A 576,716-nucleotide genomic window follows, 5' to 3' on the forward strand; every position below is an offset into this window, starting at 1 on the left:
CAATCCGGTGTGGCCCTTCCAATTCCTTTTTTTTGTTTTTGTTCATGGAGGTGGACAACTGTATGAGAAAGATATGTTGGTATATATGTGATTGGCATATTTACTGTTATTTGTGAAGGGTTACACATATGCCAATGGCATATCATATATATTAAATATCTAGTGGCAGACCCCTAATTACCTCAGCCCAACCGGGGTCCACCACCTGTGGAACAAGTGCACATTTTTTACGTAAAGCAAGGTTTGTTATGCAAAAATCTGGGGAGAAGTTGGATGGTCCTGTGTAACAATACCAACCCAAGTCTCACATGATTGAACAAAACATCTACAAAGAACTTCCCCCTTTTCCAAATTCATTCTTTCTCATTGGTCATCGACAATCTTTATGGCCATCTTCAGATCATATTCGAAGTCTGCCTTTGCTGGGGATTGGTCCGTGGTAGGTTGTGACATCATGGTACAATGAAACATTCAAATATAACATAATTCATTACTTAGGAACAACTGGCTTAGAGCCTTTAACCTTAAGTGTGATTGAACATGGTCTGCTTGAATATTTTTTTGCAATTCGAGGAAGGCCTGAACAAACAGGTTTTCTTTGAAAAACCAATTGTGATATCATCCACCCCAGACTATGTCTTAAGAGGTTAAGACATTCTAATTTATGCAACCACTACTTTAACACGTACAGCCTCTAGTTTCACCCTGTGCAAACAATTGACCACTGTACACCCTGGCCTCGGACCCCATTTTTATTATCAGTGAAGCAAATGGTCAATCCCATCTACGTGGCTTCATTGCAATGAACAAGATTACATCTGTTCCCTTCCGGAACTGTTAAACCATAAACCTTCGTCCTGTTCTCAAGCTGACCTTTTACTGGATCACTCATTCTTCCTCTGCCAATCCACAAGCCTGAAAAAAACAGAATGTCCCTGCTACCTACAATTCACTGTGTAACTGCTAACTGCAAAGTCCAAATAAACTCACAAAACCCCACTACATACAGGTTTATATAAACCCCTTTTATATGTTTCCCTGTGTGATGAAAAATTCCTTTTATATATTTATCTGTGTGTATGCCTTATCAATGTTGTTCGTTTTTTACTGTGGGATTTCAGGACAGGCTCCCCTTTACAAGCGCATTGAAACCCTTTCCGTCGCCCAGTTTTAATGTACTTTTGAGTATCCTGTGTAGATCGTGTTCATGTTACATTTGCGGTTTAAACATTGTATCTTTCTATGCACGTTCATCTCTAATATGTATAAATTCTAGACAAAGAGTAACACTAAAATGTAACATACACCATCCATAATTAACTACGCTCGATACATATGTATTGCAACATAGCGCCCAGTTTGCTGCCACCCCCATCATCAATAGAGCGCGCACAACATGAACCCCTCATAATCATGGGGACTCTTCCTGACCACGCAAACATTCCCCCATTTAGTTACTACTTTAACTAATAAATGATAATCATCTTCTTGGTGAACTACCCTACAGTCATCGCCCAATATGGGCATACTCATCCGCCGAACAACCCCAACTCGTCCCGCCACCATTTGTGCAATCTACCCGCTGCTCCACAAAAGCATGCTTATTTGGTGGAGGACATAAGATAACTTCAGTTGGAGAACCTGTGTGGGATACAGCAGTGGTGGCCCTAGCCTTGGTCAGGGTTTGAGTCATCATGGAAGCAGCACTTGGTAGCTGGGCAGACCAACATCATAAGAGCATTTGTTATCCCAAAAATTGCGATAACAAATGGTGATCCCAGTGTGAAAATGCATTTATTCCGGTTAGCCTTAAGCTCCTCCATTTTTGTTTCATGCACTCACTCCATTTTGCATATATCCTTTTCAGAGCTGAAAGGAATATGGTTGTCGCTGATTAGAAGTGCTGAGCCACATAGAAATATTGTTGCAAAGAAATGAGCTCACTGTTTATACAGCCTTGGATCTTGTACAGCCCGTACCAAGCGCAATAAGATATTCTCGTCTGCAGCTGTTAATTGCGTGGGTCTCACAAATGCACAAACAAATAATTCTGTATGTACCAGGAAAGGGTTATTCTAAAGAAACTGTAAAACATGCCACTGCACAGTAACCCTCGGTCATGAAAACAAAAGATAATACTGGTAGGAATGTCTCCTTTCAGTGAGAACAGTCTGTTGTCTTGTAAGGACAGGAAGCTAGAATGTACAAGCATGAAATCACTGACAAATGTATGTTTTCACAGAAAACCCTACACATAGCAGGGAACTATAAACTCATGCAAACTGGGGTGCATAAAAGATGTGATTTCCTTTCTGTAAATTGCTCACTTCTACACAGCTATTATTGCGTGGAACCTGAGTCCACTTGAAGCGAATACATTCTGTTGTTTATGCTTATCTCTGTGTCTGTTGGTCTTATCTTGTTTGCAGTACAGTCACCAGATTTTGGTTTTACAATTGGCGCCCAACGTTGAGCCCTTGCGAGGATGATCCATAATATTTCAAGGACAGAGTGACCGAGCCTTGGGACCACTGAGTACCAGGGATCCCTTCCAAATCTGAGACGAAGTTTCTCACAGCTGCCACTACTGATCCACATTCGCCTCTCCACCCAGTGATCACCCAGACAAGGGTTCCGAACCATAGCTGTGTGACTTTTCACTCCATTTGAAGTCCACCAGTCATGGATTTTGTCTGATGGGGATGATTTTCTTGAGTGAAATCAGATGAGTTTGTTTCGAGTTGGTTGTACAAACATATTTTGCAAAATATTTTCCCAGGTGGGTTACCATTTTGTGTAAAAATGGCTGGGTTCAGTAAAATGTGCACTTGTTGAGCAATGTTGTGCTGTTGTACAAAACAACCCACTGGGTTAGAATATGGAGTGCCAATTGTCAGTTATGTCGATCCCCACGTCCCTGCTCCTGGCTTCGCGGAGCCTGTCTAGTGGTTGGCATGCCCGTTGCTGCAGGAACCGTTATAACTTGGATACTCCCTGGCGAGCAGTGGTTCTCCCTCTTATGATATGTATATTAAATATGGGTTAGGAGCAAAATGAATACTTGCTGGGTCTGTAGACTCTCAAGCTTCTTTGTGGGAGGCCTTCAAAGCTGTCATCTGCAGTGGCACCCTAGCAGAGGAATCAGGGATCCTCAGAATGATCCACCAGTCCATTCACGATTGTGAGTCTCTGCTTGCGTGGCTGGAAACGCAATCCGCCTCATCCCCATCCTCCGTCATACTCAGCAAGATTGGAACCACCCTGGAAACTTTCAGAGAGCACATGGACCATGAACGGAGGTTCCTGGATGCCCTTCGCACCGCGAGACAATACGGTGAGGGAGAATGCCCCCGACAAGCTTCTGGCCACACTGGTCTGACAAGAGAGTGGCACTTTGCATATCCTCTTGATAGAAAGAGCAGACGGGGCTCTACTCCACACCGCTCCTGACATCAACCGGGAGTTTTTCTCCTTTTATGAATCTCTATATGCAAATGGCGAAACACCTCCTGCCACTGACATCGAGGCATTTCTTGATTGACTCCCACTCTTGGTGTTGTCTGATGAGGCCAAAGAAGCACTGGACCGCCCAATATCCGGTGTTGAGATACTGAGGGCCATTGATTCACTCTTGGCCAGGAAAGCCCCCCGCTCTGACGGCCTCTCCATAGATTTTTATAAATGCTACAAAAGACGCCTAGCACCTCGATTGTGTGCTGTGTGGGAGGAATCGTGTGCAGCCGGGAAGCTACCCCCCACGCTGCATGAAGTGGTTATTACAGTGCTGCTGAAGCCAGATAAACCAGCCACATATATGAGGTTTATCATTCATCCCGACCAGGCTGGGTTGATACCAGGATGCTCCACAGCACTTAACCTACCGCAACTCTTCAGCATCTTAGCACGTGTGGACCCAGAGGCACAGGCAGTCGCAGCGGCATTGGACATGCAAAAGTCGTTCAACTCGGTTTCCTGGTGGTTCCTGTGGGCTGTTTTCGGAGCTGTCGTGCTGGCCCCTCATAGTAACGGGTTCTCCGAGCACACCGAGCCCCAACCCTGTGACTTGTCCCAGGTCTACAGGATTTATGCAATAACCACTCAGTTTCAGGGTGAGTTTGGGTCTTATTAAGAATCTTCAGTTGGTCCGAACTTCATATAGTACTCGTGCAGGTCAGCTGCGCGCAACATTTCATTCACTAGTCAGCGCCTGGTCATTCTTTGCATATGTGTGTTTGTTACCAGCTTCCTTGGCGGACTGCCACGTGTACTATTTATTCGTGCTGCATCCATTTACAGACCCAACACTTGTCTCGCCATAACTACGGTTTTTGGCATAACGTGTCTCAACGCATAATAAGACTGTCGGCTGCCGACGCTCCATTTCTTTCCCCAACTCGTCTACTGGTGAGGTGTCCATGCAGGTCAGACACCGTTGGTTACTTATTCCCCTGTTCCTGCGAAACAACTTTTGGGACAGTTTCTAAGCTCTGTGGGCTTTTGCTCACTTAGGATATAGACTCAACCTTTACTCAGTTCTAGTCTGTTTTTGCCATCCAACACATTGTTTCTCTCTATACAGCAAGGAACCTCTTCCTGTTTTGTTCTGCTATATTCTCTTGAACCCTCCACACAACTGTACCACCCCAACAGCGCACCATACGCCCTTCTGTTGCTGACCTGATCTAGGTTCGACAGTCCAGGCGCCTCGCTGCGCCGCTAGGTCTGGGTCTGAAGAAAGGGGAATACAGGCCCTCATGGTGAGTTCTCCCACCATGATTGTGTCTGAGGTTTGCCTGTACATTTTCTTCAAAGAGATATGGCTTTCTCTCTTACCCAGAGTTCCTTATTTTCACGATGCCAGAACACACACACAGACCCTAAAAATTGCTCTTACTTCCACAGGGTCCTCAAGTTACATCCTGATGAAGGCGGCCTGCCAAACCTTACTGCCGCCGAAACACAACTTCTCAGGGGGTTCAAGTGTTGCCCGTCAGCACTGTCGCGTTGGATAAACCCTTGTGTGTGATCCATATCCAAGAAATTATTCTTATTACATGCAGAAAACCCTACATGATACACATATTGAAGTGGTGATTTTCAGTTGATAATATCCATTGATTTCTTTGGTTGGAAATTGAGGTTTCTTTTGTCCCTTTTTCCACTTTATTGTTTACCTGTAACTATGAATAGGAGCATTTAAAATACAGCTTGTAGGTTTTAATTTGTACTTATGCCCGCAGTAGCTGATTTTTTCTTTTTTCTTACATGTTGGTACTTTCCTTTGACCAACCTTGGTCTTGCACTTTGCTCCTACCACTGGGTCTCTTATATATTTTACCCTTCGCAACTCATCTATCCTCCTTTTCTCTTCACCTCCATGTAGGAGATTATAGTACATGATAACATTGCATACCTTTATTTCTCAAATCAGGTCCATTTTGTTTAATATTGAATATGTCTGATTTTGTTTTGCTTTGCTCTATAAATATTTTGTCGATTTTCATTGTTTTATAAAAGTCTGTTACAACACATTTTTTCTGACAATGCAATTCTTTCAGTAAAACTAATTATTTACTGTTTATGCACACCAGTCTGTCGGTTTATGTGTGTCTTCTAGCAATCTATGCACTTTGGTGTCAATATACAAATGTTTGGTTGATACAGTATGGTTTTGAATCATTAACTGTTTAGTATTAACATGTGGCAGAAGACTGTCAGATTGTCCACATCGTTGTGTGGGCGGGCCTCCATTGAGGCCCAAAGGACATGAGGTCCCGGACGTGACGTCAGGGGAAGGGGAGGGACAGGGCAAGGGTTCGGCAGTTCCCGCCGAAGTGTTCAATAAAGTTGGTTGCACTGCATCTCGGCTCCCGCCTATTATTACTGCGCGAGCGAGCGCCTGTGAGGGAAAACAATTCAGGGTGAAGTGTAACACTGGCGATGAGCGGGTACGGGCCCCCGCTGGCACCGTCCCGAGGTCTGCGGTCGAGCAGTGCAGCGCGTCGGCGCGCCTTGGGCACGGTAAGCGAATTCAGTGCAGCCCCGCCTCCCGCGTGTCAGAGGGCCCGGGACGAGCGCCCGAACATCCCGCGCCCGCCTCCTTGACTGCGGAGGTGGCGCACACACGCCCAGTGGACCCGGTGAACCCGGAGAGGAAACAGAGAGCCGGGGGAAGAGCTCTGGAGAGCCCATCCTCACTTTCCACGTCGGGGAGCACGGCGCTCCACCTCCCAGCACGACGGGACGCCAGGCGGGCTCCGTGAACAGGAGCCGCGCCAACACGTGCACAAGTAGGGTGAAGGTAGGGGTCACCCCATACAGTGCACAGCAGGAGCGTTGGAAAAGCGGACACCCCGCTCCACGTGTAACAAGGAGGCAGTAACAGAACTGCTAGCATCAAGGCCATCGCAAGCACGCTCCCAGTGCCATAGTCACTCGCCTGCACATGGGCCCACTACAGTTCTGCAGCCATGTTGGACACGGCGAGCACCACAGCCTCCTCCTCTGGAGGGGCGGGAACGGCGGCAACAGCGCCAGGAAACGTCGATGCATCACAAGACAACAGCCAACATGCACAAAATGAGGGAGGTGCATCCCAAGTCATGCACATGCCCAACCCCTTTGAAATACGAGATACATCAAATTTAGGACCCAGATGGAACATTTGGCTCCGAGACCTTAAGTTCTACACTGGCGCCATAGGACTAACGGATGACACAAGGCTGAAAAACACACTGTTTATGGCAGTGGGACCGGCGGTAAGAGACATTGCGGGGGAGCTGCTAAACGTGGACACAGTCACATACGGGGAGCTACATGCCAAATTGTCCGAATATTTTGCACCACATACCAATGTCGATTACGAACGCCACATGTTCCACACAACCAGGCAAGAAAAGGGTGAGTCGATAGACAATTTCGTGATGCGCCTCCGCATCAAACTGAAACACTGTGAATTCCATAGATACTCTAACGAAGAATCACTCAGGTCACAAGTAATCGCTGGGTGCCTCTCGCAACCATTTCGCAAACAACTCCTACAGAAACAAAGGTCCCTGGAAGAAATCCTAGCGCTAGCCCGCATGGAAGCTGCGGTGGACTCTCAACTGGACAGTCTAGGAAAGGTGTCCATACAACAACACAGCGAAAACACCGAATCGATCAACAAACTGTATACTCACCCCACTCAAGACAACAAACACCTCAAAGCCACATGCTATAAATGCAGATACGAATACCCACACACAGGGGAATGCCTAGCCGTAGGTCAAAAATGCACTGCATGTGGGGGAATGGATCATTACAGGGCCATGTGCAAGAACGCCCCGACACATGTACCACCTAAACATCGAAATCAAGGCAGGCGCCGAAACACTCGCCAGAGTCCGCCTAGATCCCTGGGGGACAGCGAAAGAAGGCACACCAGAAAGGAAGACGGCGACCGCAGAAGCCGATACACTCGTGAAGCTAAACGCTTGTCAGAGGACACGAGACGCTCCCACAGACGGCGGTTCGTAAGGTATGTTGAAACCCGGTCCCCCACCAGCAGCGACACCCCATCATCAGAGGATGATCAAAGGAGAAAAGGATACGTGTGGGCCCTAAAAGACAATACAGCGGCCACCCAACACAGTCCCATACTGACACTTGAAGTGAACGACACCCCACTAAAATTTCTCGTAGACACCGGAGCGACGGTCAACATCATCAGTGAACGAGCATACCAATCCCTGGCCTCACAGCCCAAAATCAAGAAAGCCACAGTAGACATATATCCCTATGGCTCCACTACCCCTCTGCCATGCAAGGGCATGATCACAGCCTAGTGCACCCACAAAGTACACACCGCAAAGGTCCCGCTATACATCTTGGACACTGAAGCTAATAGCGGATGCCTATTGAGTTTCCGGACCGCGGTAGACATGGGACTGGTGCATATCCTATACCAGCTGATGGCCCACAAGTACTTTGCCAAACCAGATGCAATTGAAAGTTCATTCCCAAAGCTCTTCACCGGCCTTGGCAAACTGCGAAACAGAAAAGTACGTCTCCACATAAATCCTCAGGTCAAACCAGTGGCCCAACACTATCGAGGAATTCCATTCAATATCCAGAGCCAGGTGGAAGAAGAACTGGACAAGCTCATCAAAATGAACGTCATAGAACCCGTGTCGGGTCCAACACCATGGGTATCCCCCATTGTCCCTGTCCCCAAGAAATCACCTGAAGGATCCATACGCCTATGCGTAGACATGCGCAGAGCCAACACTGTCATTGAAAGAGAGAGGCATCAGGCGCCCAGGATCACTGATATGATCCATCTTCTGCACGGCGCAAGAGTTTTCTCAAAACTAGACCTTACGAAAGGGCACCACCAAATTGAAATCGCGCCTGAATCCCGATATATCACCACATTTGTTACCCACCTCGGTCTATTTCAGTACAAAAGACTCCGTTTTGGCATATCATCTGCCGCTGAAATTTTCCAGGAGGAGATTCACAAGGTGATCAGACACGTCCCCAACTGCTTGAATTACTCTGATGACGTCCTAGTCTACGGCAAGTCGCAGGAAGAACACGACTTAGCACTACACAGGGTATGTCAGGCGCTGGACGAAGCAGGCCTAACCTTGAACAAATCAAAGTGCGAATTCTCGAAAGGTTTGCTACGATTTTTCGGGCACATTTTTTCGGACAAAGGTATGAGACCCGATCCAGATAAGGTAGAGGCCCTCAACTCAGCCACGTCCCCCGTAAACACCACAGACCTAAGGTCGTTTCTAGACCTAGCCAGCCACTGCTCCAGGTATCTGAAAGACTACGCCACCGTCAGTAATCCCTTACGCCTACTCACCCGTAAGGACACGCCGTTCATATGGTCGAAAGAGTGCCGCCATATCACAAGCTGAAGACATGGCATACTTTGATGCCAGCCGCGACACCGAACTAATCGTGGATGCCAGCCCGGTGGGTCTCGGCACCATACTGACCCAGAAAGACCCCAGAGAGCCACACATCACACACGTGGTAGCATATGCTAGCCGGAGCCTGACAACCACTGAACAGGCATACTCGCAAGCAGAAAAAGAAAGCTTCGCGCTAGTCTGGGCTTGCGAGTATTTCCATCTCTTCCTGTTTGGCAAGAAATTCACCATCATCACCGACCACCAGGCATTGCTCACCATATATGGAAGCCCGAAAGCCAGGATGCCGCCGAGAATAGCCAGATGGGGTCTGCGCCTACAGGACTACAGATTCCAAATACAGCACCGCCCGGGGAAAGAGGAGAACCCCGCGGATTATCTCTCCCGCCACCCCATGTCCACGACCATGTCTCAACCGTCCATAACGGACGCGTACATAAATTACATCATACATCACCTGCAACCACTTCCGGTGGGCTGGCCTGAACTGTCGGTGCAGTCAGAGACGGACCAAGCGCTTCGAATCGCAAGACACTGCCTACAGACGGACAAGATGACCCTCATGAGACAACAGGCCAGAGGAGAATCGGAGACAATGAGGGAAGACGTCAAGTGGCTGGACCAGGTCCGGGAAGAACTAATAGTGGTAGAGGACAACGTAATACTAAAGGGATGCAAGGTCGTCATCCCGAGATCACTCCGGGAGAGGATAGTACACCTTGCGCATGAAGGACACAGAGGAGTAGTCACCACGAAGCGCCTCCTTCGCCAGAAAGCCTGGTTCCCGCAGCTCGACCGCCTGGTAGAAACCATCATAGGAAGCTGCCACGTCTGTGCGCAAGTGGCGCCCCCGCCACATCCAAACCCACTACAGTCATCACCGCTGCCGAACAAAGTGTGGGAGGAGCTAGCGGTAGATTTGTTTGGACCACTGAGCAACAGGTCACACGTGGTCGTACTCATGGATGAACACTCAAGATACCCGGACGCTCAGATAGTAGAAAGCAGCGCCACATCGAGTGTCATCCCGGCACTCGACAGGATGCTCTCTGCTTATGGCATCCCCAAGATCATAAAGTCGTACAACGGCCCCACATTCATAAGTCAGGACTTCCAGAAATTTGCAAAATACATGGGGTTCCAACATCGACGAATAACCCCCCGTTGATCCCAGGCAAACGGCATGGTCGAAAGGTTCATGGCCAGCATAAAGAGAACTTTACAAATTGCCCATGTTCAAAATAAGCCGTTCGAGCAGGCCCTCAATCAACTACTCCGAGAGTACAGGCACACGCCCCACAGCACGACGGGAGTGTGCCCAGCAGACCTGCTGTTCCAGAGGCCGATCACCACGAGGCTGCCTGAGGACCTAAGACCACAAGAACCGACACCGCTGGAACAAGAAGCGAAAGCAAATGACACCGCGAGGAAAGCAAAGACAAAAGAGATCACAGACAGGAAAAGAAGAGCTCGCGAAAGCATAATGCAGCCAGGGAACGAAGTTTGGCTTAGGCAACCCAAGAATCGGAAGGAAGAAGCCACCTTCGCATCCACCCCTCTCGTCGTAACACACAAGAAAGGCACCATGGTCACAGCACAAAGGGACGACTGTTCCGTGGTGACCAGGAACAGCTCGCACTTCAAGCGTGTCAGACCGACACGGGAAGGTCAATGGACAATGGACAGAGACAGTGATGAAGACAGACCACAAGAAGAAGCGTATCAAGGAGATGGGGAAGAGTCAGGAGGCGAGGCGCACCTCCGGATCCCCGCCAGGGAAAGACAAACCCCAAGTAAGGCAAAACGACCTCAGAGGAGCCGCATGAAGCCAACGCGACTCATCGAGGAAATGGGGTGAGAGTGAAGTCACGGGACTCGTATGTTAAAAAGGGGGGAGATGTCAGATTGTCCGCATCGTTGTGTGGGCGGGCCTCCGTTGAGGCCCAAAGGACATGACGTACCGGACGTGACGTCAGGGGAAGGGGAGGGACAGGGCAAGGGTTCGGCAGTTCCCGCCGAAGTGTTCAATAAAGTTGGTCGCACTGCATCTCAGCTCCCGCCTATTATTACTGCGCAAGTGAGCACCTGTGAGGGAAAACAATTCAGGGTGAAGTGTAACACAGACTTTCTCTTTTGTTTAGATTTATTTATTTAGCATTTTTTTAAAGCGCACACACAACCCGTGGGCATCGAGGCGCTGTTACAGGAATTGTTTTGTTTTTTTAGCTGCGTAAATGTGTTTTTCTTTTGTCTTAGTTGCGTATTCATAACGCGCTTAAACACCCAGAGGTTTCTAAGCGGACCCAGGGATCGAACCTGTATTGCTTCGTGTGTTCTTGCTTCCAAGGCGTGCACGTTGCCACTGAGCTATACTCCCAAGACAATATTAGCAATGCCCTTTCTGCTGCCTGTCCAACCGGACACCAAACCTTTCTGCGGTTCCTGTGGGCTGTGCTGGAAAAAAGAAACTTTGACCCCTGTTTCATTTCATGGGTAAAGCTGTTGTATGCTTTCCCAGTGGCCAGGGAGTCCAGCAATGGCCTTCAATCTGTCCAATTCAGCATTGCCAGAGGAACCAGGCAGGGCTGCCGTTTTCGCTCCTGATATTTGCAATAGCCATCTAACCCTTGGTGGACAGAATTCATCAGAGGCATGCACATAGGGGCATGCACATATGGGCAAGCGATTTACTGGGGAACTTGAGGTTATTTCACTCTACGCAGACAATGCATTGCACTATGTGCGCAACCCTGAGGAGAACCGTGCACCATTCATGCATGATGTCTACCTCTTTGGCACCCTGTCTGGGCTCAAGGTTAATTGTATTAACTTCTTGGGTTCATCTGCTCCCCATTAGAGATAGAATATTAGGGGGCGGTTGTCACGCGCCACCAAACCTCGTAGTATGACCGAAATTATGGAGGGTACTTGACAGCACTTGTGCAGAAACTAGGCGGCTGGTAAAAGCTGCCAATCATAGTGGCCGGGCCTGTCGCACTTCTGAAATTAGTAGTGCTCTCACAGTTGCTATATAGATTCCTGAATGTACCGCTGTGGCCGGGGGTGAAGATGTTTAAGAAGCTCACGTCTGCGATTAACAGCTTCCTGTGGCACTCTGGTGCTGTCCGACTGAAATGGGACACACTGGCGAGACCATATGAGCAAGGGGGATTTGCTGCCCCGAACCTCGAAAGATATTGGATTGCTGCTCAGGATCATTATGCAGTGTACTGGTATGACACAGACAATCCTCACCCTCATGTCAAACTAGAACAGCAAGCGGTGGGACCCCGAGACATCCATTCATTGATCCTCCCCCCACTAACCCGTCAACTGGGAGTTACTGACCCAGTCGTGGTCACAATATCAGCATCGGTTAGGATTTGGAAACTGATTGGCATCTTCCACCCGTTCCATGGCGACCTTCCCCTGTGGAACTTTCTGCCGGGGTCCCCCCGCAATGGACAGAACGACTGCACGTAACTGGGAAGCAGCCGGATTTGGCCTCCTCTGAGATGACTATGCTATGGGGTCTTTCACAGAGTGGCAAGACCTGCCCAAACCCCTGAAGACACACCCCTCCCATTGGCTACACTATGCTGGCCTGGCCTGCGCCAAACGCTCAATGATATGGGGCAGGAGTTTCCCTCATTTCCCTCTGACGATTCACTTTTAACTGTGGTTTTGGGAGGCACCACGGCTCGCCAGGGAGTATCCAAGTTGTAACGGTTCCTGCAGCAACGGGCATGCCAACCACTAGATAGGCTCCGCAAAGCCAGGAGCAGGGACCTGGGTATCGACATAACTGACAATTGGGACTCCATGTGTGCCCGCACCCATGAGGTGTCATACAATTCAAGATTTTGACAAATTCAATTTAAAATTCTACATAGATACCACTCTACCCCTGCCAGATTGCACTGTATGTCGCCGGAGCGCTTCTCTAAGTGCCCGAGATGTAATACCAAAGATGCCTTCTACTTTCTCGGACATCCGACCTATGAAGCATGTGTCAGTTGAGGCTTTCGCTGCCACCTTTTCCCCCCCTCCTCCTCTGGCTGACTCACACCCGGACACAATCCTGTCACTTCTCTACTCTTCTATTTCTAATACTCTTGATGCTCTTGCCCCTGTCATGAGGATCTGCTTGAAGTCCAAAGCCAAGTGCAATTCCTGGTTTGACTCCAACCTAGCGACACTTAAACGTAAGTGTAGGGCAGCTGAGAGGAACTGGAGGGCTTCTTGTTCATCCGCTGACAAACTGGCCTGTCGCCTGCTCCAAAGGCAATACCGACTCTCTGCCCGCACCAAGAAGAGAGTCCACATTCAAGCCTGTGTCTCTGCGGCATCTAACAACTTGGCCAAACTCTGTAAAATCTGCAAGGATTTGCCAACACTGCTGCATTCTCTACTCCTCCTCTTGCCTCCCAGGCTCTCTACAATGCCCTTGCCTCTCACTTTATCTCAAAAACCCAGGACATCCTGTCCACCCTCTCCTCTCCTCCCCCTCATATTCCCTCTCAGTCTGTACTTGCTGAACCCCCTTTAACCAACCGCCCACCCTCCTTCTCTACCTTTCCTCTTTTCTCCCCCGATGAGGTCGCTAGAGAAGTCCGATCTATGAAAGCCTCGTCAAAACAGGTTCATCCCTGTTCCTCTAAAACCATCAAGGACCACATTGACACCCTCGCTCCAGCCCTTGCCAATTTTTGCAACCACTCCTTTGCCTCACGATCCTTCCCCTCCCCTCTGAAGCACTGCCTTGTGCACCCTCTTCTCAAGAAACCCACAGCTAATCCTTCCTGTCCGGCTAATTATCGCCCAATTTCCATTACTCCTTTCTGGGCAAACTCCTGGAAAAGCTGGCTCCTCTCAGCTTACCCTTCATTCAGATTCTATTGGCTGTCTCCATGACCACCAGTCTGGCTTCAGAGCGGCTAGAAGCACGGAAACTGCTCTCCTGAACATCCGTGAAGATCTGCTCTCCAACCTTGACTCTAACATTCCCTCTGTCCTCATCCTCCTCAATCTCTCTTCTGCCTTTAACACAGTCAACGATACCATCCTGCTCAACCGTCTACCTGTATCTACTTATCAGAATCATCAAAAGCCACGGACTCACCTGCTACAACTACGCTGACGATACACAAATAATCTTCAAAATACAAGACAACCCGGAAATAAACTCAACGCTAGAAAACTGTCTCTGCGATGTATTCTTCTGGATGAACTCCAATTCCCTCAAAATCAACCCAGGCAAACTGAAATAATGATCGTCACAAAAATGGAGGAGAAAGCCGATTCATCCCTTGGCCAAGGGAACTCGGAACAACCCCAGCACTCTCGCCAACTGTAAAAAACTGGGGGTTCTGGTGGACAATAATCTCACGCTAGAGCCACAAGTAAACGCTCTCGTCAAGAAATGCTTCTTCCTCCTGCGAGTGGCAAAGAGAATCTTACCGTTCCTATCGTTCGCCAACAAAACAACCACCATCATCGCACTCGTCATGTCCATGGTAGACTACGCCAATAGCCTATACCTAGGGATGCCTGAACGACTCCTAAAAAAACTACAACGCATTCAAAACGCGGCAGCCATACTACTTCTGAAACTACCCCGAAGAGAACACACCGCACCAGCGCTGAAAATACTGCATTGATTACCAATAAAACAAATAATAAAATTCAAAACAATGTGCATTACGCACAGAGCAGTACACAATGAAGGCGCTGAGTTCCTAAGAGACAAACTGCGCCTACATCAACCAACAAGAACACTCAGATCAAGCATGGACATTCGCCTGGAACCGAAGCCCTCCAAAAAAAGAAAACTTGGAGGATCCTCCTTCTCTCACCAAGCCCCGAAAACCTGGAACGACCTTCCAAAGTACATACGTAACACAAGAAACCACCTATTATTCAGGAAATTACTCAAAACCTGGCTCTTCACGTCATAACTAGAAAGACTGGCCACAGAGGCACCGACATAACAAAAAAAAAGAGATACTGGGAGATTTGGGATTCAAACGCCTGAATCGGACAAGGGGACTGATTTTATATAACTTCTACTGCAGTGTAAGAAATTCATCTCCTGTCCATACCACTACTTAAATCCATCAAAGATTAAGTAACTCCTCATTATTTTAGTTCTTAATAAACTTGGTAATCCTCGGATAGCAAAGAAGTACCAAATGGCACCCCATTTTAAGTTGATGGGGGTAAGTGTGGTGGACGGGGGAGCGTTCCCTTATCAGATTCCATGTTTGTTACTGGATCTAGGAAAAGGTATAGTACCCCATTTTCCACCAATGAATGCCCACCGAAAACAATAGCAAAATTATATATGCCCTATTATGGAAGGTAGCCATGCCTGCGGCATATGAGCTACATATCACAAAAGACATAGCATTAATGCAATACAATAGAGCCCAATGGGACAAAATAGCTACCCTGATTAGGGAGGTCCTGGAGCCATAAAAAACTACCACGGCTAAATTAATTCAGGGGAAACAATCTGCTAACACTGTAATAAACAAATACTCTAGACTCTATACGTGCAACTGTAGCAAGAGCCACGGTCATCAAGATGCATGCACAGGCTCAGTTTCAGGATTTAAATCCAAGACCTAAGCAAGCTCACTGGACAAGCTGGGACCCTCTGTAAATAGGCATTCCTTTCAGGCCTGTCCATTCACTCTGACCAGAATCCACCTCAACTACCCATCAGAACATCTTACACCCACAAATGGGATGGGATAGCACCAGACAATGGGCCTCATTACATGGTAGGCGGTGAGCCATGGCGCTATTAAAATACCGGCACCGCCTTGGTGGAAAGGGGATTTACCGCCCCATTCCAAGGTTGGAGGGGCGGTAAATCCCCCTTCCACCATTGCCCTTCCCCATTCCCATTTCTGCCCCATAGGGCTCTATGGGAATGGGGAAGGCGCTAATTACGGCACCGCAATTTTGCGGTGCTGCAATTAGCTCCGAGGTCCCTTAGCGGGTTGGATTTTAATGCCTGCAAAAAGCAGGCGTTAAATCCCCCAACCCGCAAAGGGACCTCGTAGTAATGCGGTAAGGATTTACCGGTACCGGTATTGTACCGGTAAATCCTTACCGCCATCCGTGTAATGAGGCCCAATGAGTTACTAAGTACAGTAAAGGAGGGATATTGCGTAAAGCTGCTATCCCAGCCATGTGATCTTCCACCAACATACAGGAGGATGCCTAACGAACATCTGGCTGCTGATGATCATGATCGAGGAGTCGTGCGCCCTGGCCCGCATTCACGCTAGTGCAACCTTGTGCACGATAAGATGGCCGCCACCTTCCCTGATGTCGTGATCTCTGCTTCTGTTGCCCTGGAGACCACCTTCAAGGCTGAATGGCTGTTCCACTCTTCTTGTGCCAATCATGGGAGCCGGCGAGGCGAAGTCGGCCCCCAACTTCAAGGTCCACTTTAAGGCCGTTGTGTTTGCTGTCTGGCTGTCTGGCCTGGATGGCGTGCCATGCTGCCCGCCCCCTTCCTTTTTTTCAGCCCGCCTCACCTCTGTGCCTTCCCCACCCTTTCCGGCCCAGTTTATCTACGGCTGGGGCACCCCTCTAGCGCTACAATCTACTAGTATCCCTCCCTCTGCCTGCTATAACCACTTGCCCTCTGCCTCAAACAAAAAAAAACACCTGCGACGAAGGCAGACACGGACGATTTTGAAATGATGGTACATCTACTGCTATGTCATTACATACACATATTGGCCCTTGTATCATTATGTATTCACTTTGGTCTTGAATGTTCTCCATGTCCACCATTGACTTTCGAATCATGGCATGCTCTTGCAGGACTTCCTTAATCATGTTTGCCTACCATTGTCTTTCGATTCATGGTGTGCCCTTGCTCGACTTCTTATTCATGTGTGTGCACTTTCGACCTTTGTTTCACTGCGTGCTCGCATTGGCCTTTTTGCTTATGGCAGGCAAATTTCTTGTTGATGCTCCTATCCATTGCACTTTGTCGCCATGCATCTACTCATTCCTTCTGTTCCCTTGTCTTTTCTACCTCTCTCTTCCTTACCCTACCCTGCACTCTCTCCCCATTAACCTATGCACTTGCACTACCAGAATTGGCCTTGGGCCTAGTATGATAGCACTGTTTCTGTTTTGTATTATGTTCATCTCCCTGCTCCCCCTCTCTCCCCTCCTTCACCTATTGTCTTATCCCTTGCACTATCAGAATTGTCGTCAGGCCTAGTAAGATACGTCTTGTTCTCCCTCTTCGCTTCCTCCCCCAACCCCCCAGCCCTGCCCCTTCATACCTTCCTTCAATCAGTGTTTTAGCTCTTGTACTAAAATGTCGTCAGGCCTAGTATGATACTTAATTACCCATTCTTAAATGTCTCAAGGCCTTGTAAGAATGTTGTTGTATTCTTTTTTCACTTGCTCCCTCCCTTACCTTGAAGCGCTTTGAAACACATTGTGTATAGGCGCTATACAAATAAACAATCAATCAATTGTTTTTAATAGTCTTTGGCACCACCAGACATGTACCTGATTTACAATAGCATGATGTTGGATCATTTGAACTGGCAAGGATACAGCATTTAGAGTCCTTTTTATTGCAGAAAAAGCCTAGGGCAGCTGCTTTGATGCGGTTAGGGATTGCCGCAAAGAGGCAACCCAGCACATCAAATGAAGACAGAAGCAAGCTCGCAAACATATGACTCAAACAGAAAAGGCTTTAGTACATGACCAAAAGCAACAGGAAGACTGTGATAGGGTGACAGATAGAGCAATACAGTTATACATATTGTATTGTATTGTATTTTGTTATTGATATAGTGCTCTTTCCCCACTTGTGTGTCCTCAATGCGCTTTTTCGGTTGGAACGGCCCCAGTGACCGTGGTCAATGTACTGGAAAATTCTAAAGAGTTTAGCTTAGGAGATGCATGTGTGCATTTTGCCGGCCTAGGACTTGGGTGGCTGGCAAGGCTTGACTAAGCATCCCAGAGAGATGCCAGGTATGTGGGTGGGCGCTGTTGGTGGTTTGCGATAGATTCCTATTGTTGAGAGAGTCGATGTGTGGTCAGCTATACCGTGTTCCTTTCGGTTGGTAGTCGCTGTATGCTAGTGGCAGAGGTGTTGAGTTACGTTAGGCGTTTCAGTCTGGATGGCTATATGCGATGCTAGACCAGAAGAGCGTAGCCATAGCAACATTCTATGGTGCATGGATGCTTGGCCGTGCCTGTGGCCTGTGTACACACTGGTGGTGTGAGATATAGGACACGAAAGCACTCGGAGGAGGAGAACAGCAGCACAAATGCAGCAGAAGGGATCCAACCCTGTGAACATTTCGGCAACAATTGGGATCTAACCCAGTGAATTGGACACTTTTGGGATTTAACCCAGTTATATATTGTTTCTTTCTTCAGGTAGTATATTGGCCAGGAATTGGAGTGCGCGCCTCGCCTCATCTTTTTTACCTGTAATTTGTGGAGATCCGGACTCCAGAGGCTGCAGCACCGGGGATATTTTGCCCTACAGTGGAGAACCATAGTTATGGTTTTCCTCCCTCCCCTGCTAAGGGTAAGATGTGTGCTCCTGGAGGGGAGTCTTTCTTTGGTCACCTGAACAACATTTTTTCACTACAGCTCCCACAATCCTTAGAGACTGCATTAGCAATTTAATTGGATTCACCTGAAAAGCAAGGCAACACAGCCTCCCTGAAGAGTGTTGGGACACGAAAGCGCTAGGAGGAGGAGAACAGCAGCACAAATGCAGCAGAAGGGATCCAACCCTGTGAACATTTTGGCAACAATTGGGATCTAACCCAGTGAATTGGACACTTTTGGGATTTAACCCAGTTATGTGTTGTTTCTTTCTTCAGGTAGTATATTGGCCAGGAATTGGAGTGCGCGCCTCGCCTCATCTTTTTTACATGGCCCAATACATACACATTTTCAGCCTAGTTGTCATCCGTAGCACATACACATGCACATGCATGCAGCATGGCAATGCCATACCTGACACACACCACACAAATATGAAAATGGCATAAGTCACACTGCATGCAGGCCACAACAGAAATGCATGTCACATAGCATACGCCCGCCCCAACATGAGTGACCCCAACGGATGCTTGCATGATCCACCCATATAGCAAGCAACATGATCATCAAAACTCCACTGCCTATTCCCCTCTAATGAGTAGATGAGCAATAATACAAATGTATGCATGATGCTTGTCAAACCATCACTCATGCCGTCCCTCTCTTGGTCCCCCACAGGCTCAGATCCTGACAGTGAGGCCCGGGACTCACCCCCACAGGAGACTACACCCCGGAAGAGGGCCAGGGATGAAGGCAACAGGCCTTCCACTTCGAAAGCCCTACACAAGCCACGACAGGCACCGAAGACCAAAACAGCCCAGGATGCCATGTCACTGGTCCCGTCAAGGCCCATCACCAGAGTACCCACAACACCTGTGACACCTGCACAGGAGACAGTCGAAGGGGCACCATCTGCAGAGAACAGCTCTGTTGGGAAGGCGGCAGCTATGGCACCCCTGACAGATGACGACGTGCAGGGACAGGTGTGTGTGCCTATTGAGGATGACTCCTCCGACCTACCTGCTACACCAAGTCTGGCCCCATCCCCCAAGGTCACACCTGTCGACTCCTATCACGACACCACCCTGGAGCAGTCTGGGGGGAGTCCATACAAGGGAGCATGAGTCCCATAGAGGACCCAAATGTATTAGCCCATGTCACACATGCACTCTCCACCTCCACTGGTGTACAGGCGGGGGTGCAGCAGGCAGAACACGCTGCGCAGCGCCAGGAGGAGCTCTCTGACCTGGTGAGACAGTTGGTTCGCAGACAGTGCCCAAGCAAGGCAGGAGGGGCGCGACAACACCGCCTCCCTCAGGCAGGTCATCGTGGAAAGCACCAATAGATTGTGCAAGGAGGTGTCTGCCCTGAGGAAGGTCCTCACCCGCATTGCAGATTTGATGGAGGCTGAGTGTCCAGGCCCCAGAATGGAGCAGGCGGCCACCCCATCTTCGTCAAGCTCCACCCAAACCAGCCCCCTATGCAAGTCGGTGCGCACCCTGTGCCGCTCGGACATGCCGTCACCAGGTGCTGTGAGTGGCAGGATGTAGACAGGGCAGCCTGATGAAGGCAGTAGACACTGACACATTAAGCTTTTGCTTGGACACCATGTGTGGGGGAGTTGTGGGGGGAGGGGGGAGAGGGTGTGTGGGGGATATGGGGGGAGGGGGGTGAGGGTGTGTGGGGGAGTTGTGGGGGGAGGCGGAGGGGGGAGAGGGTGTGTGAGGTGGAGGGGTTGAGCACGTTAATCTTATTTGGACAAATAAATACACCCGTTGGTTGAAAAAAAAATCTTGAGTGGACATTCCTTATTGCATATGTGTCATTTATTCATATACAGGGCATAGTGTACATGTACTCCCACACCCAGTGCCCTCTGTCCAACTTTCATGTCAGCCTCTGCACCCATGTGTGTTAGAAATATTGTGCAATCACTGACTGACGCACAGCACGTCGCTCCTGTGCATCGGCACAGCAATGACATGCACCCACATCTTCTTCATCCCCTTCATCATCACCAGGTGGTTGCAGTTCAATGTCAGGGGGCAGGGGCACGTTCCGTCGGATACACATGTTGTGCAGCATAGCACATGCCATGATGATCTTGGCCACCTTCTCATGCCTGTAGAGGAGTGCCCCACCCGACTGGCTAAGGCAGCAAAATCGTGCCTTCAACAGGCCAAAGGTCTGCTCGATGACCACACGGGTACGGGTATGGGAACAATTGTAGTCCTCCTCGTGCCTGTTCTGGGGGTTTCAGACAGGGGTGAGGAGCCACGGCTTCAAGGGATAGCAACTATCACCTGCATGAGAGGCAATAAACGGTATATGTTAGTCGATTCATGATGTACAGCTGTACTAGTCACACATGCCTGCAGATTATTGTTGGTCACATGCACATGTCCCTGGTTGTATGCACACAATTTTAATGCCCTCATTGTGTTCTGTGCCATGGACTTATGGTGTGGGTTGCATCTATAAGATGTTGCTCATGCATTGTGGACGCATACCGCTGTGTTTGTGTCAAATTTGTGATGTGTTGTGTTCTGTATGATTTTCTAACTGGCAGCGTTGTCTGTAGCCTTTGCAATATTAGGCATTCAGCGCTGATTATTACGATGGTGACATGCTGCACTTCGGTGGTGGTGGCGGCCCTGTGACAACTAGTGGATTCCATTGGTGATTTTGTTCAGTGCACTCCAATGGATGCTTGTCCTGTGTAGTGATTTGCTGCAGACATTTACATATTGAATATTCACAGCATGTTGCTGGGTTGTGTTACAGAGGGTGAGGTATGATGATGGGTGGTGGACGTGTTGTGGGATGTGGGGTGTTTTTAAGTGTGGCATGTTGTGATACATGTCCAGCTTACTTCATTGCTATGGGATTTGGTTGTCATGTTCAGTTTGGGATGCTTTGGGGCACAGTGTTTTGTGATGTGCACATCGTGCTGTCACACCACCAATGACACCATGGTGGTGTGTGCATCTATCCCCCCATTTCACTGCCATGTGCCTGTCATGCAACTTACCAAGCAGCCAGGCACATCGTCCTGCATGTCGCTCCATGTAGCGTGGTAGGTTAGAGTTTCGCAGGACCATTGAGTCATGTGTTGATCCAGGATATTGGGCACAACAATGTGTGATGATTTTGCGGCGTCACATACTATCGGCACATTGATGGAGTGGTTTTGCTTGCGGTTGGGGTACACCACCTCCATAGCATGCGGGACCACCAACTCCACGTGGATGCAGTTGAGGGCACCTATACAATTTGGCATGCCTGCCAGTGCATGGAAGGCAACCTTTGTGTCAAAAATCTCCTGGGGAGTCCATGGTAGGCATATGTAGTCCCTTGTGTGCTTCCGGAGGGCATCCAGCACTAGGTTCAGCATGCGAGAAAATAAGGGTTGTGATATGCCATGCATGTGCCCCACTGTGTGCTGGTAGGTGCCTGTGGCAAGGAAGTGGAGCACTGACACTTCCTTCAGTAGAGGGGGGATGGCAGTGCATATTTCTATGAGGCTGACAATGTCGTCATGTATCATGTCCACGATGGTGGTGATGGTGTCCCGGTCCAGACGGTACAGGGTGTGGATCTGCTCAGGGGTTAGGTTGAATGGGCTGGCTCTGATGCGAGGGATTGGGGGCTGCCTGTGTGGTACCACTGGCTGCAGTGCTGGGGCATGATGGGCCTGTCTCACACTCCTTCTCCTCCTGCGTCTCCTCTGTGCTGCTTGCTGTTGTTGTTGTTGCTGGTGTAGCAATGCAAGCATGTCCTCCATCCCCAGTATTGCTACTACTAGTGGAATCATTTTGGTGTGGGAAGGGGTGTGGTGTGTGGGTGTGCTCCTTTTGTGCTGGCCCACACTCCATTGCCTCCACCTGTGCTGATTGTGTGCACCTGTGGCAGTTGGAAACACTGCACATAGCAGTTTACGGGTGCTTCACGATGCCGGTATTGCCGGCATGCCGGTATCCCCTATTAGTGCCTTCATGATGCTGGTATTCGTATGTCCGCCTGACTTGTGATGTCCTCCTGTTAACGACATCCCGGTATTGCCGGCCTGAAAGCCTGCGTGCCCACGCCCTTTCCACTATTAGAGGCACCGTTATTAGCAGTGCCTCTAATACCGGGTTCTTAGGTCAGAATAGCCCGGAGCGGTATGCGATGCCGGTAATCCTTTACCGGCATCGTTTTTCCATTACCTCCAAACTCGTAATGACCCCCACTGTCTTAATTGGAGATCTTGACCCTGTTGACCATCCTGAGCTGCAGTCTTTACTGGCAGAAGGTGGACCCCACAGGGCAGACTTCAGCAAAGGACAGACAGAGTGTCCTACTCTTGAAGGTCTTCAACAAAAGGCTGCTAATCAACTTGATGGACAAGAAGATGGAAAGCACAGGTTAAGCTGTGAAGATGGCCTCTTCTACAGTGAATCAACTGAGTCTATCCCTGGGGACTGCAAATTAATTGTAGTGCCCCTTGCCAACAGACTCCAGTTCCTACAGTTAGCCCATGAGATACCTTTGGCTGGTCTCTTGAGCTTCAAGAAGACCAAGGAAAGGCTCTCACTCTACCTCTACTGGCCTAAAATGGGTGCAGAGGTTGACAAATTCTGTAGGAGCTGTCACACTTGCCAAACCTCTGGCAAGAGTGGAGCCAACAATGTGGCACCCCTGGTGCCTCTGCCAGTGGTGGGAGTTCCCTTTGAAAGGGTGGGCATTGACATTGTCGGTCCCCTTGACCCTCCCACAACTTCAGGGAACAGGTTTATCCTGGTTGTAGTAGACCATGCTACAAGATACCCAGGAGCTATACCTATGAGAACTGCTACGCCTCAGGCTGTGGCTAAGGCTCTACTTGGTATTTTTACCAGAGTAGGGTTTCCTAAGGAAGTGATATCCGATAGGGGATCCAATTTTATGTCCCACTACATGCAAGCCATGTGAAAAAACTGTGGTGTCACTTACAAGTTCTCTACAGCCTACCATCCACAAACAAATGGACTGGTAGAGAGGTTTAATTGTACTATGAAGAGCATGATAGGTGCTTTAGAAGAACCCCTTAAGAGAAAGTGGGACTGTCTACTGCCATGCCTTCTCTTTGCATATAGGGAAGTCCCTCAGGAGGGACTTGGTTACAGTCCCTTTGAACTTCTCTATGGCCATCCAGTCAGAGTTCCATTGGCCCTGATCAAGGAGGGGTTGGAGGGTGCTCCTTCCCCCAAGCCAGTCATAGTGACTGACTATGTGATAGGTCTCCAGAGGAGAATGTCACACATGATGGCAGAAGCAAGTGATAACTTGAAAGCAGGTCAGCCTCTGGTCAAACATTGGCATGACCAGAAGGCCAGCATGGTTGAGTTTACTCAAGGACAGCTTGTATTAGGTATGGTGCCAACAAGGCAGAGGGCCTTGCAGGACAAATGGAGAGGACCCTTCAAGGTTGTGGGCAAACTTGGAGAGGTGAACTATTTGGTGGACTTAGGCATACCTAAGGAGGCTCCAGAGTCTTTCACACCAACCATTTAAAGGCTTATGTCTCGAGACCAGAAGTAGGAGCTTTGCTTCTAGCTTCAGCTCAAGAGGAAGAGGAGAGTGAACCTCTACCTGACCTCCTCAGAGGACAACCTTTAGATGAAAAAATAGAAGGAGTTAATCTCTCCTCCCAGCTGGGAATATGGCCTCTTCTACAGTGAACCAACTGAGTCTATCCCTGGGGACTGCAAAAGAATTGTAGTGCCCCTTGCCACCAGACTCCAGTTCCTACAGTTAGCTCACGAGATACCTTTGGCTGGTCCCTTGAGCTTCAAGAAGACCAAGGAAAGGCTCTCTCTCTCTACTTCTACTGGCCTAAAATGGGTGCAGAAGTTGACAAATTCTGTAGGAGCTGTCACACTTGCCAAACCTCTGGCAAGAGTGGAGCCAAGAATGTGGCACCCGTGGTGCCTCTCCCAGTGGTGGGAGTTCCTTTTGAGAGGGTGGGAATTGACACTGTCGGTCCCCTTGACCCTCCCACAACTTCAGGTAACAGGTTTATCCTGGTTGTAGTAGACCATGCTACAAGATACCCAGAAGCAAAACCTATGAGAACTGTTACGGCTCAGGCTGTGGCTAAGGCTCTACTTGGTATTTTTTACCAGAGTAGGGTTTCCTAAGGAAGTGATATCCGACAGCGGATCCAATATTATGTCCCACTACATGCAAGCCATGTGGAAAAACTGTGGTGTCACTTACAAGTTCTCTACAGCCTACCATCCACAAACAAATGGACTGGTAGAGAGGTTTAATTGTACTAAGTGCTTTAGAAGAACCCCTTAAGAGAAAGTGGGACCTTCTTCTGCCATGCCTTCTCTTTGCATATAGGGAAGTCCTTCAGAAGGGAGTTGGTTACAGTCCCTTGAACTTCTCTATGGCCATCCAGTCAGAGGTCCATTGGCCCTGATCAAGGAGGGGTTGGAGAGTGCTCCTTCCCCCCAAGCCAGTCAGAGTGACTGATATGTGATAGGTCTCCGGATGAGAATGTCACACATGATGGCAGAAGCAAGTGATAATTTGAAGGCAGGTCAAGCTCTGGTCAAACATTGGCATGACCAGAAGGCCAGCATGGTTGAGTTTACTCAAGACCAGCTTGTATTAGTTATGATGCCAACAAGGCAGAGGGCCTTGCAGGACAAATGGATAGGACCCTTCAAGTTGTGGGCGTCAGAGAGGGGGGGCCCCACCTCATGCATCCCTCCCTGGGGTCAGATGCCTCTTCCTAGGAGCAGATATCTGCCCCCAGGGAGGGTTGCATGAGGTGGGGCCCTCCATTTGGGGTCAGGGTGGTGAGTGCCACCCCCCGTTGCAGTATAACATTCGCTGCCAATTTAGGGTGGCCCTCAGCCCCCCCTAAAAAGCAGCCTACGATTTTGTATTATTTTCTTTGTTTACCCAACTTCGCGTGGCGCAGATGGGCACATTAGTGTGCCAATCTGCCCCCAGGGTGCCCAAACCCTACTGCCCCATGCATTGGGGGGCCTGTGCCACCATTTTTGGGGGCCCTCTCCCCCCCACCCCAAATGGAGGGGGGTGTACCTCACGCAGCCGTTTGTAGGAGGCCCAGGGAGGCCTGCATGAGGTGCCCCTGCCACCCATTTGGGGTGAGGGGGGAGAGGGCCCCCAGAAATGGTGGGACAGGCCCCCCAGTGGGTGAGGCAGTAAGGTTTGGGCACCCCGGGGCCAGATTGGCACACCAAACAAAGAAAAAAATGGAAAATGGTGGAACGCTTTTTAGGGGGGGCTGTGGGGCACCCCAAAGGGTCTGGGAAGTTTCTAATGGGATGGGGCATTTACCCCTCCCCCCAGCCGCAATGGAGTGGGTGCCATGTTATGCAGCCCTCCCTGGTACCATATATCTGCTCCTAGGAACGGACGCCTGAGCCCAGGGAGCAGTGCAGGACAGCCCCCCCATTATCTGCCCCTGGGGAGGGCTACATGAGATGGGCCGCCCCTCCAATTTGGCCATGTGTGGGTTCCCACGGGTGTCCTCTTTTGGAAAATGCATGGGGTTCCCTGTTTTCCCCGGTGGCTTGGACACCCAAGGCCCATATCTGTATGTTGTGCCGGTCGGCAGAGCGTCTCAAATTCCGGTCAGAAAACAGACTTGGGGTTACTTGTGTTTTAGGCTTTCCCCTTGGCGGCCAGGTAGGTGCACCCACACATGTGTGGTACTGTTTTCATCGGGACACCTGTGGAAACGCGGGACGGTAGGCCATGTGTTGTTGGGGGTGTGTTTCGATGGGTGAGCCGAGCGAAATGTGCGGAAAATGCGTTTTTTTTTCCACATTTCGGACTTTGCGGGGGTGTCTGGGTAATACATTCTGGGGCGATTTCGGCACATCATACCTCTGCGGATTCCCAAGGGTGTGCTCTTTTCAGAAATGCATGGGGTTCCCTGTTTTTCCCCGTGGCTTGGACACCAGAGGCCCATATCTGTATGTTGTGCCAGTCGGCAGAGCGTCTCAAATTCCGGTCAGAAAACAGACTTGGGGTGACTTGTGTTTTAGGCTTTCCCCTTGGCGGCCAGGTAGGTGCACCCACACATGTGAGGTACTGTTTTCATCCGGACACCTGTGGGAATGCGGGACGGTAGGCCATGTGTTGTTGGGGGCGTGTTTCGATGGGTGAGCCGAGCGAAATGTGTGGAAAATGTGTTTTTTTCCCCACATTTCGGACTTTGTGGGAGTGTCTGGGTAATAAATTCTGGGGCGATTTGGGCATATCATACCTCTGCGGATTCCCATGGGTGTCCTATTTTCGGAAATGCATGGGGTTCCCTGTTTTCACCGGTGGCTTGGAGACCCAAGGCCCATATCTGTATGTTGTGCCGGTCGGCAGAGCGTCTCAAATTCCGGTCAGAAAACAGACTTGGGGTTACTTGTGTTTTAGGCTTTCCCCTTGGCGGCCAGGTAGGTGCACCCACACATGTGAGGTACCGTTTTCATCGGGACACCTGTGGGAATGCGGGACGGTAGGCCATGTGTTGTTGGGGGCGTGTTTCGATGGGTGAGCCGAGCGAAATGTGTGGAAAATGTGTTTTTTTCCCCACATTTCGGACTTTGTGGGAGTGTCTGGGTAATAAATTCTGGGGCGATTTGGGCATATCATACCTCTGCGGATTCCCATGGGTGTCCTATGTTCGGAAATGCATGGGGTTCCCTGTTTTCACCGGTGGCTTGGAGACCCAAGGCCCATATCTGTATGTTGTGCCGGTCGGCAGAGCGTCTCAAATTCCGGTCAGAAAACAGACTTGGGGTTACTTGTGTTTTAGGCTTTCCCCTTGGCGGCCAGGTAGGTGCACCCACACATGTGAGGTACCGTTTTCATCGGGACACCTGTGGGAATGCGGGACGGTAGGCCATGTGTTGTTGGGGGGTGTGTTTCGATGGGTGAGCCGAGCGAAATGTGCGGAAAATGCGTTTTTTTCCCCACATTTCAGACTTTGCGGGGGTGTCTGGGTAATAAATTCTGGGGCGATTTGGGCATATCATACCTCTGCGGATTCCCACGGGTGTCCTCTTTTCGGAAAGGCATGGGGTTCCCTGTTTTCCCCAGTGGCTTGGACACCCGAGGCCCATATCTGTATGTTGTGCCGGTCGGCAGAGCGTGTCAAATTCCGGTCAGAAAACAGACTTGGGGTTACTTGTGTTTTAGGCTTTCCCCTTGGCGGCCAGGTAGGTGCACCCACTCATGTGAGGTACCGTTTTCATCGGGACACCTGTGGGAATGCGGGACGGTAGGCCATGTGTTGTTGGGGGTGTGTTTCGATGGGTGAGCCGTGCGGAAAATGCGTTTTTTTCCCACATTTCAGACTTTGCGGGGGTGTCTGGGTAATAAATTCTGGGGCGATTTGGGCATATCATACCTCTGCGGATTCCCATGGGTGTCCTCTTTTCGGAAATGCATGGGGTTCCCTGTTTTCACCGGTGGCTTGGAGACCCAAGGCCCATATCTGTATGTTGTGCCGGTCGGCAGAGCGTCTCAAATTCCGGTCAGAAAACAGACTTGGGGTTACTTGTGTTTTAGGCTTTCCCCTTGGCGGCCAGGTAGGTGCACCCACACATGTGAGGTACCGTTTTCATCGGGACACCTGTGGGAATGCGGGACGGTAGGCCATGTGTTGTTGGGGGCGTGTTTCGATGGGTGAGCCGAGCGAAATGTGTGGAAAATGTGTTTTTTTCCCCACATTTCGGACTTTGTGGGAGTGTCTGGGTAATAAATTCTGGGGCGATTTGGGCATATCATACCTCTGCGGATTCCCATGGGTGTCCTATTTTCGGAAATGCATGGGGTTCCCTGTTTTCACCGGTGGCTTGGAGACCCAAGGCCCATATCTGTATGTTGTGCCGGTCGGCAGAGCGTCTCAAATTCCGGTCAGAAAACAGACTTGGGGTTACTTGTGTTTTAGGCTTTCCCCTTGGCGGCCAGGTAGGTGCACCCACACATGTGAGGTACCGTTTTCATCGGGACACCTGTGGGAATGCGGGACGGTAGGCCATGTGTTGTTGGGGGGTGTGTTTCGATGGGTGAGCCGAGCGAAATGTGCGGAAAATGCGTTTTTTTCCCCACATTTCAGACTTTGCGGGGGTGTCTGGGTAATAAATTCTGGGGCGATTTGGGCATATCATACCTCTGCGGATTCCCACGGGTGTCCTCTTTTCGGAAAGGCATGGGGTTCCCTGTTTTCCCCAGTGGCTTGGACACCCGAGGCCCATATCTGTATGTTGTGCCGGTCGGCAGAGCGTCTCAAATTCCGGTCAGAAAACAGACTTGGGGTTACTTGTGTTTTAGGCTTTCCCCTTGGCGGCCAGGTAGGTGCACCCACTCATGTGAGGTACCGTTTTCATCGGGACACCTGTGGGAATGCGGGACGGTAGGCCATGTGTTGTTGGGGGTGTGTTTCGATGGGTGAGCCGTGCGGAAAATGCGTTTTTTTCCCACATTTCAGACTTTGCGGGGGTGTCTGGGTAATAAATTCTGGGGCGATTTGGGCATATCATACCTCTGCGGATTCCCATGGGTGTCCTCTTTTCGGAAATGCATGGGGTTCCCTGTTTTCACCGGTGGCTTGGAGACCCAAGGCCCATATCTGTATGTTGTGCCGGTCGGCAGAGCGTCTCAAATTCCGGTCAGAAAACAGACTTGGGGTTGCTTGTGTTTTAGGCTTTCCCCTTGGCGGCCAGGTAGGTGCACCCACACATGTGAGGTACCGTTTTCATCGGGACACCTGTGGGAATGCGGGACGGTAGGCCATGTGTTGTTGGGGGTGTGTTTCGATGGGTGAGCCGAGCGAAATGTGCGAAAAATGCGTTTTTTTCCCCACATTTCAGACTTTGCTGGGGTGTCTGGGTAATAAATTCTGGGGCGATTTGGGCATATCATACCTCTGCGGATTCCCACGGGTGTCCTTTTTTCGGAAAGGCATGGGGTTCCCTGTTTTCCCCAGTGGCTTGGACACCCGAGGCCCATATCTGTATGTTGTGCCGGTCGGCAGAGCGTCTCAAATTCCGGTCAGAAAACAGACTTGGGGTTACTTGTGTTTTAGGCTTTCCCCTTGGCGGCCAGGTAGGCACACCCACACATGTGAGGTACCGTTTTCATCGGGACACCTGTGGGAATGCGGGACGGTAGGCCATGTGTTGTTGGGGGTGTGTTTCGATGGTTGAGCCGTGTGGAAAATGCGTTTTTTCCCCACATTTCGGACTTTGCGGGGGTTTCTGGGTAATAAATTCTGGGGCGATTTGGGCATATCATACCTCTGCCGATTCCCACGGGTGTCCTCATTTCGGAAATGCATGGGGTTCCCTGTTTTCCCCAGTGGCTTGGACACCCGAGGCTCATATCTGTATGTTGTGCCGGTCGGCAGAGCGTCTCAAATTCCGGTCAGAAAACAGACTTGGGGTTACTTGTGTTTTAGGCTTTCCCCTTGGCGGCCAGGTAGGTGCACCCACACATGTGAGGTACCGTTTTCATCGGGACACCTGTGGGAATGCGGGACGGTAGGCCATTTGCTGTTGGGGGCGTGTTTCGATGGGTGAGCCGAGCAAAATGTGTGGAAAATGCATTTGTTTTTCCCACATTTCGGACTTTGCGGGGGTGTCTGGGTTATAAATTCTGGGGCGATTTAGGCATATCATACCTCTGCAGATTCCCACGGGTGTCCTCTTTTCAGAAATGCATGGGGTTCCCTGTTTTCACCGGTGGCTTGGACACCCGAGGCCCATATCTGTATGTTGTGCCGGTCGGCAGAGCGTCTCAAATTCCGGTCAGAAAACAGACTTGGGGTTACTTGTGTTTTAGGCTTTCCCCTTGGCGGCCAGGTAGGTGCACCCACACATGTGAGGTACCGTTTTCATCGGGACACCTGTGGGAATGCGGGACGGTAGGCCATGTGTTGTTGGGGGTGTGTTTCGATGGGTGAGCCGAGCGAAATGTGCGGAAAATGCATTTTTTCCCCACATTTCTGACTTTGCGGGGGTGTCTGGGTAATAGATTCTGGGGCGATTTGGGCATATCATACCTCTGCGGATTCCCACTGGTGTCCTCTTTTCGGAAATGCATGGGGTTCCCTGTTTTCCCCAGTGGCTTGGACACCCGAGGCCCATATCTGTATGTTGTGCCGGTCGGCAGAGTGTCTCAAATTCCGGTCAGAAAACAGACTTGGGGTTACTTGTGTTTTAGGCTTTCCCCTTGGCGGCCAGGTAGGTGCACCCACACATGTGAGGTACCGTTTTCATCGGGACACCTGTGGGAATGCGGGACGGTAGGCCATGTGTTGTTGGGGGTGTGTTTCGATGGGTGAGCCGTGCGGAAAATGCGTTTTTTCCCCACATTTCAGACTTTGCGGGGGTGTCTGGGTAATAAATTCTGGGGCGATTTGGGCATATCATACCTCTGCGGATTCCCATGGGTGTCCTCTTTTCGGAAATGCATGGGGTTCCCTGTTTTCACCGGTGGCTTGGACACCCGAGGCCCATATCTGTATGTTGTGCCGGTCGGCAGAGTGTCTCAAATTCCGGTCAGAAAACAGACTTGGGGTTGCTTGTGTTTTAGGCTTTCCCCTTGGCGGCCAGGTAGGTGCACCCACACATGTGAGGTACCGTTTTCATCGGGACACCTGTGGGAATGCGGGACGGTAGGCCATGTGTTGTTGGGGGTGTGTTTCGATGGGTGAGCCGTGTGGAAAATGCGTTTTTTCCCCACATTTCGGACTTTGCGGGGGTGTCTGGGTAATAAATTCTGGGGCGATTTGGGCATATCATACCTCTGCGGATTCCCACGGGTGTCCTCCTTTTGGAAATGCATGGGGTTCCCTGTTTTCCCCAGTGGCTTGGACATCCGAGGCCCATATCTGTATGTTGTGCCGGTCGGCAGAGCGTCTCAAATTCCGGTCAGAAAACAGACTTGGGGTTACTTGTGTTTTAGGCTTTCCCCTTGGCGGCCAGGTAGGTGCACCCACACATGTGAGGTACCGTTTTCATCGGGACATCTGTGGGAATGCGGGACGGTAGGCCATGTGTTGTTGGGGGTGTGTTTCGATGGGTGAGCCGTGCGGAAAATGCGTTTTTTCCCCACATTTCAGATTTTGCGGGGGTGTCTGGGTAATAAATTCTGGGGCGATTTGGGCATATCATACCTCTGCGGATTCCCATGGGTGTCCTCTTTTCGGAAATGCATGGGGTTCCCTGTTTTCAACGGTGGCTTGGACACCCGAGGCCCATATCTGTATGTTGTGCCGGTCGGCAGAGTGTCTCAAATTCCGGTCAGAAAACAGACTTGGGGTTGCTTGTGTTTTAGGCTTTCCCCTTGGCGGCCAGGTAGGTGCACCCACACATGTGAGGTACCGTTTTCATCGGGACACCTGTGGGAATGCGGGACGGTAGGCCATGTGTTGTTGGGGGTGTGTTTCGATGGGTGAGCCGTGTGGAAAATGCGTTTTTTCCCCACATTTCGGACTTTGCGGGGGTGTCTGGGTAATAAATTCTGGGGCGATTTGGGCGTATCATACCTCTGCCGATTCCCACGGGTGTCCTCATTTCGGAAATGCATGGGGTTCCCTGTTTTCCCCAGTGGCTTGGACACCCGAGGCTCATATCTGTATGTTGTGCCGGTCGGCAGAGCGTCTCAAATTCCGGTCAGAAAACAGACTTGGGGTTACTTGTGTTTTCGGCTTTCCCCTTGGCGGCCAGGTAGGTGCACCCACACATGTGAGGTACCGTTTTCATCGGGACACCTGTGGGAATGCGGGACGGTAGGCCATTTGCTGTTGGGGGCGTGTTTCAATGGGTGAGCCGAGCAAAATGTGTGGAAAATGCATTTGTTTTTCCCACATTTCGGACTTTGCGGGGGTGTCTGGGTTATAAATTCTGGGGCGATTTAGGCATATCATACCTCTGCAGATTCCCATGGGTGTCCTCTTTTCAGAAATGCATGGGGTTCCCTGTTTTCACCGGTGGCTTGGACACCCGAGGCCCATATCTGTATGTTGTGCCGGTCGGCAGAGCGTCTCAAATTCCGGTCAGAAAACAGACTTGGGGTTACTTGTGTTTTAGGCTTTCCCCTTGGCGGCCAGGTAGGTGCACCCACACATGTGAGGTACCGTTTTCATCGGGACACCTGTGGGAATGCGGGATGGTAGGCCATGTGTTGTTGGGGGTGTGTTTCGATGGGTGAGCCGTGTGGAAAATGCGTTTTTCCCCACATTTCGGACTTTGCGGGGGTGTCTGGGTAATAAATTCTGGGGCGATTTGGGCATATCATACCTCTGCGGATTCCCACGGGTGTCCTCCTTTTGGAAATGCATGGGGTTCCCTGTTTTCCCCAGTGGCTTGGACATCCGAGGCCCATATCTGTATGTTGTGCCGGTCGGCAGAGCGTCTCAAATTCCGGTCAGAAAAACAGACTTGGGGTTACTTGTGTTTTAGGCTTTCCCCTTGGCGGCCAGGTAGGTGCACCCACACATGTGAGGTACCGTTTTCATCGGGACACCTGTGGGAACGCGGGACGGTAGGCCATGTGTTGTGTTTGTGTGGTTTTCATAACGATTTGACCCATTTGCTGGTGGCCTTTGTCACACAACCCTTTCATTTCCCAAATGTGACCTACATTTAGTCGCTGCTTTAGGCACCATACACTTTTGTAACCTGAACAAGTCACCTACCCTTGAAAAGGTCTGCCTGTGCTCTTTCAATAAATGTATGCTTGCCGTTCCTCACCACATTGGTTTTCCCGATTTACACATGCGTAGTGCGTCTGTTCAGGCCGTGAGCGTAAAGCTCCTGTGTACCATGGCTCAGTGTTTGGCTTGTGGTATTGCTTGTTTTGTAAAACACTACAAAAAATGTGTGCTCTCCTAACTGCAAGAGTCGGGGGAATGTAGCGGAGCATTGCTTTTCTCAAAATTCATAGAAGCCATTGCCGTACCAAGCCAACCATGTCCAACACATACCTTTTCTTCGGTCATTTTCCCGCTTTTCCCCCAATCTATGGCAGTTTCCCCTTCCTAGTTGTTGCCTGACCTACGCAAATCACCCCTTCCTAAACTTGGAATTTTGTCTTCTTTTCAGAAATATATGCCTTTCTGTCCTCCAACTCGGCGTTCCTACCCTTTTCTTCCATTCCATCCATGCATGTCCAATTGGCAAAAATGGCCAAAATCGCCTACCTCTCACAAAACGGTTGATAACCACATCAAAATAATTTATTTCCATTTCCACTTAACCTGTTCATGAAAGCCAGGTAATTGGGGAACTCAGCACAATGAACCATTTGTTCCTAGCTCTTACAAGGAAAAAACCACAGGCTTCTTTGTACATCATTTTATTGGCATTTTTTGAAAAAAACCAACATTTTTGCCCTTTTTGCTTATTTTCTCGCACCCCCCTACAGCAACCTAGGATTCCTGGGTGGCGTTATGACCGCCTATATGTGGGAAAAAAAGGAGCCAAATTTGGCCAACATATCTCATGTAACAAAAAGTTACAAGCCATTGAATGGCCACATACCGAAATCACCAAAAACGGCACTGGCACTGGGGAGAAATACCCATGGCACTTAAAGGGTTAAATAACCATGGTATTGTTTTAGGCTATTTTAGTAGCCTCGAACATAAACCCGCTTGACCAAATATATATTATTTCGGCTCCGGCTGGGTTTATTCGCCATTTCTCATGTTTTAATCTGTGCGCCAAACCAGGTTTGGTCTTTTGTTCACAGTCTTTTCACAGTCTTTTTGCGGGCTTCCGCACAGAAGCCCTCATTAAGGCGCCTGAAAGTCTGGGTAGGCAGGATATGAGGGAGGGGTCCTAGGACCCCTGCCATGGGTTCCCTTGGTAACCCAAGTCGCACTCCTTTTTGATTGGCTGGGTGACTGTCCTTGCCAGGACAGCTACCCTGCTGAGTGATTGACAGCCAGGCTGTGTGAATGGGGGAAAACTGCCTAAAAAGTAGGTCTCTGGGACTGGAAAGGCAGAGTCCCCACTGGAACGAAAGAACCGACGAGGAGCTGACGGAAGAGGACCCCTACCACGACTGAGCCGCCCGGTGAAGCCCTGCTGCAGGTCCGAATCCTCGAACTCCAACGACAGAGAAGATACTCCAGGAAACCAACCAGTTTGCCCAAACTTCAAGCCAGGACCCCTCCTCTGGTCAAATTCGCTGTACAGAGCTACAGTTGGCCGGATAGCCAGGAAAGGTCTAACCCTGTTTGGGGTTTAAGGAGCACACCTTTTATTTGTTGCTTTGCTCTGCTGCTGGTTTCTTCCCTGGGTGGTGCAGGACCCTCCAGTCTTCCTACTTCGTGTCAGTCCAACAGTCACTTCAGGAACCGTGAGCCTGCTGGAACTACCAGGAACGTCCGCCTCAGCTACAGCTTCCTCTTCATTTTAAGGTACTGTGCAAATCTGGTTGTTTGTTTCTTTCAACCGCGGTGAAAGTGTGTGAAATTTCTCTCCAATCTGAGGGCTTGTCCTTCTCTTCTCTTTGAACTAACATTTCTGCCAACCAACCTCGTCCCGAACCCGTGGCACAAACTTTACTGCGAACTACCCTGAACCGTGTGATCTTGGGCAAAAGACTTTTGACCTAGTGACTTTGGCCTTAGCCTTTTTACCCTGATTCTATCACTGTAGATCCTCTTGCTCAATTGCCCTGAGTACTTAACTGTTGGTGTGGTTCAATTTCTGCCTAACTTTGTCTTTCCCTCCCTTTTGAATTTCTGGAGTGCCATTTTGCTCGCACTTCATTTTGTGAGCTTAACTTGTCTGGAACTTATTGGGAGTGGTATGGTGTATTAAGAGTGTGATTTTTAAACTGCTTTACTTTAGTGAAACGTTATATAACTGATGTGTAAATAAATGTATATTATTTTACTCAGAAAACCTTGAGTCAGTGTTTGTTTAAATCATAGTAATTTCTGTCCTTGGTGTAACTATTGATACTGCTCACTTGCACTTGAGATAAGTATGGCTGCTCAGCCATTGCTAACACACTTGAGACCTCAGAGAAACACTGAGGCTTACACCTGATCACTCAAATCGGGACAAGACCTCTTCCAACAATATTAAATAAATATATCAGCAAAATTCAGCAAATTAAAAAGTAAAGATGGAACAATGCACAATAAAGTCAATTCATAGAATTTCGCACAAAAGTGGCGCACGAGGCTGGCGCACAGTGTGTGCGTGCGAATGTCTGCGCCAGCCGCATGCGCTAAAATCGATATCCGCGCACAGCGTATTCATGGATTTCAGCCTCCAAAACCAGCCGTGGCGCTGAGTGGCGCAGCGACCCTGCAGCTGCGCCAGTTACGCCCCCAAGACTGCCCTCGCGCAAGGAAAAGCCATCAAAATTCCCAATTCATCGCAAAGGGCTGTGCTAACCCTGGACCGACCAGTATACAGGGCTGCCAAACAGCAAACCGCGAGCGGGGAACGTGTATTACTGGGGTGCGCGGGAAGTTCCACACGCGATTTCAGCAGGGTACGTGTATTTCTTGGGTGCAGGGAAGTTCAACACGCGATTACAGCAGGGTACGTGTATTACAGGGGTGCGTGGGAAGTTCCACACGCGATTCCAGCAGGGTACGTGTATTTCTGGGGTACGGGGAATTTTTACACACGATTTCAGCAGGGTACCAGTATTACTGGGGTGCGCGGGAAGTTCCACACGCGATTTCAGCAGGGTACGTGTATTTCTGGGGTGCGTGGAACTTTTACACGCGATTTCAGCAGGGTACCTGTATTACTGGGGTGTGCGGGAAGTTACACACGCGATTTCAGCAGGGTACGTGTATTTCTGGGGTGCGGGGAAGTTTAACACGCAATTTCAGCAGGGTAGGTGTCTTACTGGTGTGCGCGGGAAGTTACACACGCGATTTCAGCAGGGTACGTTTATTTCTGGGGTGCGGGGAAGTTTGACACGCGATTTCAGCAGGCCACGTGTATTACAGGGGTGCGCAGGAAGTTACACACGCAATTTCAGCAGGGTACGTGTATTTCTGGGGTGCGGGGAAGTTCAACACGCGATTACAGCAGGGTACGTGTATTACAGGGGTGCGCGGGAAGTCCCACACGCGATTCCAGCAGGGTACGTGTATTACAGGGGTGCGCGGGAAGTTCCACATGCGATTCCAGCAGGGTACGTGTATTTCTGGGGTGCGGGGAACTTTTACATGCAATTTCAGCAGGGTACCTGTATTACTGGGGTGCCCGGGAAGTTACACACGCGGTTTCAGCAGGGTACGTGTATTTCTGGGGTGCAAGTTACACACGCGATTTAAGCAGGGTACGTGTATTTCTGGGGTGCGGGGAAGTTCAACACGCGATTACAGCAGGGTACGTGTATTACAGGGGTGCGCGGGAAGTCCCACACGCGATTCCAGCAGGGTACGTGTATTTCTGGGGTGCGTGGAAGTTTCACACGCGATTACAGCAGGGTACGTGTATTGCTGGGGTGCGTGGAAGTGTAACACGCGATCACAGCAGGGTACCTGTATTACTGGGGTGTGCGGGAAGTCCCACACGCGATTCCAGCAGGGTACGTGTATTTCTGGGGCGCGGGGAAGTTTCACACGCGATTTCAGCAGGGTACCTGTATTACTGGGGTGCGTGGGAAGTTCCACACGCGATTTTAGCAGGGTACGTGTATTACTGGGGTGCGTGGAAGTGTAACACGCGATCACAGCAGGGTACCTGTATTACTGGGGTGCGCAGGAAGTTCCACACGCGATTTCAGCAGGGTGCGTGTATTACTGGGGTGCGTGGGAAGTTCCACACGCGATATCAGCAGGGTACGTGTATTTCTGGGGTGCGGGGAACTTTTACACGTAATTTCAGCAGGGTACCTGTATTACTGGGGTGCGCGGGAAGTTACACACGCCATTTCAGCAGGGTACGTGTATTTCTGGGGTGCAAGTTACACACGCGATTTCAGCAGGGTACGTGTATTTCTGGGGTGCGGGGAAGTTCAACACGCGATTACAGCAGGGTACGTGTATTACAGGGGTGCGCGGGAAGTCCCACACGCGATTCCAGCAGGGTACATGTATTTCTGGGGTGCGGGGAAGTTTCACATGCGATTACAGCAGGGTACGTGTATTTCTGGAGTGCGTGGAAGTGTAACACGCGATCACAGCAGGGTACCTGTATTACTGGGGTGCGCGGTAAGTCCCACACGCGATTCCAGCAGGGTACATGTATTTCTGGGGCGCGGGGAAGTTTCACACGCGATTTCAGCAGGGTACCTGTATTACTGGGGTGCGCGGGAAGTTCCACACGCGATTACAGCAGGGTACGTGTATTACTGGGGTGCGTGGAAGTGTAACACGCGATCACAGCAGGGTACCTGTATTACTGGGGTGCGCAGGAAGTTACACACTCGATTTCAGCATGGTGCGTGTATTACTGGGGTGCGCGGGAAGTTCCACACGCGATGTCAGCAGGGTACGTGTATTTCTGGGGTGCGGGAAACTTTTACACGCAATTTCAGCAGGGTACCTGTATTACTGGGGTGCGCGGGAAATTACACACGCAATTTCAGCAGGGTACGTGTATTTCTGGGGTGCAAGTTACACACGCGATTTTAGCAGGGTACGTGTATTTCTGGGGTGCGTGGAAGTGTAACACGCGATCACAGGAGGGTACCTGTATTACTGGGGTACGCGGGAAGTCCCACAAGCGATTCCAGCAGGGTACGTGTATTTCTGGGGCGCGGGGAAGTTTCACACGCGATTTCAGCAGGGTACCTGTATTACTGGGGTGCGCGGGAAGTTCCACACGCGATTACAGCAAGGTACGTGTATTACTGGGGTGCGTGGAAGTGTAACACGCGATCACAGCAGAGTACCTGTATTACTGGGGTGCGCAGGAAGTTCCACACGCGATTTCAGCAGGGTGCGTGTATTACTGGGGTGCGCGGGAAGTTCCACATGCGATTTCAGCATGGTGCGTATATTACAGGGGTGCGCGGGAAGTTCCACACGAGATTTCAGCAGAGTACGTGTATTACTGGGGTGCGGGCAAGTTTTACACGCGATAGGCCCTGTGCGAGAGGGGTACATGTATTTCGGGGGTGCAGGGGAGTCCTACACGTGAATTGGCAGTGTGGGTCCTCCGAGGTGTTCCGTCTACACCCTCCACGGCCCCTGCAGGAAGACCACACCACAGGGGACTACCCTGCACCCCTGGTCATGTCCCGCAGGCAGCCCATCCACCATGGGCATGTCCCCCCAGCCAAGCCACATGTCACCTTGCACTAGTGATCACCAACGCATTACCCCCTTGCACCCCCACCACACAGCAGTGCAGGGCACCTGCCAGCAGGCACACACTCATCTCCCCCAGCACCCCCACCCCCCAGCACTGAGGGTCACCTGCCAGCAGGCCCCCACTCATGTCCCCTTGCACACCCACCCCCCAGCAGTTCAGGGCACCTGCCAGCAGGCCACCACTCATGTCCCACTCATGTCCCCCTGCACCCCCACCCCCCAGCAGTGCAGGACACCTGCCAGCAGGCCCCCACTCATGTTCCCTTGCACACCCACCCCCCAGCAGTGTGGGGCACCTGCCAACAGGCCCCCACTCATGTACCCTTGCACCCCCAGCACTGAGGGGCACCTGCCAGCAGGCCCCCACTCATGTCCCCTTGCACCCCCACCCCCCAGCACTGAGGGGCACCTGCCAGCTGGCCCCCACTTATGTCCCCTTGCACACCCACCCCCCAGCAGTGCGGGGCACCTGCCAGCAGGCCCCCACTCATATCCCACTCATGTCCCCTTGCACCCCCACCCCCCAGCAGTGTGGGGCACCTGCCAGCAGGCCCCCACTCATGTCGCACCCATGGCCCCTTGCACCCTCAACCCCCAGCAGTGCAGGGCACCTGCCAGCAGGCCCCCACTCATGTCCCCTTGCACACACCCCCCCAGCAGTGCGGGGCACCTGCCAGCAGGCACCCACTCATGTCCCACTAATGTCCCCTTGCACCCCACGCCCCAGCAGTGCGGGGCACCTGCCAATAGGCCCCGACACATGTCCCCTGCACCCCCACCCCCCAGCAGTGCGGGGCACCTGCCAGCAGGCCCTGACACATGTCCCCCAGCCAACACGTCATCACAATCTAGATCCCTGGCCCTTATGGCCAGCCTCCACATGCCAAAGACCCACCCAAGTATTGCATCCACCCACATAGAAATGCCAATTACATGACACAACCCCAATGGCAAGTATGTAAATAAAGACATGTCCCTCACACACACACACAATGGGTGCAAGTGAATCTCAAACCCCATATCATGACATGCATGAAACCAATGAGATAATACCACACATCGAAGTTTGAAGAAAAAAATGTATTAAAAGCAACATGAATGGAATTAAAATCAAACAAACGACAATGGAAATTAAAAAAGAAAAGCTGTAAAATAATGAAAAACAACAAATCATAATCCAAAGGAAAGGTGTCCAAAGTCACAGTTCCAAAAATGAAATCCAAGGGAAAAACAAAAGTGAAAACCATTGCTCCATGGGGAAATCCACACAAAAAGTAAAATCCAACATTCAACTATATACAGATGAACAATCCAGGGAACATGATCCCAACTGAAGAAATGAAACCTATCAAAATCTCCTACCTAATAAAAAAACTATATACAAAAATGTGGCCCATTGTCCAAAAGGTCCAAAATAAAGAAAAAACCAAAGGAAACCTAATACTAACTAAATAACTATTTACAAGGGCAGCGGGCAAGTCCAACGGCTCACATGTTGATGTTCCGGGCCAGGGCATCATCGAACTCCTGCTCGATGTCCCGGAGGCGGTCCTCTTCAATGGCCCCGAGGGTTCGCAGGGATGATGACATCTGGAACTCCAGGTCCCTGCGAATGGCCTCGAGGCACTCGGCCCGCCTCAGGGCCCTACGCATGGAGTTATCCGCCCTGACCATCGTGAGCCGTGCCTCTTCTGCCCGCTGCCGCTCCACATCTATCGCATGGCCCAACCGCTGCCACACGGAAGACACTTCCCGTCCAGGGTCCTCCTGCTCTCCGGCCGATGCCTGCCCCTCCGATGTTGATGGCCCCGAGCCATCATTGCTCCCACCTACAGCCTGCTCCTGCTGCTGCTGCTGCTGTCCATGTGCCCTGTCTGATGGTGCCTGCACATCCTCCATCTGCTGGTCTCCAGTTGTGGTGTCCACCCCTGCTGGACCGCCAACTCCCGACTGTGGCAGGGATGGGATCTCCACCAAGCTGGCTGTGTTGGTCAGGCCAGGTCCACAGGGGGCCCAGGTGGAATCTGGGCCGGAAGACGATGTGGAGAACAACCGACGCACAGCCTCCACAGAGGAGGAGAGGTCCGCCAGAGTGCGCGTCACATGTAGGAACCCTCCGACCAGGGCCCCTCCCAGCAGTGCCACGTCACGATGCTGCTCTTCGTGATGGCGTGCGTTCTCCACCCAGGAAGAACGCACGTCATCACGAAGGACACACATGCGCAACGCAACACCCACCAGGACGGATCCCATATGGTCGCGGGACCCCTCGCCCGCAGGTAGTGGAGAGGCAGGTGATATGGCACTCTCGCCTACCTGCGGACGGGCCTGGGACGGGGCCTCCCTGCTGGTGCATGATGGTGCAGTCACAGGGTCAAGGACAGCGACATGCACAGGCCCCTCCGCGGTGACCTTTGCTGCCTCCTGACCCTGGCCTTGGACTGCACCACTTTCACCAGTGGTACTACCCCCACCAGGCCCCATGTGCGGCTCAGTAGCGGGCTCCTCCTCCTCTGTGGAGACCACCAACCTGGATGTCTCCACACCGTCTTCTGCCATTGGAAGCCCCTGTGGGGGCTCACCCGGCCCTTCCGCCACAGCCGTTGTGGCAGACGCAGCACCAGGCCCCTCGCTCCCGGATGATGGTAATTCCTGGGAGGGTGGCTGGGCCTTGCGTCGCCGCCCAGTGGAGGCATCCCCGCCGCTTGGCTCCACAGCGCCGTCTCCGCCCTCTTCTTCACTTGACGCTGCGTAGAGGGAGACATAGAACACAAGCATCAGGGTACAGTACAAAATACCCTAGACAGGAAGCAATAACACATGAGTGGCACTGTCAAATGTCACTTCCATCCTGTCATTCCACAACACATGGGTGAATGCACACAACACACATGCAGAAACAGTCCGGGCGCCTGCAATCAACATCAACATCCATGTAGAAGGGCCCCTGTAAACCAAGATGTTGCCTTCAAAGTCACATGCATCCATGGCGTTTCAAAGTCACACACACACTTCTCAGGCACACACACACACATGTGCACCATACATGTACATGACATCAGCACCCATTCCTCACCCCCCCTCCATGTCTAGGAACAGAGACAGCCATGCATTAATGTGTGCATTCCACATAGAGCTCCCCATGTTGCTTTAAAACACATGCACCAACCATGTGGCTCACACATAACTGGTCTCACATGCATGACCATGATGTCCCTGCACACACACATATCCATACATGGCCTATGTCACACATACAGGCAAGCATCAGACTACCAGCACACTGCAACATGCACTGTCTCACACAGCAATGCTTGGCCACTTACCGCTCAACTCAAGACGGGTCTGCCTCCCAAGGATCTGGGCGTGGAGCGCTGGGCCTACGCGTTCAAGGACCCTCATCTGGATGGCACTCAGGCGTGCCCGGCCCCCCTCCGCGAGGCGCCGGGCCCTGTGGAGGGTCCTGGACCTGAAGTCCTCCCAGCGCTTCTTGACATGCTTGATGTCGCGGGTTGCCACCCCCTCTGCGTTAATGGCAACCACTACGTCGTCCCAGATCCTCTCCCGTCCTTCCTTGTTGGCGCGTGATGTTCCGAAGAGGGCATCATAATGCCCCAGGACTTGCTCCACCAGGACACCAACTTCGGTGGCAGTGAAGCTGGTGGCCCTCTGCTTCTCTGGCTGGGGGTTGCCAGTGGTGCCAGATGGTGTAGTGCCCGACATGGCAACCCCAGAGGCAGGAGTGGGTGGGCAACTGGGTCCTGGGGCTGGGCTGTGGAGCGATGGAATCCCAGTCGGGAGTCTTCTGTTCCAGCAGGGGTGGACACAGCAACTGGACCCCTGCAGATGGCTGACGTGCAGGCACCAAATAGCAGGGCACGTGGGCAGCAGGCAGACAGGCAGCAGCAGATGGCTGGTGGGAGCATGCTCGGGCTCTGGGGGGCAGGAAAATGGCCTTCTGGGCAGGAGCGTGGTCTTCCGTGTGTGTACCCGTGGCCAGCTTGATACGGAGTGATATGTCATGTGAAAATCTTGCACGTCAGCGTGTAATTCGAGGAAAGGCCCTTAGCGCGTAAGCACGTCAGCACATGTACGCGATATCATTGGACCAAATGCCCTTAGCGTGTAAGCGCGTCAGCACACGTACACGATATCATTGGACCAGGGGCCCTTAGCGCGCAGGCGCGTCTGTGACCTATTGTGCACGGGGATTGCCCTTTCGCGTGTAAAACTTGCCGCCCACCCCTGAAATTCACGTACTCCCTCGACCAGGGCCCTTTCGCGTGTGAAACTTCACGCAAACCCTCTAATACACTCACCCTGCTGAAATCACGGGTGTAACTTCACGCGAACCCCAGGAATACACGTACCGTGCTGAAATCGCAGGTGAAACTACACGCGAACCCCAGGAATACACGTACCCCGCTCGCTCGCACAGGGCCAATATTCCTGGGTTTCGCGTGAAGTTTCACACACGGTAGGCCCTGTGCGAGTGGGGTACGTGTATTTCAGGGGTTCGCGTAAAGTTTCACACGCGATAGGCCATGTGCGAGTGGGGTACGGGTTCGCGGGAAGTTTCACACGCGATTTAGCTGTCAGAGCGGGGTGCGTGAATTTCAGGGGTGCAGGGGAGTCCTACGCGTGAATTGGCAGTGTGGGTCCTCCCAGGTGTTCCCTCCACACCCTCCACGGCCCCTGCAGGCAGACCACACCACAGGGGACTACCACGCACCCCTGGTCATGTCCCACAGGCAGCCCATCCACCATGGCCATGCACCCCAGACAAGCCACCTGTCTGCTTGCACCACTGATCAACAACTCATGTCCACCTGCACCCCCACCTCCCAGCAGTGTGGGGCACCTGCCAGCAGGCCCCCACTCATGTCCCACTCGTGTCCCCTTGCACACCCACCCCCAGCAGTGTGGGGCACCTGCCAGCAGGCCCCCACTCATGTCCCACTCATGTCCCCTCGAACCCCCACCCCCCAGCAGTGAGGGGCACCTGCCAGCAGGCCCCCACTCATGTCCCCTTGCACCCCTAACCCCCAGTGGGGCACCTGCCAGCAGGCCCCCACTCATGTCCCACTCATGTCCCCTTGTACCCCCACCCCCAATAGTGTGGGGCACCTGCCAGCAGGCCCCCACTCATGTCCCCTTGCACCCCCACCCCCCTTAGTAGTGTGGGGCACCTGCCAGCAGGCCCCCACTCATGTCCCACTCATGTCCCCTTGCACCCCCACCCCCCAGCAGTGTGGGGCACCTGCCAGCAGGCCCCCACTCATGTCCCACTCATGTCCCCTTGCACCCCCACCCCCCAGTAGTGTGGGGCACCTGCCAGCAGGCCCCCACTCATGTCCCACTCATGTCCCCTTGCACCCCCACCCCCCAGCAGTGTGGGGCACCTGCCAGCAGGCCCCCACTCATGTCCCACTCATGCCCCCTTCCACCCCTACCCCCCAGCAGTGTGGGGCACCTGCCAGCAGGCCCCCACTCATGTCCCACTCATGTCCCCTTGCACCCCCACCCCCCAGTCCCCTTGCACCCCCACCCCCCAGCAGTGTGGGGCACCTGCCAGCAGGCCCCCACTCATGTCCCCTTGCACCCCCACCCCCCCAGCAGTGTGGGGCACCTGCCAGCAGGCCCCCACTCATGTCCCCTTGCACCCCCACCCCCCAGCAGTGCGGGGCACCTGCCAGCAGGCCCCTACTCCTGTCCCACTCATGTCCCCTTGAACCCCCACCCCCCAGCAGTGTGGGGCACCTGCCAGCAGGCCCCCACTCACGTCCCCTTGCACCCCAACCCCCCAGCAGTGCGGGGCACCTGCCAGCAGGCCCCCACTCATGTCCCCTTGTACCCCCACCCCCCAGCAGTGTGGGGCACCTGCCAGCAGGCCCCCACTCATGTCCCCCAGCACCCTCACCCCCCAGCAGTGCAGGGCACCTGCCAGCAGGCCCTGACACATGTCCCCCAGCCAACACGTCATCACAATCTAGATCCCTGGCCCTTATGGCCAGCCTCCACATGCCAAAGACCCACCCAAGTATTGCATCCACCCACATAGAAATGCCAATTTCATGATACAACCCCAATGGCAAGTATGTAAAGGAACAAATGTCCGTCACACATACACAATGGGTGCAAGTGAATGTGAAAACCCATATCATGAGACGCATGAAACCAATGAGATAATACCACACATCGAAGTATTAAGAAATAAATGTATTAAAAGCAACATGAATGGAATTAAAAACAAACAAACGACAATGGGAATTAAAAACGAAAAGCTGCATGTCCGTAAAATAATGAAAAACAACAAATCATAATCCAAAGGAAAGGTGTCCAAAGTCACATCCAAGGGAAAAACAAAAGTGAAAACCATTGATCCATGGGTAAATAAAATAATAAAAAAGATGAATCCAATAGTGAACTATATATAGAAGAACAATCCAGGGTCCATGATCCCAACTGAAGAAATGAAACCTATCAAAAATACGACCTAATGAAAAACTATATACAGAAAGGTGGTGCATTGTCCAAGCGCAACCAAAATAAAGAAAAAAAGCAAAGGAAACCTAACACTATCTAACTATTTACAAGGCCAGCGGGCAAGTCCAATGGCTCACATGTTGATGTTCCGGGCCAGGGCATCATCAAACTCCTGCTCAATCTCCCAGAGGCGGCCCTCTTCCATGGCCCTGAGGGTTCGCAGGGACGATGACATCTGGAACTCCAGGTCTCTGCGAATGGCCTCGAGGCACTCGGCCCGCCTCAGGGTCCTACGCATGCAGTTCTCCGCCCTGACCATCGTGAGCCGTGCCTCTTCCGCCCGCTGCCGCTCCGCATCTATCGCATGGCCCAACCGCTGCCACACGGAAGACACTTCCCGTCCAGGGTCCTCCTGCCCTCCGGCCGATGCCTGCCCCTCCGATGATGAAGGCCCCGAGCCATCATGGCTCCCACCTTGTTGCTGCTGCTGCTGTGCCGCTGCCTGTGCCCTGGCTCCTGCTGCCTGCACATCCTCCCCCAGCTGGGGTGCAGTTGTTGAGGTGCCCACCCCTGCTGGACGTCCGACTCCCGACTGTGGCAGGGATGTGTCCTCCACCAGCCTGGCCGCAGGGTCAGAGGCAGCTCCACAGGGCACCCAGGTGACACATGGGTGGGAAGATGGCACGGAGGATGACTGGCGCATAGGGGGTTCAGTTGAGGAGGGGGTCGGAACAAGGTCCACAAAACGGAGGAATCCGGCCATGGTGAGCTGTCCCAGTGGGTCAACGCGGTCAACGAGCCATGCGAGAAGACGTGCAGTCTCCTCATGAAAAGACTGCAGGTCAGCTCGCATGGCACGTTGACGCAACGCCACCCCACCCAGTTGAGGCTCAACCCGGTGCCGGATAGCCACATCCGTAGGGAGAGGAAGGCCAGTTGGTGTAAGCCAATCCCCTCCCTGAGAACGGGTCTGGACGTAGGTATCCCTGCTGGTGCAAGATGATGCAGTCACAGGATCGGGGACAGGATTACACACAGGCACCTCCGCGGCGGCCTGTGCTGCTTCCTGTCCCTGCCCCTGCACTGCACCACTAGCACCAGTGGAATCCCCACCTCCAGACCCCGTCTCTGTCCCTTGCACGGCCTCCTCCTCCACCAAACCCCCCACCAACCTGGATGACTCCGTGCCATCTTCCACCGTTGGGTCCTGTGGGGTCTCAGCTGCCCCTTCGGCTGCCGAGGAGTCCAACTCCAACCTCCGCCTCTTGGACCTCCCCTCAGCAGCTGCGACCTGGGACGCGGCACCGGACTCCTCACTCCCCGACGAAATGACAACCTGGGAGGGGAGCCAGGCCTTGCGTCTCCGGCTGGCGGTGCGATCCCTGCCGCTGTGCTCCACAACACCTTCTCCGCCCTCTTCATCAGTTGACGCTGCAGACAGGGAGAGATAGGAAACAGGCATCAGGGAACTGTACAATGGACTCATACACACATGACAGTTGTACATGAGTGGCATTGTCAAACTTCAGACATGGCATCACAATCCCCAACACACATGTCATTGCAACTCACACACATGAGCTATTCCACAGCCATATTGCAACAGCCAGCACCATCCATACACATAGATACAGCATGAGCAGCCAAAGGTGAGCCAGACATCACATGAAACACAGGGAGTGCACTGGACATGCACACACGCCACCACAATTACATGCATGTGTACACCTCCGCCAACTGTCGCAGTGATGAGATTGGCATCCATGTCACATCTGGCAATCAGTCTTCTACATATCAGTCTCACATGCATCCATGTTGCATCACTGTTGCACCCATGTCAAATACACACACATGCACATGTACACGGTGCAGATACATGCAGCTGGAACCAACATCCATGTGTGACACCACAACCATGCCAACTTACATACACAGTAATCAAAACATGTGTGCTCACACATCTGCATTTAGCCTGCATGCTTACCCACACATACACCATCCATGTGTCTCACACATGAAAGGACTTGCATGTGTCAGCCTCACAGCCCTGTACATACACATCCATATATGGCCCTACAAAACCACATGTACAACCTGCACACTACTGGCACACCACCACACGCACAGCTTCCAATCAGTATGCATGTACACTTACCGCTCGACTCCAGACGGGTCTGCCTCTCAAGGACCTGGACGTGGAGTGCTGGGCGCATGCGTTCCAGGACCCTCATCTGATGTTCCGACAGGTGGCCACGGCGCCCCTTAGCATCCGCTGCCTTCAAGAGGCGCCGGGCCCTGTTGAGGGTCCTGGACCTGAAGTCCTCCCAGCGCTTCTTGACATGTTGGAAGTCGCGGACTGCCACCCCCTCCGCGTTGATGGCAGTCACGATGTCTGTCCAGATCCGAGTCCGTCCTTCCTTGTCGGCGGCCGACCATCCGAAGAGGGCATCATACTGCCCCAGGACTTGCTCCACCAGCACACCAACTTCGGTGGCAGTGAAGCTGGTGGCCCTCTGCCTCTCTGGCTGGGGGTTGGCAGTGGTGCCAGATGGTGTAGTGCCCGACATGGCAACCCCAGAGGCAGGTGTGGGTGGGCAACTGGGTCCTGGTGCTGGGCTGTGGAGCGATGGAATAGCAGTCGGGAGTCTTCGGTTCCAGCAGGGGTGGTCACAGCAACAGCACCCCGGGCTGACGTGCAGGCAGCAAATGGCAGGGCACGTGGGCAGCAGGCAATCAGGCAGCAGCAGATGGCAGGTGGGAGCGTGCTGGAGGTCTGGGGGGCAGTAATTCGGCCTTCTGGGCAGGAGCGTGGTCTTCCGTGTGCGTACGCGTGGCCAGCTTGATACGGAGTGATTTAGCACGTGAAAATCTAGCATGTCAGTGTGTAATTTGAGGAAAGGCCCTTAGCGCGTAAGTGCGTCTGTGACGTGCGCGCGCGGGCGTTTCCCAGAACCCGGGTGCATGTTACATGCCCAAGAACTGCACGTCCGAGTGTCAGCTCGTGTAATTGGAGGTTAGGGCCTTAGCGCGTATACGCGGAAGTGACGTTGGACGTGTGGGCCGGTTCAAAAAGTGCGTGTAGGACGTCATTTCCTTGTATGTGCTTTTCGTGGAGAGCGATTGGGTGAATTCTGTACTTCTTGTCGGTTCACACACAATTTACTTCACAGCGTTTCTAGTTCGTACTCCCTGCTACCTCTGACAGCTTTTTTCTGATTTTCTGTTGGGCCTGTTTCCTCAAACAGCGTTCACTTCTTCTTTTGTCCTGTCTCCTCAGACAGTGTACAATTCTTCTTTTGGCGGGGTTGTTGCTAACGCGCACACGCGCGTATTTTTCACGCACATTTTCCAGGCAGACGGTGAGTCGCGCACGTATTTACCAACTGTGCTTGCCCCGTGTGTCGCGTACCCCTTCAGAGGTCATTGTAGGCTGTGTGTAACACGCGTATGTTAATTTTTGTGTTTCTGGGTGCCACAGCGTAGTGCGGGTTCATTTTTCCACGCACGTGGTCTACGAGGGGTTGCGTGCACGTTATTTTCTGTTTTTGGGGTGCCTGTGCGTTGCGTGACCCGTCATCTTTCCCCAGGGGTCACATACAGCCTTGCTAGAGCACTAGGGTACGAATTCCATCTAGTACCCTACCCCTTTAACCCCCAATTGCCCAGGACAATAGTTTACTGCAACTCCCATACGCACAACAACATCAGTGCCATGGTTGGGAGGCGACCAAGCGGTAAGGGTGGCAAAGGTGGCCGAGCCTCAAGAGGTGGCCGTGGTGGGCGCGGTAGGGGACGTGACCGGGATTTGCAGGGTACCCCTAGCCCCCCATGTGTGGAGGACCAGTCAGGGACACCCATGTCCCCCCCCTAGTTGAGGGAAACGTGGCTGACACCATCTCTGCTCAGCCCTTGTTGGACCGGCCCATTGTGGCACCTGACCTGGCAGAGGGTGACTCCCAGGCTGACTTCCAGGTCGCCAAGTCTAGGCCACGTGTGGTGGTGCAAGTTGGTGTCACCAGGCCACGTGGATCAGGGGCAGCTATGTCATCTGCTGCTCCGAGTAGGCAGGGTGGGGAGGCTGCAGGGGCAGCTGCAGCTCCATCCACCCCAGCTCTGACTCTCCCAGCCAGGGCAGTGTTGGTCCCAATCCATCTTGCTAACGTTCCCCCTGACTACATAACACTTCAGCCAATGCCTGCACCAAGTCCCATGCTCAGTGTGCATTCCCACAATCCAACTAGCCAGTCCACCGGTGCTCCTGCCCCTAGTTGCCAGAGCGGTGTAGGCCACTCAGGATCCCCACCACCTTCCAAAAAAAAGAGGAAGAGTGCTCGTCCACTACAGGCTGATACCCCAGACACGGCTAAGCAGTCCGGCACGCAAAGGAAGCCTAGCTTCAATGATGCCGAACGTGATGCACTTGTGCAGTATGTGTCCGCACATGACAGCGAAATGTTGGTCACTTCAGGATGCAAGACCACACCTGCTTAACGTCAGGTACACTGGCAGACCGTCGCGGACATCATAAGTGCCCCTGGATTAGTGAGGCGCACAGCTGGTGAGTGCTACAAGCACTGGAATGACCTTAAGCGCAGGGCAAAGAAAAAGCTGGCCTCAAGTCATGCCGCTACTCTGGTGACTGGAGGTGGGTCTCCACAAGAGGACATTGAACTCACTGTACATGAGTCTGTTGCTGGGACCTACGTCACAGAGGAACTGATCCAAGGTGTGGGAGGACTGCCAGATTACGAGGCATTGTCCGGTGAGTGCACATGCTTGTGTGTGCGATCCATGTGTATGTTGTGTGTGTGAGGGGTTCTGATTGAGTGCCAGGTGAGGGTGTGTGTGCCTGAGTGGTTTGGGTCACCCATGTGCTTCATCCAAAACATTCTGCGCCCCTGGATTTGGGTATTACAGTATCCCTTCTGCCCACAGGAGACATTTTGTGCAGCATCACGCCAGTTGCCCTTGAAGTGGCATCTTGCAACAACATTGTTCCGTATTTCTCATTGTTCATTCAGGCTGATTGTTTCGATCCCCCCACTTTCACTATGCATTTCTCAGCCCTATTGTCAAACGATATGTGACATGCCTATGGTACATGCCATCTGTGTGATGGCATGTGTCACGTATGTGGATTGGACATGCCACTCACAGGCCAATGTGTAATGGCTCTGCAAGCCAGCATGCAGCTAATGTGTTGCTCTTCCATCTTGGTGTCATCAGTGTCTGACATTTTCCTCCCCTTCAAACTCAGTGACAGTGCATGCATGGGAGGGTTATAGTCATGTGGGACATGTGTCAATCAAGTACTGGTTCTGTAGCTTGTGAGGCCTAATTGTGTGCCATGGTGCTAATGCCTGTTTCCATTTTTTGTCTTTCATGTTTCTGCAGGGGATGACGCACTTGATGCTGTTGAGGGTGAGGAGATGGTGCAGACACAGGAGGGATCTCAGGCAGGACCGGGCACCAGTGGGGGACGGGGTGTGGTGGTGGGTGAAAACCCACTCTTGCTGCAGACCGTTCTCTCCAGGGGTGTCTCTGGGTGCACCTCCCCAGACCTCTATTCAGGTGTTGATTCGGATGATGAGACCTATGTGGCTTCGCAGGTAGGTGTTTCTGGGAGGGATTCTGTTCTGTCCGACCCACCTGCACCAGGGGTACAGCCCATTATGAGGATGTCAGTGTTGGTAGGTCCACCTTTGGTGGTTACGGATGCAGGGCCACACTCCGCAACATCTGATCCTGTTCCTGGGCCAGCAGATCAGAGGGGGAATGCAGTCCTGCAGCCTCAGGCAGTGCCGACACAGCAAGGCACAGTTCGCCTTGCCCCAGACAGGTGTGCCCGCCAACGCGGTGGCCGTATGCCACCAGGCAATACCGCATGGGAGAAATCCATATACGGTATGGCAAACCAACAGGCAACAGCATCTGAGATGATGGCTCAAGCTATGGAGAGGGTGGCCACTTCCATTGTCCCCCCAGAAAGGCAGATGGAGCAACTACAGCAGGCAACAAACTCCATTTGCCGATCACTCAGGGAGGACATGTTGGCGTCCAACAGGGACAGACGGGTGGCCCTGGACACTCTGCGGGAAGCCATTTCTTTGGAGTCCCAAGGCCAGAGGGAAGCCCTGAGGGTAGAAGTCCATCACCTCAGGCAGACTCCTGTGGACCTTGAGGCTTCCACTGTCACGAGGACAGAACAGCTGCTGGAGTGGCTCACACGTATGCTCTCAGCAGAGATGCAGGCAACTCGGGAGGAGGTCCGGGCATCACGTCAGGTGGTGCATGGGGATCTCTGCACCATATTCCTCTGCACCATGTTCCTCCACACCCGCATGCTTGCTGCCTTGGAGGACCAGACTAGGGCTTTGCGTGGGCTGCCTCCCATAGCACCACCACCTCCTGTGGCGGCAGCAGCACAGGGTGATGAGAGCGACCACAGCGATTCTGATTCTCTCATGATAGCGTAGCCGTGTAGGCCATGAGCCCATGGAGGTGTTTTTTTTTTCGCAACATCCACACAGGTGGCTGTTGGTGTGCACCCTGTCCTCGGACCTCCTGGGTGGCCTCCCCCACACCCCTTGGCACTAACATGGCCATTTTTGATTTTTGATTTTTGGTTTTTGAGTTTTTGTTACAGTGTGTTGCCTTGTGTGGCTCCCGTGGGCATCCACTGTATTCCGGCTGGGCACATGCAGGCTTGTCCTGAGTTTGGGTTAGATGCTTGGGTTTGTGAGACACACACCCCTCCTGCTTCCCGTTTCCATGGGCTTGCAAAGGGTGTGCCCAAGTGACAGTGACTTACACAGTGACGTTGGACTCCCATGACATGTGTGGGCAGTCTGTAGTCAATACTGTGTATACATTCCTAGTGCATATTGTTGTAGTATTGTACACTGCATGGTGTATTGATATGTGCTTGTGCATCCATGTCTCCCTCCTAATTTGCAGGTTCATTCCTCATGTCTTCACAGGGCCGTCTACTTTGGAGATGGAGTTCATGTTGTAAGCAGTGCACTTCCAGATTTGCGTGGCACCAACACTGTACAGTTGGAAGTGGTCGATGTGCTAGCATCACCAGGTTGTAAGACTATGTATCCTTTAACTTAGTACTGTCATGTGAATGCTATGTTTGGGGTTGGCTAGCTGCATTGTATTGTGGTAAGTCTTTAGTCATGTGTGTTGTCAGTTCTACATTAATGGGAGCATATTGTGTGTGGCCATTTTCCATTCGGGACACTGTACTTTGTGACACTTGTGTCATGTTTTGGGGATTCCTTTGTTTGCTCTCACATAGCATGACATGCCATGGTGTGTTGGGTGGCGGTGCTGGGGAGGTGTTGGGTGACATGCCACTGTTGTCATGTTGTATCTTGCAAGGGGGTAATGATTTTGGCAGCATACAAGTGTGTCTTTTGATGACACAACATTGGTGGTGTTTGTGTAGGTAGGGATGCACACAATGGAACACTTTCAGGTGAACAATCTCAGGCTGGTATGGTTGTGACAGTTGACTGTCACTTGACTAATCATCATTGATAGTCAGCTGGTATGTGCCAGGGCTGTGTGCACTCCACAGGGGTGTGATTTTAGGTGAAGTAATTAGCCACCAGCTGCGTACGGGCTGCCTCACCCCGTGCCCTTTCCCCTCCCATGCGCAGCGGGCGTGCATGTGGTTGGGGATGTGGGGGCACCACCATGTCCACGGGCAGGCCCCGGCGTGTTGCAACATTGTGCAGGACACATGCTGCCACTATGATCCTGCACACTACTGGGGGAGCGTATAACAGCTGCCCGCCAGAACGGTCAAGGGAGCGAAAGCGTGACTTGAGCACTCCGAATGTGCGCTCCACTATGCCCCGGGTTGCAATATGGGCTGTGTTGTATCTTACCTCGGGTGGCGTGGGGGGGTTCCGAATTGGCGTCATCATGTGGGTGCTCAGAGGGTAGGCACTGTCCCCTGGGGAGGTGGTGATGGGTATCATTAGTGGGGTTGTGACATTACTCAGTATCTGACATCCATGCATGTGCTGTGGCATTTATACTCACCGATCAGCCATGTATCGCCATGCCGCCCAGCTTCTAGGTCCTGGTTTAGGGTTGACATTCTGTAAATGAAACTGTCGTGGGTGGACCCTGGATAGTTGGCATATACTGAGGTGATGATTCCCTTGGCATCACATACTACGTGGACGTTGATGGAATGCCAGTGCTTGCGGTTTCTATAGATGTGCTCAGATGCCCTGGGGGGACGTAGAGCCACATGGGTGCAGTCAATGGCACCTAGCAGTTTGGGGAAGTGTGCCACCCCGTAAAAATCCTGGACGACAGCCTGCCTTTCTGCAGGTGTTCTGGGCAGGTATATGCAAAGCTCTCAACTCACACGCTTTTGGCGGGTGTCACCCGCCTTGTAAACAGCGGACTCACCCCCCAAGCCTACTGCACACCCATTTGTTTCAATGGGCCTCTCACCCGCCAAAAATAAAATCGGGTGTTTTCACCCGCCTTTGCGACACAAATGGTTGACAGCTATGGGTATATGTGCCTGTGTACTGATGGGCGTGCAGTCATGATGGCCAAGACCTGGTGTAGGCAGCGTGACTGCGTGGCCTGTGACACCCCCCACCCCCACTATGGCACTTGTCCTCTGAAATGATCCAGTGGCCAAGAAGTGCAGAACATTAAGGACCTTCTCCAGGGGGCTGAGTGCTTGGGAGCAGAGGGTGGGTGATGTGAGGTCATCCTCCCACTCACTGACCAGGTCGAGTTTTATGTGGGGTGGAAACCTGTACCTCCCATACACGTGGTCATCAGATATCCCAAAAAGGCTGGTTCTGGGTGTAAAAATTCTGGCCCTGACTATCCTCCTCCTCCTCCTCCAGTATCCCACGGCCACTGCTGCTAGGAACGGTATATTCATCCTGGCGCCTGAGCTTGTTTGTTGTTTGCGCGCACTTTTATACTGCGCGGGTCGACATACGCCTGCTTCCTGCTGGCGTACGTGTTTCCAGATTAGTGCATCTTTTTTGGCGTGTGCGTGTGGGCGTTCCGCGCATTTGCCTCCTGTACTACCACGCCGACCACAGTAATACACGTACCCCGTTCGCCCAGGCCCAATCGCGTGTAAAACTTCCTGCGAGCCCCTGAAGTACATGTACCCCGCTCGCCCAGGCCCAATCGCGTGTAAAACTTCCTGCGAGCCCCTGAAGTACACGTACCCCGCTCGCCCAGGCCCAATCGCGTGTAAAACTTCCCGCGAGCCCCTGAAGTACACGTACCCCGCTCGCCCAGGCCCAATCGGTGCTGCTGGCAGGTGCCCTGCACTGCTGGGGGGTGAGGGTGCTGGGGGACATGAGTGGGGGCCTGCTGGCAGGTGCCCTGCACTGCTGGGGGGTGGGGGTGCAAGGGGACATGAGTGGTCGCCTGCTGGCAGGTGCCCTGCACTGCTGGGGGGTGGGGGTGCAAGGGGACATGAGTGGGGGCCTGCTGGCAGGTGCCCTGCACTGCTGGGGGGTGGGGCTGCAAGGGGACATGAGTGGGACATGAGCGGGAGCCTGCTGGCAGGTGCCCTGCACTGCTGGGGGGTGGGGGTGCAAGGGGACATGAGTGGGACATGAGTGGGGGCCTGCTGGCAGGTGCCCCTCAGTGCTGGTGGGTGGGGGTGCTGGGGGTGCAAGGGGACATGAGTGGGGGCCTGCTGGCAGGTGTCCTGCACTGCTGGGGGGTGGGGGTGCAAGAGGACATGAGTGGGGGCCTGCTGGCAGGTGCCCTGCACTGCTGGGGGGTGGGCTGCAAGGGGACATGAGTGGGGGCCGGCTGGCAGGTGCCCTGCACTGCTGGGGGTGGGGGTGCAAGGGGACATGAGTGGGACATGAGTGGGGGCCTGCTGGCAGGTGCCCTGCACTGCTGGGGGGTGGTGGTGCAAGGGGACATGAGTGGGGGCCTGCTGGCAGGTGCCCTGCACTGCTGGGGGGTGGGGGTGCTGGGGGACATGAGTGGGGGCCTGCTGGCAGGTGCCCTGCATGTTAGGGAGAATTCTCTGTTTAGGCTGAATTTCCTAACCTAGTGAGTCCCCCAGCAGCTTTGCTGGATTTCTGGAGTTTGTTTTTTCCATCCTGCCAAGAGTGAGACTCTTTTTCTCCCACTCTTGGACATGAATGTGGTTAATTCCTTTGAATGTCAATGTGTTCTATGGGCTATGGGGTCTTTTACTCCATAGGGTCCCATATGTTTTTCTATGTGTGTTACACCGCACCCTCCGTGCCGTAACACTGGGGTGTCCAAGAGGATCCGCACCGTAGACTCCATACCCTGGGACTGACTAGTGTCTCCCAGGGCATGTAAAGTCACCATTGGCTTTACTAGACCTAAATTTACTAACAGAACTAGTACAAACCATCCCATTGTGGACGTACTAGTAGGGGTAATTCGATTACCCCTGGGTCTGTTATTCGAGGGGGCACTGTCCCGTCCCCCCTCCTCGAGTTTTGGCTGGTGGCAGTGGAAACTACTTGTTATATTCGACCCCGAAGATAACTCTATGGGATTCTTCCCATTGTTGGAGGTTAATACTTTTTCTCGTTAATCTCTAACATACCACCGGTTTATTTATCTTAAATAAATCTATCGGTTGGTATTTTCTGCCAGAACTCGTTTTTTAAAATGGCGTCTGTGTTCGTCTCTGTGACTCCTAAACCAAAGGTTGAGCCCTTTGTTCTACTTTTGGCGGGCTTCTGCACAGAAGCCCTCCAAAGTGGTGCAATTCTGTCTGGGTACCACAGGGGAAGTGGGAGGGGGTTTAGGCACCCTGGACTGAGTTGCCTTGCCAACTCAAGTCGCACTCTGGTGTGATTGGCCCAAGTGGTGAGCCAACCCGCTCTCCACTTAGCGTGTTTTGATTGACAGCTAGGCTGAATGAATGGGGGTTTTCTGCATAAAAGCAGGGCTTTTGGGACATGATCTTGAGAAGTCGCCACAGGACCTAAGAATCCGAAGAGGGTAAAGCTGAGCCGACCTGCAACGATGACACCTCTGGTGGAGCCCTGCTAAACTGTCTCACCACTTCCCGACGACAGAGGAGATCTCCCCGCCGGAGAGTCTTCTTCCCCTGACTGGGGGGCACAACCAGTCCCCTTTGCTTTTTCTTCGCTTCCAGGGCGTAGTGGTCGAATTGCCCGTGCTGAGCACCCCGGCAACCGGATAGCCACTAACCCGTACCGCAACCAAAAGGTGGTGCCTTGTGACGGAGCACTCCGCGGCTGGTCTCTTCCCTGGTGGTGCAACGATCTTCAACTTTCCTTCGACGACGAGAGCATCTCTTCTCTTGGCAAAGCCCCGACTTGCATCCACCACCAGGAACAACTGCCCCCGCCGGAGCTGTCTCTCCACATACAAGGTACCGTGTCCGCCTGGCTTCCCTTTTTGACGGGTAGTGTAAGGTGTCTTAATCCTCGCCTCTCCATTGGGTCGCCTCCAAGCTTTCTTAACTTTCTGTTCTGAACTGGTCCAATCTTTCGATAACAATTTGCGACAAAGACTCGAAGTGCATTTCCACTGTGATACTTTTTGGGACATATCGCCTTGCCTCTCTCCGAGTGGGCCTGGCCTCTGAACTTTGCGATCTACAGTAGACCCTGCCTTACTTGCCTTGCATTTGTTCGTAAAAGTGTTGGTACCGAGTTGATTTCATACCCTGTCTTTTCTCTCCCGTCCTAACGAATACTAGAGTGCCATCTAGGTTAAAGCATTCACCTCTGTCTGCAAATAAGTGGTGCCGTTGAACCTAGACTTGTCGAACTATTGCTAGGGGGATTGATTTACTTATAGTAATTGTAATTGAAGTTGTTTGCCGTATTAGTGCCAGAGTGTTTTTCATAGATGTGTTGTTATAAATAAATACCTATATAGCTTTACACCCAAGCTCTGTTCCGTGTTTGCTTGTTCTACTGTGTAAATTGCCCTATTTTGTATACTCCACATACTGCCTAACTCTTCTTAAGGGAAGTCTGACTGCTCAGCCACAGCTACCAAGTGAATCTGTGTGGTACAGACTGCTACCAAGTGGGTTTACTGCCAAACACCTGTAGTCCTAAATCTTTTGCAGTGGTCCCAGAGGGAACTGCACAGGTTTCCGCCTAACACTGGTGTACAGCGGTGGGATTTGTATCGAGTATACAGTTTAGAGTGCTTTTCAACACTTTAGGATAACTAACCACAAAGCTTAGCACTAAAAAGCAACTTTCAAAAACATGTCTACTATGGAAGTTTACAGTCAAGAGTCCTTGTTAGGTGAAAATACTGAGAGTTTGAGTTCTCTCTGTAGACAAGAGAATCTTTCTGTAAGAGGCAAGAAAGTAGAACTGATAGCGAGATTGCTGGAAAACCAAAGTCTGGGTACTGGTTCCGAGGAACCAACTTCTCCAGCAAATGTAGATAACAGTAATGGTGTTGATCTAAATCAAAGTTCCGATGATAGCGATGAAGAGGCTGAAGAGGAAGGAGAGGCTAACTAAACTGTCTCCCCTGCTCCTCTGTCTGCCTTACCAGCTGTACCTACAGGGCCTATAACAGGTCCCACACTAAGTCCTCAAGTCCTTGAAATAGAAAAAATGAAAATAGACTTGGAATTCAGAAGGATTACTGCTCAAACTGAACAGAAACACCAAGAAATGCAACGAATTCTTAGGCTCCGAGAAATGGAGCTGAAGCATGAGTTAGAAATGAAAAAGTTGTCTGTCGAAACTGCTTCTGTCTCTGGCTCCTCTAGAAGCTCCAGTCCCAAAAGAAGCCGGATGCCGAAGGAATTAATTGGTATGTATGAACCAAAGTTGGATGTGATGGATTGGCTGAGTTTGTTTGAGTACAATCATGGGCTCCAGAGCATCACAGGTAACGAGTTGCTTACCTGGTTGTTCTCTAGGCTCCCCCCTGTTGCAACTGATGTGCTAATGGAGTTATGGAGTTGGGGGAGGAGGATAGGAAAGAGTACGAAAGTGTAAAACTAGCTTTGATAGCTAGATTCGGGAAGACCCCTTCCCAGTATCTTAAGAGGTTTAGAACCCTCAAAAGGCATGATGGTACCCCTTGGGCTACCTGGGTGAGTGAAGGGTTGAAAAACTTAGAGGGATGGATTAAGGGTTACAAAGTGAACACTTATGAGGGTATGAAGAATCTTTTTATGTTGGAGTCTATTTAGACAGCACTTGGCTGATTCGAAGGAATTGGATTCCAGGAAGCTAGCTAAGGCTGCTGACTTATGGGTTGCCAACAGGGCCACTCATAAGGATTCTGGGGCAACTCAGAAAAAGGATGAGGGAAAACAGCCTAAAAAAGACTCAAAAGAGAATTCAAATAACTCAAATTCCAAAGAGGGCCCCAAACAAAACCAGAAGGGTAAGCCACAAGGAAAACCACAGCAGAATAGTGTGCCTTCTGGTGCCAAACTGGAAGGAGGCCAGAACAAGCCACCATTCCAGAAAGCATTCGGTAAATGCTTTGTTTGTGGCTCGACTGACAATGTGAAAGGAGATCCCAGATGTAAGGGTAAACCTTCAGGGGTCCAGCTTGTCTCCTTAGCCTTCGCTCCAGAGGAGGAAGTCCAAATGGCAAGTGGAAACTTTCTACTGCTGGCTGATGAACCCATTGGAGTCTCAGCCAGTGTTTCTTTAGTATCTCTGGGGTTGTGGGAACAACAGAATTTAAATGTCTATAATTCTATCCCCGATAATACTAAAGAGTATTATAAGGACAGTGTCCAGGTGAATGGTCAGGAGACCTCTGCCATTAGGGACACTGGGGCCAGCATAACTGTGGTGGATAAATCGTTTTTTCAGGCTGAGGATGTTGCTAAGGCACCCAAACGCCTCACCAAGTTAGCTGGAGGGCCTGTGCAGATGCTTCCCCAATTACCAGTTCTCATCCAGTGTAACGACATGACTGTGAAGATACCTGTCAGCATACAGAGTGAGGTGCCAGGACGCGTTCTGTTGGGTAACGACTTGAAAACTCTCGGAGTTGTGTCGCATACCCCCAGACCTCCTAGTAAACGGTTACAGGAGCTAACCAGACCTGCAAGGGAGAGAACCATGCGAGGAACTCACCAGGAGATGATGAAGAAAGATATCACTCCTGCTCCACTGGAATTGTCAGCTGCTGTCTCCAAGAAATCAGAAGCGAAAGGGAAACCTAAGACTTCTATACCGAAACCAGCAGCCAGCATTTCAGTGCAGCCAACAAGGACTTCCCTGCGGTTGTCCAAAGTTACACCCGTAACTCCCCCTCCAGCTGAGGCTGAGAGGGAGGTACAACCCTGTGTGGTAGAATTAGACTCTGAAGAAGAGCTAATGGAAGGCCACAAACTCATTGGAGATCTGGATCCTGTTGACCATCCTGAGCTGCAGTCTTTACTGGCAGAAGGTGGACCCAGCAGGGCAGACTTCAGTAAGGGACAGAGAGAATGTCCAACTCTGGAAGGTCTTCGCCACTAGGCAGAAGCTCAGGCTGAAGGGCAAGAGCGTGGGAAATACAGGTTGCACTGGGAAGATGGCCTCTTCTACAGTGAACCGACCGAGTCTGCACCTGGAGACTACAAACGACTTGTAGTACCCCAAGAGAACAGACCACAGTTCTTGCAGTTAGCCCACAAGATTCCTTTGGCTGGTCACTTGAGTTTCAAGAAGACTAAGGAAAGGCTCTCTCTCTACCTTTATTGGCCAAAGATGGGGGCCGAAGTAGAAAAACACTGCAGGAGCTGCCACACCTGCCAGACCTCTGGTAAGGTTGGCTCCAAGAATGTGGCACCTTTAGTGCCTCTCCCAGTTGTGGGAGTCCCATTTGAGAGAGTAGGGATTGACATTGTTGGTCCCCTTGATCCTCCAACCTCCTCAGGCAACAGGTTTATACTTGTTGTTGTAGACCATGCTACTAGGTATCCTGAGGCAATTCCTATGAGGACTGTTACAGCTCCGGCTGTGGCTAAGGCCCTCCTTGGTATTTTTACCAGGGTCGGGTTTCCTAAGGAAGTAATCTCTGACAGGGGGTCAAACTTTATGTCCCACTACATGAAAGCCATGTGGAAAACCTGTGGAGTTACTTACAAGTTCTCAACAGCCTACCACCCCCAAACCAATGGGTTGGTAGAACGGTTCAACCGAACCATGAAGAGCATGATAGGTGCTTTAGACGAACCCCTTAAGCGTAAGTGGGACCTTCTACTGCCATGCCTTCTCTTTGCTTATAGAGAAGTCCCTCAGGAGGGAGTAGGTTATTCTCCCTTTGAGCTTCTCTATGGTCATCCCGTCAGAGGTCCATTGGCCCTGATTAAGGAGGGGTTGGAGAGTGCTCCTTCCCCCCAAGCCAGTCAGAGTGACTGACTACGTGATAGGTCTCCGGAGGAGAATGTCGCACATGATGACAGAAGCAAGCGATAACTTGAAACCTGCACAAGCGTTGGTCAAGCACTGGCATGATCAAAAGGCTAACATGGTTGAGTTCGCTCAAGACCAGCTCATTCTCGTTATGATCCCAACAAGGCAGAGGGCCTTGCAAGACAAATGGATGGGACCCTTCAGAGTTGTGGGTAAACTCGGAGAGGTCAACTATCTGGTGGACTTGGGCAATCCCAAGGAGGCTCCGACAGTCTTCCACACCAACCGACTCAAAGCGTATGTCTCAAGACCTGATGTAGGAGCGTTGCTTCTAGCATCATCAGAGGAAGAAGAAGAGAGTGAAGCTCTTCCGTATCTCCTCAGAGGCTTACCTTTAGACGAAAAAATTGAAGGAGTAAATCTCTCTTCAAATCTGACACCCGAGCAACAAGAAGAGTGCAAATCTATGTTGAATCAGTTTGCCTCTCTGTTCTCGCTTTCACCAGGCTTGACCCCTTGGGGCCAGCACGACATACTCACTGGTGACTGTCTGCCAGTCAAAAGCAGAGGATACCGAATGTCAGAAAACGTACCAACCCACATCAAAGGGGAGGTCAGCAAGATGCTTGATCTCGGGGTAATAGAGCCCTCTACTAGTCCATGGTCTAGCCCAGAAGTGTTAGTAGCAAAGGCCGGATCTAAAGAACTAAGATTCTGCGTGGATTATAGAGCTCTTAATGCAGTCACCAAGACTGATGCCCACCCTTTGCCAAGAACAGATGAATTGGTGGATAAACTTGGCGCCGCCAAGTTCCTCAGCACATTTGACTTGACGTCAGGCTATTGGCAAATAGCCCTGACAGACCATGCCAAGGAGAAAACTGCATTTTCTACCCCCTTTGGCTTATACCAGTTTAAGGTAATGCCTTTCGGATTGAAAAATGCACCTGCTACATTTCAACGGATGGTAAACCAAGTTCTGAATGGAGGACTTCTGCATGGCATACTTGGATGACATAGCACTGTTCAGCAATTCCTGGGAAGAACATGTAAGCCACCTGAGAGATGTTTTGCAGGCTCTTGGACGAGCCAATCTGACCATAAAGGCGAGTAAATGCCAAATTGGACAGAGTAAGGTAGTCTGTCTTGGACATGAGGTAGGAGGTGGGGAAATAAGGCCTTTGCTCGGTAAGATTGAAGCTGTGCAAAATTGGACAACACCTACTACTCAGACCCAAGTGAGAGCCTTCCTAGGCCTCACTGGGTATTACAGGAATTTCATTGAGAACTATGGGACCATAGCTTCTCCTCTGAATGTCATCTCCTCTCCCAAATTTCCTAAAAAGGTTAGATGGAACGAGGAGTGCAATCAGGCTTTTGAAAACCTGAAAAAGGCTCTTTGCCAAGCCCCAGTACTCAGAGCTCCTGATTACCACCAAACTTTCATTGTGCAGACAGATGCTTCTAATGTAGGAATAGGTGCCGTACTCAGTCAACTTGATGGGAAATGTAGGGAGCACCCCGTTTGCTTCATCAGCCGCAAGCTGAAGGATCCTGAAACAAGGTGGGCAACAATCAAAAGAGAATGCTTTGCTATCGTGTGGGCTCTGAAGAAGTTTAGGCCATACTTGTATGGTTCTACTTTTGTCATTCAGACTGACCACCAACCCTTGAGATGGTTAATGCAAATGAAAGGGGAAAACCCAAAACTACTGAGATGGTCGATCTGCCTGCAAGGGTTTGATTTCACCATTGAGCACAGGTCAGGGTGTCACCACCAAAATGCTGATGGTCTCTCTAGGATGTATGTCATCGACTAGAGGTATGAGATTCATCCAGGAGTGGATTAAATCCTCCTGTCCCTTAGTCTGGGGGGGGCGAGTGTTAGGGAGAATTCTCTGTTTAGGCTGAATTTCCTAACCTAGTGAGTCCCCCAGCAGCTTTGCTGGATTTCTGGAGTTTGTTTTTTCCATCCTGCCAAGAGTGAGACTCTTTTTCTCCCACTCTTGGACATGAATGTGGTTAATTCCTTTGAATGTCAATGTGTTCCATGGGCTATGGGGTATTTTACTCCATAGGGTTTCATATGTTTTTCTATGTGTGTTACACCGCACCCTCCGTGCCGTAACACTGGGGCGTCCTAGAGGATCCCCACCATAGACTCCATACCCTGGGACTGACTACTGTCTCCCAGGGCATGTAAAGTCACCATTGGCTTTACTAGACCTAAATTTACTAACAGAACTAGTACAAACCATCCTATTGTGGACGTACTAGTAGGGGTAATTCGATTACCCCTGGGTCTGTTATTCGAGGGGGCACTGTCCCGTCCCCCCTCATCGAGTTTTGGCTGGTGGCAGTGGAAACTACTTGTTGTATTCGACCCCGAAGATAACTCTATGGGATTCTTCCCATTGTTGGAGGTTAATACTTTTTCTCGTTAATCTCTAACATACCACCGGTTTATTTATCTTAAATAAATCTATCGGTTGGTATTTTCTGCCAGAACTCGGTTTCTAAAATGGCGTCTGTGTTTGTCACGCCCCCATCATCATCCACGTGTCCCGTGGACACACCCCATAGTCCAGCCCCCACTATCACCACCAAAAAACGTGCCAGGACATACTCCCACCTGCAGGCCTGCCGGCAAGGGGTGGGACAAGGTCAGCGACGCCGGTTTCTACCTCATTTCCCATCCCGGCGTTGGTTTCCATTCCGGCGTTGGCAGTTACCGTGGAGACGCGGCACAGGCATTCTACAACGTCTCCGTTGCCGGCACCTGGGAGCTCCTCCTTCAGCACGTTCGATCACGTGACGGATGATGAGAGTCACGTGATCGCTAGTCAGTGTTCAAAAGCGACGCGCTGACTGCCATCCAGCACTTCACAGCTGATCCTGTTGGGCGCATTACGGATTACAGATTACAGACTACCACTTGGCTCCTTTGACCTCGGATTGATATTGGACTCTGATTTGGCTCTTCCCATCACGGTACCTTTGCCTGGAACTTACTTCTTTCTGGTTACGACCCCGGCTCCTCCCTTGGATTGATTTTGGATTTCCCTTGCTGTACCCTGCTGGAACTGTTCTCTCCTGGACTCGACCACGGTTATGTCCCCAGACTTCTATTGGATTGCCCTTTTGTTACGAACTCTGTTCTTGGATCACGTACCTTTCAGGACTTCCATACCTGATTGACTCACAGTTTCTGGCTTCTAAGTCAGGTGGTGATTGCATCCTCCTAATTGCATCGCCAGGCTGCCTTCCTGTCGTCAACCTTGCCGGCTGCCTCCAATAACATCCCTACACCAATATTGGGTCCCGACCAACTCCCAAGGGTAAGCCCTGTTGTAGATTTCTTACGTATTCATATTCAAATCTAGGGTTCTGTGTTTATTATCTAACCCCGTGTTTGCCTTACAGTGGTCGTAGGGGGCATCTTCCGGCATTCCTGGTTCCGGCTGACGAAATTCACCACCTGTGGCCTCGAGGACCGCTCGGGCAGTAATTTCTTATTTGCTCGAGTGGTACTTGGGGACGGAGGTCTCATCGTCTACACGACCATCAAGTCTTGACAGACTGTGAAGCCATTTTTGGTCGTCCAGACGATGGAACCCGCTGCCGGGGACCCTGTGGCCGCTCTAATGCAAGCTGTTCCATCCCTTAGAACCGAAGTGGCGGCTGCCACAACCGCGATACATCATCGCTTAGATAACATCCAAAGTACCCGCAACCCGTTACCGGCTGATGCCGAATTTGGCGATCAGGCAGCCCCAACACCGGGTCCCTCTGTACCCCCTACACCACCTACTCCCGTGGTGTTACCTACCCAGTTTCCATTAGCACCCCCTGAGAAGTTCCAGGGAGATGCCAGGAAATATCGCACTTTTATCAATCAGTGCAAACTTCATTTTCTTTGTCGACCACTGGTGTTCCATGATTCCACCACAAAAGCCGCTTTTTTGCTATCCCACTTGACCGGGGTTGCTGCTACTTGGGCTAATCCTTTTCTTGAGAACAACCACCCAGCCCTTTATGATTTTGATCTCCTGGTGAGCGAGTTGGCCAAAGTATTTGATACCAGGTACAAAGCCCAGTCCTGGGATCTAGAGCTCCTAGAACCATCCCAAGGTAGACAAACCTTAATAGAATAAATCACACGCTTCAACCAATTGTCGGCTGAGACTTCATGGCCCGAAAACAAGAAAGCTGTGGTGTTCTACAAAGGTCTGTGTAACGCTATGAATGACGCTCTTTCTGTCATCCCTTCCCTTCCTGACGCATATCCCGAACTAGTAGACTTAGCTCTCCAAGTAGATGCTCGGAAGACCGAACGTCGTGTGGAATCTGGTTTCTCAGGAAAACCTTTTCCCTCTCCGCCGGATTGCGCAAGTGAACCCATGCAAATAGGAGGTCTACGAAGCCCCATCGCTCAGACCGAAAGAGAGCGTCGGAGAACCGACAACGCATGCTTCTATTGTGGCCTCAGTGGTCATTTCGTCAAAGAGTTCCCACGACGCCCGAAGAACAAGTCTTCGGGTTTTCAGAAAGCTCGTCCTTGAGTACGGGGGACAAGACGAGCTCGATTCACAACCCCAGGGTTCCTACCTTCGGCCCTGTAAGACCAGTAGTGGTTCAGGCAGTACTTCATCCTGATAGGGAGTGTTCACACACAGTACATATAGTTGTTGATTCAGGGGCCACTGGTTGCTTTATTGATATATCTCCGGCCAAAACATTGAACCTTCCACTAGTGACCAAGACACATCCCGAGCCAGTCCAAACTGTGGACGGGTCCTCTCTCATTTCTGGTCCGATCAAACAACAGACCGCCCAGATGGACGTGATTATTCAGGGTAACCATAAAGAACAACTGTCCTTTGACCTGATATCAACACCACAGTTCAGGATAATCCTAGGCCTCCCCTGGTTGAAAAAACATAACCCACTCATCGACTGGGGTACGGGTCAGGTTTCCTTTGAATCAGATGTTTGCCAACATTTTTGTTTACTGGAAGAAGACTTCAATAACCCAGTGAGGGCACTTGGGGGGCTACACTTAGTCCCTGTAGGGGAGAACGGCCCACCCGAAACAACACATACGGTGGGAGCCACTTTGTCGGGAGTACCCCCAGAATACCATGATTTCCATTCGGTTTTTGATAAAACATCTGCCGAGATACTGCCCCCTCACAGACCATATGATTGTCCCATTGATCTGATTGATGGGGCATCGCTTCCCAAGGGACGCATATATTCACTGTCACCATCAGAGGAAACGGCCCTTAAAGAATACATCCGCCACGCCTTACACTTAGGTCATATCAGGCCTTCTTCTTCACCCGTGGCCAGTCCCATTTTTTTTGTCCTGAAAAAAGAGGGAGATCTTCGCCCCTGTGTAGATTACAGATGCCATGCGATCACCATAAAGAACCGTTACCCCATCCCACTCATCTCTACCTTATTAGACAAATTGACCAATGCTTCCATCTATACCAAGCTGGATCTCCGGGGGGCATACAATTTAGTCCGCATGCGCCCTGGTGATGAGTGGAAGACTGCATTCTGCTCTCGTCAAGGATTGTATGAGTACATGGTGATGCCTTTTGGCCTCTGTAATGCCCCGGCCACCTTCCAACGGTTGGTAAACGATATATTTAGTGATATTCTGGACGTCTATGTCGTGGTGTATCTGGACGACATACTGATATTCTCCCAAACGTTGGCCGAACACGTCCTTCATGTCAGCGAGGTACTCACAAGGCTCAGGAAGAACTCGCTATACGCTAAACCTGCGAAATGTCTGTTTCACACAGCTGAAGTTGAATTCCTGGGTTTCCATATTTCACCTGGGGGGCTAACAATGAACCGATCCAAAGTCCAGGCTATCACAGATTGGCCGGTACCTGTTACATTGAAACAATTACAATCCTTTTTAGGGTTCGCAAACTTTTACCGGAGGTTCATCGCGAACTTTTCCTCCATTGTGGCGCCCTTAACCGCATTGACCAGTCCTGCAGTATCGTTTATCTGGACCGCTGCACATCAAGCAGCCTTCGACTCCCTTAAGACCTCATTCACCACAGCCCCAGTCTTGCAGCATCCTGATTCAGAGCTCCCGTATATCGTAGAAGCGGATGCTTCTTCCTTTGCCTTAGGTGCCGTCCTGTCTCAACCTTGTCCCACCACCGGAGCATTACACCCGGTGGCCTACCATTCCAGGAAATTCACACCGACCGAAACTCACTATACGGTTACTGAAAAGGAGCTCCTGGCCATCAGGGACGCTTTTTTGGTCTGGAGACACCATCTCTGGGAGCAAAACATCAGACCACCGTCTACACAGACCACAAAAATCTACAAGACCTAGCGTCACTGAAATGCGTCAATAGTAGACAAGTTCGGTGGCACCTTTTTTTGCTGCCTACGACTTCCTTGTCAAACACAGACCGGGGTTGACCCATGGTAAAGCGGATGCCCTGTCCCGTTCACCTGGGGGGGTTCCCCTCCCATCATATCCCGATACTCTCCTGGGTAAAGGCCATGTTGTTTGTACCTGCACTCCATCTCCGCCTATGTTAACGGCTATACGCCAATGGGTTACACAACATCCCCAGGTATTGGATGATTGGGATACCGTTATGCAGGATGGGTTACCTTTTGTTCAAGGAAAACTGTTCCTACCCACCAGTGACACTCGCAACCAGGCTTTAGAGTGGTCCCACAACGCTCCTATCAACGGCCACCCAGGTCAGCGACGTACTTTGGAGTTGTTAAAACGCTGGTGCTGGTGGCCATCGATGCGGCGAGACGTGGAGACATATGTCAACACCTGCTCTACATGCGCACAATGCAAGACTCGGAAGGGTCGTCCGCTGGGACTACTACAACCATTGCCTTTACCCCCGAAACCCTCGCATACGGTGTCCATGGACCTGATAACTGATCTACCACGTATACAAGGCTACGACACGGTTTGGGTGGTAGTAGACTCGTACACAAAAATGGCCCGCTTTTTACCATGCAAAGGCATTCCTACTGCTCCCTCATTGGCTCGAATGTTCTTTGAATCCGTTTTCTGTCTGTTCGGTTTGCCAAGTGTCATTGTGTCAGATCGGGGGTCTCAGTTCACATCACGTTTCTGGGTGGCTCTTACCAAACTACTAGGTATAGATGCCCGTTTCTCTTTAGCGTATCATCCAGAAAGCGACGGCCAAACCGAGAGAGTAAACCAGGCCTTGGAACAATACTTACGGTGTTTGACTTTGCAATTCCAGCATACCTGGCTTGACTCTCTTAATTTTGCGGAATTTGCATATAACAGCGCCTTGCACTCGTCCACTGGTTTGTCCCCTTTTTTCTCGCTCTATGGCCAACATCCACGTACTCTACCCTTTTCTGATTCGGATCTTGCCAGTGCCCCTGTTTTGTGTACCAGTACCCCTGCAGCAAATGATTGTGCCAGAGATCTCGCATCTATCCATGCCCAAACCCTTTTCCATCTCCAGGAGGCCCAGGTGTCCATGAGTACTGCCGCTAACAAAAGAAGGAGAGATGCCCCGTCTTACAAACAAGGCGACCGGGTATGGTTGTCTACACAACACCTACATATACCGGGTTGTCGTAAACTGCTGCCCCGTTTTGTCGGCCCGTATAGGGTCTCCAAGGTCCTGAATCCGGTGGCCTATCGACTCAACGTCCCCGCTTCATGGAAGCTGCACCCCGTTTTTCACACATCTCTCCTCAAGACTTGTCCTGATACCACATGCATTGCTCCCGCTCCTGGTTCTGTCCCTGTGGTTTCCCAAGAGGAGTACGAGATTAGCGCTATTCTGGGGTCCCGGGTCGTTAGAGGGCGGTTGCAATACTTGGTGGACTGGTTGGGATATGGCCCTGAGGAAAGGTCCTGGGTTCGATCTTCTGATGTCCATGCTCCGTTGTTGGTGGCTCGGTTCCACAGGGAACACCCTTCCAGCCCACGGGGTCGTGGGCCCTTGAGGGGGGGCTCTGTCATGCCCCCATCATCATCCACGCGTCCCGTGGACACACCCCATAATCCAGCCCCCACTATCACCACCAAAAAACGTGCCAGGACATACTCCCACCTGCAGGCCTGCCGGCAAGGGGTGGGACAAGGTCAGCAACGCCGGTTTCTACCTCATTTCCCATCCCGGCATTGGTTTCCATTCCGGTGTTGGCAGTTACCGTGGAGACGCGCCACGGGCATTCTACAACGTCTCCGTTGCCGGCACCTGGGAGCTCCTCCTTCAGCACGTTCGATCACGTGACGGATGATGAGAGTCACGTGATCGCTAGTCAGCGTTCAAAAGCGGCGCGCTGACTGCCATCCAGCGCTTCACAGCTGATCCTGTTGGGCGCATTACGGATTACAGATTACAGACTACCACTTGGCTCTTTTGACCTCGGATTGATATTGGACTCTGATTTGGCTCTTCCCATCACGGTACCTTTGCCTGGAACTTACTTCTTTCTGGTTACGACCTCGGCTCCTCCCTTGGATTGATTTTGGATTTCCCTTGCTGTACCCTGCTGGAACTGTTCTCTCCTGGACTCGACCACGGTTTTGTCCCCGGGCTGCTATTGGATTGCCCTTTTGTTACGAACTCTGTTCTTGGATCACTTACCTTTCAGGACTCCCATACCTGATTGACTCACAGTTTCTGGCTTCTATGTCAGGTGGTGATTACATCCTCCTAATTGCATCGCCAGGCTGCCGTCCTGTCGTGAACCTTGCCGGCTGCCTCCGATAACATCCCTACACCAATATTGGGTCCCGACCAACTCCTAAGGGTAAGCCCTATTGTAGATTTCTTACGTATTCATATTCAAATCTAGGTGTCATGATCTCTGCTTCCAAAAGATCAGGACTTGCCCGACTCCCTTGGAAGCAGACCCATAACCCCGGTTCCGAGTGCCAGCCAGTCCCAATTGGGACCTTTTGGACCCTGTCCTGGCGCCAGTGGCACCAGGCTCATAAAGATGCCCAGTCCCAGCGCTGAAAGCGCCGGGCTCATAATGCTTGGGTGGACTTACCTGCAGCAGACCATGCTGCTTACTTACCTGCCAGTTGAACCCCTGATCCTCTTCTGTTTGGGACTACTTTTCCTGTTGGGTGGGGCAGGAGCCACTCCCTAGGTTCAGAACACTGGAACTCTTCTGGAAAGCAGGAACTCTTTTCTTACCTAGGCGTGGCTGTGGAAGGAGACACCTAAGCACTACAGGAGGCTATTTAAACCACACCCGATGAATGAATCTTGCTTTGTGTTATTCTGCATTCTCTGCAGCAGAACGCTCATCGTGTCTTCTGCTTCTGATCCTGGGCATAAGGGAACAAAGGCTTACCATCCTGGAATCCAGTCTTCAGCAGCACCTGTAAAGACAAAGAAAGAACAGGTTAGCACTACGGTCTTCAGTGGCAGCGCATCTCTTACCTGGTCCATCGGCTGTCACCAACGCCTCGCGCTGCATTCCGGCATCTGAAAGACAAAGGCTTACCTACTCTTCGCACGCTCAGGAGGCCTTCGGCGCTGCATCCCGCATCTGAAAGACAAAAGAAGGTGCGTTTAAAGACATTGGGCAACTTTATTACTCACGTGCCATTACTCCTTCCCACGCCGAATCCAGTGGGTATTCCAGCACCCTTCAGCTTCTCTAAAGCTCCGAACTTGTACCTGCAAGATAAAAGGGACAGTTAGTGCGCATCGTGAAGCAGGCTACAAGCGCTTACTTACGTGCTTCCAGGCGCTTCTATTCCTCACGCGGGTTCGATCCTCAACTCTCATCAGCCCGCCATCCGCCATCGCCGGAACCCTGCAAAACAAGAGATATCATTACAAAAGACTTTTAAGACATTTGAAGTGCCCAGAACTTACCGTTCGTGCAGTTAACGACGGACAGCAGTCCTCTGAGGTCAAGAGGCCTGCACCCTTATCCAGTGAAGAAACTGGTTACGGCACCCTGCCCAGAGGCAGATGGAGAGCTCGGCGTTCACTTACCTAAGGTGAGGGCGTTAACCTTTGGGGTTCTACAGGAGAAGAGAAAGGGAAGAGGAGAGAAGCACCCAATAACCCCAGTTCATTAATCCCATATTTTCTATCTGCAGACATCTTACTCTTCAAGTCAGACATACAGTGCACAGAGGTCCAGCCCAAAGAGCCAACCGTGTGTTATACATCACCTTTGTAGATACGGCATTCACCCAGTCAAGACCGGCGCCTCTGCGGGAATCAGGTGAGCGTTACAGAACACAAAGCCTACCGCAAAACTCCCACCCAGGCGCTATGGAAACCTCGGATACCGACCAGCTAGCCCAGTTACTTGGGGAACTAAGAGCAGAAGTGCATGCAGCCCATCAGGAAACGAATGCTCTAAGAAGGGAACTGATTATTTCCAAGGAGCGAACAGACGATCTCGCTAGACAATTGCTACAGTCACAAGCCGGACAAACTCCGTTACCCGCATCAGGGGCAAATCTTCCTTCAACATCCTCTACGAACCCAGTGCAGATCAACCTACCTGGGAATGTACCTCTGGCTCCGCCCGAACGATTTTCTGGTGACCCAAAGAGGTTTGCAGTATTTATTAATCAGTGCCGGTTGCACTTCTTATGCCGGCCAGCAGCCTTTCCAACTGATCAAGCTAAGGTAGCTTTCGTGCTTTCGTACCTTAGTGGCAATGCGGCAGACTGGTCGATCCCTCTAGTTAATCAAGATGATCCGGTTCTCCATGATTTTCAAGCTTTTCAGCTCAGTATGGAAAAACTGTTTGCAAGACATTCACAGGGGCAGGCCTTGGACAATGAGCTCCTTTCATTGCGACAGGGTAATCAAGACCTTTTGGCTTATATTGCGTCTTTCAACAGACTGATAGTGGAAACTCGATGGCCTGAGGACAAAAGGATTACGCTGTTTTATAGAGGTCTACGTGGAGAGCTCAAAGATGTGTTAGCCCAAGTAGTGAATCCCCCGCAAGACTGTTCGGACTATATTGACTTAGTCGTTCAAATTGACCACAGACTGCAGAACAGGAAGGCCGATCGTTCCAAGTTTGATGCTCGAGTATTTTCCAAACCACCAACTCCTACCAAAGGAGTAGACTCCGGGGAACCCATGCAAATAGGGGGCCTGAAAGGACCACTAACACAAAAGGAGCGGGAAAGGAGAAAACAGCTGCAATTATGCCTCTATTGCGGAAACTCGGGGCACTTTCTTCGAGACTGTCCGGTGAAACCAGCCAAGAAGGCAGTAGGAGCTGCAGTTACCAGGGTCACAAACTCTGAGCAGGGAAACGACCTCGCCCGACAAGAATAGAGGTCCTCTTGCCGAGCGTTAAAACCAGTTCAGTGACCTCGCATTTCGTGATACCTATGGTCCTCATTAGCCCTGAACATCCGGATCGATTACATGCGATTGAAGCTTACGTCGACAGCGGTGCCATCGGCAATTATGTGGATCATGAAATGGTTTTGAGGATGAATCTGACTCTTTGTCCAAAGGCTGTAAAGGACGTCATTACTACGGTGGATGGTACGGAGATAGCCTCCGGACCAGTAACGCATACCACCCAAGAAGTGACGCTAGTAAGTCAAGATGGACACCATGAGAAGATCGTGTTCGATGTGATCAAGGCCCCTCAGTTCCAGATTATTCTAGGAATTCCTTGGTTAGAGAAGCACAATCCTCAGATCGATTGGCGAGAAAGAACGGTTCAGTTTCCAGAATGTGTCTCTACTTGTCACCCTCGACCTGGTGTTGCACTGGCAGCAATTTCCTCGGAGGCTCCCCAGTTACCTCCTGAATACCTAGAATTCCAAGATGTTTTCCGGAAGGATCAGGCTAACTCTCTACCTCCTCATAGGTCTTATGACTGCCAGATAGACCTGATACCTGGATCTACTCCTCCTTGTAGTATAATTTATGCCCTCACCGAGCCTGAGAATCTTCACCTCCGACAATACCTGGATCAATACCTAGCGAATGGGTTTATTCGTCCTTCCAAGTCCCCTGCTTCCTCAGCTTTGTTCTTCGTTCCAAAAAAAGAAGGGGACCTTAGAACTTGTATAGATTATCGCGCCCTGAACCAGATCACCGTTAAGAATAGATATCCGTTACCTTTGATCCCTGAACTCCTGGACCAAGTCAGAAAAGCATGCATATATACAAAGCTGGATCTTAGAGGAGACTACCACTTGGTACGAGTAAAAGAGGGCGATGAATGGAAGACGGCCTTCCGCACCAAGTATGGGCTATTTGAATATCAGGTCATGCCCTTCGGACTTTGCAATGCCCCGGCCGCCTTTCAATATTTTATGAACGATGTCCTCAGAGAGCTCATAGATGTGTGTGTTGTTGTTTACATTGACGACATCCTCGTTTATTCTTCATCGGAAACTGAACATCGGAAACACGTGAAAATGGTCCTCGAGAGATTGCGTCAACACAAACCTTTCGCTAAGTTGGAAAAATGTGTTTTCAACGTGACTGAAGTTGAATTCTTGGGATTCATATTATCACCTAGCGGAGTGCGTATGGATTCAAAGAAGGTCGATGCAATTCTCAAATGGCCATCGCCATCCTCCGTAAAAGGTGTTCAAAGCATGTTAGGCTTCGCTAACTTTTACCGCAGGTTTATCCCCGAATTCTCTCGAATAGTCCAGCCCATCACCGCCTTGTTAAAGAAAAACAAACGTTTTGAATGGTCTACCGAGGCGGAACAAGCTTTCCAGAATTTGAAGACTAGATTTATCTCTGCACCGATCTTAAAACATCCTCGCCCAGAACTCCCCTACATCGTTGAAACTGATGCTTCGAGCCTTGCCATGGGGGCAGTTCTATCACAAAAGGACCCAGTAACCAATCAGTTGCATCCCGTGGCATTTTGGTCCCGCAAATTCTCGCCTCCTGAAATCAGTTACACTATTACTGATAAGGAACTTCTAGCTATCAAGTCCGCCTTTAAGGCTTGGCGGCATTATCTTCTGGGGGCCCGACACACCGTTACTGTGATTACAGATCACCGAAACCTGCAATATTTGAAAACCGCAAAAGCTCAATCCTCTAGGCAACTCCGTTGGGCACTATTCTTTGCCGAGTTTGACTTCATAATTACCTATCGACCTGGTACAAAAAACGGTAAAGCTGATGCCCTTTCTCGGATGGGAGTGGAAGAACATTTGATCAATCCTAAACCTGTACCTATCATTCCCGAACAAAGAATTCTAGGTGTAATCGCCACACAATCCATAGAGGAAGTTAAGGATAAAGCCAGGCTACTGGTAACTCCAGCAGACATACAGAATTGGCATCTGCAGGGAAAGGACTTTACGGTGAAGGACAACCTATTATATTTCCAAGAACGGTTATACCTGCCCAGCACAGATTTACAGAAAAAGGTAATCTCTTGTTATCACGATTCTTTAATGGAAGGACATCCCGGTATGACCAAGACCTCGGAAAAGATCAAGCGCTACTTCTGGTGGCCGTCTTGGAAAAAAGATATCAGAGACTTTATAATGTCCTGTGGAGTATGTGCCCAAAACAAGAGTCAAAAGGAAAAACCAGCCGGCCTCTTACGCCCTATTGACATCCCGCCTCGCCCTTGGCATACGCTTTCTATGGACTTCATCACCGATCTACCTCCATGCTCCGGATACAATACGATCCTAGTAATCGTGGACCTATTCTCCAAGATGGCGCATTTCATTCCACTCAAAGGCTTACCAACAGCAGCAACTCTGGCCCGAGAATTTCTCGAAAACATCGTCCGACTGCACGGTTTTCCTTCAGTTCTAATTTCGGATCGAGGTTGTCAATTTATTTCTAATTTTTGGCGAAGTTGCTGTCGGTCGGCTCAAATTGATGTGAGACTTTCGACCAGCCACCATCCTCAAACCGACGGACAAACCGAGAGGACCAATCAAACTCTGGAACAGTATTTGCGCTGCATGCTACAACAAACTGAAAAAACTTGGAAAGATATCCTTTGGATAGCCGAATATGCCTACAATAACTCTGTCCGCTCGGGAACTGGGAAGACCCCGTTTTTTCTTTTATACGGTAGTCACCCTCGAACCTCGGAGTTGGATCCACTCCAAGATCTTGGAACACCAGCAGTAGACCACCTGCATTCTACAATCACCCAAGCCTTTAAGGAAGCCGTTTCTCACCTTCAAAGGGCTAAAGAACAATACAAGAAAGGAGCAGACCAACATCGGAAGGAAGCCCCCCAATATCAAATAGGAGATCAAGTCTGGTTATCCACCAAATATCTACCTCTAAAAGGACCACGCACATTCAACCCAAGATACCTTGGTCCCTATTCCATCACTACCATAGTAAATCCAGTAGCGGTCAAGTTGGACTTGCCCCCTCACATGAAGATACATCCGGTCTTCCACGTCTCTCTATTAAAACCCGTGCAACCTCAAACCCGACTAACTACATCTCCAAAACCTATCCTAGTGGATGGAGGACTCGAGTTTGAAGTCAAAAGCATCCTGGATTCCAAGATCTCCAAATCTAAACTATTTTACCTGATTGACTGGAAAGGCTACGGTCCCCAAGAAAGATCCTGGGAACCTGCAGAATATGTCTACGCGCCTCGTCTAATCAAAAGATTTCATCGAACACTTCCTAACAAGCCCAAACCCCCGGAGAAGCCCGGTTTTGGAGGGGCCTTGAGGGGGGGTGCTGTCATGATCTCTGCTTCCAAAAGATCAGGACTTGCCCGACTCCCTTGGAAGCAGACCCATAACCCCGGTTCCGAGTGCCAGCCAGTCCCAATTGGGACCTTTTGGACCCTGTCCTGGCGCCAGTGGCACCAGGCTCATAAAGATGCCCAGTACCAGCGCTGGAAGCTCCGGGCTCATAATGCTTGGGTGGACTTACCTGCAGCAGACCATGCTGCTTACTTACCTGCCAGTTGAACCCCTGATCCTCTTCTGTTTGGGACTACTTTTCCTGTTGGGTGGGGCAGGAGCCACTCCCTAGGTTCAGAACACTGGAACTCTTCTGGAAAGCAGGAACTCTTTTCTTACCTAGGCGTGGCTGTGGAAGGAGACACCTAAGCACTACAGGAGGCTATTTAAACCACACCCGATGGATGAATCTTGCTTTGTGTTATTCTGCATTCTCTGCAGCAGAACGCTCATTGTGTCTTCTGCTTCTGATCCTGGGCCTAAGGGAACAAAGGCTTACCATCCTGGAATCCAGTCTTCAGCAGCACCTGTAAAGACAAAGAAAGAACAGGTTAGCACTACGGTCTTCAGTGGCAGCGCATCTCTTACCTGGTCCATCGGCTGTCACCAACGCCTCGCGCTGCATTCCGGCATCTGAAAGACAAAGGCTTACCTACTCTTCGCACGCTCCGGAGGCCTTCGGCGCTGCATCCCGCATCTGAAAGACAAAAGAAGGTGCGTTTAAAGACATTGGGCAACTTTATTACTCACGTGCCATTACTCCTTCCCACGCCGAATCCAGTGGGTATTCCAGCACCCTTCAGCTTCTCTAAAGCTCCGAACTTGTACCTGCAAGATAAAAGGGACAGTTAGTGCGCATCGTGAAGCAGGCTACAAGCGCTTACTTACGTGCTTCCAGGCGCTTCTATTCCTCACGCGGGTTCGATCCTCAACTCTCATCAGCTCGCCATCCGCCATCGCCGGAACCCTGCAAAACAAGAGATATCATTACAAAAGACTTTTAAGACATTTGAAGTGCCCAGAACTTACAGTTCGTGCAGTTAACGACGGACAGCAGTCCTCTGAGGTCAAGAGGCCTGCACCCTTATCCAGTGAAGAAACTGGTTACGGCACCCTGCCCAGAGGCAGATGGAGAGCTCGGCGTTCACTTACCTAAGGTGAGGGCGTTAACCTTTGGGGTTCTACAGGAGAAGAGAAAGGGAAGAGGAGAGAAGCACCCAATAACCCCAGTTCATTAATCTCATATTTTCTATCTGCCGACATCTTACTCTTCAAGTCAGACATACAGTGCACAGAGGTCCAGCCCAAAGAGCCAACCGTGTGTTACACATCACCTTTGTAGATACGGCATTCACCCAGTCAAGACCGGCGCCTCTGCGGGAATCAGGTGAGCGTTACACTAGGGTTCTGTGTTTATTATCTAACCCCGTGTTTGCCTTACAGTGGTCGTAGGGGGCATCTTCCGGCATTCCAGGTTCCGGCTGACGAAATTCACCACCTGTGGCCTCAAGGACCGCTCGGGCAGTAATTTCTTGTTTGCTCGAGTGGTACTTGGGGACGGAGGTCTCATCGTCTACACGACCATCAAGTCTTGACAGTGTTCGTCTCTGTGACTCCTAAACCAAAGGTTGAGCCCTTTGTTCCACTTTTGGCGGGCTTCTGCACAGAGGCCCTCCAAAGTGGTGCCATTCTGTCTGGGTACCACAGGGGGTGTCGGAGGGGGTTTAGGCACCCTGGACTGAGTTGCCTTGCCAACTCAAGTCGCACTCTGGTGTGATTGGCCCAAGTGGTGAGCCACCCCGCTCCCCACTTAGCGTGTTTTGATTGACAGCTAGGCTGAATGAATGGGGGTTTTCTGCATAAAAGCAGGGCTTTTGGGACTGGATCTTGAGAAGTCGCCACAGGACCTAAGAATCCGACGAGGGTAAAGCTAAGCCGACCTGCAACGACGACACCTCCGGTGGAGCCCTGCTGAACCGTCTCACCACTTCCCGACGACAGAGGAGATCTCCCCGCCGGAGAGTCTTCTTCCCCTGACTGGTGGGCACAACCAGTCCCCTTTGCTTTTTCTTCGCTTCCAGGGCGTAGTGGTCGAATTGTCCGTGCTGAGCACCCCGGCAACCGGATAGCCACTGACCCGTACCGCGACCAAAAGGTGGTGCCTTGTGACGGAGCACTCCGTGGCTGGTCTCTTCCCTGGTGGTGCAACGATCTTCAACTTTCCTTCGACGACCGAGCATCTCTTCTCTTGGCAAAGCCCCGACTTGCATCCACCACCAGGAACAACTGCCCCCGCCGGAGCTGTCTCTCCACATACAAGGTACCGTGTCCGCCTGGCTTCCCTTTTTGAAGGATAGTGTGAGGTGTCTTAATCCTTGCCTCTCCATTGGGTCGCCTCCAAGCTTTCTTAACTTTCTGTTCTGAACTGGTCCAATCTTTCGATAACAATTTGCGACAAAGACTCGAAGTGCATTTCCACTGTGATACTTTTTGGGACATATCGCCTTGCCTCTCTCCGAGTGGGCCTGGCCTCTGAACTTTGCGATCTACAGTAGACCCTGCCTTACTTGCCTTGCATTTGTTCGTAAAAGTGTTGGCACCGAGTTGATTTCATACCCTGTCTTTTCTCTCCCGTCCTAACGAATACTAGAGTGCCATCTAGGTTAAAGCATTCACCTCTGTCTGCAAATAAGTGGTGCCGTTGAACCTAGACTTGTCGAACTATTGCTAGGGGGATTGATTTACTTATAGTAATTGTAATTGAAGTTGTTTGCCGTATTAGTGCCAGAGTGTTTTTCATAGATGTGTTGTTATAAATATATACCTATATATCTTTACACCCAAGCTCTGTTCCGTGTTTGCTTGTTCTACTGTGTAAATTGCCCTATTTTGTATACTCCACATACTGCCTAACTCTTCTTGAGGGAAGTCTGACTGCTCAGCCACAGCTACCAAGTGAATCTGTGTGGTACAGACTGCTACCAAGTGGGTTTACTGCCAAACACCTGTAGTCGTAAATCTTTTGCAGTGGTCCCAGAGGGAACTGCACAGGTTTCCGCCTAACACTGCACTGCTGGGGGGTGGGGGTGCAAGGGATATGAGTGGGGGCCTGCTGGCAGGTGCCCTGCACTGCTGGGGGCTGGGGCTGGCTGCAAGGGGACATGAGTGGGACATGAGTGGGGGCCTGCTGGCAGGTTCCCTGCACTGCTGGGGGGTGGGGGTGCAAGGGGACATGAGTGGGACATGTGTGGGGGCCTGCTGGCAGGTGCCCTACACTGCTGGGGGGTGGGGGTGCAAGGTGACATGAGTGGGACATGAGTGGGGGCCTGCTGGCAGGTGCCCTGCACTGCTGGGGGGTGGGGGTGCAAGGGGACATGAGTGGGACATGTGTGGGGGCCTGCTGGCAGGTGCCCTGCACTGCTGGGGGTGGGGGTGCAAGGGGACATAAGTGGGACATGAGTGGGGGCCTGCTGGCAGGTGCCCTGCACTGCTGGGGGGTGGGGGTGCAAGGGGACATGAGTGGGACATGAGTGGGGGCTTGCTGGCAGGTGCCCTGCACTGCTGGGGGGTGGGGGTGCAAGGGGACATGAGTGGGACATGTGTGGGGGCCTGCTGGCAGGTGCCCTGCACTGCCGGGGGCTGGGGGTGCAAGGGGACATAAGTGGGGGCCTGCTGGCAGGTGGCCTGCTGGCAGGTGCCCTGCACTGCTGGGGGGTGGGGGTGCAAGGGGACATGAGTGGGACATGAGTGGGGTCCTGCTGGCAGGTGCTCTGCACTGCTGGGGTGGGGGTGCAAGGGGACATGATTGGGACATGAATGGGGGCCTGCTGGCAGGTGCCTTGCACTGCTGGTGGGTGGGGGTGCTGGGGGACATGAGTGGGGGCCTGCTGGCAGGTGCCCTGCACTGCTAGGGGTGGGGGTGCTGGGGGACATGAGTGGAGGCCTGCTGGCAGGTGCCCTGCACTGCTGGGGGGTGGGGGTGCAAGGGGACATGAGTGGGACATGAGTGGGGGCCTGCTGGCAGGTGCCCTGCACTGCTGGGGGGTGGGGGTGCAAGGGGACATGAGTGGGGGCCTGCTGGCAGGTGCCCTGCACTGCTGGGGGGTGGGGTGCAAGGGGACATGAGTGGGGGCCTGCTGGCAGGTGCCCTGCACTGCTGGTGGGTGGGGGTGCTGGGGGACATGAGTGGGGGCCTGCTGGCAGGTGCCCTGCACTGCTGGGGGGTGGGGGTGCAAGGGGACATGAGTGGGGGCCTGCTGGCAGGTGCCCTGCACCGCTGGGGGGTGGGGCTGCAAGGGGACATGAGTGGGACATGAGTGGGGGCCTGCTGGCAGGTGCCCTGCACTGCTGGGGGGTGGGGGTGCAAGGGGACATGAGTGGGACATGTGTGGGGGCCTGCTGGCAGGTGCACTGCACTGCTGGGGGGTGGGGGTGCAAGGGTACATGAGTGGGGGCCTGCTGGCAGGTGCCCTGCACTGCTGAGGGGTGGGGGTGCAAGGGGACATGAATGGGGGCCTGCTGGCAGGTGCCCGGCACTGCTGGGGGGTGAGGGTGCAAGGGGACATGAGGGGGGGCCTGCTGGCAGGTACCCTGCACTGCTGGTGGGTGGGGGTGCTAGGGGACATGAGTGGGGGCCTGCTGGCAGGTGCCCTGCACTGCTGGGGGGTGGGGGATCAAGGGGACATGAGGGGGGGCCTGCTGGCAGGTGCCCTGCACTGCTGGGGGGTGGGGGTGCAAGGGCACATGAGTGGGGGCCTGCTGGCAGGTGCCCTGCACTGCTGGGGGGTCGGAGTGCAAGGGGACATGAGTGGGGGCCTGCTGGCAGGTGCCCTGCACTGCTGGGGGTGGGGGTGCTGGGGGACATGAGTGGGGGCCTGCTGGCAGGTGCCCTGCACTGCTGGGGGGTGGGGGTGCTGAGGGACATGAGTGGGGGCCTGCTGGCAGGTGCCCTGCACTGCTGGGGGTGGGGCTGCAAGGGGACATGAGTGGGACATGAGTGGGGGCCTACTGGCAGGTGCCCCTCAGTGCTGGTGGGTGGGGGTGCTGGGGGACATGAGTGGGGGCCTGCTGGCAGGTGCCCTGCAATGCTGGGGGTGGGGGTGCAAGGGGACATGAGTGAGGGCCTGCTGGCAGGTGCCCTGCACTGCTGGGGAGTGGGGGTGCAAGGGGACATGAGTGGGGGCCTGCTGGCAGGTGCCCTGCACTGCAGGGGGGTGGGGGTGCAAGGGGATATGAGTGGGACATGTGTGGGGGATTGCAGGCAGGTGTCCTGCACTGCTGGGGGTGGGGGTGCAAGGGGACATGAGTGGGGGCCTGCTGGCAGGTGCCCTGCACTGCTGGGGGGTGGGGGTGCAAGGGGACATGAGTGGAACATGTGTGGGGGCCTGCTGGCAGGTGCCCTGCACTGCTGGGGGGTGGGGGTGCAAGGGGACATGAGTGGGGGCCTGCTGGCAGGTGCCCTGCACTGCTGGGGGGTGGGGGTGCAAGGGGACATGAGTGGGGGCCTGCTGGCAGGTGCCCTGCACTGCAGGGGTGTGGGGGTGCAAGGGGATATGAGTGGGACATGTGTGGGGGCCTGCTGGCAGGTGTCCTGCACTGCTGGGGGTGGGGGTGCAAGGGGACATGAGTGGGGGCCTGCTGGCAGGTGCCCTGCACTGCTGGGGGGTGGGGGTGCAAGGGGACATGAGTGGGACATGTGTGGGGGCCTGCTGGTAGGTGCCCTGCACTGCTGGGGGGTGGGGGTGCAAGGGGCCATGAGTGGGGGCCTGCTGGCAGGTGCCCTGCACTGCTGGTGGGTGGGGGTGCAAGGGGACATGAGTGGGGGCCTGCTGGCAGGTGCCCTGCACTGCTGGTGGGTGTGGGGTCATGGGGGACATGAGTGGCGGCCTGCCGGCAGGTGCCCTGCACTGCTGGTGGGTGGGGATGCAAGGGGACTTAAGTGGGTGCCTGCTGGCAGGTGCCCTGCACTGCTGGGGGGTGGAGGTGCAAGGGGACATGAGTGGGACATGAGTGGGGGCCTGCTGGCAGGTGCCCTGCACTGCTGGGGGGTGGGGGTGCAAGGGGACATGAGTGGGCCATGAGTGCGGGCCTGCTGGCAGGTGCCCTGCACTGCTGGGGAGTGGGGTGCAAGGGGACATGAGTGGGGGCCTTCTGGCATGTGCCCTGCACTGCTGGGGGGTGGGGGTGCTGGGGGACATGAGTGGGGGCCTGCTGGCAGGTGCCCTGCACTGCTGGTGGGTGGGGCTGCAAGGGGACATGAGTGGGACATGAGTGGGGGCCTGCTGGCAGGTGCCCTGCACTGCTGGGGGGTGGGGGTGCAAGGGGACATGAGTGGGAAATGAGTGAGGGCCTGCTGGCAGGTGCCCCTCAGTGCTGGTGGGTGGGGGTGCTGGGGGACATGAGTGGGGGCCTGCTGACAGGTGCCCTGCACTGCTGGGGGTGCAAGGGGACATGAGTGGGGGGCCTGCTGGCAGGTGCCCTGCACTGCTGGGGGGTCGGGGTGGAGGGGGTCATGCGTTGGTGATCAGTAGTGCAAGCTGATATGTGGCTTGCCTGGGGGGCATGCCCATGGTGGATGGGCTGCCTGCGGGACATGAAGTCCCCTGTGGTGTGGGCTGCCTGCAGGGGCCGTGGAGGGTGTAGAGGGAACACCTGGGAGGACCCACACTGCCAATTCACGTGTAGGACTCCCCTGCACCCCAGATATACACGTACCCCACTCGCACAGGGCTGTCGCGTGTGATATTTCCCGCGCACCCCCGAAATACACGTACCCCGCTCGACCAAGGCCAATCGCTTGTGAAACGTCCCGCGCACCCCAGATTTACACGTACCCAGGCCAATCGCGTGTGAAACTTCACGCGAACCCCAGGAATACACGCATCCCACTCGCACAAGGCCTATCGTGTGTGAGACTTCCCATGAACCCGAGATGCACACCTACCCAGGCCAATTGCGTGTGCAACTTCACGCGAACCCCAGGAATACACGCACCCCACTCGCACAGGGCCTATCGCGTTTGAAACTTCCCGCGAACCCCTGGAATACACGTATCCCACTCCCCCAGGCACGATCGCGTGTAGAACTTCACACGCACCCCTGAAGTACACGTACCCCGCTCGGCCAGGCCCAATCGCGTGTGAAACTTCCCGCGAGCCCCTGAATTACACGTACCCCGCTTGCACAGGCCCAATCACGTTTGAAACTTCCCGCGAACCCCTGGAATACACGTATCCCGCTCCCCCAGGCACGATCGCGTGTAGAACTTCACGCGCACCCCTGAATAACACGTACCCCGCTCACCCAGGCCCGATCGCGTGTAAAACTTCCTGCGCACACACGAAATACAAGCACAAGCTAAGCGGGTTTGGGTCAGTGCGCGTCTTTGCCCGTGCGCTGGTTTGCCCTATTCGATTCCATGAATACGCGTTGTAGGCGAGCGTGTGGGCGTTCCACGCACTTGCCTCCTGTACTTCCCCCGTGACGCCCACATTTTCACGAGTTGTTCCCCATTCCGAGCGTTACGCCCCGTGTTCCGCCTACTTTTGTTAAGTGCGCCGCGCTATGTGCGCTTTAGCTGTGGCCTTAGCGCACGCCATTAGATGACCTGTGCGCCGGCGTGCACCGCACACATTTTCAGCGCACATCCCTGATTTTACTCGCGCACGGACTTCCATGAATAGATGTGTGCTGGTTTCCCTGCGATATTCGCACTTGCACTGCGATTTTCGCTCTTTCACTGCGAATCGCACGTTTTCGCACGCTTGCGCCGAAATTTTCGGCGCACATTAATTCCATGAATCGGCCTCAATATGCTTCTTACACAAGAAGTATATTGATTTCACAAAAGGTGTATAAAGTCATCATAAATTGCAACACAAGATTAACTACATAACATAATATGAATTACATCATTCATTAGTCTCAACAATATTGAAGCACTATGATTAATGTGCTCAAAGGTATGTTCAAAATGAAATCTTGTTATGGAATAAATTCACAAAACAAAATGCAACTCATAAGTTGAACAGAGATGATCTCTGTAATTTGCAGAAAAATACATGCAGTGTTATCATACAATCACATTAGTACACTACGCGTTTCGGTGTATCAACCCCTTCTTCTTACACACTGTTCTCTAAAATATCTTCATACAATGTTGCCACTAGCAACCTTGGTTCAAAACACAGGCTAGTTTGGTATCAGTCTGTCCGATTCAACGGCTGTGCCGTCTTTACTGACAGTGCTTTGTTGTAGGAGCCAAGGACATCACCACGGCAGCAATCACTCCTCCCCGCCTTGGTTATTGACGTGGGAGAGCCCTGGGTGCCTCCGACACACAGTGCAGGTTTGATCAGCTTTAGTTCCTGGTCTTAGGTTTCTTACTTTCCAAGGGTCCCAAAAGTAACTGGGCCTCATTACACGAAAGGCAGTAAGGGTTTACCGGTACCGGTAAGGGCACCGGTACCGGTAAACCCTTACCGCCTTACTACGAGTTTCCTTTGCGGGACCCGACCTTAACGGCTGGTTTTACCAGCCGTTAAAGTAGGGTGCCGCAAAGGGACCTTGGTACTAATTACGGTACCGCAATTTGCAGTACCGTAATTAGCGCCTTCCCCATTCCCATTGAGCCCTATGGGGGCGAAAATGGGGAAGTGCCTTGGTGAATGGGGAATTACCGCCCCCGCTCACCTTGGAGTAGGGCGGTAATTCCGCCATCCAGCAAGGCGGACATGGTAAAATACCGGCGGCAACCATGGCGCTAATAGCACCATGGTTACCGCCTACCGTTTAATGAGGCCCACTGTCTTTAAAGGTCAAGGGCACTTCCCTCCTTGCAACCCTCTCTGGTCTTGCCGTCTTTCTCCTCGTATTAAACTGCCATCTTGGAACTGCTGTTTCCTCGTGTGTTTTGCCTCGCTCAGAGTGTGCAAGATACTCACTTCTAAGATGAAGATCCAGTGCTATATGTTAACATTTGGAATGCGAGTGACATCTCCTGATGAATGTCCCGAGTGAAAATAGAGGACAGAAAATGGTGAGCCTGTTGATCTAGTAATATCACATCTAGATACCCATATGAAAAGTCTTGAAGTTCTGTCTACCTCAGATAAAGTTCATTATGAACATAGAGGCAGACATACAACAAACTGAGTAGTTTCTATACCCAGCAACCTCTTAATAAGGAAAATATTGTTGTCACTAAGACTATTGTTTTTTTTAAAATATTTTTTCTGATGTTTTTCTAACATTTCTTATTTGAATCATTTATATGTAGTTTTTATTATATTGTGAATAAATGCATGTGCTTTTAATATTAACGAGAGTCTGACATAACTATTGATGAATATTCATAACTGTTGATGAATATTCTACTACCATGCATATATATTAGTACAGGGAAGGGGATACCACGTCTCATCATCCAGTGTCTCACTTCCTCTCCCCGAAGACCCCTGATCCATGTGACCCTCCCACACTGGTCCACCCACAGGAACTGGATCCAAAAGCGATGGCTGTGCCCTGGCCACCTGGATGACAGATCCCGGGGAGTAGCGGGAGAGACACCTTCAGGTTCCTCACAGAAGGGGATACCGTGTCTCACCATATGGTGCCCCACTCCCACTCCCCAAAGACCCCTCTCCCAAGTGATCCTCCTGCCCTGGTCTACCCCCAGGAACTGGATCCACAAGTGATGGCCATGTTCTGGCCACCTGGATGACAGATCCCTGAGGACTAGCGGGTGGGACACCTTCTGGTTTCTCACAGGTTGGACAACGTTATTTTTGGGGAAGATGTAGCGTCGCCCATGGTCACCTTACCCAGGGATATGGCAGTGTGGTAGAGATGGTCAGCTGACCAAAGTTTATGTGTGCATGCACAGCATGCAAATAAATCAGTTCCCTGCACACTGATCCCTGTGTGGCTGTGTCTCTGTGTGGCAGGCGCGGCTAGGCCCACGCACGCTCCAGGTGAAGTGAATATACCACAATGGGGACTAGGTTTTGGGAGCTTAAGGCTTGTTTTATAGAAAACGGGGGCTGCAGAAATTCTAATTTTAATGGTCCTGAGTCACTTTGAAGTGTGCCTGTGGGCCTCATTACGACCCTGGCGCTAAGTGTTTAACGGCGCCGTAAAAGGCTGCGGCGCCATTAAACAATTAGCGCCTTACTACGAGGTCCCTTTGTGGGACCCGACTTTAACGGCTGGTATACACCAGCCGTCAAAGTAGGGACCCGCAAAGGGACCTTGGTGCTAAGTACGGTACCGCAATTTGTAGGTACCGTACTTAGCGCCTTCCCCATTCCCATAGAGCCCTATGGGGCAAAAATGGGAATGGGGAAGGGCCATGGTTCAATGGGGAATTACCGCCCCGCCAACCTTGGAATGGGGTGGTAATTCCCCATTGAACCATGGCGGACCCGTTACAACACCGGCACCAAACATGGTGCTAATAGCGCTATGGTTTAGCGCCGGTGTTGTAATGAGGGCCTGTGTCTGCTGTGTCTGCTGATCGCTTGATGTGGATCTGTTTTGTTTAAAGAAACTTTGGGTTTTTAGACTAGTGAATGAGACACCTTGAGGTTTCTCTAAATAAGCAGGGGAAATCTGCTGCATCAGGATCCCGGCGTCCCTTTGGTTCTCCCACTTCTGCCTGGATTGCCAACACTGTGCCTTCTTCCTTCGTCATCTGCCACTACAGCACGTGCCCCAGCTACAGTTCCAGCACCTTCTAACTGTCTGCACCTGAGGGGGCCGTTTTAAGCCTGTCAGGTTCCTTCTGGTGTGGGCTATTAGACTTAATTTCCTGACTACTACTAGAGCATAACTCTTAAGCCCTCTTCCTCATCCCAGTACTTGTGGGATTATGGTATTATGGGACTTGTAGCCCCCAACAACAAAGTTAGTTTTTGAATAACTTCTGAGATTTAAGGGTAGATGAATTTGTTGTTACAGCGGTAAAAAGTCTATTTAAGAGAATATTTCTAGTTTCCTTTCTATTATACCCATGGGAGTAAGGACGATGTTTATCCTGAGTACCTTACATGGTCTTTCTGTTAGTAAGGCCTGTTCAGAATAAAAGACATTTGCGTTTTGAGCCACAGATATTATATGTGGTTCAGATATATCATAATGACAATAAGCCATTACCTGCTTTGGCAATTCTAAAATGTTCTCCCTTTTACAGGACAAACACTGTCGCTCATCCCACGGGATCTCCTCACCACCATGGGCCTTGTCTCCTCCCAGGTGATCCTCCTGCAGTACACCACACCCAAGGTCAGGATCAAGAAGCATCTTCCTCTCCCTGGCCACCTGGGAGGAGACTTTAGGCAGGGGTTTAGTGAGGGATCCATAGGATTCATCACAACCCCCCTTTGTACTGAAATGAACATTGAATCCTTAGGGCATACTTAACTTTTATGACTGCTCATGTGCCCGTAGAGGGCTGCCGGTATCCCTTCGAGTATCACTCAGGTGAATCCAATAATTGTTGCCCTCCACCTTCACAGCAATCAGAGTTCCATAGATTACTTGGTGTGGTCCATGGAAGCACAGCTCGTTCCAAAGACACACGAAAGTGCGGATGTTTATCTGGTCTCAAGGGAGAAGCTGTGTCTTGTGCTGATCGTCAGTAGTCTTGCAGTTTTCTCCTGTTGTCTGTTGGTGAGAAGACGCAACCTGTGAAGATTTAATCTTAACACTTTTTGTGAAACCATAAGGTATTTCTTAAACTCCTCTCCTAGGACCGCTGCGGTCTTGTGTGTGCATGATGCCATACATGTTGGTGAGAGAGGTGTGTTTATCCTACGCGCAGACATGATTTCGTGTTTGTCCCTGCCTGGCTGATTGTGCAAATACAATAGTGCTAGTGGTAGGCACACATACCAGCATTTATTTAATTCTGCACACAGTTTGGCAAACCGGGGCTTAAGGACTCCATTGAACCTCTCCACGATACCCTTTACCTGCGGGTGGTACAACAAGCACAACCTATGCTTTATTCATAACAACAAAGTAATCTCTGTGAACAAGGCATTAAAGAAGTGGGTTCTAGTATCAGATTTTAGGAACTCACAAATTCCCCATCACCAAGAATATTGTGCTGATTTAGCATCAGGATGTACACAGGGATCAACCTCATGGGAGAATGGACAAGCAACAACAATTAAACATCTAACGTTACTGCACCTCGTGATCATGTCCATGAAATGTGGAGCTCCTTGAATGGACCAGAGGTTTCAAATCCAGGGGAATCACCCACTTCAACCAGGTCTGAAATGGCCTTCCTTCTTACCTCCTTCTGATTGGGGACCAACTCCTCACCTGAGGAACTTGAAGAGTCCTTCCACGATCGCTCCCTTCCTTTCTTCTTCTCCTTTATATCTTTGTTTGTAAAGAGAAAGAGTCTGTCTCCCTTGGAGGCCACAGCGCCCGGTTGTTAAACAACTACACTGGTGTGGATCACAGGGAGGCAGCCCAATATGGGGAAAAAGCCTTAAAGAACAAAATAAAAACCTGCTGTTCTTGTTTGATGTCCCACATAGAATACACAGAATTCCAGGATAGAGAAAACTGCAGAGTCCAAGGAATGGGATAGTAAGTGGAAGGAATGGGTGAACGGGAGCAAACCAACAGAAGAAACTCAAAAACAGAGCCAGGAGCAGTCCGTGCAGTGAGACACACGAAGTGGGGGAGACAGGAGCGAGGAGTAAGCACAGGGAGAGATAGCGAGGAGAGAGGGAGTGTACCTGAAAACTGAGTTCACTAGCAGCATCTAACCCGGCAAGCTACTGTGAGGGTTGCAACGCTCCCAACCAAACTGTGGCTGCGTCGAAATAGAGCAGCGGCCATCTTGGAAACCACTAGACTGTCAATTTACATTCACTATGAACATGAGGCAACAGACCAGGAAGGCAATCTCCATCATCTCCATAGGCTCCATCGGCGCGACATGACAGTATAACCCCCTCTTATCCTGGCTACTCCAGGTTTGCCGGGGTTGAGACAATGGAATTTCCAGAGTAACGAGAAGCATGAATGTTCCACTCTGGTTCCCATGTCCTCTCACCCTTCCAATGTACTAGGTATTGAGGAACTCCTGTCTTGTACTGAGAGTCAATGAGATATGAGACTTCATAATCGTCTTGTTCGTTGTTGTTAGGTACTGTGTTTCTTGTTCTCTTTTGGTAGTACCTATCAGTTAGGTATGTCTTCAGCAAGGAGGAGTGGAAGACTAGATAAATGCATTTCAAGCTTTTTGGAAGCCTCAATTTGAAAGCCACTGGGTTGATCTTAGAAATGATTTCATATGGACCTAAGTAGCAAGGAGAGAACTTTGTCGACCTGAGTCATCTGGGAAGGCTCTTGATAGAGAGGCAGATGAGAGCCCCTACATCCCAGGGAGGGTTCTCTCTTATGTGTTGGTCTGCATAGATTGTATACCTCTGGAAAGCTACCTTATGAGTTCTTGCTAGAATGTCAAACAGGGTGTCTACTGAAGGAGCCTTGGATGATGGGTAGGCTGTCATGGGAAGATACTTAGGATGGTATCCATAGGTGCAAAAAAAGATGTCATTACTATGGTAGTGTGTTTGGTGTTGTTGTAAACAAATTCTGCTATGGGCAACAGTTTGACCCAGTTGTCATGATCTGGAATGATAAAACACCAGAGGTATTGTTCAAGGGTGTGATTTGGCCTTTCTGTCTGACTGTTAATCTGCAGGTGGTATCCTGATGTTCATGCGCAATGGATTCCTAATAAGTTGCATAAGGTGGACCAAAATAACGAGGTGTATTGTGGCCCTCTGTCCGAGACGATAGTCTTGGGAAGGCCATGTAGATGGAAGATGTCCTGGAGAAAGGTCTCCGCCATTTGTGCGGCCGTGGGGACACCCCATAGAAATGCACAATCTTACTGAACGCGTCTACAGTAACCATTATAGTCGTATATCCGTTGGAAGGTGGTAATTCCACAATAAAATCCATTGATACATGTTTCCATGGACCCTGAGGGTTGGTTTCTTGTTGCAAAAGTCCCACAGGCCTTGCAGTGGAATATGTACTTTGTACATATTTCAGACAGGACTGTACATAGTCCCGCACATCTTTCTTGATAGTTGGCCACCAGAAAGAGCAAGCTGTTAAGTCCACTGTGGCCGAAATCCCTTTATGACCAGTGGATTGGTTGTCATGACACCACGACATGACCTGGATTTGAAGATCTTCGTTGGGGATGTACAATTTACCCTCATGAAAGAGTAGTCCGTCATGACGTTCTAACTGGGAATCCTTAATCCGTTTGGAGGAATTCCAAACTTCTTGTAGAAAAGTCTTCATTTCCAAGATGAATCTCGTTTGAGGAAATAGCCTCTCCCTTTCTTGTTAAAGTCCTATCACTTCTCCATAGCTCCGAGAGAGGCTATCTGTGACTATGGGCCTCATTACAACCCTGGCGCTAATGGGTTAATGGCGCCGTAAAAGGCTGCAGCGCCGTTAACCCATTAGCGCCTGATTACGAGGTCCCTTTGCGGGACCCGACCTTAACGGCTGGTCTACACCAGCCGTTAAAGTAGGGACCCGCAAAGGGACCTTGGCGCTAATTACGGTACCGCAATTTGCGGTACCATACTTAGCGCCTTCCTCATTCCCATTGAGCCCTATGGGGCAAAAATGGGAATGGGGAAGGGCCATGGAGGAAGGGGAAATTACCGCCCCGCCAACCTTGTAATGGGGTGGTAATTCCCCCTTTCTCCATGGCGGATTCGGTAAGTTACCGGCATGGACCATGGTGCTATTAGCACCATGGTTTTCCGCCTGGGTCGTAATGAGGCCCTATGTTATCTTTGCTTGGTATGTAAGTAATAACAAAATCAAATTGTGATAAATAATAGGCCCATCTGCCATGTCTGGACTTCTGACATTCCATCTGTTGGAGGACATGTAGATTGCGGTGATCAGTCCTTACCACGAAAGGATGAGAAGCACCTTGGAGCCGAAAGTGCCATTCTATGCAGGCCTGGTGAATGGCCAAAAGCTCTTTTTCTAGTACTGAATAATTTCTTTCGCTGGCAGATAATGGCAGATAATGTGCAGGAATAGTACGCCACTGGATGTTCTTCTTGGTCAGGGCCTCTTTGTAACAGTATTGCTCCTCTAACTCCCCCTGAGGCGTCAGTCTCCAGAAAGAATGGCATGGTTTGATCAGTTTGGAGGAGAACTGGAGAAGTGCAGAATGATTCCTTAAGTGTTTGAAAGGTTTCTTTGCCTCAGCATTCCAGGTAAAAGGAACGTTCTTCTTTAGAAAAGCAGGGATGGGCAATACAATATCAGAAATGTTTTCAATGAACTTCCGGTAAAGGTTTGCCAACCCTAAGAACCATCTTTTACTCAGTGAGGTTCAGGCCACTGGGAAAGAGCCTTTATTTTGCGTGGATCCATTTGTAACTCTTGTTCGGATAGGTGAATCCTAGGTAAAGAACTGAGGTCACATCAAATACAAATTTTTCAGGTTTGGTAGCAGTTGGTGTTTGTGTAGTCGTTCTAATTCCTCGCTGACCTGCTTGATGTGTTGATCCTGAGAGACGGAAAAGACCAATATGTCATCTAGATACACAATGACAGTCCGAAAAAGTAGATCTGCAAATATCTTAGCCATAAAATGTTGGAAAACTGCTGGCGCGTTTACCAGGCCAAAGGGGTATTCAAAAGGACCCAGCGGGGTTCAGAAGGCAGTCTTACATTCTTCCCCTTGCCTTATTCGTAGCAGATGTTATGTGCCTCTTAGATCCAGCTTCGTGACAAATGTTGCCCCTTTTCCTGCCTCCATGATATCCTTAATAAGGGGACTCGGGTAATGGTCTCTGATGGTGACACTGTTCAAACCACGGTAATCTAAACAAGGCCTTAATTCATTTGAATGCTTTTTCGGGATAAAAAATAAGGAGGCTCCTGCAGCGGATTTAGACTCCCTAATTAGGCCGTTCTTGAGAATGAGCTGCAGGTATTCTCTACAGGCATCCTTTTCCAGGAGGGAAAGAGGAAACATCCTTCCAAATGGAACAACTGTGTCAGGTTTTAATTCTATGGCGCAATCCTTGATCCTATGGGGAGGAAATTCCCTCGGCTCCTTATCTTCGAAAACATCCTGAAATCCTGGTAATGCATTGGAATTCCCAACACCACAGGTTTGGGAAGGGTGATAGCAGCAGCCTTGTCAGTGGTGGTGTGGGTCATTATGCCACAATATGAAGAACAAAATTGTGAGGTGAACTGGATTGTGTTAAGGGTCCAGTCAATGTAGGATTGTGGAGAAGTAACCAGGGTATGACCAGCATAACAGGATAGTGAGCTGTTCAAATTAGGTCAAAGGACAGAATTTCCTTATGTTTGAGGCATCCATGAAATTACCCGCCACACCACAATCCAAAAGTGCATGTACCTCGAGAGGTTCCAGATCAGGAAGATCCAGTCTTACTTCCAACACCATCAATCGGTTGTCACTGAGAGTGACTATCTTGTGCATGCTATTACAGGGACTTCCAATCCTACCCTGATCTGCAGTCCCTTTTAGGACTGGGGTTGTTTGTTTCCCTGTCTCCGAGTGGGAACATCTGTACAGGTTTGCAGCAGATGCATGTTGGCCCCACAATACATACAAAGACCTTGGTCTCTCCTTCTTTTACGTTCTGCGGCAGTTAATGTACCTCAAGCTGTACCAATCTACATTGGTTCCTCAGAGGCTACCCTTTCCACAGGAACAAGGTACTTGGGAGGGATCAGTGAATACCCTGTCTTTCTTCTGCATTCAGATCTTCTCTCAGACATGCAAAATTCAATTTGTAATGAAAGGGCTACAAGTTCTTGGAAAGTGGCAGGTATTGTTACCCTTGCCAGTTCATCCTTTATCTCCTCATTGAGGACCCTGCAAAAAATGCTTTGTTGTGCAGATTCTGGCCACCCCACCCCAGAGGCCACCAGTTGAAAGGCAGTCACATAGGACTGTACGTCAGTGGCACCTTGTTGAATATCCAATAAGGTCTCATATGAAGAAAAGAGAACTTCAGGTCTTTCAAAATGTTCTTTGAACAGGCGTATGAATGTAGGGAAATCTTGTAGAGCCGGGTTAGCTGTTAGGGCCAAAGGTGTAGCCCATGCAAGTGCGTTACCAACCAGGTTCGAGATCAGGAATCTGATCTTAGTATGATCTGACTCATAGGTCCTGGGGCAAAAGGTGTAGTATACTATCCAGGCATCCAGGAACTCTTTCAGTTTACGTGGAGTGCCATCATATTTGCCAAAAGGGAAATTCAAAGGGAGTAAGTCAGTCCTCCCCTCTTCTCTGATTGTGACTTGTTGCCGCAAAACCGTATTCTCAGATCTGATGTTCTGGACCTCCACAGTGAGTCCTTGTAGGGCAGCGACCAGTTCCTGGTATTTTCCTAGACTTGCCATTTCGGTCTTTGGGCATTGCAAGCTCTTATCTACAGGGGAATCACACACTTCAACCAGGTCTGAACTGTCCTTCCTCCTTACCACCTTCTGATTGGAGACCAACTCCTCACCTAAGGAACTTGAAGAGTCCTTCTGTAATCCTTCCCTCCCTTTCTTCTTCATCTTTATATCTTTGTTTTCTTTTTTGTGTAGAGAAAGGTCCTGTCTCCCCTGGTGCCCACGGCGCCCGGTTGTTAAACAACTACAGCAGTGTGGGCCCCAGGGAGACAGCCCAATATGGGGAAAAAAGCCTTAAAGAGCGTAAAATAAATCTGTTGTTCTTGTTTGATGTCCCATATAGAATACAGAGAATTTCGGCGTAAAGAAAAATGCAGAGTCCTGAGGGGCGGGATAATAAGTGGAAGAGATGGGTGAAGGGGAAAAAAACAGAGCCAGGAGCAGTCCGTGTGGCAAGACACACGAATCGGGGGAGACAGGAGCGAGGAGTAAGCACAGGGAGAGATGGCAAGGAGAGAGGGAGAATACCTGAAAAGTAGGTTCACTAGCAGCGTCTAGCCCGGCAAGCTAGCGCGAGGGTTGCAATGCTCCGAACCACGTTGTGGCTGTGTAGAAATAGAGCAGCAGCCATCTTGGAAACCATTAGACCGGCGATTTACGTTCAGTATGAACGTGAGGGAACAGACCAGGAAGGCAATCTCCATCTTCTCCAGAGGCTCCATCAGCGCAACATGACAAGAGGGCCTGGGCAAGATCCCTCTCACTGACCACATGTTATTTCCGGGATTTAACTCCTTGCACACTATACAATTCCTTACACATCTACTTACCTGTTCTTGTAAGTTAGGGATAAACCAGTCCTCCTGGAGCTCTGCTGCAATTTGCCATTGGCAAGTATTGAATGGGTCATGTAGTTACTCTAGAGCCAATCGAAGTAGCTCTACAGGCAATACTAACTTCCCTGTCACCTCGGAAGCAAATCTTTGGGTGAGAGAACACATCGTCTCTTTTCCAGAGCTTCTGTTCTTCTCTAGGAGCTTTCCCTTGCATTTCTATTATCTGGAGGACTGAGACTGCAGTGTACGAGGCTGGTAACTGAGCTTACTGGGACACGATTTCCATTTTCTGGGAATAATAGGGGTGAGGGTGAAGCCCTCATTTTTAGAAAAGCTCTCAAATTCCATATATTTGATACACCAATCCTTTACCATTGTGAAGCTCTATTTTCTAAATTCAATATTGACCCTGTGACAACTTTGAGCTTACTATTATTATAAAGACCTCTGATGGTCACGCCTAGGTTTTAGGACCAATTATTCTGGGCAATGCCTCCAAACAACAATCCGCACTTCTGATCTTAGGTCATTTTAACATATGGGCTAATGACCCTTTATATCTAGAGGCCACATCTATATTGGAGACATTTCAAACTTTGGACTTCGTCCAGCATGTCGACCTGCCCACTCACACAGGGGGAACACACTGGACTGGGTCCTGTCTAAGAATCAAAAATGATCTCACATATATGCATTTGGTCCGATCAGCATTATTTATCCTTACCCTTAATGATAAACACCTGCATACTATATTTCCTAGTCTTACTAGGAACCTGCGGAACGTGACTCATGAAGCTTTTAATTCACTGGTTACCCCTTTACTACCCTCCCTTGAATAGAATATTCCCCTTGAAGATGTCATGCTTCTCTTCAGACAGGCTACGAACCAGGCCTTTGATATACTCGCTCCCTTAAAACGCACATCTCAGAAAAAGCTAAGCGCTTCTAATATACCATTCACCTCTGAGATTATGGATAATGGCCAAACGTAAATTGGAATGCATATGGCGCAAACACCCATCTGACCACAATCTTCTTGCATACAAGCAGGCAGCTAAACATTTTAAGACCTCCATTTTTAAAGCCAAGAAAACAAATTTGAATGCTAGAATTCCATCAGCCAAATCAAGACCTAAGGAATTGTTCTCCATTTTACAGAAGCTAAAAGGGAGCATCATTTCTCCCCCTATGACCATTGACAATGACTGGTGTCAATGTATTCATAATTGTTTTGTAGAGAAAACCTTAAAACACCAGAATAACATACGGGATCAAACAAAATTACTAACTAATGTTGCAGATCCAATCCCTAACTTAGTTAAGGGATTTGACTCAGCGTTTGCACTGTTTACTTTCAAAGTGGTTTTGGAGGAGGAAGTCTTGGATGTGGTATGTAAACTTAAACCAACTTCTTGCAAAGGGGATATTTTCCCAGCCATATTTTTCAAAGACTTCATCTCGACTTTGGTACGCTGGGTAACCAGGTTTGTTAATTGATCCTTTCAGGAAGCCCTTGTGCCAGATAACATCAAGGAGGCATGGGTTACTCCTTTGCTGAAGAAAGAAAACCTAGAATCTACAGAGGTTCGTAACTACCGGGCCATCACAAATGTTCCATTTATCTTGAAAATCTTTGACAAAATTGCATATACCCAATATCAAATGTTGGTTGAACATCAGGATATTCTCGCAGTACAGCAATCTGGCTTCGGCCCCAATCATGGGACAGAGACTGCCCTGCTAGACTTGAAGTCCAATAGTGCCGGTATTATCATGGATGGAAATGCGGCACTACTTTTGCTCTTGGATCTTTCAGCAGCTTTTGATCTGGTGGGCCATTGTCTCCTGGCAGATAGATTATCCACAGCTGGCAAATGTACACCCCTAACCACCTCATGGTTCAATTCATTCCTTGGGCCAAGAACCATGAACATGGTCAAAGGCAGTGCTCAATCTAGTAGGACCTCTCTCATATGCAGAGTCCCTCAGGGATCTTATCTATCGCCCCTGCTCTTTAACATTTATTCAAGACACCTACGTGATCTTTTGTCTGTTCTGAGGGTGCAGTTTGCAAACTATGCAAACGATACCCAGATAGTACTGAGGCTATCGGCTCATATGTTGGTGACACCAAGCAAATTACCAACATTTTCTCAGCTATACAAGCCTGGATGGCTTTGAACTCCTTAGCGTTGAATAATTCTAAAACTGAGCTACTCATTCTAGGCACTCAAAAAAAAATACTTGATTCTATGTATGAGAATTTCACTATAGCAGACCATGTTATCCCAGTCTATAAATCCATCAAGACTCTGGGAGTTTTTTTTTACCTTTTATCCCCAGTTATCTTTTAACAGGCTGGTTAGCCATCTTAAATCTTCCTGCTACTGATATGTCCACCTACTATGGCAGATTCGCCCTTATTTGTCCGAGACAAATTGAGCTTCCAGTTCAACAGAGGATTCGGTTTAAGGGCTTAGTTACGGTTTTCAAGTGACTCCATGACCAGGCACTGTCATACTTGACGACTAGAATAAACCAGAACCTAATCAGACGTGTCCTACGATCTAATCAGGCTGAGCCAACCACGACTCACTCTCAAGAAAACCGGTACAGCCACATTTAACTCCTGGGCCCTGCTCTGTGGAACACACTCCCCAGGTTTCTTGCTGATAGTGACTCGACCGCTCTCTTCAAAAAACTTTTGAAGACTTTCCTTTTTGATGAAGAACTCGGTTAAAATACTGGAGTCCCTCTCTGTTTTATGGACCTCCTCCATATCTTGTCTTTCATGTTTTTTTCTTTGTGAGTGCGGCCTTCGGGTTAGTGGCGCTATATAAACAAATGTAATATAGATAGATCTGTGAAAGGTATATATGCTGCTTCATTCCCAAGAGATATTAAATGAGTATGGTTAGCATAAGCCACGCATTTAATTAAAACTGTATCTGCCGGCAAGGTTAATGTTTCAATTAGTTGGGATAGCAAAGGAACCCTCAGACCTCCTAAACCCCCTTCTCTGCCATCTTCATAACCCAGAGTGCAGGGTGGAGGTGACATACGTGGAGTCAGAATAAACAGTGACTGGCTTCCCCTCACTCATTTGTAGTGCCACTAGTTCCACCGCTTGTGCAGATTAATGAGTCTGACTCTTCAGTCTGACCCGGTACTCCCCATCCACAAGACCCACGTCAGATGCACCCGTATGCCTCTCACCCGTCTCCTGGTTGATGATTGAAGACCCATCAACAAAAATCACTTCACCCCCTCCAGAGCATCCTCTTTCACATTCACTCCTTCTTCCTATTCTCCCTCATCCATGGCACAAAAATGAACAATGTCCTCAGGCTGCACTGGCTTGGCTACAAATGTTGCAGGATGACCAGATGACACCACATGGGATGAATCGATGCATTTGACAAAATTACCTCATACCCTGAAACTCGTTAATGTGGACTTAGACTTTCCTAGAATCGCAAAGACTGCATGCTCCACGTACAATGTCACTGAGCAACCCATAGTAATGGTTGAATCGCAAAAGCCGCTGCTGCTGAAACTTGTTCACAAGGGAATTGTCCCAGCATCACTGGGTCTAGGAGTCCGCTGTAATACGCTAAAGGTTTGTGGCCTAACAATGCCTGCTGGGCCAGAACCGCTGTCATCACCTGCCCGTTTGAATGTGAAAATAAATAAAATGGCTTCTTGTAATTCGAGGGTTGCCAAGACTGGAGCATTGCTGATCGTAGCCATGAGCTCCCAAAAGCAGGTTCCAATTTTCTCAGACCACTCTATCGGACCTTTCACCTTCTGTGGTTCCTTAAGTCGTTGCCGTAAGGGTCTCACATAACTAGAGTAATCAAAGATTCATGATATACAATAGTTACAGAGCTCTAAAAACGGATCAACTAAGCAACGGGTGTACCCTAAACCCTTGTTCACTGTAAAGTCAGCAGGGGTTGCTGGGGTGTCCCCTGCACCCATTGAAATAAAGTTAGAAAAAAGAAAAAGCAAAGAAGACCCTGCAGCGGCGATTCCCATCCACGCAAGTGAAGGGAACCTGCATTGCAAAGGGATACAGGAGACAGTGGCACACAAGGAGGTGAGCCGCCCACAGCTAAGCAAGTGGCTGGACGAATGGGGTTGTCCAAAATGTCCAGGGGAGAGAAAACCGAAAGTTATTTTCAATAAAATAACGTTTGTTTTTTTCCTCCTTCGGACATTTTAGATTCAATTAATTCATGGTAATCCACAGACTAACAGATCGTCCACGTACTGCATTACGGTACTGGACACATGTAAATTCCCCAAATCCTTCTGAACCACCCTGTTAAAAACACTGGGAGATTTGCAGTCCCCCTCAGGCAACTTTGTGTGCTCGAATCTCTAGCCACGGTACGTAAACGCTGTGAGGTACTGAGAATCGGATGGTAAGGGAACAGAGAAAAATCGATTACCGTGAAGTTGATTGACCCAGCAGGGATGTTACAGAGAATGGTGGCAGGATTCAGTACCACCGCAAACTCCCTCCTAACTGACCTCCTTCCTAACTGACTGTCTGTCCCAGGTTATTCTGGGTACCTTCTCTTTACCTACTTCCTTCTCCACCTGCGGTGTCCACCAGGGCTCCAAAGTCTTCAGCTGGCTCTTTAACACTTGCCTTGCTCTGCTGGCACGCATCATTTCCTCCTTTTCCCCCAACTTCCAGTGCTATGCAGACAATACTCAACTCTTCTTCAAACTTCCTGCTGACCCTCTTGCTTCTTCCATCATCCCAGACTGCCCATCTGCCATCAAGTCCTGGTGCACTTCCAATGATCTCTGCCTCAATGCCAGCAAAACTGAGATACTTCCTATTGGGACCCCTGCTCTCTCTTTCTTCTCCTCACTATGGCCATCCTCCATGGGCTCTCGCCTGTCTCCTTCATCTGAAGCCTAAATCTTTGTGGTCATCTTTGACTCCTCTCGCTCCTTCCTCCCTCACATTCAGGACATTACCAAGAGGTCCAACTTTCCACTTCTCCTTCTCAAAGGAATTCTCAGTTTTCTCACTTTCCCCCATAAACTCAATGTCACTAGAGCTCTGGTTCTCTCTAGGCTTGACCACTGCAATAGCCTTCTCTTTAATCTACCTTCCTCCCCCCTAGGACTCCTCCAGCTAATCCAGAATAGAGCAGCGACACTTATCCTTGGCCTCAAGCCCAGGGACTGCATCGCTCCTGCCCTAATAACTCATCACTGGCTCCAGGTTGATGCACGGATTAAATTCAAATTCCTCTGCACCATCCACAAGGCTGTCTGGGACCAGGGACCATGCTATCTGCAACTCGCTATTACTAAATATTCTCCCTCTAGACCTCTAGGTTCCTCTGGTACCAACTCTCTCTGTGTGAAGCGCTTCACTAAACAAAGGGCCAGAGGCTGATCTTTTGATTCAGCTGCCTCTCTCTTGTAGAACAACCTCTCTCTTCCTCTTCGTCTTGAGCCGGACCTCCTCAAATTCCAGAAGCTCCTCAAGACTTTCCTTTTCACTTCCTCCTTCCCTTCTTCCCTCCTCTGCTAACCTCAATCACTGTGATTGGTAACCAGGGCCCTTATGTGTCCTCTGGGCCCTGGCCTCCCTAACCCAATCACCTCAGCTTCTGCCTACACACAGCACTTACCGGCAACCACTGGCCTATGCCTCTGTAGGCCTGGACTTACCCACTTATTGCAGAGCAAAGCTCACGAGCGCACACTATACTTGGCACTTACATCTGCTGCTCACCCATGAGCACAGACACTCCAGCACTTACCCCCATTGTCCTTCCCCTCTTCTCTCATTGCACATGCACGTTCTGAATACTCATAAGGCCTAGTAAGTTCGTCTTTATCCTCCAGTGTATATACTGTTTTCAATTCCATGTTCCCTCCCTTCTGCCCTCTGGGTACTTTGAAACACAATTTAATTGTCATATAAGCGCCTAACGAACGCCCAATAAATAAAGAAAGAAATATTATTGAGGGGGTGCAAATCCTGGACCATCCTCCAACTGGACCCCTTCAGTTTCTTCACAGGATAGTGTGAGAAACCCATGGGCATTAAGACCCTGAGAATCCTCTATTCAGGTGGCCAGGGAAGGACCATTGCTCTTGGATCCCAACCGTGGGGGTGGACGAGCGAAGGAGGATCACCTGGGTTGGGGAATCGGGGGTTGCCTTCGTGGCAATACCCCAGACGAGATGCAGTATTCTGGCAGGGCAATAGAAGAGGAGGAGGAAGTCCAGGACGCCTTCATGGGATACATTGAAACCCGTCACCCTAATCCAGGTCTCATTTTCCCTAATTCCAATCTCGTCATCAATGACCCAAGGGGGAGGAAGGAAAGAGTTAATTGCCCAAGGTGGGTAAGGAGGAAAAACCAACTAAAACAAGGACAGAAGTCTGATATTAATATCCATTTGTCCTCTACCAATCTAGATCACAGGGAATACTATCAAAACTCATGTTTGTATAATCAACCATCAGGAATAGGGACAGGGGCAACCATCCCCTTGGGGGAAAACCAGGCTAGAGGATTTCCCTATGTCCAGTGTTGATTCCCTGGTGGAGTAGCTGGAAATAGATCTATGCTCCAAAACCCTTCCATCACCCCGAACTCATGTTGTCCCACTAATACAGTCAGGCATGGTCAGGCATTTAATAATGACCACTCACACCTCACTCCACTTGACTGTTTTTTCAACTATGAAAGGTCTGGTTTTTCACAAGAAGGAGAGCGAGCTGGGGATGTTGTCCCGACTCGAGAAGACAAGGAGCATAGAGCAGCGTGAGTTAAAACCTGGAGGAGAACGGCGTGGTGAGGGGCTACAGAGTGGCTAGGGAGCAGTGTCTCCAAGGAGCTGAAGTAAGGCAGCCTGTATCCTGCTCGTGGCATTCGGTAAACTGCTCATTCCCTTGGGACGTGTGCCAGGCCCAAGAGTGTTTGAGGGGCAAGCGCTGAGACCCTGACCTTGCCTTGTTCACAAGCAGCCCCTCTATATACACAGGGTTAACCCTTTGTATACAGAGGGGCTGCTTGTGAACACAACGCTGCCCAGTGAGTGAGAGGGAGAAACTCGGTGTGTGCCTTTGACTGAAGCGGAGCGGGAGAAAGACACAGTTTTAAAGCAGCACAGAGAGGAACGTAAAAAAAAAGTGAAGGACAGAAAGTGTAAGAAATAAGCACAATGAATAGAAATAGAAAGAAGGAAGTTGCGCTAGCGGTGCAGATAAAAAGTAAAGTCAAAGAAAGGCATTTGAAGAATGCCAGGAGTGCAAAGCATGCACCATTAAGAGAGGACAGTGTGTCAAGCGTGCAGGAAGCACGAGAAAGAAGCAGACAGGTGCAAGGATGCTCGTGAAGGGAAGTGAAAGTATGTGAGGTGTGCAATAGGCACAATAGGAAAGCAAAGAAAAGTGCAAGAGTGCACAGTGGAACAAAAGGAACAGCCAAGGGAAAGTGTGCACGAGGAAGAAGCCAAGAAAACAAAGAAAGGGTGCAGGAAACACCTGAAGATGAAAGGTTTAAAAGGAAAAGCAAGGTGGAAGACCTATTAATTCATGATCTTGAAGGAAAAGCAAAGTACATTCTGACAAAACTGAATTTTTGTGCTCACGTCAGCCTGTTTTGGATCCAGTCTAAACAAGATCTGGGTGTCATCAGCATAGGAGAAAAACCCTGAACCCAAACAAGTAAATAAGTGCCGTCAGTGGCCTGATATATAAATTGAAAAGTAAAGGGACAAGGCACAGCTCTGTGGGACTCCAGAAGTAGCTGCCACTGAGGGAGCTCGATAGGGATAGAAGGAAACTGTTTACGAATGTGCTCTCAGAAAAGCACAGAACCAATCCAAAACTTCCCCCTTGAATCCTGCTTCCTGTAACCTGGATATCAGAGTCCCATGATCAATCATGTCAAAGGCGGCTGACAGGTTCAGTAAAATAAGGCTTGCCGAGCCCTCCTCATCTCTGATCATGGTAAGGTCATCAAGTACTGATACCAGGACCGATTCAGTGCCCATTTGGCAGCTATCCAAGATGTTCTGTCCTTCAAGGAAGGCCCGCTATTGCGGTGTAACCCCTGCTTCTAATACCTTCATCAGGAAGGGAAGCAGTGAAATGGGGCGATAATTTGCCTGGACTGAGGCATCAAGGGATGGTTTCTGCAGTAGAGGTATTACCAAAGCCTCTTTTAATTTATTAGGGGTCAGAGAAGAATACACTGCTGCGGCCAGAGTCTCGTAGAAATCATCAGGTGCCAGTTTTAGAAGGTGCAGGGGGATGTCATCAAGAGCAGATGCAGACTTTATTCCTACTTCCGTCTTAATCATTTTCTCCTTATTTGTTCATACAAAAGTCGAGAAACAAGCAGCCGTGTTAGTTGCAATGAGGGATGTCACTGACCCACTTTCGGAAGTCTTGTCATTACTAGGTTCAATATTCCTTTTCTCCATAATGTCCTTCCTGATCCCTTCGATTTTTCTAATAAAGAATTCCGAGAGACCATCACACAATGATTGTGAACCAGCTGATACAATGCTAGTAGCTGGTTTCGTAAAGTTTTATTATTTCAAAGAGCTTTTTTGGGCGTTAACCGCAGATTGAATAGATTCAGGAAAATAGAGAGATTTAGCTGCTTTTTTTTTGTAAACTTTGGTTTTATTAGCATTTTCTTATTATAACAAACTGGGCAAACACAGTTGTACATTTAATGCAATTGACTGGCCCATTCAACCCTTAGTCCCAATTCCTCCCTACACCTCCAATCCCCTACACTGCCCCCCCCTACTATTCTACTAGAACTTCAGTCTTGCGAGACGGTTCGTGCTCTCTTCCCATCTTGTGCTTAGGAGAAGATGTGATGGGTGACCAATATTTTACAGGCTAAGTTATAGTTGCCGTTCCCCGGACCGTGGGTACTCAGTCCAGACCCCACTTGACTCCTAACCCCCTTCCCCGGGCGTGGGGGAGTGTTTTGTGTCAGTGGACGTCCCATCCCCAGGACCGTTGTACTCCGTACCAGTTGGCCAGGAATGAGCCCGAATCGTTGTTTACCATTGCTGTGAGTTTGTCCATTAAGAACATGTTCTTTACCTTCTGCTGCCATTCCTCCTTGGAGGGGGTTTCCGGGCTCTTCCACCTCTGTGCCAGGGCCACCCTCCCCTCCCTCAACATTGTTTCCGTCATCCTTGAATATCTATGTATTTCCAAGACGTCCGCGGGGAGACCCAACAGCATCGACAACAGGTCCTGGGGGAGAGGTTCGTCTGACACCTCTGCAATCCAAGTTCGAACCATACCCCAAAAGTCCTGGACCCTTGGACAGAGCCACCACATATGTTTCCTGGATCCCCTCTGGCCACATCCCCTTGGGCACATTGGTGATACGCCCGGGAACATTTTGGATCGTTTCACTGGGTCCCTATGCCACCCCTGCAGTATCTTGAAATTATGCTCCATGTCTGCAATGAATAAATTACCGTGGAAGGCGATCTTAAAAATCCTGGACCAGGCGTCCTCCGAAAGAACTCCCCCTGCCAATTCCTCCCAGTATAAGCGGAAACTTCGTCTCCCGGGGAGGTTAATGGTGTTCAAAATTTTGTACATGCTCAACATCGCGCCCTTTCTCGAGGTCGCCGTGTCCAGGAACTTTTCAAAGGGGGTCAACTCCCTCCTCAAATTCTGGCCCCACGCTTGGTCACACAGTATGCCCTTGAGACGAAGGTACTCAAAGATGGAAAGGGACCCATGGCCAAGTGCATCTCTCAGGTCATCGTAAGCTAGGAATTCTCCCTCCCTGAACATCTGCCCTGCCCATTCCATCCCCAAATCTGACCAGGTCTGTGAGTTCCGGAACCCTCTATTTCCCAGGTCAAGGGGGAGACTCCAAAGGGAGGACATCGGGGAAGGCCATGAAGTGAGATGGGCTGTCTGTGGGCCCTCCTTCCAAATTTCCCAGAGGACTCCCAGGGTCGGATGGGCTCTTAACTTTCTCGGGATAGTTTTGCGCGGGGCCCAGGGGAGTTCCCTAACCTTCAAGGGGTGGGTGTCCATGTCCTCTAGGTATGACCAGTACGTCCTCATACCTTCTTTCATGTGTTCTAAGAGGACCCTCAATTGGGCTGCTCGGAAGTAAAGGCGAAAGTCAGGAAGCCCGAACCCCCCCTCCTCCCTCGGCAGTGTCAGAGTTGACCTCCCCGTCCTCGGGGTTTTCCCCTGCCAAATGAATTCTCGGACTGCGTTCTGTAAATCCCTAAAGGTCTGCTCTGGGACGATGGTGGGGAGCACTGTGAACAGGTATAGAAGCCTTGGTAAGACATTCATCTTGACCGCTGTCATCCGGCCATACCATGACAGGATCATCTTGCCCCATCTCCGCAGGTCCAATGTGATCCCTGCCATTATGGGGTCATAGTTGGTGGTGGCTAGTTTAGACAGGTCCCTGGTAAGAAGGACGCCCAGGTATCGTATGGAAGCCTTACCCACTGCAACCCCTTCCAGCCTATCCAGCGGGTCAACTCAGGGTCTCGTTCTCTCATTGGGAGCAGGACTGATTTCGTAGCGTTGATTTTTAGCCCAGAGAAGCGGCCGAAGGTGGCCATCAGGGACAAAAGGGGGGGGGGCAAGGAGGTGGGACTCACCATATAGGCCAGAATGTCGTCTGCAAATAGGGACAATTTGAATTCCATTTCACCTCTACTAATTCCCCTGATGCCTGGATGTGTTCTGATCGCTATGGCCAATGGTTCCATCGTGAGAACGTATATCAAAGGGGAGAGGGGGCAACCCTGCCTGGTTCCCCGCGAGAGAGGGAAGGACCCGGACAACGTCCCGTTCACTTGAACCCTTGCCGTGGGAACTCTATAGAGTGCAGATACCCAGCTCCTGATGTGGGGCCCGAAACCCATTTTTCAGAGGAGGAGTTCCATGTATCTCCACTCCACCCTATCGAATGCTTTTTTGGAGTCTAGGGAGAGGACACAAGCGTCCAACTCTGATTCCTGTGCATAGTGGAACAGGTCTATCGTTTTGCGGATATTGTCCGACCCCTGCCTCCCCCTTATAAAGCCTACCTGATCCCCGTGGACCAGCCTCGGAATTATCCCCTCCATCCGCTTTCCCACCACTTTAGCCAAGATCTTCACGTCCGTGTTAAGTAACGAAATCGGCCGGTACGAGGAGCACACCTCGGGGTCCTTCCCTTCCTTGGGCAGTACTGCTATGATGGCTCCCATCATGGAGTCGGGGAGAATGCCCCCCTCTAGTACAGAGTTGAAAACCCTCGCCACGTGTGAAGCCAGGGCGGAGCGGAACCTCTTGTAAAAGTACACCGTGAAACCATCTTCCCCCGGGGTGGTCCCCACTTTCATCCTGCTGATTACCTTGTCTATCTCCTCAATTTAGCTGCTTTTAAAGCCTTGTGTTGGGCATCGTAATGTTTTTGGCTTACTGCACAAAAACCCAGACTCATTTAAAAGTGGAAAAGGTCGCTTTAATGTGACAGGCCAAAGCTTACAATTAAACGCTTACCTGGCTCCATGGCCTTACAGACTGAAGAAATATTTTAAACAACCAATTAAATAATTAAACATTTTCATTTTCCCCCAACAATTAAATAATTAAATAAAGCCACTTCCTCCCTAACTATCCCTTGGAACCTACCGTCTCCTTACCCCTTTTCCAGGCGTCCCGCTTTCTCCCCGGGGCCATGCCCCTCCAGGCTCAATACCTGTTCCCCCGGGGTGGCCCGCTTGTGCAAACAGCACCACCCCATCCTTTCCCGTGCCATTCCCCCATTGTGCTTCCCTCCCCCCCATCTAAAGGGGCCATGCCCCCGGCACCAGAAAAACCCTCCACCGAGGTGTTCTGTCTGCCCCACCCCCACTAGTTTTCTTTACCTCCAACTCCTTAACCAATCTCCCAGCCAAGAGCCCAAGTCCGCCAGATAATGATTATTCCCATAAAACGACAAGTGTACACCATCCTCTCTAAAGATCATGAAACCCTCATAGACTATTTCCTTATGGTCCATAACCTGTACCGCCACCGAGGCACAAAACTTAACCATCTCTCTGTTTATTCCCTACCTAGCCCGCTCTATCGCTCTCTCACTTCTCGCTCCCCTCCAAACTGTCCGCGGCAACAACTTAGACCACACTACAGCTGCTTGAGGCCACATTTCACGAACCCAGACTAAATCCCTTTTCATTTTCCTCAGAAGAGCCACCCCAGTATCCCTTACCAGGTCATTCTCCCCAGCATGAATAATCAATGCCTCGGAGCCCCATAGTGTTCCCTCAACCCAGCCAACATAGGAAGCAACTGATCCCCGCGCAGACCCCCTAACCCGTGCCATCTTACCACAACATCTTTATAGTTGCAACCCAGTTGCCTGCCAACAACCCTTTTCTCAGCTTCTTTCCCCGCCCACTTAAACCTAGAATGTCCCACAAACCAGATTTTTGCCAGCTGACCCGACCTCCTAGCAGCATCTGAAAAAGAAATTACAAAATCACTTACAAATCAACAACAACCTAATAAATGTAACACTCCTGCTACCTACTGAAAAATTCTATAAAGACATCCTGTTTGCCCCGGTCCCTGACATACCCTTTGTATCTCCCTTACTTCCAGCGTCCCAATCTTTTCACCTACTCCTCTGAATAGCCCAGCCTGCTACCTACAGATGCGCACCTCTCCTAAATTAATGAGTTCCAACCTCCTAACCTTTCCCACACCACTAGTAACACCTTCCTCAGTACCCTATCCTTCCTGGCCATCTCCTTAACCCTCTCCGAAAACACCCCCGGTCCTCTCCTACCTGTCCCCCTATATTTCGCACCTTTCACCTAACCTTTAAACAATACACCTAAACCCACTTAGCCCCCCTTTTTCTTCTAAACTATTCCCCTCCTGCTCACCCTTGCCCCCCACCTTCCATCACCTTATTAATATGGCCCTGCGTTGCCTCCCCTGCACCAGGGGCCCAAGTGCACACCCGTCCATGCAGGCCCTTTTCTTTATTACTCCTCTTTGCCACTGCACCAGGGGGCAAACCTGCACCCCCGTCCATGCGGTCCATTCCATATAACTAATCTTCAAGCTCCTTGCGTCCATTACCCCTGTTTCCCAACTGCACCAGGGGCCCTAGTGCACCCCCGTCCATGCAGGCCCCTTTTCTGCCTTACTCCTCTCCACCACTGCACCAGGGGCCAAACCTGCGCCCCCGTCCATGCAGTCCATTCCATATAAATTCCTCTTCCAGCACCTTGCTTCGTTGCTCCACTTCCCCCAGCTGCAGCAGGGGCCCTAGTGCACCCCCGTCCATGCAGACCCATCTCATCACTTCCCCCTGCTGCACCAGAGGCACTCCCGCACCCCCGTCCATGCAGCCTGAAGCTTACTCACCTTGTCGTGCGGCAAGCGTGAGGGCTTCGCCACCGTCGTCCATGCCCTCCCAACGACGGCCACCACCCCTTAACAATTTCCACAGTTACATCCCCCCTGCGGCCCTACCTACACGTCTTCCTCCTCACCCCTCTCCTACCCCCTTTGGATTGCCCCCAAAACCTCTCATCAAACCTTGTGCCCCCCCCTCCTTTTACGATAAACTGAGCCCGACCTACCAGCACACCCCAACTTACCTGCCATGCGGTCCTCCCCCCCCACCTCCTTGCCCCGCTCCTCGCCCTGACCCACTGTCCCCCACCTGAAAACAATCTGTAACCGGATGCCTACCCGCACACCTACTGCACTCGTGTTTAAATTTGCACATCCACCTCATGCAGTCTTCTTTATTAAACGCAGGGGCGTTGCTAGGGGAGGGCTAAGGGGGCTATAGCCCCTGATCTTTTGGTTGTAGCCCCAGATAGAATCTCAGGAGCTACAGCCAAAAGACTAGCTAGCCCCCAGTCCCAACAGTTCCAACATCAGCTTAGCCCCTGGTCTTTTCCAGACCTAGCAACTCCCCTGATTAAACGCCCAACATGCTTTTGAGGGCTGTCCTCTGCCTCCTCCCTCCACCCCCTCATGGGCGGGGCGACCAAGAAAGGGCTGGTAAGGCACAGGCAGCCCACTTGCTGTGTGCAATGTCGGGGCAGGCCTCGTCGGAGCCATCCATTGCAGCCAAAGATCCATGTCTATCTCCCCCCAGACCGTCTGACTGTCCTCCGACATTCTTGCTCTGAATTCCTCATCATAGCGTACCCAGGCAAAACCCCCAAAACTCGTGAAAGCCTTCCTAATTACGTCCATATATTTAAGCAGGGCCACGCAACGCTCCGGGAATTTTTCGCAATAAGCACTGGCATAAATGATAAATGCCGACGTCCAATTCTCAATAGTCACCGGGACCCTTGGGCGTGAAGCCAGTTCCCTCTCTTCTTCCTTAGACCCCTCCTTTGCTCTCACTTCCCAATGGAGCAACTTAAAAACATCTACAAATTCCCCCGCCTGAATTTTCTCCCTGGTCGCTGCCATCAAGTGCGCCCCCAACGGTTTTGTTATACCCATGTATGGCAGTTTTTTCTCCTTGCCTTTCACTTCAACCTCCTTTTCTTTTTCAACTTGCACCTCGAGCACCAATGGCTCCACCACCTTGTCCGTTTGGACCTCCACTGAGCAAATGCTCTTCTCATCCCCCAAGGATCCAATGGCCTGTACACCAACTTCTTTCCTTACCCCTTGCCGTCCAGACCTTTCATTTCCTGTCCTCCTGCTCGTGTCCCCTCTCTGCCATGCAGATGACCATTCCCTTTCCCGCTCACCTCTTTCCATGCCGGCCGCCTGCGGTCTGGCGTCCCCACCAATGCTCCTCATCTCTTTTCTTAGAGAGCTCCTACTGCGGGGACAAAACATGTCAGCAGACTCACCCAGCCAATAGTTCCCCCGACCTCTTGCCCCCCGCCCACCCTGCACCTGCCTTTCCAGAACCCACCTCAAACTTCTTCTCTCCTCCCCCCTTTCCCTTACAGCCCTATAACCTTCTACCTCCCACTGCCCCACATAATCCTCCAATCCAACTTCATCACCCCTTAAATACCATTGTAGATGTGAGCTCATGCCCGAGTTGAGTTGATCTTCTTCTTGCGAGCCTGGGGCGTCCGCCCCGCCACTCCTTTGACGTCTTCTCGGCGGGGCCGCAGAAACCCCTGCCTGGTCCTCTTCTCTCGGGCGAGGCGTGCCGTCCTCCACCCTGGAATCCTCATCGCTAGGGGCCGTGCTGCACCCTCTAGGCTCTCCTTGCGCTAACCGAGGAGGGGCCGTTCTAAAACCCTCTACCTCCACCTGAACAGCGGGGACTGCGTAGCGCCCTCTGCCCTCACTCCTCCTACCCAGGGGGGCCGTTCCGCGCCCCACTCTACCCTCCTCAATTGATGGGGACCTCTCCTTCCTTCTCCCACCTGCACTCTTCTGCAGGTATTTACCCCCTCTTCCCCTCTGCCCTGTCCACCCCTTCTACGCCCCATCACTGCCCCCATCGTGGTTCCCTTGCCCCACCTCTTTTTGAGCACACCTAGCTTCCTTAGGGCTCTCATTCACTCCCTCCCTCACTGGCTCCCCACCCGACATCATTTCTCCCCCGGACGCACTCCTGTCTAACTCCCTCCTCATCTTCCTGCCCCTGGATTCCCAAACCTCCCCTCTCCCCGCCGCGGGGGTGCAAGCCACCACTGCCGCGAGAGCCCCGTCAGCCGCAGCTCTACGCTGCGGCCTGCCTCCACCTACCTCCTTTTCTCCCGTTACTTCCCCTACCGCCCCTTCCAATCGGGCCTTAGATGCCCTGCTAATGATTTACAGGGCCTCCCTCAGAGCCCTAGCATCCACCAGACCCTTCTTACTGGCTCCCTGTCCCACCATTGTGCACTAATACTCTTAATGTGCACTACCAATATGCCCCTTGCAGCTCAACTAGCTAAGCTAAACCCCTGAGCCAGCACCTACCTGTGGACAAACCCCCCTAGGGATGTGAAACCCAGAACAGATAACTGTGCTCTAAAAGCTAATATCCCTTAATAAAGGTCAATTAACTTCTAAAATTCCAAGATACAACCTATATAAATAATTATGAACCTACAGGAATGTTTTTTTTTTTGTTTTATTTTATTTTTTTTTATTTTTTTTTATTTTAAATAATACCCCTGCCCTAAACCCCCCCCTCCCCTGGCTCCTAACCTGCCCCAGAGAAGAAAACGCCCAAAACCAGAAACCCAGGATCAACTGGGGCCCAAAAACGAGATTAGCACACTGCCCCCTAGTGGCCTGCAGGCTGCACCGCACTAGCACAGAAAATAGAGCTATCCCTTTAAGGGAACTGCAGTGCCCCCTAACACCAGCGAGTGCTACCACGCATCAAACGCTGCGTAAAAAGATGACAGGCTGAATTAAGTACAGCCACACACGAGGGGCCCGAAGATCCCTGCCTCACAAATCCTCGTCAAATGAGACAAAAACTCCACTACACTGACACCGCATGACCGATGGCTGATCAATAGCACTTTACTCTCCCTCACAACAACAAACGAGCTGAGATGCCCGCCCCAGACCGAAAACAACAGCTGCTCCCTACGCGACCCGCCTGAACCTCTGGTATGCAGAGAGGGGTGTCTTATCTACGGCACCCCTAAATATATGCAGTTTCACAAAATTATAAATTTAAATTACCTAACTAACTGCCTAAACCCCTACTCACTAACACCAACCCTACCTCACCTCCTCTAACCTCGCACACACAAGGCCCAGCTACTTCAGGGAAGGCTCGGGAGCAGGCGACAGGACTGATTAATCACCAAGCCCAACCGTCGCCTGCCTCCCGAACCTTCCCTGGACCCTTAAATACCCTGAGGAGGCGCTCTGCCCCCCACGGCCACTCGCTGGCCGTGTGCAGCGCCAAAAACCTCCCCGGGGGGAAACGCTTTGCGTTCCCCCCGTGCCCCCCTTCTCCATTTCCGCTCTGCCTGTCGGATCGTGAGGCGCAAGAGGCGAAGTGATAGCGTATACCAGGGGGCGCAATGTGGGGCGACTTTGTCATCTTTCGAAATGGCACCATTTTGTCTGCCGCCGCCTTCATTGCATTAGTCAGCCTAGCTATGTCCGAGGGCCCAGGGCCAAAATCAGATAGGTCCTTGGCATGCTGCTGAGCAACTTTGGAGAAAACTGCAGCGGGGTCAACTCACGCCCAGTTGCGCCTCATGGTGGGTATGCTAAGAATAGAGTTTTTTTTTTTATTGCCCAACTGTCCGAATCATAAAAGGAACAACATGATGGTCGGACCAAGTAAGAGGATGACTTGGGAAAGCCTTCACGAGCAAAGAGTATGCAAATATAAGATCAAGAGTATGACCTTTAACATGAGTACCGCCCATTACCTGTTGTATTAACTGAAGTTGTTTCATAGCCTTAAATAAAACCTTGTTTACTTGTGCTGATGCCTCCTCCGCCCATAGATTAAAATCTCCCAGTACAATTACATTTTTGTACTGAAGAGCTAGATCTGATGCATCATTCAAAAAGACTCAAGCGAATATAGCAGGATTAGTAGAAGGCAGGCAGTATCCCAATGGCATTTACTACAATTCTAACTACTAGATGTTCAAACTCTGCCTCCAGTGAACAGGGTAGTAGTGAGCATTCATATTCTGTATTATAAATCAAAGCCCCCCCCCTACTTTGCCCCTTGGTCTACCTGGGGTATAGCGTAGCCAGGTGCTAATGCCTGTATAACATCCAGACCTGTTGAGTCAGAAAGCCACGTTTCCCTGACAAACAGATCCGGGTAATGGAATTCCAACAAGGAATACATCTCCATCTATGTGCCACCAAGGAACGTGCATTGATCAAGCATGCGAACAGAGGGATTGCAAGCCCAGAAAGCAAATTCCCCTGTGTCTGCTGCCAACTGGCTGGAAACTGCATTTTCGGCAGCGCTGTTAGGAAAGATTTCGTAATTGTAGGTAATTTTCCTTCCATGTGGCAACCCCTAAACTTTTTGCTGTTGTTTTTCACCTTGTTCTTGACTTTGCCAGAGAAAGCAGCCTTCCGCCGCACTCCTCTGGGCTTTCGCTCCTTTCTTACGGGGAAACTGACATGCCCTTAAGACAGTCAGTACCGGGGAACGCTGTTTCCCGTAGTGTCTTTTATCATGTTGCGGCTTTCGTGCAACATGACACAAGAGGTAAGCTAGCTTACAGTGGTAAGCTAAGTTACAGCTCTCTTGGGTCTCTAGCCTTCTACAGGCCCTAGATACTCGTTTAGGATTGTATCTGATCGGTGCAAGTGATTCAGGGACAGGAATGGTGGCAGCGATCGTTTCTTGTGTTTTGAGCTCCTTTTGGCGTTCTAAGCGCGTTTCTCGCGCTTAACCCAAAATGGTGGCCTGGCTCCCAAAATGGCCAGACCACGAGGCTCCTTTGTCCTGTCCGCTGACCGTCTTGCTCCCTTCACCTTCCCCAGGTCGAGCCGACCCGGAGCCTTCCTTATTTGGGCATGTACTTTCCCGCGAAACACGGATGCTTTCGCGGGCTTCTACATGTCTTGTATGTGCCTCCAGGATGTGGGCTGGGATGTCTGGTCCCAATACACATCCTTGGTGCCAGAGAGTCTAGGGTGGTGTGAATGCCTGGGACCACCGTGGTCCGTGATTGGTCCACGAATGGTGTGAGTGTTGATGAGCGGATCTCCCATTGGGTCCCCTCCGTTTTGGCACGAAGGGAACCGTGGATAAGAGGGGGCTGGAAACACCACTACCAGGTCGATCTCCTGAGTTCTCACGAATGAAGGAATACAGGAGCCAAGTATCCTGCAACCAAGAGGCTGGACCGAGGAATCGCTGGTGACCCGCTGAAGGACTTCTCCTCTGCACTGCTGTTGCCTTGTGAAACCCTTTTCGCCTTCGATCGAACCAGAAGGCCTGTACTGGTACTTCGACCCTTGGAATAGCGGGAACAGCTATTCTCGGCATCTTCACCATCTCCTGCCAGTAAGCCTTCGGAAGCGTCTCTGGGCCATCCAGCTGACTGACCAGCTTACACGAGAGTCTTGCTCTGTAACCGCCGCCAGGTTGTGTAGTATTTCGAGTCCTTGTCACTCTCACACGCTTCGTACACTTGGCGTTCCCAGGTCTGAAGTGAGTAGTGTACATTTGGCTCAGATACACACGGCCGCTCCGTTGCCCTGCTGTGGTAACAAACTGTGCGGGTTTCTTCGATTGGGACGTCTTTTTACTCAACACGACGACGAGGCATTCCCTGCTCTTCTGAACCTGCCAGCTGCTGAAACTGACGCGGAGAAGCCTGGGTCTGCTTGCATCGGGGACCGGTGAGTAGCATAGCTAGGATCTGGTCGCCCTCCTTGCGGAGCCCATTGCTTTTCCCCGCTGTGTCAAACAGCACCCTTTTCCGTACTCGCGCTCTGCTTCTGCCCACTGTGGAGGCTGCGCTTGAGTCGCGGAACTTGTTCTTCTTCTTTTGTGCACTAAACTGAACTGCCTGATTTCCCTCGAAGAGCTTCTCCTTTTGCCCGTTGGCACCAGCGCGTGCAGGTACTTTTGAGCACAAGGCTCCACTCTTCGCAGGGCTCGGACTTCCATCTAGTTAGGTGCCTCTGAAGGCGAACTGGGTCTAAGCATTATTGCGCACTGCCTGTTTTCCCTCCCTTTTAGGTGGACTACACATTTTGTGCATATAACGCTTGAGACTTGTTATATTTGTATATATATTGTGTTGATATGTTATGTGTTGGTTTATTATCGTTATATTGTGATTTTCTCGCTACGGTCATTGTGTTAAAGGCCTTGAAATAAATTTGTATATATTTTTAATATAACAACTGTTTGGAGTAGTTTGTAAGTGATCTTGCTTTGTGTGCTCATTGCGGGCTTTCAGTCACCCTCACCCCTCTTGAGACCTAGTCTTGACCGCCGCGATCGCTACCTTGATTGGTCTGGCTCGTCCAGAGGTTACCCTGTTCCAAGTAATTAGGTTGGCCTTCTGAACTTCTGCGCCACCAGGACAGAGTTCAGAAATCCGTCTTAACAAATTGGTGTACAGCGGTGGGATACGACTGAAGGTATCCAGTGTTGCGCACGAACTAAGGCATTTCAGGTTATTCCAACCAGGACACGTAGTGAATTGTTGTAGTATAACTTTAAAAAGGCCATAGTCCTATCTAACAGTATGGAAACAAATACCTTGTTAACTTTAAATGCTTCCAAATCAGAAACATTGAAAAAGATGTGTGCGGAGAGAGGTGTTTCCTCTCAAGGCATGAAATTGGAAATGATCCAAAGAATCGTGGTGTGGCAAGAAGCGCAGCTTGACGCTATAACTTCTGAGGACAGTGCGGAAGGAGGTGGGGCTGCTCTCACTGGTAGAACCGACGGTTCTGCCGCTGCACTGATCCATCGCGACCACGAGGACAGGGAGGACGAGATGTCTAATGTTTCCTCTGCCAGTGCTGATGGGGAGGCTATGCTTGAATTCAAGAAGCAAGAGCTGGGGTTTAGGCAGCAGGAGCTTGAATTCAGCATAGCCAAACTAAAAATCGAACAGGCAGAAAAACAAAAAGACAGGGATCACCAGTTGGAACTGGCCAAGCTTCAGTTTGCAAATGGGTCCAAGGGTCCTGGACATGGGTCTGGGGCTTCCTCTCATCCACGGTTTCCGAAAGATCTGCTCAGTGTGTATGAGGAAAGGAATGACATTATGGACTGGCTGAATGCGTTTGAGTATGCATGCGAAGTTCAACAAGTTGACAATGCTGATAAGATTGCCTGGTTACTCAGCAGACTGCCCCATTCTGGCTGTAGTGCCATTATGGAAATGTCGAAGGCTGAGCGAGCTGATTTCGCAATGTTAAAGCAAACTCTCATTTTAAAGTTTGGGAAGACTCCGGCCCAATATTTGAAACGTTTCAGAGAGTATAAGAAAAAGGAAGGTGGTACTTGGGTATCTTATGTCACTGAGTCCTTGAAAAACTTAACTGGCTGGGTCGAAGGTTATAAGGTTTCTACCTTCGAAGGCATGATAAATCTTGTCATGCTGGAACACATTTTTGCATCTTCTTCCCCGGAGCTTAAGCAGCATTTGGCCGATTCGAAGGAGATAGATCCTAAGAAGCTGGCCATTGCAGCAGACTTATGGGTGTCACATCGAGTGTCCCATAAGGACAAAACTCATTCTGGTAAGCAGGAGGAAGGGAAAAAGTCCAAAGATATGGAGGGTGGAGAATCTGATAAATCTTCTTCTCATAAGGGCCACAAAAAGAAAAATAAGGGTAAGACACAAGAGAACTCACAGGGTAGTGGAGGTCAGCCTCCGAAACAGAACTCTGGTTACAATAAGCCTCCCTATGTAAACAGACCCAATGGATCTTGTTTTGCTTGTGGAACAACTGACCACGTGAAGGGGGATCCCCGGTGTAAGGTTAGACCTTTGGGGGTCCACTCCGCTAATCTGGCCTTCTCCTCCTACGAGGAAGAAGAGATTACAGGAGCATCCTTCTCCTCAGACTCATTTCCCAGCGGGATAGAGGCTGAGGTACTTTTAGTTTCCCTGGGTTCCTGGGAGCCTAAAGTCGCAGAGGCTTATGCTAGGATTCCGGATAATACCAAGCACTACTTTAAACACAGTGTGCTGATCAATGGAGTAGATACTCCAGCTCTTAGGGATAGTGGGTGCAGTCGCACTGTAGTGGATTCTACCTTGGTAGACTCAGAGGAAGTTGCCAGAGCTACTCTGATGCCCACTAAGTTGGCTGACGGCCCACTCCGTATGTTCCCAGTAATACCTGTAAATCTTACTTTAAATGGTACAGCAGTCAGGATTCCAGTGAGCATTCAGAGAAACGTCCCGGGAAAGGTCTTGTTAGGTAATGATCTCAGAGCTTTAGGGCTCGTAGGAGACACTGCCGAAAGACCCTACACACGGTCTCAAGCACGGGCAGCATTGGCCAAGACCAATACGCTGCCCCAGCCGAAGGGGAAACCAAAGGCGAAAGGAGTCGACAAGTCAAGACGAGGGAAAGAGAATATTCCCCCGAGCTCGCCTACCACTGCGGTGGAGGAAGTTGGTCAATCGCCCGGGCCTGACGAGGAGGTGGCGATGCCTGAAGTATTTGACCCCAACGATCATCCTGAACTAAAAGACTTGTTAGTTGAAGGAGGTCCTGATAGGGACGAATTCAGTAAAGGCCAACGTGAGTGCCCATCTCTGGAAGGCCTAAGGAGACAGGCCTGCTCCCAGCTTGAGGGTGAACCTCCTGGGACGCATAGGATTTATTGGGAAGGTGGACTCCTGTATAGTGAGCCCACAGAGTCTACAGAAGGAGACCATAGGAGGTTGGTGGTTCCCCTTGCTGTTAGGCCCTTCCTCCTGCAGTTGGCGCATGAAGTTCCCCTTGCTGGTCACCTTGGTATGAAGAGGACCAAGCAAAGGTTATCCATGCACTTCTACTGGCCCAAGATGGGGGTGCAAGTAGAAAGTCACTGCAGGAGTTGTGCCTATTGCCAGTTGTCTGGTAAGGTTGGCGCGACAATCCAAGCTCCGTTGGTACCGCTCCCAGTTGAGGGGGTACCATTTGAAAGGGTAGGGATCGACATCGTTGGTCCCCTTGACCCGCAAACATCCTCGGGCAATAGGTTTATCCTGCTGCTGGTCGACCATGCAACCAGATATCCGGAGGCCATCCCATTGAAAACTGTAACTGCCAAGTCAGTTGCAAAAGCTTTACTTGGCATATTTACTAGGGTTGGCTTCCCTAAAGAAGTTGTGTCGGATCGTGGCAGCAACTTTATGTCGAAGTATATGCAGGCTATGTGGAAAGAATGTGGGGTCACCTACAAGTTCTCTTCTGCATACCACCCCAAGACCAATGGTCTGGTGGAACGTTTCAACAGAACGTTAAAGAGCATGATTGGGGCTCTGGAGGAACCTCAGAGAAGAAAATGGGATCTTCTTTTACCATGCTTACTGTTTGCCTACCGAGAGGTACCACAGGAGGGTGTTGGCTTCAGCCCCTTCGAACTTCTGTTCGGTCATCCCGTACGGGGACCCTTAGCCATCGTCAAAGAGGGATGGGAGATGCCCACTCCCCCTGTTACTACCAACGTAGTTGATTATGTGCTAGGGCTCAGAAAACGGATGGTACTTCTGATGGGCTTGGCTAGTGATAAATTGAAGGCAGGAAAAGCGCTGGTGAAACATTGGTACGACCAGAAAGCTTCCCTCATCAACTTTACACCTGGTCAGCAAGTCCTGATCATGAATCCCATAAGGCCTCGAGCTTTACAGGACAAATGGTCAGGCCCTTACACAGTGGTGGAGCCCCTGGGTGAGGTTAACTATTTAGTGGAGCTTGGAAGGCCTGGACAGGCTCCAAAAGTGTTTCACGTGAATAGGCTGAAGGCTTTCGTCCCAAGAGTCAAAATCGCAGCACTGCTACTGGCTTCAGATGTTGAGGAAGAGGAGTCTGAACCTCTCCCCGACCTGTTCCAAAGCGGTCCTTCAGATAGCTCCTTTGAGGGTGTCCGAGTGGCCCCTCACCTGACTTCTGATCAGCAGGATGAGGTGAAAAGTTTGCTTAGGCAGTTTTCCCCCCTGTTTTCACCGTCGCCTGGTTTGACACCTTGCTGCAAACATAACATTGACACAGGAGACAGTGTACCTACCAAAAGTAGGGGATACAGGATGTCAGACAAAGTACGGTCTTATATTAAGACCGAGGTCAACAAGATGTTAGACCTTGGGGTGATTGAACCCTCTAGTAGTCCTTGGTCCAGCCCTGTGGTTTTGGTTCCAAAGGCAGGCACTTCCTGAATTGAGGTTCTGCGTGGATTACAGGGCTCTGAATGCTGTCACCAAGACAGATGCACACCCCTTGCCTCGAACAGATGAGCTGGTGGATACTTTGGGTGCCTCCAAGTACCTCAGCACGTTTGACCTCACTGCTGGCTATTGGCAAATAGCTTTAGCAGAACATGCCAAGGAGAAGACAGCATTTTCTACTCCAGACGGCCTTTACCAATTCCGGGTAATGCCGTTCGGGTTGAAGAATGCACCCGCCACTTTCCAGAGGCTTGTGAATCATGTGTTGAATGGGTTGGACGAATTCTGTCTTGCATATCTGGACGATATAGCAGTTTTCAGTGCCACCTGGGAAGACCATGTGAAACACCTCGGGATTGTGCTCCAGGCTCTTCAGAAAGCACACCTGACCATAAAGGCTAGTAAATGCCAGATTGGACAAGGCTCAGTGGTTTACCTTGGACATGAAGTAGGTGGAGGGAGGATACAGCCTCTTCCCAGTAAAGTACAAGCAGTACAAGACTGGCCTACCCCCACTACGCAAACCCAAGTGAGAGCCTTCTTAGGACTCACGGGGTATTACTGCAATTTTGTGGCAGACTATGGCACCATAGCTGCCCCTCTGACTGCCCTCACAACTCCGAAGAAACCCAAGAAGGTAACTTGGACCGACGAGTGTGAGAAGGCCTTCAATGGCTTAAAAGACTCCTTGTGCCAGGCCCCTGTCCTCAGGGCCCCTGATTATCAAAGACCTTTTATCGTGCAGACGGACGCCTCTGACACTGGGATAGGAGCTGTACTATCACAAGTAGATGAGAAGGGTAAGGAACACCCTATTGGTTTTATTAGCCGCCAGCTTAAGGACAGAGAGCTCAGATGGTCCACGGTAGAGAAAGAATGTTTCTCTGTTGTGTGGGCCCTAAGGAAGCTGAGGCCTTACCTCTATGGGACCCACTTCACTGTGCAAACTGACCATAAGCCCTTAAAGTGGCTAATGAACATGAAGGGGGAGAATCCAAAGTTGCTTAGGTGGTCCATAAGTCTACAAGGCTTCGACTTCACTATTGAGCATAGGCCAGGTGTCCAACATAGCAATGCTGATGGGTTGTCCAGAATGTTTAACCGACCTGAACAAGAGACTCATCCAGGGGTGGATTAGTTCCCCCTGTCCATAGTCTGGGAGGGGCGAGTGTTAGGAAAGATTTCGTAATTGTAGGTAATTTTCCTTCCATGTGGCAACCCCTAAACTTTTTGCTGTTGTTTTTCACCTTGTTGTTGACTTTGCCAGAGAAGTGCAGCCTTCCGCCGCACTCCTCTGGGCTTTCGCTCCTTTCTTACGGGGAAACTGACATGCCCTTAAGACAGTCAGTACCAGGGAACGCTGTTTCCCGTAGTTTCTTTTATCATGTTGCGGCTTTCGTGCAACATGACACAAGAGGGCACTGTAAGTTAAGTTACAGCTCTCTTGGGTCTCTAGCCTTCTACAGGCCCTAGATACTCGTTTAGGATTGTATCTGATCGGTGCAAGTGATTCAGGGACAGGAATGGTGGCAGCAATCGTTTCTTGTGTTTTGAGCTCCTTTTGGCGTTCTAAGTGCGTTTCTCGCGCTTAACCCAAAATGGTGGCCTGGCTCCCATAATGGCCAGACCACGAGGCTCCTTTGTCCTGTCCGCTGACCGTCTTGCTCCCTTCACCTTCCCCAGGTCGAGCCGACCCGGGGCCTTCCTTATTTGGGCATGTACTTTCCCGCGAAACACGGATGCTTTCGCGGGCTTCTACATGTCTTGTGTGTGCCTCCAGGATGTGGGCTGGGATGTCTGGTCCCAATACACATCCTGGGTGCCAGAGAGTCTAGGGTGGTGTGAATGCCTGGGACCACCGTGGTCCGTGATTGGTCCACGAATGGTGTGAGTGTTGATGAGCGGATCTCCCATTGGGTCCCCTGCGTTTTGGCGCGAAGGGAACCGTGGATAAGAGGGGGCTGGAAACACCACTACCAGGTCGATCTCCTGAGTTCTCACGAACGAAGGAATACAGGAGCCAAGTATCCTGCAACCAAGAGGCTGGACCGAGGAATCGCTGGTGACCCGCTGAAGGACTTCTCCTCTGCACTGCTGTCGCCTTGTGAAACCCTTTTCGCCTTCGATCGAACCAGAAGGCCTGTACTGGTACTTCGACCCTTGGAATAGCGGGAACAGCTATTCTCGGCATCTTCACCATCTCCTGCCAGTAAGCCTTCGGAAGCGTCTCTGGGCCATCCAGCTGACTGACCAGCTTACACGAGAGTCTTGCTCTGTAACCGCCGCCAGGTTGTGTAGTATTTCGAGTCCTTGTCACTCTCACACACTTCGTACACTTGGCGTTCCCAGGTCTGAAGTGAGTAGTGTACATTTGGCTCAGATACACACGGCCGCTCCGTTGCCCTGCTGTGGTAACAAACTGTGCGGGTTTCTTCGATTGGGACGTCTTTTTACTCAACACGACGACGAGGCGTTCCCTGCTCTTCTGAACCTGCCAGCTGCTGAAACTGACGCGGAGAAGCCTGGGTCTGCTTGCATCGGGGACCGGTGAGTAGCATAGCTAGGATCTGGTCTCCCTCCTGCAGGAGCCCATTGCTTTTCCCCGCTGTGTCAAACAGCACCCTTTTCCGTACTCGCGCTCTACTTCTGCCCACTGTGGAGGCTGCGCTTGAGTCGCGGAACTTGTTCTTCTTCTTTTGTGCACTAAACTGAACTGCCTGATTTCCCTCGAAGAGCTTCTCCTTTTGCCCGTTGGCACCAGCGCGTGCAGGTACTTTTGAGCACAAAGCTCCACTCTTCGCAGGGCTCGGACTTCCATCTAGTTAGGTGCCTCTGAAGGCGAACTGGGTCTAAGCATTATTGCGCACTGCCTGTTTTCCCTCCCTTTTAGGTGGACTACACATTTCGTGCATATAACGCTTGAGACTTGTTATATTTGTATATATATTGTGTTGATATGGTATGTGTTGGTTTACTATCGTTATATTGTGATTTTCTCGCTACGGTCATTGTGTTAAAGGCCTTGAAATAAATGTGTATATATTTTTAATATAACAACTGTTTGGAGTAGTTTGTAAGTGATCTTGCTTTGTGTGCTCAATGCGGGCTTTCAGTCACCCTCACCCCTCTTGAGACCTAGTCTTGACCGCCGCGATCGCTACCTTGATTGGTCTGGCTCGTCCAGAGGTTACCCTGTTCCAAGTAATTAGGTTGGCCTTCTGAACTTCTGCGCCACCGGGACAGAGTTCAGAAATCCGTCTTAACAAGCGCCAAACAGAATCTCCCTACAAATATCAATCTTGCTATCAGCCTGCTGTGCCCAGAGCACAAACTCTACACGAACGAGCACAAACTGTGCTCCCAACGTGATCATTTAAATAGATTTGCCACGGAATTGTATAGACAACCCCCAAGGAAGATGGAGTTGGTGAATAAAAGCGAGGAAAGACTTGCATGCTGCAATGCGTGCCTGTGTGTGAAAACAAAGACAGCTGGGAGATGTGGGCCCTGGCATGAGCACCTGTCTCCCCAAGTCCAGGCACACTTGGAACCGCGGAAAGCGGTATACAAGGAAATAATATTGAACAAAAGTCATATTTAAACATAATTACATTTTGGAATAAAAATGATTGAGATGGTTTCTTCAATTAAGCATGACGTCCAGTCAGCCGCCCGGCGCAGTAGTGCCTGAAAGGAAAATAAAAAATGTTGTTTTTTTCAAAACCTGACAGAATAAGTGGTAGAAGGTAAAAGGTAAAAGCCAAAACAACAAACCCACATTCTCTGGTGTGTCCCCGTAGTATCACGGTTTGGCATTTAAGCCGGCTTCTCTGAGGGTTCTCATGCTGGCATAAAGATGGAAGAGATGGTCTTCCCAAGTCTTACTTTAAATGACTATGTCGTCAGTATACGCCCCACAGAAATCGGAATATGGCTGTAATATCCTGTCCGTAAGCCGTTGGAAAGTGGCTGGGGAAGACTTTAAACTGGAATAGTACCAGGGGCATTGAGAAAGCTGTCGTTTCTTTATCAGGTCCGTGTACTGAGGCCTGCCAATATCCCTTGGTCAAGTGTAGGGTCCATAGAAAGATAGCACTTCTGTGTTTATCTATTAACTCATCGATGCACGGCATGGGAAAGGCATCGAAGGCAGAGATGCCGTTAACCTGCCTGAAGTCTATGTAAAACTGCGAGGAATTATTCAGTTTGGTTACCAATACATTAGGGGAGGACCATAGGCTCGAAGAAGGCTTGATAATGTTTGCCTTCAACATTTTTTTAACTTCCTCTGCCACTATTTGTTTTTCGGCTTCTGGGGTCTGTAGGGTTTTAAATGGACCACCTTTCCCTTTGTATTTGTGATATAATGATAAGTACCATGTACTCTCCCCGGTTTTTTGCAGAATTCCTCAGGGAATGCCATGACCAGGTTGTTTAACTCTTCTTGCTTCTGTCTAGATAGTTCTTGGGGAATAAGTCCTGAGTTGTGTATCTCCTCCGGTATTAAAGAAGAAAATGGGCCTCATTCCGAGATTGGAGGTAGCCATGGCGTTATTTGCGCCATGGCTGCCTCCAATACCGGGCGCGGCACCGGTCTTGGTCAATGGGGACTTACCAGTGCATTCCGACCCTAGAGGGACCGGTAAATCCCCATTGAACAAACCATTCCCCATTCCCATTTGAGCCCCTATAGGGCTCAATGGGAATGGGGAGGGTGCTAATAACGGGCTCGCGACTAGCAAGCCCGTAATTAGCACCCTGGGCCTTTAGCAGGACCCATAAGGGACGTGTGGTCAGACGACACGTTCCTTACGGTTCTCGCTAAGGGACCTCGGAATTGGGCGGTAAGGGATTACCGGCACCAGTCTCCTTACCGGTGCCGGTAATCCCTTACCGCCCACTCATAATGACCCCCAATATCAAGGTGAAGCCAGTGGAAGGACTTTCGTTCCACTCCTTTAAGAGATTTACATGGCAAAGGTGGGTCTTTTGCTTCTTATATGGTTGGGCTATTTTATAGGTACAGGTCCCTGTTTGTTCTAGTACCTCATATGGCTCATGCCATTTGGAGACACGTTTATTTTCAGAGGTAGGTAAGAGGACTAATACCTTTTGTCCAACTGAAAAAGTCCTTACATTTACTTTCTTGTCATAGGTGGACCTCTGTTGGACTTCAGCTTTTTCCATATGAGTGGAGACTAGATTTCAAACAAGGTTCATATGCTCTCGTAATGGGGTAGTTGTTTGTGAAAGGGGAATAGGTGCCTCTTCCCTTTCTTCCCAGGTCTCCTGGAGCATGTCTAAGACATCTCTTGGTTCTCTACCGTAGAGTAGTTCAAAAGAAGAGAAACCGGTGGATGCCTTAGGGGTCTTTTTCACTGCAAATAGCACCCAAGGGATGATGCTATCCCAGTCCTTTCCATCCTGATCTGCCAATTTTCTCAAAATCATCTTAAGGGTTTTATTGCATCTCTCGATTAACCTACCTGTTTGGGGGTGGTAAACTGAGGTTTTTAAGGTGGAGATATGTAGTAATTCCTGAACTTCACTCATCAATTTGCTCATAAAATTGGACCCTGATCCGTTACAATTTCCTTGGGGAAACCAATCCTAGAAAATAATGGTAAAAGATGTTTTAAGATCTGTTGGGTTATATTGTTCTGCATTGGGAATGCCTCTGGGTATCGGGTAGCGTAATCAACGTTTACGAGGACATATTTATTACCCAGTCTAGAGGTTTCCAACAGTCCAATGATATCCATCCCAATTCGGGAGAAAGGGACTTCGATGATTGGTAAGGGGTTTACAGGGGCAGTTAAGGGGATATGTGCACTGGTTTTCTGGCATATTTGACATGTCTGGATGAAGTTCTTTATGTCTGCATGGATACCAGGCCAGTAGAACTTCCCACAGATGTGAGCTTGGGTCTTAGATTGTCCTAAATGTCCCCCTGTCAAATGAGAATGTGCAATCTCTAACACGATCTTATGATGGGTTTTGGGGATTACTAATTTAACTTTACTTAGGCCTTCTCTGGAGGTTTCCTTTCTATATAGTAATCCCTGTTTCAGGAAGAGAAAGGGGCTTCCCCTTTCTTGTCCTTCTCCCTCCGGAATCACTTGAATTAAAGCCTCTGCGATTGCTGGATCATTCCGCTGCGCGATGGCTCAATCGGGAAGGATGGTAGGTTCTTCTTCCCTCTTTGCCTCAATAGTGGGTCTGCCTCTCCAAAGCCTAAAATACCTCTCTCAGTTTCATCTGATTTACTTTCTTCCTTAAAACAGGGAAATAGAGCCTTCTCCAGAATTCTCTTTGCAATTTTGTCCCAACAATGTATTTCAAATGGAGTTTCACCATGATTCTGTAGGAGAACCTTTACGTCTCCTCGGAAGTCGGGATCTATGGCACCTGCTTGGACATCCAGACCAAACTTCTAGGCCAGATTTTGGGGCCAGTCTTATATAACAACCCTCAGGGGATATTAGGACTAAGTCTGTGGCAACCATCCCTCTTTTTCCTGGAAGGATAGTAGTGTTTCTGCTACTACAAATGTCAAAGCCTATGGATTCCTTTGTGGAGGTGGAGGGATCTGAGGCTCTGTGACTAAGTTTATAGAATTTTCAGGTGCCTGAATTTGTCTCAATTGAGTCACATCCCACTCCTGACACCACATGTAAGGAAGGCATGGTATCAAACAGTGAAGACAGACACAAGTGATCACAATTCAAGGGTGTTTTTTGAACTTCAAATGGGTTGGTTTAACACCTATGTAACCCTATGCCTAAGGATGGGAGCAAGCTATGACCATCAAATAATAATAACATAGTCCTAGTCGAGTCTCTGTCAAATAAAAGGGCCTATGCTAATAAAAGTATTGCCAATCCTTACTTCTAAATACAAAAGGGTGTGGGACAATGGTGTATGCAAAAGAAAAGCGTTCAAGAAATAATATGTCAGGACGATTGAGCAGTTGGCTTCCCTTTCCCACGTTTTCAGCATGGGGCAAGGCAAGGCAGCACATGTGAGCTTCGCACACACTCTGGCTTCTTGGCCACAAGGTAACAGTTCAAAACATAGGCATCAGGGCCTTCCACCAAAGTCTCTCTCCCATTGACAGTCTCTTATTGCACAGGGCCTGATGTAACAAACAAAACACAAAAGTTCCTTTACTTTGTCAAGGGTTTCACATTCACAAGTTCACAACTGGTCTCCCTCATTCGGGCTCGGACCACGGGTCCCCCTCGTTCGGGCTTAGACCCCTTTTCCACAATCTTTACAAATGGGCTCCCTCGTTCAGTCTCGGGCCATGGATCTCCCTCTGCCGGGCTCAGATCCTCTTGATATCAGAATCGAAGACTTTAGAATGTGCATGATGGGTTTTGCTTAAACCGTCGCAGGACCACTTTGATTCACTTCACACAATTGTATTTCACATAATATTTTCGTTTCTCTTGGCGGGATATTTTACAGAGACTTTTGATTGAGCACATTTGCGGTGCCGGACCACTCTATCAACCGTATCATATCTTTACTTCTCAAGTTCAAACATTCATCAGCAGTTTAGCTTTACTTGTGTCTTTCATCACACATGTTTAACAATGTTCGTTCTGGCATTCATTATAAAATGTTGCCGCATGCAACCTTGACTTAAACACAGACCGGTCTTGCATCAGTCTCCCCAACTAACTGGCTGTGTAGACCTCTCTATCGCTTCCTTGTTCGTGGAGCCAAGGACAATAGCATGGCATCTGCTGCTCCTCCCTGTCTTGGTCAGTTACGCGAGAGAGCCCTCTGTATCTTCGACACACAATGCAAGATTCTTCAGTCTGGTTTCCTGGTTTTACGCTTTCTGCCTTGAAGCATTCTTGAAAGTAACGCTGTCTTGCCGAAAAGGTCAAGGGTGCTTCCCTTCTTACGAACCCTCTGGGGTTTACCATCTTTCTCCCCTCGTTCTGCTGCCGACTCGAGACTGCTGTACCTTCATGTGCTGTGCCTCGCTCAGAGTGTGCTCTCATGCTCTGTCTTTTATCTGTGTGGGAAGTTTAATGGCAGTCAGGTGTGAGTGATTGTCAGTAATTGCCTGACCATAGTAGTGGAACAGGTCAGGTACCTGGCTCGGGTGTGAGTCTGTTTTCTCCCGGAACGGGCTGTCCATGTGAAAGTGTTTGTGCAGGAAAAGGGGGTGGGGTTACAGTTTCCATATATCCTAGCTTGTAGGATAGGGTAAAGATGTTACAGGGAAGAGAGGGATACCGCATCTCGCCATCTGGTGTCCCACTCCTTGAAGACCCCTCACCCAAGTGATCCTCCTACCCTGGTCCACCCCCAGGGTCTGGATCCAAAGGCGATGGCCATGCCCTGGCCACCTGAGGGAGAGATCCCTGGGGACTAGCGGGTAAGACACCTTTTGGTTTCTCACAAGCCCGAGACAGAGTGTGTCACCCTGCCTATAGAGACTGCCTTATTCCATGCTGTCTAAACGTGGGAAGGAGAGCTGATTCATCCACATTTTTTCTTTGTCGAACACTGATTTTCCTTTTATATAAATACCTCAATTACACACTTTTTGCTCAGGAGATAGGGCAGACATTAGGCTTTGTTAGCATAGGCGATTTTGATTTGACAGACATGACTAAGACTGTTTTCTTTATTATTTGATGGTCGAAACGACTGCCATCCTAGTTATAGGACAAAGTAGGAGTTTTTCCAAACCCCACAAAGTTAATAAAGGTTTTACAAATTGTATCTTTTGTGTCAGTGTCATACTTGTGATACCATGCCTCTCCTACATCCCACACTCCCAGAGGACCCCCTACCTAGGTATGGATGTAAGTCCAGAAACCATTCCATACCCCGTGCACTGGATTCTCTTCACCGACTTACCCAAATAAGGGTTGAATGGTCAGGTCAGTTCTAATAGGACATTCTGTCAGATATGCCATAAAGGTCTCTGAGGGGTCTGCCTTATTCTTCTTATGTGGTATCTCACCTCATATCTTTTTGGTTTTAGCTTCTAAGGACCTCCCTTTATTCCCTGGGACTAAAGATTCCCTGGCTCTAGAGACAAAAAGGCCTCTCAGGTCTTTTACATATTTTTCTTTTAAGACTTTGGCCACTCACTGAAGGAGTATTTGTGATGTTATGGCCATTAAATGGAGATTTTGACCAATCCCATGTTGGGGCAGGAGGGAAAAAAATCTTATTGACAATATTTAGCAGGGGGAAATTGAGGGAGCTGTGTTGGAAGGTCCTGCATAGAGAAGTCTGGAAAGTCCCTGATATAATGACAGAGGCTATGGTGGTTTGCTTTTCTCTGATATTAATGGACACTGAGTTCTTAGAATAAATGTAATTGCCTCTCTGTATGCAGGTAACTCTAACCAGCTTTTGATTCTCAAGATCCCTCTGTGAGATCAGGTCTGCTCTGACTGCTGTTTGATTACTACCTGGATCTATTAAGGCATCTACCACCCTTCCATCAATGGAAGCCTTTTTGTAGGTAAATGCCATAGGTGTGTGACAGAAACAGATGTTCACAGACTAGATATCCTCTTCTGGTTCTTCCCACTTGTCCCCCATTAAACATTTTATTTCCATGGGCTCTTTCTTTTGATTTTTGGGGCAACTTCTAGCTAGGTGACTGACTTCTTTACATGAATAACAGGTAGGCAACTGAATTTTAGTTACTGTAGATTCATCTTTCCTTCTCTATTCTTTGACTTTGAATTCGGGTCTTTTGAATTCATACTTCTGACTGTCCTTTCCCATCCATTCTCTGATTTTGGGAGGATTTCCTCCTCGTTCTGATGCAAGCAGTGTTGGACGGGAGGAACCTTGGTGTTCTCTTCTCTCCTCAAATGTATGGAGGGAATGGAAGTGTTTGTTGGCATCTGAGTAGTTTTGTGCGGTCTCAATAGCCAAAGTGAGAGTAGGTTTATTTAATTGTAAAACCACCTTCTGTAAGGAGGGAGGTAAAGAGTTAATAAATTGTTCTATAATTAACATCTCTATTAATTCAGGTAAAGTTGTTTTAGCCGTCCGTAGAGAAATAGTGTTTTTAACTAGTTCCCCCAACTCTAAGGGAGATTCTCCAGGGTTTCATTTAATATTTCTCAGCTTTTGTCTATAGAAATTAGTAGTTTGCCCTACCCTATGCAGAAGACCTTCTTTAATATATGCAAAGGTAGCATCCCCTTGGAGATTGAATAACTGATTCTATGTTTGTAATTTACCTTTGAGTAATGGTCCTAAGTAATGTTATGATATTTGGCATTTATATAGCGCTCTATATATTATTGGTATGACCTCAAAGCGCTGGTAGGTTGAGCGCCCTCGGAGACCGCAGTCCATGTCAGTAGAGAGAGTAAGTGTTGTAGGGTGCGTGGGTGCACAGGTTATGTTTGCAGCTGATGTAATTGTCTGATGGTAGCTGCATCCTAGCGTTAGGTGTGGGGGTGATGATATCAGTTCAATGTGTGCAGTCTGGTGTGTGGACACCCAGACTGGGTTCTGGCTGTGTTAGGCCTTGAGGACGCTTATGTGTGCAGCTAGGCCGGTTTGTCATGGGATATAGCTGTGTTTTATTAGAGTGATGAGGTGTTCCTTGGGTAGTGTTCGTATGTGAGCAGTTAGTAACAGATTTTTAAATGGTCATCCCAGCCAAACTGCACTGCCAATCTCTCAAAGTTAAGAAATAAATTCCCCAAGTCTTCACATTCTAGGTATGGTTGTAAAATACCCTGAGGTAACAGGGGTTTAGTGTGGATGGCAATTAATTGTTCTTAACCTGACTGAAGGCATGTTTCTCCTTATATCTCATGCGCCGCCAGTTGGGCTAATGCATCTTCAATAGCAGACATATTTCTACAGGGTACTGAGCGAAAAAGGATTGACCCTGCTTCTTCTTCTTCTTCTGGGTCGCTCTAATAAAATGCAAAGTCTTTGGTTTCGGAACAAGATTGGGATATTGCAGATTGAAATTTTGAATCTGTTACTGTTAAGGCAGAGGAGAAAGGGGAGCTCCCAGCAAGGAAGGATGTTCTTTTAAGGACGGATTCTAGGGCACTAAGGTGTAATAAAAGTGTGAGGTAACCTTATCTTCAGTATTATACTGTACCACTGTTGCAGTTGGTAATGAGAAACAGGCAGTGTATCAAGCAACAGTTGGGACTGAATAAACAGATCTTTATCTCTAACAGGGATGTGAGCTTGTAAGAAAAGGGCCTTCTTTATGGCATGTATTCAATCTGAGGCTTCAACATCAACAATTAATTTCTCCACGACTGGTGGCAAAAGAATAATCAACATGGGGTCCTCAACTTTTATCAATTGAATCACATCCCATATGTGAGGAAGGCATGATATCAAGCAGTAGACACAGACACAATGGATACAAGTTTGAAAACCTTTATTTATGAATTTGATTGGGATGGTGGAATTCCTAATTTGCCCTAACTCTAAAATGGGAGTAATCTCGACCATTAAACAATAATAAATACGTTCAAGTCAGTCTGGTCAAAATAAAAAGTCCTATTCTAAGAAAACCTAACCTTGCCCTACATCTCAAAATCACAAATGTGTTAAGGTAATACAAAAAGGAAAATAGTGTGTCAAAAATAAATGCCAGAATGGCTTCAGCACCAACTCCCTTCCCCAGGTTCAACCCCACACGGCCTAGAGAATCTCTCAATAAACAAAGGATAAGTGAATGGCACAGCTATATCAGTTTTGCACACTTTGGCTTACTGGTACAGTTCAACAGTTCAATCTCAGGCTTTTAACTCTTGGTAGTTCAATCCCTTCCTAAGGCTTCATCTGCCTTGTCATCAATGCTTAGTTCATTTGCTTTCAATTTCTCACAGTTCTGCAAAGGCTTCCCTCGGCCGGCCTCAAGCCTGTCTTGTTTCACTTCATCACACAACTTCTTATAGTTCTGCATAGGCTTCCATAGGCTTCCATAGGCTTCTCTGCCGGGCTCGAGCCTGTCTTTTCGTGGGGGTTCCCTTCCCCATGTTTTATCCAAGACACCCTTCACTGCTGAAGACTTTCGAAACTGCAAGGAATTTACATACACCTCTCCATGACCACTTCAACCTCTCTTTCAATATTCACAATCCACACTCAACTTGTGACATCAATACTTATTGGTATTTATGACTCTTGCTCTCTTCAGTCTGCCCTCTTGGCTTGTTCCAAAAAAAGGTTTGTGTGTAACACCAGTACCTCTTGGTTTTTCCATCACTGCTTCTTGGCACTTATACTTTTTACATTTCACTTTTGCCCCCTTTGCATATTTCACAATTCACATCTTTTCGTGTAACACCAATGCCTCTTGGTACTTGTAGCTCTTCAAATCTTTCACTTGCCTTGTTGGCCCTTTACAAAGTTCTTATACTCGACGTTTTGCCCTCTTGGCATATTCCACAATTCACATATTTAAATTTCCCTCTTAGTCAGCTTTCTTTCGTTTGCTCTCCGCTTGTAATATCTTTCAAAACAAAGTTCATAACATTTCACTTTCGAATGTGCGTCTTTCCTGTACAGGACCACTCTGTTACTTTGTTTCCTTTTCCTTTAACAATTGTCCTCTTCGTTCGTGTTTTATTGGCATGGGCGCAACCTTCCACTTTCAAATCACAGTCACTTTCTATTTATCATCAACCAGACTTTTGTTGCTCTTGATAACTCACTGGTTGTGCTAATTGCCTTGCTTTCATCTTTTCCTCGCACTTCAAGGCTGTTGTCAGCGCCTCCTCTGCTCCTCTCCAACTCTGCCGTTCACCTGGGAGGGTCGCAGGCCGTTTCCTTTTCACCTGGAAGGTTTCCTGCCTCCTCCCGCTGGATCTGCCTTTTGAACACTCACAGCTTCCCAATAGCTTGAAAATCTTTCCTGGCTTATTCTCGATCCCCTCAATTGTTGATCAGCCTGTTATCCTCCCAACTCCAACAGCCTGGTTTGCATCTGCCTCAGAAGAGCTGTTCCTTCAGTACCCAGTCTCGCTCATAGAGTGCTTTTGCGTGGCACCTTTTATTTTCACAGGGAGTCTTAATAAGTGGCAGGTGTACATTATTAGAGCTACGTACCTGACTCTGCCTGGCCTCATTACAAGGACAGGGCCAATGCAAGTCAGGGGAGGTAATCCTTCTGAGATCATTCCTCCTCTTCCTTGGTGCAGTACTTTTGTCAAAACAAAGTGGGGACGAATTATGGGAGTTGTAGTAGTTTCCCATTAAAATCAGGGATAGGGGTTCGATGGTTTGTGGAAAAAGAGGGATACCATGTCTCGCCATTGAGTGCTTCTCCCCCAGTTCCTGAGGACCCCCTAGACAGGTGATCCTCCCTCGCTTGCCCACCCCCAGGGTCGGGATCCAAAAGCAATGCCCTTTTCCTGGCCACCTGAGTAAGGGATCCACAGAAACTAGGTTGTGAAACACCCTCTGTTTCTTCACACTATTCACAAACCCTTTAATTCTATTTCTCGGCAGCTCCAGAATATCGTACTTATCAACAGTATTTATTTCAAACGGGACCGGCATACATATTGCTGAAACTGCCCCTTGTTCACTTGTGAGCGATCCAACCTGTGGTGTGGACATAGTCCACACCACAGCGTCCCAGAGTCATTCAGGCTTCTCTTCCTCACCGGGTATGCTGTCTAAAGGTGCTGCTCCCGGCTCGGCACGCCTCTCATCCAGGAACTCTGATGCCTTGGTTGTACGGAGAGGGAGTCTCCCTGACTCCAGGAGGTATGCAGACCAGGACCGGAGACCTTTCGAATGGTACCGCCACAATCCGCTTCTGCTGCAGCTCGTAGGCGCTTCGGGCCAGTGTCTCCGGCTTCTCCTGCAACTGTTCAACAGGTGATCTCCTTAGCCTCACCTGACTGGGCCATTTATACCACCCCCTGGGCCCCAGATGCAGGCAATATTCCTTTACTGCATAACGGTCTTGTTACTCGGCATCCCTCTTCCTCGTCCCAGTACCAGAGTGGTGTTTGTGTATGTCTGAGGTAATAAAGAGAGGATGTAAGGCTCTGGGTTGTTTCTTCCTTGTCCCAGTACGTGACTGGTGTATTGGGAGAGGGTTTTCTGGAAACATAGGGAAGGAATTGGTAATACACTACATGGCCTGTAGGATATTTCACTCCTTATAAAACGGAAATGGGGATAAAATATCTCACCCAAGGGTGCCTCATCCACACTCCCCAAGTCTACTCCACCCAGGTGATCCTCCCTCGCATATTCACCCCAGGGTCAGGATCCAAAAGTGACGGCCTTTGCCTGGCTGCCTGGGAGGAGGATATATTGGGGAAAGAAGTGAAGACGCCCTCAGATTCCTCACATATCCCGAAGGTCTGTGCAGGCCCAGTCGCTGTTTTCTTTTCAACCCATGTCTACTGTGATTGCACAGAGCCGTGGCTTATGGCAGGGTCAGGGTTTGCATCTCCTGAGCTCCCATGTTAAAGTACTGTGGCCATTCATGACAATCATATGACACGTGTCCCAACCTTGCACACGACCAACACTGAATCCCATAAAATAAATAACTGTTTCCCATTGGCCCATTGAACCGAGGACCCATTCCTCCGAACCCACCAAATTACCCACTTCCTCATGGAAATCATCCCCTATCCCTCGGAAACCCTCTCATTGGCCTTGGATCAGGAACATACCCATCCATCCACCCCTGTGTCATACCTGGTTCACTGTGTCCCTGTTGTCCCAATTCTCGCTGATTTCCCTCCATAGAATTCATGATTACTGCTCTTTTTAAACAGATCTTCGACCATTTCTTTTGAATGAGCTTAGCCTCTGTTTGTTGTGCCTGCTCTATACTCTCCTTCTCTTTTTCGTGTCTTCTTTTGCAAATATTCACAATGTGTGCTTGAATCTCCGGCCAACTCTTGGCCTCCATTCCTACCACCTTATCTAAATCATACTGGACTTCCTTCGGGAGTGCTTTATTTAGCATATGCAACACTTCTCCCGTCTCTGCTCTCCACATATCTTGAATTAACTGGATGTGTGCGACAGGATTCCAATTTCATTGCCTTTGTCAATATCGAATATAGATCCTGCATATCCGGATACATAACTCACAGGGCCCCCCAAACCTGTGCCCTATAGTTATTAAAAGCTGCTCCGTCATGAATATTTGTGTCTAACTGAACTCCCAGATATCCCACTTTTCTCCACAGCTCATCTGATTGCTCCCCCTTTAAAGCTGCAAATAGGCTTTTCATATCCTCTATGGCCAACGTGACAATGGCAATGTGTTTCTCCAATGCATAAATCCACTTCCCCTCTCCTGCAGTGAGAGAAGGGAGTGTCTTCATCAGGTTATTCCACTCCATGTGTGACCACGGGACATAATACGCCCTTCCTTGAACCTTCTTGAGTAACAGAAAAACGTGATTTAACTGGAGCTTTCCCATCTCTCCCTTACTACTTACTACGGCCATACGAGTACCCAGGAATGCCCTATGATTCCATGGTGTGTTCCCTACTGTTGCTACTGGAGCAGGGGGTCTGGTACCTACATCCTGCTCTCCCTGCTCGACATCCCAGTCCTCTTGCTCTTCATCTACCTCAACTACCCCAGCTCCTGACCCTTCTACAGGCACAGCAGCATATTCAACACTACCATAGCGTGCCATCTCCCGTCCTCCCTGCTCAGCCCCTGTACCTGTGGCAGTGTCCTCATCCTCCATGTCCACCTCAACCTTTCTGATAACTGATTTATCGAGCCTGCCCATGCCTCAACCTTCCTTCTTCTACATCCTTGATCTGTCTTTCCTCCTTTTCCTGCTCTTCATTTGTTTGCCATTGTAGCAGCACTATCTCTTCCCCCGCTAGCCTCAGAGCTTCCTTCATTTTTTCCTGCTCTTGTGTCTCCATCACTTTCCACAGCATATCCTCTATACTAGCAGTAAAAGGCCTGACCTCTTCCTTCTTCCTTGATCTTCATCTGCTATCCACACTTCTAACTGCCGGTCTCACTCCCTCTTGTTCCTTCACCCTTAATCTATCTGCTAATCTTACAATTGGTGGAAGTAGCTCTCTTTCCGTTCTCCGTTCGTAACCTCTCTGCAGCCCTAACTATTGAAGGAGTCACCTTTCTACTTCCTTTGAGATCCCAATTTCTAGTGATCGCAGCTGATGGAGGTGCTACCTGTTTCCGTCTCGTAGCCACTGGAGTAGCTGATGAGGAAAATGGAGGTACAAACTCAGGGTCTGTATATCCCTCTGTGTTTGTATTTGTATTTCTGTGGGCAATAAAGCATAGCAACCATATGGGGGTGGTGCATAAGGAACTCCTGCACCCTCCTTTTTCATTCTCTCATCCCCGATTTTAACACTATTACCCTTCCTGCCTTTTTCATACATCTACCAAAGTTCTAGGACATTTAGCCACTTCTCTAATTTCGAGCTTCGTAGTCAAGAAGGTATGTAAATTCTCCAGTATCCGCATATCACAGGTTCCCTTGACAGGCCAAGAATTGATCATTTTACCCTTCATTTTCCATAACCATTCTCTAAGGTACTTTAAGATTTTCGCCTTATAGCCGGGCAACACATGGCACAAATGATTCAACAGAATCTCCATACTCCAACCCAAATATATCAAAAAATAGTTTCACAAAAACCTGACACTGAGCTGAACCCGTAGCACGAAAAATGTTCACCCAAAGTACTCCCTTTTTCCCCTTTACCCAATTCCTTAGTCGTACTTCACACTCACCTTACTTTCTATACCGCAATTACCTAGCTCCACTCCTTCAATTCTACTTTTCATTCATACACAGAAGAGAGCATCTTATCAAAAAACACTCCGCCGGCCAATATCTCTGAGACATCCCCACCGCTCGAGCATTGGAGCGGTGCAATGCTTTCCACTGCAGCACTGTTGCTCTTGCTTCTCTCTTTTTTTTACAAGTACAGCCTTTTCTGCTACAAGACGATCTTTTACTGACTACAGGACTAACCAAGAAGACTGAGGCGAGGGTTCTGCCTGCACAGCCGATACACAATACAGGCTGCCAGGAGTATACTCTAGGAAATTATCTAAGGTTGGACCATAAGATGCCGCCACCTTTAGGAGAGGGCTCCAGACAACCAGACAGACAAAGTAAAGGGTATCAAGACAACCCTCAGGGTGGGCGAGCCATGTAGGATACCACCTCACACATCTAAAATAATAAACTAGATCATTAAATATATACAAGGGACTTACAACACAGAACAATTCAATCTCTCTCAAAAGACCCACCTTTCCAATCCCTGCAACCTTGACTAATTCCAAACCCCCGTATTCCACTTCCATCCTTACAAAACCCATAAACTGGACTACTGTAACAGCCTCTATCTAAATCTGCCTGCCTCTACTCTCTGCCCTCTGCAACTCATCCAGAACAGGACTGCAAGACTTGTCCTTGGCCTCAAGCCCAGGGACCGTATCTCTCCAGGACTGAAATCTCTACACTGGCTCCCAGTGGCTGCGAGGATTAAGTTCAAAACCCTCTGCATTGTACACAAGGCCTTCTGGGGCCTGGGGCCAAAATACCTTCAACTCTCTCTTCCTAAATATATTCCTTGTAAAGCTCTTCGCTCATCCGCCTCCAACTCCCTCAGGGTCAGCCACTTCTCCAAGCAACGAGTTGGGAGTAGATCTCTCTCCGCGGCAGGAGCCTCCCTCTGGAACAGCCTTCCTGCCTCCCTGAAACTTGAGGAGAACCATCTCCGGTTCCGGAAGCACCTCAAAACCTTCCTCTTTGCTTCTGCTTTCTCTCCCCCTCTCCCCTGCTAAGTTCCTGACTGAAATTGCACTGAATCTGCAACTGGGCCACTCTCACCGTTCTCGGTCCTTGTCCCAGCCACTCTCCCCTTGCACTGCCTACCTGGCAACCCCTGCACTGTGGGAATGTCTCTGTATCCCTACAGCCCCCCTTCCCAGCACTTGCCTGCACTTACCTTGCACTTGCCACCAGTGGCCCTTATTATTTATCTTGTTATTCTACTACCCCTGTACTACACTTCCCCTCTCCCTTTCCCCCTGCACTTTTCCCTTCCCCTCTACCCATGCACTTGTGCGATCTAAATGACACCTGGCCTAGTAGGATCGCTGTCTGTCTTCACTTTGTTCCCCCTCCCTGCCTCGTTGCGTCTTGAAACACTTGTGTATAGGCGCGTTACAAATACCATATCATATCATATCATTAAATTAAAAAGAACCTACCATCTTTCCCACCTTGCTTTATCTCCCATCACGTGACCTGAAGCATTCCAATGGGGTGCTCCCTCAAGTCTCCCTGCACAGAAGGACAACGGCACCACGCCTACAGGGTGCCGACGGAACATTTAACCAATATGGCATCCGCGCCCTCTCGTGTTCATAGTGCCTGGTAGACTGGTCCCCGCAATGAGGTGCCGCAGCCAGTGGTACTGTGTCTCACCCGCTAGTCCCCAGGGATCTCTCTCTCAGGGTGCCAGGGCACAGCCATCACCTTTGGATCCAGACCCTGGCGGTGGCCCAGTGCAGGAGGATCACCTGGGTGAGGGGTCTTTTGAGAGTGGGGGTGAGACAGCCGATGGTGAGACGCAGTATTCCCCCTATTTTGTTTATCCAACCAATCCTATGTTTTAGGATTCTCCGACGTACCAGCCCCCACTCCTTTTTTTACAAACACTGGGCCGAGGAAGAGGATGACTGAGAGTAACAACATTAAATTTCACACATCGTACTGGCCATGTCCTGCTAATCGGGTCAGGCAAAGTCAGGCACTTGATTCTAAGTGCATACACCTGATACCAATTGGCTCTCCTCACACGAATAAAAGGCAGAACCCAAAGACACACTCTGAGCAAGGCGGAACACGAGTACGAGCAGGACTTCCGGGATGAAACCAAACCTATTGGAGCAGAGCGACAGACCAAGTGACGAGAGCAGCGGGTCGGAAAACCCCAGAGTTCCCGACTGGAGGTTGTTGCCTCCAAAAGGCCATGAGAGTCACATGGAGAAGGCCAGATCCTGCAATTGAAAGCTGCATTGTGTTTCAAGGATGCCAGAGACCCTGCCAGGTGAACGGCAGAGTTTGGGCAGCAAGACCAAGTCTGCAGTACTAACCTTGACTTGTGAATTGGAAATCGTAAGGCAAAGACGAGATGCACACAGCCGGTGTGTTGGCAAGCGACCGGAAAGACCGGTGTGTGTTAAAGTTTGAAATAGCAACATTTTATCACAAGTGAAGGCATCACATGTGTGAATGAGACGCGAGGAAAGGCAGACCTGTGAATGAACTTTGGAGTAAAAGACAGCTGCGAGTTCAGCGATACTAAGTAATGGAGTGGTCTGGCGAAAGGAAGAAGCCCACTCGAAAATCTCTGTGAAAGGTAAATTGTTCGAAGTGGGAAAGCGAATATACAGCAAAAGTGATATAAAGAAGTTTAACTCCTAGGGAAGTGGAAAGTAAAAGTTGAAATATACATTTTGAGTCAAAGTGGTCCTGCTGTGGTCTGAAAAGTAAGCCATGCACATTCGAAAGCCTTCGACATCTGAAGTGGTCCAAGCCTGACAGAGGGAGACGCGAAGTGAAGTAAGCTTGGGGAGCTCCCCTTGCAAGTTTGTATTGAACGTTAACATGAGAGGTCTGAGCCCGGCGGAGGGGGACCTATGAGAATTGTGTGGTGAAAGGTCTGATGAGTCTCGATCCACGTTCTGGAACTGTTTATTGTGTTGGAAGCCGAGCCACAGTGTGTCATCTTTCTACAGGGACAGCCTTACTCCGTGAGGTGTAACGTGGGGAGGGAACTGGTTCAACCACATTTATTCATATGAACACTGATTTTTCCTTTTGTATACATTTATCTTTTTTACACTTTTTTTATACAAGAGATTGCAGGCATTAGGTTTGGTTAGCATAGGCCATTTTGATTTGACAGACTCCACTAGGACTGCGTTATTTATTATTTGATGGTCGAGACTACTCCCATCTTAAATATAGGGCAGAATAGGAGTTTCTCCAACCCCAACCATTTCAATAAAGGTTTTACAAATTGTACCCATTGTGTCAGTGTCATACTTGTGATACCATGCCTCCCCTACAGTACGAACAGAAGATACCCAATATCTCTGAAACCCTGGGGTCCTTTCATGGTCACCGATTTCATAGGCAGAGACCCCTGATTACCTCAGCCCAAACCAGGGTCCACCACCTGAGGAACGAGTGCATGTTTTGTACGTACAGCAAGTTTTATTGTACAAAAATCCAGCGAGCAGTTGGATAGTCCTGTTGAACCAAACCAACCCAAGTCTCAATGAACTACATCAATTGATACATGTTCATACATTTTAGCAATGGTAAAAACACTCCCGGATATTTGATTACCACCCACCCCTCAAACATGATTGGACAAAACATTTACAAAGAACTGCCATCTTTTTCAAATTTATTCTTGCTCATCGACAATCTTTACGACTATCTTCAGATCATATTCAAAGTTCGCCTTTGCTGGCGATTGGTCGTGTTAGGTCGTGGCATCATGGTATAATGAAACATTCACATATACCATAATTCATTACGTAGTAACAACTGGCCCAGAGCCGTTAACCTTAAGTGTGATTGCACATGGCCCGCTGGAATATTTTAGCAATACGATAAACGTCTGAAGAAACAGGTTCTCTTTGAACTACTGAAGGCACGCCCCTGCATGCTCACACCAGACAAAATACAGCCCGGTAGGGAAAACATCCCAAGACACTCTTGCAAAGTTAACAGGTATTTATTTCTACAAACACAGGAATGCATCAACTCTGCTGCCACGGAATGTTCCGAGGTCCGTTGGCATGTTCGGTACATTAGAAGTACAAACAGCGCCCCTGATAACATCATCATGTATAGTGTAATAACTGTTACATAAATTGGACTTTTCAGGAATAATACTCTCCCTCTAAACATGCACCCACGGACCTGTTCCAGTTGATGTGTGTGTTGAATGTGAGTGGCCACCTGGAGAACCTCTTCCTCTCCCTAGATAAATGAATCAGGAGGGAATGAGCTCTCCAGGGAAACCCTCTGGGGGAAAAAACCCTGATCGCCTCAGTAGATGTAATCTTCTATGTTGCACTGGATGGGGTGAGTTTCCGTTGCGATTCCAGGTGACTGAATGCAAATACGACAAGGAAATAAGAAAGGTAAAGATTATAGAACAATAGGTTCAGGAATAGAAATAGGGGTGAAATGATCTGGATATAGGATAAGGAAATATTTACCCTATGGAGATAGGAAATGTGCAATGAAGTATTCAGAACAGCAAGAATACGGATTCCTTCTGAATGATGGAAATATAGAAGAAAGAAGGTTGAAGGTATTGAGTCTCCTAAGTGTCGTAGTATGTTAAATCGATTGGAAAGGAATCTAAAATACCTGCGAAACAGAATTTAGTCGTAAAGAAATTACGGGTGATCCTAGTTGTGAGAGTTCTGGAATCGGCTGTGAGCCGGAAGAGATAAGAAGAGACGTGATGAGAAGAAGGCAGTGCTAACTAAGGCGTCGGAGCTAAACTAAGCGTGCAAACAATACCTGGTAAGCAAGTTCCCCTTGTGGGATAAGTCGGAAATGGGTTCGGAGTGAATTGCTGGGTAATGTCCGGAGAGACTGGAGCGATAATGCCAGCTCAGTGTATTCCGACTTGAACGAAGGTAAGCGATCCCGGATGGCTAGCACAGAATCAGGTCTGAGTCGACCGCTGGCTCGAAGAGAACGGGTGTTAAGTGGCGAAGCCTCAACTCCGGAGGAGCGGGTGGGAAGCTTTGAAAACAGAGAGACAGAAAAGGGTAAGAATCCAACAATGAGAGCTATAGCAAGTAGTAAAGCCTAGGGGCGAATTTACGGAGCGCTGATTGTAAGGAGTAGCAACGCACTCGAGCATTGTGCCTGTCGGCAGATAACTGGAACTTTGCTGAGGGGGCGGAGCTTCCATTGCAGGCATCCACTGCAAGGCTGGAATGTCGCAACCTGCCGGAGCCGCCATCTTGGGAGAAACAATGGCTGCCATACGTGCCTGTGACCATCGGTGCCACAAAGACCATCTCCTTCTGTGAGATATGACATATAGTACCATTTTACAATACAGATTGGCGGAGGCCTATAGCTGTAGGGCCTGCTCCATATGGGATGCAGGCCATTGGTCCATCTTCATCTGTTCATCTTTGTTCACGTGGGTGCTCCTGGGGTCGTTATCCACAGTGAGCTGACCTAACAATCAATTAGCTACTCTGACACAATGTTATTCTTATGATTGGAACAATGCACCTGGCAGATACAGGGATGGGCTTGGGGAGAGCCGAGGTCACACTAACTCACACACACTTCACTCACTCCCAGACAGATCAGCAACCCCCAAGGTCCGCCACCTTAGTTTTAGGCTATAATTCTGATGCCACCCTGCACCTCGCTGCACAAATCACGTAACCTTTTACTGAAGGCACGATAGCCTTGCCTTCTGATCTTAGTGAACGATCGAGGGATGCAAAGGTTTTATGGTCGGTGGTCTGTAAGGGAGGCATGGTATCACAAGTATGACACTGACACAAAAGGTACAATTTGTAAAACATTTATTCAATTTTCGGGGTTTGGAAAAACTCCTACTTTGCCCTATAGCTAGGATGGGAGTAGTATCTACCATCAGATAATATATAAAACAGTCCTAGTTGAGTCTGTATAATCAAAATGGCCTACTCTAACAAAACATAATGCCTGCCCTATCTCTTGTACAAAATGTGTGTAAAGGAGAATATATATGCAAAGGAAAATCAATGTTAGAATATAAAGAATAAATGTGGCTGAGTCAGCTCGCTTCGCCACGTTAGACAGCACGGAGTAAGGTGGTCCCTGTAGACAGGATGACACACTCTGGCTCAGGTTCTCAAAACAAAGGCAGTTCAAAACATGGATCGAGGCCCGCCTGGCCTTCCACATTAAAGTCTCTCTTTCCAGCTTTCAAACACAGTTCAACAAAATGTTCACGTTGGTCTCCCTCGATTGGGCTCGGACCTCTCAAAACAACAATTTCACATAGATCTCCCTCATTAGGGCTTGGACCTTTCAAGCACAGTACTTGCAGGGGTTCCCATCCCCAAGCTTCATTCAGATCCTTTAGGGGTTCCCTTCCCCTAACTTATCACACTTCAGTCCCCCTCAGTTGGGCTTAGACCTTTTCCTGATGTTGAAGACTTTAGAATGTGCGTAGCTTTTATACTAGACCTCCGCAGGACAACTTCGGCTTTCCCTTCAACTCACATTTTTGTGTAATTTACCCCATCACTTTATCTCTTTGTAACAAAAACATTTCACCTTTCACTGAGACTTTCGAATGGGCTACTTCCTTTCACCGGACCACTCTGTTACTCAGTATTGCTGGTTTCACAGCTATCAGTAATCCAAAGTTCACCACAGGCCTGCTTTCCGTTGCGTATCATCCACACGCGGGCAGCCTTCAATTGTGCAATACACTGTTGCAACTTCAATCTTTGCTTAACACACACCGGTCTTTCATGTCGCTTGCCAACTCACCGGCTGTGTGCATTCCTTTCTTGTCTTTGCAGTTTTAATTCACGAGTCATTGTTAATACAACAGGCTTAGCCCCAACTCTGCCGTTCACCATGGAGGGTCGCTGGCGTCAGTGAAACACAATGCAGTCTTCTTGTTTGGGATACACCCTTCTCTACATGTCTTTCACTGCCTTTTGTAGGCAACGACCACCTGCAGGGAACTCCTGTGGTCCTCTCCCCTTTGCTCTCGTCCCTCTGTCCATTGGTCTGTTCCAGTAGGTTCGCCTTTGCCCCGGAAGTCCTGTTCTTGCTCGTGTTCCACCTTGCTCAGAGTTTGTCTCTATGTTATGCCTTTTATCCATGTAGGGAGAGATAATTGGTATCAGATGTATGTACTTAAAGTCAAGTGCCTGACTTTGCCTGACCCGATTAGCGGGACATGTCCAATTAGATATGTAAGGGTTCGCCTCTTTACTCTCAGTCACCCTCTTCCTCGGCCCAGTGTTTGTGTCAAAGGGGAGAGTTGGGACATTGGCAAATCCTATAAAATAGGATGGGTCATGTGTACGGGAAAGGGGGGAATACTGCATCTCACCATAGGTCGCCTCACCCCCTCTCTAGAAGACCCCTCATCCAGGTGATCCTCCTGCACTGGTCAACCACCAGAGTCTGGATCCAAAGGCGATGGCTGTGCCCTCACCACATGAGAGAGAGATCCCCGGGGACTAGTAGGTGAGACACACTTTGGTTTCTCACAGGTCTGGGCATTGGATGGTGCTGTGGCATGCGGGGGTCATGGGATGAAAGCATGGCAAAGCAGTATTTCTCATGTGGGGATCGTTGGGGCCTTACTATCTGCTCCGTGGGATGGTACTGTCATGAGGCGCTCTGCTCCCTTCTCATGACTTTGCAGGGCACATTCTTCCTAGGCGCCAACGCCTGTAACTTTCTGAACAATGGAGGAGGCTGTAAATCTCTGAGACCTGGCCAGGGTGGGGGTGTTGTTCGCGCTCATGCAAGGGGCCTAATACTAACACACACATCCCGTAAAGATCGTGTTCATGTTACATTTGCGCTTTTAACATTATATCTTTCTACGCACGTGCAACTGTAATATGTATCAATTCTAGACAGACAGTAACACTAAAAAGTAACATATTCCATCCATAATTAACTACGCTCGATACATATGTATTTGCAACATCGTGCCTAGTTTGCCACGACCCCCATCATTAATATGGCATGCGCAACATGAACCCCTTGTAATCATGGGGACCCTTCCTGACCCCCCCAAAAAATACTTGTCACATAAAGGTGAATTAAAACAGCCTTTGTGTTCTCAAAGACAGCTTCCTGAAACGAAATGGAAGACTTGTAGCTATTAAACTGCTCATCTAAATCCATGTCACATTAAGGTGATTTATAATAGACATTTGTTTTCCTGTACAGGCATCTATCTGAATGTGTTTCCTGAAGCTATTACTCAGCTTGTGGTGTAATACAAACTTCTGCCCTAAAATCTGTTTGCTTTGCCAGTGCTTGTTATTCTTTTCACCCAGTCAGTTATAGGTGTGTTTTGTCCAATCTAAATGCAGGACTTCAGGTCACAAAGTACAAAAACAGGGCTGCGTGTGCTACAACTACCTAACATGGCTCTAGTTGACACCACAATAACATTTTACATTGTATTTTATCTCATGATACAATATTATCTCTGTGCCCCTCTTCCTCGCCACAGTACTCACATTTATTTTTTTATTTATTTATTTGTTTATTTATTTCATTTGTTTACAGCGCCCAGACCTGCAGATGTCACAGCTCTAGCACATAATATGGTAACATAAAACAAGTCAAGTCATAGGCAAGGGTAACAATGTCAGTGTTGGCAGTGCAATAGAGCTGAACATAGTCTTAGTTGTATTTTTTGTAGAACCAGGTTTTCAGACGTTTCCTGAAGAGGGTATATGAAGGTTCTTCGTGGATGGAGGGCAGGAGGCAGTTCCAAAGTATGGGGGTAGTGACACGAAAGCTCACTCCCTCTGTTGGTTTTCTATTGTATCTGGGTGTAAATAAGGCAAGGGAAGACGATGAACGAAGACAAGGGGGGGACTCGTTTTTTGGGATATGTGCTGGATGAGAAAGGGGGTGCAGTGTTATGGATGCAGCGGTGTGTGATTGACAAGATCTTAAACTCAATCCGGGCTTTGACTGGTAGTCAGTGGGCGTTGCGCTTGGCTTGAAAGATGTGATCTGAATGTTTCATATCCAAGGAAGCACAGAGGGCATTATTTTGGATAAGTTGAAATTTAGTGACGTTTTTTGTAGAGGTGCCAGAGAGAAGGGCGTTACAATAGTCCAGCTTGCTTCCAATAATGGCCCTGGCGAGGGTAAGGCTATTGCCAGATGTAAGACATTTTCTGCTGAGATGAGGCCATGCTGTTGACATGCTTTTACATGGAGAGTTCTGCATCAAGGTAGACGCCCAATGTTTTCACATGGCTGGAGACGGGGGTAGGGTTACCATCGATAGAAAAAGATGTGAACGCAGGGTCCAGTAGTTTGAGCCAGTGAGGGGGTCCCACGATAAGGAGCTCGGTTTGTGACCATTGAGACAAAGATGGTGTTTGGCCATTCAGGTCTGAATGATACTGTCGATGTTTGCTGAGTCTAAAGTGTGGTTCCCAGTGATTTTCATGAGTATTTGTGTGTCCTCTACAAAGTTGGTATATGGTATGTCGAGTTGGTCGAGGTGGTCAAACAAGGGTCTTGTGTATATATTCTACTGTATGGGGGAGATGCATGATCCGTGAGGTACACTGAAGGGCACTGGGTTGTGGTCTGCAGCCTCAGGACCTATGAATACCATGGTGGTGCGCTCACTAAGGAAGGATTTAATTCAACTAGTGGTTTATATCCAAGGATTTGATTCAACGTTTGAGGGCATGCCTCTCCTGCCATGAACCCCTTTCCACCTTTAATTATTCTTCTCCTCCCAGGAGGTATACTAAACCCCCCTCCATCCTTACTCATTTTCCCCTCAGTTAACTATTTCCAACTGAGGATCATGGACTCTACCATTCCCCATAGAGCGGGATATGCAGGTCGTACGTACTGTTACAAGAATGAGTGGGACAGACATGCCAACATTGTTGAGCCCCTGAGAGAGCGATTTCACAACAGAAATAGGGAGAATGCAGTTTTCCCACAAGGCTGCATTGGGGTTATAGTGATTTTAGGGGGGGGATACATTTAAAAATAGCATATTTTTAATTGAAAAACCGTGAGCCTCCTGCCTAAATCGGGAGGGTTGGCATGTGTTGGGGGTTGGTCCTTGGCCCCCCATGCGTGCCCGTGAGCCCCCAACCCGACAGAGCACACTCACACACGTCTGTCGGCTTCGGGCTCCCCGGTCGCTCTGCCGGTTTCCGGGAACGCCCCGTTTATTAAAGCTGCACGCGGCGACGTGCAACGTCACGCCGCCGCGTGCGCAGCCCTTGCGGGGCAACGCCACACTCCTCCTTTTCCAGGAGGAAACACAATTGCAACATTATTCAAACACGACACATCACACAACAAAACAAAACTGCCCGTCCTGAGCCCATGCCCCTTTAATGTCAGCCACCCGGGTCCCCTCACTCCGGATGACTCTCCAACTGTCCCAACACATACTCGCTGAGGTATGCAGGTTTCCCTCGCCCAGCCCTCTGGGGGTACCTCCCGCTCACCTCTGGCACCGGCAGTCCATCAGCAGCAGCTCCTCGAACCGGAGAGGCCAGGGCACCGAGAGGGGGCCCATCATCCTCCGGTATCTCAGCGACACCAGGGTCCAGAGGGGGTTCAGTTCTCGAGTCCCCCAACTTCTTGAAGAAGCTGACGTTTCGGGTGACAGCCGATCGCCCATCTGAGGCCGTCACCATCGACCCCTTCACGGCGACCACATCCAGGGGCTCTGGTTCGTAAGGGAGGGACAGCTTCCCGTGAGGATGTCGGTTCCGGATGAGCACCTCATCCCCGGGTTCCAGCCGCTGGGGACGAAGACCCCGGCGCAAGTTCTCTTCGCTGATCCTGGCCAGCCGGTCGGCCTCAACCTGCTGGTCATTGATCACACCGGGTTCTTTCTCCTGTACCTCTGGCAGTAGCCCCCGGGGGCATCGCCAGAATAACGCCTCCGCCGGGGCGACCCCCGTGTCTGCATGTGGAGTGGTGCGATACACTCTCAGGAATTGATACAAAGCCCATTGGAGAGGCTGACCTTGTCCTTGCGCAATCCGAAATGTCTTGTTCAGGGTTCGCATCAGCCTTTCTGCGTCACCGTTGGCTCGAGGCCACAATGGGGATATCTTCCGATGTTTGACTCCACAGCTGGCTAGAAATTCTGAGAACCGCTCGCTTTGAAATGGCGACCCGTTGTCCGAGCATAGCGTCAGGGGAAATCCATGGGTTGCAAATATCTTTTCCACGGCGACTACCACATGCTCGAACGCCACCGACTCCACAAGCTCCACCTCGGGGTACCGGGAGTACTCATCAACTATGGCCAGAAAGTGGGTGCCCACGGACGTGGACCCAAAGTCCGCATGAACGACCTCCCAGGGCCGGGTCCCCCGAGGCATGGCTTCGATGGCTGGTTCTCTCTGCACCGGGGAGGCTGCATGGCACCATACGCAGGCTGCCACAAAGTCGTCAACCCTTTTCTCCAGCTCCGGGAACCAGACCTTCATCCGCAGCCTTGCCTTAGTCTTGGCGGCACCCTGATGCCCGTGATGGGCCAGCGTGATCACATCACCTACTTTGGAGTGGGGGACCACTATGCGATCCCCTCGGAGCAGGAGTCCCGACTCCGAGAATGACAGCTCGTCCTTGACTTTCCACAGTTGTTCAAGGGCGGCTTTCGCCTCATGGGTCCGCCCCGCGAGAGCTTCCAAGACGAACTTCCAGGATCCGCTCTGCATCGACTGCTTCAGTATTTGGAAGCACCCATCCTCGGCCGCTGCAGCCTCCAGCTCCAACAGGGGCATCGCATTTGGTGTTGCTCCTTCCACTACCATCCGGACATGGTCGTCCGCCTCTTCCGCGCAGGTGTCTCCCGCCACTCCCCCACGCACTCCGGGATGCCGGGAGAGGTAGTCCGCTCCATTGTTAGCTCCTGGCCGGTACACCAGCGTGACCCCGTACTCCAGCAATGCGAGCATCCATCTCTCAATTCTGGCCGGGGGCTTCGAGGACGAGCCCGCAAGGATCGGGAGCAGGGGCTTGTGGTCAGTCACCACAGTCACCGGGCGCCCCAGCACATAGAGGCGAAAGTGTCTGCATCCCCACAGGACCGCCAGGGCCTCCCGCTCAATCTGGGAGTACGGCTACTCCGTTTCCGAGTGCGCTTTGCTGGCATACGCTACGGGACGGAGGCTTCCATCCCGGTCCACCTGCGTCAAAACCGCCCCCAGGCCAAACGGACTGGCATCGACCACGATCTCCGAGGGTAGCGCTGGGTCGAAAAACGCCATGGTGTCCTCCGTTGTTAAGGCGCTCTTGATGTCCTCGAACGCCGACTGCTCCAGTGGACCCCAGTGCCAGGCCGTGTCTTTCTTAGTAAGAGCTCTGAGCGGCTCAGACCTTGAGGCCAGGTTTTGGATGAACCGACCGCAGTAGGTCGCCATGCCCAGAAAGCTTCTCACCTCCGACACCGATTCCGGGGGCTGTGCCCTCTTTATGTCCTGGACCTTCCGCGGGTCGGGTGACACTCCTCCCTCCTTAAACACGAACCCAAACAATTCTATGGAGGGGCGCAGGAATTCGCACTTGTCCCTATGGAGGGTGAGGCCCAATGACTGCAGTCTCTCGAAAGTCTTGGCCAGGCGTTTCAGGTGGATCACCTCCGTGGTGGCAAACACCAAAATGTCGTCACTGATGTTGAGCACCCCTTCAAGATCAGCAAGGGCACCTCGGATAATGTTCTGAAACACTTCCGCAGCCGACGACACGCCGAGACTCAACCTCTTGTATCTGTAGAGTCCCCGGTGGGTGGTGAATGTTGTTATATACCGGGACTCGGGATGGAGGACAACTTGATGATACCCTGCTCTGAGGTCGAGCTTGGAGAAGAATCTGGCCCCTTGCACCTCAGCGATTATGTCGTCAATGGTCGGAGTCAGGTGTCGCTCCCTTTTGATGGCCTTGTTGGGCAGCCTCATGTCCACACAGATGCGAACTGAGTCCGGCTGTTTTGGTTTTCTGGTCACGACAATGGGGGACACCCATGGTGTGGGGCCTTCCACTTTCTCGATGATGTCCAAGGCCACCAGGTTATCCAGCTCCTTGTCGACCTGCTCCCTCAGATGGAAGGGAACTCTCCGGTGTTTCAGGGCAACGGGTTGTACTGAATTATCAATGTGCAGCCTGACTGGATCACCGGTCATTCTCCCAATGCCGTTGAACAGGGCCGCGTACTTGCCAAGTAGATCGTTAATGTCCTCCAGGTATACCGAGTACGCAAAACTGACTCTCCCGAGTGCCTCCGCAGCCGCACAGCTTAGCAGGGTGTTGTTGCTTATAGGGGTCACGTAGAATCGAGCCCTGATCATCGAGCCTTCATGTTCCACCTTCGCCACGAACGCCCCGTCCAGCGGTATGGGCTCAAGTCCACCAAAGGCGAATATGCGAGCCCTTGGCACAGCCAGATTGGGTGGCGGGTCAAGAGCTTCATAATGTCCCCTTGCCATTACATTGACAGATGCCCCTGTGTCCACCAACACGGGAACAGGCGAGCGGTTCACCTCCACCACGCACCTTGGCTGCCTCCTGCTTTTGCCTTTCAGGACCCCCATGCTTGAGACGAAAAAGATGTTCTCCTCCTCCTCTTCTTCAGCCCCCTCCATCTGGGTCTCCTCTTCCGCTTGATCTACCTGGGCCACATTGGATGGCCTGTTTTGGCGCGGAGTCCAGATCCGGGCAGGGCCTCTCGGTACCATAACAGGGAGAGCCGACTTACACACTCTTGAGAAGTGATCAGGCAGTCCACATCGGCCACATGTTCTTCCTGCGGCTGGGCACTCTGTTGTGTGGGGGAGGTCATAGCCACACTTCTGACATGACTCCCTCGATCTTCCGGCTCTGTCGCGGGGGCTTCCACCAGGCCTTCTTATTCCTCGGCCGCCCCGCCAAACAGCGCACACCTCTTCGGCCTTGATCGAGCGTGATCCCGCCTCCATTTTGTTTGCCCGTGCCTCGGCCACTTCGTGACATCGACCCAGTTCTAGTATGCGGGGCAGAGTGATCCCCGGCTCTCTGAGGACCTGTCTCCTCAGTTTGCCGGAGGAGCATGCTTGGATCAGCATTGTTCGTATCATATCATCCGCGTCTCCCCACGCACACCCTTGGGAAAGGCGGCGCAGGCGGCCGTAAAAAGTGTCCAGGGTCTCATCCTCCTTTTGTCTGGCCGACAGCATGACAAACCTCTCGAAGTCCACGTTGGCGAGGGGAAGGAAATATGCGAGGAGAGCCGCTTTGGCCTCACCATAGGTCTGGTCAACCGGTGTCAGCGACTCGAAGATCTCCTGAACCGCGGCTCCCGCTGAGTACAGCATGGTGGCCACCATGCTGTCGTCATCCGTCACCCGAGCAGCCCTAAAGTACATATCCAGGCGGGCCACCCACCTCTTCCATCGGGGCCCCAGGCTGGACGGGGGGCCCGTTGGATCAAATTCTGGTATCGGTTGTAGGGCGGCCTGGGCTCACGCTTGAGCCATGATGAGAGCCCCTTGTGGAGCGGCTGGCTGCGCTCCTAGTAATGCCTGGGGTGCAGACGCCTGATTCCCCGGTAGCAACGGTTGCAGTGATGCAGGCTGTTGCACTGGACGCTGTGGGCCCTCCTGAGGCTGGGCCGCCTGACCTTCATCCTGAGAGTCTTCCACAGGATCCGCAGCGTCACCGTCCTGGTCGCTGTCGTACATGGGATTGAGCGCACAGGCACCCCCAATTCAAGTCCTGGGGCCGCAACTCAGATCCCCACCATCACCATGCAGGTGGATTCACCCCCATGCCCGGCACAGCAATGGTCCACCTTGGAGAGCGGAGACGACGGTGAAGTGTGTCCCCTTCCCTGAGCACCACCAAAGAGTCTTGCACACAAAGAAAAACACCAACTGCCACTACCTTGTGATGATGAAGAGGATCAAGAGAGAGTGTCCTGATGATGAAAGGGGCGAGGAAGTGCCTTGTCGCCACCTTGCAGCAATGCACCGCAGTGTAGAGGTCCCAAAAATTAAGCTGTGTGGGTGGACTGGACTAAGCAGGCCCTGCCATAGTAGTCCTTGTCCTAACTTGCACTCGACGTAACAGTCCCAAAATGTGAGTTAAACACACAAATTAGGCATGGGCGTGCAGGTTATGCAGTCTGCTACCATGAAATCCAAAAATTAGACCCGGATCACCTTCTCGTTCCAAACCGGAGCCCCGAGAAGTTCCGCGGCCTTGTGTCCAAAATGGCCGCCAGCCCCGTGTGCGGTCCGCAGCCACGGCGTGAAACGAAACGTCCGTGAACGTTCCGTTATGATGAAAAATTCCGGAAGCCTTTCACCGCCGGGCCCGGGCATCCGTCACCACTCGTCGCCACTGTTGGGGGTTGGTCCTTGGCCCCCCATGCGTGCCCGTGAGCCCCCAACCCGACAGAGCACACTCACACACGTCTGTCGGCTTCGGGCTCCCCGGTCGCTCTGCCGGCTTCCGGGAACGCCCCGTTTAATAAAGCTGCACGCGGCGACGTGCAACGTCACGCCGCCACGTGCGCAGCCCTTGCGGGGCAACGCCACAGCATGTATGGTAGGGCTAGGAGTAATTAGGATTTACTGGTAAGTAATCTAGCATACATACATGCCAACATTCGGACGCACCCGGAGGGAGATTTCATCAGCGAAATCTGGAGACCAACATTTTCTTATAGGAATGCATTAGGGCTACATTTCTTTTTTTTTAAATCGGGAGTCTCCCCCCTAATTCGGATCTAGGCATTTTGCTACACAGTGCTGGCTCCATGTAAAACTGCTTATTAAATAGGTGTTTGGTTTGGCCAATAGATACAGAAAGCAATAAGCGGTTTCATTCCATGTGAGTTATTTTCCTCCATTTAAGTAAATTCAGAGCTCTCAAGTTTCCCGTGGCCGTGCATGAGAAAACGACTGAGTCTAGTTTTTGCCTACAATTCCGGGATTTGTAGTTTTCCTTTCTTTTAAATGTAAAATAAAAAAAATACAAGCCCCAGAATTCAAAGGGAAAAGGCGGGACTGGATGGCTTTCTCATGCACCGCCACTGGAAACTTGAGAGTGCTGTAAACCTCTACAAATTGTAATGTTACTATAAAACAAAATTCCAAAAATGAATGAAGTCAGAATGCAATGGTAATGTTACTATAAAACAAAATTCCAAAAATGAAGTCAGAATTCTGAAACAACGTTCATCCACTGTAAAGGAACTAAAATATTGCTGCGATCCTATTCTAAAAACTAACAGCAGAAAATAAATCTATTTCAACGTCTAGTGAGATCAGCTGTCACCATAACCAAGTGGTGCATTCTACAGCTGTTTTGTCTAGCAGCATGGCGTTCAATGTCGGCGCATTGCCACCGCTAAGGTAGCATTCTAGTCTTTTAATGGAACTGTTGCATACCCGTCGAGCATTTCTTCAGAAGCGACTGTCCCTTAGTTCCGGTTCAAAGAAACCAATAGGCTCGAACAACATATTCTGCGTCCTCACTTTAACCAATCAATTCATAGATTTGTGTTCAGTGTGGCCAATCATAGTTGTCCTCGGTTTTCTTTTTTTTATGTGATTGTCAATGCAGTACGGAATCAAAACAAGGAAACGATTTTATTTAATAGGGGCTCTTTCTCAGCTAAAAACACGATCGGTGACTGAACAACAAAGACACCATTTATTGGTCAGCTTAGACAGGATAAGTGTTAAGAAATTATTTACGTTCCTTCAGTTATGGATTGACATCAACAGAAATAGGAATTAATTTATTGACTAAGAATACCAAAGTAATTTAATAGCAGCAATGTTTTGTTTGAACAAGATTGAGTGTCCATTTCACACAGAACAACAGGACTCATAAAAATAGGACTCGTGCTTGATGACCTGGGATAACTTAAGGGTTCTCTTGCCAGCTTTCTCAGCCTGTTGCGTCTCCAAGGTGGGTGAACCCATTGAAGTCAAAAGAAATGAACATATTGTTGGCCAGTGTTGTAGGCTCCAGGCGAGGGAGCTGGAGAACACCCCGTCCCACAGAGGACACTGATGCGGTGACACCCCTTTTATTTACGCGTCAGAGTTCCGTCACTTTGTGTGCGTCTCTTAAAGTAACACCACTTATACTCCTCCTTTTTCATAACGACAAAACATGATCACAACAGGTAAGCAAACCCATACCCAACAGGGGCCAACTTGGAATATGCAAATTCTTCATACATCAACAGACATGCCAACATTCGGGAGCCCCTGGGGGGGAGATTTCACCACAGCAGGCGGGAGCATGTATTTTCCCCATAGGATTGCATTGGGGTTATCGTTATTTTAGGCGGGAGACACTAAAATATAGGGAGTCTCCCGCCTAAATCGGGAGTGTTGGCATGTATGCATCAAGCACATAGTCATTGAGACGGGAGGGTCTTTTCCTCACATCTCGCTGGGAATACCTTTTCGTCCCTCCACTTCTCACTCGTTCCTCACTACCTGGTCCTGGGTCAACCAGTTCCTCTCTCCTTCACTTTCTTCAGCATCTGCTCTCCTGTGCGTTGCTGTGATCTTGCTGGTAACTCCCAGTTTCTTGAAAAATCCTGAATTGCATGTGACTGCCCATGTCATCGGACGCAGTCACCATAGACCCTTTTACTTCAACTACATCCATTGGTCGGGGTTTGTATGTCAATGACAACTTTACTTCAGGATGTCTGTTTCTCACTAGTACTTCATCTCCTGAGGACAGATCATGTTGCTGCAGACTCCGCCATATGTTCTCACTTTCATTTCTGGTTCTCTACGAGAACACCCTCACGTCAACGATCTCTCCCAGCGATCTCCCTTCCATTTCTGGCAGAAAACCTCGAGGGCATCTCCTGAATAGTGCTTCAGCCGGTGCTACTCCCCGGAAGCAGTAGGGAGTTGATCTGTATTCCCTTAAAAACTGATAAAGTGCCCTTTTTAAACACTGCCCTGGCCAATGGCAATTGTAAACACTTTGTTAAGGGTTTGCATAAAGCGTTCTGCCTCCCCATTCGCTCTTGGCCACACAGGAGAGATCTTGCGATGTTGTATTCCACAACCCAGCAGAAATTGCACAAAACTATCCCCCTGGAATGGACGTCCATTGTCTGAACATATCTCCTGTGGGAATCCATGAGAAGCTAAGACCTTCTCCATCGTCGGTAGTATGTGATCAAATGAGGTAGACTCCACAAACTCTACTTCTGTATACCAAGTCCATTGGTCAATGAATACCAAAAAATGTGTGCCTCTCTCTGTGGACCCAAAGTCTACATGAACGGTCTCCCAAGTGCGACAAGTCCTGTGCATAGGCTCTATTGTGGCACCACACACAATTCTTCACAAACTCGTCAATGTAGCTCTCCAGATTCGGGAACCATACTTTGAGTCCCAGCCGTGCCTTCGTTTTAGCTGAACCTTGGTGTCCTTGATGTGCTCATTCCACGACTTGCGGAACTAGGGCCAAGAGCACCACCATTCTCTGTCCCCTCAGTAACAGTCCATCCTCCGTGAATGAAAGTTCATGTCTGATTTTCCACAACTTTTGGAACTCCGCTCGGGCCTCCTGGGGTCGCTTGTTGAGCCCCATGAGGACATCTTTCCAATCACCCTTTTGTAGCTGCTCTTGGAGAAGGCAAAAACACTCATCCCTGCTTGATGCATCAGTCAGATCCTGCACCAACAGTGATATGGGAGTAGTAGCTTCCGCAATGAGGTCGACAAACTCTTCCGCCTCACATTCCCCCGGATCTGTCCCATTGCATTTCTTGACGGGATGCCTTGAGAGGTAGTCTGCCCCATTATTGGGTCCAAGGCGGTATACCAGTCACACCGCATACTCCAGCAGGGCCAACATCCATCGTTCTATGCAGGGTGGAGGCTTCATTTACGATCCTGCCATGATTGGTAGCAAAGATTTGTGATCTGTGACCACTGTTACTGGCCTCCCCAGAATGTACAGGCGGAAAGGCCAGCACCCCCACAGCACTGCTAAAGCTTCTTGTTCAATCTGTGAGTAGCGCTGTTCAGTATCGGACAGGGCCCTGCTGCAAATGCTACTGGTTTGACTTTGTGTTGGAGTTGCACTGAGTTAACACAGCACCCAACCCAAATAGGCTCGCATCCACCACAATTTCGGATGCCAGATTGGGTCAAAAAATGTCATGGTGTCATCCGCCGTGAGCGCCCTTTTTATATCCTCAAACGCCTCCTGTTCTAGCAGGAGTCAGATTGGGTCAAAAAATGTCATGGTGTCATCCGCCGTGAGCGCCCTTTTTATATCTTCAAACGCCTCCTGTTCTAGCGGGCTCCACTTCCACATTGTCTCTTTTTTCATCAAGTTCCATAATGGCTCTGATAGTGTCACAACATTTTGAATGAAGCGTCCCGCAGTATGTCACAGTGCCAAGGAAATTGCGTACTTCTGACACAATTTCCGGTGGTTTTGCCTGCTTTATGTCCTTCACTTTTGCATTTCTCCTGTGAAGTGTGAGTCCCAACAACTTCATCCTTTCCAGAGTCGTTTCCAATCACACCATGTGATCAATTTCAGACTTAATGAATACTAGAATATCGTCACTAATGTTCAAAACTTCCAGATCTGCCAGCACCCCTCTGATAATGTTCTGAAGCACCTCTGCCGTGGATGAGACCCCTAAGCTGAGCCTCTTGTAACGGTACAGGCCCCTGTGCGTTGTGAAAGTAGTTATGTATTGTGATTCAGGGTGGAGGTCCACTTGATGACACCCGGCCCTTAGATCGAGTTTGTAGTAAAATCGAGCCTCCTGAAGTTCCGCTACAATGTAATCAATGGGTGTTAGGTGACGTTCACGTCTAATTGCCTTGTTTGGCAGATGCATGTCTATGCAAATGTGCACCAAATCCGGCTGCTTAGGTTTTCGTGCTACCACAATCAGCCCCTCCACCTTTTCAATGATGTCAAATTCTTAGTTGACTTGCTCTCTTAGGTGAAATAGGATCCTTCTATGTTTTAGAGCCCCTGGACAAATGGACTTGTCTATGTGGAGCATCACCGGTTCACCCACCAGCTTCCCAATTCCGACAGACCTCTGCAAACTTTTCCAGCACTGTAGTAATGTCTTCAGCATAAACACCAGATGCAAAGTTTACAATTTCCAGTGCCTCTGTCACTGCACAACTGAGTAGTGTGTCCTTGCTGACGTCTAACAAAAAAACGAGCTTTGATGGTTTTATATCCATGATCAACTTTCAAGATGAATGCCCCTTTTAGCGGTATTGGTTTTACTCCACCAAACGTGAATATTCTCACTTTTGCTTGGCCCAGCACCGGGGGGTGTTCCTGTGCTATCACGTTGACAGATGCCCCATTGTCTATTAATACAGGTACTTCGCACCCATTCACACTGATTATGCACCTCGGCTGTCTCCTTTTCTTTGTCTTCAGCGCACAGACACTGGAGGCGAAAAACACCTGACCATCCTCGTCATCTTCCTCTTCAAATCCCTGACCATCGTGATCTTCCTCCTGGTCCATCTGAGCCACCATCTGGGGATGTCTCTGTGTTGCGGTCTCCTATCTTGCTGGGGTCCCTTGGCATCAACACAGGCACTGGAGCTCTGCACATCAGTGCGAAATGGTCAGGCATTCTGCATCTCCCAGATGTGCATCCCTTCGTAGGATGCTCAGCTATGTGTGGGAGATGCTGTCTTCATTGTCCCAGGCGCAGGTGGACGCTAGTTGCCTGAGCTGGCTATGGAAACTGTCTAGTGATTCCACATCTTTCTGTTTTGCTGCACACATAACACACCTCTCATAGTCTAGGTTCACTAGTGGCATGAAGTGTTCCGTCAAACGTGTTTTTGCCGCTTGATACGAGTCGTTGACTGGCCTTAGATTCTTAAATATTTTGTGCACTGCAGTGCCAGCACGTTCTCAATGTCACTGGGCCTAGTAAGATCATTGTTTTGTCCTCCCTTGTTTCCCCTCCCTTGCCTCATCACGCTCTAAAACACTTGTGTATGGGCGCAATACAAAAAAAATATCATAGTTTAAGGTTGACATCATTGCCTGGTTGTTCACTTCCCCCATAGCTTCAAAGTACATTTCCAGGCGCCCTATCTATAGGTTCCACTTTAGTCCCAGGCTGAATGGTGCACCAGATGTATCAAATTCAGGCATTGGCACCAGGGATTGTTGCTGTCTGGCCCCTTGCATCCCTCCACTGGCTGCTGCAGCTGCTGTCACATTCCCTTTATTTCCATCCATGACAATGATCTATTACACCAGGACACAACGTCCAAACTGAGCCTACAGAAACCCCCATTTGAATTGAGGGCCGCAACGCAGGCCTGTGAAACCCCTCTAAATTGTTGTGTACTGCGTACACGAGATACGCATGCGCGGGCCTCTAGGGAGCTCGCGCATGCGCGTTAGGATAATAAAGGCGGTGCCCGGCAGTTCGCGCCGGAGACCGGAGCCATCACACGTCTCCGGCGTGTGTTCTCTGCGTGCATGGGTGCGTGTGGTTGCATGCATGTGTGACGGCTGACGGCCGACCCCGCACTATACAAAATTGGCGACGAGGCGGGATCGGAGCTGTTCTTCCCGTTTTTCCGACGACATCGGCGAAACGGAACACAACTCCGCAGTCGCGGACCCGCTCTCACAGCCGGCGGCCATTTTGAGTGCTCGGTCACTACAACATACGCAGTGGTTGCGGCCCGTTTCGGGTGCTCGTGCGCCATCTGCCCGTTGCAAGCAGTTGCAGAAATTTTTGGAAACTCCACAGCCCAGCTGGTGCAGGGCTGTGACACAGGAAGTGACAGAAGAGCCAACAGGAAGACTCTGCCACAGTTGGGAGTCTGATCACCCATCAACCTGCAAAGACAATACTGTGAGTACCTATTGTGATGGGTGAAGAAACAGATGATGAGGGCGCCGTTGCCCCAATACCACGCAGAGTGCGCACCACTCTGGCTCCCATGCCTGAATTTGATACCATGGGGCCCCCATTGAAACTTGGCCCAAAATGGCTCCTATGGGTCAAAAGACTGGAAATGATGTTCAGAGCCTCGGGGGAGACAGAAGACGAGGCAAAGATCGCCATCATGATGTACTCCGCAGGCACTGAAGTCCAGAAAATATATGACTCCCTCGACATTCCAGTGGCGACGTATGACGCTGTCAAACAAGCACTTCGGGATCACTTCCTACCCTTAGCGAATGTTGACTTTGACAGGTTTGTCACGGGGGCGGAAAAACAACGGAGCGAAGAGTCACTGGACCAGTTTTGTGCCCGTTTGAGACACCTAGCGAGCTCCTGCAGGTGGGTCAACGAAGAGGAAATGGTCTGCAACCAATTGCTGCAAGGATGCTGCTCAGGAAAACTTAGGAGGCAAGTCCTGAGGGAACCAGGGCTGACCCTCTGGCAAATCCTGGACATGGGAAGAGCGTATGAGCTGGCAGAGGCCAGAGGATCGAAAATGGACGCAGCCACGCATCCCAAGAATGAGGAGGAGGCACTTGCAGTCGGACGTTTTGCACCTGGGAAGGCCAGATGGACACCGAAGAGGGGAGAAGGACCCACGACATCAGGTACCCCTCAGTCGTGCTCTTATTGTGGATATGACCTTCCACACAGAGGTGAATGTTCAGCCAAATCACGAACATGCGGCAGGTGTGGGATACCTGGGCATTACGCCAGGATGTGTAGGGCGGCCATGCCCGTGGCAGCAAGCAGAGGACCAGAGAGGGCCGGTAGAGGTGGCGCTCGCACCGTGAGGGGCATATCGTCCCTTGAACAGGACGTGCACGACCTACACATTGCCGAAGAAGAGGAAGAAGAGGAGGAAGACATTTTCTTCATTTCCAGCATCGCAAATGGCCCTGGAACTCGACGAAGACCCATATGTACTGTAGACATTGGAGAGATTCCCACTCCAGTCCTCATCGACACGGGAGCTTCAGTCTGCGTACTGGCGGACAGACATTACAACGCACTTGCAGGCCCACCAACCCTGTCGCCCTCCAAGGCTCAGATATACGCTTTTGGTGAAGATACACCCCTACCCATCCAAGGGGTATTCGTAGCCCCAGTGACCCATGGCCAAAACAGCATCAAAGCGAGGTTTTTTGTGACCAGCGTAAGTCCGCACTCTCTTTTAAGCTGCGCAGCATCTGAAGCACTCGACTTGGTTCATTTCACTTTTGCTGTATATCATACAGATCTGGACAGCCTGCTGACACGTTTTGAGAGGCTCTTCAGGGGCATAGGGAAACTGAAGGCTGAGCCAGTAAGGCTCCACATTGATGAGTCAGTCAGACCAACGGCGCTGAAACATCGTCGCATACCGTTTCATCTGAGGGCTCAGGTGGAAAAGGAGCTGCAAGACTTAGTGGAACGAGATATCATTGAAAAGGTGGAAGGGCCCACCCCGTGGGTCTCTCTAATTGTAGTGGCCCCAAAGCCCAAACAGCCTGGGGCTGTACGCATCTGCGTAGACATGAGACTTCCTAATCTGGCCATTAAAAGAGAACGTCATCTCACTCCCACTCTGGACGACATTGTTGGAGAACTTCAGGGTGCGAAATTCTTTTCGAAACTAGACCTGAGAGCGGGTTACCACCAGTTGGAGCTCCACCCAGAGTCTAGATATATTATGACCTTTACAACACACGAAGGACTGTATCGATATAAAAGACTCAGTTTTGGAATATCCTCGGCGGCAGAAATCTTCCAAAATGCTATCAGGGGGGCTCTGTCCGGACTAAAAGGAGTAATAAATATGTCAGACGATATCCTAGTCTTTGCCAAATCTGAAGCAGAACATATCAAGCGTCTGGAAAACACTTTTCACAGACTCCACAGCCTCGGCCTGACGCTGCACCAAGAAAAGTGCGAATTCCTGAAGGACAGCCTAGAGTTTTTTGGATTTGTCTTCCATGCGGGAGGCATATCCCCAGATCCTGAGAAGGTGAGAGACATTCGAGAGGCGTCACCTCCCACGTCCCCGGCAGAAGTCTGCAGCTTTTTAGGGATGGTGAACTACTGTGGGCGTTATATGCGAGATTTAGCATCACTTTCTGAACCCCTGAGAGCACTCACTAGGAATGAAGTAGCATGGACGTGGACTGGAAAGGAACAGAGAGCATTCACGGCCATTAAGGATGCTCTGTCTGAACAAGATACCATGGCATATTTCAACCCAGCCCGGGATTCTGAAATCATAGTGGATGCCAGTCCAGTGGGACTTGGGGCGGTTCTCGTGCAGGCCGTTCAACAGGGATCCATGCGACCCGTTGCATACGCCAGCAAGGCACTCACAGACACAGAGAGAAGATATTCTCAAATTGAACGCGAAGCCCTCGCAATACTATGGGGCTGTAAACATTTTAGATTATATATCCTGGGGAAACCTGTTGTAGTGGTGACGGACCACAAGCCCCTAATTCCCATTCTGGCAGGCGCCTCTTCCAAACCACCACCTCGGATAGAGAGGTGGATGCTATCCCTCATGGAGTACGGGGTGAAACTGGTATACCGCCCAGGTACGCACAACCCTGCAGACTATTTGTCTCGTCACCCCGGCGCAGGACGACCCAGAGACACTACGGAGGTTGCAAATTGTGTGGACACCATTCACCTGGTCGTCGAGTCTGCGCTTCCCATTGCTTTGACAAGACAAGAAATTGCCAGCGAATCGAACTCGGATGAGGCATTTCTGAGAGTGAAAGGTGCGGTAGCCACAGGAGCATGGCGGGAGCTTCTTTTGAACAATGCCCGGAGAAATGCAGGAACGCAAAGGGACTTGCAATTGCTCTGGGGTGCACGACATGAACTGTCAGTAACTGCCGATGGTCTCCTGCTGAGAGGGCACCGGATTGTGATCCCCAGGTCACTTGTGCCGAAGGTCCTTCAGTTGGCACACAACGGACACCAAGGGATGACCAGAATGAAGGCACGTCTCAGACTCAAAGTCTTGTTCCCCGAATTGGAAAAGAGAGTGGAAGAGTTTGTGAGGGCATGCATCCCGTGCCAAGCCACGAGCCCGGCGGAGAAGGGACCCCCGATTCAGACCATGGCAAGGAGTGATTTACCCTGGGGGACAGTACATGCCGACTTTGGCTCTACCGGAAGAGGACTACACTTCCTAGTAGTAACTGACCAATGGTCCCGATATCCAGAGGTGGAACTGGTCGAGTCCCAGGCCACCGACCACACCACCCTGGCCATGGACAAGATATTTGCTACCCATGGGTTTCCCATCGAGTTATGTTCTGACAATGGGTCACCTTTTCAAGGACAATCGTTTGCTCGAAACTGCGAAGAGAGAGAGATAAAACACCGAAATGTCACCCCACTATGGCCAAGAGCCAATGGAGAAGTAGAGCGTTTCATGCGCACACTAAACAAGGTGTTTCGCATATCCGAGAATGGAGGTGAAGACCTTCGACGGAATTTATTCGACTTTCTCCGGGAGTATCGCACAACACCTCACAGATCAACTGGAATAGCCCCTGCGGAGGCACTTTTCAAGAGGATCCCAAGAGGACTCATACCTGAATCAGAGGGGAGACAACCAGGAGTGATCGACAATGACCAAGTACAACTAGAAAGGTCATGGAGAAACGAGACTGAAACAGCGCGGAGGAGACTGCCGGAAAAACAGATTGCAGTTGGAGATACCATGTTGGTACGAAACAGAAGAGCAGAAGGAAAGCTGTCGACAACTTACGAGACCCAACCACTGGGTGTAACCCACGTGAAAGGTACAATGGTCACCGCAGCCAATGCCAGAGGAACCGTCACCAGAAATGTGTCGTTTTTCAAGCGCATCAAGGCCGCTGGTGGCGAGGCAACAGCAGAACAGGTCCCGGAACAAGGGGAAGAGACAGGGATGGAGGAAGCTACTCCAACTGCAGATCATGAGACATCGGAGGCCCCTGGTGACGCGGCACCACGATACCCAAGCAGGGCCGGACAACGACTTCCCCAGAGGTTCCGAGACTTTATCATGGACCCTGCACCATAGGCGGGGAAAGTTGTTGTTGCAAATCCGAAGAAGGAACCAGGTTGTACTTCTGCAGTCAATTGTTAATTGTTGTTGTTTCTGCAGTTAAGTGTTAATTGTTTGTTTCCGGGGAAAAGGTGGGATGTTGTGTACTGCGTACACGAGATACGCATGCGCGGGCCTCTATGGAGCTTGGGCATGCGCATTAGGATAATAAAGGCGGTGCCCGGCAGTTTGCGCCGGAGACCGGAGCCATCACACGTCTCCGGCGTGTGTTCTCTGCGTGCATGTGTGACGGCTGACCCCGCACTATACAAAATAAATGAGGTTGCCACCACAGATCTCCACAGGACGCTCAAAATACCCTCCTCACAGATACACTAGGAGGATAAAATCAAAAATGTTTTTGTGTTTTCTTTTGCCACTGTTTAAAACATTATTTCTCTGACAGCATGCTACTTGCTGTTTCTCGAACGTCTGCGCCCAACTGGCATTCCAAAAATGTGCCCTGGAGGCGTACAAGCACTCCTGTGAAGGAGCCGCGACCCTCTGAGATGGCGGGCTGTCCAGAGTATGCCTCAACTTCAAAGTATGGCCCAGGAAGCGGAATTAATTCCAGTCCGACGTCGCATCCACCAGGAGGCATCAGAAATCACTTCCGTGCCCGAGCGCATAGGTCTGTACAGGCCGACCTACTCGTCGCTATTGTTGTGGGATATAGCTAGGCCTATTGCAGGAGTTGGAGAACACCCCGGCCCCCACAAAGGACACTGAGATAGGTGTGTACCGTCTGGGCTCCTCTCGTGTACTGGCGTGCCGATGCAGTGACAACCCTTTTATTTATGTGGCAGAGTTCCGTCACCCCATAGCGTCTCTTAAAGTGGCACCACTATAGTCACTGATGAAGATTTTGCTAGGAAGGTGACCCCATTGAAGACTATAGAAAACATGGGTTTTGTTGCACATACATCATCCCAACACTTCCGTTTAAGGCGGAAGACTCCTGATTTTCGAAAAAGTTGCTATTTTTGACTTTCCTCCCTCCTAAAATATTCCTGACTCAAATGCTATTCAATAGCATAGCTCTCAACCCTTTGTGTTGCAAAGGTGGGTGAAATCACCCGATTTTGTTTTTGGCGGGTGAGACGCCCATTGGAATGAATGGGCGTGCAGGAGGCTTGGCGGGTGAGTCAGCACTTTACAAGGGGGGTGACACCCACCAAAAGCGTGTGAGTTGAGAGCTATGCAATAGGGAAAAATGTCTCCCACTTTCTGAGACAAAAATCTTCCTCCCAGGTGATCCAAAATGTTGGCATGTATGTTGTGGGGAAGATGATAATAAATCTATGGCGGATCTGAGGAAACATTGCATTGCTCTTCATTAGAAACACTACCTCCTCTTTTTTAATGCCATCTTCTGTTTCATCCTCGGATATCATCACCTGAGTCACAGAAATGTTACATGGGATTTGTATAGTGCACCTTGCAGCGCTGACAATTTTCTTGTACGATCACTGAATTTCAGAGCTGTGGTGGACAGTCTAGGTGGATATCTGAGGGTTGGTGAGTGGACGGTCCTAGCAGGGGTATCAGAAACCTAGTAGCCCTCCACATCGCTGACCAGTCTAGGTTTGTGAGGGGTGATCCTGAAAGAGGGGGATCGGAACCTTAATGCCCTGCCAGTCCGGTTCTGATGCTGTGGTGTATGCAAGTCTGTGTGGTTCCTTGCTACACATTGATAGTCATTGTTTGGAGCACAGTAATTCCTCTGAATCTTTGGGTAAATCATTTCAACTGGTGTACTTGCTACTGGATTACTATAACTATATGTATTCAATCACTTTGACCACCTTACCAAGTAGTTACAATTTTTACTGAATGTCAATTTGATTTCCTATAGGGCGCAACTCTTGTGTGGGTCAGGCAATAGCCATTCACGTCCAGCTTGGGTGCCTTTATAAGGGTTGTCCTTAACTAGATTTAGGTGTATCTGTAGTTTGTGTGTGAGAGTGGTGATGTCAGAGACATGATCCGCACATGAGAGTGTGCATTTTTGCCTTACATCCTAGACATACCTGGTAAAACTATACTGGGGCTGAATGTCTTCTAGGAGTGTATCTTGAGTGTCACGTAGTGGTAACTGCACAGTTTGAGGGGGGGGCGGGGTGAGAGGGAGAGAGATCTGAGAATGTTACTGCACAAGGAATTTGTAGTTGTAGGAGTGTAGCTCTACACAACAGATTTTGTATTTATGACGACTGACCACATAGGCATGTGAGCAGGTTGACTTATTTATGTCTTTTGTGATATGCAGTCTTTATAAAGTGTAGTGCTGATTGCCTAGGGCGACAAATAAAGGCCCACCAAAGATCAGAGTCTAAACCAGCCAATATCCATGGAGTGCCGCGTAGCTGCCTCTGCCCCGTAAAAGGAAGGGACTTGTACGTGGCAGGCTGTTGATGTGAAATTTCAAAATGTCTTGGTTAAATATGACTGCCACAAATTGGTCAGGTTCCATTGAAAGCAGAGAAGAGAAGGGGTGAATGCGAGATCAGGAGTGATTGACAACTTGGGAGGCCCGTTGTCATCTTCAGTGCAGCTTTCTGTTATGCTAAGGGATGTTAAGTTGCTTTTGTACTGTTTCAAATCAGCACTGTGTCAGTCTTGTCCAGAAAAAGATGGTGTGTTGTGCCCTCGGTTAGAGGATCCAGACCCTAGTCAATGGGAAGAAGCTGGTCAAGATAAGAGGATGGCAAAGAAGTGGATGAATAGTGGGGGATTCAGTTAGGTGAAGTGAGTGATTGCAATAGTATGGATTATTAAAATTAATTAACATTTTATTACGTGCTTTATACCAGTCAAGCGTGAGACATATTCAAACCTGTGTTTGTGTTGTTCTAAACTGTCTTGCTTACAAGACAAACGCGTTGCTACTGAGCTATCCTCCTGCCCTTCCAAGATGCACATAGATCATTTGGTTGGACCATATGTCAATTATGAAGAAGATATAGTAGGTATACTTTGGTTTAATTCAAACTCAAATCTCTACATGAAGTATTTTAAAGAGATCATATTTATATAATGTTCTTAGGGTGCTTGGTTGTGTGAGGGGCTCAAGAAGGGCACAAACCACCAAGTGGAATCGGTAGAGGTCTTTTTCGATCAGTACTCAAGTCTAGAATAAGCAGTTCCTGAAAAACTGCCAGGGCTGGGCCAGGAGTGGCACATTCGAGAATAGACCGTTTGGAAGTCGTAATGGGATTAAGGAATTGAGGGAGAAGAGGGGGCTGCTGGTCCATAGATAGTGTTCTAGGAGATGCTGAAAGTCAGTCATTAAGATCTGAGGGACTCTTCAGGTGTTCAAGCAAAAATTATGTGATAAATGATATGAGTTATCTTATCTCTAAATTATGTTAATTTGCTTTTATACTGCGCCAACTCACCACTGTAGCAATATCAGAGTGCTTAGGCTTGTCCATAGAGTGGTGTACTGTGCCCCCGCCAGGGCTATCCAGACCTTAGTCTGTCTTTCTGTATGCAGCCAGTGACAGGCTTGTCCCCTTCTGTTACCGTGCTTTGACTGTACCAATAAGTCTACGACATGCTCTGTTGCTTCTACAGGGCTTCATGCCACAATAGGGTTTCCTCACAGAACTGTGGTGGGGGTGGACGGGGGTGGAATCTTTCAGGTTGCAAGCCAACAAAGTAAGCATGCCGTGAGCCACCACAGGAGCAGAAGTGAATGGAGGCAAGCGAGCAATGGAGAGGCAGGCTTAGAGTCGACCAATATGTTGAAAGGGAGGTGGCTTGTTTGATGCAGATACCTTTTTCCAACCAGCCCGCTGCAACATGATTATATAATGCAAAGTTAGTAAGGTTATCTGGATGGAAAAACGCCAGTGGTGCTTGCCCACTGCTAATGTGGATTGAATTAAAACAGTGACGGGCAAGCCAACTGCAAATATTAAATAAATAAATACATTTTTAAAAAGGCCTGCCTGCCACCATGTTGTTGTAAAACTGTTGGTTTACAGGACCAGCCCGCATTCAAGTGTATTTGATTCAAGTTCAAGCAAAGGGGGTGGGAAAGCCTCAAGATCCAATAGTCAAGTTGGGAGAGAGTACAATCTTCACCGAATAAGGTGTACAGGAAAATGGTGGGCCCAGCCCACGAAAAAGAAATATATACTTTTAATGAGGGCCTTATTTTTTGCTTGGATTGACAGGAGATCCCAATCTATATAGGTGAACAAGCCCACACGTCGTGCACATAGACTCCAATATTTGTGGTATGAATGGAACAGGCCAGGAAACTTCTCAATAGTGACATTTGTGGTTGCTGAGATAAAAAAGAATGTGGTAACTGCATGTTTTGAATAGGGTTGCTACTGGGACATAGTGACGGGTACACCTGTGAGATTGTTTTGTAACCTACCCCAATAATTAATGTTTGGTGGAGGCACATAAACCCCTTTTGGGAATCATGGTGATATAAATACAACGCCCAACAATGTATAACAGAAACAACTGTATGGCGTGTGCCTTTTAGTCCTGGGTGTGATTACCCTTGCTTGTGTGCTCTGACACGGGTTGGGCTCGATGGCCTTGTTCAGCAGTCACGTATAAACCACACCATGGGATTAACCCCAAAAGAAGGGTAATACGATGAACTGAGGTGGAAGCTCGAGTTAAAATGGGGGGAGGGGGAAGACAGTAATAAATAATATGCAAATGTATGCTAAAGAAGCTTGTAACCGAAACTGTCGGGTGTGATGGTTATGTTTTGTTTGTTGTGAAAATTAATAAAATGTATTTTAAAAAAAAAAGAAAGTATAAACCACGCCATCACTCGTGTAAGATTTCTTACTCGCTCTGCCCCGTTTCAGGCGCAGGTGCTTATTTTATTCTTGTCCCTCTTCCCCTTCCTCGCATCACGTGGTGCAGGCTCTGTCTCCCATCACGTGGTGTTGGAAGGGCACAACACCACATTGCTCCTAAACTTGCATTTGAAAAACAATAGTGTAACAACTCTAAATTTCGGTAGCATAGCCACTTTACAGTTAGATGATGCGTGGCACAGGATCCCATACATGTCCATCACGTTGGCACCCTCTCCAGGTGGTACACCCCATTAAGTACAAACCCTTGCAGGCGTGATGATGGCTGAGGCGTTTTCTCAGCACATAGCAAGATCCTTGCCCTCTGACCCGAGGGTCAGCCTCCTCAGCTTGTGGGGCACCAGGGCTGGGGGCTTCAGGTGCCGTCGGAGCATCGCCCATGTTGACTGTTTCTTCACCTCCCGAGACTTGCTCTCGACTGGCTGACGGCTCGTCGCTTCTTGGGGTTTCGGCAACTCTCTCTTTCCACATTGCCACTGTAAAGGAATGTGCAGAACCCTTACTTCCTCTCATCATCACTATCATTAACTCCTCCTTTGCCACCTGCACCATCCCTTCCCTCTTGAAGGAATTTTGGATCTCCCCGCTGCTCAGAAACCCTGACCTCGACCTGGCCAATCCTACAAACTATCGCCCTAACACAACAGTCCCTTTTTTCCTTAAAATTATGGACAGAGTCGCTTATCTTCAAATTCAGTCATTCCTGAAATATCACCACATCTTGGGTATTCGACAATCAGGCTTCCACACCAAGCATGGGACAGAAGCAGCCCTGCTAGACTTGAAGAAAAAGCTTGACGACTCCAACGAGTGAGGCACCCACTTGCTACTCCTGCTCGACCAGTCCGCAGTGTTCAACCTGGTAGACCACGAGACCCTCTGTCAGGCCCTCATCTCCTCTGCCCATTTCTCCCTGGAGGCCGCCAACTGGGTGGCTTTGTTCCTAGCCGACTGCTCCTTGCGAGTCTTCACCAGGGAGGCCATGGTGAACCCCATGCCCATCTATGTACCCCAAGGTTCCTGTGTCTCCCCAACACTCTACAATGTGTACACAAAGCCTTTGTTCGACCACCTTCACTCTCTTAGTATTTCTTACACAAACTTCACGGACGACACTCAAATTCGTATTCCCCTCACTGGCGACTAGTCCATGGACACTCTCTGAATCAATTCTATCTACAAAATCATACAAGCCTGGATGGCCACACATATCCTTTGCCTCAATGACGAAAGAACTGAGCTTCTCCTCATTGGGCCTCCAGCTAGTTTGGCAAATCTACTGCAGGCATACAAAACCTTCATCATTGACGGCAACAACATCTGAGTCGCTACAGCCATCAATAAATTAGGCATGTACCTTGACTCCTCTCTGACCATGATGCGCATGCCAACCACATCGCCTCATCCTGTGGCTACGCCACCAAGCTCATTAATGCCAGCAGACTCTTCCTCTCCATCATAAACTGACTGGAAGTTGCCTGTGCCCTGGTTGGGTTCAAACTGGACTACTGCAACACCCTCTTATGCGGCATCTCCGAAAAAAACGTGCAGAAACTACAAACTATCCAAAACAATGCCCTACGGGTAGCGCTGGACATTGGTAAGTGCAACCACATTTCAGGGGCCAGGAAAGCTGCCCACTGGCTCTGGTCAGGGACAAAATGAGCTTTAAGATTTTGTCGATCGCCCACCGTTGTCTCTCAATCGACGCCCCGCAGTATATGGCTTTACTAAATATAGAAGAGCTCCTTAACTAGGCCCACAAGATCACTCTACAAACATTGCCTCGTCATGCCGAGGTTCAACCTACAAGATTGGGGGTGGGGGGCAGTTTCCCTATCCGGGCACCTGCTCTCTGGAACAAACTCCCGCCCCACCTGCAAGATTAACAGTCCTACAATGCCTTCAGAAAACACCTCAAGACTTACTTTTTCAACTGACAATGTCGATCCCACTAATCCCCACCCTTCTCTTTCTTCCCTACGTAACTAGCACCTACATGCCCATCGGTGTTGTGTGCTGTAAACAATGTACAAATAAAATAAATAAATAAAATAAATAATTACGTAGCCTCAGCGTTTTCTGATGGTTGGGCAGACCATGGTTGAACATACGACCAAAAGGCTGTGACGAGAAGGCCAACAGACACATAGGCACATAGACAACTCCCTTTGAAGCATTGCCCAAAGCGTTTGTGCACTGTGTGTCTAGTGCATTCTGAGACACAGATGTCCACGGACAGAGGCCGGAAGAAGATGGTAAGCATGTGGAGTGATTTGTAGGCTAAGGAGAGAAAAGGGGGTGTGGAGAAATGGGAGATGCCATCCTGGGTTGCTTGAGGGTACTAGGATCAAGTGACATGATCATGTGGAGGTTAGGGTTGCAGACCGGCAGTGAACATTTACAATGAACATGCCCTAGGTTTAGACGGGCTAAGGGAAAAGAACGGTCGTATCCTGTGAAGGCTGCTATTGCATGGAACAAACTACCGACATATTTACGCTGTGAAGGAAACTTGATCACCTTCAGAAAAGCAATAAAGACCATGTTATTCTCTTAAGGAATCATTCCTACCGTAAGAACTGCTACCCTGCAGTCATCCTCTCCCATTTCTTTACTCATCTGTCTCCTCCACGCCCTGATGCCTACGGGCTACGGCACGTGAGAAATAAGTAAATAAAATAAATGAATAAATAAACATTAATTTGGGAGGTGGGGTAGGGAGGAATAATAATAATGTCTTTCTTATATCTGAGAGCGCTGAAATAACAGAAGCCATTGTTATCCCACACAGTGGTACTCAATTTATCGACCTCGGAAGGATGAAAGGCTGAGTTGACCTTGCAGGGATTTCGAACCTGTCACAGCAGGCTGCCCACAGATATCAGAGGCAAGCGCTTAGCTCACTGTGCTATCCGACCGGAATGGCTAGCCAGGGATGGTGGAAGAGTCCAGGGACAAGCATCTTGACTGAGCGGGAGTAAGCATCACCAACTAGCAGACATCATTCACTCTGATATTAGGAGATTGATTGCAAATTAAGCTGGGGTCAGGGGTTGGTGTGACAACCCCCACATTTTGGAGAAGCTATTTGGGGTTGCAGGAGGGGCCCAGGGGCAAGTGAAACAAGGCACAGCAAGAAAAGATCAGGGAGATGATGGATATGCTCTGAAATAAGCGGGTGCAAAGCATTCAGATTGGAAGAGCGCATGATCGAAATAACAATGCTCAGAACATCAGTGACCAAAAGAATGTAGACAACAAATTTGCAGACGATGCAACCACATAGAAACACCTTTTGTATGTTAAAGTGTCAGCATGTCCAAAAGTAGTCCGCATAATGAAGGACTGTCTATATAACATAATGCATGGAAATGGCTGAGTGCCACGGTTAATGTAATGGTGTGCCATCTGCAAGAGTGTAAGAGGCTCAGCTGTTTTTTATTATTATTAATATAAAAAGATGCAGGTAATTCTGTTTCTGAAAAGGAGGTTTGCTAATCGGACCCCCCTTTCATAACTGCTCCTTTCCAAAATTATAGTGCAAACATGTGCCTTTGCTTAGACACTTAACAGGGTCAAAGGTCACATGTGCATTCATGACAACTCCTAGAACACAATGTTCCTGAAGGCTGAGGTGGCTTTTAAATCTTCTGCACCACTGATACAAAACCTAATAATTGTATGCCTTTGTCAATTGGGTGGCCCATAAACCTTTAAATATAAGCCATAGCTGGTTGTGGCATGGGGACTGCTAAGAGCACACAATGATACAGCCACGACAATTTGACATCACGGTATTGTCAGCTCTGTGAGCAGAACCCATCAACGGCAAGAGTGATATGTATTGATGTTTGGTTTGACTGTCTCCCCAAAGGCATAGTGGCACGATTTCCAGGATGCTGCTTTTTGGATCACCCAGGAGAAAGCCAACATCTGCCTCCCAGGGCACAGGAACCTCCCCAGGAGATCTCCTGGGAAATGTGCTTTAAAGGCATCACTGACAGCACCTAAACACATTAACAGCCGGGTGCTGACCAATCAAGTCTCTTTAAAGTCAGCAAGCATGGAAAAGAAGCAGAGTAGCCAGGAAGGATATGATATGATATGATATATTATTTGTATTGTGTCCATACACAACTGTATCAGAGCGTGACGAGGCAAGGGGGGAAACAAGGGAGGACAAAACAATGATCTTATTAGAAGAGGTGGGTAAAGCTCTGCTGACTCTGCACCTAAGTCCTGCTGAGTATTGTCCCCAACTCAACATCGACATTGCTGCCTGGTCACCAGATTCTGCAAGCTCCAAGCCTTTGCTGCTGCAGTATCCCAATGCTGTTTTGAGCCAGCCAATCCCGCTCGCTACCGAAGGTCTGTCTCCTTTGCACCAGAGGCCACCCAGCATTTCAGTGCCGCCGACCTGACATCATCTGCCAACCCCATCGTCTTCAACCAACAAGTCGCTGCTGCTGCTGAACAGTACTGCACTGCCGCTCATCAACTTAGTGCCAGCTGGCATCGAAAGCACCCAGACTCCCGTTTCGACGACAAAAAGCCTGGCTCGATTCTATTGGGCCACAAAGACAAGAACAAAAGATTTGGAGATGCTCTGTCCCTTTGGTCCACGTTTTGGGACCATAGTGACTTGTAAACCTGCCTCTCTACCTTTTTCTACAAAGAGATATCCTTTAATAACTATTGACAAGTTTCCCAAGTCTCTTGCCTGTGCACCCCTGCATATCAACCCAGAGTGCCCTTTCAGACAATGTTCTGCATTCTCTGTGTTTCTTTTACGGTGATGGATTTGTAGTGTGTTTAGGTAGTTTGTTGCATTGATTTTTTTCATTTAAAGTTCATATATTGTTATAGAACCTTGATTTGGAAATTCTTTTATTTTGGAATCATTCCACTACAGCTACTTGGGTTGCTAATGTTATCAGCTCACAAACCTCCTGAAGATATAGCCTGCCCTTGGCCTGTGCTACCAAAGGAGGTACACAGGGTATACATATTAGGCTGTGCCTGTTTCACCTTCATGATTGGGTTCAATGCTGGATTAGTAGTACTGTGGGGCTGAGTAGGCGTTTTTGCCACTACCTATCCTTATACTCCTGCCAAGCAGTAACCATGTTGTCACAGTTATAATGATGACTCTGGGCTGATACAGAAAGATCCGTTAAAGGAGATTAACTCAGCTGACAGCCGCTGAATGTCCTAGAGCTGACTCTTTCCTCTAAGTGGAAGAGGATTGCAGCTAGCAGGTTCTTGCCCGTGAAGTTTTCAAAATGGCCACGAGAAATGTGTCTGCTATGGATGGTCAATGGTAATTAAATTAGAAAATTAGTTCAATCTGATATCTGACCACCAGATTTATTAACACTTTCAGTGTAGGTGTCAATCTTTTTCTACTAGCCAATAGTAGAATCTCCCACCCTCTGCTCTCTCTGTATTTTTGACAAATTCCTTAATTCACTAAGGTTTCCTTTCTTCCTCTGTTGCAGGAGCATAGTTGTCACGCGAGCGATCATGAAGACTTAAAGACAATGTCCAACAACGTATAATGAAAAAGGGGACATGGCGTTTCCTTCCTCGTACTGAGAATGCTAGATGGCATGGGCCAATATGGACAAACCCCTTGTCTCCTGGTTCAGAAATTACACAGCCGGTTGTGGATGAATGGCTGAGTGATGTCCGTACTTTGTCTGATTACGAGAAAATTATGTTAACGAAGCAGAAGAGGGAGGAGCATTACCTTAGAACTTGGGGTTCTTTCAATGAATAGAGTTGATGTTCACCGATTACATGCATTATTTTTTGGGTGGATGGATGGAGGTTATTATTTTCGTACTTGATGTTGTGTGTTCTGTTTGTTGGTGTTGTATTGTCTTTTGTTTTGTGATGTTTGACTTTCAACTGTAGATAGGGATTTGTGGTAATGTGTTTAGGTTTTTAAAGTTTTGGATTCAAGTTTGGTTAGGTTTAGTTAATTGTCATTATAAGTATTATACAATTTGAATGCATATCTCTGGTGCAATGGATATGTACATGTTACTTTTCTCTTGTATGTTTTACTTTCAAAATGATAAAGTGAATTAAAAAAAAGAAAAAAATTAAGAAATTACACAGCATCCATGGCAGTTCATACTACTGCATTGGCATTAGGGGGGCCATTGCATGGAGGTGCTGATGGGGATACGGTTTGGGGAGCTTAAGCCTGGTCTTAAAGAAAACAGGGGCTGCAGAAGTTCTAATTTTAATGGACCCGAGTCACTTTGAAGGGCGTCTGTGTCTGCTGATCGCTTGTTGTGGATCTGCTTTTGTTTAAAGAAACTTTGTGTATATAAGTTGTCAATAAATCTGCAGCCATTCATTTTCCACTCAATTGCGTGGCCTTAGTATGTTGAAGTGTCAGGTTGCGCAAAAGTAATCAGCCTAATGAAGGAATATTTACGTAAAATAATACTTGGCAGGTGATGAGTGACTGGGACTTCCTTCAAAACATACTACAAAATCATAGCCCAACCTCACCTCCATCCTCAGAGAGCTCTGTCGACTCTATCTTGGTGCAGCCATCAGCTTGCTCTTTGGGGCCACGACTGCCTGTTCTCTAGGGCCACAAGAACTGGAATTCTCAAATGACCAAATGCTCGATATTTAGAGCCACAGCATCATCCAGATTCAGAAACCATTATAAACCACATCTTCAGATACACCGTCACCTCCATCTTCATAGACCCTATCAGGTACATCCTTATAGGATTCTTAATCCTGTAATATTTGCGTGTGTAACTGTATGTCAGTGCCATCCCCTCTTACTGCCGCACTCCCCGCTGCAATACCTGGCTATTTCCATCTACCAATGTAAGACACCCACCCACAGGGTTGCTCAGTCAGCCATAAATGCTTACAGGCAGAGTTTCTTGTTGAAGCTCTGCTCCAAATACATCCTGAAAATTCCCCAAGTCCTTACAACACCTGTCACCTCCACCTGCACATCCACTGCTGCTTCCCATCCTTCTGTGGATACCATCTAAACCTTGTAATGGTCATTATTATCAATAATGTAGGAAACACGTTAAGGCTCTTTTATATGCTTAAATGATTTAAGATATTTGGGGGGTCATTCCGAGTAGGGCGGTAAGGGTTAACGGTCACCGTTAACGATACCGGTGTCGTTAAACCCTTACCGCCCTATTCCGAGTTCCCTTTGCGGGTTGGTACTTAACGCCTGCTTTTTGCAGGCGTTAAAAAACCAACCCGCAAAGGGACCTAGGAGCTAATTACGGCACCGTAATTTACGGTGCCGTAATTAGCGCCTTCCCCATTCCCATTGAGCCCTATGGGGAAAAAAAATGGGAATGGGGAAGGGCCCTTGGTGAATGGGGAATTACCGACCCCGCCAACCTTGGAATGGGGCGGTAATTCCGCCATTCACCATGGCGGAGTCGGAAAAATAACGGCGTCAACCAGGGTCGGAATGAGGCCCTTGGCCTCATTACAAATCAGGCGGTCCGGAAATAACGGTGGTGGTAAACCTGCCGCCACCGTTGTTTCCGGACCGCCTGACCCCGACTCCTGCAGGCGGGAGGTGATGTTCCCGCCAGGTGTCACCTGACGTGTTTAACACCGCCCGCCTGCAGTCAGACGAGGAAACACGGGCAGCATTACGAGATGCTGCCGGTGTTTCCATGATCCCCATTCCCATTGAGTCCAACAGGACTCAATGTGAATGGGGATTAACACCATTCCGCCTCCGTGATTCCCGGAAAACCGGGGTTGTAATGCCCCGGTAATTCCGGGAATCACGGAGGCAGAATGGTAATACGAGTCCGGCGGTAACCACAGCCTGGTTACCGCCGGACTCGTAATGAGGCCTTTTTGAGATTGGTTTTAATCTATTTTAATTTTTATATAATGAAACGAAATGTATGCTTGGTTTTACTTTTTCATATTAACCAAGTTACTGGCTTTCACTGATATTAATGTAAATTGGTGATTATTTTGTGAAGATTTTCTGTAAACCAAATACAAATTAAAAGAAAAAAGAAAACAATAATGCCCATTGACACAGCCAATGTGTCTACTGTTACTCTCACAGGATATTGCATTCCAACGCATTGTTGTTATAGAGGGGACTAGAGACTCGAGAAAGGGAGAGAGAGTGACAGGGTTGGTGGCAGATTAGAGAAAGAATATGAAGTGACCCAGTTCTTTAGGATGACACACCACGCTGGATCCTTAGGTCAGTGTAAAGGTATGCTTATTGTGTGGCTTCAGAAGGTCACTTGCGCACAATAGGTACGTGTATCTGTGAAGAGCCATCGGAGCAACCACACCCCATCCAGTTTACTAATCCACTGTCATTCAACAGAACATTCCACTAGCACTCACTCCACATTCCATACCAAGATTCCAGGCATGCACTCCAGGCACCAACTTGCACACAGAGACAAGCAGATGACAACAGATTACTGAAACAAGCATAGGGGACAGCCGGGGTAGACAAAGCGGGGCAATTGACCATGCTAATTGGTGCTCTTGCCCCTCAACCCGCTGGTGCTCTGAAGCCCGCCTCCCCCTCTAGCTACGCTTTTCAGCAACCTTAAAAGTGCTCCTTCGACCAGCTGGTAAGCACGCTTGTAAACACACTTTGTTTGCTTAACCTGTCCTTTCCTCTGGCCGCAAGCATGCACCACCTAATAGCTGGGTCATTGATATCAATAGGGTTGGGGCCCTCCATAATAAAAACGGGGTTCCCTCGTGCTGGGTCACTATTGCTAAATGTGCTGCATTTAATCTGAAATAACATAAAAGACAAGTTAAAAATGAAACACATTTCTTAAACCTAAAGCTACAAGGTGATTTATTTAATCCGTGTTTATGTGTTGTGGGAATAACCTGACTGATACTCTACCATTATTGTTCCCTTCCTTGGACTATTTCATCTCAGGATAAACTTGTAAATATGTTATTTTCCGGTCAATCGAAATTAAATGCTTGTATTGTACTGGTTGCAGTAATTTGGAATAAGGGCTGGGGATTCATGGGTGACAATGTATGATTTTCACAATGTGTGTAGAGATTCCCCCACCGAGCCGCCAACCCTGAATATGAGCATGCAAACAAGTCCATCGTTCCCCTGGTAAACAGTGCATTTTAGAGCACAGAATTCTGTTAGAAGCAATGGCAAAGAGTCCGTTTTACAGGCAGCTCTACACATATACTCAGCAACATTCACTTCACCTACTCAGCTACATTGGTTGTTTTCTACCTTAGGACAATGTCACTCTACTTTCAGAGACTTCAGGTTTGGATCTCCAATTGTGATCAGAATCACGGTATTGCCTGCATTGCTGTTCATGTGCATGACTTTATAGCCAATAGTGTTTCATCCCCAGCCACACTGACATTGTGCACAGTTTCATTTGGGATGTACAGTCAGAAAATAAAAACTGTAAACATCTCTGGTGGCAAAGGGAGGTTCTTGCCTCTGGTGTTAAAGGACCAAGTGGGCAGTTGGCCGTTTTCTCCCCCTGTATTCAGCAGCTATGCGTGATACCTCGTCTGTTAAACAGGTGTCTTTGGCTACATATTATTTGAAGCTAAGCTTGGGGTGGTGGCTGTTGTAGTTAAAAGCGAACTGTCTCTTGCTGAGTGCATAATATTAGGCGGTTGAACTATAAGTGATGTCTTCTTTTAAAAGGTGTGTTGTTTCTTGCTTGTATGAACATCATGTATAGCAACAAGCTGCATAATTGCATCAAAGAGCGCCTAAGAGCAGGTAACTATCGCACACGCAAAACCCAGATGGAGGATTAAAGACGTCTCATATTAGCCCATGTCAGGTGTGAGGTGGTAAAGCAGTTCTTATCACCACATTTCATTCTGGTACTTATAAACTGGCTTTATAGACAAACTAAAACTACAATTACTGTACAAGGATACTAAATTTAGTGTATTTAAAGCAAGTGCTTGAACATCTCAGCCCTTACAAATAAGCAACAGTGTGTTAGGATAGAGGCTGCACACCCAAATGAGGCACAGCAAACCTGCAACGGTTTATTCTTAGTTTCAGAAGCAGAGTTCATAGCAGCGACCTCCAGCTCACCCATCAGCCAACTGACACTCCATGGAACCTGGAACCCTTCCTGCACACCAGACCACCCAGAGGTCCCAGGTTCCATGTGATGGTTTACACACTGACAAAGACCTACTCATTAAACAGTGGTGGTGTGGGACACCAAAACAGTATGTACACTATTTACGGAACGTGTGCAGCTACCCCTGTTATGTGCACACCTAACACTTCCCGTCCTTCCAGTAACCATCATCCACATTCCTTTTGCGCATAACAGCCACTCTCTCCTTGCTCCAAACTCCTCCACTTTTGACCTGCGCAGACGCCCCCAAGTCTTTGACGACCTCTTTGGGCTCCAAGAATCTGGAATTATCCTTTCTCACTTTGATTGGTAGCTTCACTTTGATCACATCAGCAGGCTTTTGTCCATATTTTATACAGTTTTTCTCATCAAATCTTGTCTTAGCCTTGTATCCACAAACCAACAATCTCTCCATCACACACTCCACATCCACCTTCTCACACCTTGACCTGCCCATCCAACCCGGGCACAAATGGGTACTTGGTTTCTTACCACGCAACAATTCAAAAGTTGCAACCCCTGTCACCACATGTGGGGCCAACCTGTACTGAAATGTTCTCTCCATGACAGCACTTATCCAGTCCCCACCAGTGGCCACTGCAATCCTCATAACATCCACCAAGGTGCGGTTACACCTTTCTATGTATCCATTGCTCTGAGGATGATCTAGAGCGGTCATCACTTGTTCGATACCATATTTCTTTTAAAACAACTTGAATCCCTTTGATACCAATTGAGTTGCATTGTCTGATAAGCATTGGTGAGGGAGATCCTCCTGCCAGAACAGTGGTTCTAAAAATATGATTATACTGCTGGTGGTAAACTCTTTTAATACACAAACCTCTGGCCATTTCAATAGGAGATACATAACCACCAACATGTAAGTGTCCTTGGAGCCTCTAATATTGAATGGGCCCAATAAATTCAAAACAATTTCATCCCAAGGTACCTTGGGACTATCTCTCACCCTTGTTGGCGGTTTGCACACCCTGAGCCCTTTGTCACCATCCACACAATCAGAACAGTACTTAACCATTTCTTGCACATCTTTGTCCACACCCAGCCACCAAAAATCTGTTCTTATCAGGGCCTTGGTTCTCACCAACCCCAAATGACCCCTATGGCCCAACCCCATGACTGCTCTCCTCATATCTTCAGGGACCACTAATCTATGTCCCCTGCACAAATAGAGTCTTTCACACACAACTCATCTCTAACTTTACTGTATTCCTTGACTTTCTCGTCACCAATGTCATGGGAATTCCTTTTTACCAAATCCAGAGCTGCCTAGTAAGTGAAATCATTGATGCATGCCACATCCCAATCTTCTCTCATAATACTCCCCTGTACCCGAGAAATCTCAGTTACCTCCTCATCGGCACACTCCTCAACCACATGAGCACTCAGCATAGGCGTAGAAAGCACATCTACAACAACATTATTCTTCACTTTAACATGCTTAATATGATATTACAAGCCTTGCAAACTGCTGACCCATTTCATTATCCTTCTGGGCATGCCTTCCAAACCCCCTTTGGTGAAAATGCTAATGAGTGGTTTGTGATCCGATCTTATTATAAATTCACAACCCCACACATACATTTTGAACTTGTTGAGTGCCCACATGCATGCCAAGACCTCTTTCTCCACGACAGAATATCTAATTTCCCCCTCCTTCAGGGTCCTAGAGGCAACTGCCATGGTCAACAACTCTTCACAAACCTCCTGCATCAAAACGGCCCCCAAGCCAGTATCACTAGCATCTGCGTAAATTATTGTTTTCCGACCCTCTACAATGCCAGATAACACAGGGGCACTGACAATACTCTGACTGTTTAACTGTTTCAAATTCTTTGGAACACACGGCATCGCAGCAGAAAACTACTCCTTTCTTCGTAAGTTTCCTCATGCTCTTTGTCTTATCTGACAGTTTCTCTATAAACTTGCTATAGAACTTCACCAGACCTAAGAATGAAGCTACATCACTTTTACTTCTTGGACATGCCATTCCTCTGATCGCCTCCACTGTATCATATTTAGGTCCTATGCCTTCTCCTGAGATTTCATGTCCAAAATGGGTCACTTTGTTCACCCTGAAGGTACACTTCTCTCTGGAAATTGTTAAACCTGCTTCTTTCAGCGTCTCCAGAACTCTTCTCATACATCATGCTCTTCTCCATTCACACCACAAACCAGCACATCATCCTGGTAGAACAACACCCCTTTCTCACTGCCCAACAAGCGGTGCATGACATTCTGGAAAATACCTGCTGCTGAAACCAAATCATAAAGCATTCTTTGGCATCTGAACAATTCAATGGCCGTTATAAAGGTCGTCAGATCCATCGAGTCTTCATGAAGTTCGACCTGGTGATAGGCTGCTATTTGCACTACAAACATGAAAGGGGAGGTAAGAGGACAACACCTTGCCCACTACTAGCACATCCTCAAAATTAGGCAAAGCCTTGAACAGGAAACATAATAGTGCTAGGAGGCTATTAGCTCTATTTCCAGATTGAACCACAATGTGTTTTGCACAACAACAACCATTAGGCTATACAAACAAGTCATAAATCAATTTTTACAAACATATATCTCATATTTAATCTTATTGAGCAATGTTAAAAAATCCTTGTTGACAGCAAGCATTTAGAAATTAAACAATAATGTCTCGGGGAAAAGTGCAGGTGCAGAAAATTAACACCACAAAAGATTATTGGGTATACTGGCAGACAAAAAATGGCGAGTGAAAAAAAGAGACTGTAAATGAACTAATTATTATCCAAGTACCAAACTCACTGATGTAGTGTTGTGTGTATACCAAAACCTAAATCACTTCATACACTGCATTCACTCTATTCAGAATTCAAACATACTCATTCTCTCATAAATTCCCAACATGTTTCTTTCTGATTGTGTGTGAAAACAAGCTAAACAGAAATTCATCAGGGGTGGTCTGCCGTCTACCAAATCTACTTTAACAGAAACTAATCATTTAAAATCAGCCTCTAAAATTAAACAGCTGAACAAACATAAGTTAACAAAGCTGCAAACGAGTTGCTAATGCGCATGAACACTGTTAGAGTCCAGTAGGGTATAGACTCCAAACTTCAGGGTCCTGTGATTGGTTCTCTGTGTTCTAGATGCAAAGCAGCAGAAGGACTCAATATCTGGAAAAAGAACAATTCAGGGTATCAGTAATCATCACCCTGATTTCTGATTCTACAAATAGATTTAGAATAATTACACCCTAACCAGATACTTAATTCTGGTTGGTAGATTGGTGCCCAGTCAATAAATGGTAGAGGCACCACTTGTAGGTCAAGTGACAACAAAGAAAAGTAAAAGTGACCGGCCGTATTGATAACAGACAGTTAGAGCACATAGCAATTCACATATTACCAGAAATAATAGTGATAAATAGTCTCAAATTTCAGACAAGATTAAGGTGTTAAGACTGAAATGCCGCCTTTGGTTTAGATGGAAAGGTTTCAATATTTTGCTAAAACGACTGACCGCTCTTGTCTTTGCGGGTTTGTACAAGATGAAGACTGAGTGTCGTCAATACTTAAGCCCTGCACGCCTCAGCTACAGGTCTGGCACAGAACTATCAGGCTAGTGGAGAGCACTTGTGTTCATAAAGGTGGCCCGTGGTACTTGTTCAGGCAGTGACTACCGTTGAATATTCTAGGGAAGTGGAAATGGTCACATATTGGTCTAGTCAAAAAATATGGTATGTCATTAGATGTCCTTTCTCCTAGATCAAATGCTTACCGCTTTCTATGATCTAGGGTCGTGGCTGTCGTGTGTCAGCTCCATGTAGTCCATAAGGCTGCCGCCCATGGGTGCAATGAAGCACCTTCTGTGTTCTATATCATGGAGATTGGGGGAACATTTGTTGTGTCTACTTCGCGTACCCAGCAATGGTCCACTGGATAAGTATGTGTAATGGTGCGGGTGTAACACCATAAAAGATGGAGAAAGGGTGAAGAAAGAAAAGCGGCTCAGGAAACCATGTACGTATGTAGACCCAAAAGTGCCCAGTTGTTTTTGGAGATTGCCGTGTTCACACTTACTTATTTCAAAGAGTCTTCTTGATGGTGCGTACAATAATAAACACCAACTTAAGGATAAGAGAGGAAACCGAACGTAGTGCTTAATGCTTTCCGGTCGATCTCATGTGATGGCGTCAAAGTCAGCAGTCAAACACACTCTTGGTTGCAAGCCAACATGGTAACAAGAAAAGGGGGAGAGAAATGTATAAGGAGTGAGTCAGAACCATGAGAAGTCTGGTGTAATGGAGAATGGAATTCCATGTGGTTCGCTTACCAAAATGCTTGCTCTTCTTTAGTTCTGTCTGCTAATGCGCACGCTCCTCCACTGGTCTCCAAGTCAAGTCACATGACCCTGCTACGTTCATTAATACGTCTCCCAATGCTGTGCGGAGTGTGTGATTGGTAGACGGCCCTCTGGTACTGATTACGTTCCTTTTCTTTCACAGTGCCGAGTTACTGAGTTGCAGTGAAATCCCTTTCGCTTAATGTCTTGAGTCCCTATTAGGTAGAATCAGTAAACGTCACGGAACTGTTCATGATATCCGTTCGACCTGATTGAGCTGCACACCAGGTAATATGGACATCTACGTGTGTGCCTTTTTACATGTTCATGGTAGGAAGCATAAGTCTAAAGTCCATGTGATGGAGATTGATTTCGCACTTATGGATTCCAATTCATTTTTTCATTTAAACCGTTAATAGAACTTTTTGTGAGAAAAATGAGTTGTTGTTCTTTTTTCAAAAGAATGGTTTTATCTTTATTGGTCCAGAATATAAAATACCTGAGCACCAGCGATGCTCCATCTATCCATGGCAATGGAAACATTTCTGCCACCACGTTGTTGTTTACATTTCTCAAGTCAATACAAAGTCAAATGGACCTATTAGGTTTCCTCACCACTACTATGGGACTAACCCTTTCAGAAGTCTCAACCTTCCCTGCAATGCCTTCACTTTCCATCCTTGTAATTTCTTCTTTGACATCCGTTTGTGCAATGCTAATGGTACCATCCGCAACTTGGATGAAATCGGAACTGCTCCTTGTTTAAGTCTGATGTAATGTACAATTCCTGGCCTTTTTTCAAACACCTCTGGATGCCATTCCGTAACTTCCAACGACTTGCTGCACCCCTCATTTCTTTGGACTGAGAGCACCTGGTTGGGATGGCATGGGTCTAATTGGATGGCCAACTCTGCCTGATGCTCCCATGACAATAATTCTCCCCCTCTTCTTGCCACATATACCATGCTCATGCCTCTTCTCCCTTTAAATTTAAATTCTGCCCTGAAATTGGCTCACAATATCAATAGGTATATCACCATATGCATTCACTTTTATCTCTGGGTCTTGTGGTGTACAGCAATCATACTTGTATACTCATAAGAGTGTAGTCTGCCCCACTGTCTATCAACGTAGATATGTGTACTCCATTTACAGCGACCATGGGATAGGGCTTACTCCTTCTCACTTTTTCCAGACACAGTCTGTATGGAATTGATGACTTCCCTTCCCATGCTCTCATATTCGTCTCCTTCATCTTCATCATACCATTCTCTGACTTGTCCAAATCATCTAAAATTCTTGCAGCAACGATTCACATGTCCTTGCATCTTTGTCATTAGTTGAGTTAGTCTGTTGCTCCCATATTCATTCCTCCAGACAGTTGGAATATTTCCAGGACTAAAAGGGGACAGGAAAAAAGATGTATCCGTGGGATAAAGTTATCTGGTCACTCTAGTGGACCTCCCTGCCCCTCTTGGCTGACACACAGCTACAAACATATTATTCCAATCAATGTGCACATAAATAGCTAGATGACATCATTAAGGGTATTCCGGAGATGGTAGGGCCCAGCTGACAAAAGGTACGTTTTATTGCAGCATATGCAGTATTATTGCAAGTAACTCCCACCACTGACAGAAAAACATAGTTTAATTGTAGCACAGGTAGCTCGAAGGCATGGACGGCAGACGTGAAAGCTTCTCTCATACAGACTAGTGTAAGAGTGTAGAAGTACGACTCTTGACACAGAGAGGTCAGAGTTTTGGCTATAAACTTTTATTAGAAGATAAAAAGGAAAATAAAACCTATTTTGCCCTAACTCTAAGAGGGGGGGTTCCCTGCCTCAACTGAAATAACTAGTGTCAGAATGTCCTAAGGAAAACGTCCCAATGTCTAGTGTCAACATTCTAAATCTGCCCCTAACACACTAAGCTAATTAAATCAAAGTGATGTCTTCTTTTTCCAGAGGGATGACTTCCTTCCCCTGGACAAAAGGCAGTTCTTAGCTTTGTAGTTTTCCCTGTGTGGTCTCAATGACTACTCCCAACTGCTCATCAGCTGTTGATGAAAATCTCTCCCTTCCTCCAGCCCTTCTCAGGCTTGTAATACAGTTCTCTGGGGTCCCAGGTCCTGGTTGGCAGCCCTGGTTCCTTCTCACCGTGCATTGCTCTAAAGATGAATAACCTGGATGTTTCCCAAGCTGTACCAGGTTTCTGACCCTGGTGGGCAGACCTGATTCCCTTTCACCAGGCAGTGCGATGATGAAGAATGGCCAGCATGCTTCCCAGGCTGTGGTGGGTCCTTAACCCCGGTGGGCATACTAGGCTCCCTCTCACCAGGTACTGTGATGTGATAAAGAAGAATGGCCTGGGGGCTTCCCAGGTTCTCGTGCGTCCTTAACCCTGGTGGGAAGGCCTGAGGCCCTCTCACCAGGTACTGCGACAATGAGGATTGGCATGGAGGCTTCCCAGGCTGTGGTGGGTCGTTAACCCTGGTGGGCAGACCTGGTTCCCTCTCCCCGGTACTGTGACAAAGAGGATTGGCCTTGAGGCTTCCCATGCTGTGGTGGGAGATACAGGCTTGGTTCACTAACCTGCCAAGCACTGTAAGAATTGTTCAACAAGTCCCAGTTCTCTTTATCTGGGTGTGAGTTCCAGACTCACAAATCTGACCTTAGTTTGGCTTTCCCAAGGCTTGGTTCAATCTCCTGCCAAGCCGTAGTACAGCTCTATGTACTAGGTATTTGGGTCCCAGACCCTGTTTTCCAAAATGTGCCACAACTTGCTTGAGCCACCAATGTCTGCCCGACTACCCATGTTCCTTTTTCTGCAGGCTGCGTGGTTGTCGGCTCTGTGATGGTTGCCCGGCTCGTTCATGAGACTCTGGTGCCTTTTCAGAGCTCTCCTGCTCAGCAGCAGCTGCGTATTCCTTCTCCTTTCTGGACTAGTGTGGTTTCCAGCTACCGCACTTCCTGGGCCCCTGGGGCACCCTGCGGTCTAGTTCGCTCACGGGTTGTGCGATCCTGGGCTCTCTCCTTTTCTTCTTGGCATCCCGGTCAATACGCATCTGCACATCAGGTTCTTTCTGGCTCTCGTGGCTCCTCCAGGGAGGGCTTGACGTTCTGTCAAGTCCTTTCTTGGTTTTTATTCTGTTTCTTCCAATCAATGTCTCTGAACCACTGGACTGGTAAAAGTGGTTCCAATGGTAACTCAATATTCCTCTGCAGCTCCTCCTCGTCTCAGTACTAAAGGTGTGTGGGTGTGGAGACTCACTAGGAATCTTCATATTCTCAGTATTACATGAGTACTGGTGTGGTAACTCATTAGGAATCTCCCTCGTCTCAGTACTTTCTACATTAACTGCTTTTCGCAAAGTGCATAGGGTAAGAAGGCAGGAGAGAAGAGTATTGAGGTGACTGAGAAGTGGGGTCACTGTGGGAAGGTGGGTCTAGGGTCATGGGATTGGTGGAAATACTGCGTTCTCCCGATGTGGTTGTCACTGGTCCCAAAGGGGGTTTCCCCTCACATGCGATCTTCCTGCTGAGTGCCACCCACACGGGGACTATCAGTTAGCAGCCTCACCTCCCTGGACTAATGTGAAGGGGCTCCCCCTTTGGAAGCAGTGATGACATTCTGGTATTCATCACATACCCATCCCATTACAGGTACCTCTTCTCCTACAGAGAAGCGGGATAGGAAATATACATTTCCTTAATATCTACCTCTGTGATGTTCCACGCTGAAACAAAAGGGCTGTAAATCAAGGAATCATTGCATAATCCTGGGATTATGTCTTTCCGCGAACTAAGCCACAGGAGAGGGGAATGGTCCCTAACTAGGGTGAACTTTCTCTCAGTAAGTTGATAGTGGAGATGACTCACTGCCCACTTCATTGCCAAAGTCTCAAGTTCTATTGTGGCATAGTTCCTTTCTCTGGGAATAGTTTCCAACTAATATACAATAGAGGGTGTTCTTTCCCATCAGAGGACTGGGACAGCATTGCTCATAAGCCCTACCTTCGAGGCATCAGTTTGTTAAACAAACTACTTGTTGAAATTCGGTACCTTTCGAATGGATTTGCTACACATAATTGCTTTGAGGGAATCACAACAAGTCTGATCGTGTTTTTCCCACTTGATCTTCTGGGGCTATGGGTTTCTTAATTTGTCAGTTAGGCATGACATGATAGATGAGAAATTTGGAATAACCCGTCTGTAATAGCCCAATAACCCTAAGAAAGCCCTTAAATCTCTTTTGGTTTTAGGTCTTAGGTTGTGTCTGTCACATCCTTAACTTTTTTCTGTCTGGGGTTAGACTATTCCGTTACTCACAAATAAACCCAGGTATTTTACAGCCGAATGGGCAAGGTGGCATTTCTTTGGGTTGGTGGTTTGTCTGGCCTGCTGTAGGGCCCTTGTGATCTGGTATAGATGAGACATTTGTTCTTTCCAAGTACGACTGTGTATAATAAAGTCGTCCAGGTATGCCCCACAGAAACTGGTGTATGGTTGGAGTACTTTATCCATTAACCTTTGAAAGGTTGCTGGAGCACCATGAAGCCAAAAGGGAAGGACCTTAAACTGGAAAGTTCCTCTAGGCGTGGAGAAGGCAGTCTTTTCTTTGTCATCAGGGTTCAGAGAGACCTGCCAATAGCCCTTCGTCAGATCAAGCATGGAAATGTAAACAGTCGGTCGATGAGATCATCTATTCTTGGCATCAGGTAGTTATCAAGCTGGGACACTGTGTTTAATTTAAAAAAAATCGATACAAAACCACCACAATTTATCTGGTCAGCTACCAGGAGTATTGGCGAGGACCATGGACTCTGTGCTGGTTCTGCGATATCACTTTCCAACATCTTCTCCACCTCCTCAATGACTATTTCCCTATGGGCTTCAGGTATCTGGTAGGTTCGTAAATGTACAATCTTCTCCATGGGTGTTTGAATAAGGTGGTATGTTCCCCTGATGCTGCTAGGTAAACAACTAAACACATTCGGGAAGAGATCTTGTATTTCTCTGTGTTGTGGAGTGGATAGGTGAATAGGTATTAGGTTCAGAGTAACATTGTCTTCAGCTAAGAGATTTGCCATGACCACTGAAGTTGACTCTAGAGGATCCTGTCTCCACTCTTTTAACAGATTTAAGTGATAGATTTGGAACTTAAGGCATCTATTGGGTTGAGACACTCTGTAATTGCAAGGTTCGGTCTGTTCTACAATCTCGTAAGAACCGTACCAACGAGATAACATTTTATGTTCGGAGTTAGGAAGAAGGACAGTGACCTTTTATCCAATAGAGAAAGAGCGGGTGATTGCCTTTTTTATCATAGAGACCCTTTTGATGTTCTTGAGCTTCAGTTAAGTTTGACTTAACTATATTTCTAACAATGGCCATTTGCTCTTTAATTCTTTGTGTCATTTGTGTTAGCAGTACTATGGCTTCCCCCCTCCATTCCCAGTTCTCTCTAAACCTATCCAACATGTCTCTGGGGTCTTGTCCACATAAATGTTCAAAAGGCGAGAACTTTGTGGTGCTTTTCTAATGGCGAATAGGGCCCATGGTACCATCATGTCCCAGTTCCTCCTTTCTGCTTCAACATGCTTTTTAAGAATTCTTTTTAGGGTCTGGTTAAATCGGTCAAAGAGCCGGTCTGTCTGGAGGTGATATACAGATGGTCTGAGGGTTTTGATGTGGAGGATTTCCCTTACCTCTCCCATGATTTTGTTCATAAACGTCGTACCTTGATCAGTAAGAATTTCCTTTGGGAAACCTACCTTTAATAAGAATGGTATTAGGTATTTCAAAATCTGCTGCAAGGTGTTACTTCGCATGGGAAAAGCTTATGGATAACGCGTAGCGTATTCTAGTATTATTTATTTTTAAGCATTTGTGTAACGCCCAGACCATGGGTATCACATCGTTTGTACAGGTGGATACAGTAAAAAACCTTTAGGCAAAACATTAAACAGGTAAGGTGGTAGTCAGAGTAAAGTAGGATGTAGCACATATATAACAATTACTCATACTTGTTAAATAACCAAGTTTTCAAAGGTTTCTTGAATGCAGGATATGAGGGCTCATTTCAGAGGAAGAGAGTTCCAAAGGAAAGGGGCTGTGGTGCTGAGACTCACCCCACCTGCTCTGGCAAGTTTGAAATGTGGCACCGCTACGGTAAACTGAGTAGAGGAGCGGAGAGTGTGACAGTGTTGTTTTCTTGCAATGCCGTCATTCAAGTATTTGGGGGCTTTGTTGTAGATGCAACGGTGTGCAATCGTTAAAGTTTTGATGTGAATCAGAGCTTTTGTAGGTAGCCAGTGGACTTCCTGGCAGGTTGCAGAAATGTGATCCGATTTGCGGAGGCCCAGTGCTGCATGCATGGCTTTGTTTTGCAACAGCTGTAGTTTTGCTAGGTTGGAGGCAGATGTACTCTTGAAAAGGGCTTTGCAATAGTCAGGTTTGCTCAGAATGATGGCTATTGAGAGCATGAGACAGTTGGTAGAGCTCAGGAATTGTCTGCTTAGTCGAGATACATTTTGTGGTGTGGGCAGTTCAGGATGCTAGGGAGTTGACATGCCTCGTCATAGAAAGTTCAGCGTCAAGGTATACCCCCAGGGTTTTGGCATATTTGAGGACAGGAATAGTTGTGCCATCAATGATGAAGGAGGCGTAAGAGGTGGGAGGGGGAACCCACAATGAGTAGCTCCATCGTCTCATCATTGAGGCAGAGGTTGTGGGCAGCCATCCAGGACTGAATGGTGCTGAAAATATTATTAATGCTGATGGAGTCACTGGTGTGGTTGTGTTAGGGAGAATTCTCAAAAATGTGCTAATTCCCTTCACCTTGGAGACCCCCAGCAACGTTGCTGGATTTTGAGGACTTGATTTTTTGTTTTTTTGTTACCTGGAGAGAGTGTGAGCCTTTTTTCCCACTCTCTCATGTATTTTGAATGTGTTTTACTGTTGTGTTCTTTCATTATGGAGTTTTAGACAACTCCATAGGCATCATCTTTTCATTTGTGTCCCACAGCACCCTCAGTGCAATGACACAGGGGAAGCCTTTTAGGCTGTCCCAAGGTTTAAATACATTCTCTAGGATAAACTACTGTTTCCCAGAGAAAGTAAAGTGAAATTGACTTTACTAGTCTTTTAAAATTCCTAGACCCAGCACACCCAATCTTACAATAGAGTGCTGGCGGGGTTACTTCGTATCCCCTATGTCTAGAAACGCATGTAGCAGTCAAATGCTACCCTTTCCTCTCCAAATGGCTGGTGGCAGTGGTTTTACAACGAACAACCTTGATTTATCAATCACGGGAGCCATGTTTTTCAAGATGGCGTCTGAGCCCCCTTTGTATACACAGGTCCCAGTCTTCTTTTTTTGCCATTTCTTTTTGGAAAGGTCCTTCTAGAGTTTGTCTCTGCGTGCCAAACCAGGTTTGGTCCCTTTGTTCCTATGCCTTTGCCAGGCTTCAGGACTGAAGACCGCCTCTGGAGCACGAGTGTCTGGGGTGGGCAGGAAGTGAGGGAGGTGCCCGAAACTCCCTGTGCTTAGTCTTCTAGGAGACCCAAATGCACTCTGGCGTGATTGGCTGGCTGACTGTCCGGCAAGGACAGCCATCCTGCTGGGTGAGTGGCAGCTAGGCTGGAATGAATGGGAGGAAACAGGATAAAAGGCGAGTCTCTTGGCTTGAAAGGCAGAGTCGACCACTGGAACGAAAGAACCAACCACGAGCTGGAAGAGGACGGCTGCTGCAACTCCAGGACCGTTGGTTTGCCCGGTGAATCCCTGCTGCAGGTCTGAATCACCAAGTTCATCTCGACAGAGAAGCCCTTCAAGAACGACTTCTCCCTTTGAGTTGGTGGGACCAATCAACTCGAACCTTAAGCCACCTAGATACCATTCTCGGAGCTGGTTGTATTTCCCTCAGACTGCTGCAGGAAACTGAATAACCAGGGAGAGGGACACCAGTTTGTGTGCTTGTCTACAGCTACCGGAATTGAAGGTTTGCCTTTGCCAGCTTTTTTGACCAGTCCCAGTGCAGTGCAGGAGTCCGCCGCCATCATCCCTCTTGTCCCTACGACTGAGGCTCAGGAACAGCGAGATCTGCAGGAACTGCCAGGATTTGACGTCTTCAGCTGCATCTTTTTCTTCATTGTAAGGTACTGTGAAAACCCGACCGAGAGAACTTACCTCTCACTGCGAAAGTGCTTGAAACTTTGGCAACTTGTAGGCCTAGTCAGCTTTTGACCCAACATATGAATCTTTCTTTTACTAACTACTTCTGAGAACTTTGGCAAACACTTTTCGGTTTAACTGCCAGAACTGCCTATCCTATACAAGACATTAGCCCATTGACTTTGGCCTAACCTATTGTATTGAATTGACTCCCCTGGTGAACCCAAACTATTTGCACTGTCTGTAAGCTTCTTTTTATTAACCTTTGCCTTTTTGCTCCTACTTCAAACACTCTGAATGCCATTTTGCTCTTCCTTCAAAGTAGTTTAAATGCCTCAGAAACTGATAGTGTGAAGTACTGAAGTATATTTTTGTGTGATATAGATTGCCTCCTTCTAGTGAATGATTTATAACTGACTGTAAAATAAATGAATAAGTGTTTACCAAAAAACCTTGAGTATAAGAGCCTATTTGAATACTTGTGATTGTAGACCTCTGTGTAACATCCTTACAGCTCACATTCCCCTCTTGAGATAAGCCTGGCTGCTCATCAACGCTACCAAAACTGTGTAGTACAGACTTATACCAAAGGTTGGTTTTGCTTACACCTGTAGTCCTAGTTGTGTGTAGTGGTCCCAAAGGGTACTGCATACAAACTTTGCCTATGGTTGCCAGAGAGGGGGAGGAGGACTTGCGTGTCATCTGCTAAATTGGTGTAGGTGATGCCTAGATTGTCAGAAATGTTGAAGAGCAGTTTAGTGTAGGTGTTGTAGAGGGTAGGGGAGAGGCAGGATCCTTCTGGGACACAAAGAGGGACAGGGAAAGGGTTGGCTGTGTGGTTGTCAATGAAAACTCTGGAGGTAAGGTTGCTAAGGAAGGATTTAATCCAGCAAACTGCCTCGAGGGAGAAAAGGAAGATCTGGGAGAGATTTAGGCAGAGCAGGTCATGGTCCACCAGATCAAACGCGGCGGAGAGATCTAAAAAGAGAAGGATGGCCAAGTTGCCAGAGTCTCTGATACTGTCAAGTTACATCTAAAGGCAATGAGGGCCGTTTCAGTGCTGTGCTTCAGACAGAAGCCTTCTGACAGAAAAGAGAGAGTGCTGTTCCAGGAATTGTTGGGATTGGAAGTAAGCAATGCGGTCAAGGATTTTGAGCAATAAGGGTACTGTGGTTACGGCCTATAGTTGGTAGGTACTGTTGGTTGTTTTTTAACAAGGGGGTGACCCAAGCTGCTTTGATACTGGTGGGCACATCACACGAGATGAGTGATGAGTTGACAAATTCAGTGATGATGGGGTGAGGCTGGGAGCGTAGCGCTTCAAAATGTTAGGGGGGAAGGTACCTCCTTTGCAGTTGGAGGATTTGAGGGAAATAATGGTGTTCAAGACTGTCTCTTGAATGATGGAGTTGAAGGGAAGCAATGGACAGGCGCCAGTGGAGGGTTTGGGGGAATGGAGGGGGTCGGGTGGTGCCATGGGCAGCAGATGCATGATTTGGCAGCTAATAGGCTTTCTTGGTCGTTGTTTTGCTGCAGAGAAGGTTGGTTTTGGTAGTTATAGCTGTCTGTATGATGGTGCACCACACTTTGTCAGGTGGAACTAGAGAGGTGGGTGCACTTGGGTTTTCTAATTCCGCGCAAGATGGCAAATAGTTTCTTGGTGTTGGAACGTGCCATGGAGATTCTGTTGTCATAGGAAGCAGCTTTGGTGGCTAAAATAGCAACCTTGTAGGTCTTAGAAGAGGTAGGGAGGCGAGTCGCATTAGTGGGGGTGGGAGGTTTCTTGAACAAATGCTCGATAACTCTTTTCTCTCTGAGGAATGAGACTAGTTTATCTGTGAACCAGATGTTAGTGAATTCTAATGGTTTCAGGGATTTATTCTTAAGAGGAGCATGTTGGTAAAGCGTGTTTAGAGGGCTCTCATGACAATGGTGGGCTAGTGCAGAGGGGCTCTTGCAGTTAGAGGGCCATGCTTCAATGAGGGAGAGTAAGGTGGGTTTGAGGGTTTTGTGTGTGAGCTTCTGTGTGCTTCTTGCCTGAATTTGAGAAGGAGGTAGGGAAGTGTTGGTCACACTGTTGGTGTGGTGCAGGTTACATTCAATCAGGTGGTGATCAGACCAAGGGACAGGGCTGATGAGTGATATGTCGAGGATGGAATTGGTTGCCATAATCTAGTCAATGATACACCCTTTAGACTGGGTTGGGGCAGAGACAGGTTTTGAGATGTTCATGTCATGGAAAGCTTGGACCACGGAGGTAGATTTATGATTGTCAGGATCATTGACGCCTAGGTTAAAATCCCTTAGAATTATGCATTTCGTAGCTGGTTTGAGGAACGGTGTTACAAGTAGTGGGATTTCAGTGTCAGGTTGGTTGGGAAAGTTGGGTTGTCTATAGAACATGAGAATGATGAAGGTAGTCTGGGGGTTGGTCTTAAGTTTGAGTAGGAGTATTTCATACCCCTCAGTGGGAGGCAGAGAAAGGGTTGCGGACCTGGAGGTCGGATTTAAAGATGAGCATGATTCCGCCACTGATGGCATTGGAGCGGTCCGTTCTGTGGATGGAGTAGTTATTGGGTATGGAGAGGCTGAGCAAGGGGCTTGAGGCACTATGAAGCCAGGATTCTTTGATGGCTAGTAGCTCAATATGGTTGTCGATTATGAGGTCATGGATTTCTATAGCGTGGGCAACAGAGATATGGCATTGATAAGAGCACAGTTGAGAGGCTTATTCTGAGCAGTAGGTGAGGCGGTCACTCGGTTGGCCAGTGGACTCGTAGGTAGTTGGGGGAGGTTTTTGGGGTGATGGGGGTTGCGTGGTGTGGCAGCCTAGCCTATGTCTACAGCCTAGCCTATGTAGTCTGAGATTCACAAGAATGGGATAGGAGTAGTGTTGGAGATCACAGGGAGGCAAGGCTGTTCTGGCTCGCTAATTGTGTAATTTCTTAGGTCCCAGAAGTGGGCAGGAGGCTCTCTGGTGGATGGAGGGTGGTAGAGGAGTGAAGGTCTTGGAGTTAGGAAAAGAGGGGGGTCAAACTTTCGTGGGTCATGGCTGGTGGCAGGGCACTCGTAAGCATGGTTAGTGCTGGTGGTAGGTCACTCCTTGCAATAGTCAGGGCTGGTGGCAGGACACTCTTGAGCATGGTTTGTGCTGGTGTTAGGGCACTCCTTGCCAGATTCAGGGCTGCTGCCAGGGTTCTCGTGAGCATGGTTACTGCTAGTGGTAGAGCACTCCTTGTCAATGTAAGGGCTGGTGGCAGGACACTCTTGGTAGTGGTCAAGGCAAGTGACAGGGCACTAGATAGTGGCAGGGCACTCTTGAGCATAGTCAGGGCTGGTGGGAGGGCCCCAATGCAACTGTACAAGACTGGCTTGCACACAGACTTGGCTAAAGAGTGATCATAGCATGGCGAGAGAGCGTGGCAGATAGCTTGACTGGGTGGAATGTTGGACGGGGGGATACATGTGGATGGGGGCAAACACCAAGATGGCCTAATATGCTGGTCCATGGCGCTTAAGGGCAGCGTTGGTAGGTGGCTGGCAGGCAAGTCAATGCTCATATTGGAAGGTGGTAACAGCAGAATTGTCGGGGGCTAGGTGTCTGGAGGGGTTTAGTGGGAGTGTCATTGGGCATGGCGGGTCTGCGTGGCTGTGGTATCTGGTCATTGCATCAAATGCAATACCATTGAATGCCTTACCATCGAAAAAAATGCATTGAAAAAAAAGCATTGAATGCATTTTTTTAAAGGTAAAGGGTTTAGTTTAATTATAATGGGTTTTAAAGGTTAAAAAAGGGAGGTTGGGGGGACCCCCCATTAAGAAAATGGATTTTTAATGCTTTTTCGATGCAGTTTTTCGATAGAATGGTATGTCGATGGTAGGAATTCGATGCAATGCCTATAAACCTGTGGCCGTATATGACAAGTATATAGCGATTCCCGAACATGGAAGGCTCTAGGAGTCCATCCCTATTCTGGAAAAAGGAATGTGTACTTGCACGTTCTGAATGCTCACAGGGCCTAGTAGGACTGCCTCTTTCCTGTCCTCAGTTTTATTTCTATCGGCCTGTTGTTCCCATGTTCCCTTCCCCTTGCCTGGTGGGTGCTTTGAAACACAATTTCTTGTTGTGTAAGCGCCTTACAAATGCACAATAAATAAAATAAGTAAATACATGCCTATAACAGGTAAAGGTTGTAAGGCGGCTCCAGGGGGTTTCTGTGGGTCTGTTTTCTGACACAACTGACATTTTAGCACAACATTTCTGATGTCCATAAAAATCACGGGCCAATAATATCTATTAACAACTTGCTCCTGGGTTTTGGAGACCCCTAAATGGCCAGATGTACGGTGAGCATGGGCTATGCCCAGAACAACTCACTGATGGCTCTTTGGGACTACTATCTGGGATCGAACCACCCCCTCATCAGTAGTATCCCCTCTATATAGTAAGCCGTGCTTAATGAACAAGAAGCGTTTCTCTTTCTTCCTTCCTTCTGTCTCGTAAATCACCTATGGAATGTCTCTGCTTGTAATGCATCATTCCATTGCGCAAAGGCCAAGTCTGGAATTATCTTGGTTTGATCGTGGTCGCTCTTGAGGACTGGGGGGTCTACAGTCAGATCTGGTGCTTGGTCAGCCTCACCGAACCCCTTTGTCCCTCTCTCAGTGTTTTCTTGGTCTGGGACTTGAAGGATATCAGCAAATACTGCTTTCTACAGAATCCCTTGGCCCACTTTATCACCAACTTTCACCCTGTATGTATCTTTCCCATTGTTCTGCAGGAGTACATTTACATCTCCCCTATAATCAGGGTCTACTACCCCTGCTAACACATCCAAGCCATATCTCCAGGCTAACCCTGGCTTTGACGTTATCCGGATAGAGGTGCCTGGAGGGGGAGTTAGAACCAGACCAGTGGGTATTATCTGTCTATCTCCTGGGGCAGTGGTAAGAGCTTGACTGCTTCAGAGGTTGAACCGAATGGATTCGTGGGTGGCTACTGTTGGCGCAGTGGGCTTGACCTGCTGATTTGGTAGATCTGAGGTTCCCTCCAGTTTGTATCAGCCAGGCCAGATCCCACTCCTGACACAAATGTAAGGGTGCAGAAGTAAGACTCTGACACAGAGGGGTTATGGAATTGGCTATAAACTTTTATTAGAAGATAAAAAAGAAAAAGAAACCCCTATCTTGCCCTAATACTCAGAGGGGATTCCCTGCCTCAACTGAAATAAATAGTGTCAGAATGTCCAAAGTAAAACATCCCAATGTCCAGTGTTAAAACCCTAAATATGCCCCTAACACACTAAGCTAACTAAATTAAGTGATGTCTTCTTGGTACAGAGGGATGACTCCCTTCCCCTGGACAAAAGGCAGTTCTTAGCTTTGTAGTTTTCTCTGTGTAGTCTGAACCTCGCTTCAGCTTTTGGGGGGCATGTCTCCTTTCCCCAGCCCTTCTCAGGCTTCTGTTCCAACTCCACAATTGGTGGGGGGATGTCTCCCTTCCACCGGCCCTTCTCATGCTTGTAATACAGTTATTTGGGGGTCCCAGACCCTGATTGGCAGACCGGGATCCTTCTCACCAGGCATTGCTTCGAAGAAGAAGAGCCAGGATGTTTGCCAAGCTGTACAGGGTCTATGAGCCTAGTGGGCAGACCTGGTTCCCTTTCACCAGGCACTGTGATGAAGGTGAATGGCCTGGAGGCTTCCCAAGCTGTGGTGGGTCCTTAGCCCTGGTGGGCACACCTGGTTCCCTCTCACCAGGTACTGCGACAAAGAGGATTGGCTTGGAGGCTTCCCAGGCTGTGGTGGGCCCTTAACCCTGGTGGGCAGACCTAGTTTCCTCTCACCAGGTACTGTGATGAAGAGGATTGGCCTGCAGGCTTTCCATGCTGTAGTGGGTGATACCAGCTTGGTTAACTAACCTGACAAGCAGTGTAAGAATTGTTCAACAAGCCCCAGTTCTCCTTATTTGGGTGTGAGTCCCAGACTCGGAAATCTAACCTTCGGTTAGCTTTGCCAAGGCTTGGCTCACTCTCCTGCTAAGCCATAATACAGCTCTGTGTACGTCTTTGCTTCCCTTTATTTAGATTTGGGTCCCAGACCCTATTTTCCATATTGTGTCATAACTTGCTTGAGCCACCACCATCTGCTCGACTACCCACATACCTCTTTCTGCAAGCTGCGCGGTTGTCAGCTCTGGGAGGTCGCTGCGCTTGTTCGTTCGACTCTGGTGCCTTCTCTGAGCTTCCCCTGCTCTGCGGCGGCTCCACAACCCTTCTCTGCTCTGGCCGGCGAGTGGTTTAGTTCACTCGCGGGTTGTGTGGTCCTGGCATCCTGGACCAACATTGTGTTCTCTCCTCTTCTCCTTGGCATCCCGGTCAATACCTGTCTGCGCATCGGGTTCCTCCTGATTCTCCCGGCTCCTCTATGGAGGGCTTGACGTTCTGTTGAGTCCTTTTTTGTTTTTTATTCTGTTTCTACTAACCAATGTCTCTGAACCACTAGACTGGTAAAAGTGGTTCCAATGTTAACTCAGTAATGCTCTGCAGCTTCTCCTCGTCTCACTACTAAAGGAGTGTGGGTGTGAAGACTCTCTAGGAATCTTCCTCATCTAACTATTACATGGGTACTGGTGTGGTAACTCATTAGGAATCCCCCTCGTCTCAGTACTTTCTACATGAACTGCTTTCGCAAATTACATAGGGTATGAAGGAAGGAGAGAAGAGGAATGAGGTGAATGAGAAGTGGGGTAACTGTGGCAAGGGGGTCTAGGGTAATGGGATTGGTGTAAATACTGCATTCTCACGGTGTGGTTTCCATTGGTCCCAAAGGGTGTTTCCCCTCCCATGAGAGATCTTCCTGCTGACTACCACCCCCAGAGGGACTATCAGGTAGTGACCTCACCTTCATGGCCTCATGGGAAGGGGCTCCACCTTCAGAAGCAATGACAAAATTCTGGGATTCATCACACTAGGTACTGAAATTCCAAACTACAGTTTAATCTGATCTTCCCCTTCTCTCCCTCTGCCCCTTCCCCATTGATCTCACTCACCTCACCCACCTCTACTGAAATGTCAATACTTGGCAAAGTGTTTTATTTCAATGCAACTAACCCACCTACGCTCAAGACGTAGACTCCTAAATATTTGTGCTTGAAAGATGCCTTCCAAGGTGGACCTCGGACTATGGGGCAGATTGTAGTTTCCATTGGCATTTGGGACCCTGAGCCCAATGTTCTCGGTGAACGAGGCAAGACCAAAGTTTAAACTGTGACCCTTTCAGGGGACCGTATAGGGATTGCAGTGTAGAAGTACTGTGAGGAGATTTTTTCAAACTAAGGATGTCTGGCTTCATGACCTCTGACTAAGTGCTTGCCTCTGACATATGTGTACAATCTGCAGTCATAGATTTCAATTCTGGTCGGGTCGACTTGGCCCTTTTCCCTTCATAATTTGATAAGTTGAGTGCTTTGAAGATCCTCCTTCTCTTTCCTAACAGCCCACCTATGGAGCACACACCCTAGGTAACTCTGCACACAGGATAATCACCTAGTCTTTGGAAAATGGCTCAAAACGTGGCTGCTCACTACACCATCACACGCAAATTAGCATAATACCCTCCAAAGGCAGCACCAATAAAAATGTTCAACCTTTAGACACCCCAGGGCGGCACTGTAACACTCATTAGAACCACATTATGAACCAGCATGGTCCTGCAACAACCAAGTGATGGACCATTCAAGATTTTAACATAACAGCCATCACGAATCTGTACACAAAGAACAGTCAGAGCAATAAGCATGCACGCCAGGGTGAAGAAGAGACTGACCCATTTGGGGCAGCCTCACCGGCAGGTGCAATACATCTGTGTACAACACTTAAAATGAAGAAAACCTTCGATTGGATGATTGGAACCTAGTCAGTCAGTCTCCACAACCTTTTCTCCCATCAGGCATAAGACACTGACACAACCCCACAATCATCATGAAAGTGAAACCCAGGACAGTAACAATACCTAATTGCAATGGATAACAACATGACATGAACTCTACAGCCTAGTCTAGGCTAGGGTTGTCCAACTACAGGCCTCGAGGGATGGAAACCTGTTGGAATTTCAGGATACCCTTCATTAATATTCATGAGATAAATTTGCATACAATTATTCTAAATGTCTGTACGTTTTATCTCATGAACACTAATGGCCGGATATCCTGAAAACCCATTAGGATTTCGGCCCTCAAGGACTGGAGTTGACCTTGGACTCAAGCCTTAACATTCCAATAATATGACTCCTCAGGCGCCCCAAGCCACCACCTATTTCCCCATCGGATTGACTCACCTTTCACCCTACAAGCACCATTAAACTGAGCTCACAGGCCACCACACACTTGGCTGATTTATGCCTGCTAGCACCACTGCAACCACAGGAATTTTGGGGGTAAAGCCCAGAGCTCATCTCGCAGCCTGCTACATCTTTGCCACTATTAGCTCCACGCCCCACTTCCTTGTCCCAGTACCTACTTGTGAGATCCCCGACCTCCATCTCAGGAATCCATTCCATCTTTTTACTAATGCCTATACCTGCCCCTGAGGTGGGGGCAGTGTTTGGGTCCCATAGTGCTCAGCGGCGTTGGACACAGATGCAGGCTTCATAATCATCTAATTGGAGGGTGTTGGCAGCAATCTTCATGGCACTGAAAACGTTTTCCCATTCCATCCTGGGGTCGGCTATTCTGGTGCGGAGGGACAATATATCAGCATTGATGTATGTGAATCGGGTGGGTGGTATGAATTCACGCCGACTTGGGTCTCTAGCGTTTCAATTGGGATGTTGGGCAGAAAGCAGCCTGCTGCCATTGAGGACATTTCATGTGAGATGGTGGACAACATCCAGGCCCTTGGCCTGAGCAGGAATGTCCCATCGTCCGGTTGGATCTTGCGCAGATCTGTGTTTTGCCTGATCTGTCGGAGATCTGTCGGAGGTTCGAGAGCCCGGTGCTGGACCTGTTTGCTTCACCATTGGATGATCAACTATCCCGGTTTTGGTCCAGGTTCCTATCTTTGTAGGCTCGTGAGTGGATACCTTGACACTGGAATGGCTGAATGGGCTTCTTCATGCTTTTCCTCCGATTCTGCTGCTTCCCACGATGCTGCTGAATATTTGGGACTAGGGGTCGGTGGTGGTTCTGGCAGTGCCAGTGTGGCCAAGGCACTCCTGGTATACCCTCTTTTTCTGGACCTGGCTTTGGCTCTGGGATGCTAAATTGGTTGAAGACACCATCGCTGATTCTGCGCCCTCAAGGAAGATGTTTTGAACATGTGGGAGTGATTTGAAAGAAAAAAGTAAAAACTCTTAGGTATATAGTTGGTACAACAGGTCTTGATTTATTATGCGATCCAACTATGACCTGAATAGGTGATAACTTCTCACCTGGTATGATAGGGGGTCTCTTAGTTGAAGTTCTGATTTCAATTGTTTACATTAGATTTGAACTTTCCCTCATTATAGATCCATGGCCTGAATTGGTGATAAATTCTCACCATAAATAATAATGATTTCAATTGATTGCATTGAATTTAATCATTCCCTTTGGTTTCAATTAATTGCATTGAATTTAAACATTCCCTCAACACGTGTTTCTCCAAATGATTAATTTGGTTCTTCAGGAGGGAGCAAAAAGATTGAGCTGGAAATAAAGTACAATAAAAATTAGCGCCTTAATTGGGCTCCTTTCTAATGATCAAAGTTAATAGGTCAATCATTTATGGTAAACATTGAAGATAATAGATAACATCTCTTTTGAGAACACCAAGGACATGTGGATACTTTTTAAAACACAATTGTACTTGTTAATATAACACTTGGAAGAGGCTAACATTTAAATTGGGATTACTAGCTGTTACGTTTGAGGATTGCAAGGTAAAGTACTCACTTGTCTTGCTATGAACTGTTATTCAGACTTTATCCAATATAGGTTTTTAATTAATTTTTGGATTTCCTATTACGTGTTTTGGAAGGTTGTCTTGTCATCACTCTAAAGGAATAGTTATTGCCCTAGTTGCAGATGGTAGGATTTCTCCTCTTACTATGAATGGGAAAATTAAAGGGGAAAATATGTAAATGGGAAAAGAAAAAACGATTGTATTTTGTCATATTAGAATATCCATGAGCTGTCTAACTTTGGAAAATGCCCATGGTTTGAAGTACTGAGTGACCATGGTGTTACCTTTGTGTTTTATTGTTAGTTTGCTGAGCGGGAGATACCAGGCAGCATTCAAGGTAGCTTGCTGGCTTGATAACCGCTGCTTTCTGCACGTTTATTTTTTAAAATGGCCACTTCATGACACGTCATGTTCAATTGAACTGGGCTGGAAAGGATAAGTCTAATATCGTATGTAGGTTTTGTAAAGCCTGTGACGAAACGCTTAAACACCTGGTCTTATTCTGCCCCTTCTTTAGATCTCTAAGAACTAAACATCTTGGCCAAATGTTAAATGAATATCCACTGAGGAACGGCAAAGAATGGTGGCAGCAGATGTTCATGGGTTCAAACACAAAACTGACAAGGGTGTTAACTCTGTTTTTGCATGAGACTGAAAGGAGCCTTGAGATATCTGACACCGAAGTATAAGGTCATTAGGATAGTGTCTCACATGGCTTAGTCATCACACGAAGCAAACTAATCACTCCCTGACAAGGCTCCTTTGGCACTAAAGACACAAACCGTGTCAAAAGGACTGAACTTTATCTTATGCATATGTTTTGTCTTGTTTTGTTATGTATAGGGTCTGGACTAACTCGAAGTGTTTTAAAGGTTTGTATAAACGAATAGAAATAAAAATAAAAAAATAAAAAAGATGACGCCATCACGTGTATGCTATAGTTACATGATTTTTGCCATTTTAGTTCCGGCTGGTGGTTATTGACAAAATGGTCAATGATCGCTATATTAGTATGTTCTGTGCCTGCTTGGCCACAGTTGTTAGAGATAAATTACCTTGCAATCTAAAGCATATTATTAAGCTACAGTGTGGTTACTAGTAGCTTATTCTCACCTTGAATTTATGGATTATAAAATGTTAATTGATGGTATTAAGGCTTGAAAGAATGCAATTATGAAAAGTTGTAAAACCAGACAAATATGCGTTAATCAAGGGACAACAATGTTATACATGATCTTATAAGATATGAAACAGTTCAGTGTCTGAATTTAGTCCTGTTAGGCAAGAGTCTGTGAGGCAAATCAATTTGGCTTCACATTGCCTCAGTCATTTTTCTCGGTTTCCTCCCCTTGGTGGTGTGGCTATCTTCTCTATGCCAACATTTTTTATTTTGTTTAAATTTGCATTGGTGTGTTCCTAATGACAATGGTGAGCAAGAGGATATCTCATGTCTTTGTTTTTTACAGTTCTGAGGTGTTCTGTTATTGGTGTTTTCAAATGGCGAATCGTGCTACCTATATAAAGTTTTTGGCAGGTGCATTTTATGCCATGCACGACATATTTCGTGTTACAATTGATGAAATCTTGGATTTTGTGGGTTTTCCCATTAGGTAATTGTATGCTTGTTTTTACAGTTTTCAGAATGAGCACATACTGAGCAGAATCCGCATTTGTAGTTGCCTCTGAGTGTTGACTCACTCCATAATTGTTGTAATCCTCTTGGTGACTTAGGGCCTCATTACGAATCAGACGTTAAGGGGTTAACGGCGCCGACCCTTAACGCCTGATTCCGAGGTCCCTTTGCGCCATGGTGAGTTTAAAGCCTGCTTTTTGCAGGCGTTAAAATCCATGGCGCTAAGGGACCATGGTGCTAATTACGCCACCGTAATTTACGGTGGCGTAATTAGCACCTTCCCCACTCCCATTATGCCCTATGGTGTAAACATAGTGTAAACATAGTTTACACCATGGTGGTAAGGGTACGACCCAGGCAGTAACTTACCGCCTGGGTCGTAATGAGGCCCTTAGTCTGTTGGAAGTGCAACAGACAGATCACATTTTTAAGATTCTTGGTTTACCGAGAGGCTATACATGGAGTTTTGTTTAGGTGATGTTGAATATCTTCGTTCGATGTTAGTAAGACCAGTATTTTTGTAAACATTTTCAAACTATTTGTGCCTCTGAGCTGTATGTTGTAATGTATCTTAATTCTTGAGGTGCCATGGGTTGGCTTTTGACTTTGTTTTGGAGTAATTCAGTTCTTGGTCTTAAGATTGTTTTTTGCTGTGCTTGATCAAATCTTTTTTCATTGTAGCCCCTTGCTAGGAATTTTTGTTCGGATTGTATTACATGTTTGTTGATTTCTTTGGTATTTGTGCAATTTCTTTTGATCCTTAAAAATTCTCTGTATGGAACATTGGAGATTATGGCGGTCATTACAACCTTGGTGCTAAGTGCACCAACTTTACCACCATGGTGTAAACTACGTTTACACCATGGTGGATGGCGGATTTACCGCCCCATTCCAAGGTGAGTGGGGCGGTAAATCCCCATTTCCCATTTTCCCTTCCCCATTCCCATTTTTGCCCCATAGGGCATAATGGGAGTGGAGAAGGCGCCAATTACGCCGCGGTAAATTACGGTGGCGTAATTAGCACCATGGAGGGTTAGCGCCATGGATTTTAACGCCTGCTAAAAGCAGGCGTTAAAATCAGAATCAGGCGTTAAGGGTTAACGGTGGCGTTAACCCTTAACGCCTGAGTTATAATGAGGGCCTATGTGTTTAGGATGATTGGTGGTTGCGTAGAGCATTGTATTTCCTGCTGTTGGCTTGATATAGAGTGTTGATTGGATAATATTGTCCTCTACATATAGCTCCAGGTCCAAGAATTGTATCTTTTCCGTGCTTTCCTGCATCGCGAGTTGAAGATTATAATTGTTATTATTAAGGTATGTGTGATATTCTTTAAGTTGTTGTGATGTTCCATTGTAAATCGTTGTGATGTTCCATTCCAAATCAACAAGATATCATCTATATAACGTCCCCAAAAAATAATGTTGTTGTTGTCCATGAAGGCTGAGTGTTGCCAGGCATGTTGTAACTCAAAGTGTTCCATGTAGTGATTTGCGTATGCAGTGGCAAACTTTGCCCACATCGTTGTACCTTGTTTTTGTCTGTAAATTACATTATTGAAAACAAAAATGTTATTCTGTAATGAAAAATTGAGCATTTCCAATATCAGTAGGTTCTGAAAATAATAGGAGATTTGACGTGTCTTCAAAAAGTAATGTGTTGTTTCTAAACCTTTAGTGTGTAAGATGCTAGTGTAAAGTGATGAAACGTCCATTGTCACCAGTCTAAACTCTTCTTCCCAGTTCACTGTGATCAATTGTTGGATTGTATGTTTTGTGTCCTGTACATATGAAGATAGACTGGCTGATAAAGGCTGTAAGTGTCAGTCGATGAACTCTGAAATAGGTTGTGTTAAGGAGCCGATTCCATTAATTATCAGTCTTGAAGGTGGTAGATGAATGAAGGGTTTATGGATTTTGGGGATAAAATAAGCTGTTGAAATGATGGGATGGTTCCTGCCCTCATTCCTATGACCGCTGTGAATGGGGCTGGGGTCTTCTGCCTCTTGGATTCCGAATTGCAGGGTTTGGCAGTTGAGAGGTAGGGATTGCGCAGACAGAGCTTGACTCCGCAGTTGGCAATGACATTTCAGAAATACAGGCTTCCCTCGACTCTAAAAGTACACGAGGCACACCGAAAGAACATTGCACAGTGGTGCACTAGGAACTCTGTGTAGGATTATTCTGCGTCCTTGATTTTGAAGTTCCTGCAAGACGGCTAGGACATGGGTCTGTGGATGTATCATCTCTTAGTGCCCAGTGGGTGACTATCTGGGCTTTCAGGGAGCCCTGCGTTCTCAGTACCAGGTTTGAGTCGTTGGTATCCCAACTGCTGAAAGTTTCCTGTTGCCTAAATCCATGGTGTGTGCTGGTGTTCCTCCTTGGGAGCATCCTTCAGTTTTGTGAGCTTTGCAGAACCTTCCATTTGAGCCAGTGGAGTCCATTGATATCAAGTTTTTCACATGGAAGACAGGGTTCTTGGTGACCATTACCTCAGGAAGGAGGCTTGATGAAATAGGAATGTTTCTTTACCCAGCTTCATTCCTGCGAGTTCTCTCGGATTTGCTGGTTCTCAGGTGTGATCCGAGGTTACTTCCTAAAGTCATTTCAAAGTTCCATCAGGCACAGGATATTGTGCTTCTATCATTCTTTCCCAGTCCCACCTTTCCTAAGGAGGAGCGGTTGCACAAATTGGGCATTATACGATGTGACTTTGCCTAATTGGACAGAATGTCATCCTTTGGGCAGTCTAACAGTCTGTTTGTAACATTTGGGGTTCAAAGCCTGGCCTAAAGGCATCTGTACCTATGATTAAATGTTGTATTCAGCAGGATATTGCCTTAGTTTATTCTGGGGTGCAGGTCTCTTTGCCGCTTCTGTTCAGGGTCGCTCTACTAGATGCATGACAGCGTCTTGGGTAGATGCATGGGGAGTGCCGATTCAGAACATCTGCAGGATGGCAACCTGGCCCGACACATTCACCAGACACTATCGCCTCAATTTGCACATGCAAGGATCTTCCTCTTTGGGGAGGGGGTGTTGAGTGCTGGTACAGCTACTCAAGGGTGATTTGTTGGGAATAAAATTGGTCATGGGGTGTTACAACTGTACTCTGGTTGGTCTGTGTTTTTGTGTTCATGGATCAATTTTTTCACCGCTGTCTTTGATATGCATCACAAGTAACTACTGGGACGAGAAAGAGGGACATGGAGGTAATGACACTGTTACTTATGGGTAATCTTCATTGCTCAGTGTTCTACTCTTCCTCGTCACAGTACAGATGACCCTCCTTGCACACGCTGGTGTGGCGCGAAAAAACTTCCATGACGTGTTAGGAGATATTGATGTGTGTGGGGGAGTATTGTACTCTCAGAGGAGAGGTGGGGCAGGTATGGATATTAGTAAAAAGATGGAATGGATTCCTGAGATGAAGGTTGTGGAACCTCACAAGTGCTGTGATGAGGAGGTATACACGCATTTCGTCGAAGTATTTTTCAACGTGGGACATTTCATCGCCAACATTTTCATCGACCAAAACTCGTTTTTTAAAAAATATTTTTTGGTGGGTGTTTTGTTGGGGTTGGGGTATGATTATTTGATTAAGGGGAGGTCTGGGGGGGAACACCCCCATAAATAAAAAAATACAAAAAAATAAGAGTTTTGGTCTATGAAAACGTGGCGATGAAAAGTCCCACGTTGAAAAATACTTTGGTGAAATCACGTAGAACCGATGAGGAAGAGTAGGACTAGGAGCAATGAAAATTACCAGTAATAACAGGGTCATTATATACTGTGCCCTACCAGGGTCTCTGTCAGTGCCCCAGCGCTTACATCTAATAGAAGTTTCCCCCCTCTGGATAGAACACATGCCTATGGGTCAATGCCACAAACCACATAGAACCATACCAGCAGCCAGGACTCTGGTACTACCGCCTGCACACATCAATGCCTCATGTTTCACACCTACCTCTCGCTTATAACCGCTCCCTCCATTTTTGGCAGAAACGCATGGCATAAGGTCACCATGTGCTATTTGCTCATTCCTGTGAGGCAAAGAACCTTGGTGTCATCTTCGACTCCACCCTCTCCTTCTCTCCTCACATCTCTGACGTCTCTAAGAAGTCAAACTATCAGCTGCACCTCCTCAGAGGTATTCTTCCTTTTCTCACTTTCCCCCAGAAGCTCACTGTCTCCAGAGCTCTGGTCCTCTCTAGGCTGGAATATTGCAACAACCGTTACAACTTATCCAGAACAGGACTGTGAGACTTGTCCTTGGCATTAAGCTCAGGGATTGTATCTCTCCAGCTCTGAAATCTCTTCACTGGCTCCCTGTGGCTGTAAGTATCATCTTCAAGACCCTTTGCATTGTTCACAAAGCTTTCTGGGGCCTTGCGCCGCTCTACCTCCAACTTTCTCTTCCAAAACATCTTCCTTCTCGAGCTCTCCACTCATCCACCTCCAACTCTCTGAGGGTCAGAGGCAGCATCCCTGCCTCTCTCAAACTTGAGCAGAACCACCTCCGGTTCCGGGAGCAACTCAAGACCTTCCTTTTTACTTCTGCTTTCTCTCTTCCTCTCCCCTGCTGGTCACCTGACTGCTCTGCGCACTGGTCACCCTCTGAACTCGGGCCATGCTCCTGCATGTCCAGTTGCCCTTGCAGTGCCTCTGGGCTCCCCAGCACTTAAGGGTCTGTATATGCAACCCTACAGTCCCTTCTCTCTGAACTTGTAAGCCACCCGCTGGCTGCACTTGTGAGTTCACTGCACTCCCCCTTCCATTCTCCCCTGGCACTTCTCCCCTTCACTCTTCCCTGCATTTGCATGATCAGAATGACACAAGGCCTAGTAAGATCGTTATTGAGACCTCCCTTGTTCCCCCGTCCTTGTGACAGTTTGCAACGCCAAAAGATTCAGATGGCTACCCCGGAACAATTACAAGAGTTGGTAGCCGCGGTTCAGGCTATGAACACAGAACTACAGAACGTCAAATCTGAGAATGCCACCCTGAAGCAATTGTTCACTCACCGAGAAGCAAGGGAGTTTGATTTACCTCCCATGGCCTTGTCCTCCGGCAAGTTTGATGGAGCCCCTAAACACTTGAAAGAATTTTTGGAAGCGTGCTCAGTCCATTTTGCCTTTCGTCCACAGACCTATTCCACAGACCACATAAAGGTGGGATTTATGGTGTCTAATATGACAAGCAATGCCCTGGCTTGGGCTACGCCTCTTGTCACATCCAACGACCCAGTTCTTCGGAATTATGATGCCTTCTTGACTGTGCTGAAACAGACATTCGAACAGCCCGATATAACACTGGTAGCGGCTGAACAGCTACTCGAAGTACAGCAGGGATCCAGCGACCTGCTTTCCTACATTTCCTCATTCAAACGGTTATCTACAGAAGCAGGGTGGCCGGAACGGGTCCAGTATACCCTCTTTCGTCGAGGTCTTAGGGAGGAACTCAAGGATGAGCTGGCTCGCATAGCTCGACCTACAACCTTATCAGACCTCATGTCGATAGTTCTGCAGATAGATTATAGACTCTCTGAGCGAAAGGCTGAAAGGAGAAAGCAAAGGACCCCAGTCATCCATCCCGCTGGAGCCTCCTCTCTACCTTCCGTCCCATCCTTGTGCCATAAGGAAGAACCAATGCAGATCGGAACAGCTCGGCCTCCATTGACACCAGAGGAAAGAAGACAACGGAGAGAAACTGGTCTATGCATGTACTGCGGTTCTAATACCCATCTACTTAGAAGCTGCCCAGCTGTACCACCTAGACGGGCGGGAAACGACCAACCTCGGACCTAAAGGGGACCAGTGTCCGAGGTCTAAACTTTAGTCCCTATGTTTCTGTTACTGTATCGCCCCAAGTCCCAGCTATGGATGCGCGTCTCATGGTGGTAGCAATCCAGTTGAAGATAAGACATGTAGACCTTACCACTATGGCTTTGCTTGATTGTGGGGCCGCGGGGGTGTTCATGGACACTGTATGGGCCAACCAGCAAGGTCTCATCCTCTTGCAACGTGAAGACGCTCAGAAGGTGGAAGGGGTGGATGGTACCCCACTCTCCTCCGGACCAATTACTCAGTCCACGGAAGTCCTAACTGCAACCATCCTTCAGCATTCCGAACTGATTCAATTCGATCTCATCAGAGCGGCTCATTTCCCTATTATTCTCGGGATCCCATGGTTCAGGAGACACAATCCAACTATAGACTGGAACCGAAACACTATGGCTTTCGAGTCAGACTTTTGTAGACAGAAATGTCTCGTTCAGCCGCAGGCCGATACTGTGCAAATCATTACTTCTGAAGATAAAAACATTTGCACTGTGTGTCGGATCCCCCCAGAATTGTCGGAATACCAAGAAGTGTTCAGGGAAACTCCGGTCCTGGACCTGCCTCCTCACCGGCCAGAAGACTGTGCCATAGAGCTGATCCCAGATGCTCTTGTGCCCTTTGGGCGCATGTTTTCGTTATCCATGACAGAGAAGAGGGCCCTTCGCACCTATTTGGACACTCATTTGACTAACAGGCTTATTCAACCTTCACGGTCTCCTGCGGGAGCCTCGTTATTTTTTATACCCAAACGGGATTCTCTGGAACTAAGACCGTGTATAGATTATCGTGGCCTTAATAAAGTCACTATCCGGGATCGCTACCCCATGCCGCTTATTTCTGACATTCTTGAGGCAGTACAAAACGCCTCGGTCTTCTCCAAATTGGATTTACGAAGCGCCTATCATCTCCTCCGTATCAAAGAAGGGGATGAATGGAAGACGGCGTTCAGAACACCTTTTGGTCTGTATGAGTATAGGGTTATGCCCTTCGGACTCGTTAATGCACCTGCCGTTTTCCAGCGCTTTATGGACCGTCTATTCTCGGATTTACTCTTTTTGAATACCATCGTTTACCTGGATGACATCCTAGTGTTCTCAACCTCTCATCAAGAACATACTCAGCACTTGAAGACAGTACTTAACCGTCTTCGTTCTCAACACTTAAAGGTCAAAACAGAGAAATGTCTCTTTAAAGTCTCGTCCGTGCCTTATTTAGGGTACATCCTGTCCTCTGAAGGCATCAAGATGGATCCCAGGAAGGTGTCGGCTATCCTGGACTGGCCAGCTCCTACTTCCCTTAAGGAGGTTCAGCGCTTCCTGGGTTTGGCAAACTTTTATAGGAAGTTCATTGGTCAGTTCTCACATATTGTTCTACCCATCACCGCCCTTCTCAAGAAGGAATCACGACCTTTTCTCTGGACAGAACAAGCGGACCAAGCCTTTTCTACGCTCAAAGAGAGGTTCTGTACTGCTCCGATCCTAAGTCAGCCTGATCAAACCAAACCTTTCATCGTAGAAGCAGACGCATCAGCGAGAGCACTAGGAGCGGTTCTTCTACAAACTAAAGATGGGAAGGAACATCCTGTGGCTTACCTCTCAAAAACCCTCACTATCAGTCAGAAAAATTATTCGGTTATCGAGAAGGAATTACTGGCATTGAAGGCTGCTTGCGAGGAATGGAGACACCTTCTACAAGGAAGTCTACATCCTTTCACTTTACGCACGGATCATAAAAACCTACGGATCCTCAGGTACATGGAATGTGTGAACTCTCGACAAGCACGTTGGGCTCATTTCTTTAGTCAATACGATTTCATAATTACCTACATACCTGGAACCTTGAATGGTTTGGCAGATGCGTTATCTAGGCGCAACGTCCCCGATCTACTACCAGAACCCACACCTGAGTTTATGTTTCCTAGGAACCGTCTTGTGGGTATGATCTCCGCCTTTCTTCAAGAGGTCAGAACGGTTACTACGTCTGAAACAGAGACTCTGATACCTCGGAACCAACAACACCAGGTTAGATGGTCAGATGGTCTATTGCTGGTGGGTCAGAAATTGTTCATCCCCACCAAGACCCTACAATCAGGGATCCTACGTTGGGGCCACGACCATGTTACAGCAGGTCATAGAGGGATAAAGGGTACCCTAGATCTTATTTCCCGATCCTTTTTCTGGCCCACTCTTGCCCAAGATGTCAAGAGACATTGTAAAGCTTGTTTGACCTGTGCCAAGAACAAAAATCCAACTCATAAACCTTATGGTCTCCTCGAACAATCGGAGACCCCTGTACATCCGTGGTCCCATATTTCTACAGATTTTATTGTAGATCTACCTCCGTCTCAGGGTTGTACCTGCCTGATGGTTACCATAGATTCTTTTACCAAAATGGCTCATTTCTCCCCTCTTACCGGAGTGCCATCTGCCTCGGTCATGGCGGAAGTTTTTCTTAGGGATATTTTCAAGTTACATGGACTACCTGAGAAGATTACCAGTGATCGAGGAAGTCAGTATACCTCTCGGTTTTGGGCGGCACTATGTCAGCGTTTGGGAATCGAACGTGCCCTTTCCTCGGGGTTTCATCCACAGACAAATGGGCAGACTGAGAGACTTAATGCCTCACTCGAACAATATCTCAGATGTTATGTTAACAGTGTACAAGATAACTGGGTATCCCTCCTACCTACTGCGGAATTCGCATATAATAACTCCTTGCACTCAGCCACAGGTTTAAGTCCTTTCTTTTGTACATATGGTATACACCCACGGGGACTGCTTCCCTCTTTCAAATCCTTTTCCAATATACCTACGCTTGAATCCCATTTAGCTGAGATAACCACCGCACACAAGTCTGCTCATCAAAGTCTGCTACATTCCCGCAGTAGGTATAAGGAGCTGGCAGATCGATCTCGCCGTCCTTGTCCCGAGTGGAAGGTAGGAGACAGAGTATGGCTGTCCACCAAATATTTACCACGATGGGTTCATCCGAACAAACTTACTCCCCGATTTCTTGGCCCATTTAAGATTGTCAAGCAGATAAATCCAGTGGCCTTTAGACTACATCTCCCCAGAAGTATGCACCGGATTCATCCTGTATTTCACTCTTCTTTACTCCGACCGGTGGATTCTGGTACTCCTTGCAAACAAAAACTAACCTTACCTGTAGCCCAACCACCTTTCCCCGAGGAATACGAAGTTTCAAGTATTCTAGACTCCAGGTATCGACGAGGGCGTCTGGAGTATTTGGTCGCCTGGAAAGGGTTCCCCCATTCTGAGGACTCTTGGGAGCCGGTGTCTTAAGTACATGCACCCAGGCTTACTCGGCGGTTTCACCGACTTCACCCGGGTAAGCCAGGGGGTGTGGGCCGTGGAGGGGGGCATACTGTCATGATCCGCCGCGACTGGCGTGCATGGAGCCGATGGCGATGGAGCGGCCATTAGCGGTTCCGCCACGTCTCCGTGCAACGCACAGTGGCGGTCTAGTCTTCCAGCCGGCTGCCGGAAGGTGATCGCTTATTAGCCGCTCCTACCCGGAAGTCTGCGCGTTGCAACCTACTCGCGTCAGGCTTTCGGGTTGAAGCGCTAGTAAGTTTTTCTCTCCCGCTGTTGTTGCTCGGCGCCTTTTCTCGGTGCCGGTATTTCTCCCTTCTGCTTTCCCCCTTCCTTTGTGTCTTTCTTACTGCCCTTGGTTCCGCAGGCTCACGTCAGTTTTAGCAGGGAGCGCAGCCACTTCCTCTCTCCCCCTCCCCTCCTGTTTTCTCTCATTTTCCCCGCTCCTACATTTCTCACGTTCTGCTCTCAGGATCGACATCCCTCGTATCCTGGTCTGCCACTTCCAGCCGGCTTCTCAGACAAGAAATCACCTTGTGTCGAATCTCATCTCACTACATCACCTAGGGGTTTTTTATGCCTACGGCTTTTTCCCCGCTGGTCTGAACCGGAGGAGGAGCCCCCCTAGATCTTCTATTCAGAAGTCAGGGTGGCTTCCCTTTGGGGCAGATCCCTTCCACAAAAAAAAAGGAAAGAGGAAAGAAGAACTGTGGAAGAAGCGGTTCGGGGGAACCTTACATTCGGAACTCACAGGTGAGGAGGAGGGGGATTGGAGTGAATCGGATGAACTGAAGGAAAGACCGGAATCTGACACCTTGTCTTGTCACGCCTAGAAACACTTGTGTACAGACGTGTTATAAATGCCACATCATATCATACCACAGAATTTCAGAGATGTGCTGTACATGACCACTTTGCAATTCATATTAACATTACATTGACTAATAAAACACTTTGTACAGCTCTTAGACAATGGAGGTGTCCACTGTGAAGCACTAGATGAAAATGTGATACTATTATTATTGTTAAACTTGAACTAATTGGGAATGTTCAGATTGAAGACTGTTATGGGTTGTCTGTTTAAAACACTTAGTGAGCACTTTAAGGAAGACCACAGAACAGTCATGTTGGAGTGCCAGCGTGTAAGTGTGGATGAAGTGCAGTTTAGAGTGCTGCGGGTTGGACCTTTAAGGTACCTGATGAGGCAGAGGTGGGGGTTATCTTTGTTAAGTAATTAAAAGCTGCAGCACCAAATGATGAAAAAGTGCATTCAAAGAAAAACACACAATATAACACTTGTAATACCAAATGCCTACGTATGCTTTTTTTTACCTTTTCAAGTTATGTTATCTTGCATTTTTATAGTGCCTCCTGTCATAGGTTATGGTGTCAAAATGCTTTGCCTGTCAGGTAAAGGCGGAATATTATTGTACATTCAGTAGTGGTAGGGAGGAGCAACAGTATGGGAGCGAGGGATAGATAAGATGCTCAGGAAGAAAAAGGTGGTGGAGGAGCTACGTGTACAATTACACCAAATATATTGTGGGACGCAACTTCATTCTATGGGTCACAGCGCCGAAAGGAGCGAAGCTGGCGAGAGGCGTTTGCTGCACCACGGGGTGTGTCTGCATGGTGAGTGTGGAGATGTTGAAGTTATGTCCAAGAAAACACCAACAGCAAAGCCTTCTACTTACTTCCCTAGGCCACCAACAACATTTGGGAGGGGTTCTATGTCAGATTTCCGAATTGGCCAAGTTTGCGAGAGCTCCCTGAAAAGTGAACAAAATAACCAGGTTATGGTGCCCTTTAACTCAATGCAAAACATTTATTTTCTTAAACCTACTCTAAACTTGCACAATGTCACCTTTTTAATAAATGCAAATAGCTTGCTAAAATATGTTTACTTAAAGCAGTGTGGCCCTGTGACTCCTATTTGTTTTGCCCTCCAACCAAAAAAGATTTCTCCTGGAGACACCACCGACAACAAGATCACTATATCACCCTTCTGCCAGGCTCAGACTGGCTTGTAGGGCAATAGGCACATGGCGGAACCAAAAACGCAAAATGCTTGTGTGGGCCCGTTTTGCCGGTCAAAGTAGGGGCACTTTTTTGGCCAATGTGGTCCAGTTTGATGAGTTATTTTACTATGTGGCTAATAATTTTGACCAGTGTTGCTGAATACATATTCTTTAAAATGTAGAATTTGCATCACATTTTATCAAAACCTCCCCCTTGGATACAATTCAAACAGCGTCACAAAAGGAATGAATTCCCATTTGACCGTGGGCCACTTTTACGTTGGTGCACGAGACAATTTTGTAGCCACTGCTACTAATCTACGGTATGACCCATCCGCATCGTCATACAGAGACGTGTACACAGACAGCCAAGCTTTGGTAGTCTATTTTAATAGTTAAGCGAACCAATGAAGCACTCCTGTATTGTTGCTGAGTAAAGGACGCAGCCATAAACAGACAGTCGAGAAATACTGGTCACTGTGGGAGGACGTGGCTTTCCACAGAGAAGCGCCGGGGGGTTAAGCGAGTAGAGAGGGACTGGATGAGTGAGGAGGAGTCGGGACGGGGGCGGGGCAGAGGGCGCGAGGGGAGGCCGAGGAGGAGGAGCACCAACAGGTCAGAGGCAGCCGCAGGAAGCTCCTACCTTCAGCTGCAGTAACGGCCGAGAAAACACTGACGGGCTCAGAGCTCTGCATACACCGGCTCCTTCCCGTACTTGTCTCTCCCCGGTCCTGACCGCACTCGGAGCCGCCATGCGGGCTGGGGATGGAAGCGGTCACCGATGTGTCCGTTAGAGAACAGCTCTTCCACCAGAGGGTGCGGGAGACCATCGTGAGTACTGGGGGTGGGGAGCACTGAGCACGCAGGGCTCTCTGGGGTCAGGCTGTATTTTTGGGCAGAGACATGTTGCCTTGGGGTGTAAGCAGCAGGGTAGGCTAAACGACTGTTTGGGGGAAGCGACGGCTGCATTTCTTTTGCTGTGGGAAGGCGTAGTGGCTTTTTGACGGGGTTAGGGGGAAGAGGCCACAGGAGCTTTCTCAGGAGTGGGCCATATCGCTTCTGAACGCGACATTTCTTCAGAGAGTCCGGTGGTCCAACCTGTGGTATCGCGTAGATACACCAGCAGTTCGTGTTTTATTACAAGATATGCTGTAAATTGAGTGTTACACCCAGCGTGCATCAACATCTTTGACTGTAACTAATTAACACATTTGTGTAGTTTAGCTCTGCGAAATTACTCGTCTGATACGATTCAGAAAAAAAGGACTTTTTGTTTTTGTTTTTTCCTCCATTATTGACAGGTGGGTGTTTTATGGTGAACGAGAGGGTATATGCAGAAGGAACTAGCTGAACGTGCTGACCACCGATCTGGACATCCGGGCTTCTGACCTTATTGGTTATTGACCAGCCGAGGTTAAGAGGATGGGGTTTTGATGAATGGGTTTGAAATTGAGAAACAATAGTGCAGTGTTTCATTCACTTAATTCAGGAACCTCATTGCCATTCACGTTTAAATTTTCCCTCGTTGATGATTATGCCTGATTAATAGATACCCTGGGTCTAAAGGTTAATGCCCAGAAGTCGGCTGTGCTGGTTTGTCAGAGGGGGAAGCGCCCCCTGAGGTTTTTAGCTGTATTCTGTAAGGGGGAGTTGGGCCCAAGAGTGGCTCACTTTGATTACCCGGAGTGAGGTTTTCATCGTATTTTGGGACAGAGGCACGTATGGGGAAGCAGACCCTAAGATTCAAGCGGGCTGTTGGGTGTGGGGGGGTGGGCCTGGGTAACCAGAGCTTTGGAGTCATTTTAAAATAAAACTGAGCTAGTAGTACTCAGTCTTTCATGGGAAAGCTTTTTCTGTGGAAAGATCTAGCATGACGTTGTGGAGGTAAAACCAAAGCTACCATGACCCAGGAATTGGTTAATTACCTTTTGTTCAGAGAGCCCCTTTTGAGGACTCCGTGGCTCATGTATTTGAAAATTGTGCTGTGGGAGGTGGGTGTGGGACACTTTTTCCACAGCAGCCCTTTTTCCTAAGAAGGATGTAAACTTTGCAAAAAATTGTGTACTCTGGTCTATTCAGATCAAGAGATTCTTTGGAGATCATGAGGCCTGCCAATAGAAAATATTTTATCATTTTGTCCCCTGGTTTGCAGAAGTAGCTGAGCTGGGCAGAGCCTCTGTAAAAAAGCATCCTTATTTCTAGGGCATGTTTTAAATGTATTCATTTAAGAACTGTGGTGGCGGCTAGGCTCAAGGGGATACAGATCAATGATATTCTTTCTTTTTCGGGTGCCCAAGGAGGACTTGGCACACTTTAAAAAAAATGTTTTGCCCAGCTTTTCCAGCAATTAGAGAACATACTTTGAAACCTGTATTGTTGGGTCAGGGCTTTCATTGTTATGAGCCTGCATCGTACTCCTTGCTGTGGACGGATTCTGCACAAGTGGGTTGGGCTGTATTGCCCTTTTTTTAAAAAAAAAATGTGCTCTGTTTTGGAGAGCATTTTTATTAAGATCAGTTAGATCTTGAGTATTGTAGTTTTATTTGTCTTTTTATGGTTGTTGGGGTTTAACTACAGCTTTTTTAATTTTTAGTAATATTGTTTACTTTTCCGTCTTTGTTACTTTTCTCTCTTGTTTTTATGGTATGCTTTGTTTTACCGAAATAAAGAGTGGAATGGCTTAAAATGTTGGTCAGTCAGGGTTCTAAGGCCTGTATGTACAATGTTACAATACGTTATTTGAACCCATTAAGCAATTTGATTATGCACATTCTCCCCAAGAATTTTCAAAGTATCTTGAAGGCACACTGCACTCTAGTAGTTACCCACATGTGTATTATTATTTTCATCTGGCTTCGCTCGCATTGATCCACACGATTTCATTCATGTGCCATACCAAGGGTTTTTTGTGGTCCTTCTCAAGCTCTATGTGACCTTTTTGATACTGCTTATCGGCCTCCTTTTCTGTCCACTCTTTCTTCCTTAGTCTCCTCTCTCTTTGTGCTCCAGTGGTTCTGCTCGTTTTTAAGAAACCAGACCTTTTCAATTTTCTGGTCCAGGAAGTCTTCTCCCAGATTCCCTGTCCCTCAGGGTTCTCTTTTTGGCCCTTTTTTTATTTTCTCTCTCTATGCCTGCTCAGGAAATGGGCTGGAAAACAACGCAGCAGGGCTCTGGCAAAACATGTCTTGCCGCCCTTTCCCCAGACCCAGGGGCTTGCCCACAATACTCGCACCCTTCTGGATCCAATCCTTTCTCAAAAACCACACTATGAGAGTATTCTCCCCTTTAGCAGCTACCGACCCCACACCTTTTACCTGTGGCGTACCCCAAGGCTCCTGCGTCCCCCCCCACCTTTTACAACATCTTTACAAAGCCCCTTTTCGACGGTCTAGATGGTCTGGGTATCACCTACACTAATTATGCGGATGATACCCAGATCCTCATCCTGCTGACTGGGGACTACGACAAGGATTTGGCCTTTGTAAATAGAGTGTACCTCATAATTCAGGCATGGATGGCCACACGCGGTCTATGCCTGAATGATGACAAAACAGAACTCTTCATTCTCGGCACCTCCTCTAACCTTGCCAAACTAGGCCCAAATTACTCCTCCCTTGTAATCGACAACACCAAGATTACAGTAGCCAAAGAGGTCAAAACTCTTGGCTTCTACCTAGACTCGACACCTTCTCAAAACAAGTAAATGCTATGGCATCCGCCACAGCATATACATGCAAACTTATTAGAGCAGCCAAACCCTTCCTCTCATCGTCCAACTGCATTACACTAGCCGGAGCATTAATATTGTCCAAATTGGATTATTGCAATGCCTTATATGTAGGTTGCAATAAATATATCACCAATAAAATCCAAATCCTCCAAAATAATGCTCTAAGAGCCGCCTTGAGCATCCCGAAAAAGCGCATATCTCGGATACTAGAAGATCTGTCAACTGGCTATCTACCAAAGACAAAATCTTCCTCAAATCTGTGTCCTTGACGCAGAAGTGCCTCCCCCAGGCAGCCCCTAGACCTATCTCCTCCCGACCATCCAGAAAGGCCAATTCCAACCTCCTCCTTGTGCCCAGATTCAAACGGATGATGTCTGGGGGGGAATAGTTTCCTCGTCAAAGCAGCTCAATGTTGGAACTCACTACCTCCATCACTCGGGGATGACCTGCCATATCTACAATTTAGGTCCATGACTATCCACTGGCTCAAGGAACATGATTTTTAATACACTACTAGGCCGTGCCTTACCACAAATCCTACAATCTCGTACACTGCTTACCTTGGCCTATTAGAGGCTACTTGTTTGATTACCTGTATATATTGTATACCGTGTGTGTGTGTGTGTGTGTTACTTGATTGTCCATTAATGTCAAGGTGCTTCCAGCAATGTAACCTCTGCTGGACCTTCCTCTGTTGCTATGTAACTAAGTTTTTACAATCCTCTTGTCACTTTTTGCGCCTTGTTACCCTTGGGTTAGGTACGCACTATAAATAAACAAACCAACCCTTGCTTCAATGAGCAGGTGGCTTTCAGAAGACTGCAGCGCTGCCGAGTCTTGGCCCCAGAACACAGACTGGGCATGGCCTGACTGACCTTCCTTTCAAACCAACTTTCCCAAGTGCAGTTGGGCCCTTTTCTCTCCGCCACCTCACTGTTAACATGCGGTGTCCCTCAGGACTCTGGGCTCTTATCCTATTGCAGTGGCTCTTCAATATCTACCATGCCTCTCTGGGCCAATTGATCTCCACCTTCTCTCCTCACTTCTAGTGTTATGTCGAGGAGACACAGCTCTCCTTTAAGCTTCCCTCTTCTTCCTCTCTCATGCCTGACTGCTCTACAGACATGGTGTTCTGGGAATGATCTCTGCCTTAATGCGAGTAAGACGGAGATCCTTCTCATTGGGATGCCTGCTCCCTGCTTCCCTCCTGCCCTCACCCTCTTGTGAGGCAAAAAACCTTGGGGTCATCTTTGACTCCCCTCTCTCCTTATCCCTCCTACATCACGGAACTTGCCAAGAAGTCCAACTTTCAGCTCAACGGCCTCCAAAGCATTCTCCCTTTCCTCACATTTCCCCAGAAGATTAATGTCTCCAGAGCTCTGGTTCTCTCTAGGCTTGACTATCGTAACATCCTCTTCCTCAATCTGCCTCTTTCCTCCGTGCACCCTCTTCAACTAATCCAGAATAGTGCTGCAAGACTTATCCTTGCCCTATGCCCTAAAGAAATAGAAGCGAAAGCTAGAATCCACCTGGTTAAAACACCAATCCAAAGTAAATAAAGATGCCTGGAAATGGGCAGATAAAACCTATAAAAACAAAATGATGCAGTAAGAGGAACTTCTATAATCTTGAAATCGAACATGCTGCAAGCGGCTCCAGAAAACATTTTGAAACTCTAAGACTACTAGAGAAACCCAGCGCCCTCCATAATTCCTTTTCTGCCAACTACCCAAGACACACTGACAGTGCAGGCTGCCTTCGTGCCTTCGAGGAAAAAATCATCAAGGCGCGAAAGAAAATTGAAGCTAAAATGCAGTCCAGGATCAATATACACCTCATTGCATATAGATAATGATCTGCCAATCCATCCCTCTTTCTCGCTCTCTGAAATTGACACTTGAGACATGGAAAAAAATCCTAGAGTTCATGATACCCACAGCATGTTCTGAATCATTCCACCAAAAATCCTCGGCCCTAACCACCTCTGGCTAATCACCAACTGCAATTTTCTTCTTAAGGTCTTAGATAAAGCAGCATACATGCAGTTCCAGTGCTTTGTTAAAGTTAATAGCATTTTACATCCCAAACAGTCAGGATTCCGGCCCAACTATAGCACTGAAACTACCTTAGTAGACTTTAGTCACACATGCTACAAATTGCAGCAGACGGTAAAGTGGGTATTCAGGACATTCTGGATGTATCCGTGTCCTTTGATTTGGTGGACCACAGCATTCTGAAACAAATACTGGGCCACTGCTCAGACAAAGCTCTGGATTGGTTCCTCTCATTTCTATCCTATCGTGAAGCAAGAATTCAATGGGGGCAGGCCCGTTCACCCGCAGCCCCTATATGGTGCGGAGTTCTGCAGTGGGCAAATTTGTCTCCCCTACTTTTCAATCTGTATATCCTACCTCTGTGTTCCCTTCTAGAGAGCTTGGGTGTATTTTCTTACCAACTAGTAACGGCACCCAGCTAGTCGTAGAAACAACAGGATTTTATGCAACTGACTCTGCAGCCCTCTCACCATATCTCACCTAATTGAAGACTGGATGTCATCCAACTAGCTATGCATTAACGGCAATAAGACAGAGTTGATGATCTTTAGCTCAAGGGCTGCTCGGGCTAAACTAGCCACTGATTATACCAGCTTCCAAATAGGCACAAGTTACATCCCTGTTCCGAGCAAGGCGAATACTCTGGGTATTCATTCACCTGGAGGCCTCCCTTAATTCCGATGCCTATGTTAATCGGGTGATTAAAAAGCTGTAACTACTCCCTCCATCTCCGGAAAAACATCCGACCATATATTACCAGAGATAACACTGCAAGTATTGCCCGAGCAACTGTCCTATCTAGGTTGGACTATTGTAACTCTTTACTGATTGGTGCCTCAACCAACAACAACATACGGAAATGCCAGATACTCCAAAACAATGCAGAATGCATCCTCAAACTCAAAAGACGAGAGCACATCTCATCACACAGAAGGAACTTTCATTGGATAACTTTGTTCCTTCAGGAGAGAGTAATGAAGGTTTTCTCTGAATCTTCTAGTGCAATTCCCCAGTCCTATCAAATGCAGGAGTCCCACTGGGCTCCTGCATAGCCCCCACCCTCTATTACCTTTTCACCAGGCCCCTGTTCAGAATCCTTGATGCCCTGGGCATCTCATATACCAATTATGCAGATGACACCCAGGTGCTCATCCCACTCTCTGGGGACTACCCAACTGATAGGAACAAACTCAACTTCATTTACTCCGCAATTCAAGCATGGATGCAGATAATTGGCTCTGCCTAAATAGTGAGAAAACTGAGCTTCGATTGGTTGCGTCTCCATCCACACTGGGCGAACTTGACAAGAAGTATCACACTTTCATTATTGACCACATCCCTATCGCAGTCTCCCAAGCGATCAAGACACTGGGTGTGTACCTTGAAGCAAGCCTTACCATGGACAGACAGGTCAATGCCATCACCTCCTCTGCAGCATATCGCTCTAAATTGATCAATGCTTTTAGGCCATTCTTGTCCCAACAGAACTGTATCATCATTGGCTCCAGATTGGATTACTGCAATGCCCTCTTTATTGTAACTTCCCTGAAAAATCTGGCTAAACTTCAGATAGCACAGAACAATGCCATAAGTTCCACAACAGGCATCTCACGCAGGGAGCAAATTCCAGGGGTCAGGAGGCAGGTACACAGGCTACCCATCAATGAAAGGGTTGTCTTCAAAACGCTTGTCCTCACACATAAATGTCTTCACGGTCTGGCATCAATCTACCTAGCTCAGAGGATCACCAAACAAACAGCATCCAGACCCGTGAGGTCCGCCTATGCCAACCATATCACCATTCCTCACACGAGCAGAGTGCGTGCTTGAGGCTCTAGCTTCCCAGCCATGGTTGCTACCCTCTGCAACAACCTACCTGACCAGATTAGATCAATCGACTCTCGTGCAGCCTTCGGCAAGGCCTTAAAAACTAGGCTGTTTGTCTGAAAGGGCTTGTCCCCACGAGTTTTGTATTGCATATGTTAGTTCCCATCACCCATTGACTTTACTTGAATGGATATGACACACTTTGCAATGCACTATTCTGTACTATGTAATGTAATCATGTGAGCAACTGTAACTCATCAAACTGTTGCTAAGCATCTATTCATGGGCCGCTTATTGTAACCCTGAAGCAAGCCTTCGTAAATATCCTTATAGTGCCTCGATGCCTATGGGCTGTAGTGCACTCTACAAATCCAAAATAAATTGGCTGTCCATAGACGAACACATTAATTTCAAAGCCTTGTCCATCATCCACAAACGTCTAAACGGAGCAGCTCATTCATACCTGAAAACTGACACCCCAGTATTATCCCACCAGAGCATTAGTCGGCACACAAAAAGCAGATTATATGTCCCAAATACATGCACGAAAACGGCCTGGGGTGTTCCTTCCCAGTTAAAGCAGCACATTTCTGGAACTCCCTTCCCACCTCAGTCCCAAGGGATAATCATCCAAGAACTTTCAGGAATGTCCTAAACACTCTCCTTTTTAAGTAATCCGCCTTCTTCCCGGGAATTTTCTTTTGCTCTTTGTCTCATCTTTGATGGTTAAGTCTTTTGTGTATGTGTTGCGCTCCGCTTTCGGCACATTATATATAAGTAAATCAATCCTTGGCATAAAGCCCAGGGACTGCATCTCTGCAGTCCTAAAATCTCTCCACTGGCTTTTGGTGGCTGCAAGGACCAAATTCAAGACGCTTGTCATCCACAAGGCTTTCTGGGGCCTGGGACCCCATTACATCCAACATTTTTTTTTTTTCTCTCCCGAAATACCTCCCCTGCTAGAGTCCTTCGGTCCTCTAGCTCCAACTCTCTGCAGATTAGACGTTTCCCCAAGCAGAGAGTGGGTGTAGATACCTTTCTTTGCCAGGATCCTCCCTCTGGCATGGCCTTCCCTGCCACCCTCACACATGAGGCGGGTCGCCTTAGGTTCTGGAAACCTCCAAATACCTTCCTTTTCTCCTCTCTTCCACCCCCACCCCTTTGCGCTAATGTTCCTGTGCCCCTGCGGCTGGTGTCTGGTCGCTTATGTGCCTTACAGGGGCTAGGCCCTCCTCGTCCAGTCTTCCCCCCCACCCAGCACCCCTTAACCAGCACTTGCCCTCAGGCACACTTCCTCGAATAGCTTGAATCTGGTCTCCCGTCCTTGCACTAGCTGCCCCTTACCCCTGGTTCCCTTGACACCTGCCTTCCTGGGCTCTCCTCAGCACTTACCCTGCCCCTGGGGCCCCATCCCTCCTGCACTTCTCCCCACCCCCTTTTCCCTTATCCCAGCCCTTCCTCCCTGTCCTGCCCTCTCCCCCTGCACTTGCATGGTCCGACTGTCAAGGGGACTTGTAGGACCATTGTTGTTTCTCCCCTGTCCCTTTTTGTCTTCTGGTGCCTTGAAACACTTGTGTACAGGTGCCATACAAATGTCCAATAAATACATAAAACGGGGTACTCCCAGCGAGATCTGTCCTGAAGCCGAGTTCAGCAACCCACGTGTCAACAAACCGACGAGTCCTGCAATGCATTTCTTTCTTGGGGTGAGTAGTGCCAACAATTAAAACTGCAGAGCCCAACTTCCATTATTCACTCAAAATGGTTTCTTACTGAATCTCAATAAGACATGTTTCAAATTTAAAATTCTGGACATACTTATGTTCCCGTAATGCTCTTTGCTTTTATGCACATTGCAAATATCGGGTTCTATGAAGAGATACTGTATTGTGTGACCTGGTCTGGGACCCCGCCCCTCCAAGGATGGGAGGGATCCCCAGTACATTTTTTCTCATTTCCAGCACTACTCTATAATACCACCGTCTCTTGACTTATCTCCTCCTTTAACTTGTCCTGCCGCTTTTTACGCTGATTGACTCCTTTAATTCCTTCTTTGATGAGATTTATGCCACCATCTCAAACTTTTGGCTGTTCAGCTTGGTTGAACTCTCGCTTTCTCCACCTGCACCCCTCCATGATTGAAGTGTTTTACTTTCCTGCTTTGCTTTCTGGTCCTGCTTGCTACCTCTGCTATCCCCCTTTCCACTACCTGTCTCGTCTTCTGCCAGGAATCTTGGTGCACTTTTTGATAACCCTTTCTCGTTTTCCACCCACATCTTTTACTGCATGCACTTGTCACTTCAACCTCTACAATATTTGTAGAGCTCGCCCCTTTCTTTGCTTCCGTGCAACTAAATTTTTCTTTCCTTTTGTAATTTCTTCTCGACTTGACTATTGCTTGGCTGCACTGGTTGGTCTTACTGCTTATTAACTTGCAGCGCTTTGTTCTGTTTATAAGTCTGCCTTACAGATCCCGGTCATCTCTTTAGCCGCCTCTCACAACTATTTCCTATCTTTTCCTTTCACTTGGAACCTCCTCTTTCATTTCCACTGTCTTTTCTTCAAATGTATTCATGAACTAGTTCCTCTCTAATTAGGTTTCCTCCTATCCTCGCTTTTAATCTCAATTTCTTCTTACTGTCCATCGACCTCTGTGCGCTCAATCCCGCTTTTGCTTTCTCTCTATCGGTCCCTGTACATTGGAATGCTCTTCTGCTTGACATCCGTGCCTCCCCTTCTTTAGCCTTTTTCTTTTTTTTTCTGAAGCAATTTCTTCTTTCGTCTCAAATTCAATGATTTGTTAATTTACTATTCTCCATGTGCAGTGCTTTGGAGAAAACGCTATATAAATCGCAATAAATACAAATATACATTATTGACATCGCGCACCTATGATAGATGACGGTCAGTGCTTTTCCCGGAAAATATCTTCCTCCTTCATTCTACTGGCTCGCCGGGTATCGCCAGATTGTTTTTAATGCGTGCCACTGCACACATTCATTTTAGAATTCCTAACCTATTTGTAACACTAACATGTTTGACGTCCATTCACTTCCCCATAATTAACTGATCTAAAGTCCTCACAGAGTTAATCTTACACGAGGAAGATGTGCTTCTCTTTGCAGCATTTCAGTAAAGATACGAACTTTGGAGTCTGGTAATTATCCTGGCAGCCCCGGGCACTCGTCACATCCACTCCTAAAGAGGGCAGGGCCCTAGACAAGGAACCCTAAAATGGCCCTTCTCCAGGTTGGCTGATTAGTCATCCTTGTAGTCTTCAACAAAAACTCACTTTTATGTTCCCATCATAGCTGTGACTCTCCAAACATTTTAACCATCTGTGCAAAGGACCCATCTTCCCCATGCCTAGCAAGAATTGTTGTAGGGAGATCACGGCAGGGATCAAAAGTATTGGGAGCTGGGAGCTATTTAGCTCCTGCTTCTAGCACACTAGAGCCCGGATGGCTTGAAACAAACAGCTACCAGGAGCTACTTTTGGCTTCTAGGGCCAGCTGGTGCTTTCCCAACATGTACATGTGACATTTACTTTGAGTATTTGAGAATGTTAATAAAGAATAATTAGAACATATCTAAAACATTTGAACACAATGGTTCATGCAAAATGAAAGAGTTAGTGGCTTCTGTGGAAGCTCCTGGTTCCTCAGCGGCAGCTCTTGCCTACTGGGTGATGCCTGACAACCAGGACCTGATTTTAGCTCCCGCTCATCAAATCTCAATTTCGAACCCTGTCACTGTACAGCATATCCCTATAAAATTGCACACAAAGAAATTGTTGAGCAGAAGCTAAATCGGCTCCTGGGTATTATCCAAGAAGCAGGTGCTGTCTCTGGGGAATGATGACACAGCTTACCACAAATCTGACTACCACTTACGATGCAAAACTACTTTTTATCCATTGTATAGAACACATTATGCTTCAGCTGTATTTGTGTCCAGTGCACATTGCCAAACATGCAGATTGAATGTCATATTGCAGTGTTTGATTGTCTCTGGTAGCCCCGGTGAGTCAAAAGTAACTGTTGGTGTTGAGCTAACCAGGCCCCTTTGGGGCTATAAGTGGGAGTGAAATATAGCTCCTCGAACTTTTGATTTCAGATTCAGAGAGCTGGCCCTACATTCTTATCGCTATGTTTACAGGAACTGAACTTAAATGTGATTCTGTTAAGCAGTCGCCTGTGGCAAACTGTTATACTTATTTCTATTTTACCAATAAGCTTCATACCAAGCTTTCAGTGCCCAATCTGTATTAAAAACTCCATGCCCCTGTGTTTTCCACCCTTATGAGTGGTTCAATATGCTGTTGTCATCTCTGATTATCTAGAAGAGGCAGAGTTGGTTGTGCAAGAGCACTGGCAAGGGTCTGGCATACATGTTTTTGGATCATCCAAAAAGGAAGGGCTCAATCTAGTGGATGGAGGACACTGTGGTGTTGGCCGCTTAAGGGAGACAATGGAGTAGACGTTTGTGGTTGATGGTGATGAAGGCCTTGCTGTGGCATGCAGTAAAGTTGTGCATTTGTTGGTAGCTTTGGGGCCTCGCCGCCGATTTTCTTCTGTTGGGAATGCCATTGTTAAAGCAAGCCTGTAGTTGGAGAAGCACGGGTTTCTGACATCTTGGCCGGAATATGGAGGCCAGTGATGGGTCTGCAGCTGTAGAGGGTGATCAGGTGGAGAGAGGTTTAATTCATATTACCCGCTGAGTGCTTAAAGAGATTTTCACGCCCCAACTTTGTAAGTTCGTTTTTATATACATTAGCCAAGAGCAGCTAGAACAAGTGTCTTGACAGTATTGTAGGGATTAAATACCAGTAATCTTCATTAGTCCAGCTCATCCTCCTTACAGTACTTGTGCACGGTGTCCCACCTTCCCAGGAATCCTTTTTTTACCAAACCTGGTTAGGTCCTACCCCTCCATGGGGGATATTGGACATCGCCCACCTGACCGGCCTCAGTTAACCACACCCAAAGCATAGCCCCATTCAGCCAACTTGGGTGGGAGTGGCGGGACTACAGTACTGAAACGTGGAAGAGTAGGACTATGAGTAATGGAGATTACCGGTAAGTAATCCCTACGTCACCTTCTTGTCCCTCTTCCTGGTTACAGTATGTACGTGTGAGGCATATAAACTGCAGAAAGCTGAATGGGCAAGAACCAGACACCAGCAAAATGATATGCAAAAGCCCAGCACCATTGTATTCACAACACGAACAAGTGACTCGGAAAGACCCGATTTTATTTATTTGTTTATTATTTCTCGCCCACCCACCCCTCCTATGTGGCAGCCCTACAAGTCTCAATCGAGAACCTGGAGCCTCGCCTCAGGCGCCATGGCTCTAGTGGACCTACTCTGCACTCCTGCGGGAGAGGGAACACCCTTGGTCTGATATGCCATTGAAATAGCCTCCCGGACACACCAATTTAATGGTGGGAACCAAGCCTTTCAGGCCTGGCTTATGGCCTCCAAATGTGAACAAGAGGATGTCCACTTTCCTCAGAGCTCTGGAATGTTCCAAGTAGATCAGCACTGCTCTATTGACATCCAGACTACTCGCCCCCTATTCCTCAGAGGAGCCTGGGTTGGGATAAAAGGCAGGAAGCACCACTTGCTGAGACTGGTACAGAAAAGATTGTCCAGAGAGATTTAGTTTTTTTAAATAAAGTATCAAAAACTTTATTAAACTTCATGCAACATTTGTGTAAATGACTTAATCAGCACTTAAACTCTTAGTTACATTGCGGGACAACAAACCATTACGAACATAACAATGAATACAACTGACAATGAATCATTCACTCATTCGTCCACGTTCATTTCCATACATCCATCAGTTCACTTCTAAAAATTCTTCCCAAAATACCTTAAATATGTGGTAGGGCCTATTATTGGTCGCAACTAACATGCTCATTTCATAAAGTGCATTCAATGTACAGGACCACTAAAGTTCTAACATATGTGATATATTAATGGAGTGGATCAAATAGGTGTAGTCTGCGATCACATCCCCAATTTTTCTACCAGTTTCGACGTATGATAACTTGAACAACGTCTTCATCAGAAAATAACATATATATATATATATATATAATTAAAGGCAGAAAAGAGGGATCGCACCAAAAGAGCCGCCTCCTGATTTACCAAAAAAGAGCGGTCTGCACAAAAGGGTGCGATATTTCCCCCAACCTCCTGACAGACATGATGGCCACAAGAAAAGCATTCTTGATTGTAATAATCTTCAAGGGCACCTAAAGGGATTTGCCTGTGTCGGGTCCCCAAGTAACAGGAGGCAATAGTTTAGGGACGCTTGGATGGCATTAGTAGTTGTTGCTGCCAGTGAGGGTTGGATTGGTTGTGACTACAATTCTCCTCAACTATATCCGCGAGCTACTATTGTCCCAGGTCAAGATGGAGTACTTACTACACAGCAGTGATTGGCTAGAAGACTATTGTGATGCAGTTTGGAACCTCGAGACAGGTTCTAAACTGCCCTTCATTCAAGATCATCTCCAGAGAGGTCTCAGCTTTTGAAGCTCCAGAGGAAACTAAAGAAATCACAGTCCAAAGACATATACATGGAGAGCCAGAGAAGTGGACAAGATTGAGATGAGTGATTGTGGAAGTAGAAGTTAAAATATTTCTTAGAAAACGCTTGCATGTATTACATGAAATTGACTGAACTGTAACACATTGAATATAAGCAGATGAAGCAACTGAAGTTCAGAGCAGTGTTGATCTGCTCCTGTGCATAGTTCTATTACAAGTTGAAATATATGTTGAGTTGCAAGTAGTTAAGTAGTTGGAGAGAGGAGTCCACTCGCACGTTGTTTTGTTTGCCACTGCAAACGTGAATGTATTAAACGAGGCCTTGTGCGCATGTAAACATTGATCTTGGCGTGTACTTAAGTTGCAAACTTGTGCAAGTCGAGACGCGTTAGAGGAAAGAACCCAGCGATGCGTGCTTGTGTTTCGGGTTAAACGGAGAAATGCCGTTTTAGAAGTCTGTTTACCTTCGAAGCATCGTTTAGGGAATTAACTGTGGTCGGCTATCGGATCTTCTGTGAAGTCGGCGAAAGCATCAAGGGCCGAAAGTCTGCGCAGTACCGTTTGTTTATTTAGCTGTGAGTTGCGCGCGTTCATTGACCAACGCTGTAATTGCTAGTACGGCGGAGTGATGCTGCGCTTGTTTCCAGCTAAGCATCTAAGGCAGTAAGTCAGCTCGTCTCTGTATGTAAATAAATCAGTCGGTAGCGCACGTTTATAGTACAATGCTGACTGCTTAGCGTGGCGGAGTGACGTTTCATTTGTTTCAAATTTACTCGGAGTCAAGTAATTTTTTTCTACAAGTGAACAAAATGGAAGCTGCGTAGTGCACGCGAGTAAAGGTTTCAGTCAGAGGGGGCGCAGCAGAGTCACACAGCGAATCCAAGTTGAAAGATGTTAGGTTTTGATCTGCTCCCTGTCCATGGTTGGTATGCTTTGGTCATATTTGGAGAGTTGGTGTGGAATGTTTGGACTGGAGTGTGCACAGAAAAACTGTTGGGACCTGGAAATGAATGGACGAAGGGGCCGGTATCTGTCTCTCCCTGCCTATGCTATTTACTTAATTGTACTTACCTGAAGATTTAACCAGTAAAGACTTATCAAACCCACGTAGGGCTCCACCTGTATATTTTACTCTAAAGCATAGACTTAACAAAAGACTATGTAAATTAGTTTGCAGTTAAAAAGAAAGTAGAGAAACAAAACGAAAATTTAAAAAATAAAAAGAACAGTTTAAGAATTCACAAGAGAGTTAGGTAAGACGAAGAAACTCTTCATTCAAAGAATTCATTCAAAGAATTAAAGTGGAACAGTAAAGTTTGGAAGAATGAAAAGGAGCACATATGGTTGAACTAAATGCAATGATTGAACTTTAGCAGTAGAGTAGAAGCAGCTGTAGTGAACAGAGAAGCAATTAAACAAGAGAAATTGTAATTAACCAAAATTGCCTCCAGGCCTTGGATGGAGGTTGTTGGGTAACCTAGGAGGGGAGTGGGGAAATATATTTAGTAAAGTTCAGAATATATTGCTTTTAACCAGAGATGCATTTATTGCATGTTGTCCAGTAGTTGAAGGCTCCAGGAGTAGAAGGGAATCTGAGGAATCCTGACAGTTTGTTATTTTATCCACTTCATGTTTCCCCCGGGCTGGTCCACTCTGTAGTTGTTACAACTGACTGCTGGGCACACTAATTGGGGGAGGTGGGGTGGGGCTATTTGTCTGCTACTGCAGGATTTTGATGCTGGGACTTGATAGACTGAAGGGCCCTGAGCACCAGGGGAAGATCCCAGAGAGGTAGGCTCGAAACAAGCACATGACTACGGAAGGCAAAACCCTTCAAGAGTCTGGAAACCAATACGCAGTCTGCAGCCCCCCAACCTGAGGAGCCCTGATAGCCCATTTGGCCCAGACAGACAGACCCAGTTCAAATCCGTCCTGCAAGAACTCTAGGGCCTTCAAAGTGGAGCTTTGAGCCCTCTTGTTCCCTTCCTGGGGCACTAGCCCTGAAACATATCCCAGTGCCTAGAGTAGGACTTCAATGTGGATGGCCGTCTGTCCCAGTGGGTCGAGTCCACTACAGTTACGGAATGCCCCCTGGCCTGCAGCCTGTACCTTTCAACTTCCATGCCCCCCACACAAATGCCTTCTCCTGAGCATGAAGCACCGGGCCAGGAATCGGTGGTGGAAGAACTGGCTCTTCCGCCAACTCCAACCAACCAGCGAAACCAGCCCCTCCGTGGCCAGATAGGAGCTACCAGAGTCAGCACCACCTCCAAGTCCCAGATTTTGAGGAAGACCCTGAGGATCGGGGGGAGCAGAGGGAATGCATAAAGTAGACCCTTAAACCATGGGATAACAATGCGTCCACCTCCCAACACCATGGCAAGGAAATTGGGAACAGAGTTGGGCTATCTGGCGGGGTAACCAACAGACCCAGCCACAGGACTCCCCACTTTATGCAGATACCCCGGAAGACCTGCTACCTCAACACCCAGTCTCTGGACGGGAACACCCTACTGTGCCTGTCGGCCACAGCGTTGTGTAGACCCCCTGATGTGAATCGTTTTGATCAATAGGAGATGGTGCTGTGCCAGAACCCCAGAGACCTTGCCAGGGTCCCCAGCGATTGAGCACGACAATTATACAACACCGTCGTGTTATTGTCTGTCTGTACCACCACACCGGCAAAGTACCTTGAGGGCTTGAAAGATCGCCGCAATTACCCTCCAATTGGACGGCTGTGAGGCCTTGCAGCAATGCCATTCCTCCTGGAAGTATTGGACTCCCAGCCCTGCACCCCAGCCCTTTTTGCTTTCATATATTGTAAGAGTGTAAGGCTAGGGCTCGGATAGTGGGAAGTCCTTCAGTAGGACCTCCAGCCGCAACCACCACCTACAGTCCCTCCACGTGGAGGATCGCACCGGAGTAGTGTTTGGAGTCATGCTCGGCCTCTCTCCAGTGCTGGTGAAGATGATCCAAGAGAGGATGCAGATGTAGACGGGCCCACATGGTACCAGGAAGAGGCGCAATGCCATGTGTCCCCAGGATCTGAAAAACGTCCTTTAAAGTGCCTCCGATCTTGCCAACCGAGTCCACATCAAGTTGACGACTCTGTTCTCTGGCAACAAAAACCTGTCCTTTGCAGTGAAAAACCGGGCACCTATAAACTTGAGATCATTGGATGGTGATAGATGGGACTTGCTCCAATTGGTCAGAAAATCAAAATCCTGGAGAACCCGGAATGTCCGACGTAGCTGTACCTGAAGGCTATAGTATGAGGGATCCTTCAGCAGTCAGTTGTACAGATACGGGAATACCCGGACCCCTTGAAGATGTAAGATGTACACCACCGGCCCAAGATCTTTGTAAAAAATCCTGGGTGCAGACTCTAACCTGAAGGGAATGGCCTATAATGGATAATGCCCCTCCCCCACCCCCCACACCCCAACAGAGAACCTCAGGAAGCACTGGTGACTTCTCCAGGTCGGAACTTGAAAATAAGTGTTCTGGAAGTTGAGAGCCTCCAAGAAGCCCCCTTTCTGGACCAGGGGGATGACCACAGGTAACAATGTGAAGATTCAGGTCTATTATCAAGCAAAATTCCCCCTCCCCCGGCTTGGGGACCAGGAAGGCGACAGCATAAGAACTTTGGCCCCTCTCGTGACATGGAACTTTCGTCCCCACCGTCTTCTCAAGGAGATCCCCGATGGTCTGCCTTATGGCTGATCTCTTTACCAGACTCCAGGGAATCGTTAGCCTGACAACTCCTGATGGTTTGGGGGGGGGGGGGAGGAGTAGGTGGGGGATGCTGAATTCAAGATGGTAGCCCCACTGCACAGTTCAGTTCACCCAACGATCTCTGGACACTTGAGCGCAAGTCTTCCAAAACCCCTGAAGACTCCACTAGCCCGACCATAGGGACCCATCTGAACCTCTCTCACCAAGCCTTGCAAGCAGCATAGAGAGACATATATTTTTTTTAATGCTGAGATGCAGGCTTCGGGTCTGGCTTTCTATGCAGCTTACCTGCATGCTTATCCACCCAAAACACTTTAGGGACTCCTCGGAAGATAAGGTGCACAAAGAGAGTATTTCCCTTGAATGGAATTTTCATGGTGACTGCTTTCTGGTGCATGTCCGTCTGCCAGTCGTTAATATCTAAATGCTGGCGACCTGAAATAACTGATGCTAACCGCATAGTCGCAGCTTTGACCCCATCGTACGCCAAATCTGATAAGAACTCCAGCTGCGTCTGGATGTTGGGCTTCAGGTCAGATCCTTCCTGCAAGGCCTTCGAGACAGTCTGTAGGCCATCCAGCACTGTTTCAGCTGTATAAGAATACGTAACGAGCGTATGGCCTTTCTCAAGGCCCCATCCAATATCTTATTGGTCTCATCCTTAATGGCCTCCTCCTGGGGGCATGGAAGCGTGATCCACCAGACTGCGGTGATTGTCGTCGACCCGTACTGCCTGTGGCAGGAGCTTCGCCTCACCTTGGAGTGGGTACTGCTTGACCAGGAAACGTTTAATGTCAGTCTGATCATGCAGAAACAGAGGCCAGAAAGAGGAGCATGTAGACAGGCTGGATGGGGAAGGACATGTGCAGTATCTCCTCTTGCCCCTGGACTTCCCCTGAATAGACCTTTTTTTTTTTTTTTTTTTTTTATTTCTTTTGTTTTGCTTGAAATATGTTCGCGTTAGAGGTCAAACGTGACCACAGTAAAACAAACTTTGCTTTCCCTCCCATCCCACCCTTGTATCTCAGATGTATATACATCGTTTTGTCTCCCCACTACCCCTGCACGCCCTCCCCCACCTGAATAGTCCATTTTAAAGATCGGCAATAGGCACTTTTAAGATCGTTCCGCCTTATTCTTGGTTGGCCTTTCAGGAGAGGAGGCGGACCTCTCTAGACGTTTCTTCTCAGTGTTTCCCCATGGAGACAGCACATCACACCGAACCGTCCTGCAGAGCCGCTTGGTAGAAAACAGGCACCTGAGCTGAGAGCTCCATAGGGCACCATGGTAACTGGCTCTGCTTCATACCATCCCCATGACAACACCCACTGCAGAAAGCAGTGAACATGGCACCCCGACCTTGTGACTCCTTACCATAGTCCCAGATGCAGACTGGGGACCGCCACATAACCGGGAGCATGTCCGTGCAGCAGGGCGCTCCGAAGCCGTGACACTCGCTGACCACCAAGCCCGGAGCCCCGCAGGAGCTCGCGTCACGAGTCAGTGCAACGTCACTTGCACTTCCAGGGTCCTGTGCTCTGCAGGGACCCTGTAGCGCCCTCCCGATGGGGACCTCTGTAGCGCGCTCCAACTCCAGGCACTGGAACGTTGCTTCCTCAAGCATGGCAAGAGGAGGATCGGATCTCCTTACAGAAGGTGAGTTTCTGCTGGGGCAGGAGATTTTGTAACTGAGGTGGGTCGGGTGGGAGATGAGTTGTCTAATATCACCCAGGAAAGGGCCAGACCTAAACGGATTAGAAAAGTATTCTCGGGGAGGTGGGACACTGCACACGTAAGTGCTGGGAAGAGGGACGTGGAGGTAATTTTATCTTGAACCAATTGGTGTGTACGTTCCAACTGTCTGTTGTGCCACAGTCTGTTCCAATAAATTGGTGGATTTACTGTTATCATGTCCTCGATATAACGGGGGTTTTGTGTTTGTCGTTTGGGGAGTAGGGAGTGAAAGGAATCTGCTTGGTGTTTTTGTCAGTATCAGTGTGGGTGTTGTAACGAGGGTCTCTTTTTATTCATAGTGATCGTTCTCCGTAACAGGCTGGATGTAGGGATAAAAATGTTTGCTCCCCTCTTGTTGTGTTTTTCATTGCATATGTATATCCTTTCAATATAGTAGACTGTATGCAGGGGGCAAAAGTTCATGTTGCAAGCAGCCAGCCATAAAAGTTACTCGCCACCTCAGTTTTATTCACACACCTCCAACTATGTATTACTTGCTAAGAGTCCAAAATCACTGCCGTATGTTCGACCCTTATTGTCAGGAATATTGCGCCCCATAATCCCGAAGGAGCATTTCCTTATTATAAAATGTTGAAAATTGACCTGGTCAATAGTCAGTTCTGCCATGTACATCCACTGCTGTTCAGGTGTTTGTACATGCTTTTGGCTTTGTCTTTTTACTCCATGGTGGTCTTGGCTTAGTCTTGACATGATGTGCTGCATTGGCGTGGCATTTGGCTGTGAGGCGTCTGTGTCTTGAATTGAAGCAGCAGGACAGCCGTGGCTTTCATTGCTTGTGTGCAATAGCCCAGGGAAGCTCACCATCGTGACCTGGCTTTTGGATGCTGCTATTAACCTGACCATGGGAAGTTTTGATTTGGCTTTGTTGTGAGAACAGCCTTAGTACTTCCCTTCTCCCCCCCCCTTTTTTTTGTATTTTTATTCTCTTGGCCGCCTTTTGCTGAGGGGCGGCCTTGATTTTGTAGACCAGAAACAGATTGTTTCCTTTTTTGTACAGCTGCACTTGCTTAGCTTGCATGGACAGCTGAAGGGGCCAGGCAGCAGCCACTCCCCCCTGGCCTGGGTTATAAGCCACAGGGCATTTGTTTTCTCTTCCAGACATTTGCAGCTGCAGTTCACCTGCAGGAGGTGGTGGACCATTTGGAGCGGTTTCAGCCATGTTCCAGTATGTGACTTTTGCTTAGGAAGCGCCTTGGCGGATTACTTGATGATCATTGAATTGTCCCTCCTCGTGTGAACCAGCAAAGTTCTTGGTTTTTCTACCACAAAGCGGCAAGTCGTGACTGCCGGCAGGAAATTATCTTAAAATACCGAATTGCATACTTGTGCTTAGATTACTAGCCTATTGCCAGCTGCTAGCAGCTTGAATTGATGTTCCTGAAGGCCTGCAACTTTAATTGAAATTAATTATCTGAATTCCAAGCAAGCCCCTTCTTGTAGCACTTCATATATCGTATTTTTTTGGCCTTTGCCAGAAGATGCATAGTTCTTTTTAAGTGACATTCTCAGAGTTGTCACCTACGGTTGGGGAACCTAATGAAACAAAATGCTCACCAGAATCCTGGCAGCGGTCCAGACTCGAAGGTTCATGTCATATTAGAAAGGTTGTTCCCTGATTGAGTAACACTTTACCTAAAAGCACCATCTCTATGCTCTAGCTCTATGCATAGCAGAAAATCTGTTTTTGTTCCTTATACAATTTCACACTGTTCCACCAATCTGCACCATATTTTGCATAGTTGCCTGTTAGGCCATTACTGGCTACATGACATTTGGACACCCCACCCCCTTCCCTGCATTTCAGCCCTATCACACATGAGATGGTTGCCTGAAATCGGCGAAACATCAATATGGTCATAGAAGGACCAGAAAATAATGCTATTTTTAAGCATTTCAACGCAAGGAGCAAAACTCGCAGGTCCCAGTTAGACCCACGTTTCAAGGCCCTAGAACACACTAGTTCCGAGATTTTCTCTGCACCGGACTAGGGTGAGGCGACAGGTTGGGAGAGCGCACAGAAGGTACCGGTATGCTACAGCATGCCAAGTCTAGCATTCCCTTCGCACCTGTTGGCCAGCCAAATGCGCCCATTCTCGGTGCAGTTCACTTCTCGGTGCAGTTTACTTCCGAGTGCCAAGCACATCAAGCAGTAAGCGACTTGGAAAAGTGACCTACAGGATCATTGATTTTCAACAGTTGGTATTTGTTATCATGTCTGTCTACTGAACTCTTGCGGAGAACGGGTACTTTTTTTGCAAGTATTCTGTAAAAGAAAGTGTAGCATGAAGCCCCCACTCTTGCCTGACCATGCCCCTACTAACTTGTCAGTAACGCAGGGCAGACACTGCTTACAGGGTTCGAAATTGGCAAAGCGTACCATTTTGTATTGGCAAGAAAAAAGGCCCCATTCACTGCTGTGGCTATCTAGCACCTAAATTGTGCGTGGATTGGCGACACGCAGAACACTGTGATTTTTTTAGTGAGTGCCTAAACCGTTAGTAAAAACATGTTGGTATCCAGGAGAGTGGACTGGTGTGGCCCTGAAAGTTTTCATTTTTTTAGTCGGGCTTATAGGTTATCACTATTTAGAGAATTGTTTGTTGGATCTGCACTGTCACGTTTGACATGGAACGTGTTTCACATCCCTCTTAACTGGGATTACTCGGAACAGTGACATGAGACTGTGCGCCTGTTTCTGTGGGTTTATTTGCAAAGCTCCCGAGAATCAATTACCGAGTTTACTGTCGTGATTATAGACTGAAAACGTATGCCAATAACACCTTGGTATGGTTCCATGTGTTAAAATCGCAGCAAAAATGTCTGTGAACACAAAATATTGCGGCAAAAAGGCTGTGGTTTTGCCGCTGCAATCCATGTTAAGGATGCAGGGGACAACTCCGGACCCATTATACCATTTAAGAGGCGCAGGGGACACCCCGCTCCCCTTAAATGGGGTACACCTTTAACTCGGCGAACCACAGCATTTTGGCCGCGATTTTATCATTGCATACCGTTGGTATCTGCCCAGATGGGCGGTAGAAACAAATCGCCTTGTTTAAACCACTAAGCTTCTTTACCAGCTACTGTCCCCTTGAGTGGAAGTTCATGCTAATACGTTCTGTTTCCCTGAGTGATGGGTCAAAGCCTGGTCTGCGCTTAAGATGCCCAAAGGCACACAGGGTGGAGTGGGCGGTATATTGTGCTGTCGGCTCACTCCCTGGCAAGGGGAGAAACAGGTCACAGGTTTACACTAAGGCAGGAACTTGCTGCTAGAGTCACCACCTGTTGTTCTCTAATGGACCAGTCCATGCCTTTTTCGAGAATGGTTTGACCTGTGACGACTGCCCTGTGATGTTTTTGTGTCTTCTTTCAGTGTTCCACAGCCTTTTTAGACCTTCGTCGGAAGCGTTCACAAACTTATGTGCTCTATGTCCGCTAAAAATCCCACTTTTTACCGCATGTGGTGGACGCTGTTCCACCCCCTCGCCTCCCCCAGCCAGGCTCTCTCCAACGCCTGATTGAAAGAGTGATTCTGTATCTTATGTGCTCTGACTCGAGTCCTTCTGACCCCAAAGGGGTACGTACCCATTAGTACTCTCAGAGAGAACTGTCTCACTGCTAGGCATGTGGCTAGGTTGTTTCGTTTTTTTTTGCCTGTTTGAAACGTTTCCACAAGGTGAAATCTTATCTCTTGTTTGGACCCTTTTTACCCTTTTTTTTCTGTTCAGCAACAGGCATTGGCAAAGCCAACAGTTAAGGCTTTTGTTTAGGCATGGGACGAGCGCTGCTGTACTGTTATTAACTAGCAATTGATGGTTACAGGTTTTAAATGGTCCAAGTACCTGGGTATCGAATGGCAGTGCCTGGGTAATGCCTAATACTTATACAAAAGCCACAACTATTCGATTTGCTAATGCTTGTTTTTAACAGGACTTCAGCAAAGGACATGCATAGTGGTTGATGAATCGAGTGGCTGCAGGCAGTCCTGGTTATTACAGCAGTAGCACAGGCAGGGACTTGGTGGCAATGGCTATAGGGATTCACAGGGCCAGGGGTGGACAAATAATGCAATAGTTTCGGCTTCTATGTAGCCCAAACTAAAAAGAAGCTTGTCTTTGTTTGCTTTGCAAAACTGAGGGAGTCACCTAACTCATCCTTTTTATGTATGGAAGTAGAAGTTGGCCACTGGATGTAGTCGGCCTGAAACCAATGCTGACTGGCATATATGCCTGTCTGGGACAGTGTGTATTCCCTCTGTTGTGTTTGGTGGGATGGCTGACCACCCCTCTCTTTGAATGGTGTGTGTGATTGGGTTCTTTGTTTACTAACTGCCTGCCAAAGAAGATAAACGCTGCCTTGCCCACTCACCTGGTCTACAGCTGGATCTCTGAACATACACTGTGGAAGGCTTGCTGCTCGAGGATGGACTGAAGTTCTGCATCAGCATCCTTTTATGCTTCAAATAATCTGGGTTTGAAGCTCTGCTTCTCCAGGACAAACGGAAGGAACCCACAGCATTGCTCCTCTCCACAGATCCGGGTAGTGGCAAAAGGATTACACCTCGTACTCAAAAGCCTCAACTCCCTGAATCTCCTTACTGTAACAGCATCATCGGAGCCAGAAACGGATGCCCCTTCACTGTCGGGGCAGACCTCAGGCGGGCACTCTAGTTCCATCTTCCCCATCTGGGGAGCTTTAGAGGCTTGTGTTGCCTTGACTCCTGCGACCACACCACCAAGCTCTTCTGACTCGTCTCCTCCTGTGGTTGGCTCCTCGCTCATGGGACACTCCAAGCAAATCACAATTGTTCTTCCTTGGGGTCTCCTTCATGATCCCAGTCTCACAAGTCGAATCTCGGGCCCAAGGACAACATGAGAATCCTGCATCACCGGCAACCACCGACTGCAGCTGATTTGCCTTTCTGCTCCTTTGTGCCCGACCCCCCTGACCGGGGAATAATTGGATTGAAGAAATCGCTCTTTCCAAAGGTCTTGGGGTGCCTCATGCACCAGTGATCACTCTCTCACTCTCTCACTCTCTCACTCTCTCACTCTCTCACTCTCTCACTCTCTCACTCTCTCACTCTCTCACTCTCTCACTCTCTCACTCTCTCACTCTCTCACTCTCTCACTCTCTCACTCTCTCACTCTCTCACTCTCTCACTCTCTCACTCACAACACGCAGAGCAATCAAACCTGGAAACCACTAACCACCTACAGATCTGCTGTTTTGGTCCTGGGGTATGGCTCTCCGGTACTGCCAGGCCCATGTTTTATTTATTTATTTTTTTTTCCACGAGTGACTGAAGTGATGGCTAGGTTTCAAAGAATCGTAACCGCTAGCATTGCTCTGAGAATTTGGCACGCCACTAATTGCTGGAGGGGTCCAGAATGGTTCTTAACTGGCATGTCCTCTTCTGTAAACTGACGGGTGGGCGCAAATATGATAGTATAGAAGGCTGACCAGAAAAATGATAGTGGTCATGGTTATTTCAAAGCTTGCATCTTTCATCACTTTTGGAGTTCAAGGAGGTCACCCAGACGAAAGCAATACCATACCCAGTTAGAGTTTGTTGCATTACATTTTGATTTTACTCCGCTTTCCCCTCAAGAAATTGATTTCAATCAACCCTTATTTTCCACCTATCCTCAGGAACGTAAACTCACAGAATAGATCATTTGAATATGATTTGTAAGATACTTTGGTTGGTTACTGCATTGATCTGTATGCAAGCTGCCGGTCACACGTGTATCTTGGGCAAGGGGTCAACTCATTTAAGCTCTAAGGCTGTGGCAATGAGCAACATTGAGTTGGCTGATGGCCCTCTGTCTGGAAAGGAATGGACAAAAAGCAAATGGAGCTGTTGTTGGACTTAAGCCTTAGGGTTGTTTTCTGTAGTCCTCCAGCAGACACATGTGGGAGTAGTGTGTGGAAGGCAGCAGTCCTCGTGATTACCCAAGTAGCCCCCATGCCTAAAATGAGGTTCTTTTCCGCCACCTGATTCTATTCCTTAATGTATTTACCTTTTTTGTGAGGCTGGTAGTATGGCTGCCAAGTAGTGGGGCCACGCATTTCAGCATGTGATGCACACTGTACAAGCGATTAATTATTCTCATTATACATGGAGCAAACATCATAGTCTTTATTAATGATGATGGAGAATTTATAGAGCGCTCGTTTGCCAAAAGGCAGCATGATGCTAGTGCAGGAACCACCATCAGCAAAATACATAACTAACCAGGGGCTTATAGGAAGAGATGTATTCAATTTCCTCTGAAAGGAAAGCCGATCAGTAGTCCCACGGAGATGGAGCAGAAGCAAATTACACAGGTCACCAGCAGCCACTGAGAAGGTACGCGCTCTGACGCGAGAGAAGCATACCCGCAGTACCAGAATCTGAACTGTCAGGGAACCTTAAAGGTCGATTGCTTACTGGAGCCTAGCCAGCCATCTAGCCCTAAGACGGCGAAAATGCACACAAGTATCTCTTAATCTAAACTCTTAGAACCTCCAACAGATTGACTGCCGTCACCAAGGGCATTCCAATCACAAAGCGCAGTGAAGCCATGCAAATGGGGAAAGACCGCTATATAAATAACCAATACAATACATAAAGGCGGAACTAATCTTAGATATTCAGGACGGAGCCCATAAAAGTGAACTTATGGTCCTTTAGTAACGTGCATACAATGGATGGGATTCACAGAATATCTGAGTCCAAATAATCGAAATAACTCAGGAAGATGGCAAAGGTTGCTAGTTTATTAACGATTATCTAAAACCGGGAGGTTAAAATGGACGTTTGCCTAGCTCTCGACAAATCTCGCATAAAACCTACACTTTATACTGAAAATACATCAGAAGTGACGTCCTACTATGTGGCAAATAAAAACCTATTGGTGATTGTGATAGGTTCAAAGCGAACATTGAAGTATACTTTCTATAAGAACTAGGATTATTATTGGCTGCCCCATCTCAGTTGGACAACTTAAGCCTACTTCTAAAACGTGTCATCTTCAATACTACGGTATATCATTGGCTCTCAAATTATAAGGCCCTTCATTACACGGCCCTCTACAATTGGTTGGCACGCTGATGCCATGTCTGGAACATTTGGTTCATTTAGCAGCAAGTAAGCTCATACGCAGGTGCCAGGAGGTGGACTGGACTTTACCTCCCCTCCCAATTAGCCAAACATCTCATCACCCATGCCTTCTCACATTTCTCGGCCTTTCCTCTCCATGGGTTTCAGCATACTAAATTCATGACACTGATGTCCAGTTCCTATACAATGGTAGCTTTGCCTGCAGTCTATCACTATGTATAGCCAGCTTGTATGGCCAGCTTCTATATTCACTTGGACTACCTGCGTTTCTGCATCTGTACAATTATTGAACGTTTGCATTTCTGTTGCACTTAGCACACATGCAATATTCTTTACTGCATATGAACGTTTACTCGATTATTTTTTTTCATCATTAATTTCCATAAGATCCATGCATTCTCTTCAGCCAGTATTCTCAGTGTGTCAGGCTCGTCTCTTGTAACGTCACTAGCTTCTCTTTCACACTTTTTTCATATTCCTTCAGGGAGTTCCTGCCTCGAATTGTTGTCTTTTCTGGGATACATTCGATATGGTTTTCTCAGTGGATACCTTTTTTCAAACTGCTGGTGTCCAACATGTTACAGTCTCAGATTTCCAACACATAGGAGGTGGGGGGGCGGGATTTCCTGCAGTGGCATGCAGCTGCTTCCCTACAAAAAGCAGTGCACAATACACAAGGATTTGAACTGATCCCTTTTGCACACTGGCAGACAATGAAGCTGGCGCAAACCAGGTGTCATAGGTGTACGATAGGGAGTCCGACACACTAGTCTTGCAGAGTTTTGCAGAACCTGCAGACGGTGGATCAAGTACAAAGGTTACACTAAGTAAAGAGTTGCAGTAGTCAATCGCGCTCAAGACCAGCGCTGTAACTACCGGCACATGAAACTGAGAGGGAACAAAAACTAAAGCTTTCCTTAGTTTAAAGTGGCCAGATCGACAAACGGAAGCAACATGTGCCTCAAGTGACAACAAAGACTTTTACTCCTAGATTCTTGACAACCAGAGCTGAACTGGGGGCAGGCCCCAAAAGAATTGGGCCAGACAGAGGGAGTCCATAAAGAAGCAGCAGAGGAAGAACCACCAAGATCTCTGTCTTATCGCCATCAATTTAAGCCATTTTCGGCCCACTCATCCACTGCCTAACGTCCTTCAGGCAACCTCTTAGCTGAGCAGCAGGATAAGGATGTAGCTGATCAAGTCGCCCAATAATGTGTGTATCAGTATAGAAGTAGCACTGGAGGCAGTGTGAGTGAATGAGCTTAATCAGGGGATGAATGTACACATTGACTACGATAGGGGAGAGAGCCGAGCCCTGAGGGACCCCACAAGTGACTGACGGAAACGGAGCGAAAAGGTGGGAGAAGAGTCTGTGAGCGCTGTGAGGAATTTCAACCATTCGCACAGGGAGAGTGCGCTCACCTGGTCTTTTTGATATATAGATATATATAATTTTTTTTAAAAAAAAAAATTTTTTGGGGATAAATAAATGAGGCCATTCCGCACACAGTCCAATCTGCTTCCCGCACAAAACGCATAGTCACATGTACTCCAGGAAGACACTGCCTACAGGTGCCGTCTCGCCCTGTCATATTCAGCTGGCAAGTGACAGCCCCAGGGACATCAAAGCATCTCAAGGAGGGGGAAGGCACACCTTCCAGCATGGTGTTGTGCTTTTACCTGGCCATAGAGGGGTTAGGGGGATACCTTTAGACTCGCATGTACCCGGCCCCTCCTGCACAATGAACTGTTGGACTCGGACAGACAAAAAATAAAACACTTAGCCAATGACTGTGATTATATTAAAAAAGGCTTGCTATAGGGAGCCTTTTTTATAATCACAGTGGGATATCGGGACATGGGACCAATAACCTACCCACACGAGGTCACCTAGAGGCCCTCCATTTGTAGGTGGGTAGCTGTTTTCAGGGGGTAACTGTCGCAGGTTCTATCTCCATGGCTATGGGGCAATTTTACGATGTGGCTGAAAGAGGGTCAGCGGGAATATGTTCTACTAATTTTAGCGAGAGTGCAGGGTGGACCCTGTAACGAGCAGCTCCCTCAGAATTGCTTCAGGAATTTCTGCCATAGTGCTCTAGGTTTGTGCTTTGCTGCATGGACAGTGCAAATGAGTTGAGTTGAGGTTTGTCTGGGCTGCATGCCCAAGGAATTTGCAGAGCCAGCAGAAATGACTGCGGCACACAAACCCCCTGTGCCAGGCCAGACCTAACCGACTGCATACCCCCCTTACACGAGTGTCTCGTCTGCTAGCCAAGCTCCAAGCCCCTTTTTGATCTGTTTAATCTTTGTTTCTCTGAGCATTGCACATATTTGATTTTCTCTGACGTTTCCATTTGAGATCTGTGTTCTGAACAGGCAGTCTCAGTTCTGATCTGTTAGAGCCTTGGCATGTTCCATTTCAACCAGCTAACATATTCCCTAGGGAGCCTGGCTCTTCTGGTCTGTAAGTTGTCCGGCACCTGGCTGGTCTAATATAGAACAGACCCAGCTTTTGGTTCTTGGGGAGACCAGCTGGCCCAATCCCGAATTGCTCTCTGCTCCGGACCACAAAATCTTTCTACGCTGGTATTAAGGGAGTTTAGGTGGCACGTTCGTTTAAGACCTCAGCTGTCCTTAAATGAACTGGCTGGTCTAGTCCCTAGCAAGTTCAACTGGTCCCATGTTGTTCTGTTTTATGGCAGAATTCCTATTTTTGCATTTCTGATGAAAATTGGAAAAAGACCAAATAAGAAAAGGGTTTTTGTGGGGGGGGGGATGAGAAGATTGGTGCCTGGTGCCTTTCGGCCTCTGAACCTACCCAACCCGTTTCCCTTGTTTTTTTTCTTCTAGTGAGCCCATGACCCATCTGGGCGGTTCTTCAGGGGTGGGAATGGGGGGGGGGGTAGCAAACTATCATCAAACTGTTTTTTTTTTTGTTTTTTCTTTTAAATCCTTGTAATGAGTTTGTCAATTTGGCTCAACAGGGGTGTTTGGAAACGCGCCATTACCCTCTAGCCTACGCCCACAAGGGGTTTATATATTGCGAATATTGGAGGTGAATAATTTGTTTTTATGAAATATGACCATAAACCACCCATCGTGTGGCCCGTGGTACTTGTGTAACCCTGGGCGGATTCCTTGACTTGACTCTTCAGGGACATTAATTGCATGCATTACTAACATTCTTCAGCACGGTGCACATGTAGCTGCCGAATCAACACTACATAGTGGCCTTCTTTTGGCCTGTTTCCCATAATATGGTAAGTGCTGTGAGGTTTAACTGTGGGATTGTCAGCAAAAACTTCTCCAAGAGTCCTCCTCTTCCCCCTACGTGCTGTCAATTGGGCGGATCCACTTGCTTGATTCCATTGGTGGTTTTATCCCCTCTGCCACAAGATTTTACAGCTCCTTGTCTTAATGGAAATCTATTGGTATCAGTCGAGTTATATTGCGTACGTAGATGGCACCCCTCTTCACCATGATGTGGTGGGAGTAGCCTCTCATATTCTCACTGCTTTTGCTGAATATGTTGGAAATTCTCTTCTACTTCTCTGCCTTCTGGTGGTGTGCCTAGTAACCTTTGATGTTGTTGGGGTCGAGTCAGTTTGATAGGCAGACTTGCTTTTTCTCCCCAGCCCAATATATTGACCCCTTTCATTTTCATCTTGGTCATTGGCAAGTCTTTCTATAAACTGTGTGATGTGAAGTAACCCTAAATGGTGATGGTTGAGCCTTCAAAACCTGCAAAGCTCTTTGCCCATTTTCTCCGACTTACTTTTGCAACCCTAGTTAATGCCATGCCATCTGTTTGTTTAGTGATGGCATATAGTGAGCAGGAATCTACCTCAAGAGACACTTGGATGCTCCTCCCCAACGGTGTGTTCCACAATACTCCTTATAACTTTTTCTTTGGAGGCAATGGATTTCTCGTGTTTGCAGTAGAACCAACCTCTTCACTTCTCTTACACCTGGCAGTGAAGTTGCCTTTCGATCTGCACTTGGAGCATTTTTTATTTGTTGCTGGGCAAAATTTGGGGTTGGCGAAATGTCCATTTCTCAACGGAATATTTTTTCCCAATGGGGAGGGAGGGAGCAAGGGGGAGAGGGAGATATATATATCGGGGCGATGGATGCTGATAACTTATCTTCTATACTCTTGCCTGGAACATGCTTACTTGAATAGAAATGTTGCCCGTTTAAAGCCACACATAGTCTTTGGGCAATAGTATGTGTCTATTTGCTTGAGTCATGCATTTATCGAGGTGTCTGTCTCCTCCACCCCTCACCCCCCCGCATTCCAAGCGAAGTTCTTGTCTGAATTCCCTGTATTCTTCTCAACCCAGGCCACGAAGGAGGGGGGCGGTTTCTTTTCTTGTTATTATCAAGTCTCTGTTCTCTATAGCTGTGAGGTAATTACTGCAGTGCACCATCCAGTCGATCATGGGAGGGGGAGGTGGGGCTGTAATATTCTACATCTTTAATCCAATTTATGAGGGTTTGGTGTTTTTGACTGATGCTTTTCATCAATGCTTCTGTCTAATCTCTTGTTGGCTGGATGAGTGGGCTGGGCAGAGGCATCGAGACGCTGTTACAATCCAGTTAATTGTAATACAGAAGAAAAAACAGTTGGCAGGCAAATCATATATGGGAGGCAGTATGAGGGTTCCGCTCTAAGGGTAGTTGAAGGGAGTTCCACTGTTTGACTGCAACATATGGAAAACTCGAGCCTCTGGATTTAGAGTGTCTGACTTTTGGTTGAAGGAGGCAGTGGGCATAGGGGGGTGGGGGGGTCCTTGTTGGCCTGGATGAGTGGGCTCTGGAGATTTTTTTCTGAGGTATGGAGGGGGCAATAATAATTATTATTGGTGCACTCCCAAGATGTGGTTAATTTCTAGAAAGTACTGCACTTGTAGGTAGGCGGCTCTGTCTAAAAATTTCAATAGGAAATGGACTGTGTTTATAGACCTATAGTTGTTGGGAGCTGCAGGGTTCAAGGAGGTTTTATTTTAGTAATTGATGTACCCAGGCTTCCTTGAGGCTTGTAGGTACTATTCCTGTAGAGGAGGATGCATTTATGGATGAGGTGATGAATGGTGCTAGGACTTCAGAGCAGTCTTTGATAATGATGGCAGGACAGACATCTACTTTGCATTTGGAGGATTTTAAACTTTTGATGATGGATAGGACTTCTGTCTTACTGATATCTTTGAAACGAAACTGCAGGGTAGTGGAGCACGGATGAGAGGGGGTAGTGACTGTATCCGGATGCACTAAGCTAGCTGCAGACTAGCTTGATTAGTAAGGATTTTTTGTTGAGCATCGCTAGTTGTATGTTTGTGCATCAAGTTTCATCCTTGTGGTGAGGGAGGGATGTGGCAGGGGTTTCGAGTTCCCTAATGGTGGTAAAGATCTCTCTGGTGTCCGACTTTGCGTTGATTCTGGAATTTAAGGAGGTGGATTTTGCATTGATTGCCTGCTTGTAGTGTTTGGCTTCCTTGGAGTACTCTGCCCTCAAGGTGATGGAATGTTTTTTTTAAATTTATTTCTCTGCTCGTTTCAGCTATTCTGTTTTTGTATTGTTTTGGAATTCTAGGACGTTTGGAGTGAACCAGGAGTTTGAATGTCTGACCGGTTTAGCTCTGGTGGGAGCTAGTGAGGCAATGGTGTTTACGGCCACGGTTAGGCTCGTGGTGTAGAGGTCTGCCAAGATATTGGGATCCTTTTGAGTAAGGAAGTAAGGTTGGGCGTGTCTAACGGGCAGGATATGTTCTTCAGTTAGCTTATGTGAGCTGCGCGTAAGCGAAGGTGGTAGGGGCAGAGTGGAGGGTTAGGATTTTTTTCTGGTGTGGTATGATAAAGTTGATGCGGTGGTCAGACCACGGACATGGGATGTTCAATCCAGTGGAGATCAAGCAATTGAGGTCGGTAATCCAAGCAAATGTACGGCCCTTAGTGTGGGTGGGATTGTATGCACTGCTCGAAACTTAAGGGATTGAGGGCGCTGTCTAATGAAGCGGCCTGGGGCTCCTCTGGATCGTTAAGGCCTAAGTTTAGTATGATGATTTTAGGAGTCTTGGTCTCCAATGATGTGGAGGAGATTCTCATTGAAACTTAGGATAGGACCAGGAGGGTGGTATATGAGGTGGATTGTAATAGTACACGTGGGTGAGGGGAACACTTTCAGTGAGAGGATGTCACCATTCCCTTGTAGGGCAGTGTCGAGCTGTCTAATGGGAAAGGGAATCTTTGGCCAAGAGAGAAACCCCACCTCATCTGGCTTTTGGGCTGACTTTTTGGCAAATTGAGTAGCGTGGGGATGGCTAAGGATAGGGCTGGTCCAGATGCTTCATGAAGCCACGTCTCAGAAATGGCCAGAGTATCTAAGTTACGAGAGGTGAGGAGGTAGTTTGTCACGGGCATACACAGGTAAGGAGCAAGTGTTGATTAGGGCACAGTTAAGGTAATGGACCTCTTCTAATGAGATTGTCTCAGTTCCTTGGACATGGAGAGGTTCATGGAGACTGGAAGAACACTGTTTATAGGAGAGCGATTGTTGCTTGGCTATGTGGGGCAGAGCATGCTAATATATTCCATGGTGTATTTAAGTGAGCAGGTTTTGAGTAGGGCAGAGTTGGTGCAAGAGGCAACAGGGCTGGGGCTGGTGGCGATTTTGGCACAAGTAACACTAACCAGAGTATTTTTCATAGAGCATACATTTCAGTGGTGCAGTGTTAATGCATGCGGCAGCGTAGGTAGGTTTAGTAGCATTTATGGTACAACTAACTTCGACAGGAATATCTTTCATATAGCGTACATTCGATAATGTAGTGTTAGTGCAAGTGGCAACATGAGTAGGGCCATGTTAGCATTGTTAAGTACATTTTCAGCGGAGCAAGCATTCAAAGGTATAGCCTCGGTGCAGGCGGCAGTACGGATATGGCTAGTAACAATTTTCGCACAGTTGTTAATATCCAGAAGAACATAGAAGGCAGAGTTAATGTTTACAGTGGCATTATCAGTGCATGCAGCGTCATAGATGGGGCTGCACACGTTTGTGGCCTTAGGCTGTGCAATGACGGGTACAATACGAGGCACATTGTCAGCGACATTCTTATGGCAGTCCACTTGATACCCCGTGTGATAGGGTTTCCTGGTGCGGGAAGGGAAGGTGGGCAAAGAATAGGATTGCTGCCGGCAGCAGCATTGTTGATGGTAAAGGCCTTGGGTGCTATGGGTTCTGCAGGCCAAGCAGGAGGAGTGTGCTGTGTGCGCAGCTGCAATGTTTTCTTTTTGTTTAGGGTTTAACATACCCATTTATGCTCCTGCGGTCACTGTTGCATTACAATAGGCTTACAATTAATGTAAAATCTGAGTTTATGGCATTCCAGTTTATAATGTTATGTCATAGTAATTGGCCTGCAGTCTCATTCAAAGTCGATGTATGCTGCAGCTGGCATAAGGTGTTCTGTTGCACACTCCTGCGGCATCGCCTGTGCCCATCTGTTGGTGGGAGGCTTGCTGCGCTTTTTAGCCATCCATATCGGGGGGAGGGGTGGGATTTCAAGTTGCCCGCTACCCCACCTCAATTCTATACATGCAGCCAGCACACCATTTCTTACTCTCCAAGAGACCATTTTCACTGGCCAGTGGCAAGTGGACATTGTGTGCCCTGCCGTATAGTAATTGTGGCTTGTTGCGGTTGTCGTGGTACCCTGTTTATGCTACAACCAAGTCTCTGAGCTAATCGGCACTATTGCAATCTAATGCAAACGTCAAGTTGTATTTACACTACGACAATTTGGAAATATTTACTGCTTAATACTGTTGGCTGAATGAATCTATGGTTTCATGTCAAACTATAATTCAGATGAGGGGGGGGCAGTCAGTGTTAAAAGATCAGTGTCAATTTTAATAGTTAATCATAGAGATTAAACATATAATTAAATAAGATGGTCCTGGACTAAAAACAGAGACCTAAATCTATGACACATTAATTTCAATAGAATCTGGTACTTGACTATTTGCTTTACAAGCACCAACTGTGTGTTTTTTCTGTGAATTTGTTTTAACTCGCTATTTAAGCCTGTTACGCACCCCCTGTTTTATATTGGATGTTAAGTATTGTATTGTGGACCATCTTATTTAATTGTTTTAATCTCTATGATTAACTATTAAAATTGATACTGATCTTTTAACACTGACTGGTCCCCCCTCATCTGAATTATAGTTTTTAAAATCTAGCATCTGTACACTAGCTTTGTCTCCTAATATATATTGACAACTATCCTCCCAGATATAGACAGAGTATACACTGCTAACTTATTTTAGTCGGTGCTATACCGGGTTTCCTCCCCTTATAATTAAGAATGTGGTACAGACCTGCATTCACTTCCTCCTTGTTGGCTAGATCGTTGCATTCAGAAATGCAAAGGACAATCCACCTGGACAGGGTCTGTTGGGTAACAGACCTACCTGCTTGTGCACCGGGAAAAATAAAAACGGTCCACGAGCTGGTCATCTTTCCTGATGTCGCATAGCAACTGAGAGCTCTTTCTTGGGCACAGATAATAAAACCTTTTATATCTTGAAAAGATTAAGACCGGAAGATCGATCGAAGGGTCCTTGTACATATCCCTTCTTGAGAGCTGTATTTATGTTAAAAGATGCATGATCTACCACAACTCTATTTTAATCAATGCCAACTTCTTAGAATACAAAAATGTCTGTTAATGCATATCGATACAAAACAATCAATTCACTTCATTTGTACAGAAAAGTTTTTTTTTCTCAAAAATATAACATACATAGGCTGACATGAACCCATCTAAACACATATAAACACACATATCAACATAGAAGTATTTTTCTGCACGTCTAATATTTCCATGAGTTAATAGTTATTTCTGTCTGTCTGTTTGTTCTAAGATCTAGATTTGCTCACTTGTTAGAAGAGGGCATTATTTCCCCAGACTTTTCACACCTTCCTAAAATATGTGCCTTTACAAAGTAACATACCCCATGTGTTCCGTCCTCTCCTGTCATTATAGAACCTGGTCTCCCTGTTGTATGAAATGCTGTCCAAACTTCTAGCCTGGAATCCAGTCAGTTTAAATGGGTTATGTTCTTCCATCTGCTTCAGAGACTCTAGGACTAGTCCTGCATAACTCCTTAATAGATGTCTGTATGTCTCAATTATCCTAACGCTACGGGGTGTACCTTAATCATAAGTGGTTGCCTTCATCATAAGTGGTTGCCTTCCTATTATTGTAGGAATGTTGACGGACTAACGTCCTGGAATTCCTTCATCGGACTGTGTAACTGACACTTATTTATGTGCATCAGCATTCCCATGGTGACACACAGGTAGAAAAAAGGGAACTGGCTGTGAAAGTGAACATGCTGTGCTTTTATAATTGAGTCTTACCCATATCCGATAAGGAGTGATGCAATCTGAGGTTTTTGTTTCCTTAACAAAATGTATTAACGTCATGGATTTTTTTGTCTTGGGTAATTGTTCATGTCCAGGATGTTTTTATTTCTACTACTTTTTTTTGTTGTTTTTTTCTGTAAAAAAATATAATCTGATTGTGTTTGGCTATGCCAGCCCAATTGTATGCCCATTGGGCCTTCAGTCATAAGTCACCTGTAACATTGTATTTGTTTGGGGGTGTTTTGACTGAAGTTTGAGGTTTGGCCCATTGGCACTGTTTGTTCCATTTATTGTGCTTGCTAATACAATATAGGACACAATTAACATTTGCTAACTAACCCTTTCATAGGAATTCTTTCTTTTTAGTTCCATGTCTCTATCCCAAGACCTGGTTTATGTCACCTTAAAGAATTACATTTCCAAATATATTTCCACTGAAGCCATAAGTACATTCGAATAAAAACGAGTTAAAACAAGCAATAAAACCCTAGTCAAAATGTACAAAGTGTGTAAGGAGCCCTGAGATGCAAGAGGTTTATTTCATTTAAAATCATCACGTTTTAAATTGTGCAAATTCTGCATAATTTTGTATGGATTAAGGGTAGCAATGATACATGGACATATGGCCATGTTGAAAACCCCTGTCTTTTACTGCTTTGGTGGTGTGCTATGCGCACCACACTTACAGAAAGTGCAAGTGCGTAATGTAGATGCGAGTTTTAAATTCAGATCACCACATTCAAATTGCTGTATACCAATCATTATTAAGCTTCACATCAACGGTATCATCCGTATATCAATATACGAGTGATACAAAGTAATACTCCATGTAAATTAAGGATTATTTCTCCTTGTCTTTATTTCTCCACTTATTATAATTGTTGCGCTTTATACCAGAGAGGTTTCTAAGTGCGGACCGGGATTCTAACCTGTTGCGTCGTTTTGCTTCCAAGACAAGCACGTTGCCACTGAGCTATACTACCTGTGATCACTGTGGTATGCTGCCTATCATGATTCTCTACCACCTATCTTGTTTGCAGATACTAGCACCCTCCCCCACACACCCTCCACACGATTACCAACTAAATGAAGGGCCTCTGCAAGGCAAGCTCTACTCAGCATAGACCTCAGCAATGCAATCTCCCATCACAAAGAGTATGCAGAGTATGGGCCTTTCTGCGCTCCAAGCTCTCCTCGCATAGTAAAGGTACAGCATTAGGAGCACTGCCCACACAGATCGGGAACATTAAGAGCCTCTCCAGTGAAAGATCCTTACAGATGGAACTCTTGCATTTGTAGCAACTAGTGCAAATACATAGGCTAACTGTCCTTTCGGAATCGTAAAAGCTCCACGTGGTATGAATTTAGCAAACCAGAATTACAACTCTATCATCGGACTAAGAGGGGTCTTGTACTTTACGAAAAATAAATACCTTATTTGCTGTAAAACATGGTGTATTACTTCACCCAAAGAGCTTAATGACATAACAAAAAGGTATAATGCTTTTATAGTTCAATAGTTCACAACACTATAGACCTACACACCTACAGTGTGCCCGTAATCCGATGCATTTAACAGCAAATGATTTGTGTGCCAATTCCAAACCACTCTACGGCCGTTTCACTTCCTAAATAAAGCATGTTGCACAATGTTAATATATTATGCAGGGCGTTAAGACGCTCAATTCACCCTTAAAATGTTTCCTCTACAAAGGTCAGCAAACATGGTTTGTAATGTGCGTTTTGAGGTTTTAGATATAAATGTCTTTTGTATGATTAACTCCACATTTACAGGAGTTGGGATGTATTAGTGGTATGCCAGCACTGTGCGGCGTTACATGCTCAATGCTTAAATCTAGATTTAATCTCATGGTCAAATGTTGACTCGTCTGAGAGAGCCCTTCATCCTTCAGAGGTCAGTAAATTGACTACTGAATGGGGTTATTATAATCGCAGTGATTTGAAGTTGGAGGAGCCCCTCCCTCCCCCATGACACACTAAATAAAGAAGTACTATATTTCTATTCCATGGGTCATCTTTCACTGAGTTTCTCTTTCCAGTTGCAAATGTAACCATTTCATTTGTATTGATGCCTGTTTTGTAGTGGCACTTGCAGTGTCTGGAGAGTTAGGTTTTGTTAATATTATGGGGTCTTGTACAGTGCCCTGTTTCCACGTGTGGTCTCTTGGTACACTGGCAAATCTGCAATGGTAGTGTGGGTGGGGGTTTGTTAGTGGGATTGAGAGGGAGAGAAGCAAGAGCCTTGATGTGCTGTTGGCAGCTTCAGTTTGGAGAAACAGATTACTCTGTGTTGGTGCGTTTTCGGTTGGTAGCCGCTGTTAAGGTATGATGTGCATGGTTTGGTTTCATGTTGGGATGGGTGTTGTGAAGTGTGCGGTTTGTGGGGAAGTAGAGGAATGGTTGTGCCCAGTTCAGAGTTTGCAGTGGGAGTATTCAGAATTTGAGAGTTTTTAGTATGGTTTGTTGGAAGCAACACATTTCCTACCACCAACAATCCAGTTACTTGTTAGAGTGCACCCATGTTCAAAGCATACATTGTGGCAGATCCTCCTACCCCTGAACACTCCGCTCCCCAGTTAGGTGGTCCCTCTCCATCCTGCTATGTATGGATAGCCCATGCATCGTCACCAAGGCCAAGTGATGTCTGTCTATGCCATTAACCCGGTTTGGCTGAATGCAAGAAATGGCTAACCATTTACCATAATTAGACCTAAATTGGGTTTGTGCCCTGTATAGAGGAGACCCATGTTCCTAGCATGCATTGTTGGGAAGCGCCTAGATCTGAACTTGCATAGTGTTGGGGTGCACCCTAGTTCAATGTGTGTATGGAATGGGGGTGTCGCCCTTAGTACAGGATCATACTTAAGTATACTGGCTCGAGCCATAATCTCAATAGGTTTGCATCTGTGACTGCCGGCCTCAGTGTACTCTCCTTTCTGGTGGGTTTATCCTACTGGTGTTGCATGGTATAGCTGGTTGGCTTGTGTTGAAGAAATGTGGTCCCTACACTTGCTCTTGGTCCATGTTGGGTTTCTCACTGGTTTCGTGAGGTTCCATTTCGTGCATCTTGGTTATTTCGTGGTGCGTTAATGTTGTTCAGGTGTTTTCTTCAGTTTAGGAGTAGAAGAGCCATGTTTTTAAGAGTATTCTGAATTGTGGGTGGTCCTCTGTAGTGTAGAAGTTTTACTGCTATGATTGGCTGTAGTCCTGGGGTTATAAAAGAGATTGGGAACCCCCCCCCCCTGTCCAGGTTAAAAACATAATGTTGCAAGCTACTAGCCAGGCACAGAAAGTCACTCGCCCCTCAATTCTCCCACATACACATAGTACCCCATTTCCTACTCACCAGCAGTCAATTATCACTAGCAAGTGTTTCATTGTGGCCTGACCCCTATGATGGTATGAAAGTCGACCACCCTGGAGCAGGGACCCTGCTGCTGATGATCACTTGGTACCATTTACCCCACTGACTCCAGGTTTAATTCTAGTTTAAACTAGACCTTGCATATTCATCAGAGCCCAAGTTAAAGATTTTGAGGCGGGAGTATTGTACACACTTTTATTCTAACTAGAGGGTACATTAAAATTGAAATCTCGATTTGCCGCTTGAGCCTATAAAGTATGTGAGGGGAAACGAAACATGCTTAAACTTGCAAATGAATATAAAACATTAGAAATCCGATATCGGACTTCAAATCATTTATTACGTTTGTGGGAAACAATACCCCCTAAAATAGGTATGCATGCACCACACAGCAGCATCTGGATGATGCATGCACAAGGTACAGTAACACATTGAAGAAGTACAAGCTTGCATACACACAGCATTTTTTTTCTTTTACAAAGGATACTTCCCAGTTGTAATGACCAATGAAGATTGCCCATGCTGCGAGCGCTGGACATTCTTGATTCTATTGAAGACTAGGAGGCGAGCATTATGCTAATCTTTCTTTAATACTGCATAACAACAATTTCAAATTAAAGCATTTTACCACTTCAAACTGATCAACACATTTTTGCTGTTCACTTTGCACTTGCAGCTAAAAAGGGGTTTGTTAGTTTCTTGAACTACAAAGTCCCATAACCCCTTGTTGCCTCGTAGTCCAAAACTTTCCACCTAATGTTCATTTGGGCTCTGGCTCCCGTTATATGAAGTCCTGGCTTTCACCACAACTCCTCTTTCTTTGGAAGCCAATGTCCTTTCCTCTTTAACATCAATTGTCAACCTTTAACAATGCAACCGAAACTTCTTTTATGGATCCTCGTCCATCTCGCCGCTCTTTTAGAAAAGTACTTTTGCCCCAGTCACTTTGCACCTCTGAAGTCTGCTTCTGATCCTCTCTTGCAACCAATGGGGACATAATCATGAGGGCGGTTCTACATAAAATATGCTCACAGGAGCATTATTTTACATATCCCTGGGCGGGATATAATGCTCGCCTCCTAGTCTTTAGTATGCTTTTTAAACCCGGCCATACACAAAAATAAAGGGAGTCCAGCTTCTGGTCTAATCACAATGATTAAACTTGATCCAGATTGGTTTATGATAGACAACGAGAACGTGAATCCGTGGATACAATACACTGTTATAAAGATCCAGACGGTTGTCCATGATGAGACAACAAAGCCGAATACAATATCACATCATTGATTAATAGCTATATTTAATCTATACTGGAACCCGGCTGCCATCAATGATATTTTTTTTTAGATTATGTATTCTTGACCAGCTATCCTGCATGTACCAAAAAATAGAATTAATTCTCTGTGGGGACTTGAATATTCACTTATTGACCTCCAATGGTGCTGAACGAGGGAAGAAAGCTCTCAATGAGCACGGAGATGGTGGAAAGAAGTAAAAATCAAGGCAAATTATTAGGATTGAAGTTTAAGTCAAGCCCAACTTGGCAATTTACCTCATATCTTCCAGGATGTTAGGATGGACAATAAAGAAAAGTTGAACTATGGATGGCTTTTACTGCCTTACTTCAAACCAAGGTCAACGACTAAAACAAAGGTCAAACAAACATCAGTTTAACTCTGAGATAGCGGAAAGAAAGAAAGCCCTTCGTAACTTGACCCGAAAAATGAGGAAAAATAAGACTGCCGAGAACATGGGAAAGATAAAAGCTGCCAAGCAAAACTACGCAAACTGGAAAAAAACGTATACTCTGCCACTCCCAACAGACGCTGAAGCAATTTTGATGACTTTCAAAAACCGTAATCTAAGAGAACTATGGAATCTCCTCCACGAGAACCAACAATATCAAAATCGATTGGTTGCAAATGTGACAGACAATAACTGGATCTGTCACTTCTCTACTTTATACAGCGAACACGTGTTGAAAGTGCTGCATTCTGAAGTGACCAGGATAAAAAAGTGGAATTTGAAGTGGAAGAAACAGGACATCATGGACATAATAGCAAAACTTAATACATCTCGAGCTCCTGGCCCAGACAGAATCTCTAATGCCATTATTAAACTAACACCTACAATATGGCCGACCCCGTTGGATCAAATATTTACTTTGATAAATAATCTAAATAAGATTCCATCATCGTGGAGAATGGCGATGCAAATACTGATCTACAAACAAGGAGCCAGAGAGGATCCAGTGAACTATCGGCCAATTGCTCTTTTAGACCCATTACGGAAAATATTTGCCACCTTTCTGCTCAAAAAACTATAGGAACGGGCGAAACAAAATATATTTGCGATAAGGCAAATGGGCTTCACAGAAAATGTAGGGACTAACATCAACCTGCTAATCTTGAATTTAATTAAACATGTTGCCCCAATCTCAAAAACCTCGATTCATGTAACCTTTGGAGACCTTAACATGGCCTTCGATTTGATAAATAGATCAAAACTCTGGAAGAAACAGAGAGCCTGGAACTGTCCGGAAGACATAATCGAACCAATCCAATTACTATATACCAACACGAGTAGTAATATCAGACTCTCAAATTGGAGTGACCACCTCTACAATAAAGACATGGAACGGCCTGAAACAGGGTTGTCCGCTCGCAGCAACCCTGTATAATCTATACACGGCTGACTTCGAAGAACATGTCAAGGACAGGAATCTAAATCCACCGAAACTCAACTCTATTCCCATCCCCACAATGATGTACACGAATGACATCAAATTACTAGACAAAACGATTTCAGGACTAAAAACCAGCATGAGAAAAATGGAAGAATACATGGAACTAAACGAACTGCGCATTAATGTAAATAAGACCAAATGCATGTCTCTAACGAAACAACCATCGCATAAGAATAAAACAAACAATCTAATGATAGATGATAAACACCTGGCAGAAGTTTCCACATTGAAATACCTAGGTATAATTATCAACCAATCTAGGTCGGAAAAAGAATGGATAGACAAAATGGAAGAAAAAATGCGTTCGCTAGCAAGACAGACAGGGCTGTCTCCTCCACAGGAAATATGGAAAGTTCTCACTGGAGCCAGTCATGGCTTTCTATCAACAAAAAGTTATCCCCCTTATCACATATGGGAGTGAATCTATGATATGTGCAAGAAATGTAAAGTGGCATAAGATGGAAGCCTTGTTTTGGCAGAAAATCTTGAGACTGCCAAAGAATTATTCAATTCCCAGGATAAGACATGAAATTGCAACACAGTCACTTGGTACCTTAGTTCTGTGGAAACGGTTAGATCTTCTCCTTGCTGATGAAACAACGGCAGTAATACAAGTATTACAATGTGGCGAGAATACAATGAACAATACAGTATTGAAAAACTGGATAAAAATGCTGAAACGGAAACTACTACAAGAAGATATCTCGATAGAATCATTGACACGACAGGATGAAAACGAATGAAGATAAAGAAAAGTATGTGAAACATTCATTGCGACGCCGATCTGCCAGCTTTAAATGAACTGCCCAAATATCGGAGATTATTTCCGGACCCAAAAATCTGTGAACTATTCATGAAAACTCAACTGAATATCTTGTCAACGAGAAAAAGACTTAAGGAAACTAGACAGATACCAAAGGCAGAGCAAAACTGTTGCTTCTGTTTGAACGAGTAAGAGATTGAAACATGATATCACTTGATAATGATCTGTCCGGCACTTGCCCACAAAAGAAGTCTGTTTGGTAGCTTTTTCATGATTTCAACTCCGCAAAGAGGTGGGCACAGATGAGTGGTCGGGACATAAAAGCAACATTTACGATCACGCAATTCCTCGCCAACATTCTGGAGTTGGAGAATTCAAACAGAGAATGCAGTCCATTGAGAATCCACCCTGACCACACTGCTGTTCTAGACCTGGGAAAGAAAGAGTTGGAAAGATTGTGGATAGGCGAACTGTATCCTCCCTATGCTGATACAAAACTGCAATTGTTACAGAAGATGTAACGATGAAATGATCATGAATTGAGAAATGAAAAAGTTTATGTATAAAGTATAACATTTTAAAATTAAAAAAAATAGAATCAAGACTGTCCTGCGCTCTCAGCATGGGCAATCTTCATTCTATGTCGAGACAGGAGGCAAGCATTATGCTTGTTCAAAGCTGTCAATCACTGTATTCTCTATCCGAGAGAGAGGTTTAAAATGGTTTTGAATGTGGACTCATTCGACTAATCCGCAGCCTTCATGATATCTTGCAATGAAACGCATGTGGAGAAGGCCCTAGAGGTCACCGCGCCTCTTACTGAATGTGCTCCAAATAGTGATAAATCAATACCCACCCAGTGCATCACCTCACGCACCCATCTTGTAATCGTGGCTGTCGCTACTGCGTGGAAGGGCTTCCTGCGTGCAGTTAAAAGCTGCATGACCCCTCTTGGTGTAAGCTGTATCATAGCTGTCTCATAGTCTTCAATGCATTTGCGCTATGCATAATTTGATATTACCAGAGAAAAAGGGGTAGGAAATGACTTCGTCCTATTGGCTATATTAAAGGCCACTCCTTTGGGGTAAAATATCTTCCTGTCCACCTCCAAAGCCTTTACGTCCGATACTCCCCTGCAAGCTGAGGCACCGAAGCATAGCCAGTTTTCCCGACAATTGCGACAGGGAAAGATGTATATTCTCCGGCCAGGCTAGGAACAGTTGGAAGACCGCTTGGACATCCCAGAGAGGAATATTTGGGTTCTGACCGCTTCCACATCTTGATGCCTTTTAGGAACCGTAAAATGGTCTGATGTTCCCCTGCCGGTCTATCATCTATCCTCTCGTGCCCTGCTGAGATAGCTGACCTATACACTCCCATTGTCCTTTATGCAGCGCCTTCCGCAAATCGTTGGGCTAGGAAGTGTAGTATCTGTACTACTCGGGCTGAAACGGGATCAACACTAACTCCTGTCCAGTATGTTCTCCAGCGTTTCCACGTGGCACCATAGCTCCTAATGGTAGAGGGTGCCCAGGAGCCCCTTATACACTCGGCAGTGAGTTGTGAAATGCCTGGCAGCTACCATCTTTGCCCGAAACTCTGCATGCCATCAGCCGCAGGGATCCTGCTACTACTAGGGGGTGGGGATGTCTGTTCGGGCCCTTAAGCATGTAGTCTGTGAGAGGAATCCCTCTCGGGGAAATCCGTAGAAAGTTCCATCACTACTGGAAACCACGGCTGCAACTTCCATATCGGAACTACCAGAACTAACTCTGCTCACTCCCTGCGGACTTTCGCTAACGCCCTCGTCAACATTACGAACGGGGGAAAGCGTAGTGGACCGCTCCCTTCCATACCTGTAGAAACGCGTCCGTCCCTGCTGCAGCTGGGTCTACTCTCCAAACATGGGGATCTGCGTATTGAGTCTGGAGGCAAACGGGTCGGTGTCCAGGGGACCCCATAACTCCTGAAACCGCTCGAAGACTCTTGAAGGGAGCCTCCAATCGTTGGAGTCTCCCAAATATCATGAATTCCAGTCTGGTATTGTATTGTGAACTCCTGTTAAGTATTCCGCTGACACTGATATCTGCTGTCGTAGACAGTGGTGCCAAAAATATTTTGCCTGCTCAGCCAACATCTTGTAGGAGGTCACCCCCCCCCCCCCAGCTTGTTGATATATCGGACTGCCAAAATATTGTCCATTTTGAGCAGTACACAGCACTTGGCTCGGCCCTTGGTAAAGGCCCGTACTGCAAAGACCCTGCTAGAAGTTCTAAGCAGTTGATGTGAAGAGAGCTCCGCATCGCGCACCCCAACCCGCTCTGCTTGCGTCTGACTCTATCAGGATGTCTGGCCTGTCTCCAAAAATGGCCCTGCCATTCAATGCTTCCATGTTCTGCAGCCACCAGTGAAGTTCGGTGATGGCTTCCTGGTCTAGTGTCACTAATTGGTAACCAAGCCCTCCTGAGGTCTTGTATTTAGCCTCTGAAGTGCTCTGTAATGGAGTGGCCTGGGAAATAATGGCTTGTATGGACGATGCTAGTAGCCCCACTGTCCGTGCTAGACTGCGAAGCGATGCTACTCTTGTTGCTACTACCGCTCTGTTCTTTCTTTATGGCCTTTGTTTGCTGATGGGAGCTCTAGCGAAGCTTTTCTGGTGTCTACTACGAACACCAGAAATTCCATCCTTTGAGAAGGATTGAGGTCAGATTTTTCTATGTTCACGACAAAGCCGAGGGGAGAGACGAGCTTTGTTCCCGTAGGCTTGCAGCGCTCTAACCTAGGGTGAGGAGATCGTCTAGATACGAGATAGTCCTTATACCCCTCTCTCGATTGGCAGCTGCTACATGGCGCATAATCTTGGTAAACGCCCATGGTGCGGACGCCAGCCCGAAAGTGAGGCACGTGAACCTCCAAATCTCTGGACCCCATCGGAATCGCAAGTATCTCTGATGTTGGACTATCGGGATGGTCGGATAAGCGTCTTTGAGATCCAACCTGACCAGCCAGTCCCCTGTCCTGAGCAGGTCTCGCAGAAGGTGAATTCCTTCCATTTTGAAGTGCTGGTATACTACCCACTTGTTCAGACTCTTCGTTGATCACCGGTCTGACCTTTTCTCCCCTGTGTACTAAAAACATGTTGCAGAGGAAACCTTTGCTCTTCTGCTCCTCTTTCTATGGCTCCCTTGTCCGCTAGACTGCGCAGCTCGCTGTGTAGCAGCTGTTGCTCCTCTAGGGGCATGTGTATCACTACCGGTTCCTGCGCTTGAGCGGGGTTGCCTACAAATTCTAAGTGCATGCCTGACACTGCTTGTAATACCCATGCATTGCTGGATAATTCTTCACCAACGGGTTCTGCCTCCCACTTTCGCTCCCACTGCTCGTTGCGTACTCGCCGCTTGGCGTATTAGGCTGCCTGTAGGCGCCTCTCCCCCTGCAGCCCCTGGGGAAGCGAGTTCTGGTCGGGAAGAAGTTGTCTTGTTGGCGACTCCCCCAGTTTTGGGCTCTGTGTCCTTGAGGTCTCCTGTATTGTCCGAAGCGACCGGATGCCCGACCTCTATGCCATCCGGTCCGGGAATATTCGCCGGATGGAGCTTTGTGCTTTCTCAATAGCTGAATATGTCCCCATGAATTGGGACATCTCCTTGGCAAAGCTATCGCCAAACAATAAGCCATTTGCTTCTCCACATGCCTTGTACGAGGCTAGATTGCTCAATTTATTATCAATTTTGAGCAACATTCCCCTTTCAGCAGAGGGGGCACAGTTAGCATTGCCCAATAGGCAGACCGCCCGTTGGGCCCAACTCCCTGGGGATACCACATGTACTGGCTTGCCTGTATCTGCTGCCTTTTCAGCCAGATCCGTTATTTTCGCAAACTGGCCTTCTAGGCCTACTGTCCTGGCACCCTCACCACGCTCTCAACACCCTTCCCGATATCCTTTGTGACAAATCTCACCATCTTTGGGTCCAACTCTGGGGTATCTGTAACTTTCCCCGGTAGCAGAGGTCTGGGACATTCTGCTCTCATCTTCGCTCTTACGTTCCTGTCTAACGGCTTCCGCAGGGGTTCCGCCATGTATTGCGCCACTCTGGGCGATGGCACCCATTCTGAGGCTCTCTGATGCGCTATAGCCTCAGGGTCAAACCTGTCCAGACTTTCTTCCTTGTCTTCATGAGGCTTCTCTGTCTTCCTGTGCTGAGGCATAACAATGTCCTCGCCCACATCATCTGGCGAGTAGCCTGCATCCTCCTCCCCCTCTTTATTCACCCCAGGGACTGGGGGACAGGAGCCCCGGCACTGCCTCCCTCATCAAAAAGGCTTTCTTTAGCCTACTTGCTGGGTCGGCTGGCTCCTGGGCGTCAATTCTACCCCTTCTGTCGTGCTTGGGGCGCCTAAGAGGAAGACCTCTTATGAGCCTTCTTACAGCCCTGGTCAAGCCCACCATCGGGGTGTCTTGCTGAAGTTCCTTCTCCCGGGCTTGGCGCCCTCTTCTTTCTCAACTTCTCTCCTTCAGCTTGGTTTTGAAGCATGGCTTCCAGGTGGTCTAGCCTTTGGGCTAGGGCATCATACCCTCCAAAACCGCCTGTGATGGGGAGTCTCCTAAAACCCTCTTGAAGCTAAGGGAGAGATCTTCCTCCCCTGCCTCAGGCTGCTCTTGCCATTCCTCAGCACTCCACTCAGGAGAAGTGCTCATTATATTGTGCCATTATCCAGTACAACTACTGCAGGCTGCTAGAGAACTCTGCTTACGAGCTACACGTTGAATGTTTCTTTTTTTAAAATGTTGTCAAAGCGTTCTTCTCTTTGTCGCGTTATCCGGGACGTCAGATATGTGTTCTGGAGCGCGTACGAAATCTCTGACAGGAGATTTGTACGCGCCATGCAAGTCGGGAAGGGACTCCCGCCGGCATCCGCAGGGTTCTAAAGACCCCCGCGCGCTGTTTCCTCAGTGCCTGAAGAGAAGGAAAAAGGAGGAAGGCAGGACTGGCTGCCTAAAGCGGGCGTGTTCGCCCGTAGCTCCGGGTTCCGATATGCGCGGAAAGTTGGGGACAGAAAGGGTAGCTACGCGAATCCTCGTATTATGCCCAATACGCTGCGTCCGTCAGCACAACCGGTAACAAATTCAATATAATTCGCTCATACTGTTTTCAGTCGCATGCACTGCAATCTACTCATGGGCACTACGCGTATACATACACTCAGAGACCATATTCTACATATTCAGATTAAACGCTCTGCTAGCCACACACACGACAACAAAGCCAGCACTTCTCTCTTGCCATGCAGCTCAAAGAAAGGGGAGTTGTGGTTAAAGAAAGGACTTCATATAACGGGGGTCCGAGCTGGACATTAGGTGGAAAGTTTTTTACTACAAGGCATTAAGGGGTTATGGGACTTTGTATTTCTCAAACATTTTAAAGGAAGAAACTAACAAACCCCTTTTTAGCTGCAAGTGCAAAGCGAACAGCAAAAAATGTGTTGATCAGTTTGAAGTGTTTAAAATGCTTTAATTTGATATTGTTGTTATCCAGTAATAAAGAAAGATTAGCATAATGCTCGCCTCCTGTCTGGGCATAGAATTATCTCTTGTTGCTGATTCCTTCCTAAAATGAGATGAAAAATGTAAATGTGTATGCATAATCTCTCCATGAGCAGCAGCAGACCCACATTGGGGCAATGTAAACCCAGCAAACGTTGAACAAAAAGAAAACATTACTAATTAAGAATGCCGCTGGAGCAGGCAGAGCTAGTACACAAGGTGTCGCAAATCTAAATCCCACAGAAGATACCACCTGTACATTTTATATATGTTCCATGTCATTTTCGATGTCTTAGTCTCCGTTATATAAATTGCAAACGCACAGAGTTGATGTCCCGTAATTGCTGTATGCTTGCATAGCCTGCCTGGCCCGGGAATCGGAAGTAGCTCCGAGTGGTTAATGTTGCGTGGTGAGACCGAGCTAATCATGCCCTGCCTGCGCACGAGCTCGTGGGCTACTGGGCTTCCATTCATTTCTGTTGTCTCCAGGATGGGGTTGCACGAGGGACAGGCCCACCGGCCCCATGTGAATGGGTGGGGTCGGGGTGGAGGGTTGAACGCGCAGGATCTCGCACTGTCTCCAGGATGCCATGGTAGTCGCCCCTTAGGGCCTGATGGGGGAGGGGAGGTGCTATTACTATAGCTGCTGCTGTCCTCGTGATCTATATTGCAACCCCTCTGGGGCCCGAGGTGAAGCCGCACGAGGGCATCGTAGGCTGTGTTGCGATCTATGCCCTGCTGTTAAGTCTGGAGAGTGGGGGCGGGGTGGAGTCGCAGGCGCGGATGCCGTCCTCCTGATGGTAGAATCCCATATGGGGCGGCTGCTAGCCCCCTTAACTCAATAGCGTTAACCATTGGAATTGTGGGACATGCAACAACATCTAGTCTGCCTAATCTTTCCTCTGAATGGGTGCCTGGCCTATAAGAAAGGGAGTGCTAGCACCCAGGGGTGGACTGTCTTATGGGGCACTCTGGGGATTTCCCGTAGGCCTCTGCACCCTGAGCCTCTTTTGTGTGGAATTTACAAATGTTCCCATAGGAAAAGGTTTGGGCTTGCTGAAAAGGTGTAATATGGGCCACTTTGAAAATGTTTTCCATGGCCTCTTTTGGTTTCCAGTCCACCCCTGCTAGCACCTAACAGCTACAGCTTCTATCTCCAGAATGGTCATTATTATTTAGCTGTGCGGGCAGGGAGGGCACTGGAACTGCTGCTGTTGGTAATATTAAGCGAAACCCGGGGAGGGAGTGGAGATGGAATTACTGACCTGCTGCTGCCTCCTATAGCCATGCTACTTTGGTGTAATTTCAAGATTTTCCGCCGAACTGTGGCGTTCCCGTGGGCGCTGTAATAGAATTGCATGTGGTCTCGTTCTGACCTAGTGCTTACTTGCCGAGTGGTTGGGTTTTCTGTCTGTTCCGACCGTGTAATCGCGGATCTTTCCACTGCGGCTCCCGTTGACAGTTTTTCTTTCCATGGTTCTGCGGCTCAGGAAGGCGCCTGTTAACCGACCCGATGCCCTCTAAGCCCGCATGCATCCGGCAGTTTCTTCATGGTCGATCCTGCAGGGAGGGAGGGAGGGATGGATGGATGGATGGATGGATTGGCCAGTCGTACACCGCAGGCAAAAAAACAGCAATGGCAAAATTGAAAGCACAACAGTTGCAATGGGTTCTCTTACAATAAAATATTTAATTTGCAATATTTAATTTTCTAAACACTTTATTTTGATGAACTCCAGCAATATTCAGCGACGCACAGATTGGGACAGTAACATGCATTTCATAAGACTAGAATTTGAGTAACACAATGCGTGAAGCGCGAAATGTACTGTTTCCCCATTGATGTGAAATACGGTAAAGATATCCCCTTTTTACAGGTTAAACTGCAGGGCGCTAAGAACATACACGCACCCTTTCTAAATACATCTAGTAGAAAGCGCCCAGTGAATAACCTTGTGTCTTATTTAAATGTACTTCTTTCTGGGCTGACCAGATCTTTGCAAGCACTGCAGAGCCGAAGGAGTGCCCATGGGGAGGTGAGGGGGTCCGGGAGCATCTCGAAGGAGGAGGTTATGAAGCCGCCAGACCCAGACGGCTACCTTTATGCTATCAAGACTAAGACATGAAGACTTCCTTTCCCTCGTGTCTTTTAGGGCGAGACCTCACCTACCGAGGCCAGTTAATCTTGTTTGTGAATTTTATTTAGAACTATGGGGATGGTGATAGCCCAGTTGTACACGCCCAACTGGATAGTTCCTGTTTAAGCTTTTTTGGGGGGCGGGGGGGGTTGGTGGAGAACGGGGGCGCGTGGTTGTAGCCATTGCAATGGTGCTGCTTTTGGGTCGTTATATACACGTGCTCTACTGTGGGTCCGGTGTCAAGGGGTTCTGGAATGGGAGCGGGAGGAGGTTAGGATGGCTGAAGATGGAGGAAGCAACGCGCTCGCACTACATATAAAAGGAACTCCCATGAACCTCTCGCATGATTTTTGGGGGAGTAAAAGCTGTGAGCATTGGGACACAGGAAGTCTTACGTTCATCTTGTGGCTACTGTGCTGTTTAAGAAACTCTGGTGCACCTCTCTTGTGAATATTGCGGTGTTGCATGGATCTCGGGTGATGAGCAAACCTTGCACTTTGTGGGTACTCTGGGACTGCTCACGTTTGCTTTTCTTTTGCTCTCCTCAGATCTGCTCGCTGCTCTTCGGAATACTTTACATCCTGTCATACGTCGTCATTACCCGCTTCAAGAAGCATGGCGATTTCACCACTGGTAAGGGCAAGGAATGCGTGGACTTTCCTCACGATTTGGTCTCTGGAGGGAGGGCACGTGAGTCGGTGAAACCTCATGTTCTGAAGGAATGTGAATGGTTTGGGAAGCTTGCTGTGTGTGTGTGCTTTGTGTCTTCGAAGTGAGAGCGCGTTTTGAGGCCCTTCATGTTTGACTGCTTGTGGAGAGGGCTCGATGTCCTCTGGAGCTGACCTGGCTATTTGGCTTGTGAAGTGTATGTGCTTTGGGGCCCTGTGAGGTGCACCTATTCCCGGGCCTGTATGTTTAGGATCCTCATGGACTGTAACTGCTGCTCGCCAGCTGATGCCACATATTGGGAGTGCCGAAGAACACACAGCCGTGTACTCAGTTGCTCTCTGCCTGCTTGGCCCAGTTCCACGTTGAGGCATGTGTGAGTAAGGGCTCGAGAGAAAGGCTCTGAATATGGCACGCGTGGGACTCGTCAGAGATTGGAAGTTGATGACTGCAAACTGCTCAGCTTAGATGTTTTGTGAGGTTTCCCGGATGTTCGAGGTGGCACGAATGGAACCACCAGAGTGGATATAATGTATTTTCATGGAAGGTACTGGAATAAAGAAATGCCCACTCTGTGTGTTGTGCCACAAATTACTTTTCGGTCCCTTTTACTCTTTTCCTCTGTACATCTCCCTCAATAGAGGGGCCAATGGGAGAATTAACATTGTTTTCATATCTGTACTTTCTCGGCTTCCTGTTCTGTGATGTCCGTGTTATTATTTTGACTTCATCCGTATCGCTTTACTTGTCTTGTGCTCCCCGTTTCGCCCTTTTTCCTGTTCCCTTTCGGCATCTCTGTTTTTACTTCTCCCTCTCCTGACCTGCGCGTTTGCAAACGCAGAAATGCTAGTGGCCGGATATCGCACAGTGATGCATCATCCCGTCCCCACCCTTCGGTGACCCCCACACTGCAGCCTTGCGTCACGCGAAAGCCTGTGGCCACATTCCTCGAGCGCAACACCTGCTTTCCCCTCTTCTGCTCGGTGACGTCGCGGCTTGCCTTGCTCGTCCTGTTCCTGGATGAGTGCTCTTTCTGTGAGGCTTTGCACTTTTGCAGTGGAAGGAATGCGGGCGAATCCCTCCATCCTCTCTTGCTATCTAGCCCTGCACGTGTAAACCGGCCCCCGTCAAAACATGGAAAGGGGTGGTGCCACAACCCATAGACCGGAAGGCCTGGCTTGGTGCTTGCACCGGGTGTGAACGTTCACAATGCAGTCACTTGGCCTCTGCTCTGCGCCACTCCTGCGGTTGTTTCTGGTGTTGAAAGGCTACCAGAGCATTTCCCCATGTACAGTAGGCAAACATTTCCAGAGCTCTCGGGTTTCACGTGGCCATGCCTGAGAAGGTCAGACAGTCCAGGATAGGACTGACTTATAGGGAAAACCATAGGCCGTATTTGCCCGAAACAAAAATGCAAAAGACTAGTGAGGACCATTTTTTTGGGGTCCTTATTGGGCCTCTTTTTCGGCCTTGTGGGCCAGTTTAAGTTACTTAACCCTGTGGCTAGTAGTTCTGACTAGTGTTATTGAATACATATTCTTTAAAATGCACAATTTTCATCAGATTTTATCAAAGACCTCACCCCTGGGTACTACTCAACCTGTCACAAAAGGAATGAGCTACCGTTTGCAACTGTGGGCCACTTTTTTTTCATTGGTGCCGAGACCATGTTATGCCCCAGTCCGACCCGATACATTCCTGTTAAGTGGCACAGCGACCATTGGGCAGATTGGGCTTTAACCCGGGAGCTCTGTATTTCCCCATCCAGCTGTGGTGGTGCTATACCTCTACACACATCTGGTTGTCTTCAGTTAAATTTCGAGAAGCCTTTTGTTTGTTTTTTGCTCTCCACTAACGGCTGCTTTATTGTTCTTCTTTGCAGTCGACGATGAAGATGCTGCAGTCAACCGCATCGCGTGAGTTGTTTTTCGTTTAATTTTTAATTTGGCTATGTGATGCGATTTACAAAACCTTTCACATTATCACTCCATAAGTTGTCCCATTATTAATACAGTTAGCACATTCACTTTAAACAATTAAATGCACACTTGATTAATATTCATACAATACAGGAAGTCTTTGTATTAAAAAGTAGTTAATCATATTCCATTTGCATATCGTGTGCCATTTGCACAACCCTTAATGACCACGTAGACCCAATAATCCTAAGAACTAATTACGCAACCCCTAGGGTCTCACTATATTTATTTTTATTTGGATTTGTAAAGCGCGCTACAGCCCGCAGGCATCGAGGCGCTGTTTCAGGAAAATGTTTTAGTTACAGGTAAGCGACAACATGAACATAGGTGATTGTGATTACATAATCAAAATGAGCTTAGATCATGGAGAAAAATAGCATTCAAACGTGCAGGCATCAGAGTTGATTGGGAACAGGTTTATACAAACGGAAGTGTTTGATCCCTTTCCTAAATGTTGAGTGGGACTGCATGTTTCTCAACAGGGGCGGTAAAGAGTTGGTAGCTGCAATGACCGGGAAACTGGATCCTCCTGCGTGAGCCCTGAGGGTCTTAGGAATGGTGATACGGTTCGTGTAGGTGGTTCTTGTGGATCTGTCTGTGGAGTAATTGGTAATTCGCTGAGAGAGGTAGAGAGTAGGGGTGTTATGGAGACATTTGTAGGTATGGGTGAGGGTCTTTAAAATTATACGTTCCCTAATGGGGAGCCAGTGGACCGATTTCCTGGTTGCTGAGATGTGGTCCCTCTTGGAAATGCCAGTGGCCGCCCTGAGTGCATTGTTTTGTTTTTTGCAGATGTGCTTGCCAGGAGGGCATTGCAGTAATCAAGCCAAGACCCAATTATTGCTCTGGCTAGGGTGAGACAGTTCTGTTGTGACATGAAGAGTCTTGCTGCAGTGATCAATTTGGTGTGATAGGCCGAGGCGGTCGCAATGGCGTTATCGTGTCTGACCGTTGAAAGGTTTGCATCCAAGTAGACCCCCAGGGTTTTTACCGTCTGAGATACATGGATGGGGGTGTTGTCAATCAAGAATGAGCTGTACTTTACATCAAGTTTCTTGAGGGTTGCTGGTGAGCCCAGAAGTTCTGTTTTTTCACTGTTCAGGCAAAGCCCATTTTCTGCCATCCACTTTTGGATCGTGGCGTAGATGGAGTTTAGGGATTCCCTGTCGACCTCCGTCTCCAGTTAAGGGGATGAGGACCTGCGTATCATCAGCATAATTGGTGTATGCGATGCCTAATGCGTCAAGGTAGTTGAATAGGGGCCTCATGAACAGGTTATAGAGGTTGTTGGCATCCATTAATACCCATATATAAACAATACCCTAAGCATTACAAAGATTGCCTCATTTTAATTATGATCCCCCCAGGTTTAGTTTCTTTAAAGAAAGTAAAAACTTCCCCTCTACCCCTGGTTCCTGTGTCTCCCTTTCTCACGTTATCTTCTACACCCAACCCTGCTTTTTCTTTCTGATCCCCGTTACCCCCAGCCCACTGAGGCCTTTAAAAGGGGGTTTATATATGAAACCAAAGGACCCTTTTTTATTTATGTTGAAATGTGTTTTGTTTGTGTAAGTAGTGGACTAACCTGACTGTACCACGTTCCCCACCATGGCGGACACCTGCAACACTGGACTGTGGGACAATGGGCAGGTCTCACCTGCCCACAACAATAGACTTAACCGGAGAACGTTCTGGAGGAAAGAACATTTGAAGGCGACAGTTGAAAGGAGGGAGCAGAAGGAGGTAGATGGAGAAAGCAAGCGAGCAAGAAAGGAAAAAAAATATTAACACTGCATGGGGTGGCAGCGGGGGAGGGGGTCGTAGCCTCAAGCAGCCCCCCAGGGGTCCTCTGAACATGCTGAGCCGGGTTGCATCTGTCTGCTGCAGCCCGGCATGGACAACCTGTCTCAGGCTGCGTGCGTGGAGAGGCCTGGGCGAATGAAAAGGCACGCAAGGTGGCCTCTGAGCAACAGCGTGGCCTGGGAGGCTGTGGCCCGCCCGGTGGCCAACCAGGGCGGGCCTGAAGTAGAAAAAGTACCGGGGCGTGTGTGGTGTGCGTGGCAGGTGAATCTGACGCCCCAGTGTGGGGCGTCAGTGTGGGCTGCGTGTGGCGGCGGCCCAAAACCAGAGCGTGGCCTGATGGCCACAGGCTGCCCGGGGGCCAGTCCTGGCAGCCTAGAGGTGAGGCAAGTTCCCGGATGTGTGCGCTATGCAGCCTGGGTGAAGATTATGGGCGTGTGCAGGAAGGGCCAGGGGGGAAGCAAGAGCCCCGACGGCACCGCTGGGGTCCTTTTTAGGGTATCCGCTCTCCCTGTTGCCAGAAAGGGAGAGTGGCGAGTGCAGGGACTCCCCCGGCCGCAACGTCCTATGATATATGTTAACGGTACTTATATAGCGCACTGTCACCAACGGAATTGGTCCCCAGGCACTCTGGAGAATCTGTAAATGAGAAAGTTGGGATGGGTTAGTAAGGTGAAGAGGGCGTAGGATAGTGGGAGGAGTGGTGTACTGTTGGCAGCTTCAACTCGGTAGACACCGGGTGCTGAGCTTTGGTGCGAGTACTGGATCGGTGTCAGTCCGCGTGTGCTGTTGGTGCGGCTTATGTGGTGTTGCAGTGTGGTGAAGTGCGTGCAGCTGGCTGTGCGAGAGATGGTTGTAAGTTTTTTTTTTTTTTTTTAAGTATACAGAGAGAGTTTATATTGGTTAGTGGGTTATGTGACATTTAACATGCAAGCATTCAGTTCTATCTAAGTGTGGCACTTTCTGCCTACACAACCCTAACAATATCATCCAGATACCACACAGGCCAATGTTCATAATTCTATCAAAGTGCAGGACATGCCAACATTCTGATATCCTTTTAAGTGTAGTGCTTGGCAATCTTCATAATTCCGTCTAGGTGTGGCACTCGCTAACATTCACAAACCTGTCTAGATACGGCGCAGGCTAATGATATGTTAGTTTATTTATATAGCGCCTATACACGTGTTTCAAAGCGCTTCATGGGAAGGGAACAAGGGGAAAAAACAATGACATTCTTACAGGCCATGAACATTAAGGATAATTAGCTATCGTACTCGGCCTGACGACATTTCAGATAGTGCAAGAGCTAAGACACAGATAAGGAAGGGAGGGGAGAGTGGGAAGGAAATGGAAATAGACAGGGGACTACAATACTAGGCCTGACGACATTTTTGGTAGAGCCGGAGAAAAACAAAAGGTGGTGGAGAGTGGGCGCAGAAAGCGAGGGGAGGAACAAACAAGCGACTACTGTACTAGGCCTGATACCATTTCAGATAGTGCTGAATGGTGGGGGGGGGGCGGTGGGGTTGACAGTAATGGGAGGTGGGAGTAGACAGGCTAGGTTGCTATCATGCTAGGTCCAGGAAGCTCATCCTGAAGTGTCGGCTGGGTGCTAAGACTCCGCCTAGGTAGGCGGGTCTGCGCGCAGTCCAACAAGGAGCTGGGGTTTCAACTGATTTGACATCGAGCAATGTGACAGTGATGCTGCAATAAGGTACTGTGTGACGATTACTTTGACCGGACTGACAAGAAGGGCTTTACCAAGAGCCTTTATTAGTAAGGGCAGACTGCATATGCCAAGGTTAAGTTAAATCAATACAAATGGTTGATGTAGTGGGAGGTTATGGTGAGCGTGTAGTTCCGGGGGAGGGGAGGAGAGGGCAAGGGAGGGGAGGGAACGTAGAATTGTATACCTGCTCAAGGTTATAATATAGTGGGTTGTGTGTGGGGTACCTTCTACCCCTGTCAATGCAATGTCAACCATAGAATGAGTGAACAGGTTGGGGCAAGTACGGATTAGAAGGAAGGGTGTATGTTGCCAAGTTTTATATAAACCCTGTAAAGGTACCAACACTCCCCTCCAGTGTACTGTGCTTTATTTCAAATCGGAAACTCAATATTGTGACCCATCTGCTGGATGAACATCTTTTATTTTCAGGCTGCTTAGCGCTGCACCAGAGCAGCTGGTCTGGGGGTGTTGTCGGTCAGTCCGTTCCTGGCCCGGAGTATTTTATAATGCTGTGCTCAACCAGGCCAGGAAAAAAACAAAACCGGGGCTACACCTGTTCCCCCTTCTGTCCTGTCTCTCTCTTCATCTGGAATTTCACTCCCTTGTCCAATCTCTTCCTTGCTATCTTTCCTCCTGTCTTTTCTCTGTCGTCCATTCTCGCCCACTCCTCCTTCCTTCACACTTTTAATTTTTCTCCCTACTCCCGCTGCTTTCTTCCCATTTCACTATTTGCTCTCACTTTTCCTCCCACACTCTCACATGCCATGTGCCTCGTCCCTCCGTCCTCCTTTTACCCATCCCATCCCACCCTTTTTACTGTGGCGCTGGCGCCTTTGCCCTACTTGACTTTCTTTCCACCAGTCACCCTCTTCTTACTGCCTTTGTACCCTTTCTTCTCCTCTCTGGCCAGTAGGCCTCCTGCCGTTTCCATCTCATTCCCTAAGGTCTTTAGTCTATAGCATTCCTTTTCTCCTCCTTTACTTCTCCTATGCTCTGTTACTTTTTAGCCTCACCCTCGTTCCTTCTGTGACCCGATGTTGGCTCTAGTAATGTATCCCTCTAACTTCCACGCCCTGCCCTATACCATCCATTCCCACTCCGTCCATATTCTTTGCAAACTAGCCAAGACTTTGCTGTGCATTTATTATAAGCATTTCAAAGAGAATGTCCGCCTGGGGACTCACTAGTACTCTTAGGCAGCCAGGGGTCAAAGAGTTAAAAAAAAAATCGTGGTGCAATGTTACCTCAACCCAGTCCCCTTCTCTCTCCAATGCCCTTCACCCGCCCTTCTCTTCCCACCCCCAATTGAAACTCCAAACCGAAGTGCTGCTTTTCCTCCACTCCAACCCGCAACGTCGTGGTTTACAACAACTGTGTCACGACTGAAGTAAATTGGGTGCAGAAAATGCATTTAAATGACAACGTTAGTTTCAGTCGTTGCACCCTTCCATTTCCAGTCACCCACCATTGCAAAGGCCAGGACTATTGCCACTCGCCCCTCCTGTTATCTCTGCAGACAGTGTAGTCATACCTGCCTACATTTGAAATTCAAAATTCCTCAGATGTATGCCCCACCCAAGCCACATAAGAGACTGCAAACTTGCACATGGCTCCGGCCACATGCCCCGCCCACCTGTTAAAAAGGTAAACTCGGTTGTTGTAGCCTTCAGTTTGCTTACTATAGCATTGAAAATTATTATTTCAATGCTATAGAAAGCAAAATGAAGGCGGAGCCGCCGCCCAAATAATACTGCTTCCAATCCATGTCATTGGCTGGATGAAAGCCCTATTATTACGGCGCCGGTGGCGCGTTCATTTTGCTTACTATAGCATTGAATTAATGATTTTCAGTATTATGGTAAGCAAAATGAACGTGGCACCGCCGCCGTAATAGTGCGTTCAATCCAATGATATGGATTGAAAGCACTATTATTATGGTGGTCGGGGGGTCACATTGAGGGAGAACAAAAAGTCAGTTGAATGCTGGCCGCCAGCAGCGGCCTCATATAGTAGTGCAGGCAGTGGGCACGAACATTTTGCGCCGGTTCCGGTCCCGCCCACTTCTTCACCCGAGCAAAATAAACAGAGATCCATAGCCAACGAGATGATGTAACGCGCTTAATACCAAAAGGTATCTAAGCGCAACCCCGGGGGATCGAACTGTGTTGCTCAATGTTGCCTTGCTTCCAAGGGTTTCCAACAGAGCCCAAGTTCCACCCCAGCTGGGTAGAAGTAAAACAATAAAAGGTGCCCTTGCCTGCCGTCCTGGGGCTCACGGGTGACCGACCCAATGGCACATTTAGCAGATACATGGGGCGGCGGGACGTCGTGCCCTTTAGATCCCGTCCACTATGACCTCTGGTGTTTCCACATAGTCGGCCTCACTTCTCTGAGCGAGGAAAGACATCTACCCTTCTTCTGCACTGCAAAGTTAGTAGACGCTTTCCATGCGCTAATAAAATGCTAGGAACGATTACCTACCCGAAGTGTCGTTTCATTGGCGACTCTTCAAACGCATGTGACCCTGAAGAGTGGTTGTTGCAAAGGGTAAGGCGGGGGATACATTAATAGTCACGATTGGGTCAGTAAGGAGCGATGGCTGAGGTGAAAAGGGAGGGAGGAGAAGTAGTACATTCTTTTCATTTGCTGTACCATTGCAGAAGGGGTAATACCATATGACAATAGGCTTGTTTTCACCCTAAAACAGGCCGCCTAAGTCCATTTTGCATAAGACCAAAAACCTAGAGACGTGCGTCACCCTCCTTGGAGGTTAACAGTGAGACTTGAGATTCGGCAAGCGCCTATCACACGCTGGCTGGCATACTCGTGTCACTTAGGCCGATTTTGCAATCCAGAAGAGGGATGGCTGGATGGATGGAAAAGCTTGGAATTAACCATAACCACTAGCAATTGTAAAGGGCGGGACAGCCTTCCAGTCAAGTCCAGTCCATAATTTTTCAACCCGACCTGTACATTGCAGAATAGGAAAACCATCTCTGCAAATCTGGCTTGTTCCCACAAAAACATGGGTAATTCAAACTGAACTGCTGCGTCCATTCCCTGCTAGGTTCCACCCATCTTGTGCAAGACCAACAATGTTCGTGCCTCATTGCACGTCAACAATGTGTGGCGTAAACTAGGACCCTAGGAACGGCAACATTCAGGGCCCATGTCTGGTACAAAGCATGTCCTTTTATAGGTGCAAGAATCGAAGTTTCTGAGAGCAGTAATTTAGAACCTGTTTTATAGCCCGCACCAACCGCTGCTTTTGACTCCCCAGGCCAGTCGGCGTGTGCCATGCCATACAGACTCTTTGAGAAGTGGAAATGGGTATCGAGGAGCATTGGGATAACTCTAGAAAAAACATTTAAAGCAGGGTTGTCCAGGCCTCGGGGTCGGATTTTCAGAACAGCCCTCATTAATATTCACGAGATGAATTTGCATACACGGATTCTGAATGTGTGGGAATTTATCTCGTGAATATTAATGAGCAACATGTCTTAAACCTGTCTGGTTTTCTGCCCTCGAGGCTTGGAGCTAGACACCCCTGATTTAAAGTATAAATGGTCATCTAACTGGCAATACGTTATAGTTTGCATCTCATGCGGTAGATTTGCAGTGCACTGTGTACTAGCTACTCCTTCCCCAGTACTGCCTGCAAACTTTATTTCCATTTCTGCACATGGGAAAGGAGAGGGGCACAGGTGTCTGAGGAAAACAATCCCGCCAGACTGCCGATGAAGCCAAGGCATGGGCCCAGTGACTGAGCGCTGTGCGCGTGGCCCCTCCTAATCCTGAAATAGTCCATGGCTGCTTCCCTCGTTTTCTTTCCAGGTCGCTTTGACCGTGGAGTGGGCACACCCAGGCAGGGTTCCACCGGGTCGTGATAATGGCATTCCCACACAGCCAGGGTTTGGGTAGTGTCGGCGCTCTTTCACTCTGCCCTCTGGCCCTTGCATGGGCCAGCGTGGCAGGGCAAAGCTGGGCTCTGTGAGCAGGGACAGGCTGGACCTTTGAGCATCTGCTAACACGTTTACACTTTCATGACCGACCTTTGCCTCGGCAACATCTACAACACCTTATTCAGCACAAACATAATCTCTTTGACAGGCGAGCCTTGGTAAACAGGTTGGGCAGTGGGAATCGCACCATTCCAGCTGGGCACACAGCATGACCTGTGCCCAGATGTGGGCCCTGTACACTGTGCCCGGCATAGTTCAGTGGGTAAGGCCCGGTACGTCGGAACTAGTCCACTTTGTACCTAGCAGCCAGAACAATATATAGGACTGCGTTGTGCATAAAATCCGGCACCATGTACCATGACCATGTCCTGTACATATGGCAATGCTGGGCACCGAATCTGTGTAGAGGACCTGTACAAAGGAGCCGGGCTTATACAATGGATCCAGCACTGTGCAGAGGCGCCTGCTTTACACCCTAAAGCCCATCCATTGAATAAAACCAGAGAAATTAAGCAGCTAGGAAATGGCATAGTGCGATGCAACACTGGCATGTCGCCAACAGGGCTCGAGTTCGTATCCCCAGCATGGGACAATAAAAAAAGCATGTTTTTTTTATTGTACCATGCCGGGGAATCGTACTCAAGCCCTGCTGCTGCCAAGCCAGCTTCGCATCGAACAGTGCTATTTCCTAGCTGCTCAATTGCTATCCATTTATTCAATGGACGGGCTTTGTATGTCAGTCTATTGAATGAAACAAAAGAAATCCAGGTCGTAAGGAATAGCACCTATGAAGGTGACGCTGGCTTGTCACCAGCCGTGCTGAGGATCGAATCCCCAGTACAGAATGAAAAACACTGGCTGGGTAGTGTGAGCCCCGGCTCGATTGGTTTTGGTAGCCTGCTGGGCTCAGCCATGGTTAGCCCCGGCCCACTTAAAGCCCTGGCTGCTAGTGTTTGCTTAAATATAAGGTCCGCCAAAGCACTTAATTTTTTGGTACTTCGGGTGACAACACATCTAAACAAAATAGGACTATCCAGGTGCGCGGGTCCCTGTGCTCTGCTGGCTACGGCCAACGGGGTGCACCTAAAAGGGACCTGAACACTGCGCCCAAACATGGCTACCGGCAGTCATAGTACACCCATGGGTGCTAAGTGAACAGTGGCCAATCGCAGTACAGCATTTGCTAGAGAGAAAAGGGTGTGACCTCCTATATATGGAGTACATTCTTATGTCAATGAGCTAGGAGAGCACTCTGACCAGCAAAGCTGTCCTGGCCTAGTACCAAAATGTATCATACTGCTCATGAAGGAGTGCTTCAGGGGGCAGTGGGAGTCTGGTGAAAACACCATCCGTTTACAAAATCTGAAATCGACACGAAGTTCAGGGCGCTCCATGAAAGCTCCTAACCCTTGTGTAGGTCAGGCTTCACTTAAAAGCCACCCGGGTTGCTTCTAAGTTTTCTCCACTTAGTATCCAGGCAAAGTTCATCAGTGCTCTGGGAAAGACTTTCTACCACAGTGCTGCATTCGTTGTTCCTTGCCAGGTAACATATGTACTGTTCTAGCCCAATGAAACCATCGGATGTGGACAGATGGAAGTTCAAAGGCGATTTTATAGCAGACATGCAAATGGGGCTATGCTGCGAGTCTGGTAGAAGCTTGAAAAATACCAGTGTACCTCCTTGTCACTGCCGTAAAGCATGTGGCCACATTGGCTCGAGGCATGTTATTGGCAGTGTCCACCCCAGGCAGCTATTTCTGTATTTCACTTGCCTGGGGTACAGGAAAGCACCCTAGGTCTTTGATGGTAAGCAGCTCTATGATCACCCCTGCACAAGGAGGATCATCCCAAGTCTAAGGCTGGGCGGCGACAGCAGCGCTACAGCTGCAGGATGTGAGGCTGGTGGAGCTTACAAAGTGTAAGGCTGTGCGGTGACCATAAGATATGGCTGTGGGATGTGAAACTGGTGGAGCTTATGAAGTGTAAGGATGGATGGCAAGAGCAAGGTACAGATCCAATATGTGAGGCTGGGTGGCGACTGCAAGATACAGCTGCATTATGTGAGGCTGGTGGAGGTTACAAGTGTAAGGTGAGACTTCTAAGCACTATCATTTAAACACAATACATTATCTGATAGAGTTTCAAGATTGCAGGTCAAATTTAATATACAATATAGATAAAAATAAAAAACACTCGAGCAGACTTCAGTTCAAACCACTACCAATTTATGGCAAGTGCAGAAGGGATGTACCTGAATGGTACATCCTCTCTCCCTTTATACAAATTGAGCCTTAACCAAACAGTTGGTTCATCGTTAATTTACCAAAGATGATAAAATACAAGCATGTTTAGCCTATATACTCCACAATTTGACCAATGCTTCTGATCTCCAGTCGGTATGACAAACTGTTTTTCGCAGATGTTCCTCCTATGTGAAGAATATTCAATTTGGTCATGGCTCACTCGTATATTCTTTCCACCAGTTCATGGTCAGTAACTCATGTTTGAAGTAATTGAAACATAACCCCATCTGCCTTTTGCATCAACACTACTCATCCTTTTCAAGGAGGCTTCAAAGGCTCTCTGTCATGAATTTGATAAGCCCAAGCAGGCTGAGCACTACAATTCCCTGTTTAACTAAACTTTGTTTAACCCGGTTAGCCTTTACATCGCATTAACCCACAGAATAGGTTACGCCGAAACAATCTTTTCTTTCCCTGCTAGATAAGAGGACTTTATCTTATTTAACCTAGGTTGTATCAACAAGGGCCAAGAGACCAGAAACGCACCTTTCTGCACAGATCCAGTTTTTTCAACACCAACATGTTTTGCAATGACTGGAGGGGAAAGGGGCCACAAGTAAATTTCTATTTTGGTTCTTTTGGTGAAATTGACAATTGTACCCAGGTGCGTGAATTTTGGAATGAGATTGGTGTGATGATGGAAAAGGTCTTGGATGAACCGATGGGTCTTGATTTTGAGACATTAATATTGGGAAATGATGCTACCTTAAATATACTCGCTCAAAGCCAAAAGAAGTGGTTATTTAGTGGACCCATGATGGGGTTCGGGGTGAAATCATCCTTAGGAATTGGAAATCCAACATTTCTTTAAAAAAAGAGGGCTGGTTGAAAGAAATGCTTGATCTGGCGGATGTGGAAAAATGTATATATAGGAAACAAGGCAAGAATGGGTTGTTTATGAAAATTTGGGGCAAATTTCTGACATTGTATTCAATCTGACAATTTCATATTATGTGATGTGTACCTGGCATCTGTAAGAGGGTGAGGGGGTATTTATGTGTTTGTAATTATGTATATAGTTTTTGCTATACATTTCTTTATTTCATGTTTTGTTATAAGTAAAATGAAAACAATTGTACCCCTTTTTAACCTTGCAAGAAAACTGGGTTTTGATCGCAGAAATGGATTAGTTTAAGGCTAATTAACTACATATATTTATTATTATATTCTTTTAGTCCAAGCTACTACTTTTTCCTGATGGACAATCTGAATCGGTTCGGTTAGACTTTCAATATCTATGTTCATTAAACCCTGAATTTGCATTTCTTTCATCCTAATGGCAATTGCTTCATGGCTATCCATGGGGAGAGCATTCATTTTTTGTACTATGACACAGCTCTGGGACCAAAAGGGAACAGCATACAGGAAGGCACTGGAGACGCGAGAAAGCCAACATGAGCCCCAACACCACCAACAATATGGACAGCAATTTCCATCCCAATCCTTTAACAAGTCCCAGAACCATTGGGACCAACCAGTCTCTCGTCCAACTACATAGTGTACTGCTTCTCCCAAAACATGTAATCGATCAATAGCCTCAAATATATCTCTGGATCTATCGGGTATATAGGTACAGCAAGAAGAGCACACTATTTTACAGACCCCTTCTTTTGCAACTGTAAGAATGTCTAACACCATCATTTGAAGTGCCACCACTCTAATAGCGTTCTGCTCAGTTGTGAAATGTACAAATATTTCTGCCGTCTCATTCAGCATACTTTCTACCACTCTACTATGTCTACCAATGGTTCTGGAGTTACGGGCAACCCTTAAGAATGGTATTATTCCTTTCCCAAAATCTGCTGCCACCTGGGCATCCGTATCAGTCAGATCCCCTTCTCTTTTCCCTGTCTGTAATTTTACATGCTGGTGCATATTATCTGCAAAGTCTACATAAATGGATTTATTTGCATTTATAAAGCACTCACACAGCCCTTGGGCATCAAGGCGCTGTTACAAAAATATATTTTGGTTGCAGAGCATAGGTATGCGGTTATGTTACATTGGATAAAGAATACATTTGTAAGTTAGTGTCATTTAGGTAAGTGGCTTGGTTACATTTGCCCTTGCCCAAGTTGCAAACTCTGGAAAATACATTTAGCAAGGTAACCTATGCCGGTCCAACCCTTCTTCAACCCCGTCCTCACAAACATAATACCAATTCCCATAAGGAAGAATGGAATTAGTATATTTGATCTAGTCAAAGATTGATTGCATATTATATTCATCCCTTGCTATAGCAAATGGGGGCTCTCCTATCCTATGAGTTACTTAATAGGTAACATTCATATAAGAGGTATAGGATCTCCATGGAAGTTTAGACTCCATACTAAAATTTGAGCAATAGCTATTTTAATTGGTTATTTATAACTCGCTTAATACCCAGCGGTTTCTAAGCGTGGACCCGGGGATCGAACCGGTATTGCTCTGCGTCGTCTTGCTTCCAAGACGCGTTTCCCCTGAGCTATCCTCCCGAGAAGGGTGTTTGTACATATTTCATTACTAAATAATAGTCATGTTAAGCATTATCCTTCCAGGTGGGGCACATGCTCTATCCCAATCATTTATCAACTGCTACGAGACAGAGAAAGTACCACACCGAATATTGATCGGTTGACCGAAACTGCATAATAAGGTATGCCTATTCCATCTCCACTTTGCAGGACATGTGAACGAAGCCAACAGTCAGTTCTATTAATGGCTTTTTGAACCTCGTCTAAGATGCGTACATATGCATTATACTGGTAATCATATATCTTTGAAAAACATCTAAGGGATGAGTATAGATTAAAACATGGGGAGGGGGGGTAAAAGGGAGCTTGGTAGTGGCTTCATTGTCATTGGGAAGAAGTGTCTTTATAAGCTGTACAGAATCATGTTCAAAGAACCAGAACAAGGCAGAAAGTCATATCACTAAAATCATAGAAAATGTCAATATTGCTATTCGGTCTTCTGTTGCCCATGGTTTTTGGGAGCGAGAAGGTGGAGTCACTTTATTGTTTTTCATTAGAATTTGATCACCAAGTGGATGCAACTCCATAATGCAGGTTTCTTCAGTCCTTCGATTCCCTGTGACCTCCTGGTGTGCACAGGGATCAGGACACGTTGAGTTCATGTGGGTGCAGACTGACATCAGTACCAAATCTGCACTTGTAGATTTATAGTGGGTACAGAACTGACATCTCTATCAGGTCTGTACTTTCCTACCTTCAGAAGCCCAACCCTATTCTTTCCTGGTTCTCATATTGTATCTGGTCACTCCTGGAATGGTGTGATCTTCGAACAAAGTGGGTGTCTCTGGTGAAGACTTTGTATCGAAATCTGACGGACTCTCGTAGAGGTGCAAAGATCCTTCATTTCAGGCAAAGGATGATGATTTCCATTAGGAGGTAAGGGCAAAGGAACCAATTTGATATGAGCAGTGTGAATCCAGTTATATCCTATCATCCTGATTACTTTGGATTAGATCGAATTAGAAATGTCTGAGGGAGAAAAAAAACGAAAGTTCTTTAAATTAAAATGACTCGTTTTTTTTTCTCCCATGGACATTTCTGGTAACCCTCTCCTCCAGAGCCCCTTACCTTACAGCAGCACACTTCACTGTGTGCTGTTGACGCCTCCATTCCTCTGCGATTCTGGTTCCCTTAATTTAAGTGCATGGGAACCAAAGCTGCAGGGTCTTTAAAAAAAATAATACAAAAAAAAAGAGAAAATGTTATCTTTGCTTAGGTCGCAGGGGAAAACCACGCAATCCCTGATCCTATAATAGTGAACAAGGGTGCAGGGGACACCCAAGCAACTCCTGTTCCCCTTGTTCACTATAATGGCACCAAATGTAATTTTCGGTAGTTTATAATTTTTTTGTACAGCTGAAATTAGAATAAATATCCCATTTGCTTTTTGTTCCCCAATCCTTTGTACGGATTCCGATTACTTCTGGTTTGCAATAATTTGAAAACGAAAAATAAAATGTCTGCATATCACTCCACAGAGGCCTTTGGCACGAGTGGAGGAGATAACTGCTGCACTTTCTCTCCATTAACACCTCATCACCCTAATAAAACGCAACTAGTTGAGCACATTCCGGCTAGCTGTTCACATAGGTGTTCCTCAGGCCTAACGCAGCCAGAACCCACTCTGGGTGTCCACCCACCAGACTGCACACATCCAACTGATACCCTCCGCTCCACACCTATCACTAGGAAGCAGCTATTATTCCAACAACTACACCAGCTGCAGGCATATCCGGTGCACCCACGCACTAAACAACACTATCTCTCTCTCTACGAACTTGAACTAGGGTTCCCGAGGGCGTACAACCTACCAGCGGTTTGAGGTCATACCAATGATATATAAAGCTCTATATAAATACCAAATAACATAACATTAGCACTTGAAGTGAACAACAAAGAGAGTGAAAAGCGCACCGAGGGAAAGAGGAATGCAGGGCTACATGTGCTTTGACTGAACGTGGCAACTTAAATGGCGAGCTTCGCTACACAAGTGTCAATTTCATTAGCAAACCTACAAAATTGCATAGCAAATTGTTATGCGACACTGCTTGTTTTATGCCTTGTAACACATGGAAGCCTGCTAGAACTCGATAAAATCCTGTATAGAATGTTATTAGCTGTAATAAGAATGATCGGACGTATCTAATTATAGTTGAGTTGCGACACCATAATGGCTGCTGCCAGAGCCAACACACTTTGTGAAGGGAATCTCTCGGCATGCTTTTAAATCCCACTAAAACGCACAATTAAAGTCAATACGAGCTTTTGCGACGCGCTTCTTTTGAATTTATTTGTCAAGTCTTATTACTTGATAAATATGGAGACCTTTATCGTAGCATATTTATTTAGTGTACTGCTGGGCTTTACCACAAGAAAGCAGGACTCTATTTGTTTACCACGACTAGTGGTATTTGTTTAAACCACAAAGCTGCCTTTTAAACTTATTTTTATTTAACTGCTTAAAATATTTTAGATTCACATGTTATGCATATTCTACTAGCTAGGTCTGGTGTACTAAAATTGTTTACATACAAAGTAAAACTAGGCGTCAATAGGGGTATTCCTGTTATACTATCTCTGCCCTATGTGTCTAGGTACACATAGTGCCCAGACGGTCCCCAGAGCCTAGCCCCGACGGCCATCCTCAGCAAACAAAGGGACAGGTCATCCTATGAGAAAGTCTAGCATTGCACACTTTTTGGTCTCATATTCCCGGCGTCACCTTTACAAATGGAGAAAACTCCTTTTAAATTCTGCCCTGGCAGCAACTTATGATTCTATTGGTTTGTCACTTCAAGGGTGCGCCATAAGTGCTTACGTAGGGACTATGCTAAAGATCGGTGTGTTGCATGCTAAAAGTTTAAATCCCAATTTTTAAAACTCAAAGCATCTGCTCTGTGAAGTATTTGCCATGGAAGCTGTTAAGACACTTCCAAGGCACCGGAAGACATTGAGGTGGATTTTCCAGGTTAGGGGGTAAAATCCAGCCACCCAGTCTCCAGAACATAAAGGAAACCCATGGGCTCCAGACCCCATCTCCGAAGAGGCCACCAGGCGGCAGACGCCGGAGCCACCACATGGTGTTCAAAAGGCAGAGCCACAAAAATGTGAACTGGTTTCGGAACAAAGAAAGGGGAGTAGCTCACAGTGAGCAGCACCCTGCCAAGGCCGCATCCACTGCCATTGACAAGAAGTGGCCCACGACACTGAACTTTCAGCAACACACATTTTCGACCACCTCTCAAAAGCAGAAATATTTACTGACAAACCTTCGAAACACACTCCCTAACAAGGCGCTGACAATGTGTTGCCTCGGAAATTCTGTTAAACATGGCGACTACCATCAGATGCCGGATTAATCTGTGGCAAGTAAAGCTCCAGCTCTACTTAAAAGGGCAAAGAAATCCACACCTAGCAGTGAAGCCAAAATATCAATTGTTGGTCTCAGTTTTTGTGGCTGGCCGCCCCAATTAGTTCAACAAATTAATTGGGGACGCATGCATGGCGCTGCCCAACTTGGTTCCCTCCCCAATGCTCTAGCGTCAGACTAGCTGTCATTTTCATTGCACAGAAAACCTCCCTGTGCCTTTGAACACAACTCTAAAACGATATTTCTCTTGCTCTTCTACATCGGGCACTTCAAAGTTCTACTCTTTACTGCTTATGCTGCATAGGCTAGGTTTCAATAATTGGCATGTTGGCACTCTGATACTTACCCGCTTAATCTATATATCCAGATTGTTGTAAAAAGAAAAAGTAGTGGGATGCGGGGCAGGCATGTCTCTCCTGGTCTTCATAATGCAATGAGTAGAGCCAAAAGGGAAGTTAAACGGGGCAGAAGGGAAGACCCTAAATGAGCAAGGTATATAGATTACCTCAAAATACAGTAGCAGGCGCATGGTTGCTCGAAACAAAGGGGCCGAATGCTGCAAAGGAATGCCCTTAAAAGGAATACCGTGGATTAACATAATGTGGAAAAATGCCTTGATGGATGCGAATTTCCTTTGCTTTAACGTCCTCCCTCGTCACCTTACTTTCTGATTGAGGTATTTCTTAGCTCACAACAGAATCTTTTCCAAGACGTTTGCTCATTCGCCCACAGCTCTTCCGCTCCTCTTCAAAGAGGGACCTAGAACATGGCATCTTGCCCATACTTTTTTCCTGAGTTACTTGAGGTCTCTGCCCAAGTGCTGGCTCAGTAGAATGTGAGTCATGCGTTATGACATTGCATGAAGTAATGGGGGTGCCATATGTAATGGAGGCATTACAGGCCATCTCATCTCCCTTGCTGATGGAGGGCAAACAACCTGTACAAAAGGCACACAATAAGCTTTCAGACGGTCTTAAATACGTGTTCAACACTGAATCGCTGACAGCAGAACTGTCGGTTAGCTACCCTGAGCTTTTATAGTGGTCAATGAAGGTCAAGAGCGAGTCTCGAGTGGCAGCTTCAGAGATGTCTTGCAGTGGGACCCTCATTGCTTCTGCCCAGGATGTATCCTCTTGTCGACCTAACCTGAGTTATTGGAGGAAAGGGAGAACTATTGATTTTGCATGACTGAAATGATGAGGTGGATGTTACCGAGGTAGGAAATGTCAGTGTTAGTACCGCTTGTGTTTTTTGCTAAATTTGTGGAGGGGCAGCATGAATGGTGCTATGACCTTTGTGAAGTGTTCCCTGGGGCTGAATTTGGACCTCATGGATTAACTGTGTATGAAAAATGTTTTTCTAGAGTAGGTCTAATCAGGTAAACGTCTGCTGAGCTTTCCTGACTGGAATGTGTAGTTATGCGTCTTGGAGGTCCAGCAGCGCTGGCATACTCTTCTGTATAGTCTGCAGTGCAAAGTACATACAGGCAATCCATGCATTCACCCTCTTTAAATGTAGAACCAACCTACCTCCCACCCACTCCCGCCCAAGGTCTGCCATGGGCATCGGCCCCCACTCCCAGCCTCTGTGGAGCGATGAAAGTTCCTGCAGTTCTGGCATCTAGTGTTGCCAGCATGCCCAGCTGCAAGAGTGCTACCTCTACCACGAATAAATAAGAAAAACATGTTCTGTGGGCAGGCAATTCTCTGTTAAGTTCCTCTTGGGGTAGCACTGAAGGAGGAGCCACTGGGATTGGCTATCTGGAAAGTTTGCCATGAGGTGAGGAAGGCGACAAGGTACGGTAATTGGTTGGTAATGTCCCAGATATGTGGCCCCACCGTAAGTTGTGCAACACTGTTTGCAGTGGCAGACATGCATTATGTGAATGGCCTTCCGTCTGGTTTTTAGGCCTTTACCAAGCAGTTGAGAAGTACATATTGGTATTCCAGCTCGGTAATGTTTTTCCTGGAATATGCACTGTTAATGGCGGGGACACGTGCTTCTTTTTTGTTTCAAACAGTGAAGAATCCCCTCCCTTCCTCCCCACCAACACCTGGAATGAAAATCTCCAGCATTCATGGCTGAAAATGTCTCTGATCATTGGCAATTATCTGACACCTTAACAGTTGCAAATATTTTGCTTTGATTCATGTTCACTCTATTTAGATGCCAGAAATGCTTAGAAGGTAGCTTTGCTGAAAAATATTAAATTTGTTGTCCTAGTTCAGCGCACCAGCCCAAGTGCAATACTTATCTCCCTCATGTAGCCTGAGGCAAGTATCAACGTGTGTGTGTGTCTGTGTGCGTGCGAGCGCTAAGTGGAACATTTAATGCATTTCTTGCACCAACTGGTTTGCTTTTCTTTTCCTGATCCTTCTTGAGAAATTGGAGAAATGTCAAGTTTGATTGAAGGCAACTGCCTTCTTTTTACCACTGTGATAAGTTCTCAACCATAGAGAGGGCATTCTTTAAGGCATGAGCGGCTCGCAAAAACCACCACAAGTTGTGTTTTGATAAAAGCTCATATTTTATTTGAGGTTGCCAGAGACCTGCAGAATTCACATCCTTTGGCTTTGTGGTGCAAATGAAACGGGTCTCATTGACAAAGCATCATCTTCCCCCTGATGTCACTTTGACGTATATAACCCTAAACATTTGTTCCTCTGGGCCTTCTGGCACCCTTTAAACTTGGTTGCCAACTTCCTTTTTTAAAGTGGCCTCTTTGCCACGGACTTATCCACTTTAGGGGGGGTCCTCTCATCAATCAGATATTTGTAGTGCGCATCATGACGCAATTAGCTACAAGCGGAAAGGCAACGTCTATCTTGCAAACAGTCCAAGGTGCGGCACAGGGCTAACCGCAAAGTATTCCAGAGTTTCTGCCCTGCAATGGAGGAGGCTCTGCAGCCCACTTGTTCTTTACGATAGGTAGGTACACAATATCGCTGCCTCCAGAGATCTAAGTGGCCGACCTGGACAGTAACGCTGCAATTTATTCTGAAGCGCCAGGCAACCTTTTCCATTCAGGGCTCGATGAATAAAACAGGAGACTTTGAACTTAGTTTGAGCACAGACAGGTATCGAATCCAAGGCTTTAAAAGCCTTCGTAACATGTTGACCAAACAGAATACTTCTAACCAAACTAACAGTGGCATTCTGGAAGTCCTGAAGCGGGTAGATTAAGTATGCTGGTTGGGAGAGAGAAATGGCATTGCAATAATCGGTGCTGCCATTGAGACCTGCAACAACTTGAGCATAAAGCTCCTTGGGAATAAAAGGAAGAACCTCTTTCAGTTGTTTCAGTTCAAGAATCCCAAGACCACAGGCGGAATTGATCTCGCTAGCGAGGAAGAAATCTTAACGCCAAGATCTTGGACCATCACGGCCAGAGTTGGCAACTGTCCCAGCAACGGTGGCCAGAAATTGCTTCCACTCTGCCCCTGCCAACATTGAGACAAAGCCCCAACTGGGTTGCTGTCCCCAGTTGATCCAGGTCCATCCTAAACAAGACTTGAGTGTCGTCGGCATAGGAAAAAAAACTGGAACCCAAAGGACTGGATAATTGCTGCAAGAGGCTGGATGTACAGACTAAAAAGCTCTTCTCTTGTGATGTACGAGACACCCATGTTACACTGTCTACACATGAGCAGTCTGATATCCTGTCCTTATATTTTTGAAACCTTAAACGGTTAACTGTAGAACGTTCAACTCTTAAATCCTTTTTCTTGTATCCTTCCTCGTGTGCCAACTTTCCAGGTCATGTGTGCCCCATTTGCCCTTCTGAAGGCTCATTGTTAGGAGAATGATTTAAGTCTTATATGTAGGGCAAAGAAAGATCAGCCCTCATAGGCTTCAGGGCCTTTTGGATGTCTGACTCTCCCAGGTATAAATATGACAGAGCAGTCTGAGGCTATTACCTTCAGGAAGGTGGTTAAAAGGTACAGCGGTGTAACATAAAAGAACACAAATAACAGAATGTTTACAAAATAAATGTATCTTTAGAAAATCTATTAATGATTTAACTTCATGCAGAGAAAATGTAGTGTTTTACAGGTACGTCACATTTTAGGTCTGGCACTTGTTTTAAATGGAGCTTCCAAATGTAGCATCGGCACAAGTCGTGCTCAGCCGTATGCCCATTGTTGTTGTGGGCCATGTGTGGGCTGAATTCATTGTGCTTATCGGATAAGGGAACTGTAGGCCATGGTTCAACAGCAAAGGTGAACGGAATGCAGACACACTGTGGATGGAAGGCTGACTTGTGGACCCTGGACAACTTCATTGGTTAGCAGGGGCATAAACCTGATGTTTGTTTATGGTGCCGCTAATTAAGTTGCGTGAGAGCAGTCCCACTGGCCAAGTCGCACATTGGTGGCCAAGTGGTTCGTCAGCCAGTAAGTCTGGGACTCCTGAGTCCAGAAGAGGCTGCAAGATGTCTTGAGCAGTTTCCGCAGATCCTACCAACGGTTAGTCCATGCAGGAGATTTGGTGCGCCATACGCAAGGCGTGTGATGAGTTGTAACCTCTGAGTCAAAGTGTTGAGATGGATTTCTAGAATCTGGCTTGGTGGAAAGAATTTAGAGGCCACCCTAGTTCTAGTGAACAGGGCAGCTCTGAGGCGTTAGCCAAAATACAACCAACGTAGCAATGGAGAGTGTCAAGGCTATTCTCAGGAGTGTGTGAGTGGGATCAAGCACACAATTCAACTTATACAGGAATGTGCAAAAATACTCTATTTATTCTAGGCCAAAACACACTAAAAAATGAAACGAGCAGGTGATGATATTGCAAAAAAGATGAGCAAGTGATGCAGTAAGATGGGAGCAAGTCCCAAGAAATCACCTGGCATCACAAGGCTAACCCCCATGAAGATTGGGGCTTGTGCCCAAAAGCCACAATGCTTCTCCCCAGTATGTATCTGATGCAGGCAAAGTACTTGTGTTGGGGAATGTTCAAGAGAAGAGATGCAACAACGTTACTGTTACGTCACAATGTGTACTTCTCTTTCAAGTTTCACTGCTGAGGGGCGACAACCAAAAGGCAGTTGAAGGGTACAAAGAAACTTGTTCTCCTTATTATCCTATGAGTCAGGAAGAGACGCATGTTTTGCGTTTAATTTCACCCCCAGTATTACAAAGGAGGAATTTCCATTTGCATATCAGTCTTTGTTCCACCCACAATGGCAGTCCAGCACCGAAATGCCAGGCAAAACCTCATTTGAACAAGAGTACCAGCCACAACCCCAGACACGTGTTTCAGCCTTGTGTGGCCTCATCAGTAAGGTGGAGCTGTGCATCTCTGAGCACAGTGAGCAAGGGGTCCACGTCTGGGTTTGCCCAGGTAACTTGGGGTTACCAACCCCAACAGTCTGGCGACCACCTTATGGTTCTAGTGAGGTAGTCCACTGGAGAGTTGGTCAGTCCACCGGTTGGTCCAGGGAGACTTCTGAAAGGCTCAGGGTGGCTGGATTCTCAAACACTGTTGGGTAAGGTTTTAACTTTAGTGCTAAATCTCCCTCCCTTGTGAGACCCCCCATAACCTTTTGCTGCACTGGTGGATTATTTTTCCCTATACCTCAGTGAGTTGGAACCCTGTTCCACACTTAAAAATTTGTTTAGTCTTTTTATGGGTGTCATTTTAAAGACTCTGCATAGTATCCTTTTAATGTTATCCTCTTTGACAACTTTTGGCATATACAGCCTATTGTTGCTGGGTTTCCGTTCGGGCTCCCCTTTTAATTTTCTCTAGCTAGGCTTGTGAGATATTTTATCCTCTATACTTTATTTTGGCAAGACAAGCACACCCCACCTTATGTGGAGTGTTGGGGAGATAGTGTATCCCCTCTCATTCTCACTAACATACTGTTAGTGACAAACCAATCCTACATGGCTGGTGGCAACAAACCTATTTACTAATTCAGTGCACCTTTAGCCCTGGCTGTTTCACAGCTGCGGTAAAGGTACCTATGGGTGCCCAAGTGGCCCCTGTCTTCTTATTTTCACCATTTTAGTGTTCCTTGTCCTTTCTCTGTCCTTCCCCTGGCCTCCAGGATGGGAAAGTCCTTCGTGTTAATTTTATCTTCGGCAGAACTAGGTCAAGCCCACCCAGGCTACAGAGTGTCTATGAAGGCAGGAAGCGAGGGAGGAGTCCAAAACGCCACAGTCATTTGTCTTCCAGCCAGACTGCGAGAATCTAGTTCAAACTGGGGAGTGTGAGAAACCGGAGTGTCTCACCTGCTAGTCCCCAGGGAGATCTCAGGTGGCCAGGGCATGGCCATCACCTTTGGATTCAGACCTTGGGAGTGGACCAGTGTGGGAAGATCACCTGGGTGAGGGGCTTCGGGGAGTGGGGGGTAAAGCAGCCGATGGCGAGACACAGTATTCTCTTCCCCAGACCATGATCCCTCCTATTAAATAGGATTCTTCATTGTCCCAACTCCCACCCTTCTACACAAACACTGGTCCAAGGAAGAGGGTGAATGAGAGTAGCATGGTTACCTCTTACACATCGCATTGGACATTTTGCACTAATTGGGCCAGGCAAAGTCAGGCACTTGACTCTTAAGTGCATACATCTGATACCAATTGGCGCTCTTCACACAGATAAAAGGCGGAACATAGAAACACACTCTTGAGTAAGGTGGAACACAAGTAAGGGCAGAACTAACGGGGCGAAAGCAAACTTACTGGAGCAGATCAATGAATTGAGGGACGAGAGCCATGGGTGGAGAACCAAAGAGTTCCCTGCAGGAGGTTGTTGCTTCCAAAAGGCAGCGAAAGATACGTAGAGCAGGCCAAATTCCGAACAAGAAGGCTGCATTGTTTTTGAAGGATGCTGGAGACCCTCCTGGGTGAACGGCAGAGTTGGGGAGGCAAAGCCAAGCCTGTGGTACTAACCTTAACTCGTAAACTGGAAGACAGTAAAGACAAGAAAGGAACACACACAGCCAGTGAGTTGGTAAGCGTAGTGAGAGACCGTTGTGTGCTAAAGAAATATTGAAGTGGCAACGTTATATCACACAATTTAAGGGTGCATGCGTGTGGATGAGACGTGAAGATGGACAGACCTGCAAATTAACCTTGATGTAACGAAAACTGTAAAGTCAGCGATACTGAGTAACAGAGTGGTCCGGCGAAAGGAAGTAGCCCACTCATAAATCCCAGTGAAAGGTGAAAAGTCGGTAGCGATAACGTGAATGAACTGTAAAAGCGAGGTGATAAAAGTTAACCCAGAGAGAAGGGGTAAGTAAAAGGTGAACGTTTAACTTTGGTGAATAATGCAGTGACCTACACAGACCAGGAAGCACTGGGGCAAATAACATAGGAGTGCTGGTTGAAGCTGGAAAGTCGGAGTGGTCCTGCAGAGGTTTGTAGAAAAAAGCCACGCACATCCGAAAGTCTTCAACATCTGGAAATGGTCGGAGCCCAACTGAGGGAGACCGCAAGTGTAATAAGTTAGGGGGAGGGAACCCCTAAAGGATATGAGTTAAGCTTGGGTAAGGGAACCCCTACAAGTGGTGTGAATCTTTTGTTGTGCCAGGTCTGAGCCCGAATGAGATGGCGCACCATGAACAGTTGGTGAACTGTGTTTAGGAAGTTGGAAAGTGAGACTTTAACGTGGAACGTCCGGCGTGCCTCAATCCACGTTTTGAGTTGCCTTTGTATTAAGAGCCTGAGCCAGAGTGTCTCATCTTGTCTACAGTGACCACCTTACTCCGTGCTGTTCAGCGTGGGGAGGAGAGCTCACTGAGCCACATTTATTCTTTATATTTGAACACTGACTTTCCTTTGCATACATACATACCGTTTCACACTTTTTGTAAAAGATATAGGGCAGGCATTTGGTTTTTGTTAGTGTAGCCCGTTTTGATTTGATGGATTCACCTTGGACTATGTTGTTTATGATTTGATGGTAGAGACTATGCCAATCCTAGCTATAGGGCAAAGTAGGAGTTTTTCCAACCCGATTGAAACTTCAATAAAGGTTTTACAAATTGGTGTCATACTTGTGATCCCATGCCTCCCTTACAGGAGGTTGGCTGTCCTGAGAGGACTGCCTCTCCCATGTTTGAATGTTGCACGTCTGTTTGATTGGCTGGGTTCCTGCATAAAAGTCTGATCCGATCCTGGAAGCTGAAGAGGTAGTCGACCACTTGACCTTAATCCAAAGAGGAAGATGCAGAAATCGTGGCTGAGATGATTTCCAGCGACCGGAAATCCAGCTGTGTAACTGGAGGTTGCTGTTAACTTTCCTTTCAAGTGACCTGGAGACTCCAAAAATGACGACCCCGATCCAAAGCCTGGCGGGATCCACTAGACTCAAGACGACCTGCATTTTGAGCCATCCCACAACGTGCTGTGACCTTGCCGGGCTGCTGTATAGATACCCTGCGACCTCGAGCCATTGTGCAGTACACCGTCATCTGAATCGAGCTGAAATATTGGTGCCATTTTTTGCTGGACCTCCAGAGACGTGATTCCACACCTTGAAGTCCCTTCACCAGAGTGCTAGACCAGATTAGCAATGTGAACGCAACCAGCTATATTCGGTCTTCTGGTTCCTGAAAAGGGCACCAAAACCACAGAGCCACATCCAGCCGCAAAGAAACTCTTGCCTGGAGCCTACCCTGCTGCAAAATCCCTTAGTGTCCTGTCTTCATGACAAAGGAATTAATCGGCCAGGGTTTTGGCTGAAGATCCTTAAGACTTTCTGCTGCAACTCTTCATCTGTGCTGAGGTATTTACTTGCCTTCAGCCTGTGTGATTTCTGTAAAGCTTGGGGTGTTTCCTTTGTTTGGGGGTCCGCTCAAACAGTTGACCCAGGTCCACTGCTGGAATCCTTCCAGGGTGTCTTCTCTGAAGTCCCTGGATCCTAACTAACTCTAAAGTGAACTACTTACTTGTTTGAACAGTAACTCTGACTTATTCTACAAATTAACCCAATCTCACCCTGCCTACAGCTGGCACCTAGACCACTAGGGTCCCTCTTCTGCCTCGGAGAGAACTCATGCAATAGACTAGGGATTCTTACTTGCCTTGAATGTGCTTGCCATTCTGAAAAGTATATGCAAGGTTATTTTACTCGGCTATGAATTGGTTGTGCCTCTTCCCCAAAAATAATGCTGTTGGCTTCACTTTTCTATTTCTTTTAGGATATAAATGTAAACGTATACCAACTGGGTCTTGCTTCCCCTGACCTGCTATTTAGCAAGTCTAGAATAAGTCTTACTTAGGTTATTACCTGCCTTGAATAGCTGTGTGCCATTCTTAAACGGTGTCCTGTAGGTGTAGCTGACCTTGGTCTGCCTGGTGCAATCCTAAATTAGTGTAGAAAGTTATTGCTTACCTTGATCTATGTTCCACTGATCTGAAAAGCATCTATTATTGTATATAAGGTCTTACTCAACTGGTATAACTGCGTTATCCTGAATGTAGTTATAGGTTTATACAGTTCCATGAATTTGCGTGTCACTATTCAGGAAGGTATCCTGCGAACAGGGTTGTTTTTAATAGGTGATTCCTTAATTGAATGTCACTGCTTAACTGACAGGGTCTAATACTCTGGACTTACTGTAAAGTGACTGATGGTTTTACTCCCCATGAATAGATCTGTCCTATACTAAATGTGTTTGATAAGGTCTGACTTACCTAGAAATACTGTTAGTTTTCTGCGCAAGGTCTATGCTTTGGTCTGTGTTGTGTTTTTATGATGTGTTTGACTCTGACAAAGTACTTGCCCCAAGTTTTAACTTGGCCTAACTGTATTTATAATGAACCTTTGTTTCTTAATTCTTCTGGTTGTACTCGTTTCTCTTGAACCATTTGTATGCTTCAGGTTCTTTGCACTTTACCACAGCCCTCTCTCTCACTTAAGATAAGCCTGGCTGCTCTGTCTAAGCTACTATATATTCTTGTAGTACAGCCTTATATCAAGAGTGGAGTTTTATTCTCTCATTTGTATGGTTTTGCTGAGCCCCCCTTAACAGTCCTAACAAACAGATTGAGACTAGATGGGCCAACAGGGCTTCACTGAGCTAGGCGCAGGAAAGGATGCTGGCTTCTTCACAATTCGTCTTCATACCTTCAGTCCGCTATTCTTCTGCACAGGATTCTTAACTCCATTGCTGATCTGAACAAATGGCTGCAGAAGTCCTCTTATCCAGGATGTCAAGCCCACCAATGGTTAGGATCTGCACCATTCAAACAGGGACCACTGGGTTTCACTCATGCTCCACACCAAGACTTTAATGCACCACAGATGTGGTGGAGTGGGACCAGACAGTCCACCCCCTTCCTGAGCCACACAAAGGCATCATTAGCCTGTAAAGGCTGGGGCTTTCCTGGGGAAGTGTGATTTTATATAGGATTTTCTTACCTTGGAAAGCGGGAAGGACAAACCATAATAATTCCAAACAGGTGAAAATGTGTGGTGCATTAGTCACGTTTGGTAGCCATGCACAGTAATCGCGAATGTGCCCACTAGAAATAACAATCGCACATTAAAGTAAACAAAAGTTTCCACAATGCATTGTTTGGCAAGATGTGGTGTGCAACACAATTTTATTTTTTTACAAAAGTGTAGAAGTCAAAAGGGAACCAAAGTTTCATAGTACTGATAGTCCAAAGGACTGATCAGTTTCCCAATAACAAAAGGCCCAAAAGGGTTCACTTCCTGTAAAAAGTCAGGACAGGTGCACAAACAAAAGCAAAAGGTTTGGGGGTCCATAGAACTATTGAGGGAGAGTTGCTGAAAGAGAAATCTCTCCTAACACGCAATGAATTTACTGACATTTTGGATCCCACCCCCGATTTATAGATCTTTTTCCCATTAAGTCCCCATCCACGGAACCACTGTTGAAATAACTGTCTGTGGATGCCCAAAAGGTTCCCTGTAGTCTCTCCAAGAAGGTCACCCTGCTCAGTTCCTGTGTAACGCACTGGCTGTTGGCAGCTCTTTGTTAGGCTGCACGCTGCTCTAGCCATTTTGTGATTGGGGAACAAAAAGCTTGTTCCCTGCAGTCTCCATTAAAATGCTCACCTGGGTTTATAAGTACAGTGAGATTGCACAACGAGGATGTATTTCAATGAACCATTGAAATGTGTGTGCCGTACATGGGCATGGCCTTCCAAAGTCTCTCTAGGTTCAGGGCAGCCATCTCCAGATCTGTTCTGACGTGTAATGGTGTCTAGGATTCACTGTTGAATTATCATACAGAGGTTTCACGTGGGAACCTTAAAATTCGACATACAACCTTTTTGGTAGCTGTTAAATGTTTTATAAGTTGCAGAGTACCCGATTGGAGCTGGATGTGAATCCAGTCCCATGGAACTTTATAGAAATCTGGCTTTCCGCACCATACCTTCATCTAAAGCTGACTCTAATCCCAAAGCTGCTGAAAGAGGAACTTGCCCAAAAAGACAAAAGCTGTGCTTCTGCACTGTACAATCGGATGATGAAACGCTGCTCGGACTTGCACACTGCAAACCTCACTTGAGGAGCAGAGGGATCCACACTGGTGTTTGCTGCCATTGACTCATTGAAAAAGTAGTGTTGTACATCCGGGCTCAGGGTTCCATTTGAATATCACTTGCATGTTCCCGCATTGGCTTACCTTGTGCCAAGGGCCCCGATATCTTGCTACGGTCTGACAGTAGCTAATGCCCAAGACCCATTACTGACCAAGATTCAACTTTCCTGCTTCTGAACTGATGGGCCTCTGCCTGCATCACTTTATCCTCTGAAATGGCAATCTGTCTCCTGTGGTAGTAGCTTCAGTCACCAGCATCTGGTACTGCTTTCCTGGCCCAGGTGATGTAATTTGGGGTCCATATGTCTTCCTCTTCGCCCTGGGGCCCCCAGCCACCCACCCTCCACCTTCCCTGATGGACAACGACTACCCTTTTCACTCCAACTGAAGGCTTGCCGTTGTCACATGGAGCAACATCATGCTAATTGGAAACCAGTGAGATGCAGTGAAACCTGTGTTGACTCTGCCTAAACATGACCGCTCCTTTTGATAACTGTAAGATTTCTTTTTGAGTTTATCCTGTTGGTCATCATTGGGTGTTGCCCTTTGTCCTACAAGACCTATGGAAACAACTTTCCAAAATTTGGAACGGTTTACTGAACATTTAGTCACTGCTGCAAAGTTTCTACTCCACTCTAAAAAGATCCACACCTGTAACATACTGCATTTCCATTTCTGATAAAGCTTTACAAATTGTATATTCTGATTTGTGTGTGTATATACATGCCCCCGCCCCCCACATCCCAATGGCATTGTCACTGCTTTCATGGGGGAAGCCGCTTCCCATGAGGTGATGCTGCTACCCAATAGTCCCACTGGGGCTGGTACTCAGTGGGTGGATCTCATGGGGAGAATGCATTATTCCTCTCCTTCAGTACTGTCCCCTCCTTCCTTTCACCCCCACTCGGTACCCTGTGGTCCCCCCACACCTCCATCTTTCTGTGCAGAGTTGAGGAAACCAAGTCCCAAGAGAACAATGAGACGAAGAAGAATGCTACTGAACTGTGATAATCATCAGTTCAGTGCTATGACTAGGAGGAAGGGTGGAGCAATGAGGAATAGGCAATCAAGTGGTTTGAGTCTGCCTGTTGGTTACCCGAAGTACACATTAGAAGGACTAGACCATTTTGTCAAGCTTGCTCCGGAGGAACCAAGACCGATGTTCGAATATAGCAGACAGAGAGACACGCAAAGAATCTTTAGACCCGGAAGAGGGTGGAACGGAGCCGCCGTCTCTAAAGGCTGTGCCAAAAACTGGCAGACCAAGAGAAACAAACTGCAGAAGACGTAGGATGCTTCCAGGAAGGAAGCCGCGCAGCCCGACTCGCCGAAGCAGAGACATGGGCGACCGCGGGAGGTGAGGGAGGAGGATTGGAAGGACGCCCATAGAGTTGGGAGGGAGTTGGGAGGGAGTGGGGGAGGGGAGCCCGAACAGGACGTTATGTAGTAGGAACCGGGAAATTCGGTACGGGTGCTGCCTGGGTCCATGAGAGGGGCTGGGAACTGAGCGAGGGGAGCCCAAGAAGGGTCCGGGACCCAGTACGAACTGAAGCTGATATGGGTCAAGGACCCTAAGAGAAATAGAAGGACACAGATATGTGCTGCATCAGTGGACACTTGGCAGGAGTGTAAATCCAGTGTCCCGGAAGGCCAATACAAAAGGGTCTGGGACCCAAGCGAACCACAGGGGCAAAGCCAAAATAAACGTCTGAGACCTGAGAGAAATACACGGGCAATGCCACATTAGAGTGTCTGAGATGCTGAGAATATTCAAGGAGACAGAATAAAGGCTATGCCTGGCAGGAGCCACTATCCTGAGATCGAAGGGATAACACAAACACTTTAAAAGCTGGAAAATACTTTACAAAGTATCCTATGGGGAACAATACCTGGCAGGAGAGTAAACCGGGTCTCTTTAGATGGACATCGAGTGAAGAAGGGGTAGAAAACCCGCGAAAAGCAACACACCTGGTCTGGGACCCTTATGAGGAGCAAAGAAACTGTCACGACCCTCGCCCAAAACCCCCTCTGGCAAACCCATTGGCCAGGTGAAGTCAGGACTTGGGCCTCTAGAGCCTGGCATCCTCTTCAAAAGCCCTCATGGGGCCAGTCCTGGCGCCTATGGCGCTAGGCTCATACACCATGAAAAACCATGTGCTTGGGAACTACTTTATTATGTTGTCAGCCAACATGGAGGCATCCACATAGCTTGGTTCCTAAGAACCAAGCTATGCGGTCTAGTGTTTTGGGTGTGGTAGCCTGGGACTACTTTACCTGGACTATTTTGTTGGGGCTATTTAAACCACACCCGAGCAAGACAACACGTTCCGTGTTACTTTGCAGCTAGCAACGTGACGCTCACGGTGTCCAGCTATTCCCTCGAACCTCAGAGAAGCAGAACCTGCAAAGAAACGGAAGGAACATCATTAGCAGCAGCATCTTACCTGCAGTCTTCATCTTTAAACACTCGCAGCTACTGAGAACAGCTTCCTCGGATCTGCACGCCTCCCGGACGGAACGACCTGAAAGAGGAAGATGGAGGCAACATTAAAGAAAGCAGTAGAGACATTTACAAATTACAAACTGCTCAAAAGGCTTACCTGGCAGGGCGGCTCTCGGCTGGCACCACTCACCATTCCACTCACGCTTAAGAACACCGCGACCAACAAGGAAGGAAAACGCAGTTAGCAAAGGCAAGACTTCACAGCGCTGCGCAAAGCGCTTACTTGGCGCATCATAGCGCTCTTAATGCGCCATCATTTACCAGCGGGGCTCAACCAAGCCAGTTCGCGCGCTTAAGCTCCGCATACCTAAGGGAGAAAAAAGAGACATTTTAAACAAAGAAAGGCATGCAGGATAGCAACAAAAATAAAGAACAGCAATAAGACCTACCTGAACAATATCAAACGGGCCGGCGTCAGTGCAGTAACTGGACCGCACTCGCCCATGAAAGCCAACGCGCCCCTGCAAAGAAGGCAGGACGGAGAGCACGCCTAATTCTACCACAGGGTGAGGAGAGGGCGCCAGAAGGACTGAAATCATACGGGGGTGGAGGGAGGATACTTGCCCCAGTCGGTCAGTCTTGAAGACAGTCCTGTATTTTCAGGCAGAACCTTCCCCGCAGACCACATCAGGGCAAAGCTGAGAAGTATACCAGCGAGTAACCCGGCTGGGTGGCGTCCCTGTGGATACCAGGTGAGCGTAACAGAAACATAGTGAGGGTGCTGAGGCTCAGAGCAAGCCTGGGAGAACCCGAGGGAACACACAGGGGTCTGGGACCCACACAGAAGTGCAGCAAGACGAAACAAGGGGCTGAGCACCTATTGCCAAACGAAAAGACATTTCCTGAACAAGGGGAAGAGACTACCCCCCCCCCCCCCTTCCCTGCCTACCCCCTATCCCCCCATGTTTGGTGATAAAAAGGCCTACAGTTAAGTCTAACAGGATAGTGAACCAGGCTTAGTACTACGTTTGGGAATTGAAGTGAGGAACAAGGGGAAGAGACCAGTGTTCAGTTTTTCCTTAGTTATTTTATTGTAAGGGACGGAAATGGGTTTGTACATAGGACAGTGGACAACCTAATTTTTAAGGACATACTGAGTCCTTTTTGTATTTGGTTTGAAGCGGGGAAACCCCTCTTAATAATAGGGTCTAGTTATGTTTTTCCCCTTATTTTCTTTTGAATGAAAGTCTTTGCCAACAAGCATGCCGCCACTGTGAGACTCTTACTTCTGTACCCTCATAACGCACACATACACACTGTGTACATTTCCTGAGTGTGTGTGGTGTTGTATGTGTACCTTTTTATCACCCGATTTCCCCTCTAAGGAGTACAGCTATAACTTGTCTGCCACGCTTATTCCTTGGCGGGTCAGGCTATATACCGGGAATCCTTTCAACGCAGTTCAACGCAGGTGTGGTGGAGTTAGGCAAGATTTGGAGCAGTACCCTTTGGGTGTACTACGACAACCATGACCACCTGGCAATAGGAACCCAACCTTTGGTATACGTCCGTACTACCCAGATCGGTAGTGTGTCTGAGCAGCCAGGCTTATCTCAAGAGGGGTAGTGGAGTTGCACAGAGATTCAGTGACGAGTATCCAAACAAACATTTGCACTCAATGTTTCTTGATTAAACAATTATTAATTTATTTAACAGTCGGTTTGAATACGCCTTCTTCAGAAGGGGTAATATAACAATAACACATACACTTCAAAATACACACTTTTAGTTTCACTAAATCAACAAGTACCCGTTTGGGATGGCACACACACTTCCTACACCCTCAGGTGACTTAAATAGCTAGGACACTGTGGACATTAATATATCACTGTTACATTTAGAGCAATACTGAGATGAGTGTTAAAGTAAAGAGGTTTCAGAATAAGACCAGACATCACACACATATTCTGAAGCAGGTAAGGAACCCCCCAATACAAAGCAAATTAACCGTTTACTGGAGGAAAGGTAAGACTCGGAGGAGAGCAGAGCCAGAGCAGCCAATGTCAATTGGGCAAAAGTCTAGGTGAGCTGAAGCACTTCTTGCAGGTAAGTACAAGTCTTGCACAATGTTTTAGAAGTCTTTGTAGAAAAAGTAGAATCAAAGTAGGACCAGAAGCTGGGAGGCTTGTGAGGTGTAGAAGATGCGAGCAACTCTACAGCAGCAACAAAGACAGGTCTCAAATGAGAACATGTAAGGTTACAAGGCAAGAGGTAAGTTCTCTTAGACTTTACAGTACCTTTCTTTATATGAAATTGTTCCAGCTGGCTTTTGTTCCTGTGTGGCTCTACAGATCCTTTTGTTCCTGGGCCTCAGTCGTGGGGACAAGAGGGAGGACCTCTGGGGGATTCCTGCTATACAATGGGGTGGTCAGCGACAGCAAAGGGCAAACTTCAATCCAGTGGCACTTCGGCGTTTCAGGTCCTCGCATCTGACAGCAAATGGCAACACTGCGGTTCTCGGATACCTCTTCAGACTTTCATTGCTTCTGGGGTCCACCACTCTGTTGAAGTGGCTCAGGCTTGCTCAGTCCTGCATCAGGGAAGTCCGGAGGATATTCCTAGCGCTTGGGTCTGACTTAAAAGTGCACTCCGTTTGGTGTTCCTCTCCCTGGCACTTCGGTTCCAGCAGCAGCAGTGGAAGTACAGCCACCTTCGAGAGGATGTCCAAACATGTTCACTTTGGAGTTGACTGGTCCCACCAACTCAAGGGGGGAGAAGTTGTCCTTGCAGGGCTTCTCTAGTCAAGGCAAATTCAGAGCTTCGGTACGGCAGCAGGGCTTCACCGGTCAAACAGACGGTCCAGGAGTTGCAGCAGGTGTCTCTTCCAAGTTCTTCTTTGGATTCCTTCGTCCAGTGGTCGACTCTGCCTTTCAAGCCAAAAAGCCTTGCCTTTTATGCAGGTCTCTCACATTCATTCCAGCCTAGCTGTCAATCACACAGCAGGGTGGCTGTCCTTGCCGGCCAGTCAGCCCGCCAATCACCTTTGGGTGCATTCCTGTAACCAAGGGGATTAAGCACAGGGAGTTTTGGGCACCTCCCTCACTTCCTGCCCCTGCCAGACATACTGGAGCCGGAGGCGGGCTTCACTCGTGAATCACGCCAAAGACAAAATGACCAAAGGGACCAAACCTGGTTTGGCGTGCAGAGTAAATCCCAAGAAGGACCTTTCCAGCAAGAAATGGCTAAAAAAGAACACTGGGGCCTTTTTGACAAAATGGGCACCCATGGGTGCTTTACTGCAGCTGCGAACGCAGCTTGCGGTAAAACTCCCAATGGTAGTTAACAGTAAACCACTGCCACCAGCTATTGTAGAAAGGGACCATAAAATTGTTACATGAGAAACTAGACAAAGGGGATACGAAGTAACCCCTCCAGCACCCTATTATAAAATGGTGTGTGCTGGGTCTAGAAAGTTAAGTCAATTTCACTTTACTGCTCTTGGAAACAGTAGTTTATCCAAGAGAAGGCATTTAAACCTTTGTGGAATCCGAAAGACTTCTCTGTGCCACTGCACTGAAGGTGCTGTGTGGCACAATGTAAAAAGATGATGCCTATGGAGTTTGTCAGACTCCAAAAACCAAAGGAAACACAGAAAACACATGAATGAAAAGTACAAAGTCTCAAAGTTCAGCAAAAGATCTGGGGGTCTCTAAGGTGGGAGGAATTGAGCACTAAACTGAAAATTCTCCCTAACATGAGTGATGTTCTTGCATTTTACACATGATCTAGGAAACGACTTGTAACCCAAGTCAAGCTGTGCAGGGTCCAACTGGTGCTTTTACCGGGAGTCATGGAGTTAAGAACCCAGCTAGTCTTGGTGGGTCAGAGGGAGTACAGATGTGGCTCCCTCAAATGTGTGAAAGAATTCTGGATTGTGCAGAGCCAAACCATAAGTCACCTTGATATGCAGATTTAAAGCTAGTTTCTCAACATATAGCCTCTGTATTCCTAGATTAAGTTCTTAGATGCAGCTGGATCAGTTGCATATGCTTTATAGCATTTCAGTGAGCTGGATGCACACTTTGCTTCCAATCGAACACACAGCAACATTCACATTTTTAGCACCCATCCAATCCAGGATGGTTGCCACCTTCAAACGTTCCAGGCAAAATCACTGATGTGGATTCACCAGTGATCTCAGACACCCCATCCATTCAGACCTCTTATTCGACCCATAATGCTTGAGACCCAACATGGACTCTTGGGAGAAGGCATTGCAATCTATGGCCTTGATTTTGATTTCCACGCTTAAATGGAAAGCACTGCCTCGTTGTGGAGTCTCGCTGTACTTTGAAGACCAGGTTGCTATTTTATGAAGACATTTGGGGAACAAACCTTTTCTCTGTAAATGTAGGCCAAAAAAGGTAAAACCTCATGGGTACCTGTCCTAGTTCTCTTGGGGATTGACAAGAACACACGACGGTTACATTCCCAGTGAGGCTCTGGACAGGGACTTGCAAATGAAAAAAATGGTTGGTGGACTAGTCGGGCAAGCAAAAATGTCGGGCAAGCAAAAATGTCAGGGGACTTGCGTAAAATTGCAGGTTAAGGCATTTGAAATAACACTTGTAACCACAGCCCCATTTTTCATTCAAAGCTATTCCTTCCAACTTGGCACTGATGTTTGCTGCTGTGCAAATTACTGTCATCAGTAAATCTGATTTCCGTCATGTCTCTTTTCAAACCCCCACCCCAACCATAGTTTTGCCCTGCAGTTCAGAAATTCACACCGTGACACTCTGTCCCTTTCATGGATTTTGCCAATGATCTGTTACCTGTAGGATCCTTTAATGCTCAGTGTTAAGGTAGATTCTCTGAATCAGGCCACAGGGAGTGTTCTAAGAGGCCCCCTATGGATCTTGCCAAACTCAAGTAGGCGGTAGAACAGTTAGGCTTGGTGGTGAAGTGCTAAAATGACACAGAACATCCAAATAAATTAAATTAAACATAGTACAAAAATACACTATCAGGTTAGTAGTATTACTAAATCACCACTATTAACATAATTAACATCTATGCCTTCAGTTTGTGATCTCGCAAGAGATCACCTGCTCTTTGCTTTTAGAGTGAATGCAGTTATGAAACTTGGAAAACTGTCTCTAGTAAAGTAAGTGAAATAAGCAATTGGAATTTGGTAGGAAAACTGTAAAAGCAATGGAATCTGTTTTACCCTGCATTCTAAAATGAGGTGCCTATCACTTAAAAGTACTTCCCTGCTAAGGTACAAAGGAAGGTTAGCAGTCCCAAGAAGATACCGTTTGTAGGGAGTCGTTAAAGTGGCAGCGCCAACATGTAAGTAACATTGTCCAGTGATGCAAGAAGAGCGAGGGTGGGTGGCACCAGTACACAAACTCAACCCCTGGCTCCAATTCCTAGGTTTCCTACACCAGATGCCCCCCCCCACTTTTTTTTTTTCTTCAGTTGCAAGGCCAGCGGGTGCAGTGGTTGCTTTCGGCTTCAGTATTGGTCTGGTCAGATGGAAGTTCTGAACTCCGATAAAATGGTTTTTGATCACAGCTGGACAACCCAGGCACCCTGAAATGCAGACCGCCACATTGTCTGCCTTAAACCTAGGAGTGGAAAATCCAGCAAAAAAAGCTCAGGAAACTGGCCAGGGGTACCAGCAGCTCCTTGCATAAAAGAATGCAGCAGCAAACGGTCCCAGGATGGTGAAAACAGCTGGTGGCACCCTCGGGCGCCCTAAGCTAAAGATCTAGCAGGCAGTTGAGGCATCAGCCACCTTCTGGGCCTCTGCAGCGACCCACATCCATCAGATGATTCTGGTGGTAAACAGTGTGGCGGCGGGAAACAGTCCAGCCCGAAGTCCTTGCGAGCAATGTTCAACCCCTCAGATGTGGGGAGAGAGTAGAACACTTCAGGGAGCCATGGACTGGACCTCCAAAGGCACAAAAACTCAAACTGGGATATACCTAAACCTTTGTACATAGCCATTATGGCCAAGACCTGGTTTAAAATGGCCAAAATGTCATACATCTGAGGAACTCTCTCTTCAAGCCAGTCATCAAACATGTTCCTCCTCGTTTCAGAACAGGAAACTAAGATTGCAATGGGGCATGACAAAGCCTAAATGCCCTTGCCAGGGGCCAGCCTGCAAATCATTAAAAGGGGCAATAATCTCCTCACTGCAGTACTACCAGATAATCTGAATGAGATACTCGAAAGTTAGTTTATAGGGTGCTTTTACTGAGTTCGCCATTATCCCAAACCAAAAAAAAAACACCCTTTGATCATGAGGCCCTCCTGCAAGGACGAGAAGAGAACCCTCTGTTGCTTAGCAGATTACCACACGATTTGCATAAAATTTCCAATTGCAGGATACAGAATAAATATAACAACCACCTCTATATGCCTGAGCCCAATGTGATACTGAGATGATGGAATATTAATTTAAAGAACTTAATGTAGGTCATTTCTGGGGGATTGATACACATTTAAACCCCCAAGAAAACTTGCAAACGGGTGACTGGATAAGTGTTTATTCTAAGATCGATTCCTGTGAACATTAAAGAAACTATCTCTAGAAATATCAAGTGGAGCTTGATATTCAGAGGATGATGTCTGTAATTTAATTAAAAAGTGTAAAAGATCTAGAGCATCCGGGCGGGATGGCCTTTCTAATATGACCTTGAAGTGCAACCTGATATGTGGTCATCGATTTTGTTCATGCTTTTTAAGAGGAGTATGAGTCTTGAAACAATTCCTCTGAATTGTAAAACATAGATCATAGTACCGATTCACAATAAAGGTGATGGATTGAGCCCTTCCAATTACAGACCTATTGCTCTGTTGGACAACCCTGGGAAAATCTTTTGCTCCCTAGTAGAATGCCATCTCAGGAGTTGGGCATCTGAAGTTGGAATTTTGGATCTCTTCCAAGCTGACTTTATTTAAAGGGATTGGCACTACACTGAATGGGCTGCTGATTAATTTGCTGAAATCCAAAACTCTTAAAGAAGGTGCTGCTCAATACATCGGTTTTATAGATTTCAGTATGGCCTTTGATAGTGTGGAGATGCAAATCCAGCACTACCTTGAAACTAACCAACTCCTAGGCACCCGCCAATCAGGATTCAGACCTCAGCATGGCACAGAAACCGCCTTAATTGATCTTAAGGTACAGATTGACGAACTCGATGACAAGGGAAACGCCCCCATGCTACTCCTCCTCGATCTGTCGGCGGCCTTTGATCTGGTGGATCACACAGTATTGTGCAAACACCTGGCATCGGCTGCCCCCTTTTCAAATGAGGCTATAGCATGCATCCAATTATTCTTGGACAACCGTACAATGAGTTTTCTCAACATTGGCATCAGCAGACCCTATCAAAATAACCTGCGATGTACCCCAAGGTTCTTGCGTCTCGCCAACTCTATACAATATCTTTACCAAGCCCCTATTTGACAAATTGGACAGACTGGGTGTCGCCTACACTAATTATGGAGATGACACCCAGATCCTCATTCCCCTTTCAGGCAATTCCAACATAGGTACGGCCTTGGTAAACAAAATATATCTCATCATTCAGGCATGGATGGCCACTCATGGACTATGCCTGAATGATGATGAAACTGAAATCCTACTTCTTGGATCCATTGCTAATTTAAAGAAACTTAGCCCCGACTACACAGCATTTAACATTGATGGCATAGTTTCCAAAACAGTAAAAACATTAGGTTTTCACCTTGACTCAGCCCTAACACTAAAGAAACAAGTTAACTCCCTAGCATCCTCCACAGCTTACACCTGCAAGCTTATTAGGGCAAGCAGAGCTTTCCTCACCCAAGCCAGCTGTATAATCATTGCCAATGCCCTAATACTCTCCAAACTCGACTACTGTAATGCTCTGTATTTGGGAGCCAACAAATACATCATTGACAAAATTCAAACATAAAACAACGCCCTTAGAACTGCCCTCCATTTACCTTCTAAAGAACACATCTCCAACACTAGAAGAAAACAAATGGCTCAAAATCTGCGACAGAATCTCACTCAAGAATTAGTGGGTTAAAATTTGGTGTAAAAGAAGTGAAAGTACTTTCTTATGCTGATGATATGGTTGTAGTGCTATCGGATCCGGAGAGGAGTAGCATTGTCCTTAAGGAAATACTAGAGAGGGTGGGCAAATTCTCAGGTTACAGAATAAACTGGAAGAAGACTGAGGTGTTCCCGCTCAACAGCTGTTAGGAGGTGTGACTTTATGGATTGGAATTGTAAGTGGTCAGGATTGCATGTAAAATATTTAGGGATCTATATTACAAGAGCTATAAGGAAAATGGTTCAATTTAATGTGAATAAATTATTGGATAATTTACGGAAAGATATGAGGAAATGGTCGAGAATGGATTTGGGGATATGGGCGAAGATTAATACAATCATGATGTCGCTCCTACCAAAGGTTTTGTATGTAATACAGTCTATACCTCTGGTAGTCATGAAGAGACAGCTTAAGGAAATTGATGGTTTTTATGGATTTTCTCTGCGGTGAAAAAAAGGCACCCAAAATTCCGAGATTTATTTTACAAAGGGACACCAGGGATGGGGTTTTGGCTATCGTAGTCTAGAAAAGTATTACAAGGGTTTTGTTTTGAAGAAGGCAGCATTATATGCCTTGGCGGAGACAGAGCAATATCCAATTTGGTTAGCAATTGAGAGGGATTCCTTATCGCAATTTAGGTTGGAGAATATTTTTTCAATAGGGAAGTTACTGAGGGGATCACATGTTATGGTATTTCTCCAGAGTAGTCCCCCTTTGGTGTGAAGTCCTTGACAGATTAGCTATGACTCTTTCTATTAAATTTCCATGAGGACCGTTACAGTTTTTGCTTTTGGCAAATACTTGGTGATGTCTGATTGCTCGTTTATATGGTTCTTGGATAAATAGGATCTTGGTAATAGCAGTGAAACAAATTTTGAAAGTTTGGAAGACTAGGAAGAAGCCAAAGGTGGAAGAATGGATTAATGATGTGGTGATTTTGTCCGATTTTGAATTCGTCATGTATAAGAGGAGTGGGTAAGGAAGAGGAGTATTGGATTTTGTGGAGATCTTTTATTGATTTATATGGTATTGGTACATTGCATATTTGAAGGCTTACTCTTAGTGCATGTTTACTTATATTTGTGTTTGTCTTGTTTGTTGTAATGTATGTTTTGTTTATGTATTTTGGTAATTTGAATTTGCTTTTGTATGGGATTGTTTCATTTGTAAATGCATTATGACCCCAGTGCATATGAATTTGTTCTACAAGTATTTCATTGTTGATTTTTCTGGGGTATAATGAACTCTATAAGATGTATGTGCAAGATAAACTGTATTTTGTGTTGAGTTTGAATGTCTTATCTTGCATGTACTCTATGAATAAGATAAAGTATACAAGACAGCGTCACCTTTTAAATATCTGAATAATGCAGACCCCCCCTTACATGGCAGCAAGAATTGTGAGAAAAACCTCCACTCGCCCCATCAGAACCGCCAATTCCTACTGCCTTCAGATACCCAAATTTAGACTAAAAAAAAAACAGGCGGCAGCAGCTTTCCAGTTAAGGCGACCCAGTACTGGAATGCCCTCCCACTTGACATCAGAACTGACCAGTCCTCCTACAGCTTTAGACGGAACATGCTAGCATGGCTACATGACAATGACCCCCAAGATTAACTATGGACCAATCCTACCTACTAACCTGACTGTACATATGTATATTCTTCTGATTTATTGCAATGTCAAGTATATGTTTATACTAAACTTTGGCATATAACTGGTGTATTGTATATGATTATATTGTGCCTTGTAACTGTTTTTTTTAAACAATCTTGTTTTTCCTGGTCTCTGTAGCATCCTGTTACCTTTTGGGTTTGGCACACCATACAAAATCAATAAACAAACAAGTACCGATTGGAACCCCAATCTGTTTGATTCGATTTGATCTTGGTCTCCCTTTGATAAGAATAATGGTTACAGGGAAGATTTTATCAACTTTGAGGAAAGTCGTCACAGCTAATGAGCAGTCGTTATTCCAGCAAATTCTTTAAGGCAAAAGATTTCCAATTATTAATCACTGGGAGAGTGTGCACAGCCATGGGCGTAATTGTAGGGGTGTCGGGGGTGTTTGTCCCCCCAACTTTCATGGCACACTATTTTGTCCCCATTCATTTGAATGGGGCATCTTTTCTTCAGAGGTCATGTCCCACCAACATTTTCAGCAAAGTTTCTCCACTGTGCACAGCTATATTAACAAGATTGGAAACTATAGATCTTCTGATTGAAAATCCCTTAATGGTCAAAAATAAATTGTGGTAACAAGACTTGCTGAAACCAGTAAATGATATACCTTCCATCATTAAATAGTTTTGAATGGAATACCCACACATCACAATTATTTAATAAAATTTCCAGACTCTCGGTCGAGAGGATACCTTTTTAAAAGTGAGGCTGAATCTCTTCAATACAAAAGAGATTGTGTGCCAGGGAAGGTATTCACTGTGCCAACGGCACTTGTCATTTCTGTAAATTGAATTAAATTGAGACCATGAGACATATTGCGTTAGAATGCGTTAACCTGAAAGTATCAAGTATCACATTTTGGGGGGATTTTATTAGTGATTTTTGAGCAACTACTGTTGAAGCCTTGTCGTATATGATAATGGAAGGCCCACAAGTGGCCTGGAAAATCTATCTGATAAATTTCAAACATCCTTGGGAGAGTGTGTGGATTAAGATGTAATTTAGTTTAATAGTGGTTGGAATTATGTAAGCCTGTTAAATTACAATTTATGTAATTTGATTAATGATATTTGTCATTTATTGAACTTGTTTTTGAATCTTTTTTGTTAATGTTACTGTTTGTGAAAAGTTCATAATTGAACTATAGCACATTAAATAAATACATTTACAAAAAAGGGGCAAGAGAATGAGGATCAGATGACCAGCCAAGACTTGGCTGCCCCCACAGGAAGTGAGAGGGATATTCCACGGACATATACTGGTCAAAACCGGTTAGAACCAATATGAGACTGCCATTGTGGGCTCACAGAGCCTGTGTGTTGAGACATTTTAAGGATACCTACCTCATGGTCACCTAGACCAAGGAAGGCCTGAAACAATAAAATGTTACAACAGGGTTTAAAAAACCTGTTGGGAAGGAGCCTAGTGCTTTCCTTCATTTCTAAACTTTCCAAGCACTTTAGAATTAGGAAAGACTTCTGTTAACTGTTTTCTAAGCACTATAAGCGTCCAGGGGGAGGAGGGGTCACTAAATAAAGATAGTTGGGATTGAAATATAAGGTGCAAATAGCTATTTAGATGGATATATTTGTAAAACTGTGAAATTGTACTTGGCTTTGCTCAAAGCACACAGTGAATTCAGCCTGTGCTAGAAATGGACTAAAGGCAGGCTGGCAGAGAGCTCAAGGTAACTAAGGTATTCATATGTTAAGTAGCATGGCTGCCAGGAATAATTGATGATGATGATGATGATGATGATGATGAAAGGAAGACTTTGCAGAATCCCTTGTATAGCAAGAAGAACAGTTTTGGGTGAGCTCTGCCGATATCCAGTAACCAAGTCAAGAGTATTTAAGCTCCAGGCCCAGCACCAGTCTTCAGGACCTCAGAGCAAGCTACGGACAACAGAATGCTTGTTGGAAATGGCGGAGTCCTCTGCCATCCCCCCAATCCTCATGATCTGTAAAGATTAAAATGTATCTCTTGCAAGATATACTCATGACCTTAATTCCCTAGAGGGGTGTATTTACTCTGGTTTGAGCGTGATCAGGGAGTACCCCAAAATATTTAAGGGGTGCTCCTGTAAATTGGGGTTCACTTTCAACCCAATGGCTGCCAAAATGGTATATTGAGCTACCAATGTGGTCAAATGGCATGCACCCCTGGTGAAGCCAAAACTGAAGTTGAGGGTGGGGGGTAGATCACTCTCCTCTGCAGGTGCCATCCTCTGGAATGGCCTTCTTGCCCACTCAGACATGAGCCGGATCTCCTGAAGCCCCGAAGCTCCTCAAGACCTTCCTGTCCCCCACCCCCCCCATCCCCAATGCAAAATTCTCCTCCTGCATTAGACTGGTGGCCTGGTTCCTTCAGTCTTACAGGGCACCAGCCAACCCCACCCCACCCAGTCTTCCTCTGCACTTGCCCTCATGCCCACGACCCCTGCCCACAATTGCACCCTTGGAGCCAGTCCAGCCCCTTACCTTGCACCTAGCTGGGGACCCCTGTTTGGACTGATTTTTGTATACTCCGACCTGGTGGGCAGATGTATACAACGCAAACCTAGTATTGTGACGGGGACAACTGTGAGCTGTAGCTAAACCGGTTCAAGGTAGCAAGGCAGTGGTCTAGGATAAGGCTCAAGCGTTGGTGAGCTTGTAAGCGGTCCACAGTGAGCACACCGTGAGGCAGTCAAGGAACATACAGACAAACGGGTATAACAATGCTACTTTACTTATGGCCAAAATACACTGTGAAAAATGACTACAAACACATAATATTATCCCTCAGTACTAAAAATTAGATATATACAATTAATGGTATAGGGCAAAATACATATCAAACCCCTGACGAGTAAGGTACAGATTAGTATTTGCACTACTAGTCTGTAGAGATTCAATCCTAACTTTAGAAGTCCATCCCTAAAACGTATGGGCCCTTGTTCCCAAAAAAAGTTCCACCTAGATTGTGAGGCTGGAAAAAATGAAGGTTGGGTCTCTGGGGTCCAGTGAACAGTTCCAATGGTTAGTGGACAAGTTAATCTAGCTAACAAACATGTTCCCAACGCTTGTGTGAACAAGAAATGGCAAAGCCAAAGTAAGACAAACATTTCTAAAAGTTACCAAACTTTTAAAAGGAAGTTTAGTGGTCAGGTAATTATTGCTACAGCTCACCCCTTGTTCTCCGATTCTTCACAGGACTTGGCAGGTCGATTGAAGATGGTCCAAGGTTGATTTTCCCACCGTCGGCCTCAGCCCTTGATTCACAGGGATTGCAGGTTCGAGCAGCTCTTCAGTCAGTGTCTAATGCTGGTGCAAGGTCTCCCATTTATAGAATGCAGCAGAACTCGATGCAAGGCCCCCCTCAGGACAGGAACGGACCAAGCTAAGCAGCTTTGGATGACCGCCATCGATGCACGGCGACGCAAAGGGATTCAGTTGATGCGGTCAGACTTTGCCACCTATCTCGGGTCCTCTTGATGCCAGGACCCCAAAATATCGCAGGGGCAAGTCTTGTTACACAGGCCGGGGATCCTCCAAGTTTCAGGCCTCTACTCGGAACGGCAACGTCTGCTGCAGGGTAGCCCAGACTAGAGCTAGTCAGCCACAGGGTGGTCCGGGGGCACGTCCGATGGCTCTTCTTCATAGGACTCTGGGCTGACGTTGAGAATGGATGTTCCCTCCACAAGGATCGTAGCTCCTTTGCAGGACTGATGGAGATCTTCTACAGGACTGGGCTCTACCAGGGCAGCAGCAGAAGTTGGTCGCCAAGCCTTCTTTTGACTGGTCCAGTGTCCTTACAAGTCTTGGAGCTGGACAGGAGTCTTCACTCCTTCACTCCTTCAGCTTCTTCCAGGATCTCTCTAGAGTGGGTTCAAGGGGCCTCTTTGTATCCTAAAAGCCAGGTAAGAGCAGCAGCTCCCACTACCCAGTGACAGATCTGCCCACCCCGAGCACTGGTCCAATCAGGACCACTGGCGGCAAAATTCATGCTAACCACTCGTGGATTGGAACCAGACCGTTCCAGCCCACCTGTCAGCAAACACACATAGCTCCAGTAGCATGCCAAAAGCCTCTGCTTTCCTGTGCACTGGAAGTCCATATAAGGATTTTCCTTGCCTCACATGCCAGGAAGAAGGCTAAAAGACAAGATGCCAAATGACAAGCAAAAAACCTCGTGGCATGGCCAAGTTTGACCACTAGCCAGTTAGTCAAACGCGGTAAGGCTTAAACGAAATGCACCAACACATGGTCAAAAGTCACTGCTGCCACCAGCTTGTCCATTTAGCAGACCTAGAGTAACCAAAAATCCTCACGGCAATACAAAATGTGCCCCATAGTACTACTTTGTAAAATGCATTGTACCATGATTAAAACTACCACAAGTGGTAAAAAGTTAATAAAAATAGTAACAAAGCAACTACACTAAGGGAAACCGTTTCCCAGTACTAACGACCTGAAGCGCATGTCGGTTCCCCATAACAGATGAGCAAAAGCCAGAGTAGTGCAGCCTAAGGCTCCACTACACTATAAAAAGAACAGGTCCAACACACAAATAAAAGCAAAACGTTTGAGGATCCATAGAAATGGAAGGAAAGGTGCAGTAAAGAGGAATCTTTCTTAACAACCACCGACTCTCGCTCTCTAATTCGCCCTGTCCACCTTGCCTCCCCAGGCACTCTTTCTTGTGGGCCCTTCCGCCCAGTTCATGAACTTCCCCACCTCCCCTCCCCCTTGCAGTTTTTGCTACCACACTTGCACGATCTGAATGTCGCAAAGCCTATTGGGATTGCTACTTTCTCCTACCTGTCCCCCCCCCAATCCCCTCCTGCTTTGCTGCACCTCAAAACACTTGTGTATAGGCGCACTACAAATTACCAATAATGTTTAGTTGCCACCAACCTCCCTTTTAAAAACTTGTGATAAAATCACCCTAGGGAACAAATGGGGAGCCTGAGAGGCACCCGTGGTACTGGATGTTGTGGGGGGCGACGCAATACCTGATACCTTAAGTAGTGTAAAAAGGGATTTGAGGGTAGGGGGACTTCAGGCAAAGTCCCTCTGGCCACCAAAAAGAAGTCAATGAATCAATGGGGGAAAAGCAAAAAAAGTTTGAGGGGCCCAAAAAGTCTCTAGAATCCCCAAAATAGCATTGGTCCCATTGTTGCAGTCCAACAATGTAAAGGCAGCGTCCCTAAGTATGGGCCCAATGGTAGAAGACCAATATGCAAGGTGGGACCTTACATCCAAATCACTTGGGTGACATTCAGCGTGTGAGTAGAATAGTAGAAAATGGTGTATTTTCATAAACTTTCAACCAAAGTCAGTGGGCACTGAGGTCCAGAGACTGGAAAATTCATGTTGCATCAGTAAGGGTCATGGTAAGTTTTGGGTTCAGGCGTGGGTCACTGCACAATCCATTTAGTGGTTGTAATTGTCTTCAGGGCTTTGGGACTGGTACCAAGTATTGCAGAAAGTAAATGGGCAACTACTCCACTTTAATGTAGAAATGGGGCTAAGGAGGTCATTTTGAGTAAAATAATAGGGATGCATTTATTCAAACGTTCTAGTTGCCACCTGATCCGCGTGGGCCAACGACATTCAACTTCAGTAAAATTCTTATTCTGCTTTCTTTTTGGCATGACCCATGAGAACGGCTTATGCCCATCGCCTTGCTCAGCCCAAATTTAAACGGGTGAAAGCTGGTGGCACAAGCTTCCCAACCATTGCAGCCAATCAATGAAACCTACTCCCGCCATCCCTGCGAGCGGAAACCATTGGACCTTCTGAAAAATCACAGAAAACCTTACTATTCACATAATCCCCTGTTGAAATAGAAGTATATTGTGCCTTCTATTGTAATAAATGTATTAATATTGGCCTACGCCAAGCTGCTCGAAAGTCGCTTGCGAAAGTCTGTGTTGCAAGTTCCTGACCTTAGTCCATGTAAGCCGCCATTTTAGGTCAAACCGCCATTTTAGGATTCATTGTGGAAAAGTCACCCTGTGAGCTAAAATGGTGGACGATGTCATTCCAGAATACAACATGGCCGTCTTGACTTCTGTGCATAGCTAATGTGTAATTTGCCTGCAGGCCACTTGTTGAGGTCATGAACTGAGACCTTGTCCTTCATTGACCTATGTGTAGAAGGATTACTCGTGCAATGAAACTAATTCTCAAGCATATGTTGAGACAATGTATTCAAATACTGAACGAAGAACATCTGTTTAACTACATTGTATTAATGTTTAAGCAGGCCTGCATGGAAAACTTTAGAATACACAGTTATTGCATACGCTTGTTCATACATATATTAAAGGCAAACCAGTTATATGCGGTTATTTGAGACTTGGCACGAACCCTAGATCGGTGATGTATTAAAAGGAATGAAGTGGGGCTGGACACCGCGTCCACTAAATGTATAAAAAGCGAATGCATTCTAATGTACAGCGTCTCTCACTGAACACACTGAACCACGCTGGAGTTCATTGTGTTGTACTGAGGGCCGATAGCTATCTGATTTTGCTCTGATTTTGTAACTGGGTTCAGTATAAAATAAAGTACTTTGTATGTTCCTTTGTAACCCGTGTTCGGTGTATTTCCTTTTGGGGTACTCCGCCTCAATATTCTTTTTCTGTTTTCACACCGCTTCCACCTGAACCTTCCACTCCTGAGATGTACCATGTGATGTGTTATGCATTTTACCCAGGACCCAGGCTGCATGTTTCGCCCTGCAAGTAATTGGTCAAGAAAAAAGAGCCCTGATGCCTTAGGGCTTAGTGCGAGATGCAAATGGAAAAATAAAATAAATTAAGTGCATCGAGATATAATTGGTCATACCTGCTCCGGCAACTCTAATTCTTAGGCTATCAATAGCTAAGAACGTTAATGATCACTTTCGTCCCATCACACTCTCAAAAGAACAAGATCTCCCTTGGTACTGGATTTTACATGGGCTTCTGGTAGGGACACTGCCACCGTACTGCAAGTTATTCTCTGCTAGTGTCCCAAAAATGCTGATGCCAACCAGCGTAGTCCGTATCACCAGCTGTTTAAGGAAACTCTTACTGGGGAAACAGAGTACATTTTATTTTATGTATTTGCATTTGTACATGGTTTATCCTGACGCTAAGGAGCGTGAGTAATTTAAAGGGCACTCATGGTAGTCTGCTTTCTGAGGCTTCGTGTGAGCACTCATCAGAGAAAATGTTGTATACACCACTTGGGATACATCTGGCTCGAGCCGTGGGGGTAGAATGGGTCTTTGTCTCAAACGTTGACAAACTTGTGGCATATCAAGATATCTCGCTTTTTAAGTGCAACCTCTTCTTTTGATCTTCTGCCTTCCCCCTGTCTCATCTGTGCCTTTTTCAGCTGTCCCATCGCTCAGAAGTGCTCCGAAGTGTTTACAGTGTGTATGTTGTCTGTCCTTGGTTCTCAGAGGCCCTCTCACAGTATGCAACCCATGTATCATCTATCCTGTGGTTGTCCCACTCTCACTGCAGTGCTCGGTGATCCACGATTTCTAGCGTGCCTCTCTTTACATATAACACAGTTAGGGTGCTGTTTAATTTTATTCTACTCACAGCTTCCCTTAAATCTCTTTTAGGCTCTGGATGTGCACATTCACTCTGGCTGTATCCGTGGGGGCCGTTCTTCTCCTTCCCTTCTCCATCATCAGTAATGAGGTGCTGCTGTTCTTCCCCCAGAACTACTATATCCAATGGCTGAACGTTTCCCTCATCCACGGTAAGTGACAGCTCCTGCAGCAATACAATGGCTTACTGCACTTTGCCCTGACTTCTTAAATATGCCTCCCTCCAAATTTGAAGACTCTCCTTCTAATTGTTTTAAGGCCTCTGGAACCTCATCTTCCTGTTCTCAAATTTGTCGTTGGTCTTCCTGATGCCATTTGCCTACCTCTTCACTGAAGCTGAAGGCTTTGCTGGATCTAAAAAGGTAAACTTGACCTGCTTCTCAGAGGTTCACTGTGTGGCGCCTTTGGCTCTCCAGCTGTGGCTTCAGTAGAAGCAGAGACCACTTTAAAACACTTACCAGGATCGGCCATTCTGCTGTTTCCATGCTGGGCCCTTTCCCATTCTAAGTGCATGCATCAGTGATGGAAGTGAACATAGCCTTGTATTGGTGCTGGTTAACCTCAACATGTGATATTCAGATGCAGTGTTTCATATGGCACCAACTTGTGTGCCCTAGGGTTCTCGGTTCCTTTCTGGGTCCTGGCTTGATGCGGGGGTCTGGGGATTGGGGAATGTGAGGGGTGTTGTACGCATGGGTGCTGTCCTTTGCAATGTTCGCCTGTGCAGGGTTACTCTAGATGTTGCCCTGCCTACCCTGCTGGCAGTCATGTGTGACTAAATAGTCCTCCTTAGTATCATCAGTACCAAGGTTAATTTGAACTATTGTAGTTGCAAAAACTGTTGTCCTTCCTGTCTCTGCAGGGTATCATGGCCCGTGTGTATGAAACCTCTGTGGTCCTGCTGCTGCTCACCCTGCTAGTTCTGGGTATTGTTTGGGTGGCATTGGCGATCGTGGACGAAGATGCAGCAAGCAGGGAATCTCTGTATGGTACGTGATGCTGCATCTTGAATGGGATGCAATGTTTTATATTTATTGAACTTTGTATAGCATTTTTGCCAAAGGACTGAACAGTGGTTATATAAACGATGCAAACAGAAAATGAGACTTGGAATTGAAATGATTAGGATAAGAGTGAGAGACAAATGACAAATCATAAAGAAGAAAGTGAACGTTGAGGCCAGTACGAAAAATGTGAAGGAAGGTGGAAGAACTGATATTGAGGGACAAAGAGTTCTGTTTGGGGAATGGCGGAAGCAGAAACGAAACCAGGAAGAGGTTTAGGAACAGAAAGAATGTAATGTTAGTGTGACTGAAGAGGTATGGGAGGGATGGGTTTAAAAACAGAGCAGGAAGGGACGGGGGAGCCAGCCATGCAAACATTTATAGACCATACAGAAAAAATGGAAGAGAAGACGAGTGAAAAGGTTGAAAAGAGATTGATAAAGGGAGGAAGAAATAAAGGAGCAGAGGAAGAAATGGAGGAGCAGACAGGGAGTTGGAAGAGTAGACTGATAGCTGAGTTCTAGATGGAGCGAAGAGAGTAGAAAATCTGGAACTCAAAGGCATAAAAGTGACCAGAAGATTAAATGGTTGACTCTGGGAAGAGGGAGACATGGTATACGGGGAGAAAAGTAGGGGACTGAGCACATAGCCTTAGGGAACACCAAAGAGTAAAGGGAGTGAAGACAAGAAATGGCCCGCCCTAGAATCTCTGTAGTAATGCTCAGAGGGGTAAGAATGGGACCCATTGTAGGATAGGAGCAGAAGGGCCCAGGGTGGAGAGGGAGGACAGAAGAGTGGGCTGATCAACAGTATAAAATGCGGCAGAGAGGTCAAGAAGTAGTAGTAGTTTAGAGGACAGTATATCATGGAGCGTTGACAGGAAATTGAATATTTGTGACAGGGCAATTTTTGTGGAGTGAGAAGGACAAGAAACCCTATTGAAGGTGGGGACGGCAAGTAGTGAATAAAGATTGAGGACATTTCTGTGTAGGCAACTCGGTCGGAGAGTTGGAGAGAGAGAGGGTCCGACAATTGGAAGGGAGGGATCAAAGGAAGGTTTCTTCAGAATAGTTGTGATGGCCTGTTTAAGGAAGATGTGAACCAAGAAGTATTGACAGAATGATTCAAAAGACAGGTAAGTTAGTTTAGGAGGTGGAGGTTGACACATGGGGCCTCATTACAACTCAGGCGAATGGGTTAACGGGGTCCGCTAATGGGTGTGGACCCGTTATTCCCATTTCGCCTGATTATGAGGTCCCCTCGCGGGACCCGGTAAGGATGCCTGGTAAAACCAGGCGTCGTTACCGGGTCCCGCGAGGGGAAAATGGAGCTAACGGGCCAGTCGTAATCGGCCCGTTGTTAGCTCCCTCTCCCATTCCCATTGAGCCCTATGGGGGCTCAAATGGGAATGGGGAAGGTCTGGGCTCGGGTTCCCCGAGGGAGGAATTACCGGGCCCTCCGAACTCGTAATGGCCCGGTAATTCCCCAGTCAGGGAACCCGGTAAAGGAGCCCGGTTTGGCGGCAGCCACGGAGCTAATAGCTCCGTGGCTACCGCCAAACTCGTAATGAGGCCCATGGTGTTAAGAATGAGGGCAAAGTGCTAAGAAGGAAAGCAATAAGGTGGGTTACGGCTAGCACGGAAACAGCATCAGTCATTGAGAAAAGTAAGTTAAGTACAGTGGGAGAAAATTAGTGGTGAGGTAATGGGATGGGTGGGAGTGAGAAGGGAAAAGAGAAAGGGGACTGAGAGAAGAGACTTTAAGGAAGTAATCAGCAATGTTGCTAGAAGAGAGGGAACAGGCGAGGGGCTGGGGGAGAGAGAAAGAATACTGTTAAGTAGTTGAAATAGGCAGCGAGGATGGTGGGAAAGAGAGCAAAGCCAGAGATGTTTTTTGAGGATATGCAGTGATTTTAACGAAAATAAAATAACGAATGCAATCAACAAAAACATTTCAAATATATATATATATGGGGATACAAGTTTGGGGGGGTCGGGTTGGAATTGTGTGGGGAAAGGTGAGGTTGTGGCGGTGCAGGTCCCCCAATAAAAATAAAAAATTCATTTTATTTTCTTATTTCATTTGTTATTTTGATATTCGTTTAAATCACATGTAAATGTTTTATAGCACTAAAAAGGAGAGAGTCATGGGAAGAGTGAAGGGCAGAGAGGGTGAGATAATCTGGGGATTGTGATTTCTTCCACCACTGTTTAGCCTAGTGGAAGGTAGATATAAGAGGAGATAACCATGGTTGAGGAGGTTTACGAGAAGGAGAGAAAGGTTGAGAGGGGAAATTGTGAGTCAAGAATGGACAGAATATTAGTATTTGAGGATGAGGCCGCACATGCATCTGTTGGTCTGCAGGCCCCCATTCACATAGAACTGTACATGGATCACCAAGGACGTATTTCTGCGTTGAATAGGACTAAAGCAATTAGGGACTCCATGCAAGAGGAGGTTTGCTTGTGTACGGAACCTTTTATTTTGCAAATTGTGCCCTCTGTCCTGAGCTGCCAGCAGTACTTCTGGACTCGCTGGGAATTTTTCGTTGATTTGGAAGGTGAGTGAGATTTTCTCCATCTCCTGCTTTTCATTTTGTTCTGGGAACACTGGACCCTTCTTTTTAATGTTGCAGTGTGGTGAGACCTCGCTTCCGCCCCCCCCCCCCCCCAACCCTCTCCGGTGCCCCCGGGTACCTTTTGCAATGTAGTTTTGGGTACACTGGGATAGTCCTTGGAGCTACCCGTATAGGAGTAGTCCTCTCCCTTTTAATGACTTGTGTTGTACCTTTTGCAGCACAAGCCATCTTGCATGGAGTGCTGTGGGGCTGCTTTGTGTCCCCTTTTGTCTGTTCCAAGTAGCCTTTTTGCTACTTTCCAGGCATCCTCTGAACAGGCTGGTGCAGTCCTACATTTTTGACCTTTTTGTCTGGATGCATTATCCCAGGTTGCCTTTTTAGTCGATAAAGCATTAATGTGGAACCTCTACTCAAAATGGCTTCTCCTCGTGTTTTAAGTCCAGTTGAAGATGATCTGTCCTTTGGTGGCTTTCCTTCTACCTTGCCTGGCGGGGGAGGGCACACTTTCTTCATGCAGTCTTGCAAGAAGCCTGCAAAGGCTCTCCTTTGAGTGTGTGCTGGCAGGAAGTGGGGATGGGGCTGTCTGGCCCAAACCAAATTCCACCAGGGGATTCGAAGTTGCTGGTCAGATTCTGGGAGTCTGGCTGCCTACTATTGGACAGCCAACCCTTAAGTTTAACTGTTCCAAGTGTCCATATTGGAAGGTTGATGTTGCACCCTCACCTCTGTTCCCCCTACAGTCTGAGGCCTCGGAGGAATTTAGGCGACCATCAGTGATGGCCCTCTAACCCGCAACCAAACAACCCTTTATGGCGATCACAATGGTGAGGTTGTCATTCCACGCGCTTTTGGCTTTGTAGGGTCTCTGGGACCTGAGATCACTTCTCTTGAACTACCCCCCCCCCCCACTCCCCAATTGGGCGGGAAGTCTGGATAACTTGTCTCTATACAGGGCTGGCCCAGGAATGTTGTACCTGGGGTCAGTGCTTCTGTGTGAACCCCATTGGTGGTATTTGCAACTCCCCTTTTATTGGAACTGGATCGATTATGACCCTTCTGTCCATATTTAGCATGTTGCATTGGGTATCCAGTGATTTTAATGAATACAAAACAGAGAATGGTTTTAATAACGAAACAATAAAAACGAAACCATAAAAACGAAAAAATATCTTTAAAAAAAAGATATGAGGGTGGGGTAAGTGGTTGAAACGGGTGGGGAGGGGGTTGGGTGGGTTTAAAAGCATAGGAAAACGGGACTGTTTTTTCGGGACCCCCTAGCCCCAATAAAAAGATTTTCTTAATTATAAACATTTAGTTGTAAAATCCTACTTTAATTTGGTAAAATCACAGAACCGTTCGCATTTACCCTGCATTAACTAACATCAGTTGTTATACTGGACTAGAGTGGACACAGGGCGCAGGCACAGACAAACATCGATGCACGATGGAACACGTCTACGGCTAAGCACATCCGGCCTAGTTTCACACATAGCTGTCCAGACTGAAACACCTGACGTACCCCAACACAGCTGCCACCAGCATCCAATGACCACCTGCGGAAAGGAAAACGGTATAGCTATCCTCACATAAACTCTCTTGACAACAGCAATCTATCTCAAACCATCAAAGAGCACACACCCACATGTCTGACCTCTACTGGGCTGCTTAGTCGAGCCTTGCCAGCCACCAAAGTCTTAGAATGGCAAACGTGCTCACACACATCTAAGCTAATCCCCTAGAATCTCTAATCGCATAGACTACAGTCACCAAAGGCGCTCCAACCAAGCAAAAAGCGCATTGAGGCCACACAAGTGGGGAAAAGAGCGCTATATAAATAACAAAATACAATACATACTAGCTGAGTGGGCCCTTCTGGACTACCCGCCTCTTCTCCCCCTTGCCCCTTCTTTGTAAAACTTGGGTGCGTGGGTCTCTTCCTTAACAGTTCTGCAAAGTGTTAACTGTACTACACAACGGTGCCCCCTTCTTCCTTAGTTCATCCTTGCTGCTTGCTACTTGAGCGAGTGGCTTTGCTAAACTGGGATTGTGAATAACCTTGCTTTAACCCCAGGTTGTCTTTTCCAAATATTGCCCCAGGTAGTTACTTGGAAAAAAGTTTTCGAGTGGATAGTGTCCTCCAACGTATTCCTCATCTTAGATGTATTCCATCCAGCTTTGCTGCTCTTCGGAAATCATTTCAGCAGAGGGCGCCGAGCGTCCATGTCGTCGAGTCGATGGTCCCTCGAAGGCCTCAGTCGAGGGTGACGTCATCGGGTGTATAAGTAGCACGCGCGGCGCCCGTTGGCCTTGGTTCCGTTTTTCCGCAGTTATGTTGCTTCGGACATTCGGCGCGCCTCGAGTTCTGTCAAGAAATATAATATAACGCGAAGTAATTATGTCCTCGTCATCGACGCCGACCACGACCCCGAGATCGGGTTTTAAGAAATGCAAGTTGTGCGGCTCGAAAATGTCGATCATGGACCCGCACCGTGAGTGTTTGTGGTGTCTCGGGGAAGGCCATGACGTGGAGGCCTGTTCGAAGTGTCAGGCGATGACGGGGAAGGCCTTGCGGGAAAGGAGAGGAAAGCTACAGGTAGGTCTGAAGGATCGAAGAGCCTCTAGCGTTGAGTCCCCATGGGGAAAAATCTCCTCGACGCGAAAGGCATCGGTCTAGATCCCGAAGCGATTCTCATCGCTCGTTGTCTTTGTCGAAGAAACAACGCCATAGGTCTCCCTCCACCTCGTCATCAGACGAGTCTCCGAAAATGAAATGCCCCACAAAACATTTGTCTACCGAAGAATGGGAAGCATTCAGGGTCAAAATGTTGGAGGTGTTTGAGAAGGCGAAGCCTCGGTCTGCACCTTCTTCGGAAGCCGGCCGGGAATGTCATTGCTCCGACACTCGCGCGCTCTCGAGCCTGGGTGATCGTAAAAGGAAGGATAGGGAACCTTCCAGGATGCTGAGCGATAAACGCTTGAGTCGAGTCGACTGCTCGAGGTCACCGACGCCGTCCGAGACCTATCACACCTCGAAGGGGAAACTGTCGAAGGCCACCTCGACGCCCTCGAAGCTGACCCTGTTGACGACAACTATGTCATCGCTGATGCCTTTATCGACGCCGAAACCCTCTGCGCCAAAGGCTCTAACCAAGCCAGGGCAGCCAGAAAGAGGGAAAAAGTAAAAAATGTAATTCCTTCAGATCCTGGTACTACCTCTTCCTCCTCCTCTCCCACAGAAGTTTTTCAAGCCTCTTCCTATGTACCTTTTGGATTGGAGTATGGCACCCCAAATGTCCCAGAGTGCTTGATCTCAGAGGAAAGCAGAATGAGGGATTTGGTGGAGTCTTTGCACAATGCAAGTGGCATTGACACTTCTCCTGAGAATGACTTTGGTATTCCTCAGGTCATCAGGAGGCTGAGAAGATTTCAGAGCCACATGATCCTAATTGCCCCGGATTGGGCCAGGAGAACGTGGCACCCGGACCTTCTAGACATGTTCATCTGTCCTCAAGTACGTCTTCCTCAGAGAGAACCTTCTCTCTCAAATGGAAGGTCAGGTTTTCCATCCAGAGGTCAAAACACTCAACCTTCATGCTTGGTATCTGAAAGGCTGAGATGCAGGGATTGGAACCTTCCAGATGACGTTATGGAGGTGTTGCTTTCGGCAAGAAGGCCAGCAACAAAGTCTCTATACCGTTGCTGCTGGGGGAAAAAGTTTTGCAACTGGTGCAGAGAAAAGAATGTCGATCCTTTTCTATGTTCTATTCCGGAAGTATTATCTTTCCTTCTGACCCTAGCACATAGAGGTATGAATATTGGAACAATAAAAGGTTACCTTGCGGCACTTTCCATTTTCAAGCGCTCATCGCAAGAATGCTCCAACTTCAAAATTCCTTTGATAATACAATTCTTAAAAGGACTCACTAATGTGTTTCCTCCTCACCCTTTTCAGGTACCGATCTGGGATCTCAATTTAGTCCAAAAATTCTTAATGTGTGCTCCTTTTGAGCCTATGCACACGTGTCCATTAAGATTACTAACGTGGAAAACCGCCGCCTTGGTTGCTCTAACATCAGCAAGAAGAGTGAGCAAATTGCAGGACAGAGTTGTGGTGAGGGTAAAACCATCATTTTTACCGAAAGTAATATCTGATTTTCATTTAAGTCCGAAAATTCTTACCCGCATTCTATCCTCCACCCCATCCTTCGAAGGAGGAGGAAAGATTACACGGGTTGGATCCGAAAAGAGCTTTAAGCTTTTACATCTCTAGACTTTCCAGACTTAGAGTGGACAACCAGCTGTTTATAGGTTACACAGGAAGGAAACTCGGTCAATCGGTGACAAAACGGACAATTTCACGCTGGATTGTGCTTTGCATTTCAGAATGCTAGAGACTAGCTCAAAAAGACCCTCCGGAATGGTTAAGGGCTCATTCCACCAGAGGCATCGCCTCCTCCACGGCCCTTCAAAGAGGTGTTCCAATAAGATCCAAAATTCTATAACCTGGATGCTTCCCAGTCTAGGGAGCTAACTTTTGGAAAAGCAGTACTATACTCAGCTATCTAAGAGTATTGAAAAATCTACCCCCTCCTCCAGAGGAATTGTCCATACTGTTTTGGGAGTCTATCTAAGATGAGGAATACGAGGGAGGACACAATCCACTCAAAGAACAAGTTACTTATCAACTGGTAACGTTCTTTCGATTGGATGTTCCTCCAACTTATTCATCATCGCCCTCCCAGCCTACCCCTCTGTAGATTTGTCCGGGTTATTGCCATCTCAAATCTCGCAAGGCTCATACCCGTCTGCCGGCACAATCTACACAGTACAAGATCAAAGATAAAAAGGGGGGAAAAACAGAACTGAGGCCAACGGGCGCTGCGTGTGCTACTTATACACCCGATGACGTCACCCTCGACGGAGGCCTTAGAGGGACCATCGACTCGACGACATCGACGCACGGCGCCCTTTTCCGAAGAGCAGCAAAGCTGGATGGAATACATCTAAGATGAGGAATACGTTGGAGGAACATCCAATCGAAAGAACGTTACAAGTTGGTAAGTAACTTGTTCGTTTGTACTTGCCACACACTTTCTTCATCTAAAAAGTAATGATGGGTCTGGTCTTGTAGGGGGAGGAAAGGACTGCACGGGTTAGAATAACGGATGCACCACATTTGTTTTACACTGAAACCAGGAGATTGTAATAAATTGTCAGGCACAGAATGTCAGGTTTTTTCCAAGCTACCATAGTTCAAAACCTAAATCAAAAAGGTTATTGATGGCTATCTGCTTGCAGATAGTTCCAACACTTATCCGTTTGACTAAAATGTTTGAGATGGAGATTCACAGCAGAAGAGATTTCAGAGTGTCTCGGACAAGGGGCTGCTTCTACTGCTATCCCACTGCAATCTTCACGTTTACACCCGAAGTTTACAAAGTGTCCCAATGAAAAGCTTAAAAGCTCAACCTCAAAAAGTCGGCTCATTTTAGAACATCCTAATGCCAACATTCTCAAATGATCTCGAAGGACCCAGAATTCAAGTATCCGAAGCAAGAAACAAGTGAAAGGTACCAGAAGCCATACCTGATGAAATCCTTAACTGCCAACGGAACATGCAGTACATAAGCAGACGTTCACATAGCAAATAAGAGCTTGATGCTGTGCTTTCACAGTTGCACCTGTGGATGGAGGGTATCGGGAGCAATTTTGTGCATACACAAGACTGTCGCAACTCGGTAGTGCTGCAAAAAAGCGTTCATCTGATGGTCATGCATTCATCTCCTCTGTAATTGAAAAGCTAGCCAAGCGCTTGAAGCACTCACAGGGCACTAGTGGTCTACGGGCCAACATTAGGCAGGCCAGAATGAGGCTCATATTGAGGAAAGTCTGAGTTCCAAAGGATTTCTTCTTCAAGTAAGTACAGACTTTAGAGTTACTAGAACGTGTTCGTAGAATGCTCCCTAGATGTGTTCCAGCGTTAGGCTGGGGCAAATGGTATGGCTGAACTCCCAAACACACACGTCGCCCACACACAATCAACACAAGACTAGGTAAGTATTACCAAAGGCAACAACGTACCGCAGCAGCATTGAATCCAGTCCCTGAATTCTTGGTGACGAAAGAACGGACACTGGATGGGAACTTGCAGCATCAGTCGACAGAAAAGGCTCCCAACAAAGGATTCTTCACTGTGGATTTGGCACCCTTTTACAGGTAACAGATGATGGATGGTTGTCACCGGTCATATTCTCTTCGCTCTCTTGGCCCAGCTCTCTGGTGAGGGGAATTGGGGGGGATTCAAATTCTCTGGAGGTCCAGCAGAAGCCCACCAAATTTTCTGCGAGAATCTTGACTTCGGAAGACGTTGCACAGGACTCTGGCTCAAGGCCCCCTTGCATTGGCAGTTTGCAGCCCAGGAAGGTCGCAGCATGTTGTGGGATGGCTCTATTTTGCATGTAGTCTCAAGTCTAGTGAGTCTCACCAGACTGTGGGCAGGGGTTGTTGTCTTTGGGACCCCCGGGTCGCATGGAGTGAAGGTTCAGAACAGGCACTGGTTACGCTGCAGGCATCTCTCGTCGCTGCAATCAGTTACAGTCGTCTTCTGTTCATCTTCCTCTTCAGATTCAGCTCCATTGGTCGACTTGTCTTCAGCTTCCAGAATCAGTTATATAGAAACCCAGACAAAACTTCTGCAGTTTGCATAAAGGGGCAGGTGGCTGTCCAATCGAGACATCCTGCCCCCCAGTGCTAACTGGTTTTGCTCCGGTTCACCTGAAGACAAAGGCCTGCCGAATTTCATTCCTCCCTCACTTCCTGCCTTCACAGACACTCTGTGGAGCCTTGGTGGGATACCTCAAATGTTCCCGCCGAAGACCAAACTTCAACCAGGATCTCTCCCACTTAGGACGGCAGAATACCTCAGAAAGGACGAGCACACTACCAATGGTGGAAAAAGAAAGAAGCCACTATTCTAGCAGAATGGTGACCCTTCTGTGCATTACCACGGCTGGTTTGACAGCCTGCATGTAATTTCCAACACATTAAAGTATGTCCACTGCCACCAGCCATAAGAGTTAGCTTGCCGCAGTAACAGAAATGTTACTACTCCACACCTTACATATAACATGTAAAGGGGATGGAAATCTCGCTCTATCCTTGCGAACAGTAGTTAACTCAAGGTAAATCGAGAGTAAATAAAAAAGGGAACCCCAAGGGGCAACACTGCACAGAAGGTGCTCTTTGCTGCCATAGTAAAAGGTAGATGCCCAAAGTCATAGAAAAGGATGGCTTCAAAAATACACTATGGAGGGATATATATATATGGTCACCCATAAAAAGAGTGAAAGAAGGTGTGATTTGGGGGGGGGGGGGGTGAAGGGAGGGCAATGTTCCCACTCACTCAAAGGAAACATTATCACCAAGTCCAGCAAAAAGTGTTGGATTTAACGGGCGAGGAAGGTTTAGCATAGAAAGGAAAATCTTCCCTAGCAATGTCTAACTGCAATTTCTTTACCTGTTTCTGCTTCCCAAATGAAAGCTTGACTGGGGCATCAGCTAGCTGAACGAGGGAACAGGGAGATAGATTTGTTAGTCTGGTTCCAGGTTGGCTTCTTGGGTAGGTTCTAGGTCAAGATCTTGGCAGTCTGTAACCTATTCTGTACCTTTTTTTCAGATTTCTGGGAGTATTACCTGCCATACCTCTATTCCTGCATCTCACTGTTCGGAGTCGTCCTTCTCTTGTGTAAGTGCTGATCCGGTAAATGCTTTCTTTCCGAATTAACATATTTCCTGCTGGCTGTCCATCGGTCCCCTCTCCTATGAGAAGATAATGGCCTTAAGTGATGAGGCCGCATGCAAGGGACCAAAATGTGTGTTTTGATTGGAAACGCTGCAGTAGGAGCTTTTGATGGATTGATGAGAAGGATGTTTTATTGTCCAGACAGGATGACTTGGGAATGTTATTTAATTCACCCGGATTATAAAGTACTCTCCAAGGAATACAACCTTAACCGTAGGTGGTAAATTGGACCTATAAAGAATATTTGAATTTGCTGGGTATACTTGAGTGATGGGCCCAAGGCTGGGAAATAATATGAAAGATTGCGCCTGCTGCTTTTGTAAGCAGAAGAAGGAAAACGAGGGACTAAATCATTTAGTTTCATATTGTGATGAACTACATGAGTTATGAATGTCACAGCTGGCCTAAACACACCAACTCCTAGAGACAATTCAAGGGTTTTCACTTTGATTTGTAGTAAGGGGCTGTCACTTTCTCTTGCTCGTCTAGGTATAGACCCTTCCCTCCCTAACTGAGGCGTCCCTAAACCGCAGGTTGATCACTAGAGACCAGTAACCCCTGTTAGCTTAACTCTATTTAACTCCACGTGCTAAAGGCAAACGTCTATCTAGACCGTCCGAGAACAATCTAGGTGTTCCTACTCGAAGACTTATCAATGTGATGCTTTCCTCTGTTAGGCAAGATAATATGCAGTGCCCTTTGGGTGCACTACAATAACCTTGACCTCCTGGCAATGGGGACCCGACCTTTGGTATAAGTCTTGACTACACAGGTTGGTAGTGTGGCTGAGAAGGGGTCAATGTGAGCAGTAATCTTTCACAGTAGCATTTATTCCAATACACACTTACACTCAAGGTTTCTTGATAAAACAATTATTAATTTATTTCAGTCAGTTGTATAAGCCTTCTTCAGAAGGGAGAAATATATTTAACAATTAAAATACACTTCAAAACACACTGTTTCTCTAAATCAAATGGCACCCATTGGGGGTGGCACACAGACACTTTCTATACCCTCAGGTGACTTAAATAGCTAGGACACTGTGGACATTTATCACTGGTACATTTAGAGCAATACTGAGTTTGGTGTAAAAGATGGAATAGCGGAATAAAACAATGCTTAACAAATAATTCATGAATGGGAGAGTACTTTTAACCCTTCCAATGTAGAGTAAATGGGGGGGGGGGGAGAGGGAGGCCGAAGCACAAAGTCCGAGATAGAGTCTCTCAGGGAGCCAGGACAGCCAATGTTAATTGCACAATGTCACAGGGAGCTGAAGATCGTCTTTGTAGGTAGTAAAAAAAAGGTTTGAACAATGTTTTTAGAAATGTTTGTAGTAAATAGAACACTTGAAGGTCCACAAGCTGGGAGGCTTTTGAGGGGAAAAGCTTTAGCAAATCTGCAAGGTAAACAAGACGGGTCTCAACTGAGAGCAAGCAAGGCTATACAACAAGAGATAAGTTCTCTTAGACTTTACAGTACCTCTGGTTAGAATAAATGATTCCAGCTGGCTTCTGTTCTTGTATAGCTCTGCAGATCCTGTTGTTCCTGAGCCTTAGTCATGTGGACAAGAGGGAGGACGTCTAGGGACTCCTGCCCTGCAATGGGAAGGTCAGCGGCAGCGATGGGCAAACTTCAATTCAGCGGTTCTTCAGTGTTTCAGCTCCTTGTGTCTGACGGCAAATGGCAACTCTACGGTTCTAGGATACCACTTCAGACTTTCCTTGCTTCTGGGGTCCAGCACTCTGTTGAGGTGGCTCAGGCTTGGACAGTCCTGCATCAGGGAAGTCCGGAGGATCTTCTAGCGCTTGGGTCCGACGTAAAAGCAACGCACACAACCTGGTGTTCCTCTCCCTGGCACTTCAATTCCAGCAGCAGTGGAAGTACAGCCAGCTCCGAGCGGATGTCCAGAAAGGCTTACTTTGGAGTTGATTTGGTCCCACCAATTCAAAGGGAGAAGTCGTCCTTTCAGGGCTTATTTAGTTGAGGTGAATTTGGAGCTTCAGCACAGCACCGGCTTCACTGGGCAAACCAATGGTTCATGAGCTGCAGCAGGCGTCTCTTCCAAGTTCTTCTTCGGATTCCTTGGTCCAGTGGTCGACTCTGCCTTCCAAGCCAAAAAGCCTCACCTTTTTATACAGGTTTCTCCCATTCATTCCAGCCTAGCTGCCAGTCGCACAGCAGGGTGGCTGGCCTTGCTGGACATCCTGCCGGCCAATCACCTTTGGTTGCATTCCTGTAACCATGGGTATTAAGCACAGGGCATTTTGGGCAGCTCCCTCACTTCCTGCCCCTGCCAGACATACTGGAGCCAGAGACGGGCTACACTAGTGCCAAAGACCAAACGAACAAAGGGACCAAACATGGTTTAACGCGCAGAGTAATTCTCAAGGACCTTTCCAACAATAAATGGTGAAAAAAAGACGAACAGGGCCATTCTGACAAAATGGGCACCCATGGGTGGTTTACTTTGGCTGCAACGCAGCCCGCAGTAAAAACACACAATGGTAGTAACAAGTAAAGCACTGCCCCCAGCCATTAATTGTTGAACGGGTAACATAAAAATGTTACATGAGAAACTAGACCAAAGGGGATACTAAGTAACCTCTCCAGCACCCTATTTTAAGATAGCGTGTGCTGGGTCTAGAAAGTTACAAAATCTAAGTAAAGTCAATTTCACTTCACTGCTCTTGGAAACAGTAGTTTCACCAAGAGGAGGTACTTAAACCTTTGGGAAATCTGAGAGACTTGCCTGGGCCACTGCACTGAAGGTGCTGTGTGACCCAATGTAAAGATGATGCCTATGGAGTTTGTCAGACTCCAAAGTCACAAGAACCACAGAAAACAAATAGAATTAAAATGACAAAGTCCCAAAGTTCAGCAAAAGTGCTGGGGGTCTCTAAGGTGGGAGGAATTTAGCACTAGACTAAAAATTCTTCCTAACATCCTCCATTGGCTGTCCTACCCGTCTAGTTCCCTGGGCCAATCTCGTATTCCCCGGGAGGTGTAAAACAGTACAAAGGCAAAAGCGTGTTTCGAAGCCCTGACCCTTTCTCATACTCTGCCTTGGTTTGTCAGTGGCGGCACACTACATTGACAGAGTTCATGTCCCAGTTTGTGTCAGGGTCTCCCTGGCTCATTGGCCCTTTGGTTTGGCTGGGGAGCCATTGCACAGCTCCATAACGGCTGTGCGTCCTTATTTGTTTAACCTGTTGGGATCTTGCTGCAGCTGTGCTGATATCCGCTAGTTTTATTTGTGTTCCATAGCTTTTATTTTTGCATTCTGTTGCTGGTTTGGGTGTGTGCTTCCTCTGCAGCTCTCCTGAGTGTCTTGCAGGTTATTCCTTTTGTACTACATGCTGGAACATGTAGTTTTCTTCAAGAGACAGAAAAACTGGCCAGCATCCTCCATAATCATACTGGCACCATAGGAATGGACTGGGGCCCTCTCAACTGCTACCTTACCCCTCTAGATATACCTGGATCTGGCCTCCAACCCCAGGATGAGGGGGGGGGATCTCCATTTCCTTCATTCCCTCTTGACAGGGTCAGCTTGCTGAATATTTTAAGAACAATTAGCGAAATTGATTCCCTGAACACAGATTTTCTGACTTGGATGTGTTACCATGCGTCAAATTTCTTTATTCAGTCGTATCATTTTGGAATGAGTGAGAGCACTTGTTAACGCTTATCGGCTGTGTAATTTATTTCATGACTAGATTCTTTTATACTTTCTGATGTTTGTTGTATAATGTACATTTTATTTTTTTATGAAATCCAAAGTATTTTGGTTGCCTAAGTTGTTGACCTGACTGTAAATCCTAGCAAAGATTTGAGGGATTGCAGGAACACACCTATAAGGGAGTGCTGACCCTATCCTGGAAGCTTATGTTTAGCTCTGGGTTCCAGCGAACCGGTTGGTCTGATCAGAAGCAAGACGGTGAGACATGAGGATGTCCATGACCATTTCCCATAAACGTTGGGATAACCTCGAACAACGGTCTTGGTCACTGTTTTATGGAGTAGACTAAAGTTAAGAAAACATTGCAGTTTCTGGTTGCCAGATTAAAGGTTGTACCATACAATAGTTAATATGTAATTGTGAGCCTCCCACTGCCCGCAGCCATAGTAAAAAGTGAAGAACTTGGGGTCATAATGGGCACTGTTAGGAAAAAGTTTTCTTTTAGCAACATTCCCTCCATTGTTCTATGGACCCCAAGCTTTTGCTTTTTATTTTTGAGTCTGTCCTGACGTTTTACAGGGAAATGAAGCCTTCAGCTTCACTCCCCTGGCCTTTTGCTCATTTGGTTGTTGGGGGAAACGGACCAGTCCTTCACAGGCCTTGCAGATTCTTAAACATCCCACTAAACCAGCAGGGCGAGTTACTTAATTTCCGCACTCGACTAAGAAATTCACTCGCCCCATGGTAACAGGTGACAAAATATTTACCTCATGGTTTCTATAAAACATTGTCACCAAAAGCACACTTCATATTCAGTGCAATGCTGCCACCAAAAGGCAGGGCATGCACAGTGAAACCTTTATTTGTCATTTACTGCAAACAAAGTTTGTTTTCACTAAATATGTTTTTAAAAAGTTTCAGACATCCCCAAACTCGCCAGCAAGGTCGAGTACCCTGCAAATGCTACTCGCCCTTCAAGAAAATCTCCTCACCAATGCGAGTGGGCTAGTAGATTTTGCAAGCAATGCTTCAGACTATCAGTTCTGGGGAAACTGTTACCCTTTTTGTCTTACTTTTTGTAACTTTTTAACATTGCACACATCTTATAATGCAGTGCAATGGGGGATGCTTTTGTATCACCCCACCTTTTTACACTCAGGATATTTGGGCTCTTTTATATGAAGATTAAGAACGTTTCTAAATATATTGTTGTATTTTACTGTTTTTATGCTTGTAAGTAGACTTTCAGATATAACGGTTGGGTGATCATGAAATGTTATGTTGATTTATACCACACACCGCTACCACCCAGGGTAAATCTCAAGGCTCTCACATGGCTTTGCAAGAGAGGGAAGTGGGGAGGTTAGTGAGGATAGGATGGGTTCAGAACCAGGAGGAACTGGCGTCTATGAATGTTTGCATGTGGGAGTTGTTGCAGGAGGCCCTGTGCATTGCAACCTTATGGATGAGATTCAGTGCATCGGTCATGTGATAGTTTTGGTGTTCGTTTAGTGCGGTTGTGCACACTGGTTGGTGTCCATAACGGATCCAGAGTCGCGGGTGGCCGTAGCTGTAAGACTCTCTGGTATCTTGGTTTGCACTTGCATTGTTTTATGGACTTTGTGGGGTGGTTCACTCTGTTTGTCCATCCAGCATCTCAGAGATGATGCGTTTGAACATAGAATTGATTCTTGGTTTGTTTGTGTGGTGTGGCTGGTCCAAGATCTGGTTTAGTGGCGGTGGTGATCTTGGAGGAGCAGGCAGGGGAAGTGGGTTAGTAAGTCTGTTTGAGCCTACGGTGTGACTCTTTGTCGCTTTATGGTATCTAGCCAGGTTCTCTGTTATGCCTCCTCTCTAGTTTTTTGTCTGAGATATTATTGCTGTCGGTGTCCCTTTGCGGTTGTCCTTTTCTTTTGGATAACCAGGTTTTGAATCATTTACTGAAGGTTCTAATTTCCCTGGGCATGATGTTCCAGAGGTTCGCAATTAGACGCCAGGATGCTGTTCCGCTGCAATTCCTTTTTTTTGTAATAGTTTGTCTCAATTTGTAGGTTGTTGCTGGCCGCTGCAATTCCTTTTTTTTGTAATAGTTTGTCTCAATTTGTAGGTTGTTGCTGGATCTTGAGCCCCTTTTCGGCCGGTTCTGGCTAATCTTGTGTACAGGCTTGTCACCAGTGTAGGCTTTTTAGTGCTGTAGTAATGTGGTCTGTTCTGTTTAGTCTTAGTAGGATCCTGGCTGCTGTATTTTGCACAGTTTTTTTTTTTTTTGGTGAGTCATTCCTAGGTAGAGGCTGTTTGCATAGTCAATTCATGTGTGTATCAGGAATATGATTGTGAGGGAAGGAGAGGTAGGGGAGTAATTTCAGTAGTCTTAGGAGGAAGAAGCATTTTTTGGTATTTGCGTCGACTTGTGGTTCCATGGATAGTCCGCTGTCCATTAGTATTCCTGGGTTATTTACTACATCCATAGTCTCTGGTTGCATGCCTTGGTTTACAGGTTTCCCTCAATTGATGACCTTAAAAGAGGAATTGTTCCCTTTTTCGCCTCTCCTACTTCTTCACAGGCTGTTGGCAATGCAGGCTACAGATTTCCCGCAATTGATGTCCCATGAAAGTGGAATTGTGCCTTTTTCGACAAAGTATTACTTTATGTGTTCAGTGCTCAAAATTAGTTAAATGTCCTGTTTGGAGCACCCCAGGGTCTCCTCTTGTTTCAGGCCAACTCGCCAGTCTTCTGTGGTGTATCCGCTTTAATGTGTATTGCTGCGGCGGACCTCCTGCGTCTTGCCTGCTTTGCTGACATCTCCCACGTAACTTCAGTGAACGAGTTTGTTCTTCTCTAGAGCTTTTCCAGCTTCCTCGGTTCTCTGCATCCTCTCGCACACTGAAGCGCCACACACCAACCTGGAAGCACTTCTCTTTGGTTGTGCTTCTCTTCCTGATGCAGTTTCCTGCTGCGCTCTCTGCAATGTCGAGCACCTTCAAGCTTGGGGTTGGCATCAGCTGGCGTTCTCCCTTCTGCAGCAATCCCAGAACTCTGGACTGCCTCAGCTAGTCCATCAGCGTCTCTCCTCCTTACCTACAATTGATTCCCGAGTTTAAAAGCCCTGCTCGGGGTTTTTCTTTACAACTAGACCGCTTCTTCTGGTTAAAAGAACATTTGATGGTTACTAACTCTGGGTCCCTTGTCCCAGTCCCGCAGGCATTATGGATCATGAAGTCCACAGTGTTTTTGGTCCTTTGATATTCAATTAGTTCGGATTGTTTTGTGAACTGAGAGTTATCAGAGTTAGAGATTGTTGTGTAAAAGGTTTGTGTTTTAACATTGGGGTTAGGACCTCTATGTAAGACAGAATCATAACAATTGGAGGATGCTAGGTTTAATTCCTGAACCATGTACACACCTTATTCTAGTTAGTTAACATTTCATACCATGGGTATTTTCATGGGAGGGATTTGTGCAATAACGGGCCATTGGGTATTTTTGAATTTTAGGGCTCCTCTTCAGAAAAAGATGAATACTGTGTCCCTCCCAAAGGAGTCGCCACATTCCCCTGATGGCCATCTCCTCCCATGTGATCATCTATTGAATATTAAATATTTAAAGTTGGGCATTTGTGTCACTCTACCTTTACCAGCAGTCCAGGTTGGTTTCATATATATAGAAGCTAGTTTCTCCAGGGATGACCTTCCTGCTGCTTTAATAAATTCCCTGGTAACTCCCGCAGTAAACTCGAGAGGCCTTCGGTTAGGACAGTTTTTCTGAAGTCCAACTAAGGGCTTAGTAAAACCATTCAACTGAGACAGTACAAGACTCCACTCTTAGTATAAGGCTGTACCACTTGAGTATATGGTAGCGTAGACTGAGCAGCCAGCCTTATTTTAGGAGGGAGAGTGCTGTAGAATTAGTACAAAGAAATTGCAGTAACTGAAGCACTATGTATTGTAAAAATAAAGGGTTAGTTTAAATACAAGTAGACCAAGGTAAATCGTGGGTGAATAAGTACCATCACAGATCATATAAATACATTATAAAAACACAACACTATGCTTTAAAATACACAGATCAAAGAATAGAACTTGTTCAGAACACAAACTATTTCTAGATAAAACCGACCTATCATACATATTTAGTGTAGGCCGCACCTGCTCATGGAGTAAAAACCATTAGTTGCTCTCAGATTAGGGGTAGTGGACCCTGTCAGTTATGTAGTGACAACTCAGTTAAGGAATCACATAATCAACCAACCCTGTTGCCAGGATACTTTTCTGAATAGTGCAACATTCCTTCAAGCAACAGTATATACCAATATCTACATTTATGATAACCCACAATTCTACTAGGTCAGTAGTAGACCTTTCCTGTAATGTACAATTACAGTTGATCTTCAGCTCAGTGGAACAGTGTCTTAGGTGAGCAATAACTCTAACTTATTTTAGGATATCACACAGCTCACTCAAGGCAAGGAAAACCTGTATACTTTTTAACGGAGCTATCAGCAACTTAAAGGTTTGTATAGACCTAAAACTGTTTTAGTATATGTATAGAACAGACCAGGGAAAGCGAAACCCATTGTTACTTTATGAATGACTCAATGTTATTCTGGGTAGGTAAAATCTAATGCAGACTTATTCTAAACGGGCTATACAGCAAGTTGGGGGGGGGGGGGGGAACAAGACCCTGTTGGGAAATGTATGCACTTATTCTATGAAAGAAATAGTTAGTGAAGCCACCTCATTACTTTCTCATCGTTTGCAAGGTCCAACACACTGATGGGACTTTTAGGACTCAAATCGTGTTTCCGGAGTTCCAGCAGGAAGCCACCAAGTTTCAGCTCCATTCGCAAGACTATGCACCGCACAATGGCTCAAGGTTACAGGGTATTAGGGTATTGGTGTATTGCAGCCCCGCAAGGTCGCAGCACCACATGCAATGGCTCAAAATGCAGGTCATCTTGAGTCTAGTGGATCCCACCAGGCTTTGTGTCGTCATTTTCAGAGTCTGGAAGGAAGGGCAACGGCAGGCTCCAGTTACACAGCAGGCACTCTGTTTGCTGTAAATCATCTCAGCCACGTTTTCTTCATCTTCATCTTCCTCTTCGGATTTGGTTCCAGTGGTCGACTTGTCAGCAGCTTCCAGGATCAGAGTTTCTGATGCTTGTTAATCTCCTTAGAATCACATGCTGTGCATATGGTCTGACATCCAGTGGTAGCCGCGGAGTATTGCATCTTGTCTTTCGGGGACCGAAAGGGGCCGTTGGCATATCAGTGTCTGTAACACTATCCCTATCGTGACGTGTAGTGTACCCAAAATGCCTCACGCGCCGAGGTCCCTCAGGTAGTTTTTTTCCGTCCAGATAACTGGTCGCCCTATTGTGGAGCTCTTTCAGAAGGCACTTTATCACTTGGTCTATCGACTTTGTCGATTATCCCATTTCGTCCTTTCAACAGTGGTTCCTGCACTACGCAGAAGACTGCAATGAACTTTCAACGCATCAGATCCGGTGGCGGAGCCATCCACGTGGCCGGGCCCTCTGGCTGGCCTACACAGTAGGGAGAGTGGGGTCGGGGTGGTCATACCTTTCAGCTATGTCTCTCCTCTTTCCCTCTCTTTGCCTCCTAGGTCTGGTCATCACGTTTATTGCCTTTTGCTATGGAAAGAACATTTGGGTTTTGCCCCTCTTGCAGGGCCAGATATCCTTGGAAGGATGAGCACTCTTAAGTGCAATAATTGTCTACCCCTTGACCACGACGAAGTGCGGTGCGCGACCTGTAAACTCCTGTGCCCGAAAACGCTTAAGGAACGCCGCGTTAAGTGGTGGGGCAGCCTACAGCATGTCGCGGGCTGGATGATCTTCCCCCAGCGCTACACCTGCCGGAAGTGACGGGGGGAGGGTACTAGTGATGACCAGGCATCAGTGTCGGATCCCATCAACCTCACGACGGACACTCCTAGCTCTGCAATGCCCGTCCCCGCTAGGCCTGACACAATTCACGCTATGGGGATAACACCCGGCGACAGGAGCATGCAAGATCGAAGCCATATTAAACACACAACCCCAACCCCGGTTTCGACAGTACCATCGAAATGGGCGAAAGCGCCAATAGGACAGCTGAAAATTTCGACGGAATCCTCTGATCTTCAAGATCAACAGCCTTCCCCGTATTCGCAGCAGCGTCTTGCGACTGGGCCTTCTAAACCAAAGGGCGCTACTTCCAAAACACATCCGGCTGTCAAAGCGCACGTATTTGATGCTCAGAAGGCCCCGGTAGGAGAAAAATCTACCGCTAGGCCTCCTAGTCAACTGGCACATTGCCCCACTTCGCCGAACATCTCCAATAGCATTTGCTAGGATTGCTTTGGCAGTGGGGCTGAAGGAGAAATCCAAAGAGATGACGAAGTGCAAGGAGTGGTCCGCGGACACGTCGAAAGACGTGCCACAGTACCCTGATGCTCGCAAGGACTACATATTCCTGTGCCTTTTTATTTGAGACAGATTTCGGCGCCATAGGGTGGAAAATGACAATGTTCCACCCTTTTGGTTCATCTAGATGGACCAGAGAAAGATTTGAAGGGTGTATGGACAGGTTGGAGAAGTTTCTCGCTTTCAGAGCAACCTACCTCAGAGACCTCGGGAGGACCCTCCCTCTGTGCCTGCTTCTAATTATAAGAAATTTAGGGCCTTCTCAGGAGGATTACACTTCGATCCACCCCGAAGACGAGTTCCAGATGGACACGTATCGGGACATTTATGATGATGAGGAATCTAACTTCCTACAAAACTACACTGTGTATGACCTGGCGGATCCCACAGGAGACTAGGAGGACAGTCACCAGGTTGAGGCGGAACCATGGGCGCTCCCTACTCACGGCCAGGACCCTGATGTCTTATGTCTGCATTCCCCTCCCTCCACTCCGGCCCGCCAGGCTTCCCCAGTGGACGATCAGATGGCGTTCAGTGCCATTTTAAGAAATGCTGCTGAATATTTTCAAATGGCCACTCAGGAGGATTTGCCTGAACAGGAATTTGTGGAGGATATCCTCAAAGAAAAGCCCTCCTCCAGCCAAGTTAACTCTTCTGAATTCCATTAAGAGGAGTTTGGCTCCTTCCTTGATCACACCAGCCCAGACTAGGGCAGTAAATCCAAGGGTGGAAAAATTATTTTGCTCATCGCCTAATGACCCTACATACATCAAGGGCCATGCCACCCCTGATTCACTAGTGGTAACCACCACCCGAAAACAGGCGGGGGTACCCCTTGCTACAGGAGAGGCGCCTCCCGATAAGGAGTCGAAAAGGATGCATGCCTTTGGAAAACAAATCACCACGGCAGCTGCCTTTTCCACACGCATAGTAAACACTACATTGCTTGCTAGTTATGTCGATGTGCAGTGGAATCTACTGCAGGAAGGTCTTGAGGTGCTGCCTGAGCCCACTAGAACCAAATTACTTGCCATTGTGACCGAGGGCAGGCAGGTCAACCAGCTGGATGCTGCGGAGACGGCGGGAAGATCGCTAGCTGAAGGCGCCCTGCACAAACGGCATGCTTGCCTCAGGAACTCTGGTTTCTCAGAGTCCCTTCAGCAAATCACCCAAAAACCCTCCCCCAAGAGGGGAAGTGGTTCCTGCAGGTCCTTTCGGGGCCAATCCCGTTCAGCACAAAACCTGTATAATACAAGAAATACCTGGAACTCAGGACAGGTATCCAGCACCCCCGCCAACTATCCACCCAGGGGACAGCGGCGCTGGAAAGGCAGAGGGCCAGGGGAGCCACAACCTCTGGCCAGAAATGACCTACTGATCCAGGTCCCCTCCCATGCCATCCCGGTCGGGGGCGCTTAACATCTGTCCTTTCATAATGGGAGGGGATAACGTCAGACCAGTGGGTTCTCAAGACGGTTGCACACGTGTACTGTGTGGAATTCGCCCAACCACCACAATTCAGACCGCCCAAAGCACAACGCCTGACACCAGACCATCTGCGAATCCTGATACAAGAGGTGGAAGCACTTCTGGAAAATGACGCCATAGAAGCTTTACCTATTCTTTAGGTAAACAAGGATATCTATTCAGTGTACTTCCTTGTACCCAAAAAGGACCTTAACATGGACCCTGTGCTAGACTTGCACCCAGCGAAGAAATTTGTCAAACCTCAAAAGTTTTGTATGGTAACTCTTTAGGAAGCAATCCCACTGTTGAAACAGGGGGATTACATGGCAACACTTGGCATGAAAGATGCATGCTTTCATATTTCAATGTTGCCAGTGCACAGAAAATATCTAAGGTTCATAATAGAGGACAAGCGCTGTCAATTCAAAGTACTCCCCTTCGGCATTGCCTCGGCACCAAGGGTATTTACAAAGGTGCTGTCAGTAGCTGCAGCACACCTGCGCAGACTATCCATCCCGGTTCATCCTTACCTCGACGACTGGCTCATAAAGGGGACTCATACGAAACATGCCTATTGAACACTCAGAAGACAATAGACCTTGTTCAGTCTGGGATTCTCCATCAACTAAGAAATCCAGCTTGGACCCCAGTCAGGTCAATCAGTTATTGGGGACTCTAATTCGGACCGAAGACTGCCTCGTCTTACTCTCCAAGAGGGTTCAGAACATGCTTTTTCAGATCTCCAGTGGTCGAAGTGGGCAGGAACGGTGCTCCTTTACTTCTTTTAATTACGTTTTACCGTTGCTATACTTTTATGTTTAAAAATAAACTGTTCCGGAATGGTTTCGTTTTAAAATAAGTGTTGGAAGAAGCTGGAACTTGCAGGCACATGTGTGTTTTTTTTTTTTTTTTTTTTTTTTTTTTTAATAGTGCATGGGAGGAGGTGCAGCGATGGGGTCTGGCAATTTGGTCTGTGGGGAGCGGTGCTGGCCAGTAGGAAACATGGTTCCACTACTTCCTTTCGTACACTTCGACCACTGCAGATCCCTCAATATGTAGCCAGTCGGAACGTGACGGTACGCAAGGCCATGCTACTGCTAGGAATGATGGCGTCATGCATTTATTTAGTTACTCATGCGCGGCTGCGCATGCGTCCCATGCAAGAGTGGTTTAACAGCCAGTGGTGTCGGGCCAGCGGACAATGGGAAGATCTGGTAGTTGTCTCGCCAGCACTTGTTCTCTCTCTCTGCAGTGGTGGTCGGGGGGGGAAACCTCCTGAAGGGGAAGACCTTCACCACTCCTGCAGTAGAAGCCACTCTCACGACGGATGCATCTCTCACGGGTTGGGGGGGGGGGGCTCATCTGCTACAGCAGACAGTGCATGGAGTGTGGTCCCCACAAATGGCGTCCAACCACGTAAACCTGTTACAGCTATTAGCAGTATTCAAAGCACTGAAGGCCTTTCAGACACAGCTACAGGGGAAAACAGTTCTTATCTTGACAGACAGCACCACAGCCATGTATTACCTAAACAAACAGGGGGGCATACATTCTCCAGGGCTATCCAAGCTGTCCCAGAACATTTGGATGTGGGCTCTCAAACACAAGATGTTCCTGCTGTCCCAACACGTTCCCGGCGAACTCAACCTTCTAGCGGACATACTCAGCAGAGATTTTCCACTACCCATAGTACGAATGGCGTCTACATGAAGACATTGTCTCCAATGTCTTCGCCGAATGGGGCTTTCCAGAGATCGATTTGTTCGCCACTCAGAACGCTCAATGCCAAGACTACGCCTCCAGGTAACCCCAGAACCGCTCCAAGCGGAACGGACTCTGGATAACGTGGTCAGGGAAATTTGTTTACTTGCTTGGATTCAGGACTGGTCTTTAATTCCCTAAAGTTTCACATAGCTGCTCTCTCAGCCTACACTACATCGCAACAAAAGGTGTCGTGGTGGAAAATACCTGTTATTTAGGACTTTGTGGATGGGGTTAAAATAATTCACCCCCCATTTCTAACCCAGCTCCTTAATGGGATCGAAATGTGGTATTGTTCAGACTCCTGGGGTGGTCTCCCTTTGAACCAATGCATAAAGCAAGTCTAAAAGACTGTACTTATAAAACGGCCTTTCTAGTGGTTGTCACTTCTATTAGGAGAGTTGGTGACATACAGGCCCTTTCAGTTCTAGACCCTTTTGTTACAGTCCACAGGGATAAGGTGGTTATGTGCACTCCTCCCCGTTTTGTACCTAAATTCATTTCGAAGTTTCATGTGAACCAATCAATCGAACTACCCACTTACCTCCAGAATCCCACTAGCATGGCCGAAAGAAGCCTACACAAACTAGATGTGCGCAGGGCAGTCATGTTTTACCTGGAAAGAACGAAACCACTGAGAAAGACAAAGCAGTTTTTTGTTTCAGTAGCAGCTGGTAGAGAAGGGGATCCTGTCTCTAAATCGGCCATCTCGAGGTGGATTGTCAAATGCATCACTCTGTTCTACTCTTGCTAAGAGAGAACTGCCCTTCAAGCCAAGAGCACACTACTCGGGGCACTGGGGCTTCCATAGCATTCATTGCAAATCTTTCCCTGGAGTCCATTTGCAAAGCGGCAACCTGGAGTTCCGTACACACCTTTACAAAACACTATTGCCTAGACACTTATTCTAGATCTGATTCTCAGGTGGGACAAGCAGTATTAAGGCATCTTTTCGCTACTGTTCCTTATCATAACCCACCTCCAAATGCGGGTACTGATCCCTAGTCTATGCGCAGCATGTGATTCTAAGCACATTAACAAGCACCAGAAGACATGCATTACTCAACGTAATATCATATCTGATGATTGTATCTGCTTAGATTCACGTGCACCCACCCTGCATCCCCGCTCGGGTGGAAGCAACATAGACATCTTACTACTTTCTCTTTATGTACTCACTCACAATAGTCTTGGGCTCCCTCATTGCTGACAAAATACAATTGGAGGGACCTCGGTGCGAGAGGGATCTTGGGTACACTACATGTCACGATGGGGATGGTGTTACAGACACGCCTATGCCGACATCCCCTTTCAGTCCCTGAAAGACCAGATGCAATACTCTGCAGCTACCACTGGATGCCAGACCATATGCACAGTATGTGAATCTAAGCAGATACAATCATCAGAAATGCTATTATGGTGAGTAATGCATGTCATTTAACAGGAACTACAGCACAACGTCTGCATTCTCTCCCTGCATTTTACAGCAAGGGATGGTCTGGGAGTCTGTTCCTTTCTGGCACGACAAAGGACTGCAGAGATGTGGACTTATCCCTCGCTTCTTGCCTTTCCAGACACTCTGAGGCTTGGGTGGGGAATCTAAAGGATTCCTGCCAAAGACAAAACAGTCACTGAGATGATTCCTGACTAGAATGGCAGGGGAAGACCTCAAAAACAAGCACACAAGAAATGGCAAAAAAGGAGCCCACCATTTTAGCAAAATGGTTGCCCTTCTGTGCATTACGAAGGTGGAATTAAAAGCTTAAGAGTAACGAAGACTAAAAGTCATTGGAGTAATTACACTGCCACCAGCCATTCAAGGAAACTTGCAAGTGTAACAATGTTACCAGGTAAGTAAGAAAGGGGATACATTGTATCCCCCCAGCACTCCACATAAGGTGTGGTGTGCTAGCTCACTTAGATAAAATCCCTCTTTACTACATTACTACACCGAAGTACACAAGTGAAAGTAACGGGAGAGCCCATAGGGGCAAACCAGCCTAAGCCCAAAAGTTGTTGGAAACCATAACTTCAACTATACACTATGGAGTGACAAAAAAAGGCCACCCATAAAGAATGAAATACTAGGCGGCGGGAAAAAGATTCCTCTTCACCTAGGGACAATGTAAAATAGTTACAAAGTCCAAGAAAAACGTTCTGGGTTGACACAGGTCAGGAAGATTTATTATAAATATGAAAATCTTAACCAACACCTGTAAACCAAGGGATAGTTTTTATAGAGTCTCACCTATTGGTAGACTTTAGGAAAACTCCCCTAACAGGATGCCTGGGTCCTGGTGACCTCCTGTTCTGCCCCCAGCAAATCCTGTTGTATTGGGGGTTGGGCAGGGAGTCCGTGGATCAATGGTGTGTGGGTGGACCCAGCAGGTAGCATAGGATGCTTTTTTCTTTATTGGTGGGCAGCCATAGTGGGGCCCGTAGTAGGTCAGGGGACAAGTTAAACTAGCTAACAAACGTGTTCCCAGCTTTGAGTGCTTTTGTGAACTAGCAATGGCAAAGCCAAAGTAAGACCAAAGTTTCTCAAAGTTACCAAACTTTTAAAAGGGAGCTTAGGGGTCAGGTAAGTATTGCTACATCTCACCCCCGTACTCCGATTCTTCGCAGCCCTCGATTCCCAGGGGTTGCAGGTTTGAGCAGTTCTCCAGTCATGGACTTTTGCTGGTGCAAGGTCTTCCAGTGAAGAAATGCAGTAGAACTCGGTGCAGGGCCCCTCTCAGGACAGGAATGGACTCGGGCAAGCAGTTTCGGATGACAGCCACCGAAGCACAGCAACGCAAAGGGTTTCACTTGCAGTCAAACTTTCCCTCCTATCTCGGGTCCCCATTATACTAGGACCACGAAATTTTGAAGAGGTAAGTCTTGTTGCACAGGCTGAAGATAACCCCACAATTTCCAGGCCTCAACTCAGAACAATATCTGCAACCCGGTAGCTCAAACTCGGAGCTGGTCAGCCACAAGGCGTTCCTGGGGCACATTCCCGAAGGCTCTTCTTCGTAGGACTCCTAGCTGACGTTGAGAATGGATGTTCCCTCCATTCAAATGGTTGCAGCTCCTTCACAGTACTGCTGTAGATCTTCCACAGGACAGGGCACTACCAGGGCAGCAGCACAAGTTGGTCGCCAAGCCTTTGACGGGTCCACGATCGCCTCGCAAGTCTTGTAGCTGGACAGGAGTTTTGGATTTTGTTGTTTTCCCTTAGTCTTTCACTTCATTGCCATTTGTTTGTAACATTTTATCAGTGCATATTGTACCTTACAATACAGTGCGCTGGGTTCTTTTAATTTTTAAGGCCCTGGACACCCTCCAAGGATTTTTCGTGAATGTACAGAGCTGGTGGCAGCAGTTACTTTTAAAGTATTTTTGACTATTTTCTATGGTCCAAACCGCTTTTACCACATTTGGCCTAGGACAGTGTCCGGTGCCTAAAATGACCATGCCACGAGGTCCTTTGTTCTGTCCTTTGGCCATTTCGTCCCTTTGCCTTCCCCAGGTTGAGCAGACCCGGGAAATTCCTTATTTGGTCATGCAGACCCCCGTGTAAATCAAAGCTTTCGCTGGCTTCTGCATGCCTTGTGTGTGTGCGCGCCCAGGATGTGGGCTGGAGCTCTCTAGTTTCAATACACATCGTGGGTGCCAGGATGTCTGTGGTGTTTTCTGCATTCCTCCATCGCCAAGGGTTGCACTCTGCTCCTGTAACTGGCCAGAAGACTCCAGCACCCGCAGCTCCTATGCCTCTCTCACTGGAACCAACAGCGGGAAAATGAACCTCCAGCAACTCCTCACTCCGAGCCCAGCCCTGCACCCTCTAGAGTAATTCAAACTTGTTAGCCTGGATTTCTGTCTCATATAAGCCCAATACACTGTGCATTGACCTGAGAGTTTGGCAGTTCTTGGTGGCAGCCTGATTGGCTGGCCGCCAAAGCCTTTGTCTGTCTGTCTGGTTTGTAATTGGAAGGCCTAAGCCAGACCCTTGCTGAATGCACTTATCTGTGGTACATCCGGTCTATTCCTCAGAAATTCGTAGCTGAATTTCTGGATGACTACTGTTAAGGCGGGTTCCAGCATATGATGACCATTATTCGCTGGACGCTGGCTCCGTTGTCCTTGGCCCCACTTTATTCAAAGGTTGCTGGAATCCCTTTGCAGTATATGCCCCTCAACTAAAGTGTACCTTATGTCGGGGGAAAAATACCCAGACTATTCTGATGGATTGGTGAACAATTTTATTTGCATTAGCAAAGTCATAGGACAGCAACAAATCAACGGTAGTACAAAATTCATCGCCTCATACTCCTCTAGACGTGGGCTCTTCTTATTATACGGAGCACACATGCCTTGCCTTTCAATTGAGAGGGAGGCATAGACATGACAAGTTCTCTTACAGAAACTACGTGTCAAGTAGGACAGTGGGCCTCATAAGCCTGGCGGTCTGAAAATAAGGATGCTGGTAGCAGCGTAACGGCACCCTTTCCGGCCTGCCGGACTAATAAGATGCCTGCATGGCACAGGCATAGTTTTCACGGAAACACCAGGTTTCCACGGTTAGCAGTGTTGCCAGTACTTCAATTCCCGCCGCCTGACTTTGCGGGCCGCTGGGACTTGCAATGTCCCAGTGGCACCAGGATGTCAGGCTCTGGAACGGTGTTAAGAGCTCGGCGGCAACCCTCCTCCCCCTGGTAGCACTGGCAGGTTACTGCCAAACTCGTAATGAGGCCCAGTGCCTCATCATACGAGGCTAAGACAAAGGCTGCGTTCTCACAATCTGCACAATACAATCGGGTAGCCCTATGTTACAGTAAATCATGCAAGGTAAGCTACCTCTGGCAAGATTGCTTACATAACTTGTGTGTGCTAGGCAAGATTGCTTACTATAACTTCTGTGTGCTAAAGCCGCTTTACATTGGAGGAGAGATTTGTGGACGCGAGCACTGCTACACATGAGGCTGTGAATGTGCAATGGAACATAGGGCTCACCTCACAATGACAATGAGGCACCCCGGTTTAGTTCAATCACTTTATTCAATCCCCGGTTTTCAACCACACTTTCGATGATGAATTTCTCTTCCAGTTTAGCTTTAATCCAATAACCGTGGGTTGATTATGAGATTTGTCCTGCTATTTTCTATAGGCAAAACCTTTTAACTCCTACAAACTAATTGAAAATGGGTACTTACCTGGACTTTGGTATTTGTTTTGCAGCAGCCCACACCCTTGGCTTCTCTGCCAAGAACTGTGACTTTGGAGGGTACCATTGACTTATTGGGCAATTTTAATATAGTAAATAACTGCATTTCATGTTGTCCCCATGATACAGGACACCATTTTATTTATTTTGTATATTGTGTTTTTTATTACTGAGTTTCTGAGCATCTCTAGGGGTGAAATGGGACCTACTCAGGCCATTACATAATACTTAATTTTACTGTATGTATTTTTAGGTGGCCAACTATGCCTGGTTTGTAATTTGTTTTGACCCTTTCATTCCCTCCTTATACTGCATTATAAGTGATTAACGTTCCTTTTTAAATGATATGTTTTAGAGGTAGTGGGGAACAACTGTTGAACCCATATATTGGCGATTCCAGGATATGTGGATGCATTTGCCTGTCTGTGTATTAACCAGTTTTCTCCCACACCTTGCATTATAAGGAATAAGGTTTCCCACCAGGAATAGGACTTGGATAGCTTTAGCCGTGGGAAGTGTCCATACCAAGTCTTGTTAACTGATCTTCTACTGTATCTGTTTGTGGTGTGCTCTACCGAACCGCAAGTTTTATTTGTACTGCCTAATGTGTGATGGTGTATATTTTCCATTATACCTGCTTAGTGTCTCTTTTTTGGGTCCTCTATTAGGATTCACTGTACCTACACATCCCTGAGTGAAGCCACTGCTGCTCTTCTAAGTCTGCTGATAGTTTGGAGTATCTTGTGTGGTATCTCTGTGTTACCCTTAGGATAGATATTGACGCACCCCTCAACAGAGGGCTGTGAAAAGATTTACACGCAGGCCTTCAGAAGACTATTTGTGTTGGCGACAGGGCTTGACACACATTTGAACATGCTGATATAAATAATATTTTTAAATAGATTTCATATGTATCTTAGCCTCCTGTTCATAGGAGTGTAGGAGCTGTGACATGTTACTTCCTATGTTCTGTCCTGTATACTGCCCCTGCTGCCACCACCTCATCTTTGCCATGGCCATAAAACGTTCCATATATCAAGGTTTAGTAAGCAAGCTAAAAGGAGTCTCACTAGTTGGCTGGGTAGAGCCAAAAAGTCCCTAGGTCTGGAGCTTGGGCATATGCTCTGAACAGACTGAAAGACTGACAATGCTGTTCTTTCATTGCGAGTAACCTTTATGCATCACATATGTATTGTGAGTTGATTCACACCTGCTTGGTAGCATTGATTAACTGCAGTTCAGGTGCACTTGCTACCTTTTGGTTTGTTTCCTCTAGTCCCAACTTGTGGCACTGTTGCTTGACCCTTTTGTTTATTGACCATATCTGGCAGCACTACTGAGATTGGCATTGTGTTTCTGTTTGCAGTGTGCACACCTTTTGGCCTCTCACGCATGTTCAGCGTCACTGGGAAGTTGCTGGTCAAGCCTCGGGTAAGAACTCCTTCTTTGAGTACATGTTCTCCAGATGTTCCTGCACATCATTTGGTGCCCCTTTTCTCTCTGTCTGGACTATGGGCTCCCTTTGTCTGCTTTGTGACTTCCTTGCTCTACCAATATTTCGTGGATGGGGGCTTGGTATGGTCTCAAACCTCTCCCTACTTCCCTTCGCTTCCCTCCGGTTTTTCTCCAACACTCTTCTCCAAGCTCCTTCCACCTCGCCATCTGTATTTCTCCTTGCTCTTAAACCTCATTCTGGCTCTTCCTTGTTTTATCCCTCCACCTATTTCTATTCCCTCCCTCCATCTCTTTTCTTGTCAGCACTCCTCCACCTCACCTCTTTGCTCAAAGCTTTCTCTGTCCTCCGTTTGTTCACTCTCCCGCCCCATCTCCTCTCTCCCTCACAAACTTTCATTGTCCCCACAGTTGCTGGAGGATTTGGATGAGAAGTTGAGCTGCACTGGGTTTGAGGAGGCTGCGATTTCTCGCAAGATTACAGGTTTGTGATATTGTGGTTGTGTGCCAGCTATGATGAGAAAGCGTGGAGAGGGGCATGTGGGCGATTGAGCCGAGCACCCATATGTAAGGGGTGATCAATTGCAAACCAGGCAATATGTGTAGATTCTTGTTTCTAATAAATAATATGGAGATTTTAATAGCAAAGTCATGTTTCTCGTTTCCAAAGCATCCTGTTGGCTGAACTTCAATGTGGAGGTGCTCAAGAAGAAATACCTAGTCATCAAGACTCGGAGAATGACACTGGGTAAGGAGGGGTCTGTGGTGGTGTAGGAGCTTTTTGGGATACTATGGTGGGTGACCAGAGTGTGAGGAGGCGGCAAAGACTTAACAGGGGCGTCAAAACCAAAAGGAGTAGGGCAGTGGACATGACTGCTTTTGGGTGGCTGGGCCGCAGCATGGACCAGAAGCTTAGAAGGAGTTGGTTGGCCAGGATGGGGCTGAGGCTATGAAGTGGGTGAGGATGGGGGTTAACATGGGTAGGTAAGTAGAGTGTGGGTGGTGGGTAAGAATTGGTGTAGTAACACTGTGTGAGACTACACGACACTGATCTGGTAACCCACCTTTTGGTATAGGTCTGTATTACACAAGGTGGCAGTGTGACTGTGGAGCCAGGACTATCTCAAGGGGGGGTAAATGAGAGCTGTAGCAATGAAATTCATTAATGCAAGTAACACTTACACTCAAGGTTTCAGTTATAAAATAGTTATTTTATTTAAATCATTTTTTAAATGACTGTTCTTTAAAAAGGCAATTTTTGCAACACTAACTACACTTTAAAATTACTTTTCAGAATCAGTCTGTTAGTGTATACTCTTTGGATATGCTTCTTACACAAGTCCTACACCCTAAAGTGACTTCATTCACAAGGACAGTAATGGCATTTATATATCACACTAGTTATACTTTGCAGATTCTGAGGTTGCAGAAGGGAAAGGTTTAAGAAAGGACAAATGTTAAAGTGGTTCTCAGTAAATGTGAGGACACTTAATTCTTCCAATGAAATCTAGACCAGCCTTTCCCAGCAATAAAAAAAGTTACCACCTATGAGGGACAGCAATATCAAAGTCAATGAGCTAGAAGAGTCTACAGGGAGCCAGGGCAGCCAAAGTCAAATGGGATACAGTCTATTGAGCTGAGGCCCTTCTTGGATAAAAAGTCTTGCACAAAGTTAGAGTTTGTAGAAAAATCACGCGTAGGGTTACACGCTGTTAAGCCTGTGAAAAACAGAGTTGGAATCTACTCTAAGGGTAAGCCACTGCAAGTCTCAATTGAGATGAGCACAGCTCAAAGACACTGAGGTAGTGCCCCAAGTCTAAACAGTACCTCTGGTTTGAAGAAGAGTGGTCCAGCTGGATTCTGTCTTGTTGCAGCGATGCAGACCCTGGGTTCCTGAGCCTGCCATGGGTACAAGAGGGAGGACGTCTATAGGGCTCCTTTGGCAGCAATTTGGAGGTCGTCGGCAGCTACAGGCTCTTTGGTTTAGCGGCACGTCGCAGTTTCAGCACTCAGTAAACCGCACTGTCGCAGATCTCGGATACATGTTGGGCTTCCTTCACTTCTTGGGTCCTGCATTCTGGTGAGGGGACTCTAGCTCTGGCCTTCCTGCTTCTGGAAGGTCCTTGGCCTCCTGGAGCTTCTGGCCGGATTTCAGATGTTGCACTAGACTACGGATTTCTCGACCGCTGGCACTCGGTTCTTGCAGCAGCCAAGAAGGTCCAGTGGAGTTAGTCTCTGGGTTAGTTGGTCCCTCTAACCCAAGGGAAGAAGTCGCCCCTTCCGTAGCTTTTCTGTCGAATTGAAAAAGGAGTTTCAGCACAGCAGCAGGACTTCACTGGGCAATTCAAAGGTCCAGGAGAATGCAGCAAGCTTTAACAGTTTCTTCATCAGGTGTTTCTCACAGTGGTAGACTGTGACTCTAGTTCCAAAACCCTTGCATTTTAAGCAGGTTTCTCCCATTCATGCAGAGTCTAGGCTGTCAATCACACAGCAGGGTGACTGTCCTGAAAGGCGAGCCAGCCAGTCAGGACTGGTTGCGTTCAGGCATTCCTAGAGACAAAAGGACTGGGGTGTTTCGGGAACCTCCCTCACATCCTGCCTTTCCAGACACACTGAAGCCAGAGGCAGGTTTCAGGGCTGAAGCCTGCCAAGGCAAAAGAACAAAGGGCTAAAACCTGGCTCAAGGCACAGAGTAAAGCCCAAGAAAGACCTCACAATCAGAAAATGGCGAAAAAAGACTGGTGCCTTTTTGACAAAATTGTCACCCTTGAGGGTTCAGCCTGCAGTAGAAAAGCACAATGGTAGGAAAAGGAAACCACTGCCGCCAACCATTTAAAGTAGTGAGGGGTAACATAAAAATGTTACATGAGAATGTAGGATAAGGGGGCTACTAGGTAACCCCTCAACAGCACTCCACATAAGAGTCTGCTGGACCTACAAAGAGAAAAGGTAGGTAAAGTCAATTTCACTTTACTATATCGAGAACGGTAGTCCACAATCGAGAAGAGGTATTTAAACCTTATGAGAAATCTACAAGGATTTCGCTCTTGACACTGCACTGAATGTGCTGTCACCATACAAAAGGTAGATGCCTATGGAGTTTGTCAGTTCAAAATCCGTGGAGAAACCTGATCCAAATCGGGTCAAAACACAGAGTGAGAAAAAGGTCTCGCTCACTCCATGGTTAAAATTAAAAAAGTCCTAGAAGTCCAGCAAAAGAGCTGGGGGTCTCTAAGGTTGAAGGGAATTAGCACATAAATGAGAATTCTCCCCAACGGTGGGTAGTGATCAGGGACTGCATATGGGGTGGTAGGGCAACAAGTGCACAGGAGCGGGTTGGCTGGGGTGGTTAAACATTTGTAGAGCGATCAGGGACTTGCCAGGTATGGTTAATCAAGATGGAGCTAGGACCAAACAGGTATGGCAGAGCAGAGTTTACTCCACTTTACTCGGGTGTCGTATCGGGGTGGGCGGAAGATTAATAGGGTGGGGGGAAGCAAACTGTGAAGAGTGGCCTGGGACTGCAAAGGGGATGGTACAGGATGACATTGAGACTGCATAAATGGGTGCATTTTTAGGATTCAGGGCAGAGACTGTGCACAAGTAAATAGTTCTTTCTTTGCCCACTGTGCAAACTTGGTTATACTTTTCCATATTACTGCTGGAGTAACATTATTTACTGCTCATAAACTGGAGCATAGAGTGGTGGGGCGGAAGGGGAGGAAGGACTGTTCCTGGTTTTGAAAGAGTTGGTATATAGTGCAGAGACTAATAAAAGGTGAGCAAGAAATCTGCGACAGCACAATGGTGGAAGGAGCAAGTTGCTCAGGTCACAGAGGGGAGGCAGCAAGGACGCCTAGGTTTAAAAGAGGTCATGCTAGACCTGGGCTGCTCAGGGGATGGGGACTCTGGTTGGGGGGGGTGTAGATTACTCAGGATGGTGAGTGGGGTCAACTAAGGATTTTAAATTGTTTATGCCAATTGTGTGGTGATTTTAGGCGAGGATAGTAAAGTGTAGTTTGCATGATTTTGAGGAGCACTGATTGGGTCACTGTGTCTTCTCTGTGTGCTTGGACATATCCTTGTGAATGTAAACTCCTATTAATTGTTATTACGTATTACACTTATTGTCCTGAGTTTCCAGTTCTCACTTGTCTGCACTGTTCCTGTTTCCTGTAGAGATGAGGAAGAGAGCTTCACCATGGCAGAGAAACCTGGGATACCCACTGGTGATGTTGCTTTTACTGGTCCTAACGGTGAGCATGAAGCACTGTGCAGTGATTGGGGGATTGGCAGGGAGGGCGTCTGCTACATTAGACCAGCAGTAGCATGGGGTTAATTGCCCAGCTTCCTGTGACCCCTCCAGGTCTGCAGACTTTTCCGTCTCAGGTTTGAATGTAGGTCACTCCAGCCTTTTCAGACCTGGGATCGGAATTGACCTACTGGTGACGCAAGAAACCAGCAATGAGATGGGAGGCATGTGCTCGTAGGAGAGTGCATTGTGGATATTACCCAAATCTGTTCTGCATGGAAACAGATGTTTAATATTGTAGAATAAGCTTGTACTTCTGGAATAGCCCCCAGACTTTTGAGAAAGTGAGGCAACAGGTTTGTGGCCAGGGGCTATTTCTAAATAGATTTGCAAGGTATGAGGTTACAGATCTTCTTGAAGAGAATGATCAAACAGTCATCCTGTTCGGGCCTGCTCTGTGGGCTGAGATTTGAGAGTTCATACTTCAGTCGTCAGATGCTTGGTACTGCAAGTCAAGTTATTGGAATTGACTAAGGTTTTATCAAAGTACAGTACCTTTCACATTCAGGACAAGAGCATGTCCCAGTTGACGCTCCGTCTCCAGCATGGTCTGGCATGGATTCACATGCTCATGAATATTCCCCGTCAGGCTGGGAATCCTTGGTAAAAGAAAAGTGTTTCACTTTAGTTTATAAACTGTCTTTCGAAGGGATTGTGTCCTCCAACGTATTCCTTATCTTCGATAAATCCACTTCCAGCTTGCTGGCCCCGTAACATTTTTTCACAGAGGGTGCTGCGTGTCGACGTCCCTCGAGTCAGTGTCCCTCGAAGGCCTCCGTATCGGCACCAACGTCACCATGGGTATAAATAGTCTCGCGCAACGTCTGTTGCTCAGTTCCATTTTTCCGCGCTTCGTGAGCCTCGGAGACGCAACGCTTGGTTCCATTCTTCAAAAAGAAAAATCATAATTCATTGAAAATCTAAGTTTATAACAATGGCATCTTCATCCGAACCATCGACTCCACGATCCGGTTTAAAACAAATTCGAGATTGTGGAAAGATGATGTCTCTAACAGATCCTCACAGGATCCATTTGTGGAGTCTGGGATCAGAGCATCAGTGTTCAGAGTGTGAGGACTGCATGTGCATGACGGCAAAAGCCTTGAAGGAGCGTAAGGGGAAGATAGAAAGAGGTATGGCTGTTAAAACTTGTACCCCTTCAAAAGTATCCTCGGCTGAGTCCAGACCTTCGTCTCCTCGCCATCAAAAGAAACATTCCCGATCGAGATCTTGAAGCGGTTCCCATCACTCTTCGAGATCGAGACCCTCTAAGAAGAGGCGCCATAGATCTCCCGCTTCCTCTTCCTCAAGTTCCCCGGAAAGGGTCACCTGCCCCACAAAACACAGCTCTCCGGCTAAGTGGGAAGAATTTTGTAGAAAAATGCTTAGGGTCTTCGAGAAAGCGGCCTCGACCCCCTCGGAGATGCCTAGAGGTGATACCCTGGGTGAAAGAACCGAAAAACAAAAACGCTGCGAGTCGTTGAACCCGGTGAGCAAAAATGCTTGAGCGTCATGAACCCTCGCGTAAAGGTAAAACGTCATCGGATAAAACTGCGTCATCGACGCCATTGTCGAAGGTACCTTTGATGCACAAATCTGTCATCGACGACTCCGATGAAAGATAAGCCTAAAACCTCTACTACGCCACGGGCACCAGAGGTGTAGAGAGCCCCGACCATGATGTCGAGAGTGGCGTCGACCATTTCAACGACCCCGGGTAGGATTCCGGTCCTCTCGAGTTCGAGGCCTGACAATGAGAGACCTTTTGGACTACAAATAACGTACCCATTACAGAGGAATTAATTTCTGAAGAAAACCGATTGAAAGATCTACAAGAGTCTTTACAGGAGGCCAGTGGTATAGATAACTCTCCAGAGGCAGAATTTGCTAGACATAACCTGTAGAACATGCAGAAATACCTTATGGCTAGAATAATGCAATTCATGGGGTGGACTACACCTGCACCCTCTGTCCAGCAAGATGATCTTACTGATATATTAGATAAAGGACCCGAAGAGGATCCCATCGTTCCTTTTCATGCTGCACAGGCGCGCATCCGGAAGTGCGTGGGAAGTGCTAAGGCTGTTTGGCTGGGACTGCTGCGCCGCTGCGTGGACACAGCTACCCCTGATTGTTTTTCATTCCTCGTTTCGTGCCGCGAGTGAAGCCGTCGGCATGTGGAAGAGTGAGGTGTGTGGAAACACCTAAGTAAATATTGTATAGATCTTTAGTAAGATCTGCTGGACTTGTGCTGGACTTGTGCTCCCAACTTCTGTCTATTCCTTTGCTTTTTTGAACTACGCGCCAATGTTTCTTTCCCCCTAGCTCCGCCCACCGACCCGCCCATCTGCAGCTCGCGCCCTCCCGACATCTTCTCCGGTGCCCGCGCATCTCGCGCGCCATCCGGAAGTGCGTGGGAAGTGCTGAGGCAGTTTGGCTGTTCGGTGGAGCGGTGATGAGGGGAGTTTTTACTCCTTACTTGAAATCCAGGGAGGTATTAATATACATGACTCGTTCTATCTACTGAATGTGTATGCGTTCTTCTCTATTGGCATCAACTGGTGTTTAGGATGTGTTAGCACAATTGACAAATTAGTTTTACAATTGACGGTAGAGGGTGTGAATGCTGGTACGGATACCCGGCATTGATAATTTCCAATAATTGAAAATTTAAACAGTGCACTGTTTACCACTCTCCACTATGGCAACGGGGCTAAGGAGTTTGAAGAAACTTCAGGACCCACAAGGCATCATGGAGATAAGTCATGTGAATGGTGCGTGCATGTCCTCTACTATGGTTAACGATATGCTGCCTCCAGAGCTACATAATGGGGTGGTTGATGAAGTTGATAAAAATCACCCAGACTTATTAGATGTACACAAAGAGAGAATCTTGGAAGATATGGGAATAATACCTAAAAACCTGGCAACGGCACAGGTACACAACTCTTCTACTAGCCCTGTTAAATATAACACCACACTTAAATATGCCGTGAAAGACCTTAATAACATCTTACTTTCTGAGGAGTCGTTTGACGATCAAGAGGCTGAAAGTAAGATAATAATGAAAGTGAATAATGAAACAGCTAATGTAGCAATGAAACGACCTAATGACAATATTATGGATTGTTCTATGTTGGGCCCAACAATTGAGGCCGAACTAGGGAGAAGGGTGCGACTAACGCATGGCCCTTCTACCCCAGTGAATTCTCGAATGATGGGCCGCGAAGATGTTTTTATGCTTAGCAATCTACCATCTAAAAAAGCTATAACAAGACCTCCTCATTTGAAAGCACAGGAGGTGGTTAAAACAATGATACAATGGGAACCCGACCTGGCGGTAGACTTCATTTCCGAAAAATTTGAAATGAGTTCTTCACAAAAGACTAGTCCTAAATCGGTCATTGATGCTCGTATGAACCATGACTTACAGGAGTTCCAAACGACATTAAATGACAAAGATAAGGATTTTTCATCCCCTGTGGTGCGATTAGATATATTGGAAGAACGATCACTAACCACAGACTTTCCCGTAATAGCAAGAATCCTGGACCTCCTCGATAAAGGCCACGAACGTTTACATTCTGAGGTAGGCTTGCTGAGAAGTACGATCGAAGAACTTGTGAATAAAACCAACCGAATTGAGGGATTATTATTCACATGTGATGCAGTGGCCAACCTGATAGGGAAATCTTGCTCGGGAACCATCTCGGCGGACAAAGCAACTCAATTTGATTATGAACCTGATTTATCAGTCGGTGACAAGAGAACCTTTGCCGAGGTGACCACTGCAAAAACAATGCTATCTATACAATGCCAGACAGACTTCCTATCCCAGAATGAGATAGGAGTCTCAAATATGGCTATCTCAATTCAACAAATAGAATGTGATCTGAATGAGTTAAAACATCTGTTTGGGTCCATTAAACCTATGGGTACTAATGTTTGTCCTGCTCAAGTACCACCTATTGTTGAGAGTCCTGATAGTCCCTCTCCCCTGACGGACATAATTGATCTTACTGAGGATTGTGTCCATGGAGAGGGTCTACCTGCACTGGATGTAAGTGTGGTCGATGACCAAGAGAAACCTTTAGTTGTACTTACAAGAAGAGAAAAAAGATTAGCCATGAGAGCCCAAAAACGAAGAACTAAAGCCAATGCCACAAAAAAACAAAAACAAACAGTGAAGGAAAACCTAACTCAGTCCAAACCTCCACGGATGCAATTGGAATCCATAATGAGGAGGGGAACATTGATCTTTCTCAATTAAATGAGGAATCGAGAGTCCATTTGAACCATAATTCTGATGGTACGGCTGTGGTAGCAAAGAACCAAAACAACTCCAGTCTAACCTCTAAAAAGGCAAAGATACCGGATACATGTACCAATGACAAAAACTTCAACAAAAAAAAACTCCTGCAGGATTCAGACATGTTGACTGCCACTTTGCAATCCTCACTCTCTCAATTCTATCCTGTAACTCACAAAACTACTTCTGTGAACAAAAAAAAGATGACATCTCTTGAGAATCTACCCAATAAGCACATCATTAGTCGGATGAACCGTGGATGATGGGAGTCCTGGGTAAAGATGTCCATTATGCGGAACAGCGTTCAAATGTAATTCTGCCCTGCTGGAATAATAATGTGACCCCAAGCATTATCGAAACTAAAAAAATTGGCACTCCATCCGTAGTGGTAGAGGATGTGCCACATAAATCAACCGATCCGGTACCCTCAGAAAGGAGGATTCCCGATATTCAAAATGTTGATATAAATTTAAGAGAAAATAGGGAAGCTATAATTAGTTCTGAAACGCCACTTGTTCTGGGATGGGAAAATGATCCGACAATTACTGGTAAAATCAATCTAAACCGTTCCTCATTGCTAAAAGCATTTCATTCAATACCATCGTTGAGAACACTTTGTTCGTATGATATTGACTGGGTGAGAATTGCCTCTTGCCACAATAATAGAATGATCTGTGGATTCCACTCATTGCTGATTCTGAAACTGGTATGGGAGCAGAGGGAACATTTTATGTATGTTGGTTTGCAACCCTGTCTGTTCCAAACTGATTTGGAAGCTAAAACTTTTCTTGAAATGCCAAAAACGAAGGTTGCCGTTGATCAGGCAAATGGGGTTACTGGTTCTTCAATGCTCTCCAAAGATGATATGATTAAGCAACTAATGGCTCTGACAGCTGCCCTGAATGGGTTGAATGGTCTGAACAGTACTTTATCGAATGCAGTTTCTAAAATAACTATCCCCCCCCCCCTAATCGACATTGTAGAGGGTTCAATATAGTGTGCCGCTCTTGGAACAGTTGTGGCTTGGCAAATTTTCTTAGATGGTGGGACACAGAGAAGGTTTCCTGTCATTGGGATGTCATTTTGTTACAAGAGACAATGCATATGTCGCACGTTAACGTTGAAGGTTTCATATGCCATACTCAGTGTGCCAAAAGAGGGGATTTGGGAAGGCCTTCGGGAGGTCTGGCCATCCTAATTAATAATTCTTGTAAGATTACTTCTAAAATGGTATATAATGACGATGTTGTAATTGCTGTTGAGTTAACTTCTTCCTTGGACCATGTGAACCCAATTCTGATTCTATGCCTGTATTGGAATAGGGTTATTACTACCTTCAATGAATTGGAGGGTAAAATTGATACAATCCTAGAAGATGCGTTCGGTAGACATGCGAACATCGGTGTCTTAACGGGCGGGGACTTTAACTCTTCTTTTTTATATAAAGGACTAACAGGTGGAAAAAAACTGTCATCTTCTGCACCCACAGTTAGGAACGGGCAAAAATGGGTTAAATTCTTTTTGAACTGGGATATGCAGGTGCTCGAAGTTAATGACCTTCTATCCCCGTATACATGGTCCCGAGGAGGACTATTCTCCCACATTGATCATTTTTTTCTGTCTATGGCACTGTATAAAAGGTGTGATCCTATTACAATTGAGAATTTGGGTTTCAGTGACCATTGTGCAATCTCCACTAAACTTGAATTTGGGGATTGGGGCTTTACTGTCTGTCCCGCCCTTACTTTGGTGGATACGGACAGACCTGGTATGTCAGTTAGATGGACGCAAATGACGTGCTTACAGCTTACTTGGCGGATGAAAAATGACCCTATAATTATGGTCAATCTGTCCTGTGGTAATATGGATGCACCCGCTATGGATGCACTTCTTACTAAACAAATTAATCTGCATGTACTGGCTCTGTCCAAGATGAGGGTCCCTGTTAGTAGCAATCATATACACAAACATAAATTCAATCTTGAGATATATAACATAAAGAAATTAAAAAATGCTAAGCTTAGACATCTTGCTAAAATGGTTATTGATAGGGACTCTTATTGGGCTGCTAAGGCCAGAATCTTGCAGATGTACAAAAATTAATTGAAGAGTCTCAAATTAATTCAGTACGTAACAGACAACCAGAACATGATGTATCATTTGCTTAAATGTGACACTCGTAACATTTGGGCTGTTTTAAGATCTATTAATCATGAAATGACTGCCCCTAAGGAGAATGCTATCCCGGGGTCTGTTTGGGTGGATCACTTTAAGGCAAAATTTAATCTATCGATACTGCCAATAAAAAATATAATACATTCACTCTCAGAACTGTATGGTTGCCCACTTCCCCCTGGTCACTCAATGATGTTGAAAGGGCAATTATGAAATTAAATCCATCGGGAGAGGCTGGTCCGGACGGTTTTCCAGCGTGTCTGCTAAAATCTGACATAAAGTTCTGGGCCCATATCATGAAACAAATAATTGATATGGTATTTTCCACCCAAACTTTACCTCGGTCATGGTGTGCCGCTACAATAATTCCAATCTACAAACAGGGCCCATTAAATGACCCTAATAATTTTAGACCAATAGCTCTTACGGATGTTTCCTCTAAAGTATTTTGTCATCTAATTTTAGAGGAACTATTGGAGTATATGAGTGTCAATGCTACTCTATCAAAATATCAAACTGGGTTTCGTCGCTCTATGGGATGCTCTCTAAATGCCACAGTTATCTCTCACATTCAATGGAATGCCAAACATAATCATTCAGGTGCAGTTTATATGGCTTCCCTTGACCTTAGTTCTGCATTTGATACTGTGGTGAGGGAACTATTGTGGAAGAAAATGCTTAACAAGGGTTTTCCCTTGTATCTGGTATCTCTAATTGCCCTCTTGCATACTGCGACCTATTACAAGGTCAGACTAAATTGAGCAGGGGCTACTACGGATGCAATATCTACTAACATCGGTCTTAAACAAGGATGTATCCTTGCAGCTGTATTATTCAATCTATACATCTGCGATATCGAGGACTGTTGGAGGGATGTTACTAATTTCCCTGTTAACCTGGGGGCGCTGAAGCTCAATTATATAGGCTTTGCTGACGACCTGTTAATATTCGATAAAACTCCCTTTGGTCTCCAAAACAAACTGACGGCTTTTTCAAACTATGCATCTGAGAATAATTTAAAAGTAAATCAGTCTAAATCCAACATACTTGTGTTTACAGATGGAAGAAAAGCATTTAGATTCAATTGGTTCATGGATGGTGTTCAAATTGAATTAGTCAAATCAGTTAAATATCTTGGTTACATTTTGTCTGATATGTACTCTATCCAATGGTGGAAAATGAAACTGAATGAAAGAGTTAGGCCTTTAATCTCCCAGATGAAAATCATCATGAGAAAATACTGTGAGTTTTCTATGTTGCCTGCTTTGCAATTTTATCTACTCAAAGTGGAACCATGTATCTTGTATTTTTTGGATATATGTTTATATAATGTTGAAGATGCTCTCGATTCTCTCCAAGGTGGCATTTGGAAGCAAGTATTGGGTTTGGCTACCTCATTACCAAATGACATCATAAGACATGAAATTGGCCTCCTTCCATTATCCACGAAATGGCACTGGCGGATGCTTACTAACTATGCCAAATGCCTAAGGCCACCTGCTAATAGTCTTTATGAAAATTTAAACAAACTGATACTGCTTAAACAACCTGTATCCATATTGGCATTTGTGGAAAAAATGAAGGTTATTATGTATGACATACCGATCCCAGAGGATCATATAATTCTGGGTTTACCTAGTTGCAAAAGGAAAATGCAACTATATTATTGGTGCTGTCAATCGGATAGAATAAGCAGATATAGCACTTTTCAGGAATATGCTAGGATTCGAAGAAAATGGGGTACTTGTCCAAGCTATCTTATACAGTTTCCATCAAGCTCTGGAAGAAACCTATATCTTCGTTTTAGACTGAATCAGTTTCCTACCAATGAAAGATTAGCACAATGGGGAAGGCGTAAAGAATCATTCGAACCGGGTGTATGTAGATTCTGTCAGAATGCTTCTATAATTGAATCTATACAACATCTGGTTGTTTTCTTTGATCATTTTGAGACATTGAGACTCCATACGCTTGGATCATATTTCGATCCTTCTTCACTCTTAGCAAGATTGACCCTATGGTCCAGGTGTATGTCAGGTAACAGCAATAAAATTACGTTGAATCTGACTACTCTATTGGGTGAAATCGATAGGAAGTTGAGAGATATGAATTTTGATGCTCATAATCCAAATACATTCTAGAAAACTAAGATTAAGTGCATGATGGGGTCTGTCTTGTCTATGGCTTATGTAGATAAAAAGAAAATGTGAAAAAAATGTATATGAATTTTTTTATATGAATTGTTGAATTGCTTTTCTATCAAAATGAAATGTTTTTTAGAATGATGTTCCTTTATTTGTTTTTCATGAATGTAAATATGTATGCAAAAAAATCTTTTCTTGTTTAGTATTGATTTGTTTTATAAATTGTAAAGGTTTGTAAATTTACCAAATACAATAAAAAAAAGGAAAATATCGGCAAATTGGGAGACTCCTGAAGTTATCCCTACAGTAAATAAAAAACTCTCTGCTAAATAAATGTCAGATTTAGACCCTGAATATCGAAGCAAGCAGCCAACTCCAGAGAGTCTAGTTGTGCAGGCAGCGACGTCATCAAGCAGTAAGTCTGCATACCCCACTATACCACAAGATGGGGATGACAAAAGATTTGACGCCATGTCAAAAGTCTTTTCGGCATGTAGTATGGCGCTTAAATCTATCAACGCTAGTTGCACGCTAGCAAGATTCAGCCACACCCTTTGGGAGTGTGCTTCATCTGCGGCTGACTGTCTTCCAGAAGGGGAGGAACGAGAAGCATTCTTGAACATCATCAAGGATGGGAAGGATGCAATGTGAGTCCCTCCAAACAGCATTGACTCTGCTGACAGCATCAGCAGAGCCATGGCGGCGAGTACCACAATCCGCAGATTTGCGTGGTTTGCGGAAGTCTAGTTTTGCTCCTGATGTACAAGCCAGACTCCTAAATACGCCCTTTGACGGCACTTCTCTATTTGGAAAAAAGGCTGACCGCCTGGAGAATTTGCCTGCATACAAAGCAGCAGCGAAATCACTTGGGGCTGCAATCCGGCAAACTCCAAATCGCCCCACAGGTTCACCCTGGAGGGGTAAGTCCTTTTTTGTTTTTACTCTGCATTCGGAAAAGGCAGAGGCAGCCAGCTCAAAGGGGCCAAAGACGATTTACCCATGGTGGATGGGTCAAAGGTACCAAATCTGCACCAGCAGGTGCTACTTTACCCTCAGCATCTGCGTCAGCCGCTTCTAAACCCCTCTGAGGTCTCCCCTCACAAGACACCAGTAGTTGGCAGGTTAACTCAAAATCTGGCTGAATGGCGGGCTATTACATCAGATGCTTTGGCAGTTGGCCAAAGTTACTGCCTGCCTTTCCTACAAACTGCTCAGCCATCCACCAGGGAACAACTCTTTGAAATGTCCAGACCCGCTCCTTATGCAGGAGATTTTAGACCTGCTTGAGAAAGGTGGCGTAGAACTGGTACCTGTAGCGGAGAGGAACAAGGGTTGGTATTCCCCCTACTTTTTAGTACCAAAGAAGGACGGAGGATTGAGACCCATCTTGGACTTGCGAGAATTGAACAAATTCCTCAAAGACAAGTTCAAGATGGTAACCCTTTCTCAGATCCTTCAGGACTGGTTGGTATCTCTAGACCTTCAGGATGCTTATTTCCATGTGCCAATCCATCCCGAAAACACAGGAAATACCTGAGGCTTGCAATTGGCAACTCTCATTATCAATTTCGAGTTCTGCCATTTGGGCTGACCTCTGCCCCGAGGGTCTTCACCAAGCTAATGGCGGTTGTGGCTGCAAGTCTAAGGAGGGAAGGGATTCACGTCTACCTCTACCTGGATGACTGGTTGATCAGAGCAGTATCCCTGGAACAAGCTCAGATCCATCTAGATTATGTTTGCCACTTCCTCCACAAGCTGGGCTTCTCCCTCTTCTTAAAGAAGCTACAGATGATACCATAACAGACTCCAGTTAATTGGAGCAGTCCTGGACACATCCCTGGGAAAAGCCTCGCCACCAGAGGTGAGGGCTCAAGATATTCTACAGATGGTTACCAGGTTTCAAAATGCTCAATGTCTACCAGCCGATGACTTGAGGTTGCTTGGCCTCATGGCTTCCTGCATCTTCCTAGTGCCAGAGTCTCGCCTGAGGATGAGATCTTTCCAGTGGGCGCTAAGGACCCAGTGGTCACAATTTTCAGGGATGATGTCAGATCTCCTACCAATCCCGGACAGAGTGGCCCGAGACCTTCAGTGGTGGGCCTGTCGGGAGAACATTTTGAAAGAACAGTTTTGGCCGAAGTCACGGATGCCTCACTCACTGGGTGGGAGCACATGCCAAAGACTTTACCATCAGCAGTCGTTGGTCTCCATTGGAGTCGAGACTACACATCAACCTATTAGTGCTGAGAGCGATCAGACTAGCGCTGAAGGCTTTCCTGCCATCAATACAGGGAAAGAATGTCCTGACATTATAGTGATTATTGCAAAAAAAAAAAGTCTTGAATAACAAAAGTTTCGAGAAAAAAAAAACGGTGACAAGCTATATTTAACATGCAAAATGCATTTCTTTTGAAACCAATCCGTCAACAATAGTCATGGTCTGGTTTCAATTGAAATGCACTTTCACATGTTAAAAGTAGCATTTCAATGCTTTTTTTTTGTAACTTTGAAACGTTACATGGAGCTGTCCAGTGCTGTAATTTCAGCACTGGCCATCCCCTTGTAATGTTTAAAGGTTTCTGTGTTTGTTGGTGGGGGGAGAGTACCATTCCCCCCCCCCCCCCCCCAAGCTCCAACCCTGGCCCGGCCCCATCCCTAACCCTATTTTAACCCCAGCCCTAAACCCTAACCCTAACCCTAGCCTCAACCCCTAAACTAATCCAAGCCCCAACCCCTAAACTAATCCAAGCCCCAACCCTGGTCCCCCAGCCCCAACCCTAACCCTATTTTAACCCCAGCCCTAAACCCTAACCCTAACCCTAGCCTCAACCCCTAAACTAATCCAAGCCCCAACCCTGGTCCCAGCCCTGCACTAATACTTTTTTTTTTTTTTTTAAACTTCTTTTTATTATAAGCGTGGCAGCAAAACACAGGCGAACAGCGCCAGGCAGAAACATTGTAAAAGAACAGTGTACATAACGTAGGTATACAGAAGTTACTACACATATTGGACAATTGAAGAGCAAAATGCAGTAAGATCATGAAGAGGGGCATCAGGGAACTATGACTGGGCTAAGGACCCAAGCTGGCTGGGGGAAGCCGGGAAGGAGGGGGAGGCCTGAGTCTCGACTAGGTCAGAGATATAGGAGCGGAACCTGAGCCAAATATTTCTAGGTCTGGAATGTGTGGGTTGTAGGTGGGACCAGGTTTCTTCCGTATCAGAGGCCCACGTGACCGCTCTCAACCATTGGGCATGTGTGGGAGGGAAGGGGCAAAGCCAACAGAGCAGGATAGAGCGCACCGCGAGGACTAGGCAAAGACCAGCTAATTTCTTGGAGTCTCGGGGGAGGCCTGGGAGATCGTGAAAGAGACATACCAGCGGGGAGAGAGCAATGGGGTGGTCTATCACAGCGGACACCGTCGAGCAGACAGCCTCCCAGAACCGAGCGAGGCGGGGGCAGGACCAAATCATGTGGATATAGTCGGCTTCATCCCGACCGCATCTGGGGCAGTTGGCAGGATAGTCGGCAGACATACGATGTAGTCTGATCGGGGTATGGTGGAATCTGTGAAGAACTTTGAATTGGATAAGTTTGAACCGAGAATTGAGAGAGACCCGCTGCGTGCGGTCGCATAGGTGGGTCCAACGATCATCGGACATCTCCACACCGAGGTCTGCCTCCCAGGCAAGTTTCAGTTTGGCAAAGTCTGGGATCGATCTGGACTGCAGCATGGTGTATAGCCTAGAGATCTTGCCTCTCCTAGGGGTGGGGGAAGTGAGCTCTTCAATTGCGGGGTCGTCAGGCGGTAATGCAGGGAATGTTTGGTAATGTCGTTTAAGGGTCTTTCGAAGGGATGCGTATTGAAGCCATACGCTCCGGTCTCTTCTCAGGGATAAGGGGAGGTCAGGCCACTCGACAAATATACCCTGGTCAAACACGTCGCGTAGCAGCTCGAAGCCCGAGTCCGCCCATCGGCGCACCGTTACCAATGGGACCCGCGGGACCCCGGGGAGAAAATTCCAAAGTGGGAGATTGCCATGGAAGGCATAGGCAGTCCCCAACAGATTCCACGTTTTTGCTAGTGCAACGGCTGTGCAGGCGACCGGGTTCCGCGAGTTCCGAGCCAAGGGGGCGGGTTGTAGCACCAGGGAGCGGATGTCTCGGTCAACTACTGCAAGCTTTTCAAGTCGGACGTGTGGGGCAGGATCCGTGGTATCAAACCAATAGGAGGTATATTGGATTTGTGACGCCAACCAGTATTTAAGAAAGTTAGGGGCACCGAAGCCCCCGAAAGACATGGGGGTGGAGAGGGTCCCGATTTTAAGGCGGACCGCGCCCGAGTGCCAGAGAAAAGAGTTCACGGTGCGGTCCAGGTCGCGGAAAAAGGCCCCCCCCGGCCATAAGGGAACATTAGCGAACCTATAGAGCAGCTGGGGCAATACCACCATCTTCAGCAGGCCAATTCTGCCAGCCAGAGATATTGGGAGCTTGTCCCAAACCTGAATCTTGGCCGTCAAGTGTGTGAGATACTTCTGGTAGTTTTCATGGAATGTCCGCTCATGTTGGCGAGTCACCACCGTCCCAAGGTAAATAAATATGTCTTGGGCCCATGTGAAACCGAAGGTGTCGGGAAGGTGAGAGGTACATTCCGTGAGTGGAAAGAGGGTGGATTTCGAACAGTTCACTTTAAGGCCAGAGATCTTGCCAAAACGGCTAATGTCTGCCAGTATAGGGGGTAAGTTGGCCGAAGGAGAGCGCACAAACAGCAACGCGTCATCCGCATAGAGGGACACTATATCCGTATGTCCCGCGGAGCGGAGACCTCTGTGAGCATGGGGTTGGCGGAGCATGTCGGCGAAAGGCTCGATTGCTATCGCAAAGACCAGGGGAGAGAAGGGGCATCCCTGTCTCGTTCCCCTGGCGATCTTGAAAAGGGGAGAATAGCGGTCACCAGTGCTGACCCTGGCAACCGGTTCAGAGTAAAGCAGTCTGACCCAGGAGATAAAAGAGGGGCCGAATTTACAGCACTCGAGGACTCGCCATAGATACCTCCATGAGACCGAGTCAAATGCCTTTTGCATGTCAAGTGCAACAGCCACAGCGTGTGTGTCGGGACTGATTCTATCGATAATGTTGAATAGCCGCCTCAAGTTCATAGAAGTGGAGCGACCCGGGATAAAGCCGGCCTGGTCTGGATGGATAATAGATGGTAGAAGGGGAGCCAGCCGGAGAGCCAGAGCCTTGGCAAATATTTTGACATCGCAGTTTATGAGAGACAACGGGCGATACGAGCCGCACTGTGAAGGGGGTTTACCGGACTTAAGTAGCACTGCGATCGTGGCTTCACGGAGAGGAGGGAGCACCCCAGCCCCAACGGACTCCTCCCAGAGAGCCAGCAAGTGAGGAAGCAGTTGTGACATGAAGCGTTTATAGAACTCGACTGGGATACGGTCCGAGCCAGGTGCACGGCCCGAGGATAGGGAGTCAATTGCGGTCGAGAGCTCCTCCCGTGTGAGTGGGGAGTCAAGGGAACCCGCGGCCTCTGGGGACAGAGTAGATAGAGGGAGGGCATCGAGAAAGGAGTCAATCTCCGCCAACGAGACCTCATCAGCGTTGGAATACAGAGATTCGTAGAAGGTGAAGAATTCCCTATTGATCTCTTGTGAAGAGACCGCCATAGAGCCATCAGATCTCTCAACCCCGAGAATGTGCGGGGGCCCCGTCTCATGCCGGATCAACCTAGCTAGAAAGCGGCCGGGGCGCTCCCCCTCTCTATACCTCCTTGCCACGCCAGGGTTATCGAGGAACCTCTGCTCGCGGTCCGCAAGGGAACGGAAATTGTCCAGTTCCTCCCCAATGTTAGCAAGGTTACCAGAAGTAGAATGTAGTGAGCATGTAGCTTCCAGAGATGAAAGTCTAGATTCGCTGGTGGCAAGGTCCCTGCGGATCGACTTAAGGACCCAGTTCTCCTTAGACAGCGCAATCCCTCTAGTGTAAGCCTTGAATGACTCCCATAAGGTGGCGTGGGACGTTACCGAGCCCGTATTGGTCTCGAAGAACTCTTCAATCGACAGCTCGAGTTCGGAGCAAAACTCTGGGTCCAGTAGGGAAAGAGGTTTCAATTTCCAGTATCGGGTGCGGGCGGGATCGGGGCCCCAGTCTACTGTAATGGTGACGGGAGAGTGGTCAGAGAGGGTTCTCGGAAGGATCATTAGTTGTGTTACACTCTTGACTAGTATGTTAGAAATCACCCACCTATCAATACGAGAATAGGAGTCGTGAACCGAGGAGTAAAAAGAGTAGATGCGGGAGTCCGGGTAAAAGAACCTCCACGCGTCCACCATGGCCAAGCGGGGAAGGGAGGACAGTGCCGCATAAGCCGTCCTGGAGAGGTGACGGGGCCTGGAACCCGATCTATCCAGAGCCACATCGAAGATCGCGTTAAAGTCCCCTCCCCAGAGGATTGGAACAAGGGGGAAGCCATCGAGAAGAGAGGTGACCTGCACATAAAATTCCGGGTCATCAAGGTTAGGGCCATAGATGTTCAGGAGAATCACTTCCTTATGGTGCAGCATGGCGTGAAGAAGTACATATCTACCCTGGGGGTCAATTGTCGAGGAGATGAGGGAAAATTGAAGGCTCCTATGAATGAGGGTCATGACTCCTCGGCTCTGGGAAGAATAATCAGTGAAAAACCTGAGAGGACCCCAGGACTTGGCAAAGCGCATGCAGTGTACAGAACGAGCATGAGTCTCCTGAAGGAAGAGAATCTTGGATCGGTGGGCTCGGCCTGCAGCTGGAGCTGTCTCATCTTCCTATAGTTCCCCAGACCACGCACATTCCAGCTCATAAAGGTCAGGGCACTCTCAATCACAGTATGGCGGTATTAAGAATAAAGCAGAATGTCAGTGACCGAGAGGTCAAATTAACAGTTCCACGGGAACAGATCCAAAATGCCTCAGCGCAGTTCGCCTTCGCTGCCATCGCCACTTTTTCGATAACAAAAACCCAAACAACCCCAACATAGCCCACCCCCACCCACACCCCCCTCCCAATCAGAGGGATGATCAGCCCATCCCCTAGTGAACAAAACCAAAGCAGAGGCATCATCGCCTGGGGGTCTGAAGGCCCGACTGGCCGTAACGCTCCGGGTTGCAGCAGAGCAAATAGTACATGGGAGGCCCGTAATGGAAGAGAAATGCAGATTAGACAAAGTACTTGCCAAGGGAACTACGGGCGAGCACTGAGGTTTGAACTGAGCAAGCAGGTTGCGGGATAAAGGATTGACATGGACCCGGTTCCGGGAGGGCGAGAGGACCCATGCGCCTCCCGTCGGGGACCAAGGATCACCGCTGTGTCGAGATCAGGGGAAAGGGATCAGCCAGGAAAGTGTTCATCAATGAATTTGGAGGCCTCCTCTGGAATCGTGAAGAACAACACCTGATTGGCGTGCTCTATGCGAAGCTTGGCGGGATAAAGCATAGCATATTTGATGGAGTGGTCTCGTAGCCTGCGTTTCACTGCCTGGAAGGTCTTGCGTTCCCGCTGGACCGCGGTCGAGAAGTCGGGGTAAATATGGATCCTAGCACCGCCCAGAAGTAGCTCACCCTTGAGTCGCGCAGCCCTGAGGAGGGCGTCACGGTCGCGGTAGTTTAATACGCGGGCTATGATGGGTCGAGGGGGGGCACCAGGCCTAGGTTTCGCCACCAGGGCGCGATGAGCCCGCTCAATTGCGAAATGTGGAGAGAGCTCGGGCTCGTCAAGGAGCGACAGAAGTGTGCGTTGAACAAAGTCCTCCATCGGCTCATGAATTTCATCCTCGGGGACCCCGATGATGCGAAGGTTATTGCGCCTCGAGCGAGATTCCAAATCTTCATTTTTCTTTTCCACCTCAGTGACTCGGTTGGAGAGAGCGACGACCTCAGTGCGAAGAGCCCCCAGCGCATCCTCAGCGGAGCCAACCCACGTCTCGACCTCCAATACACGGCTTTCCGTCCTCTCTATGTGGGCCTTAATAGAGGATATGGTACCGTTCATGTCGTCAAGTTTGGAGTGGAGAGCAGTGAAACCCTCACGTATAAAATCCATCATGTTCCGGGGGTCCGGGGATGTGTCGAGGGGGGCAACGGAGGCCGATTCGGTGGCCTCCTCAGATGGCTTCCCCGCAGCCCTAGCAAACATATTGATGGCGCTCTGCTTCCTCGCACCTCCCGCCTGGCTTTTACGTGTATCAGGTAGAGAGAAGAGGGAGAGATGAGAGCCAGATATTAGAGCCAAAAAGCGTCCTCCGGGATATCGGGGCCAATGCGTGCACCGGGGCAATGTAGGTAAGGAGCAACCAGTGGGCTCACCCCGAGTCCGGGGGGCGAAGAGTAGAAGTTGTGGCCCTTCTAGGGCTGGAGGGTAGATGTCACCAAGGTAGGCGCAGTGGGCACAAGCGCGCACCGGCGATGCGGCACACAGTGGCAGGTGCGCAGTTCAGGGAATCCTGTGGAGGCAGTTACGTGGTGTGTTCACCAGCGCCGCAGCCCAGGGCGCAGGCAGCCCGGGGGGAGATGGAGCGCGGCCCAGCGGGTCCCAGTGGCTAGGTCGGCGCAGCCGCCTCCCAGCAGGAGTTAGCGGCGTAGAAAGAGAGGCAGGGGGGCAGAGGGGGGCAGCGGCGCCAGCACAGAGGAGACACCCGCAGGGTATATTAGGTGCGAGCGATCCAGCCGGGACCACAGCGGTCAGGCACAGTCCCCCCCCCCCCCCTGCACCCCCCTACCTCCAAGCCGCCACGGAGTCGAAGTGGCCCCTCGGGACACAGACCAAGGGCCCGGGGCCAGTCGCCGCCCGCGAGCCGCGCCAGGCAGGAGAAGAAGCAGACGGTCTGAAGAGGTCCCGGCTGAGCGGTCCACAGGAATGAGGAGAGGCCCGGCTGGCCACAGTAATCCGGCGCGCCTCGCCGGGCGGGCGCCCCTCCCCCAAGCGGCCCGCAGCGCCGCGGCCTCAGGTCAGAAGAGGGCCGACGCCGCCGGAACCGCGGGGCGGGGAGGGCGGAAGGCTGCAGCCGCAGGAAAGGAAGAAAGGCGCAGCCCCGTCCACAGGGCTCGCAGCGGCCCCAGGCCGCGTCCGGTCACGGCAGTAGTGCTCCCGAAGGATCGGGTGAAGGAGGCAGGTCCGCAGGTGGCGTCGGGCGGAGGAAAACAGGATCGAACGCTCTGCTGGCCCGGGGCACGGCGTTTAGGCGGCCATCATGATCGCCGCGCAACAGCGCCCCCAGCCCTGCACTAATACTTAACATTACATGTCGATGGCACCTTCAAATTGTTTTCTATGAAATGGTCATTCAAAAGAATGGCATTTCGACAAATTTGATTTGAAGGTTTGCCATTCGAAACTTTTTCATTAGTTGAAATGACTGGATACCGACAGACAACACAGTGGCCATGCACTACCTCCACAAAAGAGGGGGCGTAGGGTCACTGCCACTGTGCAGAGAGGCAATGCAGCTCTGGTTATGGGCAATTCAAGAAGGAATCTATCAGCAATTCACCTAACTGGGGAGAAGAACTTGATGGCGGATGCTCTGAGCAGGCAGAACAGTCTCCAATGAGTGGGAACTAGCTCAGGAAGTCCTTCAACAGATCTTCGCCCTTTGGGGAACTCCTCAAGTGGATCTGTTCGCCACCAGTATCAACCGGAAGTGGGATCAGTATTGCTCAAGGGGATTTCCCCCAAGAGGAGCTCTAGGGGACGCGTTCGTAGTGGACTGGGAGTTTCCACTTCTGTACGCATTTCCTTCATTCCCAGTCATTCCTCAAATGATCAGGAGGTTGAGAAGATTCCGGAAACTCATGATCCTAATTGCCCCGGATTGGGCCAGGAGAATGTTACCTGGATCTTCTAGACAGGTCCATCTGTCCTCCGATTCGTCTTCTGCAAAGAGAGGATCTTCTCTCGCAGAAGGGAGGCCAGGTTCTAAATCCGGATATCAAAACCCTCAACCTTCACGCCTGGTTTCTGAAAGGCTGAGATACAAGGATTGGGATCCTCCCGAATGACGTAATGGAGGTGTTGCTTTCAGCCGGAAGGCCAGCAACACAATCTTAATACCGCTGCTGTTGCTGCAAATTTTGCAGCTGGTGTAGAGAAAAGAATATTGAACCCTTTTCATGTAATACACCGATGGTGTTCTCTTTTTTTTGCTTTATTTAGCAAATTCAGGTCTTCAAATTGGCTCAATCAAGGGCTAGCTTGCAGCGCTGTCAATCTTCAAGCACACTGCAGACGAGCCTTCATACTTCAATTTGTCCTTAGTGATTCAATTTCTCAAAGGGATAACTAATGTTGCTCCCCCCCACCCCCTCAACTCCTTTTCAAGTTCCAATGTGGGACCTAAACCTAGTCTTGAAAATTCTATTGGTTGCTCCATTCTAACCCCTTCATTCCTGTTCATTAAGAGTTCTTACACTTAAGAAACAGTCTTTCTAGTGGCTTTAACTTCTGCCCGAACAGTGAACGAATTACAAGCCTTATCTTGCAAACCTCCACATACAATCTTTCACAAAGATAAGGTTGTTCGACAAGTGAAGCCGAATTTTCTCCCAATGGTGGTCTCAGAATTCCACATCACACAAAAGATAACCTTACCCTCGTTCTATCCTCCTCCCCATCCAGGGAAAGAGGAAGAGAGATTACACAGGCTGGATCCAAGGCATGCCTAAGTATTTACATTAGCAGACTTGCAAAGATCAGGCAAGCAGACCAATTGTTTGTGGGGTATGCAGGGCACAAATTAAGTTTGCCCATTACAAAACAAACCATTTCAAGAAGGATTATTTTAACCATTGTAGAATGCTATAAATTGGCAGGAAAACATCTTGGGGCTCGTTCAACCAGGGGTATTGCAGCCTCTTCGGCTCTCCAAAGAGGAGTTCCAATTAAGGACATATGTGCGGCTGCCACATGGTCGTCCGCACACACTTTTACCAAATTTTCCAGTCTTGATTCCTCCTCTAGCCAGGAGACAATTTGGAAAAGCTGTGTTGCACTCTGCCTCCTCTATATACTACTGCTATGGGACTCTATCAAAGATAAGGAATACGTCAGAGGACACAATCCCTTCGAAAAACAAGTTACTTCTTACCTGGTAAAGTTCTTTCGATGGGATGTTCCTCCGACTTATTCCTTACCGCCCCTCCCATCCTTCCCCGCAGTAAAACGTCCCTTGTATTTGCAGCCTACGCTCCTTCAAGGTCATTAACCAATTCATGCAAAGCAAAACAACACCTCAAAACGGAACTGAGCAATGGATGCTGTGCTAGACTATGTATAATCATGGTGATTTCGGCACCGATGCGGAGCCCGTCGAGGCGCAGCGCCCTCTACTGTGAACATTTTTTCCGAGGCCAGCAAGCTGGAAGTGGATTTATCAAAGAGAAGGAATACGTTGGAGGAACATCCCATCGAAGAGCTTTAACAGTTTGGTAAGTAACTTGTTCTTCGCCTATAAACCACTGTCTTTCTCCTATAAACCAATCATGGAGCTCTCCATAAGCCCCTCCTCTGGCACCCATCTTCAGATTTTTACCGCACCTTTAAGTGTTGGGAGTCCTCATGTTTCGCTCTTCGAGCTTTCTGCATTTTGCGTGCTTTTTTGATGGAAAATCCCTATTTTTGTTCAATTGAGACCGTGTGCTCCATCGTCGACTCATCTGATTAACGGGGACCCGTTTTTTGGCATCTTTCATCACCCCGCAAGGGCAACATTGTTAAGTGTTTTCTTCTTGGAAGCTTCCAGAAGACCATTGGGCCTACAGCGCGCCGGACCATGTCGGTGGAGAAGGACAGAGCTTCCCTGTTCAAGCTCTGCTCCAGCTGTGGTTTGAGGAATGTTTTTATAGACCAGCATTCCCAGTGCCTGTATTGCCACACCCGAAGCACGAGGAAGAAGATTGTGAGATCTGTATGGAATTTCCAAGCGCACGAAGAAGGATCGACCAGTCCAGCTGGCGACGTGGCTTAAGGCCAAGGCCTCTACCCCGGGTGGTTCATAGGGGCATGCCTCATCTAGATCCAGCTAGCCAGAGAGGGCTTCGAAGTCCTTTGAGGGCGCTCCATCCGTAGGGGCCCAAGACAAGTCCAAGCACTGCGAGTCCGCTTCCCTCTGGTCGCAGCGCAAGCAGGTCCTGTGATGGTCAGGGCGCGTTCATCTCAGTCTGCCTCGATCTCCAGCCACCGCTCCAGCTCTTCGTCCAAGAGAAAGTCAGCTACCCCAGGGAAGCTGCGGGACAAATCGGAGAAGACCAAGCAGGACAAGATGTCTGACCTGTCTGTGAAGGCTCAGGTGGTCCAGGCCAAATCATTGTCCTCTATCTAGTTGGTGGTGGCCTCCCTTTCGGAGGCAAAAGGGGCTGACCCTGTCCAGGGTGCCCCAGTGGCGGCCAGAGGGACTTCCTGCCAGGTGAGTCTTTGTTCAAGCCAGTAGAAAAATCTCTGGATAAGAGGATGCCGGCCCTTAGCCCGAGACCGATCCCTCGGGACCCGAAGAAGGGGGGGGGGCGTGGAGAAGAACTCTGGGCATGGGCATTTCTTCGTCCGACGGGGAGGAGAGAGTTTCCGTCCACACCATCCCAGAAGAGAGTGGTGACGGCGATTACGATGAGAATGCTGAGGAGATGCCAGCTGGAGACGGTGACTAAGATGATAACGTCGAGGGGGATGACGACGTGGGCGCAGGGCCCATCGCCATGTCTCCCAGGTACCTCCTAGAGACCTGTCGCAGGATATCCTTTCGACCCTCCACGTGCTGGTGTCGGAGATTCAAAAGAGGATGCCTACAGCGGCACCACCGGCGGTGACCCCATTGACGCTGGACAACCAAGAAAAGGGGGAGACACCCTACGCCTCCATTCCAACAATCACTGCCCTCTGGTCCCCCACGCCCCCTCGACCCTCAGAGGGACGGGGACAAACACTGCGATGAGGGACACAGATGGTGTGATGTCCCCACCACCTAGGGCCTCTCCACCGGACGAAGTGTGATCCGATCATTCCATGATCGCCAGTGCATTGAACTCTTCCAGCTTACTCCGGAAGAGAAGCAGGTGAAAAGGAAGACCATTCTGTCGGTACCGCTACTGGACGACGTCTGGGAAGAGGGACTGGCACTGCTGAGGAACCCTGCATCAGCCCCAGCGAAGAGACTGACTTGAAAAGAAATAACGGCTGCCGGAGTCTGCGCCCAAGTGTCTGAGGTCTCAACTGCCGACGGACTCGGTGGCCGCCAGGAAGAAGTCGTCGAACTCCTTGTCTTATTCATCTGCATCCCCAGACAATGAGGGGAAGAAATTGGTTTTCAAGGTCATCTACTCAGCAGCAATGACGGTCATGGCGGCCAAAGCTTGGGCAATCGTGGCCAGATACGACTGTTAGCTTTTGGTACAAGACGGCTCTGCTCCTGGATTTCCTCGCTGATGAAACTGGTCGAGGCTTTGGAGATCCTTCAGGAAGGTGAGGTGGCGTCGGATCACACCATCACCGTGGCCATGGACATTGCGGACACAGTTTACGCCAGATGGGAAACCCGGTTTGCCTTCGTTGTGGCTGGCTCAAGGCCCCCAACTTTAGAGAATAGGTCCAGACGAGGATCCTGGACAGGCCATTCGACGACGGACAACCTTTTCAGGAAGGCCGTCCATGACACACTGCAACAGCCTAGTCTGTCCTTTCGTACCTCAGGAGAGAAGTCCAGCTGGTCTTCGAGGGGTTTTGGCGAGGGTTCTTCCTCTTACCGCCAACCCTCCGTTCCACGACCCAGGAAGCCAACATGGGTTGCTCCAAGGCCTTTGGAGGTGACCGTCGTCAAGGCTCCCAGGGCAGCGAGCCAGCCTCCAAGCAGGACTGAACCGGCCAAAACGTCCAGGCCACCGTCCCTGCACTCAGGTGGGAGGCCGGCTGGTTAACTTTGTCAGCATGTGGGAGACCATCTCCACCGTTTGATGGGTGCTGGACACTCTTGTCCACGGAAAGTCGTTGGTTTCAACGGAGCTGTCCGCGAATACCACTGGTGGCCCAACATGTCCCTTAGCTGCTGCTGGAAGTTCAGGTCATGTTAAGAAAAAGGGCGATGGGGCTTGTTCCAAAGCGACACTGGGGCTCCGGAGTTTACTCAAGGTACTTTCTTGTAAGAAAGAAGACCGGGGGCTGGAGGCCCATTCTCGCTCTACGACGATCCAACAAGTACATGAAGTCCCAGTTTCAGGATGGTCACCGTGCAGCACCTGCTCGGCCAGCTGTAGGAGGGAGACTTTCTGTTGTAGTTGAATCAAGCCAGCGCGTACTTTCACTAACCCATACACAAAATACATCGCAAGTTCCTGCGCTTTGTCGTACAAGGGAAGCATTACTAGTTCAAGGCCCTCCCGTTCAGACTGAAGTCGGCACCCAGTCTTCACCAAATGCATAGCTCCTGTGGTGGCCCATCTACGGCTACGGGGATTCAAGTGTATCCTCACCTCAATGACTGGCTCATCCGGGCCAACTTCAGGGACATCGCTGTCGATCAGTCAGCGTGGACTGTCCGGCTTCTGACGGACCTGGGGATCTCAGTGAATTATGCAAAGTCACTCCATCGCAGGACATGCTGTTCCTGGGATCCAGGCTCAACACCGTATCCTGCCTGGCGGCGCCATTGGAGGAGAGGATAGCGGCCATCTTGGGCAAGGTGCAACAGCTGTTGGCACTGAAGATCACCAGGCTGCTCATGATGTCATGCATATACCTGATCCGGCTCTGCAGGTTGCGGATGCGTCCACTCCAGGAATTCCAGGACAGAATTGTGCTCGTCAAGGGGTTCCGTCGAGTGAGTGGGCATGCGCTCCAACATCGCCGATGCATGGACTACCAGAGCCCCCCGTACCAGGAGACTGTTAGGACGGACGCTTCCCTGGAAGGATGGGGAGCCCACACCGGACGTCTTCACGCCAGAGGCCTGTGGCTGCCAGAGGAGAAGATGCTTCACATCAACGACCTGGAGCTGCGGGCTGTTTTTTAGGCTCACACGTCTTCTGTTCCTCAAGGGCAAAGTGGTGAGGGTCTTCATGGACAATATTGCCACAATGTGTTACATCCGGAAGCAGGGGGGCACCAGATCTCCAGCGCTCTCCAGAGAGGCGCAAGGCTTGTGGCACTGGGCCGTTGTCCAGGGGATGTTCCTTATTCTGTTTCACCTGGCAGGAGTAAAGAACACCGCCGCCGACTCTTAGCAGGGAGCTGCGCTCTTGCCAAGAGTGGGAGCTTCGGCAGGATCAAGTGGACAACCTTTTCCTCAAATGGGGCAAGCCCCAGATCAATGTGTTTACGACGAACACCAAGTGCTGGAGGTTCGCCAGCAGGTTCCCCCAGCCGGGGAAAGTCTCCTTCCCTTGGGGAAAGTCTGTTTCTATACGTGTTCCATACGTTGCCACCACTGCTATGAGTCATCAGTCAACTCAGACAGTACCAGTGCAGGATGATCCTCGTCGCACCAGCGTGACCAAGGCAGATCTGGTACCCAGACCTTCTCAGCATGTCAGCGTCCCCTCCAGTCAAGCTGCCAGTGGTCGTAGATCTGCTCGCCAGGGAAGGAGGCGCAATTCTGCACCACAACCCAGGATCGCTGAACCTGAAGACCTGGCTCCTGCAGCATTAGAAATCGGTGGCTACGAGCTGCCAGCGGACTGCAGCGAGGTCCTCGCCAAGGCCAGAGCGTCGTTGACTTTGAAGTGCTACAGACACAAATGGAAGTGTTCCGTCATTGGCTAAATCGGGGCTGGCACACGCCTCCAAGGTGCATCTGGCGGCTATCTCCCGCTACACCAGGTCTCCGGCCCGGCCTTCACTGTGGTTGCACTGTCTAGTCACAGAGTTCGAGGGATAGTTTTGTTCTTTCCCGCCAGTGAAGTCTCCGGCTCTGGCGTGGGACCTGAACGTGGTGCTGACTAGGCTCATGGGCCCCCCCCATTCGAGCCTATGCATCAAGCTCCGCTCAAGTTTCTGTCTTGGAAGACCGGTTTCCTCGTGGCCATCACTTCTGCAAGAAGAGTAGGTCAGATCCAGGCACTGTCCTGCAAGCAGCCTTATTTGACTTTCCACGAGGCAAGGGTGGTGCTGCGGACGCACCCCTCCTTCATGCCCAAGGTTCTGTCCGAATTTCATCTCCACGAACCCTTGGTGTTGCCTGTGTTTTTTCCGATGCCTTTGTCGCTGGCTGAAAGGACTTTGCACTCGCTGGATATGGATCGAGCACTGAAGTTTTATGTGCCCCGCACAAAGTTTTTCTGGAAAACATCTTAGCTTTTTGTGAGCTTTGGTCCTGTGAACCATGGGAAGCCCTTGTCTAAGGCTTCCATCTACAGGTGGCTCTCCGGCTGCATCACTCATTGTCAACGGTTGGCAACTGCCCGCCGCCTGGCCGTCCGAGAGCCCTTCCTACCAGAGTGATCGCTGCGACGAAGGTGTTCCTGTCTGGTGTTCACTTACTGGACATTTGCAGGGCTGCTACGTGGAGGTCGATGCACACCTTAACGAACTTCTACTGCGTCGACAAGGATTCCATGGAGGAGGTATGAGTAATTGCTTCTAAGCCTTGCCACCTCCCGTGGTTGTGTAACTATGTACTGCTGTGTATTCATTCATGAGCTTGTGAATCCGTGCCAGACCCCATGCTGGAGAAAGAACAAGTTATTTACCTGTAACTGTTCTACATCATGGGTCTGGCATGGATTCACGTGCGACCCCTCCCGCCTGCCCCTCTGCCACTGTTCTCTTGGTCCTACTGCCACTTTATGTGCTACCAAATCTGAACATGGCTGCCAGAGGAGGGGCTTAGGGAGAGGGCAGTGATTGGCTGGGGGCAGTATTTCCCAGAACCCAGTGATTGGTTTATAGGAGAAAGACAGTTTGAAAGTGAAACTGGTTTTTCTTTTGCTGAGGACTCCCAGCCTGACTGGGAATATTCATGAGCATGTGAATCCATGCCAGACCCATGCCGGAGAACAAGTTACAGATAAGTAACTTGTTCCATACTGTTGGGGAGAATTCTCTGTTTAGGCTGAGTTTCCTAACCTAGTGAGTCCCCCAGCAGCTTTGCTGGATTTCTGGAGTTTGTTTTTTCCTCCTTCCAAGAGCGAGTCTCTTTTCCTCACACTCTTGGACATGATTTGAAGGGTTCCTTTGACTGTTAATGTGTTTTATGGGCTATTGGGTCTTTTACTCCATAGGGTTTCATGTGTTTTTACTATGTGTTACACAGCACCCTCAGTGCAGTGACACAGGGTGTCATAGTGACACCCCACCATAGACTCCATACCCTGGGACTGACTACTGTCTCCCAGGGCATGAAGTCACCATTGGCTTTACTAGTCCCAAATTATGAACAGAAACCAGTACAAACTATCTTATTGTGGACGTACTGGTCGGGGCAATTCGATTGCCCCGGGGTCTGTTATTCGAGGGGGCACGTCTTCGTCCTCCTTGATGGAGTTTTGGCTGGTGGCAGTGGATACTACTTTTTATATTCGACCGCAAATATATCACTATGGGATTTTCCCATTGTTCGAGACTACCAACTTTAATTATTTAATTCTCATAGCCTCGAACATACTGCCGGTTTATTTATTTAATAATTCGCCGGTTGGTAATGTTTGCCAGAACTCGATTCTAAAATGGCGTTTGTGTTCTCTTCTGTGATTCAAACCCAAGTCGAGCCCTTTCTTCCACTTTTTGGCAGGCTTCTCCATAGAAGCCTCCAAAAGTGGTGCCACTCTGTCTGGGTACCACAGGGGTGTGGGAAGGGATTTAGGCACCCTGGACTGAGTTACCTTGGTAACTCAAGTCGCACTTTTGTGTGATTGGCCCAAGTGGTGAGCCGGCGGGCTCACCACTTAGCATGTTTGACAGCTAGGCTGAGTGAATGGGGGTGTGCTGCATAAAAGCAGGGCTTTTGGGACTGGAACTTTAGAAGTCGCCAGAGGACCTGAAAAACCGACGAGGGAGAAGCTGAGCCGACCTGCTACGATGACACCACCGGTGGAGCCCTGCGGAACCGACTCACCACTTCCCAACGACAGAGAAGATCTCCCGGCTGGAGAGTCTTCTTCCCCTGACTGGTGGGCACAACCAGTTTACCTTCTTTTTCTCGCATCCCAGGACGTCTTGTGGTCGAATTGCCTGTGCCAAGCACCCCGGCAGCCGGATAGCCACTTACCACTGGACCGCAAATAAAAGGACCGCTCCTTTTAACGGAGAACTCCGTGGCTGGTTTCTTCCCTGGCAGTGCAACGGACTCCTGTCGTCCTCCCCGGCGAGATCCTCTCTTCCCCCGGACGAAGCACCGACTTGTATCCACTGCCAGAACTGCCCCCGCTGGAGTATTCTCACCACTTTAAGGTACCGCGTCCGCCAGGCCTCCCTTTCTAAAGATTGCTACAAGGTAATAATAATCCCTTAACCTTCTGGGCTGGCCGCCTTGACCATCTAACTGGTCCCTTTCTTTTGGTCCAACTCTTTCTGAACTGATTGCGAGACTTTTGGGCACTTTGAACCGTGTGACCTTGGACGCATTCCGACCGGAGCCTCTTAAAGTGGGTTCGGCCTTGTTAACTTTGACTTTACGGTTTTAACCTGCCTTCTTCTCCTACTGTGTTCTTCCGAAAGTGTTGATCTGTTTCTATCTTTGCTCTGCCTTTCTCTCCCTTTTAAACCGATTGATTAGAGTGCCATCTTCGTTAAGCGCTCACCGCTGTCTGAAAAGAAGTGTTGCTTTACTTAAGACTTGTCTAACTAATCGTTGAAGGGAGTGTATATCTTTTAGTGACCGTGTTTTTGAACTGCTTGATATTGGTGCCAGTGTGTTTTATTAGATGTGATTTTAAATAAATAATATCTCTTTTACACCAAGCTCTGGTCAGTGTTTGCTTGTTCTACTGTGTTCTTTTGACCTATTGTGTATACTCTGTATACTGCCTAACTCTTCTTGAGGGAAGTCTGACTGCTCAGCCACAGCTACCAAGTGAATCTGTGTGGTACAGACTGCTACCAATTGGGTTTACTGCCAAACACCTGTAGTCTTAAATCTTTTGCAGTGGTCCCAGAGGGAACTGCACAGGTTTCTGCCTAACACATACTGACCACAGCAAAGCTGCTGGAGTACCAAAGCACTGATGGAAAGCCCCAACTACATTTATATTTACTAGCAAGAACCTCTCCCACAGACCATGTCACAGCTCATCTCTTTCAGAGAGGTCTTAATAGAAATACCCAGATGCTTGGCAGGACTTGTCTGAAAAGGAGAGAACACAGCTGCTAATTACTCTAGGAACAGGCCAGTGAGAGTACATGATAAACAGAAGGAGCCCCCATAGCCTCATGTAGTATTGGCCCTGTTATACGGGCAGAACCCAACAAACACCTCTCCCTAAGCCTCAGAATGGGAGAATCTTCAAAGAAATGGTTCCAAGCAATACACTTTGCAGAGTGCCACTTGTAATCTACCATAAAAGAATAGGTTATTTGTAGAGTGCGCCTCGCCCAAAGGCATCTGGGATAAGTTGACATTGTATTGCGTGTCATAGTTCCATATTAGATAGCGTCCAAAGTCATGCATATTTATACTTGCATCTCCAGTGGTATTACAAATACTGTTTGATCAAGCATCCATCAAATAGAGCATGCTCTAATCTATGTTCTCTGTGGCCATCCATCTTCCTAGCTCATTTATTTTTGTTGGGAGACATGCCACTGTCTCGTACCGCCATCAGTGCTGCCAAACATATTAGCATTACTCCCTCTTGTGTAAACCATGACATTCCCAGACAATTCTCTATCGTTTTTGGACTCTGATATGAAGCATGATTTTCACTTTCCGTGTTTACGGCCCTATTTACACCACTGGCCAAGAGTGTGATTTTGTTAGGTTAAGGCCAAGGTCTATTGAGTGCCCCAGACCAGAGGACTTGCCTTATCGCTCATCTGAGCACGAGTTTGGCACAGTTCATGCTATTGGACCTGTAGTGGGACGAGCTCATACTATTCCTGAGATGCGTTGACTCCTCTCCTCATAATAGGAGCCCAGTCTTGGCCTAGGTCATAACCGAGATGGGGGGCATGTTAATTTGCCAAGCAGAGGACCATATTTCCTTTGGAGGCAATCCTTTGTCACAGCCCTGGTGTGAAAGTTGTCTCCTAATTGGCTGTGTAGTTTCACTGAAGGACTGTAGGCTAGAGTCCTACCCTAAATCACTGCCTCTGGAATAAAGAACTTAGTTTCCTGCACTCAGCCGGTGGCAATGGCACACTTCTGACTTGTCGCTGATTCAAAGAAACATTCTGACTGTGACATGTGTCTCTCGTTTTCATCTCTTAGGGCATCTCTGTGCTGATTGTCTGTTTTCATATTCTGGAGCTGCTGATCGATGAAGCTGCGATGCCCAAGGGGATTCAGGTAACTGGCACTGCAAACACACAGCACCTTGCTAGAGGACTAAACCCAGTTATAACATAGTCCCCATCTGAACGTTATGCAATGCTTGAACGCACAGTACCGCACCATGGGATAGTCACAGATATTGTGTCTAATGGTAGACCAAAGATACACAATCCTTCAGGATACAGATACTTAATAAAAGGCTTGAAATACACTTCCAGCTCATGTAGTGCCACACTGATGGAATATACATTTTTGAGGCTTGTGGATCTACTTAGAATCGCATGCTTTGCATAGGCCGACATCTAGTGGAAGGTGCAGAGTATTGCATGACTTGTTTTCAAAGATCGAAGCCCTAGTGTGATGTGTACTATACCCATGGGGCTTCACGCTTCAAGATCCTCAGATTGTTTTTTGCTGCCACCCTGGTTGGTCTCTCATATCTGGAGCCCATAGCTATTTTTCATATTGTTAATTAAATGTAATATTTATATTTGCGTCATTCGACAAACACGTTCTGAATGCATGTTTCGTCAAGTGAAATTCGACTACCATCGACTGAAGACTTCTGATGAACTCTTCAACATCTCGCAGTTGGCTTTAGACTAAACCAGGCTTTGGCCTTGCAGTGGGGAGAGTGGTGGTATTGAACATTATTCACTCCTACTAGTCAATGCTTCTGCTCACTTTCTCCTTTTGTTGCCATTGTGTAGCTGCCTTTTCCTTTACACTTTAATATGGAAAGAACTCCCTTTAAGTTGTCCTTCCTGCAATCTAATACTTCAGTGCACACACACAGACCTCTTCCCTGTGCAACCACTGTCTTCCCTGTGACCACTCGGAGAAGCAGCGTGCAAGCTCGTTCGGCTCAAAAAGAGACATGCAGGGTGAGTCTGGGTCGTCCACCGGTGCTTTTGAATCAGATGTGGAAGGACTAGGCAGCTTAGGCTATGCTTCGGATGCCAAAGACATTAAAGAGGAGTGTGCAGACTCCCCCGTCCCAAACCCCGAAAGGCAGGCCTATCGTGGTACTGTGGGGAGAACACCTAGCGACGAAGGCCCACACAAGCGCAATCTCCATGGGAGGCACAGGCACTGCAAGTAACTCATGGTGGCAACAATAAAGACGGACAAGAGTGATCACAATTCAAGGGTGTTTATTGAACAATGAATGCAGGCTGGAAAAACGCTTAGCCTAAACATAAATCTTAGATGGGAGCAAGTTCTGACCATCAAATAAAAAATATGGCAGTCCTAGTGGCGTTGTCAAAATAAAAGGCCTATACTAAAAAAAAACTATTGCCAAATCCTTACAACTTACAGAAAATGTGGGATAGGGTTTTCAATAAAGAAAGAAGTGTTCACAAATAATAAGTCAGGGTGTGATTGCCAGGGGTCGGTCTCCCCCACGTTTAGAGCACGGAACAAGGTGTGACTTCTGAGCACAGCACGAGCTGACGGTTCTGTACCATTTATCAGGTTCATTGATTAAGTCTCTTAACAAAAGTATATTTGCGTCCCCCCTTCGGGTTCACTGTGGCTTTTCCTACTTTCATGAATCTTAATGTCTTTTTAAACAGTTCTTCGGGCTCCGCCCCTTTTGTCTGCTTCCCTCTGCCGGGTTCACTCTCGCCAACTTTTACAACACACTGTTCATGCGCTCATTTTTCATTTCCCTTAGCTTCGCAATCATCTGCCGGTCAAAGACTTTTGATGCTACAGAGGATTTTACAAGACCCCTGTATGACCACTTTGACCTCTGTTTGACTCTTCCCAAGGGCTTCTGGTTATCGTAGTTTCTACCATCGGGTAATTGCCCAGAGTCTCTTGCTTGAGCACCCACGTGGTGCCGGCCTCCTGTTTCTTGTGTCCCCCTTCCTCAATCGTATCTTTAATTCTTTCACATCAGCCGTTGGCAACTTTTCGTTCAACACAGTTCGATTTCTTATCGTTCTCCCCACGACTCACCAGCTGTGATGAACCACTTGCCTTTCTTTATCCTTGGATACCACCGTGTCTAGCGTCCTTCCCCGGCTTGGTTATCAGCGGGAGAGGGTCTCGCGTACCGTAGACATCTGCTGCAACACATGCTGGCTATTGTTTGCGGTTTTATGATTCCTTCTGTGGAGGATTCACTGGCCTTGGTCAGAAAGGGTAAGGTCGCTTCTCTCCTTGGCACCCTCTCGGTCTGCGCCGTCTTTCTTCTCCTCTTGAACTGCCGTGCTGAGATAGCTATCACTTTGTGTGGTCTGCCTTGCTCGTCCTGTGCTTTCGTGTTGCACCTTTTTATCCCTGTGGGGAAGGGAAAAGGTCGTCGGGTGTGTGTGATTCCATTCAATTGCCTGACCTTTGTGTTGGGACATGTCACGTAAACAGTTTTAGCATTAGTCCTTTTTTTTTTCTACGAGATACACAGGTGTAGGTGTCAAAGGTTTTTTGTTGTCATGAGCAGGTTAGGAGTGAGGGAAATAATAATCAGAGGGATGGGAAAAGGAATGACTGGGAGTATTTGGGTAGGCAACAGCAAACCAAGGATTCTGGGAATTGTGGTTTTTGATGGTAAGAGGGCTTGGGCTCCTAGTTCGATTACCAGAGGTATAGGCTTTGGTTGGATTTTATTAAGGGAGCTTCTTTGGGTGGAATACCCAAAGAAAATCTCAGGGACTTCGTTCTTCTCTCCTTCCGCATTGTAGTACTGTCTCTCACCTGGGGCATTTCCCCAAGCATGCCCCTACCCAGGTGATCCTCCCTCCCCTGTCCAACCCCAGGGTTGGGATCTGAGAGCGCCAGCACTTCCCTGGCCACCTGAATAAGGGCTTCTCGGGTTCTACGCTGGAGATTACCCCCAGGTTTCTCACAGCACCCATCGAAGAAGGGCCACATGGCAACAGAAGACACTTTGGTGTCTTCTGGATCGACACATCCAAAGCCTGCTGCAGTTAGGATCAAGCATCCAGCGCATGGCAAACGGACACTAACTGCTTTGCAGAAAACTTCGACTGAGCACGTTTCCCGCTCGCCCTCATCTGAACAGTCATTGAAACGTACGTCGAAAGCACAAAAATCTTCCAAACACACAAGGACACAGAAATCTCTCAAGAACTTCCAGACACACTACAACATCGACAGGTCCTACAAAAACATCACATAAAGCCTCTTACGCAAAGTCTACTCCTTTATTTCTTTCACTTCAAAAGAAACCTACTTTTAAGCCAGAGAAAATAGTTTTTCCACTTCCAGTAACACCCAAGATTGGACTGGGGACAGTTTTGAGGAGGCAATGGATAGTTTCATCTTTTGTCTCCTTTATGGAACGTTAACCTGTTAGGCTAACGTCTCTGGATACAATAGAAGGGGAACCACCAGGTAAGTCCCCTAGAATACACACAATACACACAATGCACACATCGCCATCTCACAAGATCATTGATGTGACCAAGGACGCACAACATGACACTTTCAGTATGATCAAGACGATCAGGGCACTGATGACCAGGGTAGATGGTATGGTGATCCTAGTGATCCCACCTACTATGACCCAGATTACCCTGACGCTGTTATCTTGCAGTCTCCCGATGTCACTGAGGATCTTAGAACCAGCTCTCCTATTGACGACCAACGTTTGGGCATGGTGCAGCGGCTGTTTGCACTGAAGACCGCTACGGTACAGTCGCTGCTCGGCATGTCATCTTGCATTTACCTGATCCGACTCTGCAAGTTGCAGATGCGAGCCGTTCAGGAATTCCTGGACGCTTGGTGGATCCAGGTGTCGGGAAGCTTCCCAAATCAGATTGTTCTCGACGAGGACTTCCATCAAGCGGTGGTGTGGCGTGTTAGGCAGAATTGCATGCAGTACCCTCTGGGACCACCACATACAATTAGGACTACAGGTGTGTCTGGTCCAGTCTTGGATCTTCCTGCAGGAGTGATGCTCTAAAACTTTTAAAATGAATTATATCCACTCCTTGACTTTTAAAGTATGAAGAACTTAGCTTGCTTTATCTGTTTTACTTCTCTGATTCAAGGAAGGTCTTGACTTCAACATCTCAAAACTTCAGATGATAGTAATTTTCTTAAATCTTCTTTAGTATCCAAGATTTATAAATATTTTAAGATTTGATTCACTGAGCTAAAGGAACTGCGACCTGCCACTAAGGAAACTAAAATGAAAGGCAGTTTCTAACTCTTGTTAGAATTCCAAACTACCTCATCTATTCCCTCCACTCACTGCGTTTGAAAAGACACTCCACCTTGCTTTGGGGAAACAATTGATTCCAGTAAGTTTCATTAAGGAATATTTCTATTAAAATTCTCAACTCAAAGCAAACATTACCCAAACACCACTTTGCTAAAATTGACTTACATTAACAGTAATTTTTAATTTGGTGCCCTTTTAAAGTGTGTGCCTTAGAAACTCTTGAAATCCACCATGGAATCCTGACGGTGTGCCTTTTTAAAGTTGTGTGCTTTTGAAACTCTTGAAATGTACCATGTAATCCTGACAAGGTGTAAACAAAACCAACCTTTGGTATAAGTCTGTACTACAGTTTTGTGGTAGCGAGCTGAGCAGCCAGGCTTATCTCGAGAGGTAATGTGAGCAGTACAAGAGTTTATTAGGCCTGCAAGTTGGGAAAGTTCCACAAACTTTCACTGCATGAGGCGTTCTCTGTCGGGTTGGCACAGTACCTTAGTATGAAGCAAAAGATGCAGCTGAAGACGTTGGTTCCTGGCAGTTCCCGCAGATCTCAGTGTTCCTGAGCCTTAGTCGTGGGGACCAGAGGGAGGACGTTGGGGGCACGCCTGCACTGCACGGGATTGTTGGGGAAAAAGCTGACAAAATTGAGTCACTTCGGTTCAAGTAGCTGTCATCCAGCACACACACTGGCGTCCTTCCCCCTGGTTAATCCTAACCAGCTTTGAGAATGGTATCCAGATGGCTTACGAGTTGATTGACTGGAGGAAAGGCCAAAGCACAATGTCAGAGGTAAAGGAGTCTCTCAAGGAGCCCGGACAGCCAATGTTAATTGCATAATGTCAAGTGGAGCTGAGATCTTCTTTTGCAGGTAGGTAAAAAGTCTTGCACAATGCTTGTAGAAAATAGAACACTTGAAGGGCCACAAGCTGAGAGGCTTGTGAGGGGCAAAGCTTTAGCAACTCTACAAGGTAACCACGACAGGGCTCAACTGAGAGCAAGTAAGGCTACACAACATGAGCTAAGTTCTCTTAGACTTTATAGTAACTCTGGTTCGAAGAAATTATTCCAGCTGGCTTCTGTTCCTGTACAGCTCTGCAGATCCTGTTCCTGAGCCTGTCGTGGGGACAAAAGGGAGAACGTCTGGGGACTCCTGCTCTGCAATTGGAAGGTCAGCGGCACCAATCGGCAAACTTCAATTCAGCAGTTTCAGCTCCTCGCGTCTGACAGCAAATGCAACACTGTGGTTCTTGGATACCGCTTCAGACTTTCCTTGCTTCTGGGGCCGGGTACTCTGTTGTGGCTCAGTCTTAGTCAGTCCTGCACCAGGGAAGTCCGGAGGATCTTCCTAGTGCTCGGGTCCAACTTAAAAGCAACGCACACAATCTGGTGTTTCTCTCCCTGGCTCTTCGGTTCCAGCAGCAGCAGCATTGGAAATACAACCAGCTTCGAGAAGATGTCCAGACGGCCTTACTTTGGAGTTGATTTGTCCCACCACCTCAAGGGGAGAAGTCGTCCTTGCAGGGATTTTCTAGTCGAGGTGAATTTGGAGCTTCAGCACAGCAGCAGGGCTTCACCGGGCAAACCAACGGCCCAGGAGTTGAAGCAGGCATCTCTTCCAAGTTATTCTTCGGATTCCTTCATCCAGTGGCTGACCCTGCCTTCCAAGCCAAAAACCTTGCATTTATGCAGGTTTCTCCCATTCATTCCAGCCTAGCTGTCATCACACAGCATGGTGGCTATCCTTGCCGGACAGCCAGCCAATCACCTTTGGGTGCATTCCTGTAACCAAGGGGATTAAGCACAGGGAGTTTCGGGCACCTCCCTCACTTCCTCCCCCTGCCAGACATACTGGAGCCCGAGGCAGCCTTCACTCATGAATCCTGCCAAAGACCTAATGAACAAAGGGACCAAACCTTGTTTGGCGCGCCAAGTAAATGTCAAGAAGGGCCTTTCCAACAAGAAATGTCAAAAAAAGAAGACGGGGCCATTTTGACAAAATGGGCACCCATGGGTGCTTTACTGTGGCTGCGAATGCAGCCTGCGGTAAAAACAAGTAAATGGTAGTAAAAAGTAAACCACTGCCACCAGCCATTAATTGTAGAAAGGGTAACATAAAAATGTTACATGAGAAACTAGACAAAGGGGATACTAAGTAACCCCTCCAGCACCGTATAGTGTGTGCTGGGTCTAAATGTTACAAAATGTAAGTAAAGCCAATTTCACTTCACTGCTCTTGGAAACAATAGTTTCACCAAGAGAAGGTATTTAAACCTTTGGGAAATCTAAGACTTCCCAGTGCCACTGCACTAAAGGTGCTATGTGTCACAATGTAAAGATGATGCCTATGGAGTTCGTCAGACTCCAATGTTAAAAAGAAACACAGAAAACACATCAAATTAAAAGTACAAAGTTTAGCAAAAGAGCTGGGGGTCTCTAAGGTGGGAGCAATTTAACACTACACTGAAAATTCTACCTAACATGAACCAACCATGCCAATCCAATGGAATCCCCTTTTCTAGTCCACTTGTCAGTCCATCAGAAATGACTTGCCATCACATCCTTTAAAAAAAATGCTCATCCAAATTCCAGAAGTCCATCTACAATGGACTTCTGTTCCCAGAATTCACGAAATAGTGAGACGAAGAGGAGGAGGGATCGAGCAATATGGAGCAAGAGACTGCAAAACTAGTGAGCGCTCAAGTGTTTCCTGGCGGATACCTGTGTCAGGGAAATTTAAACCGCACAGATGGCGAATGGAAGGCAGCTGCTATGGTGACTGGCAAGGGAGAGTTGCACCTCTGTCATGATTCCTGCCCCTCATGTCCCCAGCCCTCCAAGATGTCAGGTTGGAGCCAGGCCACGATCACCTACATGGCCCTCAAGGGCCTCTCCATCTCTCCACAGACCCACTTGGAGTCAGACCTGGCACTTGTGGCACCAGACTCGCTCACTCCCATAGGATAACATTGGGGATTGGACTTGTAGTGCATTGATGGGGACAAGATGGATGCCCCACATATTTCGGTTCCCAGAACTGCATGTGCAGTCTAGTCTTTCGGGTGTGGTTCAGCCCAGAGACACCTGGGATACCCAGAGACTATTAAGCCACACCCAGGCTGAGAAACATGTTTTGCGTTTTCTGCACCTGCAGCATGACACTCTGTTCGGATCGCTCTCCAGTCGGCCTGCATCTTTCTTCTGCGCTTAGCTCCTGCAAGAACACCGTTAGGAACAGCCTTACCTTGCGGTGCTTCTGCCCATCATTCATCGCTTCTTCTGTTCTGCGGGCATCTTCGGCAGTGTCATTCCCATCCCGGCACGCCGCTTCTTAGGGAAAAGAACAGAAAAAGGCATTAGTAAGCATTCAGCGTACTCGCTGCATTTCTTCTTCATAACCGGCATCCACGCTGAAAACGTTGCGGCACCTAAAAGACACAGAAAAAGAAGTCTGTTCAATACAAATACGAAAGGGTCGCATCACGCATCGCGCCCTCACTCACCTTCGGCGCTACTCATCTCAGCAGCACGTCGCCATCCTCGGACGCTGGCCATCTAAGGAAGTAAAGGAACAAAGTTAGAGAACTGTTCAAAAGACTCATTATACTTACCTGTCGGACTCTTGCCAGTGAAGTAACTAGGCAGCAACAAGCCTGCATCAATCAACGCACCCCTGCGCTGAAAGCAGGACGGAGAGCACACAAGAAAACAAGGTGAGCTGTGGATCAAAGGGAAGGGTTGGACCCCGGGGAAGAAGGGGTTCAAGCACACAGACAATAAGGCGTTAAACTCTACCAATCCTGTGTTTCAGGCCCAGTCGCCAGTCGAGTAGACTCCAGGGAAGGGTTCCAGGTTGTAAGAGGTCAGAACAGGCTGAGTGACGTCCCCGTGGATATCAGGTGAGCGTTACAACCTACTCTGCAAGTAGCAGTCGATAAGCCAGAACCAGCTTGGTGAAGCTGGGCTACAAACCACCGGAGAAAGGAACTGCTGAGCCAAGGGACACTGAACGCCAGGAGCCGGCGAAGAATTCCTGGGCGTTCACAGATGGTGGAAAGCAGCATTTTGCTTACCGGAGCTGGGAGGGCAGCAGACATGTAGAGTGCAAGCTGCCAAGGACTGGCAAATGAAAGAAATGGGCAGTGAGAAGGAAACCGAAGGGAATCTTTCAACAGCCGACCGCGAGAGAAGATCCAACCCTCCTGAGAGCAACAGGGACTCCGGGGCATATTGGAGAGCACGCCGAGTGAGAACGATTCATAGTTGCTAACCTGAGAGAGCAGAAAAATTGTCATATTGAAAAAAGGGAACTTAAGTCACAAACCCTTTTCTAATGTGTAAATGTATACAGTGCCTATATGAAAAAAAGCAGAAAGAAGGTGATATATCAGGAAGATACGTTATCCAATATCCTATCCAAAAAGCTTTTAGAGAATGCGCAAACCCTGAATGAACTGAAGTCCTGACAGGAGAGTGGAGGATTGTGTTAAACAAAGACGTCAAACCGTTGTTCAAGTGTTGTGCTTGGCCAAGAGGAGCCTAAAGAACAGCTGTATATGAAAAACCTCAAGGAGTAAAGAAGAATCCAGGGGAAAGGAACTACCATCTGGAACCAAGAACTTAATCTTTGAAGAAACATTTGTTGGTCATTTTCCTGTAGGAACAATTTTCAAACGACTTGAGGTTATAGACCATTCCCTTTTCCGCCTTGGGGTAAAGTTTGTAGTGTGAGGGCCAGAATAGAACTTTGGACATAGGACATTTTTGATTTTGACATCCTGACACGGACAGATCATCAGTTTTTGTTTTAGATAGGGTTATTCCTCTTAGAGCCAGGTCAGAGAGGCATTTTCTCAATCGCTTTTATTTTCAATAAAAGTCTTTAACCAAAAACATGGCAAACTTGTCTTTATTCCTGACTGTTCACAGCACTTTCTCCATCAGACCATGCACTGCGTGTGGACGCAAGCAATGTCAAACAAACCGATCAACCTGCTAGAGCTACTAGCAATATTCAAAGCTTTACAAGCCGTTCAACAGCTAACTGGGAAAACTGCCCAAGTCCTGACAGACTGCACTGCAGCCATGTATTGCATGAACAAACCAAGCGGAACACTCTCCAGGTCTATCCAAACTAGCTCGGAACCTCTGGAATTGGAACCCTGAAACATGTTTCTCCTGTCACATGATGTTGCAGGGGAACACAACTGTCTAGCAGACGTGCTAAGCAGACACATGCATCTTCCCTCATTGCATGCAGTTACATGCAGACATTCTATACAATGGTTTCAAAGACTGGGGCCATCCAGACATAGGGCTCCGTGCAACACAACAGAAACCACAATGCCAAGACTCGCCATCCAGGTATTCCTAGATGAGGTCCAAGGGGGAGAATGCAGAGTGGATTAATTGGTCAGAGATTTGCGTAGGCTCCCCTGCACCCCCTGACTCCACTTCTGAACAAAATAATCCACACATTTCACCAGGAACACGTGAAGATGTTCCTAATGGCGCCAATATGGGCACAACAAACATGGTTTTCACACCTGTTGAAAATGTCACTTGGGCCGCCAGTCAAACTACCATGCCCTTACAACATGTTATCCCACCCAATACCGGACACTACTATTTCAACAAGTAGAAACACTTTGTCTTAGGTCCGACATCCAGTGGTCACTGCGGAGTATTGCATTTAGTTTTTCGTAGTCGAAAAGGGACGTCGACAAGGCGTGTCTGAAATACTATCCCTATAGTGACGTGCGTTGTACCCACAACCTTTGGTCGTTTTCCTATTTAATATATAACACATCGATCCCTCCCTCGACGCAGTTGTGAAGCTGTCTCCGCCAAGCAAGATCTTCGACGGAGGGGACGAGCGGAGGAGATCCTTCGGCGTTGCCGAACACGTGGCCTGGCCTCGCAGGCCAAATACAGTAGGGAGAGTGGGGTCGTTTGACATCTCTGGTTCTTTTCTGAAAATGCCTTTCCTTTTCCCTTTCCTTTCCCTTGGGGTCGTTATCACGATTTATTGCCTCGGCTATGGAGAGGACACCCTTTAGGTTTTGCCCGCGTTGCAAGGGCAAGTTTACTTGGAAGGACAAGCATTCACAGTGTAACCGCTGCTTGCCCCTCGATCACAAAGAAGAGGGTTGCACGGCTTGTCGGCTTCTTAAGCCAAAGACTCTAAAAGACCATAGGGGCAAGAGGTGGGCGGCCTACGCTATGTCTAAGGCCGATTCTTCACCCGCCGCTGCTACCACCGACAGTGACGAGGAACGTGATAACACGACCTCCGCTACGGAAGTCGTAGACCCCTCTAAAGAGCGCTCGCGCTCTTCGTCGTCTGTCCCCGACGGGCTCGGCTCACGCCCTGCTTATGGGGATGAACACCCCGGCGACACTGACGCACACGATACCACACATAAGCACACAACCCATGGCTCTTCTTCGTCAAAGACGAAGAAAGCATCAGCGCCCAAGGAGACGCAGGTTCCGGCGGCGGCCTCCTCGGACCGGTCAGGTTCGAAGCCCCTCTCGCAGCCGCGACCAGCGACTGGGCTTTCGGCAAATAAGGGCGCCGCCCCCAAACCATCGGCCGGCGTGCACCAGCAGAGAGCGCATGCCGCCGTAGAACGATCGACACCCGTAACATCGAAAGCACAGCCCTCCGCTGACAAACGAGTCACAGAGAGCTTGGCGAGGATCGTTGTAGCCGATGCCCAGAAGCGTACGCCGAAAGACACGTCGAGCGCTACGCAAAGGTCGAAAGACACGCCGAAAAAGCCCGAAGAAAGACAGGGACTACCCCTTCAGTCGGGGGGACCACCAGCACACCGGAAGGCTTTTCGGAAGGCGACGGGACACTTTCCTCGATGTTATGGGAGAGGTCGAGCCGTTTTCAGCTAGATGACACTATTTTCCCCCGCTAGACCGCTCAGGGGTACCCCATGAAACCATGGAAAGGCTCCATCTCTGCATGGAAAGAATGGAGAAATTTATGAAGACCCTGAACCCTCCCACTCCCACTCCCAAGAGAACAAGAGAAGGGCCTCAGGAGGACCCCAGGGCCAAATGACCGAGACTATTCAATCCCCAGCAGGAGACAGCCTCAGATTTCCATAATGTGTATGACCTCACTGGTGAGGAACAATACTTGGAGGAGGAGGATGAATTTGTAGACGATGAAGAGGGACAGAACCAGGAGGAAGGTCTGGAAGACAGCCCAGACATGGTAGGAGAAGGCTTCGGAGAAAATCCAGAAGGACCTGCTCATCCCTGGCAATCCCCATCAGTATATTCGGACACTGATGTCCTGAACCTAAATCCTCCTGACAATTCACCTGTTAGAAACACGTCTCCCATTGACGATCAGCCCACATTCAATGCCCTGTTGCGCAGAGCAGCAGCACATTTCGAACTGGACACTGAGGAGATCTCTCCTGAAATAGACTTTGTGGAAAGAGTAATTAAGGAGAAACCCCCGGTCAGCCAGACCATTCCCCTCCTCGCTTCAGTAAAGAGAAGAATCATCCCTTCGCTATCCACAGGCGCACTAATCAGAGGAGTTAATCCAAGAATTGAAAAACTTTCACTCCTTCACCCTCAGACCCGCTGTACATCAGGGGACATTCCATTCCAGATTCCCTTGTAGTAACTAATACAAGGAAGAGGGCAGGGGTGCCGCTGTCCACCAGCGAGGCACCACCTGACAAGGAGGGCAAGAGGTTATATGCCCTTGCAAAGAGAGTCACATCCTCGGCTGCCTTTTCGGCAAGAATTGCGAACAACAATTAGTTGCTAGCTAGCTACGCGGACGCGCAGTGGGCCAAACTGCGCAAAGACGCCAAAGAAGCGCCGGAACCACTACGTACACGCCTGCTATCAACTATTGGCGAAGGAACCCAGGTCAACCAGAGTATTGTAAAGAACTCTCTGGATGCTGCAGAGACAGCGGGACGTTCCCTGGTTCAGGGAATACTCCTAAAACGCCATGTATGGCTGCGCAACTCAGGGTTCAAACCGGAGACACAGGTGTCTTTAATAAATAAACCTGTTGAAGACTCCAACCTCTTCAGGAAAGTGGTGGATGAGGCTCTGGAGATGGCTAAAAAAGAGTTTGATACTATCAAAACTCTTGACCAGATCTCTAAGCCCACTACCAGACGCGGCTATGGCAACAAACGCTTTTTCCGTGGCCAACAGCAGAATCAGCAGCAACAGTACCCTGCCACCAATTACCAGACCAATAGTGGGCAGTACAGCCAAAGAGGCCAGCGCCGTGGCAAAGGGAGAGGTCGGGGGTCCACCCCCAGAGGCCCCCAAGCCCCCAACAACACCAAGTGACGCGAAGATTTGCGTCCCCTCCCATGCAACACCGGTCGGGGGCCGGATAACATCCTTTCTTCCAGCATGGGAGGGAATAACGTCAGACCGCTGGGTACTTTCCACCGTAGCCCACGGATACTGCATCGAATTCAACGGTTCCCCAACATACAGACCCCCGAGGGGACGACTCATGACACCTGAACACCTTGCCATCCTTCTCCAAGAAGTACAACTGCTGGAAAAAGCAGCCATAGAGGTCGTGCCTCTATCTCAGGTAACGGAAGGTATTTATTCAGTGTACTTCCTTGTACCCAAAAAGGATCTAACCATGCGCCCTGTATTAGATCTGCGCCCAGCGAACAAGTTTATCAAACCCCAGAAGTTTCGTATGGTGACCTTACAGGAAGTGATCCCACTGCTATCACAGGGAGATTACATGACAACATTGGACATGAAAGATGCATACTTTCATATTTTAATGTTGCCAGCGCACAGAAGATACCTCAGGTTCATGATAGAGGGCAAACACTACCAGTTCAGAGTGCTACCCTTCGGCATAGCATCGGCACCAAGGGTATTCACGAAGGTACTGGCAGTGGCAGCGGCCCACCTGCGCAGGTTGTCCATCCCAGTTTACCCTTACCTTGACGACTGGCTCATAACGGGATTCTTACGAAACATGCTTCTCCAATACCCAAAAGACTGTAGGCCTTTTGTTCCAGTTGGGCTTCTCCATCAACGAAAAGAAGTCCAGCCTAGACCCCAGCCAAATCAAACAATTCCTAGGGGCTCTAATTCAAACAAAGGACGGCCTCGTCTTCCCCTCCGAGAGGGTCCAAAACATGCTGTTTCAGATCCCTCAATATGTGACCGATCGAGAGGTGACGGTACGCAAAGCAATGCGCTTGCTAGGCATGATGGCGTTGTGTATTTATTTGGTACCTCAGGCGTGCCTGCGTACGCGCCCTATGCAAGAGTGGCTCAACAGCCAGTGGTGTCAGGCCAGCGGACTATGGGACGATCTAGTGGTGGTTCCGCAGGCCTTGGTTCTCTCGCTACGGTGGTGGACAAAGGAAAACCTGGAAAGAGGGAAACCCTTTGCCACACCCGCGGCGGAAGCCACTCTAACCACAGACTCATCCCTCACAGGATGGGGGGGCTCACCTATCCCATCAGACTGCTCACGGAGTGTGGACTCTGAACGTAGCATCCAAACACATAAATCTACTGGAGCTACTAGCTGTGTTCAAGGCGCTAAAAGCCTTCCAGGAACACCTACAGGGCAAGACTGTGTTGGTCCTTACAGACAGCACCACAGCCATGTACTACATCAACAAGCAGGGGGCACCCTCTCTCCAGGACTGTCCAAACTGGCCCAAAATATATGGAAGTGGGCTCTCAAACAAAACCTGTTCCTACTGTCACATCATGTACCAGGGGAACTCAATCTGCTGGCAGACAAACTCAGCAGAGATTTCCCCCCTGCCCGAAGAGTACGAATGGCGACTGCACGAAGACATCGTCTTCGACGTCTTCACACAATGGGGATTCCCAGAAATAGACCTGTTCGCAACCCTGGAGATCTCACAATGTCAGTTACGCCTCCAGGTACCCCCAGAACCAATCCAAGGGGAACGGTCTGTCGATGCAATGGTCAGGGAAATTTGTTTACGCTTTTCCCCCCGACTCCCCTTCTCAACAAGGTGGTGCACAAGATGCACCAGGAACAAGTGACCATGATACTGGTGGCCCCAATGTGGGCCCGACAGCCATGATTCGCTCACTTGATGGAGATGTCTCTATCTCCCCCAGTGAAACTCCCCTGCCCGTACAGCATGCTGTCACAAGACAAGGGCAGGACTCGGCATCCATGCCCCCAGAACATGAACTTAGCAGCTTGGCTCCTGAGATCATAGAATTCAGACATCTACAGCTCCCGCAGAGATGCATGGACATCCTCAGGGAAGCCAGAAAACCTAACACTCGCCACTGCTATTCTAGCAAGTGGAAGAGATTTGTCATCTGGTGCAGGGGAAAAAGCATCAACCCGATTGACTGCTCTCCCACACATATTGTTCTATAGCTGACCCACTTATTGGATTCAGGTCTAGTGTTCAATTCCATTAAAGTCCACCTAGCGGCACTTTCTGCATACACCACTTCCCAACTCAAAGTGTCGTGGTGGAAGATCCCTGTTATAAAGGCCTTCATGGAGTGGGTAAAGAGAATACACCCCCCGATAGCTGACCCAGCTCCCGGATGGGACCTTAACGTGGTACTTACCAGATTCATGGGCTCACCATTCGAACCCATGCACAAAGCATCTCTTAAACACCTCACTCTTAAGACTGCTTTTCTAATAGCTATCACCTCCATCAGGAGAGTAAGTGAACTACAGGCTCTTTCTGTTCTAGACCCCTTCGTTACAGTTCACAGAGATAAGGTGGTTCTACGCACGCACCCAAGGTTTGCTCCGAAATTCATCTCGAAATTCCACGTAAACCAGTCTATAGAACTGCCAACGTTCTTTCAAAATCCTTCCAACTTGGGAGAAATAACTCTGCACACACTAGATGTGCGCAGAGCGGTCATGTTCTACATGGAAAGAACCAGACCACTGAGGAAGACTAATCAGTTCTTCGTCTCGGTGGCAGCAGGAAGAGAAGGGGATGCAGTTTCAAAGTCCACTATTTCTAGATGGATTGTTCAATGCATCACTCTGCTATACTCTTGCTAAGAGAGAACTGCCCTTTAAGCCAAGAGCACACTCTACTCGAGGCACGGGAGCGTCCATAACATTCATTGCGAATGTTCCCCTTGAGTCCATCTGCAAAGCGGCTACCTGGAGTTCTGTGCACACCTTTACAAAACACTACTGTCTAGATGCACACTCGAGATCTGACTCCCAGGTGGGACAGGCAGTATTAAGACATCTTTTCTCTACTGTTCCTTCTCATAACCCACCGCCAACTCCGGGTACTGCTCGCTAGTCTATGCACAGCATGTGATTCTAAGCAGATTAACAAACATCAGAAGACAATGCATTACTTACAACCATCAGAAATGCTTTTACGGTATCTGCTTAGATTCACATGCGCCCACCCTTCCTCCCCGCTCGGATGGAAGGAACGTAAACTTCCTTTTATATCTCTTTTCTGTACTCACTCACATCTAGAAGGCTCCCTCAGGGCAGAAAAATACAGAGGGTCCTCGACGCGTGAGGGATTGTGGATTAAATAGGAAAACGACCAAAGGTTGTGGGTACAACGCACGTCACTATAGGGATAGTATTTCAGACACGCCTTGTCGACGTCCATTTTCGACTACGAAAAACAAAATGCAATACTCCGCAGTGACCACTGGATGTCGGACCTATGCACAGCATGTGAATCTAAGCAGATACAAACATCAGAAATGCTTTTACGGTAAGTAATGCATTGTCATCTGCTTTATCGTTTGGATTCGGGAATAGTCTTTAAAGTTAATCTAGCTGCACTTTCAGCATACACCACTTCTCAAAGTAAAGTATCATGGTGGAAAGTTCCAGTGGTTAAAGCCTTTGGAATCAACAATCGTGAGAGAAGACTGTCAACAGGATAGCAACCCATCAGTGACCCCCACAAACCCATAGCAAAAACCAGCTGGAGGAAAGAACCAGCGGAAAGTGAGTCAGAGCTCCTGCCCGCCTATCGTGCAGCACTATATCTGAGCAGGGAATACTGCAAGGGCATTCAGGACCACACCAGAGAAAGCTGTGTTTGTATTGTATATTTATATAGCACTTCCCCAATTGTGTGGTCTCAATGCGCTTTCTTTCTCGGTTGAACGGCCTTGGTGACGTAGTCTGTGTGGTTGGAAAGTTCTAGGGGGGTTTAGTTTAGTAGTGCGTGTGTGCATGTTGCCTTCTATGACTTGGGTGACTGGCAAGGCGTGACTAAGCAGCCCAAGAGAGGACAGACACATGGGTGGGTGCTGGTGGGGGTTGGAGATAGTTTGCTATTGTTGAGTCTGTGTGGCCGGCTATACCAAATTCCTTTTGGGTGCTGGTCGCCGTCTGCTAGTGGCAGAGGTGTTGGGGTACGTCAGATGTTTCAGTCTGGACGGCTATGTGTGCACTAGACCAGATGTGCTTAGCCATAGGCGTGTTCTATCATGCATCGATGCTTGGCCGTGCCTGCGGCCCATGTCCACGCTAGTGGTGTGCGATATATGTACCTAGGCTGCAGTGTTGCTCCAGGTCTGTACCAGGGGGTGGGAGGGAATGACTTTCATAATGTGGTAGGTATCCGCATACATTGAGCCATGATGGAGGATCCACCGGGAATTCAAGAGTCCTGTATAGTGCGAGAGATGCCTACCAGTACAGTAGGCATCTTTGGGTCACATCAGTATCTGATACAGTACTTGTGCATGCACATCACGTAAAAACTGAGGGATTTTCTGTATTTTAGCGATTATTTACAGGAGCAGATGGTACATCAGTCTTGCAGCTGCTCCACAATGTAATTCACTGCAGAACTCAATCTCTCTGCACCTCATTGATCCTGTAATACATACGTCGGTCACTGTCCCTCAAGTGTATTTACAGTCCTCTGCTACCTCTTAACAAATTGTCTTCTTTGGTGTCTGTTAATGATGGTTGTGTATACCTTGTTGAGCCCAGATTGTATTATTTAAAGTGGTAACGAAGGATGCCGGGCGGCTGGGCGGAGGAGTCTCTGAATCCTGATTGGAAGGAACTAGGGTCCTCCCGAACCCCAAGGGCTTTAGAGTTAGGCAAGACCTCTTTAAGGTGCTATAATGGACAAGGGGTTAGGGGCACTGGGAAGGCTCTCTGATGCAAACATAATCACATACACAGGTAAGCACTGAAGAAGGTAGTTATTGTCTAAATATAAGGCGCATTTAACTATTAGTCTTGGCTGTAGCGGTTTGGTCTAACATGGCGACATCTTGTGATGATGAATGCATTTGAAAGAGGTTTCCTTAAATGCATATAGTCGCGTCTCACCGGATAATGGGTTTAGCCAAGAGAAAACCCGCTTAAGCATTAGTATGAGGTATTAATAACCCGGAAGGATATTGCGCCAAATGTTCCAAGAGAATGTTTATTTGCAAAAATGCCCTTAGATAATGACACGTGTTTCGGTCTCCCAGGGACCTTTCTCAAATCGGGGCTATTAATCTGTCATAGTACCATAACGTTATAACACAAGTTCAATGTGAGCATTTTGATGTAGACTTTCACATTAATAACCATGTACAATTGTCCACATTCCATAAATTGTAAGAATTAATCAAAAAAACAGAGTTCAGAGTAGTGTTAAATGAACAGAAAAAGTCCAAATTGAAATAAAAAGCCAGACAAAAATAGGATGGGGAATGGGAGTGGTAATGGAAGGGGTATTTTTGAAAAAGATAAATACAAGACACTTATTAAATAAGGTACTTTTGAATGGGTAAAAGATCAGCTTTGAATTCATTGTGAGGCTCATTTGAAAAATTGAGTTTCTTTACCTTAAATTCCTTTAGTGCCCCTGTCACATTTGGCATTCATCCTCCATAGATAAAAGGGTTAGATCCCTACAGGTGTAAAATATTGACACAATCACCTTAGTATCCAAATAGTTGGGTAAATCAAAAATTAAAGCTGATGCGTGGTAAAATCCCATTATTTCTGTTATTGTGGCGTTTTATAAAGTGTAATAGTAATGTTGGAGCTTGCGTTTGTTTCTAACAGTCTTGCTTTCAGACTTCTTCTCAAAGAGAAGTATCATAGTTCCTTAATAATCCCCAACGGGAGAGGCGTGACAGGAGTAGCTAACAAAATGGATTGATAAGTGCTCTTGTTCGCGTGCGAAGAATTCTATGTATTTCAGAGTGAAAAGAGGGCCGTGAAATGCCAGACGGTCTCTTACCTAGTATAGCAATGCAGCGTCTAATCGCGTGTTACAAAGAATCTCGAGGGGACGCCATTAGGCGTCCTCAGTGTAAATGTTTATATTGCTATGGTGACAATCGCCCTAACTCGGTCCTTTTTCCATGTTTAAGCCAATGTAAAGCTGGCGACCGTGTTAGGATGGAGTCCGTTCATATATACAATATAGTAAGTCCTAATGAACGCGGTATTAAGAGATTCAGCATGACTATGTACAAGTCAGATTCATGGGCATATATTAGGTATTCATATTAAGTACCAAAAATAGGCCTCCAATGAAAATAGGAGAACCTAAAAGTTCGAGCACTCTTAATGGCGGTGCAATGATGGAGCGGACAATATCTAATCTCGAAAAGCACTGCACTGTGAGAACTACCCTGGTGACAGGCGGGTAACATTTAACAGTAGAAAATTCATTGCAATAAAGGCGTGGAATAGCATAAAGGAACAAGTAAATGTAGAATTGTAACAATGAGCTGGATTCACTCAGTTAATCACTCAAACATATGTTACTTCTCGTACTGCTGAATGCCGAAAAGTAGTCGGTTGTCCTTAAGTAAAGAGAGAATGAGAATAGAGAGATTTATGTGGAATCACACTCCGCAATGAATAGCTGGTGACTAAGTTCCTATAAAAAAGACACCATCTCATTATCTGTATTAAGGCCTGCTACCGTAGAATTAAGTTTCCAGATTATTTTCGCTTTAATTTGTCTGAGTTTCTTCTTTGTCACCTCCACGTCTACCTAATGTGACTCTTTGAAGACCAATGAACTGGATGTCTGCCTTGTCATCCAGTTGGTGTTTCTATTGCCAATGGCATGCAAGTGGCAGTCTAGGATCTTGGCATCAGATTTTTGCTAAATGTTCTCGTACTCGGGTCCTGAGTTCTCTGATCGTGCTGCCAATGTACACCAATTTGCATACAGGTGATTGCATAGACCACATATTTTGTCCTACAGTTTATAGGTGGTTTAATTTTCAAGATCTTATTATTGCCGCTGGAGAATGAGTCTGTTTTGTCATGTGCATATTTGCACATGGTGCAAGTTCTGCATTTCCTAAATCCATTGATGGTTGATGTTCACCAGTTTGATGGTTCCTTCGTTGTGTCTGGTAGGTTCGAAGGGCTTAGCTCATCTTTCAGTGTCTGTGCTCTTAAAGATAATCCTCGGTTTTACATCAACAAAATTGGAGATGTGCTCATCCAATTTCAACAGATACCAGTGTTTAGCTAGGATTTTCTTTACGTATCTGAAGTCATTGCCAGATTTGGTGATGAAACCAATAGTTGGTTGTTCCAATACTTTATTCCCTTTTACTAGTGTTTCCTCTTGTGTTAACTGACTTTTGTCCAAAGCTTTGTTGACACATTGTTCCGAATATCCTCTAGCTAGAAATCCTGATTTCTGAAGATTACATTCTTTGACAAAGTGTTCTGTGGTCTGACAGTTTCTTCCTGCTCTTAAAAATTCACCTGATGGTACGTTTAGAATTGTTGGTTTGTGATGGCAGCTTGTCGCGTGTAGGGTAGAGTTGACTTCAGTAGATTTCTGAAATGTGCATGTTCTAATTTGCTTCTGATCAATGTATATTGTGAGATCTATAAAATGAATACTTGTTGCATCAGACACCAGTGAATTGGATCCCCATTTAATTACGATTGATTCTGTTCTGAAAGAAATTGACAAATACTGGGAGATAGTATCCCTGGAAAGTTACATGAAAAACGAATGGATTCCCAGAGGTTTACGGATTTTGATCTTCCCTAATTTCAACAATGATCAGGACAATGACTTAGCAGAGATCTGGGAACATAATTTGAATGGAAGCTCAAAGAAAATGGTAGAATTACTGATTGAACACGCGACACGGGAACATAAGAGAACAATAGAACTAATTGATAAAACCAAAAAAGAAATTGAGGAGAAAAAGTCACAAGATTCGACGGAGAAGAATTATAACACAATGCATGACATTCTGAAAAATTATGAAGATGAAGCGGAATTTAGAAAACTGAGGAAGCATTAGAGATGAGAGAGACTATCAAGATGATAGGGTCTGTACCTTTCAAGCAAAATATAACACACCCAACGAAATTCGCATCAAAAACTAGCACACCAAATACATCATCCGCAAGTTCGGATGCGGACTCAGAATGAGAAACACAGAATACAGATGAGACAACCGTAACAGATACGCCCGGGGCTAAACAAAGTACAAGTGGAAGATCTACCTCTGGCTTTATGAATCAAATCAAGAGATATAAAAAAGGCAATAGAAATTTCATACCTAAACAGGTCCGTTTTCAGTTACCTGTGAATACCGGAACAACAACCAGCACACCAGGAGGAGAGGAAGGAGGGGGGGGAAACATGATCTAATAAATCAAGGATTACAAGAAAATACAAACAAAAGACTTACAAGAGCGACCTCAAAAGAAATAAATCGAGTGAAATAGGGCCCAATCTTATTCTTACTCTATCAAGTAGATGGATATCACCCGAAGAGAGCAAATTACTAAACAAAGGACTTTCATTCGCTCCATCTACACACCATAATGAGACGGACTTAGATATTGATCTTTTCAAGTTTGTACGGAAATTGACAAAGTTCTTCGCCACTAAAGCACTGGGGACATATAAACAGCAACAGAAAATCATTCTGAGTGAATTAAGCATTAAAGAAATAGAAGAAATTCACTTACTTAGATCAATCACAAAACCAGTGGATTATGATATTACCAATGTACTGAGAGATCTTAACGTGCAACCTCTAGAGTTGTACCCCAATTTGCAGCTGATAATATCATTGACACCGTTTACAAGGCAGTATCTCAAGACCTCTACCAAACAGACCAAAGACAACTACACAAAAACTAAACCAAATCTGACCCCCAAAGAACAAGCAGCTTTACATAAATTGCAAAGTGACGGCTCAATAGTGATCAAAGAGGCGGACAAGGGAGGTAATATTGTTATTATGGACAGAAAAGTCACCTTAACACCCCAGGTTGCTATGAAAGATTGCCGGCTGACCCTACTAAGGAAATTGTACATAAATTGGAATACAAAATGAATGAGTGGCACCGAAAAGGTTTTCTTACAGATAATGAAAAGAGGTATCTCCTGATTAAAGATCTGATCATACCAATAATGTATTTCTTACCTAAGGTCCACAAGGAATATGATTCAATACTGGAAGTTCGACCAATTCTAAGTGGAATAGGCTGGTCAACGGAGAATATCTCACAGTACCTGGATAATATTTTGAGACCTAGAGCCATGAATTTGAAAGCTTATCTAAAAGATACGACCGATGTAATTATTAAACTGCAATCTTGGAAATGGGAGAATGACTTGTTTACTGTTAACTATGGATGTGAAAGCATTATACACATTGATTCAACACTCATGGGCCTTACAAACAATTGATCGTACCTTTTTAAGGATGACTCAGCATCGATGTACCATCAAATTCTAATGATCAAAGAAATGTTACAACTATCCTTAGAGTGCAACATTTTCAATTTCAATGATACATTTTACAGGCAAACCAAGGGAGTTGCAATGGGCACAAAATACGCTCCCGCCCACAGACACTGAAAGATAAGCTAAGCCCTTCAAACCTTCCAGACACAACGGAGGAACCATCAAACTGGTTAACATCAACCACCAATGGATTTAGGAAATGCAGAACTTGCACCATGTGCAAATATGCACATGACAAAACAGACTTGTTCTCCAGCGGCAATAATAAGATCTTGAAAATTAAACAACCTATAAACTGTAGGACAAAATATGTGGTCTATGCAATCATCTGTGTATGCAAATTGGTGTACATTGGCAGCACGATCAGAGAACTTAACATTTAGCGAAAATCGGAAGCCAAGATCCTAGACTCCCTCTTGCATGCCATTGGCAAGAGAAACACCAACTGGATGACAAGGCAGACATCCAGTTCATTGGTCTTCAAAGAGTCACATTAGGTAGACGTGGAAGTGACAAAGAGAAGAAACTCAGACAAATGGAAGCAAAAATAATCTGGAAACTTAATTCTACGGTAGCAGGCCTTAATACAGATAATGAGATGGTGTCCTTTTTATAGGAACTTAGTCACCAGCTATTCATTGCTGAGTGTGATTCCACATAAATATCTTTACTTAAGGACAACCGACTACTTTTCGGCATTCAGCAGAACGAGAAGTATCATATGTTTGATTATTGATTAACTGAGTGAATCCAGCCCATTGTTATAATTATACATTTACTTGTTCCTTTATGCTATTCCACGCCTTTATTTCAATGAATGTTCTACTGTTAAAGGTTACCCGCCTGTCAGCAGGGTAGGGATGAAGCCATGATCCAGCTCCAGTGACATCACCACGGCAAGCTAAACCTGCTTAATACCACTCTGGCAGGAAAGGAACCGGGAGAGGGACAGGAGAAAACTGTTGAGGCAGAAGAGTCCTTTGCTACCATCCTCATTTTGTAAGATTAAATTAGTTATCCTTACAAGATCGCCTTTTTGCCTTATTTCCCTTGAAGGAGGGGGGGGGGGGGGTTTATTGATACTGGTGTGAGCGTAATGAGGGACACCCTTACAATCCGTATGTGAATGGAACATTTAATTTGCCTGTTTTCTTTGTTATTCTTTCTCTTCTGCTCCTCCTCAAGAAGATTGTTAACCCTTTCTTCCTTGTCTTCCTTATAGGATGCCCATCTTGGTAAAGTGTCTTTTTCAATGTTTGGTTCATTCGGAGCTGCTGTGCAGGTTATTCTCATCTTGTATCCTTTCAGACGACTGAGGAATGCTAGAAGAGCCTGCCTTTCCTGCTGCCTGTAAAACAAAATCGTGAGATCTAAGGGGCCCGCGTACCCGCCTTCAGTAGGCCTAAATGGTGTTGAGTGAGAATGGTGACGTATACATGAGAAGGATGAGCTCACAGATGCCAAGTCTACTCCGCTCAATTGAATGTGCGGTTTTATGCTGAGCACGTGTTGGGCAAGAATTGATGTAGTAACACTGTGAGACTACACAACCCTGATCTACTTGATAGTAACCCACCTTTTGGAATAGGGCTGTACTACACAAGTTGGTTGTGTGACTGAGCAGCCAGGCCTATATCAAGAGGGATAAATGTGAGCTGTAGCATATAAATGTGCATATACAAGTAGCCAAGTAATACTTATACTCAAGGTTTCAGTTATTAATAGTTTATTTTTCCAGCATGGGATCTGGTATGGATTCACATGCTCATGAATATTCCCTGTGGTCAGGTTGGGAATCCTCGGTAAAAGAAAAAACAGTTTCACTTTACATTATAAACTGGTCTTTCTCCCATGTTATACCATTTATATAGCGCTTAAGGCGTCCAGGCGCTCATTTGCGAAAAAAGGAACAAACAGACTGGTAGGCAGCTGCTTTACATAAACGGGATAAGACCAAATGATTCTGTTCCTGGCAGTTCGTTCCATGCATATGCCACCAAAACTCAAAACGAGTGTCCCTTACCACGCACCTTCTTGACCCGATCCACATTCAGAAGGTGTGCAGTAGTGGATCGAAGGTTTCTATAAATCAATCACTGAGCTCTGGGTCATACTGACCCCAGCCAAGGATTGCCCTCTCCGTAAGCCCTCCTCTGGCAGCCATCTTCAGATTTTTACTGCACGTTCAAGTGTTGGGGGTCCTCTTGTTTTGCTCTTCAAGCTTTCTGCTTTTTTTTGCGCTTTTTTGATAAATCCCTATTTTTGATCGATGGAGCCAGTGTGCTCCATAATCTACTCATCCGATTAATGGGGACCCGTTTTTCAGCATCTCATCGCTCCTCAAGGGCAACATCGTTGAGTGTTTTCTTCTTGGAAGCTTTCAGAAGACCATCAGACCTACAACGCACTGGGCCATTTCAGGGGAGGACGGCGCTTCCCTCTTCAAGCTGTGCTCCAGCTGCGGTTTGAGGAAGTTTTCACGGACGACAAGTATTCCCAGTGCCTGTATTGCCTACACCCGACACACAAGGATGAAAATTGTGAGATCGGCGTGGCTTCTCCAAGCACACACAATGAAGGATCAACTCGTCCTGCTGGTGACGTGGCTTAAGGCTAGGGCTTCCACCCCAGGCAGTTCTCAGGGGCATGCCGCATCCGGATCCAGCCAGCCCGAGCGGGCTTCTAAGTCTTTTGAGTGCGCTCTATCCGTGGGGGCCCAAAACAAGGCCAAGCACTGCGATTCTGCTTCCGTTGAGGTTGCCGCGCAAGCGGTTCCTGCGACGGTCAGGGCGCATTCATAGTCTCCGTCTCACTCAATCTCCATCCACCACTCCAGTTCTTCGTCAAAGAGAAAGTCAGCTACCCCAGGGAAGCTGCGGGAGAAACCAGAGAAGGCCAAGCAGGACTCTGTCTGAACCACCCGTGAAGGCCCAGGTGGTCCAGGCCAAATCGTCGTCGATCGAGTTGGTGGTGGCCTCCCTTTCGAAGTCGAAAGGGGCTGACCCAGTGCAGGGTGCCCCGGTGGCGGCCAGAGTGAATCTTCCTGCCAGGCGAGAGTCTTCGTTCAAGCCAGTAGATAAAACTCCGGAGAAGAATAGGATGCTGGACCTTAGCCCGAGAACGACCCCTCAGGAACCAAAGAGGGGGGGGCATGGAGGTGGGGATGAGGGGAAGCACAGCCATTACTTCATCCGAAGAGGAGGATATTGTTTCCATCCACACCATCCCATAGGAGGATGGTGACGATGAGGACAATGAGAACGTCTAGTAGATGCCCAGCCGGAGACGGTGTCAATGACGTTGAGGGGGATGACGACCTGGGCCCTAGAGAACTGTCGCATGATATCCTTTCGACTCGCCACACGCTGATGTCGGAGATTCAAAAGAGGATGCTGATGGCGGCACCATCGGCGTTGACACCGGGGCAACCACCGTCAAAGAAAGACACCCTATGCCTGCATTCTAACCGTTGCTGCCCCCGCCACCCCCAGGGGGACGGGGACAGACATGGCGATGACCGGCAACGGCAGGATGTCCCCACCACCTAGGGCCTCAGGGCTGGACGAAGTGGGCTCCTTCCATTCCATGATCGCCCGTGCGTTGGAACTCTTCCAGCTTACTCCGAAAGAGGAGGAGGGCTTCCTGTACCAGTGCTGGGAGGCAAAAAGGAAGACCATTCTGTCAGTACTGCTCCCAAAGGACATCTGGGATGAAGGCTGGCCCTGCTGAGAAACCCCGCCTCAGCCCCAGCGAAGAGAGACCTACTTGGAAAAAAAATATTGGTTCCGGAGTCTGCGCCAAAGTGTTTGCTGTCTCAAACACCTCCGGACTCGGTGGTCTTGGCGGTCGCCAGGAAGAAGTCCTCTTCTTCATCTGCATCCCCGTACAACGAGGGGAAGAAATTGGATTGCATGGGCAGAAAGGTCATCTACTCGGCAGCAACGACGGTCAAAGATACGACAGGGAGCTTTGGTTCAAGATGGCTCAGCTCCTGGATTTGCTTCCCGATGACACACTGGTCGAGGCTTTGGAGATCCTTACGAAGGTGAGGTGGCGTCAGACCACGCCATCACCGTGGCCCTCTACATTGCGGACACGGGTTTCCGCCAGATGGGGAAACAGGGTTTGCCTTTGTCATCGTGGCTGGCTCAAGGCCACCAACTTTAGACATGAGGTCCAGACGAGGGTCCTGGACATGCCCTTCGGCAGACAACCTTTTTCGGTAAGGCAGTCGATGAATCCCTCCAGGCCATCAACACCGACACAGACGGCCTGTGCGTTGGGCACACTGCAACGGCATTGTCCGTCATTTCGTACCGCAGGAGGGAAGTCTAGCAGGTCTTTGAGGAGTTTCAGCTGGGGTTCTTCCTCATACCACCAAACCTCCTGTTCCACGACCCAGGAAGTCAACTGGGGTCGCTCCAAGGCCTTCAGAGGTGGCCTCAGTCATTGTCAAGGTTCCCAGGGTGGCGCGCTGGCCTCCAAGCAGGACTGAACCGGCCAAGACGTCTGGTCCCCACCCCTGCACCCCAGTGGGAGGCCAGCAGGTTAACTTCATCAGCATGTGAGACCATCTCCACCGATTGATGGGTGCTGGATGCTCTCGCCCATGGACACACTTTGGAGTTTCAACTAGTGTCAGCGAATACCACGGCTGGCCCGACGGGAACAACACATCCCTAAGCTGCTGCTGGAAGTTTGGCCCATGTTAAGAAAAGGTGCGATAGAGCTTGTTTCAAAGCGACTCCAGGGCTCCGGAGTTTACTCAAGGTACTCTCTCATAAGAAAGAAGACCGGAGGCTAGAGGCCCATTCTCAAACTACGACGACTCAACAAGTACATAAAGTCCCAGAAGTTAAGGATGGTCATGCTGCAGCACATGCTCGGCCAGCTGTGGGAGGGAGACTTTGTCATAGTTGGAGCTAGAGGCCGCCTACTTCCACGTCCCCATACACGAAAAGCATCACAAGTTCCTGAGCTTCGTCATACAAGGGAAACATTACCAGTTTTGAGTGAAATCAGTGCCCAGAGTCTTCACCAAGTGCCTGGCTCTGGTGTCGGCCCATCTATATTACAGGGGATGCACGTGTATCCTTACCTCGACGACTGGCTCATCCGGGCCAAGTCCAGGGACATCACCGCCAATCACACAGCGAGGGCCATCCGTCTTCTGACGGACCTGGGGTTCTCGATGAATTATGCAAAGTCCTGCGTGACTCCATTGCAGGACGCGCTGTTCTGGGATCCAGGCTCGACACGGTGTCCTGCCTGGTGGCACCATCGGAGGACTGGATGTCGGCCATTTTGGGCAAGGTGCAATAGCTGTTAGCACTGAAGATTGCCACGGTGAGGACCATCAAGTTGCTGCTTGGCATGATGTCATCATGCATATACCTTATCCGTCTCTGCAGGTTGCGGATGCGTCCATTGGATCCAGGTGTCCAAAGCTTCCAGGAAAGAATCCTGCTCGACGAAGGGTTCTGTCGAGCGATACGGTGGTGTGGCTTGCAGAGATGCAGAGTTCCAGAGATGGTTACGACGGACACTTGCCTGGCAGTATGGGGAGCCCACACCGGATGTATTCACGCCAGTGGCTTGTGGCTTGCAGAGGAGAAACTACACCATAATCCTGGAGCTGCGGGCTGTGTTTTGGACCCTCAAATCGTTTCTTCCGTTCCTAAAGGGCAAAGTGGTGAAGGGCTTCACGGACAATACCGGCACAATGTTTTACATCCAGAAGCAGGGGTACACCAGATCCCCAGCGCTCTCCAGAGAGGCGCAGGACTTGTGGCACTGGGCTGTCGCCCAGAGAATGTTCCTCATTCAGTTTCACCTGGCAGGAGTAAAGAACACTGCTGCCGACTCTCAGCAGGGAGCTGCGCTCCTGCAACGAGTGGGAGCTTCCGCAGTATCAAATGGACAATCTTTTCCTGAAATGGGGCAGTCCCCAGATCCCTCTGACGGCGAAGGTTCCCCCGACCGGGGAGCATGGGGGACGCATTCTCCTTCCCTTGCAAAGGCTTGTTTCTATACGCCTTCACTCCATTGTCACTACTGCTACGAGCCCTCCGTCAACTCAGATGGTACCGGCACAGGATGATCCTCGTCGCACCAGCGTGGCCGAGGCAGATCTGTTACCCGGATCTTCTCAGCATGTCAGTGTCCCCTCCAGTCAAGCTGCCAGTGATCGCAGATCTTAAAAGGGAAGGAGGCGCAATTCTGCACCAGGGCCCAGGATAGCTGAACCTGAAGGCTGGTCTCCTGCAGTATTAGAATTTGGTGGCTATGAGCTGCTGGCAGACTACAGGGAGGTCCTCGCCAAGTCCAGAGTGTTGTCTACTTTGAAGTTCTATGTACAGAAATGGAAGCGTTTTGCGACTTGGTATCATTGCAGAAGATTAACCCTCTAAGGGTCATGGCCCTGCAAGTACTTCCGTATTTGACATTGGCTAAATCAGGGCTTGCGCACGCCTCCATCATGCATCTGGCGGCTGTCTCCCGATACACCAGGTCTCCGGCCCGGTCTTTGCTGTGGTCGATTCGTCTAGTCAAAGGGTTCATCAAGGGACTGTTCTGTTTGTTCCTGCCGGTGAAGGCTCCGGCACCAGCGTAGGAACTCAACGTGGTGCCGACTACGCTTATGGGTCCGCCATTCGAGCCTATGCATCGAGCTCCGCTCAAGTTTCTATCTTGCAAGACCGCTTTCCTTGTGGCCATCACCTCTGCAACAAGAGTAGGTGAGATGAGATCCAGGCCTTGTCCTAAAACTAGCCTTTTTTGTTTTTCCACGAGATGATCATGGTGGTGCTGCGGACGCACCCCTCCTTCATGCCCAAGGTTGCGTCGGAATTTCATCTCAACTAACCCTTGGTGTTGCCTGTGTTTATTTCCGACGCCTTCGTCGCCGGGTGAAAGGTCTTTGCACTCGCTGGATGTGGCTCGAGCACCGAAGCTTTATGTGGCCCACATGAAGTGTTTCCGGAAGATTTCTCAGCTCTTTGTGAACTTTGGTCCTGTGAACCATGGGAAGGCCTTGTCCAAGGCTTCCATCTCCCAGTGCCTCTCTGGCTGCATCACTCATTGTTACTGGTTGGCAAACAGACCGCTGCCTGGCCATCCGAGAGCCCATTCTACCAGAGCGATTGCTGCGACGATGGCATTCCTGTTTGGTGTAACCTTGCTGAACATTTGCATGGCTGCTACGTGAAGGTCGATGCACACTTTCACGAAATTCTAGTGCGTCGACAGCGATTCCAGGGAGGAGTCCAGCGTCGGCCAAGCAGGGCTGCGCAACCTGTTCGCTTGAAAGTGAGCTTGGTGAGGAGGTAAGAGTAATTGCTTCTGTTAAGCCTTGCCACCTCCTGTGGTTGTGTAACTATGTACTGCTGTGTATTATTTATTCATGAGCATGTGAATCCATGCAAGACCCCATGCTGGAGAAGGAATAAGTTACTTACTTGTAATTGTTGTTCTCTAGCCTGGGTCTAGCATGGATTCACATGCGAATCCTCCCGCCTGCCCCTCTGCGGCTCTTCTCTTGGTCCTACTGCCACTTTACGTGCTTCCAAATCTGAAGATGGCTGCCAAAGGAGGGGCTTAGGGAGAGGGTAGTGATTGGCTGGGGGCGGTATGACCCAGAGCTCAGTGATTGGTTTATAGGAGAAAGGCAGTTTATAAACTTAAGTGAAACTGTTTTTTCTTTTACTGAGGATTCCCCGCCTGACTGGGAATATTAATGTGCATGTGAATCCATGCCAGACCCAGGCTGGAGAACAGTTACAGGTAAGTTACTTGTTCCTTATTAAACATTTATTTTTAAATGAGCGTTTTTTAAAAAGGGCAAGATATGTAACAATGAAATATACTTTTCCAGAATCAGCAAAAGTGTAGTAGATTATTCTTTTGAGATGGTTTTTACACACTTCCTACACCCGGAGGCGACTTCATTCACAAGGACAGTAATGACATTTATATATCACTAGTACACTTTGCAGATTCTGAAGTTGCATAAAGGAAAGGTTAAAGGAAGGAAACGGGTTAAACAGTTTCTCAGTGCATGTGAGTATACTTAAATCTTCCAAAGAAGTCTAGACAAAAGCTTTCCCAGCAATAACAGTCTAAACACTAGTCCTATGAGGGAAAGAAAATGTCAGTCAATGGACTAGAAGAGTCTGCAGGGAGCCAGGACAGCCAAAGTCAATTGGAACGCAGTCTATGGAACTGAGGCACTTCGTAGTTATTAAGTCTTGCACAAAGTTAGAAAGTTTGTAGAAATCACTTGTAGGGTCACAATCTGTTACGCTTGTGGAGAGCAGAGATTAAATCAACTCTAACAAAAGTAGCCACTGCAAGTCTCAATTGAGAAGAGCAAAGCTAAAGACACTTAGGTAAGTACCCAAAGTCTGAACAGTACCTCTAGTTTGTAAAAGAGTGGTCCAGCAGGATTCTGTCCTGTTGCAGCAATGCAGATCCTGGGTTCCTGAGCCTCTGTCGTGGGGACACGAGGGAGGACGTTTGGAGGACTCCTGCGTCAGCAATTTGGAGGTCGTCGGAAGCTACGGGCTCTTTTCAGATACTGGTTGGTCAACTGGCCCTCGGCTTCCAGCCCCGTTTAGAGATTGTCTGGCTTGCCTTTGGTTAAGCCCTTTGTACAAGGGTATTTGAGTAGGAAGCAAAGCTGACTTGCTGAAGGAGGTTTTTGCAGCAGCAATATTTAATTCTTACATGGCCAAACTGGCTATGTGGAGTGATGTTGGCATATCCCGGTTTAGGTTTTTGCCTCTAGAGGTCCAATTTGGGCACCCCTGACGTCTTATGCAGTCTCCCCATACCTGCTGCGTTGAGACCTCTGAAAAGGACTATTGACTGGGCTGTTTACAGCAGCCACCTGCCAGAACCTCCAAATTACCTTTGGGTATCTGCTGTAGTCTAGAAGGTAGTTGAAGAATCTATTGCACACCGAATCATCATCTTAGGAAGTCTGTGGGTGCCACCTCCTGTTGTCCCCGTCCTTTGACAATTTTCTGATGAGCTGTTTAACTTCTTGGACCACTGAGCCGCTCGTAGCTGTTTCCTTGGGTTCCCGCTCCTTTCCTGACCCGTCCTTGCTGCAATCTGTGCTGGCTTGAGGGCAGACATCTTAGAAAGGTATTTTTGTTTCTTTCCTGGGTTGCTGTGGCATGTTTGGCCCAGGTCTGCAGTCCTAGAGAACCGAATCCTGCAAACCGCAAATGTGGGAAAGACCAGTTAACTCACTAGTTTGTCTTGTGCCGCTGGAGCTGTTGACACTGAAACTACCTATTGGAGTACCTACGTTTTTGTGTATTAGGTTGCACAATTGATTGAGACACTTGCCCCAAGATGTCCTCATAGTCCAGGGTAGATATTCCTTGCAAGTAAGTCTTTACTGCAGTTCCCAAAGGCTTTTATTGAGGCTTCTTCTGTTCTGATGCTTCTTCCTCAGGAACACTAATTTGGGGGTCTCCTGTGGCTGCCCTTCACAGCACTGGCACCTGTGGGGTCAAACAGACTTGCCTCCGCTACAGCGGACGCCCTTTTAACTTTCTTGCATTCATTTCAATGGAACAATAAACGTACCTGGCACTCAATTTATTCTGGGGTACTTTCCTGCCACTGGACATTTTTCCTCGATCCCCCTAGGAGTTCAGTGAGCTCTGGAACAAGTTTTTTACTTTAACAGTTATTAGTGATTTTATATTAATTGTAAAGTCACGCCCTGCATGCGCCTATCAGGTCTTGTCCTGAGGTGCAGGGTAGGCCTCAAGCTCCACCGCCAAGAGTCCAAGAGGGAGGCTGGTCCCTGCGAGCCTCTGTTGGGGCTCAGGCTTGGTCAGTCCTGCTTCCTGGGAGTCCGGAGGATCTTCCAAAAGCTCTAGGCCAGCTTAAAAGCAACACGCACAATCTAGTGTTCCTCTCCCTGGCTATACGGTTTCCAGCAGCAACTCTGTGGAAATTCAACCAGCTGCGAGATGGATGTCTAGGTGGCTTACTTTGGAGTTGATTGGTCCCACCAACTCAAAGGGAGAAGTCGTCCTTGCAGGGGCTTCTGTCAATGCAAACTTGGCTATTCAGCACTGCAGCAGGGCTTCCACGGGCAAACCAATGGTCAAGGAACTGCAGCAGGCGTCCTCTTCAATCTCTTCTTCGGTTCCTTCATCCAGTGTAGACTCTGCCTTCCAAGCCAAAGGACTCGCCTTTTATTCAGTTCTCTCCCATTAATTCCAGCCTAGCTGTCAATCACCCAGCAGGGTGGCTGTCCTTGCCGGACAGTCAGCCAGCCAATCACCACAGAGTGCATTTGGGTCTCCTATGAGACCAAGCACAGGGAGTTTTGGGCACCTCCCTCACTTCCAGCCTACCGCAGACACTTTGGAGCCAGAGGCAGGTTTCACTCGTGAATCCCGCCAAAGGCAAAACGAACAAAGCGACCAAACCTGGTTTGGCACGCAGGGTAAATCTCAAGAAGGACCTTTCCACAATGAAATGGTGAAAGAAGACAGGGAGCCATTTTGACAAAGATGGTGCCTGTGGTTGCTTTACAGCAGTTGTGAACGCAGCACGCTGTAAATGCACACCATGGTAGTTTAAACTTAACCACTGCCAACAGCCATTCAATGAGAAAAGGGTAACCTAAAAAATGTTACATGAGAAGCTAGACAAAGGGATACTAGGTAACCCCTCCAGCACTCTATTGTAAAATAATGTCTGCTGGGTCTAGAAAGTTACAATGGTAAGTAAAGTCAATTTCACTTTACTGCTCTGGGAAACAGAAGTTTATCCCAGAGAAAATATTTAAACTTTTGGGAAATCTGAAAGACTTCCCTGTGTCACTCCACTGAAGGTGCTGTGTGACACAATGTAAAAGATGTCTATGGAGTTTGTCACACTCCACAACCAAAAGAAGCACAGAGGTAAAATTCACATTAAAATACATGAGTGGGGAAAAGGGTCTCTCACTCTCCAGGTTAAGAAAATCAAGTCCTCAAAATCCAGCAAAGTTGCTGGGGTCTCTAAGGTGGAGGGAATTGGCGCATTTCTGAGAATTCTCCCTAACCGGTCCAAAAAACTATGGAGGGAAAGTTGTTAAGAGAAATCTTTCCTAACAAGATAGAATACACCATATAAACAACCACAATTCGGTGTCCAGCTTGGACACGCACCACACTTGAGAATTAATATAAATGTGCAAAATAATGCTACACAGATTTAAAGTGGGAGAAAGATGTTGGGTAAGGCATCGCAGAGAGTCTGAAATTATAAAGAAACACAGCACAATGTTACTAAACCTAATTAGGCCAACCCTAACCTAAAAGCAAGTATTCATCACAATTCCCAGTATGTAACCATGTTTTGTGTACTTTTGCATAGTTTGAGAAAGTTGATCAAAGTTCTGTGGGCCAAGACAGTGACACTGAACCCATTTTATGCTGATTAGTTGGAGGAATACTCATAGCCTTTTGCACTTATTGCAATATTTAACACTTTGTCAAGCATGCTTTTGCACTATGCTACACAGAATAACTCCCTCCTGTTGTATTGCTCTTGCTTTTTGCTTTCCTCCTGGATTTTAGCCCACAGCCATTGCTCCCATTGCTTGTCTTCCTTCAATCATTTACCTCCTTAACATTATATCAAGTTATTTGATGGTCTCGTCCTTTGTGGGCTTCTACAGCTCCCCTTTGTTCAGAAAACTGCTCCCACAGCGGCATGACACCACCATGACCAAGGTATGCACCATCGCAGGTGAATTGCTTCAGCCATTAAAACCACTGCTTTGGGTCGACTTCTGTCTTGGTCGTACTAATTTAAGGATTGTTAAGCCTCAATGGGAGCTACATTCATTACTCCTTCTGTATCCAGTTCCCTCCTTCAAATGTTCCTGGAGTACCTACTGCCCTTCATAGATTTATTTTCGCTCTTCCCATTCATATTTTTAATGCTCTTGTCCCCCATTCTTACTTTTTCCAACGTCTCTGAAACTTTAATTTTCAATCCACAGATTATTGGGAACTGTGTGTCCCTGCTAGTGCTGAGTTCGGCGCTGCCCGTCTTCTCCAGAACGCTGGGTGAGTGTTACAAAAGTCTCCCTTTGTGCACTGTTTCATAGCACGATTCATAACATGAATGTTTTATAGGTAGCACAGTGGCTCCATGTTTGGTAAGATTTTCTTTTTGTTGCTGTTATTTTTAAAATGACCTCACTTTTGGAGGCAAGTACAACATTATTGCTTTACTTAGCTTGCCTAGCTAATTTGTTTTGTGGGTACTAATCAGTCCCTATGGCTATCGGTGCATGCAAAATCTGTCCTCCATTGTGAAATTCCTTGCTTGTTTTACAATGTACACAATTGCCTTCCGTTCAGTTCTGCTAGGCATACTTTGTGTCCCTTTAACTTTCTTTTGTCATTTTTGTTCTGATGCTTGTTAATCTGCTTAGAATCACATGCTGTGCGTATGGTCCGACATCCAGTGGTAACCACAGAGTATTGCATCTTGTCTTTCGGGGGACCGAAAGGGGACGTCGGCATAGGCGTGTCTGAAACACTATCCCTATCGTGACGTGTGTAGTATCCAAAATCCCTCACACGCAGAGGTCCCTCAGATTGTTTTTTTTCCACCCAGATATCTGGTTGCCCTATAGCGGAGCTCTTCATGAGACATTGTTTATCTTAAAGAATTGTCGGTTTAATCCCCGTTAAGTCACTTTGCCTATCAAGAACATCTTCGACGAAGACTACGGGGGAATCGTCTACGGCTGTGGGTCCCGGCGCCTAAAATCCGGCTTTCGGACCTCCACGTGGTCGGGCCTCTGGCCGGCCTACACAGTAGGGAGAGTGGGCTCGGGGTTTGCCATACTGCTATGATGGCTTTCCTTTTTTCCACTTCTTTCCTTTTTGGTCTGGTCACCCTTCCCTTCTGCTATGGAAAGGACTCCATTTAGATTCTGCCCTGTGTGTAGGGTCAGTGATTTGTGGAAAGACGAGCACATGTAGTGTACGCTTGTCCCCCCCTAGAGCACTAAAGCGGTGTTCGGCGTGTAAACTCCTAAACCTAAACCCTTAAGGAGCGCCGATTGAAGTGGTGGGCCGCGTACGGCATGTCACTCGTGGAGCCCCCCCCCCACCTCCCCTGCCGCGACACCAGCTGAAAGTGACGGGGGTACATCGGATGACCAAACGTCCAACGCGGACGTTATAGACCTTGAGGCAGACTATTCTGGAGCCGCCGCGCCCGTCCCCGACCCTTCCAGGCTCGAGTCCGGTCCTGCTACAGGGACCACACCCGATGACAGGGGCGTACAATCGCACAGCACAAAGCACACAACCCAAGCGCCCTCCTCGACGACTTTGTCGAAGAAGGTGAAAAGCGGCATCGGATCGATCTAATCCGTAACCTTCCCCGCATCCTACACACGCTGAAGTTTCAGAACAAGAATCTTTGAGTTCCAAGGTTTCCAAGGCCCGTGCAGGCCCGAAAACTACGAGTAGGCTTCTACCCGAGAAGCCATCATTGGAGGCGTTGTCTCCCGAAGATTCGGTGCCTATCAGTAAGAGCATCAATAGGATTGCTACGGCGGTGGGCATAGTATCAGTTCCGCCCACAGTTAATGGGCCAATCCGCCGAAAGGTTTTCCACGGATTTGGAAGACGACCCCGAAGGCTTTTACGAAGAAAGCCAGGTACCCCTCTCAAGCACCCTGAGGAGATCCTCAACGCCTTGGGGCGGAGGACCCGGTTCCTACTCAGCTGGGTCCATTTGGGTCATCCAAGTGGACCACGGAGCAATTCGAGGGGTGTATGGATCGGCTGGAGCAGTTTTCAGGGCTACTGATCAACCTCTGCTGAAAAAAGCTCGGGTAGACCCTAACCCTCAAACAAAAGTTGCCCAACTCCTAGATGTCCAACACTATGTTGACTATCAAGAAGATGTCCAGAAGGACACGTATGGAGACATCTATACAGAAGAGGAGGCTTCTTTTCTGGACAATTATGGGGAAGATCAAGGCGCAACGGACAACCGGGAGGACACCCAGCAGGATGATCGCAATTCTGATATCGATTGCCTCGACTCTCCCCCATCCACCCTGATTCGACAAGCTCCCCAGGTGGATGAACAAATGGCTTTCAACAACATGTTAAAAAAAGCAGCGAAATTCTTTAAAATTGCCACGCTTGAAGCCTTGCCTGAACAAGATTTTGCGGAGGACATTATTAATGACAAGCCTCCGGCAAGCCAGTCTATCCCTCTCTTGAGCTCTGTAAAGAGACGGCTGGCCCCTTCCTTACTCACACCTGCTCAGACTAGGGCTGTGAACCCAAGGGTCAAAACTTTTCCGGCCCTCCCCCACTAACGCGCTTTATATCAAAGGGCACGCAATCGCAGACTCGCTGGTGGTGACCAACACTCGCAAGAGAGTAGGGGTTCCCCTTGTCACGGGAGAGTCACCCCCGGACAAGGAATCCAAAAGGTTGTATGCCCTAGGCAAACGGGTCACGTGGGCGGCGGCTTATACCGTCCAGATTGCCAATAAAGCGATGTTACTGGCAAGCTACTTCGATGGTCAATTGAACCTACTCCAGGAAGGCCTTCAGGAGGTTCCGGAAACAACCAGAGCCAAGCTTCTCGCCATTGTCTTGGAGGGCAAACTTGCCAATCAAAATGTTGTTAAGAATACCCTGGACTCCGCAGAGACAGCAGGCAGGTCTCTCGCACAGGGTACTCTCATAAAGACACGCGTGGCTGCGCACGTCGGGCTTCAGGCCTGAGACCCAAGCATCCATCATCAACAAACCCATCGAAGAGGGCAACCTCTTCGGGAAGGCGGTAGACGACGCATTGGAGACAGCCAAGAAGGAGCATGAGACTATTAAGTCGCTGCACCAGATTTCCCAAAAACCCTCCAACGAGGGGCAGTAATTCTCAGCGGTCCTTTCGAAGACAAGCCCACGCCGCTCAAAAAAAATTTGCCACGGGCAACTTCAACTCAACCTGCTGCAAGCCCCACTTACTACCCCAGAGAGCTCTGAAGCGTGGAAAGAATAGAGGCAGAGGCTCCAATTCCACAGGAGCGTCAACTTCGGGGTCAGGAATGACCACCAAGTCCCCTCCCATGTCTCCGCGGTTGGGGGGCGATTAACATCTTTCCTCAAGGCATGGGAGGGGATAACTTCAGACCAGTGGGTCTTAAAGACGGTCCCCCACGGTTACTGCGTGGAATTCGCTCGACCTCCACAGTTCAGACCGCCGAAACATCAACGCCTTTCACCGGAACATCTGCAGATCCTGATCCAAGAGGTGGAAGCGCTGCTGGGAAAGGAAGTAATAGAAGCCGTCCCAATTCTTCAGTTAAACAAGGGTATCTATTCAGTGTACTTCCTTGTACCCAAAAAGGATCTCACCATGCGTCCTGTTCTAGACCTGCGCCCAGCGAACAAGTTCATAAAGCCCCAGACGTTTTGCATGGTAACACTGCAAGAGGTGATCCCATTGCTAAAACAGACAGACTTCATGACAACATTGGATATGAAAGATGCATACTTTCATATTTCAATGCTGCCAGCGCACAGAAAATTCCTAAGGTTCGTGATTCAGGACAAACACTACCAGTTCAAAGTACTCCCCATAGCCTCGGCGCCAAGTGTGTCTACCAAGGTCCTGGCAGTGGCAGCGGCACACCTTCGCAGACTTTCAGTTCCAGTTTACCCTTACCTCGACGATTGGCTCATCACGGGGGACTCGTTTGTTTGTTTTTCGAACACCCAAAAAACAGTAGACCTACTGTTCAGCCTGGGATTTTCTATCAACGAAAAGACATCCAGCTTAGTCCCCAGCCAAGAAACAGTTCCTGGGGGCTCTAATTCGTACGGAAGACGGTCTAGTCTTCCCTTCCAGCGAGAGGGTTCAGAACATGCTCTCTCGGGTTCCTCAGTATGTAGCCAGTCGAGAGGTGACGGTACGCAAAGCTATGCGTTTGCTAGGGATGATGGCATCATGCATATACTTGGTTCCCCACGCGCGGCTGCGCATGCGTCCCATGCAAGAGTGGCTCAACAGCCACTGGTGTCAGGCCAGCGGACAATGGGAAGATGTTGGTTGTCTCGCCAGCCCTCGTTCTCTCTCTGCAGTGGTGTTCGAGGGAGAACCTCTTGAAGGGGAAGACCTTCACCACCCCTGCAGTGGAAGCCACTCTCACGACAGATGCATCTCTCACAGGGTGGGGAGCTCACCTGCTTCAACAGACAGCGCACAGAGTGTGGTCCCCTCAGGTAGCGTCCAACCATATAAACCTACTGGAGCTACTAGCAGTGTTCAAAGCAAGGGAAGACAGTGCTGGTCCTAACCGACAGCACAACAGCAATGTATTACCTGAACAAACAGGGGGCACTCCCTCTGCAGGGCTATCCAAGCTGTCCCAAAACATCTGGATATATATGAGATGTTCCTGATATCCCAACATGTTCCAGGGGAACTCAATCTTCTGGCAGACGTACTCGGCAGAGATTTTCCTCTGTCAGAAGAGTACGAATGACGACTGCACGAAGACATTGTATCCAACGTCTTCGCAGAATGGGGGTTTCCAGAGATCGACTTGTTCGCTACTCAGAACGTCCAATGCCAAGATTACGCCAGGTACCCCCAGAACCGATCCAAGGGGAACGGTCTCTGGATAACTTGGTCGGGGAAATTTGTCTATGCTTACACCAGACTCCCCTTCTGAACAAGATAGTACACCAGATGCACCAGGAACCAGTCACCATGATTCTGGTGGCTCCCATGTGGGCCCGCCAACCTTGCTTCGCGCACCTGATGGAAATGTCCCTCTCCCCACCAGTCAAGCTGCCCTGCCCGTACAACATGTTGTCTCAGGACAGGGGGGAGACTCTGCACCCATGCTCACAAACTCCGAACTTAGCAGCATGGCTCCTGAGGTCATAGAGTTTGGACATCTGCATCTCCCTCAAAGATGCATGGACATACTGAGGGAGGCAAGAAAGCCTAACACATGTTATTGCTATGCCAGTAAATGGAAACGTTTTGTCATCTGGTGCAGTTCCAAAGGCGTCAATACCACCGATTGCTCGCCTTCACACATTGTGCTATATCTAACCCATCTTTTGGACTCTGGGTTAGCCTTCAATTCCTTAAAGGTTCACCTAGCGGCGTTGTCAGCCTACACCACGTCACAGCAGAAGGTGTTGTGGTGGAAAATACCTGTGATTAAAGCCTTTATGGAAGTGGATAAAAGAATGTATCCCCCCATCACTCACCCAGCCCCTGGGTGGGATTTAAATGTGGTTTTAACTAGTCTCATGGGACCCCCTTTTGAGCCTATGCATAAAGCTAGTCTGAACAGCCTTTCTAGTAGCTATCACTTCTATCAGAGAGTTAGCGAACTACAGGCCCTGTCGGTTTTGGACCCCTTTGTTAGAGTCCACAAAGATAAGGTAGTTCTGTGCACTCATCCCAGATTTGCTCCGAAATTTATTTCAAAGTTCCATGTGAACCAGTCAATCGAACTACCCACGTTCTTCCAGAGACATACGTACATGGCCGAATGAAGCCTTCACACACTAGACGTGCACAGGGCAGTCATGTTCTACATGGGTAGAACTAAACCACTGAGGAAAACTAAACAATTCTTTGTTTCAGTGGCAGCTGCTAGAGAAGGGGATCCTGTCTCTAAATCAGCAATATCAAGGTGGATTGTCAAATGCATCACACTGTTACACTCTTGCAAAGAGAGAACTGCCCTTCAAGCCTAGAGCACATTCTACTCGAGGCACTGGGGCATTCATAGCATTCATTGCAAATGTTCCCCTAGAGTCCATTTGCAAAGCGGCAACCTGGAGTTCTGTACACACCTTTACAAAACACTATTGCCTAGACACTCATTCTAGGTCTGATTCTCAGGTGGGACAAGCAGTACTAGGACATCTTTTTTTCTACTGTTACTTCTCACAACCCACCTCCAACTCCGGGTACTGCTCGCTAGTCTATGCACAGCATGTGATCAGATTAACGAGCATCAGAAGACCTTCATTACTTACCGTAAAAGCATTTCTGATGATTGTATCTGCTTAGATTCATATGCGCCCTCCCTGCCTCCCCGCTCGGGGTGGAAGGAACATAGACTTCTTATTACTTTCTCTCTTCATGTACTCACTAACTATAGCCTTGGGCTCCCTCGTGGCAGAAAAGATACAATCGGAGGGACCTCGGCACGTGAGGGTTTTTGGGTACTACACACGTCACGATAGGGAAAGTGTTTCAGACACGCCTATGCCGACGTCCCCTTTTGGTCCCCCGAAAGAGAAGATGCAATACTCCGCGGTTACCACTGGATGTCGGACCATATGCCCAGCATGTGAATCTAAGCAGATACAATCATCAGAAATGCTTTTACGGTAAGTAATGCATGTCATACTCGCATGCCCCGAGAACCTATTTAACCTTTTTCATTCCTCTAACCTTTCCTTTCTGCAACCTCAATCGGCAAAGTGTACTAATGATATATAAATGCCATTTTACTGTCCTTGTGAATAAAGTCACCTCCGGGTGTAGGAAGTGTGTAAAAAGCATTTCAGAAGAATTATCTAGTAAAACGTATGCTGATTCTGGAAAAGTATTTTAAAGTATATTTGATTGTTACCAATATTGCCCTGTTTAAAGAATGCTTATTTAAAAACTGATAACTATGTATAACTAAAACTTTGAGTGTAAGTGTTACTTGGCTACTTGTATTTGTGAATTTCAATGCTACAGCTCACATTTACCCCTCTTGAGATAAGCCTGGCTGCTCAGTCGCACTACTAACTTGTGTAGTGCAGGCCTTTACCAACTCGTTGGGACTCAGCGACTGTTGTCACACAGCCGACTTCTCTCCGTTCCTGACTTGCAAAAGGAGGTGTCTCATAGTGGGAAAGAGTCACTGTAGGCCCAGAGGGATCGCCACAATGTTCCAGCTGAAACTGTGCTTCAGGAGACGATGCACAGCAAAATGGTCCAGGTCCCAAGGTATTGGGAGATTGCCGCCCAGGCCGGTCGCAGCTCTTCGAGGAACGGCTCATAATGCAGTTGATTTTGAGACTTGTTAGGCCAATGCCCCAAGCCATCATCCCCCGTTATGACAGGGAGCTATGGTTCAAGATGCCCCCCCCCCTCCTGGACTTCTTTCCCGACAAGAGAGCAGAAACGCTGGAGATCCTGCTGGAAGGTGAGGTGGCATTGCACCATTCCATCACGGTGGCCACGGACATCGCCGACACAGTATTAAGTCAGATGGGCAACAGTGTTTGCCTTCGTCGGCGGGGATGGTTGAGGGCCTCTAGCTTCCGCCAGGATGTACAGTCGAGGGTGTTGGACATGCCCTTCGACAGGGATAACTTATTCGGCAAGACTGTGGACAAGTCTCTTCAGGCCACCGGATACCGAGACGGCTCGTGCTTTGGGCACGCTCCAGCAGCGAAGGCTGTCCTTTCGGACCTCCGGAAGAAAATGCCAGGTTTCCTCTAAAGGTTTTGGTGGTGGCTCAACATCCGATCGTCAACCGTCCTGCTCTTCGGCCCAGGAAGCCTACAGGGGCCGCCGCAAGTCCGGAGGAGGTCGCAGTGGTCCCCAAGGTGGCGCCCCCACAGCGAAGCAGGATTGAACCGGCTGTGGGGTCGGGCTCCCACCCGCGCATCTTGGTGGGAGGCCGGCTGGCCAACTTCGTCAGCGTGTGGAAGTCCATCTCCACCGACCCTTTGGTGCTGGACGCCCTGGCCCACGGGCACACCCTGGAATTTCAATGAAAGTGTCCGCGCATTCCACCGGTGGCCAGGCAGGAAAACCAGATCCCTCAACGTCTTCTGGAGGTATGGGCCATGCTGAAGAAGGGCACGATAGAACTCGTCTCAAAACGGCTCCGGAGTGTACTCCCGGTACTTCCTCGTCAGAAAGAAGACGGGCGATGGGACACCCATACTAGACCTCCGCCACCTCAACAAGTACATCGGGTCCCAGAGGTTTCGGGGGGTCACCCTTCAACATGTGCTGGGACAGCTGGAAGAAGGGGATTTCCCATCGTCGCTGTACCTGGAGGATGCCTATTTCCACATCGCCATTCACAAGGGGCACCGCAAATTTCTGCGCTTCGCGGTCCAAGGGCAGCATTACCAATTCAAGGCTCTTCCCTTCGGTTTGAAGTCTGCGCCAGTGGCAGCGTGGTTGCGCCGCCGGTGGATTCACGTCTACCCGTACCTGGACGATTGGCTCGTCCGAGGGAAGATGAGAGACCGCCGTCGAGCACACGGCGGGGACCGTTGGCTACTCACGGAACTAGGGTTCTCAAACTTTGCGAAGTCCTACTTTGTGCCATTGCAGGACGCGCTGTTTCTGGGGTCCCGGGTCAACACTGTCGTGCCTGACGTCCCCATCGGAGGAGAGAATAGCGGCCATCCTGGGCAAGGTACAACGGCCGTTGACCCTGAAGATCGCAAGGGTAAGGTCCATCAAGTCCCTCCTCAGCCGATGTCGTCATGCATATAACTCATGCGCCTGTGCAGCCTGTGGATGTGACCGCTGCAGGAGTTCCTCGACGCCCGTTGGATCCAGGTATCGGGAAGCTTTGAGGACAAGATCACCCTCGACAAGAGTTTCCATCGAGCAATTCGGTGGTGGGGTGTCTGCATCTGTCGGCGGGTGCAGATTTCCAGACTACCCCCCCACCCCCTCATCAGGAGGCGGTTACGATGGACGCATCCCTTGAAGGATGGGGAGCCCACACCGGACGTCTCCACGCAAGAGGCCTGTGGCTACTGGAGGAGTTCTGGAGCTACGGGCAGTGTTTTGGGCCCTCAAGTCTTTCCTTCTGTCCCTCAAGGCAAGGTGTTGCGGATCTTCACAGACACCACCACCACAAAGCTTTACATCCGGAAGCAGGAGGCACCAGATCCCCGGCACTCTCCAAAGAGGAGCAGGACCTATGGCGATGGGCCAATCGGCCAAGAGATGTTCCTCATCCCATATCATCTGGCAGGAGTGAGAACACTGTTGCTGACTCTCTCGATGGGGAGCTGCGTTCGTGCCACGAGTGGGAGTTTTGGCAGGACCGAGTGGATCTTCTATTCCGACGATGGGGCAATCCCCAGATCGATCTGTTGGCGACGGCCACAAAGTGCCGGAGGTTCGCCAGCAGGTTTCCCCAGCCAGGGAGCATGGGGGATGCATTCTCCTTCCCCTGGGATGGCCTGTTCCTCTATGCATTTCCCCCGTTGCCGTTGCTTCTGCGACTCATCAATCCACTCAGTCCCAGAGCAGGATGATCCTCGTCGCACCGGCGTGGCCGCGGCATATACAGTTCTCGGACCTTCTGGACATGTCAGCATCACCTCCAGTTGAGCTTCCGCCGGATGCAGATCTTCTCGCCAGAGAAGTAGGTGCGATTCTGCCGCTCAACTTGCAGGCCTGGCTCCTGCAGCGCTAGAGTTTGGATATGATCTCCCGGCAGGCTGCAAGGAAGTGCTTGCCAAGGCCAGGGCTTCGTCTACACTGAAATGCTACGGACATAAGTGGAAGAGGTTCGCCGTCTGGTGCCGTGCACAGAAACTCAACCCTCTACGGATTACGGCTCTGCAGGTGCTGCCATACTTACTGTTGCTGGCCAATGCAGGGTTGGCTCATGCTTCCATCAAGGTTCATCTGGCGGCTATCTCCCGCTACACCAGAACTCCGGGGCAGTCATCGTTATGGTCACACCGCCTGGTCAAGGAATTCATAAAAGGACTTTTCCGTTCGTTCCCGCCGGTGAAGGCTCCGACCCTGGCATGGGAGCTCAATGTGGCGCTGACTAGGCTCATGGGTCCCCCTTTCGAGCCTATGCAATCGGCACCACTGAAGTTTTTATCGTGGAAAACAGTGTTTCTTGTGACCATCACCTCCGCACGATGAGTGGGAGAGATCCAGGCCCTCTTCTAAACCACCTTACTTGACAATCCACGAGACGAGGGTGGTGCTATAGACGCACCCCTCCTTCATGCCTAAGGTGCCGTCGGACTTCAATCTCAAAGAGCCCTTGGTGTTACTTGTTTTTTTCCCATCACCGGCTGAGAGGACTTTGCACTCGCTGGATGTGGCTAGAATACTGAAGTTCTATGTGGACCGCATGAAGTGTTTTCGGAAGACATCACAGCTGTTTGTGAACTTTGGCCCTGTGAACCAAGGGAAGGCCCTCTCCAAGGCTTCCATTTGAAGGTTGCTCTCCGGCTGCATCACCCATTGTAACCAGTTGGCAAGCCGACTGTTGCCTGGCCGTCCGAGAGCCCATTCGACAAGAGAGATTGTTGCAACTATGGTGTTCCTGTCTGGTGTTGCCCTGCTGGACATCTGCAGGGCTGCTACGTGGAGGTCGACTCTCACCTTCATGAGATTCTACTGCGTTGACCGGGATTCCAGGGAGGAGTCCAGAGTCGGCCAAGCAATGCTGCGCAACCTGTTCACTTGAAGGTGAGCCTGGTGAGGAGGTAAGAGATGCTTAATGTGGAGCCTTGCCACCTCCCGTGGTTGTGCATGTGTACTGCTATGCATTCTTTATTCATGAGCATGTGAATCCATGCCCAGACCCCATGCTGGAGAAGGAACAAGTTACTTACCTGTAACTGTTGATCTCCAGCATGGGTCTGGCATGGATTCACATGCGAACCCTCCGGCCTACCCCTCTGCGGCTCTTCTCTTGGTCCTACTGCCACTTTACGTGCTACCAAATATGAAGATGGCTGCCAGAGGAGGTGCTTAAGTAGAGGGCAGTCATTGGCTGGGGGCAGTATGACCCAGAGACCAGTGATTGGTGGTTAGGAGAAAGACGGTTCAGAAGTGAAACTGATTTTTTTCTTTAACGAAGATTCCCAGCCTGACAGGGAATATTCATGAGCATGTGAATCCATGCGAGACCCATGCTGGAGAACAGTTACAGGTAAATAACTTGTTTGCCCAGTATTTCTCTGGATCTCTGACTTTACCTGCAACTGACCCTTATATCGCCCTGCCTACTGCTGGCTCCTAGAACACTAGGGTCCCTCTTCTGCCACTCCGAGAACTTGTGTACTAGAATTGGGAAGGGCTGGATAATTTGAGTGGTCTAGCTTTTAAAGTAAAAAAAGTGTTACATAGTGTACTTGTAACAGTTAGTTGGTAAATTTAAACTGAGTGAATATTTACAAAACACTATTACTTGCATTAGCTATGTTCTTCCATGTTGAAAAGTATAGAAACTGACTCTACAGTCTAAATGAAAGTAGAGTGAAGGTTAAGTTACTCACCTCCTCTCAAAAGTAACGCTGTTGGTTTCACTTTATTATTCTTGATAGCATAATTGTATGAGTGTCCCTGATGTGGTCTTGCTTCCACTGACTTGCTGTTTGCCTGTACAGCTCCTTACAAACAAAAGTATAGAGGCTTCACTTACCTTGAGTTAGCTGTGTGCCAATCTAAAGTTACAAAGTTCTTGCTGGTCTTAGTCAGTGTGTCACTGAACTGAAAAGTAGCTTTAATGGTATATTACACGAAAGTGTTTACTTACCTTGAGTATAACTGAGTTATCCCAAAAGAAGTTATAGTTGATACTGTTCCTAGAATAAGTGTGTCCCTATTTACAAAAGTAGATTGTCCAGTTGACTTGATTGCTTGCTGAGTGTCACAGTGTAACTGTTTGGGTCTACTACCCTTGAATTACTGCATGTGATCTATAAGTAATTATTGGTGTGGCTTCCCTAGAACTCCTGCTTGGTGTTCCAAATAAGGTTATATGTGTTGGCCTGTGTGCCTTCAAACATAGTGGTGTTGGTTTTTAGAAAAGTGTTTGACTAGTACATACCCCAAGACCTAACATGGCATATATGTGTATTTTTAATAAACCTTTATTTTTTTATAATACTCCTGGTTGTCATCGTTTCTATTGTACCCTTGGTGTACTACAAGTTCAATGTACTGTAGCTCAGGGGCAACGTGCTCACCTTGGAAGCAAGACGACACTGAGCAACACAGGTTTGTTTCCTGGGTCCGCGCCTAGAAACCTCTGGGTATTAAGCGCGTTCTAAATAACCTATAATATATACTTTTCTACAGCCTTCTCCCTCCTAAAATAGGCCTGGCTGCTCTGGCTATGCTACCATGAACTCTGGTGGTACAGCCTTATACCAAGAGTGGAGTATTGTACTGTCTCAGTTGAATGGTTTTAGTAAGCCTTCAGTAAAACTGTCCTAACAGACCCAACCTCTGGATTCCTTGGTCTGATGACTAAAGGTGGGGCAATGGGCGGCCTCTCTGAGCAGCAGTCTCGACGGAAGACCTCTGGCACAGCCTTCATCAGCATCTTTGCTCGCTCTGCTGTTTTGGGGCATTTTCTGCAGCACCAACAAGGGACGCGATTTTGCCCAGTCAATCTTCTTTACTTTCTTTATTCTCACACACTGCTGAGGGGGGTCTGGGCAAGTTGTATCAGATCTCTGGATTGTCCTTGAGGGGTCAGCAAAGATTTTGACAGATTCAGCCTATCTATGACTTTCACTCAAAATGGGCAGCAGGTCTCCTGGTACTGAGGTTGTGCAGCTCTGGAAACTCGCAGGGCCTCGGAGATGGCTCAAATTAAAGTTCGTCTTGGGACTGGTTGTTTCCACCAGTCAAAGGGAAGGAGTCCTCTTAGAGTTCCTCTGTCGCACAGACAACTGGGTCAGGGCAGCAGTGGTCACTTCACAGGGTTGCAAAGGGTCTGCAGCTGTCTCTGGTCTTCTTATGTTCAGCTTCCAGTGCTCGACTTGATTTTTGCTCCAGGTGCCTCGCCTATTATACAGTTCCAGCACTCACTCCTCTGCAATCTTCCTCAGCAGTTTACATAAAGGGGCGTTTGGCTGTCCACTCAGGACTGCCAGACCCCCAGTGGGAGCTGGCCTCATTCAGGTACTCTGGCAGACAAAGAACGGGGGTGGAAAGCTCCTCCCCCACTTCCTGCCTACCTAGACACTCTAGAGCCTTGGCGGGGACACCCAAGGGATCCCGCTAAAACAAAACGCACACCTTAGCCTCCCCCTCCCAGAATGATAGAATAAGGGCTAACAAAGAACAACCACGCAAGTAATGGCGAAAAAGGAAGGGATGCCCCAAGATGTTACTTGGGTGCCCCCATTGTGCAGTATCGCTGCTATGGGCTTAGCCTGCAGTAGAACAATTTCTCAATAGTTGGTAGGACTCATCCACTGCCACCAGCCTTAACTTGGAGTTTGTCTATGTGAACAAAGTCGCAGGTGCAGAGAGAAGGGGGATACTGTGCCATTCGAAGGGATTGTGTCCTCCGATGTATTCCTTATATTTGATAATACGTTTCCAGCTTGCTGGCCTCAGAATTTTTTTTCTGTAGAGGGCGCTGCGCGTCGACATCCGCCGAGTCGATGTCCCTCGACGGCCACCGTATCGGCCCCGACGTCATCATGCCCATAAATAGCCACGTGCTGCGTCCGTTGCTCAGTTCTGTTTTTCCGCGCTTCGTGGGGCCTCGGTACGTCGTTGCTCAGTTCAGTCAGGATAATAACTATATCTACTCGAATATACCTTCTCGTTCGCGATGGCTTCATCGGAACCGACGACGCCGCGATCCGGCTTCAAGAAATGTCGAGACTGCGGTAAAAAAATTTCGATAACGGATCCACACAGGATCTGCTTGTGGTGCTTGGGATCCGAGCACCATTGTTCGGAGTGTGAGGACTGCATGTCCATGACGGTGAAAGCCTTGAAGGAGCGCAAGGGGAAGTTCGAGAGAGGTAAGTCGGTCAAAACCTCCTCGAAAGTTTCTTCGGCTGAGTCGAGGCATTCTTCTCCTCGCCGTCAAACATTCCCATTCTAGATCTCGAAGTAGCTCCCACCATTCGTCGAGATCAAGACACTCAAAAAAGAGACGTCGAAGGGTCCCCTTCCTCTTCTGTGTCCGCAGAAAGGGTCTCCTGTCCCACTAAACACAGTTCTCAAGCTGAGTGGGAGGAATTCAGAAAGAAAATGTTAAGCGTCTTTGAGAACGCTGCCTCGACCCCCTCGAAGACAGCTGAGGGTGATACCCCGGGTGAAAAACCCAAAAAATCAAAACGCTGCGAATCGCAGCACCCGGCGAAACATTCCACCCGAGAGCGCCATGAGCCATCGGGTAAGAAGGCACCATCTTTGCCGCCGTCATCGAAGATTCCTTCGACGCACGGATCGGCGCCATCAACGCCGTTGTCGAAGGGTTCCTTGACGCATCGGTCGATCAACTCGACGCCATCGTCGACGCCGATGGAGAGGACCAAGGCCACTCCATAGCCAACGGTGATTCCAAGGGCCTCCGGCACGATGCCGAGACCGTCGTTGATGCCCTCTTGTAGGATCCCGATCCTCTCGAATTCTTCGAGACTCCTTCCAGTGTTTTCAACGTAGTTCTCGGCGCCTTCGAAGTCTGTTACATCGGCGTCGACGACATCAACGTTTTCTCGCCCAATAACGAGTTTAGCTCCTTCTGCCTTAGAGATGGGTTTTACACCATTTCAGAGGTCTAACGCTCACCTGATTCCCACGGAGGCGCAGGTCTGGCTTCGAGTGCTGATGCTTCTTCAATGGTGAAGCGCAGGACTCTGAAGATGGACATGAAGGGCCCCTCTACTCTGGCTTCTCTGGCTCGCAGGAATATTCCCCTGTGCGTGAAAAGGGAGTATTACCTACTGACTGAGTTATGCTCAAGCCTCCTACTCTCTTCCAACCCTCCACGATACCCTTCCACGATTCCCCGTGAAGTCTCACCTTAGGGTCAGGAAGGATGAGCTCTCCATCCTGCTTCTGATGCAGGGGCGCGTTGAAACCCAGTTACTTCACTGGATTGAGGATTGATGGGAGTTCAGGTAAGCTTGACTATTCAGGTAAGGCGCTGTAAAAGTTCTGCTGCAAGTTCAAAAGTCCAAGCTTAAAAATAATGTTCATTGTCTTGTTGCAGCAAGCGCTAATGCTTATGTCTTTTTCCCCTTTGGGGCTGGGGTTCGGAATGCCGGAGATATGGCGCCGACCCGAAGTGAAACGTGCAGTTCCAGTAAATGACAGGTATATTCTGGATGAGCGCTCGGGTAATGTCTTTGGATTCGCTCATTCAATGTGTTAGTCTTTTTTCCCCATAGGGGCCGGGGTCCGGAAAATGCCTGGAAGCGGCAAGACCCGAAATGAAATGGGAATGACCCAACAGGTAAGTCTTAGAAGGAAACTGAGCAGTTCCTATTCCTTTCCTTCTCTCACCTTCTTCTTGTCTTTTTCTCTCTAGGCTCTGGGAAGTGGCTCTGGATCCGGATGATCGCTGCTGAAGATGGAGGCGTCCAGGATAGGTGAGAGAAATGCAGCGCTGCAGCGATCGTAGCGAAATGCTTTTAAAAATGTCTTCCTTTTCAGGATCGTCGGTGTGATGTCTCCGTGGTGCTGATTTCGCAGATAAGGTCTTTTGTCTCCCTTTGCAGGTGACCCAGGATACTGACAGGTGTGGCTGAGGTCCAGATGCAGGAGCTGACACGGTGAGCGTCCAGCTGTGAGGAGCAGAACAACGCGAAGCGTGAGTTGCTGATCGGGTGTGGTTTAAATAGCTTTGGAAGAAGTTCCAAGTGTGTATCCTTCCACCGATCAGGTATGTATCCTTCCCCGACCACACCCGGGTGGAAAGTAGTCCCACAGGTAAAGTAGTTCCATTCAGGCCTCAAGAGGGCCTGGATGTAGCAGCATGGTCTGCATCAGGTAAGTGCACATTAAAACACTTGAACACATGTCTAGCTTTATGAGCCTGGCGCCTAAGGCGCCAGGACAGGGGTCCAACATGAGCCTGGTGCCTAAGGCGCCAGGACTGCGTCCAAAGGGCCCCAGCTTGGGCCCGCTGGCACTCCCCTGGGGAAAATGATGCCTGCCTCTGGGGTTGCTGGGTCGGACCTGGCTCCTTGGAGGTAGGCATCAGGACCAGGTCAGAGTACCCTGGACTATCTTCAATTTATGAAGAGGGGGAAGATTCTGACCAGGAAACATTTGGGTTACAGAGGACCACACTGCCTATTTCAGAGGATTTCAGCTCTGAGGAAAGAAGGTTGAAGGACCTACAGGAGTCCCTACATGAGGCAAGTGGGCTGGACACTTCCCCAGAAGTGGAATTTGTTAAGCCAGACCCAGGGGAACATGCCGAAACACCCCATAGAACCCTGATGGCAAGAATTATTGAATTTATGGGTTGGTCTGCGCCTTCACCTGTTTTTCAACAGTATGACCTAATAGACATATTAGACAAAGGCCCACAGGAGGACCCCGTGGTCCCCTTCCATGCAGCCTTACAAAGGAAAATTGCATCTAATTGGGAAACTCCTGAAGTTATCCCTGCGGTCAATAAAAGATTGTCAGCCAAGTATAGGGTAGCGGCTGCTGACCCTGAATACTTATCAAAACACCCGACCCCAGAGAGCCTGGTGGTTCAAGCGGCAACTTCATCTAGCAGTAGGACCGCTTACCCTACTGTCCCACAGGATAGAGATGACAAAAGGTACGATTCTATGGCGAAGAAAGTCTTCTCTGCCTGTAGCATGGCGTTGAAGTCCAACGCCACCTGTACACTCGCCAGGTTCAGTCACACACTATGGGAGTGTGCTTCATCAGCGGCTGACTGCATACCCGAAGGAGAGGAAAAGGAAGCCTTCCTTAACATTATTAAAGAAGGCAAAGATGCCATGTGCGAATCACTTCAAACTGGCATCGATTCAACTGACAGTATCAGCAGGGCCATGGCGGCAAGTACAACAATCCGCAGGCATGCGTGGTTGCGAAAGTCTGGCTTTGCTCCAGATGGACAGGCCAGACTTTTGAATATGCCCTTTGACGGCTCTTCATTATTCTGGAAAAAGGCTGATGACAGTCTGGAAAAGTTATACTTCAAAAGCAGCAGCAAAATCTTTAGGAGCTGCTATCCGCCAAACTCCTTTTCGCTCCTCAGGAACCTCTGGGAGAGGAGAGTCCTTTCGCTATTATTCTGCATTTGGGAAAGGCAGAGGACAGCCGGCTCGGAGGCCAGAGGAGATCCACCCGAGGTGGACGGGTCAAAAGTACTAAGATCGCAGCAGCAGCAGGTGCCTCTTTACCCTCGGCATCTGCATCAGCCGCCCCAAACCACTCTGAGGCCATCCCACACAATACACCTGTAGGGGGCAGGTTAACTCACCATCTGACGAAATGGCAGGCTATAACGTCTGGTGCTTGGGCATTGGAGACAGTTGCCCAGGATTACTGCCTACCCTTTCTACACATTCCTCAGTCATCCACCGGGGAACAGCTCTCTAAAAGTTCCAGATCCGCTCCTCTTGCAGGAAACTATAGACCTGCTAGAGAAAGGTTCCATAGAACCGGTACCTGTAGCGGACAGGAACAAGGGCTGGTACTCCCCCCTACTTTCTCATACCAAAGGACGGAGTACTGAGACCCATCCTGGACTTACGAGAATTGAACAAGTTCCTCAGGAAGGACAAGTTCAAGATGGTAACTCTCTCTCAGATCCTTCAGGCCCCCCAGCTACAGGACTGGCTGGTATCTCTGGACCTTCAGGATGCTTATTTCCATGTGCCAATCGCAATTGGCGACTCTCATTATCAATTTCGAGTTCTGCCATTTGGGCTGACCTCCGCCCCAAGGGTCTTCACCAAGCTAATGTCGGTAGTGGCGGCGGGTCTAAGGAGGGAAGGGATCCACGTCTACCCCTACCTGGACGATTGGCTGATCAGGGCTGTATCTTCGGAACAGGCCCAGGCCCAGCTAGATTATGTCTGCCACTTCCTTCAGACGGGGCTTCTCCCTCAATTTAAAGAAGTCACAGATGATACCATTAGAGACTCCAGTTCATTGGAGCGGTCCTGGACACTTCCCTGGGAAAAGCCTCGCCACCAGAGGTGAGGGCTCAAGATATTCTACAGATGGTCACCAAGTTTCAAAATGCCCAACGTCTCCCAGCCTTCGACTTTTTGAGGTTGCTAGGCCTCATGGCATCCTGCATCTTCCTTGTGCCAGAGGCTCGCCTGAGTGAGATCTCTTCATTGGGCACTGAGAAGTCAGTGGTCGCAATTCTCAGGGAGAATGACGGATCTCCTCCGGATTCCGGACAAGGTAGCCCGCGACCTTCAATGGTGGGCCTATCCAGGGAACATCTTGAAAGGAGCTGTTTTGGCAACCATGACCGGAGATAACAGTAGTCACAGACGCCTCACTCACAGGGTGGGGAGCGCATGCCAACGACTTGACCATCAGTGGTCGTTGGTCTCCATCGGAGGCCAGACTACACATCAACCTATTGGAGCTGAGAGCGATCAGACTAGCGCTGAAAGCTTTCCTGCCATCAGTACAGGGGGGGAAATGTCCTGATAATGACAGACAACACGGTGGCCATGCACTACCTCAACAAAAGAGGAGGCGTAGGATCACTGTCACTGTGCAGAGAGGCATGCAGCTCTGGTTTTGGGCAATCCAAGAAGGGAATCTCTCTATCGGCAGTCCACCTAGCCGGAGAGAAGAACTTGACAGCGTACGCTCTGAGCAGGCAGAGCACAGTCTCCCACGAGTGGGAGCTAGCTCAGGAAGTCCTTCAGGAGATCTTCGCCCTTTGGGGAGCCCCTCAGGTGGATCTGTTCGCCACAAGCACCAACAGGAAGTGCGATCTGTTCTGTTCAAGGGAATTTCCCCCGAGAGGAGCTCTAGGAGATGCGTTCGTAGTGGACTGGGAGTTTCCACTCCTTTATGCGTTCCCACCAGTCCCTGTTATTCCTCAAATGATCAGGCGGTTGAGAAGATTCCGGAAAACCATGATCCTAATTGCCCCGGATTGGGCCAGGAGAACGTGGTACCCGGACCTTCTAGATATGTCCATCTGTCCTCCAATCCGTCTTCCACTCAGAGAATCTTCTCTCGCAGAAGGGAGGTCAGGTTCTCCATCCAGACGCCAGAATGCTCAACCTTCACGCTTGGCTTCTGAAAGGATGAGGTACAAGGATTGGGATCTCCCTGACGACGTCATGGAGGTGTTGTTTCGGCCAGAAGACCGGCAACAAAGTCTTTATACCGCTGCCGTTGGAACAAATTTTGCAGCTGGTGTAGGGAAGAGAAGATCGACCCTTTTTCATGTGGTACACCAACGGTGTTAGTTTCTACTCGGCAAACTCAGGCCTTCAAGTTGGCACTGTAAAAGGCTATCTCGCAGCGCTTTCTATCTTCAAGCGCACTGCGGAGGAACCATCGTATTTCAAACTTCCTCTAGTGGTACAATTTCTCAAGGGATTAACTAATGTTTACCCTCCAAAACCATTCCAGATTCCCTTATGGGACTTAAATTTAGTCTTAAACTTCCTAATGGGCACTCCATTCGAACCACTTCACTCTTGCGTGCTGAGATTTCTCACGCTTAAAACTGTCCTATTGGTAGCACTAACATCTGCTAGGAGGGTGAGCGAGCTACAAGCTCTCTCCTGTAAACCCCCACATACAATCTTCCACAAGGACAAAGTTGTCCTACAGGTGAAACCTAATTTCCTCCCAAAGGTGGTTTCTGAATTTCATATTACTCAGAAAATTACCTTACCTTCGTTCTACCCTCCTCCCCAACCGGTGAAAGAGGAGGAAAGGCTACATAGGCTGGACCCAAGGCAAGCTCTCAGCTTTTACATCAGCAGAATGGCTAGGATCAGGCAAGCAGACCAACTGTTTGTAGGATACTCGGGTCACAGGTTGGGACTACCCATAACAGAACAAACCATCTCCAGGTGGATTATTTTGGCCATCCTGGAATGTTACAAACTGTCAGGGGAAGAGCCACCACAAAATCTCAGGGCTCATTCAACCAGGGGTATCGCAGCATCTTCGGCTCTCCAAAGAGTGGTACCGATCCGAGATATGTGTGGCTGCCACATGGTCGTCCGCGCATACATTCGCAAAGTTTTACAATCTGGATTCCTCCACTGCTCAAAAGACCAGATTTGGCAAGGCCATATTACATTCGGTCCATCCCTAAAGGGATACATAACATTCTCATTCCCACCTCCAATTACATGCCACTGCTATGGGAGTCTATCAAAGATGAGGAATACGTTGGAGGACACAATCCCTTCGAATAACAAGTTATTTCTTACCTTGTAACGTTCTTTCGACGGGATGTTCCTCTGACGTATTCCTCATCGCCCCTCCCAACCATCCCCGCAGTGATACTTCCCTTGTGGTTGCAGCTTACGCTCCTTCAAGGTCAATAACCAATTCAGGCATGACTTTTCTTATGCTACAAAACGGAACCGAGCAACGGACGCAGCGCGTGGCTATTTATGGGCATGATGACATTGGCGCCGATACAGTGGCCGTCGAGGGACATCGACTCGGCGGACGTCGACGCGCAGCGCCTTCTACAGAGAAAAGTTCTGAGGCCAGCAAGCTGGAAACGTATTATCAAAGATCAGGAATACGTCGGAGGAAAATCCCGTCGAAAGAACGTTACCAGGTAAGAAGTAACTTGTTCATCTCTGACTATAACGATTTGGGAGAGATGCTAAGTATTTCTCTATTCTTAAGAGCTGTAGTTACTCAAGGATAAAGAGAAGTATTTCCAAGAAGGATCCCCAGCAACACTGCCCCAAGGACCGGTGTGCTGCAATAGTAAAATACAGATGCCTTTTAAGTGTTATGGAGAAAAATAGATTCCGTAGGACAGGTGTAAACCCAAAGAATAGAGTTCCAGAAGACGGAGCCCATAAGAATGAATGAGTGGACAAAGGCTCCACTCATTCAGGATTAAAGAAAAAGGTCCAGAAGTCCAGCAACAAGTGCTGATGGTCTCACTAGGAGAAGGGATGAAGCATAAAAATGATAAATCTCCCTAACAATGGACATAAATGTTTTTTAGAACTGTTTGTCTAAGTGTGTTCCTTGACATTTCCCTGTGTACTCATTGAGGACCCCTTATCAGGCTTACTCCTCCTGAGACTTGTCCTTGACCACGCTTTGCTGCCTTGAACTGCTTTGGCTACAGCTCCCAGAGTTGTCTGTCACTAAAATAGGTCCACCAGGCCAGAGTATAGACAATCGGACCTAATCCCCTTGTACATGCCCATTTAACATAGTCCTGTTTCGATCAGCCATTAATCTTAGCCATTTAATTGCTCGGGATGATAATTCTTTTCTATCACTAGTCGCACAATGCGTGTTCATCTCGCCAGCGATTTAAAGTCATATTTTATGGTTGGGGTCGGTGTCGATTTCGTCAAAGACGTCAATGACAAGTTGTCATCTAGAATGTTTGCAGGATTCCAATATGTGTTTGATTGCTATCGTGTAAATTGGGTTAGATGTTTCGTATTTGAGTAATTGCAAACCAGGATGGGGATTTCCCCACTGTATTAGTTTACCTGGTGAATCAATTTTCAGGCCACCTATTAATCCCATCGGTCTCCCTTTTGGATGGACCCATCAGATTTGATGGTTCGGCCATACCGGTGGGGTAGTCAACCAGGTCTCTTGTAGTAATAAGTCATAAAGAAAAACTCCAAAACACTGCTTGACAGGCGCTCCACAATCATTGTTTAATTTTATCTTATTGTTGCAGAAAGTCTGTAAGAATTGAAAAAATAGTTGTCATCTACACATGTTTCACCACTTTAAATACAGTGGCTCTTCAGGATATATATATATTTCTGAGGCTTGTGGAATCTGCTTAGATCACATGCTGTGCATAGGCCGACATCTAGTGGAAGCTGCGGAGTATTCGTTTGTATTTCGAAACTCTAAAATGGGTTGTCGACACAGGGCGTGCCAGTAATACTATCCCTGGTGTGACGTCCACTGTACCCAAGATCCCTCACGCGTCTAGGATCCTCAGATTGTTTTTTTCCGCCATACTGGTCGGAAGCATCTTGCGGAGTCCCCTGGCCTTAGCCATACTTTTGCTAAAATTATAAAATAATAATCTATTGACATACTTCCCCACCCCAACGTCGAACTTCGACACTCGACGCCGGCTGGAGAAGAAATCGACCGTCGGCTGCTGCACGACGGATTTGGGCCTCGGAAGGCCGCTGGCCTCGGCCCGGGCCTGGTAGGCCGCTGGCCTCGGCCCTGCAAGTAGGGAGAGTGGGGGGTGGTACATACTCTACACTCTTGGTATATAGGTACACCTTATATATTTCCTACACTTAACAGCCCGCTGCCTCAAGGTGCCTATGGAGGGTACCCCTTTTCAATTCTGCCCCAAGTGCAACCGCAAATACCCTTGGGTCGACAGGCACGCCACGTGCAATCTCTGCTTGCCAAGGGACCACCCCGAAGCGAACTGCAGAGCGTGTAGTAGGTTTAAACCTAAGACACTTGAGGACCGTTCAACGAAGCGTTGGGCCCACCACGCCAGGCAGGCGGCCATGGCAGCGGAGGGCACCTTCAGCGATGGCAGCGACGCCGTACATTCGGACGGCGAGGGCATTACGGCGTCGAAAGACAGCCGAGCTCAGGTCCCCGACCTCGGAAGGTCGTCCGGCAGGGCGGCTATGGGGAAGACCCCCGGCGACGCAAGCGCTTCACATACTACACACACTAAACACCCCAAGTCCAACCGAGACTCGACGACGTCGAGTTCTCGGAAAGAGGCACAGACAGAACGGTCCGACTCGGTGTCCTCTGGGCGCTCTCGATCGAGATCGCCGCATGACGTCAGGCAATTGTCCACTCTTGCCAATAGTGCCTCGCTCCCTAGGCTAACAGAAGTTCGATCGTCGGGAGACGAAGACGACTTCCACCCCCAGGCCGCGCTCCAGAAGGCGGAGCCCGCAATTAAAACCAGCGAGGCCCCACGCTCGAAGGACAGGGACACCTCTCCCGATCCTTGACGCCAGGCGTCGAAGAACTCCGCAGCCACTAAGGGACAGGGAAAACATTTTTCTACGCACGGGGAGGGGGGAAAACAGCAGAAGAAACTACCTGTACATTCTTCCACACCTGTGAGACACTCCAACCCCCCTAAACAGACAGACAAGTCCAGGTCTGCTGATAGGTCCACAACCAGCAAAGCTACTCAGGATAAATCCCATAGACTTGCTGAGAAAGTCATTCCCAGTTCCAAAAAATGGTCCAGTGAAGACATAGATAGGGTCATGTCAAGAATGTCTTCCTTGGCTGATTTTTATGATAAAAATCCTGAACATTTCCTCTCGTATGATCCACAAGGGGCCACACCCTCAGGCTCTACTGATCCTATCCCCCCGAGTAAGAAGGCCCGGTTTGAAACCCCGATGAGGTCTGAACCCTTCGAAGTACAACCTTACGCAACACCATACTCTCGGTATCAAGGAGAGGCTTCCTTTGGTGGAGACCAAGAGTTTGAGATGATAGAGGAGCAAACCAGGACGGGATACTATGGGGATGATGAGGACCAGGAAGAAGAAGAGGATGACCCGGAAACATACAGAGTAGATTCCCCGGTAGAGAACGAAGCCCCGGTTACCGACTCCCCGGTCGATAACCAGCCCCTCCTAAATGAGGTTCTCGCTCGCGCAGCAGAACATTTTCACATTGACACCCACGGTGTACAGGAGGAAAGGGACTTCGCAGAAGAGTTAGTGGGAGAAAGGAGGCCGGTTGCCCAGACCATCCCTATCCTTAAATCCATTCAGCGAAGAATAGATCCGTCCCTGGTGAACCCTAACCTCACCAGAGCAGTCAATCCCAGGGTTGAAAAACTTTTCAGGGCAGCTCAGTCTGACCCTCTCTATATAAAAGGACATCTGAAGCCAGACTCCCTAGTTGTTACCAACACTCATAAGAGGGCTGGAACACCCTTGTCTTCGTCAGAAGCTCCTCCCGACGAGGAGAGCAAAAAAACTATACGGTTTCGGCAGGAAGGTAGCTTCAACGTCCGCCTATCAAGCAAGGATTGCTAACTCCACCACCCTGTTGGCCAGCTACAACTGCCATCAGTGGGAAGAAGTCGCGGCTCTCATAGCCTCTGCTCCTGAACCGTTAAAGGGCCAATTAGCTCGGATTTCCGCAGAGGGTAGAGCCGTGTCTGGTTGCATTTTGAAAGCAACCTTCGACGCCGCGGACAACGCAGGCAGATAGATAGCAGAAGGTACTGTTATCAAGAGACATGCGTGGTTACGGCAGTCTGGTTTTAAGACAGAAACCCGGGCATCATTGTTAGACAAACCGGTGGAAGCTGATCTGTTGTTTGGGAAGGCGGTCGAAGACGCACTGAAAAATGCCAAGGACGAATACGAGACACTCAAATCCCTTGGCCAGTTAACCAATAAACCCCCCAACCAAAGAGGGAATAGTAATTTTCGTCGCCCACGCGGCCAAAATTCCCAGAGAGGATCTAACTATTCCCAGGGGCAGGGTACACAGTGGAACAACCACCAACAGTCTACCCAGGGATACGGCAGAGGTTATAGGAGAGGTCGTGGTAAAGGCAGAGGCAGCCCCAGCAAGGGAGGCGGCACGCCTCCACCAAAGCAGTGACGCTCAGTTCAGGGTCCCTTCTCACGCAACCCCAGTAGGGGGACGCATTTCAAACTTCACCCAGGCTTGGGAAGGGATCACATCAGACAGATGGGTGCTGTCAACAGTATCCACAGGGTACTGTTTAGAACTACTGCAGCGTCCCCGGAACCATCCTCCACGACAAAAAGTACACTCCCTAGAACATCAGAAGATTCTCCTCGAGGAGATCGCCATTGTTCTACAAAAGGATGCGATAGAACTCGTCCCGGGACACCAGGTAAACAAGGGTATTTATTCAACTTACTTCCTTGTGCCAAAGAAAGACTTGACAATGCGCCCAGTATTAGACTTACGGTCTGCCAACAAGTATGTCAAGCCCCAAAAATTTCGTATGACCACGCTACAAGAGGTAATCCCCCTCCTAAAAAAGGGGATTACATGGCAACCTTGGATATGAAAGATGCTTATTTTCATATTTCCATGTTCCCAGCGCACAGAAAGTACTTGCGCTTCAAGGTGGACAGTCGCCACTACCAATTCAAGGTACTGCCCTTCGGTATAACTTCAGCACCAAGGGTATTCACCAAGGTACTGGCGGTGGCAGCTGCACACCTACGCAGGGAGGCAATCCCAGTGTACCCTTATCTGGACGACTGGCTCATAACGGGGGAAACCCCAGGAATTTGCAGGACAAACATTCAAAGGACTATCGACCTCCTCCACGAATTAGGCTTCTCTATCAACGAGAAGAAGTCAAGCCTAGTGCCAAGCACCTCAAAACAATTCCTAGGAGCAATCCTGGATACCCAGGAGGGGTTGACCTTTCCTTCAGAAGAAAGAATTCGGAATATACTACTGCAAATTCCGCATTCAGTCCGGTCAGCAAATAACGGTACGCAAAGCAATGCGGTTACTGGGCATGATGGCGTCATGCATTTACCTGGTCCCCCACGCGCGCCTGCGCATGCGTCCCATGCAGGAATGGTTGGCGAAACAGTGGTCTCGGGCAAGTGGTCAGTGGGACGATCTAGTGGTCGTTTTGCCAACACTGGTACAAAGCCTCCACTGGTGGACAAGAGAGAATCTCGCAAAGGGGAAACCCTTTTACGATCCCGAAATACAGGCAGTAGTCACTACAGATATGCATCTGACGGGGTGGGGAGCTCATCTCCACCACACAGCACAGGGTCTCTGGTCTCACTCAGTGGCCAAGAACCACATCAACCTGCTAGAGCTTCAGGCGTTCGAGCCCCATCTACTAAACCTGTCGGTGCAAATCCGGACGGACAGCACTACAGCCATGTTCTACCTGAACAAGCAAGGAGGGACTCGCTCGCCAAATCTGTCCAAGCTTGCCCAAAAAATCTGGATATGGGCACTCAGACGGAACATCTTCCTGTCATCGCAACATGTTCCAGGGGAGCTCAATTCCCTAGCGGATGCTCTGAGCAGAGACTCCCTCCCAGAGGAACACGAATGGGTTCTTCACAGAGAGGTCGTAGAAGATCTCTTCTCTCAGTGGGGTTTCCCCACTATAGACTTATTCGCCACAAGCGAAAACAAACAATGCCCAGGATTTGCAGCCAGGTTCCCCCAACCAGACTCCCAGGGGAACGCCCTGTGGATGAACTGGTCAGGGATGTTTGCTTACCCTTTTCCACCAACTCCTCTCATCAGGAAAGTGGTGAACAAGATGAACAAGGAATCTATGACGCTCGTCCTAGTTGCTCCCATGTGGGCAAGACAACCGTGGTTCCCACACCTACGCAGGATGGCGGTGTGCGAGCCCATCAAACTTCCAGCCTGGTACAACCTACTGTCCCAGCACCAAGGTCGAACAGTGCACCAGCAACCCAACTCAATGAACCTGGCAGCATGGCTCCTGAGGTCATAGAGTTTGGACCTCTCAATTTGCCACAGAGGTGTATGGACATCCTAAAGGAATCTAGGAAACCAAACACAAGGCACTGTTACTTTGACAAGTGGAAGAGGTTCGTTATCTGGTGCCAGAGTAGACAAATCAACCCGGTTGATTGCACTCCTTCCAACATTGTTACATACATGCTCCACCTGCTAGATGCAGGGTTGGTTTTTAACTCACTGAAAGTACACCTGGCAGCCCTCTCGGCTTACACCACTTCCCATAGCAAGGTGTTGTGGTGGAAAGTACCAGTAGTTAAAGCCTTCATGGAAAGAGTAAAGAGACTTCACCCTCCTATTTCAAACCCACCACCAGGTTGGGACCTTAATGTGGTGCTAGCCAGGCTCATGGGCCCCCCTTTCGAACCCATGCATAAAAGCAGTCTCAAACACCTGACTTATAAAACGGCCTTCTTAGTAGCTATTACTTCTATAAGAAGGGTCAGTGGAATTCAGGCTCTGTCAGTGCAGGATCCTTTCTTTACTATCCATAAAGACAAACTGGTTTTACGTACACACCCTAGGTTCTCACCTAAATTTATATCTAAATTCCATGTAAACCAGTCCATAGAGCTTCCGGCTTTCTTCCAGAACCCGCAAAGCTCTGCTGAGGTGAAACTACACACCCTAGATGTGCGTAGGGCGGTCCTCTACTATGTAAATAAAACAAGACCGCTAAGGAAAACAGATCAACTGTTTGTCTCCGTAGCTACAGGCAGAGAGGGGGATCGCGTCTCTAAAGGTGCCATCTCGAAGTGGATTATTAACTGTATCCAGCTGTGTTACTCTCTGAAAAGACTCTGCCTTTTACGCCAAGAGCCCACTCTACTAGAGGCATTGGGGCCACTCTGGCTTTCATTGCAAATGTTCCCCTTGACACCATTTGCAAAGCAGCTACTTGCAGCTCTATTCACACTTTTACTCAGCATTACTGCATTGACACCCATTCCAAGGCAGATACACAAGTGGGACAAGCGGTTCTAAGACACTTATTTGCTCATGACCCTTCTCACATCCCACCTCCAATCTGAGGATCCTAGACACGTGAGGGATCTTGGGTACAGTGGACGTCACACTAGGGATAGTATTACTGGCACGCCCTGTGTCGACGCCCATTTTTGAGTTTCGAAAAACAAACTGTAATACTCCGCAGCTTCCACTAGATGTCGGCCTACGCACAGCATGTGAATCTAAGCAGATAAAAGCATCAGAAATACGATTACGGTGAGTAATGTATCATGTATCATATAAATATATATGTAACAACAAACAGAATCTTACCATCTCACAACGATCGGCCCTTAATGAATTGCAGAATCTGTCCAATATTGTGATAAAACCTGCCGACAAGGGCTCCAATATAGTTATTCAGGACAGGGAATGCTATGTGGCTGAGGCTAATCGTCAGCTACGAGATCGATGCTGTTATTCCAGGCTTTCCAAGAATCCCTTTGTTGAAATACAGTTGGAGCACACCACTTTATGTACCAAATGGGCCGAAAAAGGCCTTATTGAAGATGAGCTTGCTAAGTTTCTTGTGCCTGTGAGTCATACCATTCCAACTATATACTTTCTGCCAAAAACTCATAAATCCTTGATTCATCCACCAGGCAGGCCGATTGTTACCTTATGTGGTTCCCTCCTCGAACATATGGCCCAATTTATAGATGAGACGTTGTTCCCGTTGGTGTCAGTCCTGCCTTCGTATCTACGTGATACCAAGGACTTTTTGAGTCATATCTCTGATATACCTTGGGAGGAGGGCCTAATGTTGGCAACCTTAGATGTTGTCTCCCTATATACTTCTATAGATCACACGATCGGATTGGCAGCCTGCAAATATTTTTTGGACACTCGTTCTTTGAATTATTTGGGGCACAATAGTATGATTTTGGATATGCTTTTGTTTTGCTTAACTAACAAGGTGTTTCTTTTTGAGGGTTCCTTCTATCACCAGGTTAGGGGCACTGCCATGGGCAGTACCTTTGCACCATCGTATGCTAACCTTACTATGGGGTGGTGGGAGGCTACTTTCTTGTCTGAGTTACTTTTAGCTTGTTTTTCCACACAAGTTATTGGTTGGTGGCGGTATATCGATGACATTTTTATTATTTGGAAGGGAAATGAGAACGAGTGGGCTTGTTTTGTGAACAGCATTAACACCAATGATGTGAATTTGAGATTCACTGAATGCCACAGTTTTACTCACATCGTGTATTTGGATGTTAATGTAAGATTGGACAATTTAGGCATCCATACTTCCCTACATAAAAAACCCACCAACACTGGTCTGCCACTCCATGCCACGAGCTGTCATCCGCTCTCCTGTAAAAACAGCATCCCCTATGGCGAATTTATTCGCTTTCGGCGCAACTGCACAGATATTGAGGAATTTGATCACTGTTGCAAGGTGGCTGCAGCCGATTTTTTTACTTCAAGGGTACCAAAAAAAGATCATTGAGATGGCCTTTTTAAAAGCGCGGTCACTCTCAAGAGAAATGTTATTACATGGCTCTGCTAGCAGGAGTAAAAATAAGGACCAGGATGATCCTCGCCTTATTGTTACTTTTAATAAGGCCTCATGTGATGTCCGTAAGATTATTGTTAAACACTGGCACATCCTCAAGCTGGACAAAGATATTGGTCCTTTACTCCCCAAATGCCCCACGTTAACTTACAAACAGGCACCTTCATTAAAGGACAGACTGGTTTCCAGCTTTTTGCCCCCTGTCCAGAAAAATTCCATCAGGACCAATTGGTTACCTGGCTTACCTAAGGGTTTTACAAAGTGCCAAAAATGCAAAGCCTGCCCTCATGCAACTATTTGTAAATCTTTTTTACATCCTATTACGGGCATTGAATTTAAGCTGAAACATTTTATCAACTGTGAGACCCCGTTTGTGGTTTATGTTTTAGCCTGTCCCTGCCGGAAATGGTACGTGGGATCCACCACGTGTGTTCTTAAGCTCCGCATCCTACAGCATCTCAGAGCTATTAAGAACTTTGACCCCACGTACCCCATGGCCAAACATTTTAGGCAGCAACATGACAGTGATGTCCATTTACTTACATTTTTTGCTGTCGCTCATGTACCGATTGACCCAAGGGGTGGTGACCGCACTCTAAAACTGAGACAGCTTGAAACCAGGTTTATTTTGGACTTTGATTCTAAATATCCTAACGGACACAATGTGGATGAGGAGTTGCATACTTTTGTGGGAACTTAATTATTTTAATTATTTTGTTTCTTTATGCATTTGCACAAATCTCCCCCTTTTTATTCTTCTCTTGCGCATTATTTGATCTTGGTCTTCTGCCATTTGCACACTGCTTCCTGCTCTCTTCTCGTTTATACTTATTTGTAAAAATGTTTTTTTGACCTGGCCTGGAATTGTTTATTGATTCTACTCTTATTTTTTATGTCATCCAACTCTTTTCATTGTTTAGTTGGTGAATTTTGGCTGTTTTCCCTAAATTTTTCTTTTGTGTTTAGGGGGTCTGAAGTTAGTGAGTACATGATTATATCTGTACTGTGAAAGTCTGGTGGTCGATATTGTTCCTCCATGGTATGATTGTTTGTACTTTTTCCATAATAAGCTCCAATATTGTTTCATGCACTTGCACTTTATGATTACTTAACCTTCTTTAACTAGGCTATGCTGCTAGAGTGACTTGTTTATGACCTCATGCCTTTGCACTTTATATAGCAGTTTACAACATGCTTTTATCCTAAAGGTTGTATTCACTGATTGCTAAATTCTCAATGAATAATGCACTTGCACTTTATGATTACTTAACCTTTTTAGATTAGGCTATGCTGCTAGAGTGATATGTTTACGATCTATTGCACTTGCACTTTAAATTGCAGCTTGCTACATGTTTCATTACTGAGCATACGTTCACTGACTGCTTTTAAATCCCCCATGAATTGTTTATGCCTACCTTGTTGACTAGGCTACATGGTTAGTGTGTTATGTTTACGGTCCAATGCACTAGCACTTTATACTACAGTTTGCTATATGTTTTTATCGTGCAAGTTACATATAGGTTTGTCCAAGCTGTTTTCTACTCTGGGAGCATATATTACTTACTGCCATGGTTAGCGAAGATATGCACTTGCATTTCATTCTTATACATTTATGTATTTAGACTTGCTTGCCACTGGCATGATTAGCTTTTAAGCTCTTATAGTTTAATATTTGTACCATGTTACAGCTACGGACTCTTTATTAATTCTAATTTTTGCTCATATGTACTAATTCTTGTACAGCAATGTGCTTTGACATCCACTGTATTGTCTGACTTGTCTATTTATCAACTTTCCGTTTCAGCATTTATAGTGTGGGATTTTAATGTGCTCTGTATTTTACTGTTGTATCTAAACTTGCACTCTCTATGGTTAAAGCAGCTTTTTGACTACACTCTAAAATGGCCGCTATGGTTTCATGCAAGGCTGTGAGCTTAGGTTGGTTGGCAACATGGAAGAAGGACCAGTCTACAATATTAACTTTCATTCTCAACACGTTCTCCTAACGTGATCAAGCGCTCAGGGAAGCGCGAAACGCGTCGTTAAGGACACCGCCTAGGCGTCCTGTATTGCATGCTGTGTGTTTTTGCCATTTATTTTGTATCTTTTACCATTCATTAAACTCGACTTTTCCACTTATCTGGATTCGAGTTTTTTTTTCATTTGTTGGGATCTACTGACCTCCTGCATGGAGTGCAGGTTTTTTCTATCCTCCATGTGTTTACATATATATATATATATATATATATATATATATATATATATATATATATATATATATATATATATATATATATATATATATATTCTGAGGCTTGTGGAATCTGCTTAGATCACATGCTGTGCATAGGCCGACATCTAGTGGAAGCTGCGGAGTATTACAGTTTGTTTTTCGAAAGTCGAAAATGGGCGTCGACACAGGCGTGCCAGTAATACTATCCCTAGTGTGACGTCCACTGTACCCAAGATCCCTCACGCGTGTAGGATCCTCAGATTGATTTTTTCCGCCATACTGGTCGGAAGCATCTTGCGGAGTTCCCTGGCCTTAGCCATACTTTTGCTGTTATTATAATTATAATTCTTATTCATTCCCTTCCCCACCCCAACGTCGACCCTCAACCTCGACGACGGCTGGAGAAGTCATCGACCGTCGACTGCTCGACGGATCTGGCCCTCGGAAGGCCGCTGGCCTCGGCCCGGGCCTAGTAGGCCGCTGGCCTCGGCCCTTACAAGTAGGGAGAGTGGGGGGTGGTACATACTCTTCACTCTTGATATATAGTTACATTTTATATATTCCTACACTTAGCAGCCCGCTGCCTTAAGGTGCGTATGGAGGGTACCCCTTTTCAATTCTGCCCCAAGTGCAATCGCAAATACCCTTGGGTCGACAGGCACGCCACGTGCAATCTCTGCTTGCCGAGGGATCACCCCGAAGCGAACTGCAGAGCGTGTAGTAGGTTTAAACCTAAGACACTTAAGGACCGTTCGACAAAGCGTTGGGCCCACCACGCCAGGCAGGCGGCCATGGCAGCGGAGGGCGCCTTCAGCGATGGCAGCGACGCCGTACTTTCGGACGGCGAGGGCATTATGGCGTCGAGAGACAGCCGGCGAGCGCAGGTCCCCGACCTCGGAAGGTCGTCCGGCAGGGCGGCTATGGGGAAGACCCCCGGCGACGCAAGCGCTACACACCTAACACACACTAAACACACTAAGACCAACCGGACCTCGACTACGTCGACTTCCCGGAAAGAGGCACAAAAAGAACGGTCCGACTCGGTGTCCTATGGGCGCTCTCGATCGAGATCACCTCACGACGCAAGGCAATCATCCACTCTTGCCAAGAGTGCCTCGTTACACACATTAACGGAAGTTCGATCGTCGGGAGACGAAGACGACTTCCACCCCCAAGCCGCGCTCCAAGATACCGAGACCGCGGTTAACACCAGTGAGGCCCCACGCACAGATACCTCTCCAGACCCTCGGCGCCAGGCGTCGAAAGTCTCTGGGGCCTCCAAGGGACAGGGAAAACATTTTTCCACGCACGGGGAGGGGGGGAAACAGCGGAAAGCACAGCCTTCCACCCCTGTAAAGCCATCCTCTCACCCTAGGCAGACAAGTAAACACAAGTCTACCCTTGAAAAGTCCCATACTTCATCACCTGCTAAAGTTATACCCTGTTCCAGGGAATGGTCCAGTGAGGACATAGACAGGGTTATGTCTAGGATGTCTTCCTTGGCTGATTTTTATGATAAGAACCCAGAACACTTTCTTTCATATAACCCTCAAGGGGCCATACCCTCAGGCTCCTCCGATCCTATCCCGCTAAGTAAAAAGCCCCGGGTCGAAAGACCTGAACCCTTCGAGGTTCAGCCTTACTCCACTCCATATTCTACTCCACTCCCCAGGTACCAGGGACAAGTTTTCCCTGAAGAGGACCAGGAGTTTGAAATTATGGAAGGACAGACCGGGACAGATTACTATGCAGAGGATGAGGACCTGGAGGAGGGAGAAGATGAACAGGAAATTTACAGAGTAGATTCCCCAGTACAAAGCAAAGCCCCAGTTACTGACTCTCCAGTTGATAACCAGCCCCTCCTCAACGAGGTTCTCGCTAGAGCAGCGGAACACTTCCACATCGACACCCACGGTGTACAGGAGGAAAGGGACTTCGCGGAGGAGTTTGTAGGAGAGAGAAGACCGGTCGCTCAGACCATCCCTATCCTCAAATCCATCCAACGAAGAATAGATCCTTCCCTGGTGAATCCTAACCTCACCAGAGCTGTCAACCCCAGAATTGAAAAGATTTTCCGGGCAGCCCAGTCTGACCCTCTGTATATAAGGGGACATCTTAAACCAGATTCCCTAGTGGTGACCAACACTAGAAAAAGGGCTGGCACGCCCTTATCTTCTTCAGAAGCTCCTCCCGACAAGGAGAGCAAAAAACTTTACGGGGTTGGCAGAAAGGTAGCCTCAACGTCCGCCTACCAAGCAAGGATTGCGAATTCCACCACCCTGTTGGCTAGTTACAATTGCCATCAATGGGAAGAAGTCGCGGCGCTCATTGCCTCTGCTCCAGAACCGTTAAAGGGCCAGCTGGCTCGGATCTCGGCAGAGGGGAGAGCCGTGTCTGGTTGCATTTTAAAAGCAACTTTCGACGCCGCTGACAACGCAGGGAGATTGATAGCAGAAGGTACTGTTATCAAGAGACATGCGTGGTTACGGCAGTCGGGATTCAAGACAGAAACCCAGGCTTCTTTAATAGACAAGCCAGTGGAACCCGACCTATTGTTTGGGAAAGCGGTCGAAGACGCACTTAAAAATGCCAAGGATGAATATGAGACTCTCAAATCCCTTGGCCAGCTTACCAACAAACCCCCTAACCAGAGGGGGAACAATAATTTTCGTCGCCCACGCGGCCAAAATTCACAAAGAGGCAACTATGCCCAGGGACAGGGTACACAATGGAATAACAACCAGCAGTCTACCCAGAGTTACGGCAGGGGTAACAAGAGAGGTCGTGGAAGAGGCAGAGGCAGCCCCAACAAGGGAGGTGGCACGCCTCCACCGAAACAGTGACGCTCAGTTCAGGGTCCCTTGCCACGCAACCCCAGTAGGGGGACGCATTTCCACCTTCACCCAGGCTTGGGAAGGGATCACCTCAGACAGATGGGTGCTGTCAACAGTATCCGCAGGATATTGTATAGAACTACTGCAGCGTCCCCGGAATCATCCTCCACGACAAAGAGTGCACTCCCTAGAGCATCAAAGGATCCTTCTCGAGGAGATCGCCACTCTGCTAGAAAAGGACGCGATAGAACTCGTCCCAGGACACCAGGTAAACAGGGGTATCTATTCAACTTACTTCCTTGTGCCAAAGAAAGATTTGACAATGCGCCCAGTATTGGACCTACGGCCTGCCAACAAGTATGTCAAGCCCCAAAAATTCCGTATGACCACGCTACAAGAGGTAATCCCCCTCCTAAAAAAGGGGGATTACATGGCAACCTTGGATATGAAGGATGCTTATTTTCATATTTCCATGCTCCCAGCGCACAGAAAGTACTTGCGCTTCAAGGTGGACAGTCGACACTACCAATTCAAGGTACTGCCCTTCGGGATAGCTTCAGCACCAAGGGTATTCACCAAGGTACTGGCGGTGGCGGCTGTACACCTACGCAGGGAAGCAATCCCGGTGTACCCTTATCTGGACGACTGGCTCATAACGGGGGAAACCCCAGGAATTTGCAGGTCAAACATTCAGAGGACTATCGACCTCCTCCACGAATTAGGTTTCTCCATCAACGAGAAAAAGTCAAGTCTGGTGCCAAGCACCTCAAAACAGTTTCTAGGAGCTATCCTAGATACTCAGAAAGGATTGACCTTCCCTTCGGACGAGAGAATTCGGAATATACTTCTGCAAATTCCACATTATCAGTCAGGTCAACAGATAACAGTACGCAAAGCTATGCGGTTACTGGGCATGATGGCGTCATGCATTTACCTGGTCCCCCACGCGCGTCTGCGCATGCGTCCCATGCAGGAATGGTTGGCGAAACAGTGGTCTCAGGCAAGTGGTCATTGGGACGATCTAGTGGTCATTTCGCCAACACTCGTACAGAGCCTACACTGGTGGACAAGAGAGAATCTCGCAAAGGGGAAACCCTTTTACGATCCCGAAGTACAAGCAGTGGTTACTACAGATGCATGCCTGACTGGGTGGGGAGCTCACCATCTCCACCACACAGCTCAGGGTCTCTGGTCTCACTCAGTAGCCAAAAACCACATCAATCTCATAGAGCTTCTGGCAGTATTCCGAGCGCTAAGGGCGTTCGAGCCCCATCTACTGAACTTGTCGGTGCAGATCAGGACGGACAGCACGACAGCCATGTTCTATCTGAACAAGCAAGGGGGGACTCGTTCGCCAAATCTGTCCAAGCTTGCCCAGAAAATATGGATATGGGCACTCAGACGGAACATCTTCCTGTCATCGCAACATGTTCCAGGGGAGCTCAATTCCCTAGCGGATGCTCTAAGCAGAGACTCCCTCCCAGAAGAACACGAATGGGTCCTTCACAGAGACGTAGTGGAAGATCTCTTCTCTCAGTGGGGTTTCCCCACTATAGACCTATTCGCCACAAGCGAAAACAAACAATGCCCAGGATTTGCATCCAGGTTCCCCCAGCCGGACTCCCAAGGGAATGCCCTGTGGATGAACTGGTCAGGGATGTTTGCGTACGCTTTTCCACCAACTCCTCTCATCAGGAAGGTGGTGTACAAGATGAACAAGGAATCGATGACGCTCATCCTAGTTGCTCCCATGTGGGCGAGACAACCATGGTTTCCACACCTACGCAGAATGGCGGTGTGCGAACCCATCAGACTCCCAGCCTGGTACAACCTACTGTCCCAGCAACAGGGTCAAACAGTGCATCAGGAACCCAACTCTATGAACCTAGCAGCATGGCTCCTGAAGTCATAGAGTTTGGACATCTCAAATTACCACAGAGGTGTATGGACATTCTAAAGGAGTCCAGGAAACCAAATACAAGGCACTGTTACTTTGATAAGTGGAAAAGATTCGTTATCTGGTGCCAGAATAAACAAATCAACCCGGTTGATTGCACTCCTTCCAACGTTGTGACATACATGCTCCACCTGCTGGATGCAGGGTGGGTTTTTAACTCGCTGAAAGTACACCTGGCAGCCCTCTCGGCTTACACCACATCCCATAACAAGGTCTCGTGGTGGAAAGTACCAGTGGTTAAAGCCTTCATGGAAGGAGTAAAGAGACTTCACCCTCCTATTTCGAACCCACCGCCAGGATGGGACCTCAACGTGGTGCTAGCTAAGCTCATGGGACCCCCATTCGAACCCATGCATAAAAGTAGTCTCAAACACCTGACTTATAAAACGGCCTTCTTAGTAGCCATTACCTCCATAAGAAGGGTCAGTGAAATTCAGGCTCTGTCAGTGCAGGATCCTTTCTTTACTATCCACAAAGACAAACTGGTTTTACGCACACACCCTAGGTTCTCACCTAAATTCATATCCAAGTTCCATGTAAACCAGTCCATCGAGCTTCCGGCTTTCTTCCAGAACCCGCAAAGCTCGGCTGAGGTGAAACTACACACCCTAGATGTGCGTAGGGCGGTCCTATACTATGTAAATAAAACCAGACCGCTAAGAAAAACAGATCAACTGTTTGTCTCCGTAGCTACAGGCAGAGAGGGGGATCGCGTCTCTAAGGGCGCTATCTCGAAGTGGATTATCAACTGTATACAGCTGTGTTACTCTCTTTCTGAAAAGACTCTGCCTTTTACGCCAAGGGCCCACTCTACTAGAGGCATTGGTGCCACTCTGGCTTTCATTGCAAATGTTCCCCTCGACACCATTTGCAAAGCGGCTACTTGGAGCTCTATTCACACTTTTACTCAGCATTACTGCATTGACACTCATTCCAAGACAGATACACAAGTGGGACAAGCGGTTCTAAGACACCTGTTTGCTCATGACCCTTCTCACATCCCACCTCCTTCTTCTGGTACTGCTCGAAAATCTATGCACAGCATGTGATCTAAGCAGATTCCACAAGCCTCAGAAGGGATACATTACTCACCGTAATCGTATTTCTGATGCTTGTATCTGCTTAGATTCACATGCGACCCACCCTTCCTCCCCTCCGAGAGAAGGCGCATGATTGCTTGTAGTCTTACCTTTCTGTCTATCTGCTTGGATTATCTGTACTCACGCTACTCCTCATGCTTCCTCATGTCAGAAAAAATACAATCTGAGGATCCTACACGCGTGAGGGATCTTGGGTACAGTGGACGTCACACTAGGGATAGTATTACTGGCACGCCTGTGTCGACGCCCATTTTCGACTTTCGAAAAACAAACTGTAATACTCCGCAGCTTCCACTAGATGTCGGCCTATGCACAGCATGTGAATCTAAGCAGATACAAGCATCAGAAATACGATTACGGTGAGTAATGTATCCCATATATATATGGTGTTATCGCATCGGTCATGTGTTTGTTGTTTCTTGTGGTGTTCATTCTTCTTCTGCGCGTTTGTGTTGGGTAGTTTGATGTTGCTGCTTCTAGCGTTGGGTTGGTTTGCTCTGGTATGTGTGTATGTATATGTATGCATATATATATATATGTGAGGTTTCTCAATTGTTTTGTGTTTTTTCTTGTGGTTTGAAAAGTGTTTTGTTGAATAGGTTTCCTGTAGTGTTGAGGTAGATAAGTCTTTTCTAGCTGAAGTATTTACTTCTAGTTTGAAGTGGGGCAGTCCCTAGATTTCTCTACTATTGCGATGGAAAAAAGTTGATGTTTGGATCTGCTCAATCAGTCAATAAGGCAATAAGTCATAACTGTTTAAATGAGTTCTGGTTGCATTAAAAGTTTAAAATCTTCAGTATTCCAGTTGGCAATTTTCAAGGTAGGTGTCTGATGGTTAGTTATAATCTATTCATGTGGTTCATGTGGTGCATGGTTGGTTTCCGTCACAGCTTTAGTCAGCCAAGCCCATCTGGTGATTTGGCAAGCAGGTGTCACAGGCGTTTCATCTTAATAGTATACTTCTCTTTGCAGGACTCCAGTCGCGCCTTGGCAATTTCTCAGTAGGGTTTTGTATTTGGGGATGGGGTTCTGGCTCTCCTTTTCGCTCGGATCAGATTTCTCCTATCTAGCTGTTTTCCACCTCACTCTCTCTTTTTGGTCTAGACTCAAAACCCTTATCACGGTAGAATGAAAGAGACAAATCCCTCTACTGAACTTCTTACCTCGCTGACAACTGGTCACCAGAGCAAACCAACCCAACGCTAGAAGCAGCAACATCAAACTACCCAACACAAACGCGCAGAAGAATGAACAACACAAACAACAAACACGACCGATGCGATAACACCTTACATCACCAAAGCAAGAAGAACTTCCATTGGACAACCACAACTCATGGAAGACGAAACATGCCACAGGGATCCTCACTATCACCACTGTACTTCAACATCTACCAGACTCCGGTTATCAGAATCTTCAAAAAGTACATCATCACATGCTACAACTACACATATGATACTCAAATCATCTACAAAATCAAAGAAACCCAAGCCGATCACTCAACCCGAATCGAGTGTCCAAAAGAAGTCCTCAACTGGATGACTACCAACAACCTGAAAATCAACCCAGGAAAGACAGAAATCATGATCATATCCAAAGACCAAGAGAACGAAACCGCCATCCCGTGGCCAACGGAAATGGGAACTGCACCATCACCATCTAAGGTAGTAAAAAATCTGTGAGTCCTGATGGACAGCACCCTAACCTTAGAACCACAAATAAATGCAACAGTCAAATGCTTTTTCCTCCTCCACACGGCAAGTAGAATCCTACCGTTCCTCTCCTTCACGCACGAAACACTCACCATCATCGCCCTCATGTCAAAAATCGACTATGCAAACAGCCTCTATCTTGGAATACCAGAATACCTCCTGAAGAAACTACAACACATCTAAAATACAGCAGCCAGACTACTCCTCAAACTATCAAGAAGAGAACACATCACTCCTGCCCTAAAGACACTACACTGGCTCCCAATAAAACATTGCATCACCTTTAAAACAATGTGCATAACGCACAGGGCAAGTGGACAAGGAGCAGAATTACTACACAAGAAAATGACAATCTACAAGCCAACAAGACTCCTCAGGTCCAGCAACTAAATCCGCCTGGAACCAAAACCATACCTCAATAAAAACCTTGGAGGCACCTCCTTCTACCACATAGCCGCAAAAACCTGGAACAACATCCCAAAAGAAATAAGAAACTTCAAAGTTCACCTAAAATTTAGGAAATTATTAAAATCCTGGCTCTTCAACACCACAGACTCGAACTGAAAACCGAAACGGAAAGGAAAAGGGATGACTAAACTGGAGTGGACACGGACAACTATCAGAACCCACTAGGAAGCAACCACGCCACCTGGACGAGTGACACCGGGTAGAGTGGAAAACAGGCGACACATAGGGAGACGGAGTCACCAATCCCACCCTACACCCGCACTCGCCCCTTAGTTGCCACCAGGTACCATGCTGTAGAATTGTCGAGATATTAGCAATCGCCACATTAGCTGAGCTGTGGACAGGTGCACTGGCCGTATGAGCGGGAAAGGAAGACAGGTAGGGCTGTGAGGGAGGCTGGGGGAGGAGGGACCCAAATCAGGAAAGAGGCGCAGGGAAGCTCCCGAACCCTATCTGGGGAGATTACAGAAGCCCAGCTCCTCAATTCAGGATAGATATGCTAACCAATAGTACTAACCATTTCCCCCCCTCTGCATACACCTCTCAAACTCCAAACACAACCACAAACCTGCAGCACAACAAACTGCACAAACTTCACTACATTGCAACAACAAAACACACATACTCTCACAACAGTACACAAAGACTGCCGGCCGCAAACACCCCAGGCCCAGCCAACGGACCAACCGGGCTGAGGCCGCCAACAGCACATCACTGCTCTCTTGCACTTTTCCAGCTTCCTCCCACTAACCCCATCTCCCGTCCTCGTTCAGAGCCCCAGGGGACCACTCCGGTGGTGATAGTGCGCGGTACAAATGTCCTTTAACATTAGCATTATCACAGATCCTCTGTCCACAATAATTTTTTAACTATTAGGTATGGAACGTTGATTGTAGCAGTGTCCATTCCTCTGCTTCTAGCAATGGTTACAGAGGCAATGTCCCTTGATCATATTGCTTGTAAGGATGGAATATAATGTGAAGCTACCAGGAGAGTAGATTTATTCAGGTATGGATCCCTTTGCCTCCTTTCGTGCATTTGGATTGTAAACCTGTTATCTATTTGAAAATCTGCCATTTGATGGTTTATCCTCTCATTTATTGGTCACTCCTTTTTCTTAAACTTTTTTCTCATGGTTTCGATGTTACTTTAGTGTTTTTGTTTAGCTTGTCACTTTGTCCATTAGTGAGGTTCCTCACTTTTCCATCATGTTGGAGGGTTTGTACGTTTCTCCTCCATTGTGATGAATTTAGAGTCATCTGTGTTAATGTTTGGGTTGAACATCTCAAAAAAGCTGGTAGGATCTTGCTCGACCAAGGCAGCCTCATCCTCTAGTTCAGACGCAATGGAGTGCGTAGTTAGATTAATTAATACGCTCCTATCTATATCTTGTTCAGGTTCTTGGGACAGCCTTCTATCTGGTTCATTATTAGAGGTTTGTTTATTCTCGATGTTCTGCTTCTTAGACTGCCTCCTAGCTAGGTTATCTATCACCATTTTCATTTTTTTTGGTTGGTGGGTATGTTTAAAGATTTAATGGTTTTCTGTTTCACAGTTGTTTAATTCGTATTTTTGGGTATAGACTGTTTTTTCGGGGGTAGGGTGTTTGTCTGCGCTTTATTTTTTTTAATTTTTATGTTTAACTGGTCTTTTGAGGTTGGAGAAGATCATATAAAGACTCACTTCCTTGTGGGTTGTTAGTGTTTACCTGAATAAGGCTCAACTTAAGGATGTTATGTCGCACAAATGCCGTCCCCAGTTCCAGATTACTCTCAGGAACAAGGGTAGACGGTGTCTCGGATAGTGGAGATACCTCTTGGTCATGTTCTGTTTGAACAGCAGAGGCGGTCGCAATATCGTGAACGTTCAAATTTCTGTCAGTCAGACCCAAATCGGAGATCACTTTGGATATAGAAGTGAGAAAGTTGCCCTTGCAAGCGTCTTTAAGAGATGTCATTTCAATTTTAATTTCTAGCATTCTCAGGTTTAACTGGTTAAGTTCTGAAAATACTTGTTCAAAATGTACGTGTATGTTTGCCAGAGATGAAGCTTTTTTTCAATTTTATCCTCCATCTGCACATGTTTTGGTCCCTCTGTATATACCAGTGTTCATAGCGGCCAAAGTAATTTCATAAGCCGGTATGATTGGATTTTTAAATCCAAATCAAGGTCTCGGAGTGGGTCTGTCGAATTCAGCATTTGGTTTATTTTGGGAGAGATTACCGGAGAGCCAGACAGGTTGGAATCATTAATCACATCCACAACAGAAAAACCCTCATTAGCAACATTAATTTTTGTTTCTGGAACAAAGGCTTCCTGTCTTTGTGCCTCGGATAACCTTGAGGTGTTAACTTAGTACATATATCCTCATTCTATATTGTTAGTTACTTTGGTCATATCACACATTAGTATCTCAGCAGCGTCATTGCTTTGTGTCTGAGTCATTATTGGGCATGCTTTCCAACACAAGAGGCAGTGTGCCGAGTAGAGGTCTCATTTGTAACTGCTTGTGAATAGAGTTTAGGAGCGATCATATTCTCGTTTGCGTGTATAGTCACGTGCATCACAGATGGAAGATTAGTTGTTGCAATTTTACTCGCATGAGGATGGAAACTTAGCAGCAGTACGCTTTGCGGGTAGGTAAAATCCTGACCACTTTGTGAATTATTTTCAAGTATCTCATCGTCGGTAACTTGTGAAGACGGTCTTGTAGATGATATTGCAGGAATTCCATTGGGATCCATATTTGAATGTGTGGGAAGACCTTTACCTTTAGTTGTCCGAAGGGCAATACTCTTCGCTGGCGACCACATTTGTCTAATATCGGCTCCAGACGATTTGTTAGATAGTTTCGAATGTATAAGGAGCAGATCTACTTTCCGCGATTGCGGGGAGATGGTTTAGCGAGTGCTGCTCGGCTGAACAGCCGAACAGCACTCGCATTCAGCAGTCGTGCAGAAGCGCGTGTGCATGCTGTTTTAAGGGCTTCTGGGTGAAGTGGGAGCGGCCTAAGTATAAAAAGGCGAGAGGCAGTATTTTAGTATTTACCAGAACTATTAAGTAAGTTATGCACATCTTTTGATGTAAGAAAGGGACCATGTTCCTAGGAAAGTCCTACCAAGCTTGACAAGTGGTTAATGTTGAAATCCAAGTAAAGTCAAAGTTCACAGAATGATCAGAGTATGGATAAGGCTCCAGCCGAACAGCACTCTCATTCAGCACTCAAGAAGCGCGCCTAATACATGTATTAAAATCAGTCCTAATACAAATCTGGGGGCTTGTTTGTCCAAAAGGACAGCTGATCTCCCAGTTCAAACTGGACCCAGGCAGGACAAAGACATGGGGAGTTTCGTCACATCCCCCCACTTTCTGTCCTTTCAGGCATGCAGAAAGCCTTGGTGGGCTTTCGCAAGAAAGCCTGCAAAGGCAAAAGATCCTGAAGGACCTCCCCTATCCAGGTAGGTGGAGTCCTCAAGAAAGGTCAAGTCATCAAGAGTTGGCGAAAAAAAAGTGCAGCCACCATTTTAGGTCATTGGTGACCCATGTGTCCATGCGATAGCAGCCTGCATGTAAAGGTCACAAAAAGTTGGTAGAAATCATCCACTGCCACCAGCCACTTGGATGAACTTGTCACTGTAACTAGAAAGTTGCAGGATATTGGGAAAAGGGATACACGTTGTCCCCACAGCACTCCACATAAGGTGGGGTGTGCTGATTCCACAAAATGACAGTCTGGTAAAAAGTATCCCCCGGTCCTTGGTAACGGCTGTTTATCGCAAGGAAAAGAAAGACCGCTCAAGGAGCTCCCAGCAACACTGCACAGAAAGTGCTGTGTGCCGCAATAATATATTTCAGATGCCTAAAAAGGTGGAGGAAAGCATGACTCCTAAAAGATACAACCAAAAGTATTGAGAAAGGTTCCCAAAGGGTAGAGTAAAAGACTGGGTGAGTGTGGGAAAAGGTTCCCCCTCACTCAGGAGAACTGGTAAAAATCCAAATGTCCTACAAAAAGGGCAGCTATTCATTGGATAAACTGGCCCAAAAAAGGGCTATGGGATAGCAAAGCAAACCATCTCTAGGTGGGATAGTGCTTTGAGTTTCGGAATGCTACACTCCACTAGGGGTGTGGCAGCTTGCTCTGCTCTCCAGAAGGGGTACCTGTAAAGGCTATCCGTGGGCCCACGATATGGTCCTTGATGCACACATTTGCGACATCTCCAACAATAATCACCATAGAGTTTGCGCCATCCCTCCTCCGTAATGGTCTTAATGTTATGGAAGTCTAGCTAAAATGAAGAATCCGTGGGAGGACACTACCAGAGGTAAGGAATTAGTTATTCGAAGGGATTGTGTCCTCCGGCGTATTCCTTATCTTGATAGATCATCTCCAGCTTGCTGGCCTCGGAAAAAGAATTTCAGTAGAGGGCGCTGCCCGTCGATGTCCCTCGAGCCGATGTCCCTCGACGGCCTCTGTATCGGCGCCGACGTCATCATGCGTATAAATAGACTCGCGCAGCGTCCGTTGCTCAGTTCCGTTTTTCCGCACTTCGTGGGCCTCGGAATTGCGTTGCTCAGTTCGTTAGTCAGAGAATATATATTCTTCACTATTCCTCGAATACCAGCTCCTACTCTATGGCTTCCTCATCCGAACCGACGACTCCACGGTCCGGCTTCAAAAAATGTCAACTGTGGAAAGAAAATGTTGTTGACAGATCCTCACAGGATCTGTTTGGTGCCTGGGATCGGAGCACCAATGTTCGGAGTGCGAGGACTGCATGTCCATGACGGCGAAAGCCTTGAAGGAGCATAAGGGGAAGCTTGAGAGAGGTAAGACAGTTAAAACACCTTCGAAAAGTTTCCTCGGCAGAGTCGAGACATTCGTCTCCTCGCCGACACAGGAAACCTTCTCGTTCTAGGTCTCGAAGCAGTTCCCACCACTCTTCGAGATCCAAGCATTCGAGTAAGAGACGTCGAAGATCCCTTTCCTCGTCTTCTGTTTCTCCGGAAAGTCACCTGCCCCACAAAACATAGCTCTCAGGCTGAGTGGGAGGAATTCCGTAAAAGGATGCTTAGTGTCTTCGAGAAGCGGCCTCGAACCCCTCGAAGACAGCTGAGGGTGATACCCTAGGTGAAAGACACAAAAAATCTAAACGCTGCGAGCCGTTGCACCCAGCGAAAGAAACTACTCGAGAGCGTCACGAACCCTCGAGCAAAGGCACTGTGCCATCGACGCCATCGTCGAAGGTCCCTTCGCATAAATCTGCATCTTTGACGCCATTATCAAAGGGCTCATCGACGCATAGGTCGATAGAATCGACGTCGAAAAATAACAAACCCACGTCCGTCACTACCTCACAGCCAGTGGTCATACCCAGGGCCTCGGTCATGACTTAGAGGTCATCGACAACCTCGAGTAGGATCCCGATCCTTTCGAGTTCTTAGAGGCCTCTTCCAATCTTCTCGATGCCTTTTTCGGTGTTTTCAAAGCCTTTATTGTCCGCGTCGACGACGTTGACGTTTTCCCAACCAATTATGACAAATTTAGCCTCTTCTGCTCTGGAAATGGGATTTAAGCCATTTCCAAGGTCTGATAATTTCAGACCTTTGTCTTCAATGTATGAGGAAGGGGAGGATTCGGATCAAGAAAGACCCTTGGGTTGCAGGGATCTGCAACACCAGAACCAGAGGAATTTACCTCTGAGGAAAATAGGTTGAAGGACCTTCGAGAATCTTTACATGAGGCAAGTGGGTTAGATACTTCCCCAGAAATAGAATTTGCCAAACCAGACCCAGGGGAACATGCTAAGACCCCCTTACAGAATTTTAATGGAAAGAATTATAGAATTCATGGGTTGGTCTACACCTTCACCTGCATTCCAACAGGATGACCTTACATACATTTTAGTTAAAGGCCCACAGGAGGATCCTGTGGTTCCATTTCACGCTGCATTACACAGAAAAATATTGGCTAACTGGGAAACTCCTGAGGTTATCCCGGCGGTTAACAAGAAGTTATCAGCCAAATATAGGTTATCTAGTACTGACCCTGAATTTTTGTCTAAACATCCAACCCCAGAGAGGCTGGTTGTTCAAGCAGCAACTGCATCGGGCAGTAGATCAGCATACCCTACTGTTCCAAAGGACAGGGATGACAAAATAGGACTCTATGGCTAAGGAATTTTTTTTTCTGCATGTAGCATGGCGTTGAAATCCATTAACGCTACTTGTACACTCGCATGGTTCAGCCATACACTTTGGGAGTGTGCTTCATCAGCGGCTGACTGCCTCCCAGAGAGAGAAGAAAGGGAAGCGTTTCTAAACATCATTAAGGATGGTAAAGACGCAATGTGCGAATCCCTTCAAACTGGCATTGATTCTGCTGACAGCATCAGTAGGGCCATGGCGGCAAGTACTACAACCCGCAGATTTGCGTGGTTGCGAAAGTCTGGGTTTGCTCCAGATGTACAAGCCAGACTTTTAAATATGCCCTTTGACTCTTCTTTGTTTCGTAAGAAGGCGGATGACAGCCTAGTAAAGTTAGACTTCCAAAGCAGCGGCAAAATCCCTGGGAGCTGCAATCCGGCAAACGCCATATCGCCCCTCAGGAACCTCTTGGAGAGGTAAGTCCTTTCGCTTTTATTCCGCATTCGGAAAAGGCAGAGGACAGTCTGTTCAAAGAGGTCAATTCACCCGAGGTGGACTGGGTAAAAATGCAAAAGCCGCAGCAGCAGGTGCCTCTTTACCCTCGGCACCTGCATCAGCCGCCTCTAAATCACTGAGGACTCTCCTCACAAGACACCAGTAGGGGGCAGGCTAACTCAACATCTGACAAAATGGCAGGCTATTACGTCAGATGCTTGGGAATTGGAGACAGTTGCCCAAGGTTACTGCCTGCCTTTTCTACGCATTCCTCAGTCATCCACCGGGGAACAGCTCTCGGAAAGTTCCAGATCTGCTCCTCTTGCAGGAAATTGTAGACCTGCTGGAGAAACGTGCCATAGAACCGGTACCTGTAGCGGAGAGGAACAAGGGCTGGTACTCCCCCTACTTCCTAATACCGAAGAAGGACGGAGGACTGAGACCTATCTTGGATTTACGAGAATTGAACAAGTTCCTCAGGAAGGACAAGTTCAAGATGGTAACTTTCTCAGATCCCTCACGCCCTCCAGGCCCAGTACTGGCTGGTATCTCTGGACCTCCAGGATGCGTATTTCCATGTGCCAATCCATCTCAAACACAGGAAATACCTGAGGTTCGCAATTGGCGACTCTCGTTATCAATTTCGAGTTCTGCCATTTGGGCTGACCTCCGCCCCGAGGGTTTTCAACAAGCTAATGTTGATAATGGCTGCAAGTCTAAGGAGGGAAGGGATTCACGTCTACCCCTACCTGGACAATTGGCTGATCAGAGCTGTATCTCCGGAACAAGTTCAGATCCAGCTAGATCATGTCTGCCACTTCCTTCACAAACTGGGCTTCTCCCTCCAATTTAAAGAAGTCACAGATGATACCATCACAGAGACTCCAGTTCATTGGAGCGGTCCTGGACACTTCCCTGGGAAAAGCCTCGCCACCAGAGATATTCTGCAGATGGTCACCAAGTTTCAAAATGCCCAGCGTCTCCCAGCCTTCGACTTTTTAGAGGTTGCTAGGCCTCATGGCATCCTGCATCTTCCTTGTGCCAGAGGCACGCCTGAGAATGAGATCTCTTCAGTGGGCACTAAGAACTCAGTGGTCGCAATTCTCAGGAAGAATGCCAGATCTCCTTCAGGTTCCGGACAAGGTGGCTCGAGACCTTCAGTGGTGGGCCTTCCAGGAGAACATCTTGAAAGGAGAACTGTTTTGGCAACCATGGCCAGAGATAACAGTAGTCACAGATGCCTCACTCACGGGGTGGGGAGCCCATGCCAACGACTTAACCATCAGCAATCGTTGGTCTCCATCGGAGTCCAGACTACATATCAACCTGTTAGAGCTGAGAGCAATCAGACTAGTGCTGAAGGCTTTTCTGCCAGCTGTACAGGGGAAAAATGTCCTGATAATGACGGACAACACAGTGGCCATGCACTACCTCAACAAAAGAGGCGGCGTAGGATCACTGACTCTGTGCAGAGAGGTGATGCAGCTCTGGTTTTGGGCAATCCAAGAAGGAATCTCTCTATCGGCAGTTCACTTAGCCGGAGAGAAAAACTTGACAGCGGACGCTCTGAGCAGGCAGAGTACAGTCTCCCACGAGTGGGAACTAGCTCAGGAAGTCCTTCAACAGATCTTCACCCTTTGGGGAAACCCTCAAGTGGATCTGTTTGCCACCAGCATCAACAGGAAGTGCGATCAGTTTTGTTCAAGGGAATTTCCCCCGAGAGGAGCTCCAGGGGACGCGTTCGTAGTGGACTGGGAGTTTCCACTTCTGTACGCATTTCCTCCAGTCCCCGTCATTCCTCAAATGATCAGGAGGTTGAGAAGGTTCCGGAAAGCCATGATCCTAATTGCCCCGCACTGGGCCAGGAGCACGTGGTACCCGGACCTTCTGGACATGTCCATCTGCCCTCCAATTCGTCTTCCACTCGAGAATCTTCTCTCGTAGAAGGGAGGTCAGGTTCTCCATCCAGACACTAGAACCCTCAACCTTCACGCTTGGTATCTGAAAGGTTGAGATACAAGGATTGGGACCTCCCAGATGACGTCATGGAGGTGTTGCTTTCGGCAAGAAGGCCAGCAACAAAGACTTTATACCGCTGCCGTTGGAACAAATTTTGCAGCTGGTGTAGAGAAAAGAATATCGACCCCCTTTTTCATGTGGTGCACCAACGGTGTTATCTTTTCTACTCTATTTGGCAAATTTGTGCCTTCAGGTTGGCACTATCAAGGGCTATCTCGCAGCGCTATCGATCTTCAAGCGCACTGCAGAGGAACCATTGTATTTCAAGTTACCCTTAGTAATACAATTTCTGAAGGGATTAACCAATGTCTATCCTCCAAGACCATTCCAAGTTCCCTTATGGGACTTAAATTTAGTCTTAAATTTCCCGACTGGTACTCCTTTTGAACCACTCCACTCTTGTTCACTAACGTTTCTCACCCTTAAAATTGTCTTATTAGTGGCATTGACATCTGCTAGGAGGGTGAGCGAATTACAAGCTATGTCTTGTAAACCCCCCCTCATACAATTTTTCATAAAGACAAAGTTGTCCTACAAGTGAAGCCTCATTTTCTCCCAAAGGTGGTTTCTGAATTCCACATCACTCAGAAGATGACCGTACCTTCATTTTATCCCCCTCTCCATCCGGAGAAAGAGGAAGAAAGGCTGCATAGGCTGGACCCAAGGCGGGCTTTGAGCTTTTACATCAGCAGACTTGCTAGGATTAGGCAAGCAGACCAACTGTTCGTAGGTTACTCCGGGCACAAATTGGGATTACCGATAACAAAACAGACCATTTCCAGATCGATTATTTTAGCCATTCTGGAATGTTACAAACTGGCAGGGAAGGAGCCTGCTCAAAATCTTAGGACTCATTCAACCAGAGGTATCGCAGCCTCTTCGGCCCTCCAAAGAGGGGTACCGATTCGAGACATATGTGCAGCTGCCACATGGTCGTCTGCACATACCTTCACAAGGTTTTACAACCTGGATTCCTCCTCTAGCCAAGAGACTAGATTTGGCAAAGCTGTGTTGCACTCTGTTCACTCTTGAAGGGAAACATGGCAATTTTACTCCCACCTCCAGTTACACACCACTGCTACGGGAGTCTATCAAGATAAGGAATACGTCGGAGGATACAATCCCTTCGAAGAACAAGTTACTTCTTACCTGGTAATGTTCTTTCGATGGGATGTTCCTCCGACGTATTCCTTATCGCCCCTCCGATCCATCCCCTCAGTAAAACTTCCCTTGTGGTTACAGCTTACGCTCCTTCTGGGTCACTAACCAATTCATGTAAAACAACTGTTAACATCAAAACGGAACTGAGCAACGGACGCTGCGCGTGTCTATTTATACGCATGATGACGTCAGTGCCGATACGGAGGCCATCGAGGGACATCGACGCGCTGCGCCCTCTACTGAAAAAAAAATTCTGAGGCCAGCAAGCTGGAGATCTATCAAGATGAGGAATACGTCGGAGGAGCATCCCATCGAAAGAACATTACCAGGTAAGAAGTAACTTGTTCTTCTACTGGAGGTTCCTCCCACAGATTCCTCTTCTTCCTCCACCTACCCCACGGTTAAGGAGCTCTCTAACTCGATTATACAATGATCCTTTTAATGCTTAAACAGTTAAATGTGTTCTCTAATCCCGAACGCGACTGTGCGGGAAAAGGCAACTGAGGTCATGGGGCGCCGAACACGCTATTTGTAACCACGTAGACATCCCATCATGAAGATGACCAGATGACTGTGTACGCCAGTGCACACGACCTTCCCTGCTGGAAAAAAGTTTTGGGAGAGCTGCAAAGCAGGAGAATAAATATCGAAGATGATGAATCCGTGGGATGAACATCCAGTAGAAAGAACATAAACGGGGTAAGTTGTGTTCTTCCCTACCTCTAGGTACCACCCACCTGGAGTGTGAGGCCAGAGGCCTCTGTGAGTGGCCCATCTCCCAAGGTGGCTCAGGCAGTCCACGCCTTCCTTCTGCTATCTCACGCCAGGGTACCTCCCCTCCGCCCCCTTTTCCTATAACAATAACATACTACACCTACTTAACTTTTAACCTACTTAACATTCCTGTTAAACTCTATTTCTTACATTGGTTACCCTACCTAAACTTCATTATACACTATATATGGGTTACTGCTGCAGTAGTCTACCCCCTTCACAGTACCTTTTGGTTCTCTCGGGTGGCTGGTTGTCTAAGGCCTGTCCCCTGATGATCTGTCCCGTGAAGATCTGCTCTCTAATCTGGTCTCCAGACTTCCTTCTGCCCTCATCCTCCTGGACCTTTCCTCTGCTTTTGACATGGTCATTCACACCACCCTGATCATTCAACTCTGTGAGAACCTGGGCATCAAAGGTCAGGGTTGACCTCCTTCCTCTTGGACCGACCTTCCCATGTCCAACTTGGGTCCTTTCTCCCCACCACCTCTCTCTCTCTCCCCACATATGGTGTTCCCCAGGTCTCTAACCTCTCTCTCTGGCTCTTCAATGTCTGCTTGGGCCCCCCTGATCTCTACCTTCTCCTCCAACCTTCAGTGTTCTGCAGATGACTCTTTTCTCTTTCACGCTCCCCTCAGCCTCCTCGCCTCTCTCGCTCATTCCTGACCATCCGCGATGCAGGATTTGTGCGCATCCAACAATCTCTGCTTTAATGTCAGCAAGACAGAGATCCTTCTCATTGGGACCCCGGCTCCCTTTTTCCCCCTCACTCACTCTGGGCCCTCTGCCTTCACATTCCATTGAGGCTAAAAACGTAGTCGTCTTCGATTGTACGCTCTCCTTCTCTCCTCACATTAGACCTTACTAAGAAGGCTCACTACCAGCTGCATCTCCTCAGAGCTATTCTTCCTTTTCTTAATTACAGAAGCTCACTGTCTCCAGACCCCTGGTTCTCTCTAGGTTGGACTACTGCAACAGCCTCTTTCTCATTCTGCCTTCCTCTATTATCCACCCTCTGCAACTAATCCAGAGCAGGACTGCGAGACGTATCCTTGGCCTCAAGCCCAAGAGTCGTATCTCTGCAGCCCTGAAATCTCTCCACTGGCTCCCGGTGGCTGCAAGGATCAAATTCAAGACCCTCTGCATCGTTCACCCGGCTTTCTGGGGCCGCGGCCCGCACTACATCCAACTCTGCCAAAATACCTTCCTTCTCGAGCCCTTCACCCAGCTACCTCCAACTGCCTGAGGGTCAGACGCTTCTCCAGGCATAGAGAGGGGGGGTTGATCTCGCTCTCCTCTGCAGGTGCCTCAGTCTGGAATTGCCTCCTTGCTCTGCTCAAACTTGAGCTGGACCACCTGAAGTTCTGGAAGCTGCTCGACATTGCTTTTCTCCTCTGCTTTCTCTCTCTCCCCTACCGACCTACCTGTCACTCCGCCGACTGGTTGCTTGGCTAACCCCAGAGCTGCACTGGGTACCAGGCTCCTCCATGATCAGTCGCCACTGCACTGCCTCCGGGCCTACTTCACACTTGGGGGTTTTAACTGTAACCTCTACAGCCCCCTGCCTCCTTGCACTTACCCAGAGTCACGCTGCCCTCGCTGCACACACAGAGAAATGCTACCCTGATTGCACTGGCCCTTTCCCTCTCCCTGACCCTTACCCCTCTCCCTGCCTCTTACCCCTCTCCCTTCCCCCTGCACGTCTACACTGTAGCACTTGCAGGATCTGAATGACACAAGCCCTGGTAAGATAGTTTGTCTTGTCCTCCCTCTGTCTTCCCCTGCCCGAACCTTGTCGCACCTAGAAACACTTGTGTACAGGCGCGTTATACGTGACCTATATAAAGTGGGCGTTGACCCCCTGATATATAGGAATTTGACCCCCTTTTTTTCTGGGTGGCCAGTCCACCCTGTGGAGCCATCCACTCTCACCACGCAGCCCATGCTAAAAAAACTATCTTTGGGCAGAGCCCATCATCGCTGCAACCCCTCAGCTCCTGTTTATCTTAAGGGGGGCCCAACCGCTCTCACCACTGCAACCCTCGCCCACTTTCTAATCTGGGTGGCCCTTGGCGTTGGGGCCGCCCGAGACACTGCTCCGGCCGCCATTTTGACTTCAGGTCGTGTCCCTTTGCTTTGGGGATGCTGCCGTAGTCGCAGCTGCGCCTCGTTGCTCTTCTTGACTCGCCCTCTGAAGTGCGTTGTAAACACTTTTATTAACCCTGGTGTCTGCTACAGGACCAGCATGTAACCCGTATTACCTCCACGTCCACTCTTCCTCGTCCCAGTACTTACTTCATGAGGCACCTGCCTCGACACAGGACCTTCTTCTATTTCTTTAAATCTCTATAACTCCTCCCCCACATCCATGTCACTCAGTTTAATTTTTCCTGCCTCCGGCAGGTTGGACTTTTTCTTCCCGGTGCGGGGCACCAGGGAGCACCGATTGCTGGCCCCCTGGGGGGGCTGTGTGGCGCGGCCCTCGGCTCCCTCAGGTGCGGCGCTGCTCCTGGGCCCCCTGCGGGGCTTGGGGTCACAGTTCAGCTGGATTGCCTCGCTCGGTTCTTTGCTGGGCTCTGGACCGCAGCGTGAGCATTGTGTCCCGGGTCCTGCACGGCCCCGGGAAGGTAAGGAGAGGGGAGGACTGGGCTTGATGTTTTTCCCCTCTCCTCCTGTTTTGGCCGTCTTGATTCGACTTGGCAATGGGCTAGCCTTCCCTTTTGTTGTGAGGCCTCTCTGCTTCTTGTCGTGGGGTGACGGTGGCAGAGAGTGTTTGGGAGTGCGGGGGCTCTGTTCTGTCGCAGGCATGTCACATACCACCTGCTCCTCAGACACACGGCCCAGGATGCACCGGATGTTAGCTGCATTATCTGGGGGAAGGTAAGGAGAGGGGAGGACTGTGCTTGATATTTTTCCCCTCTCTTGCTGGTATGGCCATCTTGACTCCTTCAACATGCCGTTTTCCTCGTGCCTTGTGTGCACATCTTTATTGGAAATGATGGCAAGCACTTGGCAGTATGGGCTAAGCCTTCCCTTTTGTTGTGAGGCCTCTCTGCTTCTTGTCGTGGGGTGACTATGACAGAGTATTTGAAAGTGCGGGGGCTCTGTTCTGTCGCAGGCATGTCACATACCACCCGCTCCTCAGAGACACACGGCCCAGGATGCAACGGATGTTGGCTGCATTATCTGGGGGAAGGTAAGGAGAGGGGAGGACTGTGCTTGATGTTTTCCCCTCTCTTGCTGCTTTGGCCATCTTGACTCCTTCGAAATGCCGTTACCTCGTGCTCTGTGTACACATCTTTATTGGAAATGATGGCAAGCACTTGGCAGTATGGGCTAGCCTTCCCTTTTTGTTGTGAGGCCTCTCTGCTTCTTGTCGTGGGGTGTCTGTGACAGAGTATTTGAAAGTGTGGGGGCTCTGTACTGTCACAGGCATGTCACATACCACCCGCTCCTCAGACACACACAGCCCAGGATGCACCGGATGTTGGCTGCATTCCTTGCGTGCTGCCTGTGAATACGGCGCAGATTTGGACACGTCTGCAAGCGGCCGGAAGGGTACCGGCCTGGCATAGTCTACACTTTGGGTTCGAGTATCAGCGGTGCTGACTCGGTCCTTCAACCTTCCTAGACCGACGCATTGGAACGATCTAGAGCATGGGGCTACCAGCTACTGGATACAGGGCTCAAGCCACCTCTCAGTCATGTGGCGTGTTAGTGGTGTGTTTGGGTCTGTGCTAGCTATGGACGCAGACTCCTTGTCCTGGCCTCTTCCTCTAAACTGCGCAAGGGAACGTCGAAGGAGTTGATTTGCTTTTCCCTTGTCCGGCATGGGATTATGGAAAATGCATCATGGAAGTAACGGCCATGCAGGGGGTTCCCAGTGTCTCTTCTTTTAGGGCCTAGGTCCTCCGGTGCCGACGTGTTGCTTTCACGCCTCCTCTCAGACTTTTGGGAAGTGATAGGGCACATGGTGGCACATGTCTGTGCTTAGAGGGGTTCTCAGAGCCCCTGGTGCCGGTGGAGGGGAATGTCACTTCAGTGACTTTTCCAGTATAGGCATACCTCAGGTAGGGGGTTGCCTTTGATGTCGGCTATCCGGGATGGATTGCTTTGCCCCGCTTTGTGACAGTACTCTGCCCTTTTGACGCCAGCCTGGTGGCTCCTCTGTCAGCTGAGGGGGCCATAGTCTGCTGGACTTCTGGGCTGTCCAGTATCTTCCTTTTGATAGGTCAGATCTTTTTGTGGGCTGACAAGCATGCTGTTATATTGTGGCGCAGGCCTGTTTCAACGTCCTGTGATTTCCCTCTGGTGCAAGTGCAGTCACTGGCGGTTTTCCCTGGCTCCTCGTCTCTATCTTCTCGGAGGTGTATGGGACCGGTGGGGTTCGGCTTCCTGGGTAATGGGCTCCTTCTGGAGGGGGTATCAGTTGCCGTTCCGGTCTCCTCCTGTCCAGGTTTGCATGGTTAGGACTTTGGTACCCAGCTCACGGTCCAAGTAGTTGGCCATGGGATCCGTTCTCTCCGAACGGTTGTTGTGGGTTACCGTCTTGCCCGTTCCTCTCCCTGTTCAGGGTCAAGTTTTCTACTTGCGGGTGATCCTGGTCCATGTGCCTTCTAGGATGTGTCACCTGCTTATGGGTCTCAAGACCCTGCACTGCTTGTCCGGACGTCTGGGGAGAGCGTACTCTGGATGTTCTGGGCTGGGTTCTCAGAAGGCAGTATGTCTCGGCTTCCCTGTTGCTGAAGTTACGGGGCACGTGGCGTCTTGCATGTTTTCCAGTTCCTTGAGCCCGTCTTCGGTTACGTCTCCTGGTGTCTTATACTCTCTCCCACTGGCTCCCGACATCTCAGCTTTCGTAGTTTTGTTTTCAGTGTCCCCAGCACTGCGAGTGTCCCTGCTATGGTGGCGGGGGGTTTCAGGTCTACAGGCTGAGGTGTGCATGGCCTCTCCTACTACCAACACCAGCAGAAAGGGTCTACATTGGGGGTCCTCACAGCTCAAGGGTTGTGAGATCTGGGGAGAGCCGGCGATCATCCAATTGGCAAGAGTTGTGCCATTGTCCAAGCTCTGGTGTACTTCGAGGAGTTGCTGGACGGTCAGCGGTTTTTGGTCCGATCGGACAATACGACGGCCTTTGCATATGTCAACTGCAAAAGGGGTTCCGGCCACTCCTTGAATGCTCTGGCAGCGCTGATAGGCACCTGGGAGGACTCTCATCTGGTGTCTCTGGTGGCCTCACGTATCAGAAGGGTGGACAATGTTCAAGCGGATCTTCTCAGATGCCGGTTTTCACTCCTCTGCGGAACTGGTCCTGTTGGCCCAGGTCTTTGCGGTGACCTGTGTCAGATTAGGGTCCCTGGTTCTAGACCTGTTTGCATCCCCGGCCTCAGCAGAAGTTCCCCTCTTCTGCTCTAGGTTTCAGGCTGAGGGGATTGGGGGATGGACGCCCTCTCTGTACAGTGGCCTTGGGGTTTTCCTTTATGCCTTTCCGCCTATTCCCCTTCTGCCCCGGGTGGTTTGGCGCATCAGAGTGTCCAGGGTGACTGTGTTGTTGTTAGCTCCGTTCTGGTCCTGCCGGAGTTGGCTCCCCTCTCTGTTGGAGCTTCGGTCCTAGGAACCTTGGCTGGTTCCGAGGTGGCCGTGTCCCCTTCAAGGGGATCTGCGGTTGGAATTCCACCAGATTCAATGGGCGGTGTGGCTATTGCTCAGTCTAGGTTGATATCTCAGGGGTTCTCAGATCCTGTAGTTGGGTCCAAATGGATGCTCTTAGACCCTCCACTCTGAAGGTGTTAGGCAGACACTGGGGCCATTTCCGAGACTGGTATGGGCGGTCTGGGATCCCTCCCCTCCGTTCTGGCCTCTGCTATCCTTCAGTTCCTCCAGGAGGGGTTTTGACAGGGGCCTGGCAGTTTTTCCAAGCTTCGCTCTCAGTAGGCCTCCATGAAATTACTTTTGGGGGACTCCGACGGTCACTTGGATGGGGAGGTGTTGGTGGGGAAATTGATCCAGGGTTTTTCTTCTTCCCGTCCTTGTGCTGATAAAGGGCTTTCCTCTTGGGATCTCCCTCTTGTATTACGGTTCCTTCACGGGCCTCCTTTTGAGCCCATTTCCGAGATTGATATCAAACATCTTACACTGAAATCTGCTTTTCTTATTGCCCTCACTTCTGCCTGTAGGCTTGGGGAGATTGGGGCTCTCTTGTGTCACGCTCCTTTCCTGAGGGTGCTGCCAGACTCGGTGGTGCCGGGGTGTGGTCCGATGTTTCTCCCTTCAGTTTTCTCTCGGTTTTCACACCTCTCAGGGTCTGGTTCTCCCTGACTTCTTTCATGATCCAAGAACGCCTGAGGAGGTGGCTCGGCTTAACATTGATGTCCGACGGGACGCGTTGGAGTATTTGGCTTGGTTTGCTTTTTCCACCAATCTGATAGTCTTCTGATTGCTTGTGGTCCGGCTGGGGCTGGGCATAACGCATCTGTGGTTTCCATTTTCCGGTGGTTCTGGGTTGTGATCTCTAGGGCCTATGTGGCTTCTGGCCTGCCTGCGCACAATCGGGGGCGGTCTGCCAGGGGTTTGGCGGCTTCCTGGGCCGATGCAAGGAGGGTTTTTCTCTGCAAGAGATTTGTATGGCTGCCGCCTTGGCTGGTCTAGGCATTTTCATCAACCGCTATGGGTTGAGTTTCTCCCACTCGGGGGTTGGGTCCTTCGTGGTTGGAGTTTTGTCTGTGGGGATGTGAATTAAGAGTTATTGTGGGTGTGTTTTGCTGCACTGTTTTTGGCTCTGTGTCTCATTGGGACCTTTTCCCCGTTGCTGCTTTGGTATACCTCATGAAGTAAGTACTGGGACGAGGAAGAGTGGACGTGGAGGTAATGCTCTGATTACTTACCGGTAATCTTCATTACTCCTAGTCCTACTCTTCCTCGTCACAGTACTGACGCCCCTCCTCACCCTCCCTCCGGGGAAGGTCCCATGCTCCGGCTTGGTAATATGAAACTGAGTGACATGGATGTGGGGGAGGAGTTATAGAGATTTAAAGAAATAGAAGAAGGTCCTGTGTCGGAGGCAGGTGCCTCATGAAGTAAGTACTGTGAGGAGGAAGAGTGGGACTAGGAGTAATGAAGATTACCAGTAAGTAATCCGAGCATTAGCTTCCCCTTCTGGGCAACGGGTTACACATTGCGCCCCAGTTCTTGATGCCCCAGTTCTTGATGCAAGGAAATTAATTTGGAGGTACAACGCAGTCTTACCCATCTTAGAACATGTTTCACCCAGTAAGCCTGGGGTTATCAGAGGACCAAACCTTAGTCATGGGTCATGAGATGGGTGGAACAGACTAGCCGAACGTAACACAAAAATAACCGCATAAAGAACTGCAGTACAACCACCATTGCCATTATTTGCCTTTCTGTTGCTTGACTGACTGTTAAAAGAAACAAAACTAAGTGACCGTTTGCTCTAATAACGGTGTGGATTTTCTTTTGGAGACGTTGGGCCCCTCTCGGCTGATCAAGTGCCTGATGTTTGCTTTTGCCCTCGTAGAGGTTGCATGTGTTTATCACTCGTGCATAGGGTCTTCTCTGGACACAAGTGACCACGCGTATGGACGCCGCCCATCACCTCCCGTTTAAGCAATTAAAATGAATATATATATAGAACTATGTGCTGCTATAGAGGGCGTGTTTTACTAAAGATTCGGATGTAAAAGGTGCGTAACTAAATGCTTATTTGGTCTGAACTTTTTCAATTGTGAATGACCAGTTGAATTAAATGTTCATATTAGGATCTGTTTGCGTCACTTTCTGATGCTTGTGTCAGAGCCCCCTTTTAAAACTCGAACCCTGGTTCTACTGATACTCAGTAACGTTCTGATTGCCGAGTAATGTGTAAATTACCAGAACAAAATGCCAAGAGGCCTATTCATGTGTTTTGCCACTTGGTGGCGCCAGCAGCCGCCTTTACAAAAAAATAGACTGCACGTGGCATTTCCTTCTAATCCCTAGGAAAGCAAGACGGAACCCCTTTGTGTGCGTTTTCAGAGTCTGGGTGCTGGTCCAACATTGAGTAACGCACGGACACGCCTCCACCGCCTTCTTGGTGGCATGGGAGGAGGCAGGCAAAAATCTCACCGCCGCCATTGTTTTCCCCAATCGCCAGAGAAAATGACTCGTTCATCCGCCTATCGCATGGTCCACGGTGCTGAGATTCAAAAGTTGGAGGGGATAGTGGCTTCGCGGTGGCGGAACTCGGTTACGTGCAATAAAGGCATGCAGGAGTGCCACTGCACAAATACCCCGAGTTTCACAGCTCATTAGGAATTTAAGTGAAATGCCTCGGGCTCAATTTCAGTGGAACATTATGAGTGGAATTTTTATTCTCAAACTCCGCCAATTTTTTACCTCCACTCCAAATGAGGTTACCCATGTACAGAGGTTTTTGTTCGTTTTCCCCCCCCTGTGTAAACTAGACGGGAGGCAAGTAAATCAAGTGTTGCTGGAATACGCAGATGGTATTCCAGTTTGAATCGCTGCTGTCCTGCCACCACTGGGTAATGGAAAATTCGGAACTGGGTGGATTTTCAAAGTTATTGCCAGCGGTGGAGGTAATAACCTCTGGAAGTACTCCTTAAAATTCTGCCCCACTCTTGCAACTCAGTGTTACTAAATATATAGCTCTCAGCCATTTGTGTCACAAAAGCGGGTGAAAAACACCCGATTTTGGTTTTGGCCGGTGAGGGGCCCATTGAAATGAATGGGCGTGCAGGAGGCTTGGCGGGTGAGTCAGCTATTTGTAAGGCGGGTGACAGCCGCCAAAAGCGTGAGTTGAGCGCTATGTAAATGGTTTTGTTTCTTATAATTCATAGTTTGCTTTTACCAATTTGCAAACCAAAAACACTTCATCTTTATCATTTTTGTAAGCACTTGTATTTCTTGGATTGTCGCCCAACCCGTGAACATTGAGCCCATGAATCATAACGTGAACTTGGAGGAGGGGAAGAACTGCAGTCTGAAGAGCTATGAGTGCCCAAATATGAAAAGTGAAAGGCTGCATTACCCTTCACACCATCAAACGTGCATAGCTAGGTATCCTGCCTAACCAGCAGTACTACTGACGGGTCTGTTGCTAGGTCTGAAAAAGATCCGGGACTATGCTAATTTTGGGACTGTCCGGACTTTGGGCTAGCTAGCATTTTTGGTTGTAACTAATGACCTTTCATCCGGGGCTACAACCAAAAGACCCGGGGCTGTAGCCCCCTCCACCCCCCCCCAGCAACGACTGACTACTGGTAGTATTAATACTTAGTATTAGTTGTGCTTCCAAAGCCATCAGTACTACCAGTAGCATCACTAGCATGATGCACCTATTTCTACTAGCAATTCTGTTATTACTCCCGGCAATGACACTATACTGCTATTTGTACTGCTCTCGCTTGTAGTGCTGGTGGTACTACCAGTAATAGTAGCACTACCCCCAATACTACTGATGGTATCGTTATTACAACTAACCAGTATGAGCAGTCGCCCAAGCGGCTTAGGGTTGGGCCTCGAGATCTGGTGCCAGGATAGTGCCCCAGCTTTTCCATTCGTCTCCTAAATTCCTGATGGCTTTGCTCTTGCAGATCTCGTCGGCCTAATGAAATGAAGGCATTTGCTCCTGATAGTGCTCCCATCATTTCCTCCTGCTTGTATATTGTAGCTATGGGTTTCTATGCAAGTGTGCCCATCACTGAGCGATCCAGGTACTAGGGAGGGCTTTTCCTGCCAACACTGCTGGGAGAAGAGGGATAGAACTTCATGTCTGGGGCATCTGTCAGTGTCCGTTTCTCACTGCACTCCTAACTAAGCTCTAACTGCTGTTCAGGTCTGGTTTCTCTAACCCGATTTCCCTTGCAATCATGCCTGCTTGCTTTCTCATGTCCTATTTCCCATCCCCTTTCTCCATTCTCTCTCCCATTACTCCTTTAAGCCTACAGCAATTTGAATCATCCCGAAGGCGTGTGAAACACTAGAGGAATGCTACGCAAATACTGTAGTAGACTGCTGTCACAAGTAGTGGTACTTCTGGAATTGCCAGTGACCGTATTTGTCGAGTTGCTATTATTGCTAGTACTGTTACTACTGATTGCGCAATATACCTAAATTTGCAACATGGTTGAAAGTAAAAGAAAATGCAACCTCTCATTTTGGTTCATTGTTGCTCTTATGGAACTGCTAACTGTGCAGCCTCTCCACTAGTGTTGTCACTTTGTGTTTTCGTAATTAAAGGTAGTTCACAAAATAAGAAGACAACCTAAGTAAGAAAATAGTTTAAAAGTAAGATGAATGCATATAATTTTTGGTGGGAAAAATGAGGATGAACATGTGCTTCTGGGGCTGGGTCAAAGTAAATCTGACTGTCGAGCTTTGGAAGTCACTACACATATAAGTGGTGTTTGTCCCCAAAAGTGGTTTGTCCTCTTCCTACTGTGCTCCTTAAGGTATCTCTAACTTACACTCTGATTCGGTCTCTACACGGTTTCCCCATGATTCTTCCAATTCCGCACCCCTTGTCCCATATAATGCTTTGAAGCAACCAGAATGGAAATGAAACCAGAAACATTCATGCATACTTTTGCACACCTATAACCGGCTGCACCTCGAGCCATGCCTCTTCTTTCTAGAAGAGTTCTCCTTTTACAACTGAAAATGATGCAGGGATCACAAAGTCCTGCAAATTTACTATCTGTGATGTTGCTTTCTCATCAAGCCTTTTTGGTTTCAGGTATCACCAGGTTTGATCTTCTTGGGGATTTTGGAAGGTTTAACTGGCTTGGAAACTTCTACCTCGTCTTCCTGTACAACATGGTGTTTGCTGGTCTCACCACCCTGTGCCTCGTCAAAAAGTTCACCTGGGCCGTGCAAGCAGAGCTCATCAGGGCGCTAGGTGAGTATAAAGAGACTGGGGTGTACCTACTACGAGAGGGAGTCATCTTTCAGGATGATGGTGGAGGGGGGGCGGGGTGGACACGTTGACTATGGGGGTATTTAAAAACTGGGTGCATTTGAAAGAGGGGGGGGACTGGATGCAGGCTGGTACTTGGATAGTGTTTGGGCCAGGTGGAAGGTGGATAGGGGTGCTGGCTAGCGGAGTTTTGACAATGTGAGGAGTCTGCATACTTGGTATTGGGTGGATTGTACTAGTTACTACACTGAAGCATTGTAAGTAGTGTGGTTTGTGGATGGGCTGTGGGTTGTTCATTTAGTGTCCTAATGGGTCAATGTGTTGTGGGGTAGACATATCGAGTAGAAGGACGCAGTTGCCTGTGAAAGCAGCAGTCAATTCACTGAGAATCACTGGTAGCATGGAGTGTCTCTGGAAGATGCCCTCTTTTTCTTTGTATTTGAATGCTGCGCCAGAGTCCTGTGGGACCTGGCTTCAGCGTACCTTGGGGTGGGTGTGTTTGGTATCAAACCTTTTTTGTGGTGTTCCAGTTGGGTCAGTGCATGCATTTAATGTGCTTTCAGATTGTGGTCATTGGTGTTTGGCATGTAATGTTTTAAAGTTATGATGGTGTGTAGGGATGTGGTGTCGGTTAAGGTGGGAAGCTGAACTTTTAGTTGTTGGTTATTATTGGCATTGGGTGCTGCAGTGAATGAGGCCCTGCTATAGGTTACCTCCATCCATCAAGTCGACCAACATTTCATAAATGACATTTAGTAAGACAGCTGCAGAATAGTGAACATTTGACATGTGTATATACCCTGCAAACTGGCATGAACATAGACTATTCTTTACTGACACCTGTTGGCGTGGTAATGCTGTGGTTGTGATGTGGTGTGTAATGGTGTAAGTCAGTTGTTAGTGCCTAGTGCGTGTACGGCCTCGTATTGTCACCCCATGTTAGGCTGAGTGCCTCTGCAGGTATAGAATATTTGCGAGTTAGAAAGGTAGCTTGGGCCAATTGACAACTAGTTCTGGCCCTGGGGGGGGGGGGGTGCCCTTGTATAGAACGACAAACCTTGCATAATATAGCGTAACGGGTTGTAACTAGGCATGGAAAGGCACAAGTCATGAACGTTCATAAGGCATAAAAGGTGCAACATGGCCGCCTTCCCACACTCCTCAGTGCCTCTGCAGATAGCTGCAGACCTCTTCCGCTTTCAATCTCATTATGCCAGCATCAGCTCTTTCTCTTTGCCTCTCTGATGCATTGCACACAGTGCTCACCCATGTGTGAAGGGACTATGGGTAAGAGGCGGGGGGCTTCCAAGAGATTCCACTCATTACACTCGGAGCAGCACTAGGTATTTGGAAGCACTCCCTTTTGGTTTGGAGAAACCCAACTCCACAGAATTAAGAAAGCGGTCCCCGATTTCTCAATTCTTAGTGTGGTAGTGCGAGGGGACTAGGGGGGTGGTCAGGCCGAAGGAGGGAAACCCCACATTGAAACAAATCTGATGACAAATGGCCAACGTTTGCAGTCGTTGTAGAACAGTTCTAAAATTGAAGTCAACCTTTAGACATGGAACCCCGGTTGCATGGAACTCGCCTTGGCATGAGTGATTACACGGAGTGCGGGGGCAGGTGGAGGTCAAGGGGTCAGTCTGACCATAACATTCCCTTAGAAGGCTTTATATCTACTCCCAAGTTTGAAGATTCGTTTTTACATCACAGGTTTTGTTATGGAAGAACAGTTCCCCTTTTGTAGACTTCTACACTTTGTTTCCCTGCTTCACAAAATGTTGGGAATTAACACTTTGCTCACACACGAGATTAAATAAGTGTGTGGTTCGTGCAGGTGCTAAACAATCATTGCCAGTTTATTGCAAGCCTTTTACTTTGAAGCCACCTAAAATAGGCCATTGTATTTGGTTATTTATATAGTGCTCTTTCCCCACTTGTGTAGCCTCAATGTGCTTTTTTTGGTAGGAACACCCTCAGTGACCGTAGTCAATGTGCTGGAAAATTCTAAAAGGTTTAGCTTAGGAGATGCGTGTGTGCATTGTGCCGGTCTAGGATTTGGGTGGCTGACTAGACTCAACTAAGCAGCCCAAAGAGAGGCAAGGCACGTGGGTGGGCGATGTTCGTGGTTTGCGATAGACTGCTATTGTTCCTTTCGGATGGTAGTCGCTATATGCTAGTGGCAGAGGTGTTGAGGTACGTTAGGTGTTTCAGTCTGGACTATATGCGCTGCTAGACCGGAGGTGCATAGCCATAGCAGCATTTTACGGTATGCATGACTGTGCCTGCGGCCTGTGTCCACACTGGTGGTGTAAGGTATACATACCATAGGCTTCAAATTTATTTGGCCGGAGGTTTCAGAATGTACTAGGCCGCGAAGGAGGCTGCACCTACATTTGAGAGTCCTGTATGGTGGCAGAGAGGCCTAGGTTTCGCACTACAGTAGGTTTCACAATATAATGGGCAGAGATGGAGGCTATACCTAAATTTGAGACCCTGTATAGTGGTAGAGAGGCCTGGGTTTCACAGTATAATCATACAATACAAAGCAGACCACACCACAGAACCAACCCATCCTCACGAGGAACACCCAAACAAACTACAAAGCTTTCCTGAAATATCAGTGGAGACTTTCGTCAAACTGGTAGATCAAAGCAACAATTCAGGCTCTCCCGAAGACCCCTGCCCCTGGACATATACAAATCTATCCTCAAACAAGGAACTCCAATGGAATACCATAGGAATGTCCTCAACCTTTCAATCTCAACAGGTCAAGTACCACGGGCCTTCAAATCGCGGTACATCAGGCCGCTACTTAAAGACACAGCAGGAAACGTAGTGGACTTATCCAACTACAGACCCATCTCCAATATCCCGTACATAGCCAAGTCGCTAGAAACGTACATCTACAATACGACCCAAGATTTTATATAAGAACACTGCCTACTAGACCAGGCACAAATTGGCTTCAGACCAATGAGAGGAACGAAATCAGCTCTCCTCTCAATATGGGACAACCTAAAAGCAAATGCAGACTGGGACAACAGTACCGCCTTGATACTTCTAGACGTATCTGCAGCATTCGACAGTCAACTACGACATCCTCATAACGAGATTAGAAGGGCTGGGAATAAGACACCGCCCTACTATGTATCAAATGCTTCCTTACAAATCTAACGGAAAGTGTATGGATGAAACCTTTCAAGTCCAACCCAGGAGTCTCCACATACGGAGTACCACACGGATCATCTTTCTCCCCGCTTTTATTCAACATCTACCTGTACCTATTAATCAAAATCATTAGAAGACACAGCCTCACATGCTACAACTACACTGACGACACACAATCTTCAAAATACAAGACGCTAGAGAAGGAAATGCAACACTAGAGAACTGCCTTCTCTCTATATTCAATTGGATGAACCTAAACCACCTCAAAATTAACCCAGACAAAACAGAAATAATGATCGTCACAAAAAAAACAAGAAATTCAAAGCAATGTGCATTACGCACAGAGCAATACACAACCAAGGTGCAGAATTCCTGAGAGATAAAACTACGCCTACACCAACCAACAAGAACGCTCGGATCAAGTGACGACATCTGCCTAGAACCAAAACCCTACAAGAGTAGAAAACTCGGAGGATCCTCTTTCTCTCACCAGGCACCAAAAACTTGGAATGATCTACCAAACAATATACGGAACACAAGAAACCACCTTGTATTCAAGAAACTGCTCAAATCCTGGCGCTTCACTGCGCAACTAGAAGACCACCCACAAGAACGACCACACCGCTAAAACAACGATGAATAATGATACCGTCCCCGGTCCCCGCCTAACAATCAACAACGAACAGGACCCAACGAACGCACTCCACAACATTACATAAGAGGAAATGAGAGCTAACCATAAGAGGTGGACACTAAAATCTGAACACAAAGACCAAAACTGAAGCACTCAGACGACTCACCCTTAGCATCTCCCTACACCATACCAGAGGGACTAACGGACAATTCACTCAGATAATAGGGAAAGACACCACAACCCGACCCAGATCCAAGGAAAGAACATACTCTCGAATCATACTATAAATAGTTCATCAGAATACTAATCCACACATAGGTCATTACAAACAACAAGAAGTCCTCAACGCCAAAACCTTGATTTGTCAGGCACGGGCCATCCTCCCATTGTACAGGACCACCAGATCTAGCAGTGCTCTGGGATTGTACTGAACCGCTCAATTGTTTCTAATATCCGGCGGTGTATGGTACCACACAGTATTGCTCTGCTGGCCATAGGCCTCTCCCACCATATATTACTGTCATACATGTCTACTTTCGCGCCAGGCAGGAGCCCCGAAATCTAGGCATCCGGCCATACTGTGAGGTCTAGCTGCAAAACTTGGCCCACTAATCTATACGCTCAAGCTCTTCTGCATACTTAACGCATTTATAAACTCTCACAACCACCTCTCGTGCCACATGCACTTCACCACACCGCAACAGCACACAAGGCCCGATATCGCTTCGATACTGGCACCAAAAGCTCAGCGCACGGTGTATATCGAGATGAAGCTGCCAACAGAACACCACCCCTCTCACTATCCTACTCCCTCTTCACCCTACTAACCCACCCCCACCATCTCGTTTGCAGATCCGCCAGAGCGCCCTGGGACCAACTCTGTTAATGACGGTGCGCGGTACGAATACCTCCCAACATTAACATAATCGGCAGAGATGGAGGCTATACCTACATTTGAGTCCTGTATAGTGGGAGAGGCCTAGGTTTCACAATGCAGTAGGCTTCACAGTATAATAGGCAGAGATGGAGGCTATACCTAAATTTGAGAGTCCTGTATAGTGGGATAGAGGCCTAGGTTTCACAATGCAGTATGTTTGGGGCTATACCTAAATTTGAGATTCTTCTAGATTGGGAGAGAGGCCTGTGTTTCACAATACAGTAGGATTCATGTGACGCAGGCTAATAATCAAAAAGATATAACTAAGATGTGGCAATGGCTTACATTTGCAATCCTGTCTAGAAGTGAAGCAAGTCAATATTCAGTCAGGAATACATGTGGCACTGGCCAACACTCGCAGTCCCGTCTAGATGTGACGCAAGCCAATAACTACAGTCGGAGCTACATGTGGCACTGGTTAACGTTCACACTGTTTCTGGTTAAGTTGGTTGGTTTTAACTTCCTGGCAATGTTTGAGGGTGAATAGAGTGGCAGGGCTTCCAGAGTACAGTGGTTGCTGTTCACCCCACCCGGGCCACACCTACCTGGGTATAGGGGTGTAGTGGTATAACGGTATAGATACAGTGAACAGCTCAATTGAACTAAAATAAACATCACATTGATTATACCGGTATACCGTTTTAGGGCCTGCAGCTATTAAGTGAGCTTTTCAATCTGATTTGGAAAGGCTACAGTAAGCAAGTGCTGCACATTCTGGATCTTGCACTGTGGGTTGTGGCGTTTGGCAGACAAGAGCATAGTTAAAGTGAGGCTACGTAAATGCAGCTTTGATGCTGGAATCGCTCTTTCTCTGTGATTAATAGTCGGGTTAAAGATCAGCCGATTTGTAGTTTTACCACCAATTTGAAAGATGGGTAACTACACATCCCAGAATTCAAAGGGGAATTAACTGGATGCCCTTCTGATGCATGTCAAAAAAAAATGTTAGGCCCAGTGTTCATAGACTCTACAGAGCTATCAGTGCTTTGTGCTAGTATGTAACCTCCCCTCCCCCACCCCACTGTCCTCCGTGTAGATTTACACAATGGCACTAGAGCTGTTGCTTCGCTTGATCCTTCACCTGCCTTCTGCATATGGCACTGGACTCAAGCAGGCAGGACGGATTCTACATTCAATTTGAAGTATCCAGAGCAATGGGGGTGAGATTTCTCAGGTCTATCCTCTATTTGTGACACCACCCCTGAAAGCATTCATCCATCTCAAGTCACATGACAAGGGTCCTAATGCGCTAAGACCTGGGGGAAATGGTAATGATGGGGCTGTGGTGGTCTAGGCCATATTTGTGCTGATATGTATTTTAACTTTGTCATTTTCAAAAAGTTTTTGTGCCACTATCTTTAAGAAGGTAAATGAACATGTATTGCAAGAATCAAGAAAAGAAATAAACGGTGCCCACTGAACGCTGTCATTTTAGGATTCCATGGACAGTGGTGACTCCAACATCAGACCTTTATAATACACCAGCTATAAACAAACAGTAAACCAGCTATAGTGATTTGATCAATAGGCAACCTTTCACTGAGTGTGTGTTGGCTATGACATTTTGAAAAAAACGCAATGACATGGGCTTTCAGACCTCGCATGAGTGACTTTTCTCCCTTTAATGGGATGAAGCGTTATGAAAAGATTTATGGCTGATCGTAGTGAGGGGTCATGATGCCGATCCCGTGTGGTTCCAAAATAATGCAGGTCGAGGCAGATTTTCAAAGCTATGACCTGTGACTGAGCAGCAAGCTCATTGCTCAAAATGTGCATTTTAACACTTCCACTAGTCACTCTTTCATTCAAGGCGATCAACGAGTGAGCATCATGAAAGACCAAATCTGCAGCCGCCTTAGATTCCTGGAGGATCAGCTAAAAATGTGCAGAGAAGTTTCAAAATGCTGACAATTTATGACCTTTAAGCAAATATTGCTTAAGATTAGTTAACTCCACCTGCTATACCGCGATAACCATCATATACTGTAATTTGGCAATAAGGTTATCCTACCGTTATAAAACCAATACCGTGACACCCCTACAGTAGTTACTGCTGATTGATGGCTGGCCACTAGCGTCCCCTGCTGACACCTGCAGACACTTTCTGGAGCTGCCATTTGCCCAGCAGCCCCTGCGGCTAAGGGCCGCAAGGCAGAGGGCAGCCCCGGTCAGGCCACCAGGTCAGGATAAGGAGGGGATGGACCAATAAGGTCCAGGGGGGGTCACGGGCGGCAGGACTGAGAAGGGGTTGGGGAGAGCTGAGACACGTTTGTGGCCTGAGAGGGTCACGCTCGCAGAAGCGGCATCATGATGTTATAATGGGGGGGGGGGGGGGGCAGTGGGACCAGACTACACACTCAGCTGTTGCCAAGATGGAAAATGGCACAGGGAGCTGGCATGCAGAGGGTTAGGCCCTCGGAGCACACCAGGAACCATTTTGACCAATAAGGTCCAGGGGGAGGTTGCAGGAGGTGGGACGGGGGGGGGTGGAGCTGGGACACGGGTTTGCGGCCCGCAAGAGTTGGGCTCGCAGAAGCAGCGCCCTGATGTTCGGATGGGGGGGTTTAAGGGGACCAGACTAGACTCACCTGTTGCAAAGACGAAAAATCTATGTGATACACCCACCCAGTGGACCCCTTTTCACAGAATAAAGTAATTCTGCCCATTCTGTCCTTTCCATGGTGCATGCCTGGCATGCAGTAAAATATAAATGCATCCAAATTAATGTGGTCTTGCTTAGAACACTTCTGTGACTTTGGCAGCCTCTTGGTGCGTCATGGTGTGAGTTGGAAATGCCTCTCCCACTAAAGTTCCTCTGTTAATGGGAGCACACAGGAAGTACCAGAGTCCTGTGTACTGGTATGATTTCTTGTGGTTTGTAGAGATGGCACTTGGGTGTTTTTCATCTGGAGAGGAGAAAGCAAGATCTGTCGGCTTCTTGCTCTGGGTCACCAAGAGAGCTGCCGGGCTCAGGGGTAGTGGGGGTGGGTGGGTGGGGCGGGGATAGGAAATATCTGATATTGCATGCCCTGCTGTGAGCTATAAGTGACTCTATGGGGGTTAATGATGGTGCCTGCAAACCCAAGGTTGCAGTGTGTTCGGGGATCCATGTATGTACTTTAGAGCTGATGGTGGATTTAAAGGTGGGTACATTATTTACGGGCGAGAGAGAGAACATTAGGTAGACTCTCGAAGTTTTTATTAATTTCCCCTACCTTTTCCTTTCTGAAGGAGATGGCAATCTTTCTTCCGACCTGGACCTTTTGGGAGGAGGGGGGGGGGGGTTAAGGTCCGTCTCCTACACACTTCTGGAACATTCTGCCTCTGAAGGGGGATACTTTTCCTTCGTTTAACCATAGGGTGAATCTTTTTCTGTCTGAAGAGTTTTTGTGCTAAATTAACACATATTTCAGTCTTCCTGTGTATGGTGACTAGGCTAATAACGATGTATGCATTCATCATGTCTATCTCCCTCATACACGTTTTTAATGCCACATGTTTGACATGTCTTAAAAAGGGATTTTCGTTTTTCTTCCATTCCGCTATTAAAAAGCCACTTATCTGTTGAAAGATGTTGGTTTTTCAGAGAACGCAGGTTTCTTAAAGTATTTTGAATGATTTTAACTTTCTCTCAGGAGACTGTGTCTAGAGGACTCATCGGTACAATGGCAGTTAGAACCTGAAGATGGCCTCCTGGGTGGGGGCTAGAAATGTCGACGTTCCATTGGTTGGGACAGAATGCCCCCAAAGGGACATAGACGCGCTACTAAAGTGAGCCTAAAAGCTTTATTATTAGCTATAATATTTAAAGTTACCGAGGATTCAAAGCCTGTTGGCGAGGAATATTCAAAGCATGTGAATCCATGAAAGAGACCAATGCTGGAGAACAGGGGTTACAGTTAAGCAACATACTCCTTACTTGAGTTCTAGTGCTGGATATGGTGAAAAATGTAAAACTGACAGCATGCCATATAGATCTTCTGCAGTGGTCACTGGGCACATTTTATTTCCTCAGGGGGTATAGTCTTTGTACCTCGGTGCACCTTTCCCTCTGTAGTAGCACTTAAGTAATTTTTCCTCTTTTCTCAACAGGCCTTCATAAGCTACCTCTCCCGGTTACCCGGACATGTGGTCCCGGTAAAATCAGCTAAACCAGATGTCCTCACGAACCTGTTGCAACATCGGCACATTGATCTTGGGAAGGATGCTGGTCCTGCCTGGTTTGCATAGGGATGGTACCAAAAGGAGAGCAACTCTTTCACCCTTTGGGTGGCTATTTGCCGTTGATGATCTCCAGGTAGTGCTGGACCTAATTTTCCCAAGTGGAACCTGCGGAACGCGTGTACCCTCTGACAAAGTGTAACGCTCCCAAGAGTTGTTCTGGATGCTGGCTTGGGTGCAGGTGCCATCTCCTGCTCCTACGCCATTCACGCTGCCGGAAAGGCTCATTACAGTATTTGAGTGTCCTCTTCTTCAGGGAAGGTTGAGAGGCTGTGAACGGAAACGAGGTTGGCAAAATCTCCAACACTCCATTAACTTCAACATGTGAACTTTAAACTTTTGATTTGATGCCTCCACTTACAAGGTTTCATTCGAAGCAACTTGGGGTATTCTCCTGCCTTTCCCATGATCATCCCTTCTGTTCAAGACCACCCTTTTATGTGCAGTAATTCAGAAAACGGCTCGCTGATGAGAGCATTGTGAAGCCAGGGCTGGGAAGTTTTCTGTGACGGTAGAAAGTTTAACCCGAATGTTCTGTGAGCGTCTTGAACCGACCTGACCCACGCCTGAGAGGCTCCTCTCATTGTATCCCCTCCATTGGTTTTAACATGAATCTGCTGCACACCAATGTACGCTTCATTTCATGATACCTCAAACAATCACCTCTAAGTGGAAACTGGGACCAGCATAAAAGTGTATCGGAGCATCCCAGGGACAAAGCTTTCAGCATCTGAGGCTTTCCAGCATAATGCAATATATGGATTGATGTGGAGTGCAGTTTATTTGTGCCTCTCACCGATGGCACTGTGTGAATTGGTGTGGAGTGCTGTGCTCAGCCTCTAGTCTGAGGTCCTTTCTGAGCCCTCTGTATCGGGATTGGTGTGGATTTATTTTCAGCAATCACCAGTCTGAGACTGAGTGTGCTATGGCACACAGTCTGGCTATACAGTCCCCGTGAGTTCCTTCTGTTGAATGAAGTGAACTTCTTGGGGAGCGTTGGCATAGTCCTTGTGTCGGTGGTGCTTCACTTGTTTACATGTTTGTTTGCGTTGGCTGGGCCCAATCTGCCACAAAGAGTGGGACATACACCCTGAGAGACCAAAGTAAAGGGATGAGAGTAAAAGGTTGCTTGATTGTACTTGTTACTGAGGGTAACTGCTCCTGTATCTCTTGCACTTGATGTAAGAACCCAAAGAGCAGTGCATCTCTTCACCTGTAGAGTTTACACACCATTTCAAGTGCAATAATCCGAGGTACAGTGCCCACTGTTACCTGTCTGTCCTTTGAATTTAAATGACATGTGATGTGTCTGTGTTTGTGTGTCTCAAGCACCTCCTTGCACGTTTGTTTTGTTTAATATCTTTGTATTGTTAATGTGTGTGGCTGAGAAACCCTGCTGCTCTTTGCACCACTATCAAAGGGCAGTTGTTTGCATCTTTTCACTTAACCTTATTTTGTTGAGTTTCCATCCTAAGATTCCCCAAACCCACCCAACAGTTATACTTATTGAAAAGCTTCCCTTTCAAGCATCGCAGGACTTCTGACCGAAGCGGACAAAACAGTGACACTGTTGGCATGCTTACCACCTGCACCCTTTAACCACCTGCACTAGTCAGTTGGTGAAGGAAGACTTCCTCATTGGAGTACAATCCCCTAATCGTTTAAACTACTGCTGTTTTATAGCCATTGTAAACAGCTCAGCAGCACAGGTCATCAAACAAACGTGAACTAGAACAGGTATTTAACAAATGGGTATATGTAAGGCTTATGTTTATATTAAGACTGCCGGGGTAAAACTGCACAACCTCCCTTACACCCTTTGTACTTCTTGATGCAATTGGAGGATTGCATGTTGTAGCTATTGGCATAGTTTTGTCACCCTCTGGTGATAAAGTAACCTATGTTACTAGAGCTCATTTATCGTGTGGGCTTTTGATTGGCACTCTATAAGATTCTTGGTACTCAAATGAGCTTTGCTTGATGCAGCTTCTATATTTTGGATCTCCACTTTGAATCCTGGACATGCTGGTGCCACTTCACAGCTTGCCTAGCCGATCACCACCGCCTTCCAAGTAGCTAGGGCGTATGAAGAAATGTTTTGGCTGGACCTGGGTCATCGTGCGTTGCTCACAGCTTCATATTGGTGCCCCTTACTCTTTCCTGCTTCACTTTGTTACACACTCCCACACGTTTACTGAAGTGGAGGAGAAAGGGAAACACCTAAAGTGTCAGTGTTTCAGACCGGCCCATTCACTTCAAGACTCAGCTACTTTGAGCTCTTTTGGGAGAGGTCCTACAGTAGGATCACTAAGATTGATGATTGCCCACCCACCAAATGTATTGGGGCTGCATATGGGGAGCCAGGGGTAGCCTGTTAGATAAGATGGGACATTCTTCGGTTTTCAGGCACACCAAGTCTGGATCATTTTTGTTGTTGCTGGGGAAACTAGGGCAAATTACCATAATCTGACCTTCTCACAAAGCTGGCCCTTAGTCCTGTGATGGGCAACTAGGTCTGAGCCATCTTGAAACATCACCTTTTACAGCCATTCTTGATCAAACTGTGAACGTTGATGCTCCCTGCGACTGAAGGGAGGATTTGTTTTTCTTAAATCAATTTCCCAGGTGCTGGATGTGGTCTTTCAAATAGAATGTCACTGTTTTTTATCACTAGCTGCCGTTGTCTACATTGTGTTGTGCATTCACATTTCCAAGTTGTTCAGTTATGTGAAAAGAGCATATTTGCCTTCAAATAAACCACCATCTGTTTTTAAGACTGTTCTTTTTGTAAGTAAAATCCTATTTAGAAGATGTGTTCTGTGTAAAGGGAAGATCAACACACTGAAACTTAATTTTAAATATAGCCATAATACAATTAACCACATTCAACAAGTATTCTTTTTTTAACGGACTCATTCACTTGTTTCTTCTCAGTTATTTTACACCTACTATGCACTTTCAGATTTATGTACACAAAAGGTTAAAATGAAAAGGTTGAAATGCCCACCATTTACATAGCAACAATGAATGCAGACTGTTTCCCTTTAAGAATCTGCTTTAGAGGAAGTGATGGGAACTAGCCCTGTATGGGAGGTCTGAGTGGCCACCTCTATTGCTGAACTAGATTATAGACATTTGGTCTAGCCAAACTCACAGGTAACATATGCAGACCAGAAGAGCAGCCTTAAGGAGATCAGGGGCCAATGCGGAAGTACAGTTAACTCATAGGCCCAGCTAAGTAATGAAGCAGCACACAGAAGTATACACATTTCTAATAGATTGTGTCCTCCCAGTTATTCATTATCTTTGATGGACTCCGATATCCTGCCCAAGCTTTGGAAACTTTTTCACAGCAGAGGACGCTGTCGTCACCAACCTCCTGTACCTTGATGGCATCTGTCCTCGACTGACATCTCCATCAGTATAAATGTCTGCACCAAGCCAACGGGGGCGGTGCAGGTTTTTCCGCACTGCTGCTACAAAACGGTTCACTCGCCTACGCGTTTATTCTTATTGCGTATTTTGAGTTCATTCGATGTCTACTTCGAAAACCGGTTTCAAAAGATGTTATGACTGCGGTTCCAAGGTGTTGGTAACTGGCCTGCATCAAGTATGACTTTGTTTGTATACAGGCCACATAGTCGACGACTGTGGCTCCTGTAAGTCAATGACCGTGAAGGCCTTAAAAGAAGGGAAGGGGAAACTCGTCCTAGGCAGGTCTTCCCCAAAGTCCGCTTTGACTACCCTGTCGAAAATAAGATCTTAGGAGAGAAGTTTCTCCCTACCGGGGTCAAGAAATACAGCAAGCATATGAAGCATTCCCAGTCTTGGTCTTGTCACTTCATCCCTTTCAAGGAAATCCAGAAAGGGGTGCCATTGATCTGTCGTCCTTTTCAGAATCCTCACCTGATTAAAAACGGGGAAAGCTTTCCTAAAAAGACAGCTTCTAAAGCAGAGTTGGAAGAGTTCTGCAAAACAATGTTGGAGGTATTCACAAAGGCGGCAACACCTACGCCGTTGGAAAGGCATAAAAAGGCTTCCGACTCCCCCGCGCTGCGCCAGGCCCACAGAGTCGAGTAAAACCTCTGTTCATGAGCCTAAGAGCCCAGACAGAGAAGTCTCGAAGGTTCCTTGAGCGTCACTTGTGGTCTCACCACCTAGAGTGAACGCAAAGACAACTCCATCTAAATTCCTATCTGCTCTGTTGAATGTCTCAACTTTGAGCCCCTTTGTAAAAGCCTTCCATGTCCTAGAGTCCATCTAAAGCTTACAAGCCACAGGCGAAGATTTCAGGAAGAAAAGAGCCTTTTATTTGGGTTTGGTCTAGATTATGGGACACCTGGTGTCCCAGAAGAGCTCCTCTCCGAAGACTCTAGGATGAGAGACCTGGTTGACCCCCCCTAAAAATGCTAGTAGGCTAGACACTTCTCCAGAGGTGGAGTTTGGTTTACCTGAAGGTTCTGAGCATGTTGATGCATCTTACATAGCTGTCATGTCAAAAGGTATTGACTAAAGTGACTGGGGTAGAGCTACTGTGGGATTTAAGCAGGATGATGTAACAGACTTCCTTGATAAGGGCAAAGAATCCCATCCTGCCAATCCACACTGCAGTAAAACATTTGTGAAAACCAGATTCTACACCTGCAGTGAACAAAGACCTCACTAAAAAGTATAGACCCCCCCCCCCTCTATTGATCTGAAGTTTCTTTCAAAACTTGCAAGTCCGGAGAGCTTCGTAGCACAAGCAGCCACCTCCATCCTACATAGGTGTGGCGCAGGCTAGCATTCTGCCAGACATAGATGACAAAAGACTTGATGCTTTGAGGGAAGAGTGTTCTCAGCCGGGAGCATATCATTAAAGGCAGTTAATGTCACTTGTGCCTTGCCCAAGTTTTCTTTGACTCTTTGGGAAGTTGTTGCAATGGCGGTTGTGCCCCGAGGGTGAGGAGCGAGAGGGTTTCCTCAGTATTATACAAGACGGAAAATACACCATGTATTTTCACTTCAGTCTGTGCTGGACACGGCAGATTATATCAGCTGCTTCATGGCAGCTAATACTGTTCTAAGGAGATTTGCATGGCTGCGGAAGTCAGGTTTTGCACTCGATGTGCAAACTAAGATTTTGGATATGCATTTGAAAGGATCTCTGCTTTTTGGCTCGAAGGTGGACGAAGTTTAGAAAAACTCCAGTCTTCAAAAGCTGCTTGTAAATCTGATTGCTGCAATTAGTCAGCCGCAGCAGGGCTGGCCGACTTCTTAAGGTTGGAGGGGCCAGTCATTTGGGTTTTACTTAGTTGGAAGATCGAAAGGCCAGTTCTATCAGAGGACAAAGGAGACAGACTTGTGTGTCATGAGGACGTGGAGGCAGAGATGCGTCAACACCCTCTGCCTCTTTGCCATTTGTAGCCTCTGCAGCTCCAAAACTGCTTTGAGGCCTTAACCTACAGGACTGTGGTAGGAGGCAGGTTATCGCGGCATCTGAAAGAGTATTACTGCTGATGCGTGGGCTCTGCAGACAGTTGCTCATGGCTACTGCCTTCCTTTTGTAAAAAGGCTTCCAAACTTGAAAGAACCAGACCCGCTCCTCTTACAGAAAGTTTTAACCTGGCTAGAGAAAGGTGCAGTCGAATTGGTATTTGTAGCGGAGGGGAATCAAGGCTGGTACTCGCCGTACTTTCTAGTCCCGAATAAGGACTGAGGATTGTGGACTTGAGATGCTTAATAAAGTTCTCCAGCATGGGGTCTGCCAGAGATTCACATGCTCATGAATATTCCCAGTCAGGCTAAGAATCCTCGGTAAAGAAAAAATCAGTTTAGTTTCTGAACTGTTTTTTTACTAGTAACCAATCACTGGTCTCTGGGTCATACTGCCCCCAGCCATTGACTGCCCTCTACCTAAGCCCCTCCTCTGGCAGCCATCTTCAGCTTTTTACTGCACGTTCAAGTGTTGGGATCCTCAGGCTATAGCTCTTGAGCTTTTACTGTGTTTTGTGATTTTACAAAGAATTTACTGTTTTTTACGGTCAATCGAGTCTCAAGCTCCACCGATTCTACTTCCGATCAATGGGGACCCGTCTTGCAGTTTTTCTACGCCCCTCAAGGGCGAATTTTCGTCGGGTTTTCGCTTCTTGGAGGATTCCGGAAGATCTCTGAGGCCTACCCCGCGTGGACATGGCCCAGGACAAAGGAAACCTGACACCTGGATCCAAGCTGTTCAGGAGCCGCCCTGGATGCGGATTACATAATGTCTTCAAGGAAGATGAGCACTCTCGGTCCCTCTACTGCCTTCACGATGACAAATCCCACGTGGAGAAGGACTGCATTTTGTAAGAATGTCCAAAAGGACAATAAAGGATAGTCATGCTCGACTTACCAACTGGCTGGAGGAGGAAAGCCCAGCAGCAGGTCAGAAGAGGAAGTCCGAGCGGTCTTCTAAGACCTTTGAGGGCGCTCCGGCGATGGGGGCCCAACAAAAGGCAAAGCACTGCGAGTCCGCGGACACCAGGGGCGCCGATGGTTCGGGCTCCTTGGCTGCCAGGCAGGGCGCGATGTCACTGACGCCATCAATCACAAGCCAACGCTCTGGCTGAGTGAAGAGGAAGTTGGAGAACCCAGGTAAGCTTCGAGAGAAGCCCCGGGCGATTCCCGATGACGGCAGGGGGGGGGGCAAGGCAGCAACCCCAAGGTGAAAGCCTCAGGCACGCCCAAAGTCGCAAAGGCCCGGATTCACCCGGCTAAGGCCTCGATCGAAGGAGTCCTGGCTGCCCTGGTGAAGCCTGTGGAGGCTACCCCAGTGGAAACAACTTCCTGGCCTAGAGATTCCCTGCCACCCGGAGGGAATCCTCTTTTCAGCCAATCAATAAGACCCCCATGAAACCCCGGGTGGAGAAAAGGGGGGGGCACGGTAGCCATAACGGACACTGATACCACTTCTGAAGATGAGCTGGTTGGCGTCGCGAAGATCCTGGACAAGAAGTTCGAGGAAGTCCGATCCTACGGGAGGTATCCCGACTAGGCGGACTTGGTAAGCGACGGTGGAGCCAACGAGGAGCCGCAGATCGTGGAGGAGACGGAGGACCCTACTCCCCAGCCGTCGGTCCCATTGCAACCGGTTCCTATGCCACAGGACAACTCAGGAGCAATCTTGATGGCCATCCAGGCCCTGTGTACGGAGATGAGGACAAGGTTGCCCTTAACCCCAGCAGACGATCCAGCGGCGCCTGGACCGTCGGGAAGCCCACCGAAAAAGCAGAGGGGAATCCATCCTCCCCTCCCCCCTCCTTTCCAGCCCTCGCCTCCTTCCCCTCCACCGAGGGACGAGAATGGGGACGGATGACTGTGGTGACTGGACGGATCTCATTACCTCCTGCCCGGGGACCCCTGCCCCCGCCCTGACGAAATTGGCTCTTTCCACACCATAATCGCCAGGGCTTTGGAGCTCTTCCAACTTTGTCCCGAAGAACAGAAGGAGGGTTTCCTCTACCAGCGACGGGAGGCCAAGAGGAAGACCGTCCTCTCAGTACCGTTATTAGACGACATATGTGATGGACTGTCGCTACTCAAGAACCCATCCACGGCGCCTGTGAAGAGGGACCGGTATGAGAAGTAGTACCGGGTCCCAGATTCTGCCCGATGTGCCTCTGAGCTCAGCCGTCCCCGGATTCGGTGGTTTACACATCGGCTAAGAAGAAATCGGCTGGGGCGATGGGATCAACTTCCACTTCCCCACCTGATGGCGAGGGGGAAGAAGCTGGACGCCATGGGGCGACGGGTCATGGCGGCGACTACCATCAAAGCGGCCAACACCCTTGAAATCGTGGCGCACTACGACAGGGAGCTGTGGTTCAAGATTGCTCCCCTCCTGGATTTCCTCCCAGACGACAAGAGGGCGGAAGCCCTTTAAGTCCTGCAGGAAGGCGAGGTGGCTTCGTACCACGCCATCACAGTGGCCGCGGACATCGCTGATACCGGCTTTCGCCAGATGGGCAATGGTGTTTGCCTTTGCCGGCACAGTTGGCTTAAGGCCACTGATTTCCGTCAGGACATGCAGACCAGGGTACTGGACATGCCCTTCGACGGGAACAAGCTGTTCGGCGAGGCAGTGGCAGGTCACTGCAGGCCATCAAAGCAGACACCGAGACGGCCTGGGCCTTGGTTTCTCCATCCGCGACAGCCGCCCTTTCGGACCTCCGGAGGCAAGTCTCAAGGTGCCTCCAAAGGATTTGGTGGCGGTTCCTCGTCGTACCGCCAAGCGGCCTGTTCATCGTCGCAGGAAGCCTACAGAGGCCGCAGCAAGGCTGGAGGATGTCGTCATTGCCTAGGCCTCTGCAAAGCAGGATTGAACCGGCCGCAGCATCGGTCCCCCACTGAAGCACCCTGGTGAGAGGCCGGCTGGCGAAATTTGTCATCATGTGGGAGTCCATCTCCACCGATCGTTGAGTGCTGGACGGGCTGGCCCACGGGCACACTCTGGAATTCCAAAGAAAGTGTCCCCATCTACCACCTGTGGCCAGGAAGGAAAACCACGTTCCACAGCTGCTTCTGGAGGTACAAGCAATGCTGAAAAAGTGCGCAATAGAATTTGTCCTGAAGAGGCTCCGGGGCTCGAGTGTACTCGCGGTACTTCCTCGTCCGAAAGAAGACCGATGGTTGGCGACCCATCCTGGACCTTTGTCGTCTAAACAAGTACATCAAGTCCCAGAAATTCCAGATGGTCACCCTCCAGCACGTGCTGGGACAGCTGGAGGAAGGCGACTTTCTATCGTGGCTGGACTTGGAGGATGCCTACTTCCACATCCCCATTCTCAAAGGACATCAAAAGTTCCTACGATTCGTGGTCCAAGGGCGACACTACCAGTTCAAGGCCCTTCCCTTCAGACTGAAGTCGGCACCCAAGGTCTGCACTAAGTGCCTGGTACTAATGGCGGCGCGGCTGCGCCTGCCGGGGATCCACGTCTACCCCTACCTGGATGATTGGCTCATCCGAGCAAAGTCAAGGGAACTCGCCATCGATCACATACAGCGAAGACAGTCTAACTGCTCATGGATCTGGGATTCTCGATCAACTTCACGAAATCCCACTTGGTACCGTCGCAAGATGCCCTGTTCCTGCGAGCCAGCCTCGACACAGTGGTGCGATTGGCTTTGCCGTCGGAGGAAAGGACGAAAGCCATCCTGGGCAACATTTCAACAAATGATTCATCAGTTTTACTAAACTTTTTTGTTTGTTGATTTTGCATTTTAAACAAATTTGCATGGTATACCATGTTTGTCAACAGAACATAAAGCAATATAACTTCATATAAAGGTATTCATATCAACTTATGTATCATCAAAAATTTCAAAGCAAAGAAGAAAATTAGAAACACCAAAAAATATTTCTTTCTCTGTTTATTTTCACAGGTAAATTCCTACTAATGGGTAATAAACTCCTTCCCTACTTGTTATCCAAGTAATCTGATAGGTTACTGTTTTATGTACCTATCCTTTACTACGCATTTCTGGCCTGAAGCTGCCCTTCAGGTAAAGATTATTTGAATTGTCTAACTTTAAAAAATAATTGTTAATTTATAAAGAAATTCATCAATCTTTATCCACACTTCAATTTTTGAAAAGCTTCCTGTCATTCCATCAGCCGCATCTGTGCACAAACCTGTGGTTTAGTAAGGCCACTCTTTGTTCTTATGTGTTGCTTCGTCCTTTTCAGAGACCTGTAAAGAGACGTGTCTATATTAACACTCTGCTAATTTTCTTTAGTATATAGAGCAATGAGTTTGTGTGGGAACAGGTGCAAATATATGCGCTGGCTCCCACTACAAACCCCTCCTTTTTAAAAATGGTTCTAATCTGGTCCGTCCGCGCCTCCGAGTGGGATCGGTCGTGAACGGACTAGAGACACCGCTCGTACGCCTTCGGGCTTGGGTGGTCGGCACGATGCACGGGAGCGGTCCCGCTCGTACAAGGGGAATCGTTCTAGTCATGCCCGTTCCAGGTCCCGGTCCTCAACGCGCTCGAGACTGTGTGAGCCTGTGATGTCTTCGAGGAAGACGTCGACGCCTGTGGCGCTGAGGTTGTCTAGGGACTCTCTCGAGGCTCCGCCTCCGAGGAAGTCGTCGACATCAGCGCCCAGGTTGTCGAGGGACACGCTTGTGGCTCTGCCCTCGAGGCCTGTGTCGACGCCGTTGATACTGTCGGCGCCGCATTCGGCGTCAAAGCCGATTCACTCGACGCCTTTCGAGGCTGTTTCGACGGGGGTGTCCCGGGGCACGGTGGAACCCCCTAGAAAGGCTCTGGCCAAGGTCAAGCATGGCTTTGTTCCCCATTCTGTGCCCACTCTCCGCCATCTTGAGTACATTTCGGAGGTGGATGAGGGCTCTGATGATGGCATGGTTCCTGATACGGTGCCAGATGATTCTCTTGGGCCATAGCCAGATTGAGGACCTGCGTCAGTCCCTGCATGACGCCAGTGGTCTGGACACCTCTCCGGAGGTGGAGTTTTGTAGGCCTGAGCCTGGCACCCATGCCGACTCCTCGTACCGGCGCCTTATGTCTAGGGTCACAGAGTACTTGGGGTTGTCTGCTCCCCCAGGGGATTTTCTTCAGGATGATCTCACGGATATCCTCGACCAAGGTCCATCAACTGACCTGGTACTACTGTTCCATATGACTCTACAGAGGAGGGTGGCGGCGGCTTGGACTGCTCCGGAGAGTCTCCCGGCAGTGGGCAAGTCTTTGCCGCGAACATACCGCCCAGCCAGTAGCGACCCCTGCTACTTGACCAAGCACCCCACTCTGGAGAGTTTGGTGGTGCAGGCCCCAGCAAAACAGGCGTTGTATCCTACCATCCCTCCTGATGGGGACGACAAGCGTTTTGATGGTTGGGCGAAGAAAGTGTTTTCTTCGGGGGGGGGGGGGGGTATGGCTCTTCAGGTGTGAACTCCATATATGCCTTGTCACGTTTCACGCACACTCTGTGGAACTGTTTCCTTAGCGGCTGAACATATTCACGAAGGGGACGAACGGGATGGTTTTCTTGCTTTGGTCCAGGATGGCAAGGATGCCATGTGTGAGGCCGTTAAGTCGGGTTTGGACATGGCAGATTGCGTCAGCCGGTCCATGGCGGTGAGCACCGGAATACGCAGGTTTGCGTAGTTGAGGAAGTCGGGGTTTGCTCCTGATGTGCAGGCCCGGCTCCTCAACATGCCCTTTGACGGTGAACATCTTTTTGGCAGCAAGGCTGACTAGAGCCTTGAGAGGTTGCAGACCTCCAAAGCTGCAGCGAAGTCATTGGGCGCTGCAGTTCGCCAACCTCCGCCTTTTCGTCCTAGGGGACAGCAAAGGGGACAGCAATGGAGGGGAGGTTCCTTCCGTTATTACTCATCCTTTGGTAAAGCGAGAGGAGCTGCCAGTCAAAGGGGCCACTGTAGGAGTGCCAGAGGTGGAAAGCAGGGTACTCGAGGTGCCAAGGCCGCTCGGGCAGTTGCCTCTTTGCCCTCAGGCAATGCCACAGCCTCTTCAGCTCAGTCATGAGGCCATGTCCCATGGTTCGCCGGTTGTCATTACTTCAGATGTGTGGGTTCTGGAGATCATAGCCCACGGCTACTGTCTTCCTTTTCGGCAGAGTCCTCACGACAATCCACTGGGGAATCTCTCATTGCAGAGTCCAGATCCACTCCTTGTGCAGGAGATTCAAGCCCTGCTGGAGAAAGGCGCCATAGAACTGGTGCCTGTAGTGGAGAGGAACAAGGGATGGTATTCCCCCTTATTTTTTGATTTCCAAGAAAGACAGGGGATTGACACCCATCATGGATTAGCGCTGTTTGAACAAACTCCCCAGGAAGGACAAGTTGAAGATGGTTACTCTTTCTCAAGTCCTCCAGGCCCTTCAACTTCAGGACTCGTTGGTGTCTCCCGACATCAAGGAGGCTTAATTTCATGTGCCGGTCCATCCAAAGCACAAGAAGTACCTGAGGTTCGCGGTTGGCGACTTGTACTTTCAGTTTCGGGTCCTGCCGTTTGGATTGACCTCCGCCCTGAGGGTCTTCACCAAGCTCATGGTAGTGGTGGCAGCGCATCTCAGGAAAGAGAGGATTCACGTCTACCCCTACCTGGACGATTGGTTGATCAGGGCGCGCTCTCCCGAGCAAGTCCTGGATCAACTGTCAGTCACCTGCCACTCCCTCCACAAGCTCGGCTTCTCCCTCAACTTAAAGAAGTCCCACTTGACGCCAACTCCAAGGCTCCAGTACATCGCAGTGCTCAACACGTCCCTGGGGCAGTGTGCTCCTCCCCAGGTGAGGGCTCATCACATTCAGCAGATGGTGCACAAGTTTCAGCATGCCCAGAGTCTCCCAGCGTTCGAGTTCTTGAGATTGCTCAGCCTCATGGCAGCCTGCATTCCAGGTTGCGGATGAGATCTTTGCAATGGGCACTCAAGCTCCAGTTGTCTCAGTCCTCCGGCAGGATGTTGGACCCTGTTCAGGTGCCGTCTCGGTCGCCCAGGACCTTCTGTGGTGGGCCGTCGAAGGCAATCTGATGAAGGGGGCTCCATTTTGGCTACCCTGGCCAGAGGTGATGATCATGACGGACGCATCCCTCACGGGTTTGGGAGCTCATGCCAACGAGTTGACAGTCAGCGGTCGTTGGTCTCCGTCGGAGTCTAGACTCCATATCAATCTGTTGGAGCTGAGGGCCGGCTTGCCCTGAAGGGTTTTCTGCCGACTGCAAAGAAAGAATGTCCTAATCCTGACGGACAACAGTGGCCATGCACTACCTCAACAAAAAGGGGGGGGGGCAGGGTCACTTCCTCTGTGCAGTGAGGCGATGCAGCTCTGGTTCTGGGCTATCCAGCAGGAAGTTACGATCTCTGCAGTTCATCTGGCCGGAGACGATAACGAGACAGCGGACGCTCTGAGCAGGCAGAGCGCGATCTCTCACGAGTGGGAGTTGGCTCAGGAGATTCTCCAGATCTTCGCCCTTTGGGGGACCCCTCAAATGGATCTCTTTGCCTCAACCAGAAGTGCAAAAGGTTCTGCTCGCGGGAATTTCCTCCAAGAGGAGCCTTCGGAGACGCGTTCGTGGTGGAGTGGTCATTCCCACTGCTGTACGCATTTCCTCCAGTCCCTGTCATCCCGCAAGTGCTGCGGAGGTTACGAAAGTTTGGTTCCTGGATGATCCTCATTGCTTCGGCATGGGCCCGGAGGACGTGGTACCCGGACCTTCTCGACTTGTCCATCTGCCCTCCACGTCGTCTTCCCTACCTAGACGATCTGCTCTCACGGGAGGGGGGGGGGTCAGGTTCTCCATCCAGAGGTCAGATCCCTCAACCTTCACGCTTGGTTTCTGAAAGGTTGAGGTAGAAGGATTGGGACCTCCCTGAAGACGTGATGGAGGTGTTGCTCTTGGCCAGAAGGCCCACCACAAAGTCCCTGTACCGTTGCCGTTGGAGAAAGTTCTGCGACTGGTGCAGAGTTAAGAATGTGAATCCGTTTTCATGTGACATTCCTGTGGTTCTGTCTTTTTTTGCTTTCTTTAGCCCACAGGGGCTTGCAAGTGGGTATCGTTAAAGTTTACCTGGCGGCGCTGTCCATATTTAAGCGCTCGTCTGAAGTGTTCTTATTTTAAAATTCCTTTAATTTCTCAGTTTCTAAAAGGGCTCACTAATGTGTTCCCTCCGTCACCTTTCCAGGTGCCCGGTTGGGATTTGAACCTTGTCCTCAAGTTTCTGATGGGTGCTCCGTTTGAGCCTTCGCATTTGTGCCCTTTGAGACTGTTAACTCTTAAAACTGTATTTTTGGTTGCGGTCACTTCCGCTCGCAGAGTGAGTTACAGGCACTTTCAGTTAAGCCACCCTTCACTGTATTTCATAAGGACAGGGTTGTCCTTAGAGTTCGTCCTTCCTTCCGAAGGTGGTGTCGGAATTTCATTTAGGCCAGAAGGTTATTCTTCCGGCATTTTATCCTCCTCCGCATCCTGGTAAGGTAGAGGAGAGGCTCCATAGGCTCGATCCTAGGAGAGCTTTAAGCTTTTATATTGCACGCATGTCCCTGGTCAGAGTGGACAATCAACTCTTCATTGCTTACGCTGGAAAGCGTTTGGAACAAGCTGTGACTAAGCAGACTTTGTCTCGCTGGATTATTCTGGCAATTTCTGAATGTTACCGCTTGGCGGGTAAGGACCCACCGGTCGGCTTGCTGGCCCATTCTACCAGGGGAATGGCTGCCTCTACTGCCCTACAGAGGGGTGTTCCTATTCGTAACATCTGTGATGCAGCCACCTGGGCTTCGGTATATACCTTTGTAATTCACTATTCCCTCGATTCCATCCGTGGGCAGGATCTGGCCTTTGGCAAGGCGGTCCTTTGCTCCACAATTTGGGCATTCTAAATATCTGTATTCTAAATTCTTTTCCCACCTCCTTGCATTGGTACTGCTTTGGGAGTCTGTCATAGATCTGGAATACGTCAGAGGACCCAATCCCCTCGAAGAACAAGTTACTCTCTTACCTGGTAACGTTCTTTCGATGGGATGGTCTGACGACGTATTCCATATCGCTCCCTCCCTGCCTTCCCCGCTACAGAATTTCTTATGCGATTGCAGCTTACGTTTCCGCAAGGCTTTGTGTGGTCAGAATGGCAGAAGACTGGTGCCACACGTTCTGGGAAAAAACTACAACTGAGGCTACGGGCGGCGTGCGTCCTACTTATAACATCCAGTGATGTCGGCCGTCGGAGGAGGTCCTCGAGGGCGGCGTATCGACGAAGACGCCAAAAGACTTTCCGAAACAGCACAGCTGTGGTGATTACTGTCATAGATAAGGAATACGTTGTCGGACCATCCCACCGAAAAACCTTACCTGGTAAGAGTAACTTGTTCTTCAGATTGTTCCGGCCCCGGCATGGGAGCTCAACGTGGTGCTGACCAGGCTCGTGGGGCAGCCATTCGAGCCTCTGCATTCAGCACCATTGAAGTTCCTGTCGTGGAAGACAGCGCTTCTTGTGGCCATCGCCTCCGTACGCCGAGTGGGAGAGATCCAGGCCCTCTCCTGTAAACCTCCATACCTGACATTCCACGAGTTGAGGGTAGTGCTGAGGACGCACCCCTCCTTCATGCCCAAGGTGCCGTCGGACTTCCATCTCAACGAGCCCTTGGTGTTACCTGTTTTCTTCCCGTCGCCAACTGAGAGGACTTTGCACTCGCTGGACGTGGCTAGAGCGCTGAAGTTCTACGTGGACCGCACAAAGTCTCTTTGGAAGACATCACAGCTGTTTGTAAACTTTGGACCTGTGAACCAAGGGAAGGCCCTCTTGAAGGCTTCTATTTCCAGATGGCTCTCCGGCTGCATCATGCACTGTCACCGGTTGGCAAACCGACCGTTGCCCGGCTGTCCGAGAGCCCATTCAACCAGAGCGATCGCTGCTACCACGGTGTTCTTGTCTGGTGTGCCCCTGCTGGACATCTGCAGGGCTGCTACGTGGAGGTTGACGCACACCTTCACAAGATTCTACTGCGTCGACTGGGATTCCAGGGAGGACTCCAGAGTCGGCCTGGCAGTGCTGCACAACCTGTTCGCTTGAAGGTGAGACTGGTGAGGAGGTAAGAGATGCTTAATGTTGCGTTATTGAAATGCTTAATGTTGAGCCTTGCCACCTCCTGTGGTTGTGCATGTGTGTACTGCTATATATTCTTGTATTCATGAGCATGTGAATCCATGCCAGAGCCCATGCTGGAGAAGGAACAAGTTACTTACCTGTAACTGTTCTCCAGCATGGGTCTGGCATGGATTCACATGCAAACCCCCCTCCTACCTCTCTGCGGCTCTTTAGTCCTACTGCCACTTTACGTGCTACCAAATCTGAAGATGGCTGCCAGAGGGAGGGGCTTAGGTAGAGGGCAGTCATTGGCTGGGGGCAGTATGACCCAGAGACCAGTGATTGGCTACTAGTAGAAAGACAGTTCAGAAACGAAACTGATATTTTTTCTTTACCGAGGCTTCCCAGCCTGATGACGGGGAATATTCATGAGCATGTGAATCCATGCCAGACCCATGCTGGAGAACAACAGTTAGAGGTAAGTAACTTGTTCCTTCCTCAGCAAGGACAAGTTCATGATGGTCACTCTTTCGCAGATCCCCCAGGCCCTTCATCTCCAGGATTGGATGGTGTCCTTGGATATCCAGGATGCTTACTTCCATGTGCCAATGCATCGCACGAAAAGGAACAACCTGATAGCCATTGGCAGTTCACTATCGGTTTCAATTTCTGCCTTTCGAGCTCACCTCTTGTGGTGGTGGTGGCAGGGAATCTAAGGAGGGAAGGGAGTCACATTTATCCCTACTTAGACGATTGGCTAATCATAACCTGTTCACCCAAACAGGCTCTACAACATTTAGACAGCAACTGCCACCCTCTCCACAAACTAGGCTTCTCCCTCAACTTCAAAAGCCCCCCCATGACATCTTCCCAAAAGTTGTAATTCACTGGAGCAGTCCTGTACTCTTCCCCGGGGAAAGCTTCGCTGCCCGAGGTAAGGGCTCATCACATTTCGCAGATGGTAAGCAAATTTCATAATGCCCAATGTCTACTGGCCTATCTGTTGAGGGTGCTGGGCCTGATGGCATCCCGCATTTTCCTGGTGCCAGTGGCCAGTCTGAGGATCCAATCCCCTCAGTGGACCTTGAGATCCCAGTGGTCACAGTTCCCTGACACAATGACTGACATTATTCAGGTCCTGATCAAGGTCCCTCAGGATCTTCTGTGGTGGGCCTGCGAGGAGAACGTGGTCAAGGGGGAACCTTTTTGGCAACCATGGATGTAGGTTAAGGTAGATACAGACTCCTCCCTCAGTTTGGGGAGCACATACCAACAATCTGATCAAAGGACACTGTTCGCTGTCGGAGTCCAAACTGCACATCAACCTTTTGGAGGCGAGGGCAATCAGACTAGCGCTGATGGCCTTTCTGCCCTCTTTGCATGATAAGAAAAATCCTCATCATGACAGACAACACAGTAGCCATGCATTACCTCAACAAGAGAAGTGGTGTATGGTTACTATGACTGTGCAGAGAAACAATGCAACTCTGATTTTGAGCACTGTTAGAAGCTATCTCTCTGCTGGCTGGGCACCTAGCCTGAAAGTAGGTAAAGGTGGTGGACTCTCTGAGCAGGCAGATCACAGTATCCCACGAGTGGGAGTTAGCTCAGGAAGTCCATCTAGAGAACTTTGCCCTTTTGGGGAACCCATCAAGTGGATCTGTTCATGTCCATTGTCAACAGGAAGTGCAACCTGTTCTGCTCCAGGGAATTTCCTCCGAGAGGCGTTCTGGGAAACACATTCATGCTGTCACGATGCCTGCCCCCGGAAAGCCAGACCAGGCCCAGCAACCCCGGAAGCAGGCATCATGCCACTTGAAGCATGCCCAAAAACCCCAGTTAGGGGCTCTTTGGCTACAGTCCTGGCACCTATGGCGCCAGGCTCATAAGAATAAAGTCAGTCCTGGTGCCATGGGCGCCAGGCTCATTACAGAAATCTTACCCGTTGCAGACCATGCTGCTTACCTACCTGATGCAGACCATGCTGCACGAAGCCACAAGCCAAATGAGGCTTAAAGGGACTACTTTACCTCAGGGACTCCTTTCCTCTCGGGTGGGGCTGTGGAAGAATACTTTCCTGGGACTTCTTCCAAGGCTATTTAAGTCACACGTGCTTCGCGTTATTCTGCTTGCTGCAGCGTAACGCTCACCGTGTCTCCAGCAGCTCCAGTCTTCAGCCACGCCCGCTTCAGCCCTGGAACAAGAAAAGGAGAAGAAGAGGTCCGAACAAAACCCTTACCTGAATCCTTGATCCAGCGCATCGTCGATCTGGAAGAGAGAAGCCTTCTCAGGTGCATTTCCACGCACCTCGCAGAACCGCGCTGAACTCACCAACCGGGGCTGCATTCCTTTACTCCATCGCAAACCCAGCATCTCCCGGCCATTCTTCAACACCTGGCGGAGACAAGAACAGATAGGTGAGCAAGGGCAATACAAACCACCCCCAAAGACTTACCTGATTTACCACAGGGGGGTACTCACCTCATCTCGGGTCGGCGTAGTCAATTCTGCATCACTGCCGCACCCTGGCCCTTAAAGGGAAAACGAGGACAATACAAACCACCCCCAAAGACTTACCTGATTTACCACAGGGGGGTACTCACCTCATCTCCGGTCGGCGCAGTCAATTCCGCATCACCGCCGCACCCCGGCACCTAAGGGGAAAAAACAAGGACCATACAACCTAACTCCAAAGACTTACCTGATTTACCACAAGGGGGTACTCACCTCATTTCGGGTCGGCGCAGTTAATTCTGCATCATCGCTGTACCCTGGCCCCAAAGGGGAGAACCACAATAGACTTACCAGGATCTTACCAATTGCCACTTGGAACTCTTCTGGTGGTTTAAATCCGCAACCTGCAAGGAATCTGGCAGAGTGAAGATTAGACTTTTGTACTCTTACGAACAATTGGACTTAGAGTCAATACTGGAACTCACCAATTCCTCCACGCCAGTGAAGTAACTGGTCGTCTACGCGCCCCTGCGCTCGACGCAGGATGGAGAGCTCATCTTTCCAAATCTTCAGGTGAGAGTAAGAGGAAACTTCAGGAGTGTTCTGTGGGCAGACAAGGGGTGGGAAGGCGGGTTAACGCTCAGATTACGGGAGGTTAATTCCCTTTCTCCATTGCAGAAAGATATTCGTATGAGTCCAACAAACGAAGCTAAGTGGGTCTGTCCAGTCTCTCATCTCGGCTCTACGTGTTACTCTGGTGGAAGCAACAGCGGGCCAGTCCAGATCGACGCCCCCGTGGGAATCAGCTGAGCTTAACACATAGTGGATTGTGATTTTCCACTTCTGTACACGTTTCCACCAGTTCTCATCCTCATTGTCTCAGGAGGTTGAGAAAGTTTGGCAAGGCCATGATCCTGATTCCCCTAGATTGGGCCAGGAGGACGTGGTACCTGGAATCTCCTGAAAATGTAAATCTGCCCTCTAATTCATTTTCCCCAAAGAGCGGATCTGCTCTCGCAAGAGAAGTCTCATTCCTCACCTAGAAATCAGGACCCTGAACCTTCATGCCTGGTTTCTGAGAGGTTAAGATACAGAGATGGGGGGGGGGGGCTTCTGGAAGACATCATGGAATTGTTGCTTTTGGCCAGAAGTCCAGCGACAAAATCTCTGTACCGCTGCCGTTGAAACAAGTTTTGTAGCTGGTGTAGATAAGGAAATTGACCCATTCACTTGTGACACACCATCAGTGTTATTACTTCTTTTGCACCTGATCCATCAGGGGCTTCAAGTTTCTGCAGCTAAGGGCTGGGAGGCTGTCTGGCTGTGCGGTCTACTTTCAAGCGTTTGCCTGAACAGGGTACTTACTTTAAAGTCCCTATTGTCATCCAATTTCTGAAAGGGTTCACCAATATCTTCCCACCGGTTCCCTTTATCGTTCTAGTCTGGGACCTCAATCTTGTCTTGAGTTTCCTGATGGGTGCTCCTTTTGAGTCTTTGGATTCCTGTCCTCTCGAGATGCTTTCTTTAAAAATTGTGTTTTTGACAGCCGTTAGCCCACCTTTTATGGTCTTTTTTTTTTTTTTTTTTTTTTTAAAGACAAGGTAGTTTTGAGGGTCCTACCCAAGGTGGTTTCAAAACACCTTTTGGCGCAGAACATTGTTTTGCCTTTCTACCCTCCTCCTCCTCCTCATCCATCAAAAGGAGGAAAGACTCCACAGAATGGATCCTCAAAGAGCATTAAGCTTTTATATTAACAGGTTCTCTAAATAAGAACGGATGATGAGCTTTTGTTAGGCTGTGCGGGCCATAGGATGGGACAGGCAGTTACAAAACAGACCCTGCATTTCCGAATGCTACAATTGGGCTGCCAAAGAAGTCCCTGAAGTTCCACGGGCACATTCCACTAGAGAGGTTGCTACTTCCTCTGACCTTAAGAGAGGTTTACCAGTGCAAGATATTTGCAGTTCTGCCACCTGGTATTCGTTGCCACCTGCTATTTGTTGTCTTCGTTGCATACTTTCACAAAAGCTGTATTGCTTGGATTCTCGATCAGGCTTGGACACCAGGTTTGGAAAAGCTGTTTTACACAGCTTAAATCAAAGAAATTCTCCTTTCCCACCTCGTGCAAGGCACTGCTGTGGGAGTCTATCAAAGATGAGGAATACGTGGGAGGACACAATCCCTGGTAATCTTCTTTTGACTGGATGTTCCGCCCACATATTCCTCATCGCCCCTCCCAACCTGCCCCTCCATCAGGAGAGGATTTACACGATTTACACCTTACTCTTTAATATGCTAACGTCTTTCTCATCTTCTAAACGAAAACATGAACTGAGGCAATGGCCACGGTGTGTGCCATTCATACTGACGTCCTAGTCTAGGATGGATTAAGGCTGTCGAGAGACACCGGGTCGATGCATGGCCCCCTCTGCTGTGAAAAGTTTCCAAAGCTTGCACAGGATATCGGAATATATCAAAGATGAGGAATAAGTGGGAGGAACATCCAGTCGAAAGAAAGAACCTTAGCAGAGGTAATTTATTTGTTCTTCTGGAGCTTGTGAATCTGATCCAGATTCACAGGCTTTGCATAGGCCGCTGTCTAGTGGTTGGTGCAGAGTATTGCGTATTGTTTTAGCCAAAAAAACGGTGTACCTGTAACACTATTACTACTCTATATGTGCTCTTGATCCTTCCTCGGATAGTTTCATAACGCCACAGAGGTTGGATCCAAAATGCAAAGTTTCGGATAAGAAGCAGGTGGTGTTTTTAGAGAATGCCTTTAACCCGCACTGCAGACACACCTAAACACAATAGATTGCTCGCTTTATGGCTACCCAATGGAAAACACTCCATTTAAATTCGGCCATCGGTGCAACACAAGCATTCCCTGGAAGGACATGGACTGAGTGTAATAACTACCTTCCGAAGGACCAAGACGACTCTCGGTACAAAGCCTGCAGGCTTTTTAGGCAGAAAATATTGAGAGCGCCAAACAAAGAGGTGGGCAGCCTACAGCATGCAGGCTGAAAAAAGATTGGGCGAATCTGCTGCAACTGCGCAAGATCTCTATGCACAGGAAGTGAGTATCAGTTTCCAGAGCGATACTGAGAGCAAGAATCAGGAAATCCAAATAGTTTCCATGCAGCTGGGCCCTAGCTCCATGGGGCAGACGTCACAAAGTAAAAACAGGCGATCATCGGAAAAAAAAATTCTGATCACGTCAAACATACACTGGCTCGGCACACATTGTGTCTAAAATAACTAAATCGCATGCTACCTCAGTGCCCAAAATTAAGACACTGATGGAACGGGGAGGACACATACACAGCCGATCATTTGACGTTTGCACCTAAAAAGGTTAAGACACCCGAACAAGCTTGCAAAAGAGTAGAGTCAACACCTAAAATCCATACATCAGAGGGTAGGGGCACCTCTTCCACAGAAGGGAAACGCACGCTGTCTTCTGCTATGCAGAACAAAGGAAGCACCAAATCTACAAGGTCAGAGGAGAAAGATATTACTGTTATACCCGCATCAGTCTGCCCCACACACAAACTCTTGGACATAGCAAAGATTCAATTCCTCCATGGAATTCTGTGACTGATTCCCCAAAAGAGAGAACCCTCCATCTCATACTCTCCCACAGAGGACTAAGTCTTGTACGCAGACCCAAAGAGAGCAGCGACAAGTAATATTCAGACAGAACTCCAGGAGGAGACTGACTTATTTAAGGATTTCCTGAAGGAGAGAATGTCGGTCTCTGTCCTTTCTATTTAAATACATATGTAAAAAAAGGGTCACCCCAACCCTATCCAATCCAGTGCAGACGAAACTGGTCAACCCAATTATTGAAAAGAAGCATATACCCCTATACATAAGGGGCCATCAGAGGGTAGATGCCTTAGTGGTGACCACAGCCAGAAAAGGGGCGGTGCACCACTATCGAACAGTGTATACACCCTGACCAGAAGAGAAATAAATTGTACTCTTGGGAGGATTGCCTCTTCGCCAGCCCATGAGTTCAGAATTGCCACCGCACTCATGGCAAAATACACCAGAAACCACTGGGACAAGATGGAGCAGCTCACCAGCAGGCTCACAGAATCCACTAGAACAGCCATGCTAAAGATCAAAGCTGAGGGAATAAAAATCACAAATGCAGTCATGCTGAAGACCTGGCAGGGAGAATAGTAGCAGCAGCTGACCTAAAGAGATGTGTATGGCTTGGACACAAGCCACCCTGATGGACAAACAGCTAGAGGACAACTGCCTTTTTGGATCAGCAGTGAATGTCAAGCTAGAAAAAGCCAAGAAAAGAACATGACCCCTTTTAAAAACCATAGGCCACATTTTGGGCATACCTTTTCAACAAAGGGGATCATTCAGCGAAAGCAGCCCTTTTGAGGCCAGTCATGCTCCCATACAACACTGCATTCAAGTACACAACCAGGCACCATGATGAATCCAATGGAGTCATCACCGATTTCCCCGGCGCTGACCTCTCATGTGGCCAGGGGACTGCAGCTGCTACCTCATCCTGACCCTGGGTGTGGTTTCATCAGGGAGGATCACATGGGAGGAGACGACTACCGGGGACATATTTTGGCTCCATTGGTAGGGACGCGGTATTCCCCTTCCACACCCCTCCTTTCCCACGATGAAGATCCTTTTGATACCAGAGTTCCTAATGGCCTATTATCATTTTAGTCAAGCCTCTATCATTGACTCAAACACCCACAACTCGCACATACCACTTTCTGTTTCTAATGTGCCTTACTGTACACAGTCTGAGGAAAACCATTTGAGAAGTAGAAGCCCAATAACCTTCTTGGTTTCCAACTCATAATCACTAAAGTACTGGGACAAGGAGAAGGATGAGAGTTTGTGCAAAGTAACAAGTGCCCAAAGTACAATGTGCATGTGACTTGTTTTTCAAAACTTGCATTGTGTGGGACATTTAAAGATGGTGACTGCAATCGGAAGTCGAGTAGTGCAAGAGATCTCGTTAAACTGCAGACCAGCAGCTTGCGAATTTGAGATGCACATAAAAGGTTACTGGGACAGAAGGCGGCACAGACTAGCAGGAAAAGCCATGCAGAAGCGACAAGTTGTGTAGGAACTCCTGGGTGTGAAGCCGCTCGTAGAGGCAGCGTTCATCCATCCGGACCAAAAACGAAGCCAGCTTGTAACTGTGCAGTTGCACAGAACACTGGGGAGACCACTGCTGACTCCTGGATGGAACGCGAACTAAGCATCTATTCCACATTCGTGGGGTGAGAGTTGGAGACACAGGAAGAGACCATTGAGTCTCCCGAAGCTGCTGGGGATCCCAGGTTGTTCGGACAAGTGCGCTAACCCAGATTTGATAAATATGAGATTGCGAACGAGGAAAAGAGCATAAGAAGAATGTTGAATGCAGTCAAGACCCAGTATTGTAACACCCAATAAGGTTTGTATGCTGGTAAGGCACAGTGCAAACAGAAACCCCAAACCAACACAGGTGCATGAGATGCCAGTGTGGGGGACAAGGTTGAACATGTCTTGCCATTGGGCAATATACCACGTCATGGTATAGGCCCTTTTGATATAACCAAGGAACTGTGATTCAATTAAGAGACTTCCTGGCAAGTGAATATACCAGGCAGTTGAAGTCATGTGAAGGTCCTTGGCAGGAGAGTATACCCGGTGAATGAAATTGAAAGATTCCTGGCAGGGGAGTACACCAGGCAATCTGCAGAGTTAAAGGAAATCTTATAAAAGACTGTTGCAAAACTTGTGCTTTAGACAAGATCTTTGTGAGTCCAGTGCAGAGACAAAGGAACTGTTTAATTAAAGTGGAACGTTTGCCATCTTACCTAAACCAGGCAAAGGGGACCATCCTGTAGATCCAAGGGTCTCTACCTTGGAGAACATTTTTGGAGTCATTGTTACATTTTGGTTTGTACACTTTTGGCTAACATCAAGAAAATACATTCCCTTTCATCCTTTGTTTTAGTGTGGAGGCCAGGATAGGACATTTTGGACACAAGGACTGCTTTCCAGCTAACTGACTTCCTGACATAGACTGATCCTTAGTTTTGATTTTTAGGTAGGAAAATTCCTCTTAGACTAGGGCCAGTTAGGCAGGTTACCAACCAACTTTTGTTGCAATAAATGTCTTTGCTTGAGAATATGAAAACCCTGTATCCACCTCATTTCTGACCCCTCCCATATGGTGTCTGAGTGGGATTGGGATCAGTCAACATAAACTGGGGAACATTTAGGTTTGAGAAACTCAATAACCGAGCCTCCTATCCGACAGTTGCCACTGAAAACCATTGCATTTGACCTGTGCCGTAGCGGGGGGTGGGAGGGATCTATTTCAACCTGGGGGCCGAGTGGTGGTACCGTTAGTCCTTATTCCCCCTCCCGGAACTTAGATTAGACTTGCCTCTAAATCTGGTTTAGCCTGGTGGTATGGCTTGGACGTACTAGCAGGCGTCTTAAACCCTGACTACAGAGGCAATATCAAGGTGTTAATACAATATAACGGCAAAGAGGCCTATCCAATCAAGCCCTGAGAAAGAATAACGCAAGGGATTTTGGAGAGTGCTCTGTGCCCTAAACCCCAGGAACGTAAGACTTCTAGTAAAACCGAGAGGTACCAAGGGTTTTGGTGAGGCAGACATAGAACCTCATGTTACACCAGAGGCAGCTCCACCTCTTCTAACAGAAGTTGAACCTGAAGTGATCCCTGATTTAGCCTTTGCTTAAAGGAATGATCCCTTCCTTGCTGAGCCTTTTCTTCAGGTTTTACCAGAAGAGGAGGGAAGGAAGACGGTGGACCATTTATTTTTTTCTGTGGAGATTGGGTTGTTGTATAGGAGGGGAGGGATAATGGACATGATGGTGCCCCTAGGTCACAAGTTGTGGTGCCCAAAATCATAATTGTATTGTGCTGAACATCGCACGTTCTCACCTGACAGGCGGACATCTAGCGACAACCAAAACACAGGCAGAGATCCTGAACAGGTTCCCTTGTCCTGGAATATACGCAGATAGAACAAACTTTGTGACCACTTGTTCCCTATGTCAGAAGACCAGTATCCAAATGCCCCCTCCAGCTGCCTTCCAGGCCCTACCTATAATAGACCGACCTTTTTCATGCATAGGTATGGATAATAGTAGGACTCCTAGAACCAAACCATCAAAGCTGGGAAACCGCTACATACTGGTGATATTCTATGCAACACATTACCCTGAAGCCTTTCCTTTACGGAACAATACAACTCAACAGATTCTCAATCATGTAATCCCATTTTTCTGGGAGATCTTAACAGCTCAAGGATCTACCTTTGAGTAAACTCATGTCGGAGGTAAAGGAAATTCTTCAGATTAAAACCTTGCCTACTTCTACATACCACCTTCAAACCGATGGTTTAGTAGAGCAATTTTAACCAGACTTTAAAGCATACTTAAAACTGGTTGAAGGAAAGAATTGGGATGTTATGATACCATGGGCACTTTTAGCCATTAGAAAGCGCCACAATCTGCCACAGAATTTCCCCGCACTAAACTCTTATATGGAGAGAACCGCGAAATGACTTGGATATGCTGCGTGAAACGTGGGAGGAATGAGAGAAAGCTACTTTACCACTGTCCCAGACTGCTCAGAGACTAAAGGAGCAAATGGCAGCAGTTAGGTCCATAGTGCAGACTAACTTGAACAAAACCCAGGAACTTCAGAAAGGCTATGACGATAGAAAAGCTGTATTGAGATCTTTCTCTATTGGACAAAGTCTTAGTTCTCCCCTCTTCTGAAAACAAGATGCTCTCTAGGCGGCATGGTCTCTACAAGATAATAGATCAGACAGGACCTTAATATTACTGAGTTTCACATGCAGACAGGAAAATTAAGACTCACATTTATCATGTGAATCTTCTCGTGGAATGGAAAGAAACCCCTATGGAGACAGTACCCTAGTATTAACCTGATTGCTATCCGATGAATCACCTCAAATACTCTGATTCCCACTCGTGGACCTCTTAGTTCCCTGATGTTTTTAGAGCAGAACCTGAGAGAGAAGGCATATATCATCACATCTGAACACCTCGAGAAAGTGTTGCCAAGTGTGGTGGGGACTTCAACATCCACTTGGATGCCTCGTGTCCTCCCTCTGGACTCTTTCACAACCTCTGCGACTCTCACTCACTATTCGAGGGGATTGGGTCCTCCGACGTATTCCATATCTGACAGGTAATGTCCACAGCTGTGCTGCTTCGGAAAATCGTCTGCGTCCTGTGTCGATGCGCCGTCCCCAAAGACGACCTCCGACGGACGACGTCACCCGATGTGATAAGTAGGACGCACGACGCCCATAGCCTCAGTTCTGTTTTTTCCGCGAACTTGTCCGCTTCGTGAATCTCGGTACACCTCGACTCTTTGGAGTTCGCTGTTTTCTTCTTGGTTCGTTGAACCTGTTCAGTTTTTTGTGAAGACCTGTTTGTGGCGATGTTTACTTCATCTTCAACCCCGCCTCCGGGCTTCAAGAAATGCTGGGACTGTGGGTCCAAGATGTTGGTCATGGACTCGCACGACGCTTGCCTGTGGTGCCTTGCGGAGGCCCACGATATGGACTGTGTCGACTGGCAGTCGCTCACGCCCAAGGCCTTGTGGGAACGCAAGAAGAAGTTGTCGGTAGGTCGGGAGTCTAAGCCCCGGAAATCGAGGTCTACGGGGCTTTCGACGGATGACTCGAGAGGCGACTCTCCGAGTCATTGTCGGAACTCCAGTGGGTCTTCTTCCAGGAGTCGGTCTCGCCACTCCTCCGCCTCTTCGAGGCATTCCCGGAAGCGCCGGCATCAGTCGCCTTCCCCGTCCTCTTCTGAGGACTCCGCCCATGGGCGGGTCGCTTATCCCACCATGCAAGCGACACCGGAGGAATGGGCTTCCTTCGGGAAGCAGATGTTAGCGATTCTTGAATCGCAGGGCACCGGTCCGTCTGTGCCTCTGAGTGGGGTCGGTCGGCACGGGTCGAGAGACGCCGCTCGTACGCCTTCAGGCTCGGGTGGTCGGCATGGCTCGCGGGAAAGGTCCCGCTCGGACAAGGGTAGCCGTTCTTGCCATGCCCGTTCCAGGTCCCGGTCCTCGATGCGCTCGAGACCGCGTGAGCCTGTGGCGTCTTCGAAGAAGACATCGACTCCTGGGCGCCGAGGTCGTCGACGATTTCTCTCGAGGCTCCGAGGGGGTCGTCGAGAGACACGCTCGGAGCTCCGGCTTCGAGGCCTGTGTCGACGCCATCGATGCTGATGCAGCTGACGTCGATACCGATTCTCTCACCCCCGACTCGGATTGACCTCCGCCCGAGGGTTTTCACCAAGCTCATGGTGGTGGTGGCAGCGCATCTCAGGAAAGGTTGGGGGGGGGGGGGAAATCACGTCTACCCCTACCTGGACGATTGGTTGATCAGGAGGAGCTCTCCCGAGCAAGTCCTGGATCATCTGTCCGTCACCTGCCACTCCCTTCACAAGCTGGGCTTCTCCCTCAATTTAAAGAAGTCCCATTTGACGCCAACACAGCGGCTCCAGTACATCGGAGCAGTGCTCGACACATCCCTGCGGCAGTGTTTTCCTCCCCAGGTGACGGCTCTTCACATTCAGCAGATGGTGCACAAGTTTCAACTTGCCCAGAATCTCCCAGCGACCGAGTTCTTGAGATTGCTCGGCCTCATGGCATCCTGCATTCTTCTGGTGCCAGAGGCTCGTCTGCGGATGAGATCTTTGCAGTGGGCACTCAAGCTCCAGTGGTCTCAGTCCTCCCGCATTCTTTCGGACCCTGTTCAGGTGCTGCCCTCGGTCGCCCAGGACCTTCTGTGGTGGGCCATCAAAGGCAATCTGATGGGGGCCCCATTTTGGCTGCCCTGGCCGGAGGTGACGATCGTGACGGACGCATCCCTCACGGGATGGGGAGCTCATGCCAACGAGTTGACAGTCAGCGGTCGTTGGTCTCCGTCAGAGTCCAGACTCCATATCAATCTGTTCTAGCTGAGGGCCGTCAGGCTAGCCCTGAAGGCTTTTCTGCCGACTGTGCGAGGAAAGAGTGTCCTGATTCTAACGGACAACACGGCGGCCCTGCACTACCTCAACAAAAAGGGGGGTGCAGGGTCACTTCCTCTGTGCAGCGAGGCGCTGCAGCTCGAGTTCTGGGCCATCCAGAAGGAAGTTTCGATCCCGGCTGCTAATCAGGCCGGAGACAACGAGACGGTGGACGCTCTGAGCAGACAGAGCACGATCTCTCACGAGTGGGAGCTGGCTCAGAAGATTCTCCTGGAGATCTTCGCCCTTTGGGGGACCCCTCAAGTGGATCTCTTCGCCTCCAGTGTCAACCGGAAGTGTGAAAGGTTCTGCTCATGGGAATTTCCTCCAAAAGGAGCCTTAGGAGACGCGTTTGTGGTGGAGTGGTCATTCCCACTGCTGTACGCGTTGACTCCAGTCACCGTCATCCCGCAAGTACTGCGGAGGTTCGGTTCCTGGATGATCCTCATTGCTCCAGCGTGGGCCCGAAGGACGTGGTACCCGGACCTTCTCGACTTGTCCATCTGCCCTCCATGTTGTCTTCCCTACTGAGACGATCTGCTCTCACGGGAGGGGGGCCAGGTTCTCCATCCAGAGGTCAGATCCATCAACCTTCACGCTTTGCTTCTGAAAGGCTGAGGTATAAGGATTGGGACCTCCCTGAAGACGTGATGGAGGTGTTGCTCTCGGCCAGGCGGCCGGCAACAAAGTCTCTGTACTGTTGCCATTGGAGAAAGTTCTGCGACTGGTCCATAGTTAAGAATGTGGATCCTTTTGAATGGGACATTCCCATGGTTCTGTCTTTTTTGCTTTCCTTGGCCCACAGGGGCTTGCAAGTACGACCATTAAAGGTTACCTGGCGGCGCTGTCCATATTTAAGTGCTCGTCTGAAGACTGTTCCTATTTTAAGATTCCTTTAATTTCTCAGTTTTTGAAAGGGCTCACTAATGTGTTCCTGCCGTCACCTTTTCTTGTGCCCGGTTGGGATTTGAACCTTGTTCTTAAGTTTCTTATGGGTGCTCCGTTTGAGCCTTTGCATTCTTGCCCTTTGAGACTGTTAACTCTGAAAACTGTGTTTTTGGTTGCGGTTACTTCTGCTCGCAGAGTGAGTGAGTTACAGGAACTTTCAGTTAAGCCACCCTTCACTGTGTTTCATAAGGACAGGGTTGTCCTTAGAGTTCGTCCTTCTTTTCTTCCGAAGGTGGTTTCGGAATTTCATTTGAGCCAGAAGGTTGTTCTTCCGGCGTTCTATCCTCCTCCGCATCCTGTTAAGGAAGCGGAGAGGCTCCATAGGCTTGATCCTAGGAGAGCGTTGAGCTTTTATATTTCACGCATGTCCCTGGTCAGCGTGGATGATCAATTTTTCATTGGTTACGCTGGAAAGTGTTTGGGACAAGCTGTGACAAAACAGACTTTGTATCGTTGGATTATTTTAGCTATCTCCGAGTGTTATCGCTTTGCAGGTAAGGACCCTCCGGCTGGCTTGCGGGCCCATTCTACCAGGAGTGGCTGCGTCTACTGCCCTGCAGAGGGGTGTTCCTATTCGTCACATCTGTGATGCAGCCACCTGGGCTTCAGTACATACTTTTGTACGGCACTACTCTCTCGATTCCATCCGAGGGCAGGATCTGGCCTTTGGCAAGGCAGTCCTTTATTCCGCAATTTGATTGGGCATGCTAAATTTGTGTTCTAAATTCTTTTCGCCCCTCCTTGCCTGGTACTGCTTTGGGAGTCTGTCATAGATATGGAATACGTCGGAGGACCCAATCCCCTCGAAGAACAAGTTACTTTCTTTCCTGGTAACGTTCTTTCGATGGGACAGTCCGACGACGTATTCCATATCGCTCCCTCCCTACATTCCCCGCTGCAGAATTTCTTTTGCGATTGCAGCTTGTGTTCCGCAAGGCCTTGTGTGTCTGACTGGCAGAAAACTGGTGGCACACGTTCTGGGGGTAAAAAGTACAACTGAGGCTATGGGCGTCGTGCGTCCTACTTATCACATCAGGTGACATTGGCCGTCGGAGAAGGTTCTCGGGGACGGCGCATCGACGCAGGACGCAGACGCCGAAGATTTTCCGAAGCAGCACAGCTGTTGACATTACCTGTCATAGATATGGAATACGTCGTCGGACCATCCCATCGAAAGAATGTTACCAGGTAACAAAGTAACTTGTTCTTCTCCCCTCTGGTCCAACTCTCTCTGCAGGGCACACTCTGGATGTTCTGATCTCCTCAGACCTTCCCCTCTCTGTCCCTCTCTCCACAACTTTCTCCTGGAGTGATCCCTGTCTCCTCTCCTCCCCTCCCACCTCACCCTCCCTACCCCTCAGGCCAAGCCACTTCCATCAATGCCACCCACCTTCTCGGTCATCTGACCTATGAAGCATGTATCAATTGAGTCTTTCGCCGCCACCTTCTCACCACACCTTTCCCCCTTTGGCTGACTCACCCTGCCACAGCCCTCTCCACTCTGCTATATTGGATATGCTTGATATCCTGGCCCCTGTCATGAGAATCCGCCTGAAGCCCAAAGCCAAGTGCAACTCCTGGTACGACTCGGTCCTTGTCACCCAAAAACGCAAGTGCAGGGTGGCCGAGAGGAAACTACGCGCTTCATGTTCATCCTCTGACAAACTGGCCTGCCGCCTGCTCCAAAGGCAATACCCACACTCTGTCCTAACCAAGAAGAGAGCCCATATCCAAGCCTGCGTCTCTGCGGCATCTAACAACTCAGCTGAACTCTTTAAAATCTGCAAGGAACTGGCCAATCCTGCCGCAGTCTCTACCTCTCCTGACCCTTCCCATGCCCTCTGCATGGCACTGGCTTCTTACTTCATCTCTAAAACGCAGGACATCCTGTCCTCTCTCCTCCTATCCCCTCCCTCTACTCCCTGCTCTTCCTCTGGCCCCTCTGCAGCCACCTCTCCTCCATCCTTCTCTGCCTTTCCCCTGTTCTCCTCAGACGAGGTTTCTAGACAAGTCCGATCTATGAAAGTCTCGTCGTAACAGGTTCACCCATGCTCTGCCAAAACTATAAAGGACCACATTGACTCCCTGGCACCCGCCGTGGCTGATTTCTGTAATCACTCCTTCACCACTGGAGTCTTCCCATCCCCCCTGAAGCACACCATTGTGTGCCCTATTCTTAAAAAACCCTCTGTCGACCCCTTCTGCCTGGCTATCGCCCAATCTCCATCACCCCCTTCCTGGGCAAGCTCCTGGAGATACTGGCCATCTCCAAGCTTAATCACCACACTGAATCTGTTGGTTGTCTTCATGACCATAAGTCGGGCTTCAGAGCGTCCAGAAGCATGGAAACTGCTCACCTGAACATCCGTGAAGACCTGCTCTCCAACCTCAACTCTTAAAACCCCTTGCGTCCTCATCCTGCTTGATCTCTACTCTGCCTTTCACACGGTCAACAATGCCATCGTGCTCAACCGTTTGTGATAACCTGGGTATCACTGGTCAGGCTCTGGCGTGGCTGACGACTTTCCTCTCTGACCGGCCCTCCCAGGTCCAACTTGGGTCCTTCCTTTCCACTATCTTCTTCTCTACCTGTGGTGTGTCCCAGGAGTCTAACCTCACTCCCTGGCTGTTCAACCAATACCTGGCACTCCTTGCCCACCGCATCGCCGCTCTCTGCTCCAACTTTCAGATCTATGCGGATGACACCCATCTTATTTTCAGGCTACCCTCGGCCTTCTCTTCTTCCCTCATCTCTGACTGTCTGCTAGCCAGGAGAGATAGAGGCCACCAAAGACCTCTGCCTTAATGGCAGTAAGACCGAGATTCTCCTCATCGGCACACCCGCTCCTTCCTTTGCTGCAGCACTCTTGACTGCCTCTCTTGGCCCCCTTCCTGCTCCCACTGTCAAGGCTGAAAATCTTGGTCATCTTGGACTCCACACTCTCCTCCTCTCCTCACATCTGACGTCTCTGAGAAGTCACACTACCAGCTGCACCTCCTCAGAGGTATTCTTCCTTTCCTCTCCTTCCCCCAGAAGCTCACTGTCTGCAGAGCTCTGGTTCTCTCCAGGCTGGACTACTGCAACAGCCTCGTTCTAAATCTGCCTGCCTCTACTCTGCACCCTCTGCAACTCATCCAGAACAGGACTGCAAGACCTTTCCTTTGCCTCAAGCCCAGGATCGTATCTCTCCAGGACTGAAATCTCTGCATTGGCTCCCAGTGGCTGTGAGGATTAAGTTCAAAACCCACTGCATCGACCACAAGGCCTTCTGGGGACTCAATACCTCCAACTCTGTCTTCCTAAATATCTTCCTTCTCGAGCTCTTTGCTCATTCGCCGCCAACTCCCTCGGGCTCAGTCGCTTCTCCAAGCAACGAGTTGGTGGTAGATCTTTCTTCGGCTGGGGCCTCCCTCTGGAACAGCCTCCCTGCCTCCCTGAAACTTGAGGAGAATCCTCTCCGGTTCCAGAAGCACCTCAAAACCTTTCTCTTTGCTTCTGCTCTTTCTCCTCCTCTCCCCTGCTGACTTTGACTGAAACTGCACTGGTTACCTGGCCACCGTCTGATCTCGGGCCCAGGTCCCCTCCCCCGCCAGTCGCACAACAGCACTGCCTTCCCGGCAACCCCTGCTCTTGGGGACTGTTTATTTTATCCCTTCAGTCCCACTACAGCACTTGACACCTTTTATCTGCACTTACCCCTGCACTTACCCCTGCACTTGCCACCTGCTGGCCTTACTTTTACTTACTGTTATTTATTCTATTATTTACTGCACTGTCCCCCCAGCACTTTCCCACTTACCCCTCCCATGCGCGATCTGAATGACATCTGGCCTAGTAGGATCGTTGTCTCGTCCCTCTGTTGCCCCTCCCTTGCCTCGTCATGCATTGAAACACCTGTGTATAGGCGCGTTATAAATGCCACATATCACAAGCCATATTGAATACCTAAAACTAGAAAAAGTATCATTGAAGAGGAGTTACAAAATATGTTAAGGGCTGATATTATTGAACCCTCTCAAAGTCCATGGGCATCCCTGATCATGTTGCTAGCCAAGCCAGATGAATCGTGGACATACTGCATTGATTTTATGAAGGTAAATGTGGTCTCCCAATTTGATAGCTACCTCATGCCCAGAATTGATTATCTTATTGATTGGGGACTGCTCTTTACCTCTCCACGATTTATCTGACTAAGGGGCACTGGCAAGTTCCTGTAAATCGATCAGGTAAACAAACTGCTTTTTCTACTACCCTTGGACTTTTTCATTTCAAAGTTTTGCCTTTTGGCTTGTATGGGACAACCACTACCTTTCAAAGGTTAATGGATCAAATCCTCCGGCCCTATACCTCTTTCTGTGGAGCATGCATTGATATCATCATCCATAGAAAGTCTTATTTTTTTTTTAAATTATTGATATAGCTGAAATGAATCAACTTTTCAATTCACTTTTTCCGTACATACAAAACATATTGTAATTCATTCAATTTTACATTCTTTTTATCACTAAAAAAAACTTGTATTAAAATAAACATTTTTCGTCTATGTACAAATTTAGCAGGTAGCAATTATATAGCAGTTATCATCCCCAACAGACACCCAAATGAAATAAAAACATCAAACCTAAAAGGGAAAGAGAAAAAAATAGAACACAATCTAATATAATCGTTTTTGTTGCTTCTTTCCATGTTCAACAACACGTTCACTTTGGTTCAAGTTTTAAAGATAATAGAAAATTAATTGTGGCTATCTATTACATCTTGTGAGAAGAGCCTGCAAAACACGGCCAACACGTTTTCTCTTCTAATTGTCCCAGATATTTATGAAAGTTCTTAAAGTGCATTACTCTCAGACGTCAATTCAGGACACAGTCAGGTGTTCAACAGTTTTTTCTATCCCCTCATTCCGACAATCTGCAAATATTTTCTTCTTTTGCTATAAGTTTCCGTTTACAAGATAGGGCCCTTGTGGGCCATAAATTAAAACGGAACCGCAATATTGCATGTCTGTAGAACACAGTTGGTATTTGTCCAAGGTATTTTTCTGGTATAGCCATATGTTTCGGTGGGAATACTTCAGGGGATATACAGTGATAACATACAAATTTCTCATGATTATCGATCCAATCTGTTCTACAAATTGATCTTTTTGCTTTATCTGGATTGGCTATTAACAAATCAATTGATACGTCCACATGCATCAAGATCTGGTAAATTGCCAATAACCACTTTTGTACAAAATGATGGGAACTTGAGACCATATACTCCACCAATATTTTCAATATACTTAGGGTAGATGTTGATATTATACATTTTCGGAATAGTGCACAGATTTTCCAACAATATGTTGCATATAACGAGCTAAACCCCAATTCATATCGAATCCAGAAATGGGAATGCAGTGTGGTAATTGCAATATCTGTAACCCAAAAGGTTTTTCCCATTTCTCACAAGTATTCAATGATATCGGGGTATCTGTCTCAAGACCATATAGAACGCTTGGAACTATTTTTGCTTTCCAATAAGTTAGACCTGGGCGCACCGTGAATTTGCCATAACGGTGTAGCATAAATTTTGTCTGAGACACCGCAGTTTGAATTTTGTGTTCGATTGCTATGTGTTGTGCTTTCGCCTTTACCAAACCCTCAAAACACATGCCAAGGTACAAGTAATCAGGTACGATGTCCAATGGTATGTTATTAATGGACCATTTGTTCAATCTACCTCCACATTTAGTCGGCTTCTATACGACTATTTGAGTCTTCGATGTATTAAAGGAATGGTTCAGTCAAAAATGTGTATTGCCCCTACGGGTCGGCCATGTGTTTTTAAGCCTAAGTCGCTCTATTTTAGAAAAATTTCCTATGGACCTTACCCGAGTTTTCGTCCATGAAACGCACGTGAAAACAGGCATCAGGGAGCTGCCATTTTGTGATAATCCTATAATTTCCCCCATTGCCCTGGCTGACCTGCTTTTGCGGCACTAAATCATATCCCCCGCCCCTGAGCCTGTCATCAGCAGACGCGTACCGCCCATTTCACAACGCCAAAGCACCTCTCGTGTCAACATTCGCTGCGCTTCAGCTAATGACGTGTCGCCATGGAAATGGCAGGACGCCTCTTTCCTCAATAAGTATAAACAGACCGTTTCACAACACACAGCAGATTTTCGATTCCATTCCTCTCTCCGTGTTACTTTGAGTATTCTGTGACTCGTTTCTGTGCTCTGGTCAGCTACCTTTGTTGCTTGTAGCCCGTGTGAACAGATACCAGTACCACCGCTATCAATTATTTAAGTTTAACACACAATGGCTACAATAATGCCCTACATGTACGAGCCCGAGTATACCGAGGAGGAACTACTGGAAAGGGAAACACGCGAAAACAATGGGTCTTTGGACGGCAGTTGGGAGGACGATTCAACAGCTGAAGAGCCTGGACCTAGTCGCATGGACGGTGTTTCCACCTGGTGCACATGTAATCGGTGCGAGCTAATGGCATCCGAGGACGAGAACTGCTGCTGCTGTGAAAACTCTGGATGCGTGGCCTACATTTCGGAAGGCGAGCCACGACCGCAATGCATCACCGAGCTGCCAGACTTCAGGGCAGCCTGCCTCACACGGTCCGTGTTGAGGATAATGATGGTGCTTATGCATGAACTTCGCAACTGTTCGTCCTCGTAATCCGAGTAACGAGTAAGTATACTCTGCTTGTCATGCCACTCCTATTTCATGGTCTTCTACTATATCCAAAATTACATATACATAACATTGTAACGCACAAAAGTCATTCAATAGTGTGCAGTGTCTAGATAGCATTTGTCCGAGCAGAATGTCATTGACAACAAATGTTTATTAAACTTATCTTGGTAATTTAAAAACAGTTTGTTTCATTCCTTTTCACAGGTGGTACATGCTGGTAGCCTATCGTTCCTTTAAATGGTGGCTTCACGGGTGGCTTTGACACCGCGTTCGAAGAGTGATACCCGCCTGTGCCGTTCGTGCCATAAGAGAAATGTTCCCGAGTGACAGCGGTCAGTACAGGGGATTTTTTCTCGCTGTGCTGCAACCTGAACTGTACAATGTGTAAAGTTTTGTATTTTTGTGTCATCAAAATAAAACACCACATATATTTTAACAACGGTTGTTTCGATTTTTTTAAATGAATCAAGTGTGTCCCCATTCAAGGATGGACGTCAGACATCTGTGCTCGGAATCGGTGAAGTTCAGGTCGCTGTGAAGTGGGGTGGTTACTATCTAAGCTAACATAATATATTATCAATAATGCATGCACTAAATAACACTTGTTCAAAGTCTTTCAGTCGGTTATGTCTCTATAAAAGTCACACATATATCTATACTATCAATTAACATTGGATTATACAGGCCTTAGGTCAAGGGTCTTGACCACTATAATACACTGTTTGAAGTGTGGGTCTGGGCTCACAAGAATCTCCGGTATGTGGCATTTGTTATTGTTAGGCAACGATATACTGCAGTAGGGGTCTAATGTTAGTTGGGGATCTACTAGGTGGGCATCATGGCGTGGTCAGTGGTCTGGCACATGAAGAGAATACCTTGCAGGGACACAGGGTCAGAATGGCAGTAAGTTTCCACTGGCGAGGGTGCGTGGACAAGGACACGTTTGTGGAGATGAACGAGCTTTGTGCTTGGTTCAGGCTGGTTCACATGCAGAGGAAGAGTGATGTGTTACGTTTATTAGCTGTTGCAAATACCTCTGGAGTTTTCCAGTCAGAGTGGGAACGAGGGTGTGGGCCATGTGCTCTGCGCGCTGTACTATCGCAGTGAGGCCTGGTCACCAAGATGGAGTTGAAAGGGGGTACAAAAATGGATGCCCCGTTTCCTGCTCAGTGTTCCCATCTATGCAAATGTCAAAGTTAAAATCACATAAGGGCAAGGGGCGAACCCACTTCTGGAGGCACTTGGTACGAGTTTCTACTGAGAAGTAAAGGATGAGAGGGGCCTGATGGCCCCTCGCTCCCACACACTTGCCTGCACGCCCCAGGCTCATCCATCCCACCCCCTCTATCAAAGGCGGTTCGCACCCGGGGATGAGCGCTGGCATGGGGGGCTGTCACAGGCGCAAACGGCCAAGGTGCCAAACAGCATGTACACTTCAAAAGGTATCCCACGCCCAGGGGCCATCGCTCACATGGCCTCCTCAGACCCCATGTCTCCAGGCAGGCCTCCCCCGAGGCAGGCCGCCCCCCTGCAATAAACAAAATACCACGACATACACACGTCATTCATTCACAAACACACCCCGGTTTCTAATACTTTATAAACCACTTGATATGTCTCATGAGAACATCTTTGTGCTTTGCAAGTCAACTCCTGAACCTTCTACCTGAGAAGCACTGAGATCTATGCTAATCTGCTCGTCGCCGTGCTATCTGTGGCCGCTTCTAGCAAACTCGTCAGTGTGCTGCCTGTGGCCATCTACCTGTTCTCCTGCAACATACTGCTCGGCCTGCTGAATCCAACTGTTAGTTGCTCAAGGTAAGGCCATGTATCCTAGTCATATTTCGGTCATTTTTACATTTCAATCTATTTGCTATTACAGTACCCAATAGAGCTATGGTCATTGGTCTCATTGCTATTGACTTGAGTTTCAATTGTTATGCTATCAATAGATCTATTTATTTTCATCTGTGTCAATTGTCATCGAATTGCATCCTTCGGGGGTCCAGTCTATAATGTAAGCATGGTTCCTTTTCGTGCAAGACAGAACATCCAAGGGACGAGTCACATGTTCAGAGTTTAGTCACATAATTTAAAAAATGTCTTTAACTTATGCAAATACTAAGCCGCACATGATGAACTGGTATAGTTCCGGCGACCAAAACAAACCTTGCATTGAGCATGGTATGTTTCATTTACTTTTGTATTACATTTTTATTCATCAAGGTTTTATAATAATCTTGATTTTTACTTTTCTGAATTTTCAACAATGCCTGCCTGTTCGATTAGCGGTTGCCCTTCGAAGACCCATGCTAAACATCAATTTGACGTATGGCATCTTGCTAAATCAATCAATAAGAAAATCTCGGCTGCAGGGAAAAAAAAGGTTTGGAAAGTATTTGAGTGGTCCCAGTCTATCAGCAACCATCTTTGGTGGAGCTCCAAAACTTGTGAAGGGTCAGTGGAAATACTACTGAAAAATGGCAGTCACTGATGCACCACTGTACCAACGTGCACCGCTCGTCAGAAAACCTACATTTCCACCAATGTGAACATGGCCCTTTGTCCCCAGTGGAGGCACGGAAGAAGTGGTTGAATCCATCTTCACCGACACGAAAGCCATTGAGAAGATTGTTTTCGATAAAACTCTATCAAGAGATTTGAGGGGACTGACAGAATTCTGTCACACAGGAGGTTTGGAGGTGTTCCACAATATGTGCCTAAAGTACAGGCCAAAGCGCTTGCATTTCAGCATACAGGGCATGAGACATAGGACTCTACTAGCGGTCTTGGCCCATAACGAGAATCTCGGCCGTGAACAATCTAGGACTAAGGGTAATGTAAGGATGCCTCGCTACACTAAGGCCTTTTCAAAAAGAAGTAAGCAATGGGTGATCAAACCAGTCTATGAGGAAATGGAGTTCGACTTTGTCAAAAGCCTTATTGTTGCTGTATTAGAGAAGCACAGATATGGAATTTTGAACGTTTCTGTGCAGAGCACTGATCCATTGCCACCCAGCCATGTCCACCCAAAGGAGAGCTGGTTGTGAAGTACAAATCCCGGTTTAAATAATTGTAATACGATTGTCTTTTTGTAAATAAATGTCATGATGCCTACCCCCAGGCATCCGGACCAAGCCCATCAGCCCCGGGAGCAGGCATCTAGACATTTAGTAAAACCTCAGCAGCCCCATCTAGGTTCAGTCCTTGCGCCTAAGGCGCCAGGCTCATAGTCATTACTTACCTCCGGCAAACCATGCTGCAAATGACTCCAATCCAACATGAAGCCTGAAAGGGACTATTTTTCTACAGGGACTATTTTTTACTCGGGTGTTCTAGGGACTTCTTACCTGGGACTACTTTTGAGGCTATTTAAACCCGGCCGACCAGCAACACACGCTTCGCGTTATTCTGCCTCCATCATTTCTTCGCCGAACTTCGGCACCTAGGAGACAAAAGAAAACCACAAGGTGAGCCGAGGGAACCAACAAATATAATTCTTACCACCATAGACTTACCTGATTTACCACAGGAGGCATCCTTTTGTGACTCCATATTTTCACGTGCCGCATCTGTAAAGAGAGACAAAACACGTTTTCCACGTGCAACATTTACCGGACAGCGCCGGGTAATACAGACCCTTACCTGAGCGCCACAAGCTGCCACAAGAGCATCTTTTCACGAGCCAGCTGCAAGACAAGAAAGGAAGGGGGGGGAACAAGAGTGAACATCGGACATATTGAACTCTATGAACTTAATACTTACTGGTCCTCACCAGAAACCTCGGTCAATACTTTCCGCAACTCTCCCGAGCCTTCAAACCAGTGAAGTAACTGGAATCGACGCACCCCTGCAAATCCACGCAGGATGGAGAGCTCATCTTTCAAGAATATAAGGTGAGATTGCTGTGAGCGTATTTCGGAGGTGATTAGTTGGGGAGGACTGTGGGGGTTCCATCACTTGAATCCACAAGTGGCTAAATCCATCTCTCCACTTGCAGGAGAATATTTCTACGGGTTAAGCAGACAAGATTAGGAGGGTAGATCCAGTCAGTCATCGCTGCACTACGCATTAAGTGGGTGGAGACCGCAGCTGTCCGGGTCCGACCGACGCCCCTGTGGGAGCCAGGTGAGCGTAACAATAAATGTTGTTGTACAGTGTGCATACAAAGTACGCTAACCCTAACCCCTACCTTCACCATCCTGGGTGCCGAACAACCTGGGTGTCATATTTGAATTCTCTCTATTCACCTCATATTGCTGACTTGTCTATATGTGTATGTATATATTTTTGTTGATGTAACTAATTTTCGCAATCTCTTCTAAATGCTGGGCACTGTTAACCGAGGGGAGGCTTGCGTATTGCAAATAATGAAACAAACAATAAATCTCACTTTCAACTCAACTCCTCGGATACTTTATACTTTCCCTGACCTTCCCCAAAAAATTAAGTCTCAATAGTTATGGTTCTTTAGGGCTTCAAAGCTCGCAGACAACGAGGACCAAATTGGGGACCTTAGAACGCGCCAAACGTGCCGTTGCAGATGGGAGAGAAGCCAGTTCGCATTTGCACATTGAGGCGCAGTACATTGATGGATTCGAACCTTCAAGTTATCACAGATGGCTTTACTACGGGATGTTGCAAAGAAAGAATGTATGCTCATTTCTAGTGAAGGTCAGCGGCTTTGATTTTCAGCTCGCGCCCTGAAGAGGCCCACAACTCGCACTGGCAGTATAAGGTTCTATTGTTTTTTGACCTTGAGAGACAGGGACCATGCCGAAAGAACAGCATTTGAAGGGGGTGGGGGGTGGAATAACGTAAGACGATGAGGCAGAAAATATTTAAACTAGACAGTTTCATGTTAGTTCAGTATACGAAAAATTGTTGTCAAGAGCACAGTGGGATTTACGGACTGCATTACGCAGAGACACAATGTAAATTGCAAATATAATGTAAGTAACTCTTTAGATGCTTTTATATCGGAATTAATGAATGGATGCATGAATAAATGAATGAATGAAGAGTTTTGAAAACGTTTGTGGGATCATCCTTGCAGCGGGCACATGGACATGCAGGTCCACATTCCACACGCATGTAGACAAAAAGTTGTTTCTCATTGTGTACTAACCTCGATTTATTTAATTAGTTTTCACATTGATTTTAGAGCCGAACATACCCCATTGCACTATCCTTGAAAGCAAATAGTTTCGGCTCGGCCGTAATAAATAAAATGAATAATATTAATAAAGATCGGCTGGCTAGACTAATTATACATTTTATGTTTTCAAAACAGGTATACCCTTCCCTTTTGCCACTGCCACCAGTTTCAGACACCGGCAGATGGGTTTTTTCAACCGCCAGCTGCAGCTTAATGTAAACAACTGCACCATTCTGATGATCTTATGGGACGATCGCCAAGGGCCCATATGCCCTTATGCGGTACTAGCGGCTAGAAGCAACATATCAACCTTTACGCTGGCCTAGTGCCTACTTGATGGAACAGCCTTGCGGTTCAACGTGCGACAAAAGGAACAACGCGTGACTCACGATAAACATTTGCGGATAGAGATAAAAGAAAATAAATGACTTTTGGAGTTCATATGGCAATTGCTCAATATTCAATAAACATTTAATGTCAAATAAATGTACTTTACCAAATTTACCGTGTTGCTGTTTGATTTTAAAGAACAGTTTCATGTTCCGAATTGTGGCGCGCTTTGTTGTGAGCTGATCTGTGTTGGTTTCCGGGTTTTGAGTGAAGTCGCATAGAAGACGACTGGGCGAGTTTGCCTACGCAGCACAGAAACGTCATGGAGAGAGGCGGGGAATATGAATGTTTTGATAATGTCAGGCTCAGTGGTGGGGGATATGATTTAGTGCCGCAAAAACAGGTCAGCCAGGGCTGATGGAAATGATAGAATTATCACAAAATGGCAGCTCCCTGATGCCTGTTTTCGCGTGCGTTTAATGGACGAAAACTTGGGTAAGGTCCACAGGAAATGTTTCTAAAATCGAGCGACTTAGGCTTAAAAACACATGGCCGGACCCGTAGGGGCGATACCATTTTTTGACCGAACCATTCCTTTAATGCTCAATTCATTATAGCCAATATATTGTTCAAATGCTGTCAATAACTTTTGTAAGCCCACTGGAGTCTTGGTTATGAGGACCAAGTTGTCCGCGTACATGAGTGCTTTAATTGAGTCCCTTCATTTTTGGTGAATCAGTATTTGTCTCAAACACGTTTCACATCTTGAATGAAGTAGTTGAAAATTGCAGTGGCTAAGAGACACCCCTGCTTAAGGCCTTGCAATGTCGGCATTTCCGCTGACGACAAACCTTGCAGATTCAGCCTTATACGAATAACTGTATTGTGGTGAAATCCATGTATTATGTCACATAAGGAAGATGGACATTGGTCACATATTAATTTCGACATTAGGAGAACTCGCGACACCGAATCAAACGCGGCCTACAGATCCACAAATGCGAAAAATACTGGTGGTTTTGTTTGATGACATTCATATTTTAAGGCTTTAATACATAATAGGTCAATACCCGTTCCTAGGCCCTTGACAAATCCCGTTTGCTGGGGATTGCGTAGTTGACATGCTGATGTCCAAGCATTGAAGTCCCTCAGCACACTTTGCGAAAATCTTGTCCAGTATATCAAGAAGTGCTGTGGGCTTATAGTTCGATGGTTTGGAATAGTCGCCCTTCTTGAATATTGGGACAAGAATCGAGGATTTCCACGTGCTTGGTAATGATTTATACACAAGAATTTGTTGGAACATAGAGTGCAAAATTTCAGCCCAAAGGTGTACATTTTCTTTAAGCATTCTATTTTGGAGCCCATCGGGGCTGGCTGCTCTTGAATTACTTGCTTGCTTAATGTACTCACAAATCGTGTTTGGGGAGCACTCTAGTTTCCACTGTGTAATCGTTTGCATCTTATACATACATTTATCAAATATAGGTGCAGCATATACGTCCCTGAAATAAGTAGACCATTGTTTTTCTGATACACCATTGGCCTGTGCTTCTATTTGATGGGATTGCTTGCATTCATTCAATAAGATCCACGTAGCAGCAGAATTTTTTGTTACTATAGTGTTGAAAAAAGCTTCACTATCATTATTAAATAATGTAGATTTGTATGCTCTAGTCCAACTGATGTAGCTACATTTTGCTGATCTTAACCTTTCTAGCATCATTGGTGAGACTGCTTTCAGAATATACCTACGTTCTCTTCGATATGCAGCTTTCCTTTCTTGCACCACATGATCATATTTGAGTATGTTTTACTGTTTGGTTGTTTCTTATAAGAATAGTATCTTTAAATCGTTCTAAGATTCGAGTATAAGGATGCAAACTATTATCATTTGCATGTACCTGTATATGATTAAGTGCCTGCAATTTTGATGTTGACCAGATAGATCTCGTTCTGGCATTGTTCATTGCCAGAGATTGTTGTAAATATATCGCTCTTTGGCTTGGTGCCACTTGAATCGAATTGCCAATAAGTTATCATCACTTTCAGGTAATGTGATTATGTTCAAAGAAATGATTCTTGAAAAGTGCCTGCTATCAACAAAGATAAGATCACTGGAGCTGTTTTTTCTATGCCATGTTGCTTGAGCTGGTATATCACCTGTGCTCGCACCATTCACAAGGATAAACGATCTTTCTGGCATAAAGCCAAACCACCTTCGAGCCTCCTTAGATTGCAGACCTGTTTTACTTTGTTTGTTATTATAATCTATGTTGGAATCCCCTGCAACGAAAGTCGAAGTTACATAGGTTGGTAGAGCAATCATCTCTAGCATACTGGATCATTTTAAATAAAAAATATCATCCGATATTCCATACGGATTCCGGTATATATTTTTATCCAATTGTTCCTGTTGGACTAATCAATTTCACTAGTTGAAAAAACTACTGTAGTGTAGCCAGGGTTCCAAACTAAAGCCCGATGTCAAGTGAGCCGCAACGAGTAGACCAGAAGAGGGTCTGCCTTTTTAGTCCTCCAATTGCTGGTACCAACAAAACAGCATAATTATCCCATACCGGTGTCACAAGCAACCAGGTTTCCTGAAATACTAACACATCAAAGTTGATAGTAAACATTTTTTATTGATAATTCGAGGTGAGTATGGCCTTGTGTGTTCCAACATCCCACAGTAATTTGTGGTGCCTCCTGACCATCACTTATGTTCTAGTGAATGCTGAGGAGTTGGATTGTAATCTTGCTCTGTGATCCAGATTTTCTGAGGATCTAGTAGATGAGTATATAGCGTGTGTATTTTGACTAGGCATTCTTTCCGAAACTTGTGCTATCAAAAAACCCATCTCAAAGTGCTGCATTTTTGCTTTCCATAACGCATTACAAACTAGTCCTGATGGTATCTATAATCTTACTACTGTGAGATTATTTCCTGCAATAAATTGGATCAGTTCAATATCTCTGGATGTAATCGACTCCAGCTCCAGAATATCTGCAAAAATATTTAACACGCTTTCTCGATTTAAATCAAACCTATTAAACTGTCCTCCCCGGCATTTCATTATTAGGGAGTGGCAGCTAGAACTAATCTTAGGCTGAGTCTGTTTTACCAGGTAGTTATGTGACTACATCCGATTATTCATAGATCTTGATCAGTGGCTGTTTACAAGGCTTGCTTGTAAGGATACGGTGAAGGTCTAGTCTGCGCATAGGAATGATCCCTACCTTGCTGTGGGAGTGGGCCTTGCTCTATCATGGCTTTGGGTTGAGTTTGTGTATGATTACAAGCAATATTTCCCACAAAGGGCATGAGTCATCAATTTTCCTAGCTGTTTTGTCCAGGCTCTCTCTGCATCTTGGACCTGCAACCTACTTCTACTAGGTGCCCCATATATGCCTTGAGAGCCCTGGCCCACCTTGTCTAGCATAGATGGGTGGGTTCCATCACCTGATGTTGTTCTATCTTTCTTCGACATTCCCGAAGCTTTCTCTTTGCCAGCCAATTAAGAGTCAATCATTTTTTTTCATCATTTCTATAGCATTAACCGGAGGTAACATTTCCACATTGATCAATCTAGCCTCAGAAGCCTTTTTTGCTTCCTTACTTTCTAAAACACTCCTGTTATTTTCAAGTGCTTGAAATAATTCATTTAATGGAGTGTTGTGTTGGGGCACTGGTTACTTTTAGAATGGTCTCACTTGAAATGTCATTGGAGGCCTCCTGATGGTTCCGCACAATTGTTTTAGCTTGGATCAACTCTGTCAGGTCCCCCTCATGCAGGCAGTTCAACGCACACGTGTTTCTTGCTTTGTTTACTGACTACTGCAAGTGTGTTGAAGAAGGATGTCATTGTTTTTAGGCATTTTTATTCCTGGCATATTTTTTGATTTCTTTATTAAGGATTGTTTTGGAGCCTTTTTTGTCATTGGCTGTGATATAGATTTTTTTTTTCTTTTCATCCTTCCCTGCAGCACATTCTAAGTTGTCTCTTCCAACTTCTTGATTATCTTTATAGTCAATACATATCCAGGACGCTTGACTCGGCTGACTCTTCAGCAAAAAATCACAAAAAATCCAGGTCGATGAGTAGATCCAGGAAGTCCTTCTTCCTCTAAAAATGCGAAGAAAAGACATCGATCTCCCTCTTCCTCTTCGTCATCGGAGGAAGTTATAACCTGTCCGACAAGACATGATGCCCCTAAAAAGTGGGACGCTTTCAGAGCATCTATGTTAAAAAAAATTGAGAACGTGGCCCAGACCCCCTAAAAAATGTCTGAAGACCATGCCCCTACGCACAAAAAAAGTGACGGGGGAAGATCTAAGGAGAAACCCGACAAAAAATTGTCCAGGGTGTCATCCAGGGAATCCTCCCAAAACCCTCCAAAAGAAAAACCTACCGGTGCATAAATCGGAGGTAAAACATAAGAAAATGGCGTTAGACCCTCATACGTCATCAAAGTCCTCGACTAAAACATGTATGAAGCCTCTCCTCTATCGAAGGTGGTCGAACACAAGGAGTCGATAACCCAACCTAAAAAGGTTATGTCGAGTACACATTTTTGACGATATCGAAGGCTCCTTCGATGGTCTCGACAACTCCTTCGACATCAAATATTCCTTCGAAGCCATCGAAAACTACCTCGACAACATCGAAGGTAGTAGCTACAACATCGACGCTTCCGTCCACGTCGACGCCCATTACAATGGTGAAATCGACACTAATGTCAAAACCTATGCTACCTGAAAAGGTATTTCACCCAGAAAGTAGACATGATTTTTTTAGGACCATGTCATCTATATATGAAGCAATGTCATCAGTCTAAGATGCAAGAGCTATATGAGTGCTTGCAATCAGCAAGTGGTCTGCATACCTCTCCAGAATACGAATTTGAAAAACCTGACCCAGCAGAACATGCTGATGCAGGTTATAGAAAATTAATGAACAGGGTTACAGAGTTCATGGGATGGGGTAGAAATTCACCTATCAGGATGATGACATGACTGATATCCTGTCAGGAGGTCCTCGCTGGATCCATTACTTCCATTTCATATAGCTTTACAAAGTAAGGTTAATACTACATGGGAAAAACCTGAAACTATTCCGGCAATAAATAAGAAATATGTGTCAAAATATAGACCATGTCTTTCTGATCGAGAATATTTAAATAAACGCCCATCTCCAGAAAGTCTGGTAGTTCAAGCAGCTACATCGACTAGAAATGCTGCATACCCTACAAGTCCCCCTGATAGCAATGATAAAAAGATTGCTGCATGGTCTAGAAAGATTTTTACATCAGGGAGCATGGCTCTAAAATCCACAAATGTATCTTGCACCCTTGCGAGATTTACATATACCCTGTGGGACTGCATGTAAGCAGCAGCTCAACACATGAACGTGATGGGGTCCCATCTATAGTAATGGATGGAAAGGAGGCTTCGGTGGAATGCCTTCAAGCAGGTTTGGACACAGCTGACCGTATCAGTAGGTCCATGGCATCTAGCGCAGTGCTACACAGATCTGTGTGGCTAAGAAAGTCAGGTTTTGCACCGGATGTGCAATCCAGACTTCTTAATATGCCATTTGACGGCTCGAGGTTGTTTGGCAGCAAGGTGGATGAAAGTTTGGAGAAGCTGCAGACCTCCAAGACGGTGGCAAAATCACTTGGTGCCGCTACAGGACCACCTCAACAACGCCCCTACACAGGCTCATCTTCCTGGAGGAGTCGTCCCTTTTGATTTTACTCCTCATTTGGGAAAGGAAGGGGACAGGCCAGTCGGAGGACAAAGGAAATTTCCTCGGGGCGAGGAAGAGGTGCTAGATCTGCCCCAGCAGCGGCATCTATCCCTTCAGCCACTGCTGCAGCTGCCGCAAAACCACTGAGGTTTTGATCCACAAGACCCCAGTGGGAGGTAGGATCTCACAGCATCTGGAGGAATGACGGGGCATTACCTCAGATGCTTGGGCACTGGAAACCGTATCCCAAGGTTACTGCCTTCCTTTTCAAAAGAAACCTCAATCACCCACCGGGATACAACTCTGCCAAAAATCCAGATGCGCTCCTGTTGCAGGAGGTTTTAACCCTTCTACAGAAAGGTGCAATAGAACATGTGTCTGTAGCGGAGAGGAACAAGGGTTGGTATTCCCCATATTTCCTCATACCAAAGGACGACGGAGGATTGAGACCCATCGTGGACTTGAGAAGCTTGAACAAGTTCCTCAGGAAGGACAAGTTCAAAATGGTCACACTTTCTCAGATCCTTCAGGCTCTCCAACTCCAAGACTGGTTGGTATCATTGGACCTTCAGGATACTGACTTTCATGTGCTAATGGAGGTTCACGATTGGCAATTCTCACCATCAGTTTCGACTTCTGACATTCGGGTTGACCTCTCCCCCAAGAGTTTTCTCCAAGTTGATGACAGTGGTGGCAGCGAGTCTCAGGAGAGGAGGATTCACGTCTACCCATACCTGGATGATTGGATGATCAGGGCAGGTTCTCCGGAACAGGCCCAGGAACATCTGTCCAAGACTTGCCACTTCCTTCACAAACTAGGGTTTTCTCTGAATTAAAAAAAGTCAAATATGATACCATCACAGAAGCTCCAATTTATCGGAGCAGTCCTGGATACTTGTTCGGGCAAAGCCTGGTCTCCAGAAGAGAGAGCTCACCACATTCTGCAGATGGTAGTAAAATTCCAGAATGCCCAGTATCTACCGGCCTTTGATTTTCTGAGGTTGCTTGGTCTCATGGCATCCTGCATTTTTCTGGTGCCAAAAGCCAGATTGAGGATGAGATCCCTTTTTAATGGGCCCTCAGAATTCAATTGTCCCAATTTTCAGGGGAAATGTCAGATCTTTTACAAGTTCCAACCAGGGTAGTACAGGATCTACAATGGTGGACTTGCAAGGAACAGATCCTTAGGGGAGAATCTTTTTGGCAACCATGCCGGAGATGACCGTAGTAACAGACGCCTCACTCACGGGGTGGGGAGCTCACACCAACGAGTTGACAATCAGCGGTCATCAACCTATTAGAGCTGAAGGCAATCAGACTAGCGCTGAAGGCCTTCCTGCCCTCTGTCAGGGGAAAGAATGTCCTGATAATGACAGGCAACACAGTGGCCATGTACTACCTCAACAAGAGAGGTGTAGGGTCACTACCACTGTGCAGAGAAGCAATGCAGCTCTGGTTCTGGGCAATACAAGAAGGGATCTCTGTCGGCAATTCACCTAGCCAGAGAGCAAAACACAGCAGCGGACGCTTTGAGTAGGCAGAGCAGTCTCCCACGAGTGGGAACTAGCTCAAGAAGTCCTTCAAGAGATCCTCGCCCTTTGGGGAACCCCACAAGTGGATCTGTTTGCGACCATTGTCACCAGGAAGTGCAAACGGAACTGCTCAAGGGAATTTCCCCCGAGAGGAGCTCTAGGAGACACATTCGTAGTGGATTGGGAGTTTCCACTTCAGTGTGCGTTCCCTCCAGTCCCTGTGATCCCTCAGGTAATCAGGAGGTTGAGAAAGTTCCGGAAAATCCTGATCCTAATTGCCCCGGATTGGGCCAGGAGAACGTGGTACCTGGACCTTCTGGATATGTCTATCTGCCCTCCAATGCGTCTTCCAAAAAGAGATCTTCTCTCGCAAGAGGAAGGTCACATTCTCCATCCAGAGGTCAACACACTCAACCTTCACGCATGGCTTCTGAGAGGTTGAGATACAAGGATTGGGACCTTCTGGATGACATCATGGAGATCTTGCCTTTGGCCAGAAGGTCAGCAACTAAATCTCTATCGGTGTCATTGGAACAAGTTCAGTAACTGGTGCAGAGATAAGAATCTGGACCCATTTCAGTGTAATATTCCTACAATATTATCTTTTCTATTACATTTGGCTAATCTGGGGCTCCAGGTCAGTACGAGAAAAGGATACTTGGCAGCGCTATCCATTTTTAAGCGCTCGTCAGAGGAGGAATCTTATTTTAAGATATCTTTTTAATAACCCAATTCTTATAAGGTCCAAATAATGTTTCCTCCAATAACCTTTCAAGTTCTTGTGTGGGATTTAAACTTGGTACTAAAGTTTCTCACATGTGTTCCATTTGAGCCTTTACACTCTTGTCCATTAAGGCTTCTTACTCTAAAAACAATACTTCTAATTGCAATGACATGAGCCCGCAGGGTAAGTGAGTTGCAGGCCCTTTCTGGTGGTCCTCCTCACACCATCTTTTATAAAGATAGTTGTCCTTAGGGTCAAACCTTCTTTTTTGCCAAAAATAGTCTGATTTTCACCTGTCACAAAAAATACTACCTACTTTCTACCCTCCTCCTCACACAAGTAAGGAAGCGGAACGGCTACATAGATTAGATCCTAGAAGAGCTCTTGGCTTCTATATTTCAAGATTGGCAAAAATATGTCAGTGTGACCAGCTTTTTGGGGGATACACTGGCTGTAAATTGGGACTAGCTGTAACCAAGCAAACATTATCTAGATGGATAATCTTAGCTAAAACTAAATGTTATAGATTGGCTGGGAAAGATCCCCCAGATGGGTTGAGAGCTCATTCAACCAGGGGTATGGCAACTTTAACAGCACTTCAACTTGTCTCTGCCCTTAACTTCCCATGATGGCCACGCTAAGAGGCACCACCCTGACTATGGCAACGCTCCTCCCGTTACTCCACAATGTTGCACCTCAGAACAGTACCAGTACAACCACTCCACTCTACTCAGACCTCCTATCCCCGATAGATTGGATCAACAGATTCGCTCGTCCTCCCATGCCCTACATACACCCCTCAAACACACGACTAGGCTCTTGCCTCTCTACCCACTACCACCATTCTGAATACAGCGCCATCCATCATGCATAGAAACGCTAGACTTAGCCTCCGCACCACCCTTAGACACAAATCCATCAGAACAAACACCAACCTGACTAAGAACCAGATGCACCTGACACCGCATAGCGACTCCATAATGAGCCAAAACCTCACACACCGCCACTTATGAAAATCAGCCCTACTCCCATACCCATTAAAGGCGCTCTCATCAACGCCTGCTCCTTGGTAGCACACGCTACCGATGTTGCAGACATCATCTCTGCTAATCACCTCGACTTTATCGCTATCACGGAGAAGTGGCTCCATGTAGCAGCTGGCCCTACTCTTTCCTTAGCCATCCCTGAGAATTACAACATCTTCCGCGCTGACAGAAAAAACGGAATAGGAGGAGGTGTGGCAATTATTGCCAAATCTAACCTCAACATCAGAGAAGCAACCAACACTACCTTACCTTCAGCTGAACTCCTGTCTATCAAATTTCCCCTATCGGACACCCAAACATCCTCCTTCACATTATATACAGACCTCCAGGCGCCCTATCCACCTTTGAAGAGGATATCTCTCTTCTACTCACCACAAACACCAAACCTAATTCACAAATCATCATGATGGGTGATTTCAACTTGGGACTAAATGACCCCAACGACAATCACGCCGGCTCCCTTAATGACACCATCACCCACTTGGGCCTCACCCAACACATTAACAAACCCACTCACACTAAAGGAAGATCCTTAGACTGGCTAGCAGATGTCAACTGCAATCTATCCCTGACAGACATCACACCCTGTGCTTGGACAGACCATCACCTTCTCTGTACCTGGGACTGCACCCTCTATGACACCACCTCCCAGGACGTCTCAAATAGTCTCCAGAAACAACCGTAACATCACTATGGAAAACCTTAGACCATTTCTCATGCCCATCTCTAAAGCCAACCTTCCCACTCAGAATGACAACCCGTCCACTCTGGTAGATCTCTACAACAATACATTGGAACAAGCACTCAACCAGATAGCTCAACTCAAACAACGTAAAGCCAAACCTATTGCCCACACTAACAAATGGTTCTCAGCAGAACTAAAAGATCTCTGTAACCTTAAAAGAGCTGCGGAAACCAGATGGAGAAAAGCTCCTTCTCCATCCACTAAATACAACCTCACTACAGCTGCCTCTTGCTATAAATCGGCTATCTTAAACACCAAAAAAGAGATTTATAACACAAGAATACACAGCGCCAAATCTGGCACGAAAGAATTATTCTCCATACTAAGAGAACTTGAATCGCCACTGCCACCCTCAGAGGATTGCACTAAGGACAAGGCATGGTGTAATAATATCCAACTTGCTCTCTCTAACACATTGCCTTGCTTCAAGCAAAGATAGAAGCCACAAAAGCCAACTTGGTCGACAAAGATATCCTCAATAGCAAAAATGACTACACCACTCCCAACTGCCCCCCCTTTCCATTGCTCCTCAGTCACTGAAGAAGTAGTAGTTAAGATAATCGATAGCCTTAAACCATCCAATTGTAAAGGTGACTTATGGCCTGCCTGTGTCATCAAAGATGGAGCTAAAGATCTAGCTCCCGTCATCACCTCACTGATCAATTCTTCCTTCAAGAACTTAGTAGTCCCTAATAACCTCAAAGAAGCGTGGGTCCTCCCCCCCTCCTCAAAAAGCCCAACCTAGACCCTAACACCCCTACGAATTAGACTCATCACCACGGTCCCTTTCCTCCTCAAAATACTAGACAGTTGCCTTCCTCCAAATAAAACAACATTTGGAAGTCAATAACCTCTTAGGCTTGCGACAATCCGGCTTTAGGCACAGGACCGAAACTGCCCTCCTGGATCTAAAAATCCAAATGGATGAAGCCAAAGACAAGGGCAACCTGACCATCCTGCTCCTGTTGGATCTCTCTGCGGCCTTCGACCTGGTTGACCACCAGATCCTTAAACAACACCTTTCCCCGGCTGCCGCATTCTCACAAAATGTCACCAATTGGATTGAGTCATTTCTGTTTGACTGATCGACTAGGGTCTTCGCCCCTTCAGCGGCTGCTGACCCTATCCTAGTCCAATGCGGAGTTCCCCAAGGCTCCAGAGCATTGATTTTGTCTAAAATGGACTATTATAACACACTCTTCCTAGGTACTACCTCAAAAAATCTAGACAGACTCCACATCCTCCAAAACAATGTCTTAAAATGTGCTCTTAACCTCCCGCGCAAGGCACACATCTCCACGGCTAGCAAAGATGTCCACTGGCTCCCAATACGAGACAGAATCAAGCTAAAAACTCTTGTCATTACACACAAGTGCCTCTCACTGACTGCCCCGCGATACCTTTCCGACAAAGTTGCTAGACACAGCACTTCTAGACCCACCAGAACTCCCTACTTGCACCAACTCATGTTCCCGAAATTCAACCTAAAAACAGCAGGAGGTTCCCGTTTCCCTGTTCTTGCAGCTCAATGTTGGAACACCCTCCTTCTTGCAATCAGATCGGAAGCTTCCTTTTGGCCATTCAGAGCCATGGTGAAATCATGGCTCTCTGCCTAAACACGGTGCTACTTACTCATGCACCCTAGGTCTTAACTACACCGTGAAACGGATCACCATGTAACCCGATCCGCTATTTTCTATTGTATTCTTTGCTTATTTTGTACTTCACCATTTGTCTGCACAATTGAATGTATGTATTTTCCTGCTGTGCGCAACGATATGTAACTTTTTTGTCCATATGATTATGTGCCCAGCTACCCGAGGGTTCGGCCGCGCTCTATAAATAAACTAAACTAAAGGGGTGTCCCTGTACAAGATATTTGTGCAGCAGCCACATGGTCATCCATGCACACTTTCATAAAACATTATGCTCTAGACTCAACTGCCTCTCAAGGAGGTCTATTTGCTAAATCAGTACTTCATTCTGTACATGACTAAATACATTTCTGTACTCCCACCTCCAATACAAAACTGCTTTGGGAGTCTATCTAAGATGAGGAATACGTGGGAGGAAACAATCCATTCGAAGAACAAGTTACTTACCAACTGTAACATTCTTTCGATTGGATGTTCCTCCCACGCATTCCTCATCGACCCTCCCAGCCTACCCAACAGTACAGTTTACGTGGTTTACATTCTAAGTTCTTTAAGGCTTGGGTCAAACGAGGCACGCCTTTAACTACAATCCATTGGCTACAATATATGAAAAAACAGAACTGAGGCCAACGGGTGCGCTCGAGGCATTTATACGGCGGATGACGTTGGCGCTTGACGGATGCCGCCGAGGGACATCACTGCCTCGAGTGGAGTGCCCTCTGGTGGAGAGAGAGAGAAAAAAAATTCCGAAGCACCAAAGCTGAAGGTAAGGATATATCTAAGATTGGGAATACGTGGAAAGAACATCCAATCGAAAGAACGTTACAGTTGGTAAGTAACTTGTTCTTCTTTCCTGATGGAGTCACCACTCTCCCCGACTGCCAGCCATCTCTTCCCATGTGATCCACCCTCACAATACCACGCCCATGATCAGGTAGCGACTGCCTTCCCCTGACCAAATGGGAGGAGACGTTAGCCTGTGGATCAGTGATGGCTCTGCAGGATTCATCACAAAGCCTAATAACATTTTTTTTTATTGTAAAAATATATTAGTTTCTCACAAACTTCATTTTACATTTCACCTTTATCGACTCAATTCCAATCCTGATTCATTATTTTAGTCATCTCTGACAAACATGAAAAATCAACCACCCCGTTTAACCAGCTGCTGACTTCAGAATGCTATCAAAATAGTCCACTACAGCGCATATTTGCCTGTAACTCCCTCCTGCTAGCATAGAAGCCCACCACATGTCCATGTCACCATTCAAAGGGGCAAAGTTACCCAAAAAGTTATTTTCAAATTCTGGGTTTCACACCTTGCCCCCAGATGTTTTAGGGACTCCACTGCCTTAGTACAGAATCGACACAGATTATCACTTGCGCCTGACAGATGCTTTTAAATACTGCATTTCCTTTGTTGCGTACAGATTTAACTTAAGCCGCAGGAATTGATCAGTGATATCTGGAGGGAAACATTATCATATACTTGAAGAATATTCAATGCTATTTCATGTCCATGGTTGAGAGCTGTTACAAATTCCCCACATTTAGCTTTTGTTGCAATCCAGTCTCCTTCTAGCAGCTTTCTCTTGGTAGGGCATGGGTTGGTTAACAGAGTATCTGTATCAATATTTAGATGGACTAGCTGAACTTGTAATTTCTTAGTCCAGCTCTCAAGAAGCCCTCTGTACAGTAGACCTGGTTTGTGGGCAAGTATCTGATATGAGTTTACTGTTGGAGTCTGCTGCATTTTTCTCCACATGGCTACAGACTTCCATAAAGCTATGGAGTATGAAGACTGTAGCCTAAATTCATGCCTTATTAAGGTCACCAGGACCCCCCCTTTGGCAAATGCAACACTTTCCACCAAAATTGACATTCAAGTGCTTCCCAGAATGTTTTTCTGATGTTGAAACCAGCCTTGCTTCCGAAAGTCATTGTAGCCATTACTTTTTGGCGATAAAACAAGATAATTGGTTTCATTGTAAATTTGCCGTAGGCGGCATGAATCTTCATTCCTTGAAGGGTGAGATTTTTCATCCGCAGTTTTAGGTCATCTGTCCATTGTTTCTTGCATATTGATTTGTTGAACGGAAGACCTAGATATCTAATTGAGTCAACTCTTTTGAGAGCTTCTCTGGCTACATGCCACTTAAACTGCCACCCCTTTATGCCAGATTATTGCCAAAGGTCATAACTTTAGATTTGGCCACGGTTATCTGAAAGTTATTTTGCAGATAAATCGCTAGATCGCTTAGTAGTCTGATCCATGTGGTGTCCATTAAAACAAGATCTGCGTAGATGGCCCACATGATTTGATGTCTATTTAATCTTGGCGGAAAGGAGGTTGTCTTTGCAAAGGCGGTGTAAAAGTATGCCATATAAAGTTTAAATAATAAAGCAGCAAGGGGGCAGCCTTGTTTGACTCCTTCTCTGTTTGAATGCTCCCTGACAAGTCTCCTTTCGTATTTAATCGGACTCTTAGTATTGGTGTGAAGGGTTTTGATTGCTTGTAGCAAGTCCTGTGGGCAATTCCACTTTTCCAATTTAGCCCACAACCTTTCTCTATTTACATTATCGAAGGCTTGACGTAGGTCAATGGATAGGAAGAGCTTCTTGCCGTCTCTCAAAGCATCAAATTTTAGTACATTTACTATTGAAAGATTGAGCTCCACCCCTCACAGACTTAGTGAAAACTGACTACAATCTACCATTCCCACATCTTCGGCCCAATTTGCCAAACGTTTCTGCAAAAAACTTGCTAAAACTTTACTGGCCGATTGCCTTGCTAGATGTACTCAGCAGTTGTTCAGATTTAGCCGGTTTCCTTTTTTTTTTAAAAACGACCACCGCCGATTGCCAAGATGGAGGGATTGTCGATGAGGCACCAATCTTTTTGAACAGGATTTGAATAAAGGTTGCCATTGTTTTTTATTCTTTTTTTAATATTAAGTTGGTCAGCCCATCAGGACCTGCCGCCCCTGAGTGTTTCAGCTTACTTATAGCTTCTAGAATCTCGGGTCTTCTTGTTTTAATAGCCCATGGTATTTTCACATTACAGTTGTTGTTTGGCTGTGACTTTGTGGGAGCACTGAAGACGATTGAATAGTGACGTTCCCATATTCCCACACCGATTGTAAAAAAAAAAAAAAACACTCTGGGTCCTGTTGGACAACAATCTGACGCTAGTGCCACAAGTAAAAGCTCTTCTCAAGAAATGCTTCTTCCTCCTGTGAGCGGCAAAGAGGATCCTACCGTTCCTATCATTAGCCAATAAAGCAACCGCCATCATTGCCCTAGTCATGTCCAGAGTAGACTATGCCAACAGCCTATACTTGGGTATGCCTGAGCGACTGTTAAAAAAACTACAACGCATACAAAATATGGCAGCCAGACTGCTTCTGAAACTACCCCGAAGAGAACACACCACGCCAGCACTGAAAACACTACATTGGCTACCAATAAAACCACAAATAAAATTCAAAGCAATTTGCATCATGCATGGAGCAGTACATAACCAAGGTGCAGAGTTCCTGAGAGACAAACTGCGTGTACATCAACCAACAAGAACGCTCAGATAAAGTATTGACATCCGCCTGGAACCAGAACCCTACAACAAAAGAAAACTCAGAGGATCTTCCTTCTCTCAACAAGCGCCAAAAACCTGGAACGACCCTTCAAAGCACATGTGTAACACAAGAAACCACCTACTATTCAGAAATCACTCAAAACATGGCTCTTCACGTCATAACTAGATAGACCGGCCTCAGAGGCACACTCACAACTAAAACAACGATGAACGGAGAGACAGACCCGGATCCACACCAAGCAATCTACAGAAAAACCCTAAGGAAGAATCCCAAGACATACGGAAGTACTAACCGAGAGACAGCATTATTAATACCAAAGACGGAATACACAGCAAGACGAAGAACGAAAAGTCAGGACAACTCGTCCATTGGACCCTTACCCTAAACTATAGCCATTCCCACTGGACCGAACCACAGCAGACAGCTAGGTAACAAGAAACCCAGTACTATTAGCCAAATCCAGAGGGTGAGAAACAAAATAAGCACCCACTTGGCCCAATGCTCACCCAGATCTAGCAGGAAGTACAATGTGCCATCACACACAAAATACAACTTGACAATAGCCCTAATGAAGTCACCCCACGAAAACCAAAGAACGGAAATATAGTCATGATAGGAGGACACTAACGACGGAATACACATGATGACCAAGACGGACGCACTAGGATGCCTCATCAACAGCATTCTGACCCTGAGCCATTCAAAGCTTCCACTGACAAGTGTCACACTAGATAACAAGAGAATAGATGGCACTAACACAGTTGCACACCCGAAGAAACAGTTCAGACACACCTACCACCCCATACAAGACTCATCTTGATACAGCTGGATACGCGCAGCACCACCACAGTGAGTTCCCATAAGGAACCAGCAACAGCCCCACCCACAGGGATGCAGCTCAAATAGAACCAGAAGTACCTGAACCAGGATATAGACCCCCACTAACCCAACCCTCAATGTTCTGCATACTCAAGCCACACAAAACTCACACAACCACTTCTCTCCCAGCAATCTGCATGCACTTTACCACACCGCATCAATATATAGACAGCACCTACAACACACTAGGCCTCACCCGATCCGATACTTGCACCAAAGCCTGCCAACAGCACACCACCTCTCCCACTCTCCTCCTCCTGACTAACCCTACCTGCCCTCCTTCCTGTTTACAGATCCGCCTGAGCACCTGGGGACCAATTCTGTTGGTGACGGTGCGCTATAGAAGTACCTTTAACATATTTCCGCATTGATGACCATTGATAGGTGTGCTTTCTATGAGATACACCCGTCATTAAGAATTGTCCATGTGTCGTCTGTTACGCAAAGATGGTTTTCAACATGGTATCACCTCTCTCCTGATCAAATGTGATATGCCAATTGCGATAGGCTTGACAACATTTTTAATGGCTTCCCATCTAGTCTGATTTTTTTTTAAAGCTTTTAGTACTTTGATGTCATGCCGCAGTTTCTTTTCCTCAGCAACTTGTTTACTAAATGAATGTCGTGCAACAGACTGTGTGGCTATTGGCCCACTTTTCATATTTTGAAACGGTGCAAGCAAGGAGGTATATTTCACGACTCCACCCGCCGTGTCATTCAATTCTGAAAGCCTGTTACATAAGAACTCAGTGTCACTTCTATTCATTCTTAACCGATGTAGTCTTTGGTTTATTTGAAGGGAAATTTCATAATTACTTTGTACTGGTTGACATTCAGTTATCGAAATCGGATGCAGGGGATCAATGTCACTGTTTGCCGTTGCTATAACTTCGAGAGATTTCAAAGATGGGATCAGATTTTTTGAAGCCCATATGCAATCAATGGTTCTATAGGTGCCATCCTTGTGCCATATCAGATGTGCTGGCATATCACCTAAGATGTTACAGTTTAGCATCTGTTTCTTGACTTCATTTCGTATGACCAGGTTCTTCCTCGCTCGGCATCTTTGCTTCCTGATTTAAGATCTACTGGTTTCAACAACTCCTTCCCATCAAACCTGCTAAAGTTCAGGTCGCCACATATAATTATGGATAAGTCCATGTAAAGGCAGATGCTGTCGTCGTTCAACCGGGTGATGGATTAAATATATTTGTTGTAATCATCGCCGGATTCCAATACGTGTTAATAATTAACAGATATGTGGGCTTGTTCCTATAAACTGCCAAATTTATTGTAGTACCTTGTACAAAGAGATCAGGATCTGGGGTATCCACAATTTGCCACTCAGATTTAATTTTGAAAAGTGTCAGGAGACCAGAGAAGGGGCATCCGTGTTAACTTTTTCCTGCAGGAGCAAGAAGAGTAGTGTAGCCATCACTGATTGGAGCCTCACGTAACCATGTCTCTTGTAGACACACCAACAAATATAAACTTTTATCCAAGTCACCTTCTTGGAACAAATGCATGAAACCTCTCGTGTTCCAGGAGATGAGTGAGCGCTCTCTATGCACCAGTTCCAATGTGTGCTATTGTTGGAGTGGCCAGTTTCTTCTTTCCGGCACAAATCTATTTGCAGCTTCAACTACCACCCACCTGAGGAGCAGGAGCTCCAGGTCGCGTCCCTGCAGGAGCAGTGGACCCACGGAGGAAACCAGCCATCCAGCCAGGAATACTGGTAAGCGCAGATGCACCCGCGCCACCTTTGCAAAAATCGCCACTTAAACGTGTGCATCACTTTAGATGAGTGAATGTCAAAGCCTGCAGAAGGAAACCCCCACATGCGCACAATTTCGGCCAAATCACTAAAGTGAACCCCTCTCCTCCATTAAGGTACACGAGGTACCTAGGAGTTCAAAGACGGCCGCCCGCGACATGGCTGCAGCCCCCCTTACCCAACGTGGCCTCACCAGCAGCCTGCTGATTGGCCACTCGGCCTACATCACCCCCCATTGGTTGCCGGCAGGTGAAGCCGGTCCACTCCACCCAAGGCCCTCGGAGACAAGGCCATCGCCTGTTTTCGCCGTGTATTGCCGTTTGCCAGCCCCCCTGCACCGACCCACATCTAAGGTATCTTCTTCATCCCCTTGTAAGCAGCCTTATACTATCTCTAGCTGACTACCACTGTTGCCCTGCTTCCAAGCTCCATGAACACTTGTCACCACCAACTGAACTCTGGCTACTCCGCCTCTCGGCACACCCGCGAGCGCCCACCCACCCTCTAGTAACTACCGGACCCACTATAGGATAACACTGTACCTATCCTAGTCTCTGAATGTCAATTATAGATAGTCATTGATGACATTATCACTTGCCTGTATACTGTTTTTTGCCTAATCTGTGACTCTCAAATCTAGGCAGACCCTGTTGCCACATTGGTCTGCTTTGCCCTCAGTGTTATCCTCCTGCTACTATTGCATTTTTCCCAATTGTGCTATCTTGAATACAGGTGCTGCCCTATTGCTTTTGAGCACTATTGTATTACTTAGTACTTAGGTGCTACCTAATGTATACTAGCCCAATTGTGTTATCCCAACTGTGCTACTCAGAACTCCCGTGTTACCCTTTGCTTCATAGCCTAGTCATGTTATTAGAACTTAGAGGCTGTCCCTTGGCCAACTCTACTTGCTTAGTATAGTCTGTTATTAGCTAACTCGTAATTAGAATGACTGAATATTCTGCCATATTAGGACCATTCTAGCTATCTAGTACACAGTATTTAGATTCCTGTTAACTTTACCACTTCTGCCATCACAGTACAACTACACCTAGATTGACAAAGAACTTACTATATTTGGATTATCTCTAGTAAATAGTATCTAGATTGCTTGAAATCTCGGCCTGCTCATTCTCCTAAGTGGCACTGATTGCTGTTAATGACAGCCTCACACTATGTTAAGCTCACTTAGTATCCATTTTATAATAGTGATGTCCACATTTTATGTCTCCAGTAATCAGAATTGCCACATTGTAGTCCCCCCATGCAAGTCAGTATTTGCTCCCCTTCCCATTTTACCAAAGGTAGTTAATAACTTTGCCCACACTAGCCCCATGTACCATGTCACACCAGGTCCACTAGCCTATGCTTCTCAGCCCAGCTCAACTCATGATAGAAACTACAAATTACGAGCCAGACTCAACAAACTACATGAGCTGCCCAGAAGACTCCTTCCTGCTATAAAGCGTACAACGATAGGACAACATACCAGGATATGTAATGCTCCTAATCTTCTTCATGCCTCACTAGCCAATATAAACTCCCAAACTTTCAATTCTAAGACCAATGCTAACACTCAATCGAATACCACTCAAATTAAAATGGAACCTGAAGGGCATTCCTATAAGGGAGCGCTCCTCCATGTAAGATCTCTAGTGGCACATGCCACTGATCTAGCTGACTTGATCACAGAAGCTAATTTGGATTTCATCGCTATAACCGAGACCTGGTTACACAACGCAGCAGGACCATCACTCATGTTGGCCATCCCCGACGGTTACACCATATCTAGGCAAGACCGAGAAGGCTCCCGTGGAGGCGGGATTGCCATCATATCCAAAACTAACTTATCGCTAAGACTAGCCCCTGCCCAAACTATGCAATCTTGTGAATCCCTCACCTCCAAAATCCCCATCAACCATACCCAATCTCTAACCATACACCTAATATACAGACCACCAGGTCCACTTGGGACCTTTTGAGGAGGATCTGCACAACCTAGTAACCAACAATGTCAAAACCACATCACAACTGTTGGTACTAGGGGACTTCAACCTTGGCTCCAATGGCCAAGTAGATGCTCATGCATCAACTATTGCCAATACCCTTAACACTTTAGGACTAACCCAAAAAGTCAACACCCCTACCCACTCGAAGGGTAGAATACTAGACTGGATCGCTGACTCTAACTGCACAGTCACTATCTCCTCTATCACGCCTCTATCCTGGATGACCACCCATTGGTGTCCTTTAATTTATTAACCACCAGACCATCCACTCCAACCCTACACATGGCTCCTCCTTGCCTTACCAGAAATAAAAAGAATGACAGTGGATAATATTATTCCTGCTATCCTTCCAACCTTAAATGCACTGCCTGATAACCTAGACCCTAGTGCACTAGTCTATGAATTCATTAGTATTATGCGCAACACCATGGACAAAGTCGCCCCACTCAAAATGCGAACAAGCAAACCCAAGGCACACTTAAACAAATGGTTTACGCCAGAACTCAAAGCCCTATGCCTAACAAAAAGAAAATGTGAATCGACCTTGAAACTATGCCCAACCGATGAGAACAAGGTTCACTTAACCAATATTTCCCGGCACTATAAAAATGAAATCTGCCTGGCAAAGCGAAATTCCTACAATGATCACATCGCCAACTCCAATTCAAGTATGAAGGAACTCTTCTCCATACTGAAAGAACTTTGAGTCTCCTATTGCTACACCAGATACCTGTACTAAGAACCAGACCTGGTGCACAGATATCCAACATGCCATAGCAAATAAAATAACCATGCTCCAAAATAAAATCCAACTAAAAAAAGAATCTTTAAACCTCCCAAATATGCCTCCACCTAATGATACCATCAACAGCCCTACCAACAAATTCTCCTTCACATAAACTACCACCATAGAGGTAGAGAAAATGTATCCTCTTCCTCAAACCCTCTAATTGTAAAGGTGATATCTGCCCAGCACAAATAATAAAAGACGCTGCCAGAAACTCATCGCCCTTCATCTCCGAACTTATTAATGCCTCCTTCACTACAGGCAACATTGCTCCTGCTTCTCAAGAAGCAGACTCTAGACCCCCTCATCTCTCACAAATTACTGGGAGCTAGACAATCTGGTTTCCGCCCACTCCATGGAACCGAAACTGCCCTCATTGACTTAAAGACCCAAATAGATGAACTGAGAGATCAAGGTAAGACAGCACTCCTCCTTCTACTTGATCTCTCAGCTGCCTTTGATCTTGTGAGCCACAAGGTCCTCTGCAGACATTTGGATTCTGCCGCCCATTTTTCCACCCAAGCTATCAGATGGATTGAATCCTTCTTGAGCGAGAGAACAATGAGTTTTCTCCCCCTCGGCAGCAGCAGACCCTGCGCCAATTACATGTGGAGTCCCTCAAGGCTCGTGTCTCTCCAACATTATACAACATATTCACCAAACCTCTCTTCGACGATCTGGACCTTCTAGGTATCACCTACACTAACTATGCAGATGATGCACAGATTCTCCTCCCGCTTTCTGGGGATCACAGTAAGGACGGGGAGTTGGTGAATAGGGTGTACCTCATTATTCAGGCATGGATGGCATCCAATGGCCTCTGCCTGAACGATGATAAGACAGAGCTGATTATCCTGGGCACGCAGGCCAATATCAACACGTTAGGCACGGACTACTCCATGTTCAATATAGACGGCAATAGTATCAAGGTCTCCAGGGAAGTAAAAACGCTTGGTTTTTATCTTGATTCTACCATGTCATTCACTAAACCGGTTAACTCCTTAGCTTCCACTACAGCATATACCTGAAAATTAATAAGAGCAGGTAAGCCCTTCCTATCCAATGACAGCTGCATGATCCTGGCAAGAGCCTTAATATTATCCCGACTTGACTACTGCAATGCCCTCTACAGCGGTGCCAATAAAGCCATCACCAAAAGGCTACAAACCTTACAAAATAATGCCTTAAGAGCTGTACTCGGCATAAATAAAAGGGAACATATTTCCTCCATCAGACACCAATGTAAATGGCTCTCCACCGACAATAAAATCCACTTAAAAATGATCTCCCTGACACATAAAGCTCTCAACAATGCTGCTCCCAGCTACTTGATGGATAAAATAAAAAGAAAAACTTCCAGCAGACCGATGAACTACCAACTCTAACTGCCTGGTAGTACCTAGATTTAAACGTACTAAAATTGGCGGTATTAGTTTCCCTGTGATAGCTGCCAAATGGTGGAATGCCTTGCCACATAACCTGAGTAGACCAACCCTTCTCACATTTCAGAAGGAATTTCATCAAACACATCAATTCCAATAATGGGTAAATGCACCGCTAGATACCTCTGTTGCACTAGCATATCTGGACTGTATATATGTATTATTAGATTTATACCACAAATGTAGATAACTATATAGCATTGTTTCGTTTGATATTAGTGCCATAAACTAAGGGTTATATCTGCATTAGTGTTAAGCATGTACAAACCTTTATCTCTGGATTACTGTAAATTATGTAACTTTGCAAATGCACTAGTGTTAAGCATGTACAAACCTTTCTCCAGCATGGGGTCTGGCATGGATTCACATGCTCATGAATATTCCCCGTCGTCAGGCTGGGAATCCTCAGTAAAGAAAAAATCAGTATCAGTTTCGTTTCTGATCTGTCTTTCGTAGTAGTAACCAATCACTGATCTCTGCGTCATACTGACCACAGCCAATGACTGCCATCTACCTAAACCCCGCCTCTGGCAGCCACCTTCAGATTTTTACTGCACGTTCAAGTGTTGGGAGTCCTTGTGCTTAGCTCTCGAGCTTTTACTGCGTGTTTCACGCTTTTTAGGTGAATTTACACATTTTTTTCGGTTAATCGAGCCTCAAGCTCCACCGTTTCTACTCCCGTTAACGGCTACCCGTTGCAGGATTTTCCTACGCCCCTCAAGGGTGAAGATTTCGTCGAATCAACCTCTTGGAGGATTCCAGAAGATTCGCGGCCTACTTCGAGATGGCCCAGGACGCGAGTTCGTCACCCGGACCCAAGCTGTTTCGCAGCTGCCCTGGATGCGGGCTGCAGAATGTGTTTAAGGAGGACGAACATTCGCAATGCCTTTACTGTCTTCATGGGGACAAGACTCGTGTAGAGAAGGACTGCCAGTTCTGCAAGAACTTGTCGGAGCGGACCATGAGGGACCGTCGATCCTGTCTCGCCAGCTGGTTGGAGAAGGGCTCAACGGGTGAGAAGAAGAAAGGGTCCGAGTGGGCTTCTAAGTCCGCCGACGGGGGCCCAACACCAGGCCAAGCGCCGCAAGTCTGCTGGCTCCGGGAGCGCCGAAAGGTCGGGCTCTTCGGTCGCCAGGCAGGGCGCGCCTTCCCCGGCACCGTCAACCACAAGCCAGCGCTCCGGTTCGGGGAAGAGAAAGTCCGAGACCCCGGGTAAGCTTCAGGAGAAGCCCCGTCCGATCTCGGGAGAGGGGGAGCGAGGTGTCGCCCCTCCCCCTAAGGAGAAGGCCCGGGAGGCACCTAAGGTGGTGAAGGCCCCTACCCAGCAGGCAAAGGCCTCTATCAAGGCGATCGCGGCGACTCTGGCCAAGCCGGCAGAGACCCCGCCAGCGGAGACTGCCTCCGGGACTAGAGTTTCCCTGCCGCCAAGGAGGGAATCCTCTTTTCAGCCCATCGTCATGGCCACCATGATGGAAGAAGCGAGGGGGGGCACGGTAGCCTCCTCGAGCTCGGAGTCAGCCTCGGAGGAGGCACTGACCGAGGCCGTGAGGAATCTCGAAGTCCAATTTGAGAAGGTTTGATTCCGTAAGGAAGATCCTCGGGAGATAACCGAGGAAGACTATGGCGAGGAAGAGCAGCCTTCCCTTCCGGCACAGCCGGAACCAGGGGAGTTGCTAGGTCTGAAAAAGACCCGGGGCTAAGCTGATGTTGGAACTGTTGGGACTGGGGGCTAGCTAGTCTTTTGGCTGTAGCTCCTGAGATTCTATCCGGGGCTACAACCAAAAGATCAGGGGCTATAGCCCCCTTAGCCCCCCTCTAGCAACGCCCCTGGCCGGAACCTAGGCATCAGGATAGCTCGGCGGCCATTTTGTCTGCGATCCAGTCCTTATGCTCTGAGATAAGGACGAGATTACCACGGCCCAGACCGGAGGACCCGCAACCTGGCCCGTCGGGAAGTCCTCAGAACAAACGACGGACGACCCAACCCTCTCCTCCATTCGCCCCCGTAAGGCCTACAGTTCCCTCCTCATCCTCCCACGAGTCGGGAGATGACGGTGCGGTGGCCTCGACGACGGGTTCTGAGGGCGACGACGACAGAACGGGTCTCCCGTCGCACGGGCCTCTCCGCCCGACGAGATTGGCTCATTCCACGCCATGATCGCCAGGGCGTCTGAATTGTTCCAGCTCTGCCCGGAGGAGCAGAAAAAGGAAGGTTTCCTCTATCAGCGCCGGGAGGCCAGAGGAAGACTGTCATCGCGGTGTCTCTAATCGATGACATCTGGGAGGAGGGCCTGTCGGTACTCAAGAACCCCTCCACGGCACCAGCCAAACGGGACCGGTACGAGAAGAAGTACCGGTTCCCCGAGATCGCTCCCTTGTGCCTCAGGGCCCAGCCAACGGCAGACTCTGTCGAATCGGCAGCGGCGAAGAAGAAAGTGGCGGGGTCAGGAGCCTCAACGTCGAATTCCCCTCCGGACGGCGAGGGAAAGAAGTTGGACGCCATGGGGCGACGGGTCATTTCGCCAGCGGCGACGACAATCAAAGCGGCCAACGCCCTGGCGATCGTGGCTCGTTACGACAGGGAGCTCTGGTTTAAGCTGGCCCCCATATTGGACTTCCTACCGGACGACAAGAGGTCCGAGGCCCTGGAAATACTTCAAGAAGGCTAGGTGGCGTCGGACCATGCCATAACGGTGGCAACCGATATTGCCGATACCGGGTTCCGCCAGCTGGGCAACGGAGTTTGCCTACGACGATGGGGTTGGGTCCGGGCGACCGACTTCCGTCAGGACGTCCAGACCAGGGTGTTGGACATGACGTTCAACGGCAGCAACTTGTTCGGGAAAGCGGTGGAGGAATCCCTCCAAGCCATAAAGACGGACACGGAGATGGCCCACGCCCTAGGAGCCCTTCAGCAACGACGACACTTTCGGAGCTCCGGAGACAGACAGGGGGCCTCCAAGGGATCCAGCGGTAGCTCGTCATCCTACCGCCAGGCGGCATGCTCCTCGTCTTATGAGGCCTACAGGGGTCGCGGCAAGCAGGGAGCGCCTCGCTGCCGTCGGCAAGGTGGCCAGGGAGGCAAGGCCACCACCTCCAAGCAGGACTGAACCGGCCGTGGCCTCGGGCCCCCACCGAAGCACCCCGGTGGGAGGCCGGCTGACGAAGTTCGTCGGCGTGTGGAAGTCCATCTCCACTGATCGTTGGGTGCTGGATACCTTGGCAAGAGGACACTGTCGAATTCCTGAAGAAGTGCCCTCACATTCCACCTGTGGCCAGGAAGGAAAATCACGTCCCGCAACTGCTGTTGGAAGTACGGGCGATGCTCAGGAAAGGTGCCATCCAGCCCGTCCTGAAGAGGCTCCGGGGCTCCGGGGTGTACTCAAGGTACTTCCTCGTCAGGAAGAAGACGGGCGGCTGGCGCCCCATCCTGGACCTTCGTCGTTTGAACAAATACATCAGGTCACAAAAGTTCAGGATGGTCACCCTCCAGCACGTGCTGGGACAGCTGGAGGAAGGCGACTTCCTATCGTCGCTGGACCTGGAGGATGCATACTTCCACGTTCCCATCCTCAGAAGTCACCGAAAGTTCCTCAGGTTCGTCGTCCAGGGACGCCACTACCAATTCAGAGCACTGCCGTTCGGATTGAAGTCGGCCCCCAGGGTCTTTACCAAGTGCCTAGCACCTGTGGCTGCGCCTGCAGGGGATTCACGTCTACCCCTACCTGGACGACTGGCTCATCCGCTCAAGGACGAGGGAACTTGCCGTCGAACACACTGCGAGGACCGTCCAGCTACTCACAGACCTGGGATTTGCCATAAATTACCCAAGGTCCCACCTGGTGCCGTCGCAGGTGGCCCTGTTTCTGGGAGCGAAGCTTGATAGTGAGGCGCCTGGCGGACGAACGGACGAAGACCATTCTGGGCAAAGTGCAGCGCCTGCTAGCCACGGACGTGGCCAGGGTGAGGTCCATCAAGTCCCTCCTGGGGATGATGTCCTCTTGCATCTACCTGGTGCGCCTATGCAGACTACGGATGCGCCCTCTTCAAGAATTTCTCGACGCCCGTTGGATGCAGGCGACGGGCACCTTCGAAGACAGGGTCCCCCTCAACGAGGTGTTCCGGCGGGCGATTCTGTGGTGGGGCGTTCGAGCGCACCTCACGTCGGGCAAGGACTTTCAGACGCCGGCGTACCAGGAGACGGTGACGACGGACGCTTCCCTGGAAGGTTGGGGCGCCCACACCGGAGATCTCTACGCAAGAGGCCTCTGGCTCCCGGAGGAGAAGCTCATGCACATCAACATCCTGGAACTCCGAGCCGTGTTCTGGGCTCTCAAATCGTTCCTCCCGTCGCTCAAGGGCAAGGTGGTGCGGATCTTCACGGACAACACTACGACAATGTTTTACATACGGAAGCAGGGAGGTACCAGATCCCCAGCCCTATCCAAGGAGGCACAGGATCTGTTCCTGGTTCCCTTCCACCTGGCAGGAGAAAGAAACGCAATCGCCGACTCGCTCAGCAGGGAGCTGCACGCGTGTCACGAGTGGGAGCTGCGCCAGGATCAGGTGGATCAACTCTTCCGACGATGGGGCAAACCCCAAATCGACCTGTTCGCAACAGCGACGAACTCGAAGTGCCAGAGGTTCGCCAGCAGGTTTCCCCAGCCGAGAAGCATGGGCGATGCGTTCTCGTTCCCTTGGGACGGCCTATACCTGTATGTGTTCCCTCCGTTGCTGCTTCGACTCATCAACCAGCTCAAGAGGTCCCGGTGCAGGATGATCCTCGTCGCACCGGCGTGGCCGAGGCAGATCTGGTTCCCGGACCTTCTGGACTTGTCAACGTCCCCATCCATCAAGCTGGCGGCGGACGCGGATCTCCTCTCCAGAGAAGGAGGCACCATTTTCCACCATGACCCAGCGTCGCTGAACCTGCAGGCTTGGCTCCTGCAGCGCTAGAGTTTGGAGGGTACGATATACCGGCCGACTGCAGAGAGGTTCTTGCAAAGGCCAGGGCGTCATCGACTCTCAAATGCTACGGTCACAAGTGGAAGAGGTTCTCTATCTGGTGCTGAGCACAGAAGATCAACCCCCTACGGATTACGGCCCCTCGGGTGCTGCCGTACCTGCTATCGCTGGCAAAGGCTGGGCTAGCCCATGCATCCATTAAGATTCATCTGGCGGCGACCTCCAGATATACCAGAACCACAGGACGGACGTCCCTGTGGTCCCATCGACTAGTGAAAGAGTTTATGAAAGGACTGTTCCGGTCGTTCCCGCCAGTGAAGGCCCTGGCGTGGGAACTTAACGTGGTGCTGACTAGGCTCATGGGGGGCCCCCATTCGAGCCGATGCACTCCGCACCGATGAAGTTTGTGTCGTGCAAGACTGCATTCCTGGTGGCCATTACCTCCGCATGACGACTGGGAGAGATCCAGGCCCTATCCTGCAAAGCACCGTACTTGACTTTCCATGCCTCGAGGGTGGTGCTTAGGACGCACCCCTCCTTTATGCCCAAGGTGCCATCGGACTTCCATCTTAACGAGCCCCTGGTGTTACCTGTTTTCTTCCAGTCTCCTTCGTCGCCGGCCGAGAGGACTTTGCACTCGCTGGATGTGGCTAGAGCGCTGAAGTTCTACGTGGACCGCACAAAGAGTTTTCGGAGGACATCACAGCTGTTTGTGAACTTTGGACCTGTGAATCAAGGGAAGGCTCTTTCGAAGTCTTCTATTTCCAGATGGCTCTCCAGCTGCATCATGCACTGCCACCGGTTGGCTAACCGACCGCTGCCAGGCCGTCCGAGAGCCCATTCGACCAGAGCGATCGCTGCTACTACGGCGTTCCTATCTGGTGTGCCCCTGCTGGACATCTGCAGGGCTGCTACGTGGAGGTCGACCCACAACTTCACCAGATTCTACTGCGTCGATCGGGATTCCAGGGAGGAGTCCAGGGTCGGCCAAGCAGTGCTGCGCAACCTGTTCGCTTAAGGTGAGCCTGGTGAGGAGGTAAGAGACGCTTAATGTTGAGTTGTATTGCTTAATGTTGAGCCTTTTGCCACCTCCCGTGGTTGTGCATGTGTGTACTGCTATGTATTCTTATATTCATGAGCATGTGAATCCATGCAGACCCCATGCTGGAGAAGGAACAAGTTACTTACCTATAACTGTTGTTCTCCAGCATGGGTCTGGCATGGATTCACATGCGAACCCTCCCGCCTACCCCTCTGCGGCTCTTCACTTGGTCATACTGCCACTTCATGTGCTACCAAATCTGAAGATGGCTGCCAGAGGCGGGGCTTAGGGAGATGGCAGTCATTGGCTGTGGTCAGTATGATGCAGAGATCAGTGATTGGTTACTACTACGAAAGACAGATCAGAAACGAAACTGATACTGATTTTTTTTCTTTACCGAGGATTCCCAGCCTGACGACGGGGAATATTCATGAGCATGTGAATCCATGCCAGACCCATGCTGGAGAACAACATTACAGGTAATTAACTTGTTCCTTATCTCTGGATTACTGTAAATTATGTAACTTTGCAAATTCCTGTAATATTGTAAGCCTTGCATATTCTTTCTGCTGCGCCGGTTACCCTTGGGTCTGGCGCGCATTACAAATAAATGAACAAACATACTACCTCGGTTACGTGACCCATTTTTTGTTTGCCATCTTCATGGATCCTTTGTAATTATTTTCTTCTTGATTCATTTCTCGACTGTTCCTTCCTTGGTGAAATTTTGACAGATTGGCATCTCCTCTCCCGCGGTCCAGCTTCATCACTATATTCTGACATTTCATAACCAAAGGATAACCTCATCTCACTAGCCGCTTAAAGAGTGCTTTCGATCAGTGTTGAATGAGTATGCAGAATCACCCAATCTGCTCGGAGCTCAGATGCATACTCCACAATATCAATATCATTTGTTGTGATTGTGCACAACAATAGAACTGAATGAAGCTGTTTTAGGATGTTATCTGTTCAAGTTTACCTCGTTCCTAGGGCCAGCGATATTATCTATTTGTATTTTACCCTTTTTTTTTTTAGATTGGTGATTCTGAGCCATAGACATTCTCCTCACGGTATCTTTAACTCTTGCTTGCGCTGTTGTATGCTTGGGGTTGAGCTTTAAGGCGTTCACCTCTGCTGAACTATGTTGTTTTATGCATTGCACATTGGACAATTTATCTGCTGCACAGTCTTGTTTGGACCTCGGTAAACGCGACACTACATTGGCTGATTTTACATGATTTTGTGCACGCATACCTTGGTTCGCTTGTAGTTGCTCCTGATTCAGGCCTCTTGTCTGAGTTTCAGCCACACTTATTTCATCGACAGTATCATCCATACTATTGCCAGAATTGTTGTCATCAATTGAATATGTAGACAAGTTAATCTGATCGTCCGCTATGGCCGACTGTGAGTCGGAAACACCTTCATCCACCTTCTGTCTTTTTATTAGGATTGCCTCCCAGCTGTGGGGATATTGTTTTTTGACAAGGGCTGTTGACCTTGTCTTGAGAGGTTGCCGTTGCTTTGCCCTGATCTGGTTCTCGCTTAAACACTCTTCTGTCATTTGATTTGATTTTTCTATTCACCACCTTGGTGGCCTTTTGCAACTTCCTTAAACCGGGTGCCTCGGGTATTTGCCTTTGACTATTCTCTTTTACAAAGGTAACTTTTGGCCTTTTTAGCTCCTTTCTTGCGTCAAACACTTCGCTCTGCTTTTTAGAATCTTTATCTGCAGTTTGATTTAGGTTTCTCTGAGTGTCCTTTGCCTAAAGGTCCGGGGATCCCCTCCCCTTGTACCCGCCTTGGGTTCCTCTTACACTGACATAATATCTTCTCAACCGTCAACAATGACTGGGGAGGGTTATGTTGTATCCATTTGGAGCAATCAAGTACTGCTTCCGTAAGCTCGGTTTTCTCCTCCATTTCCTGATGTGCAATGTCGCTTAATCTGTTTTGCCACTTTAAAGATGCCTCTGCTTCAAAATCTAGCCTTTGTTGAATTTGTCACGTTAAAGTGTGGACATTTTGGCATTCATTGATCCTATTAATGAGATTTGATCATGGATAGTCTCATTCAGGGTTTCATATAACTTCACAAAAGGCAGCATAGCTGTTGAGGTTGCAGCCATCACATTATTATAGATTTGCATTCCATATTCGACTGGTAACTGCCCCTGCTTCTCCAGACTGTGTAAGTCTTCATTCGCTGCTTTCTTTGCCCCTTATGTGATTTGAGTCATTTGCCATGTTGTTTAACAAAGAGTTATTATGGCTGTTTGCTGGGAAACCCAGTTCAGGTTCCGGCTGCCTTGGATTAACTGGCTCAGAATGTAAATTGAAGAAACCTGTCTTGTCAACGATTTTGCGTTGCAAAGCGTCCTGTTCATCTTTGCTAGTTGACACCTCTGTGGCCCATGGATCTTCCCGTTCGGGCCCCCCCCTTATCGATGCATATAAGAATATTGAGTTTGATTGCCTTGTATGTGTATCAATCATCATGCCACAAGGTAAATCACCCCCACTCATTTTGTCGAAACTGGCATCATGTCTAGCTCTCAGGTAAGCAAAATCAGCTTTTAGACATCGAGCGAGCGGTGCCTCTAGCATATCAAGGTCTTCACGATTGCCAGATGGAGTGGAACATAGTGTTAGAGACTGGCTGCTCCATACTGGACATCTCGATGTTTGTGAAGCTTGCTTACTGTCAGGTTTACCGCCAGGGTTTACCACCCTTTGAGGAAACAAGATGTCACTGGGGAAGAAACAACTTGCCACTGCCAAATTGACTTGTTTCGGACACAAACATTCACAACCACTTGTTGGAGACATCGTCAGTATTTGACTTTGACTATCAACCCACTTGACACAGAGCATTGACCCTGGTGATTGAAGTTTCCTGCTGGTACCCCAATTAGTCCAACTGCACACTGGCAGTCACAACCACCACATCCCTTAGTCGATGTATTTTCATTTTGTACTGTTCATTTGTCAATACACTTCTTGCATTTCTCGGCAAGATTGGTGGGAACTACGGGTGACCAAGTTGGATACCTCGAACTGTTTGCCGCCTGCCCTCTTTCTGTATAGATTCCAGCTCCACTGGCGCATTCGTCATTTTGCATGCTGATCTTTACCAGTTTAGTATCAGTAACGTCACTGGTTATGATATTCAGAGGCAGTTGTACATCCAATGTATAACCATAATCTACCATTGAGAGCCCTCCAACAGCTAAGTGGTTAAAGTCTTTGCTGGCAAGTCTGTTGTGCATGCCATTGTTAGCCTCAGTCATGTTTACTCTGTGACTGTTGATAGGACACAGGTTTTTTTTTTTACTTCAATCCTTTCAATTGCATCTATTTCAACATTGTTGGTACTTGTGTTTTCAGATGCCATTGCAGTAGAACACTCATTTTTCCGCGTACCCATCAGTGACGGCGACAGTACATACTGTCGCCGGCTGCTTAAAGGGTTAATTTGGTGTCATTTCCACAACGTGATTTTTGCCAGGTCGGGGAGCCTGAAATAATTGCTATATTCGGGTGAATATATCGGGACCACTGAATCGTTTTCAAGATAGCGCCAGTCTCTTAAGCAAATGGAAAATGGCAATCCGGCAGTCCAGCTAAAGTCAAAATTTGCTTGCACACTTGTGCCACCTTAGTTCTCACCTGGTATTACTTCTGCTTCTACTTCTGCCTTTACTCACTTGCCAGATTTTAGACAACGGGACCTGGCTCGTAGTGAAGACACTTTCAGTATTAGTAACCATTGCGAGGAGGACCGTCGGGAGGGGGGAGCATTTAGAAGCTTGTCCTGCTATTGGCAGTACCTCTGCTCCCTCACCTCACCAAGACTCTGCTCGACTCTGCATCCGTTCCGCAGTAGTTAGGAGTCTTTGAGAATGTAGCTCCTCCTTCTTCAGTAAAGCTGGAGAAAATACTGAATTAGCACAGGCAAGGTACCAGGAACTGCTGCACATACTGCACCTCACAAGACTCTGCTCAACCTTCATTCATGGGTTCCACTCCCATAAACGTGCAGGCTAGTTGTTTCTTAAGGCCTACATTTCACAGGACATTAACAATGGTGACTGCACTCTGAAGTTAAGTAGTGCAGGAGAGAGATCTGTGAACTTCAGACTGAGGCTCACGAGCATGAGATGCAAAGAAAGTTACTGGGACAGAAGGCAGGGATTCTGCAGACGAGCAGGAAAAGCTGCAGAGTTGCCAGGAGCTGCGTAGAAGGTCCTGGGTGTCAGGCCACTAGTGGAGGCAGTGTTTATTCGTCTGGAACGAGAAAGGAAGCCAGCGTGTGACCAGAGAGCCACACAGAATGCTGGAGAGCCCTCAGCTGACTCCAGGGTTGAAAGCAAATGAAGCAGCTGTTCGACAAAGGTGAGGGCGGAGTTGGAGATGCAGGAAGAGACCAGTGAGCCTGCCCAAAGCTGTTTGGGACCGTGTGGCATTTATACAAGAGCACCAGTCCATATTTGATAAATATGAGATTGCCAATAATGAAAAGAAAATAAGAATGTTTTAATGCAGTCAAGAATTTGTATTATTGCAACTCTCAAGAAGGTGGTTTGTATGCAGACAAGACACAGTGAAAAGGGAAACACTAAACTAATACAGATGCATGAGATGCCAGTGTGGGGGAGAAGTTTCATCAAGTGTTACCATAGGCCAATATAATAAGTACCTCATGGTATAGGCCATTTTGATATAACCAAGGAACTGTGAATCAATTAAGAGAAGTCCTGGCAAGTAAATATACCAGGCAGTTGAAGTTAAGTAAAGGTCTCTGGCAGGAGAGTATACTAGGTGATCTGAAAGGAACTATAAAGGAAATCTTGGCAGGCGAGTATACCAGGTGGATGAAATGTAATGAAGATTCCTGGCAAGGTAGTACACGAGACAATCTGCAGCGTTAAAAGAAATCTTACAAAAAGACTGTTGCAAAACGTGTGATTTAACGGGAACTGTGTGCTGTTGCACAACTTGTGATTTAAACAAGAACTTTGAGTCCAGTGCAGAGACAAAGGAAATGTTGACCAAAGTGGAACTTTTGCCATCTTACCTAAGAAACCAGGGGAAGGGGACCATCCTCTGGATTTAAGGGTCTCTACCTTGGCGAACATTTTTGTTGGAGTCATTGTTACATTTTGTAAAAAGAATACTCCGCTAACAGACATCACCAAAATAGTGTTCACACATTTATTTATGGTTGCCCTTGGTGATGACACATGATTCGGCTTGTTCATAAGCCTTTATCAAATCTGGGCTTGTTGCATAATGTTAGTTAATCTTCAGAATATATATCCCTGTTGTACTGTTATGTTGTTGAGGTTTGCAATATACCTCGGTTCAATCCTGTGTGTGCTTATCCGATACTTGAAGTCTATGTGCACAGGCTGCTATGTGAGGATTTTGGTTTGAACACGTTTTAGTATGAGGGTCAGGATAGGACATTTTGGACAAAGGGACGACTTTTCACTTAACTGACTTCCTGACATTGAGTGTTCCTTAATTTTGAAATTCCTCTTAGAATAGGGTCAGTTAATCAGTTTCCTAACCTACTTTTGTTTCAGTAAATGTCTTTACTTGAGAATATGAACACCTTGTGTCCGCCTCTCATTTGTTACTCCTCACAGCACCCCGAGTTACCAAGGCTCATAGACACATGGTAATGGCGGAACATTCAACCGCGTGACACCTCTGCAGTGGACGAGGTAGAGGACAAGCTTCTAAAGGGTCAGTCTCTGCCATAAAGTGACTACCCAGTAGAAGTTCCCTCCTATGTAACCCCAGTAGGGGGGCGCATAACATATATCCACAAATGGGAGGGGGGGGGGTGTAACTTCAGACAAGTTGGTATTAAGTACAGTAGAGAAGGGTATTGCATCGAGCTCATAAAGTTGCACGATCATCATCCCAGAATAAGAACTATACCAAAGGAACGCCTGAAGGCCCTACAAGAAGAAATCCAAGCACTCATCCTAAAGGGAGTGAAAGAAGTAGTACCAGGAAATCTACTCTGTTTACTTCCGAGCCCTCAAAAAGGACCTGGCTATGAGGGCAGTACTAGACTTAAGGCCTGCAAACAAATACGTAAAATTACAAACATTCAGAATGGCAACCCTTCAGGAGGTCCTACTGCTCCTAAATGAGGTGATTTGCAAACATTAGATTTGAAAGCTGCATACTTTCATATTTCAATGTTCCAAGGTCATTGGAAATACCTCTGATTCAAATTCAGAGTCCTTCCTTTTGGAATTGCATCGGCACCTTGTGTATTCACCAAGGTGCTAGCACTAGTCACAGCAGACCTACGCCACAAGGCAATCCCAGTGTATCTCTCCCCCCTCTTTCATGTATTGCCCTGTTCAAACCAGGTCAGATGCGAACATTTGGGAACGTTATGAGACTCCTGGCATGATGTTGTCATGCATATTTATAATACCCCATGCACGTCTCACAATACGGTTAAAACAGCAGTGTCTGGCGGAACAATGGTCACAAAAGACAGGCCAATTGGATGATCTTTTGATGGTCTCAAATGCTTTAGACAGAAGTCTTCTTTGGTGGTCATTAAGGAACATGAACTTAGGAAGACCATTTAGTCGCTGTCACATATCACAATAACGGATGCATCACTAGCAGGATGGGGAGCAATCTGCCCGCACCGCACAGCACAGGGGAAGTGGTCAACAAAACAGAAAACATACCACATAAACTGGTTCGAGTAAGAGTGGAAACTCTAATACACTCAAACAGATCTTTGTGGCATGGGGACACCCAACAGTATACTTATTTGCAACACAAAAGTTGTAAATTGTGTCCAAGTTCACACGCCTGGGCTCCCTAGGCAACGCACTATGGATGAGCTGGCCAGGGACATTTGTATACCCCACCCTGCAGCCCCAATGCCACTCATTTGCAACCAATCAAGCTTCCCCCAATGCAAAACCATTTAACACAAAAGAACAGGCAAGTGACACACCCAACACCTCAGACAACCAATTTAGCAGCCTGGCTCCTGAGGTCATAGAGTTCAGTCATCTACATCTCCCCACAAGATGTATGGATGTCATTAGATAAGCATGAAAAGCTAGCACCAGACACTTCCTTCAAACAATGGAAGAGATTTGTATTCTGTTGTAAATAATCAAGATCACTCCCATAGATTGCCTTCAGATGTGTTTCAATATCTTATGCACCTATGTACAATTCAAAAGTAAACTTAGCAGCGTACATCACAAGGCTCTGGTCTCCACACCTCAGCCCCCGGTGCCCAGCACCTCTCTGCCCCAGCCAGATGCCCTGGTGGATACAGACGAGGAAGAAGACCCGACACACCATCGTCAGCCAAGGCCTTCCACAAACAACTCGCAGGTCTGGTGGAGTATTTGGGCCATCCTCAACCCGAAGTCGAACTACCGGAGGCGGGGGTTCTTGCAGAGGTCCTCCCTCTACACCCCGTGGCTAGAATGGGGATCCCAATGCAGAAAGACATTGTCGCCTTCGCCAAAAAGGGGTGGCTCAAGACCCATTCGGCCCAACCTGTCAATCAGCACCTCGACACCAAGTATAGGCAATTTTAGGGGGAATCCACTTTTGCTGCCGGCCCACCTTCAACCGCACTCTGGTGATTGCTGCAGCGGCACTCTATTCAAAGTGGCAGTCTTCCTTGGCCACCTTGTCCTCCGCGCTGCTAGGCAAGGAGGAGATCTTGGAGGCGTATGGGATGAAGCTTTATTCCAACGCTTCGCTACATCTTTGTCAATCCAACGCGGATGCCATGCTGGCAGCCTTTAACCAGAGGATTTGGCATGAAATAGCTGACTTCCTTACAGAACTTCCAGTGCAGTGCCAGTCACGTTTCAATGCGGGACTGGCTAAAATGGTGGCGCAAGACATCATGGAGTTTATCGTGGCCCACATTGACACCTCTGGCCGGGCCATATGCATCACCATGGACATGAGGACTGCCTGGCTTCGGGCTACCAAATTTAACCCAGACATCCAGGATCGCATATTGGGCCTTCCATTTGAGGGGGAGACCTCTTTCACTCCAATGAGGAACTAGATAAAAAAAAAACAGTTCACAAACTGCACACTCTATCCTTGCGAAGGCCACGGCCAAGGCGTACACCCAGTCACATCAACGCTCCAACATGGGGCGGGCGTTTGGAGGGTTCTTCGGCTTCCAAGAACAGAGGTCCAGGCAGCCTGATGGTTCGCTGAGTCAACACCGGCGCAAACCACAAAAGGGGGGAGCAAGGGATTTTTTCAGTCCCCCTCCTCCGCAACAGCCTCAGAGGGAAAGGAGGCATGATGTGCACCTTCAGGTCCACGTGTCTCCAGTGGGGGGCAGGCTTACCCTTCACGCACATTTTGGCATCAGAAGTTCACAGACCCCTGGATCCTCTCTTTAGTATCTATGGGGTACTGCCTACCAATCCCTTATTCTCCTCCCTCCCACTCCCACAGATTGGGACAGCAACTCTGTTGGCAGACGTTTGGTCGCTTATCGAGACCCAGGCTATGGGAGAAGTCCCAGCCTCCCAGCGAGGATTGGGATTCTATTCCAGGATTTTTGACATGCAAAAGAAGAACCAGGCGGGCCTGACAGTTGTGTTGGACCTTTCCACCCTCAACCTATCCCTCCCTCTTCAGAAATTCAGGATGGTTATGCCAGCACTGATTGCGGAGACATTGTGCAGGGGTGACTGTATGTGCTCCCTGTATCTAAAGGACACTTATATACACGCCCTGATTTAGCGACCGCATCGCTCCTTCCTACGATTCAGGATCATGGGCTGCCACTTCCAATACAAGGTGCTACCCTTCGGCCTCCAGTATTCACCAGGCTCATGAATGTGGTGGCAGCCCTCCTCGGGGCGCAAGGCCACTACATTTAACTGTACCTGAATGACTGGCTCGTCAGGGCGAGCTCTCCGGAGGGGGTTCATTGCACTTCCTCCACCCTTATGATCACACTCCATGAGCTGGGGTTTTCGGTAAACCTCAAGAAGTCTCCGCTGCAGCCTATGCATAGCCTGACCTTTCTGGGCCTCATATGGGACACAAGGTCAGAGAGAGTTTTCCCTTTGGAGGACAAGTTCACGGCCATCAAGAGGGCCTCTACTCACTTCCTCGCCGGAGAAGTGACATCAGCCTGGTGGTACCAGCACTTATTAGGCATCATGGCAGCGGTCCTACTGGTCGTACCCTATACAAGACTCAAGATGAGATTGCAGCTGCATTTCACAGCCTCATGGAATCAGGAGTGGGGCTCCCAAGCAGAACTGGTCAGCATTCTGCCTTCTCTATGCCTGACCTCACATGGTGGTCCAGGGACTGCAACCTGCGGATGGGCAGGCCTTTCCGGCATCCAGCCCGCAGGTCATCATTACTATGGATTCCTCCCTGGAAGGCTGGGGGGCCACTTTGGACAAGTACAGTTTCACAGAGTCTGGACCCTGCAGGAGTCTCGTATCAACTGGCTGGAGCTGAAAGCCATCTGGCTAGCTCTCAAAACTTTCCTTCCACTCATTGGGAGCAAGGTCGTCCTCATCCACACAGACAACTCCACCAGCATGTACTATGTCAACAAGCAGGGTGGTACCAGGTCCCCTGCACTGTGCAACCTAGCGGTCAACATGTGGGACTGGGCCCTGGAGAACAAAATCTACCTGAGGGACATCCACCTTCCAGTGGAGTCCAACCTGGAAGCGGACAGACTCAGCAGACTGGGAGCGGACAATTGTGAGTGGTAATTAAACGATTGGGTGCTGCTGGAGATCTTCAGCAGATGGGGCATCCTCGGGTGGATCTCTTTGCCTGCTGGGACAATAAGAAGTGTCTGTAGTTTGCGTTCTGGCAGGGGCAGGGCCCTGGCTCCCTGGGCGACACCTTTCAGATTCAGTGGCATGACCACGTATGCCTTCCCTCCTACACCCCTGATCCACAGTGTGATCTGCAAGATAAAGGAATCGTGTCACCTCAGCATCATTCTGATAGCTTTGTGGTGGTCTGTGAGACAGTGGTTCTCAGAACTACTTAGCCTCTCGGACATGCCTCCCATCCACCTGCCGCTGGGCCCAGCTCATCTCCTGGTGCAACATGGGGGCAGAGTCATCCACACTGCCCCACAGAAGTTTGCCCTTGCAGTGTAGTTCCTGAGCAGGGCACTCTGAAACACCTGGGTCTATCACAGGCTACCCTAGAAATCATTCATGGCGCTAGGAGCAAGGCTACTAGGAGCCAATACAAGAGTAAATGGTCTACATTCTGTCACTGGGCTGACTCTAAGGAGATCAACCCCCTTAAGTGCACATTGGATGACGCTCTCCTTCTCTGCACACCTTGCCCACTCAGGTGTGCAGGTGGATACATGCTGCAAATATCTGGCAGCCATAGGGGCATACAGAAATTTCTTTTTTTTCCTTCCAACCCGGTAGTCAAGCGACATTTGGCGGGCCTCGCCAGGCTCTTCCCTCCCATCAAGAAAGCACACCCCGTGTGGGACCCCAATGTAGTGTTGGGCACCTTGGCGCACAAACCATTCGAGCCAAGGATGTCTGCGGACATCAGGCTGGTCACCATTTTAAAAAAGCCTTGTTGGTGGGTCTCACCGCTGCTTGGAGAGTCAATGAGATACAGGCAATGGTGGCTTCAGTGCCCTATACTACTTTTCACAAGGATAAGGTGGTCCTGAGAACACACCCGGCATTCCTACCTAAGGTAGCCTGTGCTTTTCATCTGAACAAGGAGATAGTCTTGCCTACGTTTTTTGCTGACCCTAAGGACCAGGCTCAGAGGGTCTTGCATTGTCTGGATGTCAGACATGCTCTGAAATTCTATCTGGACAGGACTGAGGGCTTCCGCAAGTTGGCCGCTCTAGTTTGTCACCTTCGGGGGGGCCTATGAGGGGCAGCACAAACCACTTCCAGCTAACATGCATGCCCACATGGTCAGAGCCAAGGCCGCGGCCGTCACATTCCAGCGGCAGATGCCGTGGCAGGTCATCAGCAGTGCAGCCACCAGGCCACTCCTTTGGCTTTTTGTAGGCACAACTGTTTGGACTCAGGCTCTAAGTCAGACACAGCTTTTGGACAGGCGGTTCTAAGGAACCTGTTTTCTTAAGGAGGGTCTCCTCTCCACCCTGGGGCTACATTCAGTTGTAATCGCCCATGCAGTGTGGAGGAAAGGGGACGGAACGTAAGAGTAATTAATAGTTACCGTTGTCACTAACCTAGTCCATTGTCCCCTTTTCTCCATATGTCCCACCATCCTCCCCCCTAATAATAATGGTGTCATTAGGCAATGTTAAATAGTGTTGACACGTAAATGGGGACTGAGGAGTGGCACTGGTGGGCAGAGTCAGGGGAGCGCATGCTCCAAAGGCTGCACCCCTGGCCGCCTCTAAATTTAAAGGGGAAGAAGATTGTTTCTTGTGAAAAATGTTTCTGGTGAAAAAGGTTCTGTCTTCCGTCACTAGCGAGGGATGCCCATGCAGTATGGAGGAAAGGGGACTATGGACTAAGAGTACGTTAGTCACTACAGTGAGTAACTATTAATTTATAACATCTACAAAAAGGGTATGTGAGTTACAAGCTCTATTGGTTTTTGAGGCATTTTTCACCGTAAATAAAAACAAGGTGTTAAGAACTCCTAGATTTTCTACAAAATGAATATCCAAATTCCACGTGAGCCAGTTCAGTGAATTACCAGCATTCTTCCAGAACCCACAATGTAAAGGTGACCAAACACTACACATATTTGATTGCACAGGGCGGTAATGTACTACCTTGCCAAAACAAAGGGCAATCTGAAAACAACTGTTTTTTCTGTTCCTGGTAACAGGGAGAGGAGATGCCAAGGCAACTATTGCTAGGTCGATTGTTAAATGTATACAAATGTGCTACTCCATAGCTCACAAAACATTACCATTTACACCAAGGGCCCACTCAACTAGAAGTACAGGAGCTACCCTGGCTCTTCTTGCAAATGTCCCCCAAGAGGCCATTTGCATAGCAACTGCCTGGAGTTCAGTACATACTTTCACAGGTGGGTCAAACAATCTTATCATCCAACCCTTCAGCTCTCCCACATCCTTCACAAAATACTGTGTGCTATCTAGGTAAAGCATGTGCTTCTAAGCAGATTCACAAGCTCCAGAAGACAAATATTACTTACCAGTAATTGTCATTCTGTAGCTTGTATCTGCTTAGAATTGCATGTGCCCACCCATCCTCCCCACATGGGAGCAAAAAGGGTGCACACACCTATACAAGGAGGGACACTCGTTACATGTCAGCAAACAATTTGAAGGTGTGGATGTGTGAAGGATCATGGGTACACATAGAGTAGGGATAGTGTTACAGGCATACCTCTATTTTTGTAACACTCTGCACCAACCACTAGATGGTGGTCTATGCAAAGCATGTGATTCTAAGCAGATGCTACAGAAACAAAATTACTGCTAAGTAATATGTCTTTTTGTTTATAACCCATTAAAAACACATGCAGATAAGTTGTATGCTAAACGTACTAAATATATTTCTGAGACTTGTTACTCTGCTTACATACATCTTGCGTTTTTCTTTTTTTCAAATTCGAAATAGGTTTCGACGGGCTTTCCTGTAACACTATCCATAAACTATATGCACAGTTGCAGATGCTCCTTCATGCGTCGACATTTGTGTTGGATGCAGCCACCCAGAGTTTAACTTAAATATTAATCTCTCGACATGAGCATTCTGTCATGATGCCTACCTCCAAGGAGCCAGGTCCTACCCAGCAACCCCAGAGGCAGGCATCATTTCCCCCAGGGGAGTGCCAGCGGGCCCAAGCTGGGGCCCTGGCGCCTTAGGCACCAGGCTCATGTTGGACCCCTGTCCTGGCCCCTTAGGCGCCAGGCTCATAAAGCTAGACATGTGTTCAAGTGTTTTAATGTGCACTTACCTGATGCAGACCATGCTGCTACATCCAGGCCCTCTTGAGGCCTGAATGGAACTACTTTACCTGTGGGACTACTTTCCACCCGGGTGTGGTCGGGGAAGGATACATACCTGATCGGTGGAAGGATACACACTGGGAACTTCTTCCAAAGCTATTTAAACCACAGCCAATCAGCAACTCACGCTTCGCGTTGTTCTGCTCCTCGCAGCTGGACGCTCACCGTGTCAGCTCCTGCATCTAGACTTCAGCCACGCCTGTCAGCATCCTGGGTCGCCTGCAAAAGGAGATAAGAAGGAATTGGAGAGAAAGAAGACCTTACCTGCTAAATCAGCACCACGGGGACCTCGCACCGACGATCCTGAAAAGGAAGACATCATTTTTAAAAGCATTTCGCTACGATCGCTGCAGCGCTGCATTTCACTCACTTATCCTGGACGCCTCCATCTTCAGCAGCGATCATCCGGATCCACAGCCACTTCTCAGAGCCTAGAGAGAAAAAGACAAGAACAAGGTGAGAGAAGAAAAGGAATAGGAAAAACTCAGTTTCCTTCTAAGACTTACCTGTTGGGTCATTCCCATTTAATTTCGGGTCTTGCCGCTTCCAGGCATTCTCCGGACCCCGGCCCCTATGGGGGAAAAAAGACTAAGACATTGAATGAGCGAATGCAAAGACATTACCCGAGCGCTCATCCAGAGCTTACCTGTCATTTACTGGAACTGCACGTTTCACTTCGGGTCGGCGCCATATCTCCGGCATTCCGAACCCCGGCCCCTAAGGGGAAAAAGACATAAGCATTAGCGCTTGCTGCAACAAGACAATGAACATTATTATTAAGCTTGGACTTTAGAACTTGCAGCAGAACTTTTACAGCGCCTTACCTGAATAGTCAAGCTTACCTGAACTCCCATCAATCCTCAATCCAGTGAAGTAACTGGGTTTCAACGCGCCCCTGCATCAGAAGCAGGATGGAGAGCTCATCCTTCTTGACCCTAAGGTGAGACTTCACAGGGAATCGTGGAAGGGTATCGTGGAGGGCTGGAGGAGAGTGGGAGGCTTGAGCATAACTCAGTCAGTAGGTAATACTCCCTTTTCACGCACAGGGGAATATTCCTGCGAGCCAGAGAAGCCAGAGTAGAGGGGCCCTTCCTGTCCATCTTCAGGGTCCTGCGCTTCACCATTGAAGAAGCCCCAGCACTCGAAGCCAGACCTGCGCCTCCGTGGGAATCATGTGAGCGTTACACATTCGTTGAAAATTCAAGGTACACCGAAACCATCTGTACACCAAATCGATTAGTTGTCACAGCCGCTTCTCAACATAGACAGCGAAAGACAGCAGGATGAATATTTTCAGTGACTTCGACTCTACACTGAAAGTGAAACAGTAGAGCTAGTGGGGGGAAATGTTTTAACATTGAAAGCCAGGCAGCCTAGAATGCCTTCTTATGCCCCATTGGTAAGAATTACTAGCTGCCTGACTTTTTCTGGTCCCAAAGGAGAATGCTCCTTTTATTTTCTGCCCCTCCTGCAATACCAGGTGTACAAAAGTCGTCTCCCACGGATCACATGGAGGATATGTTTTTATTTGTGTGTGGTTCAAATGAACCTTTACAACATAGAACATCAATCACATAATATTACATATATCAAATACAGAATAATTCTTATTATTAAAATAAAACCAATTAAAACAATCTGAATCAACAATTGCCTTATTACCTAGTAAAGAAACAAAATACTAAAATAACAATCTCCTTTTCTTTTTCTTTAAGAAAAACAACCTACATTCTAGTTACATTGCATGGAAATATAATAAGATAACAACAACATCCATCTCTTTTATGTGGATATTTACCATATTCTTTGTATGTTCTCAATGCTTTTATTTCATCTAATGTTTTGCACCAATCATGCTCAAAAAGTTTGTTTTACATAACTCGGACGGATATATAAATCATCTTGATCTACACCTAAATTATTCATTATTTTTGCTGTAGTTTCATAATAGCCGATGATAGAGCTAGAGGAGCATCCCTTTGTGAATTCATGGAAATCTTGATAAATTGAATTGTCAGGGCAATTGAGAATTTTACAATAATTTGATAATGCCCTCCAAGTCAATCTAGTAGATAAAGAGATCAAGCCCATCTCATGTCTAATAACGCAATTCGGAATTGCAGGAGACAAACGCAGAGCTGCTTTCAACAAACTGCCCTGTATAGAATCTAATTGGTTGTGCAGTTTGCATACACAAATATCCAAGACATATATAAGTATTGATTCCACCTTTAGGGTAAGGAACTCAAGTAGCAGTATCACAGAAAATGTACAAAATTTAGTGAAAATAAATTTCATTTGACTTCTGAGAGGTCTTGCTTTTTGCTTCAGATAGTCGACCCATGATTTAATTGAAGTCTCATTGCTCAGACGATATCCCAGATAGATAGTTTCTTTTAATCCGTGTATAGGGATACCCTCAATATTCCAACAGAACTTCTTAAGTTTCTTACCGGATTTAAAGGAGGATAAGTTTTGGGCTTGTCAGTTTTTTAAGCCCAAAACAATTTAAGGGAGCACACTACAAAGCGCTGGGCTGCATTTGCTATGCAAATTCAAAAATCATACAATGAGTAATCCACTACAGCAGAGGACTTTGAAGATGAAGAAGTCTGCATCTACTTCGACAGAGTGCTGAAGAGCCATTTATTGAGAACTATGATTTCTGTGTCCGTCCCATGGTGCTGGGGAATGGCTGCAACCAGTCATGCTGTTCAGACCACACCTGGCAACACAAAGGCTGGACATTTAAAACAAGAGAGGTAAGGGGCAAACTTTTCAACTCTCATTAAAATTGTTGGACACCGATAGAAAAGATTTGCCCTTATCAACTCAAAATGACCTGTATCAAGTAGGACAAACTGCACATTTCGAAGCGGTCTGAGGAGTGGAAGACTTCAACTTCTAACTAAATAAACCACAGCAAAGACTCACAAACACCACATAGCACCTGAATCAGTAGAGATAACTGAGGGGAGGGGTAGCTTAATTAAGGTAATGCAGAAAAAAAGGCGTTAATAGAGACTCATTCTGAAGAACAGCAAGAGAAAATCTCACACCCATCCTGTAAGGGCAAGTGGGCCAAAGAAAGATTCCAAGACACTATAGTCATCCTTCATTGAATTTATAGAAAAAACATGCGTGAAAATGCAAACAGGGTGTTTCTATAGAAAGTGTCCCAAGGAAAAGACCAAAGTGATTGAACATTTGCATGAGGAAGACTTGCTAGGGCAGGAAGATGATTTAGAGGAGGAGGTGCAATTCTTGGCGAAGATCAAGCCATGGAACAAGAAGAATACCCTTTTCCTTCCCCAGATGTGGACGAACCACCTATAACAACATCTACTTTTGAGCAGGGTCTCTATAATGACCTTTTACAGAGAACAGCAAATGAATTTGGCATTTAAACAAATTAGTCAGAAGAAGAGTGACGCCATTGTAGACATCATCCAAGAGAAAAGGCAGTAGCTCAATATATTCCACATTTAAGAGCAGTAAAAAAGAAACTCTTTACTTTAATCCTGTGCTCACTAAAGCTATCAAACTATACGTTAATAAGAAATATAAACGGCCCCTGGTGACCCTATGGACATTACAGGACAGTAAATCCCAGACTCCTTAGTGGCAACTACTACTTACAAGAGGGGTGTCACTCCCTTATCTACTCCAGAATATACTCCAGATAAAGAGAGAACAAAGATCTATGCTCTTGGGAGGAGGATAACCTCGGCTGCATAGTAGGCTTGTATGACAAATGCCACAGCTCTCATAGCAAGGTACAACAAGGTGCAGTGGAGCCAAACATATGACTACTTAAAAAGTACCAGGACCCTTATGATCAGCCACGGGTAAAATAATCAGCAAGGGCACACAATCTGCCAAATTCCCCTAGATTCAGCTGCCACAGCAGGCAGTCTACTAGCAGAAGCCACAGTCATCAAAAGGCATCCATGGTTACGTGGCTCAGGTTTCAGGGTGGAGACTCAAGCAACACTGCTAGACATACCCATAGAGGAGACCCAGTTTTTTGGTGGGAAAGCAGTGGATAATGCGCTTGAAAAAGCTCAGAAATAACACAAGCATTACGAGTCTCTGTCAACTATCAAATCATTCCAACAAAGGGGAGCCTCTTCAAGTCTTAGGGCGTTCTGTCCCCAAGAGTTTAGCTAGGATGCCTCGCAAGGCACACACCTGCCACCGCCAGCACATGGTATGCTCTACAAAGCTCCCAACACACATCAGGAGGTCAATGTCATTATAGACTTTATAGAGGCCATGGCAGAGGCCGAGTGGAGGAGCCTCTGTCCCAAAACCATGACTTTCCTGTACAGGTTTCTTCCCGTGTCCACTGAAAAACAGTTATTGCATCGAGTTACATCAACCACCATGCGATCATCACCCGATTCTGTAAGAGATTCAAACCTTGCTGATAAAGGGAGTCATTGATAAAGTGCCAGTACACCAGTTAAACGATGGAATGTACACTCTACTCTATACTTTCTATTTCCGAACCAAGGTTAGACAAAAAGTCCAGTTTTAGACTTGAGACTGCAAACAAATGTGCCCTAAGATTAAAATCAGAATGATCGTACTCCAGGGGGTTATTAGGTTGAAAAAAGGGTATTGTATGGCAATTTTAGATATGAAAGATACATGCCTTCATATTTCAATGTTCCCAGGTCATTGACAATATCTACTGTTCAAAATAGATCAGACATTTTCAGCTCAATGTACTTCATTTTGGAATTGCCTTGGCACCTCGTGTATTCACCAAAGTGCCTGGAGTAGTGACAGCCACCTTCACCACAACGGAATCAAAGTTTACCCTTCTCTAGATGTCTGGTTTATAACCAGAAGGAGAGGAAAACCAGTCACACACAGGAGACGGTCAATCTCCTTAACAAAATGGGGTTTTCAACCATGTAAAGAAATTAAGCCTATCCCATGTCCAAACAAAACGTTTTAGGGACAATCCTAGACACAAGATTGGCTATGTTGTATCCTTCTCACAAAAGACTCTATTAGGGCATATCCCAGGTTACACAGCCGGACGTCCCATAAATGTCAAAAGTTATGAAACTACTTGTCATGGTGTCGTCGTGCATGTACATCATTTCACATGCAACACCCAATATGCACCCCTTGCAGTAATGGTTAGAATACTTTTACAAGCTACAGGTCAATGGGCAGATCTGGTGGTGGTCTCGCAAAACGTATAGTCGCTCCCCCCCTCCAACCCCAAGTGGCGGATGAAATGAAACCTAATAAAGGGAAGAGTTTTGTCAACCCACCAATTCAAATAACCGTCAAAACAGATGTGCCTATGACAGGATGAGGGCAAAGTGGTTGGCACAAGGAGCCAAAAAACACGTAAACCTGCTAGAAGTTCTAGCAGTAAAAACGGGGTTGAGCTCTTTCCAAACAAGGCTGATACAAACATTCTTGTCATTACAGACAGCACAACAGCTAAATTGTAGATCTAAAGCCAGCTTGGACAAAGTTCTCCCTGCTCACACAAAACATTTGGCAGTGGTGCCTCAAGACGCATAGATATCCAAGTGCAATGGAGCACAATTCTCTGGCAGACAGCCTAAGTAGACAATTAGTGCAGGAACATAAGTCTGAATTAAAGACCAGCACATTCAAACAAATGTTTGCAAAATGGGTACGAGCCAACAGTCTATCTTTTTGCAACTACAAAGAATGCAAAATGCACAAGCTTGGCTGGCAGGTACGCACAACAGGGTCTCTAGGCAATGCACTATGGATGAGCTGGTCAGGGATATTTGCATATGCTTCCCCCTTCTGCCCACCGGCCTCCACTATTGCACAAAGTTGGGTACAAGCTCCATCATGAACATGCAATAGTCATACTCATTTCCCAATGTGTGCAAGCAGGCCATGGAACGCCCTTTTGCTGAACATGCCTCTTTGCCCTCCATTCAAATTGCCAGCCTCAAAAGACCTGTTAACACAACAGGACCTACAGATCACACCCCCAACACCTCATTCATCGAACTTAAAAGCTTGGCTCCTGAAGTCATAGCTTGTCATTTAAATGTACCAAAACTGTATGGAAATATTAAGAGGCACGAAAACCCAACACCAGACATTGCTATTTCAACAAACGGAAAAGGTTTGTCATCTGCTGCACCAAAAAGAACAGTCCTATTGACTGCTCACAAACTAACACACTTATGTACCACTTCCTTTTGTTAGACTCCTAGTATATAATTCAACTAAAGTGCTTTCAGCAGTGGTGTCACCATACAAAGCATCTCCACACAAGGTCTCTTGGTGGTCAATTCCAGTAATCCAGGCATTTATGGAAGGGCTAAAACGCTAAATAAAAGACCTTGCATACAAAGTGACATTCCTTATTGCCAGCACTTCCTTAAGGATAAGTGAGTTGGTGAGTAACGGGCATTGTCTGTGTCTGAACCATTTGTGTCCATACACAAGAATGAGGTGGTTTCCAGTGGCTTTTTTCATCCCACATATTCCTCTTCTAGGATCATCATATCCCTGCTCAGCTGTTCTTCAGAGGCATCATGGCTCTGCATCGGCTCTGCCCAACACCTGCACACCCGGCGCCAGACAGGACGTTGGGGCCAGAATATATTGAGACACTGTGCCCTGTGACCTGGCTTCCTTTTTCCATGCACTGTTCGCTTTGGGAACATCTTTGTTTTTGCAAAAGAATGCCTGACCCAATGAAGGCCTCAGGCTTCAAGCCTTGCATGGATTGCAGTCGACCGATGGTCTCGGACCCCCACAGAATGTGTCTGTTTTGTCTGGGAGAGAGACACGATCCCCAGGACTGTAGGCCCTATCAATCCTGCACCTGAATGGTCTCTGGGAGCGGGCAGTTAAACTTGTAGAACAATGTTACTATTAAACAAGTCAACTTTATGGTTGAGTAACTCGGCAACATGATTTGTTTTGCCTTTGGAGTATGCCGCATGTCGCCGTCTCTTGATGGACGTGTAGGTCACGTGCACCAATGGTTGCGTATTTGGGGGCCCCGAAGACACGCCCAACAAATGTACTTTCATTAAAATTAACTTCATGCCTAGGCAATTTTACAATGTTAGTTACTCACTCGAGCGTCCCTGTTGCTGTGACAATCTGAGGCAGTTGCTTGGAAGCAACGTCACCTAGTTTTAACAGGTGACTTATGTACGTATCATGTGGACCAACAATCACGTGTTTCCTAGGCTGATTGTCATCCTATCAACGCGGCATAGCATAACCATGTGATAGGATGTCAAGTGCTTTTAACAAGCCGAAAACGACGACGCAGGTTAGATGCGCATCCTTTGCTCTCCAGAATCGGCCGGAGATTTCCCGAGTGTTTAGCTGAGCCCGCTGACTTCCGTCCCCGTTCTTGCAGCGGCTACCCACTTCAACGGTTGCCACCCTCAGGTAAGCAGTTTTGCTTCCAGCAATCGAATACCGGTATGGTATCTTGCACCCATTGTCATGCGAGACGTATGGGACATTTTAATGAGGTATTCAATTTGGGACTAGACATCTCAGACATTGGCAAATTGATCTTATTGATTTCATTAGCTGTTCGATAGTTGGGCCCATGCAAATAATGAGGGGCAACGTCTCAATTCATAGTCAATCTACGTATGTTCCAGTTATCCGTGGAGCATAATTTTTGATCAATTTCTCTTGTTGCCTTGTAGACGGTTAGATCTTTTCCTGACACATGGACATTGAAACAGACATCTGTTGTAGCGTGCAAGTTTTCCAACCTGCTCCACTTCAGTACCTGGACTTTTTCCGGTAAGATGACAGTAGATGTGACCTCTAGGGTCGTTCTCTCAAAATCTCTGATCTTTCAGCCTGATGGGCCACTAAGTCACTGGTCATCCCCCCCTTTTTTTGCCGGGGCCACCGATACAATTCTTTATAAAATCCCTACAGATTGGAGCCCAAATTCAGCCATCTGCCACGCAGGATCCTTAACTGGTACATTGCCAATTTGTACGACAGTGTCTCCAGTTCTATACACACAAACAACGGATTGATTCCTGTTGCGGTTGCTAAGGTTGGTTTGTAAGTTTCTCTTTAATAAAAAGTCTTTTTTAGAACCAACACCAACATGTGGGTCTTTCTATTTTAATTCTCTTTTGGATTCCTTGTGTATCTATCTTTTCATCACCCTTTGGTTTATTTCCATGATTTGTTATGTTTTTATCTTTTACTTATTGATGTTTTGTATGAGTAGTTTGATGGATGTTGTATGGATGCGGATGAATGTATGAATGATTTAATAGGATGATTTTTATCAAATTATGATGGTTTTTAAATATTCCTGCGATGTAAAATAACTGCTTGAGTGCAGATTAATTCATGATTAAACTCAGAGTAAAATGCATTAGGTACAATAAAATCCTTAATACGCCTTTGTAAATTGTATCCTCTGGATTTTCTTCTGAGATATACTATTACGTTAATACCCCGATCTAGAGAGTGGGGTCTCCTGTGCCTTTCAGAGACAGATCTGTCCCAGCAGTAAACAGATTATTGGCTAGAAACACCAGCCAGCTCTCTCAGACCTAGCATTTCTGTTCACCCATGCCTTGGTGGTGCAAGAAACTGGCCACAAGGGTGAAGGTTTTTGCAGCCTTACCCTTACAGCGATAAACACCTACTGTGTCCTGACCAGATTTTAATTTGGCCTCTGGTCTGCTGTAAGTGAAGTAGCTGAACACCTCCCCAACGAGGAAGTGAGAGATGGCTTTGAGGCCTTGGTGCTTGATGCCAGAGAAACTACTCACCAAATTCTGCAATCTATGCTAGATACGGTCTACTGTGTGTCGTGTGTGATGACTCCTGGCACAGTAGTCGGAAGACCTTCTTGAATGTGTACCTGAGGATTTGCACAAGATGTGCAGGCAAAGCTCCTCGATATGCCATTTGAAGGACATAACGTATTTGGGGCCAAAGCCAATGGTTCCTTGCAGAGATTCCATTCCTCTAAAGTAACAGCTAAGTATTTAGGTCTGGCGGTTCAACAACTCTCAGCCCATCCATTAGAGGGTGAGGACGTTGGTCTCAGGAGGATAGCCCTGGGGCAACACGCTCGCCTGGGAAGCAAGATTGCAAGAAAAACTGTTAGAACAATACATTTCTTGCCTTCTTTCTTTCAAACAGTTGGTGTACTTTAATTTCCTTTGCATCTCTGTGCAGGCGTAATGGATAGTGTATCTTTCTACGGACTTTTCGACCAGGGATGTGTTGTCCATTTCAGCGGGGAGCTGCCTTCAACCAAACGCATGCTCCCCTCCCTCGCAATACTAGACTTTGCGCTACTGTCTGAGGTACAGTCGCGGGTTGATGTGCTTCGCTCTCTTGTTATTCACCACACAACGCTTTATCTGGGTGCTAGCGCAACGCTTCTGTCACACATCGAATTTGCGCTTCAAATGTTAACCAACATTAATGCAGCTTCAGACTCTTAGTCTCACAGAAATAAGATTCACAAAAACATTTGATTGAATTGCATCAGACGCTTGAAGCGGGTGACCTCTTGGAAATGAAAAACCACAGTGCATGTCTGCCTCTCTAAACGCTGCGCTCCCACCTAAAATCTTCACTTTAGCTCTGGTGTATTGTAGGTAAGGTTTGTGCGTTTTGCAGCCGTATGCCTTTCGTAGTCTTTTGTGCCACTTTTGGATTGCTTTCCATGACCCAGCGCACCATGCACCTTTACCTGAGCCCACCCGCCCACTTCCTGCATCCAAACCATCTGTCTGCCTCCCATCCCGCCCCCTGATTGGTGCAAGAGGCAAACCTTGCTACAGCAAGTGTCTAGGCCCCTTTGCACAACCGGCACACCACTTTAGCTCCGGTGTATTGCAGGTCCAATTTGTGCCTTTTGTAGCCCTGTGCCTTTTGTAGTCCTTTGTGCCCCTTTTGGAGTGCTTTCTGTGACCGAGCGCTCGGTGCGCCTTCCCCAACACCTCACTTGCCCGCTTCCTGCATCCAAACCATCTGCCCACCTCCCATTCTGTCTCATCCCCTGATTGGTGCAGGACTTGCATTTAGAACAACCATCCAAGGCAGCCTCTGCTCGGGCAGCCCTCATCTAAGGGCTACAAGGCAAAGGGCAGCTCCTGTTCTCCTGGGAAGCTTGCCACAGCAAACCAGCAATGACTAATAAGGTGTGGGCGGGGAGTAAAACCATTACTGCAGTCCATTAAAACCGCTCCAATGGTATACCTGCATCCAGCCCAACTGTGTAATGATTGTGTGCACTGCTAAAGCTTGAATCAAAGAGCTCTTCATTACATTGAATGAACAGAAAAGAGTGTCACATCATAGGTGCTTTACGTTTCCCTCTACTGTGGTCTCCTTGAATCGAGGTACCCTCTTCTCTGTATTGTGCTCTTTAAATCCAGATACAATTTCCAAACACTAGGTGCATTTTTCCCTGCTGTGTTCTTCTAAATACTAGGTCCATTTTTCTCTGCTGTGTTCTTTTACATTCTAGGTGCATTTTCCCTGCTGCGTTCTTCTAAGTACTAGGTCCATTTTTCTCTGCTGTGTTCTTTTACATTCTAGGTGCATTTTTCCCTGCTGTGTTCTTTTAAATCCAGATGTGCCTGTCTAAGTTCTAGGTGCATTTCCCAGCTGTGTTCTTATAAATTCTAGGTGCATTTCCCTTGCCGTGTTCTTTAAATCTGTGTGCCCTTTTTAGATTCTAGGTGCATTTCACCTGCGATGCTCTTTAAATCTAGGTGCATTTTCCCTGCTGTGTCCTTTTAAATCCAGATGCTTTATTTGGTTTGTCCCTGCTGTGTTCTTCAAATCTAGGTATGCCCTTTTAAATTCTAGTTGCATTTTCCATGCCTTATTCCTTTGAAACTAGGTAGATATTTACTCTATTCCGTTGTTTAAATCTTGATCCGCTTCCCAATCTCTGTTCTTCAAATCTAGCTACCCACCCCTGCTCCCATGTTAATCCAGCTGCGTCTTCCGACCTCTGCGAGCTTCGAATCTCAGACATCTTTCCCTAACGATAGACCGCTTGCCTCACACCACCCAAATCAGAGCAGCATGCTGGCGCTCGACAAAGCCTCCAAAAAGACCCAACCCAGCCAACCCTCTATGTAGTCTAGCACACTCCTCCCCCACATCCTTACACGCAGCCTTCTTCCCCCCCCTCAACACTCCCAGTTAAACCACCCCCATCTCCAACCACCCACTCCTCCCAAGCCAGAGCTGCCTGCTGGTGAGCTAGAGTTGATAACATCGACCCCCTCCATGATCTCCCCATCCCACCTGCCCAACTTCACCCGCCCAATCCCACCGCTCCCCTGCTGATTTGCCGCTGCATCCTCATCCCACATCTCCCAGACATCCTCCCCCCTCCCGCCAACTCACTTCACATTGCCAACACTCTGATCTCAATAGACGCCCCCCCCCACACCCTGTGGGCCACACGAAATACACAAAAAGACCATGGCCCCAGCCGCCTCAGGCCCCACCTAGCCTCTCCCATGCTCCATCCCAGATCCCAAACCTTGCCCCCTCTCTGCAGCTCCCGAATATCACCACCCACCACAACCCAGTCCTAGCTCTATTCCCCTTGTCCCCTCACCCCATTTGCAACCCCCAAATCCCTTCTCTGGCCACTCCATCCTTTTCCCTGCTTTCACAACTCTCCCCACTGTTACCAGGAACAGTGCCCCCACCCACCCCTGAAATCGAACCTGCTCTCTTGCATTCTCATCAATGCCAAGTCAGTGTCTAAAAACAAATGTATCATCTTTGACTTGATCTCATATGAAAAACCAGACATCCTCTTCATCACAGAGACCTGGTTTGCAGATGACTATGAACCTATTGCACACAATGCTCCCCCCATCCTCCGGGATACAACCTGATTGTTCAGAACAGACCTTGAAGAGGAGGGGGTCGGGGGGACTGGCCACCCTACACAAACACCAGATTCCAGTCCTACTCAAGGGCATTTTAGCCTGCAGCACAGATTACGAATCCCTGCTTGTAAAATTCCAACCCTCCCCCGCCACCTCCCACAGCTTTCTACTCATATACAGACCCCCTGGCTACAACAGGAACTTTGCAGACTCTGTGACGCTCTATCAACAACCTTCAACCAACTTTCTCCGCTCACCATACTAGGAGACTTTAACATCTGGTTTGACTCCCCCCTCTCCCCCTCAAAACCTATGATCCACTCCCTCACAGATAACCTAGAAGCTCTTAACCTCACACAACTCACTCCCCACTCATACTGCTGGCCACACCCTCAAGGCAGTATTCAGCGCCACAAACATATCCACTCTTCCTCCCCGCCCCCTAATCTGGACAGATCACTATGCAATCTTCTTCTCCCGGCCAACCTTACCTTCCGCCACTCCAAGGTCCTTGTCCCACCAGCACCATCCTCCGTCCCCGTTGCCCCACTCTGGAATAAAGTCATCAGCACCCCAGATCTAGCCAATTCCCTCCTCATCTCACTCTCAATACCCTCTCCAGACACTCTCCCTCCATCAAACTCTTTGATCCCTGGCTCTCCAGCACCATCTCACCCCTTACTCCAACAAAACGGATCTCTCAGAGCATGGCACACTTCCCACCTCAAATCTATCAAAACTCTCAAGCACCGACTAGAGCAGACTTGGAGAACCAACTCCGCCCCCCAAAACAAAAAATCCCTGGCAAGACTAAAGGGTCTACCGGTCGGAAATTCAAAAAGCAAAACAAAACGTCTATGGAAACACTCTGGAATTCTCGCAACCCAAGCAAGGAACTACACAGAATCATCTCTGAATTCAGGGTGCCAGGTTGCTCATCCCTCCTCCCCTACTTCACTCCCAATCCGTATGTGATGCCTTGTCCGAACGTTTTCACAACATTGCTATCGATAGACATAGTTCTAACCTCTCTCTAAATTAGCTGTGATGCTCCCACCCTGTCTCCACGTGTCCCCTCTGCCAATTGGTATCCAGTCCTTGCATCGAATACAAAGCATGGAATGCCAAAAGCATCGAAAAAAATGCATTGAAAAAAAAGCATTGAATGCATTTCTTTTCAAAGGTAAAGGGTTTATTTTAATTATAATGGGTTTAAAAGGGTAAAAAACAGGGGCTGTGGGGACCCCCCATTAAAAAAGAAAAAAAATGCCTTTGATGTTTTTTTGCATTGCTTTTTTTGTAGATGCTAAGGCATTCAATGCTTTGGCATTTGATGCAATCACTATAAACCCTGCCAATTCCCTCCCAATGTAAACCTACTCCTCTTTCTCCCCATCTCACACCAGGAGTTCCTCTCGCTCCTAGCGCAAAGTTGCCCGTCAGGCTCTCCTGGAGACCCATGCCGCCCACACTCAAGAACATTCTAAATTTAACCAGCACAGGTAGTATTGCAGGGTCAATTCTTAACCAATGCCTCACGTTGGAAAACTTCCATGAAGCCTTCAAAATCTATGTCTAACCTCTCCTCAAAAAACCCACACTTGACCCTCACATTCCCCAGAACTAACGGCCCATCTCCAACACCTGCTTCATTGCAAAACTCCTGCACAACATACAAGCAGCCCTGCCACTTCAGAGAATCCAATAAACGTCTTGACCCATCCCAATCAGGCTTCAGACCCCTCTGAAGAACTGAGTCCTCCCTGTTGTCCATTTGGGATTAACTAAAAAGAACAGTGGATGCAGAAGGATGTGCAGTGCTCATCCTTCTTGACCTCTCTTCTGCTGTTGATTCCATTGACCACACCGTACTCCTAGACAGGCTACACTCCTTAGGAATCGAGGACTCCGCTCTCACATGGATCTCCTCCTTCATCTCAAACTGCTTGCAATTCATGCTCCTCCCCCTTTCACTGCTTGCCCAACCCAAAAGGGGTTCCTCAGGGAGCATCCCAATCTCCCCTCCTCTTCAATACCTTAGCTCCCTCCCTGCACTCATTCGCCCCCACAACCTCATCTGTTTCAACTACACAGATGACACTCACATCATCCTCAAAATCCCCAAATCACCAGGAGCGAGCCGTCCAGATCTCTCATCATGCCTCTGATATCGACCACTGGATGACGACCAACCACCTCCTCCTCAACCCCGCAAAAACAGAAATTCTAGTTTGCGGGAACACTGCTCTCCTTCCCCAACCTATCCCCTGGCCTCACTCTCTAGGCTTCCCACCCCTCCGCCCCCCACTGATAATGTCCACTTTGTTAAAAAGCTTCAGATGCACAATGGACTAAAGTCTTTTCCTCTCCCAACACATCAATACCATATCCAGAACCTGCCTCTTTGACCTACGCATCCTTGGGCAAATCTTCCCGTACCTGAACTACCGACCCTGAATCTCTGCCACCCTCTCCATCATACTCTCTCGCTTAGATTACACAAACTGCCTTTATCTAGGCTCACCGGCTTTCCAGCCTCGGAAACTCCAGATAATCAAAAATGCTGCTGCCCATCTCCTCATTGGCCTCCCACCTAGAGAACATATCAGCCGCACTCAGTCCTACACTGACTCCCTATTGGTCGACCGTCTACCTTTTAAAGCCATGTGCATTACTCACTGTGCCATCTACAACACTGGTCCCAAATTGCTCCAGGATAAACTCATACGCTACCAACCCACCAGGATCCTCAGATCTGGCACAACACTTCTCCTCGTTATCCCCATTGCAACTCCACCAGATTGGGAGGATACCCCTACTTTATCCAAACTCCCACAATCTGGAAGTCTCTCCCTCCACATCTGCTGCACTAGGAACCACCTCTCATTCAGAAAGGCCCTCAAATCTTTGCTATGCCCTTCCTCCCCTTCCTCGAAATGAAGCCCCCACCCCTGCACTCCCATGACTGTCCTCGCACACAAGCACCGA

At 47.9% G+C, this 576,716-nt stretch overlaps 1 protein-coding gene and 1 long non-coding RNA gene across 2 annotated transcripts; one reads left to right on the forward strand and one right to left on the reverse strand.

Moving 5' to 3' along the window:
• Positions 1-178,457: 178,457 nt before the first annotated feature.
• LOC138582492 (uncharacterized) lies at positions 178,458-211,419 on the reverse strand. Its single transcript, XR_011305032.1, has 3 exons — positions 211,315-211,419; positions 210,348-210,422; positions 178,458-178,563 (listed from the first exon to the last, which is right to left on the reverse strand). It is a non-coding gene; the product is annotated as an uncharacterized lncRNA (long non-coding RNA).
• Positions 211,290-482,389, forward strand: LMBR1L (limb development membrane protein 1 like). The gene is made up of 17 exons (XM_069653833.1): positions 211,290-211,502; positions 261,992-262,076; positions 263,992-264,025; positions 311,145-311,284; positions 311,391-311,494; positions 311,995-312,121; positions 322,390-322,458; positions 342,423-342,487; positions 342,920-342,992; positions 343,179-343,256; positions 346,688-346,764; positions 375,837-375,914; positions 399,064-399,137; positions 409,498-409,588; positions 409,861-409,927; positions 470,473-470,634; positions 479,487-482,389. The coding sequence occupies exons 1-17, from the start codon at positions 211,437-211,439 to the stop codon at positions 479,543-479,545; spliced, it is 1,449 nt and encodes a 482-aa protein (XP_069509934.1). The 5' UTR covers positions 211,290-211,436; the 3' UTR covers positions 479,546-482,389.
• Positions 482,390-576,716: the final 94,327 nt, after the last annotated feature.

The sequence above is a fragment of the Ambystoma mexicanum genome, chromosome 3q (genome assembly GCF_040938575.1).
Source record: "Ambystoma mexicanum isolate Mex_15411 chromosome 3q, UKY_AmexF1_1, whole genome shotgun sequence".
Taxonomy (NCBI): Eukaryota; Metazoa; Chordata; class Amphibia; order Caudata; family Ambystomatidae; genus Ambystoma; species Ambystoma mexicanum.

Coding starts and splice junctions, on each gene's coding strand:
- LMBR1L (XM_069653833.1), top strand. CDS start 211,437: ATGGAAGCGGTCACCGATGTGTCCGTTAGAGAACAGCTCTTCCACCAG. Junction 399,138..409,497: donor GTGCAGGTTATTCTCATCTT/GTATCCTTTCAG, acceptor CATTATATCAAG/TTATTTGATGGTCTCGTCCT. Junction 409,589..409,860: donor ATGACACCACCATGACCAAG/GTATGCACCATC, acceptor TTCAATCCACAG/ATTATTGGGAACTGTGTGTC.